The 503,221-nt window shown below is 43.1% G+C and overlaps 3 protein-coding genes across 10 annotated transcripts; 1 reads left to right on the plus strand and 2 right to left on the minus strand.

Moving 5' to 3' along the window:
• Positions 1–171,568: 171,568 nt before the first annotated feature.
• LOC118386737 (nuclear receptor subfamily 5 group A member 2) lies at positions 171,569–269,724 on the plus strand. Its single transcript, XM_035774507.2, has 8 exons — positions 171,569–171,875; positions 182,334–182,465; positions 185,042–185,160; positions 187,390–187,531; positions 192,312–192,991; positions 220,502–220,621; positions 226,144–226,291; positions 265,992–269,724. The coding sequence occupies exons 1-8, from the start codon at positions 171,809–171,811 to the stop codon at positions 266,237–266,239; spliced, it is 1,656 nt and encodes a 551-aa protein (XP_035630400.1). The 5' UTR covers positions 171,569–171,808; the 3' UTR covers positions 266,240–269,724.
• A 402-nt stretch (positions 269,725–270,126) lies between these two features.
• Positions 270,127–435,963, minus strand: LOC118380691 (adhesion G-protein coupled receptor D2). 8 transcript variants are annotated; one of them, XM_052526443.1, is made up of 26 exons: positions 435,697–435,963; positions 435,479–435,515; positions 428,240–428,264; positions 427,241–427,474; positions 422,970–423,611; positions 414,875–415,066; positions 413,222–413,268; positions 406,385–406,690; positions 405,841–405,949; positions 397,285–397,428; positions 392,090–392,195; positions 391,633–391,744; positions 390,760–390,815; positions 390,475–390,601; positions 388,377–388,480; positions 387,139–387,241; positions 386,794–386,947; positions 385,713–385,846; positions 385,084–385,199; positions 383,574–383,694; positions 360,677–360,718; positions 340,402–340,455; positions 336,330–336,526; positions 307,622–307,701; positions 286,892–287,100; positions 284,313–284,429 (listed from the first exon to the last, which is right to left on the minus strand). In XM_052526443.1, exons 1-23 carry the CDS (start codon positions 435,711–435,713, stop codon positions 336,380–336,382), a joined length of 3,129 nt encoding a protein of 1,042 aa, XP_052382403.1. In that variant the 5' UTR covers positions 435,714–435,963; the 3' UTR covers positions 284,313–284,429; positions 286,892–287,100; positions 307,622–307,701; positions 336,330–336,379. The 8 variants fall into 8 exon arrangements, with proteins under 8 accessions (XP_052382398.1, XP_052382421.1, XP_052382430.1 ...); XM_052526438.1 differs by lacking the exons at positions 284,313–284,429; positions 286,892–287,100 and adding an exon at positions 270,127–270,382; XM_052526461.1 differs by lacking the exons at positions 284,313–284,429; positions 286,892–287,100 and adding an exon at positions 270,127–270,382 and having other exon boundaries at positions 336,277–336,526.
• A 124-nt stretch (positions 435,964–436,087) lies between these two features.
• kif14 (kinesin family member 14) lies at positions 436,088–486,919 on the minus strand. The gene is made up of 29 exons (XM_035774525.1): positions 486,868–486,919; positions 485,368–486,561; positions 484,918–485,172; positions 484,492–484,579; positions 484,283–484,381; positions 484,078–484,130; positions 483,951–483,981; positions 483,662–483,769; positions 482,818–482,934; positions 480,785–480,903; positions 480,208–480,380; positions 479,680–479,827; positions 479,474–479,537; positions 478,856–479,040; positions 478,286–478,388; positions 477,994–478,151; positions 477,663–477,810; positions 470,189–470,480; positions 469,783–469,876; positions 469,416–469,557; positions 468,954–469,060; positions 467,789–467,892; positions 466,037–466,267; positions 451,972–452,159; positions 448,351–448,503; positions 447,949–448,071; positions 442,044–442,118; positions 438,695–438,836; positions 436,088–438,393 (listed from the first exon to the last, which is right to left on the minus strand). The coding sequence occupies exons 2-29, from the start codon at positions 486,444–486,446 to the stop codon at positions 438,005–438,007; spliced, it is 4,968 nt and encodes a 1,655-aa protein (XP_035630418.1). The 5' UTR covers positions 486,447–486,561; positions 486,868–486,919; the 3' UTR covers positions 436,088–438,004.
• Positions 486,920–503,221: the final 16,302 nt, after the last annotated feature.

Below are 503,221 nucleotides of genomic sequence, written 5' to 3' on the forward strand. Positions count from 1 at the left end.
TACAGTTCCCGCTCAGCCCAGTCAAAACTGTTCGCTGCTCTGGCCCCCCAATGGTGGAACAAACTCCCTCACGACGCCAGGACAGCGGAGTCAATCACCACCTTCCGGAGACACCTGAAACCCCACCTCTTCAAGGAATACCTAGGATAGGGTATAAGGGTTTTCTCCCCCCAACAAGATTTAGATGCAAGTGGCTGTTCCACTGGGTGTCATAGGTGTTTGCACCAATTTGTAAGTCGCTCTGGATAAGAGCGTCTGCTAAATGACTTAAATGTAATGATGTAAATGAGTAATATAGGACGAGAAATAGATGCAGAAGGCTTTCACTTCTCTTCATAAAGATTGTATGGTTATGGGTCTGAATAAATAACTGCTATAGCCTACTGCCATCGCCCATTTACTCTTCTTTCAAACTACTGGCTGCTGTATCTATTGGCTGCTGTATTTAACATTCAGCAAACAATTGCTTGCCTCCCATCTATTGGTATAAGAAATGATAAACAAATTATGTCCATCCAGCAAGCTATTCTATCTTTTCCTGCAAGGGACTCCAAAAGGAGGAGGAACGTTTCTTAAGTAGGGAGGCCAGTGGAGCACAGGTATTGCGCAAGAAACAGAAGTTGGAAGCTTATTATGAATAAATGTTAGAGGAATTCAAAATTCCTATATGTTTTGTAGCCAAAACCTAATTTGCACTCTATTTCATTAATGAGTTGTAAATTCATTAATTATGCATGAAATAGATCGAGACCAGTCTTAAAAGTCAGGTAATAGCGTTTAATTCAAGAGAGTACTGACTTGAAATACAAAGAACATTACATTTTAAGGAGAGAACATAAAATGACGTCATCAGTTTCTCACCCCCTCTCCGATCCACACAATAGCGTAGTGTCTTCAGATCTGGAGACTGTCTTCTACTCCCCTCATAAAACAAACATTCCAATCTGTCTAAAAGATATACTTTTCTCCACTAATGGAACATCAAACAAACATTCTTATGTCTGAAAAGATATATGCCATCCCTCTCCCTTAAACCCGCAAGGTAGACAATTAATTTGTTATACCTATATTTTCGGTCCTCGTTTAACCAAGAACCCATACATTTCATACCATAACATAATAGTATTAAAATAGATGGTTCTAATTTAAATGTATACATAATTAATCATTTCAACCATAATTTCCTCCAACAATAAACCATCATTAATTAGCTAAATGTAATGGTTAATACTGCATTGAATGTATTACCTGAAAGATGTATAGTGCTTTGCAAATGTATTCATCGGTGAATGTATTCACTCCCTTTGCTATGAAGCCCCTAAATAAGATCTGGTGCAACCAATTACCTTCAGAAGTCACATAATTAGTTAAATAAAGTCCACCTGTGTGCAAGCCAGGTCACAGTTGTAAATGAGAACTTGTTCTCAACTGGTCTACCTGGTGAAATAAAACAAAATGAAAAATCTAAGTGTCACATGATCTGTCACATGATCTTAGAACACAGTTGAAGTCAGAAGTTTACATACATCTTAGCCAAATACATTAAACTCAGTTCTTCACAATTTCTGACATTTAATCAGAGTAAATATTCCCTGTTTTAGGTCAGTTAGGATCACCACTTTATTTAAAGAATGTGAAATGTCAGAATAATAGTAGAGAGAATGATTTATTTCAGTTTTTATTTCCTTCATCACATTCCCAGTGGGTCAGAAGTCTACAATACACTCAATTAGTACTTTGTAGCGGTGCCATGAAATTGTTTAGCTTTTGTCAAATGCTTCGGGTAGCCTTCCACAAGCTTCCCACTGTCACGCCCTGGTCAAAATATTTTGTGTTTATCTTCATTTATTTGGTCAGGCCAGGGTGTGGCATGGGTTTTTGTATGTGGTGTGAATGTATTGGGATTGTAGCTTTGTGGGGTGTTCTAGTTAGGTCTATGGCTGTCTGAAGTGGTTCTCAATCAGAGGCAGGTGTTTATCGTTGTTTCTGATTGGGAACCATATTTAGGCAGCCATATTCTTTGGTTGTTTCGTGGGTGATTGTCCTTAGTGTCCTTGTTCTGTGTGTATGTGCACCAGTATTAGGCTGTTTCGGTTTTCGTTACGTTTATTGTTTTGTAGTGTTTGTATTAATTCGGGTTTACGTTTGTTCATTAAACATGGATCGCAATCTACACGCTGCATTTTGGTCCGACTCTCCTTCACACCTAGAAAACCGTTACACACACAATAAGTTGGGTGAATTTTGGCCCATTCCTCCTGACAGAGCTGGTGTAACTGAGTCAGGTTTGTAGATCTCCTTGCTCACACAAACTTTTTCAGTTCTTTCCACAAATGTTATATGGGATTGAGGTCAGGGCTTTGTGATAGCCACTACAATACCTTGACTTTGTTGTCCTTAAGCCATGTTGCCACAACTTTGGAAGTATGCTTGGGGTCATTGTCCATTTGGAAGACCCATTTGTGACCAAGCTTTAAATTCCTGACTGATGTCTTGAGATGTTGCTTCAATATTTCCACATCATTGTCCTCCCTCGTGATGCCATCTATTTTGTGAAGTCCACCAGTCCCTCCTGCAGCAAAGCACAACCACAACATGATGCTGCCACCCCCATGCTTCACGGCTGGGATGGTGTTCTTCAGCTTGCAAGCATCCCCATTATCCTCCAAGCATAACGATGGTCATTATGGCCAAACTGTTATATTTGTGTTACATCAGACCAGAGGACATTTCTCCTAAAAGTACGATCTTTGTCGCCATGTGCAGTTGCAAACCATGGTCTGACTTTTTTTATGGCGGTTTTGGAGCAGTGGCTTCTTCCTTGCTGAGCGGCTTTTCAGGTTATGTCGATTATAGGACTTATTTTTACTGTGGATATAGATAATTTAGTACCTGTTTCCTCCAGCATTTCCACAAGGTCCTTTGCTGTTGTTCTGGGATTGATTTGCACTTTTCTCACCAAAGTACGCTCATCTCTAGTTGACAGAACACGTCTCCTTCCTGACCGGTATGACGGTTGCGTGGTCCCATGGTGTTTATACTTGAGTACAAGTGTTTGTACAGATGAACGTGGGTCCTTCAGGCATTTGGAAATTGCTCCCAAGGATGATCCAGACTTGTGGAGGTCTTACAATGGTTTTTCTGATGTCTTGGCTGATTTCTTTTGATTTTCCCATGATGTCAAGCAAAGAGGCACTGCGTTTGAATGTAGGCCTTGAAATACATCCACAGGTACACCTACAATTGACTCAAATGATGTCAATTAGCCTATCAGAAGCTTCCAAAGCCATGACATCATTTTCTGGAATTTTACAAGCTGTTCAAAGGCACAGTCAACTTAGTGTATGTAATCTTCTGACCCACTAGAATTGTGATACAGTGAAGTATAAGTGAAATAACTTGTTGAAAAAATGGCTTGTGTCTTGCACAAAGTAGATGTCCTAATCAACTTGCCAAAACTATAGTTTGTTAACAAGAAGTTTGTGGAGTGGTTGAAAAACAAGTTTTTATTGACTCCAACCCAAGTGTATGTAAACTTCCGACTTGAACTGTATATACTGTATATACCTGTTCTGAATGGCCCCAGAGTCTGCAACACCACTAAGCAAGGGGCACCACCAAGCAAGCGGCACCATGAAGATCAAGGAGGTCTCCAAACAGGTCAGGGACAAAGTTGTGGAGAAGTACAGATCAGGGTTAGGTTATAGAACAAATATCAGAAACTTTGAACATCCACAGAGCACCATTAAATCCATTATTAAAAAATGGAAAGAATATGGCACCACATCAAACCTGCCAAGAGATGACCGCCCACCAAAACTCATGGACCATGCAAGGAGGGCATTAATCCAAGAGGCAACAAAGAGACTTAAGATAACCCTGAAGGAGCTGCAGAGCTCCACAGCAGAGATTGGAGTATCTGTCCGTACGACCACTTTAAGCCATACACTCCAGCTGGGTTTTACGGAAGAGTGGCCATAAAAAGGCCAGAACTTAAAGAAAAAATAAGCAAAGAATTTTGGTGTTTGCCAAAAGGCATGTGAGAGTGTCCCCAAACATATGGAAGAAGGTACTCTGGTTAGATGAGACTAAAATGTAGCTTTTTGTCCATCAAGGAAAACGCTATGTCTGGCACAAACCCAACACATCTCATCACCACGCGAACACCATCCCCACCATGAAGCATGGTGGTGACAACATCATGCTGTGGGAAATTCTTGAGGGAAACCTGCTTCAGTATTCCAGAGATTTAAGACTGAGAAGGAGGTTCACCTTCCAGCAGGACAATGACCCTAGTATACTATAAGTTTACTGCTAATTCAACACTCGAGTGGTTTAAGGGGAACCATTTAAATGTCTTGGAATGGCCTAGTCAAAGCCTAGACCTCAATACAATTGAGAATCTGTGGTATGATTTAAAGATTGCCAGCGGAACCCATCCAACAGAAAATCCCAGTAAATCTCGGTTACCGGGTACATAAATACAAAGTATTGAACACTAAGGTCATATAAAGTATAATCTTCCCAAATTGTACATATTTGTGACCGGGGCCCCGGCATATTAAATCTGAAATCAATCGACTGAAAAGCATTTTTGACCTCCATTGGACACAATGGTCTTGTAGTTCTAGAAATGATGAACCTTGTCATGAATTGTTGAATTAATATTGAAGAGAATATTGGTTAATTTGTTTTTGACTAACTTGAAACTGTTTATTTCTGTCTGCCTAACTGCCTGCCTGCCTGCCTGTCTGTCTGTCGGATTACGGGAAGTGACTTAATTGGGGGTAATAGGGGTCTGTTTTGAAGGATTGAAAAGGTTTAATCTTCCCATAATTTACATATTTGTGCTTGGGGGAACGTCATGACCTGGCATATCAAATTGGAAGTCGATTGAACCAAAAGCATTTTTGACCCCCATTGGTCTCGATGGTCTTGCAGTTATAGGAACTAAGCGCCTTGTTAGGACTTATTAAATTAATTCTGAAGAGGATATTGGGCACATCGTTTTAGAATGAGGAAGGAGAGAGAGAGATGAGAGGAGGGGGAGGCAGGGAAAGAATGAGGGTTAGAGAATGGGGGGGATAAGGGGGAGAGTGAGGGAAGGGGAGAGAGGGGGTGAAGGAGGCATGGGAGAGACAGGAGGGAGAGAAAATGGAGAGGGAGACAAGAGAAGGTAGAGGAAGAGAAATAAGGAGGGAGAGAGAAAGGAGGAGAGAGAGAGGGGCTAGAGGGTGGAGGAGGTGAATGAAGGGAGGGACGAAGAGAATGTAAATGACCGCACAGACAGACAGTATTACTTTACATTGGTCATCATCATCCTCATCATCATCTTTTAGCTATAAAAGAGAGGCAGAGAGTGAGAGACAGATATGAGATGAATGAGAAAAACGTCAACCCCGTGACACATCTTTTACCATTGAGAAATGTATTGAGAAATATGTCAACTCTGACACTCGTCTTTCCGATGGATTGCAATGTATTGAGAAAAACGTCAGCTACCTTTTACCAAAAAACGTGCTGGAATGGCATTTTCCTGTGATATCATGTTGGAATATTTCCTACCCTTTTAACAATTTCCTTTCACTTCCAGATTCATTCAAATTAATGGAAAAGCCTTAATCTAGTCTAACATGCACTTCATCCATTTGGTTTGTAAAAATTCTGAAAATATTTTGTGTGTCGGTCGGGTGTCTCTGTACCATATACGGCAGGACGCAACCCAGCTGTCACTGAACATGTTCGTCACTTGCATGTGGCTTTACGGGGATCTCTGGGACACTGCAAAACATATGTGGTTCATTTGGTAGAGCATGGCTCGTGCATCATCAGTGTTGTGGGTTCAGTTCCCATGGGGGACCTGTAAGAAAATGTACTGTAAGTTGCTCTGGATAAAAGCTTCTGCTAAATTACTCAAATGAAATGTATGTTGCACTGCAATGTGTAAAGCTATGGGTAATGTTAGCTATTTTGGCTTATATTAATTTCTATTAGACATGGACAATGTTATTTTACATGCATGTAATTTCGCTTTTGTCATTTGAACATTGTCAGGTAAACACATAATGAATGTAAAAGAATCCTGAAACAACGCAAAATCCCATCTGTACATTTAAACATCCCTAAAACACAATGCTTCCCTATATGATTATACATGGAAAATCATCTTCATGCAGACTTCAGGATGCTTCATGTTTACCAGATATTCAGAGGATAGGATATGATGGGATAGGATGGAGGAGGACCCTGCCTGGCCACAGCTGGTGTGCTCGCATTGTATATTTTCTGATCAGAAATATAAATGCAACATTGCAACAATTTCAAAGAGTTGACAGAGTTACAGTTCATATGAGGAAATCAGTCAATTGAAATAAATCAATTAGGCCCTAGTCTATGGATTTCAGATGACTGGGAAGACAGATATGCATCTGTTGGGTCACAGATACCTTAAAAAAAGGTAGGAGCATGGATCAGAAAACCAGTACGTTTCTGGTGTGACACCCATTTTCCTCATGCAGCGTGACCCATCTCCTTCGCAGAGTTGATCAGGCCGTTGATTGTTGCCTGTGGAATGTTGTCCCACTCCTCTTCAATGCAAAGGAACTGGAACACGCTGTCATACACATCGATCCAGAGCATCGCAAACTTGCTCAAATGGGTGACATGTCTGGTAAGTATGCAGGGCATGGAAGAACTGGGATATTTTCAGCTTCCAAAAATTGTGTACAGATCCTTGCAACATGGAGCCATGCATTATCATTCTGAAACATGAGGTGATGGCGGCGGATGAATGTCACGACAATGGGTCTCAGGATCTCATTAAGGTATCTTTGTGCTTTCAAATTTCCATCGTTAACATACAATTGTGTTAGTTGGCCGTAGCCTATGCATGCTGATACCATAACCCCACAGCCACCATGGGGAACACTGTTCACAACATTGACATCAGCAAACCACTAGCACACAAAACACCATACACACTGTCTGCCACCTGCCCGGTACAGTTAAAACCAGGATTCATCCGTGAAGAGCACACTTCTCCAGTGCGCCAGTGGCCATCGAAGGTAAGCATTTGCCCTCTGAAGTCAGATCAAGACCATGGTGAGGACGAGCATGCAGATGATCTTCCCTGAGACGGTTTTTAAAAATTATTTGGTTGTGTAAAAACACAGTTTCATCAGCTGTATGGGTGGCTGGTCTCAGACAAACACGCAGGTGAAAGAGCCTGATGTGGAGGTCCTGGGCTGGTGTGGTTACACATGGTCTGTGGTTGTGAGGCTGGTTGGATCTACTGCCAAATTCTCTAAGATGACGTTTGAGGAGGCTTATGGTAGAGAAATTAGCATTAAATTCTCTGGCAACATCTCTGGTGGACATTCCTGCAGTCAGCATGCCAATTGCATGCTCCCTCAAGACCTGATTCATCTGTGGCATTGTGTTATGTGACAAAAATGCACTGAGTGTCCTTTTATTGTCCCCAGCACAAGGTGCACTTGTGTAATGATCATGTTGTTTTATCAGCTTTTTGATATGCCACACCTACCAGGTGGATAGACTAACTTGGTAAAGGAGAAATGCTCACGAACAGGGATGTAAACAAATTTGTGCATGAAATTTGAGAGAAATCAGCTTTTTGTGCGCATGGAACATTTCGGCGATCTTTTATTTCACATGAGGCCAACACTTTACATTTGCGTTTATATTTTTGTTCAGTATAAATATAACCATGTTGTGCCTTTAAAGCAAATGCGATCTGAAAGGCAGGCAAAGGCGAGGGCACACAGCTGTCGGCGGAGCATGTCTCTTTTAAAGTCTGCCCCTAATGATTGGAGACAGTTGGCAATTACATAAGGATCACTCCGAGGCCAGCGGGCCATGTGTGGAGGAGGAAGAAGAGGAGGAGGACGAAGCTGGCCCCAGACCAATAGGGGAGCAGCCAGCAGCATACATGCAGGCTCAGAGACACATTTTTTTTATTTATTTTTTTATTTTTTTATTTTTTTATTTCACCTTTATTTAACCAGGTAGGCTAGTTGAGAACAAGTTCTCATTTGCAACTGCGACCTGGCCAAGATAAAGCATAGCAGTGTGAACAGACAACACAGAGTTACACATGGAGTAAACAATTTAGCAAGTCAATAACACAGTAGAAAAAAATGGGCAGTCTATATACAATGTGTGCAAAAGGCATGAGGAGGTAGGCGAATAATACAATTTTGCAGATTAACACTGGTGATAAATGATCAGATGGGCATGTACAGGTAGAGATGTTGGTGTGCAAAAGAGCAGAAAAGTAAATAAATAAAAACAGTATAAAAACAGTATGGGAATGAGGTAGGTGAAAAGGGTGAGCTATTTACCAATAGACTATGTACAGCTGCAGCGATCGGTTAGCTGCTCGGATAGCTGATGTTTGAAGTTGGTGAGGGAGATAAAAGTCTCCAACTTCAGCGATTTTTGCAATTCGTTCCAGTCACAGGCAGCAGAGTACTGGAACGAAAGGCGGCCAAATGAGGTGTTGGCTTTAGGGATGATCAGTGAGATACACCTGCTGGAGCGCGTGCTACGGATGGGTGTTGCCATCGTGACCAGTGAACTGAGATAAGGCGGAGCTTTACCTAGCATGGACTTGTAGATGACCTGGAGCCAGTGGGTCTGGCGACGAATATGTAGTGAGGGCCAGCCGACTAGAGCATACAAGTCGCAGTGGTGGGTGGTATAAGGTGCTTTAGTGACAAAACGGATGGCACTGTGATAGACTGCATCCAGTTTGCTGAGTAGAGTGTTGGAAGCCATTTTGTAGATGACATCGCCGAAGTCGAGGATCGGTAGGATAGTCAGTTTTACTAGGGTAAGCTTGGCAGCGTGAGTGAAGGAGGCTTTGTTGCGGAATAGAAAGCCGACTCTGGATTTGATTTTTGATTGGAGATGTTTGATGTGAGTCTGGAAGGAGAGTTTGCAGTCTAGCCAGACACCTAGGTACTTATAGATGTCCACATATTCAAGGTTGGAACCATCCAGGGTGGTGATGCTAGTCGGGCATGCGGGTGCAGGCAGCGATCGGTTGAAAAGCATGCATTTGGTTTTACTCGCGTTTAGGAGCAGTTGGAGGCCACGGAAGGAGTGCTGTATGGCATTGAAGCTCGTTTGGAGGTTGGATAGCACAGTGTCCAATGACGGGCCGAAAGTATATAGAATGGTGTCGTCTGCGTAGAGGTGGATCAGGGAATCGCCCGCAGCAAGAGCAACATCATTGATATATACAGAGAAAAGAGTCGGCCCGAGAATTGAACCCTGTGGCACCCCCATAGAGACTGCCAGAGGACCGGACAGCATGCCCTCCGATTTGACACACTGAACTCTGTCTGCAAAGTAATTGGTGAACCAGGCAAGGCAGTCATCCGAAAAACCGAGGCTGTTGAGTCTGCCGATAAGAATTTGGTGATTGACAGAGTCGAAAGCCTTGGCGAGGTCGATGAAGACGGCTGCACAGTACTGTCTTTTATCGATGGCGGTTATGATATCATTTAGTACCTTGAGTGTGGCTGAGGTGCACCCGTGACCGGCTCGGAAACCAGATTGCACAGCGGAGAAGGTACGGTGGGATTCGAGATGGTCAGTGACCTGTTTGTTGACTTGGCTTTCAAAGACCTTAGATAGGCAGGGCAGGATGGATATAGGTCTATAGCAGTTTGGGTCCAGGGTGTCTCCCCCTTTGAAGAGGGGGATGACTGCGGCAGCTTTCCAATCCTTGGGGATCTCAGACGATATGAAAGAGAGGTTGAACAGGCTGGTAATAGGGGTTGCGACAATGGCGGCAGATAGTTTCAGAAATAGCGGGTCCAGATTATCAAGCCCAGCTGATTTGTACGGGTCCAGGTTTTGCAGCTCTTTCAGAACATCTGCTATCTGGATTTGGGTAAAGGAGAACCTGGAGAGGCTTGGGTGAGGAACTACGGGGGGGGCGGAGCTGTTGGCCGAGGTTGGAGTAGCCAGGCGGAAGGCATGGCCAGCCGTTGAGAAGTGCTTATTGAAGTTTTCGATAATCATGGATTTATCGGTGGAGACCGTGTTTCCTAGCCTCAGTGCAGTGGGCAGCTGGGAGGAGGTGCTCTTGTTCTCCATGGACTTCACAGTGTCCCAGAACTTTTTGGAGTTGGAGTTACAGGATGCAAACTTCTGCCTGAAGAAGCTGGCCTTAGCTTTCCTGACTGACTGCGTGTATTGGTTCCTGACTTCCCTGAACAGTTGCATATCACGGGGCTATTCGATGCTATTGCAGTCCGCCACAGGATGTTTTTGTGCTGGTCGAGGGCAGTCAGGTCTGGAGTGAACCAAGGGCTGTATCTGTTCTTGGTTCTGCATTTTTGAACGGAGCATGCTTATCTAAAATGGTGAGGAAGTTACTTTTAAAGAATGACCAGGCATCCTCAACTGACGGGATGAGGTCAATGTCCTTCCAGGATACACGGGCCAGGTCGATTAGAAAGGCCTGCTCACAGAAGTGTTTTAGGGAGCGTTTGACAGTGATGAGGGGTGGTCGTTTGACTGCGGCTCCGTGGCGGATACAGGCGATGAGGCAGTGATCGCTGAGATCCTGGTTGAAGACAGCGGAGGTATATTTGGAGGGCCAGTTGGTCAGGATGACGTCTATGAGGGTGCCCTTGTTTACAGAGTTAGGGTTGTACCTGGTGGGTTCCTTGATGATTTGAGTGAGATTGAGGGCATCTAGCTTAGATTGTAGGACTGCCGGGGTGTTAAGCATATCCCAGTTTAGGTCACCTAACAGAACAAACTCTGAAGCTAGATGAGGGGCGATCAATTCACAAATGGTGTCCAGGGCGCAGCTGGGAGCTGACGGGGGTCGGTAGCAGGCGGCAACAGTGATAGACTTGTTTCTGGAGAGAGTAATTTTCAAAATTAGTAGTTCAAACTGTTTGGGTATGGACCTGGAAAGTATGACATTACTTTGCAGGCTATCTCTGCAGTAGACTGCGACTCCGCCCCTTTGGCAGTTCTATCTTGACGGAAGATGTTATAGTTGGGTATGGAAATCTCTGAATTTTTGGTGGCCTTCCTGAGCCAGGATTCAGACACGGCAAGGACATCAGGGTTAGCAGAGTGTGCTAAAGCAGTGAGTAAAACAAACTTAGGGAGGAGGCTTCTGATGTTGACATGCATAAAACCAAGACTTTTTCGATCACAGAAGTCAACAAATGAGGGTACCTGGGGGCATGCAGGGCCTGGGTTTACCTCCACATCACCCGCGGAACAGAGAAGGAGTAGTATGAGGGTGCGGCTAAAGGCTATCAAAACTGGTCGCCTAGAGCGTTGGGGGCAGAGGATAAGAGGAGCAGGTTTCTGGGCATGGTAGAATATATTCAGGGCATAATGCGCAGACAGGGGTATGGTGGGGTGCGGGTACAGCGGAGGTAAGCCCAGGCACTGGGTGATGATGAGAGATTGGTTGTATCTCTGGACATGCTGGTTGTAATGGGTGAGGTCACCGCATGTGTGGGGGGTGGGACAAAGGAGGTAACAGGGGTATGCAGAGTGGATCTAGGGGCTCCATTGTGAACTAAAACAATGATAACTAACCTGAACAACAGTATACAAGGCATATTGACATTTGGGAGAGACATACAGCGAGGCATACAGTAATCACAGGTGTTGAATTGGGAAAGCTAGCTAAAAACAGTAGGCGAGGCTAATCAGCTAGCACAACAAACAGCAGGTAAAATGGCGTTGACTAGGCAACTGGGCCGACAGATAAACAAACAAGCAGAATGGGGTACCGTGATTAATGGACAGTCCAGCGTGCGTCAGCTATGTAGCCAAGAAATCAGTGTCCAGGGGGCAGCGGTGGATGGGCAGGGAAGCTGGGCTGGCGAGTGTTATCCAGGTTTTTTTTTATATATATATTTTTTTTTTTTTTTTTTTAACTAACAATGACTAAATAGCTTGTAGCTAGTTAGCTGGTTAGCGTCTGGAGGTTCTTGAGTGTGTCATAAAAATAAATCAAAATTAAAAGTGATAGCGAATCCGTATCACAGTGGGTGAGGCAGGTTTCCGGAAGGTATAAACAAATAAAAATCAAAGAGAGAGAAAGTAAATGGGTTCAGAAGTGTTTGGGATGAGGTGAGTCAGATGGTTAGCAGGCCTGTGCTAACAAGCTAACAGTTCAGTAGGCCCGGGCTAGACAAGCTAGCCGTTAGCAGGCCGAATAGCAAGTAGGGAGATAGCGAGGGCTAGAGAGCTAACCTTTGGGGGACGTCGCGATGGGGTGAGTCTGTTTATTCCTCTTCTTGCGGTGGCATTGACAGACCGGTCGTGGGCCCGGGTAATTGTAGCCCAGGATTATGCTACAGGAGCTCTGGTGAGCTGGAGACACAGCGTTTCAGAAAGCTCGCGGGCCTTGGCCAGCAGATGGGTCTTTGGCGATGTCGCAACGAAAAAGCCTGTTGAAACCACCTCGGACGATTATGTCGGCGGACCAGTCGTGATGGATCGGCGGCGCTCCGTGTCGGCAGTAAAGGGTCCAGGCCAATTGGCAAAAGAGGTATCGTTGGGCCTCTTCGGCTAGTCGGGAGATGGGCTTAGCTCAAGGCTAACTGTAGCTTGTTTTGGGCCAGAGACGTTGGCCAGGAGTAGCCACTCGGAATTGCAGCTAGCTAGTTGCGATGATCCGGTGTAAAGGTTCAGAGCTTGCGGTAGGAATCCGGAGATGTGGTAGAGAAAGAGCAGTCTGATATGCTCTGGGTTGATGTCGCGCTGGTGTTCTAGTTAACTTAGAAGACCGCTAGCAATGGCTAACTGAGTACGAGCTAGTAGCTAGTTGCTGGCTAGCTTCTGATGGTGGCTCCGGATCTAATGTAAAGTATAGAAAAGGCGGATCCGTACCGCATTGGGTGATGCGGGTTGCAGGAGAGTATATTCAGCTCTAGTTTGAGAGTGAGATTAAAATATGTACGAAATATATACAGAAAAATAAACGAAGAAAACTATATTTACACTAGACAGGACGGGACAAGACAAAACATACGTACGACTGCTACGCCATCTTGGAAACATGCCAAAAGAGAGAATGGAGGGGGAGTGGCAAGGGAAATAGAGGTTGTAAGATGGGGAAACTAGAGAGGGGGGAAGGAGGAAATAGATAAATATGGGATGAGAAAGAGAAAGGACAAGTAAGAAGTACTGCAAGTAAAACAAAAGCAACCAGAGGGAGTGTGGGGTGAGATTGAGGAGGAAGAGAGGGGGGAGAGAGGGAAAGAAATGGAGAGGCAATGTTACAGAGGGGTGTGATAGAGGGAAATTAGACAGACAACAAGAGGCAAAAGACATGAACAGGGAACTGAAAGTAGAGAAATAATGGAGGGAGGGATGGAGGAGAGAGACATTGAAGAGAGAGGGGGAAGGTATATTGCCATACTGTATGTGCAAACTAATATCAAATTCTGAGGCTTGCTTAACTTTGCCCAGGCAACAACACATACATTTCATTGTAATAGCTATTGTAAATTGGACAGTGCAGTTAAATTAACAAGAATTTAGGCTTTCTGCCAATATCAGATATGTCTATGTCCTACATTAGCTCAACCGTCCCGTGGAAGGGACAACGATCCCGAAGAAAATAACATGATGCAGCCACCACCATGCTTGAAAATATGGAGAGTGGTACTCAGTGATGTGTTTTGTTGGATTTGCCACAAAACTAACACTTTGAATTCAGGACAAAAAGTTTATTCCTTTGACACATTTTTTGCTGTAATACTTTATTGCCATGTTGCAAGCAGAATACACGTCTGTACAGGCTTCCTTCTTTTCACTCTGTCATTTAGGTTAGTATTGTGGAGTAACTACAACATTGTTGATCCATCCTCAGTGTCACCATTGGTGAAATCCCTGAGCAATTTCCTTCCTCTCCGGCAGCTCAGTTAGGATGGCCACCTTCCCATAGAGGGGTCATATTAGTATGTAGCCCAAACTGTTCAGATGCTACAGGCAGAAGTTGACAGATGAGCGTTACTGACTTCAGGCGAGCCCCGTGACGTTTGTGGGGTTCATAGAGCAAAAGAGTGGTTATGTTTGTATTCCAGGCCAAACCATTCGGACACTACAGACATTCTCGGATGTTTCACGTCTGACAAAGACCGCTGTAGCTCAGCCACCTTCCACTACAGATGCGCAAGGCTGCCATTGGCGGATGCGGTGGACTGAGATGAAACCCATGCAAAACAACAGGTTGCTTTTTTATTATGCTAATAGATTATGCTAATTCGATTTTCACAGGGACACAGACATATACAAATAGATTTGCCAGCAGCCAACATGAACAGCAACAACATGCTCAGTAAACGGTACAGAAACGTTTTACTTGCTATGACGATGATATGTTGTTGTTTGAATGCACTCATTGTAAGTCACTCTGGATAAATGACCAAAATGTAAAAGCATATGTGAAAATGAACGTACCAAAATTAACTGTAAAGCACACTGGGTGTTATTATTATAGGCCTTTTTTAGGGTAATACTCAGCATACTCAGGAATTATTCAATTTTTCACATACATTTATATTTATACTGAACAAAAATATAAATGCTACATGCAACAATTTCATTAATTTTACTGAGTTGCAGTTCATATTAGGAAATCAGTCAATTGAAATAAATTAATTAGGCCCTAATCTATGAATTTCACATAATTGGGAATAAAGATATGAATATGTTGGTCACAGATACCTTTTAAAAAATGTAGGGGCGTAGATCAGAAAACCAATCAGTATCTGGTGGGACCACCATTTGCCTCCTGCAGGCCATAAAAAAACTGGGCCATTTTATAACTTCCAGGAATTGTGTACAAATCCTTGTGAAATGGGGCCGTGCATTATCATGCTGAAACATAAGGTGATAGCGGCAGATGCATGGCATGACAATGTGCCTCAGGAGGTCATCTCGGTATCTCTGTACATTCAAATTGCCATCAATAAAATGCTATTTTGCTCGTTGTCCATAGTTTATTCCTGCCCATTCCATAACCCCACAATAATCCCACCACCACCATGGGGCACTCTGTTCACAACATTTACATCAGCAAACCAGTAGCCCACACAACGCCATTATTTAGAATTTGTCCAGTTTAATTTGATTTCAACCTCCTCAATGATAGATCGTTCAGAGTTCTTCATGATGATGTAATATTTGTTTGTTTTCATTGTGTGCACTGTCTGCCATCTCTTCACAACTGAAACTGTGATTCAGCCGTGAAGAGCACACTTCTCCAATGTGCTAGTGGCCATCGAGGGTGAGTATTAGGCCACTAAAGTCGGTTATGAAACCGAACTGCAGTCAGGTCAAGACCCTGATGAGAATGACGAGCACATAGATGAGCTTCCCTGAGACGGTTTCAGACAGTTTGTTCAGAAATGATTTGGTTGTGCAGACCCACAATTTCATCAGCTGTCTGGGTGATGAAGTGAAGAAGCCGGATGTGGAGGTCCTGGGCTGGCCTGGTTACCCGTCGTCTGCGGTTGTGAGGCCGGTTGGACGTACTGCAAATTCTCTAAACCAATGTTTTATGTTAGAGAAATTAACATTCAGTTCACTAGCAACAGCTCAGGTAGACATTCCTGCAATCATCATGCCAATTGCACTCAAAACTTGAAACATCTGTTCTTAATATGCCACACCTCAGATGGGTGGATTATTTTGGCAAAGGAGAAATTCAGGGATGTAAATAAATGTGTGCACAGAATTTGAGAGAAAAAAGCTTTTTGTGCGTATGGAACATTTCTGGGATCTTTTCTTGCAGCTCATGAAATATGCAACCAACATTATATATTTATGAAGGATATTGTAAACAATAACGGTAAAGTGATGTCACGTAAACAACTAACAACAGTGTATGGAGGTGTGTGCTCAATACAAAATTATAACCAACATCATGGCTCAGCCACAAAATTGGAAGAGACAATTACTTAAAGAAGAAATTAAAGAATTAGTCAGTCTGCCACCCATAAAAAATTCCTAAATGGCTTAAAGTGATTATTGTAAATCCAAAAATGTATCAGTTTCAATTAAATTCGAAAGGTTTGACAGCAATATTGTATCAAATTCAAATCAGTTGGGAACAGATTTTTGATGTCGCAATACCTTGGCATCGGGTCTATGAACTGAAATATAAAACAACAATTGACACAACAAACAACAAAACAACTCCAACACCATCATTAACGACACAACAGTGGTAGGCCTGATCACCGACAAAGATGATGCAGCCTATACGGAGGAGGTCAGAGAACTGGCGTCAGGTGTCAGGACTACAACCTCTCCCTCAATGTGAACAAGACAAAGGAGATGGTCATGGACTACAGGAAAGGGAGGGCTAAACAGGCCACCATTAACATCGATAGGACTGTAGTGGAGGGGGTCAAGAGTTTCAAGTTCCTTGGTATACACATCACCAACAAACTATCATGGTACAAGCACACCAAGATAGTCGTGAAGGGGTCACGACAACACCTTTTCCCTCTCATGTGACTGAAAATATTTGGCATGGGTCACCAGATCCTCAAAAAGCTATTTAGCTTGAACCCGATGTTCAATCGGGTTCCCAGTCCCTGCCGCTGAAAACATCCCCACAGCATGATGCTGCCTCCACCATGCTTCACCGTAGGGATGGTACCATGTTTCCCCCAGACGTGACAGTTGGCATTCAAGCCAAAGAGATCAATCTCAGTTTCATCAGACCATATAATCTTGTTTCTCATGTTCTGAGAGTCCTTTTGGTGCCTTTTGGCAAACTCCAAGCGGGCTGTTGTGCCTTTTACTGAGGAGTTGCTTCCGTCTGGGCGCTTCACCATAAAGGCCTGATTGGTGGAGTGCTGCAGAGATGGTTGTCCTTCTGGAAGGTTCTCCCATCAACACAGAGGAACTCTGGAGCTCTGTCAGAGTGACCTTGGGGTTCTTGGTCACCTCTCTGAACAAGGTCCTTCTCCCCGGATTGCTCCTTTTGGTTGGGCTGCCATCTCTAGGAAGAGTCTTGGTGGATTCAAATTTCTTCCATTTAAGAATGATAGCGCAGCGGTCTAAGGTGTCACTAGAGACCCGGGTTCGATCCCAGATGGTGTAGCAACCGACCGCAACTGGGAGACACATGATGTGGTGCACAATTGGACCAACGTCATCCGGGTTAGGGGAGGGTTTGGCCGGCTTGAAGATCCTTGTCCCGTCGTGCTTTAGCGACTCCTTGTGGCAGGTCGACATATTGGAGCGGCTGGCTTCCGTGTTAAGCGAGCAGTGTGTCAAGAAACAGTGCGGCTTGGCGGGGTCCTGTTTCTGAGGACTTATGGCTCTCGACCCCACCACTCCCGAGACTATACAGAAGTTGCAGCAAGGGGACAAGACTGTAACTACAAATTGGACATCATCAAAAGGGGGAGAAAAAGTACCAAAAAATAATAATTAAATAAAATAAAAGAATGATGGAGGCCACTGTGTTCTTGGGGACCTTCAATGCTACAGAAACATTTTTGTACCCTTCCCCAGATCTGTGCCTCAACACAATCCTGTGCAGCAGCCTCTAATGTGCTAGTGGTGGTTATTTAACAGTCTGATGGCCTTGAGATAAAAGCTTATGTTCAGTATCTCGGCCCCATCTTTGATGCACCTGTACTGACCTCACCTTCTGGATCATAGCAGGGTGAACTCGGGTGGTTGTTGTCCTTGATGATATTTTTGGCCTTCCTGTGTTATCGGGTGCTGTAGGTGTCCTGGGTGGAAGGTAGTTTGCAAAGGGTCTGAATGCTTTATGTAAATAAGGTATTTCATTTTTTTCATTTTTTAATAAATTATCAAAAATGTCTAAAACCTGTTTTGTCTTTGTCAATATAGGGTATTGTTTGTAGATTCATGGGGGAAATGTTGTATTTAATCTATTTAGAATCTTGCCAAATACAGGTGTGCCAAGCTTGTAGCGCCATACCCAAGAAGGATCGAGGCTGTAATCGCTGACAAAGGTGCTTCAACAAAGTACTGAGTAAAGGGTCTGAATACTTATGTAAATGTGACATCTTAGTTTTTTATTCTGGTGTGGTGATGAATGGTTCCTGGTTCTGGTTCTGTGAGAGGGATAAGTGTAGAGGGAGGAATGGGGAAAGGGATGGTGAGGGAGCAGGAGGGAGTGGTGGTGGAGGGTATGTCCATTGGCCTGGGCTGGTGCTGGAGGAGGAGCAATGCGGCGGCAAGGCTGGATTCTAGAGGCTGGAGGACAGAGGGAACACACAGGGCCCAAACCCTCCTGGCCACAGTGCACTCACAAACAGTTGGTAGGTGTGTTCAGTGTAAGTGCATCTGTGGGGGCAAATCTCTGTACGTACTTTGTGCCGTTTATGGATGAATTCCCCTCGTCAGGAGGCAACCATGTACAATCATCTAGAGTGTGTCTTTCTTTTCTAGGTGTATTATCAGGGTCATGGTGATGAGTTATTGTGGGGGTCCCGGCCCACGTTTGATCATTCCGTTGCAGAGGTGGATGAGGGCATCTAGCAGGTCTTTTGTGTTGTTGAATGGTTCTTGGCTGTTCAAAGGTCTTGATATGCCTCCCTACTGACTGCCTGATGGCCCTCTGTACTGACTTGGTAAAATAATGGGAGGTGCTGGGAGTAGTGAAGGCCACAGGAGGTTGGTGGCACCAAAAGAAGCAGGGTAGGAGGGCTGAAGGGGTAGAAGCAGTAAAGGCTAGCCATGACAGAGCTTCTACTCACCTCGAGGCCTGCAGTCCATCATCTTCTCAAGCAGCTAGGCCGGTGCTGGTTCTGGATGCTGGGGGGGGTGGAGTCCAGAGTGGTACGTGTACTGGGGAGTTAGGTCAGGCCGCGGTCAAGAAACTGTTGCCTTTCATTCTTCCCCAGGCCTTCAGGTGTCGGGGTAGTCCATGGACTAAGGAGTCAGGTCGTGCCACATTCAAGCCACTGTTACCGTTCCTTCTTCCCCAGGCCTTCAGGTGTCGGGGTAGTCCATGGACTAAGGAGTCAGGTCGTGCCACATTCAAGCCACTGTTACCGTTCCTTCTTCCCCAGGCCTTCAGGTGTCGGGGTAGTCCATGGACTAAGGAGTCAGGTCGTGCCACATTCAAGCCACTGTTACCGCTCCTTCTTCCCCAGGCCTTCAGGTGTCGGGGTAGTCCATGGACTAAGGAGTCAGGTCGTGCCACATTCAAGCCACTGTTACCGTTCCTTCTTCCCCAGGCCTTCAGGTGTCGGGGTAGTCCATGGACTAAGGAGTCAGGTCGTGCCACATTCAAGCCACTGTTACCGTTCCTTCTTCCCCAGGCCTTCAGGTGTCGGGGTAGTCCATGGATTAAGGAGTCAGGTCGTGCCACATTCAAGCCACTGTTACCGTTCCTTCTTCCCCAGGCCTTCCGGTGTCAGGGTAGTCCATGGACTAAGGAGTCAGGTCGTGCCACATTCAAGCCACTGTTACCGTTCCTTCTTCCCCAGGCCTTCCGGTGTCGGGGTAGTCCATGGACTTGGGGAACTGCACCAGCCGTGTTCGAGCCAATGTTACTAGCAGTGTCCACTCGTCCGTCAAATGAAAAGACACCAGAGAGGGACACAACTCCAGATAAATCTCCACCACACAGGGTTGTGTGTAATGAGGAGAAACATAGAACATTTATATGATAAAATAATCAACACTCACTACAGGACTGAAAGCCATTGCATTCAACAACCATGTCTCTGTCACTAGCAAACACAGTCGTGAAATATGCAATTAACACTATACCCCATACAGTGTTAAAACACCCAAAATCCTTTTTAGAGGTACTTTTTTTGCCACTCAAAAGGAACAAAGATATTTTTTTATTATGGTGGTACCCTAAAAAGACACATTTGTACCTTTTCTAAAGGTAAGCTTTTGTACCTGTACTATCTTGTCCCCTAAGGTACACTATTGGCTCTTTTTAAGGTACAATTATGTTCCTATAACTAAAGGTGCAAAGGACATACCTTACAGGGTACCACTATAGTGTAAAGTGTTTGTACCCCTTTAAGAACAAATCTAAACCTTTATTTCGGAGTGTATAGTAAACAGTATACTGTAACTGTACAGTGATTAATCTCATCCTTTGGAAACTATATAGCCTAGATCATTAAATCCCATTGCAAATTATCCGAAACAATATTTGCAGTGTTGATAGGCTGTGAAAATATAAGCCCCTCTCCATTCATCATAAACAATTACAAAATCAAAGCCTGGCAACCCAACGTGCGGGCTTTTAAAATGCCACCTCATTTGCATGTGCTGTTTATGAATAATCAGCGCCCGATGACATGCAAGGCGAGTTTGTGTCCCCTCTCTACCGTCACTCTATGTCTAATCATTTGTAAATTCCAAGTGGATTACCTCCCGTTTCTGACGTGTGTCAAAACCCTCAGACTTCCAAAGTTGCAGGGAGGCTTGTTAGACGGCTTTCTAATCTATGAGAGGGATTTGAATAAGTTTCTCAATCGTTCCCTCACTGCATCTCATCCCCTCAACCCCTCAGAGCGTCACACGTCTCATAAGGAGGGCATCCACTCCAAGAGTCCCACGCTAAGATACATTAATTTCAACATCGTAAATAACTGGGGATCAGCATTTCTTTATTTTATTTAACTAGGCAAGTCAGTTAACTTCTTATGGCTGCAGGGGCAGTATTGAGTAGCTTGGTTGAAAGGTGCCCAGAGGTGCCCAGAGTAAACGGCCTGCTCCTCAGTCCCAGTTGCTAATATATGCATATTATTATTTGTATTGGATAGAAAACACTCTGAAGTTTCAAAAACTGTTTGAATGATGTCTGTGAGTATAACAGAACTCATATGGCAGGCAAAAACCTGAAAAGAAATCCAAACAGGAAGTGGGAAATCTGAGGTTGGTCAATTTTCAACCCAGCCCCTATTCAATACACAGTGGGATATTGGTTATGTTGCACTTCCTAAGGCTTCCACTAGATGTCAACCGTCTTCAGAAACTTTAATGAGGCTTCTACTGTGATGTGGGGCCGGATGAGAGCTCTTTGAGTCAGTGGTCTGGCAGAGAGCCAGGTTCTGGTCATGCGCATTTCACATGAGAGCGACCTGCATTCCATGTCTTTTCTACAGACAATGGAATTCTCCGGTTGGAACGTTATTGAAGATTTATGATAAAAACACCCTGAAGATTGATACTATACTTAGTTTGAAATGTTTCTAAGACCTGTAATATAACTTTTTGAACTTTTTGTCCGACGTTCGACTGGACCTGTACAAGTGTTTTGATTCTCCAGCGAAGGTCCCCAACCCAGGGTCTCCAGCGACGGTCCCCGGTCAGGGGCCTCCGGGGATGATTCGCAGTCCAGAGACTCCAGCGATAATCCAGGGTCCAGCTCTATGAAGGCGGAGGGACCAGTGTAAAGAAGGGGATGGCATCCAGAACCAGAGCAGCCACCGAGGGTAGATGCCCACCCGGATCTTCCCCTATAAGTTCAGGTCGGGAGTCCGCACCTTTAGGGGGGGTACTGTCATGCCCTGACCTTAGTTATCTTTGTTTTCTTAATTATTTTGGTCAGGTCAGGTGTGACTAGGGTGGGTATGTTAGTTTTTCCATTGTCTAGGGGTTTTTGTATATCTAGAGGTTTTGTAAGTCTAGGTATATGTAGGTCTATGGGGGCCTCAATTCGTGCCCAATCAGAGGCCATTGTCTCTGATTGGGGACCATATTTAGGTAGCCATATTCCGTGGGTATTTTGTGGGTTCTTGTTCTGTGTTTAGTTGCCTGTCTGAACTATCCATATTAGCTTCACAAATAATTATGTTAGTTTGTTCAGTGTTTCGTTCTTTAATATAGAAGAATGTACGCTTACAAACGCTGCGCCTTGGTATCACGACCGTGAAAAATTGAATTCCATTGATCCAATCTTTCAATGTGCACACCGGAGTAATACAGTATAGTACATTTTCAGGCATTTGAACCATAGAAATATAATCTACTCATTCTATGTCTACGCTTGGAAGTGGTCCATACTTCCAACTATCCAAGCTGGGGTTTATTGTAAGGATGCACTAAGGATGGCAGTTTATTAACTATTCATATGTTTCAGCTATAAAGATGTCTGCTTCCGAATACATGAATACCTAAACGCACAAAAAAACATTTCACAAAACAAAAACAGAAAGACGTTGGACTGATGAAATTTAAGCAGGGTTGACCTTAACTCAGTCAACCTATTCCAGTTCGCACCTCACAGTTTATTTGCATTTGTTTGTTAGTCTTCATTTATTTTTGGTGTCGTGGAAAGTTTTGGCTTGCTTACAGTTAATAGGATAAACATGAACAGGCCAAATAGCTGCCCATTCATAAGTTGTTTGTACTGTACATACAAATATTGGAGATGGTTTGCATCAACAGGGTTGCTGCCTGGCTGCCTGCGACTCTACAGTAGCTCCCCATATCTGCATGATGACAAATGAGAGAACGTCTCAGGTAAATTAAAATGTTAACCCTAACCCTAACCCTATGCCTGTTAGGAAAATGTGTATTTATGCTCTGTGTTGAAATTTCAACCAACAATAACAATGACTACAATGTCTAAATATATACATACACTACTGGTCAAAGTTTTAGAACACCTACTCATTCAAGGGTTTTTCTTTATTTTTACTAGATTATACATTATAGAATAGAATAGTTAAGACATCAAAACTATTAAATAACCCATATGGAATCATGTGGTAACCAAAAAAGTGTTATACAAATCAACATATATTTTATTTTTGAGATTCAAATAGTGTTGATGACAGCTTTGCACACTCTTAACATTCTCTCAACCAGCTTCATGAGGTAGTCACCTGTAATGCATTTCAATTAACAGGTGTGCCTTCTTCAAAGTTCACTTGTGGAATTTCTTTCCATCTTAATGCATTTGAGCCAATCAGTTGTGTTGTGACAAGGTACTGTAGGGGGGTATACAGAAGATAGCCCTATTTGGTAAAAGACCAAGTCCGTATATGGCAAGAACAGAAAAGAGAAACGACAGGCCATCATTACTTTAAGACATGAAGGTCAGTCAATACGGAACAAAAAAACATCAAGCACTATGATGAACCTGGCTCTCATGAGGACCGCCACAGGAATTGAAGACCCAGAGTTACCTCTGCTGCAGAGTATAAGTTAATTAGAGTTACCAGCCTCAGAAATTGTAGCCCAAATAAATCCTTTACATAGTAACAGACACTTCTCAACATCAACTGTTCAGATGAGACTGTGTGCATCAGGCCTTCATGGTCAAATTGCTGCAAAGACTCCACACTTAAAGGACAACAATAAGAAGAAGAGACTTGCTAGGGCCAAGAAACACGAGCAATGGACATTAGTCCATTGGAAATTTGGAAACCGGTGGAAGTTTGTCCTTTGGTCTGATGAGTCCAAATTTGAGATTTTTGGTTACAACCACAGAGTCTTTGTGAGATGCGGTGTGGGTGAACAGATGATCTCTGCATGTGTATTTCCCACCGTAAAGCATGGAGGAAGAGGTGTTATGGTGTGGGGTGCTTCGCTGATGTCTGTGGCTTAACCAGCATGGCTACCACAGCATTCTGCATCGATAAGCCATCCCATCTGGTTTGGGTTTAGTGGGACTATCATTTGTTTTTCAACAGGACAATGACCCAACACACCTCCAGAATGTTGGAAAAGCATTCCAAGTGAAGTTGGTTAAGAGAATGCCAAAGCGTGCAATGCTGTCATCAAGGCAAAGGGTGGCTATTTGAAGAATATCAAATATAAAATACATTTTGATTTGTTTAACACTTTTTTCGTTACTACATGATTCCATAAGTGTTATTGAATAGTTTTGATGTCTTCACTAATATTCAACAATAAAATAAAGAACACCTACTCATACAAATAAAGAACACCTACTCATTCAAGTGGTTTTCTAAAACTTTTGACCAGTAGTATATATATATATATATATATATATATACAGTGCCTTGCGAAAGTATTCGGCCCCCTTGAACTTTGCGACCTTTTGCAACATTTCAGGCTTCAAACATAAAGATATAAAACTGTATTTTTTTGTGAAGAATCAACAACAAGTGGGACACAATCATGAAGTGGAACGACATTTATTGGATATTTAAAACTTTTTTAACAAATCAAAAACTGAACAATTGGGCGTGCAAAATTATTCAGCCCCCTTAAGTTAATATTTTGTAGCGATTACTGCGATTACAGCTGTAAGTCGCTTGGGGTATGTCTCTATCAGTTTTGCACATCGAGAGACTGACATTTTTTCCCATTCCTCCTTGCAAAACAGCTCGAGCTCAGTGAGGTTGGATGGAGAGCATTTGTGAACAGCAGTTTTCAGTTCTTTCCACAGATTCTCGATTGGATTCAGGTCTGGACTTTGACTTCTAACACCTGGATATGTTTATTTTTGAACCATTCCATTGTAGATTTTGCTTTATGTTTTGGATCATTGTCTTGTTGGAAGACAAATCTCCGTCCCAGTCTCAGGTCTTTTGCAGACTCCATCAGGTTTTCTTCCAGAATGGTCCTGTATTTGGCTCCATCCATCTTCCCATCAATTTTAAACATCTTCCCTGTCCCTGCTGAAGAAAAGCTGGCCCGAACCATGATGCTGCCACCACCATGTTTGACAGTGGGGATGGTGTGTTCAAGGTGATGAACTGTGTTGCTTTTACGCCAAACATAACGTTTTGCATTGTTGTCAAAAAGTTCAATTTTGGTTTCATCTGACCAGAGCACCTTCTTCCACATGTTTGGTGTGTCTCCCAGGTGGCTTGTGGCAAACTTTAAACAACACTTTTTATGGATATCTTTAAGAAATGGCTTTCTTCTTGCCACTCTTCCATAAAGGCCAAATTTGTGCAATATACGACTGATTGTTGTCCTATGGACAGAGTCTCCCACCTCAGCTGTAGATCTCTGCAGTTCATCCAGAGTGATCATGGGCCTCTTGGCTGCATCTCCGATCAGTCTTCTCCTTGTATGAGCTGAAAGTTTAGAGGGACGGCAAGGTCTTGGTTGATTTGTAGTGGTCTGATACTCCTTCCATTTCAATATTATCGCTTGCACAGTGCTCCTTGGGATGTTTAAAGCTTGGAAAATCTTTTTGTATCCAAATCCGGCTTTAAACTTCTTCACAACAGTATCTCGGACCTGCCTGGTGTGTTCCTTGTTCTTCATGCGCTTTTAACGGACCTCTGAGACTATCACAGTGCAGGTGCATTTATACGGAGACTTGATTACACACAGGTGGATTGTATTTATCATCATTAGTCATTTAGGTCAACATTGGATCATTCAGAGAAGTTCAAGGGGGCCGAATACTTTCGCAAGGCACTGTATATATATACATATATATATATATACATATATACATATATATACATATATATATACATATACATGTAGACATACATATATATATACATACATATACATATGTATCCAAAAAGACAGACTACGGTTTGCAACTGCACATGGGGATAAAGATCATACATTTGGAGAAATGTTCTCTGGTCTGGTGAAACAAAAATAGAACTGTTTGGCCATAACGACCATCGTTATGTTTGGAGGAAAAGGGGAGGCGTGCAAGCCAAAGAACATCATCCCAACTGTGATGCACGGGGGTGGCAGCATCATGTTGTGGGGGTGCTTTGCTGCAGGAGGGACTGGTGCACAAAATAGATGGCATCATGAGGGAGGACAATTATGTGGATATATTGAAGCAACATCTCAAGTTATAGCTTGGTCGCAAATGGGTCTTCCAAATGGACAATGACCCCAAGCATACTTCCAAAGTTGTGGCAAAATGGCTTAAGGACAACAAAGTCAAGGTATTGGAGTGGCCATCACAAAGCCCTGAGGTCAATCCCATATAACATTTGTGGAAAGAACTGAAAAAGTTTGTGTGAGCAAGGAGACCTTCAATATATCCACTCCAATACCTTGACTTTGTTGTCCTTAAGCCATTTTCTATAGAAAATGTGTGGGCAGAACTGAAAAAGCTTGTGCGAGCAAGGAGGCCTACAAACCTGACTCAGTTACACCAGCTCTGACAGGAGGAATGGGCTAAGATTCACCCAACTTATTGTGGGAAGCTTGTGGAAGGCTACCCAAAACGTTTGACCCAAGTTAAACAATTTAAAGGCAATGCTACCAAATACTAATTGAGTGTATGTAAACTTCCGACCCTCTGGGAATGTGATGAAAGAAATAAAACCTGAAATAATTCATTTTCTCAACTATTATTCTGACATTTCACATTCTTAAAGTTAAGTGGTGACCTAAGACAGGGAATTTTTACTCTGATTAAATGTCAGGAACTTTGAAAAACTGAATTTAAATGTATTTGGCGACTTCAACTGTGTGTATATATATATATATATATTATGCTTTAGTGGTGCTTGTTTGAGCTGCTTAGCATGCTGACTGCAGGGGATGTCCACCAGAGCTGTTAATAGATAATTTAATGTCTCCAACATCGTTTTAGAGAATTTGGCAGTACGTCCAACCGGCCTCACAACCTCAGACCAGGTGTAACCACGTCAGCCCAGGTGTAACCACGTCAGCCCAGGACCTCAACGTCCGGCTTCTTCACCTGCGCAATCATCTGAGACCAGCCATCCAGACAGCTGAAAAAACTGTGGGTTTGCACAACCACAGAATTTCTGCATAAACTGTCAGAAACCATCTCAGGGAAGCTTATCTGCATGCTAGTTGTCCTCACCAAGTTCTTGACCTGACTGCAGTTCTGGGTCATACCCAACTTAAGTAGGCATGCGCTCACCTTCGATGGCTACTGGCATGCTGGAGAAGTGTGCTCTTCAAGGATGAATCATGGTTTCAACTGTACTGGGAAGATGGCAGACAGCATGTATGGCGTTATGTGCTAGAGCAGGTTTGCTGATGTCAATGTTGTGTCCGATGGTGGCGGTTGAGTAATAACCTCTCACCCAACATCAACAAAACAAATAAGCTGATCGTGGACTCCAGGAAACAGCAGAGGGAGCACCACCCATCCACATCGATGGGACCGCAGTGGAGAAGGTGGAAAGCTTCAAGTTCTTCTGCGTACATATCACTGACAAACTGTAATGGTCCCCCCACACAGACAGTGTGATGAAGAAGGCGCAAAGCTAAGTGAGGGTTCGGCTCCTCACACTTGGTCTAATAGAAGATGGGTGGGGAGACAAACCCTGACACCAAACACAGTCTGAATTTAAATTGGATTACATTTAGATTTGTGTCACTGGCCTACACACAATACCCCATAATGTCAAAGTGAATTGTGTTTTTAGAATTTTTTACTAATTAATTAAAAAAAACAAAAGGCTGAAATGTCTTGATTCAATACCTCTCTGTTTTGGCAAGCTTAAATAAGTTCAGGAATAAAAATGTGCAGTCACATAATACATTTCGTGTACTCTGTGTGCCATAATAGTGTTTAACATTTTTGAATGATGATCTCATCTCTGTTTCCCACACATACAATTATCTGTAAGGTCCCTCAGTTGAGCAGTGAATTTCAAACACAGATTCAACCACAAAGACCAGGGAGGTTTTCCAATGCTCAACAATGAAGAAGGGCACCAATTGGTAGATGGGTAAAAACAAAAGCAGTCATTGAACATCCCTTTGTGACTAATTATACATTGGATGGTGTGTCAATACACCCAATAACTGCAAAGATACAGGCGTCCTTCCTGACTCCGTAGCCAGAGAGAAAGAAAACCACTCTGGGATTACCAACTAGCTCTCACAGTGTCATGTCATGTTTCTTAAATGTCAAATTTAGAAATTGTTGCAAACGTCAAATTCCAAAGAGTTTAAGGTAAAGTGTAGGCATTCACTCAGAATTGTTAAGGTTAGGTTTTACATTAATTCCAAGATGGCGTAGCAGTCGGATGTGTGTCTTTGTCTTGTCCTGTGTATATATCGTTATCGTCGTATATATTTTGTATATATTTTAATCTCACCTTATCTACGGACTGAATATACTCTCCTGCAACCCGCCTCACCCAATGTGGTACGTATCTGCTATGTTTATACTTTAGAACCGGAACCCCCTTCAGAAGCTAGCCAGATAACTAGCTACTAGATAGTAGTCAGTTAGCAACTGCTAGCGGTCCTCACCGTTAACTCGGACATCAACCAGCCTCAACCCAATTCCTGCCAGCCCGCACAGCGCAATATCAACCCAGAGCATATCGGACTGCTTTTTCTCTATCACATGTCCGGATTCCTACCGTAAGCCCTGAACCTTTTACACCGGATCATCGCAGCTAGCTAGCTGCTAGCCGAGTGGCTACTCCTGGCTAAAGTCTCTGTCCCGAAGCAAGCACCACTTAGCCTGGAGCTAGCCTGGAGCTAGGCCCATCTCCTGGCTAGCCAAAGAGGTCCACCAGCCAATTCTTGGGCTGCAATACCTTTTTTGCCAATTGGCCTGGACCCTTTACTGCTGACACGAAGCCCCGCCGATCAATCAGAACTGGTCTGCCGAAGTAACCATCTAAGGTGGTCTCAATAGGCTCTTCCGTTGCGAGGTCGCCGGATGCCTATCTGCTAGCCCCAGCCTGCTAGCTGTCTGAATCGCGTGTCTCCAGCTCGCCTAGCGTAGCAGCAACTACGGAATTGGCTCCCTGACTCATCTAGTGCTACTCATTGGACCCTATGATCACTCGGCTACACATGCCTCTCCCTAATGTCATTATGCCTTGTCTATTGTTGTTTTGGTTAGTGATTATTGTCTTATTTCACTGTCGAGCCCCTAGCCCTGCCCAATATACCTTAGATAGCCCTTTTCTTTCACCTCCCACACATGCAGTGACCTCACCTGGCTGACCTGGTGCCTCTAGAGAAAAAACCTCTCTCATCGTCACTCAATGCCTAGGTTTACCTCCCCTGTACTCCCATCCTACCATACACTTGTCTGTACATTATGCCTTGAATCTATTCTACCGCGGCCAGAAATCTGCTCCTTTTACTCCCTGTTAACAACGCAGAAGATGACCAATTCTTATAGCCTTTAGCCGTACCCTTATCCTACTCCTCCTCTGTTCCTCTGGTGATGTGGAGGTTAACCCAGGCCCTGCAGCCCCCAGCACCACTCCAATTCCCATTTGTATCATTTGTTGACTTCTGTAAACGTAAAAGCCTTGGTTTCATGCATGTTAACATTAGAAGCTTCCTCCCTAAGTTTGTTTTATTCAATGCTATAGCACACTCCGCCAACCCTGATATCTTAGCCATGTCTGAACCATGGCTTAGGAAGGCCACCAAAAATCCTGAAATTTCTATCCCTAACTATAACATCTTCCGACAAGATAAAACTGCCGAAGGGGGTGGAGTTGCAATTTACTGCAGAGATCTACTGTCATACTATCCAGGTTTGTGCACAAACAATTCGAGCTTCTACTTTTAAAAATCCACTTTTCTGGATACAAGTCTGTCACCGTTGCCGCTTGTTATAGACCCCCTTCAGCCCCCAGCTGTGCCCTGGACATATATACTGTATGTGAATTTATTTTCCCCCCATCTATCTTCAGAGTTCGTAATGTTAGGTGACCTAAACTGGGATATGCTTAACACGCTGGTCGTCCGACAGTCTAATCCAGATGCCCTCAATCTCACACAAAATATTAAGGAACCTACCAGGTACAACCCTAAATCCGTAGCCATGGGCACCCTCTTAGATATCATCCTGACCAACTTGCCCTCTAAATACACGTCTGTTGTCTTCAACCAGGATCTCAGTGATCACTGCCTCCTTGCCTCCGTGCGTGATGGGTCCAAGGTCAAACGACCACCCCTCATCACTGTCAAAAGCTCCCGAAAACACTTCAGCGAGCAGGCCTTTCTAATTGACCTGGCCCGGGTATCCTGGAAGGATATTGACCTCATCCCGTCAGTAGAGGCTGCCTGGTTGCTCTTTAAAAAGTGCTATCCTCGCCATCTTAAATAAGCATGTTCCATTAAAAAAAATTGAACTCAGAACAGTTATAGCCCTTGGTTCACCCCAGACTTGACTGCACTTGACCAGCACAAAAACATCCTGTGGCGTACTGCATTAGCATCGAATTTGCAACTTTTCAGGGAAGTCAGGAACCAATACACTCAGTCAGTTAGGAAAGCTAAGGCTAGTTTTTTCAAACAAAAATGTGCATCCTGTAGCACTAATTCCCAAACGTTTTCGGACACTGTAAAGTCCATGGAGAATAAGAGCACCTCCTCCCAGCTGCCTACTGCACTGAGGCTAGGAAACAATGTCACCACCGATAAATCTACGATAATCGAGCATTTGAACAAGCATTTCTCTACGGCTGGCCATGCTTCCACGTGGCTACCCCTATCCCGGCCAACAGCTCAGCACCCCCTGCAGTAACTTGCCCAAGCCCCCCTGCTTCTACTTCACCCAAATCCAGATAGCAGATGTTCTGAAATAGCTGAGAAATCTGGATCCCTACAAATCAGCTGGGCTAGACGATCTGGACCCTCTCTTTCTAAAATTAGCCTCCCAAATTGTTGCAACCCCTATTACTAGCCTGTTCAACATCTCTTTTGTATTGTCTGAGATCCAAAAAGATTGGAAAGCAGCCGCGGTCATCCCCCTCTTCAAAGGGGGAGGCACGCTAGACCCAAACTGTTCTAGACCTATAGCCATCCTGCCCTGCCATTCCAAAGTCTTCGAAAGCCAAGTTAACAAACAGATCACCAACCATTTCGAATCCCACGGTACCTTCTCCACTATGCAATCTGACCATCCACATCACCCTAGCAAAACTGAAAAATACTTGAACATAACAGCGCTTACTACTGCCCCTAGTGGCTGGTTTCGTCACCATCTGACATCCTCAGACATGGATGGCTGTCGAATACTGACTTGTATCCCGGGCGACCTGGTCAGGGATTTCACCATAAGGCCAATGATGACTTTAAAACAGTTACAGAGTTTAACGGCTGTGATAGGAAAATACAGGATGGATTAACAACATTGTAGTTATTCCACAATACTAACCTAAAGGACACAGTGAAAAGTACAGGATGGATTAACAACATTGTAGATATTCCACAATACTAACCTAAAGGACACAGTGAAAAGAAGAAAGCCTGTACATTCTGCAAGTATTCCATCCTGTTTGCAATAAGGAACTAAAGTAAAACTGCAACAAATGTTGCAAAGAAATGTACTTTATGTCCTGAATACAAAACATTATGTTTGGAGCAAATCCAACAAAACAAATCACTGAGTACCACTCTTCATATTTTCAAAGATGGTGGTGGCTGCATAATATTATGCATCTGCCTGTCATTGGAAAGGATAAACATTAACGGAATAGAGCTAAGCACAGGCAAAATCCTAGAGGAAAACCTGGTTCGGTCTGATTTCCAACAGACACTAGGAGAAAAATTCACCACCTTTCAGGACAATAACTGAAAACAAAAAGCCAAATATACACTGGAATTGCTCACCAAGACAACATTGAATGTTCCTGAGTGACCTAATTACAGTTTTGACTTAAATCGGCTTGAAAATCAATGGCGAGACTTGCTCTCTAGCAATGATCAACAACCAACTTGACAGAGCTTGAATCATTTTCTATCCAGGTGTGCAATGCTCTTAGAGGCTCACCCAGAGAGACTCAAAGCTGTAATCACTGCCTAATGTAATCCTAACATGTATTGATTAATTCAGGGTTGAATACTTATGTAAATGAGACATTTCTGTATTTCATTCTCAATAAATTTGCAAACATTTCTAAAAACATGCTTTCACTTTGTCATCATGGGGTATTATGTGTAGATGGGTGAGAACAAAATGTATTTAACCTCTTACTCCTACCCGACACGCAGGCGTCCCATCTAGACATCTGGAAATGCAAATGCGCTACGCTAAATGCTAATAGCACTCGTTAAAACTCAAACGTTCATTAAAATACACATGCAGGGTACTGAATTAAAGCTACACTCGTTGTGAATCCAGCCAACAAGTCAGATTTTTAAAATGCTTTTCTGCGAAAGCATGAGAAGCTATTATCTGATAGCATGTAACACCCCAAAAGACCCGCAGGGGACGTAAACAAAATAATTAGCATAGTCGGCGCTACACAAAACACACAAATAAAATATAAAACATTCATTACCTTTGACAATCTTCTTTGTTGGCACTCCTAGATGTCCCATAAACATCACTATTGGGTCTTTTTTTCGTTTAAATCGGTCCATATATAGCCTAGATATCGATCTATGAAGACTGTGTGATCAAGGATTTATTATTATTATTATATTATTATTATAGTGTGATCAAGGAAAAAACATCGTTTTTTAACGCAACGTAATTTTTTTAAATTAAAAAAGTTGACGATAAAACTTTCACAAAACACTTCGAAATACTTTTGTAATGCAACTTTAGGTATTAGTAAACGTTAATAATCTATCAAATTGATCACGAGGCGATGTATATTCTATAGCTGTACGTCTGGAAATAATGTCCGGGGAAATCTCAACCAAAATATCCGGTCGGAGACCGGAAGAAATGCGCTGCCTTGTGAAACAAATCGTAGGCAAATGACAAGACTGTTGACATCGTGTGGAAGCTGCAGGTATTGCAACCTCGGCCCCATTTAATGTGGTTCACATTCAACAACACGGTCAAGTGGCCCTACTCGGATGGTATCGCGCCGTCCCAACCTTCGCTCTCTCTCCCCCGCTACTCTCTCCTCTTCCATCCTATCATCTCTTCCCTCTGCTCAAACCTTCTCCAACCTATCTCCTGATTCTGCCTCCTCAACCCTCCTCTCCTCCCTTTCTGCATCCTTTGACTCTCTATGTCCCCTATCCTCCAGGCCGGCTCGGTCCTCCCCTCCCGCTCCGTGGCTCGACGACTCATTGCGAGCTCACAGAACAGGGCTCCGGGCAGCCGAGCGGAAATGGAGGAAAACTCGCCTCCCTGCGGACCTGGCATCCTTTCACTCCCTCCTCTCTACATTTTCCTCCTCTGTCTCTGCTGCTAAAGCCACTTTCTACCACTCTAAATTCCAAGCATCTGCCTCTAACCCTAGGAAGCTCTTTGCCACCTTCTCCTCCCTCCTGAATCCTCCCCCCTCCTCCCTCTCTGCAGATGACTTCGTCAACCATTTTGAAAAGAAGGTCGACGACATCCGATCCTCGTTTGCTAAGTCAAACGACACCGCTGGTTCTGCTCACACTGCCCTACACTGTGCTCTGACCTCTTTCTCCCCTCTCTCTCCAGATGTGAAATCTCGCGTCTTGTGACGGCCGGCCGCCCAACAACCTGCCCGCTTGACCCTATCCCCTCCTCTCTTCTCCAGACCATTTCCGGAGACCTTCTCCCATACCTCACCTCGCTCATCAACTCATCCCTGACCGCTGGCTACGTCCCTTCCGTCTTCAAGAGAGCGAGAGTTGCACCCCTTCTGAAAAAACCTACACTCGATCCCTCCGATGTCATCAACTACAGACCAGTATCCCTTCTTTCTTTTCTCTCCAAAACTCTTGAACGTGCCGTCCTTGGCCAGCTCTCCCGCTATCTCTCTCAGAATGACCTTCTTGATCCAAATCAGTCAGGTTTCAAGACTAGTCATTCAACTTAGACTGCTCTTCTCTGTATCACGGAGGCGCTCCGCACTGCTAAAGCTAACTCTCTCTCCTCTGCTCTCATCCTTCTAGACCTATCGGCTGCCTTCGATACTGTGAACCATCAGATCCTCCTCTCCACCCTCTCCGAGTTGGGCATCTCCGGCGCGGCCCACGCTTGGATTGCGTCCTACCTGACAGGTCGCTCCTACCAGGTGGCGTGGCGAGAATCTGTCTCCTCACCACGCGCTCTCACCACTGGTGTCCCCCAGGGCTCTGTTCTAGGCCCTCTCCTATTCTCGCTATACACCAAGTCACTTGGCTCTGTCATAACCTCACATGGTCTCTCCTATCATTGCTATGCAGACGACACACAATTAATCTTCTCCTTTCCCCCTTCTGATGACCAGGTGGCGAATCGCATCTCTGCATGTCTGGCAGACATATCAGTGTGGATGACGGATCACCACCTCAAGCTGAACCTCGGCAAGACGGAGCTGCTCTTCCTCCCGGGGAAGGACTGCCCGTTCCATGATCTCGCCATCACGGTTGACAACTCCATTGTGTCCTCCTCCCAGAGCGCTAAGAACCTTGGCGTGATCCTGGACAACACCCTGTCGTTCTCAACTAACATCAAGGCGGTGGCCCGTTCCTGTAGGTTCATGCTCTACAACATCTGCAGAGTACGACCCTGCCTCACACAGGAAGCGGCGCAGGTCCTAATCCAGGCACTTGTCATCTCCCGTCTGGATTACTGCAACTCGCTGTTGGCTGGGCTCCTGCCTGTGCCATTAAACCCCTACAACTCATCCAGTACGCCGCAGCCCGTCTGGTGTTCAACCTTCCCAAGTTCTCTCACGTCACCCCGCTCCTCCGCTCTCTCCACTGGCTTCCAGTAGAAGCTCGCATCCGCTACAAGACCATGGTGCTTGCCTACGGAGCCGTGAGGGGAACGGCACCTCAGTACCTCCAGGCTCTGATCAGGCCCTACACCCAAACAAGGGCACTGCGTTCATCCACCTCTGGCCTGCTCGCCTCCCTACCACTGAGGAAGTACAGTTCCCGCTCAGCCCAGTCAAAACTGTTCGCTGCTCTGGCCCCCAATGGTGGAACACACTCCCTCACGACGCCAGGACAGCGGAGTCAATCACCACCTTCCGGAGACACCTGAAACCCCACCTCTTTAAGGAATACCTAGGATAGGATAAAGTAATCCTTCTCACCCCCCTTAAAAGATTTAGATGCACTATTGTAAAGTGGCTGTTCCACTGGATGTCATAAGGTGAATGCACCAATTTGTAAGTCGTTCTGGATAAGAGAGTCTGCTAAATGACTTAAATGTAAATGTAAGTGGCGCATGGATATATTTTCCCATTTTCAGTGATCAGATTTTCCTGCGCTTTTCGATGAAATGCACGTTCTGTTATAGTCACAGCCGTGATTTAACCAGTTTTATAAACGTCTGAGTGTTTTCTATCCACACATACTAATCATATGCATATACTATATTCCTGGCATGAGTAGCAGGGCGCTGAAATGTTGCGCGATTTTTAACAGAATGTTCGAAAAAGTGGGGGGTAGGAGTAACAGGTTAATCCATTTTAAATTCAGGCTGTAACACAACTGTGTAGAATAAGTCAAGTGGTGTGAATACTTTCTGAAGGCACTATACTCGCACATGGACAGATCAGGACATATGTTGCAGGATATTGCCCTTAGGCAGCATTTAGACAGGCTGCTCAAATCTGATATTTTAATTTGACCGATCTTTTCGCGTCAGATCTTTTTCAGAGAGAGAGAGATACTATAAGTGAGAGAGATACTCTTCCAGAAGGACAACCATCTCTGCAGCACTCCTCCAATCAGGCCTTTATGGTAGAGTGGCCAGACAGAAGCCACTCCTCAGTAAAAGGCACATGACATCCCGCATAGAGTTTGCCAAAAGTCAAAAGGACTCTCAAATCATGAGAAACAAGATTCTCTGGTCTGATGAAACCAAAATAGAACTCTTTGGCCTGAATGCCAAGTCACGTCTGGAGGAAACATGGCACCATCCCTGCTGTGAAGCATGGTGGAGGCAGCATCATTCTGTGGGGATGTTTTCAGTGGCAGGGACTGGGAGACCAGTCAGGATCGAGGAAAAGATTAAATGAGCAAAGTACAGAGAGATCCTTGATGAAAACCTGCTCCAGAGTGCTCAGGACCTCAGACTTGGGCAAAGTTCATCTTCCAACAGGACAATGACCCTAAGCACACAGCCAAGACAATGCAGGAGTGGCTTCGGGACAAGTCTCTGAATGTCATTGAGTGTTCCAGCCAGAGCCTGGACTTGAACCTGATCAAACATCTCTTGAGGGACCTGTGCAGCGACGCTTCCCATCCAACCTGACAGAGGATCTGCAGAGAAGAATGGGATCAACTCCCCAAATACAACTTGTGCCAAGTTTGTAGCGTCATACCCAAGAAGACTCAAAGCTGTGATCGCTGCCAATTGTGGTTCAACAAAGTACTGAGTGAATTGTCTCAATACTTACGTAAATGTTGTATTTCAGTTTTTTATTTGTATTGTATTTGCAAAAAAAAAATTGTTTTTGCTTCGTCATTATAGGGTATTTTGTGTGGATCAATGACGAAAAAAATTGTTTTTTTATAAATTTTAGAATAAGTTTATAACGTAACAAAATGTGGAAAAGGTAAAGGGGTCTGAATACTTTCCGAATGCACTGTATGTACTGTATAGGCTACATGTACAACGGTGGCGGTCAGTGTCATTTAAGATGAGGGAGGACTAAAACAAATGTTAAGCACAGTCTCATTTCTATTACAGCGTATTGTTTGACTGTCATTCATATTCCATTCACCCGGCTTAATGTAACATTGATATGATGGGTATAGGGAAAAATAGTATCATGTAGTAGCCTAAACCTAAGGTTGCTACAACCTCGCCTAGCCTATAAATGGACATTTACAAAGAGGTCAAGAGAAATTTGAGTTATCAAGGTGACAGACATTGACACATTCAATATCACCTTCCACACTCTCGCCTGCATCTAGCTGATCTAGGGTGTAATCATTAATCCAACAGCTGCAAACGAGAGTTTCTATTGGACAAATTCAGGTTCATTTATCCCCATTTCGTTCCATTTGCTTCCGTTTAAGAAAACTTTTGTCAACAGAAACGTGTGGTGGTTAATTTTTTTACTATCAAATGAGGAGAGACAAACTCATCACACAAATCAGAGTTATACTTAAACTAAATCTTTATTCACTTATTAATAAGGGAGCAGGTCAATACAACAAACACATGAATCGATTGAGTGCTCTACAATAATGATGGCTGGTCGAGGAATCACCCTCAGATGATTCATTGAGAGTCCCGAGACAAAAGTACAAAGTCTACAAGACAAACAGCAGATGTATGAAATGGGTCACAAGGTTAAGATTATATAGATTATATATAGAATATAAAAACTGTTGCTGTAAAAACTGTTCTCATTGTGTAGATACCAGGTTCTGGCACGGGAGTCATCTCGCCCTGGTACCAGAAACATTAACTCTGGAATACGGAATACGGTCTCTTTAGGTTTTATTACCCAAAAGACATCGTAAATCTCCTGTCAGTGTTAAATCTCCCAGAGCCCCACTTTCAGTTCACACAGACACAATAGAGTTATAAGAACCCTCTATTCTGTTGCATATAACAACCATTTGATGCAATAAAACTATTATAACAACATCTTGTTATAATTGTTATAGTATAACAACATCTAAACTATTACAACAACATCTAATATCACTCACAATAGGCAGAATGAATACAGCCCTGATCACATGCAAACACAGTTGACTTTCATAGAAGGCACATACCAACACCATGATCCCTTTGATCATTGTACAATTCCTTCTCACATCTTCTCCTCTCACGTTTTCCCTTCGGTTGTGAACTTCAGTGCACAAGACATCAGCTGTCTGCAGGAGAAAACAAAACTTTCAGAGCCATACCTTCATATAATAACTGCTACACAAAGCCTACATCCTTGTCATCATTCCACATAGCTACTAGAACTAGAGCGTTAGTAAACCTGTTGCAATCCTTCAGTACAGTGTTCAGTCAGCAGCAAGCAGTTTAGCAGTTATACTGACAAGCCCTGATGGCAATAAATTAATAAAAACAAAAGGTTACCTTGACTTGGAAGAGTTCCAATGTTAGATAACCATAGCCAGCTAGCTAACACAGCATCTCTCTCTGATTGAGTAGGCTAAACTAGCTAGCTGCACAGGCTAGCTAGCTATCTGCACAGGCTAACTAAGTAAGTGAAAGAGACAAACAATACCACAAAATATATATATTACAACAAAATACTAGTGAACCACAAAGTCCGGCATTCATAGCAAATGCTGATGCCGCCCGCTAGGTAGAGGGGACATCCCAAAACCTTGAATAATGGTGCTGTTTACTTCGAACGACCACCTCACAGTAATCTCAGAACTTCTATGGGCAAGATTCTTTTGATAACGTTTGTTTTTCACTAATGTTTGTCAGCATGCCCTTGTGGTGTTCTTTGCCTGGCTGTGCTAATTACATACAAACGCAAAAATGTGTTACCTTTCATCTACCAGAGATTTCCCCAGATGTTGTAGCTTTCATGTATATATTTCATGTATATATCTACCTCAAATACCTCATATCCAAGCACATTGATTGGGTATTGCTATTCCCTGTACATAGCTCCATTCTTGTGTATTTTATTCCCTGTGTTACCAAAAAAAATCATACTTTTTTTTTACTCTGCGTCATTGGGAAGGGTTTGTAAACAAGCGTTTCACGTTTAAATGTGAAAAAATAAAATTTGATTTTGAATATCCTCCTGACACTGTGTGGAAAATTTTTACAACATGTTATTGAGATAAGGTGTAACCATAGAGAATGATAGATGAATGATAAAATGATAGGGCTTCCAAGTGGCACAGCAATCTGAGGCACTGCATCGCTAGTGCTAGATGTGTCACTACAGTCCCTGGTTCGATCCAGGGCTGTATCACAACCAGCCGCGATCGGGAGTCCCATAGGGCGGCGCACAATTGGCCCAGTATTGTCCTGGTTAGGGGAGGGTTTAGCCGGGGTAGGCCGTCACTGTAAATAAGAATTTGTTCTTAATTAACTGACTTGCCTAGTTTTAAAAAAGTAGGCCGTAGGCCGTCATTGTAAATAAGAATTTGTTCTTAATTAACTGACTTGCCTAGTTAAAAAAAAAGTCAAATAAAATTGAAAAGATGACTCATGCCCAAAAAACAGTTTTAGCCGGGCAGTCGCTATTCCCAGGACTTTCGCTATTCCCACAAGTGGGAGGGACTTCCTATTGGTTAAGGAAGGATCACATAATTCCATCAGCCAATGAATTAAACTCATGAGCAAACTGCAGATGGCAGTGCAGTGGTTCCTTCTTTAAAAGTTATGAGTTTATGCCACTACCGTTAGTCATAGATGCTGGCATTCTGTAATTGCACCACACTATCACAAGGGGGAGTTAGAACGCTGATCTATCGGTAGTCTAAACTGTGTCAATTAATGGAGGAGTTTTCAGTCTGAGAGTCTCTCCTCTGGCACTAGAGTCCTGCATCAGACACCAACAATAAAAACTGCCGGTGGTCCTAGAGTTAATAACCACTTAAGGAGCCGCCCCTTTTTTTCAATTTTCGCCTAAAATTACATACCCAAATCGAACCGCCTGTAACTCAGGACCTGAAGCAAAGATATGCATATTCTTGATACCACTTGAAAGGAAACACTTTGAAGTTTGTGGAAAAGTGGAATTAATGTAGGAGAATCTAACACATTAGATCTGGTAAAAGATAATACAAAGAAAAAAGCATGAGCTTTTTGACATTTTTTTTGTACCATCATCTTTGAAATGCAAGAGAAAGGCCATAATGAATTACAGACCAGGTGCAATGTGGATGTTGGCCACTAGATGGCAGCAGTGCATGTGCAAAGTTTTAGACTGATCCAATGAGCCATTGCATTTCTGTTAAAACATTTGCATCAAGACTTCCCTAATGTGCCTAATTGGTTTATGAACAACTTTTCAAGTTCATAACTGTACTCTCCTCAAATAATAGCATGGTATTATTTCACTGTAATAGCTACTATAAATTGGACAGTGCAGTTACACTAACAAGAGTTTAAGCTTTCTGACAAAATCAGATATGTCTATGTCCTGGGAAATGTTCTTGTTAGCTCAACCATCCCGTGGGGGACCCACCGATCCTGTAGAGGTAGAGGTTTTAAGAGACAGCTTGGGTAAATACAATGTGGGAATTTCTCTTGACATGCAGAAAGACAATTTTCAAAAAATAGGCACGGTATTCTATATTGAAGATAGAAGCTGCCTCTTAATGAGTTCCGAGAGCTGATCTGTTATCTAACGATTATTATAATTATAATTAACAATGCATTATAATTACATAAAAGCCCCTTTAGATATTCTCACAGACCAGATTTGCCCTTACGAAAAATGCTTTGACTGTTTTGTCCAAGTTAATCTGCTCATGTTGTGTGTGTTCAATTATTTGTGACATTGTGGTTACAATGAAGCATGTAAACAAGCATTATGTGCAATATTTTTAGACACCGTGTTTTTATTTACAGTAGTGATGGACTACCGGAGGCATTTTGAAAACATATTTACCAACACTTGTTTTTCACAAGTGTACTGTAGCAGGTGTAGCCCATCATGCAAAAATATTTTCCATGATGGGCTATTAGCAGGACTCTTCATGCATCGATTTGTTTACAAAATGGTAGCCAGGCTATTGTAGCTGTGAAAATCCCCCAACTTGCAATGTATTCAATGTTTATTTCAATTACATTTTAGTTGCACTTCCCCCCAGCTCCACGACCACAGGTAAAACCTTGCTGAGATGCTCAATGTATTTGTTGCATTATTGTATCGTCAATTTCTCAAGCCAAAATGTATTGATGGCCTTAACCAGTTTATATTTGCTTGTTGGCTTGGCAGAGTTGCGTATGAATGTTTTCAGTTGATGCCAAACAAGTTAGATCGGGTTTAAATCAGGAGACCTACATGTAGAGACGAAAACATATTTTTAGATATACTTTAGGCCTACCGTAGGCGACATGAGTCTCACTAGTGTTGGGTAATGTGCTGTTAAAAATGTTGTAGGTATTTTATTTATTTTTACTACATACATACTACATAAAAGGTAAATTTACTCTGCTGGCGTCTTGACCCAGTTTATGACCTCATTTACAATGCAAACCCGGGAGCTGTGTGTTTTGGGACATTGTCTGCATTTGGAGACACAGGGATTCTTTAGCTAAATAGCCAAGTACTGTACTCCCGACCATCACGTTGTACAGTGCCATATTTTCCAGTCCATCCTAATGTTTTTCTTGAAATAGAAACCCCATAATATGAATCAAATGAATAAAGCAAGTACCAGTCAAAAGTTTGAACACAGCTACTCATTCCAGGGTTTTTCTTAATTTTACTATTTTCTACATTGTAGAATAATAGTAAAGACATCACAACTATGAAATAACACATATGCAATCAGTTAAGAACAAATTCTTATTTACAAGGAAAGCCTACTCCTGTCTCCCTGTTGGGAAATTGAACCCTGGTCTCCCGTGTGCCTGCATTCTCTAGTACAGCCATTATTGAAGGCTATCAAATGCTTCTCAAAGATGCCCTCTGGTGGTAAAAATAGCACTAACAAGCATTAATGGTACCAGTGCTTCACACGTAAATAACGTGCCATAGAATTCTGCGGCACCATGCAAGCTGCACCACAACTTTTAAAGGAGGAGCCATCGTATTTCAACTATTATCTCATTGATAAGGGAGATACCTGATCAGTTGTACAACTGAATGCCTTCAACTGAAATGTGTCTTCCGCATTTAACCCAACCCCTCTGCATCAGAGAGGTGCAGAGGGCTCCCACAATCAACATCCATAGCGCCCAGGGAACAGTGGGTTAACTGCCTTGCTCATGGGCAGAACAACATATTTTTACTTTGTCAGCTCAGGAATTTGATCCAGCAACCTTTTGGTTAGTAGCCCAACACACTAACCACAAGACTACCTGATCGAGACAGGTGGATTTCCACCCCAAAGTGTTGCATGTCATGATGACAGAGACCTGTCTCGATCAATGAGTGAGAAGACTTGAAATAGGCACAATGGCAGTAAACATATTGTTGGATTACATTATGGAGCAAACATTTTTTTTATTTTAATAACAGAGCATTATATCTAAATTCAATTGACCTCTTCTCTTGCAACTGGACACAAACATTTTATGAGACCCCTGCAGTCCATAAATTAATGACGAAGATGGCATCGCTAAGGTAGGTCAGCAATGAATAATCATTGGTTAATTTAATTTTTATAACAATCTGTAGCTAAAAGAACAGATAATGGAGAGGTGGACATTGTGAAATTGCCATTACAGATAAACATACAGTAAGTTCAGGGCATCCCTAGCCGCATCCTCAGAGCATGCGCAAGACCAGCTGGCTGGTGTTTAAAGGACATATTCAATCGCTCCCTATCCCAGTCTGCTGTCCCCGCAAGCTTCAAGACGTCCACCATTGTTCATGTACCCAAGAAGGCAAAGATTGCTGAACTAAATGATTATCGCCCCGTAGCACTCACTTCTGTCATCATGAAGTGCTTTGAGCGACTAGTCAAGGATCATATCACCTCCACCTTACCTGCCACCCTAGACCCACTTCAGTTTGCATACCGCCCCAACAGGTCTACAGACGACGCAATCACCATCACACTGCACACTGCCCCTATCCCATCTGGACAAGAGGAATACCTATGTAAGAATGCTGTTCATTGACTACAGCTCAGCATTCAACCCCATAGTACCCTCCAAGCTCATCAATAAGCTTGAGGCCCTGGGTCTCAACCCCGCCCTTTGAAATTGGGTCCTGGACTTTCCAACGGGCCGCCCCCAGGTGGTGAAGGTAAGAAACAACATCTCCACTTCGCTAATCCTCAACACTGGGGCCCCATAAAGGTGCATGCTCAGCCCCCTCCTGTACTCCCTGTTCACCCATGACTGCGTGGCCATTCACGCCTCCAAATCAGTCATCAAGTTTGCAGCTGACACAACAGTAGTGGGTTTGATTACCAACAATGACGAGACAGCCTACAGAGAGGAGGTGAGGGGACTCGGAGTGTTGTGTCAGGAAAACAACCTCTCACTCAATGTCAACAAAACAAAGAAGATGATCGTGGACTTCAGGAAACAGCAGAGGGAGCCTCAGGAGGCTGAAGAAATTTGGCTTGTCACCTAAAACCCTCACAAACATTTACAGATGCACAATTGAGAGCATCCTGTTGAGCTGCATCACCGCCTGGTACGGCAACTGCACCGCCCTCAACCACAAGGCTCTCCAGAAGGTGGTGCAGTCTGCACAACGCATCACTGGGGGCAAACTACCTGCCCTCCAAGACACCTGCAGCACCCAATGTTACAGGAAGGCCAAAACGATAATCAAGGACAGTAACCACCCGAGCCACTACCTGTTCACCCCGCTACCACCCAGAAGGCAAGGTCAGCACAGGTGCTTCAAAGCTGGGAACGAGATACTGTAAAATAACTTCTATCTCAAGGCCATCGGATTGTTAAACAGCCATCACTTACACAGAGAGGCTGCTGCCTACATACACAGACTCGAATCATTGGCCACTTTAATAAATGGATCACTAGTCACTTTCAATGACGCCACTTTAATAATGTTTACATACTGTATCTTGCATTACTCATCTCATATGTGTATACTGTATTTTATACCATCTATTGCATCTTGCCTATGCTGTTCGGTCATTGCTCATCCATATATTTATATGTACATATTCTTATTCTATCCCTTTAAATTTGTGCGTATTAGGTAGCTTTTGTGGAATTGTTAGGTTACTTGTTAGATATTACTGCACTGTCAGAACTAGAAGCACAAGCATTTCGCTACACTCACATTAGTGTTGTCATGATCACACTGTCATCTAGCTCCTCATGGTAATCTGCCTGAAATTGCAGCATAATGTCTAATTCATGGGATACATTTATGCTACAATGACACATGCATGCAAAGGAATTCTGTATCTAGAATCCACTCCAGGAAGATACCCAGACACCACACGATATTGTCTGTAAAACAAAAAACAAAAAATCTTATGCTCTACTGTACAATTTGAACAAGAGTTGAACCGTGCCAGCATAACATCAACATTAGGGTAGACTAGTTGAACATACATACATGTGCACAGGCACAGAGATTACATTCACAACAGTATCTAGCCTAATAGAAATAAATAAATGCATAACCCTCAACCTTTGAGCCTAGGTGTCACACCCTGACCTTAGTATTCTTTGTTTTCTTTGTTATTTTGGTTAGGTCAGGGTGTGACATGGGTGATGTGATGTATGTGTTTTGGCTTGTCTATGGGTTTTGTATGTTTATGGGGGTGTTTTTCTATCTAGGTGTTTTTGTACATCTATGGTTGCCTAGATTGGTTCTCAATTAGAGGCAGCTGTCTATCATTGTCTCTGATTGGGAACCATATTTAGACAGCCATATTCTGTGGGTATTTTGTGGGTGATTGTTCCTGTTCCAGTGTTTAATATTCACGTTATGGGACTGTTTCGTCTTCGGTCCTTTTGTCGGCTTGTTGTTTTGCAGTGTGATGATAATCAGTACAACCTGATAATATGGATTATCATCACACTGCATCTTGGTCTTCCTCTCTTTCACCCGAAGACAATCGTTATCTACCTACAGCCATGTGTATCAGGCATGTTTATGCAAATGTCTGTATTGTAAAACCAGCTTCCGTTTTAGAGATTTACAACAGTAAATTGTTGTATTAATGTTTCTCCTTACTGTTTGCTAGTAAACTTAGAGTGCTTGCTGGGTATACAATACTTGTTATTTACTGTTTGGAATTCTATTTTACATCATACCTATAATTTTGTGAGATTGAAATGCATCCATTTTCATAATCATAAACAATGCCAACCCTCATAAATGTTGTTACATTACAGTAGCTAGCTAGTAAAATTATTTACAGTTGCTGATGTTACACATGTTTGCTAATAAGTCACATGCGATGTGTGGCGCATAATAACATAGTAGGTGCCATAGTAGGTGTCCGCCTCCTTTTCAAAAAAGCCTCTCTTGAGGGAGGGGCGGGGGCCAGAACATGAAGCACTGCCCAACTAAAGCTGTAGTCTTTCAGAGACTGGAAAAAAATGTGTCTGCTTGTATATTTAGCAATGAATCCACCAATAGGAACATTGCTGAAAGACATCCAATGGCTCTATCCAACAAGGATAACCATATCTACACCCACAAAAACATATAGTGCAATCAGCATAACATAGAGCCTTCACGAAATGCCCAAAGCAGGACACCGGAAGCCAATCATAGGGTGTGTCTTTCAGCAAGCGAAGAATGTGCTCACTTTTCCTAAATGTGATTGATACGAAACAGGACAGTTAACCTGTGCTGCCCTCAAACCAAGCCACGCTGCCTGCTAATTATTTATAGGCTCTGTTTCAACTTGTCAATTTGTAATTATTTTCTAACAAGATTTCTTTTTTTAACAACAATTTGAATTGAGGTGTGTTCCGCCTCCTCATTAACTCATGTAAGAAGTATCCCATTTAAATTTTGCGGACAATTTATGTTTGAGGCTTTACTGAGCCAGAAAAAAAATGATCTTCAACGAGAGCTCAAGCACTTTCTAGTGTTTCCCCCAGATCAAGTATGAAGATATTGCGCGTCTCTAGTCAGAACAGGCCTTTCACAAACCTTTTCCCCCGGCACATTTTCTGGCTGGCGCCCGCATTGCCTTCATTGTTGTTTTCCTTCCTACTTGGACATTGGGCATGTGTGCATTCCTATCAAAGTAAGTGCCTTATTGTCTGTATATCGTGTTATTGTTTATACTGGGGCGGCAGCGTAGCCTAGTGGTTAGAGCGTTGGACTAGTAACCGGAAGGTTGCGAGTTCAAAACCCCGAGCTGACAAGGTACAAATCTGTCGTTCTGCCCCTGAACAGGCAGTTAACCCACTGTTCCCAGGCCGTCATTGAAAATAAGAATATGTTCTTAACTGACTTGCCTGGTTAAATAAAGGTAAAAAGATCAAATTAAAATAAATACTGTAGCATACTGTATGTATGGATCATAATGTATTTTCTGTTTTATTCACATTTTCTAGTACTGGTGAAAAATCATGAATTCTGATTCTTGCATAGATAGAAATGGACACATATGATGTGTGTAAAAAAAAATGTGAAGGTTGTACTGATTATGATGAGCTAATGCTAAGCTTTATACCAGCTGTGTGGCATCATGTTTGTTGACATCATACAATGTATTCTGGTTGTCACGTAAGCATCTGTCAGGCTTAAGATGTTATAACAAGGGAAAGCTCACTCAACTCATGCTTTCAAGACAACTGGGAGACAACTGTAAGGTCGGAGCTCTAGGAAGAGGCCAATTCCAAGTTCTGACACGCATCTCTTTTCGTAACAATATTACATTTCTCCCTTGTGCTCACCAGAGATGTTGTACATTGTAAACAAGTCTAACTGTTAGGGCGCTAACTTATGTCTAGTTTTTTTGCCAGCGCAACCTGTTATTTAGATTGATTTAGGAATGAGTTTGGATGTGGATGTGTTCCGTGTGATGTTTGGATGAGGAAGTTCGCATTGATCTTTTACAATAAAAGGTGTAGTTGAGGAATAAAGTTGTGAAGAGCTTTATTTCCCAATAGTGCAAAACATTGTTTAGATGCTTTTGTTTGTTGCATCATATGCTCTATTGCTACTGTTCCAATCACATATTTGTGATGGTACGCTGCAGGGACCGGTCAACAATGATCACAAATATGTGATCGTATGGGTCAAAGGGTTAATTGCTTCAAAATGGTTCAACTATTTTCTTTCTCTCTCTTTGAGCCAACTACACACCACATTTTATGCACTGCAGTGCTAGCTAGCTGTTGCTAAAGCTTTCAGTACTAGATTCATTCTCAGATCTTTTGATTTGGTCGACAACATGTCAGTTAATGCTGCAGGAGCTCTGATAGTAATTATGACAACTTCCGGAGGATGTCATCCAACCTATGTAAGTCTATGGAAGGCGGGTGAGAACCTCCTATCATTTGTATTGAAGTTAATGTACTCAGAGGAGGACGGAAACTGGCTGTCCTCCCGCTAGACCATGGTGCTAGCTTACAGAGTGCTTTTGAGGCTACTGTAGACCTTCAATGCAAAACAGTGTGTTTTAAACAATTATTTGGTGACCTGAATATATTTAGTTTAGTTTTACCTAAAAAGGATAACTTTTGTAATATTACACTCTTTATTTTTATGCAATTCACTGATTAGATGGTCCTCCCCTTCCTCCTCTGAGGAACCTCCACTGATGTATAAAGTCCATTAGGTTATGTGGGTGCCTTCCCTGTGTGTCAGATGAGATGGACTTTCCCCATTCCTTTCCATACATAAAGAAGCTGTCCCTCAATCTGAACACGGGCCTGCCTGCCCATGCCACCTGTGATCGTCTTTTTAGCTGTGTTGGACTGCTTTTCATTGAAAAGTGAGGATTGATACACTACACAGTGCCTTCGGAAAGTATTCATACTCCTTGACTTTTTCCATATTTTGTTACGTTACAGCCTTCTTCTAAAATGTATTCAATTGTTTTTTTCCCATCAATCTACACACAACACCCCATAATGACATTTTTTTGCAAATGTATACATAGTTTAAAAAAATATCACATTTACATAAGTATTCAGGCCCTTCAGACTCAGTACTTTGTTGAAGCACCTTTGGCAGTGATTACAGCCTTGAGTCTTCTTGGGTATGAATAAACTTGGCCCACCTGTATTTGGGGAGTTTCTCCCATTCTTCTCTGCAGATCCTCTCAAGCTCTGTCAGGTTAGATGGGGAGCGTTGCTGCACAGCTATTTCCAGAGATGTTTGATCGGTTTCAAGTCCGGGCTCTGGCTGGGCCACTCAAGGACATTCAGAGATTTGTCCCGAAGCCACTCCTGCATTGTCTTGGTTTTGTGCTTAGGGTCAATGTCCTGTTGGAATGTGAACCTTCGCCCCAGTCTGAGGTCCTGAGTGTTCTGGAGCAGGTTTTCATCAAGGATCTCTATGTACTTTGTTTCTTTCACCTTTGCACCGATCCTGACTAGTCTCCAGTCCCTGCCGCTGAAAACATCCCCATGATGCATGATGCTGCCACCACCATGCTTCACCGTAGGGATAATTCCAGATTTCCTCCAGAAGTGACACTTGGCATTCAAGAGTTCAATCTTGGTTTCATCAGACTAGAGAATCTTGTTTCTCATGGTCTGAGAGTCTTTAGGTGCCTTTTGGCAAACTCCAAGCAGGCTGTCATGTGCCTTTTACTGACTGGCTTCCATCTGGCCACTCCACCATAAAGGCCTGTTTGGTGGAATGCTGCAGAGATAGTCCACAGAGGAGCTCTGTCAGAGTAACCATTAGTTTCTTGGTCACCTCCCTGACAAAGGCCCTTCTCCCACGATTGCTCAATTTGGCTGGGCGGCCAACTCTAGGAAGAGTCTTGGTGGTTCCAAACGTCTTCCATTTAAGAATGATGGAGGCCATTGTGCAGAAATGTTTTGGTACCCTTCCTCAGATCTGTGCCTCAACACAATCCTGTCTCAGAGCTCTACGGACAATTCCTTCGACCTCGTGGCTTGGTTTTTGCTCTGACATGCACTCTCAACTGTGGGACCTTATAGACATGTGTGTGCCTTTCCAAATCATGTCCAATCAATTGAATTTACGACAAGCGGAGTCAAAATCAAGTTGTAGAAACATCTCAAGAATGATCAATGAAAACAAGATGCACCTGAGCTCAATATCGAGTCTCATAGCAAAGGGCCTGAATACTTGTTAATTTTAATACGTTTTCCTTTTTGTCATTATGGGGTATTGTGTGTGTATGTTGACGAGGAAAAACATTTATTTAATAAATTTTAGATTAAGCCTATAACATAACAAAATGTAAAAAAAGGGAAGGGGTCCAATGCTTTCTGAATGCACTGTACATGACTAGCTAGCTAGCCACCACCACACATAGTGACATTGACGTGCTAACCATAACAGCTATCATCATCAGGTGGTGGTTAGCCATGTAGCTAACATAGCTGCAAGAATAGCTTGTTAGACAACGAGACAACTTTTTAGACAACTAAGGTAGCACTAACGTACGTAAAGTTATACCATTAGATAGATAGCTATACTAGCTGCTAAAGCCATTCATAACGTTTTAGAACTCATACCTAACTAGATATCTTACGTTTACAGTGAGCACGATTACATGCAATCTTTCCATGCCCTCATGATCTACATACTATTATGGGCAGCCTACAAAATTGTACTGTAACAGATAGCAACTTTTTTTTAAACTACTGTAAGTACAATACTTAATTCAAAACATAATTCATGAAAAGGTAAATTACTGACTTTGAAAAAGTACTTGGAAAAGCTACTCAATTACAGTAACAATAGTATATGTAATTCTTTACTTCCACCCCTGGATTTAATGAAATACGCACACCAACAAATGGTGATATTACATTTTCTTATATGGGATTAAAAAGCAGGTGCAAATCAGTACTAGATCAATTATTGGGGGGGAAAATGATATTGCCTTTTGATTGAAGCTAAAATATCGTTGTATTTTTGTCAACCTACCACCTGAAACCACGGATATTCATATACTGTGGTATATTCTTCCTGTGGTTCTGACAGTTCAGTATAGTAAATATTCATATGGAGGAGTCTCACGATGGAAAGTGTATGTGTGTGTGCGTGTGTGCGTGCGTGCGTGCGTGCGTGCGTGCGTGCGTGTGTTTAAGGAGGAGACGCCACATTGAGCAGCCTAAGGAGGAAGAGAGGAGAGCGAATAGGAGAGACAGAGAAAGAAGAGTGGATTCGGTCACATCTGCCATGTGTGTTGTATGGCAGCCCTCCATCTTGCCTCAGATGAACCCCGGTTTAAGTACGGGCTTTGGGTTTCTTCCCAGTTCAAAAATAGTCCCTGCTAAATTCTTCACTCACAACTCACAGCTACACTGGATGAATTGTATGGTGGGGTTTCAGTGTAAACATTGGCACTTTTTTTACACTCTTTTGCAAATGGAACACCATAGTTCCAAAAATATTCTGGTGTGTGTAGGCTTACAGAGCAAACATCTGTAAATGTCTGCACTGCCAAATTTAAATTGTGGTCATACATAGGCCAATACTCCTGTCAGCAAGAGCGCTCTATGCCGAGGGAAAGGTCTCCCATTGAAATATGTCAGGAAAATGCCTGTAAAAGGGATTGGGTGAACTATCCTAGACAAATGGGAAGCTATTGGAAACCATAGCACACACTAGTAGCATAGTAGAGAGTGAATAAGCTGAAACTAACAGGGTGCCCTTTAAAGAAGATGCTTTATGGCTGACAATGGTGTGACCCAACAGCCGGAGGAGGCTGGTGGGAGGAGCTATAGGAGGACAGCTCATTGTAATGACTGGAATGGAGTTAATGGAACGGAGTCAAACGGATCAAAGTTATGGAAACCACATCTTTGAAGCCGTTTGATGTATTCCATTCCAGCCATTACAATGAGCCCCGTCCTCCTATAGCTCCTCTCACTAGCTTCCTCTGGTGTAATAGCCCTTTACACACTAGCAGGCCCACAGCTACAAAACGCTACAATCATCAGCATGTGGTGGTGAAGTGCAGCTGTCCCGTTAATGAGATTTTAACGTGTGCCATAATGCCCCTTAAACGGGTCCTACATTCATTGATTTTGATTGGTACTCCGGGAGGTAGGAAGGGAGGGGGCTATGTGTGTGTGTGCGGGGGGGCGCGAGTGTCTGTTGTATGTTCATTCAGGCAACAAATAGCTGTGAAAGACTGCCATCGCTCTGTCGGACATTTCTCATAGTCACAGTCACATTCATTTCATTAATACATATGTATCGAATGTACAACTTTTATAGAAATGTACTGTGCACAGTATTCCGTTTCAATGTTAGTACAGTGACACAGTAAAACTGATTTTACAACTGGATCATTCTGCAGTGCATAATAAAAAAAAATATGAATCGAAATAAAAACAGGGAAGGGTAGCCCTATTTCTGAGTAGGCCCTATTAAAGGAAATCAAGTAACTACACAGCTGATGAATATATCCTTGTGTCTGTGCATATAAAAGAGAGAGCATGCTTGTTGCTTGTTTAAGGGAATAGAAAGCAGGGGCTTTATCCCAAATTACACCATATTCCCTCTATAGTGCATTACTTTTGACCAGGGCCCATAGGGCTGTGATTAAAATAAGTGCTATATTTTAGGGAATCGCGTGGCATTTGTAACGCAGCCTAGACTTCTCATTGAGGTCCTTGGTTGCTTAGTAGATTAACTGAGGGCAGTCATTTAGGGGTGGAAGGGACATTCGGGCAGTTGAGATAGTAGGAGAACAAGGTTACTTGATATTTGGGGGACTTGGGGAGTGTATGAAGAGAGAGTAGAGTGTGTATAGAGAGGGACGGACTGGGGGGGTGAATTTCCTCATTGTGCTTATTTTTGCGTGTGTGTACCAATGGAGAGCAGCTCATATGGAGAAGGACCAGCTGTGAGGGGTGTGTGTGTGTGTGAGTGTGTGCGTGCGTGTGTGTGCTGTGGGCCTGTCTGAGACATCTTTTGTGTGAGATATGTATGCTCTTTGTGGGGGAAATTGAAAAACATTAGCATGATAAAGAGTGTCTGGGCCTGTCTCAAGGGTCACGTGAAAACATTACTCAATAACCACAAAATGACAGCCAGGCCATTCATGGGTCTGTGCCTCTCTGAGAAAACCAATGCCTATGCCAATATCTGGGACCATTCATTGTGGCTACTTCAATTCCCTGCCTGCCTGGGACTGCCGTATAAGTTTTTTTTTGTCCAGTTTGTTTGTGTGTAAAATCATGAATGATGATGTTGTGTTATTGTCCCTATTCTTTTGTCTCCTCTCTTCCTCTTCTTTTTTTCTTTCTCTTTTTCACTTATGCCCTCTCCTTCTCTCCCTCTCTTTCGCTCTCTCTTCGCACTTATGCCCCTTTCTCTCAACCTCTTCATTCATAACACATTTTCCGAAACAAAGATGACTATTTATATGTCTACCACTGAAATCCCAGGCATTCAGAGTATTTTGGCTGTGAATGGCCTCTCTCTCTCTTCTTTCTCTCTCCCTCCAGTGTGGGCTGTGGCTTAGATTTCAGACTCGTGTTTTTCAGACCCATTTCATTGGGCTTGAGACAGAAGGTTAATTTTAGGATGGGAGAAAGTGTTGGTTTGCCCCAAAACTCAGCTGTGGTCATGTAAAGCGATGGTACCGGTACTGCTTCAGAAAGGGCATACACAGTGAAAACAATACACTGAATGCCTGGGATTACATTTACATTTTTACATTTTAGTCATTTAGCAGACACTCTAATCCAGAGTGATTTACAATTAGAGATTTTTGGGGAAGACATAAAAAAAATTTAAAAAATTGTTGTGAATGAAGATGTCATCCTCAAGTAATATTTTAGCAGGAATCTCCTTGTTATCTCCACCGGGCTGGGCAGCCTGTGCTTTTCCTATCTCATCAGCCATAAGACTGCTAAATAGTAAATTAAATGATTTTCCGGACTACCTGCACTGACACTATCTATACTCAATAACAATACTATATTCAGCTAAAGTCGGAAGTTTACATACACCTTAGCCAAATACATTAAAACTAAGTTTTTCCTAATTCCTGACATTCAAACCTGTCACGTTCGACGTAAGAATTATCGGACCAAGGTGCAGCGTGATATGGTTTCCACATGTTTATTAATTGAAACGCACAAAAACAATAAAGAATGAACGAAACGTGAAGACAATGGAGTGCTCACAGTTAACTACACATAACAAGATCCCACAACACACAGTGAGGAAATGGCTGCCTAAATATGATCCCCAATCAGAGACAACGATAAACAGCTGCTTCTGATTGGGAACCATAACAGGCCAAGATATAAATACACAGCCTAGATTACACACCCTAGTCACACCCCGACCTTAACCAAAATAGAGAATAAAAAAGGCTTTCTATGGTCAGGGCGTGACAGTACCCACCCCAAAGGTGTGGACTCCGGCTGCAAAACCTGACTCTATAGGGAAGGGTCCGGGTGGGCATCTAGCGTCGGTGGCGGCTCTGGTGTGGGGCGAAGTACCCACTTAGTTTGCGGATCCGTCAGCATCAGTGGCGGCTCTGGTGCGGGATGAAGAACCAGCTCATCCACCAACATCGGGGGTGGCTCTGGTGTGGGATGAAGAATCCGCTCAGCTCGCGGATCCATCATCATTGGTGGCGGCTCTGGTGCGGGCCGAAGAACTCGCTCAGACCCTGGATCCAGCCATCGCGCCGGCCTGAACGCCATGCCTGGACTGGGCATCGGTGCAAAAGAGGGCTCCGGCCATGGAGATGGGTTGGCCGCCGTGCCTGGACTGAGCTCCGGCACAGAAGAAGGCTCTGGCCATGGAACAGGACTGAACACCGTGCTTGGACTGGGCACCGGCACAGAAGAAGGCTCTGGCCATGGAACAGGACTGAACACCGTGCCTGGACTGGGCACCGGCGCAGGGGAAGACTCCTGCCATGGAGCGGGACTGGACGCCGTGTTTGGACTGGATACCGGCGCAGGATGTTCCGGACTGTGGACCGTCGTAGGAGGTTCCGGATTGTAGACCGTTGTAGGAGTTTCGGGACTGTCGGCCGTCACAGGAGGTTCCGGATCGTGGACCGTCACAGGAGGTTCCGGATCGTGGACCGTCACAGGAGGTTCTGGACTGTGAGCCGTCGCCGGAAGCTCTGGACTGGGAATATGCACTGGAGGCCTAGTGCGTGGAGCCGGTACAGGTGGCACCGGACTGGTGACACACAATTCAGGGCAAGTGCGAGGCGGAGACGCAGGACGTACCAGACTGGGACGGCGCACTTTAGGTCTCGTGCGTGGAGCTGGCACAGGACGTACTGGACTGTGGATGCACACTGGAGACCTGGTGTGTGGAGCCGGCACAGATTTTACCAGACTGATAGCACGCTCCTCAGGACGAGTACAGAGAGCTGACTCAGGTGGCATTAAACTGATAACACGCTCCTTAGGGCAAATGTTATGCATCTTCCACCAACTCAACAACTCTCTCATTTCTCTCTCCTCCAAATTCTCCCTCAACTCACTGACGGTCTCTGATTCTCTCCGTTCACTCTCCTCCAGTTTCTCCCTCTTCTCCCAGACTGGCACTGGTTCACTCCTCGGCTCCGCCGACCACCCTTGTGCCTCCCCCCCAAATATTTTCGGGGCAGTTTGAGGTTTCTTTGTGGCCGCGAACCCCGGCGTTGTCGCTGTCCTCCCTTATCTCGGATAGCCAAGGAAGGCTATCCTGTCCTGCCATGATTTCCTCCCAAGTCCAGGATCCCTCTCCTCCTGGGTACGCTGCTTGGTCCTGTTATGGTGGGATCTTCTGTCACATCATTCTTGCCTTCCAAAGAATCATCAAAGATACCATGGAACCCTAAAAGGGTTCTTCTGATCAAAACAGTTCTTGATAGAACCCTAACCCTCCGAAAATAACCCTTTTGGAGTGTACACCCGTTGTATTCGGCACATGTGACAAATACAATTTGATTGATTGATTGATATTGATGTCGTTTGACATTTTGGCAGTGTTGAATTTGTAGCTGAACTCTGAAGACTTCAAATATTGTATTTCATAATTAAATTGATCATAAAACAGAAATGTTGGAACACAATACCTGCTCTCCAAACTGTATGATGATTTTGAGCTACACATCGCCCTCCAGTGAAAAACAGAGAGTACAGTGTGAGACTGGTTCATTTGATGCAGCTGTCATACAGTAATGCATTTCAGCCATCCAAATGAAATCCTCAAATGTGGTGTGTGTGCGTGCGTGCAAGTTGATGTGCTCGCACATGCAATTGAGTGCACAGTCTGTAGGAAGTCATACAAATCGATTGAGTACACAGCTTCCTGAATGGAACACAAATCTATAAATCTAAAGCTAATTCCACCAAGTTGCCAGACACTATTTGTTTTGGCACATATTGCTATAGGCCTACTTTGGACCTGTCTGTTTCATAAATGGTATCTAATCAGTGTGCCTCTAAACCCAGGTTTTGTGTCACCGTCCAGAGTGCCAACATCTTAAAGCTTTACCAACAATATTGAATAAGAATGGTCATGTGATTCTGTACTAACCTGTTACATTTACATTGGTATTCAGCTACATTGGTATACAGCTACACATCCTGATACATTCCGGAAGCTAATTGCATTGCACATCAAAGGGAGACATGATGAGCTGAAAATGTACTTACTATGATTGTGATATGTGGTTGTCCCACCTAGCTTTCTTAAGACAAATGTTCCAACTGTATGTTGCTCTGGATAAGAGTGTCTGCTCAATCAGGGGTTCCCAAACTCAGGCCCCCATTCCAGCATTGGGCAACATCCCCTGCACGCCACGTCTATTTCTATGGGCACAAGCACTATTCATGACACAAAATGTTCACACCCATCTTTTATTTTATTTGTAAAATATGGCATATTTTACAATGTAATAATCAAGCTAAATATGACACAGATAATGCCCCGTTATTCCTTCCACCTACACAAAACAGCATGATACATGGGAGCACATCATGCAAAACCCTTCCGTCCCCAACACATAAACACCCCCTTCCCTCCCCTCTACCGGTATTAGCTTCAATGATTAACAACAAAAAAAAGTGGGGGCTGTGCTTTGGCATAGTGGGTGGGGTTATATCCTGCCTGTTTGGCCCTGTCCGGGGGTAACGTCGGACGGGGCCACAGTGTCTCCCGACCCATCCTGTCTCGGCCTCCAGTATTTCTGGTGCAGTAGTTCATGTGTCGTGGGGCTAGGGTCAGTCTGTTATGTCTGGAGTATTTCTCCTGTCTTATCCGGTGTCCTGTGTGAATTTAAGTATGCTCTCTCTAATTCTTTCTTTCTCTCTCTCTGAGGACCTGAGCCCAAGGACCATGCCTCGGGACTACCTGGTCTGATGACTCCTTGCTGTCCCCAGTCCACCTGGCCGTGCTGCTGCTCCAGTTTCAACTGTTCTCCCTGCGGCTATGGAACCCTGACCTGTTCACCAGACGTGCTACCTGTCCCAGACCTACTGTTTTCAACTCTCTAGACACCGCAGGAGCGGTAGAGATACTCTGAATGATAGGCTATGAAAAGCCAGCTGACATGTACTCCTGAGGTGCTGACCTGTTGCACCCTCGACAACCACTGTGATTATTATTATTTGACCATGCTGGTCATCTATGAACATTTGAACATCTTGGCCATGTTCTGTTATAATCTCCACTCAGAGCAGCCAAAAGAGGACTGGCCACCCTCATAGCCTGGTTCCTCTCTAGGTTTCTTCCTAGGTTCTGGCCCTTCTAGGGAGTTTTTAGGCTGGTTTTCTGTACAGCACTTTGAAATATCGGGATGATATAAGAAGGGCTTTATAAATAAATTGGATTTGATTTGAAAGCGAGAAAATAAATTATTCAATAAATTATTCAATGCAAAAACAAATAATAATAATAATAATAATACATTGATGAAGAAAATACTAATGAGGCAGCTCAGGTGATGACTCCAGAAACTTCTGAAAGTCCCCACAGACATCAGTAAATTCAAAGGGTTTATTACGTAAATTGGACGTTATTTTTTCAGATGGAATATAGGAAGTTAGTTATTTTAGCCACTCTTCCATATAATAACTGTGCATTTATTGGCTGCAATGACTGGCAATTTAATTCATCTGTTTTTGCTACTAGTATTAACTGGTAGAACAGAGTCATCTCCAAGAAGAGTAAGGGAAGGATCTAGTGGAACCGTCATGTTAGTGACCTGTGATAAGATCTGAATGTCTTTCCAATAATTGCCTAGTTCACGGCAGGACAAAATCATATGCATAAGTGTGCCCACCCCCGTTTTACACCTAGGGCAAAATGTTCAATATTTAGAATTGATATTATCAGTTTATCTTGTGTAAAGTAGACTCTATGTAAAATATTGAATTGCATCAACTTGTGCCTCTGCCTGGCCAGTTCCCCTCTTTCCACTGGGATTCTCTGCCTCTAACCCTATTACAGGGGCTGAGTCACTGGCTTACTGAGGCTCTCTCATGCCGTCCCTGCAGGGGGTGCGTCACCTGAGTGGGTTGATTCACTGTTGTGGTCATCCTGTCTGGGTTGCCCCCCCTTGGGTTGTGCCGTGGCGGAGATCTTTGTGGGCTATACTCAGCCTTGTTTCAGGATGGTAAGTTGGTGGTTGAAGATATCCCTCTAGTGGTGTGCGGGCTGTGCTTTGGCAAAGTGGGTGGGGTTATATCCTTCCTGTTTAGCCCTGTCTCGGGGGTGTCCTCGAATGGGGCCACAGTGTCTCCTGAACCCTCCTGTCTCAGCCTCCAGTATTTATGCTGCCGTAGTTTGTGTCGGGGGGCTAGGGTCAGTTTGTTATATCTGGAGTACTTCTCCTGTCCTATTCGGTGTCCTGTGTGAATCTAAGTGTGCGTTCTCTAATTCTCTCCTTCTTTCTTTCTCTCTCTCGGAGGACCTGAGCCCTAGGACCATGCCCCAGGACTACCTGACATGATGGCTCCTCGCTGTCCCCAGTCCACCTGGCCATGCTGCTGCTCCAGTTTCAACTGACCTGAGCCCTAGGACCATGCCCCAGGACTACCTGACATGATGACTCCTTGCTGTCCCCAGTCCACCTGGCCATGCTGCTGCTCCAGTTTCAACTGTTCTGCCTTACTATTATTTGACCATGCTGGTAATTTATGAACATTTGAACATCTTGGCCATGTTCTGTTATAATCTCCACCCGGCACAGCCAGAAGAGGACTGGCCACCCCACATATGCTCTCTCTAATTCTCTCTTTCTTTCTCTCTCTCTCTCTGAGGACCTGAGCCCAAGGACCGTGCCCCAGGACGACCTGACATGATGACTCCTTGCTGTCCCCAGTCCACCTGACTGTGCTGCTGCTCCAGTTTCATCTGTTCTGCCTTGTTATTATTCGACCATGCTGGTCATTTATGAACATTTGAACATCTTGGCCATGTTCTGTTATAATCTCCACCCGGCACAGCCAGAAGAGGACTGGCCACCCCACATAGCCTGGTTCCTCTCTAGGTTTCTTCCTAGGTTTTGGCCTTTCTAGGGAGTTTTTCCTAGCCACCGTGCTTCTACACCTGCATTGCTTGCTGTTTGGGGTTTTAGGCTGGGTTTCTGTACAGCACTTTGAGATATCAGCTGATGTACGAAGGGCTATATAAATACAATTTGATTTGATTGATTGATTGCCTTGTGTTAAATGAAAGACGCTGAGCATCTAAAAAGAGCTTTCCCCATTTCTCATCCTAAAAAATGAGACTAAGGTCATTATGCCACTTCATGCAAGCCTTCAGAGCTTCATTGTTCCCCAACAGAGCTTGAAGACTGGAGTACACGTAAGAAATGAAACCTTTTACCCCTTTCCTCTCAAGCCACATTTGATCATCATAGGTTTACTCATGGGCTGAATCCTAGCTCCCTGCTGAGTGGCAATATAGTGCCTAACCTGTAGGTATTTGAAGAAATGAGTTTGAGGTAACTGAAAATGAGATGTTTGAAAAAGTATTTGGGAATAGGCAAACGCAAGGTTTGAAAAAGGTACAAGAATTTTGGTAGTATATTCATCTTTACACAATTGACCTGTCCAATAAGAGAAATTGGTGAATCCCATCATCTATCCAATTCTTTCCCAACCTTTTTGAGAAGTGGAGTATAGTTCATTTGATAATCATTTCAGAAGGAATTTTCAATCCAAGATATGTCCCTTTCTGAAGTCTCCAAGAAAATGGCTGATCTAAGACTGGGTTCTGCATAGCTGCCATGTTAAAAGGCATAATTATACTCTTTGATAGGTTTATTTTATATCCTGAAAAGGTCCCATATTCTTTCAGGGTGTCAACTAATGCTCAGAGTGAAATTTCTGGTTGAGTGAGGTAAAGCAAATAGTATATAGTATATAGTATGCATATAGTATACAGCATAACGCATATAGCACGCCCACCTATACGAACACCATTAATGGATGGATGAGATCTAAAAGCTTCTGCCAGTGGCTCTATGGCCAAAGAAAAAAGGAGAGGACTAGTGGGACAACCCTGTCTTGTGCCACGTGATAGAGAGAATTGTGAGGAAACATTTCCATTAGTCAGGATCTGAGCCAGATAGTAATCTAATCAGACCTACATACTTTGGTCCAATATTCATCCTCTGTAAAACTTCAAACAAGTAGTTCCATTTTATGTGGTCAAAAGCTTTTTCCGCATCTAATGAAGCCGCCACTACAGGTTATTGGTCATTCTCCACATAATGCACAATATGAAATAATCTTCTGATATTATCAGGAGATGAGCGGTTTCTTACAAAGCCTGTTTGGTCCATATCAACCAAGCCAGGAAGAACCTTATCTAGTCTAAGAGCTATGAGTTTTGCAAGAATCTTATATGAAGTGTTCAATAAAGATATTTGTCTATACGACCCGCAAAGCAGAGGATCTTTCCCGGGTTTTAACAAACTGTGATCAGTGCCTGTTCAAGTGTGTCTGGGAGCTTTTTTGTCTCTATGGCATAATTAAACATATTGCAAAGAGGCTCAATTAGTTTGAGTTAAAAGGATCGATAGAATTCAATAGGGAATCCGTCTAACCCTGGTGATTTTCCCCCCAGCATGGTTGAAAATGGATTCCCTAATTTCCTCGGGTGTAATCTCTATCCTAATAATCAGTTAAAGTTTGTAAATTGAGTTTGTTCAAAAACTCGTGCATTGTGGCATCCCCTTCATCCTTGTACAATGTTTCATAAAACTCCCTAAAGACTAGATTGATTTCCTCAGGACTGTGAACAACGGTGTTATTGGGCTGCTTAATAGAGCTAATAACTTTGCTAGCTTCCTCTCGTCTTATCTGCCAAGCAAGCAACTTTCCTGCTTTATCTCCATGTTCATAGTAGTTTTGTTTTGTTCTCCTGAGATTTTTCCGCTTTGTGGCTGTCAGGGTGTTATATTCCAATCGCTGTGGGTGAAATCTTTGTAGAGTTGAGTCTTCAAATGTTATATACTATGTTCATTTTCCAGATCTCTAATTTCTTTCTCCAACGAACCTACTTGAGCCTTATACATCTTTACGAGCACCTGAACTAAAGGATATTATTATTTGCCCCCTCAGATATGCAAGGAGAGCTTCCCATAAAATTAGGGGGGAGGCAGAGTTGTTATTGGTGCTACAAAATATGTCGATATGAGTGTTCAGAAATGTTACAAATGTAGGATTATTTAGTAAGTATGTGCCAAACCTCCACCTTCTTGAGGGTGGTTATGTTTTACTGACTGGTACTGAAGCCAGCAGGTTAGAATCATCTTGGCAAGTACTTACACCCAGTAGTTAAACTTCCCTTGCCTACAGGAATAAGAAATAAGTCAATTCTAGAGTAACTGTTATGGACAGGGGAGTAAAATAAATATTCTTTAACCTTTTGGTTGTGAAATCTCCATACGTCTACCAAATCTTTAATTTCAGCTTTTAAAATGTTTGCTGCCTGCATGAGGTTGATACTATTAGAGGAAGAGCTATCACTGGAAGGGTCCAGTACCAAGTAAAAATCCCCTGCCATTACTATCTCTGATGGGCACTGTCAAGCAAATACAACTTTACTGGGCAATAAAATAAATACAACAACAAAATCACATAGGTGTGGCTCAGTCCTTCTTCTCAGCTTCTGCTCTGTGTCAGTCTCTCTCTGTTCTTCCTCGAGGTGTGCCACAAGTGCTCCTTTTACGTGGCCTCCACAGCTGGTTGGCACTTTCCCCTAATTACCTCTACTTGGGAGCTATCCATGTTGGGGTGCCCAGCCCGTGTACTCCCAGCAGAGGGCGCCAACGTCACAGCACGTACCTCCCCTCTATTACCAGCCCCCGAGTTAGACCTCCTGGGACACCACATCAACTTCAAAAAGATGTCTTGGTAAAATGTAGGATCATCATGGTTAGGCCCGATACACGTTCACAATGGTAGTGGGCTCAGTGTTAATGAAACCTTGAATGATCACAAATCTACCCCCTTTGTCTTTCATCTGAGATTGTAGCTGAAAGGGGCAATGCTTATTAATGAGTATGGCCACCCCTCTTGCCTGAGAGGTGAAAGATTAATAGTACACTTGACCCACCAACTCTTTCTTCAGTGTATCATGCTCAGAGTCAGTCAGGTGGGTCTCCTGAAGAAGAGCTATATCAATCTTATGCTGCTTTAGATAACTCAGAATGTGTTTTCGCTTGACTGGGAATTTAGTACCCCTAATGTTAAGTGTCATAAATGTGTAAAGGTGCCGACATCTTTAAAGAAAAAGAAAAAATAGGGGAAAATATAGAAACTGAATTGAGTTGTGTAAACAACTTGTACAAAATTACATTATGAAAGTATAAAATAGTAAATATCTCGGGAGCTAATACCCTGACCCTACCACAAACCGACTCAACCCCCTCTCCAACTGAGGGAGTTAAAGAACACACACCCTTAGACGCTAGTCTTTCAACTAGATGTACCTGCTATGCATAGCGTCGCCCAAATTAGGTTAATTGTAAATTATATGTATATGACATTAGAAGTGCATTGACTGTTCCTTGTAACATGAAAATATAGTTAGTCTAGTAACGAAATACAATTTGAATCAAAGCGACAAACATCGGCAACAATAATGACCGGACTATTTAGTCCCAGTTGAGCATGTCTCAACAACAACAACAAAAGACAAAGGATGCGTTCATAGTCACCAACAGAGCCTACCTGCACACTCAAATGTCAACCAATCCGCATTCCCCAAGGCGCCCTGAAACCTGTGCCGTGCGGAAGGCAAAAGTGATGACCTGATTTACTCCTGAGGTGCTGACTTGCTGCACCCTCGACAACTACTGTGATTATTATTATTTGACCATGCTGGTCATTTATGAACATCTTGGCCATGTTCTGTTATAATCTCCAACCGGCACAGCCAGAAGAGGACTTGCCACCCCTCATAGCCTGGTTCCTCTCTAGGTCTTTTCCTAGGTTTTGGCCTTTCTAGGGAGTTTTTCCTAGCCACCGTGCTTCTACGCCTGCATTGCTTGCTGTTTGGGGTTTTAGGCTGGGTTTCTGTACAGCACTTTGAGATATCAGCTGATGTACGAAGGGCTATATAAATACATTTGATTTGATGACCACAAACTCACCCAAGCAGCACAGGAAAAAAGACATCAAGCTATGATGAATAAATGAAAACATTTACCAGATGATAACTATCATTCCTCAAATATAAAATAGGGACAAGTAGTTAAACAATCACCATCCTTCTGAGTTCAGCCTCCCCCAAAAAATATTATATCTACACATGTAAGCACATACACAACTGTAAAGCTATCCGCTAGCTGGCAATTAGGCGACCAGCCAGTGAGTAACTTATCCCTGCCTCTGTATCACTAACGCTAGCGTACCACTAACAATAAACAAGCCTGCAAACGTAATAGTAGCTCAAATTCCCTGAAGTAATATAAATAACATATTTAGGCATGAAACCCAGTCAAAAGTCCCATAACTATTTAACCAAACCATGTGAACAGCAGGGCCCATCTGGCTTGCCTGGAGTTGAGGCAGTTAGCGGTGCGGAGATACTCCAGGTTCTTGTGGTCGGTCCACACGATGAAAGGGTGTTCCGCCTCCTCCAGCGAGTTCCTCCATTCATTCTGTAAGGACCAACGCCGGAGACATTACATTACATTTACATTACATTTAAGTCATTTAGCAGACGCTCTTATCCAGAGCGACTTACAAATTGGTGCATACACCTTATGACAACCAGTGGAACAGCCACTTGCATCTAAATCTTGTTGGGGGAGAAGGGGGGTGAGAAGGATTACTTACCCTTACTTACCCTATCCTAGGTATTCCTTGAAGAGGTGGGGTTTCAGGTGTCTCCGGAAGGTGGTGATTGACTCCGCTGTCCTGGCGTCGTGAGGGAGTTTGTTCCACCATTGGGGGCCAGAGCAGCGAACAGTTTTGACTGGGCTGAGCGGGAACTGTACTTCCTCAGTGGTAGGGAGGCGAGCAGGCCAGAGGTGGATGAACGCAGTGCCCTTGTTTGGGTGTAGGGCCTGATCAGAGCCTGGAGGTACTGAGGTGCCGTTCCCCTCACAGCTCCGTAGGCGAGCACCATGGTCTTGTAGCGGATGCGAGCTTCAACTGGAAGCCAGTGGAGAGAGCGGAGGAGCGGGGTGACGTGAGAGAACTTGGGAAGGTTGAACACCAGACGGGCTGCGGCGTTCTGGATGAGTTGTAGGGGTTTAATGGCACAGGCAGGGAGCCCAGCCAACAGCGAGTTGCAGTAATCAAGACGGGAGATGACAAGTGCCTGGATTAGGACCTGCGCCGCTTCCTGTGTGAGGCAGGGTCGTACTCTGCGGATGTTGTAGAGCATGAACCTACAGGAACGGGACACCGCCTTGATGTTAGTTGAGAACGTCAGGGTGTTGTCCAGGATCACGCCAAGGTTCTTAGCGCTCTGGGAGGAGGACACAATGGAGTTGTCAACCGTGATGGCGAGATCATGGAACGGGCAGTCCTTCCCCGGGAGGAAGAGGAGCTCCGTCTTGCTGAGGTTCAGCTTGAGGTGGTGATCCGTCATCCACACTGATATGTCTGCCAGACATGCAGAGATGCGATTCGCCACCTGGTCATCAGAAGGGGAAAGGAGAAGATTAATTGTGTGTCGTCTGCATAGCAATGATAGGAGAGACCATGTGAGGTTATGACAGAGCCAAGTGACTTGGTGTATAGCGAGAATAAGAGAGGGCCTAGAACAGAGCCCTGGGGGACACCAGTGGTGAGAGCGCGTGGTGAGGAGACAGATTCTCGCCACGCCACCTGGTAGGAGCGACCTGTCAGGTAGGACGCAATCCAAGCGTGGGCCGCGCCGGAGATGCCCAACTCGGAGAGGGTGGAGAGGAGGATCTGATGGTTCACAGTATCGAAGGCAGCCGATAGGTCTAGAAGGATGAGAGCAGAGGAGAGAGAGTTAGCTTTAGCAGTGCGGAGCGCCTCCGTGATACAGAGAAGAGCAGTCTCAGTTGAATGACTAGTCTTGAAACCTGACTGATTTGGATCAAGAAGGTCATTCTGAGAGAGATAGCGGTAGAGCTGGCCAAGGACGGCACGCTCAAGAGTTTTGGAGACGAGAAGCAAGTACGGGGAGTTGACATTTAATGAGGAATAGACAAAGAGCAAGACAAAAACCACATCAGCACACAGATTCACAATGACAAATTACAGTCAATGCAGCAATGGAGAACAGAGATGGGGAACTGACAAATATAGGCGAAGTAATAAACAGGTGATTGAGTCCAGGTGAGTCCAATAATACACTGATGCGAGTGATGAGGGGAAGGCAGGTGTGTGTAATGATGGTGGTAGGAGTGCGCAATTGCTGGGGAGCCTGGCGCCCTTCGAGCGCCAGGGGGGAAGAGCGAGAGTAGGCGCGACCAAATGTAAATGTTGAGGATAGGGAATGCATACCAAATGGCACCCTATTCCCTTTTAGTGCACTACTTGTGACCCGGACCTGCTCACAATTGGTACTTTATTTAGGGGATAGGGTGCCATTTGGGACGCATCCGTGGTGGGGGTATTTTAGACCTGCTAGGCCTAGAGGGTTTCCTTCAGCAGGGTGGTGACTTACTGGTGTAGGCACTAGGCAGAGAGAAATGCTTCCATCTAGTGATCAAAGTCATGTTATAGCAGCTTTGTGGCCTCAGCATGAGCCCATGGCAGAAGGATATTGTGGATCCTATATAGGCCAGGGATGGGTGGCCAATCCAAATTGAGAGAACTGTCCATCTGTAAACTTTGGGCACCTTTGCCATTGCAGCAAACTACAAATCACCTTGCATATTAAATAACTACTCAATATTATTTGTAAATCAGTTAGTTACACACAATTTACCATGACACTCTGTAGATCATGGTTTTGATGCTCTTGAACACGGACATTTGCTCCAACCTGATTCTACTAATTAGCATTTCATCTGAACTTTCACCGAATCAGGGATGTGTTTAACGGAAACGATGCCGTACTGAACGACAAGTTGAAAAATGGGGAGGGGTTAGGTTGTGGAACACTGTCAGCATGGCCACTGCCCATTAAATGTGTCACTCTTTGCTTCTAGCCACACCTCACCACACCCACCAAATGGGAACAAATGTACCTCAAAGTTTGCTCAAGAACGTACAAGAATGTTTTGGGGAAATGTATCATTCAGTAGAAACCATTTCGCAACGTAGCAAACATTCAAGAGAACTGAACGCACCTCAGGTGTATTCCAACAACTGGGTTGGAACAAAAGCCAGCAGCATACTCAGTACAGTAACTCTACAAGACACTGATCTAAGATTAGTGTTGCATTTTACTACCTTAGAATTTACGTAAGATGTGTAGGATGCTGTGTAGGATGGAGTCTACAGGCAAACCTAGCAACTCAACCACAAACAGCTCAAACCAACTTCCATTATCAACCAATTTAGTTTATGTAGGCATTCATTGTAGAATGATAATAAAAAATGATTTATGTCAATGAGATGAATGTGAGTGAATGCACTACACAGTCATCATAATACTAATCCCGAATCATAATCACAATCACAATACTGTGAATACTTTTATTATTACTGCCCACATTGGTAACACTCTATATTAATGTCCCTTAATAAACCATTTATAAACAGTTTGTAAAGAGTGTACTTATTATTTATTAATAATTATTCCTACATTTGTAAATGTCAATAAGCAGTCTCTAAATAGTCAATTACGCATTTATAAACCCTATTTAAATTATTTAGGATTTATAACATCATTATTAAGGTGTTTGATCATAGTATGTTCACAATTTGTAAATTATTACTAATGTATTACTAACAAACTTATAAACCAGTTATAAAGGAGTTATTGTCAACTCATAAGATTATTCATAAGGTATTTGATAATGGTTCATTTATGGTTTGACGCACCATTTACATACATATTTATACATGTAATTATTACATGTAATGAATGGTATTATTATTAATTTTTAAAGAGGTCATTTATAAATGTGAGTTTGTGCACTTACTAATACCTCAGTTGATGATTTATGAAAGTGTGGACTATATATATGTAATGCTCCGGGTGTCGTGGGTGTGGAGTCAAAATGCAGGAGACAGAGTTCAATGCTGTGCGTCTTTTACCAGCACCAACGTACCACAGGGTGCTCACAAAAGTAATGTTCCCAAACACAGGGGAAAAATTACAATGAAGAAATACACGACTAGGCACTAAACACGTACCTCTACAACAGAGCCGAAGGTTACAATGAAAATAATCCCGCACAACAACCAGGCGGGCCGGCTGTCTAATAAAGACAAACTAATTAAACTAATTAAACATGAACAGGTGCTACCACTAAACATACAAGGAGGGAGAGGAAAAACAATCAGTGGCAGCTAATAGGCCGGTGATGACGACCGCCGAGCGCCACCCGCCCGGGAAGGGGAAACACCCTCGGTCGGACTCGTGACAGTACCCCCCTCCTGACGCGCGGCTCCCGCAGCGCGCCGACACCGGCCTCGAGGTCGCCCCGGAGGACGAGGCGCAGGGCGATCCGGATGGAGGCGATGGAAATCCCTCAACATGGATGGATCCAAGATGTCCCTCACCGGTACCCAGCACCTCTCCTCCGGACCGTACCCCTCCCAGTCCACGAGGTACTGCAGGCCCCTCACCCGGCGTCTCGAGTCCAGAATGGCCCGGATCGTGTACGCCGGGGTCCCCTCGATGTCCAGAGGGGGAGGGACCTCCGGTACCTCACTGTCCTGCAGGGGACCAGCTACCACCGGCCTGAGGAGAGACACATGAAACGAGGGGTTAATACGATAATAGGAAGGGAGTTGTAATCGATAACACACCTCGTTTATTCTCCTCAGGACTTTAAAGGGCCCTACACACTGCGGACCCAGCTTCCGGCAGGGCAAGCGGAGAGGTAGGTTTCGGGTCGAGAGCCAGACCCTGTCCCCGGTACAAACACGGGGCCTCACTGCGGTGGCGGTCAGCACTCCTCTTCTGCCGTCCACTCGCTTGTCGTAGAGATTCCTGGACGGCCCTCCAGGTCTCCTTGGAGCGCTGTACCCATTCCTCCACCGCAGGAGCCTCGGTCTGGCTCGGATGCCATGGTGCCAGGACCGGCTGGTATCCCAACACACACTGAAAAGGGGACACGTTAGTAGAGGAGTGGCGTAGTGAGTTCTGAGCCATTTCAGCCCAGGGAATGTATCGTGCCCACTCCCCTGGCCGATCCTGGCAATACGACCGCAGAAACCTACCCACCTCCTGGTTCATTCTCTCCACCTGCCCATTACTCTCGGGGTGATAACCGGAGGTCAGGCTGACAGAGACCCCCAAGCGTTCCATGAACGCTCTCCATACCCGAGACGTGAATTGGGGGCCCCGATCAGAAACGATGTCCTCCGGCACCCCGTAGTGCCGAAAGACATGGGTAAATAATGCCTCCGCAGTCTGCAGGGCTGTAGGGATACGGCTAGAACCGCGGTGTTCCCCTGAGACGGCGGAAGATCGGTCAGGAAATCTATGGACAGATGTGACCATGGCCGCTGTGGAACGGGGAGGGGTTGTAGCTTCCCTCTAGGAAGGTGCCTAGGAGCCTTACTCTGAGCGCACACTGAGCAAGAGGAGACATAACCCTTAACGTCCTTAACCAACGTAGGCCACCAATACCTCCCCTGAAGGCTCCCCACTGTCCTCGTCACCCCAGGGTGACCCGAGGAGGGTAGGACGTGAGCCCACCGAATCAGCTTGTCCCAAACATCAAGTACCTTCGCCCCGCTGGACACTGAGGAGGCGCGGGTTCAGCCCGTAACGCCCGCTCGATGTCCGAGTCCACCTCCCATACCACTGAGGCTACCAGCTTAGAGGCGGGAAGGATGGGAGTAGGTTCGGTGGACCCATCCTCGGTGTCGTAAAGGCGGGACAGTGCGTCAGCCTTCACGTTCTGGGAGCCCGGTCTATAAGACAAAGTAAACCGGAACCGGGTGAAGAATATGGCCCACCTTGCCTGACGTGGGTTAAGTCTCCTTGCAGCCCGAATATACTCCAGATTCTGGTGGTCGGTCCAGATGAGAAAAGGGTGTTTAGCCCCCTCAAGCCAGTGTCTCCACACCTTCAGAGCTCTAACCACCGCTAGCAACTCCCGGTCCCCCACATCATGGTTACGCTCCGCTGGGCTGAGCTTCCTTGAGAAGAAAGCGCAGGGGCGGAGTTTTGGTGGCGTACCCGAGCGCTGTGATAGCACGGCACCCACCCCAGCCTCGGACGCGTCCACCTCCACTATGAATGCTAGAGAGGGATCCGGATGCGCCAACACGGGCGCATCAGTGAACAGCGCCTTCAACTTGTTGAATGCTCTGTCCGCCTGTGCTGACCACTGCAATCGCACCGGGCCCCCCCTCAGCAGTGAGGTAATGGGAGCCGCTATCTGGCCAAAACCCCGGATAAACCTCCGGTAGTAGTTGGCAAAACCCAAAAACCGCTGCACCTCCTTTACCGTGGTTGGAGTCGGCCAATTACGCACGGCCCTAATGCGGTCACCCTCCATCACCACCCCCGAGGTGGAAATGCGATATCCCAGAAAAGAGACGGCTCGTTTAGAGAACACGCATTTCTCAGCCTTGACGTATAGGTCATGCTCCAGCAGTCTACCAAGCACTTTGCACACCAGAGACACATGCGCGGTGTGAGTGGCCGAGTAGATCAGAATGTCATCGATATAAACAACCATTCCCTGCCCGCACAGGTCCCTGAGAATCTCGTCTACAAAGGATTGGAAAACGGCTGGAGCATTCTTTAACCCATACGGCATGACGAGGTACTCATAGTGGCCGGATGTAGTACTAAATGCGGTTTTCCACTCGTCTCCCTTCCGAATACGCACCAGACTATACGCGCTCCTGAGATCCAGTTTTGTGAAGAACTGCGCTCCGTGGAACGATTCCACCGCCGTAGCGATGAGAGGTAGAGGGTAACTATACCCCACTGTGATGGCGTTTAGACCTCTATAATCGATACACGGACGCAAACCTCCCTTCTTTTTCCTCACAAAAAAAGAAACTCGAGGAGACGGGTGAAATGGAGGGCCGAATGTACCCCTGTCCCAGCGACTCCGTGACATATGTCTCCATTACCAACGTCTCCTCCTGGGACAGTGTGTACACGTGACTCTTGGGAAGCGCAGCGTCTACCTGGAGATCTATCGTACAATCCCTTCCCGGTCGATAAGGTGGTAATTTAGTCGCTTTCACTTTACTGAAAGCGATTGCCAAATCGGCATACTCGGGGGGAATGCACACCGTGGAACCCTGGTCTGGACTCTCCACCGACGTGGCACCGATGGAAACTCCCAAACACCTTCCAGAACACTCCTCTGACCACCCCTGGAGAACCCCTGTCTCCACGAAATTTTAGGATTGTGCCGGGCCAGCCAGGGAGTCCCCAGCACCACTGGAAACGCAGGCGAATCAATAATAAAAAAACTGATACGCTCCCTATGATTCCCCTGCGTCACCATGTCCAGTGGGACCGTGGTCTCCCGACCATCCCTGACCCTAATGGCCGTCTATCTAGGGAGTGCACGGGGAAAGGAGAATCTATCGGCACCAGCGGAACCCCTAACTTAAGGGCGAGTCCGCGATCCATAAAGTTCCCAGCTGCGCCTGAATCGACTAGCGCCCTATGCTGGGAAGAGGGAAAAAAGTGAAGGAAAGAGATTAAGACAAACATATGGCCAACAAGGGATTCTGGGTGAGTCTGATGCTGACTCACCTGGGGTGACCGAGAAGCGTTCCGCCTGCCATCTCTACTCCCAGACGGACCCCCCCAGCACCGATCAGACGTGTGCCCTCTCCGACCACAGTTGATGCAGGGAAGGCCGCCTACTCCGGTACCCCTCGGCGTAGCCCCTCCCAACTCCATGGGAATGGGAGCGGAGGGGCTGGGTGGTGGAACGCACAGAACCCTCTCTGAACGCCCGCGGGCAGCCAGCAGATTATCCAGTCGAATGGACATGTCGATCAGCTGATCCAGTGACAGAGTGGTGTCCCGACACGCTAACTCCCGGCGGACGTCCTCTCGGAGACTACACCTGTAGTGGTCCATAAGGGCCCTGTCGTTCCACCCAGATCCGGCTGCCAAGGTCCGGAACTCCAGCGCGTAATCCTGGGCGCTCCTCTTCTCCTGCCTGAGATGAAATAGTCGTTCTCCCACCGCTCGGCCGTCTAGAGGGTGATCAAACACGGCACGGAAACGGCAGGAAAACTCTGTGTAGTGCTCCCGCGCTGAGTCTGGGCCATTCCAGACTGCGTTCGCCCACTCCAGAGCACGACCCGTGAGGCAGGAGATGAGGACACTCACCCTCTCTGCTCCTGAGGGAGTGGGTCTGATGGTGGCCAGGTATAGCTCCAGCTGAAGCAGAAACCCTTGGCAACCCGCCGCCGCTCCATCATAAGCCCTCGGTAGCGTCAGACGGAGGGTGCTGGCGTCGGGAGATGGGGAGTCCGGAACCGTGGGTGCCGAAGGTGGAGAGAGGAGACCACTCCTCTCCCATCTTTCCATTCTCTCCATCACTTGATCCATCGCGGATCCGATCCGATGGAGGACGGTTGGCTGCTGCTCCTGCTGACTCCATCAATCTAATAGGGTGCGGGATTCTGTAATGCTCCGGGTGTCGTGGGTGTGGAGTCAAAATGCAGGAGACAGAGTTCAATGCTGTGCGTCTTTTACTAGCACCAACGCACCACAGGGTGCTCACAAAAGTAACGTTCCCAAACACAGGGGAAAAATTACAATGAAGAAATACACGACTAGGCACTAAACACGTACCTCTACAACAGAGCCGAAGGTTACAATGAAAATAATCCCGCACAACAACCAGGCGGGCCGGCTGTCTAATAAAGACAAACTAATGACTTAAATGTAAATGTAAATGTAATTAAACTAATTAAACATGAACAGGTGCTACCACTAAACATACAAGGAGGGAGAGGAAAAACAATCAGTGGCAGCTAATAGGCCGGTGATGACGACCGCCGAGCGCCACCCGCCCGGGAAGGGGAAACACCCTCGGTCGGACTTGTGACAATATACTTTACAACATTTATAAATGACATGTTACTTCCCAAAAGTTGGCCACATTAGTAGACAATGCTTGATGCTCCACCAATGGCTAAACATATCCTAAAACATGCAATGGTAAAAGAAGAAGTACAGTCTAATGCAATTAGCATGAGGTTGTAAGTAACAAGAACATTTCCCAGGACATAGACATATCTGATATTGGCAGAAAGCTTACATTCTTGTTAATCTAACTGCACCATCCAATTTTCATTAGCTATTACAGTGAAATAATAACATGCTATTGATTGAGGAGAGTGCATAATTTTGAACATGAAAAGTTATTAATAAACACATTAGGCACATGTTTGCAGTCTTGATACAACATTTTTAACAGAAATACAATGGTTCACTGATTAGTCTAAAACGTTGCACATACACTGCTGCCATCTAGTGGCCAAAATCTAAATTGAACCTGGGCTGGAATAATACATCATGGCCTTTCCCTTGCATTTCAAAGATGATGGTACAAAAAAAATACAAAGGAACGGTTGGTTTTTTCTTTGTATTGTCTTTTACCAGATCTATTCTGTTATATTCTCCTACATTCCTTTCACATTTCCAAAGTCCAAAGTGTTTCCTTTCAAATGGTACCAAGAATATGCATATCCTTGCTTCAGGGCATGCGCTACAGGCAGTTTTTTTTAAAGCGCTGATCCTTATTAACCCAGGTCTGACCCACATTATCTGTTTGTTCAAAAGGGTTAAACTAAAATGGGTGCTTTGAACATCCACTGATCTTCCAACCACTGAACAGTTTACAATCTGGTCTTAAGGACAGTGGGAAGATCTGAATTGCATACGCCTGGCATTCTTTCTCCTCTCTCCTTTTGAAAACCCATTGGATGAGAAAGCCAGAGTGCCTCCTCCCCTGACCTTCTCCTCCAATGGGTTTTGAGAAGGAGATGAGAGGAGTATGCAATTGAGATCTTCCGAGTGACTCACAGAGAGAACATGAGGGAAACGAGAGAACGAGAGAGAGAGAGAACCAGGGCTGGTGAATTCAAACTAGAAAATGAATTACAGTATGTCACATTTCTTAATGAGGAAAACCTTGGAAGAAAATCAGCCAGTACAGTTTGTCTCATCAATGACAAAAACTCAACAACATTTCACTTGCTAACATTTCACTTGCCCTCCTTCATGGGAAGTTCTCCTGGTTTTCGCAAAATCTTTATTTTGCCCTTCACACTTATCATTCTCAATTACATTATTGCACTTGCTTGCAAAAACACAGCGTTTTTAATTACGAGTGTACGTTTGCATAAGTCTTTGAATTGGTCAGTTGGTCAGGTGCGGTGAGTTAGGCAATTGCCAGTTAGGCAATTGGAGAGTTGAACTCTATAGCGTTGCGATCCACAGCCCCCCTCTGGAAAGCAGCAGTCATGGTTTTCCCTCTATGAAAGTGTTTCAGCACCTTTCTGTACCTGGCAATTGCCTCTTCGGGATCTCGGGCTGAAATGCATAGGGTAAAATTGACCCCACAAGCAATCCATTTTTGTTATTACTTCTCCAACCAGCCAAAAGTTTGGAGACACCTACTCATTCAAGGGTTTTTCTTAATTTTTACTATTTTCTACATTATAGAATAATAGTGAAGACATCAAAACTATAAAATAACACATATGGAATCATGTAGTAACAAAACAAATGTTGATGACAGCTTTGCACATTCTTGACATTCTCTCAACCAGTTTCATGAGGTTGTTACCTGGAATGCATTTCAATTAACAGGTTTGCCTTGTTAAAAGATCATTTGTGGAATTTCTTTCCTTCTTGAGCTAATCAGTGTTGTGACAAGGTAGGGGTGGTAAACAGAAGATATCCCTATTTGGTAAAAGATGAAGTCCATATTACGGCAAGAACAGCTCAAATAAGAAAATAGAAACGACAGTCCAGACATGAAGTTCAGTCGATATGGAAAATGTCAATAACTTTGAAAGTGCAGTCGCAAAAACCATCAAGAGCTATGATGAAACTGGCTCTCATGAGGACTGCCACAGAAAGGAATATGCAGAGTTACCACTGCTGCAGAGGATAAGTTCATTAGAGTTACCAGCCTCAGAAATAGCAGCCCAAATAAATGCTTCACAGAGTTCAAGTAACAGACACATCTCAACATCAACTGTTCAGAGGAGATGAATCAGATCTTCATAGTTGAAGAAGAAGAAGAGACTTACTTGGGCCAAGAAACAAGCAATGTACATTAGACCAGTGGAAACCTCTCCTTTGGTCATACGAGTCCAAATTTGAGATTTTTGGTTCCAGCCACCGTGTCTTTGTGAGACGTACAGTAGGTGAACAGATGATCTCTGCATGTGTGGTTCCCACCATGAAGCATGGAGGAGCAGGTGTGATATATGGGGGTGCTTTGCTGGTGACATTGTTGGTAATTTATTTAGAATTCCAGGCACACTTAACCAGCATGGCTACCACAGCCTTCTGCAGCAATATGCCATCCCATCTGGCTTGCGCTTGGTGGGACTATCATTTGTTTTTCAACTGAACAACGACCCTACACACCTCCAGGCTGTGTACAGGCTATTTGACAGAGAAGGAGAGTGATGGAGTGCTGCATCAGATGACTTGGCCTCCACAATCAACCAACCTCAACCCAATTGAGATGGTTTGGTGTGAGTTGGATCGCAGAGTGAAGGAAAAGCATCCAACAAGGGCTCCGCATATGTGGGAACTCCTTCAAGACTGTTGGAAAAGCATTCCAAGGGTGGCTACTTTGAAGAATCTAAAATCTAAAATCTATTTAGATTTGTTTAACACTTTTTTTTGATTACTACATGATTCCATATGTGTTATTTCATAGTTCCACAATGTAGATAATGGTAAAAATAAAGAAAAACCCTTGAATGAGTAGGTGTGTCTAAACTTTTGAATGCTCAAAAAAATAAAGGGAACACTAAAATAACACATCCGAGATCTGAATGAATGAAATATTCTTATTAAATACTTTTTTCGTGCGTGTATGACCTCCCTACAACGCCTGGGCATGCTCCTGATGAGGTGGCGGATGGTCTCCTGAGGGATCTCCCCCCAGACCTGGACTAAAGCATCCGCCAACTCCTGGACAGTCTGTGGTGCAACGTGGCGTTGGTGGATAGAGCGAAACATAATGTCCCAGATGTGCTCAATTGGATTCAGGTCTGGGGAACGGGTGGGCCAGTCCATAGCATCAATGCCTTCCTCTTGCAGGAACTGCTGACACACTCCAGCCACATGAGGTCTAGCATTGTCTTGCATTAGGAGGAACCCAGGGCCAACCGCACCAGCATATGGTCTCACAAGGGGTCTGAGTATCTCATCTCGGTACCTAATGGCAGTCAGGCTACCTCTGGCGAGCACATGCAGGGCTGTGCGGCCCCCCAAGAAATGCCACCCCACACCATGACTGACCCACTGCCAAACCGGTCATGCTGGAGGATGTTGCAGGTAGCAGAACATTCTCCACGGCGTCTCCAGACTCTGTCACGTCTGTCACATGTCTGTGAAGAGCACAGGGCGCCAGTGGCGAATTTGCCAATCTTGGTGTTCTCTGGCAAATGCCAAACGTCCTGCACGGTGTTGGGCTGTAAGCACAACCCCCACCTGTGGACGTCGGGCCCTCATACCACCTTCATGGAGTCTGTTTCTGACGGTTTGAGCAGACACATGCACATTTGTGGCCTGCTGGAGGTCATTTTGCAGGGCTCTGGCAGTCCTCCTCCTGCTCCTCCTTGCACAAAGGCGGAGGTAGCGGTCCTGCTGCTGGGTTGTTGCCCTCCTATGGCCTCCTCCACGTCTCCTGATGTACTGCCTGTCTCCTGGTAGAGGGCCTCAATGCTCTGGACACTACGCTGACAGACACAGCAAACCTTCTTACCACAGCTCGCATTGATGTGCCATCCTGGATGAGCTGCACTACCTGAGCCACTTGTGTGGGTTGTAGACTCCGTCTCATGCCAATAGAGTGAAAACACCACCAGCATTCAAAAGTGACCAAAACATCAGCCAGGAAGCATAGGAACTGAGAAGTGGTCTGTGGTCACCACCTGCAGAACCACTCCTTTATTGGGGGTGTCTTGCTAATTGCCTATAATTTCCACCTGTTGTCTATTCCATTTGCACAACAGCATGTGAAATGTATTGTCAATCAGTGTTGCTTCCGAAGTGGACAGTTTGGTTTCACAGAAGTGTGATTGACTTAGAGTTACATTGTGTTGTTTAATTCATGGTACACTACATATTAACATAAACAGTCAACATCTCACAGTTTGGTCCAAATTCGCAAAAAGTTACATTCATAAATAACGTTTTTTTTTTGTAGTCACAGATTGCAAAGGAAAATTATTTCTATAGCCTATATTTGTTTAATTTACTTCTATGGTGGAATGTTCTCTTCTATGCTTTCTTTCCTTTCTCTTCTATCTCTTCTTATTCTTTTCCTTGTTTAGTATTTTATCCCTCTACTCTTCACAAGAGGATGCAGTGGAGAATCCAGAAGAGGAGGAGGAAGAAAAGGAGGAAGGTGACAATGCCAATATGCCTTTGTTCTCTGCTCATACAGAGCAAAAATAAAAATCAAAGAGAAGCAAACAAGCGGACAATAGTTTGAGACGAGTTCATCTGTACAATCATTTAACAAAAGGGACAAAGCATGCTTGTGGCTATGGTTTTGTCACAGGGATTATAACACTACTTTTTCACATACAATGTGTATAGGTATAGTGTGGGGGGGGGGTGCATTGAATCAAACTTATCACATCCATTGATATGCCAACCACAGGGCGAGTTGCCTCTATTTAATAACATTTCTATCCTCATTACATGTTCTTCACTCTAGGGAAAAAATGTATACAATGAACCATTTATCACTAACTGTGGCAACATCGTGAGTGATAAGTGCTAGGCTGTCCAACTCATATAATCGAGGGCAGTGTGTCTGCTGGTTTGTGTTATTTTGTTTTAATTTGTGTCCAATTAAAGGTGCAATATGCAGAAATCGCACCACCATTTCCTGGTTGCTAAAATTCAAGCGCTCAGTATGTAGGGAATCATTGTACCAGCTCAACCGCAGCTAAACCGTTTTCAATAAATGTACCAAAAAAAATGTAAACATGTTTTCACTTTATCATTATGGGGTATTTTGTGTAAACAGGTGAAAACATATGTTTAATCATTTTGAGTGACACAAAATGTGTAATAAGAAAATGAACAGTGTCACTTAGTAAATAACATTACTAGCGATTACTTTGATAATCAAATGTTCTGCCGGTTTCATGCACCAAACCTTTTTGAAGTAGAAAATTCAAGATAATTAATTCTTAAGAAATGCATTGTAGGCTATAGCATACTGTGTATGTAGTAATGAAGATGCCATGGATAGATTAAATGTTTTACAGTCTCTCTTTAAATTCAAATACATTTCCATTCAATATGCTTTAACCTCTTGCTCCTACCTGACACGCAGGCGTCCCATCTAGACATCTGGAGATGCAAATGCGCTACGCTAAATGCTAATAGTACTAGTTAAAACTCAAACGTTCATTAAAATACACATGCAGGGTATTGAATTAAAGCTACACTCGTTGTGAATCCAGGCAACAAGTCAGATTTTTTAAATGCTTTTCGGCGAAAGCATGAGAAGCTATTATCTGATAGCATGTAACACCCCAAAAGACCCGCAGGGGACGTAAACAAAATAATTAGCATAGTCGTCACTACACAAACCGCACAAATAAAATATAAAACATTCATTTACCTTTGACCATCTTCTTTGTTGGCACTCCTAGATGTCCCATAATCACTATTGGGTCTTTTTTTCGATTAAATCGGTCCATATATAGCCTAGATATCGATCTAAGAAGACTGTGTGATAAACAGAAAAAAATAGCGTCTTATAACGTAACGTAATTTTTTTTAATTAAAAAAGTCGACGATAAACTTTCACAAAACACTTCGAAATACTTTTGTAATGCAACTTTAGGTATTAGTAAACGTTAATAAGCGATCAAATTGATCACGAGGCGAAGTATATTCTTAAACTGTCCGTCTGGATAAATCCCAACCAAAATATCCGGTCGGAGACCGGAAGAAATGCGCTGCCTTGCGTCTGTTTGACCAAGAAACAAATAGTAGGCAAATGACAAGACTCTAGACAACGTGTGGAAGCTGTAGGTATTGCAACCTCAGCCCCATTAAATGTGGTTCACCTTTATCAATGGGTTCAAGTCGCGCATGGATATATTTTTCCATTTTCAGTGATCAGATTTTCCTGCACTTTTCGATGAAACGCACGTTCTGTTATAGTCACAGCCGTGATTTAACCAGTTTTATAAACGTCTGAGTGTTTTCTATCCACACATACTAATCATATGCATATACTATATTCCTGGCATGAGCAGCAGGGCGCTGAAATGTTGCGTGATTTTTAACAGAATGTTCGAAAAAGTAGGGGGTAGGAGTAACAGGTTAATGGCATGAATAGCAGGGTCAATTTTGCCAAAGTGATACACACAATTATGAAAACAGCAACAATTCCATTCTCCTTTGTGTAAAGTTTTTTTTTAAATAATAAAAAAATATGCATTTCCGACCCGCTTGCCTACAGCTACACTAGGGTTGGACATTCCTGTGTATATTAAAACACTGCAGAGCTGATGTGACGTGGCTCGGAAAATGTACCTCAATCCAGGAATGAAAAATACATTGTACTCCGAATTATCCCAACTGTTACACCAATAAGATTGAACAACTCCTTGTTTTTCTGGATAACTGTCCTTTTCGTCCTCATGCTAAGTAGCAGAAGCCACAGCAGCCATTTTAGAATGGCAGTGTCAGCCAATCAGCTCCTTTTGTGGAGACCAATTTATATATACACTAGATGACTAATAGGGGGTGCTGTGTCTCCATCGAGGGCACTCCCTCACTATTGTTAAAAAAATATTTTCGAAGCTGACATGCATTTTATTTTCTACATTTGTTTTTGTAACATTTATTCTCTTACAGACTGACTTTTAAATGATGCATACTTTTAAATTACATGTGAGCTAAACAAAAATGCTAAATATATAATTTTCCTTAAATTATAATTTTGAGATTACTACTGTTACTGTCCCCATTACAACAACAAAAATACTTAAATCAATGTGATTTTGTGCTTAACATTTAATTGAAATACTATAGAATAACATTAATTCATTCCTATGGAGGACTGTGCCTACTGGGGAGTGCCATATGGGCGACCAGTGGCTTCAAAGCCTCAAGACATAGCATCAGCAATCCAGGGTTGGTCCATCGGTCTAAGGCACTGCATCTCAGTGCTAGAGGTGTCACTATAGACCCTGGTTTGATTCCAGGCTGTATCACAACCGGCTGTAATTGGGAGTCCCATAGGGCGGCGTACAATTGGCCCAGTATCGTCCGGGTTTGGCTGAGGTAGGCTGTCATTGTAAATAAGAATTTGTTCTTAACTGACTTGCCTAGTTAAATGCAATTTTATATATACGTCATTTATTGAGACAGGTGGTTCCAAGCCAAAGTGCCGCGTGTCGTGATGACCAGCACCTGTCTAGATCAATGACAGAAATGTTGGAGTAACAATGAAATGCTAAAAAAATGCAAGGGGGTGAATACTTATGAAAGACACAGTATATTTACTAATCTGACTTGCCATGACTTCAGACCAATGTCCTGTCGGAAGCATTACTTGCGCTTGCGGTGGATGCTCAGCTGTCCTGTTGTAACTTCACTGGTAGCTGGCATGTACCTAGCCATGCTTAAAATAGAATGTCCAATGAATATCATGTGGTGTGGGATTCTACTAAGCTGTATAGAAGTGTTTTAAGAAGGTCATGCCAAGAATAATTTTAGCTATTGATTTTACATTTTACGATCCCTTGAAGCATCCCAAAAATATATTATAATAACTTGATGAAAAAAAAAATGTGCGCCTTACTGCTTTTAGCCGATACAAATGCTACCTGGTTAAATAAAGGTGAAATAATTTTTTTTTTAAATAACAGATTCACTACATGGAACAACAGTTCCATGGTCTGACAAACACACATCAGTCGATGCGGTGGATTTAGACTAATAAAATGCAAACAAACATATCTCTAGCTTCAACTGACTTTAGGGGGAATTTTGCAAGTTAGATTTCCACGTGGGTGCTGAAATAGTTCATATAAAGTGTCACCCACACATTGACTACCAACAGCAAGGTATTCTTATGAGCTATATTATTGTTTTCACAGAAGCAAATTTTGCTGGCTGAAAAATGGCCTATAGGTCTGAGGTTTGTAATGAGTTGTGGTGGGGGAACGAAGTGGTGGTGGTTTCAGACTAGTGACCATGGAGTCGGATGAACCCTGGCTGGCGACGCTACTGCTCTTAACCTTCCCTCTCCTTCACTGTGACAGGGCCCGCATTACAGTAAATGATAGTTACTCACCCAGCCACCATAAAGTGATTTGACCTGCCAGTGTCTCCCTGGGCCTAATGGGGCCCCTATGGGTGGCCAGGCCCCTCCTGGGGACTGACTGAACATACTCTTTTGGGTGAATGGGGAAAAGGGAGGGGGGTGGGGGGCTGTCTGATGGAGGGGAAAAATGGGTTAAAGATGAGAGGAGCCGGAGGTCTGTTTATGTGTCCCGCTGTCTGGGCATACATGCTAGTGAGTGAAAACACACACAGACTCATAAGCACATTGTCCAAGCACACATACTCTGCGTATATGTGTGTACAATGTACATTTGTCCATTCACAGTGCACAGTTCACACAATGACTACCACAAATGTCTGCAAATCTCTGTCTCTCCACATACTATAAGCTTTTCTCATCTGAAATTACAGCAAATGATGAACCCATAGTAGGGACACTTAGCACAGAAGAACAGTACAGGACAGAGAAAAGAAGGAACAGTACAAAGAAGATCGAAGGAGGGAGGGAGTGAGTGGATGGTGACCTGGTGGTGACCCCCATCGCCAGGTCAGCCGTGTCACTTTTCTAATTTGGAGCGGGTGTCTCAGAGGTGGCTGGCTGGCTGAGGAATGTGGTGGAGGTGTCTTATTAGCACATAATGGTGTAGGGGGGCAATCTGCTGTCCGTCGGTTCCAAAACACTGAGCCGGGAGCCCGGTTGCAGCGCAGAGCTGGGGGGGAGGGGCTAGATTTACGAGGCACGCATGACCATTGTGGAGTGCTCAGCCACTGAGAGATGGGACACTTTTAGACCCTCAGCATATCCCTCTTTCTTTTTTGGAGGTGGAGGGAGGAAAAGAGGAAAGGGGAGTGTGGGTTGAGGGGATGGGGTAAGAAGGGTCTAAGTGTGTGTGCAGGGTGGGACATACAGTGCCTTGCGAAAGTATTCGGCCCCCTTGAACTTTGCGACCTTTTGCCACATTTCAGGCTTCAAACATAAAGATATAAAACTGTATTTTTTTGTGAAGAATCAACAACAAGTGGGACACAATCATGAAGTGGAACGACATTTATTGGATATTTCAAACTTTTTTAACAAATCAAAAACTGAAAAATTGGGCGTGCAAAATTATTCAGCCCCCTTAAGATAATACTTTGTAGCGCCACCTTTTGATGCGATTACAGCTGTAAGTCGCTTGGGGTATGTCTCTATCAGTTTTGCACATCGAGAGACTGAAATTTTTTCCCATTCCTCCTTGCAAAACAGCTCGAGCTCAGTGAGGTTGGATGGAGAGCATTTGTGAACAGCAGTTTTCAGTTCTTTCCACAGATTCTCGATTGGATTCAGGTCTGGACTTTGACTTGGCCATTCTAACACCTGGATATGTTTATTTTTTAACCATTCCATTGTAGATTTTGCTTTATGTTTTGGATCATTGTCTTGTTGGAAGACAAATCTCCGTCCCAGTCTCAGGTCTTTTGCAGACTCCATCAGGTTTTCTTCCAGAATGGTCCTGTATTTGGCTCCATCCATCTTCCCATCAATTTTAACCATCTTCCCTGTCCCTGCTGAAGAAAAGCAGGCCCAAACCATGATGCTGCCACCACCATGTTTGACAGTGGGGATGGTGTGTTCAGGGTGATGAACTGTGTTGCTTTTATGCCAAACATAACATTTTGCATTGTTGCCAAAAAGTTCCATTTTGGTTTCATCTGACCAGAGCACCTTCTTCCACATGTTTGGTGTGTCTCCCAGGTGGCTTGTGGCAAACTTTAAACGACACTTTTTATGGATATCTTTAAGAAATGGCTTTCTTCTTGCCACTCTTCCATAAAGGCCAGATTTGTGCAATATACGACTGATTGATTGTTGTCCTATGGACAGAGTCTCCCACCTCAGCTGTAGATCTCTGCAGTTCATCCAGAGTGATCATGGGCCTCTTGGCTGCATCTCTGATCAGTCTTCTCCTTGTATGAGCTGAAAGTTTAGAGGGACGGCCAGGTCTTGGTAGATTTGCAGTGGTCTGATACTCCTTCCATTTCAATATTATCGCTTGCACAGTGCTCCTTGGGATGTTTAAAGCTTGGGAAATGTTTTTGTATCCAAATCCGGCTTTAAACTTCTTCACAACAGTATCTCGGACCTGCCTGGTGTGTTCCTTGTTCTTCGTGATGCTCTCTGCGCTTTTAAATGACCTCTGAGACTATCACAGTGCAGGTGCATTTATACGGAGACTTGATTACACACAGGTGGATTGTATTTATCATCATTCGTCATTTAGGTCAACATTGGATCATTCAGAGATCCTCACTGAACTTCTGGAGAGAGTTTGCTGCACTGAAAGTAAAGGGGCTGAATAATTTTGCACGCCCAATTTTTCAGTTTTTGATTTGTTCAAAAAGTTTGAAATATCCAATAAATGTCGTTCCACTTCATGATTGAGTCCCAACTGTTGTTGATTCTTCACAATAAATACAGTTTTATATCTTTATGTTTGAAGCCTGAAATGTGGCAAAAAGGTCGCAAAGGGGGCCGAATACTTTCGCAAGGCACTGTATGCCCCCACTGATTAAACAAAAAAAAACTGTTCCCTGCTGCATTTGAAATGTAATCAAATAAATAATCTTAAAAAGCACTACACCTGTGTGGTCACCACAGAGGTTTATATTTGAGGAATGACACATTTCTGTGGGTGTTTATAGTTCTGTCTGTCTGGGATGTATGCACTCCTTGAAATTGAACCACCTAATTGGTTGAAGTCATTGGATTTGAAAAATGTCTGATTTAATCAGGTGTTTTATTTGTGTAGAAGTGGGTAAAATTCTGCCGATATTGCTAGAGAATTCTAAACCAAGAACATCAATAGCCTATATTTGTGGGAAATACCTCTACTGACCAAGATGAATAGTATTTGATTAAATTATGCACATCATCACACTTTATTTAACAATGAAATAGTCTACCCCTGAGTTTGATGGACAAAATGTGAATGAATTTTCATTTGTTGCAGGGAAGATTTTCAAAACATAACTCTTTCACTAGATGGCAGAGGAGTGCTTGCAACATTTTTCCCCCAACACACTGTTTCACTAACAGTCTAAATAATTTCCCCAGAATTTAACTGGGGGGGGGGGTGGAGTAATATAAGGTTCTGTGTAAAAAAGTATTGTTATTTATGTCACAAACAAGTTGTTAGACATGCTTAGTGTATTTAAAGTACCTTATTTCAGTAGTGTGTTTGTCTCTCAAACTGCCTATCACTGTTTCTAAACATAAGTCACCTTTTATCCTTTAACACTTATGCTGTGATGAGGCATTTTACCAAGACACAGACACCACTGATTTCTTACTGGACAAAGAGCAGATATGATGCTAAAATTCAACACATTATTGAAAAGCAATAAAGAAAATTGGAAGTCAAATTGGAATTTCAGTTTCTTCCCGAATAGTCTCAATTTAAATGGAATCGATCCCAACCCTGATAAAGATTCTATCTACCTAGGAAATATACTACTATCTACTTTATGTAGACCACAAAGTAAAAAAAAAACGTACATTTCTTAGACAATCTTATATTTATGCCTCTGAACTTGGATTCCAGATACACTACTACTGGTTTATAGTTCTGTACAAGTGTTTTGCTGTGGGGTTTTTTGGTGGTGCTGTGCTGAGGTCACACACACACCTCTGATGACCTGTGAGTAACACCCTGACAGAGAGTGTGTGTGTGAGAGAGAGTGAGTGTTGGAAATAATGAGAGAAAGAAAGAGAGCGGAAAAGATCCTCCACTGCGTCTCAAATCGAGTCAGAGAAAAGGGAGCACTAAAATCTATCAAGGCTAAATGTTTGAGTAATAATACGTTTCCGGTGGGTACAAAATACTTTTTTATGATCAACTATGGGTTTTAATTACTTGCCTAAAATTAATTATATCGGACAATGAAAACATCCAGGGTTAGAATAAATGCTGAATGAGATTGTCATCCTTCAATATTTGAAAATTGCCTCACTTTTTTCAAACTCAAAACCCTATGTAGCGGTTTGTACACTCTTACAGTATGTAGCCTTACTCTCATCAAATTACAGTAAAATTCACCAAGATGGGAAAGGATTTGATTCCATATTTCAGAGTACAGTACAAACGATCAGCGGTATAGATTTCTTAGTGTTGAAGGTATACTTGACTGAATAATGTTTTCTCAGGCTCTTTGCACCCATTCCTCTAAATCTTAGATAGGCAGTGTATTCGGAAAGTATTCAGACCCATTTACTTTTTACACATTTTGTTACATTAAAGGCTTATTCTAAAATGTATTAAATACATTTTTGTTCATCATCAATCTACATACGATACCCCATAATGGAAAAGAGAAAACAGCTTTTCAATGTCCTTGAGTGGGCCAGCTAGAGCCTAGGCTGTAATCTCTGCCAAAGGTGCTTCAACAATGTACTGAGTAAAAGGTCTGAATACTTATGTAAATGTGATTTTTATTTTTAATTTTGAATACATTTGCAGAAATGTAAAAAATAAAAATAAAAATACTGTTTTGGATTTGTCATTATGGGGTATTGTGTGTAGATTGATGACGGAAAATAACTATTTAATCGATTTTAGGATAAGGCTATGAAAGTCAAGGGGTCTGAACACTTTCCGAATGCACTGGATACCAATATAAAAAGCTGCAACTCCAAATGAATCCTGGCGCTCTGAAAGAGCTGCAGGTAGGAAAAGCGGTTAATATTTGACTTTCGTCCTGGGAAACAAATTCGGTAAGCAGTTGAGATGTTTTAAAAGTAAGCCTCATTATCATTTTCAAAGGGATGACAGTCAGAGCCTTTTGTCAGCGGGTGCAACTTGGATCTAAAATTTTGGGGTGAAATGAGGCGCCCTAATCAAGATGTTTACCCAGATACACATGCACAGTGTGTGGAGAAACAGAGAGCAACAGACACACATACACACTAACAATACTTTTGATGTTCGAAGAACGTAGCCATAGCTCTTGAATATACATTGGGTAGCGTCTGTTTTGTGATTACTTTAGACAGTGTGTAAAGGTTGCAACCCAAAATGGCATCCTATTTCCTATATAGTGCACTACTTTTTACCAGGGCCCACAGGGAGCTTTATAGGGAAAAGTGTGTAATTTGGGGGGGACACATACTCTCCAAAACAGTATTAACTACCACTTAGTTGGTGTGTCTTTGAACCCCAACATAGGAAGACAATGTGTGTGTGTGTGTGTGTGTGTGTGTGTGTGTGTGTGTGTGTGTGTGTGTGTGTGTGTGTGTGTGTGTGTGTGTGTGTGTGTGTGTGTGTGTGTGTGTGTGTGTGACTCGTGTGTTCATAAGGTGCATGTGTTGTGTGTGTGTGTGTGTGTGTGTGTGTGTGTGTGTGTGTGTGTGTGTGTGTGTGTGTGTGTGTGTGTGTGTGTGTGTGTGTGTGTGTGTGTGTGTGCATGCATGAGGACGTGTATGTGCGTGCCTGTGTTTTTTCTTCCCATCCGGAGATTTAATGAGATATAGGATATGCACGGAACACGTCAGAGTTGAAAGAATCAGTCACCGGTGGCTAGTGTGCTGATACATCAAGGGTAGCACCTTTACCCTGAAAACGCTAACTCAGGAGGGCAATTAACTCCTCCGCAACGAGGGTCAGAAATTAGTTCACGATTCCTCCCCTGTGGACGCGAGGCCGGGCATATACGTCCCTTGTGTGTGTGTTTGTGTGTGTGTGTGTGGGGGGGTGCTAGGAAGCTGGGAGATGCATGCAGGTAAGGCCCTCCACAGAGTAATTATCCACAACCTCAGGCGAGTTTACATCAAGGCATTGTGGGTGTTTTTTATTTGTTTTAGCGTTGTTCTTTTTTTCTCATCCAGTATTTGAATGAAATATCAAAATGCACATCAGTAGTCGGTGTCCAGTGACTACACTTAAAACTGCAACCATTTGCATATTTGGATTGATGTTGGAAAATGTGATCTCTAGACACACATCTCGAGAATTAATATGCGTTTGATAGTTATGCTCTGAGCAGTTCATGCATATTCATAAGCCTTAATGTCTGCAACCAGTATCAATGTCCGTCAATATAAAACATTTTATATTGTTTTATATTGATTCCCGTGAACGCCAAACTCCCATGACCACCTTCTTCATATTGGAAATCTTTCATGACATGTCCTAATTAAATAACCTTCAATTTAAAATAGTAGCGTGAACTATGATCAGAGCCATTACCCTTCTATTGCATTTTGTTAGATCTCAGATCGAAAGCATGCATTGAGACGAGTCAAGAAAAAAAGATAGAATACCAAATGAAAACTCAATATTGATCATATAAATCATATAAGAGTTGGTGAGGTATATGATTATAGCATAATGATTTATTATGACTAGGCCTAATATTCCCCTCAACTGTTGGCACAACAATGGTCATTATCATGAGGCAAGGCACTGAAAATATTGACCTAACAAATGAACATCAGACCCTAGAATGCTTTTAATTCAATTATAAATTCCTATTTTTTATTTATTTAGCCAGTTTTGTTGCAATTTGGACTTTTACACTATATCTGAGTGGGCCTTACCATATTATGATGTCAGATAGTAATTCATTGCACTGTCTACTCCATATATACTGAACAAAAATATAAACACAACATGTAAAGTGTTGGTCCCAGGTTTAAGGAGCTGAAATTAAATATCCCAGAAATGTTTCATATTCACAAAAAGCTTAGTAGTGCACCAATTTGTTTACATCCCAGTTAGTGAGCATTACTCATTTGTCAAGATAATCAATCCACTGACAGGTGTGACATATCAAGAAACTGATTAAACAGCATTATCATTACACACGTGCACCTTGTGCTGGGGGCAATAAAAGGCCACTCTAAAATGTGCAGTTTTGTCACACAAAACAATGCCATAGATGTATCACATTTTGAGGTAGCTTGCAATTGGCATGCTGACTCCAGCTGTTCCCAGATAATTTAGTGTTAATTTCTCTACCATAAGCAGCCTCCAACATCATTTTAGAGAATTTGGCAGTAAGTCCAACCGGCTTCATAACCACAGACCACGTGCAACCATGCCAGCCCAGGACCTCCACATCTGGCTTCTTCATCTGCGGGTTCGTCTGAGACCAGCCACCCGAATGGCTAATGAAACTGTGGATTTGCACAACTGAAGAATTTCTGCACAAACTGTCAGAAACCATCTCAGTGAAGCTCATCTGCGTGCTCGTCGTCCTCACCAGAGTCTTGACCTGACTGCAGTTCGGCGTCTGAACTGACTTCAGTGGGGAAATGCTCACCTTCGATGGCCACTGGCATGCTGGAGAAGTGTGCTCTTCACAGATGAATCGTGGTTTCAACTGTACCAGGCAAATGGCAGACAGTGGGTATGGCGCCGTGTGGGTAAGTGGTTTGCTGATGCCAGCGTTGTGAACAACGTGCCCCATGGTGGCGGTGGGGTTATGGTATGGGCAGGCTTAAGCTACGGACAACGAACCCAATTGCATTTTATAGTTTGCAATTTGAATTCGAAATACCATTACGAGATCCTGAGGCCCATTGTCGTGCCGTTCATCCGCCGACATCACCTCATGTTTCAGCATAATGCACTGCCCCATGTCACAAGGATCTGTACACAATTTCTGGAAGCTGAACATGTGCCAGTTCTTCCATGGCCTGCATACTTACCAGACATGTCACCCATTGAGCATGATTGGGATGATATGGATCGAAGTGTACGACAGTCTGTTCGAGTTCCCGCCAATATCCAGCAACTTCGCACAGCCACTGATCTAAACACAATACCCCATAATGTCAATGTGGAATTATGTTTTTAGAAATGTTTACAAATTAATAAAAAATTAAATGTCTTGAGTCTAAGTATCAACCCATTTGGTATGGCAAGCCTAAATAAGTTCAGGAGTAAAAATGTGCTTAACAAGTAATACATAAGTTGCAATAATGATTTTAACGGCTGTGATATGAGAACTGATTGATTAACATTTTAGTTACTCCACCATACTAACATAAATGAATTAAATATTCCAAAACATGCATCCTGTTTGATACGAGGCACTAAAGTAAAACTGCAAAAAATGTAGCAAACAAATTAACGTCTTTATATTTTCAAGCATGATGGTGGCTGCATCATGTTATGGGTATGCTTGTCATCGGCAAGGACTGGGGAGTTTTTTTGTTAGGAAATTAAACGGAATAGAGCTAAGCACAGGCAAAATCCTAGAGGAAAACCTGGTTAGGTCTTCTTTCCAACAGGCACTGGGAGACAAATTCACCTTTCAGCAGGACAATAACCTAAAACACAAGGCCAAATACACACTGGAGTTGGTTAACAAGACAACATTGAATGTTCCTGAGTGGCCTAGTTACAGTTTTGACCTAAATCGGCTTTAAAAATCTATGGCAAGACTTGAAGATGGCTGTCTAGCAATGCTCAACAGCCAACTTTACAGAGCTTGAAGATTTTTCAAAAGAATAATGTGCAAATATTGTCCAATCCAGGGTGTGCAAAGCTCTTAGACTTACCCAGAAAGAGTCACAGCTGTAATCACTGCCAAAGGGGATTCTAACATGCATTGACTCAGGGGGTTCAATACTTATATAATCAAGATACTGTATATTAGAGTTTAATTTCACATTAATAAAAAATGAAATAGTAGTTGGCCTCCCGAGTGGTGCAGCGGTCTCAGGCACCTCATCGCAGTGCTAGAGGTGTCACTACAGACCCGGGTTCGTTTCCAGGCTCTGTCACAACTGTCCGGGATCGGGAGTCCCTTAGGGCAGTGTCCTATTGGCCCAGCGTTGTCTTGGTTTGGGGAGAGTTTGGCCGGTGGGCTTTACTTGGCTCATCGCACTCTAGCGACTCATTATGGCGGGCTGGGTGCCTGCAGGCTGACCTCGGTCTTCCTCCGACACATTGGTGGGGCTGGCTTCCGGGTTAAGAAGCATGGTTTGGCGGTTCCTGTTCTTTCCTGTCTGTTCCATGACTAGACCTTCACCTCCTGAGCCCGTTGGGGAGTTGCAGTGATGTATAATAGAGTATTTTGTGTAGATTGTTTACAAAAATTGACAAATACATTTTATAACACAACAAAATGTGGAAAAAGTTGACGGGTGTACACACTTTCTGAAGGCAATGTATACAGAGCAATATGTTTGGAACTTCAAACCGCAATAAAATTGCAATACATATAGAATCGTGAGAATCGCAATACATATCGTGTCAGCACCTAAGTATTGTTATAATATCGTATTGTGAGGTCCCTGGCAATAACCTACTAGCTAAGTGGCTAGCTTTAGTGTGTCCACCCACTCTGCCCAAACTGCAATTTCGTAACCTAATACATCCAATTATCCATTTTAATCTCACCTTGTAACACATGTGAAAGTCAAAGGGTGTGAATACTTTCTAAAGGCACTAGATTATCCGTGTTACAACATTTTATTTAGATAGGCCTTGAAAATGTTTGTAGACTTGAACAGTAGATCTTTGGCGGAAGTTCTATAAACCCACACACCTCCCTCTATACAGTCAAAAAAATGCTGAGTTGAAAACAACCCATTTTATTTTATTTCACAGTAAGAAATATTATATTTGACTCTTCCACAGATAACGTTTGGTCCCAAACTAAAAAGAGTAAAATGTACTCTCGCAACAGAGCAATTTACTCTCGCAACAATGTACTCAGAGTTGTATATCCTCAATTTAGTTTTGATATTTAACTCTGCATCATTATGTATGACTATGTACAGTATTCATTGAAAATAACTTCCTTTTTTAACTCTGCAGTGTTCAGTATTCTAGAGTTAATTATTTAGAGTAATGTATACTCTCAATAAAGTCATCTATAAACCACATCTCAAATTGGGTTTATATGGTCCCATTTGAGATGTAAAGCTGTGAAGTCTGATTTACATATTATGTAATGTGTCATGTTATGGTGGTTTGCAATATTGACATGCAATATCTAGTGTTATCCATTAAAGAGGGAGCAGGGGCGGACTGGAACCAGAAGTAGGCTTTGGCCTTTCTAACACACCTGCCCATTTTTATCTTCGAGGACCCCATACCAGCCGATTATTTTTCTTGAGGCCCCCATTATTTAGACACATAATGATAATTTTGACCGCAAAAAAAACGATAGGTTATCTATCTGGTATGTGCCAGAAATGCCAGTCCACCCCTGAAAGGGAGAATATCCAGCCATTTTACATCACCCAAAACTTACATTCAGCATGTGTAACTACGTTTGTCTGTTGTAAGAAGAGAGTCAGACCGAAATGCAGCGTGTAGGTTACTCATGACTTTAATGAAAGTAAACGGTACATGAAATAACTGAAATACGAAAACAACAAACGGAACGTGAAACCTATTACAGCCTATCTGGTGAACACTACACAGAGACAGGAACAAACACCCACAAAATACAAAGCGCACTCAGGCTACCTAAATACGGTTCCCAATCCGAGACAACAAGAATCACCTGACTCCAATTGAGAATCGCCTTAGGCAGCCAAGCCTAACTAGACACACCCCTAATCATACACAATCCCAATTAATACAAACCCCCAGGGCTCCGGGCAGCCGAGAAGAAATGGAGGAAAACTTGCCTCCCTGCGGACCTGGCATCCTTTCACTCCCTCCTCTCTACATTTTCCTCCTCTGTCTCTGCTGCTAAAGCCACTTTCTACCACTCTAAATTCCAAGCATCTGCCTCTAACCCTAGGAAGCTCTTTGCCACCTTCTCCTCCCTCCTGAATCCTCCTCCCCCCCCCCTCCTCCCTCTCTGCAGATGACTTCGTCAACCATTTTGAAAAGAAGGTCGACGACATCCGATCCTCGTTTGCTAAGTCAAACGACACCGCTGGTTCTGCTCACACTGCCCTACCCTGTGCTCTGACCTCTTTCTCCCCTCTCTCTCCAGATGAAATCTCGCGTCTCGTGACGGCCGGCCGCCCAACAACCTGCCCGCTTGACCCTATCCCCTCCTCTCTTCTCCAGACCATTTCCGGAGACCTCCTCCCTTACCTCACCGAGCTCATCAACTCATCCCTGACCGCTGGCTACGTCCCTTCTGTCCTCAAGAGAGCGAGAGTTGCACCCCTTCTGAAAAAACCTACACTCGATCCCTCCGATGTCAACAACTACAGACCAGTATCCCTTCTTTCTTTTCTCTCCAAAACTCTTGAACGTGCCATTGGCCAGCTCTACCGCTATCTCTCTCAGAATGACCTTCTTGATCCAAATCAGTCAGGTTTCAAGACTAGTCATTCAACTGAGACTGCTCTTCTCTGCATCACGGAGGCGCTCCGCACTGCTAAAGCTAACTCTCTCTCCTCTGCTCTCATCCTTCTAGACCTATCGGCTGCCTTCGATACTGTGAACCATCAGATCCTCCTCTCCACCCTCTCCGAGTTGGGCCTCTCCGGCGCGGCCCACGCTTGGATTGCGTCCTACCTGACAGGTCGCTCCTACCAGGTGGCGTGGCGAGAATCTGTCTCCTCACCACGCGCTCTCACCACTGGTGTCCCCCAGGGCTCTGTTCTAGGCCCTCTCCTATTCTCGCTATACACCAAGTCACTTGGCTCTGTCATAACCTCACATGGTCTCTCCTATCATTGCTATGCAGACGACACACAATTAATCTTCTCCTTTCCCCCTTCTGATGACCAGGTGGCAAATCGCATCTCTGCATGTCTGGCAGACATATCAGTGTGGATGACGGATCACCACCTCAAGCTGAACCTCGGCAAGACATAGCTGCTCTTCCTCCCGGGGAAGGACTGCCCGTTCCATGATCTCGCCATCACGGTTGACAACTCCATTGTGTCCTCCTCCCAGAGCGCTAAGAACCTTGGCGTGATCCTGGACAACACCCTGTCGTTCTCAACTAACATCAAGGCGGTGGCCCGTTCCTGTAGGTTCATGCTCTACAACATCCGCAGAGTACGACCCTGCCTCACACAGGAAGCGGCGCAGGTCCTAATCCAGGCACTTGTCATCTCCCGTCTGGATTACTGCAACTCGGTGTTGGCTGGGCTCCCTGCCTGTGCCATTAAACCCCTACAACTCATCCAGAACGCCGCAGCCCGTCTGGTGTTCAACCTTCCCAAGTTCTCTCACGTCACCCCGCTCCTCCGCTCTCTCCACTGGCTTCCAGTTGAAGCTCGCATCCGCTACAAGACCATGGTGCTTGCCTACGGAGCTGTGAGGGGAACGGCACCTCAGTACCTCCAGGCTCTGATCAGGCCCTACACCCAAACAAGGGCACTGCGTTCATCCACCTCTGGCCTGCTCGCCTCCCTACCACTGAGGAAGTACAGTTCCCGCTCAGCCCAGTCAAAACTGTTCGCTGCTCTGGCCCCCAATGGTGGAACAAACTCCCTCACGACGCCAGGACAGCGGAGTCAATCACCACCTTCCGGAGACACCTGAAACCCCACCTCTTTAAGGAATACCTAGGATAGGATAAGTAATCCTTCTCACTCCCCCCCCCCTAAAAGATTTAGATGCACTATTGTAAAGTGGCTGTTCCACTGGATGTCATAAGGTAATGCACCAATTTGTAAGTCGCTCTGGATAAGAGCGTCTGCTAAATGACTTAAATGTAAATGTAAATTACGAAACACAACATGTCACACCCTGGCCTACCCAAACATATAACAAAAACACAAAATACAATGACCAAGGCGTGACAGCATGCATGTCAGAGCAGGAAGGGGAATCCTGTTGTTAGCGACTACCTACATCATATAAACTGGAACAGCCTTCTCAGTAACCGTTGCAATAAATCCAACCACTCACAGGTTAAAAAAATATATATATCTTTTAAAATGTTTTTTTTTTAAATGTATTTAATATGTAACATGCATAACATGTATATTACATATTAAATAAAGGTTACATTTTTTAAATACTTTTAAAAAATCATTCTGTAGCATAAGACAATCAATTTACATGCGAAAAACACAGATATTGAAACAAACAATTCTAAAAATATGACAATGACTCCATTCCCACATCTGTGTGTACTCCATAGTTTTAACTCCCTGTCTCTGGTTACTCTTAATGGAGTTAAAAGTACTCCGTCCCAATCAACTCCAGTTACACTAACTCCAGAGAGCGTATCACTTTGAGGGTAAAAACAAAATCCAGTAGTGTTCATTTAACTTTATTCATTTTACTCTGATTTTTATTTCAACCCATCCAGTTGGGTTGTGTAAATAACCCAACAAATTGTTTTGTTGAGAATACCCAAACATTAGTTCATTATAAACATAAATGGGGTATTTTTTACTTTCATGCTGGCAGGCCTTTCTCTGGGTAGAGAAATCTACCTAGCTCAGCCAGCCATTGGCTACGTCTTCAGAAACTGGAAAAACAAAGGTGTCATTGTACGCTGATGATTCATGCTTTCTGTTAAATATACAACTTGAATCCCTTCACAGCCTCATAGAGGATATAGATACCTTTTCCAACCTGCCTGGATTACAACCAAATTATGATAAGTGTACTATATTTATTATATATTAGATCAATAAAAAATGCTTTTACATTACCGTGTAGTTTACTAATAAAATGGTCTGACGGTGACGTGGACATAATGTTTTTAATGAAAATATGTCACTCATTATTTGAATATGTTGGTAACCCGTTTTATAAAAGAGATAATGCCCTCGAAGCCCGTGTTTGGAGGATATTGTCACGGTTTGCTCGACTTCATCTCGGGCATAACAACATATCCTCCAAACACGGGCTTCGAGAGCATTATCACTTAATTGTAGTAGTGTGACAATATTAGCTGTAGTAGTGACATACCAATGGCTATGGTGGCTGCAGCAGCTGTTATCGACTTCAAGGTGGATGTTGCTGCTAATTTGGTAGCATTACCCTTTTCACGATTACCTTTCAGACTTTGTTTACAAATGATCATCATCTGGTGAGTGGCACTGTTTTTTGTTGCAGCTCGCTTTCTGTTAGCTATCTCTTTGAAAATAATGATTGAAACATTGTTGTGTTTAAACTTTAGATCATCGGTTCGTGTGAAGAACGTGATAAAATACATTTGCAATGGGAAGTAATAGCTGGTTTGTTAATTTCATTTTGGACATCAAATGGTTGTGCTTTTGTATTGGTGTGATTTCATGGGTCCTACTGTAGTGAATGGGCTTTTTATTCTTTATCATTATTTGATGCTGTGCGTCTGCTGTCACCTGTCTATCAGCCATGTCTACCTTTTGATGTGACGCTGTTGTTGTCGCTATTGGTGATGGTGTGACAGTGGTGTTGGCTACCATAAGTTATTTTATGCAGTGTGTCATGTTGTGTCCATGCCGGTTTTGTCTCTGTGTGTGGCAGCCCAAAGCTTGGCCTGTTTTTGATTTATTCATAATGTCATCCAAAAGTATTGCTCCTCCTTCACTAGAACTAGAATGGTCCGACAACAGAATATATTATGTCAGGTGACACTAAGTTTTCTGTTATTTTCTAGATTTTTTGGTTTGATAAAACATACTAGACAATGTTTTGTCCCTCTGAAGGCATAGGTCCCATAATCACGGTTCACCACTGCATGCTGGGTTTACCTAGCAGCTGCACTGTACAAAAAATCCTGTTGTTTTTACAGTAACTTATTGGCAGTACTGTTAAAACAAAGTTTCTTTGGAATGTAATGTAACATACTAGAGGCGTCACTACATACCCTGGTTCAATTCCAGGCTGTATCACAACCGGCTGTGATTGGGAGTCCCTTAGGGCGGCACATAATTGGCCCAGCGTCATCCGGGTTAGGGTTTGGCCGGGTAGGCCATCAATTGTAAATAAGAATTTGTTCTTACTGACTTGCCTAGTTAAATAAAATAAAACATAGATAAATACTTTTAAGTTACTTATTTTACAATAACTTAAAAGGTAACTAGCTGCCAGTATTTATTACATATTATGATAAGGGACTCCACCTTCTTTTAACAATGGGATTTAGGTAGGCTTTCAACTTATACACTGCCATACACCTCATTGAAACTTCAAAATTCTCTGTTTGACCTCAACATGTGATAACTACACAACAGAACAGACAAACAGGACTGTCATTTACTCTCATGGGTGGCTAAAAATAACTATTTGAAAGCTACGCCCCAACTAAACTACGCCTCCAGTCTTCTGATCTGAGTCTGACCCTTCTGGGTAATACAGTATCTCAACAACCCAGCATTTTTTTGTGTAGTAGCCAAACTTAATTTAGACTTTAAGAAGGAACGGAAATGTGAGGACTTGCCATGCGAACAGTAATTAATACTGTTCCACAACTAGATAGCCTATCCTTACCCCCTTGTTCATTTTGAACATCATAAATAAGATGACCGGGAATGTGTCGAGTGGGGGGGTGGAGGGGGCAAGAAGCGGCTGGCTGGGTCGCCATCCATCACGTCTCCTACGCCCAGTAAACGCTCGAGTTGGACAACAGGCAGCGGAGAGCCAAGAAATCCGAGCTGTGGTAAGAAAAACACATGCTCCTTCCAAAATAACAATGCACTCCTGTGACACTCGCAACCCACCGCCCGTTGCGATTAAAATGTGCGGCATTCTGACATTGTAATGCTCAGCAGCGGTATTGTGTTACTTTGGCTTGCAGTTTGAACTTGGCGGGCTGTTCTTTCAAAAGAAGGGGGGTTGCACTCATGTTGCATTGTCTCTGCAGTTTGTCATAAAAGACACGTTTTTGCGGGAATTGAACTGTAACCAATACCAGAACATGTTCATTATTCCCTGACATGCGACGCATCTTCAGAATGTGTAGGCATGTCTTCAGGAGTGGCCTATATCTTAGGGTTAGGAAATGGAAAATGGAAAAACTGTAACAGCCAGCAAGTGTAACTGTCAGTTCACAATGCTTCGGAGTGGATTTGTTATAGCCTAGCCCCCTTCACATGTCTTCTGCACTAAACACAATATGAGCCTTCTCAAGACTTTTGTTATAAGAAGGACACACAAAATGTAACGTCAAGATGTCATAAGGGCAGAATCCACAGCTCTGACTCTAGACTAGAAACACCTCCAATAGTTCTACAACTTCTCACAAATTAGTGCTTTTGAAGGGGATGTGTTATGTCATTCATAATCTCTCATCTGTCAGTAAAATATCATTTTCTGTCAAAGAAGGAAACAGCCTTGAGCAAGACCTCTGTGCCCTGTGCTAGACCTTCAGCTGCCAGTCGATGACATGACAAAGGAGGTAAGGCCAGTAAATCGGTAAATCCACCGACCCACGGAGATAGAGTATGTAAGCCTACAGTACATAATTGGTAGTGTTGATATTTTTCCTACAATCGGTAGGCCTGCACAATAATGAGTTTTTATTTCAGTATCGGTTAGCTATTGAATTAAACAATATGAGAATCTATCTGCTGCTATCTCATTTTGATTGTTTTAAATAAGAGCTAACACATATTATTAAAAAATGTTTCAGTGCTACGTGCCCAAATAATTATTGGAAGCTCACAAATATTAGTTTTGGGGTGGCAAGAACATTGGTTTGAAAATGTAAAATTATTTGGTATTTGTATGGTCCTGTGAATGTCACGTTCTGTCTATCGTTCGTATGTGTTTTCCTTGTTTTAGTGTTGGTCAGGACGTGAGCTGGGTGGGCATTCTATGTTGTGTGTCTGGTTTGTCTATTTCGATGTTTGGCCTGATATGGTTCTCAATCAGAGGCAGGTGTTAGTCATTGTCTCTGATTGGGAACCATATTTAGGTAGCCTGTTTTGTGTTGGGTTTTGTGGGTGATTGTTCCTGTCTCTGTGTGTTGCACCAGATAGGGCTGTTTTTGGTTTTCCACGTTCATTGTTTTGTAGTGTTCATGTTTATCCGTTTTTGATTAAACATGAGTCAATATCACCACGCTGCGTTTTGGTCCTTCTCTACTTCACCACAGGAAAACCCTGACAGTGAACCTGTATTTTTAGAAGACTCAACTTGCCTTTCCTAAGTCATAAACAATGTCTCACACACACACATATACAGTGTATTTGAAAAGTATTCAGACCCCTTGACTTTTTCCACACTTTAAGTTACAGCCTTATTCTAAAATGGATGACATTTTTAAAAATCCAGATCAATCTACACACAATACCCCATAATGACAAAGCAAAAACAGGTTTTAGACATTTTTAAACAACTCTAATAAAACAATTACCTGAAATAATACATTTACATAAGTATTCAGACCCTTTGCTATGAGACTCGAAATTGAGCTCAGGTGCATCCTGTTTTTCCATTGATCATCATTGAGATGTTTCTACAACTTGATTGGAGTCCATCTGTGGTAAAATTCAATTGATTGGACATGATTTGGAAAGGCGCACACCTGTCTATAATAAGGTCCAACAGTTGACAGTGCATGTCAGAGCAAAAACCAAGCCATGAGGTCGAAGGAATTGTCCATAGAGCTCCTTGACAGGATTGTGTCGAGTCACAGATCTGGGTGAAGGGTACCAAAAAATGACTGCAGCATTGAAGGTCCCCACGAACACAGTGGCCTCCATCATTCTTAAATGGAACACATTTGGAACCACCAAGACTCTTCCTAGAGCTGGCCGCCTGGCCAAACTGAGCAAATGGGGGAGAAAGGCCTTGGTAAGGGAGGTGACCAAGAACCCGATGATCACACTGACAGAGCTCCAGAGTTTTTCTGCGGAGATGGGAGAACCTTCCAGAAGAACAACACTCTCTACACCACTCTACCAATCAGTCCTTTATGGTAGAGTGACCAGACAGAAGCCACTCCTCAGTAAAATGCACATGACAGCCCGCTTGTAAAAATTACCAGTATTTTTGGGGGGAGGGGACGATCCATTGTGAGCGCCAATGTCTTCTCACATTTGTAATGACTGGTTACTCTTTAAGAATATCCAACGAATCTCAACTGATTAGATATCATTGTCAATTTAATTGCCAAACAAACCTTTTACTAGGTTGATCTATGGATACGGACCAAATTAATTTGTTCCAACCAATGAGACATTTTAAACTTTTCCACATTAACCTAGATACAGTGACGCTTTCAGGTTAATTAAATCATTAACATTGATTAAATCAATTACATTTTATTTTGCAAGCTCATTGAAGCCCAAATCGCACATTACTGATCCAGTATTGATGATTGATTAACGTCTCTAAATAGATTACATTCGTTTTTGCAAGTTCCAATGACTCAAAACCCAAAGTTTGGAGAATAATTTATATATATATATATACAGTATATCACAAAAGTCAGTACACCCCTCACATTTTTGTAAATATTTGAGTATATCTTTTCATGTGATAACACTGAAGAAATGACACTTTTCTACAATGTAAAGTAGTGAGTGTACAGCTTGTATAACAGTGTAAATTTGCTGTCCCCTCAAAATAACTCAACATACAGCCATTAATTAATTAATTAATTAATGTCTGGCAACAAAAGTGAGTACACCCCTAAGTGAAAATGTCCAAATTGGGCCCAAAGTGTCAATATTTTGTGCGGCCACCATCATTTTCCAGCACTGCCTTAACCCTCTTGGGCATGGAGTTCACCAGAGCTTCACAGGTTGCCACTGGAGTCCTCTTCCACTCCTCCATGATGACATCACAGAGCTGGTGGATGTTAGAGACCTTGCACTCCTCCAACTTCCATTTGAGGATGCCCCACAAATGCTCAATAGGGTTTATTTCTGGAGACATGCTTGGCCAGTCCATCACATTTACCCTCAGCTTCTTTAGCAAGGCAGTGGTCGTCTTGGAGGTGTGTTTGGGGTCGTGATCATTTTGGAATACTGCCCTGCGGCCCAGTCTCCAAAGGGAGGGGATCATGCTCTGCTTCAGTATGTCACAGTACATGTTGGCATTCATGGTTCCCTCAATGAACTGTAGCTCCTCAGTGCCGGCAGCACTCATGCAGCCCCAGACCATGACACTCCCACCACCATGCTTGTCTGTAGGCAAGACACACTTGTCTTTGTACTCCCCACCTGGTTGCTGCCACACATGCTTGACACCATCTGAACCAAATAAGGTTATCTTGGTCTCATCAGACTACAGGACATGGTTCCAGTAATATATGTCCTTAGTCTGCTTGTCTTCAGCAAACTGGCTGACCCCCCACCCCTTCAACCTCTGCAGCAATGCTGGCAGCACTCATACGTCTATGGGAAATGGCTAATTGGGCCCAATTTTGACATTTTCACTTAGGGGTGTACTCACTTTTGTTGCCAGCGGTTTAGACATTAATGGCTGTGTGTTGAGTTATTTTGAGGGGACAGCAAATTTACACTGTTATACAAGCTGTACACTCACTACTTTACATTGTAGCAAAGAGTAATTTATTCAGTGTTGTCACATAAAAAGATATACTCGAATATTTACAAAAATGTGAAAAAATGTAAGTTAATACTTTGTAGCGCCACCTTTTGCTGCGATTACAGCTGTAAGTCGCTTGGGGTATGTCTCTATCAGTTTTGCACATCGAGAGACTGACATTTTTTCCCATTCCTCCTTGCAAAACAGCTCGAGCTCAGTGAGGTTGGATGGAGAGCATTTGTGAACAGCAGTTTTCAGTTCTTTCCACAGATTCTCGATTGGATTCAGGTCTGGACTTTGACTTGGCCATTCTAACACCTGGATATTTTTATTTTTGAACCATTCCATTGTAGATTTTGCTTTATGTTTTGGATCATTGTCTTGTTGGAAGACAAATCTCTGTCCCAGTCTCAGGTCTTTTGCAGACTCCATCAGGTTTTCTTCCAGAATGGTCCTGTATTTGGCTCCATCCATCTTCCCATCAATTTTAACCATCTTCCCTGTCCCTGCTGAAAAAAAGCAGGCCCAAACCATGATGCTGCCACCACCATGTTTGACAGTGGGGATGGTTTTTTCAGGGTGATGAGCTGTGTTGCTTTTACGCCAAACATAACGTTTTGCATTGTTGCCAAAAAGTTCCATTTTGGTTTCATCTGACCAGAGCACCTTCTTCCACATGTTTGGTGTGTCTCCCAGGTGGTTTGTGGCAAACTTTAAACAACACTTTTTATGGATATCTTTAAGAAATGGCTTTCTTCTTGCCACTCTTTCATAAAGGCCAGATTTGTGCAATATACGACTGATTGTTGTCCTATGGACAGAGTCTCCCACCTCAGCTGTAATAATATAATAATAATATAATAATATATGCCATTTAGCAGACGCTTTTATCCAAAGCGACTTACAGTCATGTGTGCATACATTCTACGTATGGGTGGTCCCGGGGATCGAACCCACTACCCTGGCGTTACAAGCGCCATGCTCTACCAACTGAGCTACAGGACCACTGTAGATCGGTGCAGTTCATCCAGAGTGATCATGGCTGCATCTCTGATCAGTCTTCTCCTTGAATGAGCTGAAAGTTTAGAGGGACGGCCAGGTCTTGGTAGATTTCCATTTCAATATTATCGCTTGCACAGTGCTCCTTGGGATGTTTAAAGCTTGGGAAATCTTTTTGTATCCAAATCCGGCTTTAAACTTCTTCACAACAGTATCTCGGACCTGCCTGGCGTGTTCCTTGTTCTTCATGATGCTCTCTGCGCTTTTAACGGACCTCTGAGACTATCACAGTGCAGGTGCATTTATACAGAGACTTGATTACACACAGGTGGATTGTATTTATCATCATTAGTCATTTAGGTCAACATTGGATCATTCAGAGATCCTCACTGTGTAACGGCGTTCTTTGTTTGTCGAAAGAGAGTCGGACCGAAATGCAGCGTGGTGGTAACTCATGTCTTTAATAAATGAATCGCGATACATGAAATAACTTATACAAATACAAAACAACAAACAGAACGTGAAAATCTAATTACAGCCTATCTGGTGAACACTACACAGAATAGGAACAATCACCCACGAAATACACAGTGAAACCTTGGCTACCTCAATATGGTTCCCAATCAGAGACAACGAGAATCACCTGACTCTGATTGAGAACCGCCTCAGGCAGCCAACCTAAGCTACACCCCTACTCAGCCGCAATCCCAATGCCTACAAAACCCCAATACGAAACACAACATATAAACCCATGTCACACCCTGGCCTGACCAAATATATAACGAAACACAAAACACCATGACCAAGGCGCGACAGAACCCCCCCCCCTAAGGTGCGGACTCCCGGACGCACCTCACAACCATAGGGAGGGTCCGGGTGGGCATCTGTCCATGGTGGCGGTTCCGGCTCGGGACGTGGACCCCACTCCATTAATGTCATAGTTCCTCCCCTTCGCGTCCTGGGATAATCCACCCTCGCCGGCGACCATGGCCTAATAGTCCTCACCCAGAACCCCACTGAACTGAGGGGCAGCACGGGACTGAGGGGAAGCCCAGTACTGAGGGGCAGCCCAGTACTGAAAGGAAGCCCAGTACTGAGAGGAAGCCCAGTACTGAGAGGAAGCCCAGTACTGAGATGAAGCTCAGGCAGGTAGTAGGCTCCGGTAGATCCTGGCTGGCTGGCGGATCTGGAAGATTCTGGTTGACTGGCAGATCTGGAAGAGACTGGTTGACTGGCAGATCTGGAAGAATCTGGTTGACTGGCAGATCTAGAAGATCATGGCTGACTGGCAGATCTAGCTGCTCTATGCAGACTGACAGCTCTGGCTGCTCCATGCAGACTGGCATCTCTGGCTGCATCATGCAGACTGACAGCTCTGGCAGCTCCCTGCAGGCTGACTGCTCCTTGCAGACTGACAGCTCCTTGCAGACTGGCAGCTCCTTGCAGACTGACAGCTCTTTGCAGACTGGCAGCTCTGGCTGCTTCATGCAGACTGACAGCTCTGGCTGCTTCATACAGACTGACAGCTCTGGCTGCTTCATGCAGACTGACAGCTCTGGCTGCTTCATGCAGACTGACAGCTCTGGCTGCTTCATACAGACTGACAGCTCTGACTGCTCCATGCAGGCTGACAGCTCTGACTGCTCCGTGCAGGCTGGCAGCACCTTGCAGACTGGCAGCTCCTTGCAGACTGGCAGCTCCTTGTAGACTGACAGCTCTGGCTGCTTAATGCAGACTGGCAGCTCAGGCTGCTCCGAACAGGCAGGAGGCTCTGGCAGCGCTGTAGAGGAGGAAGGCTCTAGAAGCTCTGAACAGGCGGGAGACTCCGGTAGCGCAGGAGAGGAGAAAGGCTCTGATAGCGCTCAACAGACAGGAGACTCCAGCAGCGCTGTAGAGGAGGAAGGCTCTGATAGCGCTGAACAGACGGGAGACTCCGACAGCACAGGAGGGAAGGAAGGCTCTGGCTGTGCTGAACAGGCGAGGCACACTGAAGGCCTGGTGCGTGGTGCTGGAACTGGTGATACTGGATCGAGGACACGCACAGGACGCCTGGTGCGGGGAGCTGCTTTACCGGAGGACTGGTGTGTGGAGGTGGCTCTGGATAGACCGGACCGTGCAGGCACACTGGAGCTCTTGAGCACCGAGCCTGCCCAACCTTACCTGGCTCGATGCCCACTCTAGCCCGGCCAATACGAAGAGCTGGTATGAACCGCACCGGGCTATGCACCCGCACTGGAAACACCGTGCGCTCCATAGCATAACACGGTGCCTGCCCGGTCTCTCTAGCCCCCCGGTAAGCACAGGGAGTTTGCGCAGGTCTCCTACCTGGCATAGCCATACACAATGTAAGCCCCTGAGCCCCCCCCCCCAATACACTTTTGGGGCTGCTTTTCGGGCATCCTTGCCAACCGTGTTCCCTCGTATCGTCGGCTCCTATCTCCTGCTGCCTCTGCTCTCCTAAGTGCCTCCACCTGTTCCCATGGGAGGCGATCTCTTCCTGCCAGTATCTCCTCCCAAGTGTAACAACCTTTGCCATCCAACACGTCTTCCCATGTCCATTCTCTGAATAATTCATCCTCCTTTCGCTGCTCCTGCTGTCGTTGCCTGTTACCACGCCACTCGATCCGTGTGTGGTGGGTGATTCTGTAACGGCGTTCTTCGTTTGTCGAAAGAGAGTCGGACCGAAATGCAGCGTGGTGGTTACTCATGTCTTTAATAAATGAATCGCGATACATGAAATAACTTATACAAATACAAAACAACAAACGGAACGTGAAAACCTAATTACAGCCTATCTGGTGAACACTACACAGAGACAGGAACAATCACCCACGAAATACACAGTGAAACCTTGGCTACCTAAATATGGTTCCCAATCAGAGACAACGAGAATCACCTGACTCTGATTGAGAACCGCCTCAGGCAGCCAACCTAAGCAACACCCCTACTCAGCCGCAATCCCAATGCCTACAAAACCCCAATACGAAACACAACATATAAACCCATGTCACACCCTGGCCTGACCAAATATATAACGAAACACAAAACACTATGACCAAGGCGTGACACACTGAACTTCTGGAGAGAGTTTGCTGCACTGAAAGTAAAGTGGCTGAATAATTTTGCATGCCCAATTTTTCAGTTTTTGATTTGTTAAAAAGGTTTGAAATATCAAATAAATGTCGTTCCACTTCATGATTGTGTCCCACTTGTTGTTGATTCTTCACAAAAAAATACAGTTTTATATCTTTATGTTTGAAGCCTGAAATGTGGCAAAAGGTCGCAAAGTTCAAGGGGGCCGAATACTTTCGCAAGGCACTGTATATACAGTGTATCACATACATATATATATATATTTAATGTGAAAGCTGTCAGAGGGGATGGCCCCCATTCCCCCGCTAATTAGTGAACCCCCACCCATGGACAGATTGATTGCTGACCTGAGCAGAAATTGCAAAAAACATCCTCCAAAATAAACCATCAAGCGCAGGCATGTAAAGGTTTCGCCCTGATGTATGGTTGCCATCAGAGATTGACATCGGTCCAGTACCGCAGTGCACAGCAGAAGTACGAGCAAGAAACAGACATGAAGGGACAAGGAACCCGGAAACAAATGGCAAATACTTATGATGACAAACGAGCACAAACTCTTCAACAAACCTGTCTTCAACAGGAAAAAAAATGTCTTCTACAGGAACAACTCGATTTAGCTAAAATGAAATATGACGAAGTCTAGGCAAACTAGATAAATCTGACAAGTTATCTACAAACAAGGTGTGCAACTTGATAGCAATGCATAAAGTTTTGATCAACAACACTCAAAGCAGTAATGTTCTAGTCCAATGCAGCAGACCAAAGATGGTCAATGAATGAACACGATGACCAAGTTGGAGGAAAAAACTGTGGAACTGATTGAAGTCGCTGATCAAATGATTGATGAGAAAACCCAGGTGAGAAAGATGAAAAAAGGGGTTTCTTAGCTAGTAAAGGATATATCATCACTGAATCTCTCACTCTACCTGAAAACCTCTACCTGCAAACCATGACAGATAAGTATGAGGCAGAACGGAGCAAGTGCAACACTCACGTGTCTAAAATAAGTACTCTAAGCGCCCAAGTGGACTCTGCAATGCAGCAGAATAGCACCCTTCGGTACCATCTGGAGGAAATCCAGAATGGTCACACGCTACAGTGTGACTACGCAACCAAGCTCGCAACCGGAGCTCGGTACACAAAGGAGTGAAGACGACAAAAGATTTTACACTTTGCCTCTCTCAGGTGTCCCTCAGTCTTCTCCTCTTGGCCATTTGGCACAGAGTAATATGGCGCCTCCACACCAAAAAGTTAGCCCTAAATATTTCTAAAACTAAAAGCATTGTATTTGGAACAAAACACTCACTAAACCCCAAACCTAAACTAAATCTTGCCATAAATAATGTGGAAATTGAGCAAGTTCAGATGACTAAACTGCTTGGAGTAACACTAGATTGTAAACTGTCATGGTCAAAGCATACAGTATTGATGTAGTAGTAGCTAAGATGGGGGGAAGTCTGTCTATAATAAAGCGATGCTCTGCCTTCTTAACAACACTATCAACAAGGCAGGTCCTACAAGCTCTAGTTTTGTTGTACCTTGACTACTGTTCAGTTGTGTGGTCAGGTGCCACAAAAAAGGACTTAGGAAAATTGCAATTGGCTCAGAACAGGGCAGCACGACTGGCCCTTGGATGTACACAGAGAGCTAATATTAATAATATGCATGTCAGTCTCTCCTGGCGGAAAGTGTAGGAGAGATTGACTTCATCACTACATTTATTTATGAGAGGTGTTGATATGTTGAATTCTGTCTGTCTAAACTACTGGCACACGGCTCGGACACCCATGCCTACTCCACAAGGCATGCCGCAACAGGTCTCTACACAATCCCAAAGTCCAGAACAAACTATGGGAGGTACACAGTACTACATAGAGCCATGGCTACATGGAACTCTATTCCACATCAAGTAACTGACGCAAGTAAAATTAGATTTAAAAAACAGATAAAAAAACACCTTATGGAACTGTGAAGCAACACGAAGATTGGCACAGACATATGCATACACACACACATACGTATGATCAAATACACACTATACATACACTGTAGATACAGTTGAAGTTGGAAGTTTACATACACCTTAGCCAAATACATTTAAACTCAGTTTTTCACAATTCTTGACATTTAATCAGAGTAAAAATTCCCTGTCTTAAGGTCAGTTAGGATCACCACTTTATTTTAGTTCAAACGCTTCAGATAGCCTTCCACAAGCTTCCCACAATAAGTTGGGTGAATTTTGGCCCCATTCCTCCTGACAGAGCTTGTGTAACTGAGTCAGGTTTGTAGGCCTCCTTGCTCACACAGGCCTTTTCAGTTCTGCCCATGTCACATTCATCATAAGGAGTAGACCAAGATGCAGGGTGGTATGTTTCCATCCATTATTTTGGAATAGAAAACTTCAAAGAACAAAATATCAAAGCAAACAAACGAAAGTTGAAGCTATAATAATGCTCACAGTCAACTATACATAGACAAGATCCCACAAAGAACAATGGGAAAATGGCTACCTAAATATGATCCCCATTCAGAGACAATGATAAACAGCTTCCTCTGATTGGGAACCAACCATAGATATACAATTCCCCTAGATAACCCACCCTTAATCACACCCCGACTTAACCAACATAGAGAATAAACAGCTCTCTATGGTCAGGGCATGACAGCCCACAAATTTTCTATGGGATTGAGGTCAAGGCTTTGTGATGGCCACTCCAATACCTTGACTTTGTTGACCTGAAGCCATTTTCGACACCTTTGGAAGTATGCTTGGGGTCATTGTCCATTTGGAAGACCTATTTGCAACCAAGCTGTAACTTCCTGACTGATGTCTTGAGATGTTGCTTCAATATATCCACGTAATTTTCCTTTCTCATGAAGCCATCTATTTTGTTAAGTGCATCAGTCCCTCCTGCAGCAAAGCACCCCCACTACATGATGCTGCCACCCCCGTGCTTCAATATTGGGATGGTGTTCTTCGGCTTGCAAGCCTCCCCCTTTTTCCTCCAAACATAACGATGGTCATTATGGCCAAACAGCTCTATTTTTGTTTCATCAGAACAGAGAACATTTCTCCAAAATGCACGATCTTTGTCCCCATGTGCAGTTGCAAACCGTAGTCTGGCTTTTTTTATGGCGGTTTTGGAGCAGCGGCTTCTTCTTTGCTGAGCGGAGACGGAACGCGTCTCCTTCCTGAGTGGTATGACGGTTGCGTGGTCCCATGGTGTTTATACTTGCATACTATTGTATGTGGTACGTGGTACTTTCAGGCATTTGGAAATTGCTCCCAAGGATGAACCAGACTTGTGGAGGTCTACCATTTATTTTTCTGAGGTCTCGGCTGATTTATTTTGATTTTCCCATGATGTCAAGCATAGAGGCACTGAGTTTGAAGGTAGGCCTTGAAATACATCCACAGGTACATTGGCTCAAATTATGTCAATTAGCCTATCAGAAGCTTCTAAAGCCATGACATAATTTTCTGGAATTCTCCAAGCTTTTTAAAGGCACAGTAAACTTAGTGTATGTAAACTTCTGACCCACTGGAATTGTGATGCAGTGAAATAATCTGTCAGTAAACAATTGTTGGAAAAATGACGTGTGTCATGCACAAAGTAGATGTCCTAACTGACTCGCCAAAACTATAATTTGCTAACAAGAAATTTCTGGAGTTGTTGAAAAACAAGGTTTAATGATTCCAACCTAAGTGTATGTAAACTTCTGACTTCAACTGTATCTGGTAGTGGTGGAGTGGGAGCCTGAGGGAACACAGTGTGTTGTGAAATCTGTGAATGTATTGTCATTTTAAAAAATTGTATAAACTGCCTTAACTTTGCTGGACCCCAGGAAGAGTAGCTGCTGCTTTGGCAACCCTCTCCGCACACTTAGCACGGAACGCCTTGACAAAATCGTCAAAAACTTCCGCAACTTTGATCCCGTTTCAGGGAAGCCAAACAACACTGAGACGTTCTTAGTAGACATAGAGAACGCCTTGGATGGCTACCCGAACACTACGGGTACTGACAGGCTTTACCTGTTGAAGCGAATATCGAATAGATACATGACATGGTTCATGCGTCTACAAAAGCAACACGTGCAAAACGACTACACGAAACTTGTTATGGCTTTGAAAATACAATTCTGTGGTTCTGCCACATTCAAACACGACAGCTCGCTGGCTAATACTGTCAAACAAGCTTGGAATGAACACCCACAAGCATGCAATCATAGGCCACGTTCAGCTTACTTTGGCCTACTCACTGAAACAGGAATGGAAGAGCTGATACCATTCAAACAAATGCTTCTGTCAAATATGTATCCCAACTTCATTCCCAACTTGGGCCCTACAGCCCATGTTGATTTGCCAATCTTAAAACTACGAGCTTGCGAGCACAGCTTTTGAGGCATCAAAAGTGAGCCACGCTAAGAACCCTGACATCTCCAGTTAGAGGGTGCATTAACAGGGATAGGAGCGTTGAGACATGACACACAACAAAGGTATCTACCACGAAACTACAGCGGTCAAAATAGCTATAAAGTACATCACCAGCGAAACGACTACCACTACAATCAACCTGGTCGCTACACAAAGTGTCAAGGCACAAGGTTAACAAAAGGTTCAATGATGATCAAATCATAGACCGATGCTCTATAGAAGCTCTGCTAAGAGAAGTATAAAAGCGCCCAAAAAAATGTAAATGTAAAAAGATAAGTTAGCATGACTAGGTGTGAATTTGCCGGACGACAGGTCCGCCAAAATTAACTCCATTAGCGAGGACGTAAACAATCAAATTACTCCCGCTCTCACTCGAGACCCTATCCAGGGCAGGGCCCACTTGATCAAGAAACTTTGCCTATAGACTCGAATACAAATGTTGCGACTCACAAGGTAAACATCGCAATAGCCAATTCCACTCAAACTCCGATGAGTCATTCTGTTTTGACCATGAACATAAATTACACATCACGCCGTTGTGAACATTCACTCCACTTTGTGGGGAATATAACAACAAAACGCAACTCAAAGAGGCCATACCTGGAAACAGTCCTTAAGGACTGCTTAACCTGTGATGTGCTAATTGATTCGCGCTCGACAATATCGCTCATCTCTGAAATATTTTTCAATGATCTCAAAAGGGCTTTGAACCCAGCTAAATGTTGGTTAAAAACAGAATGATACGAGAGTAAACTTCGAAGTTTCACTCAGACTACCTCGCCTCTCACAAAGCGAGTCATGCTGAAACTACACATCCAAGACGTGTCGCTTGTTCACCCTGTGTAAGTTACCAGCCTCGAAACAGAACACCTGCTCCTCTGAGCAGACTTGATGGATCGTTTAATCCCACTGATGGATTGGAAACTCAACCAATTGTGGTCACAGGTAACCGTGCCGTCTCCACTGACCACACTGTCTTCACCTACACTGGCTGCAACACAGTCATCCACAAGGAGTATCTGTCGAAAGTACCCCTTGGGAAAAATACGTTTCGACACCTCTGACTCAAGCAGATATTACAATATCTCATCACATTCAATCAGCAAACCTGATTGACTATTATGTTCATGATATTGAGCCAGCAGTCACTGTGAGTGAGCAACTTCCCTCCTCCTTGGAGTCATGCGGTGCTGTAGCTAAGATTAACTTATCTTGTCCTTTGGACACTTCCGCCAGCACCCCAGCCGTCTCAGGAAACAAAGCATCAATGTGGACTCTGCTTTCGATGATACATTTTCCGCTTTGAGAGGGACTGAAATCACTTTCTATGGCACTAACGGCGTCAATCCCACCACTGACCTGATAACTCCCACTGGTGAAACACTGTGTGATATCGCAGAAAATATACTTATCTCAGTTCATAGGTACTGGAACGGTTGCCACAAATGGACGATGTGGTGACTGGCAGGCCACGACAGCCCCTGTGCGTTTTGAAGCACAAACACCAGAAGATTTGGTTGAAAGGTTACATCTACTAACAACGCGGTTGCTGACAACTCATGCAAAAGTGTCCAACCTTTTTGTTTGTGCCTCGGAAACCAACACTAACCGCTGGTGGGGGGGGTCCCGAGGCACAAAGGGGGGGAATACTAGCCCAGACCCATCAAGTTGTAAACTTCCCCACCAGAACAGAGAGGAGTGGACAAGCCCCTTGAGGGGATAACCTTAGAATAATTCTGAGATATCACTGACGTGTACCACACTGGTTGTAAAAGAAGTATGCACACCGCGTACGACTGGCTCAGTGCTTATAGAGGACTTCCGCCATGAGGATAGCTCCTCCATGGATAACATAGCTATGAAATAGAGTCCTTCATACCCATCGCAACTACAATGGGGTAAAACACATAGACTTGTAGTAAAACCACTGGCATATGACTTAAGTTCGGCACAGATTCTTACTGACACACAATCATTGATACGGAAATTATCTGATGAATTCAGACTCATTCTGAACAGGTCACATCCTACCAGGATACTTGGTTTTCTGTCCCTTGGCATATGCACTTGTGTAAGCATAAACACACATGTACAAAGGAACTTAATGAGGATTTATACTAGGATCACTTAGGGTCCAATTAAAATACCAGCCTTAGTCAAATTTAACATTTACCCTGAAGTCCTTTGACTCTACAGCTACAGTAATTACCAGTTCTCCCCAGAGGTCCATAGGTCATCCATGTAGACTGTCCAAAGCTAGTGCCGTACAACTGTAGACTTATCATGTAGTTATCAACTTAGGATTGTGCCTTAAGCAACACACCGCTATGTAGGATCACCATAGATATGACATTAGACAAAATGCCATGATAGAGTCATTTAAGCAAGACCATGGACGTATATAGAACACAGTTCAATTAGATGATTAACGTTTGGTAACTATATTTTGTATAACTTTTGTTTGTTTTTATTCATTGTTTCATTTTCTTTGACACTTAGGAAGTGATAGCCTGAAACAAGTTCCCCGTACAGCCACCAGTAAGTGCCAAAAAGCCACTCATTTTAGGAAGAAATGTAATGATGTATTGCGTGAGTGTTGCTGCCTAGATCCACCAGCCTGGACAACCAGACGACGGGTCTGGAATGACTATATGGTGGTCTGCAGCTTGCAGAAATCCTACCAGGATAAACCACCAGAGGGGGTCCGCTACGATGATCCTCAAACCAGGACATCTCGTTGTAATTTGTATGGTGGGTTGCAACTTGCAGAATCCTTCCAAGGTTGAACCCACCAGAGGGGGACTGTCATGACTGTCCTGTGAGGATCCAATGGCCCAGATCAGCTTGGCAATGGTTGACAATAACCAGACCCTCTCTCATCCATAGAAGAGGGGAGGAGGGTGCTGGGCCGGTTTGACAGCTCACACCTGGTTGTCTAACATAACAATGAGGGGAATGGTCAGTGGGGAACTATGGAAAACTAATGTAATATTGGTTTTCATTAATTTCATTAAAAACGGAAATACTGTAAATCTGTCAAGTTTTCATCCCAATATGTTATGCATTTCTGATTTTAGATTTCTAATAAGATAATTGTTTTTACAATAGTTTTCACAGTAACTAGCCATGCCCCGAGTGAGGTGAGAGAGCTTGTCAGCATGACTGAATGCCCTTTTGACCAAGGGTGCATAAAGGCTTGGAAGAGAGATCAACATTTAGACCAGAAAAGCATGAAGCGGTCACTACACATCTGAAATGGTTGGAACTTTGAACCTCAACACGAGGTGAAGAAAATGAACTCACCTACCAGACCAGGACACCGCCAGTCTGCAGCTGCACGTGTATGGTGGTTTGGAACTTTAACTATCTAACTGAGGTGGAGAGAGGAGAACTCCCCTCTTAGACAATCACTGGTCCAGCTAAGTAGCTGTTCTGAGGAATGAACACCCAATGGAGACCAGACAACTAAGAAGAATGACATTGTGATCTCTTGTGGACAGTCAGAGACTTACACATGAGGATACACAACCAAACCCCTTTCCAAGGAGGCTCGTGTTCCGACAGAGATGAACAACGAACGAAGGCATTCACACGTAAATACATTCATGATTTCTTACTCCAAACGGGCAGTGGTTTTGTCGCTTCCTCTCTCTCTCCCTCTCTCTCTCTCTCTCAATACCCCTCCCTCTTTTGGTAAACAAGCAGTCATATTTTGTCAGTCCGCAAGGGACCTTTGTCTCATGTAACGGGTGCATGTTTATTCTGTGTTATTATTTAGTTAGCTAGTAAATAAATAATTAAACCAATTTGTGTTTTACTGAATCATGAGCAAGGCTGGGGTTTTTGCAGATGCATGAGGTTACGACTGATATGATAAGAGGTACGTTAATAAGATGACTGTTTATCGATGAAATAGATATAGTATACCTTATCGAGTTTAATTCGGGAGATGGTAACTCTTTAAACAACCTCTTCCGTGGTGCCCCAAATCCTAATGAGTTAATTGCTACATGATTCATTTAATCGGGTAACAATTAAACATAGTTAGTTGATTAAATAAATAACAGTCATCAGATTAATGAAAGTGAAGTCACAACAGTGCTTCATCAAAGTGCTGAGTAAAGGGTCTGAATACTTATGTAAATGTGTGATTTCAGTGATTTCAGTCATTTTGTATATATATATTGTTTTTTTGCTTTGTAATTATGGCGTATTGTGTGTAGATTGAATAGGGGGAAAGATCATTTTATCCATCTTAGAATAAGGCTGTAACATAAGAAAATGTGCATTTGGAATACATTTCCCGAATGCACTGTATTACATCCCTCAGTGGGTGTTTCCTCGCTCAGTGGGCTTTTCACTCTGCTAACTCCCTTCATTTCCCTGTTGTTTGTGTAGATGTATGTTTGTGTGTGCAATGTCTGTAGAATTGTTTTTCTGATTGTGTGTGTATGCATGGGCAAATGTGTGTGTGTGTGTGTGTGTGTGTGTGTGTGTGTGTGTGTGTGTGTGTGTGTGTGTGTGTGTGTGTGTGTGTGTGTGTGTGTGTGTGTGTGTGTGTGTGTGTGTGTGTGTGTGTGTGTGTGTGTGTGTGTGTGTGTGTGTGTGTGTGTGTGTGTGTGTGTGTGTGTGTGTGTGTGTGTGTGTGTGTGTTTTTGCGCGCTTATATGCATCTGTGTGAGTGTGTGTATGTAGTAGCGGGGGTAGTTTAGGGTCCCTGGGTGCCTGACTGCTGAAGTTCCTCCAGCTGCTCTCTGCAGCCCCTAGATTTACATTTGCCATTGACCTTTTCATCAGAGGAAGTCTACTCAGCGGGCTGGCTGTCTGCCCCACAAAAATTCTTCTTCTGAAAGCCAGGGATCTTTTGATGGCTCCATCTTGTCAGCAGGAAGGGGAGCCATGCAGGAGGCCAACCAACCACCAGCCTGTGTTTGATTCGCCAGACCTGGGTAGTGTTCATTATGAAACAGTGCACACAATCGCAAAACATTTAACTGCATCTTCTGAAGGCTTCATAAAGCCTTCATATAGGTTTCATAAGCACTACATAGATGCTTCACAAATCATCTACAACTGTATATCATGCTCTATAAAGATTCATAATGTGGCATAACTGTGTGACATAACCATCTATTTATTTGTTCACATTTATTAATCTTTTATAGAGCATAATGTTATAGATTATTTTGGACCCATTTATGCAGTGCTTATGGAGCCTATATGAATGCTTTATGAAGTCTCTGTAAGATGCACTTCAAATAATAAAGTGGGACCACATTTGGTAATGGAAAATTAAAACAAGCTTTCTTAGTGGATAAGTTCAAGTAGTCCCTCCCTTTTTAAGTCACTTTTCTTCCGTTTTGTGCCTAATGAACACGACTCTGTACTTGGTTAGGCTTTAGTGAGTAGGTTGGAATTTATTGTCATTGCCCTTGAAACAGCTCTGCAGAGTGGTCACTAGCTGGCACAGCCACAAAGTCATAAAATAGATTTTAAACCTATACTTAACCGCACTGCAAACCCTAATGTATAAACCTACCTTTAAATTACAACCAAAAAGCACACTTTTGTTTTATATAATTTTAACAATATAGACAATTTTGACTTTGCAGCTGGTCGAGCTAACGGCACTCAGTCAGTTCTGCCTCCAGGCCAAGATATCTGACAGTAAACATCAACCTGCCTTGAGCAAAGGTCTGTTCTGTTTGGATGGAAACAATCGTGGAGCGATTATTCTGAGAAGCTTTCATGCTCGGAGTCTAGGGTTAGATGTTATATGGTGTATCTAATGTGATTGTGAAGCAATGTGTCCTGTGATGTAAAGACAGCAGCTACACAGTTAGGTTGAATTAAAATGGCAAGCGGATTTTATAATTAAATCAAAATATTTCCCCTCTAAACAAATGTTGGTCAGTGACATGGCATAGACAGTCTTTGGTCATATTTTTCAGAATACATAATTCAGCCATATTGGCAATCTTTGTGCCAAAGGTTGGTTGCAATAAAACATTCTGAAATGTGTCATTTTGTTGTATGCATTGCTACCCCTAATATTGATTTTGTCTGAATGTTGAACAGAAGCAATAGTCTCACATTAATGTGTTCCTGCTGTTCAAGCTTTTGCATAATTTTTGGGTGTTCCCAACCAAAAGTTTATCAACAAGCTATGTCAGTTTTGTAACATACAGTACCTCAATGGATTGGCACACTGGTGTGATTTCATTAACATACATTTGACATATTTAGATATTTGTTTCCTTGCCTTGAAACAGAGGAGGGACTGCAACCACTTTAAACATAACACTGACAAAATATATTAGGTGTAAGTTCTCACAAAATAATTCAAACACAGTTTAGTTTTTAACATGTTGTATCACATGGATTCGTGTAAATAACTCCCTCTAATAGGTAAAGCCAATTACACCTTAATGTTTGTAATAATGAACTCATGAACCCAGCTCTATTGGAAAAGCTTGAGAGATCACGATCAATACAAATGGATGTGGAAGTCATTGGGTAATGAGTTGTGTTCAGAACCAGATTCACTGCTCTACAGCCTCTCCAAAGTCTTATTTATTTGCATGTCAATGGAACTATACAAACTCCACCTTGCCTGACCATTTGGCCTAGAGTGCTTATTTAGCAAGGAGTGATATAAGACGTTGGGGGGGGCAGGGTTCTTTGGTTTGTCCCCATAGGGGAATTCTTTTTGATGCTTTGTAGAACCCTTTGCAGATAATTCAATCTAGAACCCACTATGAAGGGTTCTTCAAAGAACCCCCTGTATATGGTTCTAAGCAGAACCCTCTATGATGGATTCTTCCTAGAACCCTCTATGAAGTGTTCTACCAAGAACCATTTGATCAGCTAAAGGTTCGTCTTAGAACCGCCTGTGAAGGGTGATACAGAGAACCATATTTAGGCGAGGTGCTGGCTAGCGGAGTAGAAAACTTGAAAATAAAGGAGAGCCACACACTCTAGGAGCTCAGATGCAAAAATGTAATATCCAACGTTTCGACAGCCAGGCTGTCTTACATTTACATTACATTTACATTTAAGTCATTTAGCAGACGCTCTTATCCAGAGCGACTTACAAATTGGTGCATTCACCTTACGACATCCAGTGGAACAGTCACTTTACCATAGTGCATCTAAATCTTAAAAGGGGGGGGGGTGAGAAGGATTACTTATCCTATCCTAGGTATTCCTTAAAGAGGTGGGGTTTCAGGTGTCTCCGGAAGGTGGTGATTGACTCCGCTGTCCTGGCGTCATGAGGGAGTTCCACCATTGGGGGGCCAGAGCAGCGAACAGTTTTGACTGGGCTGAGCGGGAACTGTACTTCCTCAGTGGTAGGGAGGCGAGCAGGCCAGAGGTGGATGAACGCAGTGCCATTGTTTGGGTGTAGGGCCTGATCAGAGCCTGGAGGTACTGAGGTGCCGTTCCCCTCACAGCTCCGTAGGCAAGCACCATGGTCTTGTAGCGGATACGAGCTTCAACTGGAAGCCAGTGGAGAGAGCGGAGGAGCGGAGTGACGTGAGAGAACTTGGGAAGGTTGAACACCAGACGGGCTGCGGCGTTCTGGATGAGTTGTAGGGGTTTAATGGCACAGGCAGGGAGCCCAGCCAACAGCGAGTTGCAGTAATCCAGACGGGAGATGACAAGTGCCTGGATTAGGACCTGCGCCGCTTCCTGTGTGAGGCAGGGTCGTACTCTGCGGATGTTGTAGAGCATGAACCTACAGGAACGGGCCACCGCCTTGATGTTAGTTGAGAACGACAGGGTGTTGTCCAGGATCACGCCAAGGTTCTTAGCGCTCTGGGAGGAGGACACAATGGAGTTGTCAACCGTGATGGCGAGATCATGGAACGGGCAGTCCTTCCCGGGAGGAAGAGCAGCTCCGTCTTGCCGAGGTTCAGCTTGAGGTGGTGATCCGTCATCCACACTGATATGTCTGCCAGACATGCAGAGATGCGATTCGCCACCTGGTCATCAGAAGGGGAAAGGAGAAGATTAATTGTGTGTCGTCTGCATAGCAATGATAGGAGAGACCATGTGAGGTTATGACAGAGCCAAGTGACTTGGTGTATAGCGAGAATAGGAGAGGGCCTAGAACAGAGCCCTGGGGACACCAGTGGTGAGAGCGCATGGTGAGGAGACAGATTCTCGCCACGCCACCTGGTAGGAGCGACCTGTCAGATAGGACGCAATCCAAGCGTGGGCCGCGCCGGAGATGCCCAACTCGGAGAGGGTGGAGAGGAGGATCTGATGGTTCACAGTATCGAAGGCAGCCGATAGGTCTAGAAGGATGAGAGCAGAGGAGAGAGAGTTAGCTTTAGCAGTGCGGAGCGCCTCCGTGATACAGAGAAGAGCAGTCTCAGTTGAATGACTAGTCTTGAAACCTGACTGATTTGGATCAAGAAGGTCATTCTGAGAGAGATAGCGGGAGAGCTGGCCAAGGACGGCACGTTCAAAAGTTTTGGAGAGAAAAGAAAGAAGGGATACTGGTCTGTAGTTGTTGACATCGGAGGGATCGAGTGTAGGTTTTTTCAGAAGGGGTGCAACTCTCGCTCTCTTGAAGACGGAAGGGACGTAGCCAGCGGTCAGGGATGAGTTGATGAGCGAGGTGAGGTAAGGGAGAAGGTCTCCGGAAATGGTCTGGAGAAGAGAGGAGGGGATAGGGTCGAGCGGGCAGGTTGTTGGGCGGCCGGCCGTCACAAGACGCGAGATTTCATCTGGAGAGAGAGGGAGAAAGAGGTCAGAGCACAGGGTAGGGCAGTGTGAGCAGAACCAGCGGTGTCGTTTGACTTAGCAAACGAGGATCGGATGTCGTCGACCTTCTTTTCAAAATGGTTGACGAAGTCATCTGCAGAGAGGGAGGAGGGGGAGGGGAGGAGGATTCAGGAGGGAGGAGAAGGTGGCAAAGAGCTTCCTAGGGTTAGAGGCAGATGCTTGGAATTTAGAGTGGTAGAAAGTGGCTTTAGCAGCAGAGACAGAGGAGGAAAATGTAGAGAGGAGGGAGCGAAAGGATGCCAGGTCCGCAGGGAGGCGAGTTTTCCTCCATTTCCGCTCGGCTGCCCGGAGCCCTGTTCTGTGAGCTCGCAATGAGTCGTCGAGCCACGGAGCGGGAGGGGGACCGAGCCGGCCTGGAAGATAGGGGACATAGAGAGTCAAAGGATGCAGAAAGGGAAGAGAGGAGGGTTGAGGAGGCAGAATCAGGAGATAGGTTGGAGAAGGTTTGAGCAGAGGGAAGAGATGATAGGATGGAAGAGGAGAGAGTAGCGGGGGAGAGAGAGCGAAGGTTGGGACGGCGCGACACCATCCGAGTAGGGGCAGTGTGGGAAGTGTTGGATGAGAGCGAGAGGGAAAAGGATACAAGGTAGTGGTCGGAGACTTGGAGGGGAGTTGCAATGAGGTTAGTGGAAGAACAGCATCTAGTAAAGATGAGGTCGAGCGTATTGCCTGCCTTGTGAGTAGGGGGGGAAGGTGAGAGGGTGAGGTCAAAAGAGGAAAGGAGTGGAAAGAAGGAGGCAGAGAGGAATGAGTCAAAGGTAGACGTGGGGAGGTTAAAGTCGCCCAGAACTGTGAGAGGTGAGCCGTCCTCAGGAAAGGAGCTTATCAAGACATCAAGCTCATTGATGAACTCTCCGAGGGGACCTGGAGGGCGATAAATGATAAGGATGTTAAGCTTGAAAGGGCTGGTAACTGTGACAGCATGAAATTCAAAGGAGGCGATAGACAGATGGGTAAGGGGAGAAAGAGAGAATGACCACTTGGGAGAGATGAGGATCCCGGTGCCACCACCCCGCTGACCAGAAGCTCTCGGGGTGTGCGAGAACACGTGGGCGGACGAAGAGAGAGCAGTAGGAGTAGCAGTGTTATCTGTGGTGATCCATGTTTCCGTCAGTGCCAAGAAGTCGAGGGACTGGAGGGAGGCATAGGCTGAGATGAACTCTGCCTTGTTGGCCGCAGATCGGCAGTTCCAGTCTTCATCAAGGTATAATCCTAGTTATACCCTAACACCACATCAGGCCTTCAAATCACATTATGCTGGCTCGCAAAGTGATTCCTATTGGTATCCAGAGTTAATATATTCAACAAGTGGAAATGTTAATCACCCACAACCTTTATTCAGAATGACTGCCATTGTAGGGAAGATGGAATACTAATACTACCTCAATCATTTAAACTAGAATAACCATCTCAGTAACAGGTGCAATACATCCAAGTACTAACAAATTGGATTTGTTTAGAAAACTGTATGCTATTTATCTTTGTGTAGCATAAAATGTATCAACCAATCAATGTACTGCATATGCAGATATTGCAGTAAAACAAACTATTCTGAAAATCTACCTGCAATAGAGCATGCTGGGAAATATTATATATGGTTCTATGTAGAACTCTTCATGTTTTTCTAAGAGTGCAACTCTGTAAGATGGATATTTACACATTTGTAACACAACCCCGTACTAATGGCCAATAATTAATATACGTTATCTAGTCCTACCTGCACACTGTTCCTAATATTGCTATTAGCCGGTATGGATGGACCCCGTGGGGGGTATTTGGGGGTCTCTGGGAGCACTGGGGCTGAATTAAGTGAATGGCACCATCGGACATATGTGAGAGTTGAAGAAGAACTGTACGTGACCTGGGACAAGAGCGAGAAGATGTCCAACCTTTCATTCAGATGGGTTCAAAGTCCACTGACCCCGGTGTCCATTAAGGAAAATGTACAGTATTTGAGGAATAGCTTAACACTATTTAAAAAAGAGTCAAGTGGGGTCAACATGATATTGATTATAAGTCATGTGCATTTGAGAGTAGACATCAGTTCCCGTATTACTGGACATAGTCGTATTGTTTTTGCATACTATTAGGCCATTGAAGGAAAGATTATTTGATGAGAAGTTGATGTAAAAATGGTTTAAAACAGATATTATCTGTTTTTGTAGCAACAGATTAACCAAGCTTCCACCACACTAACGAGATTACCACTCTCTTAAACATACTTTTGTGCCATGGCTTGCAAACTTTGCATTTGGTTATGAAGTACATAAGTAGCCATACCTCCAGACTTTACAGAGTAAGGTTTCTGTTTGGTTGAAGCGAAGCAACATAATAATGATTGTCATCCATTGCCTGATCTGGGAAATGTCATCTTTAAAAGATAATGTGTGAGTTGGTTTGTGTATTCATCTTGTCTACAGTATATGTATTTGTTTTAAGAAGGTCATACCAAGGATCACATAGCTGTTTGATTTAGAATAGTAAGACCCCTTGAAGTATCAAAAAAATATATAAAACAATTATTTGATGAATAATTATTTGGGGCCTTACTGCAATTAGCCAATTAGCCAAGTATTGAAAAACAGATTCACTACACGGAACAACAGAAAGTTCAAAAAAATATCAAAAGAAAGTTTGTTCTAAAGTGTCTCTCTTATATCTGAGAGAAAAAAGACAGATCAGGAAACATTTCTTTGTATGGCATTAAACAGTCTCCATACTGTATATAGTGAATTCGGAAAGTATTCAGACCCCTTGACTTTTTCCACATTTTGTTACGTTACAGCCTTATTCTAAAAAGTATTAAATTGTTATTTTTACCACATCAATCTACACTCAATACCCCATCATGACAAAGAAAAAAATGGTTTTTAGAAATGTTTGCAAATAAATAAACAGAAATATCACATTTGACATAAGTATTCAGGTCCTTTACACAGTACTTTGTTGAACCACCTTTTTGGCAGCGATTACAGCCTCAAGTCTTCTTGGGTATGACGCTACAAGCGTGGCACACATTTATTTGTGGAGTTTCTCCCGTTCTTCTCTGCATCGCCGCACGGCTATTTTCAGGTGGCTCCAGAGATGTAAGATCGAGTTCAAGTCCGGGCTCTGGCTGGGACACTCAAGGACATTCAGAGACTTGTTCCGAAGCCACTCCTGCATTGTCTTGGCTGTGTGCTTAGGGTCATTGTCCAGTTGGAAGTTGAACTTTGCCCCAGTCTGAGCGCTCTGGAGCAAGGTTTCATCAAGGATCTCTCTGTACTTTGCTCATTTCATCTTTCTCTCAATCCTGACTGGTCTCCCAGTCCCTGACGCTGAAAAACATCCCCACAGCATGATGCTGCCACCCCTATGCTTCACCATAGGGATGGTGCCAGGTTTCTTCCAGATGTGACACTTGGCATTCAGGCCAAAGAGTTCTATTTTGGTTTCATCAGACCAGAGAATCTTGTTTCTCATGATCTGAGAGTCCTTTTGACTTTTGGCAAACTCTATGCGGGCTGTCATGTGCCTTTTACTGAAGAGAGGCTTCCGTAAAGGCCTGATTGGAGGAGTGCTGCAGAGATGGTTGTCCTTCTGGATGGTTTACCATCTCCACGGAGGAACTCTGGAGCTCTGTCAGAGTGACCATTAGGTTCTTGGTCACCTCCCTAGCCAAGGCCCTTCTCCCCCAATTGCTCAGTTTGGCCGGGCAGCCAGTTCTTGGAAGAGTCTTGGTGGTTTCAAATTTCTTCCACTGAAGAATCATGGAGGCCACTGTGTTCTTGGGGACCTTCAAACCTGCAGAATTTGTTTGGTACCCTTCCCCAGATCTGTGCCTCGACACAATCCTTTCTCTGAGATCTACGAACAATTCCTTCGACCTCATGACTTGCATGTCAGGGCTTTTGCCCTGACATGCACTGTCAACTGTGGGACCTTACATAGACAGGTGTGTGCCTTACCAAATCACGTGAAATCAATTGAATTTACCACAGGTGGACTCCAATCAAATTGTAGAAGCATCTAAAGGAGTCTCAAAGCATAGCATAGCAAATGCTTATGTAAATAAGGTATTGTTGTTTTGTATTTTTTATACCTTTGCAAACATTTCTAAAAACTTGTTTTCTCTTTGTCATTATGGTGTATTTTGTGTAGATTGTGAAGGAAACAAAAGATGTAATACATTTTAGAATAACGCTGTAACGTAACAAAATGTGGAAAAAGGGAAGGGGTCTGAATACTTTCCGAATGTACTGTACTTGTGAAAATTGCACCAAAGTGATTGAAAAAAACTGTAATAGGTGAGCCTTATTTAATGAGCAGGAGAGAGATTGTGGAGGCTTGTAAGACATTTGACCACCATCTCTTAATATTTAAGTGATGAATGAAACCTGTCTGTGTTCTGACTCTACCCGTCGACATATTAAGTCATTCTCACACCCAGCCACTGCTACTTCTTATTGTGTCCTCAGAAACACCAATCCATTATCTGTGAGGGCATCAAGAGGGGGAAAGTGGTTCCCATGAACACACATATTCTGTGTTTAACAAGATGCCACTGCCTCTGAAGTGGAGCTCTGTGAAGCCCTGTCTCTTTTCCTGGTAATTCTGCTTTCCTCCCTTCAACCCTCCTCCTAGCGCCTCTCTCTCTCACACACCAGACCTGGGTTCAAAAACTATTTGAAATCTTTCAAATATACTGAGGGTTTGTTTGAGCCTGCTTGAAGTGCCAGATGAGCGGGTTACCGATTTGGGACTATTCCGTTAGGCCGTTAATCCAGGCAAGTGCAATCAAGAACACATTAAGTGTTTGAAATGATTTAGAACAGTATTTGAACCCAGGTTTGCCTCTCTCCCTCCCACACACAACATGGGGATAGTAGCACGGGATCCTCAGGATGGGACGTAACGCTTTCAGCAAAATAAGAATATGTTCTTAACTGACTTGCCTGGTTAGATAAAGGTAAAATTTAAAAAATAAATAAATAAAAAGATTAAATTGCCCGCCTCAACAAAACCCTCTGAAGCGAGCCTGCGTGCTTCATTACTGGCCGGCGAGTATGAAAACAAACTGACCTGCTTGGCACGGCGCTTTGATCTTTGTTTCCTGTCCATTATTTTATGTCTGTTTCTCACAAACTACTTTTTCTTTCTCTTTCACTTGATTACTATTCACTTCCTCACACATTTAGTCTGACCCAAACAATACATTGTTATTTAGTAGTTTCTCTGACAGGAAGCTATAAAATAGCTTTTTAGTCACTGTAACTATTCCCTCAAAATATTAATTCAACCTGTGTAGTAGATGTAAGTCAATCAGGAGTCTAGCCACATAGTATGTACCTCATAAAGGTAACCTTATTATTGTAAAGTCTTGCCAAGAAACTTAATGCCAAAGGCCGCACAAAAGCAGAACAAAGGCAAATAAATAGATACATTTTAAAGTAATATCCATCAATTAATGAAATATACCCACTGGTTTATTTATAGGACCCTTAACTGAATTGGTTATTTTACTGTTGTTAAATGAGATAATGAAATTATGTATAGCTTTAAAACATGTTTTAAAAGTAATGATAATACATTTCACATAATATAATATTGAATTAAAGACAATTTACATAAGAAGTACAGTATTTTGCAGAGCTAATCTCTGCTAGTTGTGACTCCTGTGTACACTCTTAGAAAAAAGGGTTCCAAAAGGGTTCTATGAGAAGGGATATTGTTTTAAGAACCCGTTTTTAGAAGAAAGGGTTATTTGAGGATTTTTTTGGAAGGTAAGAAAGGTTCTACATAGAACCATATATAATATTTCCCAGCAGGTATAACTAGGCCCTCATGATAAACTGAATGTACAGTATTGAATGTACAGGTAGAACCACACACAGGGGATTCTTTGAAGAACCCTGCAAAGGTTCTACCCATCTCCAAAAAGGTTTCCCCTTTGGGGACAAACAAAAGAACCCTGTATGGTTCTACTTTGCTTCTTTTTTTCTGAAAGTGTAGTAAAATGTGACTTATTAGCAGTTTCCTAATTTTTAGTCTAGACTCATGTGTTAACCCCAAGCAACATAATGTATATCTTTCTGACTCTAGACTCTTCCCTTATGTTTATTGTGTATTTTTGTTAGAAACACACCCAGCAAATTATTTTAAATATCTTTGTGTTTTTCTGGTATTTATATGGCTAAAATGAATGAATGATCAAGAAAACAAAATATTTACTATTTATTATTTATTTAAACATGTATTTGTCATTGTAACAATTTCATATTTCTTTAGGATTTGTTGAAACAAACACAATGATGTACCATTATGTAATTCCCAAATGTGTGGAATTCTGTGAAGAACCTAAAAGTACACATAATAACTCAAATATTTTGGGGGCAAATACCAGGTCAACTAGCAAAAATTGGAATGTAAAATACAGTGATACCAAATATATTCCTTACATATACATACATACACAACTTCCAAGCTTACAAATTGAGAGTAAAACATTTGATTCATACCACTATTTGACTTAGATCCATGCAGAAAACAGTGAAACAAAATGACAAAATGAAAAGGTGAAATTAATTTATAAAAGAAGAAGTAAGGGGTTCTGATTCATCTAAGGGACCGGGGTCCATTCTGTGTCTGACCAGTGGGCTGACCACCATGTCTGTCCCCTTGACCCACTCGCTGTACCAGCTCAGCAGATGTGCAGAAAAAGCCCCACTCTCAGTGGAAACTGCTTAAATTGGGATGCCCTGTCTGAGCCAAGATGGTGGATGTCATTAAAGTCCCTGCTGCTGAGGGTCATTGTGTGCCCCAGTCTGTGTCCAGGTTTCATTTGATGTATGATCCTTTAGTGTAGTTCATATTTTTGCACTTGTACAGAGGACAAGTTGAGAGAGTGTGTGTGTGTGTGTGTGTGTGTGTGTGTGTGTGTGTGTGTGTGTGTGTGTGTGTGTGTGTGTGTGTGTGTGTGTGTGTGTGTGTGTGTGTGTGTGTGTGTGTGTGTGTGTGTGTGTGTGTGTGTGTGTGTGAGAGAGAGAGAGAGAGAGAGAGAGGGTGTGTGTGTGTGCATATGCCTCTGTCTGCTAAAATTGTCCTAGTGTCGCTCTATGGATGAGGTATGAAATTGTCAGTGCATAGTGTGCCTAAAGTCCTTTGGTTGCTTTTGCTTTTTATGTTGGTCTCTCCTGTCGGTATCAAGCAGACATAAACAAAATGTCCACCACACAGATTAGGGTTATACAGAAGCTAATGAATGAAATATATTTGTTCAGCCAATCAACCGATCGTCTGTCAGTGTGTCTTTACCAAGCATCCGCTGGCCTGGTCTCAATATCAGAGAACACTAAGGACCAACGGAGAGATGAGATAGGGAATGCATGGTGTCCCCTCACCATGGCAAGGTTTCTAGTGCCCTTTCAAATAATTTCCCCATTTTAGGCCATTTAACCAGACACAGCTAACTTTAAGGTTCCCATCCATGGGTCCACAAGTCCACAGATGAAAGGGTTGAGGGGGGCATGTGGTTGAGAGACGGGAGGGGGGAGGCCAGACATCACGTGTTTGAAAAGCAGCAGTTAGGAGTTTGATGACAGAATGGGTCTTTGGGAATTTAAGAGTATGGCTTGGAGTGTGCTTTTCCCCCTGGATGACAGGTCCAGGAAGGAAGGCTAGGCTTTTTCAAAGGAACCCATTGCCTTTATTTATAATACATAGTTTCTTCGGTCCGATTTTCAAAGGGAGGAGGCTTTGGCTTTTTTCGACTCCATAACGTTTGTTTGGTCTTTTTTTTCAGTCTCCGGCAATGTATTGGTTTCAGGAGCAATACTCGTCTCAGCCCATGTTTTAAGGAGGGGTGTTTACTACAGACAGCTGAAGTGTTATTGTTGGACCCGGAGAGAGTGATGGAGTTTATGTGATTGTTTCTCGTCTTCCAACTTTTTTCTAATGTGGTCCACCTAGAGAGGAATAGCAACAAAAAAACAAAGGCACGCAGTCCTTGAAACAATTGTACGATGATAGGTGGTCTCTGGTGCGGCAAACACATGAGTCTTTCTGTAGAAAATAGCCATTGTTTTTTTCCTATTGAAATTCCATGTGCCCTCGTTAACTTGGATTAGAACAACTGAAAGACAGTAATGGATGTATTGTTGTATTGTATGAGATAACAGATAATTTTGAGGACAAATATACAAATCTGTATAGTTCATCCTTTGATGAAACACAAAGGGGACAGAAAGTTACACACACACACGTGTGTCCGCAGAAACACACACACATGCACACACACATCTTCTCCCTTGGACGTCAGTCCCTGGCCTAGTCACCGGTGGCACCATTAACTATCATTAATCCAAGACAGAGGGTGACGAATTAGCTGTTCATCAGAGACCTCTAAATCATCTGGAAGCCATATCATCAGAGGACAAACAGTAGTGTCAGTTGACACTGTCAACCTATCAACCTCCCCGTCAAGAGTGTGGGACCAATCCGACACACCCCCTACACCCAATCACAGCCTTCCGTCCGGACAGGGGAATCATAGAAGTTCTTGGGTGAAGTTGCGTGTAGATGCTGATCTTGGGTCCGTATTTCCCCACTAATGGTTAAGGTTAGCATTGGGGGAGTGGAAGCTGATCCTAGATCCCCACCGAGGAGAAACTTAACCCAGAAGTTCCAGAGCATCAAAGGAAGGCCCCTTTCACATGTTAATTAACCTACCTGTGACTGAGCTCAACCTGTGTCACCGATGTCATGCTCCATGTAAATGCTCAGGTAACTGGTTACTACACAATAAGCTTCATCTCTCCCAGGTGTGGGTACATTTACTGGTGTAACCTACACTTCTATTGCCCTCAGTAATCTTTGAGTCTTTTCAGTTTTTGCTTTGGTTTGAAGGTTTGTTCATGTGAGTGATGGACTGTACTGTATACAGTAGTATAGGTCATTGTCCTGTTCATGCATTTGCTGAGAAATAGGAAGGTTAGTTATTTAGGGCCCATGTTCCTATTTCTTATTCATCAGTAACAATGAGCTGACTGTCTGTGAACATTTATTTTACAGTCCTGTTTCAGTTGGTATGTACTAGAAAAGTATTGATTTACAATGGATACCTGTTCATGTACCATTTCAGAATAGACCGTATATGTCTAACAAAAAATGATGGAAATCTGGTTTTAAAATGTCTAAAAATGTAACAACTAATAATGTAACCATAATTGTATAATAAACCATAAATTATAGCATTATATTAATCATGAAATTATAGTAATATACAGGATATGTGTGTATCAGTGGATGTCGGTGTCATATTTCTATTACAGCATATTGGATGACTGTCATTCATATTCCATTCACCCAGCCCAATATAACATCGATAGGTTTAGGCTACTACATTATTCTCAAATTTTCCCTATTCCCATCATGAGGTTGCTAGCAACCTAGCATATGAACGTACTGTAGGTGCACAGGTCGAGGGAAAATTGAGTAATCAAGGTGACAGACATTGACACATTCAATACATTCAATTAATTACGTTGTTCCCTCTGCTGCTATTGGACCAGGTCTCTCTTGGAAAAGAGATATCTAAATGAGAAAAAACCTGTATAAATAAAGGTAAAATAAAAAATAAATAAAAAATACCGCCTGGCACAATCTTCATCTATCTGATCTCGGCTGTAATCATTAGTCCAACAGTTGGAAACAAGAGTTTCTATTTCAGGTATGTTGATCCAAGTTTCATTCCATTTGCTTCCATTCAAGAAACATTTTTCAACAGAATCGGCAGAATGAATACACCCCTGATCACACGCAAACACAGTTCACTTTCATAGCAGCCACATACAAACAGCATGATCATTGGATAATTCCTTCTCGCATCTACCCGCTCTCCTCCTCTCACCTTTACCCTTCGTTTGTGGATTTCTGTGCACAACACTTCTGCTATCTGTGACCAGGTGAAGAAAAACTTTCCAAGCCAGACATTCATATGGGGTGGCAGGTATGTAGGTCAGTTAGGATCACCGCCTTGTGGTTAGAGTGTTGAACTAGTAACCGGAAGGTTGCAAGTTCAAATCCCCAAGCTGACAAGGTACAAATCTGTTGTTCTGCCCCTGAACAGGCAGTTAACCCACTGTTCCTAGGCCGTCATTGAAAATAAGAATTTGTTCTTAACTGACTTGCCTAGTTAAATAAAGGTAAAAAAAATATTCTTAGAATGTGAATTGTCAGAATAATAGTGGCGAGAATGATTTATTTCAGCTTTTATTTCTTTATCACATTCCCAGTGGGTAAGAAGTTTAATTAAGAAGCTAGCTAGCTTACAAAGAATAACAACAAAAAATATCTAGTTAACAGAAGAAAGGAAGACAAATTAAGGACAAAAGAAGGACAGAAGAAAAAGGAAAAGAAAGAGGACAACAAAGTGAAACAGTCAGCACTTCTATTGCAACTTCGTATTTCGTCGTCCTAACGTAGTCTACACTGCTATCTGCCCAGCAGCTAGCCAGCTAGCAAATGTCCACCGTCTACCGAATAGCAGCACTGTAGAAGCTATTACACTCAACTGAACGACTTGATTAGTGTAGTGTTAGCTAGCTACATAGTTGTCTTTGCTGTCTTCGTATCCAAGATAATTGTGTAGTTTAGAGCGTGTAGTCTTAGAGTGATTATCTTAATTTACCGAGGTTAGCTGGCCAGCTATTTGTCGTCCTTAACGTAGGAGACACTGCTAGCTAGCCAACAGCTAGCCAACGTCTACTGAATAGAACTTCCGCACTCAACAACCCGGTCGCATTCCGCTTCGCTCCACAGGTAGTATCACATTTTCATTTCATTTCATTACAGCACAACGGTTTGATTTGTTTGATCGTAGCTAGCTACATAGCTAGCTACATAGCCGTCTGTGTATCAAAGATAATTGTGTAGTCTAGAGCGATTTTCTAGGTTAGCTAGCCAGCTATTGTCGTTCTTTTAACGCAACGTAACGTAATCAACACTGCTAGCTAGCCAGCTAGCCCCGAATAGCAGCACTGTAGAAACTATTACACTCAACGGAACGACTTGATTAGTGTAGTGTCAACAACGCAGCCACTGCCAGCTAGCCTACAAAGTCAACAACGCAGCCACTGCCAGCTAGCCTACTTCAGCAGTACTGTATCATTTTAATCATTTTAGTCAATAAGATTCTTGCTACGTAAGCTTAACTTTCTGAACATTCGAGACGTGTAGTCCACTTGTCATTCCAATCTCCTTGCATTAGCGTAGCCTCTTCTGTAGCCTGTCAACTATGTGTCTGTCTATCCCTGTTCTCTCCTCTCTGCACAGACCATACAAACGCTCCACACCGCGTGGCCGCGGCCACCTAATCTGGTGGTCCCAGCGCGCACGACCCACGTGGAGTTCCAGGTCTCCGGTAGCCTCTGGAACTGCCGATCTGCGGCCAACAAGGCAGAGTTCATCTCAGCCTATGCCTCCCTCCAGTCCCTCAACTTCTTGGCACTGACGGAAACATGGATCACCACAGATAACACTGCTACTCCTACTGCTCTCTCTTCGTCCGCCCACGTGTTCTCGCACACCCCGAGAGCTTCTGGTCAGCGGGGTGGTGGCACCGGGATCCTTATCTCTCCCAAGTGGTCATTCTCTCTTTCTCCCCTTACCCATCTGTCTATCGCCTCCTTTGAATTTCATGCTGTCACAGTTACCAGCCCTTTCAAGCTTAACATCCTTATCATTTATCGCCCTCCAGGTCCCCTCTGAGAGTTCATCAATGAGCTTGATGCCTTGATAAGCTCCTTTCCTGAGGACGGCTCACCTCTCACAGTTCTGGGCGACTTTAACCTCCCCACGTCTACCTTTGACTCATTCCTCTCTGCCTCCTTCTTTCCACTCCTCTCCTCTTTTGACCTCACCCTCTCACTTTCCCCCCCTACTCACAAGGCAGGCAATACGCTCGACCTCATCTTTACTAGATGCTGTTCTTCCACTAACCTCATTGCAACTCCCCTCCAAGTCTCCGACCACTACCTTGTATCCTTTTCCCTCTCGCTCTCATCCAACACTTCCCACACTGCCCCTACTCGGATGGTATCGCGCCGTCCCAACCTTCGCTCTCTCTCCCCCGCTACTCTCTCCTCTTCCATCCTATCATCTCTTCCCTCTGCTCAAACCTTCTCCAACCTATCTCCTGATTCTGCCTCCTCAACCCTCCTCTCCTCCCTTTCTGCATCCTTTGACTCTCTATGTCCCCTATCCTCCAGGCCGGCTCGGTCCTCCCCTCCCGCTCCGTGGCTCGACGACTCATTGCAAGCTCACAGAACAGGGCTCCGGGCAGCCGAGCGGAAATGGAGGAAAACTCGCCTCCCTGCGGACCTGGCATCCTTTCACTCCCTCCTCTCTACATTTTCCTCCTCTGTCTCTGCTGCTAAAGCCACTTTCTACCACTCTAAATTCCAAGCATCTGCCTCTAACCCTAGGAAGCTCTTTGCCACCTTCTCCTCCCTCCTGAATCCTCCTCCCCCTCCCCCCTCCTCCCTCTCTGCAGATGACTTCGTCAACCATTTTGAAAAGAAGGTCGACGACATCCGATCCTCGTTTGCTAAGTCAAACGACACCGCTGGTTCTGCTCACACTGCCCTACCCTGTGCTCTGACCTCTTTCTCCCCTCTCTCTCCAGATGAAATCTCGCGTCTTGTGACGGCCGGCCGCCCAACAACCTGCCCGCTTGACCCTATCCCCTCCTCTCTTCTCCAGACCATTTCCGGAGACCTTCTCCCTTACCTCACCTCGCTCATCAACTCATCCCTGACCGCTGGCTACGTCCCTTCCGTCTTCAAGAGAGCGAGAGTTGCACCCCTTCTGAAAAAACCTACACTCGATCCCTCCGATGTCATCAACTACAGACCAGTATCCCTTCTTTCTTTTCTCTCCAAAACTCTTGAACGTGCCGTCCTTGGCCAGCTCTCCCGCTATCTCTCTCAGAATGACCTTCTTGATCCAAATCAGTCAGGTTTCAAGACTAGTCATTCAACTGAGACTGCTCTTCTCTGTATCACGGAGGCGCTCCGCACTGCTAAAGCTAACTCTCTCTCCTCTGCTCTCATCCTTCTAGACCTATCGGCTGCCTTCAATACTGTGAACCATCAGATCCTCCTCTCCACCCTCTCCGAGTTGGGCATCTCCGGCGCGGCCCACGCTTGGATTGCGTCCTACCTGACAGGTCGCTCCTACCAGGGGCGTGGCGAGAATCTGTCTCCTCACCACGCGCTCTCACCACTGGTGTCCCCCAGGGCTCTGTTCTAGGCCCTCTCCTATTCTCGCTATACACCAAGTCACTTGGCTCTGTCATAACCTCACATGGTCTCTCCTATCATTGCTATGCAGACGACACACAATTAATCTTCTCCTTTCCCCCTTCTGATGACCAGGTGGCGAATCGCATCTCTGCATGTCTGGCAGACATATCAGTGTGGATGACGGATCACCACCTCAAGCTGAACCTCGGCAAGACGGAGCTGCTCTTCCTCCCGGGAAGGACTGCCCGTTCCATGATCTCGCCATCATGGTTGACAACTCCATTGTGTCCTCCTCCCAGAGCGCTAAGAACCTTGGCGTGATCCTGGACAACACCCTGTCGTTCTCAACTAACATCAAGGCGGTGGCCCGTTCCTGTAGGTTCATGCTCTACAACATCCGCAGAGTACGACCCTGCCTCACACAGGAAGCGGCGCAGGTCCTAATCCAGGCACTTGTCATCTCCCGTCTGGATTACTGCAACTCGCTGTTGGCTGGGCTCCCTGCCTGTGCCATTAAACCCCTACAACTCATCCAGAACGCCGCAGCCCGTCTGGTGTTCAACCTTCCCAAGTTCTCTCACGTCACCCCGCTCCTCCGCTCTCTCCACTGGCTTCCAGTTGAAGCTCGCATCCGCTACAAGACCATGGTGCTTGCCTACGGAGCTGTAAGGGGAACGGCACCTCAGTACCTCCAGGCTCTGATCAGGCCCTACACCCAAACAAGGGCACTGCGTTCATCCACCTCTGGCCTGCTCGCCTCCCTACCACTGAGGAAGTACAGTTCCCGCTCAGCCCAGTCAAAACTGTTCGCTGCTCTGGCCCCCCAATGGTGGAACAAACTCCCCCACGACGCCAGGACAGCGGAGTCAATCACCACCTTTCGGAGACACCTGAAACCCCACCTCTTTAAGGAATACCTAGGATAGGATAAAGTAATCCTTCTCAAATAACATGTAAAACTAACACTTTTTGTGCTGTATTCATTTACCATCCTTACAAACCACTTAATGTAAATGTACATTACTTTATTGTGCATAGCTGGTTATCGAGGCTTGTACCTGTAGACTTTCTATCACTATGAAGAAACATAATGCACCATACATGAATAGAGTACATCGAGACATCAACTGGCTTGTGATGATGTGATGTGACTCAGTTGGTAGAACATGGCACTTGCAATGCTAGGGTTATAGGTTTGATTCCCGTGGGGGACCAGTACAAAAATGAATGTACTCACTACTTGCTTTGGATGTACTCACTAAGTTGCTCTGGATAAGAGCATCTAGTAAAAAGGAATGAATAGACCATTTTAGTTTTCACATAGAAATAAGTATTTCAAGAAACTGGAAAACATATACCTAGACAGTATTTTTATACACCACAAGTATTATCAGATTAACTTTTTTGTACTGATAATTATCAGACTCTGGTAAACACTGAAATACATTTAGTTTAAATGTTTTCACAAAAGTAGTGCACTGGGCCTTTACTAGTCCTTTATCAGCAGACCGATATATACATACATCTCCCCCCACACATATGCAATGCAGTGCTAGCTAGCTGTAGCTTATGATTTCAGTACTAGATTAATTTGCTGATCCTTTGATTGGGTGAACAACATGTCCGTTCATGCTGCAATAGCTGATAGGTTGGAGGGCGTCCTCCAGAAGTTGTCATAATTACTGTGTAAGTCTATGGAAGATGGTGAGAACCACAAGCCTCCTAGGCTTTGTATTGAAGTCAATGTACCGAGAGGAGGACGGAAACTAGCTGTCCTCTGCCTACACCATGGTGCTATCCTACAGATTGCTGTTGAGGCTACTATAGACCTTTATTGCAAAACAATTTGTTTTAATCAATTATTTGGTGATGTGAATATATTTAGTATAGTTTTATCTAAAAAATGATACCTTTTTAAAATGTTTCACTATTTAATTTTCATAAAATTCACTGAGGAGTATGGTACTCCCCTTCTTCCTCTGAGGAGCCTCCACTAGCCTCTAAAGTATTTAATTTGATTGCAAAATTTTGTCTCATCTCATTGATGAATACATGATTTCAGAAAAATGAGACAAAAGTAGTTCCTCAGTAAGGTAACTCCGGATAACTCCACTCACGCGATGCTCCCCCACCACCCTGCATTGCCTTGCTTAATTAATTAAGAAAAGGCGACAGTTGCCATGGGGCCCTTGAGAAATCAAATGAGGCAAATTACAGCGTGTGTTATTTGTTGAAGGGGGCTGTTGTTGTTGTTGTCATTATTCTTGCAGAGGTTGATTAATTTATCCCGACACCAGTGTGCATGTGTAGCCTGTCACCCTGCCTATGTGTCTATTCATCACCACAGGGGTAAATCTGACGGGGTGGGGGCACCATGTAAACAAGATGGGGATGTCTAATAAAAGGCCGACGCTCCGATGACAAATGGCTGATAATGTCTGGGGACAGAGGCAAAGTGTATTGATTAGCCTTATTACCCAAAGCATCAGTCTTGGGAGCGGAAGGGAAAGAGGTAGGGAGGGAGGGACGGAGGGATGGAAGGAGGGGGGTAAATTAGCTGGGCTCCACCCTCGCTGACGGACTGATTGCTCCTGGGGCCGTGAACAGAACAAATGGCCCCTTGCTTGTCTATACCCTGGCACACACACATATACACATAACATACACACACACACACACATTGTCATTCCATTTGTTAAAATAATGGAGTGATATTAACACACATACACACACACTTGAACACTTGTGCACACACACAAACACACGTATACACAGAAACAAACACACACACACACACACACACACACACAAACGCACACACACATTCAATCACACAGACAAAGCACACAAATGCACACACTCTAGCATGTACCTTAGAGACTGCTGCCCTATGTACACAGAGTCATTGAACACTGGTCACTTCAATATATATATTCCAGAGTCTGACATTGCTCATTCTGATATTTGTTAATTTCTTTCTTTTTTAAACTTTTGGAGCTAGAAACGCAAGCATTTCGCTTGATATGAGTACTGTCCGATTCACCACCGTAAGCTACTTGGGTTGCTACGTTGTGTTTGGCACTTTTTTTCACCATGTGTTCCGGTACCTCAAAGCCCCCCTCTAGCGCTCACTATGTGTTCCGGGACCTTCCGATTTACAAATGAAGCACTGCCCAGCACCCAGCATCAATAACAACCCAAATAAGTGACTCAGTAGTGACCTGCAACTCAGCAGTTGGGTCAACCGAACAACCTAGTATTTTTTAGAGTGGAGATCGTCAACATCTACCAAATGCTGTAATTTAATGCAAGGATTATGATTCTTGTGATTAATAATCTGTGTCTTATGTGTAAGAACAAATTTAAACATGAACGTGAATGATTGTAAGACGCATATAATACTATTTATGCACATAATCATCATTTTATTTAGCTCTTTTGACTCTACGTACTGTACCCTACAATTATAATTTATCATTATTAGAATTTCTTTTGAGATCAATTAATTAAACACCTGCAATTTACTTAGCTCAATATCTCTCCCCATTAAATCAGCCTCTGAAATGTTTCATGTATCCATTTATCTGCTTGGCTTGGTATTGGATGTGGTGTTGGCTGCAAAGGTTGGCTCCATTCATATTTTAGTCCAGTGCGATATTGCTTAGCTGATGGCTTGCCAGTAATTCATAATGTTAAGAGTGCTTAATAGCCTATAGTGCATAGATTCTACTGATAGGAAACACAGTTTCTAGGGATTTCCATCTCATTTATAAATCAACAGCCACTGGATTGTTTTTTTTCCCTACCTAACTTGGGGGACATAGCATAGGTGACGGCAGGGTACTTTATAAACATATAAACAAATATAAATGGAAGTACATTTTTTTTTTTAAATAACAAGAATAATTATAGTTTCCACAGATTCGACATTAGCAGCATTTTTTTAAACTCAAGACTTAAAATGACTTTTTCCTGAAGTGCTGACTTAAAACTAGAGGTCTGGTTAGGTCACTGTAAGCCTGCCCATCTAAGCGCCGCAAAAATGAGGTCACCTTTTTCTGCTGTTCCGCCACAATTTCCCAGATGTCTTTGCCAGCAGCATGAGACTCCACACACAACCTCACCTCTCTTTCTCACTGAACAGTACCTCTGTCTTTACTGTATTCTCAGTACTCTGGTATGAAATACTAGTCATATTCCACCTGGTATTTAACAGAACACTACTATACCAAATTATTCATATTTCCCATGTATTTTCTAACCAAACAGGTATCTGATAAAAATGATTGTTGACATATTACTGTATTTGCATAGAAACATCTTCCTTAATATATGAATACATTTTTCCACAACATTTCCCATCTAACTGAAAGTAAAATCATTAAAGTTATTTTCCCCCTGTATTTTCTGATCATGGTATGATTGGACTGAGATGCCCAGGTTCGTTAAACCTATGGCCTGGGGGCCAAAGGCTTAATCGATCAATAGTCCTCTCTTCCCTCTGCCTTACTGTAAAGGTGCTTAAGTATTTATGAATTAATTGACTTCCTCCATCCAAATAAGAGCCCATCATGTGAGCCGTGATGTGGAGGTCACAGGCTCTCTCTGGGTATTGTGGGTAATAAATAGGGCTTTTTTAAACTGTGGTGTAGCTGGCAACTACTGCATCATAACCTACGGTTAAAATGATAGGATAAGGCCACTCAAATGAATATCACTCCATTACCTTAACAAATGGAACAACAATGTATGTGTGCTTGTATGTATTATTGTCATTGTGTGTGTCTGAGAGTGTATTGATGTGTGTTTACTTGTGTTACATGTGTATACCCCATTTTTCATGTGTGTTGCCTTTGTGCGTGTTAGTGCTTGCGTCCATAAGGACCACTTGTTCCGATTAGAGTTGTTACTCTTGCATTGATGCTTAGGTGCTTATGTGTGTTTGCGTGCTCGCGTATGTGCCTGCATGCGCGAGTATGTGCGTGTGTGCACATGCATGTGTGTTGGCCACTCAGACAGATCCATTCTGATTTGGTGAAGGTCGTCCTCATTGTCGTGAACACTGTAATAACTGCACTGACAGATTGCATTGGAGGCTGTATATGTTTAATCTCTGCTGCGTTTGCACCAGTGAAAAACCAATCACCCCAACCCACCCCTGCCCCCAGCACTCAACTCAACCTCCAGTCATTATTGGACAACCGAAATATAGAGAATAGTGTATGAATGAGACTCCTGTACAAACATGCACAAGGGAATTTTGGTACCACTGTAGAATGTTATTTAAATATTACACAAATTAGCCTTAAAGACTCTAGTTCAAGGACAAAATTAACTAATATATAAATGTGTTTTTCCGGGGAAGGTTTGACATATACTCGCAGTCTGTACTTTAAGTCATCTAAATCATGTGATGTCATCTGTTTGATTTCATACGCAGCCCCCGTGTTGAGGGCTCTCTCGACACTTGGGTGGTATTGAGGAGGCAGGCCAGTAGAAGGGGGAAACATGTTGAACAAGCTTCTTCTTTGCCACGGTCTAGCGACTCGGGGAGTAGGATGGGCAACCAACCACCCAGTGAAAACATTGTGGTCCGCAGCCACTTATGACAGAGGGAGAAACTAAAGAGGTTATGTGGATCCTTTCTCAGAGTGGGGGGTTGTCTTTCTGCTAAAAACACTCCCTCTAAAAAGTCCCCATATAGCCTCTTTAAAGGCCCAATGCAGTCAAAATTCAGTGTTTTGTATCATATTGTAGAGCAGCTAATGAAACTAACACTGTACAAGTGTGAACATTTTTTATCAGTGTCATTTCCTGATAGCTGGTTGAAAAAATAATCGACACTGGACCTTCTAATCAGCAGGTTTGCATGGGCAAGGAGTTTTGGCTTTCCATGGTGACATCACCACGCGGTAAATTGGTTAATAGACCAATAACAAAGAGAGTTTCAAACCTCTCTGTCAATAAAAGTTTTCTGTTTTCCCCTCCCCACTCAGATCACTCCCAGACAGTCCTAGCAAAAGTATTGGTTGAGAAATATTTTTTTGCTCATTTGAATGAAAATTTACATTTACATTTACATTTAAGTCATTTAGCAGACGCTCTTATCCAGAGCGACTTACAAATTGGTGCATTCACCTTATGACATCCAGTGGAACAGCCACTTTACAATAGTGCATCTAAATCTTTTAAGGGGGGTGAGAAGGATTACTTTATCCTATCCTAGGTATTCCTTAAAGAGGTGGGGTTTCAGGTGTCTCCGGAAGGTGGTGATTGACTCCGCTGTCCTGGCGTCGAAATGTATTACAGTAAGGTACTTAATTGTTACCCAGAAATGATTTGATATTCATATAAAAATGTCTGCATTGGGTCTTTAAAATAAGTTTATTAAAAATAATAGTTTGGATGTGTCATTCCTTAAACAGGATCCTGAAACAGAATTCGTATTTAGTTCAGAAATCCAGTCAAACAAAAGGAATTGCCTTTTCCTCAAAGGTAATTGCGTTTTTCCCTTTTGAGGGTTTTGTCTCTTTTTTTATTATTGGGAGAGGTCGTTTTTCTCTTTCGGGACTAGCCACAAGGCCCGCCAGGGTCCAGCTGTGATATTAACTTCTGGCGATTTAGGTGAGACCACACATGTAGCCCTCTTAACCCGACACAGCATCCAGACGAGAAAAATTATGATTCTTTTTAGGAAAACTCACTCTCTGAAATGTTGCTTACAGATTCATAGGGTGTTTTCTTCCTACGATTAAAACAAATAAATATTGTTCATGTTCAAAGGACTTCCCAATGATCAACTCCTGATGTTTTTCGTTCCTAGTTTGGCTTTTGTCTCCGAATTCAGCATGAATAAAGCATTGATGTCTCATTATCAATTTTTCAGTTGGCCTGCCGTCCTCTTTCAACTTGTTTTGTTGTTTGTGCGTGGTGTGTGTTTGTGTGTGTACAGTCATAGTTTTTCTGCATACGTGGCTTATATGTGTGACAACACATGTACACACACACGCACCACACCCCTGCCGTAGCTTCTTTCTTGAATAGTGATATGTGTGTGTGTGTGTGTGTGTGTGTGTGTGCGTGTGTGTGTGTGTTGTGCATGTGCGTGTGTGTGTGTGTGAGAGAATGAGGGGAGGTTTCTATGCAACTCCCTCTGGCCTATCTGCATCCTCCTAGGGATGCATCCCATTTCCGTGCGACGACTCAAAAATAACCATGCCCTCTGCTATGTTGTTTCCTCCTCACGGCACACCATGACATCGATCAAGAGTGTTCCTGGGCTTCCTATCTCTCCCTGTGACAGACGACCAAGAAGGAACTAGCAACAAAAAAAGAGGGTGAGAGAGGCAGCTGGATTGTTTCAGCCATGGAGAGTGTGACTCATGCACCTGCTTTAGCCCACTTAGCGAGCACCTGAGAAAAAGGGTAAATACTTCCCGCAACTTTCCCACCCGCCCTGGAAAACCTGTTTAATTTCCTCGATAGCAACAAGGAGCTGTCTAGCATGTATTGCTCTGAGGACTGACTATAAACGTCCATATCAATTCACAAGACAATTATCTCCATATACACCAAAGCAAACAAACTCTAACAACGAAATGCATCGCCAAGAACAATGGGAAGTCCTTTGTACAGCAACCATTTTGGATCTGTGTGTATTGTTTTTTTTTGTCTGTTGTTTGTCCTGTTTATCGCTTTGGCATGTGTGTATTTGATGACGTTTGAAACATGGAAATCTCAAAGTAATCCCTCACATCTCTGTGTGGTCAACTTAACGGTGCTTCTGGAGTCCATCACCATGGCCTGGAATTTTTTTTTGTTTATTTCCCCGTAGGGGAGGAAACAAAGGGAGAAAGCCTGAGGGAGAAAGCCACACTAAGGACTGCAGACTATAACATGTGTTCTCTTTCTCAGGCTGCAGAAGTCCATGTTCAGTCCAGCCATTGGTTATTAATTGCTTCTTCAACAGTTAAAAAAATGTTGGTGGGAATAGTTAATAAACAACAGGATTCCACCTGAAATCAGCCACAGACCTTGTGGAAAGGAATAATCCACATTTTCCATGCCAGTCGTTTTACAAAACCAGCAATAGAAATGTTTGAGAAAAAGGTATGTGACCTTAAAGCTTTCAAGGCTTGAGGATGAGGAGGATGATGCTCACAACTAATTTATTTCCATTACGAGATAGATTCAGACTTGAGTTCCATGACCGCTTATGGAATATTGAATTAAAAGCATTGCAGAGTTCCAGCACCTAAATATAAACAATTCCAGGACCCAAAATGACCACCAGCACCTATTTCAGTCCAAGTCAAGCACTGGACAAGTTATAATGTACTTTATGGAAAAATCTTAGCCATTAAGAAAATATATAGATATATTATTCTGTATTGGCTTTATACAGTCGTTTTTCTGCCTGTGTTACTCACACGAGATAAGCTTTACTCCGCCAGCACTCTGAAACACTCAGTAATAATCTATGTAGGTGATCCACGTTGGGCCTGCCTCGCCAGGCTCTCTCCCCCAGGATGGGAGTCTTGTCTTGGGGCTGATCTAAGGCTTCTCCCACTGGATGCCGCTGGAGGCTTGGGCTCCCTCCACTATGCTAGCTAGCTCCACAGATATTTCCTGAGGAAAACATATCAATCCAAGCTTGGCCCAGGATGCTGAGGCAGCACAGGCAGCAAGTCGCAATCCACAGCCTCTTTCCCCCTCTCTCTGCCAGACTCCCAGCCACCGAGTCAGTTGGAATCCCAGAAACATACACCGACCAACCCTGGGTGGAAATCAATATGCTTAATCGCTTTTACGATATGAAAATATTGGACCGTAGGAAAAAAATCAATTTAAATCATCGGGCGCTCTTTAACATGTCGGAGACGGGGGAATGTACATTAAAATACTCAGAGTGATGTCGGCACTTTATGTATATGTACCAGTTGTGGCTGGTGTCACTTTAAATCAGTGGGCGGGCTCATAGTAATGGCTAAAATGGAATAAATGGAATGGTATCAAACACATCAAACACAAGGTTTCCATGAGTTGGATACCATTCCATTCCGGCCATTACTATGAGTCATCCTCCCCTCACCAGCCTCCACTGATATGTACAGTGGTTTGAATACTCTTTACCTACACATGATGGTAACTGAAACAGGTGCTTCCTATTGTACAAGAGGTTGACAGGGTTAAAGAGGCAGTAGCAACCGCTGTGAATTATAGGTTGAGATGTGAGAAAGAGATAGTCATCCTCTCTTGGAGGATAACGGAAGTTGACTTGAAAATGTCCCTGCAATATTATAGAAAATAATTGTTGTACAGGGTTAGATGTTAAAGAGTTCGGCCAAATATGTTTCCTCGGCTTTACATGCAGTCAGACTGGGAGAGACCGCAATCCAAGCATTGAAACAAAACTATGTCAATTTGTAAGTTGGCTGAACTCTCTTTAAAGCCTAGGGATGGATAGATAGAACTGACTGAATACTTTCTTACCATTAATAATTGTCTCTGCACGGTTTGCACCTTCTTTCTTTTCATGATTGCAGCAGTGACAATCGCATATGGCATAACAGCGCTCTTGACATGGACGTGCTGTTCCGTGAGTTAGAAGGGGCTGATGTGTGCCAGAGAAGGGGCAGCCTTTTCTAGAAAGTTAAAGAGGGGTGAGAGGGTAGCCCTCGGTAGTACCCCCTTCCTTCTCCCTGGTCCTCCAACACGCCTGAAGCATCGTCAACGTCTTTGCAAGCTGCGGCAGAAAAGAAGACATGATGATGTGTTTTATGTTGGGAAGGAGTGACGGGGAAGGAGAGGGGGAGAGCCCTGTGGACTGATAATAAAACAGGGAGGACATGTTAAACATATTGATACAGTCGCGTCAGGAAATTCCTTACCCCCATGCCTTCCTCTCATCCCCCCCCCCCAGTTTTCATACACGACAGTAGCAGCAGCTACATACCCAAGGTCTGTCTGCGTGTCTGTCTGTGTTCCCCGTACACAACTTAATTCAGGACCAAATACTGGGAAGAGTACTTGGGAGAGTGGTTGCTTTTTAGGTTCTGCTGTATTGTAAATTGTTATAAGGAATTATCAGTTGTGATAATGATATTCTCTGATATACTGTACTGAAAGTTCCCCCAAGATCCACGATAAAATTATACTATTTGTATTCACTCAAATCCGTTATGACGAAACTACCTTTCTTCTTTTGTTGATGTTGTTTGGGCTCAAGGAAACAATGTTGGTAGTAAAAAACAAAGAAAACTCAAATCTGTAACTGTGTTTGTAACTTTTCCAGCAATATTTGCTTACCAGTTTAAGATTGAATAGGGTTATTAAGCATTGCATTTAGCAATTCACATAACCGCTAATAAAAATGAGTTCTGACGGCTGCCCTGGTTCTCTTCTCCTTCTCTCTTCAGCCTTCACACCCATCACCACAGCCACCTGCAGCTGCTCCACACCACACACATAGATGGACACATACACATGGACACGTGGACAGACGGACTGCTTGCCAGTGAGAGTGATACCTACCTGCACTGATCTGGAGCCTGTTGGAAGTCAAGGTAAACAGGGCCATTATCACTAGGTCTATCTCAGCGCTAGTCAGGCCACTTCACTTATTTTGAGGAATGGCTCTATCTGTCTCTCCCAATCTCTCCATTCGCCATCCAGGCAGTAATATTGGCCAGTTGTTGCAATGATTTCTTGGAGATTTGATCCCCTCTCATCCATGATAATTGATTTAATTGCATAACAAATGGACATCTAATAGTTTACATGGATCATAAGTTAGTCGACATAGGGGATTTGTCTGTAAAAGATTACAGGCCACAGTGTATGATAACATGATAGAATTACAACCATAGATTCTTACATTTTCTCAGTATAGTCAGTTTAATATCTTTTCTCGTTTTAGTTAGTTTGTCCTCATGTAGAGTATATTCAAATGTCTGACGAGATACTGAAATTATACTGAAATTATATTGAACTGAAATGACACTGAAATATTAATCTGATAATCCCTGAAACCCTGAAAACACAAAAACAGATTTGGTGCAGAGGATGCATGTCGTGTGCGTGAACTTTTGAGGTCTAGTTCAGCTCAACTTCTTGCTCCGCTTCCTGTCTTTAAATCCGTCATATGCCTGCCAGTTTTCACATCACCAATTCCCCTTTTATTTTGAATAAATTAAACCAAATCAAGTCTTATGTCCTAAGAGAATGCACAATTCTAGATTTTTCTCCTCCGAACAGTGGAAATAGACACTGCGACAGTATGTCCTAATGAAATATATGTTGTCAGACACATATCTGTCTCTATAGGGTGGCGTACAATGCAAAACAAGGCCTCCCGACAGGAAGAGTCGAATGTCATCTGCTTTGAGGGATAGGTTCCCATTGGTGTCCCACAGGTTACAGAGGTGGGGGGTGCTGGGGCGGAGATGGAGGGGAAGGGGGGTATGTACTGGGATACTCTCTCTCCCCCATCGCCCCTGGCCCTGTAGGTCTGCCTAAAGGGAGCCGAACAATAGAGCAAAGTTATAAGGCCCGGCTGGCTGGCTGGCCGACTGACTGTTTGGCAGTCTTGTGTCTCGTGGTGCATGTGGCATCTGCAGGAAGCCCAATCTCCAGCAGCAGTAAGGGTGTGGGCTCTCCCTGGCCGCACAGATCTAGTTTCCACATTCTTCCTATCGCCACACCTTAATCCTTAATTGTCTGGCCACAGACAAAGTATTTTGGAGACCACACCGCTACAGCCAGCGTTCAGCTGCAGACCCGGAGTGTTTAAATTGGTCCTGTACCCAGTCTGTAACTTGATGTTTCGTGCAGGACCGGAGTGAGAACGAGATGAGAAAAAAAAAGAGAAATCCTTTTCGGGAATTTGCATCTGGCATGTAAGACTGAGCAAATACATTTTTACATTTTTTGTTATTTCAATCACCACAATTCTGGAAATGAATATGGGCGGATGGAGATGTTTTTTTGAAACATTTCGATTTCAGTTTAATTTTAAATTGTATACTGTGAAATAGAAATAGAGATATGCTTGCTTGCTTTTTCAAGAGCATTTTGACACACTGAATGGATTTTTGATTCTACTTTTCTCATTCTGAAAGATCGCCCTGAAATATGAAGCCAGTTATAATCATCTGCCATCCTCTCAAAGAGGTGAGTGGCTTAGTGTAATGAGCACACACACACACACACACACACAGTATATTTTGTCTAATGGCATCATTATCGCGCCATCTATTTAAACCGAGCCCTACCATTTGAATTTACTGCGCTGGGGAGTCTATAAAAAAATCTGGTGAGAACATCATTTTCCTGGATGTCAGACGTTTTTACCCCCCTCCCCTCCTCCTCTGTTGTTTCTGATCAATAAAGGTCTATTTTCTCCCACACACAAGGTTCCCCATTCAATACAGCTTCCACTGGGTTTAAAAACATAGAAGCATGATCCATTTATTATTGGCTGTTACTATGATTTATCTGCCCAGATACCTGCCATTGAAAAAAGGTTCTGTTTATTTCCTGTATTATGGTCTTATTGACAGCCATTGGTGGATGGCCCATTCATCATCATGCGAGGGGGCTGTGCAGGATTGAATGCATGACTCCACACCGTGTGGAAAGCCACATCTTCATCTGCCTTCCATTGCATAGTGGTGTGAACGGGATGGGAAAATGTTAAATAAATATTTAAATGGAGTAAAGATGCTAGTACTGGCCACAGTGATTTGAATAGTGCTATTGTTATTGTCTGTAGTAGCAAAGGAGATGCGGTCAAAAATATTGGCACCCTTGCACTTTACAGTGGAGTGCAATGGAGCGGTATGTTCTGTTTTCTCTTTTCAAAACTCGTCCCCTGTAGGCACCTGCAACTTATCACAGGTGAGATCAATTACATATAAACGTGAATCACTGGCCCCCAACCAAATTAATTTGTATTGTTAATAATAATTTCACTTAATAATAATTTAACTTTGACGTTTTGATTTGTTTTATTTTATTGGGTCCCGTGCAGTTGTAAATCAAACAAATACACGTGTGAACACCAAATATTTCAACTTATTATTAGAAGAATTTGTGAATTGTGCATGGGTGCTAATATATTTGGCCGCATCAGTACTTAGGAATCATACTGTATAGTTAGTAGTAGTGATTGTTGTAGTAGTAGCAATAGTGCTTCTGATATTGAGCTTTGTAATAGCTCAATATGCACATTAGTCTACTTGTCTTATTGAAAACAAAGTACACTCTACATTATTATGGCCACAGCAGATGGACTTAGCCGAACCGTGAATATTTTATAGCATGAATTATTACGCTAACTCAAAAATAGTAATCGATGAGTGTCTGCATTTGGGGGGGGGGGGTGTATGCGTGTAAGTCTGCGTGCACGTGTGTGTGTATGGTGAATGAGATGAGACTCATTGAAGGCAGAACAAATGTGTATTCCCAGGGGGATTCAAAGTGGCCCGTTTGGGATTTTTGGATTCGTTTACTTGTCATATCCTGCTTTTTTTCATGATAGGAAATGTGATAGTGCAGTTGGAACCCCTTTGACTAAACAGAAACTGACATTTTCTATTGTGCTGTCATGCAGAAACCAAGAGAAAATAAGCAAACACCTCCCTAGTTAAGTTGTTGAATTATTCTGGTGATTTCTTTAAGCCTGCCTGCCAAACATTGCTGTTTCATTTAAATGTTTTTAATCCAGGTTTCACAATGAAAACGGAATTTTGTTATGCTCTACATGCCAGTTTATGAATGACACTTTGAAATGCGAGTGATTGTGTGTGTGTGTGTGTGTGTGTGTGTGTGTGTGTGTGTGTGTGTGTGTGTGTGTGTGTGTGTGTGTGTGTGTGTGTGTGTGTGTGTGTGTGTGTGTGTGTGTGTGTGTGTGTGTGTGTGTGTGTGCTTGTGAGTTTGTGTATGTGTGTACATGTGTGTGAGACGCCCTATGCGTGTCCCTCAGAATCCTGCCAAACTCTTCAAATGCCAACCGTAGTCCCGAGGGGAGTTCTTTGTCAGGTTGTTGGCTGCTAAAGCCCCACATTTGACCATTTTAACTTGGAGGTACTTTATTAATGTGGTCTGTTACAAGCCAACTTTTATATAGCTACATTCAGCCATACATCTCCCGATCAGGGCCTGTTATAAAAATGGTTTTGAGTAGCCTCAGCACCACATTCTATAAATACCACACACGATCCCCCCTGTTGGTCCAACTTCACTTCAATAACTTCATACACACACTTTCCACTGTTGTTTTTTTCTCAAATACTAATTGCATGTAAGCAGATTCCCTGGCCACTGTTACTACTCAGGAGAATACACAGTGCGAGAAAAAGACAGGAACATTTTGATTTTGGGGCCGAAAACATCACAGGTTTTTTTTGTGCAAATCTTTGGGAATATTGATGAGGTTTCAACGTCTTTCCTAAACTTGCTTACGACAGGATGTTCTCCCTGGTCAGCGGAAAAGATGCGGGAGCCATTTTGTCCGGATGATGAATGGGGAAGGCTGACAGGTCACTTCTCTCACCCCCACTCCTCACCCCACTCTCTTCCCTCCCTCCCCCGAAAGACACAATTTGTTCCCTCCAGCAGGCGAGAGACGGATCTTCTCGGGGTGACAGATTTATTGGTGTCTGCATGAGGTAAAACGCCTCAAACCCCCGATAACGCCTCGAGACCACTGCCGAGAGAGATTGAACCACCATTTATATCCAGTTGGCTATCCAGTAAAGAGCTTCACTGATATATTTCATCCACAGGGCCTGTATGTGGGGCAGGAATGGATTCCAACACCAAAACGTCTCTCCCCTCGAAAGCTTCAAAACCGGATAACATTTTTGCATGGGGGACATTTTTTTGCTCTTTTTATTTTCGGAATAGGTCACATTTTTACAGGAGTTTAAACAGTATTTAGATTTCGTTCTCTTTTTACATTGTACTTTAACCAGCATAAGAAACAGATGTCAGAGATTTCCTTCTGTCTGAGGAAGCTGGAAGCCATTTCACCATGCCGAAGCAAAGTCCGTCTTGAGGTTTTGGTGACAGCCCACATCTGAGTTCACAGGTGTCCCCACCACAAAACCACCTCACACAGGGCCCTCAATTAGGCCATACCCAGGCTTCACCGAGAGGAGAAGCCTATGGGTGGTCCTCAAACACACACACACACACACACACACACACTTAGATCCCCCACCATCACACAAACCCTGCACACACACACACACACACACACACACACACACACACACACACACACACACACACACACACACACACACACACACACACACACACACACACACACACACACACACACACACACAGCTAGCTGCCTTGCTCAGAAAATATACAGTACAAACCCCCTCGCCACCCTCTCAGGCCAAGTCTGTCAGAACGACGAAGGGTTCCTTCTAGCCCAATTTAACTCTAGATCCCCCCCCCAAACCCCACATGCACCCACCTCCATTCCCCATGTCAGCATAAAGAACAACTACATTTTGCACAGCAAATTGGCCAGTGTTGACTTTTCAGTCTAACATTTCTGTCTTTGATTGAGGAGTTAAATTCACTCTGTATGAGTGAAATTAACCCATTACAGTCTAAGCCGAGGGGGGTGTTAAGACCCCTTGAAGAATCAAAAATAAATAGCTGCTATTAGCCCATACAAACGCATTGAATAACAGATTCACTACATGGAAAAACAGATAAATAAAGATAAAGTGCCTGTACTATATCGTAGAGATATATTTTTTACATGTATTTAACCCCTTCTTTTTTGCACTAAACAGTCTCCATATATACTTCCAATCTGTTTTTGTACGTGTTCGTGAGAGACTCGCCTTTCCACAGAGGGGTCATATTTGTCACTCCTTGACCTTAGTTATCTTTGTTTTCTTTATTATTTTGGTTAGGTCAGGGTGTGACGAGGGTGGTATGTGTGTTTTTGTCTTGTCTAGGGTTTTTGTACATCTATTGGGTTTTGGTATGTCTACCAGCGACGGTCCCCAGTCCGGGGTCTCCAGAGACGGTCCCCAGTCCGGGGTCTCCAGCGACGGTCCCCGGCCCGAGGCCTACGGAGAGGATCCGCAGTCCAGAACCTCCGACAATGATCCACGGGTCAGTGCTACAAGAGCGGACTTGTAGGGGGGGGGGGTACTGTCATGCCCTGACCTTAGTTATCTTTGTTTGCTTTATTATTTTGGTTAGGTCAGGGTGTGACGAGGGTGGTATGTCTGTTTTGTCTTCTCTTGGGTTTTTGTACATCTGTAGGGTTTTGGTTTGTCTAGGTAAATGTAGTTCTATGGTGGCCTGAATTGGTTCCCAATCAGAGGCAGCTGTTTATCGTTGTCTCTGATTGGGGATCCTATTTAGGTTGCCATTTTGGTTTTGTGGGTTATTGTCTATGTGTAGTTGCATGTCAGCACTCGTTGCAGTAGCCATCTGACAAAGAAATGCATGTCGGTGTCATAGCATGCCACTGGCATATCTCTATTTCTCTGGGGTTAGGCCTGAGCTTCTCTTCCTTTATATAGGCTACATATCACATTGTATGATTTTTAAGTAATTAATTTGCATTTTATTGCATGACATAAGTATTTGATCACCTACCAACCAGTAAGAATTCCAGCTCTCACAGACCTGTTAGTTTTTCTTTAAGAAGCCCTCCTGTTCTCCACTCATTACCTGTATTAACTGCACCTGTTTGAACTCATTACCTGAATAAAAGGCCCTGTCCACACACTCAATCAAACAGACTCCAACCTCTCCACAATGGCCAAGACCGGAGAGCTGTGTAAGGACATCAGGGTTAAATTGTAGACCTGCACAAGGCTGGGATGGGCTACAGGACAATAGGCAAGCAGCTTGGTGAGAAGGCAACAACTGTTGGCGCAATTATTAGAAAATGGAAGAAGTTCAAGATGACGGTCAATCACCCTCGGTCTGGGGCTCCATGCAAGATCTCACCTCGTGGGGCATCAATGATCATGAGGAAGGTGAGGGATCAGCCCAGAACTACACGGCAGGACCTGGTCAATGACCTGAAGAGAGCTGGGACCACAGTCTCGAAGAAAACCATTAGTAACACACTACGCAGTCATGGATTAAAATCCTCCAGTGCACGCAAGGTCCCCCTGCTCAAGCCAGCGCATGTCCAGGCCCGTCTGAAGTTAGCCAATGACCATCTGGATGATCCAGAGGAGGAATGGGAGAAGGTCATGTGGTCTGATGAGACAAAAATAGAGCTTTTTGGTCTAAACTCCACTCGCTGTGTTTGGAGAAAAAAGAAGGATGAGTACAACCCCAACAACACCATCCCAACCGTGAAGCATGGAGGTGGAAACATAATTCTTTGGGGATGCTTTTCTGCAAAGGGGACAGGACGACTGCACCGTATTGAGGGGAGGATGGATGGGGCCATGTATCGTGAGATCTTGGCCAACAACCTCCTTCCCTCAGTAAGAGCATTGAAGATGGGTCGTGGCTGGGTCTTCCAGCATGACAACAACCCGAAACACACAGCCAGGGCAACTAAGGAGTGGCTCCGTAAGAAGCATCTCAAGGTCCTGGAGCCAGTCTCCAGACCTGAATCCAATAGAACATTTTTGGAGGGAGCTGAAAGTCCGTATTGCCCAGCGACAGCCCCGAAACCTGAAGGATCTGGATAAGGTCTGTATGGAGGAGTGGGCCAAAATCCCTACTGCAGTGTGTGCAAACCTGGTCAAGAACTACAGGAAACGTATGATCTCTGTAATTGCAAACAAAGGTTTCTGTACCAAATATTAAGTTCTGCTTTTATGATGTATCAAATACTTATGTCATGCAATAAAATGCAAATTAATTACTTAAAAAATCATACATACATGATTTTCTGGATTTTTGTTTTAGATTCAGTCTCTCACAGTTAAAGTGTACCTATGATAAAAAATTACAGACCTCTACATGCTTTGTAAGTAGGGAAACCTGCAAAATCGGCAGTGTATCAAATACTTGTTCTCCCCACTGTATATATTTATTTAAGGACACGTTAATGTGGCTTATTTGCCCAACATCCCTTGTTTATTAATGGCGCTGGCTGCTCCAGGTTGGACCTGAATGCATATGGATGTCTGTAAAATTTCACAAATGTCCAGTAAATAAAAAATCTTCCCTGTCATGTTGTCCGGTGTTAAATTTTCCAAAAGGAATCTGAAATGGCACATTAGAACATTCACAAGTAAATCTGTCGCCAATTGGATGGAAATCTAGCTAAAGACACCCTAAAGACTATGCAAGTGCGCTAGTCCACTTGATTATGCCTGAACATCATTGTTCACCAGGAGCCCCAAACATCTAAAGAATAAGCTACCAGCCAAACAAGCTTGTAAGAATTTCACTCAATCTCCCCCCTCATACTCATCTGGAGGTTGAACATCTTTTTGTCTCTATCTCTGAAATTTGTATCTACAGTATCTAATTGTAATTTAGATTGGCACTTTATTGTGCCATCCCGGTCACTTAAAAACAAATATTTATGTATATATGTATTCTTTTTACTGAGAAATAAAATAAATCAATCAATCCAAACTGCCAATCGATGAATGAAAAGAGACATCTGTTACATAACACCAAAAAGTTTATAGAAATTCAGAGATGGTTGTGAGGGTAGGTAGCAACACATCTTCCACGCTGATCCTCAACACTGGAGCTCCCAGGGGTGCGTGCTCAGTCCCCTCCTGTACTTCCTGTTCACCCATGACTGCATGGCCAGGCACGACTCCAACACTATCATTAAGTTTGCAGGCGACACAACAGTGGTAGGCCTGATCACCAACAACGACGAGACAGACTATAGGGAGGAGGTCAGGGACCTGGCCGGGTGGTGCCAGAATAACAACCTATCCCTCAACGTAACCAAGACTAAGGAGATGATTGTGGACTATAGGAAAAGGAGGACCGAGCATGCCCCCATTCTCATCGACAGGGCTGTAGTGGAGCAGGTTGAGAGCTTCAAGTTCCTTGGTGTCCACATCAACAACAAACTAGAATGGTCCAAACACACCAAGACAGTCATGAAGAGGGCACGACTAAGCCTATTCCCCCTCAGGAAACTAAAAAGATTTGGCATGGGTCCTGAGATCCTCAAAAGGTTCTACAGCTGCAACATCGAGAGCATCTTGACTGGTTGCATCACTGCCTGGTACGGCAATTGCTCAGCCTCTGACCACAAGGCACTACAGAGGGTAGTGCGTGCAGCCCAGTACATCACTGGGGCTAAGCTGCCTGACATCCAGAATCTCGACAACAGGGGGTGTCAGAGGAAGGCACTAAAAATTGTCAAAGACCCCAGCCACCCCAGTCATAGACTGTTCTCTCTACTACCGCATGGTAAGCGGTACCGGAGTGCCAAGTCTAGGACAAAAAGGCTTCTCAACAGTTTTTACCCCCCAAGCCATAAGACTCCTGAACAGGTAATCAAATGGCTACCAGGACTATTTGTATTGTGTACCCCCCCAACCCCTCTTTTTTACGCTGCTGCTACTCTCTGTTTATCATATATGCATATTCACTTTAACTATACATTCATGTACATACTGCCTCAATTGGGCCGACCAACCAGTGCTCCCGCACATTGGCTAACCGGGCTATCTGCATTGTGTCCCACCACCCATCACCCGCCAACCCCTCTTTTATGCTACTGCTACTCTCTGTTCATCATATATGCATAGTCACTTTAACCATATCTATATCTACATGTGCATAACACCTCAATCAGCCTGACTAACTGGTGTCTGTATGTAGCCTCGCTTCTGTATATAGCCTGTCTTTTTACTGTTGTTTTATTTCTTTACTTACCTATTGTTCACCTATTACCTTTTTTGCACTATTGGTTAGAGCCTGTAAGTAAGCATTTCACTGTAACTACACCTGTTGTATTCGGCGCACGTGACAAATAAACTTTGATTTGATTTGAGATTGTCAAACCAAGCAATTGATACTGGGCAAGCCTACAACTTAGGGAGGGATGTATTTTCTGTTTGTCAAAATTGAAATAGTCTATTAATTGGGATGTTGAAAACGCAAACCATTATATTAAATTGCCTGTAGTCTGTATGCGTTGCTTATTGTTTGTGTGGTGCATTGGCACAGAAACCTGTTGGTGGAAAATTCATTGCATATATTTTATATAATTATAAATATGGCATGAAAATGTTGAAAATCTGATTTCCCCCTATCTGATTATTGTCTACAGCTGGTTCTGTGTAATCGTAGTGTAATAAATCATAGTATAATAAAACAGGTGGTCAGCAAACCCTCAACCTTCTGGTCCATAGCCCTGTGTGGCATCAACTGTGCCACAAAAGCATGTTGAAGTGACAAAGTCGATATCCACGTTTATGAACACAGTTATTGTTATTTGTGGTCGTAAAAATTATTTTTAGTTAATTCTATGAGGAGGGAGGGTATTCAATTTATTTTACAGTACAATAGGAGGGTCATGTGAAAATATTTTTCACATTGGGGAGGGGATGCATTTTTTTTATGACACTTTGAGTTGGACCAGCCCCTCCCCCCAGTAAATTTAGATCTGTCCCAAGGAATTACACATCACTTTGCAAGCCAGCATAACGTGACTTGTAGGCCTGATTTGGCCTGTAAACCAGGAGTTTCCTAACACCACTGTGTTAGGGTAAAACTAGGCCAATAAGTAAGGCCTTATGATATAGTGTCATAGATATTGTCAATGATAACATTCGACAAGAAACTCGCAGAGGTGGAAGCAACGGGCCTTGAAAAGGAAATAATTCAACAGCCATGTCTTTGTCACTAACAAATACAGTCATAGGTGTTAACTCTACAATTTACTCAAAAAGAAAACGTACCCTGGGAAATATGCTAATTAGACTTTACAACATACAGTGTTAAAACGTCACCCCAAAATGATTTACTGTAACACTACAGTTGTTAATTTCTTACACTGAAGAAAGTGTAACAGCGTCAGCACTAAGCAAAGTGAGTCCAATTTACTCTAAATCAAATGTTATGTTTGACACTTTAGGTGTTGTTAATTACTCTACAGTAGAGCTATGCAAACACAAGTTACTTTGAACACTTTAAGAGTAAAATGGGGAACACTGCAACAGAGAAAAATCTTTAACACTTTCAAAATAGTTATTTTAAGAACAGTTCAGTGGGACTCATGTGAGAGTTAAATCTACACCATTGATTTGATGCTGTGTGTTTTTTAAATTCAAGTTGAAATAGATGATATCGTTTTGCTGTCGCTTAATCAAAGAAGAATCTTCTATATTGGAATAACTTCCAAAAGTTTTTCTAAAGGTTGGGTTCAGTGCCATGAAGAGAAGGAAGGAATAGACTTGAGTGAGCCTTTGCACAATGCAGATTGATCTGGGCCAAAACAAACAGGAGCCATTCAACCTTCATGACATTTTAATGGCATGGTGTCTAAGGCATCACGTTTAAGAATGGCCCTTTAATGCCAATGGTAGAAGGAGCTGTCTGTTCTTGTCTGCGATGCTTTATTCAGAAGCATGATGCACACAGTGAAGGGGATTGGCATTGGAGATCTCTCACAAAGAAGAAGTGTGTGTGCGTGCGTGCGTGCGTGCGTGCGTGCGTGCGTGTGTGTGTGTGTGGGTGTGTGAGTCTGTGCATGAGTGCATGCTTGCACGGAGTGTGTATATGCATGTATGTGCGTGTGTTGCATGTGTGTGTGTGTTATGCTTTACTGTAAGTGCTCAAACACTCACATGGGAGTGAGAATTCTCCCTGGTCACTAGGATTTCACCTTTCGTGACCTGTTGGTCTAATGGGTTAATGATCGGCTTGTGAGTTAGAGTGCCATTATACGTTATGCAAACTGTATTTAGCACATGGCCATAATACACACACACACACCGTTCAAGGGAGAGGAGTCATATCTTGCTCTGCAATAACATAATATCATTGTATATCTATGGGGTTGCACAAATTATGTGATTGAAAAACATTTTAGAGGTTCAAATTGATAAGTGCTCTATGAAGCTATAATGTCATGTTTAAGATCAAATCAGTTTATTTGTCACATACAAATAATCCCAAGGGGAAAAAAATAAGAAACAAGAGATTGAACCTGTCAGAACTACCAATGTCAGAACAAGCAATGTCAGCGGGGGGGACAAGGGCCATGTCCATTCATTGTTTATCATCACAAACAGGTAAGATAGCATCAACCTTACACAGAAAACAGGTTACCGTGATTTTGACAGTACTGGCAGCTCGGTGGCAAGTGAAATGCTGTATTTGAAATTACAGCACACCTACTGTAATATAAATAAGGTATCAAATCAAGTACTGTGTCATGACAGTACAATACTGTAAAATTGACTGTATTATACTGTAAAAAAAAAAAAAAAAGTCAATGCTACCGCAATTGAAATGAATTAATGAATAAATGGCTGAATGAAAGAAATTTGTTGAGGGTGGGTATTTTCACACTATTTACTGTAATTACAAGGGATGTACAAACATTACAGCATATTCAAATTGATGTTACGTTTGATACTGGAGCTCCCAGGCGTGCATTGAAATCGCTAAGCAGTGTGCCTATGCCTGTATCACTTTATCAGAAGCACATGATCAATGGTCAATCAGGTGTTTTGTCAACAAAAAAAACACCTGATTGGTTTGGTATAAGAGAAAAAGGCTACGCTGCGCCTGCGGTATAGAGTGTGGGACGTCATCTATAATAATTTGTCTGCTCTATAATAATTTGATCAAAGCCTCGAGGGTGGAGCCTATTTGAGACACAATTTTGCCAGAAAACCTCAATGCTACAGGAAGCATTGTTTCCCCATTACTACATATTAATGAATGGCGTTTTATATCACCCGCACTTCTAAAAGCCTTAACAAAGGCAGCGAGTACAGGTCAAAACAGGCAAAAAGGACATGGCAAAATGCTCAACCATTTAAAGTCTAAGACTTAATGACACACCAAAATTGTCCCCTACACATTTTAAATTGACGAGGCACTATAAACGTATAGAAGTTAAATTGGTACAGCATTCTCACTCACGGGTGCAACAAATATAGCCTTTTACAAGGCACGCCTCAAAATACATTTTATGAGCCAGAAACAACAATACCATTCATCCACTAGCGGTCAAAATATGTTTTGGTGCTCCAAAGATACAGTACTGTATTCTGTGGGGTGGAATTACAGTACTATTCGAAATACAGAAATTATATCCCCACCCAAAACATTTATGCACAATGCACCATAATTTACAGTATGCTGCAGTAAAACATTTCAAGTATTTTACTGTTGATAATACAAAAAATTACAGATTAATTTAATTTACAGTTTTCTGTTACAGTGTACATCTACCTTATTTTCATATTTTTCTCCTTACCTGAACCACATTAAAATGGGGGGCCCAGCCATAAATGCCATTCCCTTGTATTGACCTGTCCAAACACAATTACACTGTTAATGGTTAGGCCCAGTATTTGCCCTCCATTAGTACTTGGTTAACTGGCGCAAAGCTAAGTCTCGATGACAGAAGGAAGTAAGGAAGTACACACAGCCAGAGATGAGTACATGGGGCAGCTTACAACCATGGGGTGTGTGTGTGTCTGCTGCTGTCTCTTATGGAGAGGTGTGCAAACAACAGTATTTAGCGGAAAGAACTAGTCAAACCTCGCTGAGTTTGTGTGCACGCTGTCTGACAGATATCAACCCTGGGAGTTTATCTGAAGAAAACAATGGTTCTTTAAGTCCCTCTTTAGTCTGAGAGCTATTTCAGTCTCTTAGAGCCGTAAACCGCATCATTCGACCTCCTCACCTCACCTGTCTACATTGATAGATTGACTCGCTGCGATGAACCTTTATTATGGCCCGCAGTTGACGCTGCTGTTAATGTAGGACCTAATTGAAAGGTATCACATTGATTCGGAGGGTGGGGGGGGGCATTTTATCTCATCAATGGTTAATAAGGACGATATCTTAATGCTTGTGCTCTGAAGATTGGTGGTTAAGAGGCTTTGAGAGTCTCTAAGCAGTCTCTTAACTGTTCTGTGTCATTAGCGTGGTGTTAGATGATACCTTTGCGAGGGCCGGTGGTGAAATAAAAAAGGTCCGCTCCATTGGGTTCAGGAGTAGAGTGTAGATAGCAGTGAATGTGGTGACCTGGGTCACAGAGATCACTCTGTTACAACTGACTGCTCACCAACACACACACACACGCACACTCTGGCCTGGCCTGGGATATGTGTGTGTGTGTGTGTGTGTGTGTGTGTGTGTGTGTGTGTGTGTGTGTGTGTGTGTGTGTGTGTGTGTGTGTGTGTGTGTGTGTGTGTGTGCGTGCGTGTGTGTGTGTGTGCGTGCGTGCGTGCGTGCGTGCGTGCGTGCGTGCGTGCGTGCGTGCGTGCGTGCGTGCGTGCGTGTGTGTGTGTGTTTGTTTAACAACCAGAAGTCCTCACAAGAATAGTAAACAAACATAAATTGGACCAACTGGGGATATTTTGTTAGTCCCCACGAAGTCAAATGTTATTTCTAAGGGGTTTAGGGTTAAGGTTAGAATTAGTGTTAGGGTTCAAATTTAATTAAGGGTTAGGAGCTAGGTTTAGGATTAGGTTTAAGGCTAGGTTTTTCGGTTAATGTTAGGGTTAAGGTTAGGGTAAGATTACAGGTTAGGGGTAGGTGTTAGGGAAAATATAATTTTAAATGGGACTGAATTGTGTGTCCAAACAAGGTTAGCTGTACAAGACGGTGTGTGTGTGTGTGTGTGTGTGTTTCACAAATTACCTTTCACCTACCTGGTACACAAAACAATCACCTGAGGTCAACTGGATGAAAGAAAGAATGGCAAGTTATATACAGTACCTTCAGACACTTTTTCCACATTTTGTTAGGTTACAGCCTTATTCTAAAATTGATCAAATAGTTGTTTTCCCCTCATAAATCGACACACAATACACCATAATGACAAAGCAAAAATAGATTATTAAATGTGTTTTTCTCATTTAAAAAAAAACATGTAAATGTGATATTTAAGTTTTTAATATATAAGTATTCAGACCGTTTAATCAGTACTTTGTTGAAACACCTTTGGCAACAATTACAACCTCGAGTCTTCTTGGGTATGACTCTACAAGCTTGGCACACCTGTATTTGGGGAGTTTCTACCATTCTTCTCTGCAGATCCTCTCAAGCTCTGTCAGGTTGGACGGGTAGTGTTGCTGCTATTTTCAGGTCTCTCCAGAGATGTTCGATCGGGTTCAAGTATAGGCTCTGGCTGGGACACTCAAGGACATTCAGAGACTTGTCCCGAATCCACTCCTGTGTTGTCTTGGCTGTGTGCTTAGGGTCGATGACCTGTTGGTAGGTGAACCTTCACCCCAGTCTGAGGCCCTCAGTGCTTTGGAGCATGTTTTCATCAAGGATCTTTCTGTACTTTGTTCTGTTCATCTTTCCCTCGATCCTAACTGGTCTCCCAGTCCCTGAAAAAAAAAACACAACAAGCTGCCAACACCATGATTCACCTTAGGGATGGTGCCAGGTTTCCTCCAGACCTGACACTTGGCATTCGAGCCAAAGAGTTGAATCTTGTTTCTCATGGTCTGAGAGTCTTTAGGTGCCTTTTGGCAAACTCCAAGCGGGCTGTCAAATGCCTTTTACTGAGGAGTGGCTTCCGTCTGCCCACTCTACCATAAAAGCCTGGTGGAGTGCTGCAGAGATGGTTGTCCTTCTGGAAGGTTCTCCCATCTCCACAGAGGAACTCAAGAGCACTGTCAGAGTGACCATCGATTTCTTGTTCACCTCCCTGACCAAGGCCATTCTCCCCCGATTGCCTAGTTTTGCCACGCGGGCAGCTCTAGGATGAGTCTTGGGGTTCAAAACTTCTTCCATTTAAGAATGATGGGGGTCACTGTGTTCTTGGGGACATTCAATGCTGCAGAAATGTTTTGGTACCCTTCCCCGGATCTGTGCCTCGACACAATCCTGTCAAGGAGCTATACGGACAAGTCCTTTGACCTCATCGCCTGGTTTTTGCTCTGACATGCACAACCAGCAGTGGGACCTTATACAGACAAATGTGCGCCTTTCCAAATCATGTCCAATCAATTGAATCTACCACAGCTGGACTCCAATCAAGTTGTAGAAACATGTCAAGGACGATCAATGGAAACAAGATGCACCTGAGCTCAATTTCGAGTCTCATAGCAAAGGGTCTGAATACTTATGTAATTGTGATATTTCAGTATTTTCTCAATTTTTAATTAGCAAACATTTCTAGAAACCTGTTTTCGCTGAGGATTTTTATTAAATCCATTTTAGAATAGGGCTGTAACTGAACAAAATGTGGAAAAGTCAAAGGGTCTGAATACTTTCCGAAAGCACCGTAGCTGTAGAAAATCCAATTTTTGTATTAATACTTCCTTAAAATAATTATTACATTCATAGAATAATATATCACCAAAATCACTGTATCTGTAATCTGTCTGTAATGTAATATAATGCGTTATAACAACACCATATTTCCCTTTGAGCCTCCAATCAAACATCGGTGTGGCAGGGTAGCCTAGTGGTTAGAGTGTTGGACTAGAAACCGGAAGGTTGCAAGTTCAAACCCCCGAGCTGACAAGGTACAAATCTGTTGTTCTGCCCCTGAACAGGCAGTTAACCCACTGTTCCTAGGCCATCAAGGAAAATAGGAATTTGTTCTTAACTGACTTGCCTAGTTAAATAAAGGTAAAATAAAAAATCTAACCTAAATATCCATGGCAATGTAAACATAAACATATTTGTTGAAATCCTCCCTCACACACACTAATACTGAGGTTCCCAAACGGCCCCCATTTGGGGTCGCCTGATATGAAAATGGAGTAGTGGGAGAATTGAGAAAAAAGGGCCTCCCGAGTGGCACAGTGTTTTAAGGCACCGCATCGCAGTTCTAGCTACATCACTGCAGCTCCTGGTTCAATTCCAGGCGGCGCACAATTGGCCCAGTCCGGGTTAGGGGAGGGTTTGGCCGGCCGGGTTGTCCATGTCCCATCGTGCTCTAGCGACCCCTGTGGCAGGCCGGGCGCAATGCACACTGACACGTTTGGCAGGTGTACGGTGTTTCCTCCGACACATTGGTCCGGCTGGCTTAAGCGAGCATTGTGTCAAGAAGAAGTGCGGCTTGGCGGGGTCATGTTTTGGAGGATTAACGGCTCTCGACCTTCACCTCTCCCAAGTCCGTACGGGGGTTGCAGCAATGGGACTAGACTGTAACTACCAATTGGATATCACAAAATTGGGGGTATATTTTCTTTTTCAAAACAAATGATGTAATATACAAAAAAATAACATCTTTGTATCTCAAAATCATTGTAATATGGTTAACCTTAAAAATAAAAAATAATTCAAATCTTAAAGATCAAATTCAACCAGAAAGCGCTCTTAGATCATGGGAAAAGGCCGCACTTGACCATTGTACTTGAATCGTTCCCACAGTGAATGGCTAGGCCTGCTACGCTATGAAACCACACACTATTGCAGAGACTTTGATATTAATTGATATTGAAAACAATGTGTGGGGAGGCAAAGGCACATAAATTCACATTAATACTTTTGTCAAAATATTGTGGGCTTTTGCACAGACGGAGCTCCATATATGTACTGTAGTTATGAATGTCTCCCTCTGCCATATGGACGCATTGTATGATACACTGAGTGCAACTATGTAACAGACATATTTGGGAAACTGAACACAAGCGTGCAGGGGAAATACAACAACATTCTACAAATGAGTGACCGAATCAGGGAAAGAATTCTTGATGGAGAGTCTTACAAAAGCAAACTTCTCTCAGCTGTGCATATTTCTAACAGAAAACAACATCAGTAAGTGTCCCGAACGAGTGATGACTGCTCACCTCCAATGCTTGGAAGAGAACTTTGGGACCTACTTCCCAATCTGTTTAACAGTGATCCTGACTCAGCTGGCATGCCCGTAAGTGAAATCGAAAACAGCTGATCAAGCTGATCAATTTGCAATTGACTGTCATAGCCCCAACTAAAAGTATGTGATGGTGAGTTGAGAAGACAGTCAGAAATACTGTTAGAATGTTTTTCAATTGACTGCTATAGCCACAATTAAAAAGTAAACATTGGCTATTAATTCAAAAATTAATTTTACATTGTTGGGGTCGAGATACTTTTCAGATATCAAAAGGGGTCGTTTGCCAAAAAAAATTTGGGAACCCCTACACTAACACAATGCACCGAATGTACTGTACATTCTTCACACAGCTGTTTTCGCATTCACAGTCCTTCTCTGTGGCACATACGAAAACTATCGTTAACAAGTCAAGTAATAGACTTACACCCCAGCTCAGGAGATCTAGGCTATACTGTAAACAGGCTTTCCCATGTTCAGGCTCAGACGGACTGCTAGACCCTGATAAAGCCTCTGAGCCTACTGTCTCTTCACTGTGACGCAAACCTGGGTTCAAATACTATTTGGAATCTTTAAAGTACTTTGCGTTAACCTGCCTAGAGTGCCAGATTGGTGGGGTTTGCAGTTTGGGGACTATTCTATTGGTCCATTAAGCCAGGCAAGCTCAATCAAGCACAGATAAAGTATTTGACATGATTTCTAATCATTTTTAAATCCAGGTCTGGCTGTGTTGTTCTTGTTTTCACTGAGGCGCAAAACATACAGTAACCCCGCCTTGTTATGGTTCGAACCCTAGCCGCCCTAGTCGCACACCTGACAGCAGCTAGCAAGTTGCTGCTATTGTTCCTTCGACCTCTTGAAAAAAATAATCATATAAGGAAGCAATGAACAATGACCGTTGCTTGACCTGCTAATGGTTCTAACAGTGTTTTAGTTTTTTTCTCACTGCATTCTAGTTTGCATGCCATGGAGGAGTCGGCATCTCTATGAGTCGGAGGAAAACATATGGAATTGAATTAGAATAGGACACAACATAATATATACAGAAATACGATGAGGGCATTTTGCTGGTAGGAGATGAATGTCTACTGTACATGCCGGGAATGGGGGAACTACTGTAGAAGTGCAGGGGTGCGGGAATGTAGACTACACTGGTGATAAACATGTGTGTACTGTAATTTGCGTCCCAAATGGCACCCTATTCCATATATATTGCACTACTTTTGAAAAGTAGTCCACTAAATAGAGAATAGGGTGTCATTTGGGATGCCACCTAGGTGTCTGAGAGGGGATGCGTGTTGAGAAGCGAGCTACGTGACATGAGCAGGGTTGGGTAGGTTACTTTCTAACCATAATCCGTTAGTTACTAGTTACCTGTCCAAAATTGTAATCAGTAACATAACTTTTGGATTACCCAAACTCAGTAACATAATGAAATTACTTTGAGTTAATTTCGATTCCTTTCCCCTTAAGAGGCATTACAAGACAAAACTGAATATTACCAATTGAACGACATCTATTGCAGGATAAATCAATGTTAGAGTTCATATAGCTGGTCATAAATGGATGTTGCATTTAACTTTAAGGGTTGGCTATGTAGGTTTCTTCTAACCCACTGCATATAATAATATAATTAGGCTATATCTTTATTATATATTAAAAACCAAAGTTTATCATCTGATAGACTTCAGTTTTTAATACATTACAATTAATTGATCTTCATGAATCGGACATGGAAATAAGGAAATATAGATTTGCCATATTGTTTTACCTGAGCATAGCCCCAAAACAAAATATTTATTAGCCTCCTCTGTTGTTTAGGATTTTGTTGTCATGGAGGACTGATTGGACTCATTGCTTCAATTTAAAAAAAAAAAAATGTTGCTCTGATGGAATGGCATGCTTTGAGCACTACTGAAAAGTGCTATTTGCATGTGAAAAATGAATACCATATGCTGCATTTGCAATAGGCCTATTGTTTACATTTTAGTTTTGATACACTTTGATATCTCGATAATTTGCAGGTGTTTAGGCTGTCCATCAAAAGTGTGCGATTTTGAACATGTCCGTTAGCCCTATGGAAATAAACGTTTGGAATCAGCACGAATTAGATTGAGAATAAAAGCCCCACTCGTGGTTATCTTAAATTAAACGTGTCTTTGACAGTATAGAGCACATTACCGCGGAGGAGTTTAGAAGGGACGAACTCCCTAAAAACTTGTATAGGCTGGGATCTGCACAATGCACTGTTGCAAGAGAACATTTTTGCCCACTGGTTGCAAAAACAAAGATTGATAGGCAGTTTAAACTTCTTCAATTAAACCATTATTGGGTTAAAATACACATATACATTTGTGAACAGCCATCCACAACCACAATACGTAAATCGCAAATAGCTCATGAGAGAGCAGCAGTGCGCTGTGTAGATATAACTAATAAGTGATATCCGTATCGCCCATAGGCTACACCACTGCTGTTGTCCTTACCTCCAAGCGTTTATTCAAATTGGATCATCTTCGGATGCCGACATTAATCACACTGTTGGAAGGTTTAGTTTGAACTGTAGCCTACAAAAACCTATTCCTGCTCTTTTCTCGCGATCCACCGAATGCATGTCATCATAGTGGACTCGCTCAGGCGGAACAAATGTACGTGCAACTTTTTTCAATGCTGATTTGAATGTCATTGTGAAAACAGAAAGTTGTCCGCAATCATCCTTTCTGAATTTAAAAGTCATAATTGAAGTTGTTATCTCGTTTTCAAAAGTATCTGTAATCTGATTACAATATTTTAGCTGGTAATGGTCCTGGATTACAGTTTATCCATGAAGGTTATTACAAATTTCACTCTGTTGATCTACGTACGTGAATGGACACTTTTCGCTAACATGGTATCCTCGCTGGTCCCATTCCCATTCACAAGGGGGTGATAAGCAGCGTTAATTTTGGGGGGTCTTTTAATTTTGTGAAAGCAAGGAAGAGTCACCTTCCCTTACTATTAGTAGCTAGCTGGCAGCCTGGCTAACTAAATACATAGTTGGCTAGCTAGCCTTTTTGTAAAATAATCAGATTTACTGCTTATGTATCCATTACCATATCAGCTAAAAAAATCGTTTAGCTGATCATGTTTTGGTCACAGAGAACAAAGCACATGGCTAGCTAGTTGGCTAAAGCAGGTTCTACCATTTCATAATAGCCTGTAATCACTAGTTATTACTTTTAAACAAGATACCTTTTTTTGGTGGATAATTGTTGTTTGGTTTACTTTATGAACAGTCACTGAGATTATATTTGGTTATCAATGCAAAATAGGCTACTTTGATGAATAGCCTATATAGCCTATAGATCAGATCAAGGAACCAAGCAGCTACACTGCCCCCACGGCTACGGGCTACGGAATAAATTATATGGTGTGTCTCAAAGTTCAATGCCAGAGCGTATTGCAATGAGCCACCCCTTTGGTGACAAAAAAAAAATGACATTGCAACACTCTGAACCTTGCGTCTGCGTAGAGCTTGTAGTAAGCTTTTACTCCCCAATACTGTGCATGAGTCATGAATGTCGTGACCGTGGCACACATCCCTGTGCTTTCCCAGGGTCAAGTGTTTAGTCTTTTTTTCCCGCTCTCTATCTCTCTATTTCTCTCTGTCATTTCCACCGTCTCTTTCTCTCTTCTTCATTCATATCTTTCACTCTCTGCCTCTCTCTTACTTTCCCCCTCTGCCTTATTTCTCACTTTTACTTTGTTATCATCCCTCCTCATCATTCCCAAGTACAATAAAAATGTGTATTGTTGGGGGTACTCGAGGACCAGGGTTGGGAAACACTGGCCTACATGATGACATCATTATGGACAAAAGAGCAAGATCATTTTTTGTCAAAAGGCAACCAAGCATCAATGATCAAGTCAACAGAACAAGACCCTCAATATTTATTGGAAAGGAGGATCAAGCTCATCACCTTGCACTTTCCCCACCCTGTGAAGTTTATCATAATTTATTTAATCTGTAGCGTAATAAACTGCATTCTTTTCCAATGAGTCATAGTGGGAGGATCACACAACATGTTATTGTGTGACTGCAAGTTTACTTTGATTTGATGGTTATTGTATCAATGTTTGTCCATAAAAGCGTTTCCACTGACATTTCTCGCATAATTCACTTTACGGACACAAAAAGATCCCACATTGTCTGTCATATTTTGTTTTGTCAATATTTGGAAAGTTGACAGAAAAAAAAATCTGTTTCCATTATCTGACATGTACTCGCATAAAAACGTTGCCTGGGAACCTGGTTAGCAACATACAATGGTAAAAAAAAAAAAGTGCCTGAGCGCCTGAAAGTGCATCATTCTCTGTTAGAGGTGAATAAAGGACTCCCTCTAATGGAACTTGTTTTTTCGAAACCATTTTTAAAATAGATGGCCAGCTGAAGCATAATGGTTATTAAAAGCACCACAAATGTAATTTGTGTCTGTTATGGGACCAGAGGCTGTCATAACCTGCTGGGGCAATTGAGGGCGTGATTTGATCACTTTCAAGAATTTTTCAGATACACAAACATATATTTCTCAAATGTCTGAAGGACTGCTAGTCAAAGGTAGAATCAGTCAATCTAGCCTTAGCCAAAGCTATGTTTCTTTCATGAACATTTTCTGACAATTCATTCGTGAACCATGGGTTAGATCTGTCCTTAACTCTTAATCTCTTATGGAGCATGCTAAGCCAAGAGGTAAAACATTTAAGGACCTGATCTGAAATTAGAGATAGAAGACACACCCTACTAATCATACAACACCATACAGGAAATGTTGCTAATCGAAAGTTTTAAAAAATGCCTCTTTGTAATAATGCGTGGACATGATTTAGGTAGTTTAGTATCTCTAAAGCAGGCAATGGGACAATAGTCACTGAGATCATTAGCAAAGATCACATTGGCTGTAAACTTATGAGGGGCGTGCTTATGAGCATGATATCCAAAATAGTCGATTTTTAGAAGGGGTTGTAAGTTTGGACGGATTAGTTTAGTTATCAGTTTAGTTAAATTTAGATGAGTACAAATATACTTCAGTCTATCTGACACGGGCATCTACCAATCCAGGTTAAGATCACCCAGTGTCAATAATTCAGATTTAGCATAGTTAGACAGCAAGTCAGACAGTTTGCTGAGAGCAATTTGGAGGGCCGAGGGAGGGCGATAAAGTCACACTAAAGTTAGTTTGGCATTATTACGAAGACTATCATTTAGGACAAGATATTCAAATAGCTTAGGGACAGATGTGATAATATACACAGGAACATCCAAGCTGTTCTTTATAAATATGTCGACACCCCCACCTCTGCCAGCCCTGTCAGATCAATAAGAATTACAGTGCATTCGGAAAGTATGCAGACCCCTTGACTTTTTCCATATTTTGTTACGTTAAAGCCTTATTCTGAAATGTATAAAATAAATGTTTTCCTCATCAATCTACACACAATACCACATCATGAATAAAAATACCTTAAGTATTCAGACCCTTTGCTATTCAGCTCAGGTGCATCATGTTTCCATTGATCATCCTTGAGATGTTTCTACAACTTGATTGGAGTCCACCTGTGGTAAATTCAATTGATTGGACATGATATGGAAAGGCACACACCTGTCTATATATGGTCAGACAGTTGAATGTGCATGTCAGAGCAAAAACCAAATCATGAGGTTGAAGGACTTGTTTCTAGAGAGCCGAGACAGGAATTTGTCGAGGCACAGATCTGGGGAAGGGTACCAAAACGTTTTTGGTAAGTAAAGATAGATGCGTGATGAAAACCTGTTCCAGAGCACTCAGGATCACAGACTTGGGCGAAGGTTCTCTTTCCAACAGGACAACGACCCTAAGACAACGCAGGAGTGGCTTCAGGACACGTCTCTGAATGTCCTTGTGTAGCCCAGCCAGAGCCCGGACTTAAACCTGATCGAACATCTCTGGAGAGACCTGAAAATAGCTGTGCAGCAACGTTCCCCATCCAACCTGACAGAGCTTGAGAGGATCTGCAGAGAAGAATGGGATAAACTCCCAAAGTACAGGTGTATCAAGCTTGAAGCGTCATACCCAAGAAGACTCGAGGCTGTAATCGCTGCCAAAAGTGCTTCAACAAAGTACTGAGTAAAGGGTCTGAATACTTCTGTGAATGTGATATTTACATTTTTCAGTTTTGAATGAATTTGGTAAAATTACTAAAAAGCAGTTCTTGCTTTGTCATTATGGGGTATTGTGAGTAGATTGATGTAGATTGAAAAAATATTTAATACATTTTAGAATAAGGCTGTAACGTAACAAAATGTGGGAAAACTCAAGGGGTCTGAATACTTTCTGAATGCACTGTATATATTTATTCAGAGACACATCAGAGTCTGGCACAGACTTTTTAACCAAGTCTCAGTAATTATCAAAATGTCTATGTTAGTTTGAGAAGCAAGAATTACAATAACATCCTTTTTCGAAACCAACCTCTGACATTTACATGAACCAGTCCAAGGCCATTGCTGCAGGATTTCAGATCAGACGGGAGTCTCTAACACAAACATGCTGTGAACAGTAGGTAACCCTCTATATGAAATAGCCATAGCCATGGTTGGCTTGAAATGGTATAGATACAATATTGCTTAGAACTGTGCCATTTGCTCTATGCCTCGAACGAGAACGTGGATTAATACAAGACTCAATGACGATTACCTGTTTCAGGCAAGGACTGAAAAAGGGACGGCCTGCACCCGAACAGGAAAGGAGCTTGGTTACTGAGTGCTAACATTGAAAAAGTACTAAAAGTACTCACTTTCTTAGTACTTTTTCAATGTTAGCACTCAGTAACCAAGCTCCTTTCCTGTTCGGGTGCAGGCCGTCCCTTTTTAGGAACTGCAGTTGCTCCCAAAACAGATTGAAATTGTCAAAAAGATGAAACGCTTTTTCAGAGCAGAATAGCCAGTAGACGTGATCAACTCCATGATCGTGTGTTGGGATAGGGCCAGAAAAAAACAATATGCTTGCCCGTAGCCAATAGTCTGTATTTGAAGACCCGTCTCAACTCAGCCCATTGCCACAGCTTGATGTCATTTGTACCAGCATGCACAATCATCATGTGCAACTCCATGTTTTGGTCTAGAATGACCGTATGCTCCCGAGTGATCACGCACTCTGGCACCAGGGAAGCAGAATGTCTTTGTGCCATCAACACCACATCCCTTACAATGGAACTCCCAATGATGGCTATCTTGGGAGGGGGAGCTGGTGGATTTCCAGGTGCGTGGTGCAGCGAAGAGACGCCGTTGCCTAGAAGGAGGGGTTGTGCCTCAGAGAGAGGGGTGCCTCGAAAGAGGTGTTGCAGAGGGCGACGAGGACCTCCGTTGGCTCGGTGAAGTTTGGTGGTGAGCAGTCGGGTAAGGCAGGGGGCACAGTCTGGCTGCCAGCTGAAGGCGGACCAGACAGGTGGACATGGGTAAAGGGACTGATGTTGTCGCCCTGTTGTTTGATGTTGGTGATCACTTGCCTGGCATCAGGGTCAGAATATGTGAGCATTGGAAAACTGAGTTGAGCAGTCGGAAATCCTGCTCATCGCTCATGGAGCACTACTTGCGCACTACTTGGTGTTTCACATCCTTTCCAACCTTTCAGTTAAGATTAAAAATTAAACAAAAAAATGCCTTATTAGGCTCAATCTACCGTGCCTTTGAATTCATTTTTAGAAACACCCGTTTGGCCAGAATCTGTTGCTTCAGGCTCATGCGATGGTGCCTGGAGAGAGTATATATCTCTCTGCTCTTGCAGAGCGACTGGGGATGCTAAACACCCTGTTGGCCAATCTTGCCAAGCTAGGCAGGGATGCATTTTTTTTATATAGGTAGGCCTAAAGGTTTTTATGCAAAATAACCCACTCAAAATGGAAAGCTCCTTGAAAGTTGGAGTACGCCATGCCTATTCGGCTAAAATCAATGATGGCCGATTGTATAGACAATAGAACCAACATGAAGGAAACTTTTAAGAGATCAGATTTTTTGTTTATAAATACTTTGCTACAATGACACACTTAACAAACTACCCATCCCATTCCTTTCTTTTAGCATGTGCATGTAGTAAGTACCCCATCATGCTGTCGGGATATGTGTATTTTCAGATTCCACAATGGTTCTTTAGTTGTGGATATTACATCACCACACTCCCTCTCGCTCTTGGTCCTCATCTTTGTAAGTCACCTTGATTTTGCTCCACCCAGGTGGAGGCTCCCTCTGGCCCTTTCGCCTAAGCACCTCGGCCCAGTCTCTGTGGTGAAGTGGAGTTGAACAAGCCACCTGCTCCAAGATGTGGGACAGATGGACTTCGCCCAACTCTCCACCACCCTGGGCGAGACAGATTTTCTGCGCCAAGATATGTTTAGCCTGGGCTCTAGCTACGGTACATTGGTGAACTCGTCAATTAGTCTCTCCTACTTAAGCTCATCAGATAGCCTGCGAACTTCCTTCTGCAGCAGCCCGATATCGTCCATCATACGGTCACACCAAAGTCACTTTTCACAGACATACCCGTTCCATATGTGCTCGGTCTTCCACTCTGTCCCTCTGGTTAGTTAACATTTCAGCAGTAGCAATGGACAGTCAATGGTTGGCCATTGATATCCATTGGATAGCTGTTGGTAGCCATAATGCTACAAACAAAGCAGGCTAGCCACAGCTAGCAATGCCAGCTTAAAGTTTAAAACGTCCAGTAAGGCGGTGCGTTCCTTGAAGAGCTAAAAACAGGCTACAAAAATAAATAAAAATATTACTGCATCAGTCCATACCTGTACAGGCCGTCGGTCGATAGACATAAGTCAATTATAAAATAGCCTATAAATATAAGGGCACAAGGCGAGACCCAAATGCAGACACAGGGAGCAGATGATAGAGCTCCGATTTTTACTATAACAAAGGGAGTAGGCAAAGGCATGTCGGGGACAGGCAAGAGTTCATTAACCGGGTCAGAGTCCAAACAGTACCAGACGATAGGCAGCCTCGAGGTCAGGCCAGGCATGGGTCAGAAACCAGGTCCGTGTCCAAAAACAGTACTAGGGGATAGGCAGGTTGGTAGTCAGTACAGGCAGAGTGGTCAGGCTGTCTGTCAGGTTCGGAGTAGGGACAGGTAAGGGTCGAAACCAGGAGGACTGGAAGCAAACAGAGACTGGGAAAAATAGGTGCAAGGAAAACCGCTGATTGACTTGGCAAACACGACAAAGTGGCACAGAGAGACAGGAAACACAGGGATAAATACACTGGGGATAATAAGCAACACCTGGAGGGGGTGGAGACAATCACAAGGACAGGTGAAACAGATCAGGGTGTGACAATAAATTAAGATAAAATAGCTCACAGACAAGTGTAACTACTCGCTCTATTGCTCGCTCCAAACACAACTTACTACACGTCTTCCCAGAATGCTCTCTCTCTCTGTGTGTGTGTGTGTGTGTGTGTGTGTGTGTGTGTGTGTGTGTGTGTGTGTGTGTGTGTGTGTGTGTGTGTGTGTGTGTGTGTGTGTGTGTGTGTGTGGGGGGTGTTTGCAGGCTTTCCTGAATTCGAGCGTGTGCATGCAGACGTTTGTGTGTGTAAGTGTCTGCTTGCTTGAGTGTGTGTGATGTAAATCTTCTAGATAAGTAACGCGCTCTTACTGTGTTAGCTCTTCTGGCGTTATCAGCAGACGTCCACTTATGATAGTCAGGACACGGAGAGAGGGGTCAGTTGTACCAGCGGCGACTAAGCAACTTTGGGTCACAGGGGGCCTTTCTTCAGTCAATAGGGCAGCCTTTGTTTGGCCACTTGTCCCACAAGGGTTTATCTCTTGACCTTCAATGTAAACGTCATGTTGTTGACAGACTTAACATCTCGCCTGGTCAGAAACGACTGATTTTACAGCCACTCTTGCCACAATGAATGCAGGTGACCATAGAATGGAGAATAGACCCCCTATAGGACAAGAGTGATTTTAAATAGAATCAATGTTTATAACTGCTAATCAGATGTGCTGTGTAAAACGAGCAAGAGTTGGGTATATGTTTAGTATATTATATCTTGGGTATATTGAAGATAATGTTTCCGATTTTTTGCGAAAGCTCCATTTTACTCTACCTCCAAACACAACAATTGTATTGTACAGGTTATCAATTGAGTTGCCTTGTTTAAGGATGGTTAAAGACGCGCTCCAGCTATTTTTAAACTTTTCCTGTTGAAAAACGATATCCAAAGTAAAAATACAGTAATGTACACATTATATTATTTTTAACCACCCGTGATTGGGGGTTCCATAGGGTGGCACATAATTGGCCCAGCTTTGTCCGGGTTAGGGTTTGGCAGGGGTAGGCCATCATTCTAAATAACATTTTATTCTTAACTAGTTAAATAAAGGTTAACATTTTTTAAATGTAATAAAACATTACAAAAAAATGTTTTTGGGATCAAAACTGTGTTTTTTAGACACACGTGCAAACTTCATGGAGTAGGCCATTCAAGGACTTGGTCTGATGGTGCCCTCTGATGTCATCGACCTCCCTCATTTTCACCTTATTTAACACCTGATTTACTTCACAAAAGACACTACTTAATAGGTTGTCCACCTATAAGTATTGACATAGCACAAGTGTGGGGGGGTGGGTCTTTCCTCTTTTGTTTTCTATTGTTCCTCAAGCAAGGGTGGATGTCCTCATGGATTCCTATCAGACCAACACCTTGAATGCCCTACTCCTTGAAGTTTGCAGTTGTGTCTAAAAAACACAATTTTCTCAACAACACATTTTTTTTTTACCCTTTTGTGTGTACTGTATTGATACATGGGATATCACTTTTCAACTGTAAAAGTCACCTGAGGACATCTTTAACAGAAGGCACATCTTAATAGGTGGTCCAAGTAAGTCATGACATTACACAAGTGGGGGGGGTGGGCCTTTCCTCTTTTGTTCTCTATTGCTCTTCTATAATTCCTAAAGCAAGGGGGGAGGCCGATGGTATAATAATATAATAATCACGACTTCCCATCAGCCCTACTCCTTGAAGTTTGCAGTTCTGTCTAAAAAACACTATTTTGCTCAATATATATATATATTTTACCCTTTATTTAGTGTGTGTACTTTACTGTATTTATACAACAGGAAAATGTCAAAATTTACTGGAGGAGGACGTCTTTAAATAAAAAATACGAATAAACTTGAATAAACACCTTCTGACCTCATCAAGAGGATCTCATGTCTTGGCCAACATGTTGGGTTGACAATTGCAAGGCTGGGGTTCAAGCCCCGGTCAGGACTACCCCCTGACTTCACTACAATACGTTGTCCACTCACCTCCTGATACAGTATTTACAACTGAGAACGACACAATGGATGCCGATCTTGGACTGTATTTTTGGAAGCAACTGAATGTTTATATTGTCCAGCGGATGAAGAGAACAAGCGGAGTGATCTGGTTTCCTGGATATGAGGCGCTAGGAGCAGTTGATTAGACTTTAATGATGCTGGGCAGTGTGTTGTTGGACTGAGCTCAGGTCATTATAATGAGTTCCTTATCAGATCGGGAAGGTCAATGGAACCTGCTTCAGGATTTGGTATAAACACGTGTTGCCCCCTGCCAGATAGGAAAGTAATGTGTCCCAAGAGAAAGTTGGGGTTTTTCATCCCCTTCTTTCATTTGTATCTGGAATAATTTCAGAGCCCAGCGACAAATGTTGCATTGCCTGGCTAGCTAGCTACTTGGTTTGATGCTGGGGGTGAAGCTGTTGACGGGAACAGCAGATAAATCTCTACCCCCCCCGTCAAAGTCTATGCCAAAGCTCGCACACTAGCCCCACCCCTTCCGAAAAGTCCATCTGTGTTTTCAGTCCTTCATGCTTAAAATCACCGCCTCGACTTCAAGCAAGACCTCTGCGAATCCAAAGTAAGTGCCAATAAAGTGCCATTTAATTAACAGGGTTGACTGTAACAGGGTTGAGGTTTTCATCTTAAATCAGCCATAAATCCCCTTGTGACAGAGGGAATGGAAGCTTGATGATAGTAACAAGGTGGGGCAATTGAATGCAAGTTCCCCCAAAATTGTTTTAATTGTTAGAACATTTCTAGCTTATCTATCTATGGGTAACAGGGTTGAAGAGTTATGCTCAACGTGCACAGTTATCAACCACAAAACCCCAGAAAATGGCCAAAAATAGTCAAAACCAGCTCACCTGCTTTTACACTATGATTTGACTATTATATGTTCAATATTTATTTTGAAGAAATTACTTCAAAAGGAAGAGTTTCATATTAAAATGAGAGTTCAGTTCATGTAACAGGGTTGACCTTAAAATGTATCACTAATCACATTAAATAAAGAAATGACTTAACTAGGGCTTTACAATGATTGTGAAAAATGTGGAAAATGTTGAGGTTAAGTGGGTCAAAATATTCTTAGAAAAACATATATTTGGCACTTCAGCCAGTCTATATTTCATTTCAGTCTATATTCCATATTTCATGTCATCCCATATTGTCTCTTGTGACAGACAGATGACCTGATACACCAGCCCACCAGGGCAAAATGGGCTAGTCCACTAAACTATTTTGGGCCGGTGTGAAATGGGACAGCATACCAATAGCCAAATGATGATAATTCTGCACAAAAAATCATTATAACATTTCTTAAGAGTCCCACTGGCCTAAAGATGGACCAGCCCACTACACTCCAATGTATTTGGTTTCAAAATACTTTAGAGAGCTGTAATTTGTATATTCAAAATACAAAACACTTTTCTATAGCATTTTCTATGGTGGTTTACCATTTCGTGTCCCTCTTTCAGCCTGCATTGGTATCACCCTGCATTGAAAAGAGCGTCTGCTAAATGAACAAAATACAAATGTATATGGAAACATTAACAATTGCAAAGCATGCTGAGTATTATTCTAATGAGCTCTGATCCGGGGGAAAAAAGTATTATAATAATGCCTAGTGTGCTTTGCAGATCATTTTGGTATGTCCCTTTTCACATATACATTTGACATTTTGGTCATTTAGCAGACACTCTTATCCAAAGTAACTTACAGTAAGTGCATTCAACTAAAGTAGATAAACACCAACATATCACAGTCATAGCAAGTAAAACATTTCTGTAACCGTTACTGATTTTTATAAAAATACATTTCAAAATTCAAGTATTTTGTAGATGATTTGATATTTTGATCTTTATTGCATTTTGTCATTGTGTTTTGTAATTATAATTGGTCATTTTTGCCCATCCCTGCCTGTGTGTAGTTTTAATCAAAGCACAGATTTTAACTAGTGGTGTGTGCTGTTGAGTTATGGCCACACTTTATAAAATTGGTTGTTTGGTTGATCCAACTGCTTTGTTGAGGGTGTTGGGTCACTTAGTAGGGTGGTTTTCTTTAAAAAGAGCTGTCGACGAGCTGTTAAATCAGAAAACTGGAGGCATGGTTTAGTAGGTGCGACCTTTGTAAGAATAAGTTGTATTTCATCTTTCATTTAGAGACAACTCATGCCACATTCATGAAATAGACGATAGAAATACAATTTGAGTACAATTTGACTCTTGCATTGACATCAATATCAATGCATGGATTACATTACAGTTGAAGTTACACATTCATCTCTTCAGCGAATAAAAAGACTAGGCATGATAAGGAAGGGTGATTTTAGTGTAAAAGAGCCAAACTTCTGAACACCGATGTAAAACTAATGTGGGGGGAATTAGTTCTTAGTTCAAAGTTTCTCTCTCTCTCTCTCTCTCTCTTTCTCTCTCTCTCTCTCTCTCTCTCTCTCTCTCTCGTTAATCATTCCAGCAAAGATCTGCCAGTGACCCCATATCTGTGTCACTTTATAACCAGCCCTTATCAACCACCTGACCACCCCAGGACCAATCCCAGCCCAGCAGTTTGAATACTGTTGATTAGTGCTTCAGAGATAGGATGCCGCTCTAGTTTAACACAGGTCACTACATGGATTGGATGGGGGGTGGGGGAGGCAGGCTATTTGTGTGTGCATATAAGGGGGATGTTTGAAAGTGGGGAGGGAGGGAGGGAGGGGGAGAGAGAGAGAGAGAGAGAGAGAGAGAGAGGGAGGGAGGGAGAGAGAGAGGGAGCGAGCGAGAGGGAGAGAGAGGGAGAGAGAGGGAGAAGGAGGGAGAGAGGTTCACCAGGGCGAGTTCACTTGACTTCAGAGCAAGTGGACACTAACTTTTAAAAATATTTTTAACCCTTAAAGTCTCAGCCCTCTTCATTGCTCTGATTGTCCCAATGAATTCTCACAGAATGAAAGAGGTTACGAGTGTCGATCACTGTTGTTAGGAGTTAGATGTTTACTCTCTGGAGCTGTGGATTGGGACTCTAGCATGTCTTCTTCCAGCCCTGAGAGTGAGAGCGACCAGTGCAACTCTACAGAGGACCTGACTGGTGCAGGTGAGTAGGGACTAATGTGTTGTAACATGGCTCCGTGTGCAGTGTATGGTGCAGTGTGCCATGTTTCAAGAGGCCCCTCTATACCTAATTTCTTTATTAGACTTTTTTATTAGACTTTTGATGTTTCCATGAATACAGTGTTAACTTGCTTATTTTCTCAATTAACCTTTTGATTGTCCATTTTGATTCGCGTTGTTGAATAACAGCCATGACATTTTCCCTCTTAGGCTTATATACAATGTACTGTTCTTTTTTTGCTACAAAAACACAATGCAAATGTTCACACAATGTAATGCCACGTTTTTATATGCATAAAATAGTCATTTGTGTTAAAGGTAAGGAATGTCAATTTCAGGAACTGAACTTAGCAGATGTTGCAAATGAGGTAGCTTCAACGTGTGGTCTCGATTGCAACAAGTCGGGGCATCATCATCGATAGGCTACAGCTTGCATTTGTTTCAGGAAAATATCAGTGAAGATGATGAGCTTTTCAACATTGATTAGTATTCAAAGTTTAGTAGATTTTAAAAGTAAATAATTGGTGCATTCTAATCGTAAACATAACAGGCAAACGCATTCCAGCAATCTGACTGAAACGAGTTGCCCAACACTTTACAGTCAAAGTGTTATACGAGGCTATTGTGTTTTACAACTTTGCTCTGACATTTTGATGTGCTTGTAGACGTACAAGTGTTCGGTTTAAATGTTAATTCTCTCGATGAAATAATTGCCTTATCCTCGGAAATTATCAAGACTTTAAATTATATGGTAATATGGGGTATTATCAACCGTAAAATACTCTGAAACGTTTTACTGCAGCTTACTGTAAATTAATGGTGCAATGTGGGAAAATGTTGTAGGCAGGGAAATAATTGCTGTATTTCGAATAGTACTGTAATTCCACCCCACAATAATACAGTATCATTCTGTATCTTTGCAGTGCCAAAAACCTTTTGACCACTAGCGGGTGCATGGTATTGTTGTTTCTGGCTCATTAACATACCAATTTACCAATTTAGCTCCTATATGGTTATAGTGCCCCATCAATTTGTATAGGGGACAGATTGGAGTGGCAGCAAGACTTGAACCTTAAATGGTTGAGCAGTTTGCCATGTCCTTGTCGTCTATTTTACCATGTAGATGCTGCCAGCTTTGGAAGCCTTTGTTAAGGCCTCTAGAATTGCAAGTGATATAAAACATCAAATATACATTAACATACTGTAATGTGTGAACACTTTACCTAGAAGCCAACCTGCTTGCACCAATCCTTTGTAATTACAGTAACATACTATGAAATTCATCTATTCATTAATTCGTAACATTTCTTTTTAAAAGTATAATCCAGTCAATGTTATGGTATTGTACTGTGTCATTACACAGTACTTGCTTTGATACCGTATTTATATTACAGTAGGTGTACTGTAATATGAAATACAGAATGTTGCTTGCAATCAAGCTTCCTGTAAGCTACTGTCAAATTCAGTAGCTGTGTGTGTGTGTATGTGTGTATGTGTTTCACAAATTACCTTTCACCCACCTGGTACACAAAACAATCACCTGAGGTCAAGACAGTAATTTACAATTTAAAATATTACATTACATTTCATAACACTTTACCCAATACATTTACTGTGTTCCCTTAGGCCACTACTCCACTATCACATATTTACAATACAACATCCATGTGTAGAGTGCGTGTCTTATCAGGTGTATATGTGTCTGTGCCTGTGTGTGTGTCTCTTCACAGTCCCTGCTGTTCCATAAGGTGTATTTTAAATCTTACCATGATACCATGATAGCCCTCAAGGAACTTCACTGGACTCTACGCAAACTGGAAACCATATATATATCCGTAGGCTGCATTTATTGTAGCTGGGGATAAAAAAAAAAGAAGTTAATTTGAGAACAAGGCTGCCTAAATTCTATCAGCATATTGATTGTAGCACTCGTGCTGGCAATACACTGGATCACTGCAATTCTAACTTCCGGGATGCATACAAGGCCCTCCCCCGCCCGGGAAAATCTGACCACGACTCCATTTTGCTCCTGCCGTCCTATAGGCAGAAAGTCAAACAGGATGTACCCGTGACAAGAACTATTCACCGCTGGTCTGACCAATCGGAATCAATTAAATTCAAGATTGTTTTGATCATGCGGACTGGGACATGTTCCGCGGAACCTCAGAGAATAATATCGATTTATATGCTGAATAGGTGAGTGGGTGACTATTAAAACCTACCCTAACCAGAAACCTTGGACAGATGGTGGCATTCGCACAAAACTAAGAGCGCGTACCACCGCATTTAACCATGGAAAGATGACTGGGAATATGGCTGAAAAAATACTGTGTAGTTATTCCCTCTGCAAGGCAATCAAACAAGTGAAATATCGGTATAGGGACAAAGTGGAGTTGCAATTCAACGGCTCAGACACGAGACATATGTGGCAGGGTCTACAGGCATTCACGGACTACAAAAAGAAAACCAGCCACGTCACAGACACCGAGGTCTTCCTTCCGGACAAACTAAACACCATCTTTGCCCGCTTTCAGGAAAATACGGTGCCACTGACACGGCCCACTACCAAGGACTGTGGACTCTCCCTCTCCTTCTCTGTGGCCGACGTGAGTAAGACAGTTAAACTTGTTAACCCTCGCAAGGCTGCCGGCCCAGACAACATCCCTAGACGCGTCTAGCATGCGCAGACCAGCTGGCTGGTGTATTTACGAACATATTCAATCTCTCCCTATCCCAGTCTACTGTCCCCACATACTTCGAGATGGCCACTTTGTTCCATTGTTCCTGTACCCAAGAAGGCAAAGGTAACAGAACTAAATGACTATCGCCCAGTAGCACTCACTTCTGTCATCATGAAGTGCTTTGAGAGACTAGTCAAGGATCATACCACTTCCACCTTTACCTGCCACCCACTTCAATTTGCATACCGCCCCAATAGGTCCACAGACAATGCAATCGCCATCACACTGCCCTATCCCATCTGGACAAGAGGAATACCTATGTACGAATGCTGTTCATTGACTACAGTTCAGCATTCAACACCATACTACCCTCCAAGCTCATCATTAAGCTTGAGGCCCTGGGTCTCAACCCCGCCCTGTGCAATTGGGTCCTGGAGTTCCCGACGGGCCGCCCCCCAGGTGGTGAAGGTAGGAAACAACATCTCCACTTCGATGACCTTCAACACTAGGGCCCCACAAGGGTGCGTGCTCAGCTCCCTCCTGTACTCCCTGTTCACCCATGACTGCGTGGCCATGTACACCTCCAACTCAATCATCAAGTTTGCAGACAACACAACAGTGGTACGCTTGATCACCAACAACTACGAGACCGCCTATAGGGAGGAGATGACGGCACACAGAGTGTGGTGTCAGGAAAACAACCTCTCACTCAATGTCAACAAAACAAAACATTCCACCTTCTCCACGGCTGTCCCGTCGATGTGGATAGGGGGGTGCTCCATCTGCTGTTTCCTAAAGTCCAGAATCATCTCCTTTTAAGTTCTGCAGCGTACATATCACAGACAAACTGAAATGGTCCACCCACACAGACAGTGTGGTGAAGAAGCCGCAACAGCGTCTCTTCAACCTAAGGAGGCTGAAGAAATTTGGCTTGTCACCTTAAACACTCACAAACTTTTACAGATGCACAATTGAGAGCATACTGTCAGGCTGTATCTCCGCCTGGTAAGGAAACTGCACCGCCCACAACCGCAGGACTCTCCAGAGGGTGGAGCGGTCTGCACAATGCATCACCGGGAGCAAACTACCTGCACTCCAGGACACCTGCAGCACCCGTTGTCCCAGGAAGGCCAAGAAGATCATCAAGGGCAACAACCACCTAAGCCACTGCTGTTCACCCCGCTACCATCCAGAAGGTGAGGTCAGTACAGGTGCATAAAAGCTGGGAACGAGATACTGAAAAAGAGCTTCTATCTCAAAAGCCATCAGACTGTTAAACAGCTGTCCCTAGCACAGAGAGGCTGCTGCCTACATACAAACTTGAAATCATTGGGCACTTTAATAAATAGATCACTAGTCACTTTAATTATGCCACTTTAATAATGTTTACATATCTTGCATTACTCATCCCATATGTATATACTGTATTTTTATAACATCTATTGCATCTTGCCTATGCCACTCAGTCGTCCCTCGTCCATATATTTACATGTATTCTACCGTTCAAAAGTTTGTGGTCACAGAAATGTCCTTGTTTTTGAAAGAAAAACACTTTTTTTGTTCATTAAAATAACATCAAATTGATCAGAAATACAGTGCAGACATTGTTAAGTTGTAAATGACTATTGTAGCTGAATGCCTCACAAGTCCTCAACTGGCAGCTTCATTAAATAGTACCCGCAAAACACCAGTCTCAACGTCAACAGTGGAGAGGCAACTCTGGGATGCTAGCCTTTTAGACACTATAATGTCCTCTTGCTCAATTGTTCCCCCGGGGCCACCCACTCCTCTTTCTATTCTGGTTAGAGCCAGTTTGCGCTGTTCTGTGAAGGGAGTAGTACACAGCTTTGTACGAGATCTTCAGTTTCTTGGCAATTTCTCGCATGGAATAGCCTTCATTTCTCAGAACAAGAATAGACTGACGAGTTTCAGAAGAGTTTCTTTGTTTCTAGCCATTTTGAGCCTGTAATCGAACCGACAAATGCTGATGCTCCAGATACTCAACTCGTCTAAAGAAGGCCAATTGTATTGCTTCTTTAATCAGGACAACAGTTTTCAGCTGTGCTAACATAATTGCAAAAGGGTTTTCTAATGACCAATTATCAAATCAAATCAAATCAAATCAAATTTATTTATATAGCCCTTCGTACATCAGCTGATATCTCAAAGTGCTGTACAGAAACCCAGCCTAAAACCCCAAACAGCAAACAATGCAGGTGTAAAAGCACGGTGGCTAGGAAAAACTCCCTAGAAAGGCCAAAACCTAGGAAGAAACCTAGAGAGGAACCGGGCTATGTGGGGTGGCCAGTCCTCTTCTGGCTGTGCCGGGTAGAGATTATAACAGAACATGACCAAGATGTTCAAATGTTCATAAATGACCAGCATGGTCGAATAATAATAAGGCAGAACAGTTGAAACTGGAGCAGCAGCACAGTCAGGTGGACTGGGGACAGCAAGGAGCCATCATGTCAGGTAGTCCTGGGGCACGGTCCTAGGGCTCAGGTCCTCCGAGAGAGAGAAAGAAAGAGAGAATTAGAGAGAGCATATGTGGGGTGGCCAGTCCTCTTCTGGCTGTGCCGGGTGGAGATTATAACAGAACGTGGCCAAGATGTTCAAATGTTCATAAATGACCAGCATGGTTGAATAATAGTAAGGCAGAACAGTTGAAACTGGAGCAGGAGCATGGCCAGGTGGACTGGGGACAGCAAGGCGTCCTCATGTCAGGTAGTCCTGGGACATGGTCCTAGGGCCCAGGCCAGTTGAAACTGGAGCAGCAGCATGGCCAGGTGGACTGGGGACAGCAAGGAGTCATCATGTCAGGTAGTCCTGGGGCATGGTCCTAGGGCTCAGGTCCTCAGAGAGAGAGAAAGAAAGAGAGAAGGAGAGAATTAGAGAACGCACACTTAGATTCACACAGGACACCGAATAGGACAGGAGAAGTACTCCAGATATAACAAACTGACCCTAGCCCCCCGACACATAAACTACTGCAGCATAAATAGATTAATTAATAGTAATTAATAGTAATTATCCTTTTAAAATGATAAACTTGGATTAGCTAACACAGTGTGTCAATGGAACACAGGAGTGATGGTTGCTGATAATGGGTCTCTCTATGCCAATGTAGATATTCCATTAAAAATCTGCTGTTTCCAGCTACAATAGTCATTTACAACATTAACAATGTCTGATCAAGTGTATGTTATTTTAATAGACAAAAAATGCACTTTTCTTTCAAAACAAGGACATTTCTATGTGACCCCAAACTTTTGAACGGTAGTGTTAGATTACTTGTTAGATATTACTGCACTGTCGGAACTAGAAGCACAAGCATTTCGCTACACTCGCAATAACATCTGCTAACGATGTATATGAGACCAATAAAATGTATTTTATTTTATTTGAAATAGAATTCCATGTACCCATGGCTCTATGTAGTACTGTGCATCTTCCATAGTCTGTTCTGGACTTTAGGATTGTGAAGAGACCTCTGGTGGCATCTCTGTGTGGGAGATGCATGGGTGTCCGAGCCTTGTGCTAGTAGTTTAAACAGACACCTCGGTGCATTCAGCATGTCAACACTTCTTACAAAAACAAGCAGTGATGAAGTCAATCTCTCCTCCACTTTGAGCCATGAGAGATTAACATGTATATTATTAACGTTAGCTCTCCATGTATATTTAAGGGCCAGCCATGCTGTTCTGTTCTGAGCCAATTGTAATTTTCCAATGTCCCTCTTTGTGGCACCTGACCACACGACTGAACAGTAGTCCAGGTGCAACAGAACTAGAGCCTGTAGGAACTGCCTTGTTGATAGTGAGTGTTGTTAAAAAGGCAGTGCAGCATTTTATTATGTTCAGACTTCTCCCCATCTTAGCTACTGTAGCATTAACCTGTTTTTACCATGACAGTTTAAAATCCAGGGTTACTCCAAGCAGTGTGTGTGTGTGTGTGTGTGTGTGTGTGTGTGTGTGTGTGTGTGTGTGTGTGTGTGTGTGTGTGTGTGTGTGTGTGTGTGTGTGTGTGTGTGTGTGTGTGTGTGTGTGTGTGTGTGTGTGTGTGTGTGTGTGTGTGTGTGTGTGTGTACAGCGTGCCTTAGGACCTCTAAGATACAGTGTGTCTCGAGTTGACCTTTGATATGTAATATTTGGTTCTAGGACCGTGCATAATTTTTCAATAAGACTGAATTATGTTGGTTTCCGCAGAGCCAAACCTTAAAATAAAAATGTGTGTGTGTGTGTGTGTTTGTGTGTGTGTGTGTGAAAATACCCTCATGTCTTATTTGCCTATCTTAACACACACAAATCCTGATTTTCCCTTTGTGGTTTTAATTCAATGGTCCATGTCGCTAATGTTGCCTCTCCTCGTTATGCCTACACTTTAAACCGCAAGTCATCCTAAGTTAAGTTGAACTCAGCAGTAGCCGTGTGTGGGTAAAATCACTGGGGAAGCCAAGCCAGGGAAAAAAAGCCATATTACAACCTATGTGTTGTGATAATTGTGTTGTTTGCTCTATAATAGGTTAGTTCATACGCCTTGGCACCGTGATATATAAGCCTAGAGCCGAGGCAATAAGAAGACACAGTGGCAAAGTAAATTCAAACAAACCTTTGTTTCATCACAAAACAGGAGAGCATCATCTGTCCTGTGAAGTCCACAAAACATATTGCATGTAACAAACAGTTACATAACATCAAGCTCTGACAAAGGCCATGAGGCTGATACGTAAAGCTTATGAAAGAGCAGTGATACTATCAAGAGCAGTGTGCGGGTTCCTTCTTTTTTTCTCAACATAATCTAATCAACTATGCTTAGTCTAATACATTGACAACTAAAATATACCAAAAAAACGATATAATCGAATCAATATAAGCTAAATATGATGTGGCTTTCCATTGTACTTATTTCCGTGTGTGTGCATGCATGCGCGCAAGTAGAAAAAACATAGTTGACTCACCCTACTTGTAGAGAAACGCCAATGCCATCCTCCTCTTTCATGTTGCCTAAACAGGTCTATGACTCTGTCAGATACGCTTTTAGTTTTTGTTGTTCTACCTGACTAAAATCCTTCATCACTAGCCTAACTTCCTTTCGTGGGCAATGATGAACCAGGCCAGCTAGTTAACATTAGCCTAACGTTACTACATCTAGCTACATGTTGAACTTCCATACTCTCAAGCCAGGTGCACAATGTGTGCATTTATGGTTGGATCAGAATAGCCGTTATAATCATTGGCCAGTACGGAGAAGTCCACAAGTCCAAATCCCTATTTCCATCCATGGCTAATTTAGGAAAGGGATGATTTTAGCTAGCTATCTAGCCACCGGAGGACAATGACACAACGAGATGCAACAATTCAAGTTTTCTGTCAATGACATTTGGCTTCTAATGAAATGTGATTGGTGTGAAGCCAAATTCAAACGGGCTTCCCTTGACACTTTTTTTTGGTGCACCAGGACCATTCACAGCTGAGATCACTCAGTTTAGCTCAACGCTGATTGGTTATTATTTTATACTTTTTGTATCAAGGGAGGCCAAGTGCTCACTGGCTTCCCTCACATTCAATGCTATGGGCGGCAACAATGTCATTCTCTTTTTAGCCAGACAGTATAGATGGGTTACACATACAGAGACAAATGGGCGCTGTAAAATATAAATGAAAAGATAAATGATTTTGTATGTTTATTTATTTATTTAAAAATGTGTGTGGGGGGGTCTGGCTTCCCTTGGCATTCATGAATACATGCCACTGGAACTAATTCAATGAAAAGTAAGTATTACTGTAACAAAATGAGAAGTCACATCAACTTACTCTTGCAAGTTGTAACAGTAGAATGCATAAGGAGCAATTTTGAAATTGGGTAGTGCATAATCAGTTTTCCTCATCATGCCAGTCATTGCATATTTTAGAGAGCTATTTATATACTGTATATACTGTATACTATATAAAAATATAAAAGCAACATGCAACAATTTCAAGATTTTACTGAGTTACAGTTCATATAAGGAAATCAGTCAATTGAAATAAATACATTATGCCCTAATCTATGGATTTCACATGACTGGGCAGGGTGCAGCCATGGGTGGACCTGGGAGAACATAGGGAGCCAGGCCCAGTCAATCAGAATTAGTTTTCACCCACAAAAGGGCTTAATTACAGACAGAAATACTCCGTTTCATCATCTGTCCGGGTGGCTAGTCTCAAGACATCCTGCAGGTGAAGAACCCGGATGTGGATGTCCTTGGGCTGGCATGGTTATGCGTGGTCTGTGGTATTTAGTCCGGTTGGATGTGCTGCCATATTCTCTCAAATAAAATTGGAGGCGGCTTATGGTAGATAAATTAACATTCAATTATCTGGCAACAGTTTTGGTGGACATTTCTGCAGTCAGCATGCCAATTGCACACTCCTGCAAAACTTGAGACAACTGTGGCATTGTGTTGTGTAACAAAACTGCACATTTTAGAGTGGCCTTTATTGTCACTCTACAATTGGGGTTTGGAGTGTAGGCTTACATGAATTGATATTTCCCGTCCTGTATTGATTTCTGTAAATATTAAGGAGAGAAATTAGATAATTTATACAAGTAATTGAGAACGTTTGGTAGCCTATTTAAAAAACGCAAATACATTTCGCCTTTAGCAATATAGCATATTATAACTTTGCTACTTTTTAAAATGCAAATATTTTGCCAAAGACATGGCTATATGTTTTGGGATATTAGCCTAAAACAAGGAACATCTGGGTCAAATGTATGGTTTTGTCACAATTGCATCGGATGGATATAGACAATATTTTAGAATTCATACATCCAAGCGTAAAACGAACATGGCATTAGGTTTCAGTAAAATGGCACGTTTGCGCGCAAAGTTTCCCCGTAATTTATCGGCTACCTGTTCCTTATGAAAACCCTAATTAGAACGAAGTTATAACTCGTTAATATTATCATACCGTACCTCATTGTGTAGGCTATTTGTCTTCCGCTCCTCTGTGTCTAAGCTCGTTTCATTTTAACATTCACCTTCGTTTATTTCCGTGTTATCCCACTGCTTTTATTAAGTCCATCATAAACTGTATAAACAGCTGTGATTTAGACAGTGTGTGGAAAACCGGTTAGAAGTGATGTTGCCTATCTCCGCATGCGATTGGAGCTAACGGTGTGATGTCAGAGTCCATGAGCCCCTGATTGGCGCGAGGCAGCGGTGTCAGTGTGGAGTAAACAAAGCAGCAAGGATAGGACTCAACTTCACATCCCACTTCATCACAGATAGACCGAGTCCAACCTTACGCGAAGGAGGGGCCGGCGTGACAGTCTTTGCTATCCAGCCCGAAAGTTCCTTACAGTTCGCTAACTACACTTTCAAGACCCTGGTCAAAAAAGACGTGGAAAGGCCAGCGTATAGATAGATGTATCGTTGCCCGGGTAGATTTGTTATTTTCATCACAGACAGAGCTAGAGAGAGAGAGAGAACTGGAAATCAGTGCGCTCTACTCCTCAACTTCGCGGCGAAACCATGCTCATATTCTAGGTTCAGCGGCATTGATCCGTATTGCAATTTACGCAAGAGCGCTATTCAGAAATAATTTACATTGGGCTCGCCGTTGCAGGCTACCCACTGGGTATGTAGCCTAGACATATAATGTCAGTTTAACCCGAGCCGGCTGCAGTTGAGACACACAGTGAGCGCACGGGATTTGGGAAGTCACTTTTCTCTGGTGTGTGTGTGAGAGAACCTGTGGTGACCCTCTCCCGTCCAGGTGGTCCACCGGACGGAGCTGAGTCTCCCGCTCAGCCCAGCGGAGCTGTCATGCTGCCCAAAGCCGACACGGAATCTTTGGGACTCGTTCGATCGCATGGAGAACAGGGGCACATGCAAAGGAATATGCAAGGTAAGAGATTGAGATCAATGTACGCAATATTGTAGACCGCATGTCCCTTGTGCCTTATCACAATCGCAAGTCGTGTCATTTGTGCACAATACCAGGCGAAAGACCTGACAGTGTTAGACAGAATAAGACAACAAACTCGTCTTGCCTCTCGCGCTTGCCTCTCTCATAGTTCACGTATTTGCTGATCATGCATTGTGCAACAATATCAGGGTGTATGCAGGGACCGTCAAGATGTTGCACTTGCGAATTCACCCTACCCAAATTCGATCCGAAGTATCAGCGTTGCTGTCACCGACTTTCTTCAAATAGTGCATGCCAAATTATTGTTTTGTGCACTCTATGAATTCATTAAAATCCCAATACTCACTGTCAGATATCATTCGGTTTAATTCATTGTTTTTTATTCTGACATATTAAGAAATTAAACGCCACAATTTATATATCATATAGCCAACGTTATCTGATGGTATTTTACTAGGCTAATGAGTAAACCACCCGAAAGCTCACCGTTATCTACAATTTGCGTAATATGCATGATCTGATTCACCAGCAGTTGTTGAATCCTGAAAAATTGGAATTCCCCAAATGTCACTAACTCTGGGCTATTATCTTTTAAACCTCGATTTCAGTACCATGCAAAATTATGTCAGTGATATTAAAATAACTGTTTTATTCTGGATAAAATATTTTAGTTAACGTCACGTTTCTGTCAAAAGGCAAAGGTTGATATAAAAAAGGGTGATACATGTAGAATCTTTACTCCAGAATGCAAATGCGAGCGTGCAAATCATATAGTCTAGTCTTTGTGTCAGAGTAGCAATAGTCCTAAAACAAAACAAAAATTCGGACAAAAGTAGGCCTATGTAATGATTGAAAAATACCCAGTTGAGTAAGATACATTTTACTTGGATATATTTTTGTTTAGTTTACAAACTATCACCTATAACCCGTTGTGGCAATTTAGTTTTGGTGTTATTTCTCACAATTCTAGACTAGTGCTTGCTTGAATTTCCCAAAGTTTAATAAGATATGTAAATAAAATAACTAAAATTGTCATCGAAAAAAAGACTTATCTGCAGGCCTATCGAATTAATATCTGTAAATCCCTTTCATTTTGCCAATTGCACATTTACATTCGATTTAAAATCAAGTCTCATGTGGCTTTGATTTTTTTTTAACACCTGATAAAGGAACACCAACCTCAAGGAATAAAGGGCTAGAATTTCTTTGGGACATTCTGTTTCATTTTGCACGGGTAGTTTCTCTGTGTGAGTGCACAAGCAAATGCATCTCTCCAATTCATTTAAACATATATTTTAAAAATCTACATTTTAACTGGATATAGTTTTGAGGCTGCACGTGCTTAAGAGACCATAAGTAAGATTCGATAGCTTAGGTGATATCCGTAGGTTACAGAAAAGCTGTCTTGAACTTGGCAAAAATCCAAACGGCTCAGAGTTCGCATCCAACTTGGGCTATCCATGGGTTCTGCTCTCCTGTCATCAAAATACGAGGCCTGACACTTTCCTATCGAAGGGATTTTTCGTGCAGGCAGATAGATATGTTTGTAATATAGTAAGTAATAGGCTACATTATCAGTTAACTGTATTAAAAGTTTGTTTGATAGTGCACTGCAGAACTTTCAAAACACAAGAGGACTTGTTGCCGCTTTCAACTTAATATTCAAACGCTGCGAGATCAAAGGGTCAATGGAGAAAGAAATCGGCAGGCACAGGCAGAAAGATGCAATTGCAATTGAAAGTTAGCCTACATTATTTTATATAGAGTCTAATTTCGGGAAATAATTTGCCCGTTTTCCTGTCCGCTCTGGAATTCATTGGGATTTTTCTGTTTGATGTTTGCCACTTTTTATAATAACAATAAAACATTTTGTAACCATTGTAAATGTCAGTTCAGCAGTTTGCTTAGTACTGTCATATATCCTCTCATCAATGCAACTATTGCCTTTCGGCATTCATGCCTGTAAAATGTGGGCTAAAGCAGTGGTTTATGGAAAGTCAATACAAATGTAGGCCTACACATACAGGCTACAGCAGATAGGAGCAATAGCGATTTAATGAGCGCATTTGTAAGTTCAATTTCAGAATCAGTTTTGTATTTTTATTTCGCCTGTTAGAGCGAAAGGTTACACTGTATGTCTTCATTTGTCTGTGGGCGGTAACATTTTCTCCTCGAATCCCTTACTCTATTTTACCATTTCCCGGATGAATTCACAACTTAAAATCATGAATATTTATGAAGCTCAGTTTCATATGTTTGCCCTGTCTGCGACTGGCGAGCAAGAGTGAGTGCTGCAAAGAGGGATACAGAGGTATATTTTCTTTCAGCTCCATCAAATAACATTATTCCTTCAAAAATGATAGTTTTGTGAAATGCCCTTTTTTTTAAAGCTTTAAAATACAAATAAAAATTATATATTGAACATTTTATGGATGTCCAACAAATATCACATAACCTAAGCTCATTGTGAAGTTATTCAGATGTATACGTTAAAGATGACTGCATTAGGCAGAGATGGTCTTTGTGTGCTCATGTGTGTATTTTATCTATTGCAGCCCCCCACTATAAAATGATGGACTACTCGTATGACGAAGACTTGGATGAGATGTGTCCGGTTTGTGGCGACAAGGTTTCTGGATACCACTATGGGCTGCTCACCTGCGAAAGCTGCAAGGTTTGTTCTTGTTTTTTTTCTCTACCCCTTTTCTACCCTTTCGTCAGATTGTCCATCTGTGCTTCTCTTGAACATAGCCTATAAGCAGCTAACTCCTACATTTGTTTGTCCAATGAAGTTTCAAGTAGCCTATTTTAGTCGTATTTTGTAAAATGTTCATCTCTAATGTCAATTTGTGTATAGCTCGCCGTTCTGTGTATGCGGTACATATTTCTGCCTATGCTGGCATCATTTAAAACATGAGCTGTTACATGTTTTCTTTGAGGATACCTTCAATAGCAACATTGCTTAAAATGAGATCTCAAATGAGTGTTTTCAGCGAAATCATCTTGTTTTTGTGATAAACTGTGGCAAATGTCTACCGGCACAGTTCTAAATGGAATCTGTCTGTGTTTTAGGAACATATTTGGGGTGTCATTTTTTTGTACTGTGTAGTTATTTCAACGGAAGCTGTGTGTTTTGGACTGGAAAAAGATTGGGTTTGGAGCGTTTTTATCGTTTCTCGCCAGTCTACCACACTGCCGTGGGTCTGAGAAGGGTGATATCAGGACTCATGTCTAAACGCACACAAAGTAATACAGTGATAGTCTACTTTAAACCTATACAGAAACACATGCGCACATACACACATACATAGGCACATTGCAAGCGGACACAAACATGCACACACTCAGGGCAAGCAGGATGCATGCACGCTCACACAATCACTGATTTGAAAATGTGTGAAATACTGTACATTTTAACTGGTCTGCGTTAGGCTCTTCCCATATTCTCATAACCGATGTTAGACACAGAAGCTGTGGGAAAAGTCTAGATTTGGATAAAGACACAGATACAGGGGGGTAATTACGTTGATGCATGTTTGTCTGGCCGAAGTCAGTAGACTGTCTGTCCACTGTGTCTAGTTTCGAGTCTAGTGCGGTTTTATTTTCATGTCACGAGCCTGCATCGCGATTGTACATTAAATCTATGTTTGGAATTTGGTGAAATATTGATCATTTTACTTTTAAATGGGCAGGTTTAGGGGATTCTCCTGCTGGTATGGATTGGGAATACGTTAATACCTTTTCCCCATTAGATTTTTCCTACTGCTTCTGAAAATGAATTCAATGGTGCAGGTAGAACGGTGTAATCCCGGAACTGTAAATTATGGATATAATTTATTGGATTTTTTACTCTAACACTCATATTTTTAAATAATTAAATTGAGAGATAGATAGAGGAGATTTTACAAGTCAATTCTGAAGTCTTCATAGAGCCGTGTAAGTGTGAATACCAATGTATATATGGCTGGAATTGCAACAGGTTGCTTCATGAAAATACTGAACACCTATTTGATGATGTTACTCATAATATTGTATTAACACTCTGTTAAAACTCACAATGAGAACAGAAGTATATTCTATACTTTTCATCAAACACTAATTCAACTATAAGTAACATAGGAATCGTATTCATGCATCCGTCTCATCACTTACCCAAAGTACATATTTATGTATGAGGAAAATTATGACTTTCATGTGAGTAAAAATTCAGCATTAGCACTGAAAAGTACTAGGGTGATGTTAGTATGTTAATTGCATAAGAATAAGAATTAGTATGTCTTATACCAAGTAGGCTATATCAGATTTGGGGTTTGCTGCTTTGTTAGGGTTTTAAGCTTTCTTCAGTGTAAACATTTGATATCAACATGTTCATTATTCAGTTCAGTTTAATTCAGTACCAGACATTGAACACTGAAGCCCAATTCTCATATCATTGTCATGAACAGGAGCTGGTATCAATACATCTTTTATTTGTGTGTGTTTGTGTGTCTGTGTGGGATCATTTATTTGTATTTATGGCTGCAATTATGTGTATACATAGTCTGTTTATCAAGTACATTTGTTTTGTGTGAATATAGTTTGGTAGTTTGTTTTTTCTGTGCCTCCATTCTGTGATTCTGTGATTCCTAGTGTTCACATCACTGTGTTTATGCCTGTGATTGCTTCCCATTATATATGTGTGTGTGTGTGTGTGTGTGTGTGTGTGTGTGTGTGTGTGTGTGTGTGTGTGTGTGTGTGTGTGTGTGTGTGTGTGTGTGTGTGTGTGTGTGTGTGTGTGTGTGTGTGTGTGTGTGTGTGTGTGTGTGTGTGTGTGCGGCACGCTCTAGTATGTGTGTGTGTGAATAGGGCAATTACAAACGTTGGGGTCATAAGTGTTGACATCTTAGTTCTTGCCTTTCCACAGGGCTTCTTCAAGCGCACTGTTCAGAACAACAAGCGGTACACATGTATAGAGAACCAGAGCTGCGCCATCGACAAGACACAAAGAAAACGCTGCCCTTACTGCCGCTTCCAGAAGTGCCTTACCGTCGGCATGAAGCTGGAAGGTAAGGACAGTTCTTGTTAATGAGATTATGAAACAGTAAGACAAGGTCATAGTATAGTTAGGATCAGGGTTTGATGGTGAATGACAGACTTGTGTTCAAGTAGTATTTGTTTCTCTTTCAAAAAGTTTGAGGACTTTGATCGAATCGTGCAGAGTGTCAAATGTTTGGGTTTTGCACTTTTGGGACTACTCCATCGGTTCCATTGCGCCAGGCGAGTTCAGTCGCACCCAGCTAAAGTATTTGAAAGAAAACAAATACAATTTGAGCTCAGAGTTTGGTGCACAGACCACGCTTCTTGGAGTGGGAATTTAGCATGGGCAATCAGTAAAGATGTGTAAATTCTCCAGTCCACTATCTTTGATCTCCCTAGAGTTAATTTGAACGCTACGGCCATATTCAAACAAAACTGTTACGTGGAAGTTTTGGGGCAAAGGAAAAACAAACACATTTGAATTGGTATCACCTAAGGTTTTCAAAGGTTTCTACTGTTGTTGTATAGACATAGGTTGATGTAGAAGTTGCCCTAAACCACAGATCAAGGATGAGATACTCCTACCCCAATCCTAATGTTTACCAGGTTAGGATTAGGGGGGATGAACAAATATCTGACCCTGTATCAATGATGAGGGCCAAATTCAACCTACTCTGTAGAAATAATCCAAACATGTCCTGCAGGTACACAGAGGGGCGAGAAGTGAAAGGCAACATTGGCTTGATTTACCCCTGATACTCATATCTACTGGGCCCTCAGTCTTTAGCCTAAACCTTTCCTCGTTGAACCACAATCTTCATAAAACCATCCCATATTCATGTGTACTTTTAAGCGTTTTTTAAGATAACAGTTCTTTTTTTGGAGTCTTTTCCTCTTAGCCCGCAGGAGTGTGGTTTTAATTACTATTAATTGTGAATGGCCGCGGGGCAGAATTTCCACGCCTGTCATTTTACAGCTTACTACGACGTGATTTGTTTTCATATGCCAGCAGCTGGGCGGAGGGGCCCTGCAGCGCTCTGTCTACTTCAGCCCAGGGGCAGAGCCAGGCAGGCGGGTGGACAGGCAGGGAGGCAGTGTGGAGAGTTGCCACAACCTGTAAAGAGCACCGAGCTAGAATCCCGATCTTCCAGACACAGCTTTCCAGTAAACACATAAATATATTATAAATATATTCAGATGCACCAAAAAAAGGTGTTTACAGCTAGACCCTTCATAGTCCTTCATTTTGGGCTGATTTTTGAAAAGAATGAATGGTCGAATTGCAGTTAAATCTATTTTTAAAGGTAGGATAATTTTGGGGTTTGTTTTGCTTGTCGGAAGTTGTTCCTGTCTACCGATAAGTCAATAGACCTAGTCAATATCCAGTACAGTGTTGGGCTGGGGCTGTAAATAATGGTGAAAATACAGGCAGTCATATCTGAGTGACACAGACAGTATCCTGAGTCTGACATGTCTGCCATAGAGAGATTCAGTCCCTGTTATCTGGACTGATAAAAGCATGGCGACGCCTAACTATCCTGGAGGAAAAGGAGTCATTATGCCGCCGTGAGATATCCTTTTGTTGTGTATGTATGCCCATGATAAATAGTTTACCTTTGGCCTAATGTGCAGTCGGGGCTCATGATCTGATTTCAGATTCACTTTTCCTGTTGTTGTGTCTTTCCTGCTGAGTGTGAATGAGCAATGTACAGATTCCACTCTTCTTTTCCCTTGAAAAAGTGCATTGGCACTGGTATTTTAACATTGGTGAGTGTTAATATGAGTTAACATTTCTGAGTGTTAAAACATGTTTTAAAACATATTAGTGTTAAAATGTACCATACTTACTAATATCCGTAATTCATCTCATTTGGATAATTTACTTTGTGGTGGGAATTCTTTATTCCTGTTTTATTGCCCAAAGCTAAATTGTCAGTAAATAGCTACGGTCATCCAAGAGCCTAGCAAGATGCCTGTCCCAGGTATCAAGAGTAGTTTTCAACCACCCGCACAATGCAATGCATGCACTACTAGCACACTGCTGAAAAATCTCATGCTTCTAGGCCTAAAAAAACATGTATTTATTTAAGCATATACTTTATAGTAAGTACTATTCAGTCATTTAAACAAAACATATTATCCCCTTTAGATTCTCACTGTAACATGCAATATCGTTGTTAAGGAAAAACATCACTTTTTTCCCCCCGCAGTGCAAGTTTGATTGAACCCCTGCCCGAATCCTAATATTTCCACACAGATAAACGGAATTGTCTCCTGTGTGTTTGTGTTTTCCCTCTGTTCTCCTTTTTTTCTCCTCCCTTTCTCCCTGCCCTGTCTTGTTTCCCTTTCTACCTGCCGAAGAAACGGAAGCCAGACTCCTGTCCCATTACTTATGCATAGGTATCATAGGTATTCATGTGTGTGCGTGGGGTAGCGCACATCCAGAGTGGGAACCGGGCAGACATGACAAACAGGGTGTCAGAACCTGGCCAGGGGAGCCATTAATATGCTGCTGCCCGACAGGGATCCTCACCTACGCTCACTTAATATTCCTGTATATTAAACACTCATAAATCAGACCATAAGCAGAGCCCTTTGTGCCGTGGCGGGCCGGGCCCGGGATGGAGTGTAGAGTGTGTGTCTGTGTGTTTGTACCTAAGCCCCAGCCTTATACTACAGTCCTACACTCTAAACTTATACCACAGCCCCATCCTTGTACCTCAGCTCCTGCCTTATACAGTAAAGTATTCTCCCCAGTATCAAACCCCAATCCCAACCTCAGCTAGTCCTAACCCCCAATCCCCCAGCTAAAGCCCCATCCTCTCCCAAACTCCATCCCAGATTAATCTGTACAACATGCATGTAAATAACCTTGTTTAATTAGACACAAGGAGGGTGAAAGAGAGAAAAAAAAACTGCTATCAAAAATGCTCCAGTATTCATGATGTGAGTCCCAGGTTCAGACCTAATTGTGTTTTCCCCAAACGGGCCGACTATTAATTTTCAGCTCATTAATTACCCTGTTGCTCTGAGTCATTAATAGTTAAAGGCGCTACAATAATGTATAATGGATACACGGGATCCACGTTCCAAATGTTTTCCTTTATATTGCACTACTTTTGACCAGGGCCCATATATACAGTACATATTTGTTTGGTGTGTGTCACTTAACCAGTGGCAGGCTCTTCTTCTTAGGTGCCAGTGTCTACGTACCCTATGTGCTTGACCTTACCTCTCTCTCTTATCAGTGCTGCATCAGTGTGTGATACCCTCTGTACTGTGTGTCTGCGGCCCCTGTGCTCTCCCCTCTAAGCCCCTCTTGTCCCCTTTCTTAGATCACCGCCACTGTGACAGACACTGCTGTGACAGAGACCATTAAAACTACTCCCAAGGCAGCTGTTGGTCCAGCCCCCTTCTAATCACTTTATGTATTTCAATACCTACTCCCTACTAGAGATATTAGATATCAGTGGCCCGAGTGCCCAACGGTGTGTCCGCCCTGACCCAGTATTGTAGGGATGGAACGGGGGTGGGCGGATGGGGGGTGAATGGTGTGGTCCCGCCTGGTTCACTCTCCCACCGAGTTCAGCGTAGCCAGTCTGCTGCCTGCTCCACTCCACCACAGCTTGGGCATAAGAGATAAATAATTAACCATAAATAATTAACAGGGGGGCACCCGAGAGAGAGAGGCATAGAGACAGTCTCCCCCCTTGGCATGCATGGTGCAGATCATACATGGTCTGCCGTGCACCATGGAGACAGTCTCATTCATTAGCCTGAATGAAGCTGTGATCCTCGGAATCTTGGGATCATTCGGGATTCTGCTGGGGTTTTCATATGATGTTTTGGGATCATTAGGAAATGTACCATTTTTGTCATGTTTGTACTCTGGTTTGATTTTCAGTGTTAACACTTTTCAGTGTTTTGAGTTAGGGTAGTTCTTAGTGTTAACACTTTTCAGTGTTTTGAATGAGTGTCATTTTCAGTGCTAACACTTTCCAGTGTTTTCAATGAGGGTAAATCATTTTCAGTGCAAACACTTTTCAGTGTTTTGAACAAGATTAAATCATTTTCAGTGTTAACACTTTTCAGTGTTTTGAATAAGTGTAGGCATAAATAATGTTGATGTTGTCACTCTTTTCATTTGGACTGATGCTTGGAGAAATTACTAACAGCCTTGTTGTCTGGTATGTATCAGGAGTACATAGGTTCATAAAAGTTATTGTTTCAGTAACTAGTGTTTACAACCTGTCAAGCTGAGTGATAAAGCGTGCCATGCTTGTGAAAGGTAACACGTTATGACAAGGCTGTATTTCCCTGCTCTGAGACATCCGAGTTCTCCAGTGCAAAGGTCAACACAAAGTTTAGTAGTTGTTAATCATTTTTTTCCCTCTTCTATGCATGACCTATAAGATGAAACAGGAGCTCTGTGTTAAATGGCCATTGTAGACATCTCTATGATCCATCAATGCTAATAGTTTGGTGTGGGTTCTTGTTATGAACACATGGGGGTCATGAATGACATTTGCTCAGAGGTCACAAACTCCTGGCTCATGAGCTGCCTATTTGTGGCCCGCGGATTGGAGGTTTCAGAACACTGGCTTAAGTAGACTCCATTGACTTTTTATTTGATCAGTTTATCAATATTACTCATATCTTTTTCTCTCCTTCCCCCTTCAACACCCGCCAAGAGAATGTGTTCCTCGTCATCTTACCTGCTAAAATAAATGGAAACACATATGGATGTTATCATGTCACTAACGTCCTCTTCTCCTGTCCTTCCTCTCCTGTCTTGTCTGTCTCCGTCAGCTGTTAGGGCGGACCGCATGCGTGGCGGCCGCAACAAGTTTGGCCCCATGTACAAGCGCGACCGGGCGCTCAAGCAGCAGAAAAAGGCACTGATCCGTGCCAACGGCCTGAAGATCGAGGCCATGACCCAGGTGATGCAGGCGGTGCCCACCGACCTCACCATTTCCTCGGCTATCCAGAACATCCACCAGGCAGCTTCCAAGGGCCTGCCGCTCAGCCACCACGGTCACCCGCACCACGCCGCCCTGCCCCACACAGACTACGACCGCAGCCCCTTCGTCACGTCACCCATAAGCATGGCCATGCCCCCCCATGCCGGTTCCCTCCAGGGCTACCAGGCAGCCTACGGCCACTTCCAGAGCACCCGCACCATCAAGTCCGAGTACCCGGACCCGTACACCAGCTCGCCCGAGTCCATCATGGGATACAACCCGTATATGGACGCGTACCAGACGGGTTCGCCGCCCAGCTTCCCTCACCTCATAGTGGAGCTGCTGAAGTGCGAGCCTGACGAGCCCCAGGTGCAGGCCAAGATCCTGACCTATCTGCAGCAGGAGCAGGCCAGCCGGGGGAAACACGAAAAACTCAACACGTTCGGCCTAATGTGCAAGATGGCCGACCAGACACTGTTCTCCATCGTGGAGTGGGCCCGGAGCAGCATCTTCTTCCGCGAGCTCAAGGTACGTGGGAACACTACACACAGACACCAGTACATTGGTTTTCTATATTTTCACAATGTTTCACATACAGCATTTTTAGTGGTTGCTAAACTACTGATGATATGAATTCAATTAGATATGTTGGTTAGCTAACTACAATATACAACAAGTCATGCATATTACACATATCAAACTCGGTCATATACATGTATTATATCTTGATATATTTTCTGATCAATAGACAATAGGATCGTTATACCTACCCTATTTGTGTGGCCTTGCATAATGCATCCTGCGTTTTGTCCAAACATCCAATGTTTCAAGCCAATGTTGTTATCCAAAATTGACAGTTTACCACACACACACACACACACACACACACACACACACACACACACACACACACACACACACACACACACACACACACACACACACACACACACACACACACACACACACACACACACACACACACACACACACACACACACACACACCCCTGTGATCTCACTCCTCGTCAAACCTACCCTAATATTTTATCTTCACCCGCCTTTAATCTTTCCCTTTTATGTGTCTGCTCGACACTAATGCAATGTGTACGAAGCTGAGAGGGAAGGCTGTGGTGTAGCTTTAGCCGTCTATCTCTCATCCTGATCAAAATTCAGTAGCCTGCCCTATTTACACACTGTGACACATTTCGGGTATGGGTTAGGAAAACTTTGACTGGCCGCCTTCAGGCTCTTTTAATTCAAAGCAGCGAGATCCCCTGCTCTTGGTTTGGATTTGAATTTTGGATTTGATGTGCCCTTTTTCCCCTGTATCATTTTTTGAGATCCAAGTAGGCAGGGACTGTATGAAAATATTGAAATAGAAAAATAAAATATGGTCACAGGCCCACAAATGCATGCATCATCACAGCGGCAGAGGTAAATGGAAAATACTTGGAAAATACAGTCTATTAATTACTATTACTATTACTATTAATGATAATGCATTTCATTAATGAATGAATTAGGATATTGATATTCTCACCCGATCAACCCATTTAGTAGTAATGCATGCCTAATTGAAGTATTTACATTTCATTGATGTGTTATCGAACTCTGTTTCCGAAAGCCCTGCTTTCAGTGAGGATACTGCAGCAGACAGTTTTCCTGGCCAGTTTGGAGCCAAAGTCAAGTTTGGTTGACATACTTTGTCGTGTTTTGTCAACCAATCACTAACAGCTGCTTACCAAAACAACCCTAGATGGCCAACGACGAGTCTTCCTGTAAAAAACGGATTATTCCAAACATTTTCAGTCCCTGAGAGGAACGGGAAATGTTTCCAAGCGTGGTTTCGTTTGCTCCGAGGTCTATTCGTTCAGTAGAGAAGGTTAATATGCGGAGAGCAACATGAAAAAGCTCTGATGAGTCTGTGTGGATCACCTGTTTTTCTTTAATTCTCTTTCTCTGCCCCCTCTCTTATCTCACTCTTTTGTCTGTTTACTCCGTAGCCAAAGGCATGACTGCATATTCATGTACTAGGGCCCCCATTACAGTCCTCTGATTTTTTAGGGGAGGGAAATAGAAATGTAATATTCAACACAATCCAATTCTGTATTAGGGGCAAGAGCTCTCGAAAACACATGTTGACATTTATCACGCGGCCATTCCCTATTGACATTTTCTGTATTTGAATTAGCATAAAATAAAAATGTTTTATTGTACAGTACTTCACTGAGTATATGGACTGGAGAGTTGGGCGTGGTTGTACATGTTTTTTTTTGTTGCCCATTTAAGCCGCTGAATGATCATTGTGCAGTGTGTGGAGCAACATACCTCTCTAAACTCTCCATTAGAATTCAATTACCTATATCCACTTGTAGATGTCGCCCCTCGTTCACTTCAGAATGAAATATCATTATGTCCAAGCTAATGACTGTCCATATTACTCATGGACTTAATTGGAACAGAGCCTCAGGTGTTTTAAAATGGTGGAGAACGACCCGCGGTAAACTTGGGGGCTAATTCCTGCACCAATATTCCTGTGTCCACCGCCCCTTCTGTAGTGGTACGGGGACACGCGGTAGCAGGCGGGGTCACGGAGGGGCGGGGTGGGGGGTTAATTCACTGATTCGCTGAAGTTACTGAATAATTAGGGGGTGCGTTTTTTTTACGCTACCTCATCTAGCTACTCGAGTTTAGACTAAAGGCGCTTGCCGAGCAGGGCTGAAAAATAGTGTGCTAGCAGGCAGGCACTAACAGCTTTCCCTGTACGCTAGACCCCACCCCCTCTTGTTTGTAATTAGCAGATAGTTGTACAGCTATTGTTGAGCAGAAAACTTAGTGTTGGTGATGAGAGAAAAGCCCTGTTGTAAGCCCTGCACTGTTTCCACAAGTGCTGGCAAATTGGAGCTCTGCTAAGCTAAGGCAGCTACTGATACAGTACACAGAGAGGCTTTGTGGGATGTTGCCCCCCTGCATTTTGGCCTTTTCAACACGCTGAACCACACATGCTGCGGTAGGAAGATAAATGTCTAAATTTACTTGTACTGTATGTACTGTGTTTTCATACTCATTCAATGATTTAAAAGTGGTGTTTTCAGACAGATTTTCAGGTGATTTGACTCAATCTGTGATCGTCAGTGTCCGAATCATAAAATGTGTGTATGCGTGTGTCCATGTGCATTTCTGCACTTCACCAAATCTCAGAGAGACATTCAAATACTACTTACTACTGGTGACCTCTGTAGACCTACATCTAATATATAAATAATTTCAAAATGAGGACAGAGAGCGGGCGATAAACACAGGAAATACTCATGGAATAAAAGCTGGTCTGAGACCCCGGCTCCGAGGGCACTATAAATACCCCTCCATCTACAGGCCCCTATTATTAGCTTGGTAAGAACAAAATAATTGATATGGTAATGGAGCCGAGTGGCGAGAAGCTTCTGCCAAAAGTGTTTAAAGATTTATTTTCCATAAGTTGGACCTGGTTACAGGAGTCATAAATATTTAGCCATTAGATATCACTGAAGAGAGGAGCCCCATTGTGTTGCTCTGCAGCTGAGCAGCCAGAGAAGAAAGACACTTGGCCAAGAATCGTTTCACAATTCTCACACCTTTGGATTGGATCTTTAACTGTACTTTTATGTATCTTTTTTTGGTTCCAGCCCTACCTACCTCAGTCTTAACTCGTTTCACATTTGGACTTTTTTAAGCCAGGTGTCCTGGTTTGGTTATTACTGTAATAAATGGTCATATGAGGAGGGGGGGTATGGAGTTTTGGGAGGGGTGTCTTTTTGCATGTGAGTGTCCTTTTGATTGCAAGTGTGCATGTGTGTGTGTGTGCTTGTGAGTGTGTGTGTGTGTTTTAGGAGTAGCGTCCCTCCCCATTATTTCTGGGCACAGAGGGAAACAGATGTGTGGCTCAGTGTGGCTAGATGTCACTGAGGGGGTGGCACCGCAGGGTTGGCATGTGTCTGTGGGACTCCTCCCATAGCCTGGCAAGCCTTTATTCCAGGCACCATTTAATAAGCACCCAATCACACCAACCTGTGGAATGTAATGGTAATAAATTACTAATTGACATGTTTACATTTCATCAACGTTTTATCAACCTCTTTCTCCGAGGGCATAATTTCTAGTGGGGTCGTTATTGGGATTGTTATTGATGCCCCTTCTAGACCAGATCTGAGTTGGTTGACACACACACACACACACACACACACACACACACACACACACACACACACACACACACACACACACACACACACACACACACACACACACACACACACACACACACACACACACACACACACACAAAGCGCAGTCCCTCCGCCCTAAGAGCTTTTTCCAACCAATCATTACCCAGACTATTAGTGTGTCTCTTCTTGCCATTGGGTTCACAAGTACGATCAGACTTAGTCATGCTGCGTGTGTGTGCGCGCGTGTGCATGTGTGGTGCATGTGTGCATGCATGCGTATGTCTGTCTCTGTGTGTGTATTTGTGTTTACTCTATGTGTGGCTTTGTAAATGTGTTTCTGTATGTGTGTCAGTTTGTCTGTGTCTGTATGTGCATGCATGTGTGTGTGTGTCAGGTTCTCTGTATGTGTATGAGTGTGTGTGTGTGTGTGTGTGTGTGTGTGTGTGTGTGTGTGTCATTAGCCGCTCTGCCCATGAGCTGAGGAATGATTCATACCGGGGTCCATGGAGAGAACCACCTCGGCTTCTGGGCCTCTCCACCATTGTTCCAGGGATAGGATGCGTGAGCCGCGCTTTTCCTCTAGCTTCCACCAACACAATGGGACCGAATTAAGTCTCCAATTGTGGTTATTGATTCATCTGTTTCTATTATGTTGCTATTATTCCTCCCTGCTTCTAGTTTTGTTTTTATCCTCTGATACTTTATAACCCCACTATTATTACTCTATTATTCCACCACAGAATAATTGTGTTGTGACAAGGCAACTTACTTGTTTATTTTGAAGTTAAAATGGACCCGACACGCGCACATGCACGTACACACAAACACACACACGCACTGTAACATAACAAGTAGATTTAGTCCGTCAACCTGATAAAACTCAACCGGGTAAAGCCCATGACGCTTTGACATGTGGCGGCAATATTTATTTTAGTCCTTTCACGGTTGTTCTGGGACAGCTTGGGCTTTGGGGTTCCTCTCCTCCGAGGTAATGACGATGACAATACCAGACCTGCCATTAAGTGAGGGGGGACTGTATTAGGGCCTTGTTTCTGGGCCCATACCCAGCTGTGCTGGCCAGGTCCTTATTGGATTAGCAGCTGGAGATGACAGGAGAGGACAGGAGAGGAGAGGTGGGAGGGGGGCAAAGGAGAGGAGAGCAGAGGAGAGGAGAGGAGAGGGGTGGAGAGGAAAGTATAGGATAGGAGAGCAGAGAAGCCTCAGTCTGCCTCTTGACTTCACTGCTTGTCTTTGACTTAAATGCTTCATTCAGTCAAACACATATTGCAGTTTTAACAGTATTACGTAGACATATTATTTTATGTGGTTGAATTAAATTGTTAAATGGTTTTGTTTTGGGTACTGGAGATATACCTAAATGATCTCTCCAATTAATTTAGTCAACTGGGCACAGGTGTCATTTCAACGTCTAGTTTTGATTTACATTTACATTTACATAAAGATGTATTCACAAAAAAACGCTGTTCCTTACATTTTTTTGTGAATACATCTTTACTCACTTTGGTTGATTGAATCAATGTTGATTCCAAGTTATAAACAATTCAAATCTTGTCTTTGTTTCACTCAACTTTTAATCTAAATCCAATGACATGGTGACATGTTTTGTTGATTTCATGTTGAATTCACGTTAGTTGACTCTAAGCTATGTAAGGCCTATGAAAGGAGAAAGATAGAATCGCAAAAAAAAAACATTTCTCCAATTGAAAAATATAGATCAGCAATGGAATTATTTACAGTGCTTACTCCGTGTATTGCCATTCATACGTCCCTCTATAGTCTATAGGGCGTAGATGTGTGTGTGTATGTGCAGTGTGTTTGTGTACATGCATTTGTTATAGCGCGTACGTCAGTCAATCTCTCAGGACGACAGTCAGAATCCCAGGGGTTTTATAACGTACCCGAATATTCTCAATTTATAGATTTATCTGAGTGTATAATGTACTGATCTGATGCTTTCCCACACAGCCGCATAATTTCACCGGCCATACATATTACATGAATTTACTTTTGTGAAATTGCAGCCTTTTTTCTACAACCTCCCCGCATTCGACCCCTCCTCTCTCCCCTCCCACTGCAACCTCTCTCTGAGTGATCCAATTTTAAGGTGCTGGCGGGACACACACACCCTGATTGTGTTTTTTTACGCCCCATAACCGGGGGAAATTAATAAGGCGTTTTAGGCGTGATCTGTGAACTCGAGGGGTGAAAGGCGGGATGGAGGTGAAGGGGGGTCGGATTTATATCTACACCCCCTCACCCACACCCCCGCCACCCCACTGCCATCCCCAAGCCATACTTCCCACCCCCCACTCTCCCTCTCGTCGCGCTCTTGTCACTGAGGTCAGCTCTGACAAACTGCGTGCGCGCCGCTGGCGTCCCAGCTGGCAGAGATTTGTAACTGTGGCCCTGGTCCATTGCATTTGAATTATTCCACAGGCTAGCCCCCTGTCTCTCTTTCTCTTTCTCTCTCTCTCTCTCTCTCTCTCTCTCTCTCTCTCTCTCTCTCTCTCTCTCTCTCTCTCCCTCTCCCTCTCTCGCTTTACATTAGTGCCCCAGTGAGAGAGAAAGAGTCAAAAAGAGGAAGAGAGTGATGGAGAAGAAGAAAGGAGGGAGGAGGGGTAAGATGAACAAGGGCCGGGGATAGGCATACCAAGGGCAAGGGTGCATGGTGAAGGACAGGGGGGGAAACAGGTGGAAGGTTAATGGGCCTGGACCGGATCCACCAGACGCTCAGGCTTGATATATGGGCCCTGGGCCTGGTGCAGGCATAGGTTTTCAAAGATATATTATTTCATTTGAGGAGCAGCATTCTCAGTCCCTGCATTTGTCCACTGATAGATGATATCCCCCCGCCGTGCGCCGCCAGGCAGCCACAATTGGAGATGGCGTGTGAGTTTTTGTAAGGGCCTGCTCCTGTACATATTTTTTTTGCTCACTCGCTCATGCTCCCTCTCTCTCTCTCTCTCTCTCTCTCTCTCTCTCTCTCTCTCTCTCTCTCTCTCTCTCTCTCTCTCTCTCTCTCTCTCTCTCTCTCTCTCTCTCTCTCTCTCTTGCTTCCCACTCTCTCTCACTAAACTTCACTCTTGCTCACTCACTCTGCCCCCCTCTCTCTCCCTCTCTCTCTGTCCACCCTCCCATCTCTCTTGTCTCTGTCCCACCCTCCCCACCCCCTTTCTCTCTTGTCTCTGTCCCAGGCTGAAGTCTGCTGGCAGCCTGTTTTTTTAAGTTGCTATTTTAGTGGTAACAAAATCTGGTTGATCAGGGCAGGATGGAGCGCGAGGGAGGTCATAAAAGCCTCTTTTCATTCATAAATGACTGAACAACGGGCAAAAAAAAGCTTTCCGATAATTCCGATATATGCCGAAATGTTCCTTTTTTTTAATATAGTGTCAGATAATATGATGGATTTTAGACAGAGAGCATATAGACCTCTTCTCAAAATGGAACCATTTTAAGTCTTGAGCTACTACAAGAATCCAGGATATACACAAAATTACATCGACATTTGACAGATCACTCACTCCGTTTATTTACTGCTAAACCATGTCTGTTTTTTCATGCTTGTCGCTTTAGAGTCGCTTCAGCCCCATTTGACCATTGACAACCACTCTGGACCGTTCTTTCCCCCTGTCTGTCTTGTTCGACCATTACTTCCCATTGCCTGTCCTCCCTTGGTCCCTGGACAGCAATATCCCCGGCCTAGAAGACAAGTCTGGACAAGTCCAGAACGTTGCATCCTAGAGTCCTGGTAGTCTCCTGAGACTCTCCCCGGGACCGGAAGGAAGCGGAGGCACTTGTTAAAAGGAAAGATTTAGGGCTGGCTATCCCCACAGACGGGCGGAGAACGAGACATCGGGGAGAGCTTCGAGTATTCGCTGAGTCTGCTCATCCACTTGTTGCTTTGATGGTGGATAAAAGGCTGGCATGAACTACAAGTTCCTGGAGAAGAAACTGATAGACTCATCCGCCTCAGACTCTTCTCTTCCGCGCTTGCCGTTTCCCCCCCTCCTCCTTCCTTTCGTTCTCTTCCTCTTAGACTGGCAAAGAAATATGCAAAGGAAGAAGGGGAAAAAATAATCACACCCCCACACACAATTTCAGAAGTGAAACATTGCAGAATTCGTGTCTCCATCGAACAAACTCTTACATTTTACTTCTCCACCCTCACTATTGTTATGAGCCGATATTAAAAACAATAGTGCATACGGAGGGAGTCCACTTTCCAGTGTCTTCCATCAAAAGACTTAACAACAACATATTGCTTAAGAGTTCACAAGAGCTGAGAGAAAACAAGTGGCTTCCAGTAAAGCATTGTTATCTGCAGGGCTGCTGGTAATGTGTTGTGACAGGCAATACATATACACACCAAGCGCTAGTATTTACTCCCTGAGTTTCCTTTAGGTCAAAGGGGCTAAGGTGTGGCCTCTCTGGAATCATGTTGACCGGACCCTGCCATCTCCAAACTAAACTCACTACACAAAGCCATGTGGTCACTTCAAGTGATTTATAAACTTAATAATACCGTTAATGAAAAAGCACTTGTAATTGCTGAGATAAAATGTTTATAAAATGCTTATGAATAATTATATACACATTTTTAATTGTACTATTTATAAATAATTTATCAATGCTTAATCATGAAAGTTATTATGAAGTGTTACTGATGTATCTATCCCTCACATGTTTTCCATCCACTTGTTTTCCATCTAAAGATACATCTCATGTATCTTAATATGTCCGACTACAACAGGGCCTTGTTTCACTCCTACAATCATGATTCAGGCTTATTGCGGGTCTCGCTCTCCATTGTTAGCCCCAGCCTTAATTATCTGCTTGTAATTTGGGGTGCTGGCTGGAGGTTGGCTGGCTGGCTGAGGTCTGCCACCCTCGTCACACAACCTGTCAACAGTTGTTCTCTACGTCTATTTTTGCTGCTTATTTACGGGCGGCTATTCTGGACACAGTGGACAGAGGCGTCTCGCTGAGAGAGAGAAATAGAGAAAGAGAGAGAGGGCGAGAGAGAGAGAGACCAAAGACAATAGATAAGCAATAGGATGAAAGGATAGAGAGAATGCAGGCTTACAACGGGGGGGGGGGGTTCGGGGGAACTTATGTTTAACCAACGTAGGGGTGATTAGATTTGTACTCTGATGAATGACATGTGGGTTCTGGAGGGGGCAACGCTAGACGTGAGCGTCAGTTACGATGGGCGAGAAATTCACGAGGCCCACCGTGCACCTATAAAATGTCTTTAGCATCACGAACCACAATAGTAGGAGAAAAACACCTGTTCGTCATCGTATTTCTTTCTTTTTCTTTCTTTCATTTTCTTTCTTTCTTTCTCTCCGTCTTATTTTACTTCTCTCTCTCTCTCTCTCTCTCTCTCTCTCTCTCTCTCTCTCTCTCTCTCTCTCTCTCTCACACTCTCCCTCTCGCGCTCTCTCTCTCTCCTTAACTCAGCACCTGGCATGGTGCAGAACTAAATTATCCATACATATTAAATAAGCGTATAGTCTAATAATAGATATTATGGCTGCGTTCTTTTTAGATTGCACACTTAAAGGGGGATAAAAGGGAACTTTTTTACGATCACTGAAACAATGAAAAATAAAAACAAAATATTCCGAATGGACTCAAGGCCCAGCACGTTTTAACTGCCCCAGAACCCACCCTGCTAGGGGTGTCGACAGGGGCATTCAATTGAGAGAGGTGAATAGATAGACAGATTGTTTCAGAGGTACACACACGTGAACGCAGGTACACACACACACAGACACACACACACACACAGACAGACAGAACTGTAGCGGCCTTCAGTCTCTCAAAAGAGTTATGTAAGCGTGATACACACAAACACACACACTCTCCCTGATACATTCGTCACAATGGTCTGTTGATAAAGAAGGCTTTTCACTATCCACAAGAGAAACAACCTTTCACAGCCTAGTCATTCAATTACATCTCACTAATTGTTTGTGTTTAGATCACACATCCATAGATCAATTTGTTTAATTCAGATGTTAATTTCATATCAAAGCCCCAATCAAAGTGGGTTTCTGAGTGGCCCCAGCTGTGAAGTGCCAGAGCCAGACAGTCTGTTAGTGCTAATGGGAATGTATGTCTCCTCTTCAGACTGAGAGAAGCATCTGTCTGTGCATTTTAAAACACTCTTGTCTCCTCAACGAGGCTGGGCAAGTGTATCTCCTCTGGACTGCATTATAAAGGCTAGTCTATATCCATGTACCTGCATGTGTATGTGTGTCATTTCCCATACAAACACTCATATACTGTACATACATACACACACACACACTCATTCCCAAACACACACACACACACACACACACACACACACACACACACACACACACACACACACACACACACACACACACATACAGTGGCTTGCGAAAGTATTCACCCCCTTGGCATTTTTCCTTTTTTTTTGCCTTACAACCTGGAATTAAAATGGCTTTTGGGGGGATTTGTATCATTTGATTTACACAACAGGCCTACCACTTTGAATATGCAAAATATGTTTTACTATAGAACAAACAAGAAATAAGACAAAAAAAATGGAAAACTTGAGCATGCATAACTATTAACTCCCCCCCCAAAGGCAATACTTTGTAGAGCCACCTTTTGCAGCAATTACAGCTGCAAGTCTCTTGGGGTATGTCTCTATAAGCTTGGCACATATAGCCACTGGGATTTCTGCCCATTCTTCAAGGCAAAACTGCTCCAGCTTCTTCAAGGTGGATGGGTTCCGCTGGTGTACAGCAATCTTTAAGTCATACCACAGATTCTCAATTGGATTGAGGTCTGGGCTTTGACTAGGCCATTCCAAGACATTTCAATGTTTCCCCTTAAACCACTCGAGTGTGGCTTTAGCAGTGTGCTTAGTGTCATTGTCCTGCTTGAAGGTGAACCCTCGTCCCAGTCTCAAATCTCTGGAAGACTGAAGGTTTCCCTCAAGAATTTCCCTGTATTTAGCACCATCCATCATTCCTTCAATTCTGTCCAGTTTCCCAATCCCTGCTGATGAAAAACATCCCCGCAGCATGATGCTGCCTCCACCATGCTTCACTGTGGGGATGGTGTTCTCGGGGTGATTTGAGGTGTTGGGGTTGTGCCAGACATAGTGTTTTCCATGATGGCCAAAAAGCTCAATTTTAGTCTCATCTAAACCAGAGTACCTTCTTCCATATGTTTGGGGAGTCTCCCACATGCCTTTTTGGCGAACACCAAACGTGTTTGCTTATTTTTTTCTTTAAGCAATGGCTTTTTTATGGCTACTCTTCTGTAAAGCCCAGCTCTGTTGAGTGTACGGCTTAAAGTGGTCCTATGGACAGATACTCCAATCTCCACTGTGGAGCTTTGGAGCTCCTTCAGGGTTATCTTTGGTCTCTTTGTTGCCTCTCTGATTAATTCCCTCCTTGCCTGTTCCGTGAGTTTTGGTGGGTGGCCCTCTCTTGGCAGGTTTGTTGTGGTGCCAAAATTCTTTCCATTTTTTAATAATGGATTTAATGGTGCTCCGTGAGATGTTCAAAGTTTTGGATAATTTTTTATAACCAAACCCCGATCTGTACTTCTCCACAACTTTGTCCCTGACCTGTTTGTAAAGCTCCTTGGTCTTCATGGTGCCGCTTGCTTGGTGGTGCCCCTTGCTTAGTGGTGTTGCAGACTCTGGGGCCTTTCAGAACAGGTGTATATATACTGAGATGATGTGACAGATCATGTGACACTTAAATTGCACACATGTGGACTTTATTTAACTAATTATGTGACTTCTGAAGGTAATTGGTTGCACCAGATCTTATTTAGGGGCTTCATAGAAAAGGGGTGAGTACATATGCACGCACCACTTTTCCATGTTATTATTATTATTATTTTTTGTTATTTTTAAAATTTCACTTCACTATTTTGTGTATGCCCATTAAATGAAATCCAAATAAAAATCAATTTAAATGACAGGTTGTAATGCAACAAAATATGAAAACTCCAATGGGGATGAATACTTTTGCTGTAACGGCGTTCTTCGTTTGTCGAAAGAGGCATGACAGAACCCCCCCCCTAAGGTGCGGACTCCCGGACGCACCTCACAACCATAGGCAGGGTCCGGGTGGGCGTCTGTCCATGGTGGCGGTTCCGGCTCGGGACGTGGACCCCACTCCATTAATGTCATAGTTCCTCCCCTTCGCATCCTGGGATAATCCACCCTCGCCGCCGACCATGGCCTAATAGTCCTCACCCAGAACCCCACTGAACTGAGGGGCGGCTCAGGACTGAGGGGCAGCTCGGGACTGAGGGGCAGCTCGGGACTGAGGCAGCTCGGGACTGAGGGGAAGCTCGGGACTGAGGGGCAGCTCGGGACTGAGGGGCAGCTCGGGACTGAGGGGCAGCCCGGGACTGAGGGGCAGCTCGGGACTGAGGGGCAGCTCGGGACTGAGGGGCAGCCCGGGACTGAGGGGCAGCCCGGGACTGAGAGAAAGCCCAGTACTGAGAGGAAGCCCAGTACTGAGAGGAAGCCCAGTACTGAGATGAAGCTCAGGCAGGTAGTAGGCTCCGGTAGATCCTGGCTGGCTGGCGGATCTGGAAGATTCTGGTTGACTGGCAGATCTAGAAGATCATGGCTGACTGGCGAATCTAGCTGCTCTATGTAGACTGACAGCTGTTGGCTGCTCCATGCAGACTGGCAGCTCTGGCTGCGTCATGCAGACTGACAGCTCTGGCTGCTGCATGCAGGCTGGCAGCACCTTGCAGACTGGCAGCTCCTTGCAGACTGGCAGCTCCTTGCAGACTGACAGCTCTGGCTGCTCCATGCAGGCTGACAGCTCCTTGCAGACTGACAGCTCCTTGCAGACTGGCAGCTCCTTGCAGACTGGCAGCTCCTTGCAGACTGACAGCTCTTTGCAGACTGGCAGCTCTGGCTGCTTCATGCAGACTGACAGCTCTGGCTGCTTCATACAGACTGACAGCTCAGGCTGCTCCGAACAGGCAGGAGGCTCCGGCAGCGCTGTAGAGGAGGAAGGCTCTAGAAGCGCTGAACAGGCGGGAGACTCCGGTAGCGCAGGAGAGGAGAAAGGCTCTGATAGCGCTGAACAGACAGGAGACTCCAGCAGCGCTGTAGAGGAGGAAGGCTCTGATAGCGCTGAACTGGTGGGAGGCTCTGGCAGCGCAGGAGAGGGGAGGCGCACTGTAGGCCTGATGCGTGGTGCTGGAACTGGTGATACTGGATTGAGGACATGTGCGGGGAGCTGCTACCGGAGGACTGGTGTGTGAAGGTGGCTCTGGATAGACCGGACCGTGCAGGCGCACTGGAGCTCTTGAGCACCGAGCCTGCCCAACCTTACCTGGCTCGATGCCCACTCTAGCCCGACCAATACGAAGAGCTGGTATGAAACGCACCGGGCTATGCACCCGCACTGGAAACACTGTGCGCTCCATAGCATAACAGGGAGTTTGCGCAGGTCTCCTACCTGGCATAGCCATACTCCCTGTAAGCCGCCCCCCAATACATTTTTGGGGCTGACTCTCAGGCTTACATCCGCGTCGCCGTGCTGCCTCCTCATACCAGCGCCTCTCCACTTTTGCCGCCTCCAGTTCTTCCTTGGGACGGCGATATTCTCCAGGCTGAGCCCAGGGTCCTTTTCCGTCTAATATCTCCTCCCAAGTCCAGAAGTCCTTTGATCGCTGTTCCTCACGATTAACAGGGAGAGTTGGCTCAGGTCTGACTCCTGACTTTGCCACTCTCCCTCTGAGCACCCCCCAATACATTTTTGGGGCTGACTCACGGGCTTTCCTCTGCGCCGTCGTGATTGCCTCTCCAACTCCATTCTCCTATAGCCCTCTTCGCACTGCTCCAGCGAATCCCAGGTGGGCTCCGGCACTCTCTCTGGGTCGACCGCCCACCTGTCTATTTCATCCCACGTCGTATACTCCATGCTTCTGCTGTCCATAACGTCCTCCCTTCGCTGCTCCTGCTGTCGCTGCCTGTAACCACGCCACTCGGTCCGTGTGTGGTGGGTGATTCTGTAACGGCGTTCTTCGTTTGTCGAAAGAGAGTCGGACCGAAATGCAGCGTGGTGGTTACTCATGTCTTTAATGAAACAAATGACGATACATGAAATAACTTATAAATACAAAAACAACAAACGGAACGTGAAAAACCTATACAGCCTGTCTGGTGAACATTAACACGGAGACAGGAACAATCACCCACGAAATACACAGTGAAACCCAGGCTACCTAAATACGGTTCCCCATCAGAGACAACAAGAATCACCTGACTCTGATTGAGAACCGCCTCAGGCAGCCAAGCCTAAACTAGACACACCCCTAATCAACCACAATCCCAATGCCTACAAAAAACCCAATACGACAACACAATAAACCCATGTCACACCCTGGCCTGAACAAATATATAACGAAAACACAAAATACAATGACCAAGGCGTGACATTTGCAAGGCGCTGTACACACACACACACACACACACACACACGCACGCACGCACGCACGCACGCACGCACGCACGCACGCACACACCCACACACACACACACACACACACACACACACACACACACACACACACACACACACACACACACACACACACACACACACACACACACACACACACACACACCCTACACCCCCCACCCACCCTGCACACACAATATCGACAGCCCTCCTTACCATAAAGTAGCCTATTGCCATAAATCGCAGAATCAAGTCAAACAAGGCATGGAATGAAAATCAAATGAGCCCACCACAGATCACTCAGGGATCGGCTGCCCAGGCTTAATGCAGAGTATTGCCTGCTAGATTGAACACTGTAGAACAGATCAATACTACCCAGCGCCTTAGACTTACAGAGCACAAACTCATTTCACATTTGGAAGTCCTTATTTTCTCACTGTATTTCAGTTTGGAGGGAGTTTGGTTGGTGGGTGTCGGGGAAGGGTTCGGAGTGTGTTTGTGGGGCGGGGGGTTAAGGAGTGTGTGTGTATATATGTGTGTGTGTCTCAGGGAGGGTTACTTTTGGGAGCTCCTGCTCCCCTGGCGTCATCTATATTAGGAGCCTAATGTTAATTTGAATAATTGATTACGCCTCTCTGTTTTTGATAATTAGTTGATAGCTTCTTAGCTTTAAGCCCTCAAGATACCATGCAGCAAACTCAGGCCATTTAAAAAAAACATATTATGAACATATCAACAACGGTACTCATAGATGGTCTACTCCGTGCACTTAACTGACTATTTCAAATCCAGAAATGAAGCAGCTGTACCAACTGTGTTTCTTTCTCATAACCACCTTTTTGTGTGATTTTGCCTTGTGTTTGCCTAGCCTGGTCCCAGATCTGTTTGTGTTGTATAGCTGTGGCATGCCACCAGATCTGAGGTCAGGCTACAAACAGTTTGCTATTCCTAAAATGCATCTCTACTCAGTGCTGTACATTTGATTCTATGGTATCATATCCTGACAGGATTTCCCAGCAATCAAAGATGTCTAGATTTTATTTGATAGTGTTTTATAATAACTCCACAAAATAAAGCATTTATATTGTATTAGTAAATCATGTATTTATTATTTATTAATCATTACATAATATAGGTCCTTATAAACCATTTACTAATCATTAGCCCTTTGACGCGCACGATTTACGTGACAACCAGACATGATCAACAAACACATCCTCATCATGATCAGTACAACCTTCCAAAAAGCATTTTAAACACATCATATGTGTCCATTACAATCTATTACAAGAATCGGAATGCATTATTTGTCACCAGTACTTGAAAACATGTGAATAAAACACAAAATACACTATGGTCCATACATACGTACGGTGTACTGCAGTAAAAACAACAACATGATATACAAAAACTGTAACGATAACGTGATAACGTTTCTACCAAAACACACTTTGGTTTTGGTAGAAAAGTGATTGCAAAGAAACACTTAGCGTTTTGTTAGCATTTTTGTACTAAGAACGTTATTTTACTCAGCATAGAGTAACATTATTTCACTCAACCATTTTGAGACCTTAATGAGCATCAGGTACAGCAGGAATGTCTAAACATTACACTCAAAACATTGATAAAATATATATAAATAGCCCACACTTTAGATGAGGCTGCGCAGAAAGTCTTAACCAATGATTAGTAAATGGTTTATAAAGACCTATATTAAACATTGTATGAATGATCTTATTAATCATTATTTAATATTTTAAAAGGTTACTAACATTTACAAATGGGGAGTAATGATTAATAAACTATTTACTAATCCATTATAAATGCTTTGTTACATGGAGTTATTATAAAGGACTACCTTTTATCTATTTTAGGGCTATCCAGTTGACTCCAGTGTACCCCACTGGTAGAATTTAAGGAGTATGGCGAACCTCAAACTAGTCAACAATAAGTACACCATATAAATATGTCTATTGAAATTCATGACTAGCGTCTCTCTGGTCAGTTTCTCTCTTGCCTTATTGATTTTTATATCTTTCATATGCTTATTCATCGGGGGAAAAGGAATACATAAGTTGGGATACCTGATTTGGTCTGCAAATCCCTGTCTGAAATCTTAGAGGAAGGGTTTGTTACTTTCTTTAGTGACCTTGAAAACAACAAGACACTCCCAACAACACACACCAAAGAGACTTTGTGTTTACCTCTTCTCTGTGTTGGCCAACTGTTCTCATAGTTTGCTCTTTTAACTGTTTGTATGTAGCTAGTGCGGACAACTAGTGTGGACAACTGCTGTCCGTCATGTATCCAATTAATTCAGTGTCTATTTTGGATATGTGGAAACTTTGACTGTATAGCTCATTAAATACACACTATGTAAGTTTAGTTGCTAATTGTTTACGCAAAATGTGGGATTGATTGTTGGCAGTATGATTCATACACTATTATGATTTCTTAATTCATTAAACCACACAAATCCTGAGTTTTGGGCCTTAGTTTTATGCGTTTTCCTATTGGTGTGGGGAGGTGTGCCCCTTTCTGACAAAAGTTCTGTTTTCCCTCTTTAATGCTAGAATCCTTAGTTGCTACACCCACTTTTGGACTTATACATGTATAATATATACCCATTGATTCTTGAAGAATACAACTTACAAATGTCTCATGAACTTAGTTCCCCATCAGAACCCAAAATATATAGTACGTAAACAATGTCTACTAACATGGCTAACAATATCTAAAAATGACAGATATCCCTCCATCAGAGATGCATCTCTAATTTCTCCAGTGGATCCGTATCAGTGCTTGAGGCATGATGAGGTGAGGAGCGCACAGGGTGGACCTTATTAGAGCAGGGTTAGCGCCACTTTAAATATTTTCCTTTGCCATTGGGCATGGGATAGGAGGGGAGGAAGGGTTTGGGGTGGGAGGCTTTGGGACAGGAGGGGAGGAAGTGGTTGCGGTGGGAGGCTAATCGAACAAAGTGTGTTCTATAGGTCAGGGGACAGCCTCCTGAGTCTGTTAATGCGGTCACTATGGGAACTTATCAATCTCCGTGCCTCAGCAGTATCGATCACAATACGACTCTCTGTGAGACACACACACACACGCTCCCTCCCCTCTTCCCGGCCTCTCAGAAAGGCAGACGGTCTGCTCTACCCCAAGTAACCAATCAGAAGCCTCGGCCACTGCTTCTTTATTCTGTCATCTAATTAATTTATAGGCCCACTGTTGAAGTCGGAAGTTTACACACAACTTAGCCAAATACATTTATACTCAGCTTTTCACAATTCCTGACATTTAATCCTAGTAAAAATTCCCTGTCTTAGGTCAGTTAGGATCACCACTTTATTTTAAGAATGTGAAATGTCAGAATAATAGTAGAGAGAATGATTTATTTCAGCTTTTATTTCTTTAATCACATTCCCAGTGGGTCAGAAGTTTACTATCACTCAATTACTATCACTCAATTAGTATTTGGTAGCATTGCCTTTAAATTGTTTAACTTGGGTCAAACGTTTCGGCTTCCCACAATAAGTTGGGGGAATTTTGTGCCATTCCTCCTGACAGAACTGTTGTAACTGAATCAGGTTTGTAAGCTTCCTTGCCCGCACACGCTTTTTCAGTTATTCCCACAAATGTTCTCGAGGACTGAGGTCAGGGCTTTGTGATGGCCACTCCAATACCTTGACTTTGTTGTCCTTAAGCCATTTTCCACACCTTTGGAAGTATGCTTGGGGTCATTGTTCATTTGGAAGATCCATTTGCAACCAAGCTTTAACTTCCTGACTGATGTCTTGAGATGTTGCTTCAATATATCCACATTACTTTCCTACCTTATGATGCCATCTATTTTGTGAAGTGCACCAGTCTCTCCTGCAGCAAAGCACCCCCACAACATGATGCTGCCACCTCCGTGCTTCACAGTTGGGATGATGTTCTTCGGCTTGCAAGCCTCCCCCTTTTTCCTCCAAATGCAACGATGGTCATTATGACCAAACAGTTCTATTTTTGTTTCATCAGACCAGAGGACATTTCTCCAAAATAGTATGATATTTGTCTCCAAATATGCAGTTGCAAACTGTTGTCTGGCTTTTTTATGGTGGTTTTGGAGCTGAGGATTCTTCCTTTCTGAGCAGCCTTTCTGGTTACGTTGATATAGGACTCATTTTACTTTGGATATAGATACTTTTGTACCTGTTTCCTCCAGCATCTTCACAAGGTCCTTTGCTGTTGTTCTGGGATTGATTTGCACTTTTCGCACCAAAGTACGTTCGTCTCTAGGAGACAGAAGATCTCCTTCCTGAGCGGTATGATGGCTGCTTGGTCCCATGGTGTGTATACTTGCGTACTATTGTTTGTACAGATGAATGTGGTACTTTCAGGTGTTTGGAAATTGCTCCCAAGGATGAACCAGACTGCTTTTCTGAGGTCTTGGCTTATTTCTTTTGATTTCCCCATGATGTAAAGCAAAGAGGCACTGAGTTTGAAGGTAGTCCTTGAAATATATCCACAGGTACACCTCCAATTGACTCAAATTATGTCAATTAGCCTACCAGAAGCTTCTAAAGCCATGACTTCATTTTCTGGAATTTTCCAAGCTGTTTAAAGGCACAGTCAACTTAGTGTATGTAAACTTCTGACCCACTGAAATTGTGAAATAATCTGTAAACAATTGTAAACAATTGTCTGTAAACAATTGTTGTAATTATGTCATGCACAATTACTTGTGTCATGCACAAAGTAGATGTCCTAACCGACTTGCCAAAACTATAGTTTGTTAACAAGAAATTTGTGGAGTGGTTGAAAAACAAGTTTTAATGACTCCAACCTACGTAAACTTCCGACTTCAACTGTATATTTATTTATTTATTTATTTATATATATCTATGCATATATTTATACTTAACTCTTTGCCTTGTAAAATGTCCACTTCAATATGAATGTTCTGTGGTTTTCCATGGTATAGAGAAAATGCTCCTCTGTTGATATTGTGTGAAGGCTAAAACAGATGAAGAAAAAAAACAGTCTGAGGGAGGATGAGTTATCATTTCTCTGGCCCATTGTGTAGGCTTGGTTTGGACATTGGTATTTCTATTGCTGTTTAGAGACATAATATCTGTATAGGGTTTCCGTGTGGTCAGGGGATAGGCCTGCTTACATTGGCCAAGTTACTTGATATAAAATCTAGATCTAACTTCTAAACAGGTGGAAGACGGAGAAAAAAGTTCAAGCATATGTTTTCTACCTACCATTAGCCCCCCTCTATTCCACACTAGACTGACTGGTCTGGCACCAAGACTAGAATGGACAGACAGACATAGAATCAGAAGCGGTTGCCAATGACTGAGAATCAACTTCATAGAATGCTTCAGATACAAACTGACTGTACGGAACAGAACAAATGTCAACTTCATCAGATCCAGCACCATCCCAACCACAACATATGTGAAAATTGCGTTTGTCTATGTTTTATAGTAAAAAAAGATAGATGAACATAAGTGTTCTGTCGTATAAAAATGAAGCGTTTCCAATGACATCATCAACCGATTTGTAGACAATTAGTCGGCAACGCCTACTCAACGCCTACTCAACGCCTACTCGTAATTGATTAGAATCACATGATGCACACCGATGATGTCATTAGAAAAAAGTATCTTCCTCAATCTTTTCTTCCACAAAACATAGAAATGTGCCATTTTCACATTGATGGTGGAGTGGTGCTGGAGATGATGAATATGAAGTGGATTTTTTTTTGTAAATGTCCCTTTAACCCTCATTTGCTCCAGGGGCATTGTACTACCACAGTATGGCTGACCCTGTAAAACAACACATTTCACTCCACCCATTTGGTGTATGTGTTGTTTTTGAAAGAAAAGCTATTTTCTGTCCATTAAAATAACAGCAAATTGATCAGAAATACAGTGTAAACATTATTCATGTTGTAAATGACTATTGCAGCTGGAAACTACCGATTTTTAATGGAACATCTACATAGGTGTACAGAGGACCATTATCAGCAACCATCACTCCTGTGTTCCAATGGCACGTTGTGTTAGCTAATCCAAGTTTATCATTTTAAAAGGCTAATTGATCATTAGAAAACCCTTTTGCAATTATGTTAGCACAGCTGAAAACTGTTGCCCTGATTAAAGAAGCAATAAAACCGTCCTACTTTAGAAGGCCGCCAACACTAGCCTCAGAGTTAGTTCGGTGGGGAGTGTTGCAACTGAGGACAGATGATTTTTACGCGCTCATCTGTGTGGCCTACCACTTCGCCATTGTTGCTCCTAGACAGTTTCACTTCAGAATAACAGCACTTACAGTTGACCGGAGCAGCCCTACCAGGGCAGAAATATGACGAACTGTTGGAAAGGTGGCAACCTATGACGGTGCCACGTTGAATGTCACTGAGCTCTTCAGTAAGGCCATTCTACTGCCAATGTTTGACTATGGAGATTGCATGGCTGTGTGCTCGATTTTATACACCTGTCAACAACGGGTGTGGCTAAAATAGCCGAATCCACTAATTTGAAGGGATGTCCACATACTTTTGTATATATACTGTATATACTGTATATATAAATTCCCTTTCTAGCTGAAAAGCATTTCTGTGTCATCGCACCCACTTCATACATGCGGCCCACATAAGGCCCAAGGATTTTCCCAGCATGCTTATCACCATTAGCCACAGCAGGGGAGAGGCAGAGGCCCAAACAGAGGCTGTGCCATGATAAACAGACTGGGATATTTCCACAGGATCATAGATAGGAGACATTAAATAGGCCCTGTCTCTCGGGAGAAACTAGCTGGCTGGCTCCCCCTAGGTCACATACTTAGCACATCCCAGGGATTTACTCACTCACTTAGGCTATTTTGCCCTTTCATTAATACCATAAAAAAAAAAAAAATACTAGAAAGGACATTACAATTATATGACTATTAAACCACTCTTTTGTGTGTTGTTTCTTTTATATTGTTTTAAAGCGTTATTGGTAGTGTGCAAAATGAGGTGTCACATTACTTACAGATTTTTCTTGTAAATATCAAGACACATTACAGGTGAATGCATTCAGTTGTACAACTGACTAGGTATTCCCCTCTCCCTTACAGTCACTATCGATTATATTACATTTGGGAATGGCTTTCTCCATGGTTAAGAAAAATGCTTTACAAACGAAACCCAAATCTAAACACCTACACCTAAGTACTGTATGTCTAGGTTAGAATGTGTTTTGAAGTGAAGCAGGCTGAGTAACAGCCTGAGAAGAGTGGAACCTACTCTAGGTGATTAATTCCTATCCCCAAGTGAATAGTACCATACACAAGGCCTGTTCGCCACCAGACGAACAGATGCCAACAGAAGAGAACTCAAACGATGCCATGCTCGAGAGTCCCCTCATTGAAGTGAACTTCAAACCTCACCTGTAGTTCTCAGAGAGAACATTGATACACATCCAGCTAGTAGGAGGGAAAAAAGGACAGAGAGAAGTAGTGAGAAAGAGAGCGAAATCAGATGCGCATCTTGCTTTATGTAAATGTAATTTTGGATGTGAAGTCGCTGTTCGTGGGCAAAAATAATGCAATTCACTCTGTTCATTAAGGAGCACTGAAGGAGATTCTATTAATCTGTTCATTAGGCCACATCAAAAATGGAGCTACTTATTAAAATCAGATCCAGCTGTGTACCCTCGTTAGGCCGCGATACCCACCACGCTTAACAATGCTTGTGGCACTCGACCAAAAACAGCCCAAAAAAAGGGTGAAGGAAAAAATAAAAAATAACACGCTTTGACACATTTGCCAGTTTTGACTCCAGACCATTATCAACATTATCAGTGACCTCTTCTTTGCAGGGGAAGATGAATACATATTACTGTTGGGTTCTCCAAAAACACCATTCCCAATGAATTTACATTCGCGAAAAATGGGGGAAATGTTATTTTCTTAATCACTGTATTTTATTTTCTCTAAACCCTTAAGTCCTCTCTTTCTCTATCTCACTCCCCCTCTTATTCTCTCTCTATCTCACTCCGCCTCTTATTCTTTCTCTATCTCACTCCCCCTTTTATTCTTTCTCTATCTCACTCCCCCTCTTATTCTCTCTCTATCTCACTCCCCCTCTTATTCTTTCTCTATCTCACTCCCCCTTTTATTCTTTCTCTATCTCATTCCCCCTCTTATTCTTTCTCTATCTCACTCCCCCTCTTATTCTCTCTCTCTCTGTCTCTCTCTCTCTCTCTCTCTCTCTCTCTCTCTCTCTCTCTCTCTCTCTCTCTCTCTCTCTGTGTGAAGTAGAAAACATTAATCTGCGCTTGTGGTTTTGAACAAAAGCTATGGGCAAAGCGATTGATCTGGACATTGATGTCCTCGCCTCAATGGTCACGAAGGTGTTAAATTGGTTTCTGGGAGAATATGTATTTTTCATTACAAGCACTGAGAGAAGTTCCTTTTTGAAAATAAGAAAAAAGCACCTTGAAAATAGCCTTAAATGTGTGTTTGAACATAGTTTGGGCCTATCACAGGTTTTAATACTCTTCTTAAGGGGGATATTCAACCACTATCAATGCCAAACCCAAAGCTAACATGCTAAAGCCTTTGTCATGACCGTTTCATGATTTCAAGGATAGATCACTTATTGCTTGGCGGGTTCAAGTCAGACCATAGAAAGCGATAGGTAGTTTAAGGCCTAAATGAAATCAGATCAAGTGTTTACCGGCGATAGCAGACACCCGCATAGCGGATGTTTTGGCGGTGTCAGAGGTGCAACTGCATTGGAGCCATTAAATCGGTGAGCAGCTGCTCGTGATCATTGTCATGAAGCCACACCCACCTCACTTGCGTTAGATGTTCAGAGTGAGAAAGTGTAGGCTATATAGAAATAATGGTGCTCAAATTGAAAAATTGTTCACTATGAAACCGGTATTTAAATATACTACTTTTAGTAATAGTGGTCAGTTGTTTAGTATTGATGATGTAACTGTGATGTCTGTTCTCTGCAGTGGAATGAAGCTTGATTCTGCTAACGTAAAATTACTAGATAACGCCAAGAAGTCTCAATTGTAAGGGTTTGGTCATCAGGAAAGGTCGGAATCTTTTTAATGAAGTAGTACATTGATCGTGGTTAGCCACTGACTGCCTATCGTCCATGTTATCCACAGTTTCCATGACTACTTGGTATGATAATTATTAACCAGACAGTTTCATTGCTCCCATATAGTTCAATGAACTATAGGCCTAACATCAATTGAAACTTTATTAGACCATTTACTCAATAAACCTCATTGTCTAAGATCACACATTCTGTTCTGTTGGCTTGGCTTTGGCTGCATACTTTTTAAAAATATACAACACGTTCACAATATATTCCTGTTCACAAGCAATCATACTGTGAACAGAATACATAAAAGGCAGAGATATTCGAACAATCCCCTCCCTTTTGTCAGACCACCAAGTATCTCAGTGGACAGACAGATGAATTTGTGAAATCCAGGGCCTGTCATGTTCAACCGTGTGACAGTGCAAAGGAAAATCTTGTCAGGAAAACAGCCAGTGTCACTGGCACTTAAAGGGTCGGCAATCTCTCTCCCCGCCTCACTGTGCTCGTCCTGTCTCGGTTGCTGTGCGGGTGTCTCCTGCTCCCACCTCGTGTTCCCCTCATCTCCCCTTGTCCCCTTTTGATGACCCAGCTCTGTCGGGAGTGATGCTGCCAGGCAGGCAGCGTGAGGACGGCTCCCTTTGATGAGGACCCCGACGCTCGCCGGGGCCCTTGACAGGCCTGCTTTGAAGAGCGAGGTCTAGCTGCACATCCCACTCCACCACCTCTCTCTTAGACTCTCTCGCTCCCTCTATCTCTCTCTCGTTCAATCTCACTCTCTCTCTGAGAGGGTATTTTACTACTAATGCTGAGGCTTTGAGACGAAGACAGGGAGTGTGGGGGGGTTAAAGTACAGTAAGGAGGACACTTGTTCACCATCGCCTCCCTCACGCCCTCCCTCGCTTTCTGATGGTTTTAATGATGGCATTTGAATTTTGCTCTCGCATGTCGCCTCTGGTCACCCACCCCACAGAAAGAGGAGGGATGAGAGAAAAAAAGAGGAAAGAAAGGGAGTTCACCAAACTTTCAGAAGTTGTGGTAATGGTCACAGCGGCTTTGTTGTATTTCATTTTGATAAAAAGAGGAATGAGACAAATCATGTCAGCGTTCCTGGGTTTGAGACACAGACAGACCCGGTTTGAGTCTCGACTATGAAGTTCCATGACCCGGCACCACCAAGCGAACGCTCAGTGATACTGCCATTGTTATGACTAGGTGGAGAATAAACAACCCCTATGCAGTCAAAACAATCAACGCCAACAACAGTTGTGCTGAAACTACCACACTGTCATTCAAAGTAATACAGCATTTCACGTACAGTAGACATCTGTTAGCTCAGTGATATCACAGCGCTTCGATTGAAACAAATGGCCTCTTTTACAAAGTTACAGTAAATAATATAATAATACTCGTAGGAAAGGTTTTCATCTTTAGCTCACAATCTGTACTATATGATTAGAAAGGTTAAAAATTATATATAAAACATCACAGCACTATTGAAAAATATATGGCACATGGAAACCAAACTAGGGTGGTCTATGGTGATAGGTGGGATGGGCTGAGAGCGGCTGAGGGTTGGGATTAAAGAGCTTATGTTTGGTAATGTATTATTGTTATGTGACTGCTTTATATACGTAAAAGTACCAGGTATGTAAAATGTGTATGTAAAATGCACATGTAAAATGTACATACACTACCGGTCAAACGTTTTGGAACACCTACTCATTCAAGGGTCAAAATGTTTACTATTTTCTACATTGTAGAAAATAGCGAAGACTACAACACTATGAACTAATACTGTACATAGGGAATCATGTAGCAACCCAAAAAGTGTTAAACAAATAGCCACCCTCTGCCTTGATGAAGCTTTGCACACTTTTGGCATTCTTTCAATCAGTTTCAACTGGAATGCATTTTCCAACAGTCTTGAAGGAGTTCCCACATATTCTGAGCACTTGTTGGCTGCTTTTCCTTCATTCTGCGGTCCGACTCATCCCAAACCATCTCAATTTGGTTGAGGTCGAGGGATTGTGGAGGCGTAGGTCATCTGATGCAGCACTCCATCACTCTCCTTCTTAGTAACATAGCCCTTACACAGTCTGGAGGTGTTTGGGTCATTGTCCTATTGGAAAACAAATGATAGGCCCACTAAGCCCAAACCAGATGGGATGGCGTATCGCTGCAGAATGCTGTGGTAGCCATGCTGGTTAAGTGTGCCTTGAATTCTAAAGACAGTGTCACCAGCAAAGCACCCCCACACCATCACACCTCCTCCTCCATGCTTTACGATTGGAAATACACATGCAGAGATCATCCGTTCACCCACACCGTGTCTCACAGACACAGCATTTGGAACCAAAAATCTCCAATTTGGAGGACAAACTTCCACCGGTCCATTGCTTGTGTTTCTTGGTCCAAGCAAGTCTCTTCTTATTATTGGTGTCCTTTAGTAGTGGTTTCTTTGCAGCAATTCGACCATGAAGGCCTGATTCACACAGTCTCTTCTGAACAGCTGATGCTGAGATGTGTCTGTTACTTGAACTCTGTGAAGCATTTATTTGGGCTGCAATTTCTGAGGCTGGTAACTCTAATGAACTCATCCTCTGCTGCAGAGGTAACTCTGGGTCTTCCAATCCTGTGGGGCTCCTCATGAGCGCCAGTTGCAGCATAGCGCTTGATGGTTTTTGCAACTGTACTTGAAGAAACTTTCAAAGTTCTTCAAAATGTCCATATGGACTAACCTTCATGTTTTAAAGTAATGACGGAATGTTGTTTCTCTTTGCTTATTTGAGCTGTTCTTGCCATAATATGGACTTGGTCTTTTACCAAATAGGGCTATCATCCTTACATTGTCACAACACAACTGATTGGCTCAAACGCATCAAGAAGGAAAGAAATTCCACAAATTAACTTTGAACAAGGCACACCTGTTAATTGAACTGCATTCCAGATGACTACCTCATGAAGCTGGTTGAGAGAATGCCAAGAGTGTGCAAAGCTGTCATCAAGGCAAAGGGTGGCTATTTAAATAATCTCAAATCTAAAATATATTTTAATTTGTTTAACCCTTTTGTGGTTACTACATGATTCCATATGTGTTATTTCATAGTGTTGATTTCTTCACTATTATTCTACAATGAAGAAAATAGTAAAAAAATAAAGACAACTTCTCGAATGAGTAAGTGTTCTAAAACTTTTGACCGGTAGTGTATATGTAGCACAAAATCTGTAGAAAAACAAAAATATATTTGTCCTCCGAAGAGGGGTTAATACAAAAATATATAACAAAGTAAAATAGCATTCCTTTCTCCGTCAATTGTACCATACCTTAGTGAGGTAGTTTACACCATTGATTTACGCATTCTTCTCTAATTCTCATTGACGTTTTCCAGTGCAGCGTCACAGATTGTAACTGTCAACCCAAGGATTTTCTCAGACTCAGGCAAATCACATTTCATCAGAACAACACATACCGAAGAATTTCGCGAAGCCACACCATTCCGCAAGTCAGATAAATAGTATCGAATGTGACACTTTTTTTGTCGGGGGAAAAAAGGAGGGGTGAGAGAGGTTCTACCTGTCTTTTTCCTCATTCTTTCTCTTCTGAATGTGGCCTTTCTATGTGTGTGGCTACAGTGTGTAATGATTAACATCGTGAGCCCTGGGAAGTTGCAGGAGTTCACAATGGATGGTTGTTGCAGTGTATCAGACTCCCCTTTGGCGTGCGTCAGTCACCGGAATGGGAGTCACGGCCACAGTGTTGCGTAGAAACTCACTACTTAATCACTGGGAATGGAGAAATCCCTCAGCCACTGGTAGTCCAGGGCAAACAGCTAACCAGTAATGCTGTCAAACAGGGACGTTCCTGGGCTTTTTGAGAGAGCGTGGTGTTGCTAAATTCACATGAGAAAGTAGTGGTGTGGTTGTGTTCAGACGGGGAAGGGGGAGGCTATGTGAAACTACAGTATCGTGTGAAGTTGTCTACTTGTCAAACCATAAAAGTGGTAAAGCTTCACCCAAAAACTTTTCACCAAGAGAATAATGCAGCATCGTAAATCTTTAACCTTTTGTCAAGATGCGTTTTTTTATTCATCGTTATGTATCCTTTTTTATTCAGAGGGGAAATATATGTAGCATGACACATTAGGATAGCATGAGCTATGCACATACATTAGCATTAGCATCAACAACTGACCTCATCTTCTATTTCTCTACCTTTTTGTCACAATCAGGTGGATGACCAAATGAAGCTCCTCCAGAACTGTTGGAGCGAGCTCCTCATCCTGGACCACATCTTCCGTCAGGTGATGCACGCCAAGGAAGGCTCCATCCTACTGGTCACCGGCCAGCAGGTAAGTCACCTGACTCCCCCAATTCCACCTACCCCTTCCTGCCCCACACGCCCCTCCCCTTCTCTCCACACCCTCCCCATAGACCTCATCAGCCACTCAGCACGAGCACATCAACACCCTTTAAAGCACTATCGACCAAGCCGGCCCCCGCGCGGTCACCGCTCCATTAAAAATAGATTACGCTTATAGGTATAAGCTAATGTGACCAGAATAATCAATTAAACATTTTCAATTTATTTATTTTTTATTATTTTGCATCAAGCAAAGACTCCAAACAGCGAATAAATAAAGTGCTTGGTTAAGCATGCCGGTAGAGTCATAGCTGTAGAAAAAAAAGCCTATGATGATTTACCTTTGCGGGGCCCCCGAGGAGCCGGCAAGGGCCGATGCCTGAGGCTCCTGACGAGGCTCTCAACACAGAGTGGACCTGCGATTCCTCAGTCTTTTTCTCCACTGGCAGAGAGAGAGTGAGAGACAGAGAGAGGGAGATAAAGAGAGAGGGAAAGAGGAATGAAATTGCTCGTTATGAATATGGCTCTGAACGCCCGGCACGCCTGTCAGCAAGACGAGCACGCTTAATTATTGATGGGGCGGTGTTTCCAAAACGTTGCTCTTCAACAAAATGTTCTCCAACAATAGATGGGGGCATTACTATTGAGGCGAAGCATGGAGGGTCTGAGTGGAGTTAGGGAGTGTTGTTTTTACCTTTGTTTACAGTTACAGACTTACTGTAGATGAGCTTTACTGACGTGATTTGGAAAAGAAGATGTTGTGAGAGGAGGGACACAAGAGTGGTTCTCCCGATGAACTCCAATAATTAGTGGTCAGAAAGTTGAAGTTGTGGTGTGTGAGTTCATGTAGGGAGAGAGACAGAGAGACAGAGAAACAGAAAGAGAGAAAGCGCAAGAGAGGGGGAGTTTTCATATCACTGCTATTTTATCAGACCACATATACCCACACATACACCAACCCACACACAGACACACACAGAGTGCCCTGAGTCACTGCCCCCCTCCCCCACGTCCAGTGCAGAGTGCCGAGCGGTGGCTCGTACTCCCAACAGTGTCTTTGCTGCTCTGTGTTTGATTAGTGAAGGTTGGCTGTGAGCAGGGCTGAGCCAGTGAAGAAGGAGGAGGAGGAGGAGGAGGAGGGGGAAGAGTCAGGGGAGGTGAGGACCAGGTCTCGTTTGCATATTTTGGTTAATGAACAGCTGGTGTTGGGGGGCTGGTGTGGGAGACAGGAGGGGAGTTCCTCTCAAACCGTTCATTATCTCCTATTATTCTCCATGAAGCCAGAGGTGACAGCAGCACTGCTTTAAAGCCAGGGCCCTCCACCACAACCACCATCACTACCAGCAACACCTCCACCAAAAACACATGGATAAGGTTTCTATGGCAGAACTCAACAGCCTCTTGCGATATCTCTCAGATAACGCAACAGAGATGGGGTTGGGTTGATCACGGGTTGGCGTTACTGCAAAAATATTTTGAGGATCTTTGGGAGGGCAATTGGGTCAGGCCAGGGCACCATGTTCTGTTTGGGCGTGCCGACCACTTCCACGCTGTTACCTCGTTGCGTGAGCATTTGTGTCTTGGCCGTTTTGCCAGCCGTCGTCGGAATGATCCAAGTGCACCATGGGGGATTAAAGGAGAAATGCGAGCAACACATGACACCCCGGAGGACGGGCTTCAGAACATGCTACTGTCCCTTCCTTCCGTATTCCCCCTCCCTTCCTCCCCTCTTCTCCCTCCCTTCCTCCCATCTTCCCCCTTTGAATACAGATCCCTCACCGCCCTCCACTCTCCTATCTGTCAGCTGGTAGCCTTAGTCACAGTACACCGACCTTCGGAGGAATCTGATGTAGCAACAGATACAATATATAATCACACAACATTCACGTCTAATTTATACAGCTCTTTGGCCTGTCTTGTACTGACCTGAACTGTCCTTGGCTCAAACACAAGACATGACTGCCGGTGTCATGTGAAAACACAGGGTTATGGCTGTATGGCAGTTCAGTAGAGTATGAATGTACAAGCAAGGTCTCGCAAGATAAGTCTTTGATATTACTTGATATCAATGGCACTTGCACATGAAAGGCAAATGTTAAAGCATTGCTAAAAAATATTCTCTGAACTCATTTATTCGGCAGGTTTACACTACTTTTCAGTGGCATTGTCTTTTTAAACTAACTCGTCTTTTTTGAGCCATAGTATTATTAGGAGAATGTGGTCATTTAGCAGACACTTTAATTCAACTTTCTGTGCAATTTAACTTTAGACATTTTTGTTATTATATGACCCAACTTACTGTGCTATATGAGTCACCCAACCATATTAGCCGTCTTTACCCATTTTTATGCTCGTTTGTCATTTGGCAAACCATGCTAATTTTGTTTGCCTTTGTTTGATGTATTAATGACAGGTTGACCTATGAATCTTTATAATATGCAGACATAGAGATGATAGATAAGTGTATTTTTTTTTTTTTTTAACTTTAAGGCTAGGAAACCATAACCCAATGCCATCAAGAGCCCAATCCTTCATTGAAGTTATTTCATGCACAGTTGATTTTATGTAAATTAATTGACACTTTAGGGGGGGGGTGGCGTTGACATTTCACTGACTCTTAATTTTCACCACCTCAAAAAAGGACAGAGGGAGAGAAGGGGAGAGAAGAGAGAGGGAGAGAAGAGAGGGAGAGAGAGAGAGAGAGAGATGCTGAGCGATATAGAGAAAAGGAGAGATGGAGAGGCGACGAGAAGTAGGGAAAAAAAGCTGCCGCACATCTCGGAATCCTCCCAGCCCAATGCTTAAAAAAATTCTACTCATCATTATTTACACAATAAATAAATTCCGATCTGGGCCGTTTTAATTGCAAATGCAGCTCGCGGGGACCCCTCCCCGAGCCTAGGAGGCAGCCGCCTACCTTCCTCGAGAAACCCTGGCTCAGTCAATTATGGTAATGAATTGTCAATAAATATAAAAATTTAATATGGCCTGCTTACTGTGAGTGGCAGCTATGGACTTGCCTCCCAGACAAATTTGCTGCTGCTGCAGATATTAAGTGCACCTGAAAGTGCTCGCGGTGGGCCAATGGGGCCAGTGCCGGGGCCAGAGCATGAGGAGTGGTGGGGGGGTCCTGGGGGATATCCGGGGGGGCCCACATGCTCTCACCCCTCGCCCCTCTCGGCCCCCGCCTCCAAACCCTGCGTCCAGACGCAGAGGAGGGGGAAGGCGAGAGGGAGGAGAGAGGGGGTTGTCCCCCCCTTGTTTATCGGCGGGTGATTATGATTCAGCAGTCAGCCCCGGCCCTTCGGCCCTCTCCCTCCCTCTCTTTCTCACTCCTCTTTCCCTCGCTCCCTGTATCTCTCTCCCTGCTGTGCTGGCAATCTACAGTGTGCTGGGCTACAGTGCGGGGAGAGTGAGAAAGAGGGAGAAAATGAGAAAGGCTTGAGAGAGAGAGAGAAATATATATATATATATATATATATATGGGTTTTTTTTCAGGTTCAGTGAGAGCGATAAGCCTCCATAAGAGAGGGAGAGAAACTCTCCTGATAGCAAGCCTACTGTATGCTGATGGGGAGGATGCATCTAGCTGTTGTTGTTAGACACATAGCGCCCTGTATTGTTGTAAGGCATACACAATTTCTATGGATACACAGTTATAGGGGTCTACCTGCTTGTTTATTTTATTGTTTGTCTTATTGTGTAAGAACGGTAAGCTAACTGCACCCATATTGAGATGGGATCTTACACTGTCAGATTGACCAAAGGGAAATTTCATACACATATACTGTATAAGGCATACTGTTGTATAGTTAGGCATCATCTAAGGTGCCAGTGAACTACAAAATGGTTTTACTTTCAAAAACCGGCCAAGGTATTTCCATGTTTTATTTAACCTTTATGTTGACAGGGAGCCAATTTTATTTAACTTGATTAGGAGTCAAATTAGCCGACGCCAGTGACGACATCTAGTCTTACTGGGGTACGACACTTGACCCCGCATGACCCGGGGCGGCAGGGTAGCCTAGTGGTTAGAGCGTTGGACTAGTAACCGGAAGGTTGCAAGTTCAAAACCCCCAAGCTGACAAGGTAAAAATCTGTCGTTCTGCCCCTGAACGGGCAGTTAACCCACTGTTCCTAGGCCATTGATAATAAGAATTTGTTCGTAACTGACTTGCCTAGTTGCCTAAAGGTAGAAAAAGACATTACAGACAATATACTTTACATGCATTTAAAAACATGAACATGTAGTGTGTGTGAGTGTGCATCTATCAGTTACACATACAGGTCAGTACATACACACAACAAGTAAGTCACATGGGGGAGAGGTGTTGTCCCATGCAGTGTTTCTTTATTTGTTTTAGGAAACCAGGTTTGCTGTCCACGTGCGCTATATGAGATAGAAGGGAGTACCATGCAGTCATGGCTTTGTATAATACTGTACGTTTCCTTGAATTTGTTCTGGACCTGGGGACTGTGAAAATACCCCTGGTGGCATGTTTGGTGGGGTAAGGGTGTGTATTAGTGCTGTGTGTAAGTTGACTATGCAAACAATTTCTTATAAAAACAAGTCTTTCCTCAACTCTTAGCCAAGAGAGACTGGCATACATATTATTGATATTAGCCCTCTGATTACAATGAAGAGCAAAACGTGCCGCTCTGCTCCGGACCAGCTGCAGCCTAACTAGGTCCTTCTCTGCAACACTTGACCATATGACTGGACAGTAAGACAAGATAAGATAAAACTAGAGCCTGCACGTCTTGCATCGTGTGGTGTCAAAAAAGCAGACCATCTCTTCATCACGGACAGACCTCTCCAAATCTTTTCAACCATTGAATCTATATGTTTTTACCATGACAGTTTACAATCTAATGTAATTTAGTCTCCTCAACTTGCTCAACAGCCACGGCATTCATGACCAGATTCAGCTGAGGTCTAGAACTTAGGGTATGATTTGTATCAAATACAATGCTCTTAGTTTTAGAGATGTTAAGGACTAGTTTATTACTGGCCACCCATTCTAAAACTGACAATGCTGAGACCAAGGTCTCTTTTCCAGATGAGCCCTGTTTTGCACAACAATACACATCAAGATACAATATACACATTAAACTACACATTAAAATACACAACTACACATCCATACACGCATTAAAATACATGTTGTTATACAAAACACCATATAAGTTAACAATGAAGTAAGGTACGGCAGAAGTTTATGCAGGAGGGCTTTATAAACAAAAATAGTTAAATCATTCTAAGAGACTTCGAAGTATTCTTTCATCGCAGACACGACCTTTCTCTCACCTCAACTTCAGCACACACTGTAAAGGAGTGTGTTATATTCTATGGGAATGCTATTGAATTGCACGAGATCAAGGAGATTTCTCGGCAACAAACGAGTGATCAAATTATATATACGGATACCGTATATGTGTGTCCTATGAGGCCTAGTGTGTACCCCACAGTGTCTAACAGCTTGTGTGTGCTCCCCCCCCCCTCTCCTGCAGGTGGATTACGTTGTAATTGCCTCCCAAGCCGGAGCCACTCTCAACAACCTGATGAGCCACGCCCAGGAGCTGGTGGGCAAGCTGCGCTCTCTGCAGCTGGACCAGAGGGAGTTTGTCTGCCTCAAGTTCCTGGTGCTGTTCAGCTTGGGTGAGTACTAGGCTGGAGGAGGCTGGGTAGGGGAGGGAAGGTCGGGAAAGGGAGGCAGGCTGGGTGAGAGAGGAGAAGGTGGCTGAGGGAGGAGAGGGTGGAGGCTGAACGGGTCGGGGGGAGAGAGGGTTGTTTCCGTGTGGGTGAGTCCCAGGGATGGGAAGAAGGGAGGCTGGGTGGGGGAGGGGAGGGATATATAGGGGTATGGATAAGAAGTGAGAAGGGGGGAGAGGAGGGACATTGGGGAAGGGTTATAGGTGAGGGGGAGGGAGGATGGGTGAGGTAGGAAGATGAGGGAAAGGGTAGTTTGTGAGGGATGGGTAGTCTTGCGATAAGGGATGGGGTGGGAGAAGGGGTGAGGTAAGGTATGGATGACTTTGGGAGAGAGATGGGGCCAGAGATGTGGGGGGTGATAACGAGACTATAACACACTGCCACATAGAAACAGGGCAGGGTCACCGAACGGCCACACAGGGCACATGCCCCGGGGCACCCGACCTCCAGGGGGCCCACAACCCAGTTACAATGTGTAGAATTGTAGGAAAATTTGTTTTAAAACTGCTAAATTCTCTCTTGGGCTCATGGCAAAATGTGAGGAATAGTAGAACATTTTGTTTTAAAATTGCTAAATGTTCTTTCAGCCTCATGGCAAAATGTGTAGAATATCAGGAAATTAGCTTTTAAACAGCAACATTTTCTCTTAGCCTCGTGACAAAATGTGTAGAATCAATCTGATCTCATAGTTTCACTTCAGGATCTGACGTAATTGGATGAACGTCGATTTTTGACTCATTAATTCAGCATGGTTATAGGTTTCATTCCGCATGGTTACAGGGTTAAAACAAAAACAACTCAAAAAGGTTAAGTTCAGGTATTAATTCCCGAGCTGTTAAAGTTAGGGCTATGGTTTGGGGAAAGCATAAAACTAAATAATAATACAAGAAATGCTGTTTCCATTTAGTATCATTAACTATTCTCCCTGCTTGCTAAAGCATTATGAACTGCCTTGACGCAGTGGTCTAAGCAGTGTGCTCTGGCTCAAAACATTTTCAGTTTGAGTGCTGTACCACAATTCTCCAAAAACAAATTGGTGAGCGCCAAGTACGGATTATATCGACGACAACAGGACCTTTTAAAATGTCTGAAATTGACGTATGTTTCGAGTGACCAGCCTAGTCGAAAGCATTATAAAACTGCACATTTTTTCAACCTTAAATGTTAGCTTTTTCAACCGGGAAGTTAGCTGTTTTCCCCCCAAAAATGTTAATTCTACAAAAGGTGCCCGGTAGCCCCAAATGTGGTAGTCCAGCATATAAACACACACACATAGATGCACGCATGCACACACACACACTTACCCTATCTGCAACCGATTGGCCATTTGGTCAGTCGCACGGGTTGCGGATGCAGTGGTCTGTCATGATGGCAGGTTGTGGTGTGGTCATGGTACTGTGGCAGCTGCAGGATCAATCAATTAATCAAATGTTGATCAAATAAAGCCCTTTTTACTTCAGCCGATGTCACAAAGTGCTGCACAGAAACCCAGCCTAAAACTCCAAACAGCAAGCAATGCAGATGTAGAAGCACGGTGGCTAGAAAAAACTCCCTAGAAAGGCCAGAACCAAAACCTAGAGAGGAACCAGGCTCTGAGGGGTGGCCAGTCGTCTTCTGGCTGTGCCGGGTGGAGATTATAACAGAACGTTGATGTTCAAATGTTCATAGATGACCAGCAGGGTCAGAAAATAATAATCACAGTGGTTGTAGAGGGTGCAACAGGATAGCACCTCAGGAGTAAATGTCAATTGGCTTTTCATAGCCAATCATTCAGAGTTAGAGACAGCAAGTGCGGTAGAGAGAGAGTCCAAAACAGCAGGTCCCGGACAAGGTAGCACGTCCAGTGAACAGGTCAGGGTTCCATAGCCGCAGGCAGAACAGTTGAAACTGGAGCAGCAGCATGACCAGGTGGACTGGGGACAACAAGGAGTCATCAGGCCAGGTAGTCCTGAGGCATGGTCCTAGGGCTCAGGTCCTCCGAGAGAAGAGAGAGAGAAAAGAGAGAGAGAGAATTAAAGGGAGCATACTTAAATTCACACAGGACACCGGATGAGACAGGAGAAATACTCCACATATAACAGACTGACCCTAGCCCCCCGACACATAAACTATTGCAGCATAAATACTGGAAGCTGAGACAGGAGCGGTCGGACACATACACACACACAATACACCGCCCCCCCCACACACACACACACACACACGGAGACAATCACAGACAAACACACCACACACCTCTAAGAAAGGTTCAATATTCTCATATTCTCTGTATGTGTGTTTGTTGGTCAGCCATGGGACTTTCCTCACCGTTTCCCGTTCGTAACTTATGCCTCCTCACTCCCGTAGTTTAACATCATTCATTAATGAAGTCATTTGAAGTCAAGGTAATATGCTCAGGCTAGCCCCACGGTGGACACTGGTTTCTCCTATCAAAGACAGACTTCCAGGGTTGATGGTTACTGCCAGGAAAGATTGCTGGAATTGTAATGTACTCGGCTGTTTGTCAACAAGTATTATAATATCACTTGCATTTCCACATCTGAACTCAGCACATAGGTGTGTGTGAGTGTGTGTGCGCGTCTGTGTGCGGGTTTGTTTGTGCGCGTGTGTCGTGTGTGCATGTTCTCGCCTCCAATTTACAAGGGGCTTATGTTGACCACCTGGAATCGCTAAGTGAACAGCAAGCCTTTGAATAAACGCAGACCCTCCCCCAACCCCTCTGCACTCCTCCACTTCTCCCCCTTTCCTCCCCACGCTTCAGTTCCACCTGGAAAAGGGCTTTACTTCCCCAACCCTCGCACAAGCCCCTTAATGAAATGCTTTCCTCCTGGCCGACTTGCCGTGCTCAGAGCTAGTGAGATTAATGTTTGTGTTATTGGGTGTTTGTGGCAGAGGGGCGGGTGAGAGGGGAGGCTGGGAGGGTGTGATGGGGGGTCTGGGGGGTTGATGGTCTAAATAATTTGGCGGAAACATCATCCATAATGAAAGGCTCACCTGAGGGATGTGTATCGCCCCCGGCAGTGCGTGTTCTCTGCGCTGCCTGGGCCCCTGTGAACGCTAGACGGTTCGCTACGGAGAGAAAGCGGGAAACCAACATTAAGCCAGGAGATTAGAAGTGCTCTGATTAATATCATCCCACAGTCGAGAGGTGTGTGTGTGTGTGTTTTTTATATACATGTGAATGCACGCGTGTCTGTAAGTGTAAGTTTTACTATACAGTGTGTGCGTGTCTCTGTGTGTTTGTATACTGTGTGTACTAGAGTTCATCAACTCCAGCTGAGGAGCCAATTAATAGGGAGTTAATGAAATGAGGCATGAAACTACTCCTGTGCCGTACTGGGTGAATGCTGAAGGCAACATGAGGTGAAACACTATCTCTCTATTACTCCTACACTTACTACCTGGGCCCGTATTCCTAATGCATGTCAGAGTAAGAGTGCTGATTTACTGTCGGATCAGTTTTTCCTTTTAGATCATAATGACTAAGATTACATGGACAGAGAGGGACCTGATCCTAGATCAGCACTCCTACTCTGAGATGTTTTGTGAATACTGTTTTTTTACAGGATCACAAGTTGCTCCTACTATGTGTGTGTGTGTGTGTGTGTGTGTGTGTGTGTGTGTGTGTGTGTGTGTGTGTGTGTGTGTGTGTGTGTGTGTGTGTGTGTGTGTGTGTGTGTGTGTGTGTGTGTGTGTGTGTGTGTGTGTGTGTGTGTGTGTGTTTACATAGATAGGTGACCATCACTTGTACCAATAAGCTATCAAGTGGAGCACCCTTTTTTTGCCAGCTGCACATCACATATTTTACCCAGCTACATTTTGACCAGCAAATTTGGACTAGCTATCAAATGCATGGGTGCATTCGTTTTTGACATATGTGCACTGCTTACATAGTAACAAGTTAATTAAGCAATAAGGCCCGAGGAGATGTGGTATATGTTGTATACTCCAGTGCCTGGATACAGCCATAAGCTGTGGTATATTGGCTATATACCACAAACCCCCCAAGGTGCCTTATTGCAATTATAAACTGGTTACCAACATAATTAGAACTGTGAAAATACATGTTTTTAGCCAATCAGCTTTCAGCCAATCAGCATTCAGCCAATCAGCATTCAGGGCTTGAACCACCCAGTTTATAATATACAGTAGTTGGTGTCACTCTAACCTTTTATTCCTTTTATTGACAGTCAATTCTCTAGATTAGTATTACTCAATCCAAGTATATTCAAGCATATACAACGTCTTTGATCAGATTTAGATTGAATTTAATTTCGAAGAATAGACATCTTTTAAAGGCTTTTTTTTGTCAGGGGCTCTCTATTTCAGAGATGCTTGGTAGAATTCTGATCACCGAAAGGTAGAGATCGATGTGAGGTAAAAGCACCAGTCAGTCCAAGGCCGAGTGTGTGTGAGACAGGTTAACCACGCACACACCCACATATGCACACTACCTCTTCTATTCATTCTACTACTTGTTATTTTTGACTTGACTCTTTTCACCGTTATTATTGATTATTGATTAATGTACCGCATTGTTGAGGGATCCAGCACATAAGCATTTCGCTTGCACCTTTTATACCTGCTGTAAACTGTGTATGTGACAAGTAAATTAGATTTGCATTTGATTTGACGCACACACACACACGCACGCGCGCGCGCGCACGCACGCACGCACGCACGCACGCACACACACACACACACACACACACACACACACACACACACACACACACACTGCTCCACAAACTTGCCACACAAGGTCAAATGCAGCTCCGATGAACATACAGACATCAATCCTGGACAGACCTTTTCTCCTAAACGCAGCCCTCTCTTAAGCCCTTTACAAATGAAGCCTTTTAAAGGAAATCAAAGGTACATTTCCCCTGGCCTGACATGAGCCTAGCCCAATAGCTCCAACTCCTGCGCTTTCTATCAGCGTGCCGACTCCAGCGTGATCAGTCAATGTCGCTCGCCGCCGGACTCTTTGTAAAACTGTCTGTCGATAAAGAGGAGGATAGACCATCGTTTTTGACCTGGGAAGAGTCACTTGTCTTGGTGGGTGGTGGGGTGTCAAGAAAAAGTGTGGTGTGGTGTGGTGTGGTGTGGTGTGGTGTGGTGTGTGTGTGTGTGTGTGTGTGTGTGTGTGTGTGTGTGTGTGTGTGTGTGTGTGTGTGCGTGCGTGCGTGCGTGCGTGCGTGCGTGCGTGCGTGCGTGCGTGCGTGCGTGTGCCTGCGCCTGCGTGCGCGCGTGCGTGCGTGCGTGCGTACGTGCGTACGTGCAGAGATTTGTATTAACCTTGCTGTCTGTCTCTCCGACATTTGCAACATTGTTTCAATATTCAAAATTGATCTCCAGCTGTCACATAGTAGTTATGAACTTGTCGGGATGAGACAGACAGGCAGGCAGATTTTCTCAACCAATCGAAATCATGAATCAGCATAATTTTTATGGATACATACAAAGAAATATCAATAAAAAACAAGTAAAATGAAACAAAGTGCAGCTAGTTTACAGTCGTTCCAGCTTCAGTTTGAAGTGATTGTGTTAGCTGTGTTGTTGGCTAGCTCGTCTGAACAACAGTATCCTGATGAGAGAGCACATGTTCTATGCCAGATGAAGTCGCGCCTCATTAGCTTATTGTTATGGACGTATCCAAATAAATATGACTAGAAAACAGCTTAAACATTTGCAAATGCAGCTACTTTGTTGTTTTTCTGCCACAATGTTTTTGACGTGATTGTAAGTTAGCTGTAGTTGGCTAGCTAGCAAGGGATAAGAACGTTGCCAGCCAGTATGGCAATAGAACATTTATAATGAACGACTGGGTCCCGTCCATAGATAGAGGACGAACGAACGACCAGCCGGGTTGGGTAGCAACCCTTGATTTGTGTCGGGACTATATCTTGTGGAAGGTTGAAATAGTATGAATAAATTCATCAAAATATTTTTTTTTATTAAAATATGTAAATCATTGTTTGAATATGTTGATAACTTGTTGTATAAAAGTGATAATGCCCTCGATGTCGAGGTATGGTTTGCCTCGACTTCATCTCGGGCCTAACGACATCCGTACCAATATATCCTCCAAACGCCAGCTTCTCGGGCATTATCACTTACCTAAACCACAGTCGTTCTCCTAGCATGCCTCTTTCAATACAATTTTACAATAATATAAAGACAACATCCACTACATGACCAAAAGTGTGTGTACACTGCTCATTGAACATCTCATTCCAAAATCATTGGCATCAATATGGAGTTGAATCCCCCTTTTGCTGCTATAACAGCCTCCACTCTTCTGGGAAGGCTTTTCTCTAGGTGTTGGAACATTGCTGCAGGGACTTGCTTCCATTCAGCCACAAGAACATTAGTGAGGTCGGGGACTGATGTTGGGCTGGCTCGGAGTCGGCGTTCCAATTCATCCCAAAGGTGTTCGATGGAGTTGACGTCAGGGCTCTTTGCAGGCCAGTCAAGATCTTCCACACTGAACTCGGCAAACCATTTCTGTATGGACCACGCTTTGTGCACGGGGGCAATGTTATGCTGAAACAGGAAAGGTTTCTGTTACGACAAACTGTTACCACAATGTTGGAAGCACAAAATCGTCTAGAATGTCATTGTATGCTGTAGAATTAAGTTTTCCCTTCACTGGAACTAAGGGGCCTAGCACAAACCATGAAAAACAGCCCCAGACCATTATTTCTTCTCCACCAAACTTTCCAGTTGACACTATGCATTCGGGCAGTTAGCCTTCTCCTGACATCCGCCAAACCCAGATTCGTCCGTCGGACTGCCCGATGGTGATGTGTGATTCATCACTCCAGAGAACACGTTTCCACTGTTCCAGAGTCCAATGGCGTTGAGCTTTACACCACTCCAGCTGACGCTTGGCATTGTGCATGTTGATCTTTGGCTTGTGTGCAGCTGCTTGGCCATGGGAACCCATTTCATGAAGCTTCAGATGAACAGTTATTGTGCTGACATTGCTTCCAGAGGCAGTTTGGAACACGGTAGTGAGTGTTGCAATCGAGGACAGACAACTTTTACGAGCTACGCACTTCAGCACTTGGCGGTCCCGTTCTGTGAGCTTCTGTTGCCCACCTCTTCGCGGCTGAGCCGTTGTTGCTCCTAGACATTTTCACTTCACCATAATAGCACTTACAGTTGACCCGGAGCAGCATCCTATGAAGGTGCCACATTGAAAGTCACTGAGCTCTTCAGTACGGGCCATTCTACTGCCAATTTTTGCATTGCATGGCTGTGTGCTTTATTTTATACACCTGTCAGCAACGAGTGTGGCTGAAATAGCCAAATCCACGAATTTGAAGGCATGTTCACATAGTTTTGTCCGTGTAGTGTATGTAAAACCCTTTCCAGGCCTGTTTGGATAATGTATTGCACCATTCAGAGATGCTCTTTGTAGCCGACTCTGTAACGTAACCTGTTTCTGTTCTTACTGTGTGCATAAAGGCCTAAGTGTAATAATTGTATTTTGGACACAAATCCTCAGCTCATTTGTGTGGTGAAATCTTTAGGGATTCTCCGAATATTTATGTGTACATCTGTGGACAGGTCGAGGTTATCGGGACAGTAGCCTATTACGTCAAGTCTTAAGTCATTGGGTAACAAAAGTAAGCTGTAATGATGAGAGTGTAAGACTGTTGACTATAAAAGTGTGCTGTTTTCTGTCAGTTTATACAGCTTGTGTCATAACAGGAGAGGTCCAAGGCAGGTTGGAATCATTTGCATACAGGGAGGGGCCAGGGAATCTGGTCACAATAGGGATGAAGTGGGCAAATAAGAGACACATTTTATTAGACGCAACAAATCTCGATCAGATAGTGATCGGATGACGACAACCACAATAATGCAAGGTGTAAGCACAGTTAGTGTGCATGCTTGAGTGCATGTGCAAAACAACGTGAGTATGTGTCTGTGTGTGTGCGCACATGTGCGTGCATGTTTTGCTTGCATACGTGCTTGTGCATATGTGTGTGTATATGTGTGTGTATATCTGTGTGTTTATCTGTGTGTGTGTGTGTGTGTGTGTGTGTGTGTGTGTGTGTGTGTGTGTGTGTGTGTGTGTGTGTGTGTGTGTGTGTGTGTGTGTGTGTGTGTGTGTGTGTGTGTGTGTGTGTGTGTGTGTGTGTGTGTGTGTGTGTGTGTGTGTGTGTGTGTGTGTGTGTGTGTTACATGCCAGATGCGGCAATAGTGGCATGAGAGTGCAGTTAGGGGAGCTCTGCAGTGACCCCACGGCTCGAGGTCAGCCTCTGTCATGTGTAATTGTGTGAGGCCGCCCCAGTCATAACTTGTCAGAGGCGAGGAAAGCCAGGGATAGCCAGGCTGCGCTGGTAAGTGCTCCCAACGGGGGCCAGATTTGTGGGCAGAGCACTAAATAACACTACTACTATCTGGCCCTTTTTCTGCTTCTTTTCTAAAAGAACCAGAAAAAAACTATAGGAGTAAAGGTTACTCAGATGTCTGTTTGTGTTCCATTCAACTCTTACGAGGAGTGTTTCCCCTTACTAGTATATGTAGGCGGGTCCCTTCCCATTTAGATAGTCTCCTTTGCACCCTTGCCGAAAGAGCTGACGTTTTTGGGGGATGTTGGCAGCCTTTGCTGTTGGTTTGGGGATCCTCCCACCTAAAAATAAAACAAATGGGAAATACTGAATCATTTTCAATGGAACTATAAACATACAGTCAAATCAAATCAAAGTGTATTTGTCACGTGCGCCGAATACAACAGGTGTAGACCTTACAGTGAAATGCTTACTTACAGGCTCTAACCAATAGTGCAAAAAAGGTTTTACACCACAGTTTCCTACGCTCTTCAGACGTTTGAATAGATCTGATCTGAAATCAGTTCTGGAATAACCTGTCTCAAACCTTCCACCCATCCCACCTCCCCTCTATCCCTCTCTCTCTCCCTCCCTTCCTCTCATCCCCTCCACCCTTCCGCCCTCTCCCCTGCGCTAGCTAGCATCTCTCATTAACATGTTTAGCACGTCACGTGAAGCCTCTCGCTCTGGGTTCCACGAGGTCAGACACCAATCTGCTGAAACAACACAAACGTGGTAAACCCTGTTGAAAGAAAAAACTCATTTTCTCTCTCTCTCTCACACACGCATGCAGGCACACACACATACACTGCTCCCTGAAAGCGAGAAGAAAACATGTAATTCCCAGACAGGTATGTCCTAATTAAGCTACAAGCCTTGCTCCTCTGCTTCCCCAATCAATGCTCTGATCCCGGCCAATGAGTTGGGGAGTTCACTAATGCATGCACAACCCGGGCTCACATAATGCCTCGCAAATATTCATTTCCTGAAACAAATCATATAATTTGGAATTCAGTCAGGATTGATTAACATTTGGAGGCGGTGAAGTCGCGTGTGGCGTTAACGTGATCAATACCCATATAAACCACGATTGTGTGTGTGTGCTTACTTCTTAAACATATTCCCTCAATATCTTCTCACTTCTCTTCCGTTTTGGTACTTTGTTTTGTTACATTTTTTATTTAGCAGACACTCTTATCCAGAGCAACTTACAGTAGTGAGTGTATATTTGACATACTTTTTCCTACCAGTTTCGTACCATGATCTACCAACTGAGCCACATATGAGACTGTTGCATAAAAATGCATTCTTGACATATGCTTGAACTTAGTCACCATAAAAGCCTCAATTGGCTTCTAGTTGAGTGTCCTGACATTTTCCTTTATTTTAACAGTACAAGGTAGCAGCAACCCCCTAAGCAATGAATCTAGTATTTCTTGATTTCCATCCCTCTCTCTTTGTAAAAAAGCAAACCCACAGTTGTTCGTTGTCGGGCTCCCACTTTGAAAAGCAAGCTCTGTATTGGGACCTTCTAAAAGGCTTTCAGACTTTATCAAGCTGTAAAAGCACCAGATCTCCATGTTGCCACTATTAGTGGCCATTACTGATTCCGATTCAGGCTGTTGTTGATTAAAAACGGAGTTTGGGGCGAAATTGTAGCTCTTGCCTTACATTCTCTCCCTTTTGCCTAACATTCAGAACGCTCTGGAAATTAAGCCCCGATTCCGTCTCGATTTCAATACTCGGCTCCTACAGTTAACTGCCAAAATAAAGGAAACACCAACATATCTTAATAGGACATTGGGCTACCACCAGCCGCCAGAACAGATTCAATGCGCCTTGGCATAGATTCCACAAGTGTCTGGAACTCGAAGGGATGAAGGGATGCACACTCACACCCCTTAAACCCCCTATGCTCCTTTGAGACCCCTAGGTGCAGCCTAAACATAATGGGATGTTAATTGTTTAATTAACTCAGGAAACACACCTGTGTGGAAGCACCTGCTTTCAATATACAGTACTTTCCATTGCTCATTTACTCAAGTGTTTCCTTTATTTTGGCAGTTACCTGTACTTTGTAAAACGCTGGACCCTAGCACTTTCTGCTGATAAAGGTGTGATAATGGTTAAAAAAAAACACACACACATCATAATTGTGTTACAAGGGGGTCCTGAGAGAAATAATGGAGCCTAGTTCAGTGTGTTAGCAAAATACATTATGCATTCGATTTTTCGATTATGCAAATTATCCCGGGAATGAATACAGGTACAGCCTGTTTTAAACACTCCTTTCCATTAAATGTAGTGAAGATACTGTATGATAACCAAACCAGAGGTTGGAACCGGTTCAGGGAACACTACCAAAAATGGTAAAATAACCAACATTTTAGAGGAACAGAACCAGAACTGAGAACGAAAGTGATCTATATTGTTCTGGAACAGAACCATTATTTTAAAAGCATGGGAACAGGTTAATAATGTTTTTTACATTCTGGGAGTTTTTTCCCCACAAAAAGCGCCTATGCAAAGCCCTCACTTTGTCACTTAAAAACATATTCAAGTGTCTGCCTACCAGCTGAAAATCTTTGCCAGTGTGTGTGTGTAAGCTACCTGCCCGTACTACTCCCTCCGAAGCATAGTCTACTATAGCTACTTTCGTTACAAGCATGATTCAGAAATTATTCCGATTTTTTACTTTTTCAATGATAGGTAAGGATACTATAGTTATCACGTTTCACATTGGATTTATTAACTACCAAAATATGTATTTTAATTCTGGTGCCGCTCTGTACACACAAGCTAGCTAACTTAGCTACCTCTGGTCTAGTTCAGGAAAATGCTACGTGGCATTATGTGTAATGTAATGGAACTGAGAGTCATTATCAAGACCTAGCTCTGGTCCAACATTAGTTAAGCCAACTCTCCGATGTTCAAAGGTATTCAAAGTTCCTTCATAGAAGCCGCTCCTCCGTAGGTATAATTCTTTGGTCCGAATTCAGATAATGCATGTCATAACAACAAGATGCCCAGTGCTTCATGCCCAGTGCTCTACTCACCCGCAAAATTTCAGTCGCATCTCAAACCCTACACCACACTTGTCTGTCTAATCAATTTGGAAAGTATTCAGACACCTCAACATTTTGTTACGTTACAGCCTTATTCTAAAATCAATTAAATAAAACATTTTCCTCGTCAATCTACACATATTACCCCATATTGACAAAGCGAAAACAGGTTTTTAGATATTCTTCCAAATGTAATAAAAATAAAAAACAGAAATACCTTATTTAGTACTCAGACCCTTTGCTATGAGACTTGAAATTAAACTCAGGTGCATCCTGTTTCCATTGATCATTCTTGAGATGTTTTTACAACTTGATTGGAGTCCACCTGTGGTAAATTCAATTGATTGGACATTATTTAAAAAGGCACACATCTGTTTATATAAGGTCCCACAGTTGAATGTACATGTCAGAGCAAAAACCAAGCCATGAAGTCGAAGGAATTGCCCGTAGAGCTCTGAGACATGATTGTGTCGAGGCACAGGTCTGGGGAAGGGTACCAAAACATTTCTGCAGCATTGAAGGTCCCCAAGAACACAGTGGCCTCCATCATTCTTAAATTGAAGAAGTTTGGAAACACCAAGACTCTTCCTAGAGCTGACCGCCTGGTCAATCTGAGCAAATGGGGGAGAAGGACCTTGGTCAGGGAGGTGACCAAGAACTCAAATGAGCTCTATAGTTCCTCTGTGGAGATGGGAGAAGCTTCCAGAAGGACAACCATCTCTGCAGCACACACCAATCAGGCCTTTAAAGTAGAGTGGCCAGACGGAAGCAACTCCTCAGTAAAAGCCACATGACAGCCTGCTTGGAGTTTGCCAAAAGGCACCTAAAAAAGGACTCAATAAACATGGCACCATCTTTACGGTGAAGCATGGCGGTATCATGCTATGAGGATGTTGTTCAGCAGCAGGGACTGGGAGACTAGTCAGGATCGAGGGAAAGATGAACGGAGAAAAGTACAGTGAGATCCTTGATAAAAATCTGCTCCAGAGCGCTCAGGATTTCAGACTGGGGTGAAGGTTCACCTTCCAACAGGACATCAACCTAAGCACACAGCCAAGACAACGCAGGAGTAGCTTCCGGACAAGTCTCTGAAGTCTCGGACAAGTCTCAGTTTCAGGAACTGCTACTTTAGTGTGTAGACTGTACTACAATCCCATCCACTAAAAAACTGATGAGAAGTGGAGGCCTATCCAACGCAACCATAATGTCTGTTCGGATGCAGTAGAATTTAACGCAATCTTAACTCACACTACAGATGACAGGCAGAGAGTACTACAGCGAATGTCCTGTAATCTTTGTCTGCTTTCATCAACACACTGTCCAACTTTAGTGGGCCACACTGAGCAGACAGATGCCCTGTAAAGTTTTCTTATAAAAAAAATATCCTCTTCCCTTCTTCCCTCTCCTTCTTTCCTCCTCTTCTTTCCGCCGGGTGTGATTTAAGTGTGAATGAGCTATTGATGTTGGTGCAGGGAGAAACCGTTGCGCTCCCTCTATCCTAGGCCTTATTACAAGCCTGTCAGTTTATTATAAAACATTAGGAAAGCAGAGGGACACTTGTAGTTACTGTCTTATCGATCGTCGGGATAGATTCCATGATTTAGTGGCAGACACCTCTGCCATATTTCCAACATTCTCGGCCCTCCCATTAAGCTCCGGTGCTTTCCTTGCGCGGCTATTGATGTATCAACATTAACAGTTACAAGCAGCTACAGAAAATCAATGCTCAACTTTTATTACCAGGGCTGCATAAGGCTGTGTTTGCCTCCCGGTTAGACCCCTGCATCACCGCTAGCCCCTAGAACATGCTCCCGACAAGTCAGATGCTTCTTAAGTGATATGTGCACTATGGTTGGCCGATGTCAACCTTTGTCCTATTGTGATTATTATCTCATTTACATAAGTATTCACACCCCTGAGGCAGTACTTTGTAAGAAGCACCTTTGGCAGCGATTACAGCTGCGAGTCATTCTCGGTATGGCTCTAAGAGATTTCCACACCTAGATTGTGTAACATTTTCCCATTATTCTTTTCAAAATTCTTCAAGCTCTGTCAAATTGGTTGTTGATCATTGCTAAACAATCATTTTCAGGTCTTGCCATAGATTTTCAAGCACTGTAACTCTGACCACTCAGGAACATTCACTGTCTTCTTGGTAAGCAACCCCAGTATAGATCTGGCCTTGTGTTTTAGGTTATTGTCCTGCTGAAAGGTGAAGTCATCTCCCAGTGTCTGTTGGAAAGCAGTGTGAACCAGGTTTTCCTCTAGGATTCTGCCTGTGATTAGCTCGATTACGTTTCCTTTTTATAAAAAAAACTCTCTTGTCCTATAGACTTTCATTATTGTTATTTTTAAAAGCGGCAACTTTAGAGCACACCTTAGGCTAGAATATTTGGGAAATAAGCAACTGTTCATAATAACTTGTCTTAAAGCATTTATGATAGGCCTAGTAGAAGGATGGTTATTGGTTTTCAACCTTTCATGGAAGGATTTTCCCAGTCTGCATGGATAACTTCTTTCTTAATAAGAATCTTGTCATAGTGTATATTGTCTGCTCTCTCTCATTTATTAGTACCCTCGCTACCTTTTACTTTTAGGCTATTCAAACAACTTTTTTAGAGATAGAACTTCGTTCTTTACTGCACGGTGCCAGTCAAGTTCAAATAGTCTAAACCATGGGTAGGCAACCCTGTACCTGGAGTGCCGCAAGTACTGCAGCATTTTGTTCCAACTAGGCACCACACCTGACCAACTGAGTTAATTGATCAGTTCAATGATTGCCTAAATTCAACACACCTGGTCTTCCAGGTCGGTTAAATCAAAAACATGAAGTGCCTGCGGTACTCCAGGACCAGAGTTGCCTAACCCCTGCGCTAAACCATCGTCTGTCACATCACGATGTTGTCACCATCGACTGTCAATCATCATTGATAGACAATGCTATCATACTATCTATATATTATAATACATATTCTTCTGCTGGGGCCTTCTGGGCCTCTGTTCACAGGATGCACGTTTGCATGAGAACATGAGAGAACAACATTGCAGGGAAACAAATAAACATACAAACATATTTGCAAGGCTGGATTTTTTTAAGGCCAGTATTTTTTCTCTCCCAGGTGCTTGTTCGCAAGGCATTTGGCCATATTTAAGTGTTTATGTGTAACTTTTCCACACCAAATTCTCTTCAAACCCACCCTGCCTATAACAAAAATTAGGGAGAAATATTGAAATAATCACTCCTCCTAACCCCGAGCTGTCCATCACCTGAATTGAAGCGGATTCATTTGAAGCGGATACCTAAACAGGAACAGTAGTGCATAAGGAGCAGAGCGTGGGCCCACTCAAACATTTATGAGCGCTGCGCAGTTCCTGCTGGGACAAGCAGACCGCTCGCAACGCCTCTCATTCCCGATCAATGGACTTAAGTTCATTACACGCACAAGCCGTCCAACGCCTAGCGCGTGTGTGTTTGTGCATGTGTGTAGGGAGGAGGGGGGCCCTGTAGTGGACCTATAGAGCAGCATCAGAATAGTTGTTTACATGACTGGAGGTCCCTGTAGCCCCAGCTTGAGGTTATCATTATGTACAGTACATGGTATCCGCTACGATGCTAATGTTTCACAATGGGTGCAGCAGCAGCGCTATTATAGCCAATGCTCTCCATCAATTATTGGCTGAGGCCTGCCAGGGCATGGAGGAGAGGACAGGCTACCCAGGGCCCAGTGGAGAGCAGGGGGCAAAATAAATGTAAATAATAACAACATTGTACAATGCTAGCTATTTTGAAACAATGATTTTTGTTTTAATTTTATTGTTTTACATTATCTGATGTTACCTTGTCAGAATTGTTTACCCACTTGAAGCAAATAATTCAAACCTACTTTTTAAAACAAAAATGTGATTATCTTGGAAAAAGCCTCGTACATTCATGAAACCGGTACACTTATCATCTCACATTATCTAGTCAGAATTTCTAACCCCATTGGAAGCAGATAATATGACCTATTTTTATTTAAATTAATGAAATTATCTCAGCTCAAGCGCCTGATGATCTTGTGGATATATTTATATACTTGTGGGAGAAAACTGGTATAGAAACTTTGTATTTTACGGCATATCTCCTCTCCCAGGAGTATAGTGTCAGGCAGCATGGCCGATGTAAGGAGAGAGAAAGAGCAACTGCCACGGTCAGAATCCGTATTGATCAGTAAGCCAGCCAGGCCTTATTTAAACATTGCACACAAACACAGATAAGGAGTTACACAAGCCCTCCATAAAGAGCTGTCATTTCTCCATCGATCCCTCCCAGGGATTTCTGTGCCGTGGCCATCTATAAAGCTGTCTCTGTCACACACACACACACAAGTATGCACGCACACACACACACACACACACACACACACACACACACACACACACACACACACACACACACACACACACACACACACACACACACACACACACACACACACACACAAACACAAACGTACACAGACACAGTCTCTCACACACTGCAACAGTCAGGCCAAAGGCAGCCGTGGCCCCAGGGGCTGCTGTAGCGTAACCCGGGTCTGATGCACAAAAAAACACATCAGCAATGAAATAGACCAATCAGATCAAGCGTTAACCGTGCGATATCAGACAGCCGCATAGCAGATGTTTTTGGCGGTTTTGAAGGTGAAACTGTTTTCGAGATGTGAAGTCGGTCAGCAGCTGCTCTTGTGATCATTGTCACGAAGCCACACCCGCCCCACTTGCCACACCCCCACCCCGCTCTCAAATTGAAATCCTGATCCTCACTGGGGTGTAGATTGCATCTCACATTCCAGTGTTCGAACTTGTGCAACCAGTGGCAATGTCCAATTCAGGTATTATGCCAAAACAACCACTATGCGAATGTCAGCTAAAGCGGATCTGATTGAATAGAGAGGCAAGTCTTTCAATCATTTGTCAAGCCCGATAAATGTGACTGGTAGCCATTTACATTTGTGCAAATATTAGCTGTTAGTATTTGTGCATTATTCATCAAAAGTTATCTCCGAAACATGAAAAGAAGGTTGCATATGGAGATACAGTGCCTTGCGAAAGTATTCGGCCCCCTTGAACTTTGCGACCTTTTGCCACATTTCAGGCTTCAAACATAAAGATATAAAACTGTATTTTTTTGTGAAGAATCAACAACAAGTGGGACACAATCATGAAGTGGAACGACATTTATTGGATATTTCAAACTTTTTTAACAAATCAAAAACTGAAAAATTGGGCGTGCTTTGGCAAGGCACTGTAGATGAGTGCTAATATTATGTAAAGGAGTAGAGTACAACAGCATACGACAACTATTGCGTCATGATCATTATTACAAAAACGCATACTGACGCTTGTAGACTGAAATTCAGACTGCCTGCTGTTAGCGACAAAAGCTGTGATGTAAAATAAGTTGTTTATTTAAGAAATTTTCCTAACGTGATGCGTCCCTTGGTGCATCACAAATCGGCACCCTGGCATCAAGTCCCTGCCAGCTGGCGTGTGCCACCATGGCCTGCCCAGTGAGTGCCCACCCTGGGTGATTGTATATAAGGGCATCCATGTGGCCAATGTGATGTGAGCTATGGCAGTCAGGTGGCCGGATACTCCTTCCCTTTGCTCTTTGTGCTGGTCGGTTCATGACGGATCCCTCTCACAATGTGGTTATAGGATCCCGGCAGAGAACAGAGAAGGACCAGCGGTAACTGGAGACAGTGATTAAATGGTTTAAGCACAGATGATCCGACAGGTGCTCTAGTCGTGTCTCTTTTTCTCTGGACGCACACACTTGCGCACAGATGCACACACACATACACACACACTTGTGCATACTTACACACACACCTCCTCCTGCCTTTCCCCGCTTGTGCTAGTGTATTTAAAGTAACAAAGCCATCTGTGGAGCTCACTGTCTTCTCACCCCCCTGTGGAAAAAATCTCCACATCACTCTTCGGTGAGTGTAACCTAAACCTGCAGTCCGGAGCAAGTGTTGGAAACAAGGGCCAGGAGGGCCAAGAGGGAGAGACGCATTTAGACAAAGGGGGTATCAATCAATCAAAACACAGTGAGAGCCAAAATGGACACCCTTGCTTGTCAAAATGGTTGACTGTTGGTAAGGTTAGAGGTCGCGGGGAGGACAAAAGCCATGACATGTGTCCATCGATGGAATAATGCAACTTTATATCATTTTAATGGGGGTGCCAGGTGCCGGCCAGGAGTCTGGTCTAGTGCTAGAGTTGCCGACTCCGAACTAACACTTTGCCCCTCTATGTGGGGGGCTCGAGTCCTGGGTCTACCACTTTCTTTGTTGTATTTCTCCCACTTGCCTCTCCCTCATCCTCTCATTCATATCTCTCTGTTATTAAAATCGACCACACATGCTGTGGTGGCACCTGGCATGGATGTCATTGGTGTCCACAGGCATTTGTGATCCCAGGCATTCTTTAGAAGTGTAGGAGTGTTCACTTCAATACTGTGGCCAGTGTTATAGGATATATAAATAAGAGAGTTTCCTCTGCCAAGTTGTCAGCACTGTTATGCCCTCTTTCTGAACCCTAAACTCCTGATAGAGATTCTTTCAACCCACTGTCTTCGCTATTGCATATCACCAGTGCGAAACTGTTCTGATCGGGGAAATTATTTCAGACAGCTTTGCGAGTCTTTTCCCCTTCAATGCAGCTTCCAACCAATCGATAACAAAGCATTAGACGGATGTACCTGTTTTGAATAAGACTGATTGCCTCAATATTGTGTTCTTTCTCCTCCCGTTTATTCCGTTTCATTATTATTTCCACCCTTTGGTACATGAGAAAGATTCAATGAAGCAATGCTCTTGTAAATCAAGCCGACTTTGACAGGCAACACAAAAACAGTGTGTGCCCAGTGGGATGCCATGTTACTTATTGCCATGTTACGACAGCTGCTAACATAGCCAAATAAATGAACCTCCAATTTACACTGACAGAGGAGTAAAATCACAGAGAGAAGTGAGAGATTAAAGGGGTGATGAAGATAAAAACCAAATTCTGTAGTCAGCACTCTGTCTGTTCCATCATCAAACAGGGGAGGCAGGAAGAAGACGGGAATGGAAGGTGTGAAGATAGAGGGAGTGAGAAAAAAAACGAGGGAAAAAATGACACTATGGATTAACTGTCCTTCACACAGAAAATATACATCCCCCGGCACTCTTGTTGAATTATCAATTCAAATTTTGTCCGAAAAAGAATGAAAGAAATATATTGATGGGAGCTCGGCTTTAATGGTCTCATTAGGTGTCGAGGTTTCCACTCTGGGCGGGATTTCTACTGCTCCAGGAGTTTAGAAGGAGAGGGGGATACTTGACCCCCCAATGATTTTCTGTCACTTTATCATAAACAAGGAGGTTTTGACGTGCCCCCGCTCACTCTCGCATGCATGTAATTAGCAGGGCCGTAAAAGTACATGCTGAATGCAAACCAGTTACTCCCCTCACCAGCGCCAGCAGTACCATCCCCAGAACCAGCTACCCATCGGCAAAAGAGAAAGGGAGGAGAGGGAAAAGATGGAGAAGAGTAGAGGAGAGGAGCTGACCAGTCTGTTGTTTGTTGTTCATATGAACTCCTCAAATCTTTAAAGGCAGACAAAACAAAGGTTACATCAGAGAGACAACCAAATGTACAACACCTTTAGTATATTTATTTGACCTACTTTTATTCTTTCTTTATTTTCAAATGTCAAATGCTTCTGTCAATTCTTATCGAGCCAAACTGCCTAGCACGTGCTTCTTTTCAGAATGACTCACTGTATATTAACTCTAACCATGAAGTGCTAAAACAAACAAAAACATGAATTGCTAGCTAGCTGTGTTAGCTCTAGGAGTTAACAGCTCATTGAATTCTGATGGCATTAGATAGGTGAGAGAGCACAGGCCTGGGAGTGTGGCTGTGCCCTTTGAGGTCAACTCATTGAAAGGCATTTGGTTCCGCCTGGAGGGGGGCTTTAAAAAGTGGCAAAGGAGGCCAGAAGGGGTGAGGAAAGGGGCTCATGGGCCCTGCGTTTTGGTTAATCATGACACATGACCTGGATTTTAAAGCAAACTGCCCCCTTTTCATTTTATGTCACCATCCTCAGACAATTGCTTTCATTTTTTGGGCCAATTCTAATTTCTGTAATGAAGGTAAAAATCCAGGTCATGATTAACCAAAACACAGTCACCTAATACAACCCCTTAGTGTCTGCTTTCACAGTGGTGTGCCCTACCTGCCTCTATATAGCCACTTTACAACACTGTTACTGCAGTGTGGTTTGGATAGAATTTCACCCCAGTCATGAACTGGCAAAAAAAAAGCATGAAGCCTTGACCTGTAGTGGAAACGGAGAGAGAGAGAGACAGAGGGAGAAAGACAGAGGGAGATTAATGAACAATCTCCACCAATGCAAATTGCAGGTGTGTGTGCACTTACATGAATGTACCAAATACACTGTGCAATCTTCTGTTTGTTTGGTTTGACATACTAGATTAGTCACCATTGTGAAAAAGCTCTCGCCTGTGTCCATTTTCACGATTTCACGATGTTCTCGTGATTATTCTTGTGGATATAACCCCTCTGCCTCTGAATGTCCTCCACTGCCCTGGCACTTAATAACACCGACATCGTCATGCCACAGACAGAATCAATGGATGTAAATGCATTTCCCTTCACCTTAGGATCAGACCCTAGTGCATTTCAGCTAGCATAAGTAACAAGACGGCTCTGTGATCCGCCGGCGAGCCTTGTCTCTCTTGTTTATTTAATCAGACCTAAGGCGCTTTTCCTGTCCTCTCTGCGTCTTCGGAGCACCTGACGAGCTCGCCAACCAACCGACCCGTCCTTGGGCGACGGGACCTGCCTCCTCGACTACCTGCTTAGTAACAACAACTGCCGCCGGTTTTAAGTCGGATTTTACTTAATATATCCCCGAATGGACGCCGTTCCTGTTTAATTCTCTTTCATAGCCGCCCGGCGCAGGTCCCGGCGGTCTTCGAGGTTGACGAGGGGCGAGCAAATTGAGCCTTCATGCCTTATTCTGACACATAAAAGCCTGTCCCCACTGGCTCATCAATAGGCCAATCACACCCCCCACTCGAAAGAACAAGGAAGTGTTGTGACGTAATGCTAATGCATCATTGATGCTAATTTTATTTATTTCTATTTTATTTCACCTTTATTTAACCAGGTAGGCTAGTTCTCATTTACAACTGCGACCTGGCCAAGATAAAGCATAGCAGTGTGAACAGACAACAACACAGAGTTACACATGGAGTAAACAATAAATAAGTCAATAACACAGTAGGAAAAAAAATGCATCACTGTCTGGTTGTGTGTGATTGGAGTGGGATTGAATTGGGTATTGGTGTCATTTTGAGGACCAGTATAGTGTTTTAGAAAGTGCTTTCTCGAGTGCTTTCCCAAATGTCTCATTCAACCCCTCACTTCTCCTTTCCTTTCCTTTCCTTTCCTTTCCTTTCCTTTCCTTTCCTTTCCTTTCCTTTCCCTTCCTCTCCTTCTCTCTTCAACTCCTCTGCCTGCTCCTCTCCAGCCATTTCACTGTAAAGAAGCAAATATAATAGCCAGACAGCCATACACACCCTTAAATCTTTATTGCAGATCGAAATGCATCTCAGTTTGATAATGGCCCAATCGCGATGGCCTATTAATCCCCCTGTTACTTACGTATGCGCTAAATGTTTGGCGCTATCTGTTAGCTTAGCTAGACGTTACTACAGAATGCATGGAGCTAGCGAGCCATTAGCTTAGCTAGCCGTTAGCTTAGCTACTCTACGGTGAATTCCTTCAAATAACCTGTCAAGAGGCACACTGCTCCAGTTTCCCCTGTTTTAGTCTTAGATGTGGAAACTGAGGGAATTATCCCAGTGGGAATTGGAGGAAACAAGGAAGTGTGGAGCTCCAGGGATCAGGGAAATGCATTCAGTAGATAGAAATATAGATAGGGAACATGGTGCTGTGAAAGGAAGGAGAATCTCTGGTAGAACACACACGTCAGTTGAGTATTGATGAGGTCTGAGTAGGACGTGTGGTATTCGCGGTGAAAGACAGTGTGTGTGTGTTTCAATGAGTGGGTGTGTGTTAATGCATACTTGTGTGTGTATGTACGTATGAAATAGATAAAGAACATCAACAGAAATTCACAAATTTCAACAAAAAATGTCTCAACTGTCTCAACACTTCCATTCAGTGAGTACAAACATAGGGTGTGTGTACAGTATTATACAATGGGTGGGTCTAATTAAAAACGCATTCCAGATGGTGTCTGTTCCACATGTTACCACCATCTAAATCTATGACGTTAAAATGCCTATTTACTCTGTTGGATCTGACTGCGCAATCTACTGTCTCATCAGCCAAGCCAAGAAGTTTAAAAACTTGTTCTCCACATAAAAAGCATCTAGACATTATCTCACATTTCTCTTAGACAAACATTTAGTTTTCAACAGCGGAGATTTGTATAAACCTTGCTTTCTGTCTCTCCGACATTTGCAACATTGTTTCAATATTCAAATTCGATCTCCAGCTGTCCCATAGTAATGAATGTGTCTGGAGTCGGACGAGACATATCAAACCAAATCAAAGGTTATTTGTCACATGCGCCGAATATAAAACCTTACAGTGAAATGCTTACTTACAAGCCCTAACCAACAGTACAATTTTTAAGTAAAAAAATTGGTATTAGGTAAACAATAGATTAGTAAAGAAATGTAAAAAAATAAACACAACGCAAATAGTCCGGGGTAGCCAATGTGCAGGGGGCACCGGTTAGTCGGGCTAATTGAGGTAATATGTACTTGAATGGGTAGTTAAAGCATTTCTCAGCCAGTTGAAATCATGAATCAGCTGGCATCATTTTTTCTGGATATATACTAAGAAATGTATTTTGAAAAAATGGTAAAACGAAACAAAGTGCAGCTAGTTTGCAGTCTTTCCAGCTTCAGTTTAAAGTGTTTGTGTTAGCTGTGTTGTTGGCTAGCTCGTCTGTTCAAGTTAGCACATTTTTTATGCCAGGCAAAATCCCGCCTCATTAGCTCATTGTTATGGATGTATCCAAATAAATGTCACTAGAAAACAGCTTATGCAAATGCAGCTACTTTACTGTTATTCTGGCTTCACTTTTTGACGTGACTGTAAGTTAGCCGTAATTGGCTAGCTTGCTAGCAAGGGATACGTACATTGCCAGCCAGTATGGCAATGGAACATTGAGAGCGAACGACTGGCCAATATATTCTTCAAACACCAGTTTCTCTGGCATTATCACTTAACTACTCACCTAGTGACTCAGCAGTAGAAGTATTAACAAACTGGCCCATAGAGTTGACCGGGCGGCCATTGCCCCCCTCTTACTGCCCTGTTTCCAGCATCAGCTCCACACACACACACACACCCGCACACACGCACGCACGCACGCACACACACACAAAATCCCCCCCCACCGCCCTCCAACACACACATACTCCCCCTCCCCTCACTCAACCAACTCATCCACAGGTGTGGCATTCCCAGGGCCTACCTCTCCCCACATCAGTGATGGGGTCACTGGGTTCCCTGACAGGACTGCCCCACCAGCCTGATTGGAACCTTCCTGAAAGTCAGGTGAGCAGGTTAATGATGAATAAAGGGGAGATTGATGGCAGTGGCTTGGGAGATAGCGGACAGGCTGAGATAGGGGGATAATACAGTGATATATCATATCCTACACTCCCCAGCACTACTTTCTGGCCTTTGTGTCAATGCGGTGATAGCCTAGTAGTAGTAAAACAATCTCTGTATAGAGAGGTCATGTAAACCCTAACAGGGATTGGACGATCTAGCCAAAGTCCCGCCCCCTGAATGGCTCTTAACGGATTGGCTCATTGTTCACTCACGTGTTTAGTTGGACACACGCCACTGTTACAAGTTAGGTATTGACAGTCATTTTTGTGACTAAAGGATTAATGATTAGGTAGTGAGTATCATATTTGCTTGTGATGCATGAGTTGATTACTAGAGTCATTACTGTTTCTCTCTTGATATGCCCTGTTCTTCTGTCCTTTATTGTTACATTCATATGATCTGCCCCGTTCGTATTGTTTTATTTCACTGTAGAGCCCTCAGTTCCGCACAACATGCCTTAGATAGCAATTTTGTCCCACCCCACACACATGCAGAGACCTAACCTGGCTTAACTGGTGCCTCCAGAGATGAAACCTCTCTCATCATCACTCAACACCTAGGTTTACCTCCACTGTACTCACATCCTACCATACCATTGTCTGTACATTATGTCCTATTCTACCACGCCCAGAAAACTGCTCCTTTTATTCTCTTTCCGCAACGCACTAGACGACCAGTTCTTATAGCCTTTAGCCGTACCCTTATCCTACTCCTCCTTTGTTCCTCTGGTGATGTAGAGGTTAACCCAGGCCCTGAAGCCCCCAGTTCCACTCCTAGTCCCCAGGCGCTATCATTTGTTGACTTCTGTAACCATAAAAGCCTTGGTTTCATGCATGTTAAGAAGCCTCCTCCCTAAGTTTGTTTTATTCACTGCTTCAGCACACTCCGCCAACCTTGATCTCCTAGCCGTGTTTGAATCCTGGTTTAGGAAGGCCACCAAAAATTCTGAAATGTCCATCTCCAACTACAACATTTTCAGCCAAGATAGAACTGCCAAAGGGTGTGGAGTTGCAATCTACTGCAGAGATAGCCTGCAGAGTTCTGTCATGCTATCCAGGTCTGTGCCTAAACAGTTCGAGCTTCTACCTTCTGGAAATAAGTCTCTCACTGTTACCGCTTGTTATCAACCTCCCTCATCCCCCAGCTGTGCCCTGGACACCATTTTTATCTTCAGAGTTTGTACTGTTAGATGACCTAAACTGGGATATGCTTAACACCCCGGCCGTCCTACAATCTAAGCTAGATGCCCTCAATCTCACACAAATTATCAAGGAACCTACCAGTTACAACCCTAAATACGTAAACACGAGCACCCTCATAGATATCATCCTGACCAACCTGCCCTCTAAATGCACCTCTGCTGTTTTCAACTAGGATCTCAGCAATTACTGCCCCATTTCCTGTGTCCGTAAAGGGTCCGCGGTCAAACGACCACCCATCATCACTGTCAAACGCTCCCTAAAACACTTCAGCGAGCAGGCCTTTCTAATCGACCTGGCCCGGGTATCCTGGAAGGATATTGGCCTCATTCCGTCAGTAGAGGATGCCTGGTTATTCTTTAAAAGTGCTTTCCTCACCATCTTAAATAAGCATGCCCCATTCAAAAAATGTAGAACTAAGAACAGATATGGTTCACTCCAGATTTGACTGCCCTTGACCAGCACAAAAACATCCTGTGGCCTACTGCATTAGCATCGAATAGCCCCCGTGATGATATGCAACTTTTCAGGGAAGTTAGGAACCAATATACACAGGCAGTTAGGAAAGCAAAGGCTATCTTTTTCAAACAGAAATTTGCATCCTGTAGCACAAACTCCAAAAAGTTCCGGGACACTGTAAAGTCCATGGAGAATAAGAGCACCTCTTTCCCAGCTGCCCACTGCACTGAGGCTAGGTAACACTGTCACCACCGATACATCTACGATAAACTATAATTTCAGTAAGCATTTTTCTACGGCTGGCCATGTTTTCCACATGGCTACGCCTACCCCGGTCAACAGCTCTGCACCCCCCACAGCAATTTGCCCAAGCCTCCCCTATTTCACCTTCACCCAAATCCAGATAGCTCATGTTCTGAAAGAGCTGCAAAATCTGGACCCATACAAATCAGCTGAACTAGACAATCTAGACCCTTTCTTTCTAAAAATGATCCGCCGCAATTGTTGCAACCCCTATTATCTCTCAGGACTAGCCTGTTCAACCTCTCTTTCGTATCATTTTCATACCCTCTGCAAAGGGGGAGACACTCTAGACCCAAACTGTTACAGACCTATATCTATCCTACCCTGCCTTTCTAAAGTCTTCGAAAGCCAAGTTAACAAACACATCACCGACCATTTTGAATCCCACCGTACCTTCTCTGCTATGCAATCTTGTTTCCGAGCTAGGCCATCCGATTTGACTCACTGAACTCTATCTGAGAAGTAGTTGGTTAACCAGGCGAGGCAGTCTTTTGAGAAACCAAGGCTTATCTGCCGATAAGAATGCGGTGATTGACAGAGTCGAAAGCCTTGACCAGGTCGATGAAGACGGCTGCACAGTATTGTCTTTTATCGGTGCACACTCAGCCACACTCAAGGTCCTAAATGATACCATAATCGATAAAAGACAATACTGTAGTCTTCATCGACCTGCTCAAGGCTTTCGACTCTGTCAATCACTGAATTCTTATCGGCAGATAAGCCTTGGTTTCTCAAAAGACTGCCTCGCCTGGTTAACCAACTACTTCTCAGATAGAGTTCAGTGAGTCAAATCGGATGGCCTGTTGTCCGGACCTCTGGCAGTCTCTATGGGGGTGCCACAGGGTTAAATTCTTGGGATGACTCTTTTCTCTGTATACATCAATGATCAATTCTTGCTGCTGGTGATTCTCTGATCCACCTCTACGCAGATGATACCATTCTCTATACTTCTGGCCCTTCTTTGGACACTGTGTTAACAAGCCTCCAGATGAGCTTCAATGCCATACAACACTCCTTCTGTGGCCTCCAACTGCTCTTAAATGCAAGTAAAACTAAATGCATGCTCTTCAACCGATCGCTGCTCGCACCCGCCCGCCCGTCTAGCATCACTACTCTGGAATGTTCTGACAACTACAAATACCTAGGTGTCTGGTTAGACTGTAAACTCTCCTTCCAGACTCACATTAAGCATCTTCAATCCATTGGCTTCCTATTTCGCAACAAAGCATCCTTCACTCATGCTGCCAAACATACCCTCGTAAAACTGACTATCCTACCGATCCTTGACTTCAGCGATGTAATTTACAAAATAGCCTCCAACACTCTACTCGGCAAATTGGATGTAGTCTATCACAGTGCCATCCGTTTTGTCACTAAAGCCCCATATACTAACCACCACTGTGACCTGTATGCTCTTGTTGGCTGACCCTCACTACATATTTATCGCCAAACCCACTGGATCCAGGTCATCTATAAGACTTTGCTAGGTAAAGGCCTGCACTATCTCAGCTCACTGGTCACCATAGCAGCACCCACCCGTAGCATGCGCTCGGCAGGTATATTTCACTGGTCATCCCCAATGCCAACTCCTCCTTTGGCTGCCTTTTCTTCCAATTCTCTGCCGCCAATGACTTGAACGAATTGCAAAAATGACTGAAGCTGGAGACTTATATCTCCCTCACTAACTTTAAGCATCAGCTGTGAGAACAGATTACCGATCATTGCACTTGTCCACAGCCCATCTGTAAATAGCCCACCCAACTACCTCATCCCCATATTGTTTTTTTTTTTTGCTCCTTTGCACCCCAGTATCCCTCCTTGCACATTCATCTTCTGCACATCTATCACTCCAGTGTTAATTGCTAAATTGTAATTATTTCACCACTATGGCCTATTTATTGCCTTACCTCCCTCATCTTACTACATTTGCACACACTGTATATCGATTTTTTATTGTGTTATTGACTGTACGTTTGTTTATCCCATGTGTAACTCTGTGATGTTTTTGTCACACTGCTTTGCTTTATCTTGGCCAGGTTCTCAACTGGCCTACCTGGTTAAATAAAGGTGAAAAAAAATATATATATATTATTATATATATATATATATATATATATGTTTGGTAAATAAAACTACAGCAGAAATGTACCCCCCCATTCTGAATGAATCCAGACAGAGCTGATCCAATGTAATTAAAAGGCATTGCAGCATATTGAGAGGCTGTACAGTGTGTGTGTGTGTGTGTGTGTGTGTGTGTGTGTGTGTGTGTGTGTGTGTGTGTGTGTGTGTGTGCGTGCGTGCGTGCGTGCGTGCGTGCGTGCGTGCGTGCGTGCGTGCGTGCGTGCGTGCATGTGTAGTGTAGTGTAGTGTGGGGTCGTCGGGCTCCAGCGTGGATCGCAAGTCAAACGAAACAATATATTCCACGGGACCTCAGGGTTTCCATCTGAGTGCTGTGCACGGCGCTGGAGCACACTGAGCCTGTTTCATGTGAAAAAAAGTTGATAATTAGTCCCTTAGTGACTCAATGGAGGGATTGAGGAGAGGAGGAGTAGAGTAGGAGGAGATACTTACGGTGGTACTTAGCTCCAACCTGACATTTGGGCTAGTGTTAATCAGAATGACTCAACCATACAATTCCATCACCCTACTCCCTTTATCGCCATAGCATCATCAAACCCTCTTTTTCGCTGCCGATAAATTACTCTCGAAAATGGGGATAATTCCTTTCGCGGCAAACCTGTGTTTTTGTTTGCAGGGGAAAATAGATCAAGCTATTGTCATCGAATATCAGTGTGCTTTTTGAGCCCCTTTCATTATTTTTTCAAAAGGAGCCTGATAATAATTAGCAATTAAAATGTGCCTTTTTTTGCCTCATCTTTCTCTAATTAGCATGACAGAGACATTGGGCTGTTCATCTCTGTAGTTTTGGGTCTCACACACACATACACACACACACCCCACAAACACAAACACGCACGCACACACACCGAGAAAAGTCTTACCATGAAACCATGGCAACATATCATGTGTCTTGTTTTGCCAGTGATCGCAGCTAACCCTGTCATGTCTCCTCTAAATCAATGAAATCACATTTTATCAATGGACAGGAGAAAATGTAATCGATAAACGGACAATGACACATCATATTGTCAATATATAGATTGTACATTTTCTACATATATTCAAAATAGTCAGTATTGCTATTGTCAGTATTGCTATGTCCTCATCAAGGAAACATGTGTTGTGTTTATTAGGCACTAAATGGAAGAGAATAGATTGAAACATCTGGACTTGTCCAATAACAACCCCTTGTTCTCTCTCAAATAATTGTTTTGATGTATCACATATATCACCAGTATCACCAATACCAGTATCACCAATACTCTCAGAAGGACCTATCAAAAGCGTCTGTTGGAGACAGACCGGTAGAGCGATGAATGAGGTGAGCCCCTCACCTCCTAATAAGGAGCCACTCTCTCACCCTCTGGTCATTCTCACTTATCTTCCTCATAAAGAACATTACTCACCAGCTTTCCCAACGACTGGATCCCTGGGTCCCTGTTTTCCTGCTTAACTGCTCACAAGTGAACCGTGAAGGACATCGCTGCCGAGCGTAGGTCTTCAGACCCTGTCGAAAGGTTGATCGAAAGGTTTTTGCTCTATGTAGAAATGTATTTTCTATTTCTCAGTCTCCAGTTGCACGAAAAAAGTATGTGAACCGTTTGGAATTACCTGGATTTCTGCATAAATTGGTCATAAAATTTGATCTGATCTTCATCTAAGTCACAACAATAGACAAACACAGTCTGCTTAAACACAAACAATTATAATTATAATAACACACAAACAATTATTTGTTTTCACATCTTTATTGATCAGACTGTGTAATTATTCACAGTGTAGGGTGCGCAAAGTATGTGAACCCTTGGATTTAATTGATGGTTCACCCTCCTTTGGCAGCAATAACCTCAACTAAACGTTTTCTGTAGTTGCAGATCAGACCTGCACAACGGTCAGGAGGCATTTTAGACAATTCCTCTTTACAGTTCAGCAATATTCTTGGGATGTCTGGTGTGAACTGCTCTCTTGAGGTCATGCCACAGCATCTCAATCAGGTTGAGGTCAGGACTGACTGGGCCACTCCAGAAGACGTATTTCATTCTGTTGTTGATTTACTTCTGTGTTTTGGGTCGTTGTCCTGTTGCATCACCCAACTTCTGTTGAGCTTCAATTGGCGGACAGGTAGCCTTACATTCTCCTGCAAAATGTCTTGATAAACTTGGGAATTAATTTTTCCATCAATGATAGCAAGCTGTCCAGGCCCAGAGGCAGTAAAGCAGCCCCAAACCATTATGCCCCCTCCACCATACTTTACAGTTGGGAGGAGGTTTTGATGTTGGTGTGCTGTGCCTTTTTTTCTCCACACATAGTGTTGTGTGTTCCATCCAAACAACTCAACTTTAGTTTAATCTGTCCACAGACTATCTTGCCTGTAGCGCTGTGGAACATCCAGGTGCTCTTTTTGAATACTTCAGACGTGCAGCAATGTTTTTTTTTGACAGCAGTGGCTTCTTTCATGGTGTCCTCCCATGAACACCATTCTTGTTTAGTGTTTTACGTATCGTAGACTCATCAAAAGAGATGTTAGCGTGTTCCAGAGATTTCTGTAAGTTTTTAGCTGACACTCTAGGATTCTTCTTAACCTTATGGAGCATTCTGTGCTGTGCTCTTGCAGTCATCTTTTCAGGATGGCCACTCCTAGGGAGAGTAGCAACAGGATGAACATTCTCCATTTATAGACAATTTGTCTTTTCGTGGACTGATGAACACAAAAGCTTTTAGAGATACTTTTGTAACCCTTTTCAGTTTTATGCAAGTCAACAATTCTTAATCTTAGGTCTTCTGAGATCTCATTTGTTCGAGGCAGGGTCACATCAGGCAATGCTTCTTGTCAATAGCAAACTCAAATGTTGTGAGTGTTTTTTATAGGGCAGGGCAGCTCTAACCAACATCTCCAATCTCATCTCATTGATTGGACTCCAGGTTAGCTGGTATCGTGGGGAGCACGATATCCATCTTTTGATTGCTAGCTATTGAGACTCGGAAAAAACTTCTACTCCAGCTGCTCTCTCTTCATCTGACTACGTGTTTTCTCATAGACCAAAAGCATCTGGTTATTGCGGTGGTGGCACAGGACTACTCATTGGAGTGGAGTGGAGTGGAGATTCTTTATTTTCTCCCTCACTCAACTGCCCATTTCCTCATTTGAATTCCATGCGGTCACTGTCACTTGTCCACTCAAGTTTAAAATTGTCATCATCACCCACCATGTGCCCTTGGAGTGATCCTCAACGAGCTTGACACTTTGATAAGCACATTTCCTGGCAGCGGCTTACTGCTCATCGTACTGGGTGACTTCAACCTCCCGAAGTCTGCCTTTGATGAATTTTTTTCAACCTCTTTGTTTCCCCTATTTGTCTCTTTTTGACCTCACCCTTTCCAAAGTCCCCGCCCACTCACAAGGCAGGCAATACGTTTGACGTCATCTTTAATACAGGCTGTCCGCCTACTAATCGCACTGCAACCCCCGTCCAGGTGTCTGATCACTACTTTATTTCCCTGTCTATCTCCCTCTTTTCCAACCCTGCTCACTCAGCCCCTTCCCAGATAATAATGCGCCATCACAATCTTTGCTCTCTCTCTCCCACTACGCTCTCCTCTTCTATCCTATCATCTCTCCCTTCTGCTAAATCCTTCTAACTCAAGAAACTTTTCCACCTTCTCCTCCCTCCTTAATCCTCCACCCCCTTCCCTCCTCCCTCTCTGCGTACGGCTTTGTCAACCACTTTGAAAAGAAGGTTGACAACATGCACTCCTCATTCACTCAGCCTATTGAGTCCACCGATTCAACTCACACAGAACTACCCTACACCTTGACCTCTTTTTCCATCTCCCTCCAGATAAAATCCTACGACTAGTGAGGTCTGGCCGCCCAGCTTCTCCTGAACATCTCTGGAGACCTCCCATTCCTCACACCCCTCCTCAAGAAACCAACACTCGACCCCTCTGACGTCAAAAACGACAGGACTTTTCTTTCCAAAACACTTGAGCATGCTGTCTCTGACCAACTTTCTCGCTATCTCTCCCAGGACGATCTTGTTGACCCTAACCAGTCAGGCTTCAAGACGGGTCACTCATCCGATACTGCTCTCCTCTCCACACTGCCAGAGCTTACTCTCTCTCCTCTGTTGTCATTCTCCTAGACCTATCCCGCGCCTTTGACACCGTGAACCATCAGATCCTCCTCTCCAACCTCTCAGGGCTGAGCATCTCAGGCTCTGCACACTCTTGGATTGCATCCTACCTGGCAGGCTGCTCCTACCAGGTGAAGTGGAGAGGATCTGTGTCTGCAACACGTACTCTCACTACTGGTGTCCCCCGTGGCTCGGTTCCAGGACCTTTCCTCTTCTCTCAATTTACTCGGCTCTGTCATATCCTCACATGGTCTGTCCTATCATTGCTATGCAGATGGCACTCGACAACTTTTCTCCTTTCCCCCTTCTGACAGCCAGGTGGTGACATGCATCCCTGGCAGATATCTCAGCTTGGATGTCGGCCCACCACTTCAAGCTAAATCTCGACAAGACGGAGCTGCTCTTCCTCCCGGGGAAGGCCTGCCCGCTCCAAGACCTCTCCATCAAGTTTGACAACTCCACAGTGTCCCCCTTCCAGAGTGCAAAGAACCTTGGCATGACCCTGGACAACACCCTGTCGTTTTCTGCAAACATCAAAGCAGTGACTTGCCCTGCAGGTTCATGCTCTACAGCGTCCGTAGAGTACGACCTTACCTCACACAGAAAGTGGCGCAGGTCCTAATCCAGGCACTTGTCTGGACTACTACAACTCGCTGTTGGGTGGGCTCTCAGTTTGTGCCATCAAATCCCTGCAGCTTATCCATAACTCTGCACCCTGCCTGGTGTTCAACCTTCCCAAGTTCTCCCATGTCACCCCGCACCTATGCATGCTCCACTGGCTTCCAGTCAAAGCTTGCCTCCACTACAAGACCATGGTACTTACCTACGGATCAGCAAGAGGAACTGCCCCTCCCTACCTTCAGGCTAGGTTCAAACCTACACCCCAACCTGAGTACTTCGTTCTACCACCTTTGGTCCCTTGGCCCTCCCACCCATATGGGAGGGTAGCTCCTGCTCAGTCCAGTCAAAGCTCCTCTCTGTCCTGACACCCCAATGGTGGAACCAGCTTCCCCCTGAAGCTAGGACAAAGAGTCCCTGCCCATCTTCCCGAAAACCTACCTCTTGAAAGAGTATTTTAAATAATCCCACAACACCCCCACCTCACACCCACTCCTTACCCCTTGCCTTTCGGGAACTAACACTCACATTTTTTTCTCCCCTACTAGCACTGACTTTGCTTGTAGCTACTTTATTGAGGAAAATGTACTTACTATGACTGATATGTGGTTGTCCCACCTAGCTATCTTAAGTTGAATGCACTAACTGTAAGTCGATCTGGAAAAGAGAGTTAAATGAGACAAATGAACAAAAAAATGTTTAAAGAAAAAGTGAACCTCCAGGGTGCCCCAGTGACACCCAAGGAGTTGTTCGGGCCCACTGTCACATACTCAACATAACATACTCAACATAGAAATAAAGGTTAAATAAAACATTTAAAAATGAAAAAGAAAGCAAAAGTCATTACTTCCTGCCTCTCGCCCCGGTCTCACAGCTGGGAGGGGGCAACAGCTGAACTGATTTCCTCGGCAATGCAGCAGTCTGGCAAGACTCAGGCTAGGCCCCTGAACCAGGCCATTTCACACTTGAAATTAGACGTTTGGAGCAGTTGACATTTGATGTTTGGAGAACGTGGATGAATGTCTAATTCTGCAGTGAGACTGTGAGATCTTGTTGCATGACATGAATAATATTGTTTTACCAAATAAGGATTTGTCATAAATAATGTGATGCAATAATGTAATTATCTTTTAACAAATGTCTTTCTCAATATGGTAGTGTTAGCTGGTAGGGCATTGAACAAGAACTATCAACTTGAAAATGCAAACTGAAGTTTTGTATTTCAATTTGGTCATTGATTATGTTCACATAAATATAATATTGTTAATGAATGATTAATTGATCATTATCAAATTAGATTTTTTTTAGCAGCTATGAAGGCTCCGAATCTGCAGTATAAAGAATAAAATATATCTCCGGTAGTATGGGTCATATTTGAACATTTTGGGCTAGAGCAGGGGTCTCCAACATAAACACTTTTTTCTTGCAAGTTACTCATATACAGCCTGCATATTCTGTTATTGTGTAGGGCAAAGTTGATTAATAGAAACGAAGACCACACATTTTGAACAAAAATCATTCTACTGTAGTCTACCTTGAGAATCTTGCCTTTTTAAAGGGTTTTACATTTATACAAATCTGTAGCCTGCATGAAGGACTAGGCTACTAAATTGTTGTTCTGTTTACTAGTGGCCTTTTGAACAACAACCACATTGAGTAGGCTACATACTACAGAAAAGTATGAGGAATAACAAGTGTGGTCTAAGCAAACACATTAACTGACCATTCTGCATTTCCTCTGCCAAACTTGTTTCTGCGCTGTTGTTTGGCCCTGTTGCGCTGTCACCATGAAATACATTTTGAAAAGTATGAGGAATAACAAGTGTGCTCTAAGCAGACACATAAACTGACCATTCTGCATTTCCTCTGCCAAACTTGTTTTTGCGCTGTTGTTTGGCGCTGTTGCGCTGTCACCATGAAATACATGTTTTTTTTTAAATATGTACTTGTCTCAGCAGCATACATATTTGATGCAACAAGGATAGAAATGGCTTATTTGATCAGTATTACTTACCAAGCCAAGCAGAGCGTTTTTATCGAAACATATGTATCCTGTGCTTTCTCCTTTTGTGCATTGGCGCATACAGACACAGCTTGGCTACATTGTAACCGCAAATCAGCCATGGTGCGCTGCTACCCTCACATATGGGGCTCAACAAGGTCTGTTACATTTATGTAACTGATTGATAACATTTTAACATTGTGATTTAACCGATTTAAATGGGGAAAATGGATGCCAAAAATGCTGAATGGTGTTAAATGCTAAATATTTCACCAGTGGAGGATCCTCAGGGGAGGAAGGAGAGGACCATCCTCCACAGTGAACTTCATAAAAATAAAAAGAGATTTTTAGAAAAAACTAAACCAAATCTATTCACATGTCACCAAATAATTGATTAAAACATACTGTTTTGCAGTAAAGGTCTACAGTAGCTTCAACAGCACTCTGTATATGGTGACAATGATCTAGGCTGTGTGTAGCGGTTATGATATGGTTTGGCATGGAAAGTTTATTTTGCCTGGTCACTTACAGCTGATGTGTTAATAATAATAATAATATATGCCATTTAGCTGACGCTTTTATCCAAAGCGACTTACAGTCATGTGTGCATACATTCTACGTATGGGTGGTCCCGGGAATCGAACCCACTACCCTGGCATTACAAGCGCCATGCTCTACCAACTGAGCCACAGTGTTGTGCATTGAAGTCCACAAGCGAAGGGAAAAGGTGAGAGGAGGAGAGCACGCATAGATGAGAGAAGGAAAACGTGGCTGCTATGAAAGTTAACTGTGTTTATGTGTGATCAGGGATATATTAATCTGCCGATTCTATTGAAAAACATTTATTAACATTTATTAAACAGAAGTAAAACTAACTAATTGGGGATAAACATACCTGAATTTGTCCAATAGAAACTTTTGTTTGCAACTGTTGGACTAATGATTACACCCTAGATCAGCTAGATGCAGGCAAGAGTGTGCAAGGTAGCATTGAATGTGTCACTGTCTGTCCATGTGTCACTGTCTATCACCTGAAATGTGTATCTCAACCTGTGTGCACCTACATTGTAAACTTTCATTCATAGGCTGGGATGTAGCAACATGATGGGCATAGGGAAAATTTGAGTATTGTGTAGTGGCCTGAAACTCTCAATGTTACTTTGAACTGAGTGTAGTAGAAAAGGCCATGCTCATGAAAAAATAAAATTGTCCTCCCTCATCTTAAACGGCACGGACCGCCTCTGTATTTCACATATTTTAATCATGTAATATTAGGCCTACTGATTATTTCGAACTATCTACTTGTTAGCTACTAGTATCTGGATAATATGTGTGAAATGTTTGACAATTTATGTGATATCAACTGAGAGGTATATTTTCTGGATGACCTAAATATTGACTGGCTTTCATCAAGCTGTTCACTCAAGAAAAAGCTTAAAACTGAACCAGTGCCTGCAACCTGGTTCAGGTTCTCAGTCCACCTACCAGGGTATATTCCTACAGCACAGGAATGAAATCATCCACATGTATTGATCACATCTTTACTAATGCTCTAAAGCAGTATTCAAATCCATTGGATGTAGTGATCATAATATAGTAGCCATATCTAGGAAAACCAAAGTTCCAAAGGCTGGGTCTAATTGTAGTGTATAAGAGATCATACAATACATTTTGTAGGGATTCCTATGTTGAAGATGTAAAGAATATTTGCTGGTCTGTGGTATGTCATGAGGACCAACCAGACGCTGCACTTGACACATTTATGAAATGCTTATTCCAGTTACTAATAAGCATGACTGTAAAAACGAAGGCAGCAGCTAACGGGGTTCCATAATAAATACAAAAACTCAGAGTCAGAGTCTGCGCTACAGCAAAGCCTAATCAGAATGTGTTGCATCATGGTTCTTACAGGAAAAGTGAAATGATATCATGAATGTGCTCATGGTGCGCGCAGCTCAAATGATATGTAACAACACCATTGGACCAACACATCGGACATGAAACAACGATACAAATGCAACAGCACAACTAAATAGATAAACAAAACACATTGTAAACACCAGTGGTCCAACTAGTGCTTTCTAACTGCACTGAACCAACTGCTCTGTTTGTTCCATTTCTCAGGCACCTATGCCAAATGATTAGGGTTACTGCTCGGCAGTTGTTTCCTTCTTCCTCCGGCTATATTGCTTAACTTCCCGAGAGAGCCCACTTCCCGCATCTATGCGGACTGACTTGCTGCATCCTGGTAGAAGCTACGACCCTGTGAGAGCCATGGGGGTGGGAGAGCTGACACACCCATGAAAATAGGGTGATGCCGTATTATTTTCCTCCTATGTTGGCTACCCTCTCTTTTCCGTCTGCACAGAGCAAGTGAATAGGGCCTGGGACTCTTGGAAGAGCTTATGCACGCTCTCTGTATTACAGTTGTTGTGTTTTTCTTGGTAAGTGGTATGACTAAATAGATTGTTCTTGCCTACACTCTGTTTTCCAATGGTCTTATGCTCCTTGCGAAGCTTTTTTGACAGAGAGACGGTTTCGTCATTGTTAAAAGTCCTGTAGACGCTTTTTTGGCCTGCCAAGGGCCCCTACAGTAGTACAGTTCCTAGGAGGGCACATCACTACACCCAGTCTCTAAGTCTTAGCTTGTCCTGGGACATGTTTATTGTGTTCAAGATACTTTTACAGCAGCTACTAGCCACTGATAAGCGTGGAGGTGTAATATTTCTCCATATTTTTCTTTGCTATGAATTTTGGAATGAGATGTTCGACGAGCTGGTGTCCACATACTTTTGGTTATGTAGTGTATCTCATTAAACTGAGATGTTGTGTGCCACGTATTGAGCTTCCCCTCACTTTGTTATGTTTTTCCCGACAGGTTGTTTCTGCACCTTCTTGGTTCTGATGTTGCACCTTCTTGGTTCTGACGACCCTGGCTTTGGAGAGCATGTTTTGCAGTACGGGAGTTGGCCATATCCCCATATGTGATACATCAAAACAAGTATTTGAAAGAGAACTTAAAGTACTTTCGAGTGAGATGTATCACCACATTCCCCTGCGCACAAGAGCGCAAGGAAGAGAGTCAAATAGACATGCGCCTGGATGAGATCTTTATGGTCAGGGCCCTCCGCAAGGCTCACAAAATAATTTTAGACTCAAGCCACCCCCTGTACCCGGACTTTGGACTACTCCCTTCTGGGCGCAGGTATAGGGCGCCCCTCGGCAGGAAAGACAGAACTAGACAATAATTTGTGCCAGGTGTGATATCCCTCCTGAATAGCTCGGGCTAATGTTCCTATTGACCCAGTAAGGCCAGCAGGCTAGTCTCTTTTTATTGGTATGTAACTTATGAAAATTGTATTGTTCATTTGTTTTGTATTTAAATGCCACTTTAAAAGTGGACATGAGACTGCAACAAAATTTCCCAATGGGGACAATAAAGTCAGTAAGTGAGAATGAACAGAGGGTTGGAGTGTGACTCCTTATAAGGAGATGAGGGTCTCTCCTTATTCACCACTGTACCTGTCTGTCTCCAGCAGACACTTTTGATAGGTCCTTCCGAGAGTATTGGTGATCCAGGCGATCCCCATATGTGATACATCTCACTCATATTATCAGAGAACTGGGGTTGTAAAAGTAACCTTAGGTTTTAGTTTCCTGTTGACAAATGTTTTGCTAAGGTGTGTCCTAATGAACATGACATGTGTAAGACTCACTCGGGAGTGATGTATGTCCTAACATTAACACCATAAGTCACAGCCCTCTTTTATATTGACCGAGTCAATTGGTTGGAGCTCATTTGGGAGATGTTGATGAGGCTGATGTGAGGTCAGACAGACACATCACAGAGTGGCAGCAGGCAGGAAAAAGCAAATATCTGTTTGGAGGGTCATTTGTCACTGGCAGAGCCTCTCCTCCCCCTCATCTCTCTTCCTGCCCTTCTTTTGGCCTTATTTAGCCTCTACGTGTCACACTGGGGTCAGGGTGAACACACACTCTCACACACACACAAACACAGGTACACACACACAGGCACACACACACACATTGTAGTAAAAGCGGTGCAGAGCATCATAGAATGAGTGAGGTGCCTTGAATGACTTCTCATTCTTTAGACCTCATTAGGCGCTGATGTATCTCCTCCTCCTCTCTCTCTCTCTCCGCTTCACAGCCCGACTGTGTCTTGGGGGTGCGTGCGTGTGTCTCAGTGTTCACAGCAATGGAGCCTGTGTGTGTCGGTAGCGAGGAGGCTGATCATTTCAGGTTCTTAGAGTTGGCTAGGCGGGTGGGGGGTCTGTTCTAAGTGTGTGTGTCAGCCAGACATGGGGACACCCGTCACATTCCACAAGCACAGGGGCTCCCAGAGCCCACTCAACCTGGGGTCAAAGATGAATCACACACAGATAGCCATTGCGCACACACATAAACAACCATGCACACACCTCTCGCTGTATTTTATGAAATATAGCCCTGTGACACCTATTCATTAGGTGCGCATACATTACTATGTAGTGTACTGACATTCATTTAGCCAGGTGGCTATGCTGTATTTATTTTTGATCCATCACAGAATCCAAGCTCTGTAGCCCACATCGAAAAGCCGCTACTGTACGAAACAGTACATATATAAAACTTTAATAGTAAAAAGTTTATATTCTTTCAATATTTTCAAATGCCAGCACAAATGTGTCACTGGACATAAGCTTTCTTTACAGTTTGATTTCAATTCAAAATGTAGCCATGTCCACACAAAAGTGTAAAGTACACGCCAGTAAAGTAGTCTAGATGCTTAATTTTAAATGGGGAAGGACTCATTTTAAAGAGTCTTCCATCGCTGTAATGCTGCCCTACATAATTCATATACTCCTGGGGAGAATTTCTCAGAGGAGAGGATTTTTTTTCTTATTTGATTCTCTTTCGATTTTATTCTCTTGAGAGAATCCGGGTCAAAGAAATATAGAGAATTTGGCATCTTTTTAATCTGTCTTGGATAAAGCATCTAGAGTACCACGTTACCCACTTGTTTCAGTCTCTAGATCAGAGCATCTGCTAAGTTTTGAAAATGTAAATCTAATATATGTTATGTGAACTAAATGTAAATATGTATCGTCCATTTATACTGAACAAAAATATGAACGCAACATGTAACAAAAAAGACGTTCTGCTGAGTTACAGATCATGAAAGGAAATAAATTCATTAGGCCCTGATCTATGGATTTCACATGACTGGGCAGGGGCGCAGTCATGGGTGGGCCTGAGGGCATAGGCCCACCCACTTGGGAGCCAGACCCATCCAATCAGAATTAGTTTTTTTTCCGACAAAAGGGCTTTTTTACAGACATAAATACTCCTCAGCACCTGGGATTATTTTATTTCAGCTCATGAAACATGGGACCAACACTTAACATGTTGCATTTATATATTTTTGTTCAGTTTAGTTCCTTGGTTGCTTTCCATGACTTTCCATTGTTGGAATGTTAGCCTCTTCAATGATGTCATTAAGAGAATGGTGTACTTTTCAGGGCCTAAAATTAGTGTACAGGTATCCTCAACACGCGATATATGAAGGTTTTTATACCCAGCATCTGAGAAATGTTCAATATACGCAAACTGATGTGTTGATATTGACCATTTCGGTTTCCTTCAAATGCTAACCACCATTTCCTGTTCCCCCCTCTCTTTCCAGACGTGAAGAACCTGGAGAACTTCCACCTGGTGGAAAGCGTCCAGGAGCAGGTGAACGCTGCACTGCTGGACTATGTCATGTGCAACTACCCGCAGCAGACAGACAAGTTTGGCCAGCTGCTCCTGCGGCTGCCTGAGATCCGAGCCATCAGCCTCCAGGCCGAGGAGTACCTGTACTACAAGCATCTGAATGGAGACGTGCCCTGCAACAACCTGCTCATCGAGATGCTACACGCCAAGAGGGCCTGATTAGACTGCAGGCGGGACGCTGCACCCTGAACTAGTTTTTGCAGTTTTGTTTGTTGAGACTCCAGCCCTTACCCGACTCAGAACAAACTCTGCCCATGTTAGAGCTAGACTTTGTGATTCTGGGGCGGGAAGCATCAGTCCTTTCCCTTCATCGTAATGATCAACCATCCTGGCACACAAACAGGAAAAAACACATGCAGAAACTGACACCCACTTGCAAATGCTGTGTATGCGCACACACACACACACAGAAAAGCACACACGTTCAAATTCATACAATACGCATATTACATATACACACACACATCCCTTTACTCTAAGACAAGTGTGTCTGGGGCCCTGGGTAAAGCTGTGAGAGACGGTGAGAAACAGCGAAAACATTTGTAAACTGTACATTGGACTCTGTACATGGGAGATCACACAAACCATCAAGATGATACAAGGACTAGCAGACTGTAACTAAAGTAACAAACAAGCAAACCATTAGTATTCTGCACCTCCCATACTGTTGAAGGGTTTTGAGCAATGAAGAGTGCCAGCCACCCTATGATATCTGTGGTGAGGGTTTCAGAAGAGAGCGGTGACTTTGGCCAAAGGCGTGTGGGTGGTTCGCTCTCTTTAGACTGGCCCATGCTTTTCAGTGTTGGTACTGTATTAGCTGACTGCATTGGGCAGACCAGAGCAGACTGTCAGCTGGACAAGAATCTCTTTAACCAGCTTCAAAGAAGCTGCATGGCTAACAGGCCGGACAGACAGACGGCAAAGAAGAACTGGTGAAAATGTCAGAACCTGACAGAGACTTGTGTGCAGCCCCAGTCACCAAAAAAACAGATGAACAAAATTAATTAAAACATGACAGAACAAAAGAAGAGAACAAAAAAACTATTTTTGAAAATATTAGTTTTTTCCTCCTCTTGGTCATTCTGAGGCTCCTCTTTGTAATCCACCCTGTAACCACCCCAAAAGGATCTCATATCAACCTTGTTTACCATTTACCTCAGTAAAATGTGTTTTACACACCATAGATAAGTTATTTGAATGTTCTACATGGCTATTTTATGGTTGCATAGACAGATATGGAGTGTGACCCCCAAAAAAAAAAAAAATATGTATCCCTTTCGTTAGAACTGGAAAGAAAGCATGATTTTAGATTTGAGAAACGCTGCCTTTTGTCCGAACAGACCAAAGCCTGCTGCAGAACAACATCAAACAAAAAAAGTAACAAAACCTTAAGTATCAGTATTATACATTTGTGATGTCACAGTTATGTGAGTCTTGCCTTATTTCATTACGATGCTAGCTAACCGTGCAGATGTGAATGAAAATATGTACAAATATATATATAAAGTATTAATGTAAAAAAAATAAAAACAAGAATAATTCAAGTGGTGTTTACATTCAAGCGGTCCTGTGGGAGATAACTGTGACAAGGCAAATTGCAAAGCAATGATTTCCTAAAAAAACTAAAAACACAAAATTGATTCCTCTGGTTTGCTTTCTTTGGCGTGTACAGTGTTGAACTTTTTTCTTTGTTTCTTTGACCAGTACTTAATTATGTCGTGAGACACTAAAATCAAAAAGGAATCTCACTTAAAACATTTAATTTCTAACAGTTTTTCTGTTGGCATTCAAAAAATGTGCATATTGTGTTAGAGTTCAGTTTCAGATACTTGCTTTATTTAGAATTGTTTTTCAATGTTCTAGCTTTCAATGTATGTCACTGGTTACGCTTAAAAATGAAAATAATTTATTGCGTCTTGGGGCTCTATTCAATTCGTAGGGCTGAAGATCCGCTTCATAGCACAAATGAAATTAAAGGCAACGTTCCAGCGGTCGCGGAGACTGCATTCACAGTAAATGCTGCATATGTAGGCTCAATCTGAAATGACCTTTCAATTTTAACGCAGAACTTCCGCAATACTTTGGCGATACAGATTGAATCCAGCCCTGGGTTTTGTTCTTGTGTGTTATAAGCGCAAGGTGACAAGGCCAAATATATTTGTTTACTGTTGCATGTTTTTTTTAAATGTATTGATGCAGTTCAGGAACAAAACAATTATCTTAGAAATTATCAATATCATTTTTTTTTTTTTATTACATGTCTATGGGATTCTGAGCTGTAAATTGGAAAAAAATATAAGTATTGTATTTAAGTTAATGGGTGTGATTGTTACTGTCCTTGCATCAGTTGTTTCTTGTCATTGAATTTCAACTAGCTTCACATTTCAGCCCTGTTAGTTTGATACCAAAGACTGCATCTGTCCCGTGAGCTGTGGTTACCTGTGATGTGTTATAACTGAATGAACAAACAGTCCCCCCCACAGCCATCCAGAAGTTTGCCATTCTGTAATGTCCTTTTGTGGAATTACATTGTTGTCTTACACAAATAAGGCCCCAAACATTTGTGATACATATATATATACACACATATATATATATACATATCTATGTGTGTTTATGTATGTATGTATGTATGTATGTATGTATGTATGTATGTATGTATGTATGTATGTATGTATATATACACACATATATATATACATATACATATATATATATACATATATATATATATATATATCAGTCCGCCTGTCTACATTTTGTAAGTCATCTACGTCAAAACGGATCAAGGGCTCGATTCAATCAGTAGCGCTGAAGACCTGCGCTACAGCGCCATAGAAATGTAAAGGCATTATTCCCGCATTCGTGGAGACTGCATTCACGGTAAACGCTGCATATGTCAGCTGAATCGGAACCTTCAAATTTCAATTGCGCTACAGCGCTGCTCTTCAGCGTTATGGATTGTGTTGAATCACAATTATTTTTTACAGCATTGAACCTGTGCTCGTTCCTTCCCTTATAATGTACACTTCAAAACCATCACATCATCCACTTCACATTCGTCTGTGATTCAAAAATATTTTTTTTGTATCTTCAGTACATACATTTCTGCTTTTGTAAATGTTAGTGGTTGGGTAAATAATTGATTCAGTATCCATTCTGAACAGTGCGTTTTATTAAAGACAGAAAAAAGCTATTTTGGCTAAACTTTTGGCTTTAAACCCCATGAAGTATTGTACTTTCTATTCTCGTCCCCTGCTTAACTATGGAAGCAAATTCATGCCAAAACAAATACAAATGTTGTTGCGATAGACAAATGTTGTTGCGATAGACGTTATTACGAAATGCGATGCACTATGGTGAAAAACCCCCACTGGTATCGAAAAATAGTCACACAAAAAATGTTTTTCTTTTGGCATGAATCCACTACTTAAGTGTGTGTATTTAATGACAATCTCTATCAGTCCCCCATCTCATTCTGTGTGTTCTGGTAAAGTTCTACAGCTGCCTTGGAAGTCCTCAAACACTCTCTCTCTCCCCCCCATACTGACACTATGTCCTGCCACTTCCTGTTCTGGGGAGTTTCTTTCAAAGCTGATGGACTTTTTCTTCATATTTCAATAAATAATTATATGCCAACACCGCTTTGCTGTCACTTCCTGCAGGTGACTCTACCGTTCATTCATTTTTACACAGAGTAATATTAATTCAATCAGAATGCTACATGGTTCATTTAACGGGGAGGTTTTTAGTTGCATTCCCGGTCATTTTAAGCAAATATGCACCTTTATGTACAGTGAAAATTATTATTTTAACAGTGAAGAGTACTGTATGTTTATTTTAAACACATTTTTGGGTGGAGACATTGAAATCACTATTCCATACTACTTGGTAAAAGAAAGTGCTGCCCTATTCTTTCGATATATGCATTTATACAGCCTTGAATTCTATTATCGTTTGTTACCTAATTAACGTGTTGTAAATTAATAATACGTAGTTCAACAAAACATTACAAAAAGTAAAAAAATTAAATGACATACTGTACAGAGACCATGTGGAATCAGTATATAAAAAAAATATATAAAAATGAACACCACCTCAAGAGACAAGCAGACAAAGAAGAAAAACAACAGCAAAATGACAGAGCGATAAATGAGGGCCACACTAAATATACAAGGCCGTAGGTTTTCTGGGGGTTAGGGTTTCGGGGAGGGAGAAACAAGACGTGAGCTCGACGTCCATCATGGGTACGTGAAGGCTACATCCACCTAGCATGGCCTCCATGGCTTTGGGAGGGTTGTCCTGTAAAAAGAGGAAGAAGGCACAGTGAGTGGTGTGAGTATGTGTATGTGTGTGGGTAAAGGGAAAATCCACACCAAAAAAAAATCCACTTTTTTTTTTCTTCCCATTCGTCCACTGTTGATAAGGCCTTATTATTTTTGTGCCAATTTACAAGATGCACTTTGCGTCAACTTGATGATGTGGCCGGTGAGGCTTTGCTTCTTGAAAGTCCAATATCATAAAAAATTGACTGCTGACATGCAAAACATTTTGTGACTGTATCAACAGTAGACTAATTAAAAAAATACCAAAATATAGTTTGAGTGGATTTTCCCTTTAAGACACAGTTTAAAAAAACAAAGTACCCTGTACGCAGAAATTGACATATCTTTGTATACACATAAAGTTACATTAATAGATACATTAGTAGCATTTCGCTACACTCGCATTAACATCTGCTAACCATGTGTATGTGACAAATAAAACATTTGATTTGATTTAATAACATTCACTAAATTATACTATTGTCATTATTAAAATGACCCATGTTGTATTAGCACGTCATACATTGCAGTGCAATCTGACTGACGATTCCATGCGTCACTATTCAATTCTATCCGTCCCAATCAAATATACACATTAAATATTTACTAGTAGCTGTGGTTATAGTAATATTATTGTTATTATCATTAGTACAATGAAATTGCACATGCTGGTCATAAAGCACTTGTCTACTACCCCCCTTACTACTATGCAAACTAACTAACTCCCAGCTTTGCTTGCAGTGCTTGTTCTCTCTACTGTCTGTAAATGTATTAAACCTTTTTTCACTCCCTGTGAATTTTTATAAATAATGTATATACATTTATACACAGGCACTAACAAGGGCAGCCTCAGGTAAAAAGACTCACAAATGTATGCTACTCGCATCCCTGAAGGTAGCAGTAGCAAAAACTCTAAGCGCCAACTCTAAGACAGGAAAAAAATAAACAAATGAGTAGATAGCCAAAAGCAACAAAAAGAAACAGCTTCCCTCTCTCTAACACGCACACACACCACTGTCAGTTTCTAACAAGTGTCCCTCCCACCCTCAATGTCGAAACACCCCGGAGTTGTATCTATGCTCAACCACTTAAGATTATGGCACCACATCATGCACGTTGGCTAGTTCTTCTCATATGTTCCCGGCACCTCCACAACACTAAGTCAACCAGAAGGGGCCGCAAGGAGAAAGGACTTGGACTTCCTCCAAAGAGCGAGAGATGACGCCACTCAAACAGAAGAGAGACATTTGAATTAGACAGGGAGGGGTGAAAAATCCAGAGCAGTCACCTGGTCCTGCTTTCCCCAGCCTCCTCTATCTACCCTGGAGGCCCACAGGGCAGCCAAGTCACAACGTTTACAGGAGGGCTCCGTTCTCGCTGTGTTACGCCACCCGCGTGGTATATCGCACTCTGCCCTGCCATGAAAAAGCCCCACAGTGGCATGGTCTACTAGTTGGTACATATGCAGTTTAGTGGATGTGTTAGCGCATAGTATAGTGGTGGCATGAGTTTCTCACAGTGTTCTGTTGATGACAGAGAATTCACACGTTAGATAAATACATTACTTTTAGTTCAATTGGATATCTTTGCGAGAAAAGTGCCTTAAAGGGGCAATCTGCAGTTGCAACATCGATAAATTAATGATAATGTAACCATTGATTATTGAAGAATATAACTTAGAAATGCCTCATGAGCTTAGTTCAATAGTTGTACCCCATCAGAACCCAAAATATAAGCTTGTTATTTTGATGTCATGGATGGTCACTCCTCCTCATCCATAGCTCTGTCTAGGAATTTGAGAGTGGTTGCATTTCTTCAGCCTAAGCTTTCTACCGAAACAGTTGCAGGGAGACCTTCTATTGTTTCAACTGCAGATTGCCCCTTAAAAGCTGCACTCTGTCGTAGCATTACAAGTTAGATACAAAATTGTGTCTCAAAGCAAACGTTCAAAAACTGTAATTCGATTAACACCAATCAGGACCCATGACCCCCCCACCTCCAAAACAAAAGTTGCAGGCAGCATTGTAAAACAGCATTACAGTACTGCTCCTCTAAGTGAACAATCATGTCAGAAGCGTTTTCTGAGTTACATATACTGTACCAGAAAACCACCAGATACAGTATATCTGGTAGAAGCTTTAATGTTTAAAAGAAAATCTCATTGAATACCAGAAAGAGGCCAAAAATGTCAGAATTCATCTGAGAACCAATTAGCCAAGTTTACGAGAAACACCGACCGCGGCTTACAAAAAAAAGGTACGACTTAAATTAATAGGCCAACGTTTGAATAGGATTGCGCTGATTGTTATGCAAAACCTTCACCTTAAGAAGCAAATATGGCGGGTTTTGAAACGGAATGGACCGAAGGACACGGCCTATTCATTTATATGCATGCATAATACATAAATAAGCATTAAGTAGGAACACTACAGCATTAAGCTGTGTTTTTCTTATTATCCTTATTAGTCATTAAGTAGAAAAAGCACCTGAACCTCTCTTTCACCATTCCATTAATTGCCTGGACGGTGGCGTAGAATCGGATGGAGATTTTTCAATTTCAGAAAATTGAGGAGCATGCATTCAGTCCTGTTCATGTCATACCGGCACTTAAATCCTACATGAAAAATAACTCAAGGTTACGTTCAATTGAAAGCCCCAGCCAATGAGCACTTCAGAAATCCATTTAGAGTTAGAGACGGATAGAACATCGAATTGAAATGGCCAAAGTCAGTCTTTCCGAAAACTAGTTTTCTCCTCGTTTGCCTCACTCCTTTGTAAGAGACATGAAACTCTTCACATGTAGGCACCAATAATTAATCACACCAGGCCTCAGACAAGTGCCTGTGGACAATACCGGCCATGTTGGGAATCTGACCTTTGCTTCGCCAATGGCGAGAAGAGTGCCGCGAGAAGAAAAAGATATGTAACGATGAAATAAGTGACAAATTGAAAACTGTGACATCTTAACATTCATGCTTTCAACAACTCATGTTGTTGAACTCCTTTTCATATCGAATCAACACTTTTCAACACACACTGCCCCAATAGATTTTTTTCTCCACACTAATTAAAAATCGAGGAGACTCTTGAAAATACATTGATTTAGTGCATCAAATATAGACATCAAACCATACCATTACAACATTAGAACAGAGCTGTAACTCTACTGAGGAGATTGATTAACCTAAACAGGTTCATCCTTACACTGATCATTTCAGATGCATTGTGTGTGGAAGGACATTGAGCCATCATAGCCATTTTTAACTAAGAGCCCCTGTTTAGTTGGGAAATGTGCCGTTGTCAGGTGAAAATAGACTGTGCTGTGAAGACAACATTTGATAAATCAGCATGGGGATGCCACTCAAGGTCACATCTGCCAGCATATTGGAGAGTGAAACACAGACACACACACAAGCATGCAAACCCACAGACACATACACGTACACTAACACACACACACAGAGAAAAAGGGAAACAAACAGTCACACTGGACACACACATTATCACAGACACAAAAAAATAACATGACATGTCATATGAATGGAGGTAACCAGTTTCAGCACAGAAAAACTTGCTGATTGACTCACTGACACTAGAAACACGCATCTCCCTTTCCCATCCTATAGCGCGTACGTACACACACACATATCCCCCCACACCATACCACCCACCCACCCTACACACCCCCACACAAACACACCCACCTACCACCCCTCCCCCACACACACCCACATGTACTGTATGGTGGTGGGGGACGTGAACTTTGAGGGAACCCAGTGCTGCAGCTCTGGCCTGAGCAGGCCTCTGTCTCCTGTGGCTCCCTGCAGCCTTGAATTGTGACCCACTGATGGAGGGCTGAGGAAATAACACAGACCAGCAGGCAGGGGGAGCGAGCAGGCCAAGCACGGTTCACACTAAAACACACTGCACCTTAAATCAAACCCAATACACAGACCTAGATGTGGCAGATCAGTCTATATGTTTGGCATGACAATGAACATAGGAGTTGGCTACACGGCACAAACTGATCTGGGGCCAGGCTAACTCCAACACATACCTGCTAGAGATTGTAGATAAACCACTCCCAACAGAGCCTGATCATAGATCTGTTTGTAGGGGAGAGTGGGGTAAGGTGTGCAAAAGGGTTAGTTGAACCACCAATTGTTTCTAGGAAACCATACACAAAAAGAACCATGTGACCAAATATTTTGGAAGAAGTTATGATTTAATACATATTTTAATAGGTTACATATAGCCTTCCATTTGTATGTATATTTTTGCTTATTTGATCTGGTCACTAACATAGGCCTACAGCATTGCACCAAGTTCTTGTTTCAAAAGTATCTCCACGCATCTCGAGTGTTGACCAATGACCAGTCATCAACATTGGCAGAGCATCCAGATTATTGACCGGAAAGCGCTTGCTTAATTTTCTCCAATTGAGCCTGGCAAAAGTCAGAGTAGCCCACCTACGTTTATATTATCCATATAAAATACCGTTTAGCTATCTGTTACGGGCGCATCCCTGCCTGGTGATTTCATTAATCATTTTCATATTTCAGATATGTCTAGTTTGGGTGGGTTACAATTGTTTACCTCGGTGGTGGATATTGGCTATATGTCTAAAGCTAGCTGTAACGTCGCACTAGCTTTAATACTTACGGTATGAAGATGTAACATATTCTGGCAAATGAAATACAATATTTGTGAAGAAGAAAACGTCTATACAGACTGATCATGCTTTCCATCCGATCCTGCAACCTCCGCTGCACACAGGTAGGCTACATGAACCTACTTACTCTGTACTCCAGAGACGTGATAATGTGACACGATATCCCTACTTGCTAATATGAATGACTTTCAGCTCAAAACGCAGGTGTAAAACGCAGTATATTTCTGTATCTTGCGTTTTGGAAGTGCATCACGTTTATGGCTGTAATGACAGGCTACATTTGCGCACCGAATTGTGCGCGTTCGCAAGGGCATGCACGTGCGCCGGGGTGTCACAAGCTTTGAACCACTCCTTTTTGGGGGTCCTGGTTCAAAAATTTGGGAACCACTGAGCTCGTGAACAGATTGATGATTTGATGTACATATTTGCTGTAGGATCTGGGGCAGCGCAAATGTCTAAATGTAGGGAGAGAGAGGATTACCATAAATAAATATGCAGCTCCAAAAAAAATGGTTAATCAGGAATATTAGCTGTTTACTTTGCATGCTCACCAGCAACAGGGCCTTAAGGCCTTAAGCAACAATTACTAGCATTGGCTTACTGGTCTTTTGGTATGTCAAAATTGCTTGAAATGTATTGTTTACTTATGAAGCTTGCATCCGGAATTTGTTGTAAAGATGAATTATTACATAACCAAAATGTGTTGTAGACATAATAATGAAAATGACTGTCTGGTAGCCTCAATAAATAGACAAAGCTTTGAAGTTGAACAAGCCATTGCATGTATAGATTTTTTTTACTTGACCTGAGATCTGATTTGAAAAAAAAAAAAAAAGTGTGACTTGACTCGACTTGCTTTTAGAACGCACGACTTGGACTTGACCTGACCCATTCTACTTTGGACTCGACTTGAGACTCAGACCTTGTGACTTGCTTGTGATTAAAATAATAGTGACTTGGTCCCAACCTCTACGAATTGGCACATCAAAACAACATCCCTGTCCCAGACAACTGGTCAAAAAATGGAAGGGTAAGTGATATTGAACAGAGATCTATATCTATTCAATACCTATATCATATCCCCATACCATGAATTAAACATGAACCTACCAGCACCAACACCCACTGTCACAGGACACCATAAACTTACCCAGTCCTTGTGCTCAATTCACCCCATACCATATATTGCGCCAAGAGACAACTTTTTTTTGGACAAGCTATGTTTTAAAAACTGTTATGTTTACATGAATTCTGATTATTTCCAGGGATACACCACACCCTGGAATATATGTAGAGATATTTGTTAGCAAGAATACTATATTTCCCTTGGCGTAGTGATGCTGAATGTAAGAAATGTTTCACAATACCCTATTCTCCCCTATGTTTAGAATGACACAGACCATAGGAGTCGGTTATAAGGCACAAACTGACCTGGGACCAGGTTTTCCTAACACAACCAAACGCAATACAGGAGAAACCTGGTTGAGAAACCACTCCCAACGTAGCCTGGTCCTAGATCTGTTTGTTATGTTTAGAATGAGAACAACCATAATAGTTAGCTATAGAGCACAAACTGATCTAGGACCAGGCTAACTCCAATGCAAACAAACTCCATAGACAGAAATCTGCTGGCGAAACCACTCCAACGTAGCCTGGTCCCAGCCCTTTTTGCATGACAATAAACAAGGAGTCGTCTATAAGGCCCAAACTGATCTGGAACCAGGCTTACTCCAGATTGATTGGGGACTGGCTGATGTTGAGCTGGAGAATTAACACAGAGCAGGGGAGCAGAAGGGTTCACACCCCAAGTCAAACACCATACACATAATCCTGCTGTGAGAAACTAAAGCAACGCAACCACTCACACAAGTCAACTGGAGGGGTCTGGATTCCATCTATGTGCAGTCAACTAAACCACCATTTTGAGGAGAAGTGACATTGTTGAGTCAGAAGTCAACAGGAGGGGTCTGGACTCCATCTATACACGCGACCAATTAAGCCGCCATTTTGGACAAAAGTGACATTGTTTAGCTCCAAATGTAAAGTCGTTGCTGTGGTCGTCTCTTGACAGGTATGTATTAAAAATGAGAATCTATTCTCAATGCACTTGCCTGTATAAATAAAGGTAAAACAAATGAACATTGTCTGGTCTGGTACTTTGAAGTGGGTTATTTTAAGCCACAACCACCACAGCACCTAAATATTGTTTGTCCTTGAGTCAGGAGAGAAGCGTGTTTGACACTTTGTGTGACAAACAAAAACGTGCACAACCTCCCAATCTGGGGGGAAGATGGGAATGGGAGGTATGCCTTGTGTGTGTGTATGTGTCTGGGTGGGTGTGTTTGTGTGTGTGTGTACGTACGTATGTTTGATTCGTGCCTGAGTGTGTGCGAGGCACCGACCAACACAGGACAAAGACAAACTGCCACAACACAAACTCCAACAACAATATCTCTCCTTTCATTCCCTCGCTCCTTCGCTCTTCCTTCCTTTCTTCCCCTGTCTCTCTCGCGACACAGAACAATGTTTGGCGGGCGCTCAGATCCAAACAGCTGTTCCTAGCAGCAGCAGATAGGTAGTTGTAATGGGAAACATTGTTTATTTTGGCTGCTGCAAGGTCCCAAGAGGCCCCAAAAAAGAGCCACAGTAAGAGCCCCGGATTCAGGCCCCTGACGGCAGCCGTACACCATCAGAGGCCCAGGAAAACCACACACTTACACAGAGAAAGCACATCACAGGGCCTGTGGACTCATCACAGGGAACTGGCTGGGGGGGAGCCCGGGGGAATAGGGCTCTGCATCTGTTAGGGTCACGATGGAGAGGAGAGGATAAAAGATGAGGGAAGAAAGGAGGGGAGGGGAAGAGAGGAAAGGGGAAAAGAAAGAGAAGGGGTGAGAAAAGGAGGAAGAGGAGAGGTTGGTTGAGTGTGTCGGCAGGGAGCTGCTTCGCGTCACCTTCAGACCACGACAGCCTGTCAAGCTGTCGTTGACCTGTGTAGGATCAAGCACGCTACTTCTGACATGACAATGACGCTGAGGGTGTGTGTGAGAGGGTGTGTGTCTCTGTGTCTGAAATACTGGGGATGTCCTCACACTACACTCACAAAATGTGATATAAGGGAGAGCAGAACACTGATTGAAACGCATACTGACAGATACCCTTCCATTGTGTCTTCAACACAGGGATCGATACAAGATTGATGGCAAGAGCATGTTCTGCTAAAACACCTCCAATTGACTGCCATTCTACCCAGTCTCTCTGAGGACTGACTATGATATTAGACACTGATTCTCCATTCCATTCCAGCCATCTTTCCAAGTCAAGTATGAATGTTAGCGCTGAACCAATGCGGTATAGAGCGGTGTAGAGGCTGGAGTAGGCCTGAGGCAGTACCACCGAGACTAGCAGGTAGATCAGATCAATATCACGTGCAACCAGAGACTGGCTCAGGGCCAGAGGGGCTCCCGAGAGAGTGCGAGAGAGAGAGAGAGAGAGAGAGAGAGAGATAAGTAGGGTGAGAGTAGAGGGAGAGAGAGAGAGAGAGGGAGGTGGAGGGAGGGAGAGAGAGACAGAAAAGGAGGCCATGTCCGAATACCCATCCTTGTATCCTAAATAGTAAGCATGTGAAAAAATTAAGTTTAATAGTATGCAACATTTAAAAAATATAGTGAACAAAAATATAAAAGCAATATGAAACCATTTTAAATATTTTACTGAGTTACAGTTTGTATAAGGAAATCAGTCAATTGAAATAAATGCATTATGCCCTAATCTATGGATTTTACATGACTGGGAATACAGATATGCATCTGTTGGTCACATACACTGTTAAAGAAATGGGCCTCACAATGGGCCTCAGGTTGGACATAGTGTCAAACAGCTCCTGCAGTCAGTATGCCAATTGTACACTCCCTCAAAACTTGAGACATCTATGGCATTGTGTTGTGTGACAAAACTGTACATTTTAGAGTGGACTTACTGTCCCCAGCACAAGGTGCACATGTGTAATGATCATGCTGTTTAATCAGCTTCTTGATATCACACCTGTCAGGTGGATGGATTATCTTGGCACAGGAGAAATGCTCACTAACAGGGATCTAAACAAATTTGTGGACAAAATGTGAAGAGAAATACACTTTTTGTACGTATGGACATTTTCTGGGATCTTTGATTTCAGCTCATGATACATAGGCCCAACACACTTGTTGTGTGTAACATGTTGTGTTTATATTTTTGTTCAGTACATATACTTCAAATGCTCTGATGTCATACTAATTTTGGCTTTGACAACAGCTGATCAATTACAGTTGAAGTCGGAAGTTTACATACACTTAGGTTGGAGTCATGAGTTTGTCAACCACATTTCTTGTTAACAAACTATAGTTTTGACAAGTTGGTTAGGACATCTGCTTTGTGCATGACACAAGTAGTTTTTCCAAAAATTGTTTACAGACAGATTATTTCACTTATAATTCACTGTATCACAATTCCAGTGGGTCAAACGTTTACATACACTAAGTTGACTATGCCTTTAAACAGCTTGGAAAATTCCAGAAAATGATGTTATGGCTTTTGAAACTTCTGATAGGCTAGTTGACACAATTTCAGTCAATTGGAGGTGTACCTGTGGAAGTATTTCAAGGCATACCTTCAAACTCAGTGCCTCTTTGCTTGACCTCATGGGAAAATCAAAAGAAATCAGCCAAGACCTCAGAAAAAAATGGTAGACCTCCACAAGTTCATCCTTGGGAGCAATTTTCAAACACCTGAAGGTACCACGTTCATCTGTACAAACAATAGTACGCAAGTATAAACACCATGGGACCACGCAGCCGTCATACCGTTCAGGATGGAGACGTGTTCTGTCCCCTAGAGATGAACGTACTCTGGTGTGAAAAGTGCAAATCAATCCCAGAACAGCAAATTACCTTGTGAAGATGCTGGAGGAAACAGGTTCAAACGTATCTATATCCACAGTAAAACGAGTCCTATATCGACATAACCTGAAAGGCCGCTCAGTCACGAAGAAGCCACTGCTCCAAAACTGCCATAAAAAAGACATACTACGGTTTGCAACTGCACATGGGGACAAAGATCATACTTCTTGTAGAAATGTCCTCTGGTCTGATGAAACAAAAATAGAACTGTTTGGCCATAATGACCATTGTTAAGTTTGAGGAAAAAGGGGGAGGCTTGCAAGCCGAAGAACGCCATCCCAAATGTGAAGCACAGGGGTGGAAGAATCATGTTGTGGGGGTGCTTTGCTGCAGGAGGGACTGGTGCATTTCAGAAATAGATGGCTTCATGAGAAGGGAATATTATGTGGATATATTGAAGCAACATCTCAAGGCATCAGTCAGGAAGTTAAAGCTTGGTCGCAAATAGGTCTTCCAAATGGACAATGACCCCAAACATACTTCCAAAGTTGTGGCAAAATGGCTTAAGGACAACAAAGTCAAGGTATTGGAGTGGCCATCACAAAGCCCTGAACTCAATCCTATAGAAAATGTGTGGGCAGAACTGAAAAAGCGTATGCAAGCAAAGAGGCCTACAAACCTGACTAAGTTACACCAGCTCTGTCAGGAGGAATGGGCCGAAATTCACCCAACTTATTGTGGGAAGCTTGTGGAAGGCTACCCAAAATGTTTGACCCAAGTTAAACAATTTAAAGGCAATGCTACCAAATACTAATTGAGTGTATGAAAACTTCTGACCCACTGGGAATGTGATGAAATAAATAAAAGCTGAAATAAATAATTCTCTCTACAATTATTCTGACATTTCACATTCTTAAAATAAAGTGGTGATCCTAACTGACCTAAAACAGGGAATTTTTACTAGGATTGAATGTCAGGAATTTTGAAAAACGGAGTTTAAATGTATTTGGCTAAGGTGTATGTAAACTTCCGACTTCAACTGTAGACATCAACGAATAGCGGGAAACAATGCCATCGCACATGACGCATTCTCAGTGTGCAATTTTTTTGGTTTTATAGTATGTGAATTTTCAACTAATTTCGGCTCGTCATCTAGTAGAATTCGATGCACACTTTTCCACAATGCATTGGAAGAGGTGGGCTGAGAGTAATATGCCCTTAGTTCTCTTCAAGATGCCAAACAACAAAACTAGGCTACTTAGTTGGGAAGATGCCAAATAGCGAAGCTGCTGTGGTGGTGTTCAAATGTAGGCTAACTAGTTTTTGTTCTACTTAAAATGAATATTGTATAGATTTTTTATTTTTTAAAGTGGATTTCTGTTTTCTCATTTGAAAAGCGTTTCTTGTTCGTTTGGCATTTGTCAGTTTTTAAACTATAAATACCATCTTTCTATTTCTGAATGTCTGCATCAGGGACTGTGGGATATATGTGGCTACTCTATTGATGTCAAGTTAATCATGCATATGTATTGTTAGTTGTTTAGGCTAGGTTACAAATGTAATTATTTCATTTATGGATCAAACCTTAGCAGTCATTCTGACCTTGTTCCCAATTATCAGGGCTTTAGTTTATTATGTTGCTGTCCAGCGGGCCAGAATTTGTGATGCACCCGACCTTCGACATTTTTCCTGCGCAATAGTTCTTTGATTTGAACATCTGAAACGTTTTTATGTGTGCACTAGGCACAAAAAAATGAAGGTGTGTCTGTACCTCTCTCTGTCCACATAAACACACACTCATGTTTGGGCCCACACATACGCATGCACGTGGTGACACGCATGCACGCATACATACACATGCACACACCTGCAGGCTGTCATTAGTGCTCCCTGCTTCCTCTCCATCTTTTCTTACTGTGTTAATATTATGAAATCCTGAGTGCAAGTTCATGATTGAGCGAGAGCAGCAAAGTCTCAGGTGATTGGCTGCTATAGACAGACATGCCTCTAAATCTTCCTGTATTATTCAGGGGAGTATTACAATCATAGCTAACAGAAGGGAAGAATGAAACCTTCCATTCATAGAGTAAAATAGCTCCATAACACATGAAGTGCTTCCTCTACATTACCAAGATCAGAATTTCCCTCAGTCTAACCCAAGAAGCCAAGCCAGACACCAGTAACACAGTGGCTGATATAAATGTCCATTTGAATTGGTAAAGTCATAAATAATAAATATAGCAGGGGAACATCTTCTCTGAGGTTGGGAGTGGCGAGCTACTTTCTACGCACGCACGCACACGCTCCAACCCAGAAGTGTTGTACTGTGCGGAACAGGAGCTTTTAAATTAAACATTCACAGCAGTCACCTCTTTTAGGGAAATCAGCAGGAATAAAACAAACAACCTTTTACAGTACAATAGCTTATGCATGCAATTGAGAAATGTTGGTGTTTCGCTGACAATCCCAGCCTCGTCTGGTACAATATGGTAAACCAGAAAATAAACATTATGTGAGTTTCCTTCAATGTCTTTGTTTTGGGACAGAGGGCGTCTTTGTGTGTACTTGTGATGATTACATGTATGCAAGACGTGCTGACCTTAAGGTCAGGTCAGAAGGGACTGGAAGACACTATCTCTCTCTCCTGACCCACAGGAAAATGCCCACAGGAAGGAAGTCATATTTTTGATGGCTGGGTGTTTGGGGGGGACAGCAACAATGTATAGACCGATGCTACGAAGAGAGAGCTGTGTTTGTCAATGTGTGTGAGTTGACAACTTGCTCTGTTGTACTCAAATACGCTTTCATGACATTTATTAATAAATGGAGTTTCTCCATTGAGAAAAACAATGTGCAATACAATGTCTGATATGATAAACACTTACAATATACTACAAAGGTGAATGGTCGGTTGTCATGATGTCAGGCATTTTAATTTATTTTTTTATTTCACCTTTATTTAACCAGGTAGGCTAGTTGAGAACAAGTTCTCATTTGCAACTGTGTCTGGCACTTGATCTTGCGTTTCTCTAGCTGTTTGAAATGGCAACGTTGTTCCTGCTCAAGTCACCGATAAGGACTTAGGCAAACTTGTCTCTTTTACTGTTGCCTTTTCCGCTGGGCGGCAGCGTAGCCTAGTGGTTAGAGCGTTGGACTAGTAACCGGAAGGTTGCGAGTTCAAACCCCCGAGCTGACAAGGTACAAATCTGTCGTTCTGCCCCTGAACAGGCAGTTAACCCACTGTTCCCAGGCCGTCATTGAAAATAAGAATGTGTTCTTAACTGACTTGCCTGGTTAAATAAAGGTAAAAAAAAAAAAAAAAAAAAAGATAAAGATCAGGTCAGTGAGCACAAGACGTTGAAAGACGTCTTAACATCAAGCCAAAAATACACATTTTCAACGGCTTTTTCTCATAGAGCCAAATTGTACATACACTCAATTAGTATGTGGCCTTTAAATTGTTTAACTTGGGTTATTACTGTTTCCATCAGACCAGAGGACATTTCTTCAAGATCTTTGTCCCCATGTGCAGTTGCAAACTGTGGTCTGGCTTTTTTATGGGTTTGGAGCAGTGGTTTCTTCCTTGCTGAGCGGCCTTTCAGTTTATGTCGATATAAGACGCGTTTTACTGTGGATATTGTCACGGTTGTTCAAAGGAGGGGACCAAGGTGCAGCATAGTGAGCATACATTTTCATTAATTTAATCAAAATGACACCAAACAAAACACTAAACACTACAAAAACAAACCGTGAAGCTCAAAAGCAAAGTGCTCAAACAGAGTCAACCTCCCACAAACACAGGTGGGAAAAAGGGTACCTAAGTATGGTTCCCAATCAGAGACAACGATAGACAGCTGTCCCTGATTGAGAACCATACCCGGCCAAACACAAAGAAATAGAAAACATAGAACACAAAACATAGAATACCCACTCCAACTCACGCCCTGACCAAACCAAAATAGAGACATAAAAAGGATCTCTAAGGTCAGGGCATGACAGTACCCCCTCCCCCAAAGTGGCGGACTCCGGCCGCAAAACCTAAACCTATAGGGGAGGGTTTGGGTGGGCATCTATCCGCGGTGACGGCTCTGGTGTGGGACGTGGACGCCGCTCCATCTCAGGCTTGGCCCACTTGGCGCCGGACTGGAGGGCGACTCTGGCAGCTCCGGACTGGAGGGCGACTCTAGCAGCCCCCCGGACTGGAGGGAGGCTCTGGGAGCTCCAGGCTGGAGGGCAAGTCTGGCAGCTCCCGACTGGAGGGCGACTCTGGCAGCTCCGGACTGGAGGGCGACTCTGGCAGCTCCGGACTGGAGGGCGACTCTGGCAGCTCCGGACTGGAGGGCGACTCTGGCAGCTCCGGACTGGAGGGCGACTCTGGCAGCTCCGGACTGGAGGGCGACTCTGGCAGCTCCGGACTGGAGGGCGACTCTGGCAGCTCCGGACTGGAGGGCGACTCTGGCAGCTCCGGACTGGAGCTGTTAACCCAACTGTATATAATTAATATGAATTCGGAGGGCAGAAATGATTAAATATTAAAGCATTAGACATCTCACTAAAGACGTCAGTCATACAAAAATTATACTTAAACCCAAACTGTTTCTTTAGCAGATTAGTAAAAAATTCAGATTACAACCGCTCCCTTTGGTTATTTGAAAATTAAATAATCTCCAAAATATTGCTGTTTTTTAAGCAAGCCATTGAAAGTTGGTTGCAATTTCAGTTTAATCCACCAGAAAAAAACATAACAAATAATACAACAAATATTGTGGTTAAACTTAAATATACTAATTGATAAAAAAAAACATACACTACTGTTCAAAATTTTGGGGTCACTTTTAAAGAAAAGCACATGTTTTGTCCATTAAAATAACATCAAATTGATCAGAAATACAGTGTAGACATTGTTCATGTTGTAAATTACTATTGCAGATTTTTTATGGAATATGTACATAGGCGTACATAGGCCCGTTATCAGCAATCATCACTCCTGTGTTCCAATGGCACGTTGTGTTAGCTAATCCAAGTTTATAATTTTAAAAGGATAATTGGTCATTAGAAAACCCTTTTGCAATTATGTTAGCACAGCTGAAAACGGTTTAACCTGATTAAAGAAGCAATACAACTGGCCTTCTTTAGACTAGTTGAGTATCTGGAACATCCACATTTGTAGGTTCGATTACAGGCTCAAAATGGCCAGAAACAAATAACTTTCTTCTGAAACTCGGCAGTCTATTCTTGTTCTGAGAAATTAAGGCTATACCATGCGAGAAATTGCCAAGAAACTGAAGATCTCGTACAACGCTGTGTACTACTCCCTTTACAGAACAGCGCAAACTGGATCTGACCAGAATAGAAAGAGGAGTGGGAGGCCCCGGTGCACAACTGAGCAAGAGGACAAGTACATTAGAGTGTCTAGTTTGAGAAACAGACGCCTCACAAGTACTCAACTGGCAGCTTCATTAAACAGTACCCACAAAACACCAGTCTCAACGTCAACAGTGAAGAGGCGATTCCGGGATGATGGCAAAGTTCCTCTGTCCAGTGTCTGATATTTTGCCCATTTTAGGCTTATATTTTAATTTGCCAGTCTGAGATATGGCTTTTTCTTTGCTACTCTGCCTAGAAGGCCAGCAACTTGGATTAGCTAACACAACGTGCCATTGGTTGCTTTTTTAAGTGACCCCAATCTTTTGAACGGTAGTGTATATATTTTAATGTTTAAAAAAAAGTATAATCTTTGTAAATTATATCATAAATAGGACCAGTGGAGTTTTGTCAGACATCCAGCTAACAAAAATATATGGAAATGCCTGCTCTACCCAAAATTACAACAAACTAATTGCAGCATAACCGCAAAAATGGAAGAGACAAGTGGAAGTGGGGAAAGCAAAGAACTTGTCTGCCAGCCCTGCATTAAAGACCAAAATTGGACAAAGAAAATTGTGACAAAGCAAAAACAAGTGTGTTGAATTTTTTGCAAATGTATAACATTTTTTAAACATAAATATCTTGTTTACATTTCGAGAAACATGTTTTTGCTTTGTCATTATGGGGTATTGTGTATATTGATGAGGAATTTAATTTATTTAAAAATAAGCCTGTCTGAATACTTTCTGAATTCACTGTATTTTCCTTCTTTATTACCCCTCCCCTAATTGGAGTAAACTAATAGACAACAATACTTAGGCTTGCACTTCCAGCTTATACATACTACATACATTTCACGGGAATTATATTTTGCATGATCTTGTTTTTAGTCCCAACCTTCAGCTCCCCTTAACCCCTCCCATCTATCTCTGAAGACCATCCAGTTTTGATTTCTAGCTGCCGTATATTTTTCTACTATGCTGTGATGTTTCAAAAAAGTTCTGATGCTTTCTATTCTCATAGTTTCTACAAATTGTAAATTAAAGATACACACGTTTGCTATGGTATTATTATATTATTGATCGATTGACTATGACTTTTCAAAACACCCAGCAGTGCTATTTGCAGAGTTAGCTCCAAGCAATTATTGCAATTGTTTAGCCATTCCTGAATTTGCGACCGAAAACAAGCTACCAAAACAAGATCTAATGATTCTTACTCTTCGCAGCAAAATCTGCAGAGCTGGGATATGGGGGATACCCCATATATAACATTCTATTGGTTGCAATAATTTTGTATAATAATTTAAATTGAAAAACCTTTGAAGATTTGAATCTGATTTGTTGTTTTGTATATCAGTTCATAAACCATGTGACATGGAATTGGTGTGGAAAATCTAAACTATTTTGCGATCTGCGTGGCTCAGATGTTAATTTTTCTGTCCTTAAATTAAACTGGTCTACTTTATGTATCACAGTATTCAGACCCTTTACTCAATACTTTGCTGAAGCACCTGTGGCAGTGATTACAGCCTCAAGTCTTCTTGGATGACGCTACAAGCTTGGCACACCTGTATTTGGGGAGTTTCTCCCATTCTTCTCTGCAGATCCTCTCAAGCTCTGTCAGGTGGATGGGGAGCGTCACAGCTATTTTTAGGTCTCTCCAGAGATGTCCGATCGAGGTCAAATCCGGGTTCTGGCTGGGCCACTCAAGGACATTCAGAGACTTGTTCCGAAGCCACTCCTGCATTGTCTTGGCTGTGTGTTTAGTGTCGTTGTCCTGTTGGAAAGTGAATTCAATTAACAGGTGTGCCTTGTTAAAATTTCATTTGTGGAAATTCTTTCCTAGGGGTAGGGGTGAAGATAGTCTTTTACCAAATAGGGCTCCTTCTAAGTCCATATTATGGGAAGAACAGCTCAAATAAGCAAAGAGATATGACAGTAAATCATTACTATAAGACATGAAGGTCAGTCAATTTGGACATTTCAAGAACTTTAAAAGTTTCTTCAAGTGCAGCCGCAAAAACCATCAAGCGCTATGATGAAACTGGCTCTCATGAGGACCAATGGACATTAGAATGGTGGAAATCTGTCCTTGGGTCTGATGAGTCCAAGTTTGAGATTTTTGGTTCCAACCGCCGTGTCTTTGTGAGGCGCAGAGTAGGTGAACGGATGGTCAGCGCATGTGTAGTTCCCACCGTGAAGCATGGAGAAGGAAGTGTGATGGTGCTTTGCTGGTGACACCGTCTGTGATTTATTTAAAATTCAAGGCACACTTAACCAGCATGGCTACCACAGGATTCTGCAGCGATACGCCATCCCATCTGGTTTGCACTTAGTGGGACTATCATTTGTTTTTCAATAGGACAATGACCCAAAACACACATCCAGGCTGTGTAAGGGCTACTTGATCAAGGAGTGATGTAGTGCTGCATCAGATGACCTGGCCTTCACAATCACCCGACCTCAACCCAATTGAGATGGTTTGGGATGAGTTGGACTGAGTAGAGTGAAGGAAAAGAAGCCAACATGTGCTCAGCATATGTGGGAACTCCTTCAAGTATGTTGGGAAAAGCATTCCTAATGAAGCTGGTTGAGAGAATGCCAAGAGTGTGCAAAGCTGTCATCAAAGGCGGCTACTTGGAAGAAAGACCATGGTGCTTGCCTACGGAGCTGTGAGGGGAACGGCACCTCAGTACCTCCAGGCTCTGATCAGGCCCTACACCCAAACAAGGGCACTGCGTTCATCCACCTCCCTACCACTGAGGAAGTACAGTTCCCGCTCAGCCCAGTCAAAACTGTTCGCTGCTCTGGCCCCCCAATGGTGGAACAAACTCCCTCACGACGCCAGGCCAGCGGAGTCAATCACCACCTTCCGGAGACACCTGAAACCCCACCTCTTTAAGGAATACCTAGGATAGGATAAGTAATCCTTCTCACCCCCCTTTAAGATTTAGATGCACTATTGTAAAGTGACTGTTCCACTGGATGTCATAAGGTGAATGCACCAATTTGTAAGTCGCTCTGGATAAGAGCGTCTGCTAAATGACTTAAATGTAATGTATATGTAATGTAATTTAAAATCGAAAATATATTTTGATTTGTTTAAAAACGTTTTTGGTTACTACATGATTCCATATGTGTTATTACATAGTTTTCATGTCTTCACTATTATTCTACAATGTAGAAAATAGTACAAAATAAAGAAAAACCCTTGAATGTGTAGGTGTGTCCAAACTTTTGACTGGTACTGTATATATATTTAACAAAAACTATATGGGGTATTGGAAATAATGCAGACACATAATGATGGACGCTGCAATATTAAAGCTGATTTACCCCTAAAAAAATATATTTATAAAATGTTTAAAATCCCCTAGTTGTTTCGCACTCTGTTTTATTCTTACCCCTCTGGGGCCTCATGCTACTTCCTTAGTTCTCCGAGGAGATGCGCCTTTAATCTGTGATAATTCAGAACAATCATTATCTGGTAGGCCATCATTGTAAATAACATTGTTTTCATAACTGACTTGCCTAGTTAAATAGACTGCTGCGCCACTCGGTAGGCCACATCTTTTTTCTTTTCTTACGAAGTTACACTCTCAAAAGGCACTGAATTGGTGGAACGGCCTCGCTGTCAAATAAATTTAACAAAATAAATGAATACACTTATTATGTAATACAAATTTTCTTATGAGAAAAATATAAGGCATATTATCGAACTCAAATTATGTTTTGAAACTGCCTCACAATCTTGACGGTGGTGAAGATAGATAGTAATTGTTTGGGTGGTAGAAAGACTAAGATAAATAAAGCCGACTTTTCACTCTATTTTGGTTGGGTCTCTTATTGGTGCTAAGAATACACTCATTATCCCTCTCCTTACAACTGTAACTGGGGTGGTTCAGTGAACCAGGCTCACATGATGAGAGACCTTGTCTGAGACCTGAGAGACCTGAAAGAGCAACCCCATCTAACACCATAAATTGGTTTAACACAGTGTTTAGTCAACCTGTAGTACAGTTACTTTGGAGTATGCAAGCTAAAGCAAGGGGGAACATATATTGTTGACTAACTGAAGCTCTTTTGATACTTCAAAAAGAGTGAAACAGACTCAATTATTATGGTGGGAGATTATAATACAGATTAAAATACCTCAATGGACCGTAAAGGAGATAACACTAAACTATCACCCTCATGCACTTAAAACTTCTTATGGCTGAAATCCCGCTAACGGGATCGATATGACAACAGCCAGTGAAAGTGAGGGCACCAAATTCAAACAACAGAAATCTCATAATTAAAATTCCTCAAACATACAAGTGTTTTATACCATTTTAAAGACACACTTATTGTTAATTCCACCAGTGTCCGATTTCAAATAGGCTTTACGGCGAAAGCACCACAAACGATTATGTTAGGTGAGTGCTTATTCACAGAAAGACACAGCCATTTTTCCAGACAAAGAGAGGAGTCACAAAAAGCAGAAATAGAGATAAATGAATCACTAACCTTTGATGATCTTCATCAGATGACACTCATAGGACTTCATGTTACACAATACATGTACAGTGCCTTGCGAAAGTATTCGGCCCCTTGAACTTTGCGACCTTTTGCCACATTTCAGGCTTCAAACATGAAGATATCAAACTGTATTTTTTTGTGAAGAATTAACAACAAGTGGGACTCAATCATGAAGTGGAACGACATTTATTGGATATTTCAAACTTTTTTAACAAATCAAAAACTGAAAAATTGGGCGTGCAAAATTATTCAGCCCCCTTAAGTTAATACTTTGTAGCGCCACCTTTTGCTGCGATTACAGCTGTAAGTCGCTTGGGGTATGTCTCTATCAGTTTTGCACATCGAGAGACTGAAATGTTTTCCCATTCCTCCTTGCAAAACAGCTCAAGCTGAGTGAGGTTGGATGGAGAGCATTTGTGAACAGCAGTTTTCAGTTCTTTCCACAGATTCTCGATTGGATTCAGGTCTGGACTTTGACTTGGCCATTCTAACAGCTGGATATGTTTATTTTTGAACCATTCCATTGTAGATTTTGCTTTATGTTTTGGATCATTGTCTTGTTGGAAGACAAATCTCCGTCCCTGTCTCAGGTCTTTTGCAGACTCCATCAGGTTTTCTTCCAGAATGGTCCTGTATTTGGCTCCATCCATCTTCCCATCAATTTTAACCATCTTCCCTGTCCCTGCTGAAGAAAAGCAGGCCCAAACCATGATGCTGCCACCACCATGTTTGACAGTGGGGATGGTGTGTTCAGGGTGATGAGCTGTGTTGCTTTTACGCCAAACATAACGTTTTGCATTGTTGCAAAAAAGTTCAATTTTGGTTTCATCTATCCAGAGGACCTTCCTCCACATGTTTGGTGTGTCTCCCAGGTGGCTTGTGGCAAACTTTAAACAACACTTTTTATGGATATCTTTAAGAAATGGCTTTCTTCTTGCCACTCTTCCATAAAGGCCAGATTTGTGCGATATACGACTGATTTGTTGTCCTATGGACAGAGTCTCCCACCTCAGCTGTAGATCTCTGCAGTTCATCCAGAGTGATCATGGGCCTCTTGGCTGCATCTCTGATCAGTCTTCTCCTTGTATGAGCTGAAAGTTTAGAGGGACGGCCAGGTCTTGGTAGATTTGCAGTGGTCTGATACTCCTTCCATTTCAATATTATCGCTTGCACAGTGCTCCTTGGGATGTTTAAAGCTTGGGAAATCTTTTTACATTACATTTACATTTAAGTCATTTAGCAGACGCTCTTATCCAGAGCGACTTACAAATTGGTGCATTCACCTTATGACATCCAGTGGAATAGCCACTTTACAATAGTGCATCTAAATCTTTTAAGGGGGGGGGGGGTGAGAAGGATTACTTTATCCTATCCTAGGTATTCCTTAAAGAGGTGGGGTTTCAGGTGTCTCCGGAAGGTGGTGATTGACTCCGCTGTCCTGGCGTCGTTTTTGTATCCAAATCCGTCTTTAAACTTATTCACAACAGTATCTCGGACCTGCCTGGTGTGTTCCTTGTTCTTCATGATGCTCCCTGCGCTTTTAACGGACCTCTGAGACTATCATAGTGCAGGTGCATTTATACGGAGACTTGATTACACACAGGTGGATTGTATTTATCATCATTAGTCATTTAGGTCAACATTGGATCATTCAGAGATCCTCACTGAACTTCTGGAGAGAGTTTGCTCCACTGAAAGTAAAGGGGCTGAATAATTTTGCACGCCCAATTTTTCAGTTTTTGATTTGTTAAAAAAGTTTGAAATATCCAATAAATGTCGTTCCACTTCATGATTGTGTGCCACTTGTTGTTGATTCTTAACAAAAAAATACAGTTTTATATCTTTATGTTTGAAGCCTGAAATGTGGCAAAAGGTCGCAAAGTTCAAGGGGGCCGAATACTTTCGCAAGGCACTGTATGTTTTGTTCGATAAAGTTCATATTTATATAAAACAATCTCAGTGTACATTGGCGCATTATGTTCAGTAGTTCCAAAACATCCGGTGATTTTGCAGAGGCACATGAATATACAGAAATACTCATCATAAATGTTGATGAAAATACAAGTGTTATACATGGATGGAACTTTAGATAAACTTCTCCTTAATGCAACCGATGTGTCAGATTTAAAAAACTCTTTACCGAAAAAGCAAACCATGCTATAATCTGAGTATGGCGCTCAGAGACCAAAACAAGCCAAACAGATATCCGCCATGTTGTGTAGTCAACAGAAGTCAGAAATAGCATTATAAATATTCACATACGCTTGATCATCTTCATCAGAATGCACTCCCAGGAATCCCAGTTTCACAATAAATGTTTGATTTGTTTGATAAAGTTCATTATTTATGTCCAAATGCCTCCTTTTGGTAGCTCGTTTGGTAAACAAATCCAGCAGAAAGTACGGACGAAAAGTCCAAAAACTTATATTACAGGTCGTAGAAACATGTCAAATGAAGTATAGAATCAATCTTTAGGATGTTTTTAACATAAATCTTCAATAATGTTCCAACCCAGAGAATTCCTTTGTCTGTAGAAATGCAATGGAACAGAGTTAACTATCACATGAGTGCGCAAGACTGAGCTCGTGGCTCTCTGGCAGACCTCTGACTCATTCCCCTCTCATTCGCCCCCACTTCACAGTAGAAGCCTCAAACAAGGTTCTAAAGACTGTTGACATATAGTGGAAGCCGTAGGATATGACCAATATCCCACTGTACCTTCGATAGGCAATGAGTTGAAAACCGACAAACCTCAGATTTCCCACTTCCTGGTTGGATTTTTTCTCAGGTTTTTGCCTGCCATATGAGTTCTGTTATACTCACAGACATCATTCAAACAGTTTTAGAAACTTCAGAGTGTTTTCTATCCAAATCTATTAATAATATGCATATCTTAGCTTCTGGGACTGAGTATCAGGCAGTTTACTCTGGGCACCTTATTCATCCAAGCTACTCAATACTGCCCCCAGCCATAAGAAGTTAAGGAAATTACGAATATTATGGATATAATGGAACTATTGGATGTACGGAGGTTTATATATCCTGACCTAGTGAGATATACATGACGGAGGCTCACTCGAGATAGTCATCTTGAATACTTTCTTATGTTGTTTTCGCTGGTACCAAAAGTTTAAAGAGTGTAGATAGGGTACAGAATGTGGTCGGACCATCAAATAATTGGTTTACACATTACAGAATTTCCACAAGGACTAGGATATTGGACATTTAATCTCAAAGCCTACTGGATAACAACTTGTTCTAACCAAGACAGAAGAATGTACAACTTTTTCCTACATAACATAGGTACAGCAAATCCCCTTATTGTATGGGACACTTTTAAATGTGCCTTGAGAGGACATACAATTCAATATTAATCTTTAAAACAAAAACAATTTAGGTCAAAAGTTCATCCTAAAAGAGGAAATAGAGGAACTAACAGTACAGACAGATAGCAATAAAAACTAACAGAAACGGAGGAACTTATTCAAGAAAGATCAAGTGTAATATATTATAAAAAATAAAGCGAACTGGATGGAATAAGGGAAAAAAATTCACCAAATATTTTTTTTATCTTCAACATACCGTCATTTCCGGACTATAAGGTGCTACTTTTTTTCCCACGCTTTGAACCTCGCGGTTTATACAATGACGCGGCTAATTTCTGGATTTTTCCCGCTTTCACAAGATTCATGCCGCCAAAAAACTGAGCACCGTCACATAATGTGACGTAAATCGAGCGCGCTCAAACTTCCCATCATTCTGATTACGGTAGTCATTTTGTCACCCTCATCATGGCATGCATATGATGCAGCTTTCAAGTTGAAGGCGATCGATCTGGCTGTTGGAAAAGGAAATAGAGCTGTTGCACGGGAGCTTGGCCTTAATGAGTCAATGATAAGACGTTGGAAACAGCACCGTGAGGAACTGACTCAGTGCAAAAAGACGACAAAAGCTTTCAGAGGGAAGAAAAGCAGATGGCCCAAACTATAAAATGAGCTTGAAGACTGGGTCAACACACAGAGAGCAGACGGCCGAGGTGTTTCAACTGTGCAGATCCGACTGAAAGCCAAAACAATCGTCACCGCAATGAAGTTTGAGGATTTTAGAGGTGGACCATCGTGGTGTCTAAGATTTATGAGACGTAAGGGCCTGTCCATCAGGGTACGAACGAGTCTGTGTCAGCAGCTCCCTCCCGACTACGAGGAAGACGTTTCAAACTTCCGCAAATTCCCTGATGCAAAGATAGAGGAGCATTCCATCGGCCCGCACGTCATCATAAATATGGATGAGGTTCCTCTGATGTTTGACCTGCCTCTCACTCGGACTGTCAACAGGAAAGCCGAATCATCCGTCACGCTGAAAACAACTGGGCATGAAAAAACGCACTTCACCTGTGTTCGGAGCTGCACGGCATCGGGAGAAAAGCTTCCACCGATGTTGATTTTTAAACGCATGACGATGCCAAAAGAAAAATTCCCGAGAGGAATTGTTGTGAAAGTCAACAAGAAAGGATGGATGACGGAAGGCCTAATGCATGAATGGCATACGGAGTGTTACGGCAAGCGACCGGGAGGATTCTTTCACAAGAACAAGGCATTGCTCGTGTTGGACAGCATGAGGGCCCACATAACAGATTCTGTGAAAGAAGCCATCAAGAGGACAAACTCAATTCCAGCTGTGATTCCTGGGGGCACAACAAAGTATTTGCAGCCACTGGACATCAGTGTAAATCATGCATTTAAGGTGGCGCTCAGTGGGAGGCTTGGATGACAAGTGGGGAGAAATCCTTCACTAAAACGGGCCGCATGCGAAGAGCCACTTATGGTCAAGTCTGCCAGTGGGTCCTGACAGCGTGGAGCATTGTCAAAAAATCCACTATCATCAACGGGTTTCGAAAGGCTGGACTGCTGCATGTTGTTGAGGGCAGTTCAGCGGGGAATTTGCCTCCGGATCAAGAGGACAAACTCAATTCCAGCTGTGATTCCTGGGGGCACAACAAAGTATTTGCAGCCACTGGACATCAGTGTAAATCATGCATTTAAGGTGGCGCTCAGTGGGAGGCTTGGATGACAAGTGGGGAGAAATCCTTCACTAAAACGGGCCGCATGCGAAGAGCCACTTATGGTCAAGTCTGCCAGTGGGTCCTGACAGCGTGGAGCATTGTCAAAAAATCCACTATCATCAACGGGTTTCGAAAGGCTGGACTGCTGCATGTTGTTGAGGGCAGTTCAGCGGGGAATTTGCCTCCGGATCAAGAGGACAAACTCAATTCCAGCTGTGATTCCTGGGGGCACAACAAAGTATTTGCAGCCACTGGACATCAGTGTAAATCATGCATTTAAGGTGGCGCTCAGTGGGAGGCTTGGATGACAAGTGGGGAGAAATCCTTCACTAAAACGGGCCGCATGCGAAGAGCCACTTATGGTCAAGTCTGCCAGTGGGTCCTGACAGCGTGGAGCATTGTCAAAAAATCCACTATCATCAACGGGTTTCGAAAGGCTGGACTGCTGCATGTTGTTGAGGGCAGTTCAGCGGGGAATTTGCCTCCGGATGAAAGTGACGAGAGCGACAATGAAAACGATCCAACATCGGATGAAGCAATTCTGAGGCTATTCAACTCCGACACCGAAGGAGATGACTTCAGTGGTTTCAGTGCACAGGAGGAGGAAGATAGTGACCAATGACTTTACTGGTAGGCTTCTGTTTAATTTTTGTTACAAGCCGTGTTTCGTTAAAGCCTATTTATTTTTGTTACAGGCCGTATTTCGTTAAAGCCTATTTATTTTTGTTACAAGCCGTGTTTCATTTAAAGGCTGTGTAAAGTTATTTTTTTTCAATGTACCGGTAGGCACCTGCGGCTTATAGACATGTGCGGCTTATTTATGTACAAAATACATATATATTTTTAAATCAGTTGGTGCGGTTTATATTCAGGTGCGCTTAAAAGTCCAGCAATTACGGTAGAAATGCTACCAAAAGTAATTTACAGAAACTTGTTAGAAATGACGGTCATTCATGAGTCACCAAACGATATTATGAAAGGAGAGGCTAAGTACCTTGACCATTTGTTTTCATTTCAGTCTCATTAATTTCCACTAACAGAGGTTAATTGTAAGGATTTTATTTCTATTAATAGTGTAAAATTAACAGCTATACAGAAATACTAATGTGAAGGCCTAAATATAGAGGAGGAACTTCTAAATGCAATTAATGGCTTCAAGTCTGGGAGAAATCCAGGGATGGATGGCATACCAGTTGAGGTTCATCAAATATTTTTCGATGTTTGTCAAAGTTCCGTTAATAACATGTTTTAACCACTTCAATAAAAATGGTAATCTATCAGATACTGAGCAAGAAGGTCTGATTTCACTATTACTGAAACAGGACCAAGATGGTAAATATAAAGATCCAGTCCACCTAAAAAACTGGAGACTCCTTACACTTCAGTGTAGTGATGCCAAAATTCTAACAAAATGCATAGCGCATAGAATTAAAAAGGTATTGTTGGATATTATTCATCCTAATCAGACAGTTATTTTACTATTATTTTTTGACATGGATGATACATTGGAGATAATAATACAATACAAGATTATGAAAAATCTGTGAAACTAGGCCTGGTATTCATAGCTGACTTTAAAAACGCCTTTGATAAAGTACGACTGGAATTTATATACAAATGCGTGGACTATTTTAATTTTGGAGAATCTCTTATACAATGAGTTAAAAGTTATGTATAGTAAATAATGTCTACTTCTCAGAAAGTATTAAATTGTCACCAGGAGTAAAACACAAGGTTGTCCACTCTCGGCATATGCATTTATTATGACCATGTTAGCTATTAAAATCAGATCCAAAAATAATATCAAGGGGCTAGAAATCCAGGGCTTAAAAACAAAGGTGTCATTGTATGCTGACTATTGTTTTCTTATAATCTACTATTTGGATCCCTACACAGCTTCATAGAGGATCTAGATCATTATCCTAACTTCTCTGGATGAAAACCAAATTATGTGTGCACCATATTTCTTTATTGGATAAAAAAAAAATACACAACTTTAAAAAAAAACTGGTTCTCTAGCAGAATAGTAAGAATGCCATGTTCAAGAATAGTATTTTTCCTATCACAGATTACCTCTGACTTTCAGTTATTTGAAAATGAAACCATCTCCAAAATATCTCTTTTTTAACAAGCAATAGAAAGCTGATTGCAATTTGAGTTTAATCCAGAAGAAAAGCCTAAACAAATATTATGGTTCAACTCAAATATAGTAATTGATTAAAAAAACTACTTTAATTATTATTATTATTTTTTAAAACAGTATAATCTTTGTAAATGATATCATAAATAGGACTGATGGAGTTTTGTCAAACATGCAACTGATTGCAGCATTACCCCAAAAATGGAGGAAAGGTAAGGAAATTGTCTGTTGGCCCTGCATTAAAGACCAAAATTGGATAAAGAAAATTGTGATACATACAAAAAGTATACTAGTTTAATTTAAGGACTAAAAAATGTACAGCTGAGCCACACAGGTCGCAAAATAGTTGGGAGGATATTTTTGATGTACCGATTCCATGTCACATGGTTTATGAACTGATATACAAAACAATTTACATTTTAATATACAATTTAAATTTTAAATACAAAATTCTTGCAACCAATAGAATGTTATATATATGGGGGATACAACCATCCCAGCTCTGCAGATGTTACTGCGAAGAGACAGAATCATTAGATCTTGTTTTTGGTAACTTGTTTTTGGTCGCAAGTTCAAGAATGGCTGAACAATTGCAATAATTACTTGGAGCTAACTCTGTAAATAGCACTGCTGGGTGTTTTAAAAAGTCATAGTCAATCGATCAACAATATAATAATATCTTAGCAAACATGTTGATGTAGAAACTATGTAGAAACTATGAGAATAGAAATATATAACTTTTTTGAAACATCACAGCAGAGTAGAAAAATATACGGCAGCTAGAAATCAAAACTGGATGGTCTTCAGAGATAGATGGGAGGGGTTAAGGGGAGCTGAAGGCTGGGACTAAAAAACAAGATCTTGCAAAAATATAATTCCCGTGAAATGTATGTAGTATGTATAAGCTGGAAGTGCAAGCCTAAGTATTGTTGTCTATTAGTTTACTCCAATTAGGGGAGGGGTAATAAAGAAGGAAAATACAGTGAATTCGGAAAGTATTCAGACAGCCTTATTCTAAAATGGATTAAATTCCTCATCAATCTACACACAATACCCCATAATGACAAAGCAAAAACCTGTTTTTCAAAATGTATATTTACAAAAAAATTTATGGAGAAAATATATGGAGAATTGGAAATGATGCAGACAATAACACTGATAGAAGCCACAATCTATGTGCAATATTGAAGCTGATCTACCCACCCCCCCCCAAAAAGAAAGAGTAAGACAGCACACACACAACGATCGATCCCCAGCCCAGCAAGAGGATGCTCGGCGGTAAAACCTGCTTAAGGGGTCAGTCGCAGGGCCCTAAAGGAAGTGATTTAATGTCCAAAAAGATGTCAGCTTGTTTTTCTTTTCGGTCTTTCCTGTTGTGTTCTGATATCCACTTCCTCTCAAGCAGGGGTGGACACGGGTGTCATCCTCTGTCCCCTCCCGCCCGGAAATGTCACCTCAGAGGACATATCACTAGTGTGTGTTAGTGTGTACATAAGAGAGACGGGGGGAGGGATGTTGTTGTTGTCTGTGTATGTGCCAGAGAGAGAGAGAGAGGAGAGGGGCTGTAAGGGTATGTGTATGTGTGTGAGAAAGAGAGAACTGTGTGTGTCAGAAAGAGAGAGATAATATAATGCTACAGTACCTTCAGAAACTATTCACAGCCCTTTACTTTTCCACATTTTGTTGTGTTACAAAGTGGGATTAAGATGGATTTAATTTACATTTTTTTATATTGTTTGTACTTTGTAAGGTAATATATCTTGATTAGATAAGTATTCAACACCCTGAGTCAACATGTTAGAGTCTTTCTGGGTAAGTCTGGGTAAGTCTAAGAACTTTGCACACCTGGATTGTTCAATATTTTCACATGATTATTTTTAAAACTCTTCAAGCTCTGTCAAGTTAGTTGTTAAAAATTATGCTAAACACTATTATTGCATACAAGAAGAGTCCATGCAATTTATTATGTGACTGGTTAAGCAAATTTTCACTCCTCAATTTATTTAGGCTTGCCATGACAAAGTTGAATTCTTACCAACTGAAGATATTTCAGTTTTTCATTGTTTATTAATTTGTACATAAATAAAATAAAAACATAATTCCAATTTGACATGGGGTATTGTGTGTAGGCCAATGACAAAAAAACGATCTCAATTTAATACATTTTAAATTCAGGCTGTAACACAACATCTTGAAAAAGTCAAGAGGTGTGAATACTTTCTGAAGGCACTGTGACCCTCTCTACCTTGTGGACACTAAGTGATAATTCTTATGGTGACCCCGGGATGATCCTTTCCTGTCTGTCATACTATCTGCCTGGCCAACACCCATTCACTGAAGCCTTGCAGGCTCCAGGACATGTTACTCACTAGAGTGCCACACCCAAATCCAAAAAGCAAAACACTGCTCATTCACAGAAAAGGTAGAGGTAACTCCTTCAGATTTTTAATTTGCAATAAAACATCTGAATCCAACTGTAGTGACGCAATAAAACATAAAAAAAATCTCCATTCCTATTAGGCAACTGCAAGGAAACGTGACGTAGGTCTCTCAATTATAAGTGTTTGTGTCTGTGCGAGCGTGCGTGCGTATATGTATACAATATGGACTTGAGTGTGTGTGTGTGTGCATAAGTATCACTGAGCCCCAGGTTTCTCAGATGTTGGATGACATGACCGTCTCGCACCGTAATGCTCTTCCACTCTTCCTCTCCTGCTGAGGGATATGTAGGACAGAGAGAGAGAGACACACACACACACACACACACACGCACACGCACACACGCACACGCACACACACACACACACACACACACACACACACACACACACACACACACACACACACACACACAGAGGAAATAACATCAGCGGCGGTGTCTAATGCGGATATGAGGCGTGGTGATGGCACATTAACGACAGGACCCCTGACAGCAGCACACATCGCCAGAACAAAAGACACGACTCTTTTAATTCAATGACAATTGTTGGAGTTAAACAATGGCCCCCGCTACAGAGGTTTAATTAAGGGTGAGAAAGATGAGTCTGTCTGCACTTCACCTCAACGGCTTTCTGTTTTTGGCTGTTGTCCCCACGGCTAAATATTTTGGTATCGAAAATAACCTTATAGTGGCGTATCTACAATAGACAGGGCCTGACAGAGACCAGACAATGGTTGGAATGTTCCAGCCATGCCCACCTATCAAAATAACACTTAACTACAGTTAGTTCATTTAGCTAGTTTGTTAGCTACAATTTGCTAATTTAGCTACAGTTCGTTAATTTAGCTACAATTTGTTAGTTCATTTAGCTACAGCAAACACACACACACACACAGCCTGAACTCTTCTTTGAAGATGGATGTAGATGTGTGTGGAGTGTGTGTGTACATGCATGGGTCTGTCAGTTGGCAGAGTGGGAGTTACAGTAGGGAGCACGAGCCCTGTACCAGAGCCAGTGTGGCACTAAAGACGTGAAAAGCCGGTTTTAATTGCTGTTGAAACCCTGAGGTCACAGGGGTGCGTTTGAGTCTTAAATATGGCTGCATGTGAAAAATGGCTACCTTCACACTCAGCGGTGAGTTATCTGGTGATAGGCAATTGTACGTTCTTTCCCCCGGCTCTTAGAGGTCTCTTAATGAGGTTGGATTATGGCACGTGTGACCTCTGAGACGGCAGCGCCGACTGCACTAACAGCAGCCTGCAGGTGTGTGAGGTAAAACAGGAACTAGGGCCCTGCCTCTGCTGCGGAGTCACCAGCCTTAGAGAGCAGAGGGAGAGTGTGTGTGCTCCAACAGCCCCCCTCCAGTTGACAGGCTGACACCAGTCACCCCCTGCCAGGATGTGTCACAGCACCCGGGCTAAAACAGGAAGCTCAAGCACTCCCCTAGTGATTGACAAGCTGCCCTCGTGACTGACAAGTGGGGGGCCAGGGAGGCCCTGTGGGACCCGGCCCCTGGCTGTGTCTGAATGGAGGGGCCACCTGGGCTGCCAAGGGGGTCCCTATCGCGTGTGACGCCTCACAGAAAGGCCGCTGCTCAGTGTCGGACCACTTGTCCAATTAACAGACAGGCAGGGGGAGGTACGTCAGCTGTACTGGTTTGATAGGGACAACGATATCAGTGAGAGTAGAGATATTTGCGCAAACACACATACAACTGTGCACAGAAGCTGGACAAAAAGAAGAGCCACCGTAGAGAAAAATAAAAGTAATGTTGGCTCACTGCAGATACGAGTCCATGTACTATAGTTCAAATTAAAAACGGTAGCTTACAGGTTCTTAAAAAAGGTCTACACAGTGCCTTCAGAAAGTATTCACCCCCTTGACTTTTTCCACATTTTGTTGTGTTACAAAGTGGGATTAAAATCTATTTGATTTACATTTTTGTCAACTGTATACACAAAATACATTGTAATGTCAAAAATTTTAACATTTGTAATATAATTTATGAAAAATTAAATATTAATATATCTTGATTTGATAAGTATTCAACACTGGGACAATACATGTTAGTATCAATCAAAAGTATTTATAAGCCCTTTTACCATCAAAAAAGTGCTTATAGAGAAACCCAGTCTAAAACCCCAAACAGCAATCAATGCAGATGTAGAAACACCTTTGGCATCATTTACAGCTGTAAGTCATTGTAGGTAAGTCTCTAAGAGCTTTCCACACCTGGATTGTACAACATTTGCCCATTATTCTTTTCAAAATTCTTCAAGCTCTGTCAAATTGGTTGCTGACCATTTTCAGGTCTTGCCACAGATTCTCAAGCAGATTTAAGTCAAAACTATAACTCTGCCACTCAGGAACTTTCACTTGTCTTCTTGGTAAGCAACTCCAGTGTAGATTGTAGATTTGGTCTAGTTGTTTCAGGTTATTATCCTGCCAAAAGGTCAATACATCTCACAGTGTCTGGTGGAAAGCAGACTGGAAAAGCTAGGATTTTGCCTGTGCTTAGCTCCATTACATTTATGTTTATTCTGAAAAACTACCCAGTCCTTAACGATTACAAGCATACCCATAACATGATGCAGCCACCACTAACTGAAAATATGGAGAGTGGTAATCAGTAATACATGGTATTGGATTTGCCCCAACCATAACACTGAATTGCTTTGCCATATTTTTTGCACTATTACTTTAGTGCCTTGCAAACAGGATTATGTTTTGAAATATTTGTGTGGAATATTTTTGTTCTTTACAGGCTACTTTCTTTTCACTCGGTCAATTACGTTAGTATTGTGGAGTAACTACAATGTTGTTGATCCATCCTCAGTTTTCTTCTATCTGTTTTACAGTCACCATTGGACTCATGGTGAAATCCCTGAGAGGTTACCTCCCTCTCCGGCAACTGAGTTAGGAAAGACTCCTGTATCTTTGTAGTGACTCTGTGTATTGATACACCATCCAAAGTGTTTATTTAATCCAAACAAATTTTGTTATGTTACAGCCTTATTCTAAACTGGATTAAATCATGTTTTTTTCTTCAACAATTTACACACAATACCCCAGAGTGACAAAGCAAAAAACAAGTTAATTAATTAAATTGATTGAACATGATTTGGAAAGGCACACACCTGTCTATATAAGGTCCCACAGTTGACAGTACGTCAGAGTGAAAACCAAGCCATGAGGTCAAAGGAATTGTCCATAGAGCTCAGAGACAGGATTGTGTCGAGGCACAGATCCAAAGTATTTCTGCAGCATTGAAGGTTGCCAAGAACACAGTGGCCTCCATAATTCTTAAATGGAAGAAGTTTGGACCCACCAAGACTCTTTCTAGAAGTGGCAGCCCGGCTAACCTGAGCAATCGGGGGAGAAGAACCTGATGGTCACTTTGACAGAGCTCTAGAGTTCCTCTGTGGAGATGGAAGAATCTTCCAAAAAGACAACCATCTCTGCAGCACTCCACCAATCAGGCCTTTACGGTAGAGTGGCCAGACGGAAGCCACTACTCAGTGGAAGGACTGGGAGACTAGTTAGGATCAAGGGAAAGATGAATGGAGCACATAAAGATCCTTGATGAAAACCTGCTCCAGAGCACTCAGGACCTCAGACTGGGGCATAGGTTCACTTTCCAACAAGACAACGACCCTAAGCACACAGCCAAGACAAAGCAGGAGTGGCTTTGGGGAAATCTCTGAATGTCCTTGAGTAGCCCAGCCAGAGTCCGGACTTGAACCTGATCGAACATCTCTGGAGAGACCTGAAAATAGCTGTGCAGCGACGCTCCCCATTCAACTTGATAGAGCTTTAGAGGATCTGCAGAGAACAATGGGAAACTCCCCAAATACAGGTGTGCCAAGCTTGTAGCGTCATACCCAAAAAGACTTGAGGCTGTAATCGCTGCCAAATGTGCTACAACAAAGTACTGAGTAAAGGGTCTAAATGTGATATTTCCATTTTTTATATTTAATACATTTGCAGAAATATCTAAAAAACTGTTTTTGAGTTGTCATTACGGGGTATTGTGTGTATTTAATACATTTCAGGATTAGGCTGTAATGTAACAAAATGTGGAAAAAGGTCTGAATATATTTGGAATGCCCTGTATATGAAAGTAACTGCCAAAGTAAAGGAAACACTAGTTACTTTACCCATAGTTACTTTACCCACTCTTGACACTGTAAACTATGAAAACACTCTGGACATTACTGCACAGTGGGATATTTTCACCACAGCTGATCAGAACAAATCCTAGAACAGGATATCCAATTGGATAATTCTGCTTGTCAAGGCACCATCTCCACGGGGACAGCCAACCAGGTCTCAGACCCGCCTCTTTTCCAACCAAAGAAATTCTTAACCTTGAACCATGAGTGGTGAGAAGCCTCTGGCTCTTGTATACAGGTTGAACTGATTCACACCTCTGGGAAAGGGCCTATTTCCCCATGTAACCTCTGGTGTGAACTTAATTGTGTGTACTTAAGTATTAGGTTTCAGGTCACGCCAGGCCCCACAGAGAAACAGACAAGTTCAAACAGCCATACACACTTCACATGGATCGAGTGGACCACCCAAATGAAAACCAAACCAAACAGAGCAAAGGGGCTAAAGTCAAGCATGATCATATCAGAAATGGGACAGTAACCGTTTCTACGCTGCCCTGGACATACACACACCTACACAGCACAAATAGCTAGAAATACACACACCACTATCCACAGGACACACACGCAAACACACTGGGTTAGCAAGGGATGAAAGACAGTGATGTGACTACTGATGCTCTCCCACCACTGTCCACCAGGGGGCCTATAGTACAGGGGTACAGTATGTCTGGTGGGCTCTGTCATCTTTATTCCTCCCTGTAACTATCACAATCTATATTCAAATCAAACTGCCACTTTTGCCTCATTGTTTGTAGTTTCATTTGTTTGATCTGTTTTCACAACATTACATCAGTGTCTGCTGAAATGGGCACCCGATTCCCTATGTAGTGCCTTGCATATGGTGCCATTTAGGAGGCAACCAGTGTGCATGTATGTGGAGGCGTCCCACACGGCATGTCCTAGTCCAGGGTTCCCCAACTGGTTTTATTTGGCCTCCCAAGTTTTCTGAGCAAAAAAAATCATATATATATATATTTTTTATGTTGTTGTGAATTTTCATTGTTGGACATACAAGATTGTAAAAACCCAGAGAAATCATCTCCAAGTTATTTGAATTTTGGAAATGGGTTCCCGTATTCCCACGCATAATAGAGATATGTGATCGTATACAAACGTAAGAAAGGTTTGAAAGGATTGTGTTTTCGTCAAATGTTATATCTGTTTGGGCTTCTTGTGGTCTATTTGCAGTCTACAAATGATTTGTAACTATGTTCCGTCCCCCCGACCATCCACTGAAGAAAAAAATTGTCCTGCGGCTGAATCTACTTGGTGATCCTTGCCCCAGTCAGTCAGAACTTAAAAGGGAATTTAAAACAACTCGCTTGCTTCAGTACTGAGGACCAAAAGTCAATGTCAGTTCTCTGGGGCCATAAGTATCAAGATTCTCAGAGTAGGAGTGCTGATTTATGATCAGTTATGCCTTTTAGATCACAAGGAATACGATTATATGGACAGAGTGGACCTGATCCTAGATCAGCACTACTACTCTGAGACGCTTGATACATATGTCCCCTGTACTGCTCTGTACATACACTAGTTGGGTCTTAGCTACTCAGCCCCAAGTTATTCACCTTACATTAGGCCTCACACTGACCTCCAGCACAGAGGCTTGCTGTGATGACTGAGGACCTCCGGTAGGATCAGACAACAGCAGAGAGAAGGGAGGGAAAGGGGGAGACAGTAGACAGAGGAAGACATGGGAGACAGGTGGAGGGAGAAAGGGGGAGGACATGGGAAACCTGCTAGTAGAGTCAGAGAACAGGGGGAAAAGAAGGGGGAGACAGAGAGAGGGAGAGGAAGACATGGGGAGGACCTGAAATATGGTAAAAGTGGTGGGGATTGAGTAGGGGAGGACAGGCAGGAGGGAAGGAAAGGGAGCGAGAGAAGGGGGAGACATGAAAATATTGGGGGAGGTTGTGGGGAATTAGTAGGGGAGGACAGGAGGGAAGGAAAGGGGCCAAGGGGGAGACTAAAACATTACTGGGCTGCCCTGAATACAGTAGCGCTCTATAGTAATCACCTGGCCTGGACCTCAAGCTGTTTTTGTCTTGGGTTCACAGGTCAAATGCCACAGCCTGATCTCCGGTGTTTAGCCTGTTAGAAAGCCCAAAAGGCCCAGAGGAGGGAGTGACAGATCTAACAGTGGTGTGTATGTACCGTGCATTCGGAAAGTGTACAGACCCCTGGACTTTTTCCACATTTTGTTACATTACAGCCTTATTCTAAAATGGGTTAATTTGCTTTCTTATCCATCTACACACAATACCCCATAATGACAAACAAAAACAGGCTTGTAGAAAATGTAGCAACTTTCACACACAAAAGAAATGACTGAAATATCATATTTACATAAGTATTCGGGTATTTTATCCAGTACTTTATATTTTTTCAGTACTTTGCACCTTTGGCAGCGATTACAGCCTCGAGTGTTCTTTGGTATGACACTACTTCTGTGCAGATCCTCTCAAGCTCTGTCAAGTTGGACGGGGAGCGTCGCTGCACAGCTATTTTCAGGTCTCTCCAGAGATGTTCGATCGGGTTCAGGTCCGGGCACTATTGGTTAGAGCCTGCAAGTAAGCATTTCACTGTAAGGTCATCTACACCTGTTGTTTTCGGCGCACGTGACTAATAAACGTTAATTTGATTTGGCTTGGCCACTCAAGGACAATTAGAGACTTCCCCGAAGCCACTCCTGCGTTGCCTAGGCTGTGTGCTTAGGGTTGTTGTCCTGTCTGAAGGTGAACCTATGCCCCAGTCTGAGGTCCTGAATGCTCTGGAGCAGGTTTTCATCAATGATCTCTCTGCACTTTGCTCCGTTCATCTTTCCCTCGATCCTGACTAGTCTCCCAGTCCCTGAAAAACATCCCCACAGCATGATGCTGCCACCACCATGCTTCATCATAGGTATGGTGCCATGTTTCCTCCAGACATGATGCTTGACATTCAGGCCAAATAGTTCAATCTTGGTTTCATCAGACCATAACATCTTGTTTCTCATGGTATGACAGTCCTTTAGGGACCTTTTGGCAAACTCCAAGTGGGCTGTCATGTGCCTTTTACTGAAAATGGGTTTCTGTCTGGCCGCTCTACCATAAAGACCTGATTAGTGGAGTGCTACAGAGATGTTGTCCTTCTGAAAGGTTCTCCCATCTCCACAGAGGAACTCTGGAGCTCTGTCAGAGTGACCATCGGGTTCTTGGTCACCTCGCTGACCAAGGCCCTTCTCCCCCGGCCAGCTCTAGGAAGAGTCTTTGTGGTTCCAATCCTACTCCATTTAAGATTTATGAAAGCCACTATGTTCTTGAGGACCTTCAATGCTGTGCCTCGACACAATCCTGTCTCAGAGTTCTACAGACAATTCCTTCTCATGACTTGGTGTTTGCTCTGACGTGCAATGTCAACTGTGGGACCTTATAGACAGGTGTGTACTTTTCCAAATCACGTCCAATCAATGGAATTTACCACAGGTGGACTCCAAATCATGTTGTAGAATCATCTCAAGGATGATCAATGGAAACAGTGGTCCTTCTGTAGCTCAGTTGGTAGAGCATGGCGCTTGTAACGCCAGGGTAGTGGGTTCGATTCCCGGGACCACCCATACGTAGAATGTATGCACACATGACTGTAAGTCGCTTTGGATAAAAGCGTCTGCTAAATGGCATATATTATTATTATATTATAAACAGGATGCGCCGGAGCTCAATTCTGAGTCTCATAGCAAAGGGTCTGAATTGTTATGTAAATACATTTAAAAAAATATTATTTTACAAACATTTCTATAAACCTGTTTTTGCTTTGCCATTATGGGGTATTGTGTGTAGATTGATGAGTAAAACACATATTTGTATACATTTTAGAATAAGGCTGTAACGTAACACAATGTGGAAAAAGTGAAGGGGTCTGAATAATTTCCGAATGCACTAAATGTGTATGTGTGTACGTGTACTTATGTGTGTTATTACCATTCTGGGGATCAAGGCACCTGTAGCATGACTGTGGGAATCCTTTAGGCTCTTTGGGACACAAGGAATGGACAGCTGACCTGAAGGAAACAGACACACACACACACACACACACACAACACTGTCAGTTTGTCTGGTTCACCTACCTCTCACATCACTCAGCCAAGGAGTTTTGAAAACATGTGTTATCTAATATATTGGAGTATTACAATTAACACAGTGATTTGATAAGTGAAAAGATAAGATCAAATAAAAATGATAAAAAATGTGTCCGCTCCCAATTATTGTTCTTTCAGTCTACGCCAGGGGTAGGCAACCCGGTTCCTGGAGTGCCTCAGGTACTGCACCATTTTGTTCCAACTAGGCACCACACCCGATTCAGTGATTGCCTGAATCGAATACACCTGGTCTCCCAGGTTAGTTAAACCAAAAACATGAAGTGCCTGCGGCACTCGAGGACCCGTGTTGCCTACCCCTGTTCTACACTGTAAAAAAGTCATACAACAGTAAATAAGTAATGACATCCCAATTTGTTTTATCCTATAAACCGTTTCTAAATGAACACAATTTCCTTAATTTGTCTCGACATAGATCATTTCGATGATATAACTGTGATTGTCATTTTCACATCCTTGTTATTTAACAATATTGTAATACAACAAAAATGTTGCCCGTTAAAACAGAAATGCATTTGGACAGTTACTGTGTTCACTTTTCATTGATCAAGAAATAGCTTTAAATCAAATCAAATGTTATTTGTCGCATGCGCCGAATACAATTATTGTAGACTTTACCATTAAATGCGTACTCCAACAATGCAGTTAAAAAGTGAGAAAATGTATGAATAGATACAAAATAAAATAGTAACACGATAAAATGACGAGGCGATATACAGGAGTACCGGTACTGAGTCAGTGTACTGGGGTACGAGGTAGTTGGGTGATTGATTGAGATAAATTGAATGTTGAATTTAAAGTACATCGAGGGTTAAATTATTCGGGCCCTATAAAATCTGTTTAGTTTTATCCCCTCCAAATTTGTTTTGTCAGGTTTTAGTTTATCAAACAACAAAAAAAAAGAGAGAGAACAAACAACAGCCACATTTGATTTTGTATGTCCACAATAATACTTTAAACCACATCAGGAGACCACTTTTGAGGTTCTGGGATCATTTTTAAAATTTTGGGGGCTGTAATCACCCCAGCCAGATGCTATTGTTTGATTTGCAATGTTTCTGTAGCGTTCATGTGATTGCAGAGTGGACACTATGATTGATGCAAATAATCATAATATCATTTTGGAAAAACCTTTCCATCTACCAGAAGACGGTTGTCAATACACTAGCAATCATCGTTAATGGCTACACAGTGGTAGACAAACACGCACTCACTATTCAGGAAGTTGAAGGGGAATACGAATCACTGATGCATAATGTTCAGGAGTTATCAAAATCTTGTGCAATTTAATGCATTTTCTAACCAGTTCAACGCATTTAGTACTCTACTTTAAGTTCAATACATTTTGGAATATTGTTGAATTCTGTTTTAATGTCTGGATTCCGTGATTCTCTACGCGTTCATGGCAACGCAGATTTTATAGGGCCCTATATTATGGAAATGTCCCAACATGTGGTTGGGACATTTCATTCCAAGAGTGAATTAAATTACCAACAGGAAAGTATATTTATGAGGAAATGATCACTGTTGACCACAATGGTCACCTCAGATAAGGATCTTGTCTGAATGGCCTGGGGTGGTCTAGTGGTCTAAGCCGCTGCCTCTGAAACACCACTCAGAGGCAGCGGTGTAAATCCAGGCATGGTTCGATTCCGGCTCACTTCTATTTCAGCACACACTCTCTTATCTATACTATCCGATTTGGACTGCCAATAACCTCAACTGAAGCGACACAAAGTAACAACTTTTCTTCAATTCAGTTTGCACATTATTATTCATCCCTGGATATTTTGGTTCTTGTGCTTCCATAAAAAGTATTTTTGGAGCCACACACACACACAATTGTGGAATGTCATACTTGTATAATACTCCTGTACTTTTCACTGTCATGCCATGGGAACCGTAGCATGCTAAATCAACAGGCATAGTTCCACCGCGAGGGAGGCCTCTGCGGTCCCACGTCTCTGTTCACACCGCTTTACAAACATACTAAACATGGAACCACTTGGACTGTTTGGGGAAGAAAATATTACAAGTAGAGGCTTTTCTAATAAGGAGATTCTTTCCTATTTAAAGATAGTTGCAAAAATTGCCAAAAGGTCATATATTTTACAGGGTATACGGTACAGATAATCCTAAGTGAACAGCACATCTGAAATTGTGGAAAATAATTGTCAACCACAATAATCTGTGAATTATAGAATGCAGGGAATCGAATGTATTAACAGGCATATCCAAGCAAAAATAAGATACAATATACATGATACACAACTCAGGACCAGTAGTTTTAGACTATGCTTTTGTCAGTGTTTTTTTCAAATGTTTTAATCAAAAGTTTTCATAGATAGCTTATTCCAGTGTGTTTCGTGTAAACTGAGATGTCAAAAGGTTGTCTGCAACTAAAAATGTTTTATCTCGGACTCAAATATCTAACTGACCAATCAGATTTGAACAAACCAAACACAAGGGATGACCCAATGGCGGTCATTGGAGCCAATCAGAGCATGGACAGCTGAAACAGTAATGCACACACTGAGTGTACAAAACATGACATAGACTAACCAGGTGAATCCAGGAGAAAGCTATGATCCCCGACTCTGTTACAGAAGAGTGTAAATGCTTTTTTTTTAGGCTGGATCATGTTGTTGACTTGTATTGTATTGTATGTTTTAATTATGTAATGTAATGATTGTTGCTGCCTTCTAGTAGGCCAGGTCTCCCTTGAAAAAGAGACACTGGGTCTCAATGGTTTTTCCTGGTTAAATCAATTATTGATGTCACCTGTAAAATCCACTTCAATCAATGTAGATGAAGGGGAGGAGACAGGTTAAAGAAAGATTTTTAAGCCTTTAGTCATGGATTGTGTATGTGTGCCATTCAGAGGGTGATTGGGCAAGACAAAATATTTAAGCGCCTTCAAAGTGGTATGGTATTAGGTGCCAAGCGCACCAGTTTGAGCGTTTCAAGAACTGCAACGCTGCTGGGTTTTTCATGCTCAACCGTTTCCAGTGTGCATCAACAATGGTCCACCACCCTGGTGGGTTTTTCACGCTCAACAGTTCCCCATGTGTATCAACAATGCTCCACCACCCAAAGGACATCCAGCCAACTTGAAACAACTGTGGGATGTATTGGATTCCACATGTGCCAGCATCCCTGTGGAACACTTTCGACACATTGTAGAGTCCATGCCCTGACGAATTAAGACTGTTCTGAGGGCAGAAAGGGGTGCAACTCCATATTAGGAAGGTGTTCCTAATATCAGGATACTATAATATGCCATGCCTAATAATGTAACGGTCTTCTTCCCCCTCTGACGAGGAGTAAGTAGGAAGGATCGGAGGACCAATGCGCCGCGTGGTACCTGTTCATGATTATTTTAATAGAACACTGAAAAATACAAACTAACAACGTGAAATAACAAAAACCAAAACAGTTCCGTGTGGAACACACAGACACAGAAAAGAATCACCCACAACTCAAGGGTGAAAACAGGCTGCCTAAGTATGGTTCTCAATCAGGGACAACGATTGACAGCTGCCTCTGACTTGAGAACCATACCAGGCCAAACACAGAAATACCAAATCATAGAAAAATAAAATAGACCACCCACCTAACTCACGCCCTGACAAAGACATAACAAAATAACTAAGGTCAGAACATGACAATACCTCCCCTCAAAGGTGCGGACTCTGGCCGCAAAAACTGAACCTATAGGGGAGGGTCTGGGTGGGCGTCTGTCCGCGGTGGCGGCTCTGGCGCGGGACATGGACCCCACTCCACCATAGTCTTTGCACGCCTCTTTACCCGCCTCCGTGGCCTCTTTAGAGCGGCGACCCTCGCCGCCAACCTCGGACTGGGGACCCTAGCAACGGGTCCCGAATGGATGGGAGATACCGGCAGCACCGGAGGGAAGGGCGATTCTGGCAGCACCGGAGTAAGCAGCGGCTCTGGCAGCTCCTGACTGGCAGGAGACACTGGCAGCTCAGGACAGGCGGGAGACTCTGGCAGCTCAGGACAGGCGGGAGACTCTGGCAGCTCAGGACAGGCGGGAGACTCTGGCAGCGCTGAGCACGAGGGAGACTCTGGCAGCGCTTAGCAGGAGGGAGACTCTGGCAGCGCTGAGCAGGAGGGATACTCTGGCAGCGCTGAGCAGGCGAGAGCACCTGTAGGGAGGAGACGGAGAGACAGCCTGGTCCTCGGAGGAGGCACAGGATAGACCGGGCCGTGGAGGCGCACTGGAGGTCTCGAACTAAGGGCCTGCACAACCCGTCCTGGCTGTAGACTTTAACCCGGCACGTGCGGGGCGCAGGCACAGGATGCACTGGGCTGTGCAGACACACGGGAGACACAGTGTGCAGAGCCGACGCAGGATATCCTGGCCCGAGGAGACGCACTGGAGGTCTGGAGAGCAGAGCTGGCACCATCCGCCCTGGCTGGATCCTCACCCTAGCCCGGCAGATGCGGGGAGCTGGGATGTAAGCGCACGCGTTCTTAGTACTGTGGACACCGCACGCTCCACCGCATAACCGCCTGACCAGTACGACACCGCATAACACAGTAAGCACATCTTGGAGAGCTGTAGCACGGAGGTGGCACAGGACATGCAGGGCTAGGGAGGCGCACAGGAGGCCTGGTGCGTGGGGCTGGCACAGTCTTCACCAGACGGCTAGCACGCACCTCAGGACGAGTACGGAGAGCTGACTCAGGTGACATCAAATCCCAGACACGCTCCGTCGGGCGGGTTGTCGTGCCTCATGCACCAACACAGCAACTCCCTCATTACTCTCTCCTCCAATCTCCCCATTAACTCCTTCACTGTCTCTGCTTCGCTTCCGTCGCTCACCTCCAATTTTGCCCTGACCAGCTCTGGTTCCATCCTTGGCTCCTTACGATAAACAAGGGGAGTTGGATCAGGTCTGACTCCTGACTCAGCCTAACTCCTCGTGTGCCACCCCCCCCCCCAATACATTTTTGGGGCTGCCTCCGTGCCAACTCCTCGTAGTGTTTCCGCTCAGCCTTAAATGCCTCCAGGTCCTCCTGTGGACGACGATACTCCCAGCCTGTGCCCAGAGTCCCTTGCCTTCCAGTATCTCCTCCCATGTCCATTTCTCCAGATAGCTCTGCTGCTCCTCACCACGCTGCTTGGTCCTTTGGTGGTGGGTGATTCTGTAACGGTCTTCTTCCTCCTCTGACGAGGAGTAGTAGGAAGGATCGGAGGACCAATGCGCAGTGTGGTACGTGTTCATGATTCTTTTAATAGAACACTGAAAAATACAAAATAACAACGTGAAATAACAAAAACCGACACAGAAAATAATCACCCACAACTCAAGGGTGAAAACAGGCTGCCTAAGTATGGTTCTCAATCAGGGACAACGATTGAGAGCTGCCTCTGATTTGAGAACCATACCAGGCCAAACACAGAAATACCAAATCATAGAAAAAGAACATAGACCGCCCACCCAACCCCCGCCCTGACCAACTAAAACAAAGACATAACAAAAGAACTAAGGTCAGAACGTGACAAATAAACTATGTAATGGGACAAAATAATCATTAATTATTTCCTAAATTGAACATACACACACACACACACGAGGCTGTCAGCTCTGAATGACTAATTATGCTCTTGTAATTATGGAGAAAATTCAGAAGCCCAAAGGAGCCCAAAGTCCATCATCACATATAATTTAAGCAAACCAAAAAAAGCCTTTGAATAGGAATATTATAACTGCAACTGAGACTGCATCTGATACAATAAATGTAACACGTTACTCTTGCAAAGTAATCACACTTCCACACACACCTACACACCCACGGCCTGTCAACTCCTCTCCTCTCTCATAGTTGTCATGGTCTCAAAGTGGCCCCGTGTCAGTAACAGGAGGTGGGCTGGCTTCCACCAGAATTAATTTAGCGTGTTGCGCTCAAATCGCTCCCCATCAGAAATATCTTAATCTGTCTCTGTCTCATCTACATGGAGAAAGTGTGTGGGGGGGGTGAAGTCCACATGAGAAAGGTCAGTGCATTTAAGGGGTTCATCATTCTAAGGTGTCAGACCTCTCTAGAGGGGAGGATGGGATGAAGAAGGGGGGATAGGGAAGGGGGATATTCTCTCTTACCCTTCGCTTGGGGGGGGTTGATCAGTCAGTACTTAAAGAGAGTTTAGCTGGTGTCCAACAACAACCATAGTAATCAGTGGGAATGTTTCACTATGTTGTGTCTTTTGTTTAATCTTAATTGTGGTACAGCTCCTACACACACAAGCACACACACACTGCACTATTCGGCCTTAGAACTGCCGCCTGGGAGCTGCTAACATAACAGTGAGCTGGATGAAATGCTGGATGAAATGCTGGCAGCTAAGAAACAGCACACACACACACACGAACAGAACAAACACAAACACCTTCTCACACATACTGTACACACACACGCACACACAGACAGACAGACACGTACGCGCACACACACACAGGCAGCCGTCTGGCCGAGGTAAACAGCTTTTAATAGCATCAAACCAGGTTTGGTTTGTTTTGGACCATCTGTCAGTTCCATTGTGTTTCTGTGTGTCTCTTTAGAGCCTGTGGTTGACAGGTGATATATGTACGATACAAAGTGCTTGGTCGGGCCCCCGGAGACCTGCTCACAGTTTCTCGCTGCCTTTTTTTTAATCTTCTTCTTCTTCTTCTTCTCCTCTTCCCTCCATCCTGTTTCTCTCTGTTTGTCGTCCTTTCCATTCCATTTTTTTTTCTTCTCTTGGTGCACGGAATATTCCGTCAGATCATAGCACGGTCGCCAGCATCCTCAGTGGCATGTATCCAGCCTGCTCTGGCGATTTGCATCAAAGGGTGGAATTTTCTATTTGAGAGGTTAGCAAAACTGTGCCAGAGTATGTTGAAGGCGGTGAGGAGCAGCGGCAGAAGCACATCGGCTGACTGGAGAGGCCTTTGGACGCGAGTGTGTGTGTATGCGTGAAGAGGAGGCGAACATAAAGGCATAGACATCCTGGGAGAGAGATGCTGGAAAAGGCTAACCGTTCGCTTACGGCTGATGTTAGCGCCTGTTAAACGGTTGGAGTCTTCAGAGGTCGTCGACAATGTTTGGCATGATACCATCAACAAATACGCCAATGACTCTTCTCAAGGGATGCAAGAGCAGTAATGCTGAAAATTGCCTAATAATATTTAAACAAACCCTGAACATCCATTGTAGGCTAGTATCCATATATTTAAATAGCTATTTTACGGACACAATTTCCTATAAATACTTTTTAAATCAACTATCTTTGTCATTTTGCAATCAGAATTCACAGTTACTTTAAGAAAAAAGGCTGATTCACTGAGGAAAAAGCTGAAATGAAAGTGTAAAGTTAGAGGTGAAACTGCAGGTTTTCAGAGTCCTCTCTCCTGGTCTCCCCGCTCCTCTTCCAGTCATCATGTGAGAGAAGCCAGGCGTGGGAGGATAATCACACCCTAATAAGAAGGAATATTAAAAACAGCAGTGCACACACACACTGGATCCCTTTTCCTCTCTCTTTCTCTCTCTCTCTCTTTCCCACCATCCCAGAAAAATGTTTGCACATGGCCACACAAGATTTCAATAATTTCATAATATATCAATTAACAGGTTGAAAGAAAGAGAGCCTTTGGGGGTTTGCGTTTGTACATTTGATGTTTGGTTTGGAGGCACCCTGTGAAGGTCTGTATGTAGAGTTGCGTGAGGCCAGCCCTGAGTCCCGGCTGGGTCCAAAGCTCTGGGCCGTGATGGCAGTGCAAGCAAAGACTGAAAAATGAAGGAATCCTTCTGTAGACTGGAGCTTACGTTTCACCAGACAAACTAACACGGCCTGTTTGAGTATCATCAGACCTTTCGCACTTTGGGGGAGATTCAGAAACACGCTGCTGATAGCTTTCGTGCTGCTTGCAGCTGTTGTTAGGGCATTTAGCGCCATCACTCAGACATGGAAACCCAAAGTGAGAGATACTGGATAGGGCTGACTAATGCTGATCCTAGAACAGTTTGTAGGTGTGTAGGATTGACGGTTGTATGTTATTAAGGCACCTGCTGGTTGAGTTCGTTTTGGATATGCTTCTGGTTTGGTTCTATCTGTTGTCTAGCAGATTACGGTGTTAGCGCTGTTTCCTCTCCTCTTCTCCGCCCTTCTCCTCTTTTCTGTCATCTTCCGTCCTTCTATCCTCTCCACCCTTCTCCCTTGCTGCTCTCCTCTCTGCTCCTTTTCTCTTCTCCCCTTTCCTGATAACTTCTCCTCTGAGCTGTGGAGGCCTGTGTGTGTGCAATCGTGGGGTGTGGCGAGACAAGTGTGTGTGTGTGTGAACAAGGGGGCCCTGTGTCTCCTAATGATCTCCCACACCTGCGCATCTGCTGCCATTTTTAATTAACACTCCAAGGAGGTTTGTCAGGAGTAATCAAAAACATTGTCACTGACGGCAATGCAACTGCAGCCATGCAATGGAGGCAAAAACTCTATACACATCATAAACCACCAGGAACGGGTTGCTCCAACTTAAACAGACCAATTAATTGCCTCATTCTCATAAACAATAGAAAGAAGAAGAAAAAAACTGAGAAAATACACTTTTTAATGACTTGATTACGTGAGGATCGATATGTACCCTGAGAGAAAGAGACAGAGAGACTTGCTTTCGCAATGTAAACATGTTTTTTTTCTATGCCAATAAAGCCCATTGAATTGAATTGAGAGCGAAAAAAGAGAGGTGGCTTTTATGAAACAGATGCAACATGTGGCGTGGAGGAGTGCTCCCTGAGAGTTCTTTCCCAGTCCCAGTCATCTCCTTACATGCATGCCCCTGTTATGTTCTTCAATACAGCAGCAGCAACATGGGCTTGGCTGATCTTCCTTTTTCATTTCACTAGGAGCAGGGGGAGCGGCAATAGGAGAGCAGGCAATAGGTTTAGCAGCCGAGGCGAGGCGACTCTGATTTACGACGGGAGGGTGACCTCTGGGGCCGTAACACAGTGATGGGTGAGTGGCTCTCAACGGTAAGCTACTGGCACTTGACAAAGTGCCTGAAGCAGAATGAATTTACTTCTCTTTTCCTCAATCATCAACAGCCACTGCCCTGACCCCCATCCTGACTGCTATAACAAGATCTCCCATCTCGGGAGGCTGAAAAATTTACTGTCACATCTACTTTTCAATGAGCTCAAGTGAGCACTTCTTTCACCTTCAGTGGAGCAGGTGCCTGGTAACCTGGTCGGATGGCAGGCACGCACAAACACAATCCCCGCCATCCAATATACACACACCTTAACACTCTAGCAGTTTTTATTTTTCATCCACTGTATTTACCAGACCTATCGGTGTTTGCCTTCATCAAATTGATGACAGTGCCTGGAGGCGAGTTAAATTAAATAATCCCAAAATGTTTATATAGCGCCAATTATTCTCCAACGCACATTGAAATGTACCCTTCCCCTCGTCTAGTCAGTGACCATACTGGGCTTGGAAATCGCAAGCTACTCTATGGTGGAATGTATTAGGCCTAAATCTCAACCAGCAGAAATATTAATTAATTTAATGTGATTTGACTGAGGTTTTCTGTTGTGTAGTGTTTCCTTATTATCACTATTGGTATAATCTTGACTAATGCTATTCAACCAGTCAATCTTTTTCGCCCCACACAAGTTTAGGACAATATTATCCCAGCGTGACAATAAAAGTCCCAAACAAATTACAACGAACACATAAAACGTTCGTAATTTCTCAAAATGGGGGTTCAAAATTTCGCAGCTCTCTGGTGAGTACATTGGGTCGTTGTCGGTTGCCACGTCGTCAGGCGAGACACAGTGTATTGTAATTGAAAATAAAGAAACCATTAAAAGGCATTCAATAAGCTACTGTGAAATTGATCAGTCAATAAAAGCTGTTCCCCAGGGGAAAGTGGCCATGCATGGAGAAGGAGGAGTGTCTCGCCTCAGGCAGGATGGAGAGAGAGATAGGGGGAAGAGGACAGGGATGGGGGGTGAGGAAGAGAAGGAGATGGGAGGAAAGACAGGGGAAGAGAGAGAGAGTGAGGAAGGGAGAGAGAGAGAGATATAGATAGAGAGAGGAAGAAGGAGAGATGGTGTGAGTGAGACAGCTCAGACCTGATGCAGCAGTAACCATACAGGCTCTGAGAGACACAAGACCATGTAACACAATGATTCATAACAGTGCACTATCATTAGTACCAGCTCATCACAGTACTCTACAATATACAATACACTAGAACACACCAAGCAGTATAACAATCAGAAAATGTAATGCATCACATTTTCAACACCACTAAGCCTGGACCAGGAAATGAAGCTTCAGAAGGAAACTGTGTGGTTCAAATATCCTGGTCTTGCTCTACATAATCTAAGAGTCATGGTAGATATCAAAAAACAGCAAAAAATACAAGAACTGCAATGCTGCTGGATTTTTCACACTCAACAGTTTCCCATGTGCATCAAGAAAGGGCATCAAACCAACTTGACACAACTGTGGGAAGCATTGGAACCAACACAGGCCAGCATCCCTAGTGGAACGCTTTCAACATCTTGTAGAGTCCATGCCCCGACGAAGTGAGGCTGTTCTGAGGGCGAAAGGGGAGGTGCAACTCAATATTAGGGAGGTGTTCTTAATGTTTTGTACACTCAGTGTATATAAAATAATGTTTTTTTATTTTTGGGGGGGTGCAAGAACGCACAGGATTTATTGTTCGGTAGTTTTATGAGGATTTTTTTTATATACATAAAAAAAGGGACAAAAAAATAAAATAACAAAAAGTCCCAACCGCTGCTTCTTTAACTTTCAATTCTCCTAAGCATCCGTGCTTCACAGCCCCTGGCTATTGCCTTTCTCAATCTGTCCCTGGAGAAGCAGGAGTTATGGTCCCTGTCGATTGAGGAGAAAGGGATGTTATTCCCCTGTCACCCTCAGTCGCTCCGCCATCCTCCCTGTTCTGATCTACGGTCCTGCTGCCCGGGGAAGAAGTGTCTTGATGCGCCATTGGTTTAGAGTGCTGTCACCTTGCCTCTGTGCTATACCTGCACCCCCCCCCATATCCCAGGGGCCTGTACAAGCAGCGGTGCCGGGCGGGACGTGAGAGGTCACCCCCAGGGGAGTGGTAAGGGAGTGGGGGACAACCCAGGTCCCTGAGCAACGCCCTTGATTGGGAGCAAAAATAAGGTTGAAGATGAGGGAGACCTGGAGATTTTGGCCTCTGTTGAGCCTACAACTATTGTGCCTATGAACCAGAGTTATACTGTTAGCACTCACGCGGTGTGCCCTAGTAGGAAGTCCACTGTGGTCGGTTCATCCTGCACTATCACCTCAAACATAAATAACATGAGCATGTCCAATTCTGATAAGCTTCCCAGTAAAGCAATAAAAACAATCAAGCAACTAATAAGTGCTAAAAATATCCCACACTAACATATGTACCCTAAGAAACAAGGTTCATGAAATCAATAACTTGACAGATGACATTCATGTTCTGACTATCTCTGAAACTCACTTAGATAATACCTTTGATGATGCAGTGGTAGCAATACATGGTTATAACATCTACAAAAAAGACAGAAATGTCAATGTGGGTGGTGTTGCGGTGTATATTCAGAACCACCATTCCTGTAAAGCGTATAGATGATCTAATGTTAAAAAACTGTGGAAGTAATATGGCTACAGGTTCATCTGCCTCACTTAAAGCCCATTATTGTGGGAAGCCGCTATAGACCACCAAGTGCTAACAATCAGTATCTGGATAACGTGTGAAATGCTTGATAATGTACGTGATATCAACAGAGAGGTACAGTTGAAGTCGGAAGTTTACATACACCTTAGCCAAACATTTAAACTCAGTTTTTCACAATTCCTGACATTTAATCCTAGTAAAAATTCCCTGTCTTAGGTCAGTTAGGATCACCACTTTATTTTAAGGTTGTGAAACGTCAGAATAATAGTAGAGAGAATTACTTATTTCAGCTTTTATTTCTTTCATCACATTCCCAGTGGATCAGAAGTTTACATACACTCAATTAGTATTTGGTAGCATTGCCTTTAAATTGTTTAAATTTGGGTCAAATGTTTCAGGCGGCCTTCCACAAGCTTCCCACAATAAGTCGGGTGAATTTTGGCCCATTCCTCCTGACAGAGCTGGTGTAACTGAGTCAGGTTTGTAGGCCTCCTTGCTCGTACACGCCTTTTCTGTTCTGCCCACAGATTTTCGATAGGATTAAGGTCAGGGCGTTGTGATGGCCACTCCAATACCTTGAATTTGTTGTCCTTAAGCCATTTTGCCACAACTTTGGAAGTATGCTTGGAAGACCCATTTGCGACCATGCTTTAAATTCCTGACTAATGTCTTGAGATGTTGCGTCAATATATCCACATAATTGTCCATCCACATAATTGTCCTTCCTCACGATGCCATCTATTTTGTGATGTGCACCAGTCCCTCCTACAGCAAAGCACCCCCACAACATGATGTTGCCACCCCCATGCTTCACGGTTGGGATGGCGTTCTTCGGCTTGCAAGCCTCCCCCTTTATCCTCCAAAAATAACAAAGATCATTGTGGCCAAACAGTTCTATTTTTGTTTCATCATACCAGAGGACATTTCTCCAAAAAGTATGATCTTTGTCCCCATATGCAGTTGCAAAACGTAGTATGGCTTTTTTTATAGCGGTTCTGGAGCAGTGGCTTCTTCCTTGCTGAGCGGCCTTTCAGGTTATGTGGATATAGATACTTTGTACCGGTTTCCTCCAGCATCTTCACAAGGTCCTTTGCTGTTGTCCTGGGATTGATTTGCACTTTTCGCACCAAAGTCAATTAGCCTATCATAAGCTTTTAAAACCACAACATAATTTTCTGGAATTTTCCAAGCTGTTTAAAGGCACATTCAACTTGTGTATGTAAACTTATGACCCACTGGAATTGTGATACAGTGAATTATAAGTGAATTAATCTGTCTGTAAACAAATGTTGGAAAAATGACTTGTGCCATGCACAAAGTAGATGTCCTAACCAACTTGCCAAAACTATAGTTTGTTAACAAGAAGTGGTTGAAAAACGGGTTTTAATGACTCCAATCTAAGTGTATGTAAACCTCCGACTGTAGATACTGTGGTAAACTTCCGACTGTACATACTGTGGTAAACTTCCGACTGTACATACTGTGGTAAACTTCCGACTGTACATACTGTGGCAGACCAGAGGGTTTGGTCAAAACTTTTACACAGATCAGACATGGACAGAGCAGGATATTTGTATATATATTTGTATATTTTCTGTGTGATTTCAATATTGACTGGCTTTTATCAAGCTGCCCACTCAAGAAAAAGCTTCAAACTGGTTCAGGTTATCAGTCAACCTACAAGGGTAGTTGCAAACAGCACAGCAATGAAATCATCAACATGTATTTATCACAACTTCTACTGATGCTGCAGAAATGTGCTTTAAATTGCTTCCAACACTCTTCTCAGCAAACTGGATGCAGTTTATCACAGTGCCATCCGTTTTGTCACTAAAGCACCTTATACCACCCACCACTGCGACTTGTATGCTCTAGTCGGCTGGCCCTCGCTACATATTCGTCGCCAGACCCACTGGCTCCAGGTCATCTACAAGGCCATGCTAGGCAAAGCTCCGCCTTATCTCAGCTCACTGGTCACGATGGCAACACCCATCCGTAGCACGCGCTCCAGCAGGTGTATCTCATTGATCATCCCTAAAGCCAACACCTCATTCGGCCGCCTTTCGTTCCAGTACTCTGCTGCCTGTGACTGGAACGAATTGCAAAAATCGCTGAAGTTGGAGACTTTTATCTCCCTCACCAACTTCAAACATCAGCTAGCTGAGCAGCTAACCGATCGCTGCAGCTGTACATAATCTATTGGTAAATAGCACACCCATTTTCACCTACCTCATCCCCACAGTTTTTATTTATTTACTCTTTTGCACACCAATATCTCTACCTGTACATGATCATCTGATCATTTATCACTCCAGTGTTAATCTGCAATATTGTAATTATTCGCCTACCTCCTCATGCCTTTTGCACACATTGTATATAGACTCCCCTTTTTTCTCTGTGTTACTGACTTGTTAATTGTTTACTCCATGTGTAACTCTGTGTTGTCTGTTCACACTGCTATGCTTTATCTTGGCCAGGTCGCAGTTGCAAATGAGAACCTGTTCTCAACTAGCCTACCTGGTTAAATAAAGGTGAAATAAAACATTTAAAAATAAAAAAAATTAAAAAAGCAGTATCCAAATCCAATGGGTGTAGTGATCATAATATAGTAGCCATATCTAGGAAAACCAAATTTAAGGCTTGGCCTAAACATGGTGTATAAGAGATCATTCAATAAGTTTTGCAGTAATTCCTCTGTTGATGATTTAAATAATATTTGCTGGTCTGTATGTGTGTAATGAGGTGCAACTACAGTAGCTGCTGCACTTGACACAACCGATTCGAAAACGTACTGCAAATTGAGAAATCATGTGACTAAACTGAATAAAAAGAAGATGAAACTACACTGTGAAACAAAGATTAATTATATAAAGACTAAATAGTAAAAAGCTTTGGAGCACCGTAAATGAAATTTTGGGCAAAAAGGCAAACTCATTCATTGAATCAGATGGCTCATTCAGCACAAAACCCACTGATGTTGCCATCTACTGTAATGATTATTTCATTGTCAAGATTAGCAAACATGCCGGCAACAAACGCTGACACTACACATCCAAGTACGGTATAACTGAACAAATTATGAGAGACAAGCATTGTAATTTTGAAATCCGTAAAGTGAGTGTGGAAGAGGTGAAAAAAGTATTGTTGTCTATCAACAATGGTAAGCCACCGGGTTCTGACAACTTGGATGGAAAATTACTGAGGATAATAGAGGACGATATTGCCACTCCTATTTGGCATATCTTCAATCTAAGCCTACTAGAAAGTGTGTGCCCTCAGGCCTGGAGGGAAGCAAAAGTCATTCTGCTATGCAAGAATAGTAAAGCCCCTTTACTGGCTCAAATAACCAACCAATCAGCCTGTTACCAACCCTTCCTAAACTTAAAAAAAAAAAAAAGTTGCTATTTTACATTGAATATATTGACAACAGACTTTTAGCACGCTTATAGGCAAGGACATTCAACAAGCACAGCACTTACACAAAAGACTGATGATGAAAAGATTGTGGGGGCTGTTTTGTAAGACTTCAGGATGGCTTTCGACATTATCGATCATAGTCTGCTTCTGGAAGAAAAAAATGTGTTATGGCTTCACACCCCATGCTATATTGTGGATAAAGAGTTACCTGTCCAACAGAACACAGAGGGTGTTATTTAATGGAAGCCTCTCCAACATAATCCAGGTAAAAATCAGGAATTTCACTTCTTTAGGTCGAGGTCGGCTAGCTAGAGCGACATCTTGAGAAACAACTGGTCTGGTTGTAGTGGTGTATGTACAGTACACTCTTCTAATGTACCTTTTTTTTTGAGTGCATAATAATCTACAAGACAGGTACAATGTCCAGACATTGATTGTTAATGTACTGTGATTCAACAAAGTATTAAAGTTGTATGTGGTACTTTAGCAATAATAAGGCCTAAGGAGGCATGGTATATTGTGAATATAGTACAGTATATACCACAGCCAAGGGGTGTTGTTTGGCACAATATATGAGTGGAGACAGTTGTACCTTTAACTTATGGGCTCACAGCAAACACATCAAATCTGCTTTGAGGAAGCCAATGCCACACTGCACCTTGTGCCACCAATGACATCAATCAACACCAAATGCCCTAAAGGATTCATCCTTCTTTTGATAAACAACCATGTTAAAAGGATAGTTCACCCACATTACAAAGTGGCACATTTGAAGACAGTATGAAGAAAGTATGGATTGCTGACATCTTACTGCATAGACTGCTAACAGAGTACAGAAACCAATATGTTATTGTGTAATTTGGGTGAAATATCCCTTTTAGGCCACTTACGGCGAACCCTCCAGGGCCCAATCCACAGTTAGTCTGGGTCTCACTGGATGACGGAAGAAATGAATAAATAGATAAACAGATGAATAGCAAAGAGAAGGAATGGGAGTCTATGCTGGTTGGCCATCCATCATATATCCCATTACCACACAGTGGGAGCAGTATGTATTATGGAGTCAGCCTCCTAAGAAGATACAAATTCAACTTTTCCCTCCAATTTGTTATAGCTTTCAACTCGCCGTTGTTGTTTCTTTGAATTATGAATAGATTTCTGTCCTCGACTTTGCTCAAGCAAGCCGTATGCGAAACGAGTAGGAAAACACATTTGGAACCCGGCACGCTTTGAAACAGTCGAGTGCATATGCATAAACATTCACACTTAAAGCGCCCTAAGAGCGACAACACACGTTCAATATTTCAGCTTTTCCTTTGTTCATCGACTGTGTGTGTGTGTCTGATAAATATGAAGTGCCAGAGCATGAGCGCAAGAACATGTGGGTGCCAGAGTTAAAGTTTACCTCAGAATGAATGACAGATTTCACATAATACGGCCCCGAGCGAAAAGGAAATTAAGAATATGGAATTCCTAAATTGAAATCTCAAAACTTAATTTCTTCCCCCAAACTGGTTACGTAAACATATGACTCTAGGCCAGAGATCCTGCATGTGCCATTCAGAGAAAAGAGGGAGCGGAGAAGGGAGTGAGAAGAGACAGAGAGAGGAAAAGACGGGAGAGATAGCGAGAGAGACAAGAGCGAGATGAGAGAGAAAGCGAAACACAGAAGAGAGAGAGAGAGAGATGTAGAAAGACAGAGTGAGAAGAAGGAAGGAATGTAAATACACAGCAAACCAATAGCACATTTTGGCCCCAGCAGTTTGTTTGGGTATTTAGACTGTAGGCTACAATCAAGTCCTCAAAGCCTCAGTCCAAATGACAAGGCCCTGATACAGCGGCACAGATCCACTAAACAAAGGCTGAGCAAGCTAAAGCTCAACGCATACAACCTTCAAGGTCAACCCCAGTTATTTGTCAATCATTGTGGATGGGAGAAAAATGAATAAAGATGCATAAATGGCTTGAATAAAGAGAGGGCAGGAGGAAAGAAGGAAAGGACGAGAAAAGGGGAAGTGATTTTTGCATTGGCTGAACTTCTGGGGCCTGTTTTGTTTGACCAGATGTAGAATTAGTACACATCACTTTGCATCAGCGAGACGTAAACCATAAAGCCACCATGGAGAGTACACCTCCCTCTCGCCGCACCAGAGTTTGCTGGTGTCTGTAATTCTGCTCGTGCAATTATCGATGGGATGCCAATCCCCAATGTAAAGACTCATTCCTTAAGAAAATAGGAGCATATACCTGGATAGATGTGCCCAGCTGTTTTTCCAACTGGAATCAGTAATTGAAAACAGAGCGTTTCTGTTTTTACACGGATAAACCCGGAAAAAAGCGTCAATGACGTTTCAAGTCGTCGTCTTTCAAGAGCTACAGTATAAATCAAATTAGTAAAACCTGACTAATAGAAATTGGTAGTACACTGCAATACACTCTCTTATTTCTGTGATAGGGTGACTTCCACAAACTAACCTTGCTGGAACACAGCAGACAAAACAGAAAACAGGCTAAATCAATACAGTGGATTAAGAATCACGATGCTATATTATGGCTAGCTGGAAACGATAACTTTACCCCGTTACTGCCGCTATTCAATCAAAACCAGTATATGGAAATTCAGGCAGAAAAACAGCGAGAGAGCGCTCTGGTGTTCCTTTTAGCTTCACAACATCAATATTGTCCAAATGGTCACACAAACAGACATTTCCCGGATACCCTCCACATGCAGCTTTTGATTGAACAAGGTGAAAGAGGACTAAAAAGGTGTACTACAGATGAGTTCGAAGGAGAGAAGGTGATGCTGTCATTGTCTCTGGGGCGTTTTGGGAGGCCCCAGATCCTGTGGCGTGTCAATGAATCAGACTAAACGTGTGTGACAAGCAGCGGGCCAGGAGGGAGGGAATGAAAGAGGGATGGAGGAAGAAAAGTCATCCCCCCCCATCCCCATGCACCACATTGGTGTTGGTGGGGAGCTCTGGGGGTAATCTGCGGCTGCATGCGATAGAGAGACGAGCCCCTTTATTTAGACGCAATGGTAGGCCCCTAATTGCAGCTGATGCTGAGAAACACATGTTAAAAGGGGGGCGAGTCAGATGTTAGCAGTACAACCATATGGTTTCTCCTTCACCTACGGGAGATGGGCCTGTACCCAGAGACGACAGACAGCACAAGGGATCAGATCATGGCAGGCTGCGCACTGAAAACTTGACTTAGGCAGAGTCCCAAATGGCCCCCTACACCCAATATAGTGTACTACTTTTTACTAGAGTGCTATGTGGAAAGAATCCTGGCATGCTGCGCACTGACAACTTCACTTAAGTTGCATACCCAAATGGCACCCTATTCCCTATATAGTGCACTACTTTTGACCAGAGACCTATGGGCCCTGGTTAACAGTATTACACTATATAGGAAATAGGGGGCCATTAGGGAAGCATACCCTTGACTTACTTTATTTGATGTATTATTTGCCAGGGACAACGCACAAATCTTCAATATTTCTGTAGAAAGGAATTCACTTTTGTTTCATCACTTTCACAGTTGTTATTTTGGGTTTTTATAGTTGCTCTAAGAAACACTGACTTTCAGTAAGTCCATTAAAATAAGGGGGAGCTGAAACGACAACATTGAGTATTATAAGTCAAACAGCTTTCCAAAAATTTGGTGCACAAATAAAAAGGGGAACAACAGATACTAAACGGAGAAAATCTGACCATTAGAACCCTTGTTAATATTGACTTAACACTATTATTTTACAAAAACATTTTCTATTAGCACTTATAGAATTATATTATATTTCTAAGTTGTTTGTGAAAGCCCTGAAACATGTCAACAGTACCTCTCTGTACGAGATTTTTTTATTATTACTTGTTAAACAAAATCTCTTTCTCTGAGCAACTGTATTAGTATAAAAAATTAAAAAACATTTGTAGCATACAATATAGCTCAGTATTCGTTTTATTTTTTTCAAGGATGTCAACAATTACGTGAGGATAACAACACAGCCTTTTTCTAAAATGTTTTATGGGATTGGAGGACACGTTGGGAGGATCTTAGACTATTCCTTCAAATAGAATCTTTCCAGATCCTTGATATCCTTCGTCTGAACTTGTGGACTGCACTTTTCAGTTCATTTTCAATGGGGTTCAAGTCCAGAGACTGAGACTTTTATTTTGTGATCAATTAATTTTTGATTAGTTCTTCGGGTTATTGTCTTACTGGAAGATCCACTTGTGTCAGCCTCCTGGTAGAGCCCAAGCAGGTTTTTGGATTAAATGTCTTGGTATTGGGTAATGTTCATTCTGTTAAATAGAGTTATAGAGCGCCACACTTTACACTTCCTTAGAGCTCAGCGCATACGTACTATATGCACAATACAACAACACCCACAGACAATGCACACAATCAACCTCATCTCTCCTCACTCGCTCTCTATCTATCTCTCTTTTCATTCATTAAACTCCAAACTCCTTCATCACCATGTCTCTTTCTCTCCCTCTCTCTGTGTCCTCCTCACACTATCTAGTTCCACTGCTCCCTTGGCGGTCAGGGGGGTGCCCTACCCACTACCCGCCGACGATTAAAGAAAGTGGCCCGGTATTAAAAACAAATATTCAATCATTGCTCATGTTGCGTTGGATTATGGGCGGGCTCGTCAAGACGATTAGTTAGAGTGGTTGTGCGAGCGCTGAGGCTCCGCTGAGCTTTACATATGCAAACAGTAGAGTAAAGCAGAGCAGTAGAGTACAATTGCTAGCGCAAAGCTCACTAGATGCTCAATCATGCAGAGCGGAGCACATTGATATGGGAGGTGGTGCCGCACAGGAAATTAGCTGGATAATAACGGCTGACAATCAATATTTATGTTTGTGCTTCACAAATAATTAAATAAAATTGGCCTCGGCTGTGTTTTGTGGGCCCCCTCGCTTGCTGTAATTGATGGACAAGTCACATAATACTGTAAGTTGCATGGGCTCACCGTGTGCGATAATAGTTTAGACATTTGTTAACAGGGGGAGGATTTCTTCTTTGCCAAGATAATCCATCCACCTGAGGTGTGGCATATCAATAAGCTGATTAAACAGCATTACACAGGTGCACCTGTGGACAATAAAAGGCCACTCTAAAATATGCAGTTTTGTCACAACACAATGCAACAGATGTCTCAAGTTGAGGGAGCGTGCAATTGGCATGCTGACTGCAAGAATGGCCACCAGAGGTGATGCCAGAAAATGTTCATTTCTCTACCATAAGCTGCCTCCAAAGTCGTTTTAGAGAATTTGGCAGTAATTCCAACTGGCCTCACAACCAGAGACCACGTGTATAGTGTCGTGCGGTGAGCGGTTTGCTGTGAAAAGAGTGCCGTTGGTGTTATGGTAAGAGCAGGCATACGCTACGGACAACAAACAATTGCATTTTATCGATGGCAATTTCAATGCAAAGAAATACCATGAGATCCTGAGGCCCATTGTAAGGTCCATTTAAAAAAAAAAATCTGTGACCATCAGATGCATATCTGTATTCCCAGCCATGTGAAATCAATAGATTAGGGCCTAATGAATTTATTTAAATTGACTGATTTCCTCATATGAACGGTAACTCAGTAAAAACCTTTAAAATTGTTGCATGTGGCGTTTATATTTTTGTTTAGTATAACTACACCCAGTCACGACAAAGGTATAGGCATCCTTCCTAACTCAGTTGCCGGAGAGGAAGGAAACTGCTGAGGCATTCTAGAAAACTGAGGACGAATCAACATTGTTGTTACTCCACAATACTAACCGAATTGACAGAGGGGAAAAAGGAAGCCTGTATAGAATAAAAAGATTCCAAAACATGCATCCTGTTAGCAACAAGGCACTAAATTAACACAGCAAAAAGTGTGGCAAAGCAATTCACTTTTTGTCCTCAATACAAAGTAGTATTTTTGGGGCGAATCAAATACAATGCATTACTGAGTACCACTCCATATTTTCACGTGTAATGGTGGCTGTATCATGTTATGGGTGTGTTTGAAATCATTAAGGACTGGGGCATAATCCTAGAGGAAAACCTGGTTCACTCTGCTTTCCACCAGACACTGGAAGATGAATTCACCTTAACTTAAAACACAATATCCCAGTAGCCTAGTGGTTAGACTGGTGGGCCAGTAACTGAAAGGTTGCTGGATCGAATCGCTGAGCAGACAAGGTAAAAAAAAATCTGTCGTTCTGCCCCTGAACAAGGCAGTTGGCCTACCGGGGAAAATTGGGTTATCATTGAAAATAAGACTTGCCTAGTTAAATAAAGGTTCAAATTCAAAATAAAAACACATGGCCAAATCTACACTTGAGTTGCTTACAAAGACAGTGTATAAAGGCACAAGGCGAGACCCAAATACAGACAAAGGGGGCAGGAGGCAGATGGTTGGAGTCTTACAATGTTTATTAATTCAAACGGGTAGTCAAGAGAATGGTCGTGGACAGGATCCATGGATCCGGAAGACATGCTGCGCCATAAGCTGGGCCGTCTCCTTGGCTGAAGGTAGTTTGGGAAGAGGGATGAAATGGGCGGCCTTGGAGAAGCGGTCGACTACCATCAGAATGACAGTGTTGCCATCAGACAGAGGGAGCCCAATGACAAAGTCCAGAGATATATAATACCAGGGACGATGAGGAACCAATAGTGGCTACAGGAGGCCAGAAGGAGCTTGCCATGGAGTCTTGTTTTGAGCACACACAGTGTCATGCAGTGACGAAGGCAGAGACGTCAGGGACCAGTGGGCCACCAGAAGCGTTGTCGAAGGAAGGTTAGTGTACAACGGGACGCTGGATGACAGGTCAGCCTGGAGGAATGAGCCTATTCCAGGACCCGGGACCGGACTAGGGATAAACAGACGGTTAGCCGGACCCCTTCAGGTCCAGGTTGGGAGCGTTGCGCCTCACGAACCAGGTCTTCAATACCCCAATCCACAGTGGCAGCAAGGCATGAGGTAGGGAGAATGGTTTTGGAAGTCAAGGGTGTGGCAGAGGAACTATATAGGCGGGAGAGAGCATCAGGGTTCACATTTTTAGACCCAGTATGGTAGGAAATTGTAAAAGTTGAATCTGGTACAACAGGAGGGCACACCGGGCCTGCCTTGAGTTGAAGCGCTTGGCTGAATGGAGATATTCCAAGTTTTTATGGTCGGTCCAGACCAGGAATGGCTGTTCTGCTCCTTCCAGCAAGTGCCTCCACTCCTCCAACACCATATTTACTGCCAGGAGTTCTCGGTTGCCAACATCGTAGTTCCTCTCAGCAGGATTGAGATGATGGGACAAGAAGGCACAGGGATGAAGCTTCTGGTCCTGGGCAGATCGCTGGGTCAGGATGACCTCCACTCCAACATCCGAAGCATCCACTTCCACCACAAATTGGCGCGAGGGGTCCGGATGGATGAGTGCTGTTGTGAACCGATGCTTCAGGTCCACAAAGGCTTTGTTGATAGCTGGAGACCATTTGAACGGTACCTTGGGGGAGGTGAGTGCCGAGAGGGGTGCCGCCAGGGTGCTGTAATCCCGAATGAAACGACGGTGGAAGTATGGAAACCCAAGAAACCGTTGCAACTGCACCCTGTACGTTGGTTGAGGCCAATCCACCACTGTTTTCACATTTCCAGGATCCATCTAAACATTGCCCTCAGCAATGACATATCCGAGAAAGGTGATTGTAGAGCGGTGGAAATCACACTTCTCTGCTTTCACAAACAATTGGTTCTCCAGGAGGCGCTGAAGGACCTGTCTGATGTGGAGTACATGTTCTTGGGCAGATTGGGGAAAAAAACAGGATGTCGTCCAGGTAGAGGAACACAAACCGGTTTAGCATGTCCCGAAGCACATCATTGACCAAAGCCTGGAAGACAGCGGTGAGTTGGTGAGTCCAAATGGCATGACCTGACACTCATAATGTCCACTGGCTGTGTTGAAGGCTGTCTTCCACTCATCCCCCTCGCGTATCCGAACCAGGTGATAGGCAATCCATATGTCCAACTTGGAAAACATGGTAGCCCCCTGGAGAGGTTCAAATGCCGAGGGGAGGTAGGGGGTAACGATTTGACCGTGATATCGTTAAGTCCCTGGTAGTCAATGCATGGGCGCAGGGTCTTGTCCTCCACAAAGAAAAGCCATGCTCCGGCAGGAGATGCAGAAGGACAGACGGCCCCAGTGGACAGAGACTCCTCTATGTACTCCTCCATAGCCTTGGTCTCTGGTCCGGACAGAGAATACAGCCGACCCGAGGTGGTGTAGTGCCTGGGAGAAGATCAATGGCACAATCATAAGGATGGTGCAGGGCAAGGGAAGTAGCACGTGCCTTACTGAACACTTCCAGGAGGTCATGGTATTCAGTAGGAAAACCAGAAACATCCACAGTCTTGCTAACATCCTGAGGAGGATGACTTGGGGAAGGCTGTGCTGCTTGAAGGCAGTGGGAATGGCAAAAAGGACTCAGAATGTAGCGTGTGGTCCAGTCAATCACAGGATTGTGTTTTGTAGCCTGGAAAATCCCAAAACAACCGGAACATGGGAAGATGCAATGAGGAGGAACTGTATGGTCTCACTGCGGTTACCAGAAACCCGTAATTGAACGGGCACAGTACTATGGGTGACTTCCCATATAGAGTGGACGTCCAGTGCCCTAGCATCCATGGGCACAGAGAGCGGCTGAGTGGGAATACCAAGCGCCGATGCTATCGTGGCATCCATAAGACATTCATCAGCCCCAGAGTCAATGAGCACTCGGAGAGACTTAGATTGGTCGCCCCACAGCACAAGAGCAAAAAGGGGTGTGCGGGTGATGGGAATTAGAGAATTCCCAGTCTGACTCACCATAGTACTGGTACCCATTAGAGACAAGGGTTTCCTAATAGGGCAGGTAGCTATAAAATGTCCTGCCCCTCCACAGTACAGACAACTGTTATTATTCATCTTCCGTGAGCACTCCCAAACTGATAGCCTAGTTCGTCCCAACTGCATAGGCTCAGGAATATCCAAATCACCCGTCGCAGATTCACGAGAGAGCTCGGGGGACATCAACTCCTCTCGGAAGAGCTGCCTGCCCTCGGAAACTTCTGGATTCCATAGGAGGTGAACGCACCATATCGGGAGCACGAGTGTGCCCGAGACCAGACCTCCTCTCACTTGCGTTCCCTTAGGTGTCCTTCAATTTGAATGGCTAAGGCGATAAGAGAGTCGAGGTCCACCGGCAGTTCCCGAGCAGCTAGCTCACCCTTTACCTCCTCAGATAATCCGTGCAGAAAAGTATCGAAAAGAGACTCCGGATTCCAGGCACTCTCGGCAGCCAACGTGCGAAAGTCCACCGCGTAGTCTGCCACACTACTGAGTTTTGACGTAAGTCAAGCAGTTTTCTGGCCGCCTCTCTCCTTTAAACCGGAGACTCAAACTCACCTCTGCCATTAATTCCTCCAAATGACCGCAAATGGCAGATTGTTGCTCCCAAACTGCTGTAGCCCAGGAGACAGCCCATCCCAACAATCGATCGGTCTGAAGAAAACGAAGATGGCTGTAGCTCAAAAATAAGCGAGCACAGAGAAAGAAAATCCTGGCAGGTACCAGGATTCCCCGAATATCGCTCTGGAGGAGGTACGCGGGGTTCACAGGGAGTCGGGATAGGCTGTACAAACTCACCACAGATAGGGAAAAAATTACTGGATGATTGGGGTTTTTCAGAGGTGGTAGACAGTCTGAGATAACTCCCCGATTTGCTCCATAATAGCCTTTAACCCATGGTCGTGGGTACAAAGTTCAGAAACAGGCAAGGGTAAAAACCGGGAGGACTAGAAAAAGGAGAATGCAAAAAGCAGGAGAATGGGGGAAAATGCTGGTTGACTTGGAAACATACAAGACGAACTGGCACAGAGAGACAGGAAACACAGGGATAAATACACTGGGGAAAATAAGCGACACCTGGAGGGGGTGGAGACAATCACAAGGACAGGTGAAACAGATCATGGCGTGACACAGTGAATGTTCCAAAGTGGCCTCGTTACAGTTTTGACTTACAACAACCAATTTGACAGAGCTTGAAGAATTTTCTCAAGAACAAAGGGAAAATGTTGCACAATCCAGGAGTGGACAAATTTACCCAGAAAGACTCACAGCTGTAATCAGTGCAAAAAGTACTTCTACAAAGTATTGATTCAAAGGTGTGAATACTTACAGTACCAGTCAAACATTCAGACACACCTACTCATTTTCCTTAGTTTTTACTATTTTCTACATTGTAGAATAATAGTGAAGACATCAAAACTATGAAATAACACATATGTAGTCACACAAAAAAGTGTTAAACAAATCAAAATATATTTTATATTTCAGATTCTTCAAAGTAGCCACACTTTGCCTTGATGACAGCTTTGCACACTCTTGGCATTCTCTCAACCAGCTTCATGCGGTAGTCACCTGGAATGCATCTCAATTAATAGGTGTGCCTAGTTAAAAGTTCATTTGTGGAATTTCTTTCTTTCTTAATACGTTTGAGTCAATCAGTTGAGTTGTGGCAAGGTAGGTGTGGTATACAGAAGATAGCCCTATTTGGTAAAAGACCAAGTCCACATTATGGCAAGAACAGCTCAAATAAGCAAAGAGAAACGACAGTCCATCATTACTTTAAGACATAATTGTCAGTCAATACGGAAAATGTCTTTAAGTGCAGTCCATCAAACGCTATGATGAAACTGGATCTCATGAGGACCACCACAGGAAAGGAAGACCCAGAGTTACTTCTGCTGTAGAGGATAAGTTCATTAGAGTTAACATCACCTCAGATTGCAGCCCAAATAAATGCTTCACAAAGTTCAGGTAACAGACACATCTCAACATCAACTGTTCAGAGGAGACTGCGTGAATCAGGCCTTAATGGTCAAATTGCTGCAAAGAAACCACTACTAAAGGACAACAATAATAAGAAGAGACTTGTTTGGGTCAAGAAACACAAGCAATGGACATTAGACTGGAGGAAATCTGTCCTTTGGTCTGACGAGTCCAAATATGAGATTTTTGTCTCCAACTGCCATGTCTTTGTAGGGTGAACGGATGATCTCTGCATATGTGATTCCCACCGTGAAGTATGGAGGATGAGATGTGATGGTGTGGGGGTGCTTTGCTGGTGACACTGTCAGTGATTTATTTAGAATTCAAGGCACACTCAACCAGCATAGCTACAACAGGATTCTGCAGCGATACGCCATCCCATCCAGTTTGCGCTTAGTGGGACTATCATTTGTTTTTCAACAGGACATTGACCCAAAACACTCCTCCAGGCTGGTTAAGGGCTATTTGACCAAGGAGAGTGATGGGAGTGCTACATCAGATGACCTGGCCTCCACAATCATCCGACCTCAACCCAATTGAGATGGTTTGGGATGAGTTGGACCGCAGAGTGAAGGATAAGCAGCCAATAAGTGCTCAGCATATGTGGGAACTCCTTCAAGACTATTGGAAAACAATTCCTCATGAAGCTGGTTGCCAAGAGTCATCAAGTCAAAGGGTGGCTACTTTGAAGAAAATCAAATATCAAATATATTTTGATTTGTTTAATACTTTTTTGGTCACTACATGATTCCATATATGTTATTTCATTGTGTTGATGTCTTCACTATCATTCTACAACGTAGAAAATAGTAAAAATAAAGAAAAACCCTTGAAGGTGTGTCCAAACTTTTGACTGGAATTTGTATGTAAATGAGATATTTCTGTATTTCAGTTTGGTCTGCTCTAATTATGTTTGTAACCAGTTTATAGTAGCGATGAGGCACCTCAGGGGTTTGTGATATATGACCAATATAACACGGCTAAGGGCTGTGTCCTAGCACTCCATGTTGCGTTGTGCATAAGAACAGCCCTTAGCCATGGTATATTGGCCATATACCACACCCCCTCGGGCCTTATTGCTTAAATATAACATAGAAATGCCTCATGAGCTTAGTTAGACTGTTTTTCTCTGTCAGAACCCCAAATATGAGCTAATTTTACTCCATTGTGTGTAAACAATGTATAGCTTCAAAACATGGTTAAAACATAATTTTGAACTCATGGATGGTCAGTCCTTGAACCCATCCCTCACCAGTTTACCAAAAAAGTGTCAGGCTGAGCAGTTGTATGAATACCAGATTGCAGTTTTAAAGAAATGCGAAGATATAGCAGCTTGACTCTGTATTTGAGTCACTTACTAAGGAGATGCCACCATCCTTTTTTCACTGCTTTGAAACTTTCCTCTGCTGTGTGTGTCTGTCTGTGTTGTGTTTGTGTGTGTATAGGTGTGTGTGCATGTGCGTAAATGCTTTGTGTGTGCACGCGTGCATATGTGATTGCGTGCATGCATGGCTGTGTTGTGTGTTATCATGTGTGTTTTCCTCCCCTTCAATTACATTGACTCCACTCAGTGATACACGGGTCAGGGAACTGCATTAAAGCTGTTCAGTCTGTGCAGTCTGGACAGTGTTTGAGTCCTACAGAGGAGCTATCACGTCTGGGTTCACTCTCTGTGCCAAGCACCGCTCCTCGTTCACAACCTAATGCATCGCAGATTCGCTGTTCAATCAAAGCCAATACGCAGGTTTCCGCAGTAAGACTAGGATGAGATTGTTCTCGAGGAAGACGGTTTGAATAAATGTGAGGTTGAATTGACATGTTATGTCATTATAAAAACACTTTTTTTGTTGATTAAATGACTCCAAACTCGTGTTGCGCCAAGATCCGGTTTCAGGTTTCGATTGAATAAAGTTCCATATTTCTCAGTCCTAATTACATAGGCTACTCAAAATCCTCTAAAGAGGAACTATTATTGGTTTAGAAAAATCAGCAAAGGTTATTTGTTTTATTTTTTGTTCCTGAATTTCATGATTGCCTCTCGAAGTTGTACAACATTTGAGTAATATGCTTATTTTTTATGTAATTTACAAAAAGGAGGACAAGAGCTCTGTCCTTCTTTTCGGAATTGACTTAGACAGTTGGAAGGTAGGCAGGGTACAGGTTGTAGAGGGGAAAACAGCAAGAAAGTACAGACTGGGTTGAGATTCGTACCCATGCCACTGTGGGCAATATGTCCATGGGAGTCTGCACGACTACAAACTACACTTGGCCACACTCCCACACAGGGTAATATGTTTTTGAAGTGAAGAATGAGTGTCTAAATATTTTTGGGACGATTTAGATTATTTTTGTGAAAAACTGGAGCATATTCTTTTAGCTGTCTTTCCCCCCCTTTCATTCAGCTCTCAGTCCATGGTACGCAATATACAGCCTGAGATCTCGTTTTCAGAGTGAAATGCAGCATTCAGGATGAGGGTCAGCATTGAGGGAGGAAGTCATCGATTCACCTCTGTAGGTAGTATTGTCATCGGAACTGTGGGTGAGGGAGCTTGTGGCTCACCTCTGTTGGCGTTCTCCTCCACAAGGCCTGGGGTGTGGGGGTAGGTAGGGTTAGGGAGTGGGCTGGGTTGGCCGGAGCAGGTCTTGTCTCCCCCTTTGTCCAGGCTGGGACCTTGGGGGCCCTGGGGGGGTGGGTGTGGGGCTGCTGGCGGGCCGGGAGCTGGTCAATGAGCTGGACGGTCTGGAGCTGGCACAGTTCTGGAGGGGCACAGGGAGAAGAGTAAGGAGTCAATCATTACAGTGAGGGAAAAAAGTATTTGATCCCCTGCTGATTTTGTAAGTTTGCCCACTGACAAAGAAATGATCAGTCTATAATTTTAATGGTAGGTTTATTTGAACAGTGAGAGACAGAATAACAACAACAAAATTCCAGAAAAATGCATGTCAAAAATGTTATAAATTGCAAAACATGACTTAGTACTTGGTGGCAAAACCCTTGTTGGCAATCAGAGGTCAGATGTTTCTTGTTGTTGGCCACCAGGTTTGCACACATCTCAGGAGGGATTTTGTTCCACTCCTCTTTGCAGATCTTCTACAAGTCATTAAAGTTTCGAGGCTGACATTTGGCAACTTTGAAGCTCTCTCCACAGATTTTTTTATGGGATTAAGGACTGGCTAGGCCACTCCAGGACATTAATGTGCTTCTTCTTGAGCCACTCCTTTGTTGCCTTGGCCGTGTGTTTTGGGTCATTGTCATGCTGGATCATTCAGATGTTCATTGGCAAACTTCAGACGTGCATGTATATGTGCTTTCTTGAGCAGGGGGACCTCGCGGGTGCTGCAGGATTTCAGTCCTTCACAGAGAAGTGTGTTACCAATTGTTTTCTTGGTGACTTTGGTCCCAGCTGCCTTGAGATCATTGACAAGATCCTCACGTGTAGTTCTGGGCTGATTCCTCACTGTTCTCTTCTCATGATCATTGCAACTCAACGAGGTGAGATCTTGCATGGAGTCCCAGGCCAAGGGAGATTGACAGTTCTTTTGTGTTTCTTCCATTTGCGAATATTCGCACCAACTGTTGTTACCTTCTAACCAAGCTGCTTGGCGATGGTCTTGTAGCCCATTCCAGCATTGTGTAGGTCTACAATCTTGTCCCTGACATCCTTGGAGAGCTCTTTGGTCTTGGCCATGGTGGAGAGTTTGGAATCTGATTGATTGATTGCTTCTGTGGACAGGTGTCTTTTATACAGGTAACAAACTGAGATTAGGAGCACTCCCTTTAAGAGTGTGCTCCTAATCTCAGCTCGTTACTTGTAAAAAAGACATCTGGGAGCCAGAAATCTTTCTGATTGAGAGGGGGTCAAATACTCATTGCCCTCATTAAAATGCAAATCAATATTTAACATTTTTGACGTGAGTTTTTATGGATTTTGTTGTTGTTATTCTGTCTCTCACTGTTCAAATAAACCTACCATTAAAATTATAGACTGATCATTTCTTTGTCAGTGGGCAAACGTACAAAATCAGCAGGGGATCAAATACTTTTCCCTCTCACTGTAATGATTGACTGAGGAAGAATAAAAACCATCAAACAAAAATAATATTTATATTTTAAGCATAAAAAATAACAAAATGTGTGCTGAAAATAACTAGAATAAATGTATTAACAAAACATTTAAAAAAAAAATTATATTCAAGGGAAATAATATTTAATCCTTTTGAAAGCATTCAGTTGATCAAATATCTTGTTTTCGAGCTTGATTCTTAGAGGAGGGGAGTGCAGCCTTAGAGGAGGGGAGAGCAGCCAACAGACATAACGTCTATGGGCTTTAGAATGGAAAGCTGTCCTAGCCGACAACCTGACATTACTTCCTCCTTCTGCTCCTTGTAATTCATTGGTAGATTCTCCTACTGACCTGGATGGAAACCTTACAAACTATAAACAAACCCATTTAAGAAAGAAGACCATGTGCAGACCAGTTGACCACCCAGTTAAAATGGTGAAATCCCTCCATGGCATTGTGCATGCAATCAAAGTGTTTTGTGGCAAGTGCACTCTCTATCCATCTCTATGGGCGACACATTTCACAATTTGAACAAATTTAAAACAGGGAATATCTCTAAGAGACCAAAATAAACTCCAATCATTGAATCCCATTTGTTTGCACAGCTATTAAACAGACTTCAGAGAGCATCAGGGCACTTCCATGGGCTCGGCCTCTTGTATTACATATGTCTGTCATGAAGGAATGCCTAGCATCACAGATCTCTGAACAAACTCTCAAAGTTATGCCTGCCGCTCCTTTTACAACCCCTACTCAATGTAGATCTCCAGGAAACACACACGCACCCACACTGTTCGCCCCCGGCTTCCTATATCTTGTCAAAACTTGAATTAAGAAGACTTCCAATATCGATATTTCAGTGCTGTCACAGCCACGGAACTCCAAGTATTGAAAAGGGGTTGTTTTTTATTTGGGTGGTGCAACTGACAGCTTTATTTCACAAAGCAATCTGGCAGTGTGTGTACAAGTGTGGGGTCATGAGGGTCACCAGGCAGTTGGTATCAAGCAGGCAGGCAACATTGGTCTAGAGCTTGTGTATAAATTAACTTGAAAGGGGGACTCCCGGAGGTCTAAAAGGGCTGTTTGCACAACCTACTGCATTTTGGGGCTGCTGAACAGCGGTCAATAGGATTATTAAATTAACAATGACAGAATGTCATTAGATGTAATGATTGGGGGTCATTTTTTCCTTCGCTGCACTATACCTATGCTGACATGAATGCGGCGCCGGATCATTTAAGAGATGTGAACAACAACGCTGCGCTGTGTATCCTCTTTTTATTTATTTTTATTTCAATATTTGCTTTGATGTGCATTCTGAGAAATCTATGGACTAATGGCCATTTAGAAAACAGAGCTGAAACGAACAGCGTGCTTCATTCCAGTGTATCTGGTTATGCGTCACACAATCATTTTACATCAACCTTATGAAACATTCATAAAAAGCCTTTTAGATAAAAACTATTTTTTATGTCTCATTTATCTTCTGAAGTACCATATGCAGTAACGGTATGCTGCAAAGAACTGTATTCGTACCTTCCACCAGAGACGATACTGAATCCTATATTTTACAACTGGGGAGATATAGGGCATGTTCGGTCATCTAGAGCCAAATGTCTCCCATCTCCAGACAGACAGGTAGATACTGTATTTCAGCGGGATTTATGGGGCAAAATAGCATTAGCTAAAAAACATCCGCTGCATGGGCAAACTGGATGGCGGACTTTGAGATTGGAAAATTGCCAGAGAGCACTAAAAGGAGCACCCCCACACTGATAATACAGCTGCACGGTATATCAGCTACCCTGGGGTGTGTTTGCCGCCCCCCGAGCCATTTTTTTTTTTACTAGTCACAATCTTCACAGTGTCAGGAACTGTAACGGGGTCAGAAAGGAAGAAGGGGCGATATTCTAAAATCAATCTGCCTTTAAAAATGGTCTGATTCCCTTCTCAATTACCTGATGGTTGAAGGGTGGGGGGGGGACAGGACTGGGGAACAAACTGCTCTGAGCCATAAAGCGTGACAACCCGGGAGAGGAGTTAATGTGATCACTCATAAGGGACGAGTTGCAGAAGGGGGTGGAGGAGAGGGGACAGTTGTTGTGTGTGAAGGGGGGTGGGGGGCTTTGGTTGGTGTGTGTATGTGAGGAGGGGGGCTATTAACTACTTTTAAAGCGCTTTGCCGGAGCTAAGTGATTGCAGGGAGCAGGAGGGAACAGTATAAATAGTGGCCTGACACTTTAATGTCAGGGGACAGCTCGTCCAGGATTAGAAACTTGTAACCCCGGTGGTGCGGGTGACATTGGTCGGGATGAAGGTGCTGGGCCGGCGTGCGGCATAGGGGCTATTACAGAGGTGCGTGTTTGATGTATAAGGGCTTCTAACATGGGGCTTGCCGCCAGCGGTACAAAAAGCATTGCTCAGCGGCTACTTCTCACTGACATTGCAGCATTGATGTGGAAAAGAACATGGTGTGTGTACTATGGTGAACTATGTGTGAACTATGTGGTGAACTATGTGAATCTGTACACACACACACACACATAAAAGGGATGCTAGGTTACATACTGAAAAACGTAGCGCTTTTCTTCTCTCCTTGATCCTTTTAACTGTGCTCCGAACCTGCAGCAAAGAGAGATAAGAGAAAGAGAGAGAGAGGGAGAGAGAGAGAGAGAGAGAGAGAGAGAGAGAGAGAGAGAGAGAGAGAGGGAGAGAGGGAGAGAGGGAGAGAGAGAGAGAGAGAGAGAGCGAGAGAGAGAGGGAGACAGGGCAATAAGAGTTTGAACATACCATGCTGTATTTGTATTTATTAAGGATCCCCATTAGCTGCTACTTTGGCAGCACCTACTCTTCCTGGGGTACAGGAACATTAAGGCAGTTATATACCATGTAAAAAATGACATTACATTACATTTCATAACACTTTTCACAACACATATAGGTGTGTTCTCTCAGGCCACTACTCTACAATCAAATATCTACAATACAAACTCCATGTGTACGAGTGCGTGTCTTATCATGTGTGTCTCTTCACAGTCCCCGCTGTTCCATAAGGTGTATTTTTATCAGTTTTTTTCTCCTCAAATCTGATTCTACTGCTTACATCAGTTAACTGATGTGGAATAGAGTTCCATGTAGCCATGGCTCTATGTAGTACTGTACGTCTCCCATAGTCTGTTCTTGACTTGGGGACAATACAACACTTACAAAAACAAAACAAAAAATCCTTCAAATGCATCCCCCTGCATCTGGAAGCAAATTCAAAATAAAGAACAAAGTGGAGAGAGAGAGAGAGAGAGAGAGCAAGACAGAGAGAGAGACACACAAAGCACGCAGCACATTTTTTGGGGGGCCGATGAGCAGCACCGGAGAGGGGAAAACAGAAATGTTCCAGTTTGTCAGGGGTAATGGAACCTGAAAGTGACACATAGCGCCAGCAAACTAAGGAGACTACTTTAAGCTATCATCTGTCACATGGCAAGGGGAACCAACAAATGGAGCTATAGGGGGAAAGGGTTGCACTAGCAGAACAGATTACATTTGCAGTGTGGAACAGTATCCAATAGTGCTGTTTTGTTGCACACATAGATTACATCTCTTTTTTTGGTGGTTAAATGTTTTGGGCAGGGTATATTTACAGTATGAATGCATATTACATTGTAGGCTATTTTTTTGTATATATATTTATTGTTTCAGTAGAATTTGGTTTACATGAAAATGGAGCTACTAAAGTAACAATAGCAAGGCAAGGATTCACTTGAAAGTCATCAACTGAATTACTGATAGATATTTCCCTAAAACTGGCTATTAACATTAGTAGAATGTGTTTAAGGTTTCCAATGGAATGCTTTAAAATTACATTTTTTATTCATAATATATTTTGTGCGATTCATTTCATCATACCTCTTCCTACAAATTGGCTACATTTAAAATTGTGTTACAACTTTATGTTAAAGCCTGCAGGAGTAATGCATCCCAATGCTGTTATTATGCGTCGAAAGACTTGGCATAAGCATGTATGACCCCTTATGTCTCGTTACCAACTTGACTAAAACTATTTTGAGTCAGTTAAAAACGTCCTACATGGAGAGACAATCAAATATCATAAGCCTTACAATACATTTTAAAGGCTCATGCATGCTTATAACAACAACAAAAGACAAGTTCAGGATTTACTGATCTGTATTATATCGATCCTGTTTACTACTGTAACTGTGAAGCATTTCCGTCCAATGACGTTTTCTTCAATGAAGCTGGTTGCTGTCACCATACACTGTAAATTTGTTACGGGCTCCGGCGCACTCAGGGGCAGCCCGCTCCATTAGTGAATATGCATTATTTCTTATGGCTTCATTAGGCTGCGGCATGTCATAATTTATGACGCCACACTGAAATACACACACTAAAAATAGTGTGTGTGTGTCCGTCTATGTGTGTGTGGCAGGGGGATGTTTTGCATACACACAATCGCTGAGCGGGCCCATAATGAAGAGAGCAGAAGGCTCCTGACAGGCAGAATCAACAGAGCAGTGTCATATTCCACACCCCTATTAATCCTGACGGGATGAGGAGCGGCGAGCGTTTGAGATGAGTTTAGATAATGTTTTCACAGCGATATTCACGGGGAATCCTGGTGTTTTTGTTCATATCAAAGCTGAGGAAATTACGTGACATTGACCTGCCGAGCATTTGAAATGCGTTTGAGATGCGTTGTGATAATGTTTACCGACCGCTGTTAAAGGGGAAATCCTGGTTATTTCGATAGCATAAAAGAAAAGACGAGAGGCAATTAAGTGACATTGACTTAATGAATCATTTGACAATGAAGGGGAAGGGCATTGTTTTAGACGATTGTTATGCGGTTAAGGATTTCTGTTGCCTGAAGATTTTGCAGGGATGTAACCGCGAGTCTCCGTTGTAAACGGGAGAAAAACGATTAGCACATGAAAGACGTGCATGTACACACACCTGCCGACATCCTTAAGAGTTGATTGAAATAGAAAGTAATCAAAGAGGAGGATGAAGAGCTGACCAAGGAGAAAAAGTGAATTGGGATAAATTATGTAATCATTCAATCATGTAATTAAATATATGTGAGTGTAATATCAGTGGGTATGATATATGTAACATTGTGTTTTCCTAATTATGAAACCTGCAAACAACAAGAATATTTCCAGCTTTGCATTAAAATGCACAGTACATTTTAGAACATTTTGGTAAGTTTCAATCAATTAGAATTTGATTGAATCTTTTCAACTTTCATTGCAATCTATTCATTGCAATCTGTGTAGCATGTAACTCTAATTGACAATAAAACGCACACTACTCATTGATGTAATTGTTCATATTGGCATTTAGATTTAAGGGACCATTTGAATCAAATAACATAGAACAAATACATACGATCTATCACTGTTCTCAAACAATAATGCTGAGTAACACTTTATAATAAATGGTTCATTACTGAACATGATTCAATTGTGTTACCTACTCCTATACAGTGATATAAGACGGTTCAATATAATCCACTGGTGTGTACACGCATAGAGATCCCACACATATCCCTGATTCTATATGTAATTCTTTGCCAACACCAATGTTGCTAAAAGAAAATGAACGTAACAAGACCAATGGACCGCAGGTCCCAAGCTATTAAAATGAATAAATAAATTACAATATCCATCCAGGCCTTTGCCACATGGGAAATTTGTGTGACTGGACCTTCTGAAATAGTATTTGAGCACCCCTGATCTAAGGGGATACCATCTGGCAACTCTCCACTTATCGGAGGAAGAGAAGATGAATGTCAACACTTAAGAGTCAAATTCATACACGTGCTCTCTCCTCTTTATGTCTTCCTCTCTCATTGTATTTGTTTGAACAAAGGGCGCTCAACTTGTACTCCACTGACTCAGATGACTGATGATTGTCTAAAAGACATGATAATAAGATGATAGTTGGATCTCATTTGTTATTTGAAAGAAAATCACTTGTTATGTATGACTTGACATCACCTGCCATCAAATGGTTGGAGAGTTACTTATCCAATAGAACTCAGGAGAGTATTCTTCAATGGGAGGGTTCTCTATCATCAGATAAGCTCAAATGACTACGTGTGCTGATCGTTGCACACTCCACACATCAGCACCTACAGAGAGTGAGCTCACTGAGACTCTTAGCAAGGAGTAGCAGTCAGTTTCAGATCAGAAGTAATTAACAATAAACTGGTCTTAAATACATCTAAAACCAAATACATTGTATTTGGTTCAGAGCATTATCTTCGACCTAAGCCTCAACTGGAGTTGTGCATAAAGAATGTGACCATTGAACAAGTTGAAGAAGCTGAACTCGTCGCAGTAACATTGGATGGTCAGTTTGACAAAGTAATACTCACAAAGTTGTTGTGGAAATGGGGAGAGGTACAGTATGTCTGTTATAAAAAGATGTCCTGCGTTTTTGACAGAAAGATCCACTGTACTAGTTGATCAGGCTTTGATCTTGTCCCATCTTGATTACTGTCCGGTAATATGGTCAGGTGCAGCCTTGCCATTAACTGTATTCAGGGAACTAACATCAACAACATGCATGGTAGTCTTTCCTTGCTGAGGGTTGAGGAGAAAATGGACTACTTCTCTTTTACTCTTGTTAAGAAACATGTGTGCTTTGCACACCTGGATTGTACAATATTTGCACATAAAAATATTCAAGCTCGGTCAAGTTGGTTGTTGACATTTTAAAGCCCTGCCATAGATTTTCAAGCCAATTTAAATCAAAACTGTAACAAGGCCAATCAGGAAAATTCCATTTATTTTTGGTAAGCAATATTTGGCCTTTAGGTTATTGTCCTGCTGAAAGGTGAATAATATCTCCCAGTGTCTGTTGAAAAGAAGACTAAACCAGGTTTTCCTGCCTGTGGCTAGCTATGTTCCATTTCTTCTTTTTTTTCGTTGTTGAATTTTTACCCCTTTTTCTCCCCAATTTCGTGGGACATGGGACAATTGTCTCATTGCTACAACTCCCGTACGGGCTCGGGAGAGACGAAGGTTGAAAGTCATTCGTCCTCCGATACACAACCCAACCAAGGCACACTGCTTCTTAACACAGTGCCATCCAACCCGGAAGCCAGCCGCACCAATGTGTCAGAGGAAACACCATGCACCTGGCAACCTTGGTTAGCGCGCACTGCGCCCGGCCCACCATAGGAGTCGCTGGTGCGCGATGAGACAAGGATTTCCCTACCAGCCAAACCCTCCCTAACCCGGACGACGCTAGGCCAATTGTGCGTCGCCCCACGGACCTCACGGTCGCGGCCGGTTACGACAGAGCCCGGGTGCGAACCCAGAGTCTCTGGTGGCGCAGCTGGCGCTGCAGTACAGCGTCCTTAACCACTGCGCCACCCGGGAGGCCCGTTCCATTTCTTTTTATCCTAAAAAAACTCCATAGTCCTTGCCAATGACAAGCATACCCATAACATGATACAGCCACCAACATGCTTGAAAATATGAAGAGTGGTATTCAGTGATGAGTTGTGTTGGATTTGCCCCAAACACACTTTGTATTCAGGACATAAAGGTAATTTCTTTGCCACATTTATTTGCACTTTAACTTTAGTGCCTTAATTGCAAACAGGATGCATGTTTTGCAATATTTTTTATTCTGTATAGGCTTCCTTATTTTCACTCTGTCAATTAGGTTATTATTGTGGAGTAACTATAATGTTGTTGATCCATCCTAAATATTCTCCTATCACAGACATTAAACTCTGTAGCTGTTTTAAAGTCACCATTGGCCTCATGGCGAAATCCCTGAGCGGTTTCCTTCCTTTCCGGCAAGTTAGGAAGGATGCCTGTATCTTTGCAGTGTCTGGGTATATTGCTACAGTACACTTACACTGTAATAACTTCACCATGCTCAAAGGGATATTCAATGTCAGCCTTTATTTATTTTTACCCATCTACAAATAGGTGCCCTTCTTTGTGAGGCATTAAAAAACCTCCCTGGTCTTTCTGGTTGAAATTCACTACTCGACTGAGAGACCTTACAGATAATTGTATGTGTGGGGTACAGAGATGAGGTAGTCATTCAAAAATCACGTTAAACACTATTATTGCACACAGAGTGAGTCCATGCAACTTTCATGTGACTTGTTAAGCAAACGTTTACTCCTGAACTTATTCAGGCATGCCATAACAAAGGGGTTGAATACTTATTGACTGAAGACATTTCAGCTTTGCATTTTAATTCATTTGTAAAGAATTCTATAAACATAATTCCACATTTACCTTATGGGGTATTGTGTGTAGACCAGTGACACCAATCACAATGTAATACATTTTCAATTCAGGCTGTAACACAACAAAACATGGAAAAAGCCAGAGGTGTGAATACTTTCTGAAAGCACTGTACATACCCCACCAGACACCACACTATCGATTTCTTCACGGTGCATAAACCAAAGACAGATTGAATGGATCGCTCAGTTATGTATAGAGACATGTCATCATGGAATTCTCTGCCACCAGAGGTTACACTCAGGTAAAAAGCAAGTTTAGCTTTAAAATACAGATATAAAAAAAAGTATTGGTTGTATCACAGCACCTCTTCTCTTTCTAAAGATCTAATTTAACTGTACTGTATATAAGAATATGAATATGTGTATATATGAATAGTGTGTAAATAGTATTTTTGTTGTCCCTTGTAATATGTTATGTTGTTCTTGTCTATTACCGTTCTGTACTTCGTCATGTGTTTATACGTTTTATGTGGACCCCAGGAAGGGATCCTAATAAACAAAACTTTCTCTCTCTGTCTTGTCACATATGAGATAATTTAATCCAAAGGGAGGTCATTGGATGTTACCTTCCCTGGTGATCTGGACTGGTTTGCTTAAATGAGAGAAGACAGAACAGAACTTCTCACTCTGGCCTCTCCTTTCCGCTCCTTAATGATCTGATTTACCCCTAGTCAGACACACACACACACACACACACACAAAAACTTTGATCGTTCTATTCAGCTTTTTGCATTTTTTTTCTATTAGACACAAATTTCCTTTGGGTGTCAGAGGGCGAAACGTGAAGCTGCCAGTATTTTCTGTCACACCTTTAAGCAGCGTCAAAAAAGCAAAAAAAAGGCCAGAGCGCGAGAAAAGAGGGAGATAAAAAAAAAGGGAAGATTATTACGTTTAGTATTTACAAAACCCCTTTTGAAAAGCAGAACGTGTAAATGGGTTGCTCACAAATTGTGAAGACCCAGAGGTCAAGGAGAACTTGAAGTAAGAAAATTGATTCCTGCACACTAAAAAAGCCACTTAAGCAAGAATGTGACAATGATTTATTTTACAATGTGGGGGGTCAGGCCAATGCGTCTGCTATGTCAATGCAGTGCTATGACTCAGGGACACCTCTTCACACCTCTCTGTAGAGCAGAATGATAAAAAAAAATAAGGGAGGAGAGGTGTCCTGACTCTTGCGGTCACATACTGCGTGGACTCCTGTGATGGAGGGAGGGGGGCGGAAAGACGGGGATGGAGAGGGGGGTGATGGAGAGGAAGAGGGGACATTGTACTGTGCCCCAGTGACAATGACCTTGCCCACTAAGTCATAGCATCAGAAGATTATATTTTTTATGCATCCTTGCTGCATTGATAGAAGTCACCCAGTTCTAAGGTATGTGTATATATATATATACATATACACAGTACAAGTCAAAAGTTTGGACCCCTACTCATTCAAGGGTTTTTCTTTATTTTTACTATTTTCTACATTGTAGAATAATATTGAAGACATCAAAACTATGAAATAACATATTTGGAATCATGTAGTAACCAAAAGTAGCCATCCGTTGCCTTGATGACAGCTTTACACACGCTTGGCATTCTCTCAACCAGCTTCACCTGGAATGCTTTTCCAACAGTCTTGAAGGAGTTCCCACATATGCTGAGCACTTGTTGGCTGCTTTTCCTTCACTCTGCGGTCCAACTCATCCCAAACAATCTAAATTGGGTTGAGATCGGGTGATTGTGGAGGCGTAGGTCATCTGACTCCATCACCCTCCTTCTAAGTCAAATAGTCCTTACACAGCTTGGAGGTGTATTGGGTCATTGTCCTGTTGAAAAACTAAGGATAGTCGTACTAAGCACCAACCAGATGGGATGGCATATTGTTGCAGATATGCTGTGTCTCTTGAATTCTAAATAAATCACAAACGGTGTCATCAGCATATCACCCCCACACCTCCTCCTCCGTGCTTCACGGTGGGAACTACACATGCAGAAATCATCCGTTCACCTACTCCACATCTCACAAAGACACGGCGGTTGGAACCAAAAACACATATTTGGACCAAAGGATTTGACCAAAGGACAGATTCCTACCGGTCTAATGTCCACTCCTCGTGTTTCTTGGCCCAAATAAGTATTTTCTTGCTTGGGACAAGAATGATAAAATAAAATAACGTATGTTCTTCTTATTGGTGTCCTTTAGTAGTGGTTTCTTTGCATCAATTTGACCATGAAGGCCTGATTCACGCAGTCTCCTCTGAACAGTTGATGTTGCAATGTGTCTGTTACTTGAACTCTGAAGCATTTATTTGGGATGTAATTTATGAGGCTGGTAACTCTAATGAACTTATCATCTGCACCAGAGGTAACTCTGGGTCTTCCTTTCCTGTGGCAGTCCTCATGAGAGCAGGTTCATCATAGCGCTTGATGGTTTTTGTGACTGCACTTGAAGACACTTTCAAAGTTCTTGAAATGTTCCGCATTGACTGACCTTCATTGTTTCTATTTGCTTATTTGAGCTGTTCTTGACATAATATGGACTTGGTCTTTTACCAAATAGGGCTGTGCACCACCCCTACCTTGTCACAACACAACTGATTGGCTCAAATGCATTAAGAAGGAAAGTAATTCCACAAATTAACTTTTAAGAAGGCACACCTGTTAATATAAATGCTTTCCAGGTGACTATTTCATGAAGCTGGTTAAGAGAATGCCAAGAGTGCAAAGCTGTCATTGAGGCAAAGGGTGGCTACTTTGAAGAATCTCAAATATAAAATATATTTGGATTTGTTTAACACTTTTTTTGTTACTACATGATTCAATATATGTTCTTTCATAGTTTTTATGTCTTCACTATTATTCTACAATGTACAATGTCTCCAAACTTTTGACTGGTACTGTATGTATATATATATATATATATTTACATTTACATTTACATTTAAGTCATTTAGCAGACGCTCTTATCCAGAGCGACTTACAAATTGGTGCATACACCTTATGACAACCAGTGGAACAGCCACTTGCATCTAAATCTTGTTGGGGGAGAAGGGGGTGAGAAGGATTACTTACCCTTACTTACCCTATCCTAGGTATTCCTTGAAGAGGTGGGGTTTCAGGTGTCTCCGGAAGGTGGTGATTGACTCCGCTGTCCTGGCGTCGTGAGGGAGTTTGTTCCACCATTGGGGGCCAGAGCAGCGAACAGTTTTGACTGGGCTGAGCGGGAACTGTACTTCCTCAGTGGTAGGGAGGCGAGCAGGCCAGAGGTGGATGAACGCAGTGCCCTTGTTTGGGTGTAGGGCCTGATCAGAGCCTGGAGGTACTGAGGTGCCGTTCCCCTCACAGCTCCGTAGGCGAGCACCATGGTCTTGTAGCGGATGCGAGCTTCAACTGGAAGCCAGTGGAGAGAGCGGAGGAGCGGGGTGACGTGAGAGAACTTGGGAAGGTTGAACACCAGACGGGCTGCGGCGTTCTGGATGAGTTGTAGGGGTTTAATGGCACAGGCAGGAGCCCAGCCAACAGCGAGTTGCAGTAATCAAGACGGGAGATGACAAGTGCCTGGATTAGGACCTGCGCCGCTTCCTGTGTGAGGCAGGGTCGTACTCTGCGGATGTTGTAGAGCATGAACCTACAGGAACGGGACACCGCCTTGATGTTAGTTGAGAACGTCAGGGTGTTGTCCAGGATCACGCCAAGGTTCTTAGCGCTCTGGGAGGAGGACACAATGGAGTTGTCAACCGTGATGGCGAGATCATGGAACGGGCAGTCCTTCCCCGGGAGGAAGAGGAGCTCCGTCTTGCTGAGGTTCAGCTTGAGGTGGTGATCCGTCATCCACACTGATATGTCTGCCAGACATGCAGAGATGCGATTCGCCACCTGGTCATCAGAAGGGGGAAAGGAGAAGATTAATTGTGTGTCGTCTGCATAGCAATGATAGGAGAGACCATGTGAGGTTATGACAGAGCCAAGTGACTTGGTGTATAGCGAGAATAAGAGAGGGCCTAGAACAGAGCCCTGGGGACACCAGTGGTGAGAGCGCGTGGTGAGGAGACAGATTCTCGCCACGCCACCTGGTAGGAGCGACCTGTCAGGTAGGACGCAATCCAAGCGTGGGCCGCGCCGGAGATGCCCAACTCGGAGAGGGTGGAGAGGAGGATCTGATGGTTCACAGTATCGAAGGCAGCCGATAGGTCTAGAAGGATGAGAGCAGAGGAGAGAGAGTTAGCTTTAGCAGTGCGGAGCGCCTCCGTGATACAGAGAAGAGCAGTCTCAGTTGAATGACTAGTCTTGAAACCTGACTGATTTGGATCAAGAAGGTCATTCTGAGAGAGATAGCGGTAGAGCTGGCCAAGGACGGCACGCTCAAGAGTTTTGGAGAGAAAAGAGAGAAGGGATACTGGTCTGTAGTTGTTGACATCGGAGGGATCGAGTGTAGGTTTTTTCAGAAGGGGTGCAACTCTCGCTCTCTTGAAGACGGGAGGGACGTAGCCAGCGGTCAGGGATGAGTTGATGAGCGAGGTAAGGTAAGGGAGAAGGTCTCCGGAAATGGTCTGGAGAAGAGAGGAGGGGATAGGGTCAAGCGGGCAGGTTGTTGGGCGGCCGGCCGTCACAAGACGCGAGATTTCATCTGGAGAGAGAGGGGAGAAAGAGGTCAGAGCATAGGGTAGGGCAGTGTGAGCAGAACCAGCGGTGTCGTTTGACTTAGCAAACGAGGATCGGATGTCATCGACCTTCTTTTCAAAATGGTTGACGAAGTCATCTGCAGAGAGGGAGGAGGGAGGGGGGAGGATTCAGGAGGGAGGAGAAGGTGGCAAAGAGCTTCCTAGGGTTAGAGGCAGATGCTTGGAATTTAGAATGGTAGAAAGTGGCTTTAGCAGCAGAGACAGAGGAGGAAAATGTAGAGAGGAGGGAGTGAAAGGATGCCAGGTCCGCAGGGAGGCGAGTTTTCCTCCATTTCCGCTCGGCTGCCCGGAGCCCTGTTCTGTGAGCTCGCAATGAGTCGTCGAGCCACGGAGCGGGAGGGGAGGACCGAGCCGGCCTGGAGGATAGGGGACATAGGGAGTCAAAGGATGCAGTAAGGGAGGAGAGGAGGGTTGAGGAGGCAGAATCAGGAGATAGGTTGGAGAAAGTTTGAGCAGAGGGAAGAGAAGATAGGATGGAAGAGGAGAGAGTAGCGGGGGAGAGAGAGCGAAGATTGGGACGGCGCGATACCATCCGAGTAGGGGCAGTGTGGGAAGTGTTGGATGAGAGCGAGAGGGAAAAGGATACAAGGTAGTGGTCGGAGACTTGGAGGGGAGTTGCAATGAGGTTAGTGGAAGAACAGCATCTAGTAAAGATGAGGTCAAGCGTATTGCCTGCCTTGTGAGTAGGGGGAGGGTGAGAGGGTGAGGTCAAAAGAGGAGAGGAGTGGAAAGAAGGAGGCAGAGAGGAATGAGTCAAAGGTAGACGTGGGGAGGTTAAAGTCGCCCAGAACTGTGAGAGGTGAGCCGTCCTCAGGAAAGGAGCTTATCAAGGCATCAAGCTCATTGATGAACTCTCCGAGGAACCTGGAGGGCGATAAATGATAAGGATGTTAAGCTTGAAAGGGCTGGTAACTGTGACAGCATGGAATTCAAAGGAGGCAATAGACAGATGGGTAAGGGGAGAAAGAGAGAAAGACCACTTGGGAGAGATGAGGATCCCGGTGCCACCACCCCGCTGACCAGAAGCTCTCGGGGTGTGCGAGAACACGTGGGCGGACGAGGAGAGAGCAGTAGGAGTAGCAGTGTTATCTGTGGTGATCCATGTTTCCGTCAGTGCCAAGAAGTCAAGGGACTGGAGGGAGGCATAGGCTGAGATGAACTCTGCCTTGTTGGCCGCAGATTGGCAGTTCCAGAGGCTACCAGAGACCTGGAACTCCACGTGGGTCGTACGCGCTGGGACCACCAGGTTAGGGTGGTCGCGGCCACGCGGTGTGGAGCGTTTGTATGGTCTGTGCAGAGAGGAGAGAACAGGGATAGACAGACACATAGTTGACAGGCTACAGAAAAGGCTACGCTAATGCAAGGAAATTGGAATGACAAGCGGACTACACGTCTCGAATGTTCAGAAAGTTAAGCTTACGTAGCAAGAATCTTATTGACTAAAATGATTAAAATGATACAGTACTGCTAAAGTAGGCTAGCTGGCAGTAGCTGCGTTGTTGACACTACACTAATCAAGTCGTTCCGTTGAGTGTAATAATTCTACAGTGCTGCTATTCGGGGGCTAGCTGGCTAGCTAGCAGTGTTGTTTACGTTACGTTGAGTTAAAAGAACGACAATAGCTGGCTAGCTAACCTAGGGAATCGGTCTAGACTACACAATTATCTTTGAAACAAAGACGGCTATGCAGCTAGCCACGATCAAACAAATCAAACCGCTGCACTGCAATGAAACGAAAATGTGAAACCACCTGACCGGGTTGTTGAATTCAAAACAGCAGACGTTGGCTAGCTGTTAGCAGTTAGCTGTTGGCTAGCTAGCAGAGTCTCCTACGTTAAGGACGACAAATAGCTGGCTAGCGAACCTCAGTGAATGTATATATGTGTATGAATGTATGTACTGTGGCATACAGCAGGTCAGCCACCAGGGGGTGACTCGTCGAGGCCTGGTGGCAGACGGAGTCTACATCACGAGGCGATGGCTCCCTCTGCTGGACATGCCAGGTCTCCCTGGTCTGCCACAAGTGGTGGAGAATGCAGGCATTCTGATAACGTGGTCAGAGAGCTCAGTTCGTCCGGGCCCAACAAGCACAACAGGCAGTTCAGGAACGAACGCTGGAGGGACAGCGACTACAAAACGTCCGCCTCGTTGAGGAAATCAGGAAGCTGCAAGGAGGAGCGTCTCCTTAATCACATCCCAACCAGTTTTTAATCAAACTAACGGAAGATGATGACATCGAAACATACCTACATTTGAACGGACAGCGCTATGGGAAGGATGGCCAAGCCCGAAGTGGGCAAGTCTGCTGGCCCCGTTCCTCTCTGGGAATGCCCAAAAGGCGTATTGGGACCTGAACAACGAACAGGCGGCCAACTACAACGGACTCAAACTGGAGATACTCAGCCTCTACGGGTACAGCTTGGCCCATCGGGCTCAACTGTTCCAGGACTGGAGGTTCGTACCTAACGCATCCCCCCGAACCCAGATGAGCGACCTACTGCACATCACCAGGGCATGGCTCCTAACCGATTTATCCACCCTCTCTATCCTTGACAAAGTGGTCCTGGGTCGCTTCTTACGGGTGCTTCCCCATGATATGAAGAGGGCAGCGAGTCTATGCGCGCTCCAGACCTTGGAGGGCCTCCTGGAAGCAGTGGTGACGCATCAGAACACTCAAGCCCTGCTGAGCGGGAGCCAGGCCGAGTCGGCGACCCGTTTGGGGGGACGGATGGACAGCCCCACCACTGTGTACCCCGAACAGACAGTCGGCAGGTCCAAAGGACCGCTAACCCGCGGAGAGACGGCTGGGGTAGGGCTGATCCGCCACCGACGACCCCAGGTCGATGGAGACCAAAGGAGGTGTTTTGAGTGTGGCACCCGGGGGCACATTGCCTGGAATTGCCAGGCTCGAGAGGAGTCAATGCCATCAGTAAGCCCCGGAGACGAGGTGGGTCACGCCGTGAACTCTGTCACCTCTTGCACCACGAATCAATCATGGTCCCGGTGAAGGTTGACGGAAACGACATGAAAGCTCTATTACACTCCGGAAGTATGGTTACACTCGTAACCACGAGCCTGCTGAACCAGTGTTCTTGGTGACACAAAGCGGTATCCAACCATATGGACCAAAATCATGACGCCACAAGGGAGCTGCCAGATGATGGTGTGTGCAGAACCAGAGTTGCTGGTATTACATTTACATTTAAGTCATTTAGCAGACGCTCTTATCCAGAGCGACTTACAAATTGGTGCATTCACCTTATGACATCCAGTGGAACAGCCACTTTACAATAGTGCATCTAAATCTTTTAGGGGGGTGAGAAGGATTACTTATCCTATCCTAGGTATTCCTTAAAGAGGTGGGGTTTCAGGTGTCTCCGGAAGGTGGTGATTGACTCCGCTGTCCTGGCGTCGTGAGGGAGTGTGTTCCACCATTGGGGGGCCAGAGCAGCGAACAGTTTTGACTGGGCTGAGCGGGAACTGTACTTCCTCAGTGGTAGGGAGGCGAGCAGGCCAGAGGTGGATGAACGCAGTGCCCTTGTTTGGGTGTAGGGCCTGATCAGAGCCTGGAGGTACTGAGGTGCCGTTCCCCTCACGGCTCCGTAGGCAAGCACCATGGTCTTGTAGCGGATGCGAGCTTCAACTGGAAGCCAGTGGAGAGAGCGGAGGAGCGGGGTGACGTGAGAGAACTTGGGAAGGTTGAACACCAGACGGGCTGCGGCGTACTGGATGAGTTGTAGGGGTTTAGTGGCACAGGCAGGGAGCCCAGCCAACAGCGAGTTGCAGTAATCCAGACGGGAGATGACAAGTGCCTGGATTAGGACCTGCGCCGCTTCCTGTGTGAGGCAGGGTCGTACTCTGCGGATGTTGTAGAGCATGAACCTACAGGAACGGGCCACCGCCTTGATGTTAGTTGAGAACGACAGGGTGTTGTCCAGGATCACGCCAAGGTTCTTAGCGCTCTGGGAGGAGGACACAATGGAGTTGTCAACCGTGATGGCGAGATCATGGAACGGGCAGTCCTTCCCCGGGAGGAAGAGCAGCTCCGTCTTGCCGAAGTTCAGCTTGAGGTGGTGATCCGTCATCCACACTGATATGTCTGCCAGACATGCAGAGATGCGATTCGCCACCTGGTCATCAGAAGGGGGAAAGGAGAAGATTAATTGTGTGTCGTCTGCATAGCAATGATAGGAGAGGGCATGTGAGGTTATGACAGAGCCAAGTGACTTGGTGTATAGCGAGAATAGGAGACGGCCTAGAACAGAGCCCTGGGGGACACCAGTGGTGAGAGCGCGTGGTGAGGAGACAGATTCTCGCCACGCCACCTGGTAGGAGCGACCTGTCAGGTAGGACGCAATCCAAGCGTGGGCCGCGCCGGAGATGCCCAACTCGGAGAGGGTGGAGAGGAGGATCTGATGGTTCACAGTATCGAAGGCAGCCGATAGGTCTAGAAGGATGAGAGCAGAGGAGAGAGAGTTAGCTTTAGCAGTGCGGAGCGCCTCCGTGATGCAGAGAAGAGCAGTCTCAGTTGAATGACTAGTCTTGAAACCTGACTGATTTGGATCAAGAAGGTCATTCTGAGAGAGAAAGCGGTAGAGCTGGCCAAGGACGGCACGTTCAAGAGTTTTGGAGAGAAAAGAAAGAAGGGATACTGGTCTGTAGTTGTTGACATCGGAGGGATCGAGTGTAGGTTTTTTCAGAAGGGGTGCAACTCTCGCTCTCTTGAAGACGGAAGGGACGTAGCCAGCGGTCAGGGATGAGTTGATGAGCGAGGTGAGGTAAGGGAGAAGGTCTCCGGAAATGGTCTGGAGAAGAGAGGAGGGGATAGGGTCAAGCGGGCAGGTTGTTGGGCGGCCGGCCGTCACAAGACGCGAGATTTCATCTGGAGAGAGAGGGGAGAAAGAGGTCAGAGCACAGGGTAGGGCAGTGTGAGCAGAACCAGCGGTGTCGTTTGACTTAGCAAACGAGGATCGGATGTCGTCGACCTTCTTTTCAAAATGGTTGACGAAGTCATCTGCAGAGAGGGAGGAGGGGGGGAGGAGGATTCAGGAGGGAGGAGAAGGTGGCAAAGAGCTTCCTAGGGTTAGAGGCAGATGCTTGGAATTTAGAGTGGTAGAAAGTGGCTTTAGCAGCAGAGACAGAGGAGTAAAATGTAGAGAGGAGGGAGTGAAAGGATGCCAGGTCCGCAGGGAGGCGAGTTTTCCTCCATTTCCGCTTGGCTGCCCGGAGCCCTGTTCTGTGAGCTCGCAATGAGTCGTCGAGCCACGGAGCGGGAGGGAGGACCGAGCCGGCCTGGAGGATAGGGGACATAGAGAGTCAAAGGATGCAGAAAGGGAGGAGAGGAGGGTTGAGGAGGCAGAATCAGGAGATAGGTTGGAGAAGGTTTGAGCAGAGAGAAGAGATGATAGGATGGAAGAGGAGAGAGTAGCGGGGAGAGAGAGCGAAGGTTGGGACGGCGCGATACCATCCGAGTAGGCGCAGTGTGGGAAGTGTTGGATGAGAGCGAGAGGGAAAAGGATACAAGGTAGTGGTCGGAGACTTGGAGGGGAGTTGCAATGGGGTTAGTGGAAGAACAGCATCTAGTAAAGATGAGGTCGAGCGTATTGCCTGCCTTGTGAGTAGGGGGAAGGTGAGAGGGTGAGGTCAAAGAGGAGAGGAGTGGAAAGAAGGAGGCAGAGAGGAATGAGTCAAAGGTAGACGTGGGGAGGTTAAAGTCGCCCAGAACTGTGAGAGGTGAGCCGTCCTCAGGAAAGGAGCTTATCAAGGCATCAAGCTCATTGATGAACTCTCCGAGGGAACCTGGAGGGCGATAAATGATAAGGATGTTAAGCTTGAAAGGGCTGGTAACTGTGACAGCATGGAATTCAAAGGAGGCGATAGACAGATGGGTAAGGGGAGAAAGAGAGAATGACCACTTGGGAGAGACGAGGATCCCGGTGCCACCACCCCGCTGACCAGAAGCTCTCGGGGTGTGCGAGAACACGTGGGCGGACGAGGAGAGAGCAGTAGGAGTAGCAGTGTTATCTGTGGTGATCCATGTTTCCGTCAGTGCCAAGAAGTCGAGGGACTGGAGGGAGGCATAGGCTGAGATTAACTCTGCCTTGTTGGCCGCAGATCGGCAGTTCCAGAGGCTACCGGAGACCTGGAACTCCACGTGGGTCGTGCGCGCTGGGACCACCAGATTAGGGTGGCCGCGGCCACGCGGTGTGGAGCGTTTGTATGGTCTGTGCAGAGAGGAGAGAACAGGGATAGACAGACACATAGTTGACAGGCTACAGAAGAGGCTACGCTAATGCAAGGAGATTGGAATGACAAGTGGACTACACGTCTCGAATGTTCAGAAAGTTAAGCTTACGTAGCAAGAATCTTATTGACTAAAATGATTAAAATGATACAGTACTGCTGAAGTAGGCTAGCTGGCAGTGGCTGCGTTGTTGACACTACACTAATCAAGTCGTTCCGTTGAGTGTAATAGTTTCTACAGTGCAGCTATTCGGGGGCTAGCTAGCAGTGTTGATTACGTTACGTTGCGTTAAAAGAACGACAATAGCTGGCTAGCTAACCTAGAAAATTCGCTCTAGACTACACAATTATCTTTGATACAAGGACGGCTATGTAGCTAGCTATGTAGCTAGCTACGATCAAGCAAATCAAACCGTTGTGCTGTAATGAAATGAAATGAAAATGTGATACTACCTGTGGAGCGAAGCGGAATGCGACCGGGTTGTTGAGTGGGAAGTTAATTCGGTAGACGTTGGCTAGCTGTTAGCTGTTAGCTAGCTAGCAGTGTCTCCTACGTTAAGGACGACAAATAGCTGGCTAGCTAAACTCGGTAAATTAAGATAATCACTCTAAGACTACACACTCTAAACTACACAATTATCTTGGATACGAAGGCAGCAAAGACAACTATGTAGCTAGCTAACACTACACTAATCAAGTCGTTCAGTTGAGTGTAATAGTTTCTACGGTGCTGCTATACGGTGGACGTTAGCTATGTGGCTAGCTGCTGGGCAGTAGACTACGTTAGGACGACGAAATACGATAATTACGCAATTATCTTTGATACAAAGACGGCTATGTAGCTAGCTAAGAAGAAATTGCTAAGATTAGACAAATCAAACCGTTGTACTATAATGAAATGTAATGAAAAGTAATGAAAAGTAATACTACCTGCGGACCAAAGTGCGAATGCGACCGCTCGCTCCAATCCCCTAATAAATGGTATCTCTCCTAGTGGGACGGGATTGTCCACTGTTCGCGTGGGGGCACGAGCTGAAGAAAAAGATACGAGCCGGTCGAAGAAGAGAGCGGGGACAACTCATCGCCTGTGCGGCCCGGAAGCAACCGGTTGACCAACCTGTATCTACGGGTCTGGAGTCGGACGGGGCACCAGAACACGACCCCCCTGGGGAACCACTGGAGGAGAAGCCCAGCCTCCCCCTCCTCGATTTCGAGTGGCTAGTCAAGACACCCGCTGGGGACTAACTGAGGGGACAATTCGGGACGGCCCAGTGTGAGGATCCATCTTGAAAGCCACCGCAGCCCAAGTGATAGTGGTGGATGGACAGCTACTCCCGGGGGTGAGTGACTGGCGATACCCCCATTTCCAAATCAAGAATAACCCTTTGTATCAGGTGTCGCGCCAACAGGGGGAACTTTGAGAGGTATTGTTGGTGCCCCGACGACGGTATGTGGGAACCGTTCTTCAGCTGGCCCACACCCACCTGTTGGGGGCGCACCTGGGAATGGAGAAGACCCGGGAACGGATCGCCGCCCGGTTCCACTGGCCCGGGGTGAGGAGGGCCGTGAAAGACTACTGTTTGCGGCTGCCCGGAGTGTCAACTCACTGCAACAAAAGCACACTTCCGAAACCCTACCGATCATCTCTGTGCCATTTGAACGCATCGCCATGGACATAGTGGGACCCCTGGTAAAAACAGCACGAGGACACCGGTACATCATGGTGATCCCGAGGCCATTCCCCTACAGGCGGCGGTATCCAAGGGAATCACCCGGGAGCTGTTCTACCTCTTTAGCCATGTGGGCATCCCAAACGAGATCCTGACAGACGAAGGTACTGAGTTTATGTCCCACCTAATGAAAGATTTGTGTGCTCTCCTGCAGATCAAGTAGATCCGTCTTTCATCCGCAGACATATGGGCTCGTCAAGTGGTTCAATAAAACACTCAAACAAATGCTGCGGAAGGTCATCGAGCAGGACGGGAGGAACTGGGACCAGATATTACCCCACCTAATGTTCTCAATCCGAGAAGTACCCCAGTCCTCCACTGGGTTTTCCCCTTTCGAACTCCTCTACGGGAGGAGGCCACGCGGCCTACTGGACCTTGCCAAGGAGGTGTGGGGGAAGCCCAGCCCACCTTACGCAGTGTGGTAGAGCACGTGGAGACGACGAGGGAGCAGATGACAGCCATATGGCCAGTGGTAAGGGAACATATGGAGAAGGCCCAACCAGCCCAAGCCCAGGTCTGCAATCGGGGAAACCAGCCCCGAGAATTCCAGGTGGGAGACAGGGTGTTGGAATTAATCCACACGGCCAAAAGTAAGTTCCTGGCAACATGGCATGGGCCAGAAGTTTAGGATTAATTGTCAGGTATTGTGAAAAACCGAGTTTAAATGTATTTGGCTAAGGTGTATGTAAACCTCCGACTTCAACTGTATGTATGTATGTATGTATGTATGTATGTATGTATGTATGTATGTATGTATGTATGTATGTATGTATGTATGTATGTATGTATGTATGTATGTATGTATGTATACATACATATATACAGTAAATGCATGCATACATACATACACTCCTTAAAACTGGGTGACTTCTCTAAAGTAATGAAAATGATTATTCCTGTGTGACAATTTTTTAATATTTTGGCCCAATAAAGATGACAGTAAAGTTGGATGTATTTAAAAAAAAAAAAAAATCTTGGTCAGTAATTGTTTTGGTTTTTCGGGAGGTATCTTACAGAGAAGTATTTTTCTTGTGAAAACAAATATGTCACTGTGAAGGACAACAACAGGCTACTTACTGTATTGTGATAGCATATCCAAGTAATTGCAGGCCATTAACTTTGGTCAAAAGCAAATCAGAAGTCAGCTTAAATTGAAACATTTGAATCTCCTCAGTAAGAAGAAATCCGTTTCCATTCAGTCTTGCTGAATGTAAAAGCATCTCTAGGCAGAGCAAGGTTAACATCTTGAAATGAGCAATTGGACTTCAGAAATAATCCCGCTCCACTTCAGCTCGACTATAATGTGTGTTATTTGCTTAAGCACATTCAACTCCCGCCCTATTTACATGGCAATAGAAAAAAAAGAACTATTTGACCAAGAGCGATTCATTCAATTGAACCTCATCCATAAAGTCAGATTCCCCCCCATTTTTATCCCCCTTTTTGTATCCCAATGTAAATCTAAATGGTAATAACCAACCATCTCAATATGATACCTCGCCACTCCCTCCCATTCCTCAAGCTGCATATTGTTTTTCCCCCATCGACAAAGCGCTAGATCCTCCAGTCCCTCTAGTCCTCCAGTGGCGGAGTAGCCCTATTGTCAGGATGCTAAATTGAGGACCGTGAGTTTAAAAACTTAAAGAGGCAGTGAAATATTAGCCAATGTGGGTGAGGAATGACTACGCTGAGTACCGGCCGTGTCAGTGTTTAATGGCGGTGGCTGGATGCATATAAGTTAGCTCAAGCATGAAGGGCAGTGGGACGCTCATGTGGAAAGCCTCCCTCCGCTCCCTAGTCCCCTTCCTTCAATCCGTCGCCCCCCCCTTTTAAACCGAGCGAGCCCATCAGAAACGTGTCATTTCTCTCATTCACTGCGACAGCCTTGAGACACAATGCAGACTTACCTCTGTGTTGTACACCCCATATATCAGGAAGATGAACAGGCCCTACACACACACACACACACACACACACACACACACACAGAGGAAAAAAGAGAGAAAAAAGTTGCTTTCTCTTTTATTATCTTGCGTCATGAATAACATAATGTATTTCTATACCTACAGTATTTCAACGTATTTACACATATTTCTCTCTGTGGAGAGGGAAAAGTGGACTGAGCTTAAGGCTGTTTTGTTTCTAGCGAGCCCTACAGAGTGGGTTTGGAAGACTTAAGGGAGTGGAGATCTTCTTTAAACTGGGGCACTTCTGCGAGACACGCATCTCTGCTGTGCGGTGTTCATCTTCGAGCCGATCAAAACCTGAAACCCAAGGTTTCCTCTGGCTTTACGGAACACAAATATTTCACCCTCAAGTGGCCATGTTCAATTTGTGTTCCCTGGTAGATAGAGGCACGCAGACACACTCAGACAAACACATACACAAACAGACAGACACACAAAAACACACACATATGTAGGAGTTTATCGAGAATAATCAGTGGAGGAGGCGAGCAAAAGAATGAAAGAAAAGGCAAATAAAGGAAAATATTTCAGGTTCACAAAACTCTGCGGCTAGTACTGGGCGCACAAGAATGGATTGCCCTTGGGCACATAAAGGGCACATTTTTCATTAACCCATTGTTGTCTTTATTGAAAATACAAGCTGTAAATTCACCTTCACCCCATAATGCAGTCCTCCAACCGTAATAGGCACAGTGAAGAGACATGATTCACAAAGGAGGACTGCGGAATGCAGTCGCCACCCAAAAGATTTGAAAAATGAAAGGAAAAAAATTTCCTATCAATTCCAAGGCTGTCCTGAGTTTGGGCCTAATGTCAGACGAGGGCAGACTCTTCACAGTACAAACTTTTAGCAATTTACATAACAAAATAACATATTGTCCTTTTTCTTTCTGGCTTCTTTTCTCATTTCTGATCTTTCAGCGGTTAGATGACACCTCTTGAATAGGCGACGTGGTCGGGGCATCAATCAAGTGCGAGTTTGGAACATCCAATTTGCCAGAGCAAGATCTCGATGCATCACCATTGACAACATGATTTGGGGGCCCCATTCGCGGTGACAGGCTTGATGGCCTATACGATGGCACCTCCAAACTGGGCTTATCGCCCAACTCCTTTGGTCCTGCTGCTGTCCCCAAGGGACTGGCCTCTGTCTGTCTGGTGCCATCTTAGGACATCTGTCCTCTTTATCCAGCCACTCCAAAGGCCACACAAAACAAAATGGATGCACCAGGAGGTGTCACTGTCAATCTAACTATTTCATTACCTGACTCTAAAACTAAAGGTATTAAAAAAAATATTATGAGAAAGGTGCACTTGTCAATATTGTATTTTACATACGCTTGTTTTTACAATGGTGTGGTTATAGTTAAGACACAAAAGGTTGCCCTTAAAACTCTGTATCGAAGTGCAGTGCTGAAAATGTACCCAACACACACACCAAAAAAAAAAACAATACCTAGAGACAGTAGGAGGTAATTTGCAACACATAACACATTGTATTGCATTAGAATTGCAATTTCCTCCTTATTGTTTCAAATTAATTATCATGTTTTTGATCATTTCTTTTATTTGCAATTAATATTTTGTTGTGTAGCAAACAAAGTGGGAAAACATCTCTCGCACATTACGAAAAATGATCAATTAGAATATAATTGAGTTAAAAATAAGTGGCATCAAAACAATAATGATGGATTGTTTAAAATGTTAATGCATGAATTTTTCAGTTAAAAACAAACATTGTAAAACTGGAGCGTAATATTTAAATGCATTGTGCGCTTTTCCAAACAGAGCCCGGTTTCTTTTGAACTCTGCAGTAAAATGGTACAAATGTATGCAAAGGATTGGCTTAGTTGCTTTCAAAGTATTGCTACAAATACATCAAACAAAATGGCTGAATTAATTACGACCAAACTAATTAGGGAACAATTGTATGTTTAAAAAGTTAAAGCCAACAAACATTGTGTTTGCAAAAACATATATCACCCTTGAGAACTGTAATGTGGTGCATCGGAAGACAAAAAATAATACGCAATTTGAATAAACAGTGGGGAAATACTATGTGTGCTAGCTAGAGAAGTAGGCAGTCAAAATCACAGGAGCACACAACTCATTAGAAGGGGTCAAAACCAGATAAATTACTCTCAAACACTGCAGTCAGAACAAATAGATAACTTTGATAACAAAGTAGACTCTCACACCTGGGCCCGTATTCATAAAAGCTCAGTAGATGTGCTGATAAAGGATCATTTTCGCCCTTTTAGATCCCAATGAGATATAATATTATATGGAGGTGGTGGGAGACCTGATCTTATATCAGCATTTGAATACGTGTCCTGGCTTAGGACTTTGAGTTGGCAAAGTGGGATACCAAACTCGTGTAAGAAATACTTGCACTGGCAGCTAGAAGAGACAGTGAAACAGCACTACTGCAAAAACCCTCGTGACGAGTCGAGTCCATCCAAGCATGTTCCCTTCCCTTCACCCTCCCGTCACGACAGCCCTGCGTTGAGCACAGATAAATTCCTCTCCAATTTCAGGCCATACATCAGTTAACAGTTCCCCCTCAGATTGAGAGTGAATGTCTTGTACGTCGCAATGAAGAAGGGCCCTAGCTCCTCATTACTTTGTGACAAGATACAGAAATTCACTTGACTTTTCATTTAGGAGTCCTCCTGCCCCACTTTAAGGATGTGTGCCTTCATGCTTCTCCCTTACCTCCCTGCTGGGCTCAAGCCCCTAGCCTACATAACAAATTATTATAAATGTTTACAGATGACCACCTCCTCTTTTTACAGTGGCCCCTCCCTAATGTGGAAAGTTAGGTAGCAGCAGGTAAAAATCTAACAAAAGGCTGTTTTATTGATGACATTGTCCTTGGGAACCAAAATCTAAATGTACTGAAATGAAAACTATGATTAAGGGGAGCCAGTGTCTCGGCAAGGGGAGTGGCGGGTAGCTTTCTACTTCCCGCAGCAAAATATATATAACGGCTCCTGACACCACTTCTGTACCAAATGGACATGGCCACCATAGCTGCCTGACAATGGGAGAGAAATCAGCAAGGTGTGGAGCCCTTCCATCAGGTTTAAGCCACCGCCTGATGAGCTCAAACAGTTTCCTGGGCATTATAGAATGTTCCCTTAAGGTTATCGTGAAGTCCTTCTAATGATGTTATTGTTCCCGATTATTTTGTGTGAATATTTTCAGATGACCACCTCGTCTTATTTGTGGCCGCTTGGAAAATATATTTTTTTGATTGAAAGTGCCATCAGACTGATCAAGGACAGTTGTCACAGGGTTGTTTGACAATTATATTCAAATGATCTAGATGAAGTGAGGAAATAAAAGTTCCCATTTAAATACAACCAACTATAGGTTTCAAAACAACTTTCTTCACTGTATTTTGGCTGTTAGTATTGTATGTAGTGATCATAATTTGATTTATAAAATTGTTCAACTTCAGAGCAAAACACTCTCGAGAGCTTCACAGAAGCTAGACTACTTACAAGTCCTTTAGGCAGGCATTCTGAACTACAAAAACTCAAGATATCATCCAAGTCTCAAAATAGCTCAATTACGAAACAAACTCAGTCATCTACAATGTTAATGTCAGTCCAACATAGCATTTCAACCATTGGTGCTCTATCAAAAAGCAATGCTTTAGCAACAAATGATACATTACAAAAGTACAATTTGTACATTAAATCTTTTCAAAAACAAGCGACTGCCCTGTCCTTAGCTTGGCAGAGGTTGGAAAATTCCACCACACATGGCAGTCATTACGTTAAATGAGAGACAGAAGAGGTTAAAACACGGTGTGAAAAAAAAGTTCACACTTTTTGCGGAGGGTACCTGCTAATGTCTATGACCCCTCTACACAAAAACAGTTTAATTAACTTGTATACATAACTTTCACTTTAACCGCTCACAGCCTGTCAAATAAAGCTGTCCGTCAAAGCCACGAGCCCTCGAAGTTGATGCTTTGCAGGTCCTCACATTTAGATCAAACTTCTCTGTATTTTGTCCAGTTGGGATGCAGGCAGGCTGCCGTTCTGTCAGAAAGAGAGCCAACTACCAACTCTCCTGATCGAAAAGGCTAGAAGATAAAACTTGTGTTCAAATCTAGCGCATTAAGCATAATCGGGAAAAATATTACATATCCAATACTATTATTAATTTTGTGGATATAACCAAATGAACGACTGCAAAAAAAATCCATATTTTTTACGGAACCCCCTTTTCAACAGTCTGAAAATAATATAATTAAGACAATACTTAAAAGCTTTAAGGTTTGGGCTAAAATAAATGGATCTCAACAACATACCAAACATTTTATTTTATGAATTTCTGCAGTCACATTTTGGATGACACCAGCAGACTAACAGTGGTTTGCATTCAGGGATTACATAAACTACAGTATTCTAAAACAAATAAAATATTCCTTGGGTGAGGCATTTCCACATCACTCACATATGTTGGTTGGATTTCATTCTGGGCCAAAAGCCATGTTAAATATGCACTCAGTTGCTTTTATAATGATGGCGGAACATATTCAGCCATCAACACAGTGCCAGGTTGCACTAGGGACAGGACATAAAAACTATTTCCAGATTAAAGCGTTGATTCTACGAAATCCTTATTTGAATGGGCAAGCCATTATATTGTTTATACCATATGTATAAAAGTGATGTACTTAAAACAATTTAAGTGATAATGGCCTGAGGAAATAAATTGTGTCAGGGCCTGCACCATGTTGTAGATCTGATGTAGGAGAGAGGACAGTGGTAAGCTTTCACAGGAAGTCAGGTGGGGGCTAAACAACACAATGCACTCATGCTAGGGCTGTGACTGTCGTGGAATTTTGGATGACGGTTATTGGCCAGCCAAATGACCGCGGTCACCAAAATAACCGATGGAATAGCAACAACCAAAAAAAGCTAAGGACTACATGTGCAGCCATAGAAATAGAATGAATAGAACGGGAGTCCCCATTCAAGTCAATGATGGCATAATGGGTGGACTGGTGCCATTACGAGTGGACCCATAGGAGCAAAGCAGGAAGTAAAAGCAGGAAGTGTACCCATCAATATTTGCAGTGATTTGTTGATTAAACAAAAAAAATATTTCATTGCATGAGCCACAGCTGTTAACACCATTTGAATGAACATTCTACATTACCATGGAAATTATTGTATCACAATACCAGCCAGCCATTGCGGGTGTACCCATGAGTTTACAAGTATAATTGACCTTTCGGTAAGCCCCGCTCCAGATTTTTGGGCAACAATCGCAGCGCTCCAATGGACTGTCATCGAGTCCGACTACTCGGACAAGCTCACGTTTAAATCACATGAAAGCCAGTGAAGGCTATGGCAGAAGCAGAGTTTTGTTCCGATTTTTTGTTGTTGTTAATGGCTAAATAATTTAACAGTGCACCGGGAGTACTTGCTACTGTGATGCCTGAAATGCAGTACCTGTTGGGAGTATCTTTTTATCCAAAATTGTTACATTGTTTGATAGCTCAGCTGGTTAGCTAGCTCCCAGTATCATTGACTGTTAGCTAACGTTGCTAACGCTAGCTAGTCACCATTTAACTTGTTTTTTTTTCAAAATGTATGTTAGCTAGCTAAGTTAGCAATGTTATGAATACAACTCCTATCTGTTACGACAACAGGATGCGATTTGGTTATAGCTTTAATTGCATGCTGAGTGAATTCCGAGCCTTTCTGTGGCTACTGTAGCGACACTACAAATATAATTTTATCAGGGTCCCATGAAGCAATTGTAATGACAGTCCACCGCAATATACCCAAGAGTTTCCTGATTAGCAAGTGGTAGTCTGTGTTTAATTTCATTGTGTATTAGAAACACAGTTTGAAATCATTGAGAGAAGATTTTGCAAGTGGTTGAATGGGGAATGTTTTCTGAGGTTGCAACAGTAACCAAGGGGGGTGGGTCTTAGTAAAGGGTCAATTGCCAGGGTTAGGCTTCAAGTACGTTCTATTTATCCTATTTCTATGTGTGCTACTGCTGCAGGGAGGGGGGAATTGTCCAGGCAACCGAAGATTAGTTTGCTACAACACCTTGCTTGTTTCAGCAAGGAGCAAAGAGTCCATGTCACCGCAGAAACGGACTCAACCGCATGAATATGCGTCCCGTCTTCAGTCAGCTGTAAATATATATTTTTAAACGGCTATAACAGTTATTTGATTTTCATGAATGTTGTCATCCATAACTGTCGGCTACACGGTTCTACTGTAATTTTGCTAGCCCTAACGTACAGGTTGTACACGCACACACACGTGTGGTCATCCCCCCCCACACACACACTGTCCCATCCCACCACACCACCACCACACACACACAGTGTCAGAGTGAACGGGGGACCCCCAGACCAGCCACCCCAGTGGAGCAGGGGGTAAACTGAGCCCAGAGAGGGGCAGTGCTGACTGTGATCACTCAGGAGAGGAGGGAGAGTTATTAGCTTAGCCCTGAAACACCTACTTAATATAGGGGCCAGTGCTGATAGCTAGCAGAGCCTAGCAGAGGTGACAGCTTTTGGACCTGCTTGAGGAAATCCAATTGAAAAGCAGCCAAGAGGAACAACAAGCCGAAACAGATGTTGCTTGCTACCACTGGCACGATGAGGTATACAGCAAGAAACAAACCCATGGCAAATTGTGACACACACACAGGCACAAGCGCTTTGTACACACTCGTGCACACACATACACACACACACACATCACATCTTAGGTATATCATGTACAGTACCATCCTTTTGTATTAAACATATGGTACGCTTATCTAACTTAATCTGTTTCTCTATTGATCATTTGGTATTGGATTAATATTATGAACTGATATTTGCCAAAATTGAACAAGTTATCAATGAATTCAAAATACATTTGGAATAAATGCACCATATTAAATGGATCACACATAATACAAAATATATACTAAAGGAATTCTACTCATTTCAACATGAAAACAATTAGCATCCAACAGATATTACATTTTTCAGTAGAAAGCAAGATTTAAAGCAAGGGTTCTCAAAGTTTTTGAGGCAGGGACCACTTTGTAATAGCAAATTCATATGAACACAGAGATTAAAAAAAAAATAGCATACAAGGAGTTTTACAAGGAGTTTCTATGACTTCGGCACTACATGGCAGGACGAACCAAGTCTGGGCACCTGGAAGGAACATTTTAAAAGGGCCGCATCTCTTGGCATCAGAAAGAAAATGTAGCCGTTTTCAAGCTAATTTCCTGCAATTCTACACATTTTGTCATGGGGCAGAGATTTTTGTTGTTGCAGCTTTAAATATAATATCATGCAATTCTACACATTTTGCTATGAGGTAGAGAGAAAAAGTTGCCGTTTGAAAGTCTAAATTCCAGTGCATTTATGTCTTCCACTCCAAAAAAATGTTGATGGGGAATACAAGAACTATTGAGTTGAAAATGTGATAATTGGTGGAGTACTGTGGATACCAATATCCCTGTGAGCCACCCATACACTTTTTTATTTTGGTATCTGGCCGCGGACCCCACTTTGAGAACCCCGCGAATTAAAGGATCCATAACAAAATGTCAAGGTTGTTGAAGAATTCAAAGTAGCCTAAAAAAATACTTAACATTTCACAGAGGACCCTAAACACCAAATAATGTTCTGGTTTTCAGGAGAGAGTTGTCCATTCAGAAGGGCTAGTTTTGGAAGGTCAGGGAAAACATGTTTGAGCGAGCGCTGAACAAAACTCTTTCCCCCCCTGAGCATCCCACCCCATTTTCAAACTGCCAGCAAAGCATCCCGTGGAAAATTGAAAGATCTAATCACAGTGTTCTTTCTCACATTGTTTCTCTAATATTAATTGAGTTTGGCAAGGCTGACCATGCCTCATTCATAATAACATTCATTTATTTTTTCCATTACACCCTAACAACTATGAGAGAGAGGGGGAGAAAGGTGAAAAAAACTATCCCGGTAAAATCAATGGTAACATATCTTTATAGCCAGTCGATGACAGATGTCACAACATTTGCCATCGGTCTAACATTGTGTCGGTGTGTGTTGTATTGATTTTACATCAGAGGGCCAAATGTTATTGATGAACCTCCTTCGGTAACGGATGAGAGCACTATTGTACTTCTTATTGTACTTGTTCTTGTTTAAGTACACCGACCGAAGCCACTCGAGTGGCAGCTTTTCCATTCACTAATGTACTGATTTTGTCTGGTGTGTTAACTTAATTCTGGAACGTTTACACCAATCTGCCTGTTACAATACGATTCGAATCCAACTGAGTGTGTAACCGTATACCCGGATTTATCCTAGCGTACACATGTGGGAGAAAATAAGGGCGAAAGAACGAACTGTAAACAAACACACTTTTAAACAAGACAATTTGGCATCGCATGTTCCCAGCGCCAAGGAAAACATACGCGCAGAAAACTGATACAAACTTTTAACACATGGGTCAAACCAAACTCTTTGAACTGGCAAAGGAAAGAGAAGCCTGAGTGCCAGAAAGCTGTTTAATTAACAATACTTAGATATCCAACAGACATTTTTGGGCGCCCCCCTGTCAAATTGCATGAGACCCCACTGTCAATCTTGGGGCATATTTTAATTACACATTTTCCACTAACGGGGGTGGGGTGGAGGTGGAAAATGAACTTACATCTTTGAGAAGCAGTGAGCAGCTGGAGTTTGGGTTGGGCTGGGAATCTCCCTCATACACAAACACTCCGCTCTCGGCTCTGAACTGAGAGAGAATAGTCCAACTGACTGTGGATAGAATCAGGCACGCTTCTACCATCATCACTACACTAACACCTACTGAATGCAGAAAATGTGATACTTTGCAGGATACCTTCAATTTCACGGCATGAAAAAAGGGGAGAGAAGAAGGCCAACTTACTATTTCTCTTTGTGAGTCTCCTATTTTTCAGGCATTGTGCTGGGCTTATTATATTAAAATCATAATAACAGTGTCTATTTGGACTAGACGGTATAGCTACCCTTTGTAGCAGATACTATTTGCAACAGCTCAAGCTACTTCGTACATGTCATTCCATTCATTAATAGCAAACTTAAAACTTCCCCAAAAACTCCACTTTTTTGGTATTCTGAAAGGAAAGGACTGTGTAGTAACTGGTGGATACACACAAACAAGCTTCTATGTGCATTAGAAACACCACACAACACACCGGAGCAAAATCACACTAACAAAAATAAATAAAACGCGCTGATATGCAAACTCAGAGAAAGTTGCACTAGCGAGGGAGAGAAGTATTATCCCAATTCCTGGATCCTAAGGACGTGTTTCCTCTCTTCTTCTTCCCCACCTGAGGTGAGGCGAGCTGGGGTTAATGGCATATGCCAACTGCGGTGACGTGTGGAGCCAGCGGCAGTTCAGGCACTTTGCCGGAGTATCCATCATGATAAAGCAGGGGACCCGGAGTCTGTCACATGCAATCACAGTTTACTACGGATCGCGGGACTTCAAAGTGAAAACGAATGGTAGTTCATCGACATGAAGACTTCATATATCTTGTTTTTGGGGGGGGAACTTGTCTTGTCTTTTTTCTCTTTCTATTTGTATGGCTCTGTGTTTTTGTGTCCCTATTTAAGATGCCATAAAATATTCACCTCTTCCTACTGTAGAAGAAATTATTCAACAATTTCATAAAATATAATTTATACTAGAATTTATTACAATAATCCTCAACTAATTGAATTTGGAATTGTTTTTTTGTGTATGTTTATTTCTCTGCTTTTAAGTAGTAATTATCTAAGAGGTCTTACATTTTAAAAAAGGGATTAAAAAAGGCCCATATGGCTTTTCGGCCTTTTCATGTGACTGAGCATCGCAAAGTGTTAAACGCGATAATCATAAAATGTATCAACCACAGGAAAGTGAAACGAGCCGAAATAATGTCGCTGCCTCAGTCTCTCGTTCCGCGGGACTTTCTCAACTCCTGGTCGACTAACCTCTTTAATCTAGCCTACTAATGAGTCCAAATGACACAGGCTTGACGTTTTTGAGATGGTGTTAGGGCGATTTTCTGCCCCGGCCGGGGCCCTTCTCAAAGGCATTTGATTGGCACATGCTTTCACTTAATGAGGATAATTACTAGGAATAACAACTGGGGAACCACATCTGCTCAGTGTAACGTCGGAGCAAAGGGAGGTGGTGGTGCCCCGATCTGTCAGAGAGAGAGAGAGAGAGAGAGAGCGCACTCTTTTTCCCACCTTCAGCGGCGTGGGCCCATTCTAACACAAACCCTACCTCCTCCCTTCTCCTTCCTTCCCTACCTCCTTCTACCCCTCCCTTCTTCCCTCCCTCCAGTCGACAATAACCAGATTAATAGGAATCAGCATGTCGTTGTAAACACTCATTAGGGCCAGGCGGCTCGGCGGTGCGCGGAGGAAATGACACAAGATGCCGGGTTGTGTCTGTGTGTGTGGCTCACCCTGTCCTGTGTGTGTGAGAAAGCACAGCACGGCCATGGGAGGAAGGGCAAAAGGCCAAAGGGGCTGAGGCTGAGTGACATCCCCTTGGCTGCCGTTGTTTTCTCTGTCTGCGACTCCATGCCATGTTTGCTTTACACAATGCTGCTGTAACGTTGAAACAACAATGCTGTAACATTTGAAATAGCCAGGTAGTTCCCTGGGCAATCTTTATGCGGGGAAAAAAATCTAAATGCATAGCATCCCTTTTCAGCGTAAATTCTTAGATAAACCGACAGACTGAATTTTCCTTTCTCTGTTCAATAATAGCTGTGACGTACAATTAAGCTTTCTTTCGAAAAGGAATGATGATTTACAAAGTCAAGGCCCCTGAATAATACATTGGTGTTTATTTTGGTTTAATTCACATGCGAGAAAATAAGCGAATAGCTCACTTGCAAATTGGCATGTGTATTTGACGGCCTTTACCCCCCCCCCCCCAACAAAATATTTAAAAGATGCCGCTGCCTTGCCCCACGCTGACCCAGTTCTCACTAATTATCTGCAAAGTAGGCATCAAAGCAGGCCAAACAGTCTGCAGCACTTAGATAGATTCAAACCCATTTAAAATATATGACTGCGATGTGGTCGGGCTGAGGGCTCCCCTTTCTAACTAACTAATCCACCAAACCTACCCCATCTTGCTGTCACAGCCAGACGAGCACGTCTGTGTGAACTGTGAGCTCACAACAGGTCGGAGAAGGCAAAGAAGTGGTTGAACTTATAAATAGAATGGTCATTGTTCTGAATGTGTTATTTCAGTGTTGGAGTCGTCGGAGTGGTTCCTGACACTGCTAGGTGGGTGGTTGGCAGGGGGAGGGCAGAAGAAGGGGAAGGGGGGTGTTATTATAAAAAGGGTCATGAAGTGTGAGAGTCAGCTGATCATGTGTTTCGGGTCATGGGCTTGCACTCTGGTTTGCTTTCATATGACATAGGCTATTACTAAATTGAGCTGGCAGGTAAATTCTAAAGCAAATAAATGCTAGTGGGCTTAATACAAGAAAGGGTATTTTTTGAGGTGGTGGTGTCGTGAGTAACGGCAGGAATTTAGAATTCTCTCTCCTTTTGACAGGAAGCATATCATTCTTCCCGGCTTATTTTCCCAGCAGCACCGATATAGTCAGGTTTTGGGGTTTTCGCTCGGATGGCGTTTGGTTCAAAATGAGGCCCTTCTTTATATTCTTAAACACCACACATTGCTCACTGGTCTATTGGACTTAAAAAATATTTTTATGGAATTAACCCAAATATCATTTTTCAATTGTATTTGTGAGACTTTGACAAGGGTTTTAAGGAGTTTATATTTTATTGCCAACATTCATTCATAAAATGAATTTATTTCCATAAGAAGTTATGGAAATGCAATATGAAATGTGTCAGTGTTCTCTTTCGACAGTGTACAACACAACATCTACTTCCAAAGTTAAGTAACATGAAATGAGACATGAAAAATAACAAGAACAAGTTTGAGGCAAATGCCACAAAAATATACTACCTAAAAAAGCACACTATGACATCTTCTTAGGAATTCATAGTAAGAGACAACACTGACCTTGAAATCTTGTTTAACATTGTTTTGTGCCGGTAAATAAGAATATGTTATTAACTGACTCACCTGGATAAATAAAAAAAGCAAGCAATTGACTTTTTCCTCCGTGCCCTTTACCCTGTCTTCTCAGGCACCCTGTATTTTGGGGGGGGATTTATGTAAACATTTATGAATACGGTTATTGGACTGATATACGCATGCCCTGTTATTAATGTGCTTGTATGTATTTGACACTACAAGTTCCCTATTACCTGTTGCTACAAAGTGATACCCTAGTACCTGATGCTACATAGTGATACCCTAGTACCTGATGCTACATAGTGATACCCTATTACCTGTTGCTACAGAGTGTCTAATGAATGTATACCTATTCAACTACTTATAAATACATTTTTTTACTATAATTTAGACCCAGAACTACATATTCATCAATAGTTTATCAAATGCATTATTAATGCTTATTCATGAAAGTTATCATGAAGTGTTACCAAAGGTTTTAGTTTAAATCAAATCAAATCAAATCTATTTACCCTGAAAAAGTACAGTTGTGGGAAAACAGAAAATATTAGCATTATTTAAGTTAGCATGTGATGCGAGATATCTCCACACTGAGTAGGGGCTGTGTCTTTGAACTTTACAAAGGCACTGGACTCCTAGGGGGATAGTGTTCCTGCCTGCTGCCATCTCAAACAATTCAACATGAAAAACATTTCCCTGGTAATCTGACCATTGGGCTGTGTGTGTGTTTTTAAATTCAACCTTTATTTAACTAGGCAAGTCAGTTAAGAACAAATTCTTATTTACAATGACGGCCTACATCAGCAAAACCCGGACGACGCTGGGAAAATTGTGCACCGCCCTATGGGACTCCTAATCATGGCCGGTTGTGATACTGCCGGGAATCGAACCCGGTTGTCTGTAGTGATGCCTCTACCACTGAGATGCAGTGCCTTAGACCGCTGCGCCACTCAGGAACAGTGGGAGTGTGTGTGTGTGTCTGTGTTTTATTATTTTTTTTATTTGACCTTTATTTAACTAGATGTAGATCTAGTTTATTACCGTACACAATTACTTTTATATTCAGAAAGAATGTTTGCAAAAAAACAACAACATTATGATACCTTTCTGTTTTCTCAATGACATTCAATTCAGCATTGAAAAAAGGCGCAGGTTAAAGTTTGTTCCACCTGAGCGAGTCTGACCACAAGTCAGAGACCACTGTGATGACACACCAAAGGCATTTGATTAATCATTTTTGTCTTCTTCTAATGCAGGGGTGTCAAACTCATTCCACGGCAGGCCCAGTGTCTGCGGGTTTTCAATGTTCAATTAAGACCTAGACAACCAGGTGAGTGGAGTTCCTTACTAATTTGTGACCTTAATTCATCAATTAAGGACACTCGGCCCTCTGTGGAATAGGTTTGACACATGAATTCTAATGTCCCTTAAGGGGAAAGTTATTCAAAAGTAACTAAAAGTAATCAGATTACGTTACTGGGTTAGGTCATCTAAACTTTTGGACTGGTAACTAGTAACTGTAACGGATCACATTTAAAAACTAACCTACCCAACCCTGTGTGTGTGTCTACGCAGGGGAGACAGATGAAAGGTGTGTGTGTGTGTGTGTGTGTGTGTGTGTGTCTCTCTCTCTGTGTGTGAGAGACACTGCCCCGGAGAGGCTGGAGAGTTCATGTGAGTTGACTGACTGGACAACTGCCTGGAAAGCTGGACTCCTGTTTTTGTTCCCTGTCGTGCGCTGGGATTTAAAATAACCAGTCTCCCCTTTGTCTGAGGTGGGAAACGGGGAGGTGACGGGCGTTGGAGACACACACACACACACACACACACACACACACACACACACACACACACACACACACACACACACACACACACACACACACACACACACACACAAACACAGAGAGAACATGACCCAGGCCCACTCCCAGGGTGCCCCCGATGGAGGTATCTTGGCATCCACACGAGTGAGCGTACGCATGGCCAAAAAATTCCGCCGGGGATTGCTAGTGTGGGGGGGGGACTGAAGCATGACACACAGCTGCGACAGCTGAAAGGAGTGTAAACGGCCCCCTGATCTCCTCCTGGGCCACAACCACCATTAATCAGAGACAATCACCAGCCAGTGGACTGGGGGGGTCAACTCAATTGAATCCATTTGAATCCACTCAATTCAGAGACATGACACCAAATTCACTTCATGACTAGAAAATTATTAGAAATATCTTGTTTACGAGTTGTATTTCAAGTTCATGTCAAGGGCAGAATTCCGAGGATGACACAAAATTCAGTCCGTGACTAGAAAATCATGAGCAATGGTCCATTGTGACGATGCATTTTGAGTTGATGGTGGGCAGAATTTAAGACGGAACTTGCACAAGCGTAATTCCTAGAGATACAGGCCCAGGGCCCACTGAGTAGCAAGGCCACAAGAAATGTCCAGTTCTTTCAGGAGGCATTCAGAGGCTTCATAAGAACTAAATATAATTAATAAGCAAAGTTATACTACATAAGGGATGATAAAAAAAAGCTCAGTCTACCTGGTGCTTTGCCCAATGTGGCATTATGACCCTTTTGCCTCACTTAATAGGCTATATCATGACATTTGCTTATGAATGATTTCTGAAAAATCATTATATGCCTTTTAAAGGGTTCATAAAGCCTTAACACTTATTTAAAGTGTCAAGTCTTTTTCGACAGCCTTAGAAGTCGGGCAGAAGGGAAAGTTATCATCACTGCCTACAATTACCCCAGTCAAAGGCTTAGCTCAAAGGGCCTGTCAAAACAGCCAGTCAAAACAGTCAAAACAGAGTCAAACAATCAGTCAAAATAATGTCAAAACAACCCGTCAAAGGAAAACGTGAAAAAAGTCACATTCAATAAATAGAGAAACATTCCTGAACTGAGTTTTAGTTAGAACATATTGAGTGTCTAAAAACGCTATGCTCTTATGACTATGTTTTTGGCCCAGGTAGACACTCTCTCTCACACACACACACAACATTTTTTAAAAGTCCTTCCAAAAAGCCCAAAGCCCTGATTCCTGACTACTAAGACTGTGTTCATGCAGGCAGCTAATTCTGATATTTTTTTCCACTAATTGGTCTTTTGACTAGTCACATCAGATCTTTTTCAGAGTTGATCTGATTGGACAAAAGAACAACTGGTTAAAAAATGATCAGAATTGGACTGCCTGTGTAAACGCAGCCATGTTGGCTAAAATTCCTTCTTTTTTTTTAAATGTAATTTGTTCCATTGGCTTCTAAAATGCCATTCGGACAGCCAATATGTATAGAACCAGCATTGATGAATTGACTGGGTGTCATCTTTGACTAAGCAACAGTCATGTCATGGTAAAGCACACATTTTATTGGTTCTTTCGACACCATATGGGTATTCAGAAATCTCATCATGACAAATGACAATATATTATAGATGACACCACATATTAAATTAAATATAATTTTGACAGAATGCCCAGGGAATACAACATATTTTAATCAGAAAAATAAGAGGTTAGGTTTAGGCACTGATGTTAAGATTGGGAAATATCTATTATCTCCAAAATCAGAAAGTAGCCTCTTTAAACATGCTAAAACTTAATTCCACAACGAATCAATTACATCTCATCATTAGATTAGCTTATCAAATCTATTCCTTCAGCATTAAACATGATTAAAAAAGTAAACCGTTTCTGAATTAAATTTCTATCCAGGCACTGACTATTAATTTCAAAGGAAAAGTAAAAGCTATTGTCATCATCAGCAACTTCTAATTAAAAGGCTTGACAAGAAAGTACACAAGTAAAAACAGTTACTGATTTCATCATATTTTCCCCACTGTAATAGTAAGAACTTGAAGGACTGAAATTACACTGCCCTCTGGTGGTTCAAAAGCAGACATTTTAAATGCCTTATAACCTCTGCTGCACAAAAACAAAACCTTAAACACCAACAACTTTAAAAGCAACAACTATTCTACAACTAATATTGTAGTTTCCTCTACACTTATTAACAATGAGCAAACTCACAAAGTTCCAACTTCCAAGCCCCAGCCCATTTGTTTTCTCACTCTCACCCTTCCTCCCCCAATCTCTCGCTCCCACTGCACTCAAAAGTTATTGATAGTTAGAAGTTATGGGCTAATAATACGACGGACAATGCATGGCCAGGAGCCCATTATGCCCAGGTAATGGATAGCAGGGAGCTATTGAATGACATTGCACGGAGATTGGATGACGGAGGGTCGGCGATTTATGGCCAAGTGAAGCCCCCCTCCATGCTATTTATTTCCAGCTTGATAAGAGAACAGATGAGGCATGGTGGTATTTATGGTCCACAAGTTCATAAAGACGGCCGGGAAGGAGTTAAAATCGTCTCATATTCTAGGGATATACACAACATCACCAAAAGTATGTGGACACCTGCTCACCAAACATCTCATTCCAAAATCTTTGGCATTCATATGGAGTTGGTCCCCCCTTCGTTGCTATAACAGCATCCACTCTTCTCGGAATGCTTTACACTAAATGTTGTAATATTGCTGCAGGGACTTGCTTCCATTCAGCCACAAGAGCATTCGTGAGGTCAGGAACAGATGTTAGGCGATTAGGCCTGGCTCGCAGTCAGCGTTCCAATTCATCCCAAAGGTGTTCAATGGGGTTGAGGTCAGGGCTCTGTGCAGGCCAGTCAAGTTCTTCCGCACCGATCTTGACAAACCATTTCTGTATGGACCTCGCTTTGTGCACAGGGGCATTGCCATGCTGAAACAGGAAAGGGCCTTCCCCAAACCCCCAAAACAACAAAATTGGAAGCACAGAATCGTCTATAATGTCATTGTATGCTGTAGCATTAAGATTTCCCTTCACTGGAACTAAGGGGCCTAGCTCGAACCGTGAAAAACAGCCCCAGACCATTACTCCTCCACCAAATGTTATCATTGGCACTCTGCATTCGGGCAGGTAGCGTTCTCCTGGCATCCGCCAAACCCAGATTCATCCATCAGACTGCCAGATGGTGAAGCGTGACTCATAACTCCAGAGAATGTGTTTCCACTGCTCCAGAGTCCAATGGTGGCAAACTTTACACCACTCCAGCTGATGCATGGCGATCTTACACTTGTGTGCGGAAGCTCGGCCATGGAAACTAATTTCCTGAAGCTCCCGACAAACAGTTCTTGTGCTGACGTTGCTTCAAGAAGCAGTTTGGAACTTAGTCGTGAGTTTTGCAACCAATGACAGACGATTTTTACGCGCTACGTGATTTAGCACTTGGCAGTCCCATTTTGTGAGCTTTTGTGGCCTACCACTTCGCGACTGAGCCGTTTTTGCTCCTATACGTTTCTACTTCACAATAACAGCATTTACAGTTGCCCGGGGCAGCTCTAGCAGGGCAGAAATTTGACTAACTGACTTGTTGGAAAGGTGGCATCCTATGACAGTGCCACGTTGAAAGTTACTGAGCTCTTCAGTAAGAACATTCTACTGCCAATGTTTGTCCATGGAGATTGCATGGCGGTGTGCTCGATTGTAGACACCTGTCAACGAATCCACTAATTTGGAAAGGGGTGTCCACATACTTTTGTATATATATAGTGTATGAGGGAGTTTGGTGGCCAATTGATACTTTTTTGTCTTTATGTGTAATTTGGTTCTCCCACTACCTTAATTCAGATGAATGGGACATAATGAAATATCGATGAAACTATTCGATATACTGTATCACTCTAAAATGTAAATGTACAGTGAACAAAAATACAAACGCAACATTTAAAGATTTTGTCCCATGTTTCATGAGCTGAAATAAAAAATCCTAGAAACGTTCCATACGCACAAAAAGCTTATTTTTCTAAAATGTTCTCCACAAATGTGTTCACATCCCAGTTAGTGAGCATTTCTCCTTTGCCAAGATAATCCATCCACCTGACAAGTGTGGCATATCAAGAAGCTGATTAAACAGCATGATCATTACACAGGTGAACCTTGTGCTGGGGTCAATAAAAGGCCACTTTAAAATGCACAGTTTTGTCACACTTCACAATGCCACAGATGCCTCAAGTCTTGAGAGAATTTGGCAGTATGTCCAACTGGCCTCACAACCGCAGACCACGTGTATGGCGTTGTGTGGGCGAGCGGTTTGCTGATGTCAACGTTGTGAATAGATTGCCCCATGGTGGCGGTAGGGTTATGGTATGGGCAGGCATAAGCTACGGACAACGAACACAATTGCATTTTATCGATGGCAATTTTAATGCACAGAGATACCGTGATGAGATCCTCAGGCCCATTGTCGTGCCATTCATCCGCGGCATTCACCTCATGTTTTAGCATGTCGCAAGGATCTGTACACAATTTGTATAAGCTGAAAATGTCCCAGTTCTTCCATGGCCTACATACCAGACATGTCACCCACTGAGCATGTTTGGGATGCTCTGGATCGACATGCACGACAGCATGTTCCAGTTCCCACCAATATCCAACAACTTCGCACAGCCATTGAAGAGGAGTGGGACAACATTCCACAGGCCACAATCAACAGCCTGATCAACTCTATGCGAAGGAGATGTGTCTCGCTGCATGAGGCAAATGGTGGTCACACCAGATACTGACTGGTTTTCTGATCCCTGCGCCTTCCTTTTTTGAAGATATCAATGACCAACAGATGCATATCTTTATTCCCAGTCATGTGAAATCCATAGATTAGGGCGTAATTAATTTATTTAAATTGACTGATTTCCTTATATATGAACTGATAAAATAAAAACAATATCTGAAATTGTGGCATGTTGCATTTATGTTTTTGTTCAGTATATTATAATATATACCAAGGACCAATTACATGGTATAGTAAATACAATCGGAAACCAATGGGTGCTTACGCAAAATGGAGCAAATTTAGAATCTACCAAACCATGTGCTGTTGCTCTTAATGCAAAACATCAAATGAGTCAAAAACAACAACACAAATGATATATGAGGAAATGCTAGGGTATAAAACCGCACAAAGATACACACATATATGAGCGCATGCACACAAACACACACAAACACACGCACACACTCCCAGTGTGTATCAGTGGGGAAAAGAAAAGAAAAACGGTCTGTGAGCTTTTGGCGTGTAAGAAAATGCACGATCGTGTTTGCTCGTTTGTTTATCGTGGTCGGTTAATGTCTGCAAAAAAAAGAGAACAAAAGAGAACAACAACACTGTAAATACTCAAACAATCTTGTCAAGCAGCCAATAGGGGGGAGGAGTGCGATGAAAAAGGCTTGTCAACATTATCTGTTTTATTGATTTAACAGTAAAGGCAAGCAGCTTAAGCGTTACGTTGCTTTGGCCACCCCACTGAAAATACAATAGCCACAAATAAAATAAAAAAACGTCCTTAAAACGTCCTCTTTTTATCACATGCCGGAATCACTTGAGGTTTTGCGTGCATTATTATGTATTTCCTGCATTTCATCATCTTTATGGGCGGCCATTAGAATTTCAGAATGTTCAAGTAGGTTTTTCCTCGCCAAGAAATCAATGTCATTTGAACGAGGATATACTGTAGTTAGATACATCTCCAGCAGAACTGGAGATCAGTATAGGCCTACGTGATGCATCAAGAAGTCACCGATGACACCAAATTAAAATGTATCACAAAAAGTGGGTGAAAAAAACGTGGAAGATACATTGAGAAACTTGCAAAAACAAGATAAATGTTTTGGCTCCCAAGATTTTGCTCCAAAACATGAGCCTTGCTTGCATTACGAGAGAGAGAGAGAGAGAGCTATGCAAGAGAGAGAAGAGAGGAAAGGGGGCACCACATGGGCCTGGAAATCATCAGGAAAACAGATGAATCCATTTTAAATTGTACACAGGGGACGTCTATTTTCTTCATGTTCCAGTGGAAAAGACCGGGCCGAAAAGACTCTCAGTACAATTAGAAGATCACAGAAAGCACTCAGGATGTTTCCTCTGCGCTGGGCCTAGTGCTGAGAACCGTCTCTGTGACTCACCGAAATTGTGTTGACTTCCGTCCCCTCGCCATCAAACAAATGCGATACTTCCTAAAAGACTAAAAACAGAGCGATGGCGACAATCGAATCAAAGACTCAACTCTAGCCTCGGATTCCAAAAAGCTTACATCAATAGCTGGCCTTCCAGCTGGATGCGCAAATTCCCAACAAAGCAATTAATACTTTCAAAAATGCTTTTTATATGCATGATACTTCTTGTTTCACCGGATGTCCACCCTCTGAAGCCGTAATTCTTTGATAAGAATTCAAAGCATGCGGAGCAAATATCTAGTATATAGTGATCTGACATTTTCAGCTTTAACAGTCCCAAAATACTGAATAATACACTTGAAAGACATAGTTGAGAAATTATGCAATACATGAGTGACACTCTAGCTGAAGAGCAATAATCTAATAAGTGATAACAAGGTATATATAATAAGGGACAATATGCTGAATGCCAGGTCACGGTTAGCAACGGGGGACTAGTTTTCTGCATAGCAGGGGTGGTATGGCCCTATTCTCTACAGTCAAAGCCTTTAAAGCAGGGACGATTACAGAATTCAGGAGCAGCTGGCTATTATAGGGTCCCAATCGCCACACCAACTGACACGGAGTGCCCCGTCACTTCATTAATTCCTCCTCAGGCGAGGTTTGTTGACCAGTCTGACCCCACACAACAAGCAGTCATTTGAAAAATGTATATAGTCCCATTTGGATGGCCATTTCATTTATTCAGTTTCATTTCATTATTTAGCATTGATAGAAGTAAAAGGTACTCACTCACACGGTCACATAAAAAAAAAACTGTACTTGACTGGTGAATTACAAAAAGGTGCAGGTTAGTGCTATTTGTTGCCTTATTTAAGATTGACACGATAAACATTGGGCTGGGACTTTTGGTGCGATAAATGCAGACGGTGATTATGTGTAGGATGATTTCCTCAAGGCATGATGACCGCTAACATTGAATCTAAACCGCAAACATGCCTATTTTAACATTACACAGGCAGTTATAAACACTGTCCTGACCAGAACGTTGTACATTTGTGACCTGTATCTGAGCAATTCAACTGTATATGTTTTCTTGGTAATGCTCCAATTACGTCACGAATATAGACGTAAAAATATTGTAACTAGTCTGCTATGCGATCACGTGGATAATATGATGTTAAAGGAGTCATGTTGCATGTTAGTGAGGTAACGGAAGCTTGAAGGACCCGAAATCATTTCTTCATTCAGTTTGCTCTATTGCTTATAGCAGGGCTGAGGAAAAACTATGAGGAAAAGTTGTTTCTATGTTTCTACTTTACTGTTAAAGTGGAAGCCGTCCATCAAAGCTATGTTACTCCACCCCGACTACTAAGATAGCCTGCATTAATTATTGTTATGATAAAAAATGTAATTAGATGTGGGAGAAACATAACTATTTATAGTTCGAAAGAGAGAGAGTTTTTTAATGATCTGACTCGGGCTAAATCTCTATTGATTTCTTGTTAAATATACGGCTCAATTACAGATACAACTGATTAAAGATGACTACAAATTGCCAAGCAGGATGTGAGTAGTGCGAGTACTGCACACCAGGGTAGACCACATTCTGAGCGTTACATTATTCTCCCTCTCTCTGTCCTATTTTCACAGGCAAGCAAGATAATTAAGTTACACTGGAATTAATGTTTTCATGTGAAAACCGATATTTCTCAAGTTGATGTTAATTAATGGGTCGGAAGTAAAAATTAAAGCTAACTCCTGGGTACACTGCTGAGATAAAACACAAGAAAATATGTATTCATGTCTTCAGAATGTTGTATGTGTCATATTTATGAAATGTAATTATAAAAATACCTTATCTCACTGAATAAAAAAAATATTTTATTTACATGACTACTGAATCCAATTTGAATTTGACTGAAATGATGTACATTGTTCACTGTAAATAAAAGACTTAAATAAAATAACAAAAACATGTTTTTTTTTTATAGCTGAAACATTTTTTTTTTTTAAACATGAACACAATTGACAATCAAGATGCCAGCCTGTAAATTCTGTAGTAGCTCATGAAACCATTTTGTAACTTTCACTGAAAAACAGAAGCACCTGTTTAACACAAGCAGAATGCTACTAATTTCCTGTCAACCTTGTCTCCAACAAACACAAACTGAAAACCTTGAGAGTTTGTTGCTCTCTTTCAGAGTCAGAATAAGAGAATCACGAGAATGCATAATAGTAAAATGCTTTCTGATTAAAAAAAAAACATTTAAAAAACGATGGGGATGTTTTTTATGGCAAAATGAGAGTCCCTATTAGACACAAATACTGATTGTGTACCTTTTTTAATCTCCGAGCTTGGTTCTAATACAGCATCCCATTCACTCAGCAAAACCTAAAGGCCTTTCAAAGAACAACGGTCTCAACTGAAACTTGAGCCACTTCCATCTCTATTGGTGGTTAGTGGTCTTGCAATCCTTGTTAATTCTCCAATCAACATCTACAAATCAGTATGTCCCTCTACTGGGTAGGCCTCCAATGAAATAGGCCTATAGCAAATAATCTACACATATGATCATACGTGTATAACACCGAATTGAGGGAGAGGAAGAGAGAGAAAGAGGACAACAGAGAGACAAATAATGAATGAAAGAGTGAGAGGAAGAGAGAGAACACACAGAGACAGAATGGGTGAAGAAAAAATTGAACAACAGAAAGAGTGATATGTTTTTTTAGATAAGTGAAAGTATGTGGCCAGTACCTGCAGTGAGTTGAGAAAGATGAAGATGTAGGCCATGACTATGGAGAAGGGCACCAGGACGCCACAGAGCCAGGTCAGGCCCAGGATTGGCAGTAGCACCAGCACCGCTTTCACTGCAGCCCTGAGAGAGAGCAACCACAAGCCAATCGACACAAATTGAAGGACTGGGCACCATGCTAGTAGACAGTTTCCCCATTACCCACCCAATCCAGGCACCTCACACTGAAACTCCCCGTCCATTCTGGATCGGATCAGTGCGCAACGCTATGGGCTTGGTTGGACGTGGTTGGCTCCCTACTGGGCCAAATAGGGCAGGTTGGCAGGAAGGTCGACCCAAGCACAACAGGGGCGGCTGGTTAGTCTCATATTGTGACAATTTCCACACTAAATCGCTCCCTAATTCTGTTTAGGATGAAATTACCTTCCAGTTCAGGTGACCGCTAAACCGCACCAGCTGTGGGGCTGGAGAGGGCTCTAGTTTATTCAGCGGAGGAATGTGTTTAAGTTTCCACTCTGGCTGCCATCGGGCTGGCCGGCTGACGCTCAACACTAACATTGATATTCCTCCTCCACAGAGTTGTTATTGTGACCAGCGCAGCTGAGTTGCAGGAAAAACATTTACACGTTGAAATGATTTCCACTGATAGATTGTAAACAGCACTTCAGTGAATGAATAATTACACTCAAATTTCACACACTGTATCCAATACAAAGGGTAAAGGAAACAACAAAGGGAAAAATACCAACACACTTTACCTCACCTCTTGCAGTGTAGTTAATATCTTGCAATTCAGTTAATATGTACACTGGGTATATCAAACATTAGGAACACCTTGCTAATTTTGAGTTGCACCGCCCCACTTTTTCCCTCAGAACAGCCTCAATTCGTCAAGAAATTGGACTCTACAAGGTGTCGAAAGCGTTTCACAGGGATGCTGGTCCATTTGGACTCCAATGCTTTCCACTATTGTGTCAAGTTGGCTGGATGTCCTTGTTCTTGATACACACGGGAAACTGTTGAGCGCCTTGAACCTACTACCATCCCCCGTTCAAAGGCACTTAAATCTTTTGTCTTGCCCATTCACCTTCTGAATGGCACACATACACAATCCATGTTTCAATTGTCTACTCCCCTTTATCTACACTGATTGAAGTGACATCAATAAGGGATTATAGCTTTCACCTGGATTCACCAGGTCAGTCCATGACATGGAAAGAGCGGATGTCCAAAATGTTTTGTAAGACCAAAAAAGTCATTATATACATGGAGTTATTTGTATAAGAGATTATAATGCCTCATACATGCTTATAACAAGTAATAAAAGTATTATACCTGCCGGCTTTATGCACAATGTTAAAAACAAATTCTAACCAGATTATAAAACCAACCTCAAACCATGGACCTTCTGCAAAGACATAGAACAACTACATTAGTATTGTCTACCACCTAGTAGTAGTCCATTTCAGTGGCAGTAACTGTAATGAAATTACGCCCCTGTGTGGTGCATACCTGATCTGCTCGTAGGCCTGCTCCACAGGACTGCTATCCATTGCCAGCATGATGGACCTCCTCTTGGCTGTGGAGATGGTGATGACCACCACCCGCATCAGAACCATGATGTTCACCTGATGAGAGGACACACACACACACTGTCGGTTAGACAGAGACATACAATATATTCACATACATTTCAACAGTGTAAAGGCAGTACATATTTGGTTAAAACATGCAAGTCATGTGAGAGGTACTGTTTGTATTCAGAAGGCCTACTGTATCTAAGACATTGTTTAGTCATCTGTTAGAGTTAAATTAGTAGAATTTTGGGGGGTAATAATTAGGGCTGGCAAACGATAAAAACATTCAACTTTAAACATCGCGTTAACTCGCAGGATTTTCTCAAAGTGAGCTGTAACTCAAGATTTTTCATGACGACTTCTTGATTTTGTCTAACGTAACGGTTAGCAAAATTTGGTAAATTGAGAAAGAACAATTTATTTAACCTTAATGTCAACTTGTTTTTACATGGCATTGATTTTAGCTGTATAGATTATGTATTTGGGATGTTTTCAGTGTATTTTCAATGCTTTCAGACAATGCAATGCGAGCAAAAAAATGTGCGTGTGTTCATGTGTTCTCACCATAATTATGAAAATGACAGGGCCTGCGAAGCCCCAGATGACCCCGTTCTGCACACTGAGCCAACAGTGGCCATCAGCAGAGTACTTCCCCGAGGCAGAGGCCAGGGTGATGGTGACTATCAGCACTGGCAGACCTGGTAGGGAGGGAATGAGAGCTAGAGCAAGAGAGATCAGTTCTTCCTGAGTGTGTGTGTGTATATGCACTGTATGTGCGTGTATGTACAGTCAGGTACATAATTATTTTCTCTATAAAATAAATAATACAAATACTGAGCTATATTGTATGCTAAAACAAATGGGAAATTATATTATTTTAAACTATTACAATTGCTCAGAGAAAGATATTTTGTTTAACAAGTAAACTCTCAAACGATGGGGGACAAAATTATTTGCACCCGTTTTTAATACTCCAGCACCCTCCCCTTGCGAGGATAATGACACCGATGTTTTCATGAGATTGGAGAACACGTTGGGAGGGATCTTAGACTATTCCTCCATACAGAATCTTTCCAGATCCTTGATATCTTTTGTCTGCTCTTATGGGCTGCCCTCTTCAATTCAAGGACATTTTAGCCAAACACCTAGTTGCCTCTGCCAGGAGGCTGACACATGGCCACAAGTGGATTTTCCAGCAAGACAATAACCCCAAGTATTAATCAAAATCCACAAGGAAATGGTTAATTTACCACAAAATCAACATTAAGTCTCCGAACTTGAACCCCACTGAAAACCTGTGGTTTGAACTGAAGAGGGCAGTCCATAACAGCAGATGAAGGATAGGAAGGATCTGAAAATAAATATATATTTCTCAGAGAAATTGTATTAGTATAAAATAATACAATTTCCCCATACAATATAGCTCAGTATTTGTAAAATGTATTTTATACAGTCTTTTTTTGCTCATATTTATCAAGGGTACCAATAATTATGGACCTGACTGTACAGTATATTTACATATATGTAGTATATGTAGTGTATGTGTACAGTATGTCTACTGGGGAGAATGGGATATGGAAAAGACATTGTTGCTCAATGGACTAATAAGAAAAATCTTCTTCTATCTTGTTCTTCTGTGTCATACCCCAGCCAATGAGGTAGTAGTACTTCATGTGTTGGTCCTCGCTCAGGTTGACCGCAACCACTTTGCTCCAGAGCAGCAGTCCTTCCACCAGCATCCAGCTGAAGGCAGCCATGAAGAAAAGGTGCAGCAGGGCCGCCACCAGGGTGCAGGCCACCTGACAGGGTCAAGAATCAGATAAACAACACGGCAGACCAATACGCTTTGTAAGAGGATACGTCACAAAATGTGGAGCCACCCTATTCGTTTCAGAAGTAGCGGTTTCCTAGCAAAGAGAGGTGCCGTAGCTAACTAACTGTAAAGTTAATTATTTTTGACACCACAGTTAGCCAAGATTTGTTAGCCTACCTTGTTGTTGACAGCTGAGCCACTGCAGAGAAGGACAATCTGGGCACAGGTTAGCGCAATGAACAGGTTCTTGTGGATAGACGTCCTGTCCGATTTGGGAATGCTGGACAGAATCAAAAGATTTAGTGTCGAAAACATTTATATTTTAACAGGACGGCATAACAATAAAACCCCAATCAAGTATCTTTGCAATAATTACACAATTACACTTTCACAAGAAAGTAATAGCAGCGAATATAATGGCTTTAAAGGCTCACTCTGTGATTTATCCAACCCCATCCGCAGCTTTATAGCAAGCCAAGTGTGGGTCTGTCATTTTGTTGTTATTCAAATGAAGTATTGGCGAATAACCAGCCATCTCTTGTTTTCATCTGTATGCCATCGGGTGTGTCTGGGATGATTTATGTGTGACTGGCTCATAAATCTCCTTGTCAAGTCGCCTATTCCCGCTATTTCCAACACCAGCCGATTGACCAATAGGCTATTCCAATTCCCATGCTGATTTTGATCTCCATGGATGAGTTCATTTGCTGCCATTTAATGCCACCATAAACCTTCAGTGTGCTCACACACAGACACTACTAATTACTACATTAGCACTGTTAAAAACTTCTAAAACAGAGCATCAGTGATGACTAGGCAGGATTCCGACCATAGAAATATAATTACTAGAAGGGACAAAGTCCTTGAGATCATGACAATTTTACTTAAAACAAATGACATTGACTTGAATTCTAGTAATTGTATCTCTATGATTCCAATGGTATGTTGTTGGCTGGTTTGACCAGGGTTGGGGTCGATTCCATTTAAACTCAGACAACTCTTCATTGGAAATAATGAGAAATGTCTTCAATGAATCTCCTGAATTTAATCAATTCAAATGGAGTTAGAAACCCGAACTCTAGATGTGGCAACTTACTGTTGAGAAGTTATGCTGTTAAATCAGGTTTAATTGTGAATGTAGCTACTGATGGATTGCTTTTAAAGGGGCTTGCTTACAATGTTTGTTGTTTTCTCTTACTGTCTTTAAGTAAATGCTGTTGTTTGATTTTGCATGGCTAAAACACCATATTCCAGTGAGTGCTGACTAAGAAATGGGCCATGCTGGCTTTGGAGGGTGAAGTTAGAGAGACCAAATGTCTCCAATGAGGCCATGTTGGCTCAAATTCTTCCCAGTTTCACAGTGGTGGAGTTTTTTCAAAAGTAGCAGCTTGGCGACTGGCTAATAAAACACTCACTCCAGCACGGTGAACAGCATCAAGGTCAACACCAGCGCGCACAGAGAGGCCCCAGAGCCGATAAACGTCAGCTTCGTCAAAATATCCTCCTCCTCCTGAGTCCACTGGGGGGGGCAAGGGAGAAAAGCACACACACGCATACACACAGTAGGACAAGCCAGTCAAAACACAGTCAACACATAAGTCTCGTTATCATCCACTGAGTACTGATCACTAGGAACGAGTCTATATTATAGCTGATTAACTCCTACATGGCCTGAGGCCTATGGTTCTCCATACTAACAGTGACATCTACTGGGCAATGTGGCACAATACAAGTTTGCAATAAGTGACGTTAGATGAGCTTGATTTGAGGAATACTTGGCACAACAAATAACCCTACTAAGCAGAGCAGAGCTGAACTACACTGGCCTGGCTACAAATCCACCAGTTGCTGGAGTTGTGCGTGCGTGTGTACAAAATGATTTGATGCGATATCAGAACTGAAACATACCACTACCACAAAGTGTGCAAAGCTCTCATCAAGGAAAAGGGTGGCTTTTTTGAAGAATTTCAAATATAAAATATTTTTTCATTTGTTTAACAGTTTTTTCTTTACTATATAATTCCATATGTGTTATTTCATAGTTTTTACGTATTCACTATTATTCTACAATGTAGAAAATAGTAAAAAATAAAAGAATAACCCTTGAATCAGTAGGTGTGTCCAAACTTTTGACTGGTACTGTAGTGTATGTTGTTGCTTTGACAAAGTCATTTCTGAAGATGTATTATTTATACTGAACAAAAATATAAATGCACCACGCAACAATTTCAAAGATTTTCCAGAGTTACAGTTCATATATTGAAATGAGTTTAAATAAATTCATTAGTCCCTAATCTATGGATTTCACATGACTGGGCAGGGGTGCAGCCATGGGTGGGCCTGGGAGGGCATAGGTCCACCCACTTGGCAGCCAGGCCCACCCACTGGGGAGCCAGGCCCAGCCAATCAGATCAAGTTTTTCCCCACAAAAGGGCTTTATTACAGAGAGAAATACTCCTCAACACCCCCTCTCCACCCACCCTCAGACGATTCCACAAGTGAAGAAGCCGGATATGGAGGTCCTGGGCTGGCGTGGCTACACGTGTTTTGTGGTTTTGAGGCCGCTTGGACGTACAGCCAAATTCCCTAATACTACGTTGCAGGCAGTTTATGATATTAAAATGAACATTCAATTATCTGGCAACAGCGCTGGTGGACATTCCTGCAGTCAGCATGCCAACGGCACGCTCTCTCAAAACGTCTAACATCTATGGCATTGTGTTGTTCGACAAAACAGCACATTTTAAAGTGGCCTTTTATTGTACCCAGCACAAGGTGCAACTGTGTAATGATCATGCTGTTTAACCAGCTTCTTGATATACCACACCTGTCAGGTAGATGGATTATTTTGGCAAAGGAGAAATGCTCACTAACAAGGATATAAACAACATTTTAGAGAAATATTTGAAAGAAATAAGCTTTCTTGTACGTATGAAACTTTTCTGGGATTTTTTTATTTCAGCTCATGACATAAATGTAACTGAAACTGTTCATTTTAAAAATGTATTTTTTCTTAAGAAACATTGAACATCTAGTAGTCAAATCACAGTGTAAAAGCAGGTGAGCTGGTTCTACTCTTTTTGACAATTTTCTGGTGTTTTGTGGTGGAAAACTGAGTGGGTTGAGCGTAACACATCAACCCTATTACCCATAGATCGACAGGCTAGAAATGTTTTAACAATAACACAAATACTGTGAAGCTTGCATTCAATTGCCCTTCCCTGATTCACACAACAAGCTTCCATTCTGCCTTTCAAAAGGTGATTTATGGCTGATTTAAGATGACATCTTCAACACTGTTATGGTCAATATTGTTACGGTCAACCCTGTTACTTTATTTGGCAGTTACGCACTATTTTAAATTTTAAATTAACCTGTTGAGATGGTAAAACATGTTTTTTTATAAAGTTGAATGTACTCTTTATGACAGAATGTTAAAATATTTTTTTCCCCTCACCAAGTTACACTACTTAAATGGCACGTAATTGGTGGAACGACCATGCTATTCATTACCTTGGACTCCATGTAATTCATTAGGACGGCGAAGTTGGTGGTGTGGTTACAATAGCAGGAAGTGACATCAGAGCTCGTGTGAGTCACCCTGCAACCTTCGCTGGACCAGCCGTTAGAATTTCCAGTCCTGTGGCACAAAAACCCAGAAATGAATATGACACAAACACGCACGCACACACACACACAAACACACACACACTCTACGCAACGTTATGTTATGACTTATTGCTACTGACATGTACTCTAGGGACGTCTGACTTAGCTGCACTGTGTGGTCATACTTACATTAGGGTGAAATTCCAAAACACGCAAACAGGCGTGACTCGCTGCGAATACTCCACCTAGAACAAGAAACAGATGTTTCTCACCCTCTTTCTTTCTCAGTCTCTCTCCTCGCACCCTTTGACAGGACACGCCAAAAGCAACACGGAATCGGGCCAGGGAACTTACTAGAAAGACCTGGGCCAACTCTTTACTTTGTGAATAGATGTCAAATCAATGACATGTACTGTATTGTAGAGTTTCTATAACAACGTTATGTTTCCCTCAACCATTACTTCACCCCGTTCCCAACCACTGTAAAAATTACCAAGATTGGTTTGTTCGTGAAACCCAAAGATTCTGGGGTTCTTGAGAATCTGGCAACCTCGCCTAAGAAAAATTGTAGGAGGAGAACCACCCACTAGATACAATATATACACATCAACGTTACACCACACACCCATACTTCGTAACATATTGTATGGATTGGAATTCGTTTCATCATAAGAATTGCAGGAAATAGTTTTGTTTTTGTTGGGAGGACATAACATTTCACACTACTGATGCGAACCAAGCCAAGCCGCACTGGCTGGCCTGATTACTCATCACCGTAGTTGCTGGAGCAGAGCTGGAAAGGACAATGTGAAATGAAAATATCCAAGCCAGTAAGTACTCTATGATTCAGGTTGGCACTATAGTGTGAATCAGGATGCAGGCGGTAATCTAGTGTGTAGCAGTGGGCTTTATCCCCTTCATATATAGTAATGTGTATGTCCCAAATGGCACCCTATTCCCTATAGAGCAGTCATTTTGACATGGGAACATAGGACTCTAAAGGTAATAGGGTGCACTATAAAATAAATAGAGTGCCATTTGGAATGCAGCCATTGATCTTACCACGTGCGAGGAGGACAAAGTATAGTGGATGGCCACTGGGATGTTCTGGGCCTTGGAGGGGTCTCGAACCGTGGCTGAGATGACTGCAGTGGCCAGGCGACCAGGGAGGACACTGCGGAGAGCAATAATAGAGTAGATGTAACCTTTAGGCCTTTCCTTTCATGTGAGCTTGTTGGCAACCAAAACAGATCTTATCCGATTAAGATCAGACTACTTGAAGTATAAAGTGTCATTTCTTTTTAAATTTTTCTAGTAGATAAAGATTGTATTCAGATATAATCCAATAATGTATTCCCTTTGAATTCTCCATGCTGTATGTTGGCGTAGCATTTTAATTCCCCAAAAGATCTGGAGGTTCTGAAACGTTTACCATAATTATGTCAAAGTTCATATGGTCATTCATTGTATTGGATGACATTCTCTACTAGGTCAAATTGGAGGTGTAAGGAAACCAGACCCTGTGTTTTCACTCTGGTCTTCTGGAGAAGTATCCTGCTCCATCCTAGACTGGATCTCCATGAGATGACTGTAGTACGTATGGATGAACATCACTTCCTTGTGACCTGCCAAACAAAATGGGTGATAAAATAAACGTCATCATAAAATACAACACTGATGCAAGGGTTAGTTAAATGGGTCTCCTGCTATTCTTGTTCAAACCGGAAGACCAGTGAAAAAAAATCTGACATACCACTATAAATGGAGAAATATACACATTAATCTAACGATATCTTGTTGTATTTGTCGCAATTTAACCAACTCAAAGTGCTCTTGAAGTCACCACACTATTTCGTTGATGTAGCCTAGTTTTAACAGACCTATGAAGCATTGTTGGCCGACTAGTAAAATATTATGGGGTTAATACGGTCTAGTGAAAATTACATTCGCTGTAGCCTAGCTTTGACTGAACGATGCACCATGGTTCTTTTCTCTCTCCTTGTTCATTGTTATTGGGAGAATTTGGGAAGGTTGTGGCTGTTTTTACTTTGCTTACTATGTTGATTTTATCAAAGGGAACATTTGATTTTCCGCTAATCAAAGAGATTTGCTGTAGAGGATAGCACTACGGTTGATCAATTGCCCGCAAATCTAAACCCGCCGCGAATCATGTGCCATTCTAAGGTAGGCTATATTTGACATAAAAGCTAACAATTGACTTATTATTCATTCATTATCATTCGTTAGAATAAAATTCTATGGTAGGCCTTTTCTAGCAATAAAGTACAGTATATGATCATCTCTGAAGGTTTTGTTTAAAAAAAAAAATATTTAGTCACAGCATAAAATAAATTAAATGTGAGCTCATGGCTCCACAAACAATGACTATATAATACAATTCAATAAACAAGTGAAGACCCAGCCATTATTCTTTTCCATTCGTACTTTTATTCAGGACAGAAAAACTAACATTTTCATAAAACCTGCTTCTTCAATTTGAGGTTTTTGCGTTATTTTTCAACATGAAAAACAGACTTGGTCAGAAACAGAGTAAGCCTAACTATGTGTAAGTAGGTCCAACTGTAATTGTAGCTGACTGATTCTCAAGACCAGCCAAACAAACGCAGAATAACATTCTACACAAAAACGTGGGCTATAGGCTACGTAAAATAACCTGGTAGCCCTACCCTGTAGCAAACAAACAAACAAAACAATTTGCATAGGATATAGGCCGCACCTGTTCAACTAAAAAGTGTTCTGCTGAAGTGGGCTCTCAAAAAGCACAGACTGAGAAAGCCCTCTCGGCATCCACAGAGGAGGCCTAGATGTTAGCGATCGTGACCGGTTGATTGTTGGTTCAAACAGGCAAAATTTCTTGACTAGATTTTCAGGGGCTGGGTTTTGCATGTGGCCTCGTTGGCATTCATTTCTGTAAAGCTTTGCCACACAGACGGCATTTTTTGAATTAATAAAAGAAGGTAGACCTATGAGACGGGTGTAATTGCGTCTCACAATTCGGAGTGTTACTGCATGTGGTCATTCCTACATCTGCAGGAACCTCTCTTTATACTTCTATTGGTTCATTTTTAAGTACACAGAGGGAAGCGGGGGCGCTCCAGTACAGTAGGTGGCGGTAATGCACCGTAACGTTGGATGCCAACCGTTGATAGACCCCTTAGAAGATGAGTCGGGGGTGACAACAGTAGCTAGCTAGCTAGGACACAGGTAGACAGTGTCCTTCGCCCCCAGAAAACTCAGATAATACTTTTATTTCCCTTTGGACCCACATTTTAAATCGTATAGACAATCAGGGAAAATCCCCAAAATCAAGTGTCACACAAGCATGAACCATGCTCAGATGCTCAGGCTGCAATAGCACACTATTTGAGGCTTACCGATAGCTCAAAAGTTGGAGCCAATTTTGTTACCGTATTAACTGCATTTCAAGGCCGTCTGTGCAGTTTCAGCATAAACAATGCGTGAGCTTTGAATTCATGGTGACTTTGTGTAAGTATATACGGTAGGCTACTATAACACACACACCCCTACCCTGAGCGTTAATTATGAATCATGCAGATAGCAGAGCAGGGAAGGCTGTATGAAGACAGATTTAGATATTACATAGTTCCATTTCAGGTCATGCTGTTCATAGAAATAATGTATTTTAGTTAACTGGTTTCTCACAATTATTTACCCCAGAAAAAGGGAGTGGGTTTGGGTGGGAAATCCCAGTAAATGTTGATAAACCGGTTCTCGCCATTGACATCAGAACCGCCATAGGCCAATGACGTTTGATTTTGTAAATAAAATAAAAACGCCATCCAAAAAATGTCCTACTCCTTCCCTGAATTGTCCTGTTTGTATTTTACACTGCTCATTTGTCAGAATTTTGAAATCACAAACAGAAAGGTATTTAGAGCCATTTTACACTCATCAAAAATATAAACGCAACGTGCAACAATCTCAAGGATTTTACTGAGTTACAGTTCATATTAGGAAATCAGTTAATTGAAATTAATTAAGCCCTAATTTATAGACTTCACATGACTGGGCAGGAGTGCAGCCATGGGTGGGCCTAGGAGGGCACGGGCCCACCCACATCGGAGACAGAATTTATTACAGACAGAAATACTACACGTGGTTTGCGGTTGTGAGGCCGGTTGGACGTACTTCCAAATGTCCTAAAACGATGTTGGAGATGAACGTACTTCGGTGCGAAAAATGCAAATCAATCCCAGAACAACAGCAAAGGACCTTGTGAAGATGCTGGAGGAAACAGGTACAACGGTATCTATATCCACAGTCACACAAGTCCTAAATCGACATCAACTGAAAGGCCGCTCGCTCAGCAAGGAAGAATCTACTGCTACAAAACCTCCATAAAAAAGCCAGACTACGGTTTGCAATTGTAAATGGGGACAAAGATCGTACTTTTTGGAGAAATGTCCTCTGGTCTGATGAAACAGAAACAAAACTGTTTGGCCATAATGACTATCGTTATGTTTGGAGGAAAAAGGGGAGGCTTGCAAGCTGAAGAACATCATCCCAACAGTGAAGCACGGGGGTGGCAGCATCAAGCTGTGGGGGTGCTTTGCTGTAGGAAGGACTGGTGCACGAAACAAAATAGATGGCATCATGAGGTAGGACAATAATGTGGATATATTGAAGCAACATCTCAAGACATCAGTCAGGAAGTTAAAGCTTGGTCACAAATGGGTCTTCCAAATGGACAATGACCCCAAGCATACTTCCAAAGTTGTGGCAAAATGGCTTAAGGACAACAAAGTCAAGGTATTGGAGTGGCCATTACAAAGCCCTGACCTCAATCCTATAGAAAATCTGTGGGCAGAACTGAAAAAGTGTGTGCGAGCAAGGAGGCCTACAAACCTCACTCAGTTACACCAGCTCTGTCAGGAGGAATGGGCCAAAATTCCCCTAACTTATTGTGGGAAGCTTGTGGAAGGCTACCCAAAATGTTTGACCCAAGTTAAACAATTTAAAGGCAATGTTACCAAATACTAATAGAGTGTATGTAAACTTATGACCCACAGGGAATGTGATGAAAGAAATAAAAGCTGAAATAAATCATTCTCTCTACTATTATTCTGACATTTCACATTTATAAAATAAAGTGGCCTAAGACAGGGAACTGACCTAAGACAGGGAACTGACCTAAGACAGGGAACTTTTACTAGGATTATATGTCAGGGAAAAAACTGAGTTTAAATGTATTTGGCTGTGTGTGTATGTAAACTTCCGACTTCAACTTTACATTTTACTTTGTAAAAATAAGCTGTTACGGGACTCTTATTTACTATAACTCTATTACTAATCAAATGTATTGTAAGGGAAATAAAAACATGTTACATGTTGCAGTAGGCCTTTAGAATAACGCTAAACATATCATTGACTCTATCCAGCGACGCAAACGATGCCAGCCCATAGAATGAATGACAATGGATGGAATGGATGGAATGGGCGATCATTGTGCAAGTTACTTCACAATCTGATTTAAATAAGGCCTAACTGAATGATGAGGGTGAAGAGGTTGGTTTCATTTAGAACAACAATAGTGTAATAACGAGTTTGTGTTATGCCTATTTATTAGCGTTGGCACTCATGTTAATAATTTGACCGCACACCTTGTGGGTTTTGACAGCACTGCAAATACTGCAGAATTTAGATTTGGAGCCTGATGGAGAATCAGATATTGAGCTTGAAATCAACCTTGCTGATGAAGAGTCTTCATCTGATTCTGATCTTGAGTCTCGCCGCAGAAACACCAGAACAGAGCCAACAGACGGTGATCCCAACAAAACAAGGCCCATGAAAACTGTGTGCAGTGTAACCGATTTGTTTGTGGGGCTTGCTCACACAAAGCCTCGAAGCTGTGTGCTGACTTTGGAAACAAAGCATAAAGAGAAGACGAGATTGATTCATGCGTTAAGGCACGCGGTTACACTGCACACAGTTTTCATGGGCCTTGTTTTGTGTGCCCCTGCTGCAGGTGTCGCATAACCTCTCTGTAGCGGTTGTGTGGCATGGTCTCTCCCAAAACAAGTCCACCCTAAAACTATCAGAACAAAATTCCTCTACATCCATGCTCTTTCCGCGTGCAATAAATGCTTACAGTTCATCATTAGACATGTCCCACGTACTGTTTCCTTATTTTTTGCACATGAGCAACAGAACAATCTCTGATGCACTGCGACATCTGCACGTCACATAAACTCATCACTCTTTTCTACCCAAACCGTGTCATCCCTCCCAGACTCCTGTCTCACCGTGGCAGGTGGGATCACCGTCTGTTGGCTCTGTTCTGGTACAATCAAAAAATGTGTGTTTTTATATCTTGTCATGAATATACAGTATTTCCACAAATATAAATTAATGCAATTCATCACAATTGTTCATGCACTGATGCTTTTGTTTAGGAATATGGCAAATAATTTCACCTATGTACCTGCCTGGTTATATTATTATTCTAGTTTTAACCTCTACTTTATCAAAAGAAGCTGTAACCCGGACTTTATTAATTACTAGAAACTATTACTAATCGAATCTACAAATAAAGTTGATCAAATAGATTACACTGTAATGTTTTTATTGTAAAGGAAACAAAAATAGGCTATAGGCAACGTTCTCTAGTGGTTCTAGAGTTAAACCTTAGTGTGAGTGTCCGTGTGTGTGTTCATCCGCATGAATGAGTGTTACCCAAGTCATGTAGTCTCTGGACCTCCGTGTCGGGGATGAGCAGCTCGTCCTGGCCACTACCTCTACTGTGACCGCCAAACACTGACGGTTTAAACACACAGCTGCAGCTCATCTGGGACAGCTTCCGTGCCTCCACGTGCACATCTGGGAACAAAGAACATACAGGGAAATTGGACTCCTATAAAGTAATACAGGAACATTACAGACAAATTGGACTCGTGCTAAAATATGGAATTGTTTTAAGATGATCATACCAAGGATAATTTAGCTATTTGAGGTATCAAAAATATACAGTACCAGTCAAAAGTTTGGACACACCTACTCGTTCAAGGGTTTTTCTTTATTTGTACACTTTTCTACATTGAAGAAAATATGAAAACTATGAAATAACACATATGGACTCATGCAGTAACCAAAAAAAACAGTTAAAACGACTCAAAATCTATTTTAGATTTTTCAAAGTAGCCACCCTTTGCCATCATGACAGCTTTGCAAACTTTTGGCATTCTCTCAACCAGCTTCATGAGGTATTCTATCGTTTTGACGTTTCTGCTGTAGCATACAGTATGTATATATGGAGCATAAAGTATTAACAGTTTTATTCACAGTACTGGTGAAAAATAATACTTTCCGATAATTGCATAGATTTTAATGGACACCTATGATGTGTGTAAAAATACTTTTTTGAAGGTTGTACTGATTACGATGAGATAATGCTAAGAAGCTATTTGCCTGCTATGTGTTGACATTATACAATGCATTCTGGGTGTCACGTAAACGTCTGTTAGACCAGAGATGTTATATAATGAGGTGAAGTAGACGACACGCCCCCTTCAAAAACGAACAAACTCATCTCGTCTCCAGAAGGCACTGCATCTCAGTGCAAGAGGCGTCACTGCAGTCCCTGGTTCGAATCCAGGCTATATCACATCCGGCCTGGATTTAGGAGTCCAATAGGGTAGCGCACAATTGGCACAGCGTCCTCCGGGTTTGGCCGGGGTAGGCAGTCATTGTAAATAAGAATTTGCTCTTAACTGACTTGCCTAGAAAAAATAACATGGTGGCACGCACACACTACACCCTTCATCGGATTTTACTTTTGATTTTTATAAAGTGTTTTACTCAATTATTTCATTCAGTACTCTGAGCTCACCCGTAATATGATGAATTGTAAATAGTCATTGCTATTGGCTGATTTCATATTCGGGTTTCTGTCAGCCGAGAGTTAGCTAAATATGAACGCTTGTGTTACTTCAATCTTTCCTAAGTTAGCACTAGGACTAATGTAGCCTACATTTTCTGGTTTGGATGATTGTGAATGTCTGAACATTACATCCAGAAATAACCTGGTTACAATCAGGACATAACTTTGTGATAACCATAATTTGCAAATAAATATATGTATTCTACAATGTGATTTTCTGGAATTTTTTTTCTCATTTTGTCTGTCATAGTTGAAGTGTACCTTTGATGAAAATTACAGGCCTCTCATCTTTTTAAGTGGGAGAACTTGCACAATTGGTGTATGACTAAATACTTTTTTGTCCCACTGTACATGACCATTTCTTGGAGAGACTCTTTCCCGTCCAGGAGACTGTCAAACATGATGACAACACCACCCCAATGAGTGTTGCTTGGCAGCTTCAATGTGGTGCTCTTATTCTTCTCACTTCGCTTGGTGAGGTAGATTGCTGCTATAACTTGATGACCCTTCACATACCTAACCATTTCCTTGGCTTTCTTGTAGAGTGTATCTATTGTTTTCAGTGCCATGATGTCCTTGAGGAGCATATGCAAAGCATAAGCAGCACAGCCAATGGGTGTGATGTGAGGGAAGGACTCCTCCACTTCAGACCAAACAGCCTTCATGTTTCCAGGACTGTCTGTCACCCCTGCAAATACCTTCTGTGGTCCAAGGTCATTGATGGCTGCCTTCAGCTTATCTGCAATGTAGAGGACGGTGTGTCTGTTGTCCCTTGTGTCTGTGCTCTTGTAGACAACTGGTTGAGGGGTGGAGATGATGTAGTTTATCAGAGGTGAACCAGTTGCATACACAACTCGAGCAAGACATTCATCAGCATTTCTCTGACTACGTTCCTCCATTGAGTCAAAAAAACTTCTGATTCCAGGAGGACCATGAGCTGTTGCTATCAATAAGGTGCCTGATTCAGCATTATCACCTCAAATAGAAGTAGAGGGACTTTTGTCAGAGGTTGCTTGTTGTGAGTGCTGAGGGAACTTTATGCACTTGGCCAGATGATTCTGCATCATTGATGCATTCTTCACATATGATTTGGCACAGTATATGCAAATGTACACAGCTTTTCCTTCTACATTAGCTGCAGTGAAATGTCTCCACACATCAGTTAGTGCCTGTGACATTCCTGTAAAGATTGGATTTTTTTTTTTTTTACAAATATAATTCCATGTACAAATAAATAGTTAAGCAATAAGACACTCCTCAGTTAGGCTCAAGCAAGCTAAAACCCACATGGTAACAAAAACTAACTAGCAGAAATTGTTACTTTAGAAATTATTTAAACAAAAAAATATAAAATGTCATATAAAATATATTCACCCCACCCAGTATTGTAATCAAAACTTACCAGAAAGCATGTAGTCCTTGGCTCAGACAGTGTAGTATTGTGGGCTCAATAGCATCTCATTACACTGAACCCAAACCGGATGCGCGCGTGCACCATCGTGCTCTATCGTGCATACATTTATTTTGTCCCCCTACACCAAACGCGATCACGACACGCAGGTTAAAATATCAAAACAAACTCTGAACCAATGACATTCATTTGGGGACAGGTCGAAAAGCATTAAACATGTATAGCAATTTAGCTAGTTAGCTTGCACTTGCTAGCTAATTTGTCCTATTTAGCTAGCTTGCTGTTGCTAGCTAATATGTCCCGGGATATAAACATTGAGTTGTTATTTTACCTGAAATGCACAAGGACCTCTACTCCTACAATTAATCCACACATAAAACGGCCAATCGAATCGTTTCTAGTCATCTCTCCTCCTTCCAGGCTTTTTCATCTTTGAACTTATATGGTGATTGGCATCTAAACTTTCATAGTTTCATACTACCACGATGACTGGCAAAACTGTTCGTCTTTCAATCACCCACGTGGGTATAACCAATGAGGAGATGGCACGTGAGTACCTGCTTCTATAAACTAATGAGGAAATGGGAGAGGCAGGACTTTCAGCGTGATCTGCGTCAGAAATAGAAGGGAGTTATATTTTAGCCCTTGGCATCACAGACGCTCGTTGGCGCGCGCGAGCAGTGTGGGTGAAATAATTTAATAACATGGATTTCTAAATGTATTTTGCTCGCTCGCGCACGCGACGTGTCCGGTCTGGCCAGCATGTTAGTGTGCAATATCTTGAGAATCAGCTGTACATGTGATGGAAGAGTGCACTGTACATGTGACGGAAGAATGCACTGTGCATGTAGATAGTTTAACCAAAATATGCCACAAGACCTAGAATTGCCTCATGTGTACCCACAAAAAAGGTTCACTGTTATAAGCTAACTTTTTGATCAATTTAAGAAAAATTCCCCAAATTCTAGGGCTTAACTTCCCATGGAAATATTCCGGTAATTTACCAGAAAGTTTCCGACACTTTGCAACCTTAGTGACCACAATAGAATGATCACACCCATTTGTTGGTACGTGTCAAGAGAGTTTCCATAGCTGTCTATTTACCAACACAAACTGACGCTGGCACTAAGACCGCACTAAATGAGCTGTAAAGGGCCAAGAGCAAATAGGAAAATGCTCATCCAGAAGTGGCGCTCCTAGTGGCTGGTGATTTAAATGCAGGGAAACTGATATCCATCTTACCTCATTTATTTAAGCATGTCACCTGCGCAACTAGAATTTAAAAAACTCTAGATCACCATCACTCCATACACAGAAACACATGCAAAGCTCTCCCTCACCCACCATTTGGCAAATCTGCCAAATAATACTATCATCCTGATTCCTGCTTACAAGCAAAAAATCAAACAGGATGTACCAATGATGCGCCCAATGTGGAAGTGGTCCGATGAAGTGGATGCTAAACTACAGGACTGTTTTGCTAGCACAGACTGGAATATGTTCCGGGATTAATTTGATGGCATTGAGGAACTTACCACACCAGTCACCATTAACAAGCATGCCCACATTCACATCGACGGGGATTTAGTGGAGCGGGTCGAGAGATTCAATATTGTTGGTTTCTACGTCACTAAGGATCTATCACTGTCCACACACACCAACACAGTCATTAAGAGGGCACGAAACACCTCTTCCCCCTAAGGAGTCTGAAAAAATTTGGAATGGGCCCTCAGATCCTCAAAAAGTTATACAGCTGCACCATTGAGAGCATCTTGACTGGCTGCATCACCAGTTGGTATGACAACAACTTGGCATCCTTCCGCAAGGCACTAGAGGGTAGTGAGTACGGCCAAGTAAATCACTGGGGCCAAGCTTCCTGCCATCTTGGACCTCTATAACAAGCGGAGCCAGAGGAAGGCCCAGAACAATTCATAGACCAGGGGTTCCCAAACATTCTTGGCCCACAATCCCATTTTGAGATCTAAAACTTCTCTGAAACCCAACCATGTGAAAAAATGTACAATTTACATACAAAAGTATGTGGACACCCTTTCAAATTCACCTGTTGCTAACATGTGTATAAAATCGAGCACACAGCCATGCAATCTCCATAGACAAACATTGACAGTACAATGGCCTTACTGAAGAGCCCACCTTTGCAACAAGTCAGTTTGGCAAATTTCTGCCATGCTTGAGCTACCCTGGTCAACTGTAAGTGCTGTTATTATGAAGTGGAAATGTCTAGGCATAACAACGGCTCAGCCGAAAAGTGGTAAGCCACACAATCCCACAGAACGAGACCGCCGAATGCTGAAGCGCATAAAAATCGTCCTCAGCTGCAACACTTACAACCGAGTTCCAAACTGCCATTGGAAGCAACATCAGCACAATAACTGTTCGTCGGGAGCTTCATGAAATGGTTTTCCGTGGCCGCTTAAGATCACCATGTGCAATGTCAAGCGTCAGCTGGAGTGGTGTAAAGCTTGCTGCTATTGGACTCTGGAGCAGTGGAAACGTGTCCTCTGGAGTGATGAATCACGCATCACCATCTGGCAGTCCAACGGACAAATCTGGGTTTGGTGGATGCCAGGAGAACGCTACCTGCTCAATGCATAGTGCCAACGGTAGTTTGGTGGATGAGGAATCATTTCTGGGGCTGTTTTTCATGGTTCGGGCTAGGCCCCTTAGATCCAGTGAAGGGAAATCTTAACACGACAGCATACAATGACATTCTAGAAGAGTCTGTGCTTCCAACTTTGTGGGAACCGTTTGGGGAAGGCCCATTCCTGTTTCAGCATGACAATGATTCGGTGCACAAAGCAAGGTCCATACAGAAACGGTTTGTCGAGATCGGTGTGCAAGAACTTGACTGGCCTGCACAGAGCCCTGACCTCAACCCCATCGAACACCTTTGGGATGAATTGGAACGCCGACTGCGAGCCAGGCCTAATTGCCCAACATCTGTGCTCGACCTCACTAATGCTCGTGGCTGAATGGAAGCAAGTCCCTGCAGCAATGTTCCAACATCTAGGGGAAAGCTATGAAAAATACGAGGTCAAATCATGATGCCAGTAATGTTTAGGTCAGAATGTCGGAGCTCTAGAAAGAGGTCCAAGTTCCCGAGTTGGAAATTCGAGTTGGATGACTGTTAAAACATATATATCCCTGTCGGAGTTCCCAGTTGTTTTGAACTCAGCATTAATGCTCAGAGGGAGATGGCAGGGTATTCCCTTTGAGTCAGGAACCAAAACTCCTCCACAGTGACCAGTGAATGCATTCGGTCACATGACAGCTCGATCAGCTGTTCATTTTCACTTACCGGCATGTCAACTGAGTCAGGATCACAGTTAAACGGATTGGGAAGTAGGTCCCAAAGTTCTCTTCCAAGCATCGGAAGTGAGCAGTCATCACTCGTGTGGGACACTTACTGATGCTGTCCGTTAGAAACATGCACAGCCTAGGGAAGGGGGCATGGTTCGCTTTTGAAATACTCTCTCCAATAGGAATTCTTCCCTCTTGAGTCCACTGATTCGGTCACTCGTCAGTAGAATGTTTTTGTATTTCCTCTGCATGCTCGTGTTCAGTTCTCCAAATATGTATGTTACATAGTCAAGGAAACACATTTGTTTTTCATTACACAAAAAGTCAACTAAGTCTGTTTTGGGGGGGGGATTACATCCATTTTGAATGACAACAGTTCCTCTCTCAATGCGAAATATCTTTCCAACACTCTCCCTCAATAACCACCAAGCCTCAGTGTGCAATAGAACATTGTCATGCTCTGATGCCATATCTCCACATAGTTTAGCTAACAGGCGTGCGCGCAGGGGACGTGGTTTGATCAGGTTAATAATCAAAGTTACCTGGTGCAGTACAGCGGCAAGAAAAAGTATGTGAACCCTTTGGAATTTCCTGGATTTCTGCATAAATTGTACATACAATTTGAACTGATCTTCATCTAAGTCACAACAATAAACAAACACAGTGTGCTTAAACTAATAACACACACATTATTGTATTTTTCTTGTCTATATTGAATACATCATTTAAACAAACGTCTGGGACCTGTTGGATCGGAGGGTGAGGGCTAGGGCCATTCCCCCCAGAAATGTCCGGGAACTTGCAGGTGCCTTGGTGGAAGAGTTGGGTAACATCTCACAGCAAGAACTGGCAAATCTGGTGCAGTCCATGAGGAGGATATGCACTGCAGTACTTAATGCAGCTGGTGGCCACACCAGATACTGACAGTTACTTTGATTTTGATCCCCCCTTTGTTGAGGGACACATTATTCCATTTCTGTTTGTCACATGTCTGCAGAACTTGTTCAGTTTATGTCTCAGTTGTTGAATCTTGTTATGTTCATACAAATATTTATACATGTTAAGTTTGCTGAAAATAAACGCAGTTGACAGTGAGAAGACATTTCTTTTTTTGCAGAAACCCAGGTCATTAGAATGGGTTCACATACTCTCTCTTCCCGCTGTACATCTGTGCTTACCTACTGCAGAGTTCTGTGCTCAGCTCTTTTGCTGCCAGTTGCTCTCGGTATCATACAATGTGTCCATATGGCAGAGGGAGACACATTCATAACTTGAGTGCAGAGGCCTGCCCGCCATCCCGCTATAGTTGGAGTCACATTTGTGCAAAAGCCCCCCATTCAACCCCATGGAATCTGTATTTCGTCAATATAGGCACGCAGCACACTGAACATCCCTTCCATGCTCGAGAATCGTGAGACAGAACAATATGTCCTCATGAATAGCATACATGTATAGCAAACAAAAGACAATACATGGGCATCTCGGCCCTCACAGCTAACGTCCATTTGGAGAGCATAAGCTGGGGAGTTTTGAGTCGTTCAGTCAGTTTCCTCTTGAATAAGATTTGATTTGAATTGATTGCTAGCAATATAATAAATCATTCATTCAACAGTCTTCTCTGACAAGGTATTGATGCGAGTTTCTGTGCCTCCGCCTCCCCACACATTGTTTTCACCATATCAATTGCGGCCGATAATATCCAAGTCTCGGCCATAGTGTCTATTTTCATAGCGTAGCAGGCTTAGCCATTCACCATGGGAATGATTCAAGTGCAATGGTCAAGTGCAGCCTATTTCCGTGATCTAATGGCGCTCTCTGGTTGAATGAATGAATGTTTTAAATAATTTGTATTTTTAAGGTTAATCACATTACAATGATTTTAAGAGACAAAGACGATACTATATTATTTTTTTCTCAGGATTTTGGACATTGTCCCGCAACCCCATTTTCATATCAGAAGACCCTATTTGGGGTCGCAACCCCTAGTTTGAGAACCCCTGTCATAGACTGTTCTCTCTGCTACCGCACGGCAAGTGGTAACGATGCACCAAGTCTGGAACCAAAAGGACCATGAACAGCTTCTACCGAAGCCATAAGACTGTTAAATAGTTAGTTAAATAGTTAACCTTATAGCTACCCGGGACTATCTGTATTGACCCTTTTTGCACAAACTTTTTTTTATTCTTCACAAACACTGCTGCTACTGTTTATTATCTATCCTGTTGCTTATTCACTTCATTCCTAGTTATATGTGCATATCTACCTCAATTACCTCGTAGCCAAGTTATCATTACTCATTGGGTATTTATTATTACATGTTATAATTTTTCTAATAATTCTCTATTTTCTTTCTCTCGGCCTGTGACGAATATAATTTGATTTGATTCAAACACTATACTCCCAGACTGAGCCATCAGATACCACTGTAAAGTGAACTCCCTTTTCTTTGTCATTTCACCTCTATTTTCTAGTTGGTTCGCGTCTATCTGAAGTTCCCAGTTCTATCTCCAGTTCTTATCCGTTCTTATCAGTTCTTATGTTCATTTTATTCTTAATAAGACATCATTTCAAAGATGTTTAGCAACACTATAAAAAAAACAGATGCAAAGAATATCATTACCTATGTTTTCCGTGGAGAGTGTGAAGCTTTTCCACTCGGCAGATAGCACATCTGCTAAAGCTCCAGTCAGTTTATCAATGCTCTCCACCACAGTGAATGGTCCCACAGTCTGTATGGGGAAAAACATTTTTTTATTTTTTATTTTTTTGCATTTGTGCGGAAAAAAAACAACATATTACTGAAATGGGATTTTCTGGTTGAAAACTGGTCATGTAACCAGAATACAACGACTGGTCTCTGTTACAATCAGGTAATGATATATTTTTTCACGACAAGATCAAGAAGTCATGAAAAATACATAATATTCCTGTTGTTTTGTGGTCAGATTACATCTTCCTTATAGAACCAGTTCCTTATAGAACATATAAAAATTACACAATAAATCCAAACTTCACAGTCATTGTAGAGTTAAGACAAAAGTGTGACCAAAAAAATATTAAGACCAGTTTACAACCTGACCATGAAATCATTAAATACGTAATTGCAACCAGTTCTGTTTGCTGGTGTAATACATTATATAAACGTGTGAACACTGAAAACGTACAACGTCCTCCGGCCGACCTAGCCACTGGGTGGCCCTCTTAGAGTCCAGGATGAGACTGGCCAGTTTCAGGTAGTTGGTGGCAATGGACACCATGGCCTCGGCAGAGTCTAGGCCCCCCTGGGCATGGTTGACCTCCTGGGTGGTGGTGGTGGCCTCCAGTTTCATCATCTCGGTGAGGTAGAGGACATCGGTGGACGTGAGGATGTCCGGACTGGCCTCCAGGACCCTGACCAGCACGGTAGTCAGTCCGCTCAGCGACACCAAGTCTTTCTCAGACGACGCATTCATGCTCATGTCCTCAATCACCTTGGTGAAAAACATGGTGGTTTGAACCATAGAAATAACTATTAGAACATTAGTGAACTTTGACTTGAATAGGAATGTCTATTGGGCTTATTTACAGTGCATTTGGAAAGTATTCAGACTAGAGGTCGACCGATTAATCGGAATGGCCGACTAATCCAGTTTAGCAGGCAATATTAACCAGGTGAAATTGTGTAATTTATCTTGCGTTCATTGCACGCAGAGTCAGGGTATATACAACAGTTTGGGCTGCCTGGCTCATTGCGAACTAATTTGCCAGAATGTTACGTAATTATGACATACATTGAAGGTTGTGCAATGTAACAAGAATATTTAGACTTAGGGATGCCACCTGTTAGATAAAATACCGAACGGTTCCGTATTTCACTGAAAGAATAAACGTCTTGTTTTCGAGATTATAGTTTCCGGATTCAACCATATTAATGAACAAAGGCTCGTATTTCTGTGTGTTATTATGTTATAATTAAGTCTGATTTGATAGAGCAGTCTGACTGAGCAGCAGCAGGCCCATAATCATTCATTCAAACAGCACTTTTGTGCGTTTTGCCAGCAGCTCTTCTCAAGCACTGCGCTGTTTATGACTTCAAGCCTATCAGCCTAATGGCTGGTGTAACCAATGTGAAATGGCTAGCTAGTTAGCTGGGTGTGCGCTAATACTGTTTCAAACATCACTCGCTTTTAGATTTGGACTAGTTATTCCACTTGTGCTGCAAGGAACGTGGCTTTTGTGGAGCGATGGGTAACGATGCTTCGAGTGTGGCTGTTGTCAATGTGTTCCTGGTTCGAGCCCAGGTAGGGGCGAGGAGGGGGACGGAAGCTATACTGTTACACTGGCAATACTATAGTGCCTATAAGAACATCCAATAGTCAAAGGTATATGAAATACAAATGGTGTAGAGAGAAATAGTCCTATAAATACTATATTAACTACAACCTAAAACCTCTTATCTTGGAATATTGAAGTCTCAAGTTAAAAGGAACCACCAACTTTCATATGTTCTCATGTTCTGAGCAAGGAACTTAAACGTTAGCTTTTTTACATGGCACATTTTTACATGGCACATATTACTTTCTTCTCCAACACTTTGTTTTTGCATTATTTAAACCAAATCAAACATGTTTCATTATTTATTTGAGGCTAAATTGATTGTATTGATGTATTATATTAAGTTAGAATAAGTGTTCATTCAGTATTGTTGTAATTGTCATTATTACAAACAAAAAAATTAAGGAATCGGCCGATTAATCGGTATCAGTTATTTTGGTCCTCCAATAATCGGTATCAGCGTTGAAAATCATAATCGGTCGACCTCTAATTCAGACCCCTTGACTTTTTCCACATTTTGTTACGTTACAGCCTTATCCTAAAATTAATTAAATATTTTTTCCACCTCATCAATCTACACACAATACTCATAATGACAAAGCAAAAACAGGTTTTAAGACAAAAATTAAATATCACATTTACACAAGTTTTCAGACCCTTTACTCAGTACTTCAGCAGCGATTACAGCCTCAAGTCTTCTTGGGTATGATGCTACTAACTTGGCACATGTATATTTGGGGAGTTTCTCACATTCTTCTCTGCAGATTCTCTCAAGCTCTGTCAGGTTGGATGGGGAGTGTCGCTGCACAGCTATTTTCAGGTCTCTCCAGAGATGTTTGATCAGGTTCAAGTCCAGGCTCTGGCTGGGCCACTCAATGATATTCATAGACTTTATGAATATAAAGACCCGGAGCCACTCCTGCGTTGTCTTGGCTGTGTGCTTAGGGTTAATGTCCTGTTGGATGGTGAACCTTAGTAACAGTCTGAGGTCCTTAGCGCATTGGAGCAGGTTTTCATCAAGGATCTCTCTGAACTTTGCTCTGTTCTTTCCCTCAATCCTCAATCCTTTCCCTTTCCTGCTTTCCCTCAATCCTGACAAGTCTCCCTGCCAATGAAAAACATCTCCACAGCATAATGCTCCACCGTAGGGATGGTGCCAGGTTTCCTCCAGACGTGATGCTTGGCGTTCAAGCCAAAGAGTTCAATCTTGGTTTCATCAGACCAGAGAATCTTGTTTGTCAAGTTCTGAGAGTTCTTTAGGTGCCTTTTAACAAACTCCAAGCGGGTTGTCATGTGTCACTTCCTGATGAGTGGCTTCAGTCTGGCCACTCTACCATAAAGGCCTGATTGGTGGAGTGCTGCAGAGATGGTTGTCCTTCTGAAAGGTTCTTCCATCTCCACAAACTTATTTCATTTAAGAATGATTTCTCATGAAGCTGGTTGAGAGAATGCCAAGAGTGTGCAAAGCTGTCATCAAGGCAAAGGGTGGCTACTTTGAAGAATCTCAAATATAAAATATATTTTGATTTGTTCAACACTTTTTTTTGGTTACTATATGATTCCATATTTCACAGTTTTGATGTCTTCACTATTATTCTACAATGTAGAAAATAGTCAAAAATAAAGAAAAACCCTTGAATGAGTATGTGTGTCCTAACTTTTGACTGGTACTGTACGTATTCACACCCCTTTGCTATGATGCTCCAAGTTGAGCTCAGGTGCATCCAATTTCCTTTGATCATCCTTGAGATGTCGCTACAACTTGATTGGAGTCCACCTGTGGCCAATTCAATTGTTTGGACATGATTTAAAAAGAACACACCTGCTGTTCACCACCGCTCCCCATCAAAACCACCTAGAATCGATGTCCGTGCCCCAGTGGAAAGGTTCCACAGTTGACAGTACATGTCAGAGCAGCTACTCCAAGGAACTGTCTGTAGATCTCTGAGATAGAATTGTTATGAGGCATTTATTTGGGGAATGGTAAAAAAAAAACATTTCTAGAGTGTTGAACGTTTCCAAGTGCACAGTGGTCTCCAGCGGGGTGAAATTGAAAAAAAATATGGAAATACCCAAACTCTGCCTAGAGCTGGCTGTCTGACCAAACTGAACAACCGAGCAAGAAGGACTCTGACAGAACTACAGAGTTCCTTGGCTGATATGGGAGAACCTGCCAGAAGGACAACAGTCTCTACAACACTTCACCAATCTGGGCTTTATTGGAGTGGCCAGACTGAAGCCACTCCTGAGAAAAAGGCACGTGATATTGTGTAAAAGGTAATTAGTTAGGACATTCACAACTGCAAAACACTATAATGTTCTCCTTTCTGCAAGTTTCCATACATGTGACTTTCTGTAGATAGTAAACCCACGGGGTGTCACATGCTGCGGCCGCTCCCAAGCTGACCTTAGCTATACGCCCAGTCTTATGACTAAGTCCCACAAAGGTTGTATCAGGTTAGAAAAACACCAGCATATAACAAGATAATTCTTTAAACAGTAAAACATGGGATAGAATGACGAATTATGTATTTTCCACGATAATGACCGCACGCCTGGAGTTTGTTAAAAGGTGGAATGCTGGAATGGCTTCAGAACAAGAATGTGACAGTCCTTGAGTGGCCCAATCAAAGCCCAGACTTGAATCCCATAGAAAATCTGTGGATAGACTTGAAGATTGTTGTTCACCACCGCTCCCCATCTAAATTAACCCCCTAGAATCGATGCCCGTGGAAATTGAATTAGCATAGAGCTAGAGCGGTGTTTGTCAGACCATGAGACATCCCGAAAATCGGTCTTCTTACTAAATTGTCTGTAGTGTCCGAATGTTTTGGTCTACGAGCCCCACAAACGTCTTGGAACTCGTCTGAAGTCGGTACAGCCGATCTGCCAACTTCTGTCTGTAGTGTTCGAACAGTTTGGACTACACTAATATAACCCATCTGTAGAAAGGTGATACTCTAAAGAACACGTACATTTCAGTTGTTTTGCTCTAGGATGCCCACAGGCCTCACAAGACTAGTCTGAAGGTCCCCTGGTACCAAATGAAAACATTTATGGAAGTATTTATGGAGACTGTTTAGTTCCAAAAATAAGGGGTAAACACACTTTTTTGGGGGGGGGGACTATCTGTTATTCAATGTGTTTGTATGGGCTAATAGCAGTAAAGGTCCAATAAAAATGTTAATTAAATAATTTGTTTATATATTTTTTTGATACTTCAAGGGGTCTTACAATTCAAAATCAAATAGCAAAATGATCCTTGGTATGGATCATTTTGGTACCTTGGTACCTTCTTAAAACAATTCCACATGGTTTAACCTCCCCGGCTTAGACTGTAATGGTTTAACAAATCTTGAGAAAATCTGCAAGGAGGAATGGGAGGAAATCCTCAAATCGGGGTTTGCAGAGCTGATACAGACACACCCAAGACAACTCAGAGCTATACACCGCCAAAGCTGCTTCTACAAAGTATTGACTCAGAGGTGTGAATACTTAAGTAAATTGGATATTTCTATACTTAATTTTCAATAAATTAGCAAACATTTCTCAAAACATGTTTTCACTTTGTCATTATGGGGTCTTGTGTGTAGATCTATGGTATGACTACTTTCTGGAGGCACTGTATGTTGCTTCTAACGAAGTTGGATCTGGGTTGCTCAGTGTGACGCCATTGTGTAATGTATAATACATTACATGATTTTTAACTGCGATTTTGCCACGATTTGAGAGCCACGACAAATTTCTGGGATCGCAAATAAATTCTAACGCCGTATGCTCTGACCAAGACGTCGTAGGTCGCATAATGAAAGTGGGTGAATGAAATGCGACTACGCGTCTTCCACTCTCCCGATATGCACCTTAGGTCCCGGTTATTTTTCTGACATGCCAGAAAATGTCTTGTGAAGTGATAGGGGTGCTACGATGCGACTTGCAATTATAATTTGGCCACGATGTGGAAATTTTGTCTGGGACAGCAAAAATCGTGGCATAAGACGGCTAAAATAGTAGTCTGTGCAGGCCTACTTGTGCAACTTGTCCTACAGCCACACAGAGTAGGAGGCGGGCCCTGACACATCTGGAAATCGCAGGTCAAGGAGGGGACTAGACAGGTTGCAATGTTAGAAAACTCATCTAATGTGAGCACATCGGTTGCAGACTTCAGGACGACATGATTACGTAGAGTGCTCCAACAATGTAAACATTTTTAGCGTCGTCTATGTCTAGTTGCATTGCATCTGACTGTATTCAATGAACAAATTGTGAGCAAGTTTACTTGACTAGTCATATCATTCCAATCGGAAATCAGATCCAGTTTTCATGTCAACACAGCTGTCAGTGCTGCTGCAAACTACAACAAAAGAGACATGCCATTTAGGAAATCTATAAACAATTCTAGTCACCATGGCAAGTCACGGTTTATATACATGGTCTGGAGGTCAATACATTTCATTTTAAAAGTGAACCCAGACCTTTCTCTCTCCAGTTTCAACTGAAATTGTCCAACATTAACTGCTTGGTTAGCTAGCTAGCTTGGTAAAACATGATTGGCAAATAGGCAACATTTTGGTTAGCTAGCTAAAATGTTCAGCCAGTATTTTGTCTATATCGAGGATGTTCCAATTACCAAGCGTTAGGATAAACAAATAATTTATGAAACCATGATGTGATTATTATTACTATTGATTATTTTTACCTTTATTTAACTAGACAAGTCAGTTAACAAATTTGTATTTATAATAACGGCCTACACCGGCCAAACCCGGACAACTCCCAATCACGGCCAGTTGTGATACAGCCTGAATTCGAACTAGGGTGTCTGTAGTGATGCCTTTAGCACTGAGACACAGTGCCTTAGACCGCTGCGCCACTCGGGAGCTCCAATGTATGACAGGATTGGATGTTGCATGAAATTTCAATTGCCTTTGAATTGCTTCATGTATCAGCAAAGTTGCTAGAGAAGATGTCACTTGCATCTGAAACAAAAATTGTGTCCAAATAGCTTTGTGTGACCGACCAGAGGAAGCTGCAAAGCAAGAGGGTTTACTCAATCCAAAATCTGTCTACCTAAATAAAACAACGAAGTGAGGATTTATTTTAATGGAGGTCAATGAGTGTCAAATTTGGTCAACAACAAAAAATGTAATTCCTAATTTGGTACGTGAGGCTTATTTGATCGAAAATAAGTTTGGTAATGGTTGTCTTATAAATGCACTGATATAAATGGATGCACTCATATAAACAACTATATTGGAATATAGTTGTTCACACTGGCTAGAATGGTCACCACACAGCTGATCTCACCACCTCCCCCCTGCCTTCCATCTTTGAGGACATGCATTTCCATTGTGGGAGCAGTCACTCAACTATCTTGTCAATATAACAGAAAACCTTTGGTGTGACACAGGCTTAAGGCTGTGTTCCAAATGCCCTTTATAGTGCACTACTTTTAAGCAGAGCCCTAAGGACCCTGGTAAAAAGCAGTGCACTACATAGGGAATTGGGTGCCATTTGGGACGCAACCCTAAATGACCCAGGGGAGATGCATATTAATTCTGCCATTGGCTTGCGGTTGTTGGACGCAGAATCCAGACTGATAAAGCTGCATTTGAATGGCGTGAAACTAATAGGCTACAGCTGGGTGAACCTTCCAATTTACAGGGTTAGTCGAGCGCATCTTTGCTCACCTTAATGAAAAACGCTGTCTTGGGAAAGCCGAAGATGTCCAACACCTCTAGAATAAAAAAAGTAAACAAAACAATGTTAGTATGAGATCTCAGGATATACTGAATAAAACATAAACAACCGCCCAGAGTTGATGTTCGTGCCCCAGTGGAAATATATTTAGCATAATACAAAAATCCCCATCAAAATCATTTTGTTTAAGCTAGAGATATAGTGTTTTTTTTTTTTGCATGGGCACCGTCTCAAATCACTTCATCCACCCAATGGCGGTCTTCCGCATCTACGGTGGAAGGTGGCGTGTCTACAGTGGTGTTTGTCAGACCATGTGACATCCCGAAAATCGCTCTTCTCACAAAAACATCTGTAGCGTCCGAATGTATTACTACTCAATAGACAGATGAGACTCTCCCAAACACGATGGTGTTCTCCGTTTTGCTCTACTACCCCCACAAAGGTCACGAGACTCGTCTGAAGTCGGTTCCGCCGATCTGCCAACTTCTGTCTCTAAAGTCTGAACAGATTGGGCTACACACTAATACTGAAACGTGAGACTCTCACGAACACATTGCTCTAGGATGCCTAAAATCCTGATATTTATTATATCTCTCAGATATAGGACAGACACTTTCTTTTATTGACTGTTGATCTGTTTTGTCATATATGAATATTTTATTCAATGTGTTTCTATGGGCAAATAGCATTAAGGCCAAATTTAATGTTTCATCAATTAATTGTTTTATGTACTTTTTTTGATACCAAAACAGGTCCTAAAATTCGAAATCAAATAGCTACATTATCCTTGGTATGACCATCTTAAAACAACCCCCTCCCTTCTCCCCTTCTGACTTAAGGGGCAATGGGGGACTGGTACAACCATCCTTTGGTACATCCATAACATGTAAATGCCTCATGAGCTTAGTTCAACTGTTGTACCCAATCAGAACCCCAAATATAAGCTTGTTTTATGCCATGCCAAGTAAACAATGTAATAAACACTGTATAGCTTCAAAACATGGCTAACACTATCATTTTGATCTCATGGGTGGTCAGTCCTTGCGTCCATAGCTCTGTCTATCAATTACATTTCTCCAGCCTCATCACACTGTTTACCAAAAGAAGTGGCGGGCTGACCGCTTTGTTGTTTGAATCCTGGATTGCCCCTTTAAGGTGACTGGATAGGTGAAAGCAAGGTATCTACGGAGGTAGACGTAACTTAACCAACTATAGATTTGTGATTACCTAAAGGATGGAATGACTTGGGTCTGCTTGAATGGGTGCAACGTTATCGAATGTCCAGATATAAATGTATTGTGTAAAACAAATATTTGACATGTAAAATAGGGAATCCTGCTAGCTCTATTAATCCCATTTATATAACGTTCTAAACACATCACCTTTCTGAACACATCCTAAGTTTAATTTTGAAAGTACCCAAGCAGGGCCAGAGTTCTTTATTACATTGGCACCATAACATAACAAGAGTCTATTTGAGACAGGTGACGCTTAACTTTTAAAAGTTGTATCTTATTTTACATAGGATGTTGTTGTTTAATCCCCCCAAAAAACATGCACTCCCCCTTTGATTGATTTGTGTGTGCTTAGAAATAACTAGATCATATTTCGATGACATTTAACTGTTATCAGTGAGCGATCACCTTTCTCAAACTGGCAGACGGCACCTCTCTGACTGTCACAAACGTCTAAGCCCCAGCCTCCACTCAGGGGGTCAAAGGTGACACACTCTCCAGCCTGAGGTGCATCCACCACCTCAGAGAAGTTGTGATATGTCACCACATCTGAATCCAACAGGGAGTACAGGAACTCGTCGGCCAACTCACTGCTGTTAGCTAGTAAGGAAGAAATAACAGAAAAAAACAGGGAGCCAAAAATAAATAAAAAGTCCATTGTACATCAATCAATCAAATGCATTTTTTAAAGACCTTTTAGAATCATTATATGTCACAAGTGCTTTACATTAAATTGTCGAGGGTTGCAAACTTACAGTAACTTTCCAAAAATTCTCAGGTTTTCCAGATATCCAGGTTGGAGGATTCCTAGAATCAGGAAGGATTGACCAAGGTACGAAATCCTCCAACCGGGAATTCTGGAATACAGCCCTAAAACCTGTCCTAGCCCCAAACAGCAAGCAAAAGCAGTAGCACATTGTCCGGGAAAAACTTATTAGAAGGAAGACAAGTGTCTAACTCCAGGCTCTGCAATTTACCTGTCTAAAATCAACTCGCTTGCATTGAGGTGGGAGGTGTGTCAATATTTTAGGTATGTCCTTAAAAACAAGCGCAAAAGTAACAATCTTCCCAGCGCTAATGGGAAGATAAGACCCACAAAAGCAGGTCTTAATGGTAACGCATTTGACAATGGCATGGATTTTGAGAGCGGAATAGCAGACTATCCACTCATGACACACAGTGCCCATGGAAAAGACATGTCCTCTTAATCAAGGCTGGTTTAGCAGTATCGCACAGGTGAGTCTTCTTAGGCCTACGTGTGCACAGTGCCATGGAACAAGAAGAGATATATGATATCATGCTTCTGACCCCACCCTGTGTAGAAATATGGATGTTGTTTAAAAAAAAACTGATTTCTTGTTTTCCATTTCGTATCAAGCCCTCCGCAACCCTTAACCTAGGCCTAGGCTACTAAGGCTGGTTAAACAGCAACGTGTTTTCTGTTTTATCCTTGCCTTGCAAAGCAGCATATCCATAAAGTTGTTTAGTCAATGTGCCTTGAACAGAAAATATACTGCACATCCTTAAACATCGACGACTCATTGCGAGCTCACAGAACAGGGCTCCGGGCAGCCGAGCGGAAATGGAGGAAGACTCGCCTCCCTGGCATCCTTTCACTCCCTCCTCTCTACATTTTCCTCCTCTGTCTCTGCTGCTAAAGCCACTTTCTACCACTCTAAATTCCAAGCATCTGCCTCTAACCCTAGGAAGCTCTTTGCCACCTTCTCCTCCCTCCTGAATCCTCCTCCCCCTCCCCCCCTCCTCCCTCTCTGCAGATGACTTCGTCAACCATTTTGAAAAGAAGGTCGACGACATCCGATCCTCGTTTGCTAAGTCAAACGACACCGCTGGTACTGCTCACACTGCCCTACCCTGTGCTCTGACCTCTTTCTCCCCTCTCTCTCCAGATGAAATCTCGCGTCTTGTGACGGCCGGCCGCCCAACAACCTGCCCGCTTGACCCTATCCCCTCCTCTCTTCTCCAGACCATTTCCGGAGACCTTCTCCCTTACCTCACCTCGCTCATCAACTCATCCCTGACCGCTGGCTACGTCCCTTCCGTCTTCAAGAGAGCGAGAGTTGCACCCCTTCTGAAAACCTACACTCGATCCCTCCGATGTCAACAACTACAGACCAGTATCCCTTCTTTCTTTTCTCTCCAAAACTCTTGAACGTGCCGTCCTTGGCCAGCTCTCCCGCTATCTCTCTCAGAATGACCTTCTTGATCCAAATCAGTCAGGTTTCAAGACTAGTCATTCAACTGAGACTGCTCTTCTCTGTATCACGGAGGCGCTCCGCACCGCTAAAGCTAACTCTCTCTCCTCTGCTCTCATCCTTCTAGACCTATCGGCTGCCTTCGATACTGTGAACCATCAGATCCTCCTCTCCACCCTCTCCGAGTTGGGCATCTCCGGCGCGGCCCACGCTTGGATTGCGTCCTACCTGACAGGTCGCTCCTACCAGGTGGCGTGGCGAGAATCTGTCTCCTCACCACGCGCTCTCACCACTGGTGTCCCCCAGGGCTCTGTTCTAGGCCCTCTCCTATTCTCGCTATACACCAAGTCACTTGGCTCTGTCATAACCTCACATGGTCTCTCCTATCATTGCTCTGCAGACGACACACAATTAATCTTCTCCTTTCCCCCTTCTGATGACCAGGTGGCGAATCGCATGTCTGGCAGACATATCAGTGTGGATGACGGATCACCACCTCAAGCTGAACCTCTGCAAGACGGAGCTGCTCTTCCTCCCGGGGAAGGACTGCCCGTTCCATGATCTCGCCATCACGGTTGACAACTCCATTGTGTCCTCCTCCCAGAGCGCTAAGAACCTTGGCGTGATCCTGGACAACACCCTGTCGTTCTCAACTAACATCAAGGCGGTGGCCTGTTCCTGTAGGTTCATGCTCTACAACATCCGCAGAGTATGACCCTGCCTCACACAGGAAGCGGCGCAGGTCCTAATCCAGGCACTTGTCATCTCCCGTCTGGATTACTGCAACTCGCTGTTGGCTGGGCTCCCTGCCTGTGCCATTAAACCCCTACAACTCATCCAGAACGCCGCAGCCCGTCTGGTGTTCAACCTTCCCAAGTTCTCTCACGTCGCCCCGCTCCTCCGCTCTCTCCACTGGCTTCCAGTTGAAGCTCGCATCCGCTACAAGACCATAGTGCTTGCCTACGGAGCTGTGAGGGGAACGGCACCTCAGTACCTCCTGGCTCTGATCAGGCCCTACACCCAAACAAGGGCACTGCGTTCATCCACCTCTGGCCTGCTCGCCTCCCTACCACTGAGGAAGTACAGTTCCCGCTCAGCCCAGTCAAAATTGTTCGCTGCTCTGGCCCCCCAATGGTGGAACAAACTCCCTCACGACGCCAGGACAGCGGAGTCAATCACCACCTTCCGGAGACACCTGAAACCCCACCTCTTTAAGGAATACCTAGGATAGGATAAAATAATCCTTCTCACCCCCCTAAAATATTTAGATGCACTATTGTAAAGTGGCTGTTCCACTGGATGTCATAAGGTGAATGCACCAATTTGTAAGTCGCTCTGGATAAGAGCGTCTGCTAAATGACTTAAATGTAAATGTAAATATACACATACGGTGCATTCGGAAAGTATTCAGACCCCTTTACTTGCCACACATGTCATTACGTTACAGCCTTATTCTAAAAACGATTAAATTGTTTTATTCCCCTCATCAACCTACACACAATACCCCATAATGACACAGAATAAAAACTGGTTTTAATACATTTGAGCAAATTTATGGGAAAAAAAAACAACTGAAATATCACATTTACATAAATATTTAGACCCATGACTCAGTACTTTGTTGAAACACCTTTGGCAGCAATTACAGCCTCGAGTCTTCTTGGGTATAAAGCTACAAACATGGCACAGCTGTATTTGGGGAGTTTCTCCCATTCTTCTTTGCAGATTCTCTCAAGCTCTGTTAAGTTGGACAGGGAGCGTTGCTGCACAGCTATTTTCAGGTCTCTCCAGAGATGTTCGATTGGGTTCAAATCCGAGCTCTGGCTGGGCCACTCAAGGACATGCAGAGACTTGTCTCAAAGCTGCTCCTGTGTTGTCTTGGCTGTGTGCTTAGTGTTGTTGTCCTGTTGGAAGGTGAACCTTTGCCTCAGTCTGAGGTCCTAAGCTCTCTGGAGCAGGTTTTCATCAAGGATATTTCTGTACTTTACTCTGTTCATCTTTCCCTCGATCCTGACTAGTCTCCCAGTCCCTGCCACTGAAAAACATGCCCTCAGCATGATGTTGCCACCACCATGCTTCACCGTAGGGATGGTGCAAGGTTTCCTCCAGATGTAATGCTTGGCATTCAGGCCAAAGAGTTCAATCTTGGTTTCATCAGACCAGAGAACTTTTTTTTTCATGGACTGAGTCCTTCAGGTGCTTTTTGGCAAACTCTAAGCATGTCATGTGCATTTTACTTAGGAGTGGCTTCTGTCTGGCCACTCTACCATAAAGGCCTGATCGGTGGAGTTCTGCAGAGATGGTTGTCCTTCTGGTAGGTCCTCCTCCATCTCAACAGAGGAATTCTGGAGCACTGTCAGTGACCATCGGGTTCTTGGTCCCCTTCCTGACCAAGTCCCTTCTCGCCTCATTGCTCAGTTTGGCCGGGCGGCCAGCTCTTGGAAGTATAGGTGGTTCCAAACTTCTCCCAATTAAGAATGATGGAGGCCACTGTGTTCTTGGGGGCCTTCAATGCTGCAGAAATGTTTTGGTACCCTTCCCCAGATCTGTGCCTCGAAACAATCCTGTCTCGGAGCTCTACGGACAACTCCTTCGACCTCATGGCTTGGTTTTTGCTCTGACATTTTTTTTTTTTTTTCACAGTTTATTTAACCAGTTGAGAACAAGTTCTCATTTACAACTGCGACCTGGCCAAGATAAAGCAAAGCAGTGCGACAAAAACAACAACACAGAGTTACACATAGGATAAACAAACACAATAGAACAATCTATATACAGTGTGTGCAAATGTAGTAAGATTAGGGAGGTAAGGCAATAAATATACCATAGTGGTGAAATATAATTACAATTTAGCATTAACAACGGAGTGATAGATGTACAGATGATGATGTGCAAGTAGAGATACTAGGGTGCAAAAGAGCAAAAAAAAATAACAATATGGGATGAGGTAGTTGGGTGGGCTATTTACAGATGGGCTGTGTACAGGTGCAGTGATCAGTAAGCTGCTCTGACAAGCATTTCGCTACACTCGCATTAAAATCTGCTAACCATGTGTATGTGACAAATAACATTTGATTTGATGCTTAAAGTTAGTGAGGGAGATATAAGTCAACAGACACAACATACCCTGTCAACTGTGGGACCTTATATTAAACAGGTGTGCGCCTTTCCAAATCATGTCCAATCAATTGAATTTACCACAGGTGGGCTCCAATCAAGTTGTAGAAACATTGAAAGGATGATCAATTGAAACAGGATGCACCTGAGCTCCATTTCGAGTCTCATAGCAAAGGGTCTGAATAGTTTCTTTAAGATGTATATATATATTTTTTAAATATATTTGCTAACATTTCTACAAACCTGTTTTCGCTTTGCCATTATTGGGTATTGTGTGAAGATTGATGAAGATTTTTTTTTTTATGATATCCATTTTAGAATAAGATTGTAATGTTGACAAAATGTGGAAAAAGTCAAAGGGTCTTAATACTTTCCAAATGCACTGTATGCGCCTACCTGCATACTTCATTTAGCTTCTTCAAGTATCCATACCCATCTCCAAAGAGAGCATCTCATCCGGTTACCAAAGACGCACTCCTACAAACTTATTTCAGAAAGAAAACACCAGGTAGAAATATGTTTAACCATTTATTAAGCAATGGATAGTGCAAGTCTTGGCAATATAGGTTCTGCTCCATCAGAGTAGCTCACTGTCCAAGCAAAGCATCAATATAAAATAGCCTACAGGCAGTGAGTGCGGTAAGCTATAACAATCCCCCCGGCAGGAACACAGAACCTAACAGGTAGAGAGGCTGGGGTGATGGTGGGAACAAGAAGCCAGCACATAGTAACAGTAAGTGGCAGCAGGATGAGTGAGCAGACCCGGTCAGCTTAAATAGACCGCCAACTAAGGTAGGCGTGATTGATACTTGCCTCTAACACAGTAGATGCCATCTCAGCTGATGCGTCAGCCTGAGGAGGGGCACTCAGGTTTATTTTCTGAACTGACTCCGCTTAATTTAAATGATCCATTGCTATAATGCAGTATATATATTTTGCTTATTGAGAACCTGCCTCACACATACAATACATTTTACGGGAACCTAGTATTTTTATTTTAGGAGAAGTGCAATGAGTAAAGATATGTACGCTAGGCTTTTAAAGCCAATTACAACAATATTGACTGCCAACAATCCAAACATAGGCTATTGAGCAAACACTGGATGTTCATTTTTCTTTTACTAGTACTAAGCTTTTAGGAGTGCTGTTTCAGTTTCACCCCCCCACAGAGAAACTATTAATAAAATGACTGCCATTACTGCTTATCACTTATTAACCATAATGTATTCACATTACTTTACTTTAATAAAATATTTTAATTGTTTTGTATATTACATTTGTTTTAAGCCTATTTGAAGACTATTATTTAATTCCAAGTCATCTGCTCATCTCTATAGAACTGTTGCCTATGCCGTCTGACACAAATCACTTTTTTAATAGTTCTTCAAAGTAAAAAACACATACTTTTAAAACTGCTGAATACCAACTATCAATCTTAGATCATGTATTTTCAGGTAGAGATACCTCATGAACAACTGCTCTGTATCCCTTTCAATTGCGAGTTCTTTCTGTCTCTTCTCCATCTCAGAACAGACAAGTAGGTGCGCAATGGATTATGGTCATTGTAGTTAATTACCATGTTTTCTTTGCTAAACTATGTAGAATATTGGCCTGTTGGAAACTACACCTCCCTACTACATCTCACAGTTCAGGCTTGATCTGATTTAGTGCTAGAAACTGCACATTGCACTCAACAACCAAAAAAAAACTAAATGTAATGAAAATATTTAAACAACTAACATTCAATTAGTTGTTTAAAAAAATGTAAATGAGCGAAATTTCGGTTAATTGCTCAGCACAATTTTTTACTGTTGCTATTACTCGTTACTGTGGCCTATACTATTTAATGAAGTGTAATATCAATCCACAATGGACCAGGACGAGAATAGTCCATGCCCCCAGCTGAATTGGAGTTGAAGAAAACGCAAAGACAGTCAATAACATACAGAACTTGAGACAATCGCATGCAGTATTAAGCCATGGAATACGTTGATTGGCCAGTCAGTGGCCAAGCCCTTGTCACACCTACAACTTGTTTATTAATCAAAACCCAGCCCTTTCGCGCCACCGTCAATTATTTCACTCATAATTCCAGCTGTGAAAATAGCAAAAATATTTGACACACCCCCGGACTTATAGCTCTACCGCCAACGCTTAGATTTACCATTGAATTAGTAAGTAAGTAGTCTTGCAAGAGCCTTGGCTTGTGCGAGTCGAAACGGCTCATAGGGAAGGTGCCTATCTCCTGTTTCTGTAGCGTGAGGCAGCTTGATGTACACCCCGTGGAACAGGACACTAGTCTAGCGCAGGGCCTTACCCCCAATCTATCGCCTAAATGCTGAGTGTCAAGCAGAGACTCATCAGGTCTCATTTTTCAGTCACAACCTTCCATACTCAGGGTGGACACCCTAAGCATAAGCCCATTTGCGTTAGGTTTGTTAAAATAAAGTCCCTAGAGAGGAACTAGGCTCAGAGGGGAGGCCCCACCCTCTTCTGGCTGTGCAATGGATATGCAATGCTTTTAGGAAGTAAAAAAGCTGATAGAAAAAGAAAGCAAGTGCACTCCTAATGTGCTGGGTTTCACATGATGTCAGAATGAGTCAACATTCTTAAATGGTCCGATAAGGAACGGAAGGAGGATGTACTGTCTGGGTCTGATATATATGGAGACATAACATCTGCCTGTGTGTTCTCCTTTGTTGCCAAATGGCACCCTATTCCCTATATAGGGCACTACTTTTGACCAGGTCTGGTCAAAAGTAGTGCACTATGTATGGAATAGGGTGCCATTTGGGACACTATTCCCTACGGTCTCCATAACGAGAGCCCAGGCAGCTGAGACGACGATGTCAGAAAGGAGAGTTTGTTTTGAAGGGTGGGATTCATTACCACGCACATTAAATATTTACAACCATTACTGGGCTGAGTTTGCCAATTACAACTTGCCAATCTGCTCCCCTATTCATGAAGGAAGAGGGAGCTGCCGGACAGAGACATGGAACCTCCAAATGCAGGCTCTGGAACTCATAACAGGTAAGGGGGGGGGGAGGAGAGCGAGAGAGAGAGAGCGAGAGAGAGAGAGAGAGAGAGAGAGAATGAATGCTGGGACAGCCCAGCCTAGCTCCAGGGGTAGTCCGCTTTAAATCAAGCATGTCCGCCCACGTGGTCCTTACCTTGGCACGGCGAGTCTCCCCAGAGCCTCTTCAGGGAGGACTCGACTTCCAGGACTGTGGCACTCCACTTGAATACCAGCCCAGATGAGGTGGGAGAGCACTCTTTTTCCATGGTGTGGATTTCGCTGTCGTTCAACATCCGCTCCCAAATGTGCAGCTGCGTGAGACTACCCGAGAAGGACTCTGCACTCTTGAACGAGCCCCCGAACGAGTCCTGCTCCTGGCCCAGGATGAAGTGGCCATCAGGGCCCACGTCACCTGCGCTGTACAGGCTGTCGCCCCGGTTGACCGGACGGCCGTTGGCAAACAGGGCCCAGCGTCCACCGTGGCGCGACCAGCTCACGCACAGTGAGTGCCAGGAGCCATCATGGCGGAAGGCCTCCTGGTAGGGCCCGTGCATGCCATGGACCAACAGAGCCAGCTGGACGGGCTGGCCCTGGATCAGCCTGGCGCGGAGCTGGAACTCATTAATGAATGACTGGATGGAATAAGAGAAGACAGTGGAAAATCCGTAGCAGGCCGGATCGAAGCGGACACGGGTGCAAACGGTCACTTCGCACATGGCGGGGAACTTGTGCAGGAGGCGCGCGTTCTTCACGTCAGATCTCCCGTCAAACTCCAGGATAAGGGTCTCGGTGGAACCTTTGAGTGGTGGACAGAGAGAGAACAGTCACGTTCATTATACAACTTGGACACAGACATAAAAGGGACGGAACGATATTACGCAACTCCAATTGTAGTCATATTTAGGTTGCAAAAACGTATTCACTAGACTGCAGGATAGTAAGGCCAACGGCGCTGCCGTCAGTCCAATTTAAAATGTCTGCACAAAGACTAGAGGTCGACCGATTAATCAGAATGGCCGATTAACTAGGGCCGATTTCAAGTTCACAACAATCGTTAATCTCCACTTTTGGACACAGATTATGGCCGATTACATTGCATTCCACGAAGGGACTGCATGGCAGGCTGACTACCTGTTATGCGGGTGCAGCAAAGAGCCAAGGTAAGGTGCTAGCTAGCATTAAACATATCTTATAAAAAACAATCAATCTGAACATAATCACTAGTGAACTACACATGGTTGACGATATTACTAGTTTATCTAGCTTGTCCTCCGTTGCATATAATCGTTGCGGTGCCTGTTAATTTAACATTGAATCACACTCTACTTCGCCAAACGGGTGATGAATTAACAAGCACATTCGCGAAAAAAGCGCTGTCGTTGCACCAATGTGTATTAACCATAAACATCAACGCCTTTCTTAAAATCAATACACAAGTATATATTTTTAAACCTGCATATTTAGTTAATATTGCCTGCTAACATGAATTTATTTTAACTTGGGAAAATGTGTCACTTCTCTTGCGTTCTGTGCAACAGAGTCAGGGTATATGCAGCAGTTTGGGCCGCCTGGCTCATTGCGAACTCTGTGAAGACTATTTCTTCCTAACAAAGACAGCCAACTTCACCAAACGGGGGATGATTTAACAAAAGTGCATTTGCAAAAAAAGCACAATCGTTGCACGACTGTACCAAACCATAAACATCAATGCCTTTCTTAAAATCAATACACAGAAGTGTATTTTTTAAAACCTGCATATTTAGTTAAAAGAAATTCATGCTAGCAGGCAATATTACACGAGGGAAATTTTGTCACTTCTCTTGCGTTCATTGCACGCAGAGTCAGGATATGTGCAACAGTTTGGGCCGCCTGGCTCGTTGCGAACTAACTTGCCAGAATTGTAAGTAATTATGACATAACATTGAAGGTTGTGAAATGTAACAGCAATATTTAGACTTATGGATGCCACCCAATAAAATTACGTAACGTTCCATATTTCACTGAAAGAATAAACGTTTAGTTTTCGAAATTAAATTTTCCGGATTTGACCATATTAATGACCTAAGGCTCGTATTTCTGTGTGTTATTATATTATAATTAAGTCTATGATTCGATAGAGCAGTCTGACTGAGCGGTGGTAAGCAGCAGCAGGCTCGTAAGCATGAATTCAAACAGCACTTTACTGAGTTTGCCAGCAGCTCTTCACAATGCGTAAAAGCATTACGCTGTTTATGACTTCAAGCCTATAAACTCCCAAGATTAGGATGGCAATACTAAAGAACCTATTAGATCATCCAATAGTCAAAGGTATATGAAATACAAATGGTATAGAGAGAAATAGTCCTATAATAACTACAACCTAAAACTTATTACCTGGGAATATTGAAGACTCATGTTAAAAGGAACCACCAGCTTTCATATGTTCTCGTGTTCTGAGCAAGGAACTTAAAAGTTAGCTTTTTTACATGGCACATATTGCACTTTTCCTTTTATTCCAACACTTTGTTTTTGCATTATTTAAACCAAATTTAACATTTCATTATTTATTTGAGACTAAATTGATTTTATTGATGTATTTATGTTAAGTGAAAATAAAAGTGTTCATTGTTCATTCAGTATTGTTGTAATTGTCATTATTACAAATATATATATATAAAAATCGATATCTGCTTTTTTTGCTCCTCCAATAATCGGTATCGGCGTTAAAAAAATCATAATCGGTCGACCTCAAATAAAGACCCTACTGTGAGACATATCAAATCAAATCAAATGTATTTGTCACATACACATGGTTAGCAGATGTTAATGCGAGTGTAGCGAAATGCTTGTGCTTCTAGTTCCGACAATGCAGTAATAACCAACGAGTAATCTAACTAACAATTCCAAAACTACTACCTTATACACACAAGTGTAAAGGGATAAAGAATATGTACATAACGATATATGAATGAGTGATGGTACAGAGCTGCATAGGCTAGATGCAGTAGATGGTATCAAGTACAGTATATACATATGAGATGAGTATGTAAACAAAGTGGCATAGTTTAAAGTGGCTAGTGATACATGTATTACATAAAGATGCAGTAGATGATATAGAGTACAGTATATACGTATACATATGAGATGAATAATGTAGGGTATGTAAACATTATATTAAGTAGCATTGTTTAAAGTGGCTAGTGATATATTTTACATCAATTCCCATCAATTCCCATTATTAAAGTGGCTGGAGTTGAGTCAGTGTTTTGGCAGCAGCCACTCAATGTTAGTGGTGGCTGTTTAACAGTCTGATGGCCTTGAGATAGAAGCTGTTTTTCAGTCTCTCTGTCCCAGCTTTGATGCACCTGTACTGACCTCGCCTTCTGGATGATAGCGGGGTGAACAGGCAGTGGCTCGGGTGTTTGTTGTCCTTGATGATCTTTATGGCCTTCCTGTGACATCGGGTGGTGTAGGTGTCCTGGAGGGCAGGTAGTTTGGCCCCGGTGATGCGTTGTGCAGACCTCACTACCCTCTGGAGAGCCTTACGGTTGTGGGCAGAGCAGTTGCCGTACCAGGCGGTGATACAGTCCGACAGGATGCTCTCGATTGTGCATCTATAGAAGTTTGTGAGTGCTTTTGGTGACAAGCCGAATTTCTTCAGCCTCCTGAGGTTGAAGAGGCGCTGCTGCGCCTTCTTCACGATGCTGTCTGTGTGGGTCCAATTCAGTTTGTCTGTGATGTGTACGCCGAGGAACTTAAAACTTACTACCCTCTCCACTACTGTCCCATTGATGTGGATAGGGGGGTGTTCCCTCTGCTGTTTCCTGAAGTCCACAATCATCTCCTTAGTTTTGTTGACGTTGAGTGTGAGGTTATTTTCCTGACACCACACTCCGAGGGCCCTCACCTCCTCCCTGTAGGCCGTCTCGATGTTGTTGGTAATCAAGCCTACCACTGTTGTGTCGTCCACAAACTTGATGATTGAGTTGGAGGCGTGCATGGCCACGCAGTCGTGGGTAGCATACTGTACATTTTCTTGCTCCTTTGCATCCCAGTATCTCTACTAGCACATTCATCTTCTGCACATCTACCATTACAGTTTTTAATTGCTATATTGTAATTACTTCACCACCATGGCCTATTTATTGCCTTAACTCTCTTATCTTACCTCATTTGCACTCACTGTACATAGACTTTTTGTTTTATTTTTTTCTACTGTATTATTGACTGTATGTTTTGTTTATTCCATGTGTAACTCTGTGTTGTTGTATGTGTCTAATTGCTATGCTTTATCTTGGCCAGGTCGCAGTTGCAAATGAGAACTTGTTTTCAACTAGCCTACCTGGTTAAATAAAGGTGAAATAAAAAATAAATTTAAAAAATACAGAGAAGGTGCTGAAATCTTAAAGCTGTCAAATATGGCAATGGCATAGTGACTGAACTCACTCTTTAAGTGTGTCATGACTTTCCTGCCAATCCACACGGGGTGAGTTATGTTCAGGGACTTTAAGAAGGTGGTGAGCTCTCGGTTCTCGAAGGTGTTGGATACCGTGGCTAAGGCCCCCGAGCGCTGGCTACAGAGGCGTCCGGCCCCATGCCACGGTAGCCTGTCGGGTACGTACTCGTAGTAGGACTCGTCATATGTGAACAGGGTCTTACTCTCCAACGTCAAAGCTGTATCTGCCCAGAGAACACAAAGAGTGGTTGAGGAGAGGAGCGAGATCATGTTAATTAGGGTACCAAAGGTTTTGAAGCCTTTTGCCCCAAAAAAAAAACAGAAAATAAGCTTTTCTCATCGAACAGGTCCAGGAAGTTAGTCCCTTACCGCCCAAGTCCGTTTTCACAAAATGGAAAGCTGTCGGAAACGAGGAGGCACTATCTGAACTTGTCCAAAAAGAAAGCTACCCCCACCTATTGCAATAGGTTTTCTAACATTTTATTACAGTGTGCCCAAATGAACATGACCCTGGTTAACAACGGAGCTCACTATCGAGGAAATCGTATGCACTGCTAGGGAATACAGGGAGTTATAGTGGCTGTCGTTGCACTATGGCTTTCTTGGGCCACTGTTCAACCATGTTTTTGGTCAACAATACTCATTTTACATTATCTCAGCATAGTGGGAGATTAAGGACAGGAAAATGGCAACTGCTGGACGTACAGTATAACTGTGACCACATGCTCAAATTGTATTTGTCACATGCACCAAATACAACAGGTGTGAAATGCTTACTTTACAAGCCCTTAACCAACAATATGGTTCAACCCCGATTAAGTGCGGTGAAGTCATGAGCTCTTACAATTGTACGAGAACTCAAATAATAACTATAGGTTATAACTTTGTCATACATGCCTTGTATGTTCATAGTGGCTGTTATGTAATGTTACTACCAGCTTTAACTCAGAATATATCACTTACATGTCAACAGATTAAAGACTACTTACCTGATGTACAGTGGTGAAACCAAATCTACGGAATAAAACAAAACCTAGGTTAATATATTATCATTTGACTCCTGACATTTGATTTCTTGTCTAAATCGCTATCAAGTGTAACTAGTGGAATACTGGGGAACCCTACTATAAATAGGTATATAAACACATGTTGTAGTAAGAATAATATTTGTGCTTGTGAAGTAGCCTATGACAATGAAAATATGTCCATTTAGCTGTTTTAAAACAGCGTATGGTGTACACTATCGTATTTATGGTCTGAGTAGCCTGACCATGTCTACGTTCCCTCAGCCGTATGGTCCCTCAGTTCCCACAGCCCTATGCTCCCTCAGTTGCCACAGCCCTATGCTCCCTCAGTTCCCACAGCCCTATGCTCCCTCAGTTCCCATAGCCCTATGCTCCCTCAGTTGCCACAGCCCTATGCTCCCTCAGTTGCCACAGCCCTATGCTCCCTCAGTTCCCACAGCCCTATGCTCCCTCAGTTGCCACAGCCCTATGCTCCCTCAGTTGCCACAGCCCTATGCTCCCTCAGTTCCCACAGCCCTATGCTCCCTCAGTTGCCACAGCCCTATGCTCCCTCAGTTGCCACAGCCCTATGCTCCCTCAGTTCCCACAGCCCTATGCTCCCTCAGTTCCCACAGCCCTATGCTCCCTCAGTTCCCTCAGCCCTATGCTCCCTCAGTTCCCTCAGCCCTATGTTCTCTCAGCCCCATGTTCCCTCAGCCCCATGTTCCCTCAGCCCCATGTTCCCTCAGCCCCATGTTCCCTCAGCCCCATGTTCCCTCAGCCCCATGTTCCCTTAGTTATATCTTCTAAACCCGGGTCGGCAACCCAAATGAAAGGAAGAGATATTTTTCAACTTCCAGTCACCAATGATTCAATACTAGACAGGGCAAACACATTTTGGTGATTTCTGGTATATCATCAAAATAATTCAATCAGTGCATGTTTTTGGACTCATTCATTCGTTTTTACACAATTAAGTACAATACCATTGAATGTTAATGTTGAAAATTATGCTGTCGCTGCTTCCTGTTGCCAAGATTTTGATAAACAACTCAATGTCAAAACACAGTTTTAAAAGGGGTGGGGGTGGGGGGGTTGCACTTTTGAAACTACCACAACTCAAAAACCACACAGAAACTGGAGATATTTTTACATCACTGGTTAGATGATAACCTGCAGAACACAGTAAGCTACTGTATGTACATGTTGGAATGTTGCATTGTTTCATGAACTGAAATAAATGATCCCAGAAATTGTACATATTGTCACACCCTGACCATAGTTTGCTTTGTATGTTTCTATGTTTTGGTTGGTCAGGGTGTGAGCTGGGTGGGCATTCTATGTTACATGTCTAGTTTGTCTAGTTCTATGTTTGGCCTGATATGGTTCTCAATCAGAGGCAGGTGTTCGTCATTGTCTCTGATTGGGAACCATATTTAGGTAGCCTGTTTGGTGTTGGGTTTTGTGGGTGATTGTCCTTGTTACTTTGCACCAGTATTAGGCTGTTTCGGTTTTCGTGGTACGTTTATTGTTTTTGTATTTGATTCGTGTTTACTTTGTTTCATTAAACATGGATCGCAATAGCCACGCCGCATTTTGGTCTGACTCTCCTTCACATACAGTAAACCGTTACAGAATCACCCACCACAACAGGACCAAGTGGCGTGGTAACGGGCAACGGAAAAAGCAGCAGCAGGAGAAGCAACAGATGCAGCAGCAACAGGAGCAGCAGCAGTGGGAGAGGCTTCACTACTTGGAAGAATGGACATGGGAGGACGAATTGGATGGTAAAGGACCCTTGGCTCAGCCAGGAGAATATCGCCGCCCCAAGGAAGTACTGGAGGCGGGGAAAGCGGAGAGGCGCTGGTATGAGGAGGCAGCGCGGCGTCGTGGATGGAAGCCTGAGAGTCAGCCCCAAATATTTCTTGGGGGGGAGGCTCACAGGGAGTATGGCTACGCCAGGTAGGAGACCTGAGCCAACTTCCTGTGGTTACCGGGGGATGAGAGAGACCGGGAAGGCACAGTGTTATGCTGTGAAGCGCACGGTGTCCCCAGTGCGGGTGCATAGCCCGGTGCGGTACATTCCAGCTCCGCGTATCGGCCGGGCTAGAGTGGGCATCGAGCCAAGTGCCATGAAGCCGGCTGTACGCATCTGGTCTCCAGTGCGTCTCCTTGGGCCGGCTTACATGGCACCAACCTTGCGTATACGGTGTCCCCGGTTCGCCTGCATAGCCCAGTGCGGGCTATTCCACCTCGCCGCACTGGCAGGGCGACTGGGACCATTCAACCGGGTAAGGTTGGGCAGGCTCGGTGCTCAAGAGCTCCAGTGCGCCTGCACGGCCCGGTCTATCCGTCACCAACTCCACGCACCAGCCCTCCGGTGGCAGCCCCCCGCACCAGGCTGTCTCTCCGGTCCATCCTTACAGGGGCTTCCTCCTCTCCAGCACTGCCGGAGTCTCCTGCCTCTCCGGCGCTACCAGAGCCTTCCTCCTCTCCAGCGCGCCTGAGCCGCCCGTCTGCCCAGCGCCGCCAGTGCCGCCCGTCTGCCCAGCGCCGCCAGTGCCGCCCGTCTGCCCAGCGCCGCCAGTGCCGCCCCTCTGTCCCGAGCAGCCGCCCCTCTGTCCCGAGCAGCCGCCCTTCTGTCCCGAGCAGCCGCCCCTCTGTCCCGAGCAGCCGCCCCTCTGTCCCGAGCAGCCGCCCCTCTGTCCCGAGCTGCCGCCCCTCTGTCCCGAGCTGCCACGGAAGCGGACAAGGTGGGGGACTAAGACTACGGTGAAGTGGGGGCCACGCACCAGAGCCACCACCGCGGACATATGCCCACCCAGACCCTCCCCTATAGCTTCAGGTTTTGCGGCCGGAGTCCGTACCTTGGGGGGGTGTACTGTCACACCCTGACCATAGTTTGCTTTGAATGTTTCTATGTTTTGGTTGGTCAGGGTGTGAGCTGGGTGGGCATTCTATGTTACATGTCTAGTTTGTCTAGTTCTATGTTTGGCCTGATATGGTTCTCAGAGGCAGGTGTTCGTCATTGTCTCTGATTGGGAACCATATTTAGGTAGCCTGTTTGGTGTTGGGTTTTGTGGGTGATTGTCCTTGTTACTGTCTCTGTGTTACTTTGCACCAGTTTGAGGCTGTTTCGGTTTTCGTGGTACGTTTTATTGTTTTTGTATTTGATTCGTGTTTACTTTGTTTCATTAAACATGGATCGCAATAGCCACGCCGCATTTTGGTCTGACTCTCCTTTCACATACAGAAAACCGTTACACATATGAACAAAAGCTTATTCCTCTCAAATTGTGCTGAAATGTATTTACATCCCTGTTAGTAAGAATTTGTCCTTTGCCAATATAATCCATCCACCTGACAGGTGTGGCATTTCAAGAAGCTTATTAAACAGCATGATCACTAAACAGACATACTTGTGCTGGGGACAGTAAAAGGCCACTCTAAAATGTGCTGTTTTGTCACTACACAATGCCACAGGTGTCTTAAGTTTTGAGAGACTGTGAAATTGGCATGCGGACTGCAGGAATGTCCACCAGAGCAATTGCCAGAGTATTGAATGTCCATTTCTCTACCATAAGCCGCCTCAAGTCATTTAAGATAATTTGGCGGTACCTCCAACCGGCCTCACAACAGATCACGTATGGTATTGTGTGGGCGAATGCACAATGTTGTGAACAGAGTGCCCCATGGTCGCGGGTTATTGTATGGGCAGGCATAAGCTACGGACAATGGATAGGTAGAGATTTCAGCTTTCATGTAGAGACTGGCCTTCATGTCTTAAAGTAATGATGGACTGCTGTTTCTCTTTGCTTAATTGAGCTGTTCTTGCTCTAATATGGACTTGGTATTTTACAAAATAGGGCTGTATTCTGTCTGGAGGTCGACCGATTTAATAGGAATGGCCGATTAATTAGGGACGATTTCAAGTTTTCGTGACGATCGTTAATCGGCATTTTTGGACACGATTATGGCCGATTACATTGCACTCCACGAGGAGACTGCGTGGCAGGCTGACCACCACAGTGAGTGCAGCAAGGAGGAAAGTTGCTAGCTAGTATTAAACTTATCTTGTAAAAAACAATCAATCTTAGCATAATCAATAGTTAACTACACATGGTTGATATTACTAGTTCATCTAGCTTGTCCTGTGTTGCATATAATCAATGAGGTGCCTGTTAATTTATCATCGAATCACAGCCTACTTCGCCAAACGGTGAAGTAGGCTGATGAATTAACAATGAATTAACAAGCGCATTCGCGAAAAAAGCACTGTTGTTGCACCAATGTGTACCTAACCATAAACATGCCTTTCTTAAAATCAAAACACAAGTATATTTTTTTAAACCTGCATATTTCGTTAATATTGCCTGCTAACATGAATTTCTTTTAACTAGGGAAATTGTGTCACTTCTCTTGTGTTCTGTGCAAGCAGAGTCAGGGTATATACAGCAGTTTCGGCTGCGTTTGCCAGCAGCTCTTCACAATGCGTAAAAGCATTACGCTGTTTATGACTTCAAGCCTATCAACTCCCGAGATTAGGCTGGCAATACTAAAGTACCTATTAGATCATCCAATATTCAAAGGTATATGAAATACAAATGGTATAGAGAGAAATAGTTCTATAATAACTACAACCTAAAACTTCTTACCTGGAAATATTGAAGACTCATGTTAAAAGGAACAACCAGCTTTCATATGTTTTCATGTTCTGAGCAAGAAACTTAAACGTTAGCTTTTTTACATGGCACATATTGCACTTTTACTTTCTTCTCCAACACTTTGTTTTTGCATTATTTAAACCAAATTGAACATGTTTCATTATTTGAGACTAAATATAGGTTATTGATGTATTAGATTAAGTTCAAATAAAAGTGTTCATTCAGTATTGTTGTAATTGTCATTATTACAAATATATATATATAAAAATAGGCCGATAAATCGGTATCGGCATTTTTTGGTCCTCCAATAATCGGTATCGGCGTTGAAAAATCTTAATTGGTCGACCTCTAATTCTGTATGCCAACCCTACCTTGTCACAGCACAAATGATTGGCTCAAATGCTTTAAGGAAATAAATTCCACATATTAACAAGGCACATCTGTTAATTGAAATGCATTCCAGGGGACTACCTCATGAAGCTGGTTGAGAGAATGCCAAGAGTTTGCAAAGCTGTCATCAAGGCAAAGGGTGGCTACTTTGAAGAATCTCAAATTTAAAATATATTTTGATTTGTTGGACACTTTTTTGGTTACTACATGATTACATGTGTTATTTGGTAGTTTGGATGCCTTCACTATTATTCTACAATATAGAGTATAGTAAAAATAAAGAAAAACCCTGGAATGAGTAGGTGTGTCCAAACCTTTCACTGGTACCCTATATCATTCCGGTAAGACAAGGAATTAAGGCATGACACATTGCACAAGCGTTTTTAAAATGCCTGTGTTCCTATGGGAATTTGCACATGTTTAGAGCACCACCATTTTTTTTTTACAAATCCTTTTGGAGCAGTAATTGGTGACATATTTTGTCTCAAACAGACTTTCAAATCTCTTTTAGTGTAATTACGACCCGAATTAAGCATGCTTAAATGGAACGAATCCCTTTTTATGCACTTTATGCTCTACGCGTATTCTGACCTTGATCTTAAGCATGAGAATAGCATGCATACATTTGGACATGTAGCCTATTTGAATCATTATGGAATGGACCGTTGCCATCATAGTTCCACGATTAGTGAGGATTATTAGGGTAGATTTATAGGACTACTGTTCAACCCCTATTGTACACTTTTCTCACCTTCCAATATTTCATGGATTGAACAATTGAATAAGGTAACTTTCAGGATGAATCAAATCACACTCGTTGTTTCACCAATACATTTTGCACCTTAAGGATCTCCAAACCAGTTCTATTTTTTATTCATAAATAACTTACTAACCCTAAAAAATATACAAGATCAGACTATTTTTTAAATCTACTAATTAGTGTTGGAAAGGAGACGACGGTGTGTATTTACATGGCTTTCTTTCACTGATCCTTAATATTCTGGGCCCGGTTTCCCCAACGATGGATGCATCTTTCCTACAACAGCCGAAAGACGTAGCATGCGTTTCCCCAAAACACCAGGCAGAGAGAACGGTCGCTAAATGCATCGTTGGAGTAGGTTTCAATACTGACTCGAAAGAAAGGGAGCGCTGCTCTCTGATCAGCTTTCTCCAGTCAAGTCTTACCTTAACATTAGAATTTCTTCACAATACTGAAGATGGGTCAGCTCCTAGTGAAATTACCACCTACGGCAGCAAATATTGAGGCGGCTTATTCGAATGACCAATAAAAATACATTAATCACCGATTTGGCACATCATTGTCAAATAAAATAACCCACATTTGCTAGCAATAGCTAGATAAATGTCCATGAATGTTACATGCGTTTTGACTTGTCCCCAAATGAATATAGTTGGTTCAGAGTTCGTTTTGATATTTCAACCTGCGTGTCCTGATCGTGTCCGGTGTGGGTGGACAAAAATCAACATGCATGCGCGTGCCCAGTCTAGTCAGCATGCAACGACACACTTGGCTGTTCTACAAGTGGTCTGAGGCAGCGTTAGTTTACGAGCGTTTTCAAGTGCAACGTTAATAACGATGGTTTTGCGAAACAGCTAGGATATTTGACTATGTTGCTTACAAAGGCTCTAACGATGAACTTAGCCGTAAGACATTTTTGGAAGCCAGGCCCTGAACCGTACTCTCCATATATTCTAGTGAGTTTGCTGATAAACATATTTTTTAAAGTACACCAAATTCAAAGGGATGACTTTAGGTACACGGAATCCCATATTGAAAATATCCCACAATAAAATATGTTGGCCTGCAAGTGGGAGGGTTTCAGCAGCTTAATTCAATTGTTTTCAGAATGTGCAAGGGAACCACACCTGCACAAGGTAAATCTGAACTACTGAGAAGTGTGTAGGAATGGCATGCATAGGAAAGGCGTACATTTCCTAAGTCTGAATCGGGCCCATATTCCCCAATATTGATGCCAATTATGATGGAAATTTGTTCAGTGGGTACTGAGTGAACATAGGTCTTAAGAAACATTGGCTTAAGGGAGAATAGGGCTGAGTGAACATCCTTCATAAATTCAGTGTGAAAGTTCAATAACACATTCCTTCAAATATAAACCATGCCCTAAAATAATGAAAACAGTGCACTTACAAGTAAATTGGGGTATAATATCCAAAACCACTGCATCCTTTGAAATGGAAGCCAATGTGAAATTGTTAGTACGGTTTTGGGAAATGATCCATCGATAAAGGCAATATAAATCAACTTAAAAGGTTGCACCAAAAGACAAAATCTACATATCCAAATATAATTATTGAATTCTCACTTTAACATTTAAGTTAAAATGACTAACAGTACTTTACACCTACCTGAGATCGGACACCATCCGTTAATACTCAAGTTTTCGTGCGCTTTCTTTAGTCCACCTCCATCGACATTTCGAAGTCGTCGTGTGATTTAAAATACTTTCATCAATTAATCCTACTGTGCTACATTTTCTCAACAAAAGTAATTAGCAAAAACAAATCGGTCGTTGTTCGCAACCCAAAAGTAGTTGTTTCGATTTACTCTTCATGAGTTTGAGGGAACCTCCTAGGTGACATCAGATTTTATGAAGTGATGCAGAGCCTGAGAGCGCGAAGGGTGGGTATAAAAGCAGGGAGCCGTTAAGCTCTGCTGAGAGAAAAAGAACGAACTTACTCACAAGCTGTTGCACAATATGCATGTATGGAGACCAGACGAAAAAGCTAAACAAAAAAGTCCAGAAATATTCATTTATTATACTCACTTTCAAATTGTGACATGATTGTGAGGTATCAAATCTTTACCAAGAGATACAAAAAGTGACATGAGACAAAAAAAAATGACAAGTACTTTGTGCAAGGTTTAAGTGCAAAGTATAGTTGATCAAATGAATGAAACCACTCAGAAAAAGTTGTGATATGGGACACCTCTAACAGCATTGAGTGAGCTACATAGAATACAGAAAAATTGTTGCGCCTTCACCTAAATGTATAAATGCCAAAATGAGAAGATATTGCCCAAATAGTTACAATCCACTGCAGTACAATTCAATTACGTATACACATTTTATCAAAGTACTTTACAATCTGAAGAAATCCCTGTCTGACAAAATAAAGTATACTGAACAAAAATAAAAATGTAAAGTGTTGGTCCCAAGTTTCATGAGCGGAAATAAAAGATCCCAGAAATGTTACGCACAAAAAGCTTTTTTCTCTCAAATTGTGCACAAATGTGTTTAAATCCGTTAGTGAGCATTTCTACTTTGCAAAGACAATCTATCCACCTGACAGGTGTGGCATATTAAAGCAGCTGTTTACACAGCATAATCGTTACAGAGGTGTACTTTTGCAGGGGACAATAAAAGGCCACTCTAAAAATGTGCTGTTTTGTCACATAACGCCACAGATGTCTCAAGTTGAGGAGCATGCAATTGGCACGCTGACTGCAGGAATATCCACCAGAGATGTTTGTTGCCTGGGAATGTTCATGTCCCTACCATAAGCCGCCGACGTTGTCATTTTAGAGAATTGCGCCATACGTCCAACCGGCCTCACAAGGTCAGATCACATGTAACCATGCCAGCCCAGGACGTCCACATCCGGCTTCTTCACCTGCGGGATGATCTGAGACCAGTCACCAGGACAGCTGATGAAACTGTGGGTTTTCACAATTGAAGAATTTCTGCATTAACTGTCAGAATTGGTCTCAGGGAAGCTCATCTCTGTGCTCGTAGTCCTCAACGTAGTCTTGACCTGACTGCAGTTTGCTGATGCCAACGTTGTGAACAGTGCCCCATTGTGGCAGTGGGGTTATGGTATGGGCAGGCATAATATACAGACAACGAACCCAATTACTTTTTATTGATGGCAATTTGAATGCAGATATACCGTGACGAGATCCTGAAGCCCATTTTCATGCCCTTCATCCGCCGCATTCACCTCATCTTTCAGCATGATAATGTTTGGCCCCATGTCGCAAGAATTTATGCACAATTCCTGGAAGCTGAAAATGTCAGTGTTCTTCCATGGCCTGCATACTCAGACTTGTCACCCATTGAGCCTGTTTGGGATGCTCTGGATCGACCTGTACAAGTGTTCTAGTTCCCGCCAATATCGAGCAATGTCGCACAGCCATTGAAGAGTGGGACATGAGGCAAATGGTGGTCACACCAGATACTAACTGGGTTTATGATCCACGTTCCTACTTTTTTATGGTATGTGATCAACTCATGCATATCTTTATTCCCAGTCATGAGAAATCCATAGATTAGGGCCTAATTAATTTATTTCAATTGACGGCTTTCCTTATATGAACTGTAACTCAGTAAAATCTTTGAAATTGTTGTATGTTGCGTTTACATTATATTTTTGTTCAGTGTATACATCTGGGGTTTTAGTGCAATTGGACAGAAAGACCTTTGATGTACACTCATTCTCTCTGTTGAGTCTTTCTATTAATGGCATTGAGCCTGTAACCTTTAACATCAATCATCTGGGTCGTGTTCATTAGAGCACACTGTAGCAAAACAAATTGCAACGTAAACCGAAAACATTTGTTCCTCATTGGAGAAGTTCAGATTGTACTACCTTCCCATTTCCGGCAGTTTCATGCTTACTGAACAAGTACCTGATCAGCTGATCAACCCCCTGTGCATCAAACCCAATGTGCATCGTCATTAGATGAAGACAATCCTGAAGAGAGAGAAACAATCGTAGGGGCTCCTCTGTTCCTTTCCATGTCGGAAGCAACCAGGGTCCCCTCATTCCCCTGACCCCTTTCCCGTGTGCTCTTCTCTGAGCCAGAAGATCCCCTCTTCTCTTCAAGGCCCTGCATGTTGAAGGCGGTACTCAGGGACTGCAGGGCAGAATGGAGATCGTCCCGGGCTGCCATGACAGTCTCCAGGCAGGGCAGCTGTAGACTAGATGATGTGGTAGCCAGCCCTGTGCCGCCCGTGGGGAGGCCGTTAATGACTTTGTCGATGGTCTTGGAGGAGGAGAAGACAGCCTCTCGGCAGGTATTGAGGCTGGAGTCACTGCTTTTACCTGGTAAAGAGTTAAATACATGCATTTAACTTCTCGTTTGACTTCTTTAGGTCCCTATAGTGGCTAGAACCTAGCTTTCCTGGATGATTAGACTAATGATGGGCAGATAATAGAAACACATGTTTACAGTTCCACAATATCGCTCAAATCTATCAATCAAAGTTGAAGTCACAAAAGGACATGGAAATGAGAGAAAATCTAAAAGGAAGCCATTTTGGTCAGTTAAATGACAGGCATTATGTTTTTGTAGCAATGCTGAGGAAGCTGTGGCCTTGCTTCTCACAGGCCAGACAGTCAGTACCTCGGAGGGCGAGAGAGAGAGCAGCGTGAAGCTGCCTGATTGCCTGGTTGAGCTGGAACAGCTTGGCTGCTGTGTTCCTCACTCTGTGGAGCAGTGAGGGATCAGGGTCCTCAGCTCCCTTCTTGGAGCCTTCTTCCCTATCCTGTAGACAGACAGACACACATTACAGTTGATGTCATTGGAAAACACACACACTTTACAGTTGATGTCATTGGAAAATGGTGCCTTTCCAAGGGGATGAACCCTTTTCCTCACATACTGTAGCTAACCCTAATGAAGCCCTTCCTCCATACACTAGTTGTGCATAACTACTGTTGATTCCAATCAAATACTGTCTTACTACAACAGTGCAATTACAAAACATGTGACAATTTCAGGTCAATAATCATTGCCACCCTTGATAAAGAGGAGCAAAAACGCATGTATAAAATAAATACTGCGCCATATTGCAGGCGCCAAAAAAGCTTAAAATGATTATACTAATACAATTGCTCAGAAAGAGATTTTGTTTAACAAGTAATACAAAAAATAATAATGTAAGATAGGGCTGCCAATAATTTTGAGACCTGTTTTCAGTAGCACCCTACCTTTGCGAGGATAACGACACTGCCTTTTTTGGAAATGTTTTCAGAGATTGGAGAACACATTGGGAGGGATCTTACAATTCCACCACACTGAATCTTTCCAGATCCTTGATATCCTTCATCTGCGCTTATGGACTTGCTCTCTTCAACTCAAACCATAGGTTTTCAATGTGGTTCAAGTCTGGGTGTGTGCTTGGGGTTATCGTCATGCTGGAAGATCCACTTGCAGCCAAGTCTCAGCCTCCTGGCAAAGGCAACCAGGTTTTTGGCTAAAATGTCCTGGTTAAGTTCATGATGCTGTTGTCCTAAAAAAAGGCCACAAGACCAGTGGATGCAAAATAACCCCATAAAATCCTACGTATTTTAACGTAGGCATGAGGTACTCTTCGGCACATGCTTCCATTTTTTCTACACCAAACCCACCACTGGTGTGCGTGGCCAAAGAGCTACATTTTCACATCAACAGACCATAGCACCATGAAGTATGATAAACGACGTTGGCACCGGTGCTATGGCTAGTTTCAAAACTATGAAATAACACAGAATCATGTGGTAACATACCAAAGAAAAAATGTTAAACAAAACATATGCCAATTCATCACAAAGGTGTTCGATGGAGTTGGTCAGGGCTCTGTGCAGGCCAGTCAAGGTCTTCCACACCAATCTTGAAAAAACATTTCTGTATGGACCTCGATTTGTGCACGGGGGCATTGTCATGCTGAAACAGGAAAGGGCCTTCCCCAAACTGTTGCCACAAAGTTGGAAGCACAGAATCATCTAGAATGTCATTGTATGCTGTAGCTTTATGATTTTCCTTCATTTTAACTATAGGGCCAAGCCAGAAGCATGAAAAACAGTAACAGACCATTATTCCTCCTCCACCCAACTTTCCAGGTACTTCCTGGTGTCCACCAAACCCAGATTCATTCATCGGACTGCCAGATGGTGAAGGGTGATTTCACTCCAGAGAGCAGTTTCCACTGCTCCAGAGTGCAATGGCGGCAAGCTTTACACCACTCCAGCCAACGCTTGGCATTGTGCATGGCTATCTTAGGCTTGTGTGCGGCTGCCATGGAAACACATTTTATGAAGCTGCCGACGAACAGTTCTTGGGCGAACAATGCTTCCAGAGGCCGTTTGTAACTCGGTAGTGAGTGTTGCAACCATTGACAGACGATTTGTACACACTACGCGCTTCAGCACTCGGCGGTCCCTTTCTGTGAGCTTGTGTGGCCTACCACTTCGCGGCTGAGCCGTTGTTGCTCCGAGACGTTTCCACTTCACAGTAACAGCACTTACAGTTGACCGTGGCAGCTCTAGCAGGGCAGAAACTTGTTGAACTGACTTGTTGGAAAGGTGGCATCCTAATGATGGTGCCACGTTGAATGTCACTGAGCTCTTCAGTAAGGCCATTGTACTAACAATGTTTGTCTTTGGAGATAGCATTATGTAGTCTAAATTAGCCTAGCTAATGTTAGGTATCTGGCCATCTTAACTAGCTTCTCTCGGTTTGATGCAATCAAGAAAAGATACTATGTAATCAGATGAGATGACAAATAACTAGCAATAAATTAGTCTACCAGTGCGAGTCGATTGTTGCCATGCCGCCACCTCCCTGCTCCCATCGTCACTCACATTTGACCTGCTGCTCTGCTAATAAAGTAGCTCCTCATACTAACGTTACAGCATTGTCGAGTTAGGTATTTTTTCTGAATGTTCTATCATTCAGACCCCTACTCTCAAGTCAGCAAGACTTTGAGAGCTGACGTCAGCCAGACAAGGTTGCCTCTGCCAGGGGGCTGAAACTTGGCAGCAAGATGATCTTCCAGCAAGACAATAACCCCAAACACTAATCAAAATCCACAGAAATGGTTCAACAGACAGAAAAAGCTAAACATTTCAGTCTCCGGACATGAACTCCATTGAAAACCTGTGGTTTGAATTGAAGGAAGTCCATAAAAGCAGGCAAAGTATATCAAGAATCTGGAAAGATTATGTACAGAGAAATGGTCTAAGATCCCTCCCAACATGTTCTCAAATCTCATAAAACATTTAAGAAAACATCTCAGTGGCGTTATGCTCGCAAGGGGAGGGTGCTAGAGTTTTGAAAATGAGTGTCAATTATTTTCACCCTCATGTTTTTTTTACTAGTGGTTAAACAAAAATGTTATTTACGCAATTGCATTAGCGTAAAATAATATAATTTCACATTTTCTTTGAGCATACACAGTATTTGTATTAAAAAAAATGTGTAACAAGGGTGCCAATAATTATGGACCTGGCTGCATCTGCATTTCACTATCATGAAAATACAGTAGCAACAAATTAAACCATGGCTCTCCCAGAGGCCCACAGAGATTCAACATGTGTCTGGTTTTGCTCATCCAATCCCTTTGTTTGAAGACAATGGGGGTGGAGGTCCGGGGGAAAGATGTCCTCTCATTTGTCCCAATCGCCTAGCGCAGCTGATGATCGACACTAACAAAGATGCTGGTTTGTGAGTGGCAGATAATGGCAAACAAGCACGTTAACGGTGACTGATGGCACTTCATTCAACACATCCATTACCTGAACGATGTGCTCAACGTGAGACTGTGGCGATAAGGCTGACAGGGGTGGCAAGGTTTTTTACAAGAGCCATAAAAGCTGATTCGCACCTTTTAACGTGCTGGCTGTGGGAGGGGCTATTAATCTGGAGAGTTTAACCCCATGTCAAGAAAGATAGATGGGCTGGTTGGGTTTGTTATTGTTCCCCCAGTGCTCACCGTCATGTGGCAGTGGATGTAGCTCTGGAGAGCACAGGACAGGTCCAGCATCTTCGACTTGAGGCTCTGCAAAACCTGCCAGAAACATATAGACCATATGGTATCTTGTTTGGAGACTGATGCTTGATAATAGAGACAGAGGCAATCGAAAGAAACAATCCAGAATAACATTGCAAAATTATTTAGCCTATGCAAATCATTGATGCCATTCATGGCTTTAAAATGTAATTTCTTTACTTAACTTTTTAACATAACATTTCTCTGATGCCAAAACCTCAAGAATCCATCTCAAGGATTTCTACCGTTCAACAGTTTGGGGTCAGTTAGAAATGTCCTTGTTTTGAAAGAATAGCACATTTTATGTCCATTAAAATGACATCAAATTGATCAGAAATACAGTGTAGACATTGCTAATGTTGTAAATGACTATTGTAGCTGGAAACAGAAGATATTTTATGGAATATCTACATACGGTAGTCCATCACTCCCTGTGTTCCAATGGCACGTTGTGTTAGCTAATACAAGTTCATAATTTTAAAAGGCTAATTGTTCATTAGAAAACCCTTATGCAATTATGTTAGCGCAGTTGAAAACTGTTATTCTGATTAAAGAAGCAATAAAACTGTCCTTTAGACTAGTTGAGTATCTGGAGTATCAGCTTCTGTGGGTTCGATTACGGGCTCAAAATGGCCAGAAACTAAGTTCTTTCTTCTGAAACTCGTCAGTCTATGGGGATGGTGATCTCAGGGTGATGAGAGGTGTTGGGGTTGTGCCAGACATAGCGTTTTCATTGATGGCCAAAAAGCTACATTTTAGTTTCATCTGACCAGAGTACCTTCTTCAACATGTTTGGGGAGTCTCCCACATACCTTTTTTTTCTTTAAGCAATGGCTTTTTTTCTGGACACTCTTCTGTAAAGCCCAGCTCTGTGGAGTGTATGGCTTAACGTAGTACAATGGCCATATACTCCAATCTCTGCTGTGGAGCTTTGCAGCTCCTTCAGGGTTATCTTTGGTCTCTTTGTTGCCTCTCTGATTAATGCCCTTCTCGCCTGGTCCGTGAGTTTTGGTGGGCAGCCCGCTCTTGGCAGGTTTGTTGTGGTGCCATATTCTTTCAATTTTTGTATAACGGATTTAATGGTGCGCAGTGGGATGTTCAAAGATCTGATAGATTTTTTTAAACCCAACCCTGATCTGTACTTCTCCACAACTTAGTCCCTGACCTGTTTGGAGAGCTCCTTGGTCTTCATGGTGCCACTTGCTTGGTGTTGCCCTTTGCTTAGTGGTGTTGCAGACTCAGGGGCCTTTCAAAACATGTGTATATACAGTAAGGGAAAAAAGTATTTGATCCCCTGCTGATTTTGTACGTTTGCCCACTGACAAAGAAATTATCAGTCTATCATTTTAATGGTAGGTTTATTTGGACAGTGAGAGACAACTAAAAATCCAGAAAACGCATGTCAAAAATGTTATAAATTGATTTGCATTTTAATGAGGGAAATAAGTATTTGACCCCTCTGCAATATATGACTTAGTACTTGGTGGCAAAACCCTTGTTGGCAATCACAGAGGTCAGACGTTTCTTGTAGTTGGCCACCAGGTTTGCACACATCTCAGGAGGGATTTTGTCCCACTCCTCTTTGCAGATCTTCTCCCAAGTCATTAAGGTTGAGGCTGACATTTTAGCAGGCAAAATTAACCAGGTTAAATTGTGTCACTTCTCTTGCGTTCATTGCATGCAGAGTCAGGGTATATGCAACAGTTTGGGCCACCTGGCTCATTGCAAACTAATTTTCCAGAATTTTACGTAATTATGACATAACATTGAAGATTGTGCAATGTAACAGCAATATTTAGACTTAGGGATGCTAAATATTCAGGTTTAAAAATATATACTTCTGTGTATTGATTTTAAGAAAGGCATTGATGTTTATGGTTAGGTACATATTGGATCAACGACAGTCCTTTTTCACGAAATGCGCACCGCATCGATTACATGCAACGCAGGACACGCTAGATAAACTAGTAATATCATCAACCATAACTAGTGATTATGATTGATTGTTTTTTATGAGATAAGTTTAATGCTAGCTAGCAACTTACCTTGGCTTCTTACTGCATTCATGTAACAGGCAGGCTCCTGTGAGGCAGGTTGTTAGAGCGTTGGAATAGTTAACCTTAAGGTTGCAAGATTGAATCCCTGAACTGACAAGGTAAAAAAAAAAATCTAAAAAAAATACAGATTTTCGATTGTTATGAAAACTTGAAAATCGGTCCTAATTAAATTGGCCATTCCGATTAATCGGTCGACCTCTAAAACAGACACCTCACAAGTCCTCAACTGGCAGCTTCATTGAAGACTACCCGCAATACACCCGTCTCAACATCAACAGTGAAGAGGCGACTTCAGGATGCTGGCCTTCTAGGCAGAGTTCCTCTGTCCAGTGTCTGTTCTTTTGCCCATCTTAATCTTTTCTTTTTATTGGCCAGTCTGATATATGGCTTATTCTTTGCAACTCTGCCTAGAAGGCCAGCATCCCGGAGTGCTACCTAGAAGGCCAGCAACTGAGCAAGAGGACACTAATGTACATGTCCTCTTGCTCTGTTGTGCATTGGGGCCTCCCACTCTTTCTACTCTTGTTAGAGACAATTTGCACTGTTCTGTGAAGGGAGTAGTACACAGAATTGTAAGAGATCTTCAGTTTCTTGGCAATTTCTCAAATGGAATAGCCTTCATTTCTCAGAACAAGAATAGACTGACGAATTTCAGAAGAAAGTTATTTGTTTCTGACCATTTTGAGCCTGTAATCAAACCCACAAAATGCTGATGCTCCAGATACTCAACTAGTCTAAAGAAGTTTTATTGCTTCTTTAATCAGAGTTTGTTTTACTCGCTGCTTTAGCACACTCCGCCAACCCTGATGTCCTTGCCCAGTCTGAATCCTGGCTTAGGAAGGCCACCAAAAATTCTGAGATTTCCAACTACAACATTTTCTGTCAAAATATAACTGCCAAAGGAGGACTTGCAGTCTACCGCAGAGATAGCCTGCAAAGTTCTGTCATACTTACCAGGTCTATGCACTCCATACACTTCTAATTTTAAAAATGAATCTCTCCAGAAACAAGTATCTCACTGTTGACGCCTATTATAGACCCCCCTCAGGTCCCAGCAGTGCCCTGGACATCATACATGAATTGATTGCCCCCCATCTATCTTCAGAGTTCGTTCTGTTAGGTGACCTAAACTGAGATATGCTTAACACCCCGGCCGTCCTACAATACGTAGAATGTATGCACACATGACTGTAAGTCGCTTTGGATAAAAGCGTCAGCTAAATGGCATATATTATTATTATTATTAATATAAGCTAGATGCCCTCAATCTCACACAAATTATCAAGGAACCCACTAGGTACAACCCTAAATACGTAAACACGAGCACCCTCATAGATATCATCCTGACCAACCTGCCCTCTAAATACACCTCTGCTGTTTTCAACCAGGATCTCAGCGATCACTGCCTCATTGCCTGCATCCGTTATGGGTCCGCGGTCAAACGACCACCCCTCATCACTGTCAAACAATCCCTAAAACACTTCTGTGAGCAGGCCTTTCTAAATCGACCTGGGTATCCTGGAAGGATATTGATCTCATCCCGTCAGTAGTGGATGCATGGTTGTTCTTTAAAAGTAATTTCCTCACCATCTTAAATAAGCATGCCACATTCAAATAAAATTGGAACAAAGAACAGATATATCCCTTGGTTCACTCATGACTGCCCTCGACCAGCACAAAAACATCCTGTGGCGTAACACACAATAATCCCCGCGATATACAACTTTTCAGGGAAGTGAAGAACCAATACACACAGTCAGTTAGGAGAGCGAAGGCTAGCTTTTTCAAACAGAAAATTGCTTCCTTCAGCAATAATTCTAAAAAGTTTAGGGACACTCTAAAGTCCATGGAGAATAAGAGCACCTCCCAGCTGCCCACTGCACTGAGGCTAGTCAACACCGATAAATCCACGATAATCGAGAATTTCAATAAGCATCTCTCTATGGCTGGCCATGCTTTCCTCCTGGCTCCCCCAACCCCGGGCAACAGCTCCGCACCCCCCGCAACTACGTGCACAAGCCTCCCAGGTTCTCCTTCATGCAAATCTAGATAGCAGATGTTCTGAAAGTGCTGCAAAACCTGGAACCGTACAAATCAGCTGGGCGAGACAATCTGGACCCTTTCTTTCTAAAATTATCCACCTCCATTACTGCAACCCCTATTACTAGCCTGTTCAACCTCTTTCGTATCGTCCGAGATTCCTAAAGGTTGAAAAGCTGCAGCGGTCATCTCCTTCTTCACAGGGGGTGACACTCTAGACCCAAACTGTTATTGACATATATCCATCTTGCCCTGCCTTTCTAAAGTCTTCAAAAGCCAAGTTAACAAACAGATCCCTGACCACTTCGAATCCCACCGTACTGCTGTGCAATCCGGTTTCCGAGCTGGTCACTGGTGTACCTTAGCCACGCTCAAGGTCCTAACCGCTCAAGGTCCTATCATAACCGCAATCGATAAAAGACAGTACTGTGCAGCCGCCTTCATCGACCTGGCCAAGGCTTTCAACTCTGTCAATCACCATATTCTTATCGGACTCAACAGCCTTGATTTCTCACATGACTGCCTCGCCTGGTTCACCAACTACTTCTCAGAGTCAGTGTGTCAAATCGGGAGGGCCTGTTGTCCGGACCTCTGACAGTCTCTATGGGGGTTCAATTCTCGGGTGACTCTTTTCTCTGTATATATCAATGATGTCGCTCTTGCTGCGGGTGATTCCTTGATCCACCTACGCAGACGACACCATTCTGTATACATCTGGCCCTTCTTTGGATACTGTGTTAAACCTCCAAACGAGTTTCAATGCCATACAACACTCCTTCCGTGGCCTCCAACTGCTCTTAAACCCTAGTAAAACTAAATGCATGCTCTTCAACCGATCGCTGCCTGCACCTGCCCGCCCAACTAACATCACTACTCGGTTCTGACTTAGAATATGTGGACAACTACAAATGCCTAATTGTCTGGCTAGACTATAAACTCTCCTTCCAGACATTAAGTATCTCCAATCCAAAATTAAATCTAGAATCGGCTTCCTATTTCGCAAACAAAGCATCCTTCACTCATGCTGCCAAACATACCCTCGTAAAACTGACTATCCTACTGATCCTCGACTTCGGGGATGTCATTTACAAAATAGCCTCCAACACTCTACTCAGCAAACTGAATGCAGTCTATCACAGTAATTGTAATTACTTCACTACTATGGCCTATTTATTGCCTTACCTCCTTACTCCATTTGTACACATTGTATATAGATTTTTCTATTGTGTTATTGACTGTACTTTTGTTTATCCCTGTAACTCTGTGTTGTTTATTGTCGCACGTCTTTGCTTTATCTTGGCCAGGTCGCACTTGTAAATGAGAACTTGTTCTCAACTGGCCTACTTGGTGTTAAATAAAGGTGGAGGGAAAAAAACGAACAACAGTTTTCAGCTGTGCTAACAATTGCAAAAGGGTTTTCTAATGATCAATTAGCCTTTTAAAATGATGAACTTGTATTAGCTAACACAACGTGCCATTGGAACACAGGAGTGATGGTTGCTGATAATGGGCCTCTGTACACCGATGTAGATATTCCATACTTTTATCCCCCCACCCGTTTCAAGCTACAATAGTAATTTAACGTCTACACTGTATTTCTGATCAATGTGATGTTATTTTAATGTTATTGACGTTACTTTCAAAAACAAGGACATTTCTAACTGACCCCAAGCTGTTGAACGGCAGTATATCAAAACAATTCCTATAGAGAAGTCATATAGACAGTAAATACTAAAATGGTGGCTACGTACCGGAGTCCTGGGATAGGCCAGCTGCGCATCTCTCAGCATCTTGTTGGAGATTGTCAGACCATCTTCCAGGAGAGAGTGCACCCCTTTACAAGTCCCCTCCAAAAGAGACAGGGCCACAGACCGCTGGGGAAAGAGAAACGACAAACAACTTGAGACGCTTTCTTTACCCTCCGCAAACCAGCGTGATTAGCCATGTGTCATTGGGTCCAGTTATATCATTATTCTGAATTGAGGAGGGGAGTGGAGATGAAGCATCCAGGCAGGATGCATCATGGCTTCGTTATTTCCACCAAAGCACCACAAAGCCTTCATGCCCAGTATCTTATCCATTCTCAATCAATATGAAAGGCAGTATATGGTGAGAGTGTGAGTAGGAGAGAGAGACAGTGTGGTAACATTTACCTTGCCTGTGGCCTCAGAGCCCAGCTCGGTGAAATGGAGCTGGGTGGCGGTAAGCGCGGCCAGGTGGCTGATGACCAGCAGTGCCCTGTCCAGACACTGACCACTCTTCCTGTGGGCCTCGGTCACCATGGACGAGATCTCAGAGTCACAGCCCTGGTCACAGCCCATGGGAATTGGATGTTAAATAACATAAAATAATATTTGAATAAAACACTTGCACTTGTCTTTTCCTACTACCACTGACTTTGCTGATAACTACTTTAATAATTGAAATGTGGTTGTCTTAATTAGCCAAAGTAAAAGTAATGCACTAACTGCAAGTCGCTCTGGATAAGAGAGTTTGCTCAATAAAATAAATGTACTCACACTAATTGTGAATGCGAAGTTATATTGTATTTGAATACATACATAAATGAACTAGGGAAAAAAAGCTTAACTTTTAATGACTTTCAAATGTAAAAAAAAGTTCAGTTTAAAGGCATACAGTAGTGTGAAAGGAGGGTGAGACGGGTGGAAAAGGTGGTTTAATTTGTTTTATTGCTGCCACTGGTTAGGAATGTTAGATTGTGCAGTACATACAGTGCCTTCAGAAAGTACTCACAACCCTTGACTTTTTCCACATTGTTGTTACAGCCTGAATTTATAATGTATTAAAGATATTTTATTTGTCACTGGCCGACACACAATACCCCACCATGTCAAATTGGAATTACGTTTTTAGAACATGTTACAAATGAATTCAAAATGAAAAGCTGATGTGTCTCGAGTCAATAACTATTCAACCGGTGTTATGGCAAGCCTAAATAAGTTAAGGAGTAAAAATGTGCTTAACAAGTCACGTAACATTGTAGTTACTCCACAATACTAACCTAATTGAGAGAGAAAAGAAGGAAGCCTGGACAGAATACAAATATTCCAAAACATGCATCCTGTTTGCACAAGGCACTAAAGTAATACTACAAACAAATGTGGCAAATTTGGGGCAAATCCAGTAGAACCCATTAGAGTACCACTCTCCATATTTTCAAGCATAGTGGTGGCTGCATCGTGTTATGGGTATGCTTGTAATCGTTAAGGACTGGGGAGTTTTTCAGGAAAAAAACAATTATGGAATGGAGCTAAGCACAGGCAAAATCTTAGAGGAAAACATTCCCAGACACTGGGAGATGAATTAACCTTTCAGCAGGACAATAACTTAAAACACAAGGCAAAATCTACAATGGAGTTGCTTACCAAGAAGACAGTGGCTGTTCCGGAGTGGCCGAGATACAGTTTTGACTTAAGTCTACTTGAAAATGGTTGTCTAGCAATGATCAACAACCAAATGTATAGTGCTTGAAGCATTTTGAAAATAATAAATGAGCAAATGTTCCACAATCCAGGTGTGGAAAGCTCTCAAGAGATTTACCCAGAAAGACTCACAGCTGTTATTGCTGCCAATGGTGCTTCTACAAAATATTGACTCTGGGCTGTGAATACCTATGTAAATGAGATACGCATTTCATTTTTTTTAAAGTCTAAAAACATATTTTCACTTTGTCATTATGGGGTAGTGTGTGTACAGTAGATGAGGTGAGAGAAAAAATATATTTAATCAATTTTGAATTCAATTTTGACAAAAACGATGGATATTATATGTTGCCCTAAGACTTGTGCAACGCTGGAGAAGGTTGTGTACATCGGTTGCATTCTTTAACACAATTTTAAGGCAGCAAAATGTAAAGACAGTGCAAGGCATGTGTAGACATTCATTAGGCACTGTATAATATACATTCATTCATGTTGGACTTGAGGCTGAAGGTTGAGAATTCCCCTACGCTCTGATATTTCCATACGAGGAGTCAAAACCGCTCAAAGCTAAAACCTGTCAATCAGCGAGGTGAATTTTGATGAGCCAATGAGGTGTCAACCCAACTCGATTGAAAAAGATTTTCCTTTTGCAGCGTTTGTGTCTCTCCAGTTTAATTGGGATAAAAACGGATATTTCTAGAATATCTTTACTGTAATTCACTATGACATTACTTACAGTAAACTAGTCAACAATGTATGTGGACTGTACATACAGTGCCTTCAGAAAATATTCAGATCCCTTTTCCACATTCTGTTACAGCTTTATTCTACAATTGATTAAATATAGATTTTTTAACCTCAATCTACACACAAAACGACATAATGACAAAGCGAAGACAGGTTTTTAGAAATTGTAGCGGAGTGGATCCTATTTTCCATTGGTCATCCTTGAGATGTTTCTATAACTTGATTGGAATCCACCTGTGGGAAATTCAATTGATTGGACATGATTTGGAAAGGCTCGCACCTGTCTATACAAAGTCCCACAGTTGATAGTGCATGTCAGAGCAAAAACCAAGCCATGAGGTCGAAGGAATTGTCTGTAGAGCTCCGATGCAGGATTGTGTCGAGGCACAGATCTGGGGAAGGGTACCAAAAAATGTCTGCAGCATGGAAGATCCCCATGAACATAGTGGCCTCCATCATTCTTAAATGGAAGAAGTTTGGATCCACAAAGACTCTTCCTAGAGCTGGCCGCCCAGCCAAACTGAGAAATCAGGGGAGAAGGACCTTGGTCAGGGAGGTGACCAGGAAACCTGATGGTCACTGACAAAGTTCCAGAGTTCCTCTGTGGAGATGGGAGAACCTTCCAGAAGGACAACCATTTCTACAGAACCCCACCAATCAGACCTTTGTGGTAGAGTGGCCAGACGGAAGCCACTCCTCAATAAAAAGGCACATGACAGTCCACTTGGAGTTTGCCAAAAGGCACCTAAATCCTCTCAGACCACAAGGAACAAGATTCTCTGGTCTGATGAAACCAAGATCAAACTGTTTGGCCTGAATGCCAACCGTCACATCTGGAGGAAACCTGGCACCATCCCTACGGTGAAGCATGGTGTTGGCAGCATCATGGTATGAGGATGTTTTCAGTAGCAGGGAGACTAGTCAGGATCGAGGGAAAGATGAACAGAGCAAAGTACAAAGAGATCCTTGATGAAAACCTGCTCAGGACCTCAGACTGGACAACGACATTAAGCGCACAGCCAAGACAACGCAGGAGTGGCTTCGGCACAAGTCTCGGGAATGTCCTTGAGTGGCCCAGCCAGAGCCCGGACTTGAACCCGATCGAACATCTTTGGAGAGTAAACGATCTGAATACTTATGTAAATGTACAATTTCAGTTTTATATTTTTAATACATTTGAAAAAAATTATACAAAACCTTTTTTTACTTTGTCATTATGAGGTAAAATGATTAACACATTTTAGAATAATGCTGTATAGTAATAAAATGTGGAAAATGTAAAGGGGTCTGAGTACTTTCCGAATGCACTGTAGGTGTGATTGAATGTTTTTGGTGCATAGTTCTATCTGTATGTTGTACATTCACATACAGCGGCTACTGTTTTCAATATACTGTGTTCAATAGTTTCAATGCTCCAATGTGTCCTTTGTGTACCTTTTGGAATGTAATACTTTAGCCAACCTATATTTATCCAGGTAAATTTTATAAAGATAACATCACTTTTTCAAGACAGTCCTAGTCTGATACATTGTTAATTCTATTGTCTGATCTTTTTAAGTTAAAAGTGCTGACAGAAATGTCTACCTGGATGAGAAGCTGAAAGTAACCACCCATTCTCTTGACTTGGGTCTTGAGCTCCTCTGCGACGGTGTAGAGGGGTCCGGCTCTGGGTTTGACGCTGGCCACCCACTGCATGGTGATAAACACGGCTCTCTCGATGGCCGAGGTGGCCTTCACCAGCTGTGTCGGAGCCTCAGCCTCTAACACAAACACTGGGACATAGAGACAGAATAAAGAATACATTACAATAGGTCAATTTAGTATTTTCAAAATGTCATGTGATGCCCAACTTAGCAAAACTTTTCGCAACAAAAACAAGAGTTTCTTATTGGACGAATTCAGATGGGTCGTTCCCGGTTTCTTCCCATTTGGTTCCTAGTGAATACGCTGGATATACGTTTAAAAGTTCATTATTTTCAAGTAGAAGGCAAAAGGGTACATTTTTCACAATATCCATATCAAAATACTACCAAGATACTTGCCAATATTCCATGGCAAAAAAGAAAAACCTTTACTATGAACCTGCTTCATGCACAACATGGTGTGCTATAGCATGGAAAATAAACAAATGTGAATGGGTGACAACATAAGACTGTTTCCAATATTAGGATTGTTTTCCTCAGGACATTTAGTCTGATTCATGTTGTTTAGTTTAACCTTGCCATGACTATTCAGATAATGTACACTACCGATCAAAAGTTTCAAAACACCTACTCATTCAAGGGTTTCTTTATTTTTACTATTTTATACATTGTAGAATAATAGTTAAGACATCAAAACTATGAAACATATGGAATCATGTAGTAACCAAAAAAAGTGTTAAAACAAATACAAATATATTTTATATTTGAGATTTGAGGCCAGATTACCTGCTCAATCCCCTGACCTCAACCAAATTGAGATGGTTATTGGATTAGTCAGACCCCAGAGTGAAGGAAATGCAGCCAACAAGTGCTCAGCATATGTGGGAACTCCTTCAAGACTGTTGGAAAAGCATTCCAGGTGAAGCTGGTTGAGATAATGCCAAGAGTGTGCAAAGCTGTCATCAAGGGAAAGGGTGGCTATTTGAAATCTCAAATATAAAATACTTGTTTAAACACTTTTTGGGATACTACATGATTCCATGTGTTATTTCATAGTTCTGATGTCTCCACTATTATTCTACAATGTAGAAAATAGTAAAATAAAGAAAAACCCTTGAATGAGTAGGTGTTTAAAACTTTTGACCGGTAGTGGAGGTACAAATCACAAAGGCTGATCTAAATGGATAGCTCACATTACTTCATTCTGTAACCACAATATAAGTTACATTGTTTTCTCTTTGCCTGATGACTCATACTGAATGTAATTCCTCTGCGCTATCTATCGCTACATACCTTCAGTCAGACTTCCATCGTAGAAGTCGTTTTTGCTTTCAAAGTGAGGGACGTTGTACTAAACAAGTCACCAGCGATTGATCGCTTCTATCAAAGCTAATTACCATCTCCAAAACGCCACTTGATCAAGTGTTTTCAGGCTCTGGCCCAACCCATCGGTTTGTGGAACCAATCAGAACGGTTTGAATGTGTTCGCATTCGAGAAGTCGTTGTGAGGAGATCATATCCAGACTCATCGTGGGTGTGGTGTTTGGCCATAGCAATGTGGTTGGGTAGCCAGGCAATCCTCTTCTATGGACACAGCAGGAATTTATATCTGATGTTTAGAATGTTCTCATCAACAGCACAGCATCATGTCACTCCTCCTCCTTTACTATCAATTAGCCATGTGTGGAATGTCAGTCACCTATTACCCTATGGCCAATCAGCACAGCTGAATAATGCAACTTTATCACACTTGCTAAATAACCTATAGGCATAGTATCTATGCTGCAATAGTCTATGTGCCGGGGGACTAGGGTCAGTCTGTTATATCTGGTGTCCTAGGTGACTAAGTATGGGGGCTCTCTCCATCCCCCCCTCCCAGAGGACCTGAGCCCTAGGACCATGCCTCAGGACTAACTGGCCTGATGACTCCTGGCTGTCCCCAGTCCACCTGGCCGTGCTGCTGCTCCAGTTTTAACTGTTCTGCCTGCGGCTATGGAACCCTCACCTGTTCACCGGACGTGCTACCTTGTCCCGGACCTGCCGTTTTCGACTCCCTCTCAACCTCTGAATGCTTGGCTATGAAAAGCCAACTGTCATTTACTCCGGAGGTACTGACCTGTAGCAGCCTCTACAACCACCGTGATTATTATTTGACCCTGCTGGTCATCTATGAACATTTGAACATATTGAAGAACGATCTGGCCTTAAATGACCATGTACTCTTATAATCTCCACCCTGCACAGCCAGAAGAGGACTGGTTCCTGCCTTTCTTTTTTTCTTCTAGCCACCGTGCTTCTACAGCTGCATTGCCTGCCATTTGGGGTTTTAGAATGGGTTTCTGAAAAAGCACCTTGTGATGTCTGCCGATGTAAAAAAGGGCTTTATGAATTCATTTGATTTGAATTTGCATACTGGTGCAATAATCAAAGTGCTCTCTTCTCACCAATGGGAATACATAATTTGATGCATTTAAAATGGCTTGCTCTTGTTCCCTCATGTCTTACAGCAAAAGTTTCAGCTCCGACCCTCCACCTCCAGCAGCTGAAGGTCCGTCATCGGAACCTTTCTCTCCCAGAGGGATGGTTTCAATGCCAGCTGCCCCGCATAGTGCTGCCTGCATACAAGCATCTGGCTCCAATGATCAATGACGAAGTCATTCCCCAAAACTCTTAATAAAATGTTCATACTTGCCTCGGTTGTTCATTCAGTTTAGCCTGCCCTCGACTGAACAAAGTATAGTGACTAGGGTTGGGAAATATTACGTCAGTAATAGATGTTTGGCGGCCATTGTCGATGGTGAGTACATTGTGATGTGACAGACGATGGCTTAGCCCATTTGAACTGGACTGGCACCACGTAGTAGCCTAAAGAATGGAGTTGGGCAGCATACAAGTGGCATTCCAAGTAATCTGCCTATTCCTATTTGCTAGAGCTCATTTCAATAAATAGCCTGTTATATAAGCCTACAGAACGCAAGCGCAGTGTAGGCTAGAAAGACCAGAGAATTCCACCAAAGCAGCACAAAATGTCCCGTCATAAAATATTGTTTCTCGACCAAATAGAACATGAATGAAAGTCGGAGTCAATAAACCTATGCATACAGTGCATTCGGAAAGTATTCAGATCCCTTTCCTTTTCCCACATTGTTACGTTACAGCCTTATTCTAAAGTCGATTAAAAAAATGTTTTAAAAAACATCTACACACAATACCACATAGTTACAAAAGTGAAAACAGTTTTTTTGGAACGTTTGCAAAAACCAAAGCCATGATCATGATGTTGAAGGAATTGTCCGAGACAGAATCGTGTTGAGGCACAGATCTTGAGAAGGGTACCAACAAAATGTCTGCAGCATTTAAGGTCCCCAAGAACACAGTGGCCTCCATCATTCTTAAAATGGAAGAAGTTTGGAACCACCAAGACTCTTTCTAGAGCTGTCCTGCCAGCCAAACTGAGATATTTGGGGAGAAGGGCCTTGGTCAGGGAGGGGACCAAGAACCCAGTGGTCACTACGACAAAGCTCCACAGTTCCTCTGTGGAGATTGGGGAACCTTCCAGAAGAACAACCATCTCTGCAGAACTCCACCAATCAGGCCTTTATGGTAGAGTGGCCAGACAGAACCGCTCCTCAGTAAAATGCACATGACATGCTTGAAGTTTGCCCAAAAGCATCTGAAGGACTCAGACCATGAGAAACAAGGTTCTCTTGTCTGATGGAAACAAGATTGAACTCTTTGGCCTGAATGCCAAGCATCACGCCTGGAGGAAACCTTGCACCATCCCTACAGTGAAGCAGAGTGGTGGCAGCATCATGCTGAGGGAATGTGTTTCAGCGGCAGGGAATGGGAGACTAGTCAGGATCGAGGGAAAGATGAACAGAGTAAAGTAAAGAAAGATCCTTGATGAAAAGCGCTCTGGAGCAGGTTACGGCCTCAGGTTACGGCCTCAGACTGAGGCAAAGGTTCACCATCCAACCCTAAGCACACAGCCAAGACAACACAGAAGTGGCTTCAGGAAAAGTCAATGTCTTTGAGTGGCACAGCCAGAGTCTGGACTTGAACCCAATCGAACATCTCTGGAGAGACCTGAAAATAGCTGTGCGGCGATGAAAGGATCTGCAGAGAACAACGGGAGAAAATCCCCAAATACAGGTGTGCCAAGTTTGCAGCGTCATAACCAAGACAATAATCGCTGCCAAAATGCTACAACAAAGTACTGAGTAAAGGGTCTGAATACTTATGAAAATGTTCATAGCTGATACAACATAGCGGATAAGAGTCAATCTATAATTTCGATTAAGATATTAAAGAGCGAGCAAGGACAGACAAAGTCAATTTATCTACTTGTTCAGCACTTTTGAATTCAAAACATGGGCCATTCTTACAGTATTCTCCCTGTACACCAAATCAGAACCGTAGGATAAATAAAGGGGGTATAAACGCAGACAATGAAAGGTCTTACAATATTCGATATTGACATTTCTATAAAATAGGCTGAATGTGCACCGCCAAGTCCAAACAGCAGGCTACATTTTTAGGAGAAAAGGGAGCAAATTATTAGGGTGAAGCACATGGGATACTAACAGCTTAATACAAAACATACACTTAGTATTGCTTGGCATATTACATCATTACACAACATACATTTTTGTGCTGTGCTCACTTGAACATGAAGGTGCGCGAAAGTCCTTCTTGTGCACAGATTTTGTCATCAAATTCTGGCATTCTCTGGATTTATGGTGCTTTCAAGCCAACTGGGAACTTGGGAAAAAAAACAAGGTTGAATCATGACGTCAGTGATCTTCAAATCGGAGCTCTAAAAATAGTTCCTGATTTGGAATTCTGAGTTGGATGACCGTTCAAAACTTATTTTCCCAGTCGGAGCTCGTTCCCCCCGAGTTCCCAGTTTACTTGAACTCACTGAAGTCTGAGATTTCCCAGTTGTTTCGAACGCGGCAGAAGTCATGCTGTATTGACAGCTTGGCCAATGTTGAATGTTTATCCTTTTAAGCTTGGAAAAGGACACCCTTAAACCCAGACTTGGACCACACACCCTCCCCACTGAATAACAGGCTGGTGATTGCTTTGCAAAGCTTGCAGTTGCCACTGATTCCTTCCAAACCACTCATTGTTGAATTTGCGATTTCCAACTTGTGTAATGTTTATGTCCAATGAGCACCAATACATTTTATCTATACTTTCTCTTCATATGACAAGGACTGAAAATGATTTTCCAGTAGATGTCAACTTGATTCATGATGATGACTAACTTGTTAGCTAAGAATTTGAAAGTATGATGTTGACACGATCAGTCCAATCAAAGCTTCGGTACATATAACGTGATTTGACGTCATCTATGGCCAATGTCCTTGAGCCTTCTTGGATGGGCCCTTCTAATATAACTATATGGCAGCACCCAAGGGGCTTGAATTTCCCCTTAAACTTTGCAGTGACGTAGTGTCCCCTTGAGTGACAGAACACTGAGCCAATCACATCGCAACTAAAGAACACCACCAACCACCAATTTTCAGCTGGCTGCCCCACCACCACAGAAAGCACTGAGCTAGGCTGAAACACCTGCATTTTGGAGCTGCTTTACTCAATTGATATTTGTTTTACATTTTTAGCAAAATAAAATGCAACATGCAAAACAGGCACATAAAAAAAGGTGGGTGTGCCGTCTTCCTGTTAGACGGTAACAGATGATTTTATTACAGTGGTGAGATGGATTTTCTTTGTGTTTATCGCCCCCTAGTGGAGCTTTCTGGTATTTAGAAAGACTGTACAGAAACAGGAAGTAGAGTAGTCGTTCAGCACGCAAAGCAGCTAAAAACAACTCTACGGTGCAGGTCTTTCAGTGCAGTTATTTCTTGTCACGCTTCAGCCTCGGAAAATATTTGTTTGTAAATTCGATGAAAGCATATTGCTAGTGATGATAATCTTGTTATTGATAGAATTGCTTACTTACCAATGTTAGTTGTTTGCATTTACTCACACAAATTGCCTCGTCTTTCATGTATGCCGTCAGCTGTATTACTTTGCTCGTGCGTCATGTAAACAAATTGTAAAACATACTGTAATGAAACAGGCAGGGAGCAGGTCTCGAACCCTTGACCTTCTAGCCCGAGGTCCGGCGCGCTATCGACTGTGCCGCAAAAGCATGCTCGTGCAGCAGAGTCCATTTCCGCGCTTATAAACCCAGGGTCGTTACTTTTGTTACGGTTTCTAGTGTAATATGCTTTGTTATTGTACAGAGGTGGTTGCACATTAGAGTAGTCGAAGGAGTTAGCCAATTACCATATGACTAGCAACCAGCTATCTGGTTTGGCATCATGCCAGATACATGGTACCTTGACACGTGTTTTGTATTTATGCAAATTCAATTTAAATGTATAATGTACAGTTACAGTATGTCGATGTGAATCGAATACTGAAGTATATTATTTTCTGTATTTTGCAGTTTCACAACAAACATTTACAATATAGTCATTCAAGAAAAGTCACGCCTTGGGAGTTTTATTGAGGACTTAGTTGTTAGCTATCTGTCTAGTTTTGGTATGGGAACGCAACTCCAGGACAGAATAGTGGGGCTCAAAACAGGTGGGGCATTTGGACTGCCTGCGCAACTCTGTAAAAAACAAAAGTTGTACACTGTATATATACACATTTTTACTTCATTTGTTACCATTTCAGAAAACGTTTTGCTCTAGATTGCAGGAAATGGCAGTTACAAGTGTTGAAAAAAGCAAAAATATACATCATGAGGCAGGCAACACTGACGCATGCATGAGAACATCAGCTGTTCAAGACGACTGTGTGATCACGCTCTCCGTAGCCAATGTGAGTAAGACCTTTAAAATGGGGCAACATTCACAAGGCCGCTGGCCCAGACGGATTACCAAGACGTGTGCTCCGGACATGTGCTGACCAACTGGCAAGTGTCTTCACTGACATTTTCAACATGTCCCTGATTGAGTCTGTAATACCAACATGTTTCAAGCAGACCACCATAGTCCCTGTGCCCAAGAGCACTAAGGTAACCTCCCTAAATGACTACACTCACGTCCGTAGCCTTGAAGTTCTTTGAAAGGCTGGTCATGGCTCACATTAACACCATTATCCCAGAAACCCTAGACCATCTCCAATTTGCATACCGCACCAACAGATCCACAGATGCTGCAATCTCTATTCCACTCCACACGGCCCTTTCCCACCTGGACAAAAGGAACACCTACGTGAGAATCCTATTAATTGACTATAGCTCAGCATTCAATACCATATACCATATGGTCCTTCTGTGGCTCAGTTGGTAGAGCATGGCGCTTGTAACGCCAGGGTAGTGGGTTCGATTCCCGGGACCACCCATACGTAGAATGTATGCACACATGACTGTAAGTCGCTTTGGATAAAAGCGTCAGCAAAATGGCATATATTATTATTATATTATTATATTACCCTCAAAGCTCATCATTAAGCTAAGAAACCTGGGACTAAAACACCTCAAAAAGCAACTGGATCGTGGACTTCCTGGCGGGCCGCCCCCAGGTGGTGAGAGTAAGTAGCAACACATCTGCCACGCTGATCCTCAACACTGGAGCCTCATGGGTGCGTGCTCAGTCCCCTCTTGTACTCCCTGTTCACCCACGACTGCATGGCCAGGCACGACTCCAACACCATCATTAAGTTTGCAGACGACAACAGTGGTAGGCCTGATCACAGACTACAACGAGACAGCCTATAGGGAGGAGTTCAGAGAGCTGGCCGGGTGGTGGAGAATAACAGCCTATCTCTCAATGTAATCAAGACAAACGAGATGATTGTGGACTACAGAAAAAGGAGGACCGATCACTCCCCCATTTTCATCGACGGGGCTGTAGTGGAACAGGTTGAGAGCTTCAAGTTCCTTGGTGTCCACATCACCAACAAACTAGAACAGTCCTACACATCAAGACAGTCGTGAAGAGGGCACCACTAAACCTATTCCCCCTCAGGAGACTGAAAAGATTTGGCCTGGGTCCTCAGATCCTCAAAAGGTTCTACAGCTGCAACAGCGAGAGCATCCTGACTGATTGAGTCACTGCCTGGTACAGCTCGGCCTCTGACAGTGTCAGAAGAAGGCCCTAAAAATTGTCAAAGACCTCAGCCACCCCAGTCATAGACTGTCCTCTCTGCTACAGCATGTCAGGCGGTACCGGAGTGCCAAGTCTAGGACCAAAAGGCTTCTCAACAGATTTTACCCCCAAGCAATAAGATTCCTGAACATCAAATGGCTACCAGGACGGTAGCCTTATTTTACCAGGAAAGTTGTCTGAGAAGGGGGGATGGAGGGGGGATGAATGAGCTAATTGTAAGCTGGGGATGATTAGGTGGCCATGATGGTATGATGGCCAGGACACCGGGGTTAACATCCCTACTCTTACGATAAGTGCCATGGGATCTTTAGTGACCACAGAGTCAGGACACCCGTTTAATGTCCCATCCAAATGACGTCACCCTACACAGGGCAATGTCCCCAATCACTGCCCTGAGGCATTGGGATATTTCTTTTAGACCAGAGGAAAGGGTGCCTCCTACTGGCCCTCCAACACCACGTCCAGCAGCATCTGGTCTCCCATCCAGGGACTGACCAGGACCAACCCTGCTTAGCTTCAGAAGCAAGCCAGCAGTTGGATGCAGGGTGGTATGCTGCTTGAATAATTGTTTATTTAAGACTGTGCAAATATTGTACAATCCAGGAGTGCAAATCTCTTAGAGACTTTACCCAGAAAGATTCAGATGTAATTGCTGCCAAAGATGATTCTAACATGTATTGACTCAGGGGTGTGAACACTTATCTAATGAAGATAGTTTTATTTTTCACAAATGTTATAATTTCTCTTCCACTTTGACCGAGTATTTTGTGTAGCTCGTTGACAAAAAAAATCATTCATTTTAATCCCACTTTGTAACAACAAAATGTTTTAAAAAGTCAAGAGGTGTGAATACTTTCTGAAGGCACTGTGGGCTTAAACCTGTTATTTCAGGAGTGCCAAGCACTGACAAAGACTTTACTATAGGTGTATAAGACCAGGGTCACATTCATGATTAATGGGAGAGAAACTTACAGTTCTCTCAACTAGAGGGCGACCGATTATGATTTTTCAACGCCGATACCGATTATTGGAGGACCAAAAATACAGATACCGATTAAAATCGGACTATTTTTATTTTTTTATTTGTAATAATGACAATTACAACAATACTGAATGAACACTTATTTTAACTTAATATAATATATAAATAAAATCAATTTAGCCTATAAAAAAAAGTAAATAATGAAACTTGTTCAATTGTTCAATTTGGTTTAAATAATGCAAAAACAAAGTGTTGGAGAAGAAAGTAAAAGTACAATATGTGCTATGTAAGAAAGCTAACGTTTCAGTTCCTTGCTCAGAACATGAGAACATATGAAACCTGATGGTTCCTTTTAACATGAGTCTTCAATATTCCAGGTAAGAACTTTTAGGTTATAGTTATTATAGGACTATTTCCCTCTATACCATTTGTATTTCATTAACCTTGGACTATTAGATGTTCTTATAGGCACTTTAATATTGCCAGTGTAACAGTATAGCTTCCGTCCCCCTCTTCGCTCCTCCCTGGACTCGAACCAGCAACACAACAGCGACCATCGAAGCAGCGTTACCCATGCAGAGCAAGGGGAGCAACTACTAATATATGCCATTTAGCAGACGCTTTTATCCAAAGCGACTTACAGTCATGTGTGCATACATTCTACGTATGGGTGGTCCCGGGAAACGAACCCACTACCCTGGCGTTACAAGCGCCATGCTCTACCAACTGTGCTACAGAAGGACCACGAACTACTAGAAGGCTCAGAGCGAGTGATGTTTGAAACGCTATTAGCGCGCGCTAACTAGCGAGCCATTTCACTTCGATTGCACCAGCCTCTTCTCGGGAGTTGATAGGCTTGAAGTCATAAACAGCGCAATGCTTGACGCACAACGAAGAGCTGCTGGCAAAACGTACGAAAGTGCTGTTTGAATGAACGTTTATGCGCCTGCTTCTGCCTACCACCGCTCAGTCAGATTATATGCAACGCAGGACACGATATTACTAGATATTGTCTAGCATCAACCATGTGTAGTTAACTAGTGATTATGATTGATTGTTTTTTATAAGATACGTTTAATGCTAGCTAGCAATTTACCTTGGCTTACTGCATTCGTGTAACAGGCAGTCAGTCTCCTTGTGGAGTGCAACGAGAGAGAGGCAGGTCGTTATTGCGTTGGACTAGTTAACTGTAAGGTTGCAAGATTGGATCCCCCGAGCTGACAAGGTGAAAATCTGCCGTTCTGCCCCTGAACGAGGCAGTTAACCTGTTCTTAACTGACTTGCCTAGTTAAATAAAAGGTATATATAAAAAATAAAAATTTTAAATCGGCAAACAAAAAGACCGATTTCCAATTGTTATGAATACTTGATATCGGCCCTAATTAAATCGTCCATTCCGATTAAATCGATCGACCTCTACTCTCAACATTGACAGTGAGATATACTTTAACCTACAACCCTGGGGATGGTTGCACCAGTTGGGCATAAAACAAAGCTAGTCTTACATGCTTGGTCGGGTGTTGAGGTTCCGACTTTGGGATCAGAATTTACATCCATTGCACCAACCAACCAAAAATATGACTAGTCATAGCTAATTCCGGCGTAAGCAATGCACGTTCATGAGATTTGATGCTTCATAATGATGGTTGCTAGGCAGCGCCCATTACTAGGCTGTTTACCATCCTTACCATATAAACTTCGTGAGGCATGTTCCATCACTTTGCAAAGCCCAATGCTACGCATGTACGTTTTCTTAAACACAACTGGATTAATCAAGCAATAATTACTGTGGAAATGAATGACAAAAATATTGCAATAAAGTACACAAATGTAATTTATCATATTGTTGCTTAAATGAAACTCTTAGTCATCCAAACGTTTTAAATACTTTCAAATCTAACTTTGTCACGAGCCGAACACAACAAGCTTACTTACAAGCCCATAACCAACAGTGCTGTTCAAGATAGAGTTAAGAAAATATTTACCAAATAAACTAAAGTAAAAAAGAATAAAAAGTAACAAAATATCAAGGCTATATCCAGGGAGTGCCGGTAGAGTCAATGTGTGGTGGTACAGGCTAGTCGAGCTAGGGATGAAGTAACTATGCATAGATAATAAACAGCGAGTAGCAGCAGTGTACAAAACAAATGGGGGAGGTCAACGTAAATAGTCCGGTGGCCATTTGATTAATTGTTCAGCAGTCTTATGGCTTGGGGGTAGAAGCTGTTAAGGACTAGACTTGGTGCTCCAGTACCGCTTTCCGTGCGGTAGCAGAGAAAACTGTCTATGACTTGGGTGACTGGAGTCGCTGACCATTTTTTGGGCTTTCCTGACACTGCCTAGTATATAGGTCCTGGATGGCAGGAAGCTTGGCCCCAGTGATGTACTGGGCCGTACGCACTACCCTCTGTAGCGCCTTATGGTCAAGATGCCGAGCAGTTGCCATACGAGGCAGTGATGCAACCAGTCAGGATGCTCTTGATGGTGCAGCTGTAGAACTTGAGGATCTGGAGACCCATGACTCATTTTCATTCTCCTGAGGGGGGGAAAGGTGTTGTCGTGCCCTCTTAACGACTGTCTTGATGTGTTTGGACCATAATAGTCTGTTGGTGATGTGGACATCAAGAAACTTGAAAACACTCGACCCGCTCCACTACAGCCCCGTCGATGTTAATGGGGGCCTGTTCGTCTCGCCTTTTTCTGTAGTCCATGATCAGCTCCTTTGTTTTGCTCACACTGGAGGGAGAGGTTATTGTCCTTGGCACCACACTGCCGGATCTCTGACCTCCTCCCTATAGGCTGTCTCATCGTTGTCGGTCATCAGTACACACCTCTGACGGGGCCCCAGTGTTGAGGATCAGCGTGGCAGACGTCTTGTTGCCTACCCTTACCACCTGGGGGCGGCCCGTCAGGAAGTCCAGGATCCAGTTGCAGAGGGAGGTGTTTAGACCCAGGGTCATTAGCTTAGTGATGAGCTTCGTGGGCACTATGGTTTTGAACACTGAGCTGTAGTCAATGAGCAGCATTGTCACATAGGTGTTCCCTTTGTCCAGGTGGGAAAGGGCAGTGTGGAGTGCGATTAAGATTGCATCATCGGTGGATCTGTTGGGGCGATATACAAGTTGGAGTGGGTCTAAGGCAGGGTTTGAAAATGTCAATGAAGACACTTGCCAGTTGGTCCATGCATGCTTTGAGTACATGTCCTGGTAATCCGGCTTTGTAAATGTACATGTACTCCATGGATTCTGGTACGGTCTCTGAGGGGACGACGTCGTCGATGCACTTATTGATGAAGCCGATGACTGAGGTGGTGTACTCCTCAATGCCATTGGATGAATTCCGGAACATATTCCAGTCTGTGTTAGCAAACCAGTCATGTAGCGAAGCATCGACGTCATCTGACCACTACCATATTGAGCGAGTCACTGGTACTTCCTGGTTTAGTTTTTGCTTGTAAGCAGGAATCAGGAGGATATAATTATGGTCAGACTTGCCAAATGGAGGGCAGGGGTAGAGCTTTGTATGCATCTCTGTGTATGGAGAAAAGGTGGTCTGGAGTTTTTTTCCCCTCTGGTTCCTGATTTGTTTTCCTGCATTCATGTCCCCGGCCACTAGGAGCACCTCTGCTGGATGAGCATTTTCTTGTCTGCTTATGGCCTTATACAGGTTGTTGAATGCGGTCTTAGTGCCAGCATCGGTTTGTGGTGGTAAATAGATGGCTAGGAATAATATAGATGAGAACGATTGGTAGATAGTGTGGTCTACAGCTTATCATAAGGTACTCAAGACTTCTTTAGTATTAGACATTGCGCACCAGCTGTTATTGACAAGTAGACACACCCCCACCCCTCGTCTTACCAGACGTAGCTTCTCTGTCCTGCCGGTGCATGGAAAATCGCACCAGCTCTATATTTTACCCACCGTCGTTTAGTCACGACTCAGTGAAACATAAGATATTACAGTTTTTAATGTCCCCTCGGTAGGATAATCTTGATCTTGATTTTCAGTCATAAGAGACGGTAGCAGCAACATTATGTACAAAATAAGTTACAAAAAATGCAAAAAACTAACAAAATAGCACAGTCGGTTAGGAGCACATAAAACATCAGCCATCTTCTCCGGCGCCATTCTACTGAAGCAATAGCCGTGTGTGGTCAACTATAATTTCAGCACCGCTATGATTGGGACAGCGTTACAGCGCTGCTTTGAAACAAGCCTGTGGATTCGTCTAATTTGTTTGTCTAACAGTGTTATCAGGACATTTTGCAAGAATGTTATAGCCTAAGCTAGCGTATAAGGTGTGATTATATTTCTCTTCACTCACATAGTAGCCCAGGCTATATCCCAGACTAAAAGCCCTTGTCTTTTAATCAATGTAATTTTGATTCACCAAATCTCTATCTGGTTATTTGATCTCTGGCTGGGCAAATAAGTGGAGGCAGCTCCTCTATTAGTTTGCTAATATCTGATCAGACACATTCGGCATGCTATTTTGTAGCATAAATGAAGTGTATTATTTTGCTAATGACTCGTGCTCAAAAGCCCACGGAGTTTGTGAAATATGAACACGAGACTCGCATCCTTTCTAAAATATAGATGTATTATTTTCTGTGCATATCATGATGAAGATTCCAATTTAACACAACACACGCCTGCTCCCTACAAGGTGTAGAATCAACGCCTAGGCATAGCTCGTATTAGTGTTTACGCCCAGGTCGTGCAACAGATATAATTTTTAGGTCCAGCTTAGAGCACATTTTACATTGGACATAGATTTACAAACCACTTACAATCAACTGGTGCAACCGGCCCCTGGTGTTGCAAGCACATAACCTATTGAGCCATGGAACATTGAAGCATGGAAAATTGTGAATTTTGAGATGCAGACTTACCACTCTCCTGACAGTCATCGTCCAGGCCATCGTACAGGCCGGAGATGGTCGTCACGGCTGTGTACACACAGTAGAGGTCAGAGCTCAGCCTGTCTGCCATGCTCTCCTCGTAGCTGTGACACCCACGCAGCTGGCCCACCATCTGGCCAATCAAATCTTTGCAGATCCCCGGCAGGGTGGAATCTAATGAGCTGGGGTGCAACGAGGGCGTTTTGGCCACACCCATCAGACCTGGAACAGAGACAGACAAGTCTCCAAAATAATTACATGGAATATGAAGGAAACTCCACGTGGACTACGAGAGCTATAACTGTAGACCTACAGTGGCTTGCGAAATTATTCACCCCCCTTGGAATTTTTCCTTTTTTGCTGCCTTACAACCTGGAAATAAAATCGATATTTGGGGGTTTGTATCATTTGAAGATGCAAAATATGTTTTGTGAAACAAACAAGAAAAAAAAAAAACGGAAAACTTGAGCATGCATAACTGTTCCATCCCCCAAAGTCAATACATTTTGCAGCAATTACAGCTGCAAGTCTCTTGGGGTATGCCTCTATAAGCTTGGCACATCTAGCCACTGGGATTTTTGTCCATTCTTCAAGGCAAAACTGCTCCAGCTCCTTCAAATTGGATGGGTTCCGCTGGTGTACAGCAATCTTTAAGTCATACCATAGATTCTCAATGTGGATTGAGGTCTGGGCTTTGACTAGGCCATTCCAAGTCATTTAAATGTTTCCCCTTAAACCACTCGAGTGTGGCTTTAGCAGTATGCTTAGGGTCATTGTCCTGCTGGAAGGTGAACCTCCGTACAAGTCTCAAATCTCGAAGACTGAAACAGGTTTCCCTCAAGAATTTCCCTGTATTTAGCGCCATCCATCATTCCGTCAATTCTGACCAGTTTCCCAGTCCCTGCCGATGAAAAACATCCCCACAGCATGATGCTGCCACCACCATACTTCACGGTGAGAATGGCGGGGTGATGAGAGGTGTTGGGTTTGCCCCAGTGTTTTCCTTGATGGCCAAAAAGCTCCATTTTAGTCTCATCTGACCAGAGTACCTTCTTCCATTTGTTTGGGGAGCCTCCCACATGCCTTTTGGCAAACACCCCTTATTGTTCAAAGTTTCAGATATTTTTTTATAACCCAACCCTGATCTGTACTTCTCCACAACTTTGTCCCTGACCTGTTTGGAGAGCTCCTTGAGCTTCATGGTGCCCCTTGCTTGGTGGTAGCCCTTGATTAGTGGTGTTTGAACAATAAGGGGTGTTAGTGGTGCAGAGACTGGGGCCTTTCAGAACAGGTGTATATATACTGAGATCATGTGACAGATCATGTGACACTTAAATAAAGTCCACCTGTGCGCAATCTAACTAATTATGTGACTTCTGAAGGTAATTGGTTGCACCAGCTAGGGGCTTCATAGCAAAGGGGGTGAATACATATGCACGCACCACTTTTTCGTTTTTTACATTTTAGAATTTTTAAAACAAGTTATTTTTTTGCATTTCACTTCACCCATTTGGACTATTTTGTGTATGTCCATTACATAAAATCCATTTAAATTGCAGGTTGTAATGCAACAAAATAGGAAAAATGCCAAGGGGGATAAAAAATTTTGCAAGGCACTGTATTTTGATTTGACACCTAATGTTATACCATTCTTTCATTTCTATATACGGTAGCCTGGAAAAGAAACTAAAAGTACTTCAGTGTCTTACACACACACAGGACCGCACAACACAACACACATACCAGAGGACTGTGAGGTGTTACTGTTATGAAGGCTTTGAATAGGGTGCACTCGGATTTCATAGAGACGCCCTGAAATCCTCCTGCTCTTCAACAGGCTTCTGCTCCTATAATGTTGGGGAACAAACAACAAAAAACACACATGACTAATGTGTCTTGGAACGGATCTCAACAGTCTAACACAGCATTGCCCCAACTTTCACTGATGTGAAAGCAAATTCATGTCTGATAGGCACCACGCACCAGCTACATTTCATTCACCTATCCTGTTATCATATCAGTGCAGATGAAGGAGAGGAGACAGGAGCAGAGGAGGAGGCCATTTAAAATAATTGAGAGCCAAACATTGGTTGGCAAAATGTGAGTGTTCTCTCGGGCAGCGTCCCAATTACCCACACTTTGTAAACTCCCGTCAATGGTGAATTCCCTCCAGCTAAGGCTTTCAGAAAATCCAAAGCTTTTAAAATCCATGACGGGGAGTGAACACTTCGGAAAAAGCAGGCCTACGGGAGACAGAGACACACACACAGCCAGACCGACAGAGATACACAGGGCACTAGCTGTGGCTGCTAGTGGGTTCAGGGTAGACTCCAGAGGATTCAGGTGAGAGTGAGTAGTGAGAGTGAGTAGCGAGAAAGACCGAGATGGTTTCCATGTTTCCTTTGGCCTCCTCTCCTTCACTGCAGGCACCACCAGGCCCATGAACATAGCCAACAAAAAAAATTGCACGGGGGGAAAAATTAGGGAAATGTTTCTGTGTGGTTATTTCACACTGAGGTGAAGAAAAATTATACATTGAACTTCCAGGATGTGCCAAGTAGTAAATCAACAGAGTGGAAATATCAATACGAGCGCTGTAGAAGAAAAAAAATATCCAACACGTTCCACATGTTCAACGAATGATAGTTTTCCATGTTCACTCAAGTGAGCTCAAAAACACAGTTTTCCACATTCATCATATTCAACTTAGTTCTGACACATTTTTGCATGAGAGTTCAATTGAGGAGGATAGAGAGAATGAAGACTAGAGACTAGGTTTGTGTCCCAAAATGGCACCCTATTCTGTACATAGTGCACTATTGTTGACCACAGCCCTATAAGGGCCTGGTCAACAGTGGTGTACTATATAGAGAATAGGGTGCCATTTGGGATGCACAATAGAACTTACCTTCTGCGTGAAAAGGAGGAGGCGGTTGAGGAAGCCGATATATCTTGCTCCCACTCATCATTGGGGTCGTAAAACACGTCGTCATCTTTACAGGCGCTGCTGTCCCCCTGGGGAAGGAGAATAAATGACTGCTCAGTTTAACCCCAGTCTCATTTATTCATCTTAAATGAGAAATTACAGGAACGGAGGATGACCCTCATGCATAAACAAGCGTTTTGTAAATTAGGTGTGCACCGGCAAAATCCACAAAGGGCGGACTGACTGTTCCACTGATTGAGTGCGAGACAAACAGGGTGGGAGAATGCAGTCTAAATCGAAATTGATAGAGGTATGATAACTACCAACTAGATTAACCAGAGAGTATCCACATTTGAATAAAAATGCACCCAACACAGCTCTTTATATTCAGATGGACAACATATGCATTAGTAGCAAGGAATAACTCAAATGACTGTTACTAACCTGGTCGAGTTCCCTCATGGCGGCCAGGTTGCTCTGGAATTTCTCCAGACTCCAGAAGGTGGAGATGCCCAGTTTGGTGTTCTGCACCTGGACCTGCAGCTCTCCCTTTCCCCCTCCGCCCTCCTTTCCAGACCCCTCGTTTCTAAAAACAGTGAAGATAAGGATTAATCTAAAAAGGAAGAGAAAGAGACCTTGGACTCAATGAGACCCCACCCTGCCCAAATAAAGATTCAATTAAATAAAACAAGAGATAATTTCCTGATAGATGGATCTAGAGTAATATCTCAATATGCAGCAAAACAAAGGACTATTTCATATAAATATTTATTTCATATAAATATTTCATATAGATTCTCTCCGCTCGTACCTGCTGAAAACTGTGTTCTTCATGAGTTTGTCACTGATCTTGTTGGCTTCCTCGATCATCAGAGACAACTTCATGGCGTCCCACTGTGGAGGGACTTAAAGACAACAGACCACAGAGCATTAGTGTATTTCCTAGGGACAAAACGAAAGCAAACAGAACCAAACTGATGTACCCAAGTTTGTCCAATAGAAACTCTTGTTTCCTTTGCAAAAAAAAAGTTTTTCTACAGTTTGGACTAATGAATACACACCAGGTCATCAGAACTGTAACTAGCACTACAACACTAGAACCATGCTGTGACGTAATGGAAACGACACTTATCTTTACAACACAGTGTTAGCTATTAGTTTCGGTCCGTTTCCTCGTGAATACAACCCGAAGATGAAAATTCCCAACAACGGTTTACCGTTTTTCAGAGTCTGGCTTCCTTTCTGCGCCACTTTCCTTTGCATCTCCTCAAGGTCTTTGCCGATCTTCCTCTTCTCTGCCTCGAGGGCCTCCACCACCTTGGCCTGTCGGACACCGTGATCGGCCATGGCCTGCCGTGTGGCCTGGGCCTCCATGTGGAGGCGGAGACGTGTCTTGTGCGTGTCCACTTCCTGCTCCAGCTCCACCTTTGCAAACTGCAGCTCCTCCATCTTGGAGACCACCCGCTGCTGGTCCATCTCTTGACACCGCTTCCTTTTGCTCTCCTCCTCCTGGGGGAAGGAAAGCGCCATTGTCAATTAGTAAAAGGTCTTACAGGCCTAATGCAGTCGTTTTATGTATCAAATCATTTCTGTGTAACAAACAATTGAGTACATTACTGTAATAGATTTCCATGAAAAGAGGGCAAAAGTCGTTTTTTAAAAAACTATTTTCTCAAGCAAGAATTTTGCTAGGGCTGTCTAGAGTGGTCTGCGTGGGGAAAACTGAAAACTAGCTGTTATTCGTTGAAAGTTAAGTTGTCTATTAACCAATTTACCACATGGTGATGTCACCACAGAAATCTGAAACCTGTGCAGATTGTATTTTCTAAAAACAGCATAAAAGGATTATAGAAGGATCCAGACACTTTTTTTTTGCAATTTCACTTGTTTTTGAGAAACGGAAAAGCGCAGAGATTTGGTTGTTAAAAAGCAAACTTCTCAGGTTACACCGTTGTATGACTACAAAATGTTACACCTAACCTTTAAAATCAAGTAAAGGACATGGTCAGGTAAAAAAAAAAGTCACAAGGCCAGATGGAAACACCAAATTTGTCTGTAAACTTTCCAAATGTCGACAAAACACAGTAGACAAGGTGGGATCTTTTTGTGTCTGTAAAATGTATTATGCTAGAAATGGCGTAATGTATGCGCAAATATTGATATAATAACCATCATATTGAAATAAACTTGAGTCACGTGATTATATGTTCTGTGGTCCGCCCACTACAACTCAGGAAAGCATGCAGGTTATTAAGCTACAGATGAACTTCACAGGGTGGTGAAAGTGCACTAGGAGCTTGATGCTCCTTTCAATTAAATATCAAGGGTCTTATTCTGGTGACATGATCGATGCTTGGCTGCTGTTTGACAAATACAAAATTATCCCACTCTTAATAATCTCATCATGTAGGTAGCCTACTCGAACTGTATCTGCAAGCTGTTCGCTATGTAACGCAACATTTGTGGGAAATCCATCATTACAGTTGAAAATGCAATAGAAACCCATTTAACTTGCATTTTTTGTTCAGTACATGGGAATTTAAGCAGAAAAGTAATTCTGTGCATTAACGTCATCACGTACAGCCTTTTGTCTAGAGATTGAAACATCTCCGGCGCGAAAATGGGTATCCAGACCCAGGGTCAAGACCTCGACCCCGCCCTGTGCAACTGGGTCCTGGACTTTCTGACGGGCCGCACCCAGGTGAAGGTAGGAAACAACTCCACCCCACTGATCCTCAACACTGGGGGCCCACAAGGGTGCGTTCTTAGCCCCCTCCTGTACTCCCTGTTCACCCATGACTGTGTGGCCATGCACACTTCCAACACAATCATCAAGTTTGCAGATGACACTACAGTGGTAGGCTTGATTACCAACAACGACAAGGCCTACAGGGAGGTGGCGAGGGCCCTCGGAGTGTGCTGTCAGGAAAAGAACCTCTCACTCAACGTCAACAAAGGAGATGATCGTGGACTTCAGGAAACAGCAGAGGGAGCACCCCCCCATCCACATCGATGGTAGAGTAGTGGAGAAGGTGGAAAGTTAAGTTCCTCCGTGTACACATCACAGACAAACTGAAAAGGTCCACCCACACAGACAGCGTGGTGAAAAAGACGCAACAGCGCCTCTTCCACCTCAGGAGGCTGAAGAAATTTGGCTTGTCACCTAAAACACTCACAAACGTCTACAGATGCACAAACGAGAGCATCCTGTCGGACTGTATCACCGCCTGGTACGGCAACTGCACTGCCCTCAACCGCAAGGCTCTCCAGAGGGTAGTGCCGTCTGCACAACGCATCACCGGGGGCAAACTATCTGCCCTACAGCAACAGATGTCACAGACAGACCAAAAAGATCATCAAGGACAACAACCACCCGAGCCACTGCCTGTTCACCCCGCAATCATCCAGAAGGCGAGGTCAGTACAGGTGCATCAAAGATGGGACCAAGAGAATGAAAAACAGCTTCTATCTCAAGGCCATCAGACTGTTAAACAGCCATCACTAACAGAGAGGCTGTTGCCAACATACTGACTCAAATCTCTGGCCACTTTAATAAATGGACTTAATAAAGGTTTCACCAGTCACTTTAATAATGTTTACATATTATATTACCCAGCTCATATGTATATACTGTATTCTGTACCATCTACTGCCTCTCGCCTATGCTGCACGGCCATCCATATATTTATATGTACATATTCTTATTCATCCCATTACATTGTGTGTATAAGGTAGTTGTTGTGAATTTGTTAGATTACTTGTTAAATATTACCGCATTGTCAGAACTAGAAGAACAAGCATTTCGCAACACTCGCATTAACATCTGCTAACCATGTGTATGTGACCAATAAAATTGTATATTGTTTTTGCTGATTATTTTTACATTCGCATTCAAATCTGTCAGCAATTGGAGCAGATGACCACAAAACAGTATACTGAATGACTGACTACAAAATGTTACACCGTTGCAGGGTTTTTTCTGGATCAAAATTGGACTTAGGCGCTGGGCGTGGCCAACGTTGGACCGAGAAAACACTTAAGCGGCCCACCCAATACTTTTCTATGCAGAAAAAACCCTACCGTGGTATCCCTATGACTACAAAATGTTACACCGAGTGACTATGCCGGATAAGTAGCCAACACTTGTGGTGCGTCTGATTTAGCTGGTCATTGGTCAATTCAGTAGCCCTGGCATTAATGTTCCGGAGTTCTAAATTGAGCAGCTGCTGAAAAATGAGCTCCTGTATATATTGAGATTTAAATGTTTTTTTAGAGTGAAGTACATCGAAAAAAATCAAGAGAAAACTGCAAGACTCAATAGAAGACAAAACAAGGAACAAACCAAAAAAGACAGGCTTTTGAAAAATTAACTATTTTTCATAAAATTGTACAGTTATCTTAGCTAGCTGAATTGCTAGCAGAATTGTTTACTTGTTGCTAAGCAGTTGCTAGGGACTCTCCTGGAAGAAGCTAGCTAGCTTACAAAGAATAACAACAAAAAATATCTAGTTAACAGAAGAAAGGAAGACAAAATAAGGACAAAGGACAGAAGAAAAAGGAAAAGAAAGAGGACAACAAAGTGAAACAGTCAGCACTTCTATTGCAACTTCGTATTTCGTCGTCCTAACATAGTCTACACTGCTATCTGCCCAGCAGCTAGCCAGCTAGCAAACGTCCACCGTCTACCGAATAGCAGCACTGTAGAAACTATTACACTCAACTGAACGACTTGATTAGTGTAGTGTTAGCTAGCTACATAGTTGTCTTTGCTGTCTTCGTATCCAAGATAATTGTGTAGTTTAGAGCGTGTAGTCTTAGAGTGATTATCTTAATTTACCGAGGTTAGCTAGCCAGCTATTTGTCGTCCTTAACATAGGAGACACTGCTAGCTAGCCAACAGCTAGCCAACGTCTACTGAATAGAACTTCCGCACTCAACAACCCGGTCGCATTCCGCTTCGCTCCACAGGTAGTATCACATTTTCATTTCATTTCATTACAGCACAACGGTTTGATTTGTTTGATCGTAGCTAGCTACATAGCTAGCTACATAGCCGTCTGTGTATCAAAGATAATTGTGTAGTCTAGAGCGATTTTCTAGGTTAGCTAGCCAGCTATTGTCGTTCTTTTAACGCAACGTAACGTAATCAACACTGCTAGCTAGCTAGCCCCCGAATAGCAGCACTGTAGAAACTATTACACTCAGCGGAACGACTTGATTAGTGTAGTGTCAACAACGCAGCCACTGCCAGCTAGTCTACAAAGTCAACAACGCAGCCACTGCCAGCTAGCCTACTTCAGCAGTACTGTATCATTTTAATCATTTTAGTCAATAAGATTCTTGCTACGTAAGCTTAACTTTCTGAACATTCGAGACGTGTAGTCCACTTGTCATTCCAATCTCCTTGCATTAGCGTAGCCTCTTTTGTAGCCTGTCAACTATGTGTCTGTCTATCCCTGTTATCTCCTCTGCACAGACCATACAAACGCTCCACACCGCGTGGCCGCGGCCACCCTAATCTGGTGGTCCCAGCGCACGACCCACGTGGAGTTCCAGGTCTCCGGTAGCCTCTGGAACTGCCGATCTGCGGCCAACAAGGCAGAGTTCATCTCAGCCTATGCCTCCCTCCAGTCCCTCGACTTCTTGGCACTGACGGAAACATGGATCACCACAGATAACACTGCTACTCCTACTGCTCTCTCTTCGTACGCCCACGTGTTCTCGCACACCCCGAGAGCTTCTGGTCAGCGGGGTGGTGGCACCGGGATCCTCATCTCTCCCAAGTGGTCATTCTCTCTTTCTCCCCTTACCCATCTGTCTATCGCCTCCTTTGAATTTCATGCTGTCACAGTTACCAGCCCTTTCAAGCTTAACATCCTTATCATTTATCGCCCTCCAGGTCCCCTCGGAGAGTTCATCAATGAGCTTGATGTCTTGATAAGCTCCTTTCCTGAGGACGGCTCACCTCTCACAGTTCTGGGCGACTTTAACCTCCCCACGTCTACCTTTGACTCATTCCTCTCTGCCTCCTTCTTTCCACTCCTTTCCTCTTTTGACCTCACCCTCTCACCTTCCCCCCTACTCACAAGGCAGGCAATACGCTCGACCTCATCTTTACTAGATGCTGTTCTTCCACTAACCTCATTGCAACTCCCCTCCAAGTCTCCGACCACTACCTTGTATCCTTTTCCCTCTCGCTCTCATCCAACACTTCCCACACTGCCCCTACTCGGATGGTATCGCGCCGTCCCAACCTTCGCTCTCTCTCCCCGCTACGCTCTCCTCTTCCATCCTATCATCTCTTCCCTCTGCTCAAACCTTCTCCAACCTATCTCCTGATTCTGCCTCCTCAACCCTCCTCTCCTCCCTTTCTGCATCCTTTGACTCTCTATGTCCCCTATCTTCCAGGCCGGCTCGGTCCTCCCCTCCCGCTCCGTGGCTCGACGACTCATTGCGAGCTCACAGAACAGGGCTCCGGGCAGCCGAGCGGAAATGGAGGAAAACTCGCCTCCCTGCGGACCTGGCATCCTTTCGCTCCCTCCTCTCTACATTTTCCTCCTCTGTCTCTGCTGCTAAAGCCACTTTCTACCACTCTAAATTCCAAGCATCTGCCTCTAACCCTAGGAAGCTCTTTGCCACCTTCTCCTCCCTCCTGAATCCTCCCCCTCCTCCCTCTCTGCAGATGACTTCGTCAACCATTTTGAAAAGAAGGTCGACGACATCCGATCCTCGTTTGCTAAGTCAAACGACACCGCTGGTTCTGCTCACACTGCCCTACCCGGTGCTCTGACCTCTTTCTCCCCTCTCTCTCCAGATGAAATCTCGCGTCTTGTGACGGCCGGCCGCCCAACAACCTGCCCGCTCGACCCTATCCCCTCCTCTCTTCTCCAGACTATTTCCGGAGACCTTCTCCCTTACCTCACCTCGCTCATCAACTCATCCCTGACCGCTGGCTACGTCCCTTCCGTCTTCAAGAGAGCGAGAGTTGCACCCCTTCTGAAAAAACCTACACTCGATCCCTCCGATGTCAACAACTACAGACCAGTATCCCTTCTTTCTTTTCTCTCCAAAACTCTTGAACGTGCCGTCCTTGGCCAGCTCTCCCGCTATCTCTCTCAGAATGACCTTCTTGATCCAAATCAGTCAGGTTTCAAGACTAGTCATTCAACTGAGACTGCTCTTCTCTGTATCACGGAGGCGCTCCGCACCGCTAAAGCTAACTCTCTCTCCTCTGCTCTCATCCTTCTAGACCTATCGGCTGCCTTCGATACTGTGAACCATCAGATCCTCCTCTCCACCCTCTCCGAGTTGGGCATCTCCGGCGCGGCCCACGCTTGGATTGCGTCCTACCTGACAGGTCGCTCCTACCAGGTGGCGTGGCGAGAATCTGTCTCCTCACCACGCGCTCTCACCACTGGTGTCCCCCAGGGCTCTGTTCTAGGCCCTCTCCTATTCTCGCTATACACCAAGTCACTTGGCTCTGTCATAACCTCACATGGTCTCTCCTATCATTGCTATGCAGACGACACACAATTAATCTTCTCCTTTCCTCCTTCTGATGACCAGGTGGTGAATCGCATCTCTGCATGTCTGGCAGACATATCAGTGTGGATGACGGATCACCACCTCAAGCTGAACCTCGGCAAGACGGAGCTGCTCTTCCTCCCGGGAAGGACTGCCCGTTCCATGATCTCGCCATCACGGTTGACAACTCCATTGTGTCCTCCTCCCAGAGCGCTAAGAACCTTGGCGTGATCCTGGACAACACCCTGTCGTTCTCAACTAACATCAAGGCGGTGGCCCGTTCCTGTAGGTTCATGCTCTACAACATCCGCAGAGTACGACCCTGCCTCACACAGGAAGCGGCGCAGGTCCTAATCCAGGCACTTGTCATCTCCCGTCTGGATTACTGCAACTCGCTGTTGGCTGGGCTCCCTGCCTGTGCCATTAAACCCCTACAACTCATCCAGAACGCCGCAGCCCGTCTGGTGTTCAACCTTCCCAAGTTCTCTCACGTCACCCCGCTCCTCCGCTCTCTCCACTGGCTTCCAGTTGAAGCTCGCATCCGCTACAAGACCATGGTGCTTGCCTACGGAGCTGTGAGGGGAACGGCACCTCAGTACCTCCAGGCTCTGATCAGGCCCTACACCCAAACAAGGGCACTGCGTTCATCCACCTCTGGCCTGCTCGCCTCCCTACCACTGAGGAAGTACAGTTCCCGCTCAGCCCAGTCAAAACTGTTCGCTGCTCTGGCTCCCCAATGGTGGAACACACTCCCTCACGACGCCAGGACAGCGGAGTCAATCACCACCTTCCGGAGACACCTGAAACCCCACCTCTTTAAGGAATACCTAGGATAGGATAAAGTAATCCTTCTCACCCCCCTTAAAAGATTTAGATGCACTATTGTAAAGTGGCTGTTCCACTGGATGTCATAAGGTGAATGCACCAATTTGTAAGTCGCTCTGGATAAGAGCGTCTGCTAAATGACTTAAATGTAATGTAAATGTAATTACACCGTTACACCAAATGACTCACATTATACAAGACAGTGAAGACACCATGGTACTTTACATAAGGTCTGATGTGAACATGAAGGCAGTGGCCGAGATTTGTCAGTGATTTCATTCACACATTAGTCCTACATGTGCGTAAAGCCATGGGTTGGCGTAAAGCCATGGGTTGGCGTACCAGTTCTCTCTCCAGGGCTTTGATCCTGTTCTCATACTGAGTCTTCTGGTCAGACAGCTCCTTCTGGGCCATCTCTTTGGCCACCTGGATCCCCTGCATCATCTCCTCTTTGGCCTTCAGTCTGGCCTCCTCGATCTCCTCTTCCAGTCTAGAAAGAAACAAAATGGCCTCCTAATTGCATTAACAAGTTTTCGAACAAGTGCAGTATTGCATCATCGATGTGATCATCTAAAAATATTTTCATCCAGTACGCATGGGACTTTCAGTTATTCACATTGACGTGTGACAGGAATCATATCGCAATCGTTTCTGAATCTTGTGGTCGACTCACTGCGCTCTTTGCCCGGAGAGCAGCTCATTTTTGGCAAACTCAAAGTCCTTATGGCCATCGCCGTCGCCCGTCCAGCATGACACGCGTTTCCCAGACTGCACCTCTGCCGGGTGGTTGAAGCGGAAGTAATGGTCGCCGCCCAGGATCACCCTGTCACCCTAGAAACCACAGAGATATATAAAAAATGTTTTTAAAAAAACGTGAGTGATTCATGATTGAGCTCACAGTCAGGTCTCTAATATTGTACCTTGTGCTTTTTATTATTCATCGTATGTGTGTACACAATACGTACATGATGCAGGACAGTGGTCTCAGATACCAGGTTCCCGTTGACAAAGGTCTTGGCGTTTTCTATGGGGATGATGCTGACTTCACCATTCACATTGGAAATTACACTGGAAAGGAACAGTTTAGTCAATTCTAGCCATAACGCAACTGAAACCATACAAGAATTACATCAAAAGGACACTGGAATAGAGGTGTTTCCTATGAAATAACCTGGAGAAGAAAGAACAAATCTACAGACAGAAGGACCGACAGGTCAAGAACGACGACAAAATTACACTGGAATAAAGTTATTTCATGTCAAACAAACAATAAAATATAAGCAAGTGACAGACGGGACTCATTAGTAGGCTATACGAGGCTATGGTACGATTGTTTTTCCCATGTGTAACTCCGCGTTGTTTTTGTTACACTGCTTTGCTTTATCTTGGCCAGGTCGCAGTTGTAAATGAGAACTTGTTCTCAACTGGCCTACCTGGTTAAATAAAGATAAAAAATAAATACATTTTTTTAATTTGTGCTTCCCCTTTTTAAAAGACGCTATTTAAAACCAAAGAGGTGGGTCGGTTCTCCTCACCAGTGGTGGTCTGCAATAAGGGCCCCAGACAGCTGGATGTCGTAGGTGGACGCTGACTTGTGCTGGCCGACCTTGGTCTGTCCCTCCTTAATCATGTATAACAGCATCTCCGACAGCTGCGGGTCCTCGTTCAGGTTTACCAGGTTGGGCAGCCGGTTGTCCACCTTAAACGTGATGCCCGCTTTCTGAGAGGGAGACAGGGAGAGGGAAGCAGACAAATATAGGAAGGAATTGACTTTGAAAAAATGTACAATAGACAATGTTTTTAATACAAGGTGTTAAAAATATATTAAGGATCATTCTTGCTGAAACCCTCATATTAAACACCAATGGTATTCACTAAATTGGTTTATATATAGGATAACAACTTTTTCATTATTATTTGATTGTTTTACATGTGATAGGGCCACAGAGGGCCAGAGATAATTACAGACATCTGTGATAATCTGAAGTACACAAAAAGGCCACAAGATGTCATCTGATGAAATTAAAACGTGAAAGTTAGCAAAATTCTGGTACTTTACTGTTAACTTAAAAAGTTTTGAGTAATATCATTATATCAGTAAAAATATCAGTAAAATCAAGGTCATTTTCCACTTAAAACAAACTAAAACTGACCTGTAATTCTTTGGTTTCCTCACGTTTGCGTTTCTCTGCCTGCTCCAGCTTCTCTCTCCACGCTCTGACAAGAGGTAAAGGAATCAGATTAAAGTAACAAACCAAGACTAAAACAGTTGTTCGGACCCATTTTCATATTTTGCTACCTAGATCAGACCCTCTCTGGTACTAGTGCCTAAGGCGTGTGGAGGTTGTATGGTGGTCACCTGTGGGCCTCGGCCATCTCCCTCTCCTGCTGGGTTAGCTGGCTCTTCAGAGCTAAGATCTCCTGCTGGAAGAGGTTAATTTTCTCCGGCTCGATGCCCTGAGAGCTCATTTGAGCAGCCCGCAGCTTCTCCACCTCAGCTTTCAGCTCTAGTAAACAAAGACACAAACGACATTGTTTGTTAAATTGCCAACAAAACAGAAAAGTGAGGAGCCATTTTGTATGAGCTTTTGTTCATAACAATCACATGTATGATGTCAAAAGACAACTTATTCTTGCAACCTACCCTTTAATACACATAATATGGTGATACACCACAGAAGGTAGATGTGGCGCAGCTATCTCCTTTCAATAATACCTGCATGACAGTTGACTTAGCCCCCGTGTAAAGTGACAGTGTATAACTATGTCCCGAAGGCAAGGTTAGAGCCGGGCTACCTAATTCAATCTCGTGATGGATAGATAGGAAAAAGAGAGCGAGAAAGACAGAGAGATGGGTGGTGGCATGGCGAGGGAGAGCGAGGCTGACCTCTTATGAGCTTGGCGTTGGTGTCCTCGTTGACCTTGGCCACGTTGATGATCATGCGGGCCTGCTTGGCGTACCGCAGCGTGCTCAAACTCTCCTCCACATTGCTGCCCGCCGGGCTCAGGGTGGCGATCATGGCCGTCTTGGAGTTTCCACCCAGGCTCTCCTTCAGCAGCCTGGACACACGGGCGACACAAACAACATTCAGTTTACCTCTCGACAAAACGACTTACTTCACAAACTGACTTTACCAACCTCTCGCAATTTCATAAGGATATCTTGTACAGGTAGTGGCATTGCCAACAACACAAACCATGATCTTATCCCCACATAGTTAATCCATGTTAAATAGTACCAATGTTTCTATTGAGGATTCTAAACCTCAATATCTCCTCCTTCTCATTAGTTTCAAAAGCTTGATGAAATATGTTTGTAGTTTACAATACTGTGGTGTGGCAAGGTAAGGGTCGATTCCATTTCAATTAAATCTCTAACTTGATAATGGAATTCAGCCCATCCCAATTGTTTGTATAACAAGAATTCAACTCTTTAGCCTGTCAGTGAAGTTTCTCTTACTCACCATGTGAGCACAGAGTCCCTATAGGGAGTGAAGACCTTCCTCTTGGTCTGGGCCTGCTCTGACAAGGCAGAGATCACCTTCCCCAGGGTCAGCAGCGACTTGTTGATGCTGGCACCCTCCTGGGATACAGGGGAATAGGATACAGTTAGGCTGGATGGATTTGATAGAGAGAACAGATTGGCTCCAATTTGACTGGTTTTGAACTTTGCAAAAAATAAATGACAAATAGTGGGAAATGTCATTCCGAGGAAATTCACTTCCTAATATAGGATAGGCTATATTTTACGCTTCGACATTGACTGGAAATGAATATTGATAACACATTTGTCTATGCCTGCAAATCGTCTTTCTCTCGTTGTTGCGCCTATGACCCATGTGCGTCTCAATTAAATAGCCTGAAGGCTATATGCATAGGCGGAAAAGCAGAACCTAGTTGTACAGTCGTGGCCAAAAGTTGAGAATGACACAAATATGAATTTCCACAAAGTTTGCTGCTTCAGTGTCTTTAGATATTATTGTCAGATGTTACTATGGAATACTGAAGTATAATTACAAGCATTTAAGTGTCAAAGGCTTTTATTGACAATTACATGAAGTTGATGCAAAGAGTCGATATTTGCAGTGTTGCCCCTTCTTTTTCAAGACCTCTGTAATCCGCCCTGGCATGCTGTCAATTAACTTCTGGGCCACACTGGGCCTGACTGATGGCAGCCCATTCTTGCATAATCAATGCTTGGAGTTTGTCAGAATTTGTGGAGTTTTGTTTGTCCACCCGCCTCTTGAGGAAGCAACCCCACACATGAATGGTCTCAGGATGCTTTACTGTTGGCATGACACAGGACTGATTGTAGCGCTCACCTTGTCTCCTCCGGACAAGCTTTTTTTCCAGATGCCCCAAACAATGGGAAAGGGGATTCATCAGAAAATGACTTTACCCCAGTCCTCAGCAGTCCAATCCCTGTACCTTCTGGAGAATATCAGTCTATCCCTGATGTTTTTCCTGGAGAGAAGTGGCTTCTTTGCTGCCCTTCTTGACACCAGGCCATCCTCCAAAGGTCTTCGCCTCACTGTGCGTACGGATGCACTCACACCTGCCTGCTGCCATTCCTGAGCAAGCTCTGTCCTGGTGGTGCCCCGATCCCGCAGCGGAATCAACTTTAGGAGACGGTCCTGGTGCTTGCTGGACTTTCTTGGGCTCCCTGAAGCCTTCTTCACAACATTTGAACCGCTCTCCTTGAAGTTCTTGATGATGCGATAAATGGTTGATTTTAAGGTGCAATCTTACTGGCAGCAATATCCTTGCCTGTGAAGCCCTTTTTGTGCAAAGCAATGAAGACGGCAAGTGTTTCCTTGCAGGTAACCACGGTTGACAGAGGAATTCACAATGATTCCAAGCACTACACTCCTTTTGAAGCTTCCAGTCTGTTATTCAAACTCAATCAGCATGACAGTGATCTCTAGCCTTGTCAACACTCACACCTGTGTTAACGAGATAATCACTGACATGATGTCAGCTGGTCCTTTTGTGGCAGGGCTGAAATGCAGTGGAAATGTTTTTGGGGGATTCAGCTCATATGCATGGCAAAGAGGGACTTCGCAATTAATTGCAATTCATCTGATCACTCTTCATAACATTCTGGAGTATATGAAAACTGCCATCATACAAACTGAGGCAGCAAACCTTGTGAACATTCATGTGTCATTCTCAAAACTTTTGCCCAAGGCTGTATATTCAAGGAAATTAACTTCCTAAACATATGATAGCTAGGCTATAATTAGGCTCCAACATTGACTGGACATAAATATTTATAACACATTTATTTTACTGTGTGCAAATCATCCCGCTCATAAAAGTCCATCAAAAAGTATATCAAGTGCAGTGCACAAATGTCCGCTCTCCTATTCTATTTCACTCAAACCTTCGGGTTCAGGCCGTCGGGTTCAGAACCAGTTTCTTGCAGGAGCGGGTGGGAGTCGGACAAGAGGTCAGCGAGAGCGGGATGAAGAAATCAAGTCCAACTACCAGTGCTTACCCTGAGGCGGTCTCCGCTGGTCTGGGCTGAGGAGCAGCGTTCGCTGCCGGCCAAGTCCACCAGGTTGATCCTGCTGGTGATCCTGTGGTCATGTTCTTCCCCTTCCACAAACTCAGTCTACACAGACAGAGAACAGTCACACACACACGAAACATACAAGTAACTGATAAAATAATGGAAACACTCAAGTAAATGAGGGATACAAAGTAGGTGTTAATTAAGCAATTACCATCCCATCATACTTAGGGTGATATATAAAAATGCTGGGCAGGCCATTATTTGAGCTACTAAGGTCCCATAGGATGACCATGCTTCCAGCCACAGGGCAAGAACAGTCACTGAATGGTTTGATGAGCATGAAAATTATGTAAACCATATGCCATGGAAGTCTCAGTCACCAGATCTCAACCCAATTGCACACATATGGGAGTCTCTGGAGCAACGCCTGAGTGTTTTCCACCTCCAAACACAAAACATCAAATTATGGAATTTCTTGTGGAAGAATGATGTCGTATCCTTCCAATAGAGTTCCAGACACTTGTAGAATCTATGCCAAGGTGCATCGAAGCTGTTTTGGATTGTGGTTGCCTTATTAAGACCCTTTATGTTTGCGTTTCCTTTATTTTGGCAGTTAGCTGTATGTGTGTATTCAAACAGAAAAGGAGATGAGCGACACACAAATGAAACAAATGTGCATAAAAACAGAAACACGAAGAACCACAAACACAAAGGACACAAGACAAACAGACCCAGATTGTCATCAGTGGGTGGATAATATGCATTTTGATGCACAAAGTAACGCTAACAGCATACACACACAAAGAGACAGGGCGGGGAGGTTCACCTTGGTCTGGGTCATAACCAGCGTAAATACGGAGTGGGATCGGGAGCTCTTGTCGTTCATGCCCGTGGCTGCAGTGGCTCGCTGCTTGTTCCCAAGCTCCAGCCAACCCTGGCAAGAGTGTGTATTCACCACAGATTTACTGAGCAGTGTTCAAAAGTGGTAAGAGCTCGCCTTAAACCACTGCGCCACTCGAGAGGCTATTAATGGCATTTCTATCTGCAACGTTCAACAATGTTTGACAACTGAACGTGGCCCAGTGTTAAGAAATTGTGTCTGCAAAGCAACTTACCTGAATGTCCGCATAGGAGCTCACCACATTCCTGTGAGCAAACATATAGTCAGTGAGTGAATCCATAAGACTAGCAATCCATCATTACATTTAACAAGATAAGAATGGAAAGAGTACGTTTGCTCACGTTGTCAGCTCAGCAACGTAAGGCCCGTTGACTGGATGTTCCCTCACCCTTAACTACAAAAACAGAGCATTTGGTCATTACTAAGCTCATTGATGTAAAATGGCATTGAGAAACAACACAGATCATAGGGCCATTCAATAGAAATGTCAGGATTGAAATGTCATGTTTCAATTCATATCGGTTATAGGGAGTTTGTCCTACTCACAGGCCACCTCTTTTGGTTTTGTTCATTCCTGGCAATGAGCAGGTCATGGATTTTCTCATTGTACACCTCAAAGTAGCTCATCTCCAGATGACATGTAACCTGTAATACAGCGACAGCCACATAAAAATGCATTGCATGATAACTGAACAGAGTCAACAATATGTGCAACTTGGTAGGAATATTATCTGAATTAATAGCCAATAGGGTACCTCCTGATTATCAACCACAGACAGCCTAGAGAAGAGCTCCTCGCAGAATCTTGGTGTTACACCTGCCTCTTCCCCAACACCCATCATACTGCAGGAGAGTAACAGAAGAACATATAGTCCAATTGAACATATGGATGCAACCACAGTTTACCAGGCTTGCGTCACAAAGGAACATTACATTAGACCAGGGTTTCCTCATCTTAGCCCTGGGTGCACGTTTTGGTTTTTGCCCTAGCACTACACAGCCCATTCAAATAACAAACTCATCTTCAAGCTTTGATTATTTGATTCAGCTGTGTAGTGCTAGGGCAAAAACCAAAACATGCACCCCGGTGGGGGCCCAGGACCGAATTTGGGAAACCTTGCATTAGAACCAATACATTATACGATTTGAGTGTTTCTTCAAGTTGTGGGAGTGAGCCTTACGTGTAAGACTTCCCAGATCCAGTTTGGCCATATGCAAACAGACAGGTGTTGAAGCCCTCAAAGGCCCTCTCCAGAAGTGGCTTTGCTAGTTTTTCATACACCGTCTGCTGGCTGGCAAAGCCGGGGTCGCTTTTGTCGACGGAACAGAAGGAGAAGTCATACGTGAAGGAGTAGCTCTGCTTGGTGTCTGGATGTTGGACAAGAGTCTCCTGGTTATCCATGAAGATCACCTGCAATGCTTTCTCAGTCTTCTCCCTGAATATGAATGAAAGGCATATATTTCATTGTCATTATTTAAGTCACTATTTATGGATAACTGTAGAAACAAATTAGTAGAATACAAGTTCAAAGACAGCAATATTTATTCCAAACAATAAAAATGTCATTAAGAGCTGGCTGAATGCAATTTCAATTAACAATTCATCACAAGCAGATGCTACATATTTATACCTGGTGTTGAATGGCCTCATTCTGACCGCAACTGTCACGGCACTGTTCTCCATTTTCAGGGTACCCTGTTCGTGCTTTAGCATCGCACTGGGTGGGAGCAAAAGCTCGGTGGAGAAGGTAGGCGCAGGAGTCGAGGACCTAGCCATGGTCAGGTCGCCATGGGTTGAGTACTTTCTCACCTGCCCGTGCAGCAAGTTGGAGGTCACGTTTGCTCTTTGACTACTGACCAGAAACTTGTTAGTATGGGGAGTTGCAACAGGCTTTGCAGCTTCGACAGTCACCTGTGAGTGTGTCTTCGGCCTCTCTAGGCCTACCGTTTTTTCTGCCACCACTTTTGGGATCTCTTTCCCAGCCAACCTCTCAAAGGCATCCTTCTTTGCTGTGATTTTCTCAAATGGAGTCATTTTTGTGGGTGTTGAAAAAGTTCTGGTATGATCCTCGGGTTTTGTCACATCTACTTTACCCGGGGCTGCTGGCTGTTTTGGTGCAAATAGTTTGACTCCTTTAGAAGGAGTGTTTAAAAGATGAACAGCTTCTCTTGATTTACTTCTAGATGAGCTGTCCCTCAGACTGAATGACCGCAATACAACTGCACTAACAGGCGTTCGAGGGTTTGATTCAGAGAGAACTTTGAAATGTTGAGAGTCGGTACTGCTGACCCAGTGTTTTCTCGAGCTCTCTGTTGCTTTGCTGGTGTCATTACTTGCGCTTTTGTCAATTGAACCTGTCCTGGTTCTGCGTTGCAACGTGAGTCTTTTCTCGGGTACCGGTGTCTTATTCTGAGTGATTTCCATTGTATTTTCACTCATCACAGTGTCGCCGTTCGTACCCGTTTTCCTCTGTAGAGTGAGACGCCCTCGACCGGGGGTGCCATTCCTCTGACCTCCGGTTTTTGACAGTGCAGAGTTCAAATAGGTCGTGTTTATCTCCTTGGTTTTATCCAATGTCAATAATTTCGTATCGTCCCCTTTGGTCATTCCTCGCGCAGCTTTTTGGTCTTTCGTGTCAGGAACCCTTGATGTCAAGAAATGGTCATAAAAAGCGGTGTGCTTTTTCGCTGATGTCGAATATAAAGACATGGCTGAGTTTATTTAAAAAATAATAATAAATGTATTACAAACTTTCGTCAACTCCAAAAGAAAAATGTTACCAACGTTATCCTGTAGACAAATCAATGAAAGTGCACATCTTCCCCTGCAAAAAGTTTAAAGTTAACGTTAGTTGTATTAAGAAATGGATCATTCGGACATGAGCTGGCTAGACAACAATGCATGCGGTTTTATTTGGTCGTTTAGTTGGTGTACGACGTTAGCTTAGCTAGCTAAATTAGCCAGCTAACGTTAGCTAACTGTCCATAACACATTGCAAAGCTGAACATGATCATCTGATCAATTTAATAAGTAAACGTGAAACGTTAATATAATTCGGACATTCACATTTATATTTGCCAGCTCCTTCTCAAAACCGAAGAATTTAACAATTTCTTCGGAGTTTGTTTACCATTTCACTGTAGTGGTTGACATCTGCCCCGCGTCGATTTCAAACTCCTATCAGTGGTGTGCTATTGGCTAGACACATATTACGTCACCGTCCACAGCAGAGCCTGTGTTTAAAAGGTAGATGGCAGTATTTCCACGCTTGAGACTAGATCCATCGTCTCAACAAAATGCACAACTACACTACATGATCAAAAGTATGTGGACACCTGCTTGTCGAACATCTCATTCTAAAATCATGTGCATTAATATGGAGCTGGTCCCCACCACTCTTCTGGGAAGGCTTTCCACTAAAAGTTGTAACATTGCTGCAAGGACTTGCTTCCATTCAGCCACAAGAGTATTCGGAAGGTCGGGCACTGATGTTGGGCGATTAGGCCTGGCTCTCAGTCAGCATTCCAATTCATCCCAAATGTGTTCAATGGGGTTGAGGTCAGGGCTCTGTGCAGGCCAGTCAAGTTTTTCCACACCGATCTCGACAAACCATTTCTGTATGGACCTCCTTTTGTGCACAGGGGCATTGTTATGCTGAAACAGGAAAGGGCCTTCTCCAAACTGTTGCCACAAAGTTGGAAGCACAGAATTGTATAGAATTTCATTGTATGATGTTGCGTTAACATTTCCCTTCACTGGAACTAAGGAGCCTGAACCATGAAAAACAGCCCCAGACCACTATGAATCCTCCACCAAACTTTACAGTTGGCACTATGCATTGGGGCAGGTAGCGTTCCCCTGGCATTCGCCAATGTGAAACGTGATTCATCACTCCAGAGAATGCGAGCTTTACACCACTGGCGAGCTTTACACCACTCCAATCAACGCTTGGCATTGCGCATGGTGATCTTAGGCTTGTGCGGCTGCTCGGGCCATGGAAACCCATTTCATTAAGCTCCCACTGAACAGTTCTTGTGCTGACATTGCTTCCAGAGGCAATTTGGAACTCAGTAGTGAGTGTTGCAACCTAGGACAGACAATGTTTACTCGCTAAATGCTTCAACACTCAGCTGTCCCGTTCTGTTTGACCTAACACTTCGCGGCTGAGACGTTGTTAGACACTTGCTGATGTTGTTGACCAACGTGAAGGCAGTGTCCCAGTGGCCCAGTCTGCCTGCTCTGCTCAGCTGTGAGGAAGGAATGACAGGACGGACACCTAAAATGGCTTGTCACCACCGAATAAGTGGCAACACACACAAACACACACACTTGTAGACTATACTATACAAAAAAAATATTCTATGCAAGATGCAAGAAGGTATTAGACAAAAACACATCAGATTTTCCCATGAACAACAGTTGCAAATTCTTGATGAACATACTTGTCCATGTTGGGTGAGATGTCATGAATGAACATGTGTGTTTCTTATTGGACCAGTGCAGGCACTCACTCCCTGTTTCAGTCAGTTTTCTTCTGTTTGGTGCCTAATGAACCAAAGGCTGCCATTGGCCTCACCTTGAGGATGCGGTTGCGTTCCCACTGGGTCTTGTCGGAGTGGATGACCACCGTGTTGGGGCCCATGACCTACTTCCCGGCTCACATAGCAGGTCTGCCCCCAGCTTACAGTCTATAATCACCACCACCGGAGGCTGGTACAGTTTCCCATCCTGGGCACATACAAGATAAACACACAGGTCAGTGGTGTTATACAAAATATGATGGCCATCTCGGTCACAAAAACAATTCTTCCTACATCTAAGGAAGAGTTGATTTATTATGCTTGTTGATGTTTATTGCTGATGTTTCACCCCTCTGTGCATTTATTATAAGCCATCATAAGTAATGTAAGTGGCTTGGGATAAGACAGTCTGCTAAAACCTACAAAACTAAACCTATAAAATAACATGATAATTACATTTTATTTCAGAATTGTTGGACAACAGGTAAAATGAAGGAGTGCAAGTCAATATCCCCCTGTATAACAAAAAAAAGTCTGATTACTGGGCAGTAATGCAATTTCGCCAATGGGTTTATGAAAGCACAGCCTCTTCCTGCTCCCTGCCTTATACCATCTGTATAGATGGTATAAACCGTTGCTTAGTTTCCTGGAGCGAGGTCATGGCTAAGGCCCCACCCATTTCCTCTGGAAAGGGGGCGGGGCCTGCAGTGATGGCTTTCTAAATATGGGCGAGAGAGAGAAGTCTTTAAGAGCTACAAATCAAATCTAATTTGTCACATGCGCCAAATATAACAGGTGCAGTAGACCTTACAGTGAAATAGGTGCAATTTTGACTTACAGAAGGTTCCAACAATGCAGTTTTAAGAAAATACCTCCCAAAAAAGTAAGAAATAAGAATAACAAATAATTCAAGAGCAGCAGTAGAGCAGCAGTAGCAGGGGGGGCAATTCAAAATAGTCTCGGTAGCCATTTGATTAGCTGTTCATGAGTCTTATGGCTTGGGTGTAGAAGCTGAAAGCCTCTTGGACCTAGACTTGGCGCTCTGTTACCGCTTGCCGTGTGGTAGCAGAGATAACAGTCTATGACTAGCGTGGCTGGACTCTTTGACAATTTTTAAGGCCTCCCTTTGACACCGCCTGGTATAGAGGACCTGGATGGCAGGAAGCTTGGCCCCGGTGATGTACTGGGCTGTACGCACTACCCTCTGTAGTTCCTTGCGGTTGGAGGCCGAGCAATTGCCAATACCAGGTTGGCAACCAGTTGCAGCTGTAAAACCTTTTGAGGATCTGAGGACCCATGCCAAATCTTTTCAGTCTCCTGAGGGGGAATAGGTTTTGTCGTGCCCAACCTGCTCCACTACAGCCCCGTCGATGAGAATGGGGGTGTGCTCGGTCCTCCTTTTCCTGTAGTCCACAATCATCTCCTTTGTCTTGATCATGTTGAGGGAGTCCTTCTGTAGCACAGTTGGTAGAGCATGGCGCTTGTAACGCCAGGGTAGTGGGTTCGATTCCCGGGACCACCCATACGTAGAATGTATGCACACATGACTGTAAGTCGCTTTGGATAAAAGCGTCTGCTAAATGGCATATATTATTATTATATATTAGGGAGAGGTTGTTGTCCTTGCACCACACGGTCCTCCCTATAGGCTGTCTCATCCTTGTCTTTGATCAGGCCTACCACTGTTGTGTCATCAGCAAACTAAATGATGGTGTTGGAGTTGTGCCTAACTGAGCAGTCATGAGTGAACAGGGAGTACAGGAGGGGACTGAGCACGCACTCCTGAGGGGCCCCCGTGTTGAGGATCAGCGTGGTGGATGTGTTGATATCTGGGGACGTCCAGTCAGGAAGTGCAGGATCCAGTTGCAGAGGGAGGTGTTTAGTCCCAGGGTCCTTAGCTTCGTGATGAGCTTTGAGGGCACTATGGTGTTGAATGCTGAGCTGTATTCAATGAATAGCTTTCTCACATCGGTGTTCCTTTTGTCCAGGTGGGAAAGGGCAGTGTGGAGTGCAATAGAGATTGCATCATCTGTGGATCTGTTGGTGCGGTATGCAAATTGGAGTGTGTCTATAGAGTTTCTGGGATAATGGTGTTGATGTGATCCATGACCAGCCTTTCAAAGCATTTCATAGCTACAGACGTGAATGCTATGGGTCGGTCGTCATTTAGGCAGGTTACCTTAGTGTTCGTGGACACAGGGACTATGGTGGTCTGCTTCAAACATGCTGATATTACAGACTTAGACAGAGAGAGGTTGAAAATATCAGTGAAGACACTTGCCAGTTGGTCAGCGCCTGCTCGGAGTACACGTCCTGCTATTCTGTCTGGCCCAGCGGCCATGTGAATGTTGACCTGTTTAAAGGTCTTACTTACATCAACTGGGAGTGTGTGATCACACAGCCATCTGGAACAGCTGATGCTCTCATGCATGTTTCAGTGTTACTTGCTTCAAAGCGAGCATAGAAGTTATTTAGCTTGTCTGGATGGCTTGTGTCACTGGGCAGCTCTCGGCTGTGCTTCCCTTTATAGTCTTTAATAGTTTGCAAGCTCTGCCACATACGAGGAGCATCGGAGCCGGTGTAGTACGATTCGATCTTAGTCCTGTATTGACTCTTTGCTTGTTTGATGGTTCATCGGATGGCATAGCGGGATTTCTTATAAGTTTCCGGGTTAGAGTCCCGCTCCTTGAAAGCGGCACCTCTACCCTTTAGCTCAGTGCGAGTGTTGCCTGTAATCCATGGATTCTGGTTGGGGTATGTACGTACAGTCGCTGTGGGGATGACGTCCTCAATGCATTTATTGATAAAGCCAGTGACTGATGTGGTGTACTCCTCAATGCCATCGGAAGAATCCCGGAACATATTCCAGTCTGTATTAGCAAAACAGTCCTGTAGTTTAGCATCTGCTTCATTTGACCACTTTTTAATAGACTGAGTCACTAGTGCTTCCTGCTTTCACTTTTGCTAGTAAGCAGGAATCAGGAGGATAGAGTTATGGTCAGATTTGCCAAATGGAGGGCGAGAAAGAGCTTTGTACGTGTCTCTGTGTGTGGAGTAAAGGTGGTCTAGAATTGTTTTCCCTCCGGTTGCACATTTAACATGCTGATAGAAATTGGCTAAAACTGTTTAAGTTTCCCTGCATTAAAGTCCCCGGCCACTAGGAGTGCACCTCTGGATGAGCGTTTTCCTGTTTGCTTATGGCGGAATACAACTCATTGAGTACAGTTTTAGTGCCAGCCTAGGTCTGTGGTGGTATGTAGACATCAACAAAAAATACAGATGAAAACTCTCTAGGTAGATAGTGTGGTCTACAGTTTATCATGAGATACTCTACCTCAGGTGAGCAAAACCTTGAGACGTCCTTCGATATCGTGCACAAGCTATTGTTTACAAATATGCATTGGCCCCCGCCCCGTGTCTTACCAGAGGCTGCTGTTCTGTCCTGCCGATTGAGTGTATAACCCGCCAGGTGTATGTTCTTAATGTCGTAGTTCAGCCACGACTCAGTGAAACATAAGATATTACAGTTTTTAATGTCCTGTTGGTAGTATATACGTGCTTTCAGTTCATCCCATTTATTTTCCTGCAATTGAACGTTAGCTAGCAGAACAAAAGGCAAGGGAAGATTAGCCACTCTTCGGCTGATCCTCACAAGGCATCCTGATCTCTTTCCACGAAACCTATGTTTCCTTTTCTAGAGAATTACGGGGATCTGGGCCTGGTTGGGTGTCTGTAGTATATCCCTCATGTCGGACTCATTGAAGAAGAACTCCTCGTCAAATTTGAGGTGAGTAATCTTAGATTTGATGTCCAGAAGCTCTTTTCGGGCATAAGAGACGGTAGCAGCAACATTATGTACAAAACAAGTTACGAACAATGTAAAAAAACATACAAAATAGCATGGTTGGAGAAGAGCCGATAAAACGGCAGCCCTCCCCTCCGGTGCCATCTCAGCCCTCACACAGCAGGAATGACCATTTTTCAGACTTAAAAACACTCCATTCTGAGAGTGTCTGCTTTATGACTCTATACAGAAATTACTGCTCAAACCGGACACTTAAATTAACATTAAATAAAATCTACACCAGGGTTGGGTTCATGAGGGCACGCAAAGGAAAACATTATAAATCATTTTGCAGAGACGCACCTCCCTGTTTCAGTCTATTTTCTTCTGTTTAGTGACCAATGAACATTACCCAGTACACTGAAGAAAAAATAAACAGTTTTCCTATATACTGAACAAATATATAAACACAACATGCAACAATTTCAAAGACTTTATTGAGTTACAGTTCATATAAATAGTTAATTTCAAATAAATTCATTAGGCCCTACTCCAGTGGTTCTGAAACTTTTTCAGCCTGGGACCAAATGAGAAATGCTGTGTTTTCCTGGGACCCAAGCTTAGGAAAACATGCAAAAATTGGTACATTTCATTGCCCTTATACCTAAAACAAATGCAATATAGACAAAACCAAATAACAATGAAATTAAATATCCATATAAATATCTATTCATGTTTATTTTCCCCCATTAGAAACACTCTTACATATATGTCAAGGTTGGAACTGTTGCTGTTAAAATACAATACATATATTTTATTCTGAACTGGAATAAACTGATTGATCACATCACACAGATGTAGACCAGAAAACACACACACATAGTCCTAATGAGAGGTGTGTGGCTGGTTGAAGTTTTCAACAAGCATGTCTATTTTGGGCACAGTTTTTGACAGTGCAACATTGAGGTCAGGTTCAGCATTGAGACTGCTTCTGTACTTGTTTTTTAAGTATGTCAGAGTTAAGAATCCTGACTCGTGTAGATATGTGGTGCCAAACTGGATCAGAACATCTTCAGCTTTCTCAGCCAGGCAGGAGTTCGCTTCCTGCTGTAGATGAGCAACCCAGAACTGGGTGAGTGTTTTGCCTCAAAAAGCATCTTTATTCCAGTTCAGAATAAAAATTATTACTTGTATTTTAACAACAACAGTTCCAACTTAGACTAGTTTCTACAGTATGAGGTACAGTAGGCCTGATCATTTTTCATCTTAATCTGTACTGTTACTAAGGGTTGCACAATCAGTGCTAGCTAGCTTGCTTTGGCTAATGTTAGCAATTATCTGTGTACAAGGCCTGGGGACCTCTCGAGTGTCGCAGCGGTCTAAGGCACTGCATCGCAGTGCTAGATTAACATCCGCTGTTTCAATATGATTCCCAATGTTGTTGATATACAAAATGAACAACAATGGGCCCAAAATAGAACCTTGCGGAACACCTGAGCACAACTCTATGGACTCAGATTCACAACCATCTGCCATTACACATTGTGTACGATTTGATAGGTAATTTATAAACCAATTTAGAGCATGACCAGTAATTCCACAACATTTTAACCTTTGCACTAACACAGAATGGTCCACAGTGTCAAATGCCTTTGACAAATCAATAAAGACAGACACACAATGTAACTTCTTGTCAAGAGCACAGTGGATGTCATTAAAAACCTTCAATGTTGCTGAAACAGTGCTGTGGCCAGATCTAAAACCTGATTGCATTCCATTTAAGATTATGTTTTCTTGGAGGTAGGCCTTCAGCTGCCTACTAACTAAGGACTCCAGTACCTTAGACAGTACAGACAATTTTGATATGGGTCGATAGTTGTCAAGTAGCGAAGGATCTCCACCTTTCAGGAGAGGCAGTACAAAAGCAGATTTCCATAACTTGGGGATTTCCTTAACATTAAGCATGAGGTTCAAAATACATGTTAAGGGTGGAGCAATGATGTTTACAGCTAGGCGTAGGAAGCGGGGGTCTAGATCATCAGGGCCAGTGGATTTTTTCCATCAATTTCTTTCAGGGCTTTAAGCAATTCTGAAACAGAGAAGGATGAAAAGGAGAACCTGGCGAAGGAGTGCACAGGGGTGTCAGGTAAATTCATAGGGGGCTCAATTATACCTTTTCACCTTTTCAAATAAACTGTCTGCATATAGATAATGCTGATTTAAGGCTTTCAGAATGCAGGTTCTCTCAGTTACAATATGTGTGTCTACCAACAATTGTTTGGGAAGCTGTGTATCTTTTTTGCACTCCCAACCTTTCACTAATTGCCATAATGTTGATGGATAATTTAAATTATCCGAAGTAGATTTCAGGTAGTGGTCTGTGTAATGCTTCAGGTGTCGTAGGTGTGTGGAGTCAAACGCAGGAGACAGTGAGTGCAAAGCTGTGCGTCTTTAATAGCACCAACGCACCACAGGGTGCTCACAATAGTAACGGCCCCAAACACAGGGAAATGAGAATGTACAACGGAAAAGTCACGACCAGGCACTAACACGTACCTCTACAACAGAGCCGAAGGTTACACTGAAATAATCCCGCACAACAACCAGGCGGGCCGGCTGTCTAATAAAGACAAACTAATCATATATAAACAGGTGCTACCAATCAACATACAAGGAGGGAGAGGAAAGACAATCAGTGGCAGCTAAAAGGCCGGTGACGACGACCGCCGAGCGCCACTCGTGACAGTCTGCTTTCAATTTACGGATCCTAATTCAAAAGGCTCTCACACATTTGAGCTATCTTTTTGGCAGGTGCATGGTAACAGTTGAATAAAATGAGAAAAAATAAGAAACCCGCACACCGCTCTTGATAGTATCACCGCTCTCCAATAGGCTTTACACATCGGCCTCAAAGCCTTCGTCAGAGCTTTGACGAAGGCCGTGAAGGCCAATGCGTAAAGTTTATTGGAGAGCAGTGATACTATCAAGAGCGGTGTGCGGGTTTCTTCTTTTAATCAATTTACGGATCATAGCCACACTTATATTTTTATGACGGTTAAAAGCCATCCAATCATCAACTGAACCAGACCCTCTTGCTTTAGCATTTTGTTCCCTTATGATTTTAGTAAGTTGCTCAGTAAACAAAGGGTTCTCTCTGCCCTTAATCCTGATTTTTTTTAAGGGACATGCCTATTGCATACATCCTGGAATGCAATGTGGAAGGAAGAAAAGCTAGTTACAACATCAGGGATTAATTCCATTCTATTCCATTCAATGCTAGATACATCATGTAAAAAACCTTGAATGTGAAACCGCTTCCAGTTTCTTTTCGTAATGACAAGTGGTGAATGCTTAGGAATTTTACCATCTCTCACACAGGTACAATAGCACAGTGATCCCTGATGTAATCCCAGAAGCATTAAAATAATAAAGAGTATTGGTTAGACCAGTGGAAATTTGTCCTTTGGTCTGATGAATCAAAATTTGAGATATTTGGTTCCAACCGCTGTGTCTTTGTGAGATGAGGTGAACGGATGATCTCTGCATGTGTGGTTCTCACCGTGATGCGTGTAGGAGGAGATGTGATGTGTGGGGGTGCTTTGCTGGTGACACTGTCAGTGAATTATTTAGATTTCTAAGCACACTAAACCAGCATGGCTACCCCAGCATTCTGCAGTAATACCGCTCGCTTAGTGGGGCTATCATTTGGCCCAATGGCCCAAAACACACCTTCAGGCTGTGTAAGGGCTATTTGATCAATGACTGTGATGGAGTGTTGCATCAGATGACCTGGCCTCCACAATTACCCAACCTAAACCCAATTGAGATGGTTTGGGATGAGTTGGACCGCAGAGTGAAGGAAATGCAGCCAACAAGTGCTCAGCATATGTGGGAACTCCTTCAAGACTGTTGGAAAAGCATTCAGGTGAAGTTGGTTGAGAGAATGCAAAGAGTGTGCAAAGCTGTCGAGGCAAAGGGTGGCTCCTTTGAAGAATCCAAAATCTAATTTTGGTTACTAAAATATACTTTTTTGGTTACTACATGATTCCATATGTGTTATTTCATAATTTTGAGGTCTACACAATTATTCTACAATGTAGAAAATAGTCAAATAAAGAAACCCTTGAATGAGTAGGTGTGTCCAAACTTTTGACTGATACTGTATGCCCAAATGATGTTGGTAAGAGGAATACCTATTTTTCTTCAGCTAAACAATGCTGATATAATATTACTGGTACACAGTTTGGGGGTCAATGCAATTTTAATAGTTGAATTTATGAATTCAAATGCCTGCATATTCAGGATTTTAGGATTGCTCATTCAGCAAATCACCAGCAGAGAGAGTTGCCTTTGAATCCATTGTCCCATTCACTGTGTTGGTTGTGCTCATAACATTTATCGTAACTTCAATGCATATACTTGCATGTATAGGTCTAAAAACGGCAAAAAATTGCCACTTTCACCAAGATAAAAAAAGCTATATGTTACAAATGTAAAAAGCATATCTAACATCCTTTCTCCCAATTGCTAGAACAATCTGAGATACCCAAAATATTTTTGGGCCTTACTGGCATGGAATCACTCTCTACTTGTTTTCACAGATAAAGCATTATAAATTCAAGAGGTAAATGTACTTTGCGTGTAGATTTAATCGAGACAATATTATCATGTTTTTACTGTACAAAGTTCAGCTTTTGTCTAAGTTTTTGAAAGGCTGTAGACTTCCTTTCTCATGGGTAGCAGCATACCGGTAGCCTATAATTTAAGATAGTAGCTAAGCCACAGAACATAAATAGGCCTGTGCTTATGAATTACCCATTACTGTTGCTTCAAGGGGGACAGAGTGAGGGAGTGGATCAAATTGAGTTAACAGCTGTGCCTTTGGATTTTCAAAGTTTAGCCTAGGTGCTTTTTCCAGAAGTACTTCTTTTTTTCAGCCGGTTTGGCAAAGTTAGTGTGGGGGGGATGGTAGTGGGCCTGGCCAATGACACGGTCTCCGACCATTGATATGAGTCAAACACTTATTCTAGTATCAAAAGTGACTACAACGTGTAAATATGATAATGTTGGTCACCTCAGTGCGTCACAATGAGTATATGAAGATTTGGTTTGGATTACAATTATGTAAACAAATCATGCCCCTTTTTTCCAAGCTCCGCACACTTCGCTTCCTTTCATTGAAATGGGGCTCCATTGTTTAATTTCCAACAATGCGTTCAAAGGCCTTTTAACCTGTGTAGGACTGGGGTTACCTCGCCAACAGCCAATGAAATTGCAGGGCGCCAAAATACATGTAACGGCCATTGTTGGTGGAAGAAGGTGAGGACCAAGGTGCAGTGTGGTATGTGTCCATATTTATTAGAATGAACACGGAAATAACAAAGAGAAATGACCCGAAAACAGTTCTGGCTGGTGCAGACACACAACACAAAACAGAAAACAATCACCCACGAAACACAATAGAAAACAGGCTACCTAAATATGGGTCTCAATCAGGGACAACGATTGACAGCTGCCTCTGAGAACCATACCAGGCCAAACACAGAAATAGCAAATCATAGAAAAACTAACATAGACAACCCACCCAACTCACGCCCTGACCATACTAAAACAAAGACATAACAAAAGAACTAAGGTCAGAACGTTACAGTCCCCCCCAAAGTCCCAAAGTCCCCCAAAGTCCCCCCAAAGGGTCTGGGTGGGTGCCTGTCCGTGGTGGCGGCTCTGGCGCGGGACGTGAGTATAGAATCACAATTGATTTCGAAAATAAAAATTGCTTGCCAAAATGTAATTTTTGTAATGGCAATACTGGTAAGAGGTAACAATCCTTTGTATAAACTACCTACATTATTACAAATATGAATGGTTAGTTATGGAAATTAAGATGAGCAGGATTCACATTTATACAGTTGAAGTCTGAAGTTCACATACACTTAGGTTGGAGTTATAAAAACTAATTTTTCAACCACTACACAAACTTCTTGTTAACAAACTATAGTTTTGGAAAGTCGGTTAGGACATCTACTTTGTGCATGACACAAGTAATTTTTCCAACAATTGTTTACAGACAGATTAATTCACTTAAAATTCACTGTATCACAATTCCAGTGGGTCAGAAGTTTACATACACTAGTTGACAGTGCCTACAAACACCTTGGGAAATTCCAGGAAATTATGACATGGCTTTAGAAGCTTCTGATAGGCTAATTGACATCATTTGAGTCAATTGGAGGTGTACATGTGGATGTATTTCAAGGCCTACCTTCAAACTCAGTACCTCTTTGCTTGACATCATGGGAAAATCAAAAGAAATCAGCCAAGACCTCAGAATTTGTTTTGTAAAAGAAAAGTTTTTTTCTGATATTATTCATCCTAATCAGACAGGTTTTTTACATGGTTGATACATTGGAGATAATATAAGACAAATACTGGAAACAATAGAACACTATGAAATATCTGGGAATTTGGAGAATCTCTTATGAAATGGGTTAAAGTTATGTATAGCACCTCTTTAAACTGTCAAAAGGAGTAAAACAAAGTTGTCCACTATCGGCATATCTATTTATTATTGCCATCGAAATGTTAGCTGTTAAAATCAGATCAGATATTAAGGGATTAGAAATCCAGGGCTTAAAAACAAAGGTGTCATTGTACGCCGATTCATGTTTTCTTGTAAATCCACAATTAGAATCAGATTCACAGTCTCAGAGAATCTAGATACTTTTTCTAACCTCTCTGGATTAAAACCATATTTTGACAAGTGTGCTATATTATGTATTGGAGCACAAAAAATACAACATTTACATTACCGTGTAGTTTACCAATAAAATGGTCTGACGGGGATGTGGACATACTCGGTATACATATCCCGAAAGGATTTAGCAAAAATAGATAAGATCTTGTTACCATGGAAAGGAAAATACCTGTCTATTTGTGGAAAAATCACCCTGATTAACTCTTTAGTCATATCCCAGTTGGCCTATTTGCTTATGGTCTTGCCTACACATAGCGACCAGTTTCTTAAATTAAATGAGCAAATGGCATGTCAGACAACATTAAAAGGACCTATTTATATAATAAATATGAATTCAGAGGGCAGAAATGATTAAATATTAAAGCATTAGACCTCTCACTTAAGGCATCAGTCATACAAAAGTTATACTTAAATCCAAACTGGTTCTCTACCAAATTAGTTAGAATGTCTCAACACATGTTCAAGAATGGCCTTTTCCCCTTTATTCAGATTACAACCGCTCACTTTTGGTTATTTGAAAACAAAATAATCTCTAAAATATCGTTATTTTTTTAAACAAGCCATAGAAAGTTGGTTGCAATTTCCGTGTAATCCACCAGAAAAGACTGAACAAATAATACAATAAATATTGTGGTTAAGCCTCACCTTTGATACGAATTGGAACGTCGACTGCGAGCCGGGCCTAATTTCCCAACATCAGTGCCGACCTCACTAACGCTCTTGTGGATGAATGGAAGCAAGTCCCCACAGCAATGTTCCAACATCTAGTGGAAAGCCTTCCCAGAAGAGTGGAGGCTTTTATAGCAGCAAATAGGGGACCAATTCCATATGAATGCCCATAATTTTGGATTATGATGTTTGAGTGGCAGGTGTCCACATACTTTTGGCAGTGGTGTAAAGTAAAAAATACTTTAAAGTTCTACTTACGTAAGTAGCTTTTTGGGGTATCTGTACTTGAATTTACTATTTATCAAATTGAATCAAATCAAATGTATTTATATAGCCCTTCATACATCAGCTGATATCTCAAAGTGCTGTACAGAAACCCAGCCTAAAACCCCAAACAGCAAGCAATGCAGGTGTAGAAGCAGGGTGGCTAGGAAAAACTCAGTAGAAAGGCCAAAACCTAGGAAGAAACCTAGAGAGGAACCAGGCTATGTGGGTTGGCCAGTCCACATCTGGCTGTGCCGGGTGTCGTTTATAACAGAACATGGCCAAGATGTTCAAATGTTCATAAATGACCAGCATGGTCAGATAATAATAATCACAGGCAGAACAGTTTAAACTGGAGCAGCAGCACGGCCAGGTGGACTGGGGACAGCAAGGAGTCATCATGCCAGGTAGTCCTGAGGCAAGGTCCTAGGACTCAGGTCCTCCGAGAGAGAGAAAGAAAGAGAGAAAGAGAGAATTAGAGAGAGCCTACTTAAATTCACACAGGACACCGGATAGGACAGGAGAAGTACTCCAGATATAACAAACTGACCCCAGCCCCCCGACACATAAACTACTGCAGCATAAATACTGGAGGCTGAGACAGGAGGGGTCAGGAGACACTGTGGCTCCATCCGAGGACACCCCCGGACAGGGCCAAACAGGAAGGATATAACCCCACCCACATTGCCAAAGCACAGCCCCCACACCACTAGAGGGATATCTTCAACCACCAACTTACCATCCTGAGACAAGGCCAAATATAGCCCACAAAGATCTCTGCCATGGCACAACCCAAGGGGGGCAACTCAGACAGGAAGATCACATCAGTGACTCAACCCACTCAAGTGACACACCCCTCCTAGGGACGGCATGAAAGAGCACCAGTAAGCCAGTGACTCAGCCCCTGTAATAGAGTTAGGAGGCAGAGAAACCCAGTGGAAAGAGGGGAACCAGCCAGGCAGAGACAGCAAGGGCGGTTCATGCTCCAGAGCCTTTCCGTTCACCTTCACACTCCTGGGTCAGACAACACTCAATCATATGACCCACTGAAGAGATGAAGGTTGAGGCCGAGTTTGCGTCTCTCACATGGGTAGGCAGACCATTCCATAAAAATGGAGCTCTATAGGAGAAAGCCCTGCCTCCAGCTGTTTGCTTAGAAATTCTAGGGACAATTAGGAGGCCTGCGTCTTGTGACCGTAGCGTACGTGTAGGTATGTACGGCAGGACCAAATCAGAGAGATAGGTAGGAGCAAGTCCATGTAATGCTTTGTAGGTTAGCAGTAAAACCTTGAAATCAGCCCTTGTCTTGACAGGAAGCCAGTGTAGGGAGGCTAGCACTAGAGTAATATGATCAAATTTTTGGGGTTCTAGATTTTAGCAGCCGTATTTAGCACTAACTGAAGTTTATTTAGTGCTTTATCCGGGTAGCCAGAAAGTAGAGCATTGCAGTAGTCTAACCTAGAACTAACAAAAGCATTGATTAATTTTTCTGCATAATTTTTGGACAGAAAGTTTCTGATTTTTGCAATGTTACATAGATGGAAAAAAGCTGTCCTTGAAACAGTCTTGATACTGTATGTTCGTCAAAAGAGAGATCAGGGTCCAGAGTAGCGCCGAGGTCCTTCACAGTTTTATTTTAGACGACTGTACAACCATTAAGATTAATTGTCAGATTCAACAGAAGATCTCTTTTGACAACTGTTACTTTTACTCCACTACATTCCGAAAGATAATCATTTACTATTTACTCCATACATTTTCCCAGGAAAATGGTCCACTTCACACAAATCAAGAGAAGATCCCTGGTCATCCCTACTGCCTCTTATCTGGCAGACTCACTAAACACAAATGCTTCGTTTGTAAATTATTTCTGAGTGTTGGAGTGTGCCCCTTGCTATCCGTAAATGTAAAAAACAAGGAAATCGTGACATCTGGTTTGCTTAATATAAGGAGCGTGAAATGATTTATACTTTTACTTTTGATACTTAAGTATATTTTAGCAATTGCATTTACTTTTGATACTTAAGTACATTGAAAACCAAATACTTTTAGACTTTAAATCAAGTAGTATTTTACTGGGTGACTTTCACTTTTACTTGAGTAATTTTCTATGAAGTTATATTTACTTTTACTCAAGTATGACAATTGGGTACTTTTTACACCACTGACCTTTGGTCATGAAGTGCAGTGATTCCCAAATTTTTATAGTCCCATACCCCTTCAAACACTCAACCTCCAGCTGCGTACCCCCTCTAGCACCAGGGTCAGCGCACTCTCAAATGTTGATTTTTCCATCATTGTAAGCCTACCACACACACTATACGATACATTTATTAAACATAAGAATGAGTGTGAGTTTTTGTCACAATCCGGCTCATGGGAAGTGACGAAGAGCTCTTCTTACAGGACCAGGCCACAAATAATAAATAATTTTGCTCTTTATTTAAAAACATCTTACATATATTATTTGTTCATCGAAAATTATCAATAACTCACCACAGGTTAATGAAAAGGGTGTGCTTGAAAGGATGCACATAACTCTGCAATGTTGGGTTGTATTGGAGAGAGTCTCAGTCTTAAATAATTTTCCACACACAGTCTGAGCCTGTATTCAGTCTTCACGCTAGTGGGGGCCGAGAAACCACTCTCACTTAAGTACGTGGTTGCAAAGGGCATCAGTTTCTTAACAGCGCAATTTGCCAAGGCAGGATACGCTGTGCACAGCCCGATCCAGAAATCTGGCCGTGGCTTCTGACTTAAATTACATTTTCACAGAACCGCTTGTTGCAATTTTGCAATGGTTCAGATATCGGTAAGTGGACTGGAGGCAGGTTATGAAAGGGATAACGAATCCAGTTGTTTGTGTCATCCGTTTCGGGGAAGTACTTGCGTAATTGCGCACCCAACGCACTCAGGTGTTGCGCTATATATCATGTTTGACATTGTCTGTAAGCTTGAGTTCAATTGCACACAAAAAAATCATACAATGATGGAAAGACCTGTGTGTTAATCTTGTTAATACAGATAGAGAAGAGCTCAGACTTCTTAGCCTCAATTTTGTCCCGCATATTGAATATAGTTGAGGAGAGTCCCTGTAATCCTAGATTCAGATCATTCAGGCGAGAAAAAACATCACACAGATAGACCAGTCGTGTGAGAAACTCGTCATCATGCAAGCGGTCAGACAAGTGAAAATTATGGTCAGAACTTTAAGCTAGTCTCTCAATAAAAAAAACGTGTCAATACTTTGTCCCTTGATAATGTGGTAAACCGTTGGGTGTTGGGTTGATCGTGCAGAGATTAACACAGAGACAGGGAGGTTTTAGTCCGCAAACACAACTTTACTAGGCTATAAATTAAACATAACAAAGAAAATCATGTAGGTTTGGCTCAGTCCTTCTTCTCAGCTTTGGCTTTGTGTATCTCTCTCTCGGTCCTCTCCCGTGGTGTGCCACAGTGCTTCTTTTATGTGCCAAACTTCACGGCAGGTTGG

This window comes from Oncorhynchus keta, chromosome 1 (genome assembly GCF_023373465.1).
Source record: "Oncorhynchus keta strain PuntledgeMale-10-30-2019 chromosome 1, Oket_V2, whole genome shotgun sequence".
Taxonomy (NCBI): domain Eukaryota; kingdom Metazoa; phylum Chordata; class Actinopteri; order Salmoniformes; family Salmonidae; genus Oncorhynchus; species Oncorhynchus keta.

Excerpts from the sequence above, each read along its gene's own strand:
- LOC118386737 (XM_035774507.2), top strand. The coding sequence starts at position 171,809 with ATGTCTTCTTCCAGCCCTGAGAGTGAGAGCGACCAGTGCAACTCTACA. Across the intron at positions 187,532-192,311 it reads CGTCGGCATGAAGCTGGAAG|CTGTTAGGGCGGACCGCATG; the intron begins GTAAGGACAGTT and ends TGTCTCCGTCAG. Across the intron at positions 192,992-220,501 it reads TCTTCTTCCGCGAGCTCAAG|GTGGATGACCAAATGAAGCT; the intron begins GTACGTGGGAAC and ends TGTCACAATCAG.
- LOC118380691 (XM_052526438.1), bottom strand. Across the intron at positions 390,816-391,632 it reads CTTTGTCCTCCTCGCACGTG|GTGGAGTATTCGCAGCGAGT; the intron begins GTAAGATCAATG and ends TTCTTGTTCTAG. Across the intron at positions 340,456-360,676 it reads ATGGGGTGTACAACACAGAG|GTTCGGAGCACAGTTAAAAG; the intron begins GTAAGTCTGCAT and ends TCTTTGCTGCAG.
- kif14 (XM_035774525.1), bottom strand. The coding sequence starts at position 486,446 with ATGTCTTTATATTCGACATCAGCGAAAAAGCACACCGCTTTTTATGAC. Across the intron at positions 478,152-478,285 it reads AGACCACTGTCCTGCATCAT|GGTGACAGGGTGATCCTGGG; the intron begins GTACGTATTGTG and ends TGTGGTTTCTAG. Across the intron at positions 470,481-477,662 it reads AAGCCCTGGAGAGAGAACTG|GAGGAGGAGAGCAAAAGGAA; the intron begins GTACGCCAACCC and ends TCCTTCCCCCAG.